We start from the raw sequence: 513710 nt of genomic DNA on the forward strand, positions 1-513710 counted from the left end.
AACATTAAAATGTATTACTGGCACGCGAAACCTTAAATTAGAGTGAATAAATGAAGACTTGGCACACCACTTCTGAAAGGTTGCCAACCCCTGGCCTAGATAATACTTAGTCCTGTCCCTGAGTGCAGGAGACTGGACTAGATGACCTCTCAAGGTCCCCTCCAGTTCTACAATTCTATGAAAAGCTTCAGATTTGATTATTTCCTGATGACATAATGTTTTATTGGAAAGTTCATGAATATAAACCCTTTTCTTACCATAACTGCGATGGCTGTGATGAGCATATGTAAGCTAAACCCAGGCAAACTGATTTTTGCAAACTATATTAAAAATACCCCCCAAAATCAATTCCATGCTGAAGGTTCAGTAATATGTACAACTGAAGAGCACACACAGCCTTAACTATAGTGATGCTATAATAAATGGCCCTTCTGAAATACAGCAACTGAATTCCACTGGTGTTATTAGAAAACTGTCTCTAGTAGTGAAGGAATGAACAAGAACAATATTGTTACTTATAATTCAGAGCTAGCTTGTATTAAAAAAAAAAAAAAAAAAAAAGACATGTGGCATCAGGAAAATGTAATTAATTTGGTGGTGTAAGCCTTCATAAATTATCAAGTATTCCCAGTAGCGGTCCTGCAAAACTTACAGAGAACATGAGCTGCCTTTAAATTACTTAGTTTGCGTGCTACCAGAATTCTCTTAAGGTGGTGAGATACTGACAGTATTAAAGAGGTTTAAGCTATTGCCATGGTTGACATACCAATCCACCTTTAATTAAGACCATAATGTTCCTTTGGGCTATACATAAGACAGTAATCTGTGTCCAGAGGCTGTCACTCGCTTCTCTAATGGACTGCAGCACACAAAAATTAATTATAGGGGAAAGGTTGCTGCTCCAACTGGGACTGGAGCCTCTAGATTCCAAAGCAAATGTTTTGCTGTTGATCAAAACGAGCAGCTGCATTTGCAACAGCCAGTACAGTTTGTCACACTGCACTTAACCCTCACTTCCAGCATTAAAATCAGTAAATGTGCTGCCTAAGGGGAGATTATAAAATTTTTATTTATTAATTCATGGTCAGTTTTATAGTGGCCCCCCCCTTAGCATATGAGAGATTGTTTTTTGGAGTGATTTTGCCTGCCAGACAAAGTGGGGGGAAAACTAATTGAAGAGTGAGAATAAAAACTTCAGACCAGAGCTACTGAGTTTGCTATTCTTGTCTGTCAATGGGTTATAATTACACAGTACATCTGGGTGACTATTTCAAAACATTTCCCATTAATATTGGTTTCAATTTTTAAACAAATTAGCTTGGAAAGTCTGAGTACCCCTCGTGTTTGCTTTCAGCAAATATTCTATTGTAAATGATTTTACTAGCAGAGATGTTTGCAGGTACAATAAACTTTAAGCAAATTTTGCAGAATATTCCGTAAAAGCAAATGTGAAGTCTTAATCCTGAGTATTCACACCAAAAACTTCATTACAGGAGTTTTACTTATCCAGTCAGGAAACAGAACCATGCCAAATGATTTCTGTGTCCAATCACAACAGTTTGAATATTAAATATTTACAATGAGGTTCTGATGTTAAAGTTGTGGATGCCTTTGATTTCTCACTTTAACAGTTGTTCATGGATACTGAACCCTGTCACATGAGAGGAATATTAATGTTTTGTAACCCTGAACCATCTTAAAAAACAAACAATCTCTTACCAGTACATCTGTGTGTCACACCCCAATTACATTCACCACTTACCTTTACTCAAAGGCAATTCTAGTGTTGTGAGTCTACCATGCAAATTTCTTGTGCCACCATTACATTCACTGCTCAGTAGCTCACTTCTTGCACTTCGTCAAGGTCCAGGGTATCAACAAGACATCATGGATAAGGACAAAAACACTTAATATGTGGCATAGTATCAGAGTGAAATTGATTAGGACTTATTTTCACTATGAAATGGCTTCCAGGCATGAAGCAGATCTGTGCTTGAACTTGGCACTACTATGTTTGTTACTGTCAAGAAAAGAAGAACAGAGAAAGACAAGCAACAGTATTTTGCAAATATGTAGGATGAAATAAGTGATGCAGAGATGGAGAAGAGAGGAGACAAACTAAACTGCAAGCAAAAAACAACTGAATACAGACTAAAGGGAGGAGACAACCAGGGCCGTAGCAACAAAGAACGTGGCCCCCTCCGAACGGTGGCCCCCTCCGAACATATGTCCGGGCAGGGCCCCTTACAATGCAGAAACTGGAATGCGGTATTTATTTTGCCACTTTTAGGGGCCCCCTTCCTTGCGGGGCCCCCTCCGGTCGGAGGGTACGGAGGGCGCTCGCTACACCTCTGGAGACAACCATGATAGTCCTGCCACGGACTTGCCACATGATTTCCTACAGAGAATCACAGACATCAGCAGAAGTCAGAGTTAAGCTACCAAAATGATCTGATTTGTGTAACCCTTCTAAGTAGCATAAAAGCAGCATACAGAGGGAAAACTACATTTGCAAACAGTTCCTGAAGTGAATTCTCCCATGTATATTGTTGCACTTGGATGATATTTTCTTTGACCCCTTCCTAAAATCCTGGTGCCCTCTTTTCCTCTTGCAGGGTGCCAGTAACTCTCGTTGACCCGTGGGGAAAACTGTACTAGCAGGGGTCCCTACTAGTCTGCAGTACCACCTGAGATGATTAAATGAACAATGAAACACAGCTGTGAATGTTCAGCAAGGTTACAGTTTGCAATCTGAATAGTATTAGGGAGGAATTAAATATAAATGGAGTCAGTGTTCTCAAGGATAATGCAAATCAGATGCAAATAGGCTCTTATTTTATTTTGTCTTTTTTGTTTCTTTCTGATAGTTAATTGATCAGCACTTATTTTAAAACTCAGTGCCTCTATTGTTCAAGAAAAGGTCCTGGGGGCGAGAGCAGAGAAAGTTACTGTGAACCAAATGAGCCTGTGTCTGTGCCTGCAAATGACTACAAAATGCAAAGCAGGAGTCAAGCACACCATGGAAGTGCCCACTTCATTAAACATCACAGAAAGCAAGGGTTTGTTTATGAAGGCTTTAGTCCTGGTGGCACAATTCTGTTGTAATTTATGAACACCACCTGACTGTGATTTGCATCTCAAGGAAACAAACCCAAATGATGAACCTGAACATCACAGTATTCGTGCCTAGAGCTGGTCAGGAATTTTGGGGTTCAATGAGTTTTGTAAGAATGTTTTGCAGAATGGTGGGTGGGGGGCAAGATGATGAACTAAATGGACCACTCCTCTTTTCCAGTCTGGTCATTCTTAAAAGTGAATCTACCTTACAATGCTCTGCTATTATTTCCAAATAGCAGTTTACTCTTATTCCTGTGCTTTATCCTCCTCCATTTAGTTTTGTGCTTTCTGCCTAGCTGATTGGCCTATGGGATGGCAGGAGTCTTTTTCAGCTGCCCGTCACTTTATGGGAAGGTTAGGGGGACAAGTCCTTTTCCTCACTGGGCACAGCTTCCCATTTTGCCAAAAGCAGCAGCAAGCAGCCGACTTCGCATTTCCCCCCATTCTAGGCTGAATGTTTTAAAACCACTTCCCCTCTCCTGAGCACCAGGAGCCCTCCCGCTCCTTCTCCAAAGCCCTTTCACCACTTCTTCAGTTCAGCTCTGGAACATGAAATGGTCCTCCCCAGGGGACTAATTCAGAAAAGTAAAATACAAACAAGAAAAGATCTGTTTGTAAATTCCTTTCAGCCAAGTTGTGCTGGCTTACACATTTGAAAAGGCGTGTCTGTGCTGTGCCGGTGATGCTCTCTATACATGAAAATAGGAGCTATTTTTTGTTTGTTTGTTTTCTGCCTGGAGATGGGACTTAAATCAGGCACAGGAGTCAAGCAGGCTGGTCAAGATATTGAATTCACCTTGGGTGCGGGATCTACCACCTATTCTAATTCATTGACATTATCTCTTAATTATCTTGTCTTGTTTATTTAAACAACAAGATAATTAAAAGGCATTGTCAATGGAACAGAACATTGGCACAGGCGAGTAGCCTCTGCTGCTAAATAAATGCTAAAGGCATTTATCAAACAAACATCAGTGCAACACTAGAATGTTTATTTCCCATGCATTGGACAGGGATGATGAGACAACACTGAATCCCATTGGCTTTATAACTATTGGCCCTACAGGCATAGAGAGTGAAATGTGCACTGTTACTACTGCAGGAGACTGTATGTGCTCATCTCCTGCTGATGGGCACCCATGGAGCAGAGAAGTAATTGTTCTTGGTTTATGGTTCAGGTGTAATTGCATCTGGAATATTGTGTTGGGTTTGGACACCACATTGCCAAAAGCTGTGACAGATATTATATATGACAAATTCAGTATTGCCAACCCCAAATGTTCAAAAATCACAAGTCAGGCTTACCAAAAATGATGAGATTATGTAATAATTATAGATTTGGTGTTCTTTTTATTTGCTTTTTGAGCCTTTAGGGTGCACTGGGATCACATTTTGAAGCTTTCTCCACAGCCATGGGGGCTAGAAACTTCAAGAAAAAGTAAGACTGAAAGCTGAAATCATCACATATCCACTTGACTCCAGGAGCTGGGACTTTAAAGAAAACATTAATTATCATGAGACTCATGACAAAATCCTGAGAGCTGACAACACTGAAAATTGGAGAGCGCTCAGAGGAGAGAAAACACGAATATCAGGCGCTTGGGTGAACTGACTTATGGGGGAAAGAGTTAATTATAGCTTTGAGGAGAGGCTAGGGGAGGGACATGATATGGAAAGAAAAATCATCATATCTAATCATCCCAGTGATCCATCTAACCCTGCATCCTGTCTGACTGCGACCAATAGCAAATGCTTCAGAGGGGGATATAGTACCATTATACTGGATAATTATGGAATAATATGTCTGTGGGAGAACATTCTTCCTAGGCCTTGGCAATCAGGGGTTGTCTTGTGTCCTGAAGTACGAAGGGGGGTGTGCCATATATTTTTTTAAATCCTAACTACTGTAATTGAGGAAGGACATGTTATCCAATACATAGCTAATTATTTTTGAGACTACTATTACGTTATTTACTCCAATGATGTATTACAGTGCTGCAATACAACTGGAAATACACACCTGCCTCATGTGGAAAGACAAGGGGGTTTAAATATCACAGCAGAGTGGAAGGTCCCAAGGAAGACAACCGAGAAATTTCTCCTCAGACAGGTTCAATCTAGGGTTACCATATTTTAATTTAAAAAAAGGAGGACACTCCACGGGGCCCCTTCCCCGCCCCCAGCCCCGCCCCAACTCCGCCCTCCCCCGCCCTTTCCCCAAAGTCCCCGCCCCAACTCTGCCCCCTCCCCTGAATGCTCCGCCCCCTGCTCCTCCCCCTCCCCTGCTTCCTGCGAATCAAAAGTTCGCGGGAAGCCTGAAACAGGAAGGCAGCAGGTAAGTTGGGGCTGGGGCGGCGCGGACCAGTCCGGCCCCCCCCGGCCAAGCGGTTCCCTCTGGCGGCCGGCCGGCCCAGGCCAAGAGGCTCTGGCCTCGGCGTCTCCGGCTCGGCTCGGGCCCCGGGGCCCCGCACCGCCGGCCCCGCACCGCTGGCCCCAGCAGCCCCGGCCCCTCCCTCCGTATTTTCCCGGACATGTCCGGCTTTGGGGGATTTCCTCCCAGACGGGGATTTGAGGCCCAAAAAGCCGGACATGTCCGGGAAAATCCGGACATATGGTAACCCTAGAATCCCTCTAGGCTTCTTGTGCCTCGTGGCTGGGGAAAAGGGGAAGTAATGTGCTGAGGCATCAGATTGCTCTGACACTGTGTGGTGGCCCTGCTCTGTGGGCAAGTGCATGGAATGAGAGACAAGGCCATTCCCCTGCCTCCTCCCTGCATTTTTCCTCTTCCATATTGCCAGCTTGCTTCCAGAGCAACAGGAGAAAGCAGCCTGTCTGTGCACTGGCGGGGGGAAAACACATGGGATGTTTATCATAATATGTACTTGCACATAGGTGCACCTTGGAGGGCTTCTTACTCTTTGCCTCCACACTGGTCTGGCCAAGCAAGGATATCCACCAAGCACCCCTATAATGTATGGCACTGCTGACCCACTAGGGGCCTACAACACAGATTGTGGCTGAATAGGGAATGCTAGAGAGGAAGGATGTGCTTGTTTTAGGACAATGGACTGAAAATCTGGGTTAGTTCCTAGCTCCATCTTGTGTGACCTTGGACAAGTGACTTAGTCTCTCTGTGCCTCAGTTTCCCTTCTGTAACATTCAAATACCACCCCTCAAGAGGGTGTTTTGATGATAAATCCATAAATATTTGATAGATGCTGAGATACTACAGGAATTGTGACTATATAACAACCTAAAGAGAGGCAAGTTTGGTGCTGAATACTCTGAATCATCTTTCATGCATATCTATATACTTTGTTTCTCCTCCACATTTTAGCAGTGATACTAACTTCTGACAAAGCACCAATGCTTACAATATATAATTTACTGTACTAATGAATGCCTGATCTTTTCTTTCTGCTCTGCCAGGTGAGTTGGATTGCCTGATTAACCATTTGGTGCTGTCCTTCCTCAATTACTATTGCTTATTAAATCAAGTTTGAAACTTGAGGAAAATAATTAAATCAAGGCATTCTGCTTTGTCGCACAAGTGGGTCTGTTGGCAAGTCTATGGAACAGTTGTTAATACTGAGAATGAGATGAAAGATGCTCTAAATTTGTCTCATCCATGTTTCCATTCAGTATAATAATGGACGTTTGACAGTAACATGTTATGATAGTCAGAATTATTTCTAAAATGAAATGCGTGTACACCTTTGAATATGGTCTCACAGAAACCTGGAACCATCCAGAATAGAGCAGATAAATGTTCATTTGCCTGGAAGCCATATTTGGGCTGTCTTATGGCTGGAGTAAAAACTGAACAATTTTCAAATGAATATAAAGATCACGCTTAAAAGATTTCAAATGGGAAGTATATATGTATTTTCCAGCATCGATATATAAATTAATGTGTACCATCTGGGTTACATCTGGTGTTATAAAAGTGTTGTCTCATGAGCAGTATAGTGTGAGAACCATCAAGCAAAACTGAGCAGCTCCGGCACTTAAGCTGCAAAGGAGACAACACTCAGATGTAGCTCTGACAGTACGTCACCCCATCCAGGGCCGGCTCCAGGCACCAGGCAACCAAGCTGGTGCTTGGGGCGGCACCTGGAGGGGGGCGGCGCGGCGCTCTGGCCGCCGGGGGGAGAGCCGAGCCCCAGCCGGGGCTCGCCGCCCTCTCGCCGCCCTGCCCCCGGCGCTCTGGCCGCCGGGGCGGGAGCCGAGCCCCCGCCGGGGCTCGCCGCCCTCCTCCCAGGGCTCCGGCCGCCCTCCCCTCCGGCGCCCTCCCCCCGGCCGGGGCTCGCCGCTCTGGCCGCCGGGGGGGGAGCCGAGCCCCCGCCGGGGCTCCGGCCGCCCTCGCCCCGGGGCTCTGGCTGCCCTCCCCCCGGCGGGAGAACGGAGCCCCCACTGGGGCCTGGGGCAGCAAAAAAGCCAGAGCCGGCCCTGACCCCATCCCACCAGCTCACATCCTTGGCCTTCATTTTAACTCTTTATTCTCCTTCTTTCCCCCTCTGACACTGTCTATAAATCCTGCCCTTTTTAAAAAAAGCTATCTATAGCATCTCCACAAACTATCCCTCCCTCCCTCTCCATTCCTTTTGAAACCCTTGTTGGCTAGTCCAATAGAGAGAGGGGAGGAGTTGATGGAGACAGCATCAATACTTAGCCCGGGGAGGATACAGGATGGCACTAGGGGGACTATAAGGGAAAATAGAAACAGACAGGAGTTACGACTACAGGGAACAGGGGATAGATTAGTAGATCGCACTGTCACCAGGCAAAGGCAGGTTTATGTGATTGGAGACTCCTTACTGAGGAGGTTAGACAGGCCTGTGACCAGGGCAGACCCAGAAAACAGAAGGGTGTGCTGTCTACCGGGCGCTAAGATACGGGATGTGGACCTGCGGTTGAAAAGGATCCTAAAAGGAGCAGGTAAGAACCCCTTGATCATCCTTCACGTAGGAACGAATCACACGGCTAGGTTCTCGCTAGAGAGAATCAAGGGAGATTATGCCAGGCTGGGGAAGACTCTTAAGGAAGTCGAGGCTCAGATTATCTTCAGTGGGATTCTGCCTGTTCCTAGAGAAGGACAGCAAAGGGCTGACAGAATTGTGAGGATAAATAGCTGGCTAAGGGAGTGGTGCTATAAGGAGGGCTTTGGGATGTATGGCCACTGGGAGGCTTTCGGGGACAGACAGTTGTTCTCACGGGATGGACTTCACCTGAGTAGGGAAGGAAATAGACTTCTGGGAGGGAGACTGGCTCATCTCATCAAAAGGGCTTTAAACTAGGAATTTGGGGGAGACAGTTGGGAGATGTCCAGTTAATCTCCACGCCAGATTCCAACACTGAAAAGGAGGGTGAAGAGATAAGCACAGATATAGGTAGGGGAAAGGGATTGGACATAAGAAGGAGGGGGCGGATGGACAGTACGGGGTCCGTACCAAATTGCATAACTAATGGGAGAAAGGATAAACAGCATACAGTAAGATGTTTATACACCAATGCGAGAAGCCTAGGTAACAAAATGGAGGAATTGGAGCTCCTGGTCCAAGAAATGAAACCAGATATCATAGGAATAACCGAAACATGGTGGAACGGTAGTCATGACTGGAGTACAGGTATGGAAGGGTATGTGCTGTTTAGGAATGACCGGAAAAAAGGTAAAGGTGGGGGAGTGGCATTATATGTCAATAATGCGGTAAACTGTAAAGAAATAGTAACTGATGGAATGGATAAGACGGAGTCTGTCTGGGCAATAATTACACTGGGTAAAAGTGTAGGGAGGTAGAGCCTCCCCTGGGATAGTGCTTGGGGTGTGCTATAGACCGCCAGGATCTAGCCTGGATGCGGACAGAGAACTATTTAATGTTTTTAGGGAAGTAAAAACTAATAAGAGCTGTGTAATCATGGGGGACTTTAACTTCCCAGATATAGATTGGGGAACAAATGCTAGTAACAATAATAGGGCTCAGATGTTCCTAGACATGCTAGCAGATGAATTCCTTCATCAAGTAGTAACTGAACCAACGAGGGGGGGATGCCATTTTAGATTTGGTGCTGGTGAGTAGTGAGGACCTCGTTGAGGAAATGGTTGTAGGGGACAACCTTGGCTCGAGTGACCATGAGCTAATTCAGTTTAAACTAAATGGAAGGATTAATATAATTAAAACTGTGACTAAGGTTTACGATTTCAAAAAGGCCAACTTTAATAAATTAAGGCAACTACTTAGGGAAGTGGATTGGGCTAACATACTTAGGGATCTAAAGGCAGATGGCGCCTGGGATTATTTCAAATTGAAGTTGCACGAGCTGTCCGAGGCCTGTTTCCCGAGAAAGGGAAAACGGTTAGTAGGCAGGAAATTTAGACCTAGCTGGATGAGCGAGCGTCTCAAAGGGGCGATTAAGAAAAAACAGAAAGCGTACAAAGAATGGAAGATGGGAGGGATCAGCTAAGAAACCTACCTTATTGAGGTCAGAGCATGTAGAGATGGAGTGAGAAAGGCCAAAAGCCGTGTAGAGTTGGACCTTGCAAGGGGAATTAAAACCAATAGTAAGAGGCTTTATAGCCATATAAATAGGAAAAAAACAAAGAAAGAGGAAGTGGGACCGCTGAAGAATGTAGATGGAGTGGAGATTAAGGATAATCTAGGCATGGCACAATATCTAAATGAATATTTTGCATCGGTCTTTAATAAGGCTAATGAAGGGCTTAGGAATAGAGGGAGCAGGACAGAGGGGAATAAAGGACGGGGGGTTGACATTACCGTATCAGAGGTGGAAGCCAAACTTGAATAGCTAAACGGGACTAAATCGGACGGACCGGATGATCTTCATCCGAGAATATTGAAGGAACTGGCGCCAGAAATTGCAAGCCCCTTAGCAATAATTTTTAATGAATCTGTAAACTCGGGGGTGGTACCGTTGGACTGGAGGATAGCTAATGTGGTTCCTATTTTCAAGAAAGGGAAAAAAAGTGACCCGGGTAACTACAGGCCTGTTAGTTTAACATCTGTAGTAGGCAAGGTCTTGGAAAAAATTTTGAAGGAGAAAGTAGTTAAGGACCTTGAGGTGAATGGCAATTGGGACAAATTACAACATGGGTTTACGAAAGGGAGATCGTGCCAAACCAACCTGATCTCCTTCTTTGAGAAAGTAACAGACTTTCTAGATAAAGGAAATGCGGTGGATCTAATATACCTCGATTTTAGTAAAGCGTTTGATACGGTACCGCATGAGGAATTATTGGTTAAATTGGAAAAGATGGGGATCGAGATGAAAATCCAGAGGTGGATGAAGAACTGGTTAAAGGGTAGACTGCAGCGGGTAGTACTGAAAGGTGAACTGTCAGGTTGGAGGGAGGTCACCAGTGGGGTTCCTCAAGGTTCGGTTTTGGGTCCGATTTTATTTAATCTATTTATTACTGACCTCGGAACCGAATGTAGGAGTGGGCTGATAAAGTTTGCGGATGACACAAAGTTGGGAGGTATTGCCAATTCGGAGAAGGATCGGGATATCCTGCAGGGAGACTTGAATGACCTTGTAAATTGGAGTAATAGTAATAGGATGAAATTTAATAGTGAGAAGTGTAAGGTGATGCATTTAGGGATGACTAACAAGAATTTTAGTTATAAGCTGGGGACGCATCGGTTGGAAGTAACGGAGGAGGAGAAGGACCTCGGAGTCCTGGTTGACCGCAGGATGACTATGAGTCGGCAATGTGACGTGGCTGTGAAAAAAGCTAATGCGATCTTGGGATGCATTAGGCGAGGTATTTCTAGTAGGGACAAGGAGGTGCTGCTTCCGTTATAGAAGGCGCTGGTGAGACCTCATTTGGAGTACTGTGTGCAGTTCTGGTCTCCTATGTTTAAAAAGGATGAACTCAAACTGGAACGGGTACAGAGAAGGGCCACTAGGATGATCCGAGGAATGGAAAACCTTTCCTATGAAAGGAGACTCGAGGAGCTCGGTTTGTTTAGCCTAACCAAAAGAAGGCTGAGGGGAGATATGATTGCTCTCTTTAAATATATCAGAGGGATAAATACCAGGGAGGGAGAGGAATTATTTCAGCTCAGTACCAATGTGGACACGAGAACAAATGGATATAAACTGGCCGTGGGGAAGTTTAGGCTTGAAATCAGACGAAGGTTTCTAACCGTCAGAGGGGTGAAATTTTGGAACAGGCTTCCGAAGGAAACGGTGGGGGCAAAAGACCTCTCTGGCTTCAAGATTAGGCTAGATAAGTTTAAGGAGGGAATGGTTTGATGGGATAACGTGATTTTAGTCAATTAGGCAATAACGTGTCATCGCTGGTAAAATGAGGGTCCGGCTGGAGAATCTTGCCTGTATGCTCGGGGTTCTACTGATCGCCATATTTGGGGTCGGGAAGGAATTTTCCTCCAGGGTAGATTGGCAGAGGCCCTGGAGGTTTTTCGCCTTCCTCCGCAGCATGGGGCAGGGGTCGCAAGCTGGAGGATTCTCTGCGACTTGAAGTCTTTAAATCACGATCTGGAGACTTCAACAGCTGAGTTAAGGGAAAGTGGGTGGGTCAGCTTTTGTGGCCTGCATCATGCGGGAGGTCAGACTAGATGACCATAATGGTCCCTTCTGACCTTAAAGTCTATGAGTCTATGAGTCTATGGTTCAGACCTTGGATCATTTCTGGTCTTTCCTGCCACCCACTCATCCCCAACCATTGCTGCTCTGATTATGTTCAGTCCCTCTGCAAATCCTCTCCCTGGCTTCCTGTCTCCATCTTTATAAAATTCAAGCTTCTCCTCCTTGCTGTTAAGACCCCGCACAACGAAGCCCTTGCCTCACTCTCTTTATCCTGGCTGTGCAGGGAGAAAGACAAGATGCAAGGAATGTGATTTAATGAGGCTGCAACTTTATTAACTTAACTCACCTGGGAACTATCTTGCAATAAATTATATCATGCAGGTCACTGTTCCTTCCTTAATGGTTTCCACCTATCCAAGGGCTGTGGTCAGCCTGCTCCCACTCCAAATCTGATCCCAGCCCATTGCTGGGACCCCACTGCCCTCATTTCATATGAGGGTAAAGGGGCTGAGGTCTACTTGCTGTTCCAGACATTAGAAACCCCAACCCCCATTCCTCTGATTCTTTAGGGGATGCCTTCCCTTAGTCCACTTCCAGCTCTGGTTTATCAGGGAACCCAACTTTCTACTGAATGCTGATCTACCCTAGTCACCTGCTGCCAGGAGAGCCAGCAATTAACTTGGATGCTTCCCCCCATCTGGTTTCCCAAATAGTTAACAATTCTCTCCCCCACTTCCATGAAAAATAGATATCCACCAGTACCCCACTTCAGTGATACCATCCCTGCCACGCCCCCCAACCCGAGGGAGGTGGAGGAACTCTTAAAAAGGCCATAATCCCTTTCTTCCAGCTAGCCAGACAAAGCCCCCCATATTCCAGGTTGTGGAGAACACATTTTACTCACTCTCTCCATTCCTTTAACTCAGCCCAATCTGTATGCCTGGTCACCTCCTTTATTGCTTTCTCAGACGCCTGTCTCTGTACCCTCAACCATGTAGCCTGCTGTGCCTGGAATCCCTGGCTCCTTCAGTCGGGCCTCCACCCGCTCATCCTTAAAGGCCATCCTCAGACGCACTTCTTCCCTGAGGCCTATTTCCTCAGCATTAAGTGTAGAAAACAGACTCTGAAACCCTCAAGATTCAGGAGCTACTCACCTAAGTTGCTATGGGATCTTATTTTCATCACCCTCACTCTCCCTCCCGCCACAACCCAGCGTTTGTTGCAATTTTTCTCATCGCTGTCTTAATTTAGATGATAAAACCTCCAGTCTAACAGGGAGGAGTTTTAGTGTGCGCAATAGTCTCTCCAAGGGAAACCACATCATTTGAGACACTTAAAAATATCATTAGACCAAACACTAGAGGACATGTTTGTCTGAGGATGGACATGAATATCTGACGGGTCATTTCTTCTAATTTCGGTTTCTTTATATGGTAAACTTTCATCCCATGTACAAATTCCTATAAACTCCTGAGAATATCTGTTTTCTCATGCAAATACTTGTGAATTGATAACTTCCACACAGCTGTGTTGCTAACAACAGCAAAACTGAAGTTGTCTGGCACCTCATTATGCCAAGATATCTCAAGGTACTTTACAAAAGATGTGCAATGATTTTAGCATGCATTCCACAATGCCAAGCTAAAGATTGAAAGCAGAGGAAAACAAATCTTCTGTGTGGATTTAAAGAGTGAATGAGAAGCAGTAGCCCTAACCTCAAACAATCCCAGGAAATCAACAGCACTCACACATCACAGAGAGGGATGGAGGCATGGGAGAAAATCTCATGAGAAAAATGGCTAATGGGCTACAGTATACACCGCAGGCACTGTGCATCCTGAAAGATGCTGAGCAATCCTCATTGCAGGCAATGGGAGCTGCAGATTTTCAACACTTCTCAGGGCTTAACCCAGCAGTTTTACAACATAACCTAACAAAAAACTACATAATTCAAGACGGTCAGAAAAACAAAGATTTGTCCCCCATGGAAAATTTCAATTTTTTGTCAGAAAAACCAAAACCAATTAACATTTTGATTGTCAGCTTTTGGGGTTTGCAATGAAAAGGTTGACATTTTTGGAGGAAAGCCAACACCATGAAAACCTTCATTTAGTCGAAAAGCCAATTTCCATTAAAAACAGTGTAGATGGACAAATTTCAACCCACCTTAAAACCAACTGTTTTGTAAATAAATAATCTAAGTAGATACTGTAAATAATAAATCTAAGTGCAAAGACAAAGACATGAATAAGCATAAGCAACCACTTTGCCATTGTTTTACAGCCCAAAGCACCAAGTGCAGGAAAGCTAACATTTCTGAGGAGGTGCTGGTAGCTCTGTAACCTGACGTAAAAAAATCAAACATCAGACAACATCATACAAAGGCATTGGACTTTGTTTGGAAGCAGATGCTTGGATTCTGATTTATAGCCAGTCAGAGTAAAAAACTGCAGGAGAAACCTTGAAATTAGAAGGGAAGTATAGTACCAGATTAAAGAGAAAGGGATTAAAATAAATTTGGGGTTAATTCCCCCCTCTGATCTGTATGCAAATTGATTAGACTACTTGATCTGTGCATCATAAACAAAGGGTGTGGTGCGCTCATTTTACTTATGTTAAGAAGTATTTCTTCAGTGGTGGTGTGCTGGTTCAGTTTGTACTCACTGTGCAAAAATCTGATCATGAAAAATAAAAATTATTGGCAGAAATTTTTAAAGGCCTTTTTTGAAAATGTGGCATCCCAAAATCAAAGTTGCGTGCTATTTTATTAGTTGTTTGGTTCTGACAATGCACTAAGCAATGGAGACATCACAATCCCTGTCCCAAAGAAATCACATTCTAACGTGTCGCTTCACAGCTCACCTTTGCTTTCAGCACCACTAGTGTTGAAATCATGTCCATTTCACCACTAATTCTTCAATGGTTTTAGCCACTTAGGGTTTGTCTCCACAGACCAGCAATGTGCACTAGAGAGGTGTGAATTCTCAAGCACACCGGCATGCTAAATGGCCCATGTAGTCCCTGCTGGCGTGCACTAAAAGTTTCCTAGTGCACATTAATGTAGTCCCGTTTCTAACAGTACTATGTTAACGTGCACTAGGGAACTTTTAGTGCACACCAGCAGAGGCTACATAGGTCAACCGCAGATTGATGTGCTTAAGAATTCACACCCCTCTAGTGCACAGTGCTACACCATGTAGACAAGCCTTTCACACTTCCAGCAACTAGACAGTCACGATGTAAGTTTTTAAACATGGTACTTGGAAAGGAAAAATAAACACACCAAAATGGTAAGGTATTGCATTCTGATCCAAGGAAGGGAGTATTAGCGACCACATTTTACACATGAGGCACTGTGGCACCAAGAAGTTAAATGGCTTGTCCAGAGTTACACATGGAAGTCTGTTGCAGAGCCAGGAATTGAACCTAGATCTCTGGAGTACAGCTGGGGGAATAACTGATTTTTCAGTTTGCTGGCAGTTTCAAAAAGGGGGGGGGAAGCCGTTTTTTGACATAAAAGCAAAGGAAATGAAGGGCTAGATCCACAAAACAGCCAGACGGAGAAGGAGGTAGTGGTGGCAGCTCCCTTATAACATTTAGTCTAGGCTACCTGGAACAAGGGAGCCCCACGTTTATGTCCCTACTCCAATGACCATCGCATTATTTATACAGAGTGGAATAGCTTCAGCAAGAGCGACTGAGAAAGCTCCACACCAGAATATCCCAGTGGCTAGGGCACGGTTCTGCACTATGGGAAACCCAGCTTCAAAATCCCTGCTCCAGATAACACAGAAAGAGGAATTGTACCTGGGTCTCCTACCTAGTGTCCTAGCCACTGGGCTAACAGTTATAAATGAGGTGACTCCTCCATCCCTCCATTTTGTGAATGGCACTGTTGGGTAAAATCTGTTTCTGACCTGTTTTATGTAATATCCATCTTGGATTTGTAAAAGGACAGCTAAGCCTCCACCTTGGATACCCTTCTCCTCAGATGATTTAGTGCCCTTTCAGCCTTTTCAAATCAAGGAGGGGAAAGGTCAGGGCAGTTAGAGTCATGTGACAGCCATAATCTGCCTAGCAACTGCAGGTTATTTAGTGAGTGGCACGCCTGTCACTCAGGGCTGTCCATCTGAGTGGCAGCCATTGTCCCACACAGTTCAGCTAGCTGCAAGGAGCCCCAGAGGGACCAGGACTTTGGATTCTTGGTCTCTGTTAACATACTTGCACTCAACTGCTACACACCATTAGTGAGCGCATACTTGCACTGGACTATGAGGTAAAGCAGAGACTGCGTGGGCAAGCACTGAAGACCTACCTGAGGTAGAAGATCTACCCAAGGGTTGAAGACCTGCCCAGAGGACCTGTCCAGAGGGAGAAGAATACCCTGTCCCTAAGTTCCTGTTTGGTGTCCAGCGCCCCTGATTTTCACCACTATACCTGTCGGTATCCTGAGTTTTTGTCATTGTGTCCCTGTCTTCAGGATATGGTATTGTAATACCTATGGCAGAGCTCTGACCTTGTCCCCGTGGGTCCTGTGCTTCTAGGCGGTATATGCTAGCCTCAGTGGCTCTCTGTGACCCTCCACGTAGCCCTTCTCTCTCTAGGGCCAGGGTTACAGTCTACTGAGCCCTTTTCATCATAAGCCAGCAAGGAGGTTGGTGAGAGAATTCCCACAGTCTCTGTTGTCCCTAGGGCTTGTTTTAGAACAGTTTAGCCTCCTGTCCTGACAGGGGCCTGACTTCCCCTCCCAGGAGGTGTTCCTGTAGTGGTGGGAACCCAGGCCCGCCCTCTACTCCAGGTTCCGGCCCAGGGACCCTAATGGTAGCAGCTGTTGGCAGCCAACCTTTCACTGCCAGAGTTGCTACATTTCCCTGGGCCACTTCCCCACAGCTCTCCTGCTTCTCCCTTATCAATAACTTGAGGGTGTCTTCATTAACCAGTTCTTCAGCCGCACTTCCTCTCCTCTGCCTCCCTGGCTCTCCTCTGCCTGACTGGAGTGAGCCCTTTTTATAGTATCAGCGGGGCCTTAATTAGAGTCAGGTGGTCACATTAGCTTAATGGCCTCACCTGACTCTTTGCAGGTTAATTGGAGTCAGGTGTTCTCATTAGCCTGGAGCAGCCCCTGCTCTGGTCAGTGAGGGAACAGAAAACTGTTAATCTAGTGGCCAGTATATCTGCCTTCTGCTATTCTGCTGTACCCAACTGGCCTGGGTCTATCACATACCCATTGTGATTTTCCTCTGTTTTACATCCATAGGTTAAGGGGGTTTAAGGGCTCTGAGCTTCACGTTCTGGTAACTGTTAACAACCGAGTGTGTCTTGCTTATGTTGTTTATTCTCTGAAGGGGTCCTTGTCTAGTTTACTGACTAGTGACATAATAAATATGTGTGTGTTACATCTTATTCTTATTAATAAATCACCCGATGATAGATGCAGGTGGGGATGGGATCTGCAGACATCCCATCTTCTGATCTGTGTAGCCCAAAACAGCTTAACTATGGTCTAACAGCACCTAAATTTAAAAAAATGGCCAAAACTATTCCACAATTTGGGTCAAATTTGTGATTAATTTCAGGTCAGCCAAAACTGTATTTTCCAGTGACTAAACCAGGGTTTCTCAAACAGGGGTCACTGCTTGTGTAGGGAAAGCCCCTGACGGGACGGGATGGGACGGTTTGTTTAAATGCCTCGTCCGCAGACCAGCCGATCACGGCTCCCACTGGCCGCGGATCGCTGCTCTGGGCCAATGGGGGCTGTTGGAAGCGGCGCAGGCCAAGGGACTTATTGGCCCCCTCTTCCAGCAGCTCCCATTGGCCCGGAGCAGCAACCCGTGGCCAGTGGGAACCGCGATCGGCCGGACCTGCGGACGGGGCAGGTAAACAAACCAGCCCGGCCCGTCAGGGGCTTTCCCTACACAAGCGGCGACCCCTGTTTGAGAAACCCTGGACTAAACTATTAATCCAATTTTTTTTTTGCCCAGCTCTATGCTTGAGTGCTAGCACAGTGCCTTACCCACAAGATCTTTCTTCCTCTCTAAATTGAGCAGAGTTGTTACATGTTCTGGACATGCTGTTGCAAACTAGAGTAAAATTAAAGTGTTTCTTCCACTTAGATGAACTATTGCCCAGGTTCCAAATTTTGTTTGCATTTTAAAATAAGCATTAAAGAAGCCAGCCCAGCCAGGCAGAATATTTTCTCAGCTTTTTTCCTAACCCAAGAGTGGCTGTAAAACCTCAGCAGTTAAAAATGTTTGTTCTGGCTCCAAGTCTAATGCAGCCATAAAAATTACATTTTAAATAAAGAAAACATGTTTTGCTCCAACTCCAACTCGGCGTTAAGACATCACATATTTTTTAAAAATGCATTTTAGACCTATACTTTTAAAAATCTGCCCTAATGGCTGACTGAATGATTTGCGTAAAACAACCCACATATTTTAGTCTCCCAATTGCCAGCCCAGTGCCAGCATTTAGGACCTGCAAAAATAGTTGGTTTGAAAGTTTGTCACTGACTTTCCCCATAAAAAATCACAGATGGCTCATGCCCTCATGCCAGACATTCAGGGCTGGCATTTGTGTTCTGTGAGAACTGTATGCACAGCTTCCTCTGTTTTCAGGATGATGCCAGCTGTTTTTTAAGATGACCCCAGTTAGGTTGGAGACTGTGGTACCAAACAAGAATGTCACTGAGCTACCTCCTATTCCCTCCAAGCCAACTCTCTGTAGCTGCATTAGTTCCTCTGCTGAGTAACCCATGTTAATCCTGACCAGAAGGCGGGGCAGCTCATGGATTCTCTTTAGCCTTCTTGGGCAAGTCACATAACCTGTTTGATTAGCTGTCTTCTCTGTAGAATGGAGAGGATCGTTATTTACCCCTCAGGGAGTGTTGTGAAGATTCACCCATCAACATTTATAGCACTGTATATGGGTTTAAATTCACACTAATGTACACAAAGTGTTCCAGCCTCCGGAAGCCCCGTGATCACCTATTTGGACAACTGTGTCTTGCAGAACTTTCTTACGTATTGAAAATCAGGTATGGAGACCAGCTCTGCGCTTGAGTGCTTGAAGGCAAGAGGTGCTGTGTCCCCCTCACCACATTTTTTATATAAAATGATTTTTTAAAAGTTTGGGGGGGGGGGGGCCTGGAATAACCATCTCGCTAACTCTCTCCAAAATCCTCAACCAGCCCTGTGGGAAGGAATGTAAGTACTGTGGGCAGCAGCTGGTTATGCTGGAGAAAAAGGGGAGTGAAAAATAGTGTCACATATCCACTCTCTGACTCAGGCAGGAGAGCACACTAAGTCAGCCACAGAGCCAGGATGACCATTGAGTAGCCTCTTCAGGGCTGTGGCATAAATTACTCACTCTACCATATTGTTGTGTAAAATGTGTATTTGGGATTACCTCAGAGCTGGTCAGACTCTCCCTGCTTGCAGCCCATGAGTTTGCTTTGGGGGGAATCCAGCCTCTGGATCCCCATGCGTTTTAAGCCTGTGGGGTAGGAGCAGAGCCCAGGCACTGCCCCTGTCATGGAGTCCCTAGGCATACTCAAAGGGCAGAGGCCCTGTGTAATATCCCCTCCCTAGAGCTGTAACCAGGCAGTCCACTGCCCAGCCTCTGTAACTAATGCTGATTCCTCAGACTCCTCCTGTAGCCAGGGCCAGTGAAAGAAAGAAAGAAAGAAAGAAAGAAAGAAAGAAAGAAAGAAAGAAAGAAAGAAAGAAAGAAAGAAAGACCATGGCTGGGCAGACTGACCATGTGAAAAGAAAAGTGCCAAGCAATGTGGTGCCCCACATCTATTGATTTGAAACCCCCCTTGAAGTTGGTGCCCAAGAGGACCATCCTGACCACCCACCTCTAAGGCCTTCCCTCCGTCTCCCAGAATCCCTCCAAAGGTGTGAGCCTTCTGGGTTAGTTTCTCTCTCTCTCTGGTGGCACATGGTAGGTGTAGCATATAACTTGCACAGACACTTTGAACAGGGTTTTACAGTGTTGTTGCTCTTAATCACACAAGAAATACACAGATCCATACAAACATAATAAACCCTTCATGCATTTCCCTACCCTCAGTTTCCCCACCACTCTAGAACATTCTTTGGTTTGGGGTCAGGGGCCTTCGGGTTGTCCAGAGTCCTTCTGCTCTAGTGCTTAGTTTGTTCTGCAGCTGGAGCCTTCTTCCCAAGCTCTGCTAGTCTGAGTTTGGCTGGATTGTGCCCTTGCTTTCTCCTGCCCAAAGTCCCCGTCTCTCTCTCTCTCTCTTTGAGGGTTTTCCTTCCATGAGTCCTTATTTAATCCCCTAACTGGTCACCTAGCTTCCTTTGTTCTACTCCTGGTAAATTTCCAATCTCCACTGCTCCACTCCCTTCAGACAAGAAGGCTGAAATTGCTGTATTTCCTAAGCCTGAGCTCATTACCTTAATGGACAATTAAGGTAATGAGCTTAAGGTAATGTAACTCCCCTCCATGGTCACTGCCTTAGGAGGATGTGGCACAAGTCATGTCAGGTGGTAACATGTACAGAGGGACATTCATAATGCAGCAATTTTCATAGCAACAGCTTCTTAATAACTTCATAAGATCAACTATAATTCGTAAGTCATACATACAGACTCCCCAAAACCATACAAAGACTATGTGTTTATTATTTAACCTGGCATAATGTGCATGAGATCTTTGCAAACAGCACTGATTCTAAGGGGTTGGGAAATCTGTGATGGAGCAGCACCCAAAGCAGATAAATGCATCTCTGAAAACTAATTCCCTTCTGCTGCACCAAATCAAGTGTTCTGTCTGTAGGGGACACCTTTCCCTCCCTGCCTGAAGCTGGGATAATGGGAGATGGTAACAACCTCACATAAGGAATAGAACATTGCTATCAAGGAGAACATTGATCATCTTATTCTAGCAGCTTTATTATAATGGTTACTTGCTATCATGCCTCGGTCCTGTATCTGTCTGCCCCAGCCCATCTCCTGCTTCCTTCCGTACTGATAGTCATATAATCATAGCAGTGTAGGACTGGAAGGGACCTCAATAGGTCATCTAATCCAGTCCCCTACACTCAAAGCAAGACTATGTAATAACTAGACCATCCCTGACAGGTATTTGTCTAACCTGTTCTTAAAAACTTCCAATGACAGAGATTCCACAACCTCCCTAGGCAATTTGTTCCAGTGCTTAACCACCATGACAGTTAGGAAGATTTTCCTAATGTCCAACCTAAACCTCCCTTGCTGCAATTTCAGCCCATTGCTTCTTGTCCTATCCTCAGAGGTTAAGAAGAACAATTTTTCACCCTCCTCCTTGTAACAACCTCTTACGCACTTGAAGACTGTTATGTTCCCCATCCTCAGTTTTTTCTTCTCCAGACTAAACAAACCCAATTTTTTCAATCTTTTCTCATAGGGCATGTTCTCTAGACCAGCAGTTCTCAACCAGGGATCCGCGGCCCCCTTGGAGGTTGCAAGTCAGTTTCAGGGGGTCCACAAAGCAGAGCCGGCATTATATTGGTTGGGGCCCAGGGCAGAAAGTTCAGAGCCCCAAGCCCCGGTGCCCTGCAGGGCAGAAGCCCTGGTGCCCCCGAACCCCACGCCCGCAGGGCAGAAATCCTGAGCCCCAACCCATTGTTTAAGACCAGAGCCCCAAGATCTTCCACCCACCCCCACTGGGCCCTGGAGTTTTTATAGCATGTTGGGGAGGGGCCTCAGAAAGAAAGGTTAAGAACCTCTGTTCTAGACCTTTAATCATTTTTTTGTTCTCCTCTGGACTTTCTCCAATTTGTCCACATCTTTCCTGAAGGCACCCAGAACTGGACACAGTCCTAGAGCTGAGGCCTTATCAATACACAGTAGAGTGGGAAAATTACTTCACGTACATAGGTGCTGGAACTAAGAGTGCTACCACACCCGCTGGTTTGAGGTGGATTCCATTATATACAGGGTTTACAGTTTGGTTAAATGGCTCTCAGCACTCCCACCAGAGGCAGATTGCAGTTTTGTGGGGCCCTAGCCAAAGTATGTGGGTGTCCCTTCTCACCCCTTGTGCCTGCAGTCCCCCCCGGCCCTCCCCATCAGGAGCGCCGGGTGGGTGGAGCAGGAAAAGCCCCCACACCCTGACCCCACTCCACGGCAGGCACACCGGGCAGACGGAGCGGGGCAAGCCCCCACGCCCTGACCCCGCTCCCCTGCACGAGCACCAGGTGGGCGGAGCAGTTTCGGGTGCAGGGGTGCCCATTTAACCAAGGCGCCTCAAATGGCCAGGGCCCCTGGGCACGGGCCCCATTGGCCCAGCGATTAATCCACCACTGACCCCCACTATACAAATTTTTCCAGCACCTGTTCACATGTCTTGCTTACAACACTCCTGGTAACACATTCCAGAATGATGTTTGCTTTTTTTGCAAGTGTTACACTGTTGATTCATATTTAGCTTGTGATTAACTATAACCCCCAGATCCCTTTCCACAGTACTCCTTCCTAGGCAGTCATTTCCCATTTTGTATGTGTGCAACTAACTGTTCCTTCCTACGTGGAGTACTTTGCATTTGTCCTTATTGAATTTTATCCTATTTCCTTCAGACCATTTCTCCAGTTTGTCAGATCATTTTGAATTATAATTCTGTCCTCCAAAGCACTTGTAATCCCTCCCAGTTTGGTATCGTCTGCAAACATTCTAAGTGTACGCTCTATGCCATTATAAATCATAGATGGAAGATATTGAGCAGAACCAGACCCAGGACTGATCCCTGCAGGACCACACCTGATAGGCCCTTCCAGCTTGACTGTGAACCACTGATAACTCCTCTCTGGGAACAGGTTTTCAACCAATTATGCACCCACTTTATAATAGCTCCATTTAGGTTATATTTCCCTAGTTTGTTTACGAGAAAGTCATGGGAGACAGCATCAAAAGCCTTACTAAAGTCAAGATATACCATGCTACCGCTTCCCTCCTATCCACAAGGCTTGTTACCTTGTCACTGAAAGTTATTTGGCTGGTTTGACATGATTTGTTCTTGCAAATCCATGCTGACTGTTATTTATCATCTTATTATCTTCTAGGTCAGGCCTGCACAACATGCAGCCCGGGGGCCGCATGCGGCCCTCATGGGCTCACTGTGCAGCCCGCGGGGGTTGAGTAGATGGGCTCACTGTGCGGCCCGCGGGGGGGGGGGTGAGTAGGCAAGTGGCGGGTGAGGGAGGGGGGCTGAGTAGGCGAGCGGGCGGGCAGTGGTGGGGAATGAGTAGGCGAGCCGGGCGGGTGGAGGGCTGAGGAGGCGAGTGGGCGGGAAGTGGCAGGGGGGGGCAGGTGAGCCATTGGCGGGGGAGGGGGGCTGAGGAGGTGAGTGGGCGGGCAGTGGCAGGGGGTAAGTAGGCGAGCCAGGGGGGTGGGGGGCCGAGGAAGCGAGCGAGCGAGCAGTGGCGGGGAGGCAGGTGAGCCGGCAAGCCGGAGGGGTGGGGGGCTGAGGAGGCGAGTGAGCAGGCAGTGGCGGGGGGGTGAGTAGGCGAGCCGGGGGAGGAGGGCTAAGGAGGCGAGTGGTGAGTCGGTGGCTGACCTGTTCTACTGATCTGGTCTGGCTCCCATCCCTCTCCCAGGCACCAGCAAAACAAGCAGGTGCTTGGGGTGGCACATTTCTAGGGTGGCATTCTGGTGCCGGCCATCATAGGTGCCGACTCCGAGGCATGGGGAAAAAGTGCCCTCACCGTCCCAGTTCGCCTCCGCATCCGCCTGCTCCCCTGAGCGCTCCGCCGCCGCTCCGCTTCTCCTCCCTCCCTCCCAGGCTTGCCGCGCTCGAAACAGTTGTTTCGCGCAGCAAGGCTGGGAGGAAGGAGAAGCCAAGCGGCGGGGCGCTCGGGGGAGGCAGCGGAGGTGAGCTGGAGCGGGGAGTGGTTCCTCTACCCCCCCGTTACTTCCTGTGCCCCCCCACCCTAGCTCACCTCTGCTCCGCCTGCTCCCCTGAACACGCCGCTGCTCCGCTTCTCCCCCCTCCCTCCCAGGCTTGCCACGTGCGAAACCGCTATTTTGCGCAGCAAGGCTGGGAGGGAAGAGAAGCCGAGCGGCGGGCACTCGGGGGAGGCGGTGGTGGTGGAGCGGAGGTGAGCTGGAGCGGGGAGTGGTTCCTCTACCCCCCCGTTACTTCCTGCGCCCACCCACCCTAGCTCACCTCTGCTCCGCCTGCTCCCCTGAACGTGCCGCTGCTCCGCTTCTCTGCGCTCCCTCGCCTGAGAGGGAGGGGGGAGAAGCGGAGCGGCGGCACGCCCGGGGGAGCAGGTGGAGCGGAGGTGAGCTAGGGCAGGAGGTCACAGGGGGCCCGCAGGAAGCAATGGGGGGGGGGAGAAATGCAGCACACCGGGGGAGGAGGCGGTGCTGGGGATTTGGGGAAGGGGTTCGGAAGGGGTGGAGTTGGGGTGGGGTCAGGGCCGGGGGCAGAGGGGGAAGAAAAAGAAAGGGAAGGCGGCCAAACATTTTTTTGCTTGGGGCGGCAAAAATCCTAGAGCCGGCCCTGCCCTCTCCAAGGGTTGCAGCTGTCTGGAGGTGCCGGCCTTCCACGCCTTCCTCATTCACACCTCATTCATTCAACAGGGCAATTGATTACAAAGTGGGGGGAAGATCTTATTCTACTTCTAGCAAAAAGACATTTTTCTTTTACCTTAATTATACTACCTTAGGGGCCCGCTATAACATATTACCAAGGTTCAATACTGCTGTTTCAGTGTGGCGGCGCTGGGGAAGGAGGGGTTTTTTCCGCGGGGCAGGTAGCGTGAGGGGGAGGGTGTTTCAGCGGCGCTAGGGGGGTTGTTTCCGTGGGGTGGCCAGCGCTGGGGGGGGGTGTTGTGTTTCGGGGGAGCTGGGTGGTGCTGGGGGGGGGGCGTTGTCGGCGCTCGGAGGGTTTCGGCCCGCAGCTGTTTTCTTTAGAGTAATATGGCCCTCGCCACTTTACGAGTTGTGCAGGCCTGTTCTAGGTGTTTGCAAATTGATTACTTGATTCTTTAGTCCATTATCTTTCCAGTTACTGAAGTTAAGCTGACTGGTCTGCAATTCCCTGGGTTGTCCTTATTCTCCTTTTTATAGATGGGCACTATATTTGTTCTCTTCCAATTCTCTGGAATCTCTCTGATTTTCCATGAGTTTTCAAAGATAATAGCTAATGGCTCACTCAGTTCCTTAAGTATTCTAGGATGTATTTCATCAGGCCCTGCAGTCTTCATGTAACTTGTCTAAGCAATTTTTAACTTATTATCTCTTTTCTTGCTCAGTAGTTCTCCCCCAAGTCTCCTTACTGAAATATGTTTAGACTAAATTCAGAGCTGCAGATTCCACTCTTGGATCTTTCCTACTTTTATGTGATCAAGACATTGATCTTCATAAATTCTCATCTTGTTTAAGTAAAGGACCCTATGGTGAAATATAGAGTGGGACAGACCAGTCGCGGGTGAATCCAAGCACTGTTTCATCCATAGGATTTGAATAGCACATAAAACCAATTCTTCAGTAATAGCCATCAGGGAATTAGCACTGCAATAGTCTTTTATTTTACTAAATGCACCATGAAAACATTTCCACAAGAGACTGTTTGATATATTATAATTAAGCAGATAGACAGAACAGAATGCACAGTTTATTTACACAGCAAAGTTCAGATCAGATGCAACATCTGGTTTTCATTGAGATCTTCCTTTTTTAACCAATTCTGCAGCTGGGTTGACAGAGACTCAAGGAGGGCAGGTGGCTGGCATGTGACTGTAAGTGAGTTTATGGTTGAACTGGAATCAAAATAGTAGTGTCCACTGAACTCTTGGTTAGGGTTATGCATGGAGACTGTACTGATAACAGGCGTTGGGGACTAATTCACTGGCTTGCATAAATATAAATTTTGCCTGTAAAATAAAATGAACAGAGAAGTCTATTTTCTTTTTTAGGAAGAAAAGAGGTTTCTTTTCATTAAGAAAAACATCCTTGGAATTTCTTATTATAGATGACAATTTCCTAACTCAAAAAATTGTTGCATCCAACATGGGGACATTCTAATTTAGATCTTCTCTTGACAAATAAAGAAGAACTGATCACAGTATTAAAAATTAAGGGTAGCTTAGGTATAAGTGACCATGACATCACCACATTTATAATTGGCAAATATAATAAAGTCCAGACCAGTCATATATATACTTGGTGCTTTAAAAGGGCCAATTTCACAAAGCTGAAAACAATTATGAGCCAAATCAGCTGGATGGAAGGATATAATCAGAAAAAATGTGACTGATAGTTGGGAAATCTTTAAGAACACTCTACTAAAACCCCAAAAAGCCACAATCAAAAAAGAAGGCCATATTGGTTAAAAAACTGACCTGGTTTAGAGGGGAAATGAAGGTAGCATAATAATACACACACACCTCTATCCCGATATAACGCGACCCAATATAACACGAATTCGGATATAACGCGGTAAAGCAGTGCTCAGGAAGGGCGGGGCTGCACACTCCAGTGGATCAAAGCAAGTTCGATATAACGCGGTTTCACCTATAATGCGGTAAGATTTTTTGGCTCCCAAGAACAGCGTTATATCCAGGTAGAGGTGTATATATATCTCCAGCAGAGGTAAGAATAATAAGAAGTTTCTTAGTATATTAGGAACTAATGAATCCTAACAATGGTATTGGTCCATTACTAGATGGAAATGGTAGAATTATCAATAATAATGTCAGAGAAAATGAGGTAAGATAAGAAGCTGAAGTAGGAAAAGAACAAATTAAAAATTACTTAGACAAGTTAGATGTCTTCAAGTCACCAGGGCCTGATGAAATGTATCCTAGAATACTCAAGGAGCTGACTGAGGCGATATCTAAGAGGACTGGAAAAGGACAAAGATAGTGCCCATCTATAAAACAGGGAAATAAGGAGAACCCGGGGAATTCCAGGCCAGTCAGCTTAACTTCTGTACCTGGAAAGATAATGGAGCAAATAATTAAGCAATCAATTTGCAAACATCTAAAAGATACTAAGGTGATAAGTAACAGTCAGCATGGATTTGTCAAAAACAAATCATGTCAAACTAACCTGGTAGCTTTCTTTAACAGGGTAACAAACCTTGTGGATGGGAGGGAAGCGGTAGACATGGTATATCTTGACTTTAGTAAAGCTTTTGATACTGTTTCGCATGACCTTCTCATAAACAAACTAGGGAAATGCAACCTAGATGGAGCTACTATAAGGTGGGTGCAAAGCTGGTTGGAAAACCATTTCCAGAGAGTAGCTATCAGTGGTTCACAATTATGCTGGAAGGACATAACAAGTGGGGTCCTGCAGGGATCAATTCTGGGTCCGGTTCTGTTCAATATCTTCATCAATCATTTAGATAATGGATAGAGAGTACACTTATAACGTTTGCAGACGATACCAAGCTGGGAAGGGTTGCAAGTGCTTTGGAGGATAGGATTAAAATTCAAAATGATCTGGACAAACTGGAGAAATGATCTCAAGTAAATAGGATGAAATTCAATAAGGCCAAATGCAAAGTACTCCATTTAGGAAGGAACAATCTGTTGCACACATAAAAAATGGGAAATTACTGCCTAGGAAGGAGTACTGTGGAAAAGGATCTGGGGGTCATAGTGGACCATAAGCTAAATATGAGTCAACAGTGTAACACTGTTGCAAAAAAAGCAAACATCATTCTGGGATGTATTAGCAAGAGTGTTGTAAGTAAGACACAAGAAGTAATTGTTCCGATCTACTCTGCAGTGATTAGGCATCAACTGGAGTATTGTGTCCAGTTCTGGGTGCCACATTTCAGGAATGTTATGGACAAATTGGAGAAAGTCCTGAGAAGATCAACAAAAATGAATAAAGGTCTTGAATACATGACCTATGAGGGAAGATTGAAAAAATTGGGTTTGGGTTTGTTTGAGAGGGGACATGATAACAGTTGTCAAGTACATTAAAGGTTGTTACAAGGAGGAGAGAGAAAAATTGTTCTTCTTAACCTGAGGATAAGACAAGAAGCAATGGGCTGAAATTGCAGCAAGAAAGGTTTAGGTTGGACATTAGGAGAAACTTGCTAACTGTCAGGGTGGTTAAGCACTGGAATAAATTGCCTAGGGAGATTGTCTAACCTGCTCTTAAAAATCTCCAATTATGGAGATTAAACAAACCCTGTCAGGGATGGTCTATAATACTTAGTCCTGCCATGAGTGCAGGGGACTGGACTAGATGACCTCTCGAGGTCCCTTCCAGTCTTATGATTCTATGATTAATGTTGATTTTGAAGCCTTGGAATACTGGAAGTTCCAGAAGATTGAAAGCAAGCTTATATTGTGCCAATATTTAAAAAGGGTAAATGGGGACGAGCCAGGTACTTATAGGCCTGTCAGTCTAACATAAATCTCATGCAAGATAATGGAATGGCTGATACAGGACTCTATTAATAAAGAATTTAAAAGAGAGTAATATAATTAATGCTAACTGTTGGTTCTTAAAATGTAATTATAAATAGGGAATCATCATTAAGTGGTTGTGTTTCCAGTAGAGTCCCACAGCAATCAATTCTTGGCCCTATCCTATTTAACATTTTTATCAATGACCTGCAATATAACATAAAATCATCACTGATAAAGTTTGCAGATTACTCAAAAATTGGAGGACTGGTAAATAATGAAGAAGAGAGGTTACTGATGGCAAAGTGATCTGGATCACTTGGTAAACTGGGTGCAACTGAACAATATTTATTTTAAAATGGCTAAATGTAAATGTATACATTTAGGAACAAAGAATGTAGGCCATACTTACAGGATGGGGGACTGTGTCCTGGGGAAGCAGTGACTCTGAAAAAGATTTAGATGTCATGGTGGATAATCAGCTGAACATAAGCACCTAGTACAACACTGTGGCCAAAAGGGCTAATGAGATTCTGGGATACATAAACAGTGTAGCCTGACCCAAAGTTGGGTAAATATAATTGTAACTTGACGATTAACAGGTTCTTGTCCCAAGATCAGGCCCAGTAAGATTATTGTAAAATTATCATATAATTTGGGAACCCCGATGTGCACAGGTGCAACACTCACACTATAGGAACTCTCTCTATATATAAATATATGATTTATTAATAATTTAGCAAAGATCATACACACACTTAAACTTAACAAAGCAGATAGAGATAATACAGAAAGTACATTTGGACGTCCATACGTACACCCTTATCTTTCATACTTAACCATTATCTTTCTCATCGCTGTCATCGTCCTCATCTTCCCCAGTGGCCATCATTTTGGCCCCTCCCAAGGTCTACATTTCTCCAACCTCTCTGCTGCCCCTGGGGTGTTACTTTTATAGTAGGTTACGCTGATGCTGCCATGACCAATGCATATTCAATAGAGGTCCTTATTTGTATTTCCTCCCCTTAAGGTGTCCATTTTCTATAGGTTAGTATATGTATGATGTTACCCTATTAGCATACACGTCAATTTGCTGTCATGGCAGCTTTGCGGTCGGAGGTTCTGTCCAGAACTTTCCAGATGCTGTTGTCAGCTATGTTCTGTGCTGGGTCAGCTGTGTTCTGTGGGTGGCTGATGTCAGTATTCTGGACAAAATTCCCCCTCTGGCATACCACTTTCTGTTCCCTATAACTTAAGTAAGTTTATTAAGTTTAAGTTACTTAAGTTTATCTATACCAAAGGTTATAGGCCTCAAGCCTCACAATATCTACTAAAGCCAAATCTTACAGGATAAAAGCCTGTAGGTTCCTTGCATTACTACTAAATATAATAAGGCAAAATAACAAAGCAATAAATATAAAACAGGTAAGTTGGCCCACTGGGCTACAACAGGGGGATTTTGTGTAGGAGTAGAAAGGTTATTTTAGCTCTATATTTGGCACAGGTGTGACCCCTGCTGAAATACTGTATCCATTCTGTGTCTAAAATTCAAGAACATAAGAGCAGCCATACTGGGTCAGACCAAAGGTCCATCTAGCCCAGTGTCCTGTCTTCTGACAGTGGCCAATACCAGGTGCTTCAGAGGGAATAAATAAAACAGGCAATCGTCGAGTGATAAATCCTGTCTCCCATTCCCAGGAAGGATGTTGATAAATTTGAGAGGGTTCAGAGAAGAGCCATGAGAATGATTAAAGGGTTAGAAATCATGCCTTCTAGTGATGGACTCAATGAGCTCAGTCTATTTACCTAAACACAAAGAAGGTTAAGAGATGACTGGGTTATAGTCTATAAGTACCTACATGGGGAACAATATTTGATTATGTGCTCTTCAATCTAGCAGGGAAAGGTATAACATGAGCTAATGGCTTGAAGTTGAAGCTATAATATTCAGACTGGAAATAATGTATAAATATTCAACAATGAGGGTAATTAACCATTGGAACAATTTTCCAAGGGTTGTAGTACTCTCCCCATCACTGGCAATTTTAAAATCAAGATTGGCTGTTTTTCTAAGTTATGCTCTAGAAATTCTTTGGGAGAAGTTCTATGACCTGTGTTATGCAAGAGATCAGACTAATGATCAGAATAGTCCCTTCTGGCCTTGGAAACTATGAATCTATGAAGAATATTGTTATGTAGTGCAGTGGTTCTCAGAGCCGGTCCGCCGCTTGTTCAGGGAAAGCCCCTGCCGGGCCGGGCCAGTTTGTTTACCTGCCACATCCGCAGGTTCGGCTGATCACGGCTCCCACTGGCCGCAGTTCGCCGTTCCAGGCCAATGGGAGCTGCGGGAAGTGGCGCGGGCCGAGGGATGGGCTGGCCACCCTTCCTGCAGCCCCCATTGGCCTGGAGCAGCGAACCACGGCCGAACCTGCGGACGCGGCAGGTAAACAAACCGGCCCGGCCTGGCCCGCCAGGGGCTTTCCCTGAACAAGCAGCGGACTGTCTTTGAGAACCACTGTTGTAGTGGGACCAATTGCTCCACTGCACAGGTTCCAAAAGTCAGGCTCATGGGCTGCCAGCTCATCCCCTTATTACACAGATGCAGTAATAATACTAAGCTCCATAGAGATTGCTCCCTACCGCAAGGACGGGTTTTCCCTTTCCTAGTAGCCATGCAATTACTTATGTGGCTGTCTGAGGCCTTGGCTACACTTGCGGATTCACAGCGCTGCCGCGGCAGTGCTGTGAAGCGCGAGTGTAGTCGCGCCGCCAGCGCTGCGAGAGCTGTCTTGCAGCGCTGCAAGTACTCCACCTCTCCGAGGGGAGTAGCTTGCAGCGCTGCAAGGGAGCATGTAGTGCTGCAGGCGCTGATTACACTGGCGCTTTACAGCGCTGCACTCGCTGCGCTCAGGGGGGGTGTTTTTTCACACCCCTGAGCGCAGCAAGTGCAGCGCTGTGAATTGCCAGTGTAGCCAAGGCCTTAGTGCTGCCTCTGCTGAGATAGAGCATGACTGCCACTGCAGCTAGGAACAGGATGCCCCGCAACAACTGATCAAAGCCAGGAAAGAATGTTGAAAGGGCCACGTATCCCTTAAACACATTGTGTCCCTGGCTGGAAGTTCTATTCCAGAGAGCAACCACAGGAAAGAGAATATAAAGATTCTCGACAGTGCAACCTCAAACCAACTGGTAATGGCAGGAGAGAGTGTCTCACTTTGCTTCTGTCATCCATGATGTGATGTACGTGCTCCACCGTCAGAGCCTAGGGGCATGGACACCTACCACCTCTGATGATGAAGGTAGTTAAACTCCCACCACCTTCTCCAGCAAGCTGGGTAGCGAGGTGCTTGCCCCGCTCCTGCCTTAAAGGGCTTAGAACAGCCCAGGAGAGGGCTGTGATTGGGGAAGCAGCCTCATCTGGGGCCACGCCCCGAACAGAACACAGCTGGCCCTTATAAAAGGGCTGTGAGCCAGGCACTCAGACTCTCTCTCTGCCTTTAGAGGGAGAAGGGCCTGACTGCTGGGGAGTGTACCTGGGTACCTAAGGTGGAGCAGTGCTGGGGGAAGGCAAGAGGAGCTGGGAAGCTCCAGCCTGGAACCCCCCCCAGGTTGCAGGCCTAGTATAAGGCCGACTAGGTACTGGGGTTGCAGGGGGCAGCCCACGGGTAGGCAGAGGCAGCAGGCCCAAACCCTCCTTGCCAGTGATGAGTGGCAATCATACTGCAGTCTGCCCCAGTGAACGGGGCTAGATGGGGACTAGCAGTAGCCAAGACTGAGGCAAGGCGGGGATAGGGGGGGTGGGGGTTCCCCGGGGAGGGGAGACCCACTGAGGCTGTGGGGGTACTGCAAGGGGCAGAACCCCAGTGGAAAGGGGCACCGGGGTCCGGGAGGGACACGGGGGCCTGGCAAGGTGAGACAGGGGCCTGCAGAGGGTGCTCCAAGGCTGTGAAAGAGCTAATTCCCAGGACGACAGCAGGAGGCGCTGCAGTGGTGAGTCCTCGCCCCGTTACACAGGGACTTCCACACCCATACAGCTGAATGTTATGGTGTATTTAATAATAAAAACATAATGGTCTGGGTCCCATCCACCACCCCTTTTAATTCCATTTGAGGACTTTAACACCCAAGGAACGTGAAGCCCAAGTGAGAGAAAACACATGGATGCAGCACTGTGCAGGCAGATGCTAAGCATGGGAAGCAGACTGCTCACTTATGATATCCAAGTGATATCACTTATGATATCCACTAGCAGCTCCACAAATCCCTGCTGTGCAAAATTTGTTGAGCTTGTGCAACAGACCACATTTTCCAATGCATAGCCCACCACAGACAGCCCTCCAGGGCTTGCACAGCATGGTAGGTGTTATAACTATAAAGGGAAGGGTAACAGCTCTCCTGTGTACAGTACTATAAAATCCCTCCTGGCCAGAGACTCCAAAATCCTTTTACCTGTAAAGGGTTAAGAAGCTCGGGTAACCTGGCTGACACCTGACCCAAAGGACCAATAAGGGGACAAGATACTTTCAAATCTTGGGGGGGGAAAGGCTTTTGTGTGTGCTCTTTGTTTTAAGGGGTTGTTCACTCTTGGGACTGAGAGGGACCAGACATCAATCCAGGTTCTCCCCATCTTTCTAAACAAGTCTCTCATATTTCAAACTTGTAAGTAAAAACCCAGGCGAGGCGTCTTAGTTTTACTTTGTTTTCTCAACTTGTAAATGTACCTTCTATTAGAGTGTTTATCTTTGTTTGCTGTACTTTGAACCTGGGCTAGAGGGGGGTCCTCTGAGCTCTTTAAGTTTGATTACCCTGTAAAGTTATTTTCCATATTGATTTTACAGAGATGATTTTTACCTTTTTCTTTAATTAAAAGCCTTCTTTTTAAGAACCTGATTGATTTTTCCTTGTTTTTAGATCCAAGGGGTTGGATCTGTATTCACCAGGAGTTGGTGAAAGGAAGGAGGGGGGAAGGGTCAATTTCTCCTTGTTTTAAGATCCAAGGAGTTTGGATCTGTATTCACCAGGGAATTGGCGAAAGGTTTCTCAAAGCTTCCCAGGGAAGGGAATGGTGGCAGCGGACCAGAACTAAGCTGGTAGTTAAGCTTAGAAGTCCTCATGCAGGCCCCCACACTTGTACCCTAAAGTTCAAAGTGGGGATACAGCCTTGACATGGTGGCAGAGCGGTGGAGATCGTTTTAAACCCAAAAGCCAGTAAGATTTTTTTTTCCTTCTAGCTGCTTGGAAAGCAGAGCTGAAGGTAGATGCATATCTTATCTCTCCTTGCCTGAAGGCAGAGGTGTTAAGTTTTTTTAACAAGAGCCTTTGTTAAGAGAAGGGTTCAAAGTGAGCAAACTTTGACTGGTAAAAGGAATTTACAAGCTGAATTGTTTTTTTTTTCTTTTTACATCCTCGGGAGTAGCTAGTTAGAAAGTCTCTGTTAACTCATAAGCTTTCGTGGGCTACAACCCACTTCTTCGGATGCATATAGAGTGAAACATATATTGAGGAGATATATATACACACATATATATCTCCTCAATATATGTTTCACTCTATATGCATCCGAAGAAGTGGGTTGTAGCCCACGAAAGCTTATGCTCTAATAAATTTGTTAGTCTCTAAGGTGCCACAAGTACTCCTGTTATTTTTGCGGATACAGACTAACACGGCTGCTACTCTGAAATCTGTTAACTCAGCAGCAGCCAGAGCTGAGTACATCCCAGTTTCAGTCAACTGCAGAGGGGTGTGACCCAGCACAAGAAAACAGGAAAATGACTACCAAAGAAGAAAAAGCCAAAGAGGAGGCCCACAAGAGAGCTATGGAGCTGAAAGAAAAAGAGATAGAGCTGAGAGACAGAGAAGAGAAAGCCAAAGAGGGGGCCCACAAGAGAGAGATGGAGCTGGAAAAAGCCAAAGAGGAGGCGAGAGAAAAAGAAAGGAAGCATGAACTGGAAGTAGCAAGGGCTAGGCAGGATGCACCAGCCCATCCTAGCAATTCCTCTCCAGGTACCACTTCCCATCCCAGAAAATTCCCCACCTACAAGGCAGGCGATGATACTGAGGCCTTCTTAGAAAATTTTGAAAGGGCCTGCCTTGGATACAGCATCACTCCAACCCAGTACATGGTAGAGCTGAGGCCGCAGCTCAGTGGACCCTTAGCAGAGGTGGCGGCTGAAATGCCTAAGGAACACATGAACAGTTATGAACTTTTTAAAAACAAGGCCAGAATCAGAACGGGGCTAACACCTGAGCATGCCCGTCGGCGGTTCAGAGCCCTAAGGTGGAAACCCGATGTGTCATTTACCCGACATGCCTACCACATTGGGAAAAATTGGGATGCCTGGATATCAGGAGCAAATATTAAATCTACGGAAGAGTTGCCCTTCCTAATGCATATGGAGCAGTTTTTAGAGGGTGTTCCTGAGGAAACAGAAAGGTACATCCTAGATGGGAAGCCCAAAACTGTAACCGAGGCGGGGGAGATTGGAGCCAAATGGGTGGAGGTGACAGAAAAGAAAAAAGCTAGTAGCAGTTGGAGCGAATATCAGAAGGGGCAAGCCGAAACAAAACCTTATCACCGGGGACAACCCAAGGCCCCACCCACATCCCAAGGGAAATCCCAGACGCCTTCTCACCCCACCCCACCAGTCTCCACCAACCAACATCGCCCCGGTGATACCTTAGCAGGGCGATGTTTTAAATGTAATGAACTGGGGCATATAAAGGCTCACTGCCCCAAGAACCCCAACCGATTACAGTTCATTACACCCCAATCACACCAAAGATCCCCAGACCCAGATGCCTCTCTCATACCCTCGGAGCGAAGGGAAACCTTGAGAGTGGGCGGAAAGAAGGTTATCGCTTGGAGGGACACTAGGGCACAAGTGTCAACTATCCACCAATCCCTAGTGGACCCCAAACTCATCAACCCGGAGGCTTCAGTGACCATTCAACCCTTCGTGTCACAGTCTGTAACCTTGCCTACAGCCAAGTTGCATGTCCAGTACAAGGGCTGGTCAGGAATGTGGACTTTTGCAGTCTATGACAATTATCCCATTCCCATGCTACTGGGGGAAGACTTGGCCAACCATGTAAAGCTAGCCAAGAGGGTGGGAATAGTCACCCGCAGCCAGGCTAAGCAAGCTTTCACCCCCATCCCTGTTCCTGAGCTGTCCACCAGGGCCCCGTCTGTGTTACCGGAGACCCAAACAAAGGTGGTGGAACCGGATCCCCTGCCAACGACTGCAACAGCCGTAGTGGATCCAATCCCAGAGACCCAACCAAAGCCAGTCCCAGAACTGGCAACGCAACCAGCACCAGAACCATTGCCAGCACTGAGTCCAGCGCTTGCAAACCCGTCTACAACTCCAACGCCAGAGGGCACCAGCGAGCCTGAACTGGCGGAAGCAGCAGATAACCCTACCCAAGAGGCTCAGCCAGAGCCTGAGATACCACATAGTGCACCAGCGGACAGCGGTTCACAGTCAATGGAAACAGCCCCAGCACCTGCATCACTTCCTGAGGGACCAAGCCCCAGTCCACAGTCCAAGGAGGAACTGATGTCTCCAGCATCAAGGGAACAGTTCCAGGCCAAGCTCAAGAGCTTTCCCCGATACTTAGTGGGAACTACCAACTGTCTTTGAGGATGACAGGAAGCAGATGACAGCCAACTGTCTTTGAGGATGACAGGAAGCAGATGACAGCCTTCAGAAAGCTTGGGCGGCGGCGCGGAGCACCCCACCGCCTCTCAGCTCTTCTAACCGATCCCGGTTTGTTGTAGAACAAGGACTTTTATACAAGGAGACTCTTTCTGGTGGGCACCAGGAAGACTGGCATCCTCAAAGACAGTTGGTAGTTCCCACTAAGTATCGGGGAAAGCTCTTGAGCTTAGCCCATGATCATCCCAGTGGCCATTCTGGGGTGAACAGAACCAAAGACCGGTTGGGGAAGTCCTTCCACTGGGAGGGAATGGGCAAGGACGTTGCTAATTATGTCCGGTCTTGTGAGGTGTGCCAACGAGTGGGAAAGCCCTAAGACCAGGTTAAAGCCCCTCTCCAGCCACTACCCATAATTGAGGTCCCATTTCAGCGAGTAGCTGTGGATATTCTGGGTCCTTTCCCAAAGAAGACACCCAGAGGAAAGCAGTACGTACTGACTTTCATGGATTTTGCTACCCGATGGCCGGAAGCTGTACCCTTAAGCAACACCAGGGCTAAAAGAGTGTGCCAGGCATTAACAGACATTTTTGCCAGGGTAGGGTGGCCCTCCGACATCCTTACAGATTCGGGAACTAATTTCCTGGCAGGGACCATGAAAAACCTGTGGGAAGCTCATGGGGTGAATCACTTGGTTGCCACCCCTCATCACCATCAAACCAATGGTCTGGTGGAGAGGTTTAATGGAACTTTGGGGGCCATGATACGTAAATTCGTAAATGAACACTCCAATGATTGGGACCTAGTGTTGCAGCAGTTGCTTTTTGCCTACAGGGCTGTACCACATCCCAGTTTAGGGTTTTCACCATTTGAACTTGTGTATGGCCGTGAGGTTAAGGGGCCATTACAGTTGGTAAAGCAGCAATGGGAGGGGTTTACGCCTTCTCCAGGAACTAACATTCTAGACTTTGTAAGCAACCTACAAAGCACCCTCCGACACTCTTTAGCCCTTGCTAAAGAAAACCTAAAGGATGCTCAGGAAGAGCAAAAGGCCTGGTATGATAAACATTCCAGAGAACGGTCCTTCAAAGTAGGAGACCAAGTCATGGTCTTAAAGGCACTCCAGGCCCATAAAATGGAAGCGTCCTGGGAAGGACCATTCACGGTCCAGGAGCGCCTAGGAGCTGTTAACTATCTCATAGCCTCCCCCACCTACAACATAAAGCCTAAGGTATACCATGTTAATTCTCTTAAGCCCTTTTATTCCAGAGAATTAAACATTTGCCAGTTTACAGCCCAGGAAACAGATGAGCGGAATGGCCTGAAGGTGTCTACTACGAAGGAAAAAGGAATGGTGGCGTGGAAGAGGTGAACCTCTCCACGACCCTTGGACGTCTGCAGCGACAGCAGATCAAGGAGCTGTGCACAAGCTTTGCACCGATTTTCTCAGCCACTCCAGGACGGACCGAATGGGCATACCACTCCATTGACACAGGTAATGCTCACCCAATTAGAACCCCACCCTACCGGGAGTCACCTCAAGCCCAAACTGCTATACAAAGGGAGATCCAGGACATGCTACAGATGGGTATAATCCGCCCCTCTAATAGTGCATGGGCATCTCCAGTGGTTCTAGTTCCCAAACCAGATGGGGAAATACACTTTTGCGTGGACTACCGTAAGCTAAATGCTGTAACTCGTCCTGACAACTATCCAATGCCACGCACAGATGAGCTATTGGAAAAATTGGGACATGCCCAATTCATCTCTACTTTAGATTTAACAAAAGGGTACTGGCAAGTACCACTAGATGAACCCGCTAAGGAAAGGTCAGCCTTCGTCACCCAGGCAGGGGTGTATGAATTCAATGTACTCCCTTTCGGGTTGCGAAATGCACCCGCCACCTTCCAAAGACTTGTAGATGGTCTCCTAGCGGGATTGGGAGAATCTGCAGTTGCCTACCTCGATGATGTGGCCATTTTTTCTGATTCATGGACAGAACACCTGGAGCACCTGGAAAAAGTCTTTGAGTGCATCCGGCAGGCAGGACTAACTGTTAAGGCTAAAAAGTGTCAAATAGGCCAAAACAGAGTGACGTACCTGGGGCACCAGGTGGGTCAAGGAACTATAAATCCCCTACAGGCCAAAGTGGATACTATCCAAAAGTGGCCGGTTCCAAAGTCAAAGAAACAGGTCCAATCCTTCTTAGGCTTGGCTGGATATTATAGGCGATTTGTACCACACTACAGCCAAATCGCCGCCCCGCTAACAGACCTAACCAGAAAGAAACAGCCAAATGCAGTTCAGTGGACTGATGAGTGTCAAAAGGCCTTTAACCAGCTTAAGGCAACACTCATGTCTGACCCTGTGCTAAGGGCCCCAGACTTTGACAAACCGTTCCTAGTAACCACAGATGCGTCCGAGCGAGGCGTGGGAGCAGTTTTAATGCAGGAAGGACCGGATCAAGAATTCCATCCTGTCGTGTTTCTCAGCAAGAAACTGTCTGAGAGGGAAAGCCACTGGTCAATCAGCGAAAAGGAATGCTACGCCATTGTGTACGCGCTGGAAAAGCTACGCCCATACGTTTGGGGACGGCGTTTCCAACTACAAACAGACCATGCTGCGCTACAGTGGCTTCATACCGCCAAGGGAAATAACAAAAAACTTCTTCGGTGGAGTTTAGCTCTCCAAGATTTTGATTTTGAAATACAACACATTTCAGGAGCTTCTAACAAAGTGGCTGATGCACTCTCCCAGGAAAGTTTCCCAGAGTTAACTGGTTAACAATTGTTCTTGGACTGGAACATATTGTTAGTTTTTATACAATCAGTAGTATGTCTAAAGGTACATGTGTCTTATTAACTCTGTTTTCTCCTAGAGCTCCAGGAAGAAATCACAGCCAGTGTGGAACCGAACGTCCAACACTATCTGTGATTTGGGGGGCGTGTCATAACTATAAAGGGAAGGGTAACAGCTCTCCTGTGTACAGTACTATAAAATCCCTCCTGGCCAGAGACTCCAAAATCCTTTTACCTGTAAAGGGTTAAGAAGCTCGGGTAACCTGGCTGACACCTGACCCAAAGGACCAATAAGGGGACAAGATACTTTCAAATCTTGGGGGGGGAAAGGCTTTTGTTTGTGCTCTTTGTTTAAGGGGTTGTTCGCTCTTGGGACTGAGAGGGACCAGACATCAATCCAGGTTCTCCCCATCTTTCTAAACAAGTCTTTCATATTTCAAACTTGTAAGTAAAAAGCCAGGCAAGGCGTCTTAGTTTTACTTTGTTTTCTCAACTTGTAAATGTACCTTTTACTAGAGTGTTTATCTTTGTTTGCTGTACTTTGAACCTGGGCTAGAGGGGAGTCCTCTGAGCTCTTTAAGTCTGATTACCCTGTAAAGTTATTTTCCATACTGATTTTACAGAGATGATTTTTACCTTTTTCTTTAATTAAAAGCCTTCTTTTTAAGAACCTGATTGATTTTTCCTTGTTTTTAGATCCAAGGGGTTGCATCTGTATTCACCAGGAGTTGGTGAAAGGAAGGAGGGGGGAAGGGTCAATTTCTCCTTGTTTTAAGATCCAAGGAGTTTGGATCTGTGTTCACCAGGGAATTGGTGAAAGGTTTCTCAAAGCTTCCCAGGGAAGGGAATGGTGGCAGCGGACCAGAACTAAGCTGGTAGTTAAGCTTAGAAGTCCTCATGCAGGCCCCCACACTTGTACCCTAAAGTTCAAAGTGGGGATACAGCCTTGACAGTAGGCCACAGTTATCTTCTTCTGAAATGAGCCCCCGGGGAAAGGATTTCATCAAGTTATTGGAGTGATTTCACTTGAAGGTCAATGAAAAATTCAGCTCTGAATTGGAGGGAACACTACTATAATCACTGGTTGATGATAAGCAGATACAGTAGTTACCATTTCTAAAGTCTGCATCTGCCAACTTTTAGTGCACAGTGGAATCTGAGATTACCATTATTTTCCTTCTGCTTAGAAAGGGGGATAATTGTGGTGACTATGTAGTAACAGGTTTCAGAGTAGTAGTAACAGCTGGCAAAGGTTGACTTTTTATTGGCTTCTATTGGTGGTAGAAGGAAAGGATGTGTCATTGTTAGTGACTGTTTCACAACCACTGGTGACCAGGGTAGGGTGAAGTCACTCCATATTTTGTCCCCCTTCCCCGCCCCCAAATAATTTTTCTTTTCATGTTATTAAAGGTAGCATTTAGGTTTTAATAAGCCAACAACATGGAGTGCAACTTTATTATCTACAGACAGATTTTATAGATCCCTGTGTCTGTCTCTCACTCAGACAGCTAGTGGTATCATCATGAAAGAACTTGGTAGATGTCTTTGTTACCACTGCTTCACTGAGTGTGATACCGAAAATGATTGACAGAAAACAACAAGAAAGAACTAGCATAAACTAAACAAAGACACAGCAATGGGAAATTAGTAGCTAGCTCCAAGCACCAGCAACACACCTTGTCTTGTTCAGGAAGGCCCTTAATGCAGGAAAGCTTCTGAAACAACTCAGGGTTTTGATTTCTCAGCAATATAGGAAGCTTTCCAGACCTTTCTCACTGGAGGATGGAGAGGAAGAGAGACAGAGCTAGAGCAAACCAGAAAGAACTGGGAAAAGAAATGAAATGAAAATACCAGGAGATACTGGCTGGCCATGATTTTTAGGATTCAAAGAGAAAGAGAAGCATCACTTAAGCCCCACACCTAGCAGATTTCTCTGGAAAGCCAAGTGAGTGCTTGTACAACCCTGACAAGTATTAGCATTCTCTTTGAAAAAAGAGTGGGGTTTTCCAATCCATCTCACCTCTCTAATTTCACAGTGGCTGGGTAGATGTTTCATTTTCATGTACTAGTGTAACCCTTCTGTCAGGTGGAGTCAGCAGCACCAAGAGTCTGATTCAATATCTAGGGGTTCCTCTTAACAATACAAAACAGAACTGGCTCAAGCCCCCACCCAGTAATGTGGGAAAATTAACCACCACCCTGGCACCTCTAAGAGGCAATACATCCCTTCTCGCAAGCACTGAGTCTGTGTATAGCAAAATAAAGTTTTAATATAAAGGGGAAAGGAACCTGGCATTAACTGGGAAAACAACATAACCATGATTTGAAAGCATAGGACACTGAGCAAATCACCTAACCCACAGTACTTGGGCAGTGTCCTTTACCTCAGTTTCTCACCTTGCAGTGCAAAAGTCCAACAAACAAACATTCCTTTAACACCCACTCCCCTCTCCCTGCACTGCACCCCACTCACAGTTGCTGTCCTCGGTCAGCGAAGACCCAGAGTTCAGAGCTGCGTTCATGTGAGTTCACCTCCCTCCCATATTTTTTATTCTGAAATATTTCATGCAATTACTATTTGCAGCTGAATACAAAGCACAGCCTCATTCAGAGATCTTTTCTCCAGGCCCCAACCAAGCGGGCAGAGGACCTTATATATAATGTCAGAATAACAAAGGCATGAAATAATCTACCTAGATTTCCTGTATATTACTGACAGTTATTAAAATATCTTTAGTGGAAACATATCAGTTTGCAAAATCTTGGCCTTAGTAGATCTGTGCCTAAGTTTCTCCATCTGTAAAATGGAGAAAGCAAGACTCGTCAGAGGGAAGCTGCAGTGCTGATAAGGATAAGCAGAAAGGCCTGTTGTGAGTAAGCAACCATGGAATAATGACAATAAGGAAGGACCTAACTTGTCTATTTCTAACTCTATGTCTGCTGAGGGGCCACCCAGGAAGAACCCCCATGCAGCTGTCCTAGCCAATCAGGATCAGGCTTCTGGGCAGGATGCCCACAATGGAAGCATTATTTTAGGATGCCTTGGCATAGATTTGTGATACGTCTGAGCTACAGATAGGACATGGACAAAGGTCACACTAGGGATTTTGTTGTTTTGGCTCTTGTTAAAATCTTTAGGATTCTCACTTGCACAGCTGAAATCTGTGATCCACCTGCTAGGCAGCAGAGAATTCAATGTCACCTTTCACTCTGGTAATGAACTGGATTTTTTCTGGGAGTGGTTTGGAATTGGGAAAGACTCATCAATCTCACAACATATTTGTTCAAGTTTAACTCATGTCTGTAAAGTACTTTGAGCTTCTCAAAAAAAGCATACAGTGTTATTGTGACACAGAGGCCCATTTGTGGTTTACTACTCTGTCTCAGCAGCTCTTGTCAGGTGTGACATACTCACTACACCTAACACAATGTTGTCATAATCTATATCCAAAAGGTGTCATAAAATAGGATTAGAGAACTAGTAACTCACTGATCATTAATATTCTTGCATGATGTATGTACAGGGTGTGCACAAAGAGCTATGAATGTGCACTAGAATTATGTCCTTAAAAATGTGTTTGGCAAGCAATGCATAAACCCAGTCTGTCCTAGACAAAGGACTGTGCCGTGAGGCACAAACAATGAAGGCACACTTTCATAAAATGTAAACAAAGCCATTCACCTGGCAAGTGGGGGAGATGGCCTCTTGCAGGGTCTGACCTTCAAGTGATAAGTAATTGAATCAAGTGATTGTATACAATATTAATGTTTTATAAAAGTATCAAGTGAGAGCTTTTCTGAAAGCTAATGACATGCTGGTGATTAGTATCATTGTGAAATGTATGCATCAACACCGTAAGAGGAAATATGGATACTTAATGATGTTATGCTTTAAAGTATATGATCAACCATAGACAGAAACAGGTTCTCTCTCAGACAGGAGGGAACATCACAGCTACCTACCTGTCGCCAATGAAATTAAGCAAGGTGTTTAAGCAATGGAAGCTCCACTTACATGCAAATCAGCAGGGGGATGGGAAGTCCACAGGAAGGGAAAAACAGCAGGAGGTCATCCTGAGTCTAGGGACAAAACAGTGAGTTTTGGAAGATAATATAAGGAGAGAGAAGACGCCATCTTGGCATCCATTACTAGACAGACACAAAGGGCCTGAGTTCTTGCAAGCTGAGAAAGATGGGTCCTTCAGCCAAGGGTGAGCTGAAGTCTCTGGGAACTGAATGCAAGTGAAAAAACTTTAGTAAAAGATCTTTCACCCAAGAAGACAAAGGAACTGAGCACTTTGGACTTCGTGGGAGATCCTGACCAGAGTGGTGGTCAGCCACCTGGCTGTAAGATAGTGTAAGGTAAGAATCTTACCTTGAACCAAAACTGTAACGTTGTTAAGTCTCAGCCTCTAGAAAGTGTTTTTCCACTTTTATTAGCTTGTAACCATTTCTAACTCTATCCTTTGAATTCACTTAAAATCCTATCTCCTTTTGTTAATAAACTTGTTTTACTTTTAATCTAAACCAACTCAGCGCTCTGCTTTAACTGGCAGAGCACCAGAGTGTGGCTGGGGTGTAACAAGCAGGTTGCTGAGTCAGAGCTGCTTAACACACAGACACTCAGTGCATGCGTCTCTGCTGGGTATCAGTGACCAGGCTGTGAGCCGCAGCTGCATAGCATTTAAGGCCCATGGGCTACAGGGCACAAGATGACGCAACCCCTCACTGCTCTGGATTGCACCCCAGAACATGACAGTTATTAAAGGAGAAGGACGCTGAATCTCAGAGGTATGTTGACTCAGAAGATTTTCACAGGTGGCAGAAATGCTATGGGGGAGAGGAGAGGTTAAATTCTCCATAGGTATTTAGTGACTTTCCCTAAGATCACACAGATATTCTGATGGAGTCAAGAACAGAACTAAAGCCTCCTGACCCCCAGTTCCCTGCTTTTACTAAAGGAGTGACTAATGTTCAGGGGTCTCACAAGATATGTTTTGGTCCTCAGAGTGTGATTACCAACTCTTGCTGGTGGCCGCTTTGACAATTTTTTCTAAAATACTTAATTAACTTTAGGAAAAAACAAATGAATACGCACATATGCATGTCCCAATCATTGTAATTTATTTATGTAGGTTTTTATTGCGGACTCAATAATAAAAATAATGTACAGTTGTCTCTATTCTTTACTGGGCCTAAACAGAATAGAAACAAATAAGGTGTTTTGCATGTTTTTGTCTTTTTTGTTGTTTCTTTTGCTTTTTTTGGTTGATTTTTTTTTTCCGACTTGCTAGCTGGTAAGTCTGTTTCTGTGAAAAGTGATATTTGTATGTTTGTTAACACTGTTTTGCCCCCCTGTGATGGGAATCACTCACCACTCCGGTGCCTACTACCAGTTGTCCTGGGAATTAGCTCTGCTCTCCAGGACACCCTCATCTAGTGGTGCCTCGCCGCTGTCACTTTTGTTCCAGGACCCACACCACCCCCAGGAGTGCGGCATCCTCTTCACTGCCCTCCAGCTGTGCCACACTTTGTGTTCCCCCCTTCCGGGCCACCTGCAATCTCTGTCCAGCCACTACCTCAGTGGCAACTGAAGTCCATTGTCCTGGGGCCGCTTCCCATGCAGCTCCAGCACTCTTTTCTGCCCTTTCCTCAGGACCTCGGCCTGCAGGCCCTAGCAGCCAGCCAGGAGCTCTCTCTAGCTCCCCCGGTCCCTGCTTGCAGCACTGCTCTGTCCCAGGTGCTGGTGCTCCTTCCTCCTGCTGGAAGCCTGATCTTCTCCCCAGGAGCTCCAGTCAGCACTGAACTCTGCTCTGCCCTGAAGCCCTTCTTATATGGGGCTGCCAAGACATGACTGGCTGCTCGTCTCAGCCCCTCTGTAATTGGCTGCCTCCTGTGCAGCCTCCTGAGGGCTCTATTAACCCCTTATGGGCCAGTGTGGGGCAGTCACCCCATCACCCCTCCAATCACTGTCCAGGAGGCTGTGGCCACATGCGCATTTGAGAACCACTGTGTTAGAGTTTATAATTACATTAGATCAAACTGAACCTAAATAAACTGCAATACTAGTTTTAATCCTATTTGTTGCCTGGCAGTTAAGAAGAAACTGAAGCCCCAGAGATAATCTGACTCACCTTCATTTAGAAAAGAAAATGCTCTTTCTTTCAGCACACACCTGTAAGTCTCTTAAAATGTACCTCCATTCTGAAAAGTAATTGCCAAAGAATGGCACATTCTCACTGAACAGCTCTCTTCCCTGTGTATAAAAATATCTGATGAATTCAATGATTAAAATATGTTTTACTGCTTTTTTTCTCCAGTTATAAAATTGGCACAGCTCTTAGGCCTGGTCTACACTAGGCTTTTATGTCGAATTTAGCGCCGTTACATCGAATTAACCCTGCACCCATCCACACCACGAAGCTATTTAGTTCGACATAGAGCTCTCTTAAATTCGACTTCTGTACTCCTCGAAAACGAGAGGAGTAGCGCTAAATTCAAAATGGCCATATCGAATTAGGCTAGGTGTGGATGGAAATCGATGGTAATAGCTCCGGGAGCTATCCCACAGTGCACCACTCTGTTGACGCTCTGGACAGCAGTCCGAGCTCGGATGCTCTGACCAGCCACACAGGAAAAGCCCCGGGAAAATTTGAATTCCTTTTCCTGTCTGGGCAGTTTGAATCTCAGTTCCTGTTTGGACATCGTGGCGAGCTCAGCAGCACTGGCAACGATGCAGAGCTCTCCAGCAGAGATGGCCGTGCAATCTAATAGAAGGAGGGCCCCAGCATGGACTGATAGGGAAGTCTTGGATCTTATCGCTGTGTGGGGCGATGAGTCCGTGCTTTCAGAGCTGCGCTCCAAAAGACGGAATGCAAAGATCTACGAGAAGATCTCTAAAGCCATGGCAGAGAGAGGATACAGCCGGGATGCAACGCAGTGCCGCGTGAAAATCAAGGAGCTGAGACAAGGCTACCAAAAAACCAAAGAGTCAAACGGACGCTCCGGATCCCATCCCCACACATCCCGTTTCTACGAGGCACTGCATTCCATCGTAGGTGCGTCCGCCACCACTACCCCACCACTGACCGTGGACTCTGAGGATGGGATATTGTCCGCGGCAGGTTCCTCATCGGACATGTTAGCGGACGGGGAAGATGAAGAAGGAGATGAGGAGGACGAGGCAGTCGACAGCGCTGGCACCACTGATTTCCCCGACAGCCAGGAGCTCTTCATCACCCTTACCGAGATCCCCTACCAACCGTCCCCATCCCTTACCCCGGAGACAGAATCAGGGGAAGGATCAAGCAGTAAGTGCTTTAAATATCTAAACATTTATTTTTACAAGAACTGAAATATTTATAATATTAACAATGGCTTTTTCCTAAAGTGCTTAAACATGTAAACAATAATCTGCAAAAAAACTGGAATATTTACAATAGTAAGAAAGGGTTTTTCATGATTTGTCTGCCTTAGGCTCTTCACAATTTAGTCCCAAGTATTTAAAAATTTTTTTACAATGTCCGGTAAGTCATGATTCTGCTGCCCAAGACGCTCCACTCTTTAGTCCCAGTGCACCTACGCGAAAATCCGGTCAATATGGCCGGGGATAGAGGCGAAATCCTCATAGGAGAACTCCTCGTAGGTCTCATGAAGGTACATTTCCACCCTGTTCATCAGGTTCCTGGGTAGGGCGATCTTATTGGGCCCTCCGTAGTAGGACACGTTTCCGCGCCACGACACCATCAGATACTCTGGTATCATTGCCCTGCAGAGCATGGCGGCAAACGGCCCTGGTTTCTGAAGGCTTTCTCGAAGCATCCTTTCCCTCTGGGACTCCGAGATCCTCAGCAGGGTGATGTCGCTCATGACGCCCTGCTTTGAATTAGGGAGGGGAATGTTAGTATTGGGACTGCTTTACAGCCACGCGGTGGAGGGAGAGGGGCAGCATACAGGGATCTTTCCCTGGGACAGCCGCGAGGGGTGGGACAGGGGCATAGTTCATGCTGTCCTGATTGCTGGCAGCAGAGACTGGCATTGCTTTCAATGTGAAAGGAGGCCAGTGCTACTAGTACAGTGTTAAGCAGCCAGAAGTCTACGGCTTACCATGATTGCACGCTACAGAAGTTCAGGTGTCCTGCCACGCTTCTGAGATAACTGCAAGACCACTGCAAGACCCCAGGCACTGAAGGCGAGGGCCGAAAATTCGACTTTGTCCTGAGTGCGCATGTGAGAGGTGCAGTGCATGGTCTTGTTCACAGAGAAAGACTAGGTTCTTTGTACACAACTTCATTTATCTGTCTCAGGAATTCACTCCATTTTTCCCATTCACACAGACACATCTGCGACTGTCTCCCAACCCAGCCTGTCAGCACACTCCCAGAGGCTAGCGCAGATTAGGAGGAGGAAGAAGAAGACGCGGGAGGACATGTTCTCAGAACTAATGAGCTGCTCCCGAGCCCAGGCAGCCCAGCAGACACAGTGGAGGGAGAACTTGTCACAAATGCACCGAGCAGTCATGGAACGGGAGGAGAGGTGGCGTCAGGAGGACCAGCAGGCTACTGAAAAGCTGCTTGGACTAATGAGGGAGCAAACGGACACGCTCCGGCGCCTTGTGGATGTTCTGCAAGACCGGAGGCAGGAGGACAGAGCCCCGCTGCAGTCTATCTCTAACCGCCCTCCCCCGCCACCAAGTCCCACACCCCCCTCACCCAAAGTACAAAGAAGGAGGGGCCGCAAGGGCCGTTAAAACTTTCAGTCAACCCCTGCAGACTGCTCTAGCACTAGAAGGCTCTCATTCCCCAAAATTTCAAAAGTCCTTTCCTACACACCTCACAGAAGCCCCCGTGCAAGTTTCAACCCAAACGTTTCCTGTGTGGTTCATAATAAAATATTCGTTTCTGTTAATTACTGTTTCCATGATTTTCTTTTGGAGGACAGTCTGTCTGAAGGAGGGGAAGGGGCTTGGTAATTGGACAGGACAGTCACCTTTACCAGGGTACAGAGGCGGGGTCAGGTCCAGCATCAGGACACATACCCAGTGCAGTGACTAGTGACCCTGGTCAATCTGAGAGGTGGTTTTCATGTTCGGGGGGGGGGGGGGGTTGCTCTGTGACTTTGTGGCGGGGGAGGGCAGTTACAGATCAAATGCATCATAGAGCCGCGCAGCAGGGGAGCTGTAACCCTCCTCCCCCTGCCAGACAGTCACATAGCCGACACATACACGCTGTGCCGCCCAGGAGGGCTGGCAGGCTCTGTTGAAACAACCAGTCCACCACTGCGGAACCTGTCATTCCTGGAGTTTAGAAGCATCATTTGCATCACAACACTAAACCCGCACCCCGCCACAGTCTGCGTCCCAGGTTTAAAACATTCCCGCGAAAACAGTAATAAAGACAACGGTGTTCATTAACAAAACAGAACAGATTTTATTTTTTGGGAAGGGGATGAAGGGGGTATGTAACTGGAGAGGATAGTCAACGGTAACTGGGTAAAGAAACGGTGGCAAGTTCAGCTTCTGTGTCCACAAACTTAAAATTCACTGGTGACCCTGCTCAGTCTGGAAACTGTCTTTCAAAGCCTCCCGGATGCACAGTGCATCCCGCTGGGCTCTTCTAATCTCCCGGCTGTCTGGCTGGGAGTAATCAGCAGCCAGGCGATTTGCCTCAACCTCCCACCCCGCCATAAAGGTCTCCCCCTTGCTCTCACAGAGATTGTGGAGCACACAGCAAGCTGCAATAACAATGGGGATATTGGTTTCGCTGAGATCACAGCGAGTCAGTAAGCTTCTCCATCTCCCCTTGAGACGGCCAAAAGCACACTCCACCACCATTCTGCACTTGCTCAGCCGGTAGTTGAACAGTTCTTTTTCTGTGTCCAGGGCGCCAGTATAGGGCTTCATGAGCCAGGGCATTAGCGGGTATGCTGGGTCCCCGAGGATCACTGTAGGCATCTCCACATCCCCAAGAGTTATTTTGTGGTCCGGGAAGTAAATACCTTCCTGCAGCCGTCTAAACAGACCAGAGTTCCTGAACACACGAGCGTCATGAACCTTGCCCGGCCATCCAACGTTGATGTTAGTAAAACGTCCCTTATGGTCCACCAGTGCTTGCAGCACCATCGAAAAGTAGCCCTTTCGGTTGATGTACTGGCTGGCCTGGTGGTCCGGTCCCAGGATAGGGATGTGAGTCCCATCTATAGCCCCACCGCAGTTTGGGAATCCCATCGCGGCGAAGCCATCTATGATGGCCTGCGCATTTCCCAGGGTCACTACCTTTGACAGCAGTACCTTCACGATTGCCTTGGCTACTTGCATGACAACAACCCCCACGGTAGATTTGCCCACGCCAAACTGGTTCGCGACTGACCGGTAGCTGTCCGGCGTTGCTAGCTTCCAGAGGGCTATGGCCACTCGCTTCTGGACAGTCAGGGCTGCTCGCATCCGGGTGTCATTGCGCTTCAGGGCAGGGGACAGCAACTCACAAAGTTCAAGGAAAGTCCCCTTCCGCATGCGAAAGTTGAATCCCAGCCACTGGGATTCATCCCAGACCTGCAGCACTATGCGGTCCCACCAGTCCGTGCTTGTTTCACGGGCCCAGAATCGCCGTTCCACAGTATCCACAAGACCCATTGCCACCGTGATGTCCTCGGCACTGGGTGTCGTGGTTTCAGACAGGCGTGTGCTACTCTCGGAGTTCAGGTCCTCACCCCGCTGCCGTAGCCTCCTCGCCTCATTTCTCTCTATCTGCCTCTGGGAAAGGTCGATGATGAGCTGCGATGCGTTGACAACGGCCACAACTGCAGCGATGGTCGCAGCGGGATCCATGCTCGCAGTGCTGTGGCGTCCGCGCTGTCACTGAACAGAAAAGTGCGCGAACTGATTTCCCGCCGGCGCTTTCAGGGAGGGAGGGAGGGCGGTAGTGACGGACGGATGAGGACAGTTACCCAGAAGCACCCTCGACACATTTTTTTACCCAGAAGGCAATGGCGGCTCGACCCAGAATTCCAATGGGCAGCGGGGACTGCGGGAACTGTGGGATAGCTGCCCACAGTGCACCGCTTCCAATGTCGACGCTTGCCCCGTTAGTGTGGACTGACAAAGTCGAATTACTGTCCTTAGTGTGGACACACACGTTCGACTTTGTAATATCGATTCCACATATTCGATTTAACTAAAATCGAACTACTCTCGTAGTGTAGACATACCCTTTAGAGAATGAGTTGGCTTCTTTTTGACTCATGTATCTCTAAAAGAACTATTAACAGCTTTCCAATTCCAGGGTCAAATTCTGCATCAGTTACACCTCGGGAAACTCAGAGGACAATTGATTTGCACTGGTTTAACTGAGGGCAGAATTTGGCGTAATTATTTATTCCTGGTGAAGTTTCATGAGGCAGAAGGCATACAGCTTGACTTCAAAATCCCAGGTTGAGCCCGCAGGTCTAGCAGTTGGGGGAAAAAAACATCTTTTCACTTCTAAACTGAGAAAAATGAATTCAAATCACTGAGATGCAATAGCACATGTCAAGGGATATTCTGCAAGGGGTCAATACTCTTTTATTCTGTATTTAAATAGATTAGAGAAAATTATTTCTCTATCAGATAATTTATCCCACTAAATTACATTTTATTATAGTCTCATTGTGTAGACTAATGGCAGAATTTTCAAAAGTTCTCAGCATTGGCTTAATTTTGTTGTCATTAAGTCAATGTAAAACTCCCTACAAGGTGAGACTGTAATACGATGGTTTTTAGTGGGAGAAATCTATTGTATAATTAAGTCTGTAATGTATTTATTTATTTGCACATAAGTATTACTATGCACTTAGCAGTATCTTTCCCTTGCCTGTTTTATCAGCCAGTTCCAAGGCTTTCCTGCAGTAAAAGCAACCCCTGTATTTTCAAAGCTTTGCATGAGGTTTTAGCCACCCAGCTCTCATTAAAGTCAATGATAGTTGAGCTAAAACCCTGAACAGTCCTTTGAAAATCTCTTAAATTCCCTCTTACCTACTGTTGTAAGACAGACAAGCCTATGATTATCTTTTTCTCCCAGGAGCAGAATGTTAACCTGAAGTCTACTAAACATAGTTTTTATTAGATAACCCAGGGTCCTTCCAAGCATTACTGAGTGCAGTACAATGCATTTTGTTTAGTCCCATGTTACAGCAAGAGGAAATACACTGCTCCGGTGTGTTCATACAAACTGCAGTGGGATCTGTTCTCGTATTCCATTGTGATAGCAAAATATCAACCCTATATATTTGCCAAAAAGCAACTTTATTTTATTCTGATGATAGCAGATGTGATAGTTTGAGAGTTCTTACCATTTTCAAAGTAGTAGCCATCCCCAGGGTTAAATAAACTCCAAAGCCCAAAACCTAAGATTATAGCAAATAAATTTGGCCTCAGAATTTATTAGCGCCATATACATCTATTTCGTTAAAAATGGGAGGGGCCAACAGGTTATTAAATTAATATTAATCTGAATGGTGTATTTAAATATTTATTCTCTCCTCTTCTATCTTCCCTGTGAGCCACATTCACCTCTCCTTCTCAATACTGTTAATCCATCTGGATGAGTAAAGCTCTTATGTCAAGAATATGAGTAATGTGTTGTGCTTCTAACTGCAAGTGTGGGGTTTTTTCTCCAAATTCAGGTGTGAAAGAAGCAGCAAAGATACCAAGTAGCAAAGGCACTGGGCAGTAGCCCTGCTCAGAATGGTCTGGAGGCCTATGCAAGCATAGTTGCTGGAACTAGAGTGCTGTGGGTGCTGCTGCACCCCCTTGCTTGAAGTGGTTTCCATCATATCCAGGGTTTACAGTTTTGTTCAATAGCTATCAGCACCTGCACTATAAAAATTGGTCTAACCCCCCTGTATGCAAGATAAAAAATAAGCAGCCACTTGTTGGCTGCTGGCAGAAGCAGCTCTGAACTTCACCCCTCCTTACCACCACCATTATCCTGCCTCCCATCTTGCTTACCCAGCAGTTCTTAAAGAATAAGAATTTGCCCCTTAATGCCACACATTTGCCTACATAGTCTTTCCAACTAACACACTAATTTAAGCACAGTCCTTCTAATCAAGCTGCTGCCATCTCTCTTCTCTCTCTTCCTTTTAACAAATGGTGAGAATATTCTACTCTCCGTTGCATTTCAAATCCCTTCTATTGTTTCAATTGCCTAGATGTGAAATGGTGGATAACACGATACATGTGAATTAGCCTGTCCTCTTCAAATATGCTGGTGTAAAAACTCAGCTGAAACAACTGGCTTCCTACGAAGAACATAGAAGGTTGGCCTTGAACTATAGATTCCTTTTCTTCATATATAAATTGGCTGCTAGAAAGCAGAAGTCTTTCAGGTAATTTAAACACAGAAAGCAATTTTACATCAATTTCTAAAATACGGTTAGATGCAGCTATTCCTGGTAATTAAATACATCATTGAAAACCATAATATGAATGTGCTAATTTGGGTTCACACTAGAAGCTCAAAGGAAATAAATTATAACACTATCTTCCCCCCTTTCCCTCATTTTTATGATTACAACTTTGCTATGAAACTAAATGTATTTTCTCTCAGCACTAAGTAAATGCCTTCAGTTCCTGCAACCTTATCAAAGTCTTTCTTAAACTAAAAAGGAATCAAATGTTGGTTAGGTAATGTCAGCTTCTAGATATGGTCAGGGTCTCCTATAAAATGCCAGTGCCTGACAAGTGAGCCAGATTGAGCAAGAGTTACAGAGATGCATATGGATATGTTTGATTTGCTCTATGTATCATTGTCACTGGCATGGTAGTGAGCCCCAACTTCAAACCAAAACAAGACAATGTCTATGATAAATAACATTATCTTTCTGATACCTCATTGTTTCTGAAAGATCTGGGAATGTTGAAGAACTAATGATACATTGTGTTTAGAGCAGGAAATGCCCAATTATCCTGAGTATCTACTATCCTGTCTCAAAATAAAATTCCATCAAAATTACTATGTACTAACATTGGTATTAATATTTGTACTACATAGATTATTCCAAGTACCCCAGAAAAGAGCATCTGTTGGAAGAATAACACAGTAAAACACTAAATTTATAGGAAATTCTTGGAATGTACTAGGAACAAATTTTTGTTTCAGAAAGTGAAAGTAGTAACCGGAGGAACAGCCATTTTAGACTTGATTCAGACAAACAGGGAGGAATTGGTTATAAATCTGAAGGTGGAAGGCAATGAGGGTGACAGTGATCATGAAATCTATCGTTTCATGATTCTAAGGAAAGGAAAGGAAAGAGTGAAAGCAGAAGAATAAAGATAATGGACTTCAAAAAGCACAAAGTTTAACAAGCTCAGAAAAGTGGTAGGTAAAGTCCCATGGGAAAAAAATCTAATGGATAAAGGAGTTCAGGATTGCTGGCAGTTTCTCAAGGAATATTAAATGCACAACTGCAAACTATCCTGACACAAAGGAAAAATAGTAAAAGGCTAATACGGGTCCTTCAGGAACTCTTTAATGCCCTGAAAATAAAAAAGGAATTCTATAAAAAGTGGAAACATGGACACATTGCTAAGGAGTACAAAAGAATAGAAAAAGCATGTAGGGACAAAATCAGAAAGGCTACCGCATAAAATGAGCTACACCTAGCAAGGAAAATAAAATGCAATAAAAAGAGATTCTTTAAATGTATTAGGAGCAAGAGAAAGATGAAGGAAAGTGTAGGACCTCTACTTAATGGGGAAGGAGTCTAAAAACGGATGACATCAAGAAGGCTGAGATGTTTACTGGTTGTTTTGCTTCAGTCTTCACTGAAAAAAATTAATGGTGACCACATACTCAGCACAATATTAACAAGAAGGGGGAAGGAATGCAAACCAAAACAGGAAAATAACAGGTTAAAGAATATTTAGATACGTTAGATGTATTCATGTTAGCACAGCCTGATGAAACTGCTGTACTTAAGGCACTAACTGAAGCAATCTTGGAACCATTAGCAATTATCTTCAAGAACTCATGGAGGACAGGTGAGGTCCCAGAGGACTGGAGAAGAGCAAATACAGTACCCATCTTTAAAAAAGGAGAACAAAGGTTATCCAGGCCAGAATTATAGATCAGGCCCTCTAACTCTGATATCTAGAAAGACACTGGAACCAATTATTAAACACTCAATTTATAAGCACCTAGATTACAGAGTTATAAAGAACAGCCAGCATGGACTTGTCAAGAACAAATCATGTCAAAACAACCTAATTTCCTTCTTTGACAGGGTTACTGGTCTAGTAGATGCGGGAAAGCAGTAAATATGATATATCTTGATTTCAATAAGGCTTTTGACAGTCCGATTCTTATAAGCAAACTAGGAAAATGTGGTCTAGATGCAATTACTGTACAATGGGTGCATGACTGGTTGAAAGATGGTACTCAAAGAGTAGTTATTAATGATTCTCTGTCAAACTGGGAGGGTGTAAATAGTGGGGTCACACAGAGGTTAGTCCTGGATCTGTTACTATTCAGTATTTTCATTAATGACTTGGATAATGGAGTGAGAGTATGTGTATAACATTTGTGAATGACACCAAACTTGGAGGGGTTTCAAACACTTTGGAGGATATTATTAGAATTCAAAATGACCTTGACAAATTGGAGAATTGGTCTGAAGTTAGCAAGATGAAGTTCAGTAAAGTACTTCACTTATGAAGGAAAAACAAATGCACATCTACAAAACGGAGAATAACTGGCTGGGTGGTAGAACTGCTGAAAAGGATCTGGGGTTTATAGTAGATCACAAATTGAATATGAGTCAACAATGTGACGCAGTTGCAAAAAAGACTAGTATCATTCGGAGTGTATTAACAGAAGTGTCACCTGTAAGACAAAGGAGGTAATTCTTCCAATATACTCGGCACTGGTGAGGCCTTATATGGAGTACTATATCCAATTCTGGGTGAAAATATGTGTATAAATTGGAGAGAGTCCAGAGGAGAGCAACAAAAATGATAAAAGGGGTAGAAAATCTGACCAATGAGGAAAGGTTAAAAAAAACTGGGCATGTTTAGTCTTCAGAAAAGAAGACTGAGAGGGGATCTGATAATAGTCTTCCAATATGTTAAAGGCTGTTGTAAAGAAAACAATGATCAATTGCTCTCCATGTCCACTGAAGGTAGACAAAAAAAATATATAGGTTGGATATTAGGAAAAACTTTATAACTGTAAGGGTAGTTAAGCACTGGTGTTTCCAAGGGAGGCTGTGGAATCCCCATCATTGGAGGTTTTTAAGAACAGGTTGGACAAACACGTGTTAGGAATGTTTTATATTTACTTGGTCCTGTCTCACTGCAGGGCACTAGACTTGATGACCTCTTGGTGACCCTTCCAGCCCTTCATTTCTGATTCTGTTATTATCTGTGTGGTTCACAGTTGCTGTATTCTGCTGGTCCATTGCATTTATGCCCTCACAGACATACTTCGAGGGCCTTTCACCTTCCCAATTGCCCCATCAGTCAGAAAAAGCTGCCAGAACAATAGTTTAGATTCTTTCTTCAAGGCATCATTTTGTGGTACAACCTACAGCAGCCTATGCAAAGTGATTAAACTCTGCAGAGTTTAAAGGTCACCTTAAACATGCTTAAAAATCATTTGACCAAGTCAGCCTGCAACTAATTCCTTTTACACAAGGTAAAAGTTAGATACATTCAATAACAGGTATAAATCACACTTTGTGACTAATGATAGTTAATAGTGGCTTTAAAAACAACTGGATTTCTAATGTGTTTACAAATTGCAAGAGGACAGATTGCAGAATAAAAGTATAGTACTGGAGCTTCAAATTCAGTACAGTATTTCAATTACTACCCTTTTTTATTAGCACATCAAGAAATTTGTATAAGCATCCAATACCTTTAGTAACATATACCCTAAGCAATTGTCAAATGTTATTCAGTGCTGCTAATGTGCCCCAGTTCTAATGAATAACTTTTTGTTAAGAATGTGGCAAACTGCTATTTATTTGCAAGAATTGCAAACGACAGTAATGTCTGGGTCTTAGTATCTAGGTATGGAGACAATAATTTCTAAACTGATTGAAGCCCACAAAGTTCTATAATGGAATTTGCTTATATAAAGGAGAGATGGTCACACACAGATCACCAGAGAATGACGCACAATTAGGCTGCCTCCCAAAATGAATGACATTTTAGAATATTCCTTTTACTCTTATAAACATATTGTTTTTTACCTTGAGTCATTGTTTATTAAAGCTAAAAATCCAGTTCAACAGATACGTTTGTTCACATTCACTTATGCTGCATCTATCAAGATGAATAAATGAACTTGAAATGACAGTGTGAGTGTTAAGAATATTTAGAGGGTAAAGGCAGATAGAATTTTGACCTGGCCTCCCAGATCAGTTTAGGTGCTTTTGAAAACTTTACCCTTAATATTTATGTCACAGAAAATGTGTTAAGTTACACTAATAATTAAAAAAGCATATAAGAAATATTTGAATTACTTGTATAATGTACATAGTTATAATAATTTAAGACTATTCTGAAATGAACACACAGAGAAATACATTTTCAGCTGAATCTTTACCTGGTGTCCACATATGTGCATTCAAAATTGCACATATGCTTCGCAGATGCAGATACCCATGTGTGCACTTTGGAAGTTTCTGACAGTTTGAGCAATTTATGAATTGTCTGACATGTGCATGGACAAATGCAGAAGTTTACACTGTTAAAATTGGGGCCAGTTGGTTTTGCAGGTGAATTTGTGCAAATACAGGTGCTACACTAGTCTCATCATACACATATTGTGACAGGGTGAAACAGCCAGGAAAGGGATAAGGGCTATCTGCCGACCATGTGACTCAGCAACAGATTTAAGGAATGGCTATGTCCTCTTTCCTGGGGCTGAGAGAAGAAGCCTAAATACAGAGAACCTGGAGGATACATCTACACTGTGATAAAAAACCGTGGCGCTGAGTCTTAGAGTCCAGGTCAGCTGACTTGAGCCCAGGCTGCAGAGCTAAAAATAGCAGACTCAGGCTGGAGCCTGGGCTCTGAGGCCCTCTCTGTCACAGGGTCTCAGGGCCCAGGCTCCAACCTGAATCCAAACGTCCACATTGCAATTTTATAGCCCCACACACTGAGTCCCGCAAGTCCGAGTCAGCTGACCTGGGACAGCTACGGCTGTGCAGACATACCCAGAGAGACTTGCTATGAGAAGTCCAGTCTGCAACAAGGAGTGAGGATAGAAAAGTAAGGGACACTGAAGCTAAGGCAAGGCCTACAACAACAATTTGCTTCCTGAAAGGGCCTGACCACCTTATTCCACAGAAAGGCAAAAGTCTGTAGTCTAATAAAACAGCAAAGATGGTGATATCTGACCCAGCCTTTTTCTAAGCAGCACACCTTCAGGCAGGAAAACTGAAACAAAGAACCACAGAGCAGATAAAAGCCTGAGCCCCTAAGATCAAGGGGAGAGAGAAGTAGTGACTACAGGGAAGCAGAATGAACCCCCAGAAGCAGGAGGCACCTGGAATAAGATGAATCTGCCTTAGCTTTGGGAGAAAGGCTAAGCTTTAGGTAAGAACTACATGTGTAGGCCTTTTATTGTTTTAACCCTTTTCTCCGAATGCTATGTTCATAGAAATAATTTGTTCTGAAGAAGCTGTTTGGTGTCACTGCCTTTAACTGCTGGTCAAAGCTCGCAAAGTGAAGTCTTTTGCAGGTGCCAAACCCAGTTGGACCTGCTAAGTAATCATGGTTGGTAAATGGAGTGTTACAGCTCAGGGACCAGGTCTGCGAGTGGGAGAACTGTGGGATTCAACCCTGAGAGAATTGAAAGCGCAGGGTTTGCCACTTGAGAGCGACTGAAGAGGGATCCAAAGGTGTTGCTAGCCCTTTACTCATGACGCTTGGAATGGTAATAATAGGGTGACCAGATAGCAAATGTGAAAAATTGGGATGGGGTGGAGGGTAATAAGTGCCTAGGTAAGACAAAGTCCCAAATATCGGGACTGTCCCTATAAAATCGGGACATCTGGTCACCCTATAAGATAACCCCCTAGGGTTGCCAACTTTCTAATCGCACAAAATCAAACACCCCTGCCCTGCCCCCTGCCCCGCCCCCGAGGCCCTGCCCCTGCCCCTGCCCTGCCCCTTCTCCGAGGCCCCACCCCTGCTTGTTCCATCCCCACTCCCTCTGGCATTCGCTCTTCCCCACTCTCACTCACTTTCACCAGGCAGGGGCAGGGGGTTGGGGTGCAGGAGGGGGGTGAGGGCTCTGGCTGGGGGTGCGGGCTCTGGGGTGGGGCTGGGATGAGGGGTTTGGGGTGCAGGAGAGGGCTCTGGGCTGGGGGAGGGGGCTGGGGTGTGGAGAGGTTATGGGCTCTGGCTACACTACCATGCTTCCCCCTCCTCACCCCTGACTCCAACCTTTGTTTCGGAAGGATTTTTGACATCCTCTCACTGTATTTTTGACAAATGTGAGACCTTGGAAATGTGGAAACTTCAAAAGACTATTATACTGACAGGGCTGTCCCTAGAGATTGTGGTGCCCTATGCAGCCCCCCCCCCCATGGGGAGGGGCTGGCCCCAGGCCTGGGGTGTCCCCAGGCCTCCATGGGGGGGGGCTGCGCCCAAGGTCTGTGTGGGGGGCAGGAGCAGGTTTGGGGAGCATGGAGAACCGCCCCCCAGCACTCACCGGCGGTGTGGCTGGGAGCCGGCGGAGCAGAGCCGGCTGGGGCCGGGTCGCTCCACTTCCCGCCGCCCGGTGAGTGCAGGGTGCACCGACCCCTGCTGCAGTCCCCCAGGACGTAGCTCAGCGGAAGGGGTGGAGTGGGGGTGGGGCAGGGGCAGAGCAGGGGTGGGAAGAGGCAGGGTGGGAATGGAGCAGGGGCGGGGGCTTTGGGGAAGAGACGGGGCAGGGGCAGCTTTCCTGGCCAGCTCAGTTGGTCGGGGGATCAGGCTGGCCACTGGAGCAGCACACAGCTGCATAGGGCACCAGGAAATTTGGGGCAATTTGGTGCCCCAAATTTCCTGGTGCCCTACGCAGCTGCATAGTTAACATATGGGTAAGGACGGCCCTGTATACGGAGGTACGCCAGACACTATAGGTACTGGAATTAGTCATAATCTCTAGTATCTATAAATGTTACATGTATCTTTGAGAGCGAGGCACTGTAATCTTTGCTCTATGGGGGAGGGTCTGCAAGCTTCTCCCAGGAACTAAAACTAGTTGAGGTGATTACTGCAGATCCCACGAGAGGTAGGGTGACCAGATGTCCCGATTTTATAGGGACAGTCCCGATTTGGGGGTCTTTTTCTTATATAGGCTCCTATTACCCCCACCCCTGTCCCAATTTTTCACATTTGCTGTCTGGTCACCCTAATGAGAGGTAAACAACTCCTGATAAGTACCAACCCCCTGGGAAGAATTTCATATACTGATCCAAACTGGGTTCAAGAGGTCCAGGAGACAAAGAAAGAGCTTGTGATATAAAGGTCAGGATGAACTGGTTGAGCATCCCTCTTTTGATCTAACACCTGACATGATGATGTAACCAAGAGGGCACAGCCCTGCTGCAAAGGTTTGAAAGACTGCTAGGCTTAACATACATGTAGATTGTTTATTGTTTTATATGTTTTCTCTTCAATTCTTTTAAATAAATGTCCTGTTCATTGTGAAAGCTGGCAGGTCACTGGTAACTACTGTCGTGGCCCTTGGGGAGAGCAGAATGGCAGGTGCTGGACTAAGGTCAGACCTGCTGGAATAGTCCTAATGCATTGCAAGAAGACTGTAAGCCTAAATCTTCCGTCTAAAGGGAGAGGCATACAGGCCTGAGCCCCAAAGGGGCGCCATTGACCAGACCATGTTGGGGACAGAAGGTCAATTATCCCTGGAACTGGGACGGTACTTTTTTGACATTATTTTGAAGTGAAAATGTGACTAAGTTTAATGAGCAGAGCTGATCATGGTTTTTTCAACAAAATTTTTCTCATCTCAAAATCGTGTTAGTTAAAAATGAATTTTGCACCAAAAAAAACCCCGGTGTTTGATAGTAGGAATTTTACCAAAAGTCTGAAAAACTATCTCAGGCCTGATCTACACAAGGAAATGAGGTCATTATAACTACATCGCTTAGAGATGTGAAAAATCCACACCTCTGAGCGACGCAGTTAAACCGACCTAACCCCCAGTGTAGGCAGCGCTAGGTCAACAGGAGTATTCTCCCATCGACCTAGCTGCCACCTCTTGGGACGGTGGAGTACCTGTGCCAATGGGAGAAGCTCTCCTGCCAGCACAGGTGGGGTCTTCAGTGGTGCAGCTGTGCCACTGTCACACTTTAAGTGGAGACAAGCCCTTAGTCTTTTAACATTTTCCCCCTTTACCACTGAAAAAAGGGGCAGGCGGAAAGTAAGAAGTAAAACAATTCAGAGAAGGGGGGGGGCATTTCCAAATGTGCTGCCACCAATGCTGGCCATCACCATTAAAATATTCCCTCTACCAAGAATTTTTATCATCTGTTCTTTAAACCACCCTCATCACCATGGTATCTTTTAGCTTTCCAGAAGCGCATTAAGTGACAGGAGTAGCCTCTGTGTCATGTGTTTTATTCTTTCTCCTCTGCTCTCTCCAAGGAGAAAAGTACCTGAACAATTTTTTCTTTCTTCCTTAAGTTATATGTACACTGTGTTATGGGTTTATATTCGCAAAGGCAAGGCCAAAGAAGTGGACTTGAAAAGGAAGATGGTGAGGTTTGTGATGTTCCTTAATTCCTGTCTGCTTAACCTTAATTCACCCCCTTTGTGCGAATGTCTTTAATTACATAATCAAATACTATTTATTCCACAGGATCCCAGACTCATTCAGTAAATGGGTAATTATTCTTTTTTGTAAATCCTCCTAATTAAATGTGTGGCTCAACAACTAGGACTCATTTAACACACACCATTCAAACCCGGCACTGAATGCAAAATTATTAATTTCCTCCTGTGGTGCTACCAGTAAACATTCTTGAATTTGTCTACACAATTGCCCTGTGAGATTAGGTGGTATCATGATCCCCATTTTACAGCTAAAAAATTGAGGCACAGATTAAGGCCAAAATTCTCAAAAGTATCCACTAATTTTGGATTTCCAATTTCAGAAACATGGAGCCTGATATTTCAGCATACTTAGCCATTTTTAGCACTTTATATGTTCAAAGTACAGCGCCACTCAACTTCAGTTGGAGCACTCAGCACTTGGGCAAATCTGGCCCCAAGTGTCTCATATTGGGCACCCAGAAAATGAAGAACACACAATTAGTGGCCATCTGTGGAAAATCTAGTTTACATGATTTTCCTAACATCATGTAGGAACTCTATGGCAGAGTGTGATAGGTTTCCCAGGGTGTAACCTGAACCGTTGGACCATTGAGCTCTCTGTCCCACCAACCAGCGCTCCTTCTCACACTGTGATGCTGTCAGCAAGCTACAAACTTCTGGCATGTACTGCACTCACACAGACATCCACAGGCAGGGACACACCCAACTGAGTTACTCAATGGGGGTGGGAAACAATAACAGAAAATGTGGAAATGGCAGAGTTGCTTAATGACTTCTTTGTTTCGGTTTTCACCGAAAAGGTTGGTGGTGATTGGACGTCTGACATAATGAATACTAGTGAAAATGAGGTAGGATCAGAAGAGGTTAAAATAGGGAAAGAACAAATTAAAAATTACTTAGACGTCTTCAAGTTACCAGGGCCTGATGAAATGCATCCTAGAATACTCAAGGAGCTGACTGAGGAGATATCTGAGCCATTAGCAATTATCTTTGAAAAGTCATGGAAGATGGGAGTGCCAATCTATAAAAAGAAATAAGGACAACCCAGGGAATTACAGACCAGTCAGCTTAACTTCTGTACCTGGAAAGATAATGGAGCAAATAATTAAGCAATCAATTTGCAAGCATCTAGAAGATAATAAAGTGATAAGTAACAGTCAGCATAGATTTGTCAAGAACAAATCATGTCAAACTAACCTGATAGCTTTCTTTGACAGGGTAACAAGCCTTGTGGATAGGGGGGAAGCAGTAGACGTGGTATATCTTGACTTTAGTAAAGCTTTTGATACTGTCTTGCATGACCTTCTCATAAACAAACTAGGGAAATACAACCTAGATGGAGCTACTATAAGGTGGGTGCAAAACTGGTTGGAAAACCATTCCCAGAGAGTAATTATCAGTGGTTCACAGTCATGCTGGAAGGACATGATGAGTGAGGTCCCACAGGGAACAGTTCTGGGTCCGATTCTGTTCAATATCTTCATCAATGATTTAGTTTGCGGACGATACCAAGCTGCAAGGGGTTGCAAGCGCTTTGGAGGATAGGCTTAAAATTCAAAATGATCTGGACAAACTGGATAAATGGTCTGAAGTAAATATGATGAAATTTAATAAGGACAAATGCAAAGTACTCCATTTAGGAAGGAACAATCAGTTGCACACATACAACATGGGAAATGACTGCCTAGGAAGGAGTACTGTGGAAAGGGATTTGGGGGTCATAGTGAATCACAAGCTAAATATGAGTCAACAGTGTCACACTATTGCAAAACAAGCAAACATCATTCTGGGATGTATTAGCATGAGTGTTGTAAGCAAGACATGAGAAGTAATTCTTCCGCTCTACTCCATGCTGATTAGGCCTCAACTGGAGTATTATGTCCAGTTCTGGGCGCCACATTTCAGTAAGGATGTGAACAATTTGGAGAGAGTCCAGAGAAGAGCAACAAAAATTATTAAAGGTCAGAAAACATGACCTATGAGGGAAGATTGAAAAAATTGGGTTTGATTAGTCTAGAAAAGAGAAGACTGAGCGGGGACATGATAACAGTTTTCAAGTACGTAAAAGGTTGTTATGAGGAGGAGGGAGAAAAATTGTTTTTCTTATCCTCTGAGGACAGGACAAGAAGCAATGGGCTTAAATTGCAGTAAGGGAGGTTTAGGTTGGACACTAGGAAAAACTTCCTAACTGTCAGGGTGGTTAAGCACTGGAATAAATTGCCTAGGGAGGTTGTGGAATCTTCATCATTGGAGATTTTTAAGAGCAGGTTAGACAAACATGTCAGGAATGGTCTAGATAATACTTAGTCCTGCCATGAGTGCAGGGGACTGAACTAGATGACTTCTCGGGGTCCCTTCCAGTCCTATGATTCTATGAATGACCTCCCAGGCACTCATGAACCAACAACAGAGAGGCTCCAGCTAATTCTCCCCAGCTCCCCAGCCTTGCACCCCAGAACTGTACCGTCTTACCCTGTCAGAAGCTTCACCTGTGTAAGTTCATTACCCAGTCCATCCCTCCCTCCCTTGATGTGGAGTGGATATACTTTGTAAACTGAGCTGAGATTTCCCAAGCACGGCAACCAAAACACAGTTTTAGGTAAAATATAAAACAGGTTTTTTTGAGTACAGAAAGAGAGATATTAAGTGAGTATAAGTAATAAGTGTAGAGATCTAAGTTGGTTGCCTAAGAAATAAAATAAATTTGCAGTCTAAGTTCTATAAACTAAATAGGATTTCAGTCAAGCAGTGTCTCACCCTGATAGATGGTACAAACAGGTCACAGATCTTCAATATACAGGCTGGGACTCTCCTCCAGCCCAGGGCCACCCTCCCAGTTCAAAGTTTTTGTCCTCCAGACGCATTTCCAGGTGCTCAGTTGTAGGGGAAGTGAGGCCAAGTCATGATGTCACTTCCCCTCTTTATAGTTTCTTCCAGCTTTCTGGAAAGACCGTTTGACATGGGGACCAGGCAGTCCCCATTAGTCAAGCAGTCTCCATTGTCTAACTATTCTCTCTGAGAAGTCTCCATTGCACACAGTTTCTGGGATAGTGGATTCATTAATGGGCAATCAGCGCATCTGGCTACTCCACTGTTGTACCTATAAAGCTTGTTGTGGTGTTCCCAACCTCACAACATATTTCAATAACACACAGAGCAAAACTTCATAACTTCACGTACAATGAGAGCACATATAATCCAACAGCATATTAATGTTCAACAGATCAAGACTTTCAAAATGATACCTCACAAGATATACTTTGTACAAAACATATCAGCATCAGGGCCGGCTCTGGCTTTTTTGCCGCCCCAAGCGAAAAAAAAAAAAAAACAGCCAGGGTGCAGGGAGGCCGGAGCGGCGAACCAAAAAAAACAAAAACAGGGTGCAAACTTTCGGTGCCACTTACTTGGCAGCTCGCAGCTGCCTCCCCCGGCTGCGCTGGCAAGCCTCTGGGCGGGCGGCGGCTGCACTCTGGCTAGCAGGACTCCCTGTGCTGCAGACATGCCCCGGGCAGCAGAGTGCGTGCCCCGGCTAGCGGGGGGGGGGAGAGAAAGAAGGGGGGCGGCCAGGGCTTCCTTCAGCCGGGGCGCTCGCCACTCGGCCCCTCCTGCTGCGCCGCCTGCCGGGAAGGCTCCGCGCCGCTCCTGCCTGCAGGTGAATTGAAAGTCATCGGTCGGTGGGGAGGGAAGGATGCGGCTGCCGGGCTTGCTGCAGACCTGGCACCAGCTGGGGCAGACGGCGCGCGCAACCCGCTCCCAGCAGGGCGCTCCCCTCCTCCGCGCCGCCGCCTCCTACAGTGGCGCACTGAAATTCATCTGCAAAACAAAAGAAAAAAAAATAATTAATTAATTTTTAAATTAATGGAGTTATCCTATCTCCTAGAACTGGAAGGGACCTTGAAAGGTCATTGAGTCCAGCCCCCTGCCTTCACTAGCAGGACCAAGTACTGATTTTGCCCCAGATCCCTAAGTGGCCCCCTCACGGATTGAACTCACAACCCTGGGTTTAGCAGGCCAATGCTCAAACCACTGAGCACGCACACACACACACACACACACACACACACACACACACGCTTGGCTGGTGCCGGCTCTGATCAGCAGTATATGAGAGTGGTGAACATGGGGGTTTCAGAGTATTGCTTTGAGGTACAGAGTGCCACACAGAGGCAGAGATAGAATCCAGCTCTCAAGGGTGGCACTCAACTATCTTAACCATGTGACCCTCCGTTCTCTTCCTTCTTCAGTAAATGAGGCAGGGGTCCTATAGACAACAGCCTCCTTCAGGACACAACCCTATTCATTCCCAGAGCACCATCCATCTTGTGCACTGAATGAGGTAGGAGTCCTGTGGAAAAAGATGTGATCATGTAGTGAAAGACTATCATAATGCATATGTATGAATGTGGAAGGAACTTTTAAAGTTTCATGGGCAACCTTAATCCTGACCTTTCGCAACTTTTGAATGCTGAAATTTGCAACCTTAATGTACTTTGAATGCTTTTTTAAATGTAATATAGCTTTAAAATGCCCCAACCCCTTGTTATTTAAATAAATCTAAAACTTGCCTCAGTTATCTCTAATGTACTGCAATCACCGAACTGTTTTTCTGCACCCAGGTTTCCCCTGCCTTGCATATTGTGTAGTAATTTGCACATGTGCAAAGCAGGTGTAAAATAATATTTCTGTGTGAGGTGGAAAATTTTAATTTGGTAGCAATTTACATCTGCTATGCACTTGTTTTTTGCTGTTGTTAATGATTGTATAAAGGTACTAAGAAGTGGACAGTCAGGCCCTAAAATTTTAAAAATGGATTCTGCAACCCTCACTCACTGGAGTCTTATGTTTTTCTATCAGTTGTGTGGAATAACTTATGTGACCTGAGGTTGCAAGATTCTGAAGTGGAACCACATGGTAAGTGAGAGGAAGCTCTCTAGGGAGAGTAAATTGAACATAGAGGGAATCAAAACTTTTTGGTAATACCGCTGCTGTTATCAGTTTCCGACCTGCTATGTAATACTGTTCCAGATACACAAATTGAAGTGGGACCCTCACAATTGTCATGAAACAGTAGCAACTTCTCCACCCTATAGTGACTGGTAAAGTTATGCACAACTGGGATCATGTGCTGCAGTGACATTGTAGAGTTTGGCAGCTGTTTGAATCCCAGTGATCCATTTCAGTGCTAATCTAAATACACTATTAAGCAAAGTGATTGTGTTTATTGCTAAATTCATTTACCGTATATGCTAAGAGATTTTTAGCCAAGAGAAACTATTTTGTTTGAACCCAAATCATTTGCACCGTAAGTGACTCTTGACCCTGCTGCATCTGTACTCCCTTCAGAAAGCAGAACGTGGGTTACAATAGCAGCAGGAGCGCTGCCAGCACAGCCCCGCACATACAGAGGCAGCCTTTAAAGAAGCCATCCCAATCTACTGTGCATGTGGAACTGCAGTGAAAAGGACAGAGAAGTAGATGCAATTTACCTAATTGAGTGTCTAATTAAGATTTGAGAAATAGGTGGGTGGTTTAATGTTCTTAAAAAAACAAGTTATTGAAAGGAAATGAATGTGAAAGGTCTCAGTGATGTTTAATAAACAGAATGACACTGATATGCTTTTGTAAAGGAGCAGTCCTCTTTCCTCTGCTGTAACTCAGTCAGGCTATGATCACTCCTCTCTCGTCTAGGTCACACCTGCGTTTGTTGTTGTTGCTTTTGAGCCATGCTGCCTAGATTGTGCCATGGCTCAGTGGAGAATCCAGACTGTGATGTGTCTCTCACTTCAGTGCCCTGAGCTGCACAAATGGGAGTTATAGATGCTTCACAGTGAGATTTAGGGGCCTAACTGATATTTGTGCCTTTGAAAATCTCCCCTTAAATGACCAAAGCAGGTAGCTTGAGCACCATCACCACTTATTTCCAAGAACTAGTTGAGGAGACAATAGTGGGCATAGTGTCATGATGAGTATTCCTGAAAAAGTAAGGAGGGAGTCACACTGACCAGTCCTTTTTTGACCCTATGATTTCTACAAGCTAATCCCCCACTTCCTGAACTTTCCTCTTAAATAATCCCTATTCTCAGCCAGGATCTAGACGTGCTGGTTAAAACTTTTGTTTTATTACATAATTGAAACGTCTCTGTTATGCTCCACCTATGTAGTAACTTGTATGAGGCACAGACTCCAAGGTCATACATTCATCCCTGAATAAAGAAACTCTTACATTGCATCCCTTTTTGACTCTCTTGTCCCATTAGATTGTAAGCTCTTTGGGGCAGAGTCCCTCTTTTACTTTATGTTTGCACAGTGCCTCGGACAATGAGGCTTTGATCTCAGTTGTGTCCCGCTGGTGTTACCATAATGCACATAAATTATATAAGTATAATTATAGCTCCATCCAGATCTGAATTTTGCATTAGGTCTATAACTGACTTCACCAAAAACCTAGGATCTGAAGATCCTAAAACAGTCACGTGTTCAGATTTCAGAAGAGGATCTAAATGTTGCCACTCAGGACCATCTGGGACTGTCTGAAGTAGTTACCCCACCTGAAAGGAAGAGGGTTGAGGGGTATTTAAGGGAACAAATGAGCCTATAGAGAAAAAGCCAACATTTAAAAGAACATATTTCTGATGGAAGTCAAGTACATTTCCTCAACTCTCATCTCTGATCAGAAATATTGTGCACATTTCCCCCCCAAAATACCAATTAGTCTGAAAAATAGTCTACTGGCAGAGAGAGCACATTTCACACTGAAGTGGGTAATATGCTTACATTTGCTTCAGGCTTTAGTATCCCTCAGAGTATTAACACCTACAGTATATTTGTATTAAATTAAAATGAGGTAGAAATAAGGGGGAAAATATTAAATACAACTCTCAGATTCCAGGGTGCAAACCAAACCAGTGAGGAGTTGTGTCACCACCTGCCCTAGAACTTTGGGTGCCTCACAATGATTTTCTTCTGCAGCTCCCAATTTGGGCTGCTCACAAACAGCCAAGCAGCATGCAGGTCATATCCTGAGTGTCTGTGTATAGCCACAGCCTTGGTCCAACAACACTGACCCAGCAGCCTCTCAGCAACATACTAGTTACACTCTGGCTTCCGGCAGCCTGGGTTATTACTTGCAGGGTGGCCCCAACACACTCCCAGTCCTGAATTTTCCACAAAACGTGTTCTGCACTGTTCAGCCCACTCCTGGGCAGTTCAGATATTAGAGGTCCATCGCCCTTGAAAGGGATCAATATTCAACAGTTTAAAAGAACAGGAGTACTTGTGGCACCTTAGAGACTAACAAATTTATTAGAGCATAAGCTTTCGTGGGCTACAACCCACTTCTTCGGATGCATATAGAGTGAACTATATATCCAGTTTTGAGAGCTCATTCTTAATCTTTCCCTAAGTGGGTTGTAGCCCACGAAAGCTTATGCTCTAATAAATTTGTTAGTCTCTAAGGTGCCACAAGTACTCCTGTTCTTTTTGCGGATACAGACTAACACGGCTGCTACTCTGAAACCATTCAACAGTTTGCTGCTTTAATTGAAGTTACCCAAACAGCTCAGTTTAACCACAACACTGGATTCATTTTGATTAAAAACATTAAACAAGTTTATTTAACTACAAAGAGAGACCATTTAAATATAAGGTATTAAAGTCAGAAGTGGTTAAAGAGAACTAAAGGTAAAATGCTATCTAGTAGCCAAAACTTAAACTAGACTTGGTCCAAGGTAAAACCCTTACCACAGGTTCCCAGCAATATTGCTGACCAAATATTCCAGTCAGCTTCCTTCCCAAAGTCAAAAGGCTGGTTCCTTTGTTTTCTTAGGTGGGTGAGAGAGAACACCTGGGGTGATTTGCATTCACTTTTATAGTCCAGTCACCCTTTGAAATGCACTGTCCTGAGGGTTACCCCTAGATGAAGTTCCTTCCAGCTGTAAAGATGGCGACATGGAGTCTCATGGTGAAAGAAGTTCCCTGTAATTGTTTGCTAAAATGCAGATTGGTCTCTCAGTTTGTTGCTAAAGAACGGCCACTTGACCAGTAATTGCCAATCAACTTTGATGACATCTGGCTAGAGGCATCTGCTTGTCTTTTGTCTTTGAGAAATCGGTTAACCCTTGCTTGCTGTCCCAAGGACCCTGTTCACCACTTAGATGTACATTGACATAAGCAGACACTTCTTTGTTTAGGATAGACCTGTTTAACAACTTCTGCCTAGTCAGGGCTACATGGGTTTGAGCATGTGGGAACAACATCATACAGGGGGGAATTCGTAACTTCATATATAATGTGGCTATACATATCTCACCATGATATTATTGACTAGTGAGTTATTAGTTTTCGAATGATACCTCACAAGGCATATTTTGTATAAAGATAATTACAATAATGATCTAGAGGATGGTGTGGACTGCACTCTCAGCAAGTTTGCAGATGACACTAAACTGGGAGGAGTGGTAGATACGCTGGAGGGTAGGGATAGGATACAGAGGGACCTAGACAAATTAGAGGACTGGGCCAAAAGAAATCTGATGAGGTTCAACAAGGACAAGTGCAGAGTTCTGCACTTAGGACAGAAGAATCCCATGCACTGCTACAGACTAGAGACCGAATGGCTAGGCCGCAGTTTTGCAGAAAAGGACATAGGGGTTACAATGGACGAGAAGTTGGATATGAATCAACAGTGTGCCCCTGTTGCCAAGAAGGCTAACGGCATTTGGGGCTGTATAAGTAGGGGCATTGCCAACAGATCGAGGGACATGATCATTCCCCTCTATTCGACATTGGTGAGGTCTCATCTGGAGTACTGTGTCCAGCTTTGGGCCCCACACTACAAGAAGGATGGAAATTGGAAAGAGTCCAGCGGAGGGCAACAAAAATGATTAGGGGGCTGGAGCACATGACTTATGAGGAGAGGCTGAGGGAACTGGGATTGTTTAGTACGCAGAAGAGAAGAATGAAGGGGGATTTGGTTGCTGCTTTCAAGTACCTGAAAGGGGATTCCAAAGAGGATGGATCTAGACTGTTCTCAGTGGTACCAGATGACAGAAAAAGGAGTAATGGTCTCAAGTTGCAGTGGGGGAGGTTTAGGTTGGATATTAGGAAAAACTTTTTCACTAGGAGGGTGGTGAAGCACTGGAATGGGTTACCTAGGGAGATGGTTAGGGTTACCATTCGTCCGGATTCCCCCGGACATGTCCGGCTTTTTGAGCTAAAAATAGCGTCCGGGGGGAATTTGTAAATGTCCGGACTTCCCCCCCCCCATGCAGAGCGCGCGCGGCTAACAGGGCAGCCGGCCGGATGGTGCCACTTACATGGGGCTCCGACAGCCAGAGAGAGCCCCCCCTCTTCTCCCCTGCAGCAGAGATCACTCCCTCCCTCCCTCCCTGCATTCGCAGATTGCCTCCGGCAGTCTGGAGCTCCTCCCCCGCTCCCCAGAGTGCCGGGACGAACGGCTCAGGCCGTTCCTGAGCAAGCTCACAGAGACATTAGGCGAAGGCCAACAACAAGGGGGCCAGGGGGTCGGAGAAGGGACAGGGAGGTTCTGGAGGGGGCAGTCAAGAGACGGGGGGGGGTCGGGAGTTCGGGGGGGGCTTTCTGGGGGAGGGTGTGGATAAGGTTTTGGGCAGTCAGGGTACAGGTAGGGGGTAGGATGCTGGGGGGCATTTGGGGGGGTCTTAGGAGGGGGCAGTTAGGGGACAAGGAACAGAGAGGCTTAGGTAGGGGGGTGGGGTTCTGGAGGGCAGTTAGGAACAGGGGTCCCAGGAGGGGGCAGTCAGGGGACAAGGAGTGTGGGGGGGTGTTTGGGAGTTCTGGGGGGGGGCTGTCAGGTGGCAGGGGTGGGGAGAGGGATCGGAGCAGTCAGGGGACAGGGAGCAGAGGGGTTTAGTTGGGTCGGAAGTTCTGGGGGGGGGCTGTCAGGGGGTGGAGAGTGCTTGGATGGGGCGTGAGAGTCCCAGGGGTCTGTCTGGGGGTGGGGGTGTGGATAAGGGTTGGGGCAGTCAGGGTACAGGTAGGGGGTAGAGTCCTAGGGGGCCAGTTAGGATGGGGGGAGGGTCTCAGGAGGGGGCAGTCAGGGGACAAGAGGCAGGGAGGCTTAGGTAGGGGATGGAGTCCTGGGGGGCAGTTAGGGGCAGGGGTCCCAGGAGGGGGCAGTCAGGGGACAAGGAGCGGGGGGAGGGTTGGGGATTCTGAGGGGGGGAAGTGGGAGGGGCAGGGGCGGGGCTAGGGCAGGATGGGGCGGGGCTAGGGCAGGACAGGGGCAGGGCTAGGGCGGGGCTCCTCCCGTCCTCTTTTTTGCTTGCTGAAATATGGTAACCCTAGAGGTGGTGGAATCTCCTTCCTTAGAAGTTTTTAAGGTCAGGCTTGACAAAGCCCCGGCTGGGATGATTTAGTTGGGGATTGGTCCTGCTTTGAGCAGGGGGTTGGACTAGATGACTTCCCAAGGTCCCTTCCAACCCTGATATTCTATGATTCTATGAATAGTGTGTAGGATGTGAATTCAGGGGTGCATTCTGTCACAACAACTATAAAAGGGACACTATTAAGCTCTTTGGACCTTCAAATAGGAAGTTGTAGCCACAGAGGCTGGGGCACCTTCTCGTCCCTGGAGCTGTTTCTCCCAGGCCAGGGTTGAGGCACATTGGAAGAAGTCTTGTGCAGTTCATCTTTTCAATGGATAAAGACCGGCCTTCAGACTCCAAGGTTCATATCCCACTGTCATTGCCGAGAACAAAATTCACATAACTTTAAATAAAAATAACTTGCACTCTCTCTCTATCTATAAGCACAAGTTTGAAAGCGGCTATTCAATGATTTGCTGGTGTAACTCATCCCACGTTATGGCTTCACAGTGCCTCTGAGGTGTACGTGCATATATAATAATGATATATTATTGCATAGGGATTAGATATAGATAGCTAGAAAATTCAAATAATGGGCCAGATTCTGCCAATCTTACTCACCCTGAGCAGTACCTTATTCTGAGAGAAGCCCGATTTAAATCAGTGATCAGTGAGTAAGGTACTACACTCAGTGTAAAGTGGCAGAATCTGACCCAAAGTAAAAGTGAGAGAGAGACTTAAAGTTGTTATTACTTCAAGTCTGAGATCTACATAGTGGTATGTCATGCAGCCACCTCAAATTCATGCTAATCAGAACTATAGCACCACACCCTCTTGTACCCTCTATACTATAGGGGGCACTGTCCAGTTTCTACAAGTCTCCCTAAAAAAGTGGCAGTGAACATTTTCTAGCAACAAACACCACCTCATAGCTTGTTCATGGTACTTGATTTGATCCATTTTAACCCCCCCCCCCCCACACACACACACACACCCCTCCACTTTTTCCCCCTTTGAAGTACATTAGTTACTATAGCAACAATGATGCCATTTTCACGGGCAGAGCTCAGTGGCATTCATAATTGCAGTATAGAGTCCCATTTAGCAAATGGATGGAAATTTATACTATGGTTTGTTAAATGAAAAATGTGTTTATGGGCCAAATTCTGATCCCACAGAAGTGGATCGGAATTTCGCCATTTACTTCAATAGGATCCAGTTTTGTCCTTATGGCAGACGCAGTAAATATAGTGTGTCTCTCTGACCACCTCTCCTGCTGGGTGGTTTGCTTTGTGTAAGGAATACCAGTATGACACTACAGATTCAGAAAAACTAGACTAATAATTTGTCAAAATGATTGCACTGTAGGAGCCCTACAGCAAGATTCATTTTTAGTGCCGTGTAGAGCTACTGGGTGTTCTGGTTCCTGACTTTGGAAAAACTGTCTAGCTGTTCCCTCAGGTACTGTGTTACATCCTGTATTGTGTAGCTGCTGTTTTGTACTACCTGCTGGCTATCACTTTTAAATGATGAAACAGAAAGCATTCCAGACATGAGAGAGATGGGACTCAATCCAGCGGGAGAGCTCAGTTGGTTGAAGGATGAACCTGGAAATGATGACAAATCTTCCCACATCTATTTCACATGCAGTCCCATTATGGGAGCGAAATAGAGAGACCCTTTCACTTATATAACTGAAAATGAGTGAATAGTGGGATGTGAGCCTTGGAGACTGATGGCCTGTCTTTATCCATTGAAAAGGTGAACTGCACAAGACTCCTGCCAATGTGCCTCAACCCTAGCCTGGGAGAAACAGCTCCAGGGACAAAAAGGTGCCCCAGCCTCTGTTCTACATCGGCAAGCCTCTCGGCTGAACCGGCTGAGAACAGTGCTACTTAGTAGCAGGGGGTGTACATCTCTCCGTTTGGAACTGGACTGAAGTCACTAAACTCATTTAGCTTTGGCCACTGAGAAGCAAAGAGTTTATTATTTTAAAATAGACAAGGTCAATCTACTTAGGCCACAAAATATACCTTCCTTAAAGGAAAGCAAATCCCCTCCTAAACACTGTAGGGTTTCCTCATGAACTTTTAAAGTATCATCGGATTCTTAATATTTTGGTCAGGTTATTAAAGACACACGCAATAAGCCAATTTCCCCACTGGTGAAGGAAGTGCAATTCCACCAAAGCCAGTGGAGTTATATTAGTAAAGAGTTTGGCCTTTTCCAGGCAGTGGGGCAAATTGTTCAACCAGTGTAAATTAGAGCAGCATTTGGTCCAGCTTATTGCTGCATTAAATTTCTGCTCTTTAGACTCCCTATTTGGAGGTGCAAAGAGCTTAATAGTGTCCCTTTTACAGTTGTTGTGACAGAATGCACCCCTGTATTCACACCTTACACACGATTGTAATTATCTTTGTATAAAACATGCCTTGTGAGGTATCATTTGAAAACAATAACTCACTGGTCAATAATATCACGGTGAAATATGTGTAGCCACTTTATATATGAAGTTATGAATTCCCCCTGTATGACGTTGTTACCACATGTTCAAACCCATGTTTCTAAAAGACAAAAGACAAGCTGCAGCATCTAGCCAGGTGTCAACAAAGCAATTGGCAATTACCTGTCAAGTGGCCATTCTTTGGCAATGAACAGACCAATCTGCATTTTAGCAGACAACAACAGGGAAACTCTTTCACTACAAGACTCCATATCTCCATCCTCACAGTAGAAAGGAACTTCATCTAGGGGTAAACCTCAGGACAATGCATTTCAAAGGGTGATTGGACTATAAAAGTGAGGGGAAAAACACCCCAGGTTCTCTTTCCCTCGCTCTCTTTCACCTAAGAAAACAAAGGAACCAGCCTTTTGACTTTGGGAGGGATCCTGACCTGAGAATTTGCTCAGCAATGTTGCTGGAACCTGTGGTAAGGTTTTACCTTGGATCAAGTCTAGTTTGTTAAGTTTTGGCTACTAGCTAGCATTGTATTTTTAGTTCTCTTTAACCACTTCTGACTTTAATACCTTTATGCTTGTACTCACTTAAATACTTTCTCGTAGTAGTTAAATAAACTTGTTTTATGATTTTAATCAAAATGAATCCAGTGTTGTGGTTAAACTGAGCTGTTTGGTAATTCCAGTTCAGGTAGCAAACTGTTGGATATTGACCCCTTACAGGGAAAACGGACTTCTAATATCTGAACTACCCCCATGAGGGGGCTGGACAGTGCAGAACACACGTTTTGGGGGAAAATCGGGACTGGGAGTGTGTTGGAGTCACCCTGCAGGTAGTAACCAAGGCTGCTGAAAGCCAGAGTGTGGCTTGTGTGTCGCTGACTGGCTGCTGGGTCAGTGTTGCTGGACCAAGCCCATAGCTATACACAGAGATTCAGGGTGAGGATTTACATAGCTGGCATTACTCGTGTCAAAATCAAAAGGACTTTCACAAAACTGTTTGCAAAGTGCTTGCTCGCAACATTGATTTCAATTGTCCTATTCACCCAGTTTCAATTAAAGTAGCCTACTGAAGGCCAAGAGACCCCGTTCATGTGTAAAGGTCCAAACATCTGGATGCTTTTGGGTATCACGAGGTGCTAGTTTATCAGTAGTTTTAATAGGAAGAAAATATTGTCTTACATTAATTTTGTCATGAATGTGCCCTCAACTCAACTCTGCCTGATTCCTGGTACAATGTGAGCCAGGGTATACTAAAAACTCTTGTAGACGACTTAATCTTATATTGTTGTGCGGCATAGACAAGGCACTACCCGGTTGACTCACACATACAAAAGGAAATGCTTTACTTAATTTCTGTGCTTTTAGGTCATCTTAGGGAATCTGGTCTATTTTCAATGTCAACCCTGTTTCTTGTGAAAGAGAAACAGTGACATCTTGTGGGAAAACTTTATTCTGTACTTTCCCCCCCCCAAACACACATTGACATTTCTTAAATGAGATCTCTATTTTACCTATCAATCTAGCAAAAACATTCCAGAATTTGTCCATGAAAAAGTTCAACCATTAATTAGTTAATATCTATGCAACATTTTAGAAATGCAAAATGCTATGTATACACTAAGGATAAGGTATATCTTTATCGTAAACAAGACAGCTTATTTTGAGAGTCATGATAATCAAACTATAGTACAAAAATTGTTAACTGTGTACTCTAATTATAATTGTTTTTAAAATTTGTGTGGTGTTTTTTCTGTATCTATAGGCAGTGGTTTGTTCTGATTTCATAAGCTAAGCCACATCAGACCTAATGGCCAGTCCTTGCTTACATAAGTAACTTTGTGTTGTCTGCGAAGTCAATTGAACCACTTGCATGAATTAAGCTACTCACATTCATTTGTGTTTACAGGATTTAGACATGTATTCAGTACTGCGTGGAAAAATCTCCAAGAGTGCTGCAAGAAGGAGTAATAGTCATTTTTAAGGAGTGCTTTCCCCTCTGAGTCAGTATTGATCCAATAATGACCTGGAAAGATCATTGTTGTAAAGAAAATAAATAAATAAAAGGACTATGGTATTTCAGTGTAAAAGGTCACTTTTTCACATACAACCATTGTCTAACCCTATTACTTTGTCATTGCAACAGAAATCTCCTGATGGTCCTATGTTGATATGAATGGTATCTCCTGAAAAGGCCGCGACAAAGAAAGATCATGTATAGAAGAGTCATCCTAATGAAAGCAATGAAGATTTTGTTATAGTACCAAAATGATGTTAACACAGAGGCAGAGAGCCTGCAGCTGTGGAATTTCCTCCCCCTGGCACATGCTAGCATTGTGTATTCGTGGCATTCTTCAGGACTAGATTAAAAAATTTGTTTCCTTTTCAGATTGTATGTTTCATCAGGGTTGATTCCCCCATACTTTGTTCCCACTGTGGAATTTATTCACCCAGCTAATGTATTCTCATCCTATTTGCTTGTAGCCCAATTGTAAATTTGTTTCTAATTTACATTTAGTTTACTTTTGTAAAAAGGCCTTTCAGCATAGGAACTTTTACATACCAATAGGTCTCTGATCCTCATTGGGACCTAGGGACACTGCTGCCATACAAGTAGTAAATGTTGTTGCACCTCACAACTCTGAAGCCCAAATGTGTGATACAATATGTGACAAAGATCCAAAAGGAAGGTGCTGGGGAACACAAACATTTTTAAACAGAAAGGCTGAAAATTACAGTCAGTCATTGTCTGAGTGTACCGCAAGAAGGACAGGAGACTTGTTATGGGTTTTAATCACGCCGCAACTTTATTTTATAGATGTCTGGGAATACCCGGCAGATAAAGTGTAGCAGGCAAATCCATGCTGATTCAAATCAGTTCTCAGGGGCTTTAACCAGCCCCTCTTTGTTTCCATCCAGGTCCCCCAGCCACCCATGGCTTGGACCTTACCATCCACCAGCCTCATAAGAGGGTTAAGGAGGGCTATGAGAACGGGAGGAGGAGGGTTGGCTCCCTGCTGTACCAATCATAGGAGTTCCCAAACCCCTTCCCCCGTTCTGTTTCTTTATCCAGTACCTCCTTTTAAGTCCTTCACCAGGCCATTTATCTGGTCACTGGCTGCCCTCCCTATGGAGTACCTGCACTGAACATCCACCCAGTATTACAAAATAAGTTGTGACATATGGCCTACCATCTTTTCTATTCACCAGAAAAGGTCCATCCTCACACCCGCTGTGAGGAAGGCGAAAAAACTACCGAAGCCAATTCTGGTGGTGTGGGAAAAATTCCTTCCCAGCCCCCCTTTTAAAAGGGGCGACTAGTGTAATGCCCACAGGAGGTCCTAACTCAGCCTGCCATTCGCCTCCACTGGGGAGGGAGGGAGTGAGGGAGGAGGGGTGCTGGCTTCCTCGCTGCTTTCACATAGAGACTTGCCCCACCCAGGTTTCATACCTTTATGCACATTCGGGGAGGGGTGCGGGGGGGGGAGGGAGTCATTGCTGAAAAACTGACCACCGAGCACCTTTTGCAGCAGTTTCTGACCTTCTTTCTCTTCCCCCCCCCCAACCACAAAGCAGAGCTGCCCTTCTTTGGGTAATCCCACACAAATTCTAACCCCCCCATAGTTGTGGTGCAGTCATTCCTTGACTGTGACTCAAGAACTTCAGTGTACTTACCTGTTCTTTCCTGATGCAAATAACGTTCAGCAGGAAAAGTGAGTGTGGCCTCAGTTTGGGTGGAATGTAGGTAGCTTTGGGAATAAAAGGAGAGACATCCCTTGATGAAAGATATGAAAGTTAAATAAAAAGAAAAAAATGGCACTGGATTATTTATAAACTACCATTAAAATGTAAACATTTGGCTGTGCACCTTTTTTATACATCCAAATAAATTCCAGAGCCTGAATCTGAGACAAATACCCTTAAGATTTCAAATTTCTAAGACAAAAGAATAAGTCATCTGACATTTGCATTTATTTCATTATGTTTGACTGGCATTTGGTGATCCATAAGCTTGCTGTTAATATATTGGTGGTAGATTTTAATTAAATCGGTGGTCTTAAAAAAAAAAAAAAGGCACCTCGTCTCTTGAGTAAGTTATAATCTATTAAGTTTTGAAAATGCCTTGGTCTCAGATACCATCACTTCAGTGGTGCTAAGATTGTTGCAGATTCTGAAAGTTACTACTGAATAATTTTTAATATAGTCTTGGAAAAGTGTAGCAATGGGCCAAGCAAAACTCTACCACCAGGGATTTGCCCACAGAAAGATGAAACTGAAGAACAGAACAAGCTATAGTTCAATCTGTCAATTAGATTTGACTCAAAGGAGTTTGAAAATTAAGTTTTTAATTTCCACATACCCCTTCCACTAATTAGGTTTGTGAACTTGTCAGACTGTCAGCTGAGAAGCCAAAAGAGGAAAAACTAGACTCTCTCTTGACTCAGCCAGGGCTTGAAAAACTCCCCCAGGTCACGGTGCTCATTATAAAGAGAATGAAGTCCTGGTTTCTTGGGCAGCAGAGCAAACATCTGCATTCTGCAACAAGCCAGGTGCTCTAAATCAGGGCAAAACTCAGTCAGCCCAAGCAGCAGAATCTGAGCATATTCTCTCTCTCTCTCCAGCCTGCATGTGTCCATGCTGTGATTGTGTCTGCCGCTGCAGTGACCTCCCAACTGAATAAGCACACCTGGAAATACGGATGAGCAGCAGCTGTCTGGCACCCACAGCTGAATTCCCAACGGGTGTCAGGTGTTTGTATAACTTTTCCTAGAGGAGCAGGGTGCGTGTTCATTGTGCAATCTTTTAAAATGTCAGTGCATTATGTCAGTGCATAATATTTGGGCCTTGAACTGATATGGCCATGGAAAGGAAGGTTCTAGAGGAGGGGTGCCCATTAATGTCATGGATGCATGCTACTTTTTCTCATGAACTTCCTTTGAATAAGCTTTTCAAAGAGCTAATTACACCCTTTTGTCTATAGACCACTTAAGAAAAAAGACGTGGTTTTTACAAATTAATTCAAATAATTTTGCACGGTGACCAGTTATATAAACATATTTGTATCTATTTCCTGCTTGCTATCTGACCATTGCTCCAAGTATCTTCTATTTATCCTGTGTGACTGATCACCAAAGCCACATGGTATCTGCTCCCTAACTTCATGACTCCCAAACGTACAAGAGCTTTCAAGAGGGCTACCCAAACACTCAAAAAGTGAAAATATATTTGCATGCAGATTTGAACACACACAGAGATATTTGCATACAACTGGTGTATTAGCGGGAGTAGTCACAATTCCTACAGCCATGCTTGCAAACAAAATGTTACATGCTTAAATGTTTGCAAAAAGCAGAGATAGCAAATAGCATCTAATACTGCCTGTATGCATGAGAGTCACAGAGTGCTATTTCACTGTGAATCTTTGTGCAGCTGGGAGCTATGTTCTCCTGTGCACATTTGCCTTCAGCTTAGCTCCATTCTCAGCTTGGCTCAGGACATTTGTGTTAAAAACCTTTATTTTTACACTAGCTTGAATGAAACATATTTGTTGTGCTCTAACTCACTATTTTCATAATCCATAAAAGGTAAAGCAGGGACATTTGTTAGGGTCCAGCTTAAGAGCCAGATTCATTTCTAGTGTCAAATGGATTTAACCAAGGAATGGATTTGGTAACAAGTGCCGATCACTGTGACATCTCCTTTACCTATCTGACCTGCACCATGTTGGTGGCATACACACACCGTATGCACCGTAGCCACTCAGTCACGTAGTAGAGAGCTAGCATGTTTAAACTTCCTTCTTCTGAAGCTACTGACGTTCTTTCCTTTTTGTCTTGTTTTTAATCCTAATAGTGACTATGAGATTTACTTGCTATTCTTGGTGCATATTTTTAATTCTGTACTAACTATAACTATAGGAGCAGTGTCAAAGGCAAGCGAGGTTAGACAGCCCGCCTAACACGTTTACCTAGACAGGCTCAGTGGAGGCCTGCATAATGCAGTGGCTGTTCGGATATGGGAAACAGGGCCAGCCTTAGGGGAAATGGTGCCCTGGGAAAACTTGTATTTTGGCGCCCCGGCCCCATAGGCACAGCAACCCCCCATTGCCCCTGGCCCCGGTGGGTACCCCCCATTGCTGCTAGACCCTGTGGGCTCCCCACCTCCCCTTTGCCACTAACCCTTGCACCCCCCTTCTGCACCCCTAATCCCTACATTGTGCCCCCTTTGCCCCTAATCCCTCCTCCCCAACACCTGCACTGTGCCCCCTTCGCACCAATCCCTGTACCCCTTCCTGCACCCAACCCCTGCCCCCTGCACCCCAACACCTGCACTGTGCCCCTTCAAACCAATCCCTGTACCCCCTCCTGTACCCCTAACCCCTACCCCCTCCTGCACCCCAACACCTGCACTGTGCCCCCTTCACACCAATCCCTGTACCCCAACCCCCTGCCTTCTCTTGCACCCCTAACACCTGCACTGTGCCCCCTTCACACCAATCCCTGTACCCCAACCCCCTGCCCTCTCTTGCACCCCTAACATATGCACTGTGCTCCCTTCGCACCAATCCCTGCACCCTTAACACCTGCACTGTGCCCCCTTCACACCAATCCCTGTACCCCCTCATGCACCTCTAACCCCTGCCCCCTCCTGCACCCCCAACACCTGCACTGTGCCCCCTTCACACCAATCCCTGTACCCCCTCCTCTACCCCTAACCCCTGCCCCCTCCTGTACCCCAACACCTGCACTGCACCCCCTTCGCACCAATCCCTGTACCCTCTCCTGTACTCAACCCCTGCCCCCTCCATCCCTAACACCTGCACTGTGCCTCCTGCGCCCCCCTCCTGCACCCACGTGGGGAAATTGAACTGGATGCACGGAGCAGCTGGCATTGCTGCTCGCTTCCCCCTCAAATGCTGCCCCTCCACGCACCCCTAGGGGACTGTAAGGACGGGAGCAAGGAGCAACATTGGGGCTCCTTGCATCCAGGTCATTGTCCCTACCTGGGCTGCATAAGGGGAGGGCAGGAGAGCAGGAGCACCTGATTCTCACCTCACTGCACAGCCCAGGTGGGGAAAGTGACTTGGATGCATGGAGCACTTGGAGTTGCTCCCCCCATCACAGTCCCTTAGGCGGGCCCAAAGGAACATTGGTGGGGGGGAGCAATATCTGAGAGTCACCGCTCCCTTCCCCCCCATGTTCATCCACTGGGAGGAAGCAGAGAGAAATCTGGGCACCCCCACATGTCACTCCCTTGCCAGCCAGGAGCAGTTTCTGACTCTACGCTGGCAGAGCGCACCTCTGTGCTGCCACACGGCACCCCCTTGACCATGGCGCCCCTGGGCAATCGCTTGGGTGGCCAACACCTAAGGCTGGCCCTGATGGGAAAATAGGGATCAGGTTATTGGGGATCAGTTGCACACAAAATGTCTGACAAAACTAGGCTGTTTGTACACTTCAGTCTGTTCGTTTTCAAACCTTTTGCCACCAGAATGCTGAATGCTGAATAATTAGCTTGTCTTTGACAATTTCAGTGGACTATTTGACATAAACACTGAGTATCTGTAGTTTACCATCACACAGTGCACTCCCATTATTCATCCCCAATTTAGTGGCAACAGTAACCTGATGCCTTGTCCCTCTTGTCTGCTTCTACAGTTTTATGCTCACTGATGAGAAGAACCTGCTTGTTATGGATGGAAAAGTTTGTCTCATGAGTTTCTGCTTGTTGGCAAAGTGTAATTTACAAAGCAGAGTTGCATTTATTGGGTGACCTTCACTGTGCATTTGTAACACCAACAGACCCCAGTCATCAGGATTGAACTGGGGATCTCTGGAGCTTAGTGCATGAGCCTCTACTACGTGAGCTAAAAGTCAACTGACTGTTAGCTAAGCCTGTAGAGCCGGACTTATTCTTCTCTCTCTCTTTAAGTGGTCTCAGTGCCACTAGATGGGACACAACACCACACCCAGAAGGTGTGTGGGTTACAGATTTCCCTACTTTCCAGTGCTTACGTTTAACCTTTGATTCTGAATTTGTCTTTTGGATAACTACTGTCTTTTCTGGTAAGGTTTTTAACATTTCAGATGGTGATATTTGCTTTCAACTCTAGCTTGGCCAAGTGAAGTTGTTTGTCTCAGTTGTAACTATCCATCAGCCTGTCTAGGAAATAATATCTTGTAAAGAATATGGTGTTGGACCTTGATTTGTGACAATTAGACAGTTTACAAGACTTTTTATTTTCAAAGAACAGATGTCTGTCTATTCCAAGGCAAACACATTCAGTTATGATTTTGTATCTTAACTGATGTTAAGGTAGCAGATATCAATTAAGCTAAAACATTATTAGAATGTTATTAAAAAAAACCTCACAAATATTTGAAACTAAATGTTTTCAAAAGTTAAGGTTCCCAAAAAACCTTAACTCTCAGTCCTATTTCCTGTCCATCATCTACCTGTATTACACTGCAGTACCTGATTAGCATCAGGAAGTTACAACTATGCAGTATATTCCATTTACTATATATTGTGAAGATGGCAACTGGTGTTCTTTGGCTCATAGTACAATGGTAGGGTGTTTACGGGATAAGAATGAGGTCTTAGTGTTTCTTCTTGGCTATGGGTATTTGATCTCGATAGTTCCAGGTCTTTATATCTTTACTGTCATTAAAGTATATTACTTGATGGTTTGTACTCTATTGAAAAGGTGGCTGAGATGTGAAATGATGTAAGATACCATGATGAGTATGTGAAAGAATATTGCTGATGGATAGGAAGTAAATGAGTGTTTAATATGAGGTCAGAGTAAAGTATTCTAAATTGTTTAATAAAGTAACTTCTATCTCTCAAATAAAGATGGTTGTCCAGGAATTTCCCTACTTTTGTAAGGAAGTATGATGTGTGGAATTTGCTATACACTGTTATAAAAGAGAAACTAAAATGTACAGCACTTCTTTGTGCTAGATTAGATTGCCATCTATGTATAAATATTACCCAAAAAAAAGACAATACATGTTAATAAAATAAACAGTAGTCAATGTAGCATTGCAATCAACAACTCTGCCAGCAAAGTCCTTGAATTCAGGTGTTTGGCACTAACAGAGTTTATACTAACCTCCATGAATTCTACCAGTTCAGCTGACATTGATTACAAATCTGCCAGCTGTACCACAGCAGTTACATTTGTAACTGGCACTTCTTTGGACACAAATGGTCCTTCTAAATGGAGCTCCTGTACTCCACAATATGTGCCATAAGAGCGTCTGAAACAAGCCCTTAGAGCAGTGGAGTTTACAGTTTGCTGTGCTTCCTAAAACAGAGCCGTTTCAATGTCAGAACTTCTTGTGAGTGATTTAAGGAGGGGACAAAATCAATGTCAAACCCAGGTCCTGCCTCGACTGGGCAGCCTGCTGACAACTGCTGACCCAGGACCCAGGAAGCCCAACCCTAGTTTGAGGCTCCACCCAGTGCTTAATCTGTGCCGGGGCTGAACCCTGGCACCTCTGGCTTGGCAGTTGATACCCCAGCACCTCTAGGCTCCTGGCCAACAGACACTGCTCTCTGGCTGTCCAGCTCTGAAGGCTGCGGTGCCTCCAGCCAGCAGCAGCACAGAAGTAAGGGAATACACCATACCATGCCATCCTTACTTCTGCGCTGCTGCTGTCTGCGGTGCTGCCTTCAGAGCTGGGCACCCAGCCAGCAGCCACTGCCCTCCAGACACCCAGCTCAAGCCCCAGCACCTCTTTCATTACAAATTACGCGTGGGCTCCACCCCTGAACCTCCACTGGCAGCATCCCAGAGCAGCCGATTGGCCTGCTGTCCCTACTTACACCAGGAACAGGAAGTTGTCTGAACAACTGGGATCCACCCTGCTCTGGACTGTGTACCTTGTGCCTCCTGTTCCCGCAGCTTGACTTCCCGGCTTCCTGACCTGGCTTGGCTCCGGACCTCTGACTTGTGGTTCTGATCTCTGGTTTGTCTCCTGCCTCTGACCTCCTGGTATCCTGACCCAGCCTGATTCCTGACTGTGCACTCTGTCTCTGACCACTAGGTCTGGCTGCCCACAACCCTGCCCTGACAATCAGGCTTATAATGAAAAAGCTAATTCTCACCTTAAATATAGATTTGCTAAGTTACTTCCCTGTCACATCAATGGTATCAAGAACTTTGCCATCTCTTAATATTTCATTCTTTCTTATTCACTCTTTAGCCATTACATCTGGCTGTTCATTGTAGTTTAACTTTCAGGAAGGGAGAAGTCACCTTAAGGATAATGGCTTTTTTTGTGTACTCACTGAAGTCTCACTCCTTTCATTCCTGCAGTAGGTGCTCTACAAGTGAACGCTAGCAAAGAAGTTAATGGGTAATTGTAATTGTGCCCGTGTATCAAAGTTTGGGTCTCTCCCTAGGATTGCTGGTGCTCAGGACCTAGCAGTTATTCAGGCACACACTAGAATCAATTCAATGTTTTCTTTATTGTTGCTTCTAGCCTACATTGTACCGACTCTTCTGCTCAGAGAGAGAAAACCGCAGGGCTTACACTGAATGGGCAGGATTAAAGTAACCTTAGGGAATGGAATCCAAATATCAAAAACATGCTGTTTTAGTTAGACACTTATTCATAAAAATGACAAACTTAAAATAACATGTATGCTGCACATGTATATTCCCCTGGATTCAACACACATTTCATCAGTTTTGCTGTCTCTGGGGCTTATTAATATTTGGCACTCTCCTCTTGTCAATTAAGAGCTGCTTCTCTAGCTCTGAAATAGAGCTGGTCAGGACATTTCTGTGTAAGCATTTTGTTGGAAAATGCAGGTTCTGCAAAATTGAAGTTTTCTGCAGGAAAATTACTATTTTCCCCAAGTTTTTTTTTTTTTTAATTGGGAAAATCAAACCAAAATATTTCGTTTGGGGTCAGGTCAACCCCAGTTGAAACATGTCAGTTTGTCAAACTGATTCAAAACATTTTGCTGGTGGACAGTTTCATGTTAATCTGTGTTCATCTGAGCTGCTGCGGTGGCTCAGGGGAACTATAGTTCTGATGCCCCATTTCTTCTCTATGGGCCGGTCTCCCTGGCTGGACTACATCATCAAGGATGCACTGTGGTCTCATCTCTGGTGGAACCATTCAATTATGGGATATATAGTCCAGATGGGGAGCCCAGCCCATAGAGCAAATGGGAGCATGAGGCATTGTTGTATTGATTTAGATGGAATATATGGGCCAAAGGTGTTACCATAATCCAATCATTGTCTGACATTAAACAGTTTTAAAGGTTTGGGGTTTGCTATACAGAGACCTCAGCACCACAGCAAACACACCATTCAAAATCCTTTTAACCTATTAATAAATATACAGAAAAGAAGGAAAAACTAAAGCTTTTGAAATGTAAAGTATTAAATAAGGCTTTCATTTTCACAGCATTCCTGTTCCCTTTCCTGTTAGCTGGAGAGAGTTTTTAGAAGGAAAACCCCCTGGTTTGACACTCTTTTAGATGGTAATAATGGTCCTTTTGGGGGAAAATGAAAAAGTAGTTGAGATGGGCTAGAGCCGGCATTGTTGCTGTTGTTGTTAAAGTCCAATCTCATTTTCTAGAAGACAAAACAAGACGTACACAAAAGGGAGGAGAAAAGAACAGCAAAGATAGAAAATGCAGCTTCTGTCTCTCATGTTAACTCTCACTTGCAACCTCACTGCTAGAGAAACACAGGCCATTACATGGTCTAGCCCAGGGGTGGGCAAACTACGGCCCGCGGGCCGGATCCGGCCCCTCAGGGCTTTGGATCCGGCCTGCGGGATTGCCCCTGTGGCGCTGCAGGCCCGGCGCCGCTCTCAGAAGCGGCCCCCGGGCAGGGGGGCAGAGGGCTCCATGCGTTGCCCTTGCCTCTAGGCACCGCCCCCCGCAGCTCCCATTGGCTGGGAATGGGGAACCGCAGCCAATGGGAGCTTCGGGGGAGGTACCTGGAGGCGTGGCAAGGGCAGCACACATGGAGCCCTCTGCCCCCACTCCCCCAGGTGCCACAGCGCTTCCTGGAGCGGTGCAGAGCCGGGGACAGGCAGGCAGGCAGGGAACCTGCCCTGGCCCCGGTGCGCGCCGGTGCCACGATGGAGCCGCTTTAGGTAAGCAGCGCCGGGCCGGAGCTCGAACCCCACCTGCACCCCACCCCCCAACTCCCTGCCCTAACCCCCTGGCTGCACCTCGCACCCCTCCTGCACCCCAACCCCCTGCCCTGAGCTCCCTGCTGCACCCCTGTGCATCCCAATCCCCTGCCCTGAGCCCACTGCCGCACCTCACACCCCTCCTTCACCCCAACCTCTGCCCTGAGCCCCCTCTCGCAGTCCGCACTCCTGCCCTGAGCCCCCTCCTGCACTCCACACCCCTCCTGTACCCCAACCCCCTTCCCTGAGCCCCCTCATACACCCTGCACCCCTGCTCTGCCCCAATCCCTTGTCCTAAGCCCCTTCCTGCACATCGCACCTCCTCCCACACCCCACACTCCCTCCCGCACCCCAACCCCCTGCCCCGGCCCTGCATACAATTTCCCCACCCAGATGTGGCCCTTGGCCCAAAAAGTTTGCCCACCCCTGGTCTAGCCATTCTGAGACCTGGCAAACTTGAATGAGCATCGACTGTTAAGGACATTGCTTTTAGCTGCCTTTTTGGTCAGAGGCTCAGAGCGGTGTTGCAAAATATGCAGTTTTGGCCAGCTAAACCAGACTCTTATTAGACAAAAGGAAAAAGGAGAGGGATAGGAAAGAGAAGAAATAAGCTAGGGAAGGAAAAGGATACATGGGGAGAGAGAGAAAGCAACAAACTCTCACATCCCAGGTGCTGTTTGGGATACAGCCAGAGCTAGGTAGAGGGAGCAGTGTCAGCTGGGTCCCTCTCTCTGGGCCGGTCTGGGCAGCTCATCTCTCAGGATGACAAAGGGTCAGGTAACCAGAAGACAGTGAGGGTAGAAGCTATGATGCTGAAGCTCACTCCCATAGCAATTCCCCCCCCAAAGTCTCTTTCTTTAAGGACCACAGAAGGGAGTGATGAGTAGAATATTTTGTCCATCTAGTTTCTGATACACCAATTTTGGTACATTGATTTTCAGTCTCACATTGCCTTGTCTACCAGGAATGATCTTAACACAATCCTAGATTTATATCAGTAGTCCTTCTTGTTTGGACTAATTCAGACTGTCTCCCCTTTTGTACCTTTTCCCATCAACATTTGTTATTATAGGTGACTGACATTTTATAAACTTTCACTCACTTTTTACAGTTGAGCTGGCAAAATTAGGGTAAATTTGTAGGCCCAATTATTACAACAGCACCACAGCAGCTAAGCAGGACCCAAAATAATATCAAACTGATGTGAAACAATATGTTTAGATTCAGTTCAACAAATTAAAAGGAAATATTTTGATTTGGGAATGTCAAAATATTTCAATCAGAAATATAAGAAGGGAATGTTTCAACTTATCCAAATTTTTGGCAATTTTCATTCCATTAAAAAAAAGCTCTCTCCTTTTCATCCCAATTCAGGATGAAGTCAAATTTTGAAACACCAGAATTTCTGCAGAATAGACGATTCAATTTTTTACTTAAAACAGGTGGTGCCTGGTGTCATACAGTACATCGAAAGCAGGACTTTAGCCATAAAAATGGTCAGTCTTTACACGGAGTCATAGCATTTGAGGCCCAAAGGGTATTTGGATCATCTAGTCTGACCTCCTCTATCATAGGCCATTAAATTTCACCCAGTTACCCCTGCATTTATATCAATAACTTGCATTCAGCTAAATCGTATCTTCAAGAAAGGCATCCAGTCTGGATCTGAAGAGATGGAGAAGCCACTACTTCCCTTGGTAGTTTGTTCAATAGTTAATCACTCTCACTATTAAAAAATTGTGCCTTATTTCACTTTGGATTTGTCTGACTTCAGCTTCCAGCCATTGGTTCTTGTTATGCCTTCCTCTGCTAGATTAAAGACCCTTTAGTATCCAGTATTTTCTCCCCAGGAAAGTATCTAGACACTAATCAAGCCACCTCTCAGTTTTATTTTTAATAAGCTAGACAGATGGAGCTCTTTAAATCTCACTGCAAGGCATTGTCTGCAGCCCTCAAATCATTTTTGTGGCTCTTTTCTGCAGCATCTCTGATTTTTTAACATTCTTTTTAAAACTTGGACACCAGAACTGTACACAGTATTCTAGTACTGAACTCACCAATACCATATACAGAAGTTAAATCACCCCACTATTCCTACTCAGTAGCCCACTGTTCATACATTCAAATATTGCATTAGCCCTTTTTGCCAGGGCATCACACCATGAGCTCATGTTGAGTTACACGTCCACTATGACCCCTAAGTCCTTTCTAGAATAACTGCTTTCCAGGATACAGTCCCCCATTCTGTAAATGTGGCCTGCATTCCTTGTTCCTAGATGTATGAAATTTTGCATTTGGATGTGTTAAAACACATTTTGTTTGAATGGTCCAATCTTACGAGCAACCCAGATCACTCTGCATGACTGCCATGTCTTCATCATTAATTACCACTGTGCCAATCTTTGGGCTATTTCAGATTTTACCAGCAGTGATTTTATATTTACTTCCAGATCATTGATGAAAACATTGAATAGCAACTGGCCTAGTAGCAATCCCTTTGGAAACTCACTAGAAACAGCCCCATTTGATGATAATTCCCCACTGATGACTACTTTTTGAGCTCTATCTGTTAGTCAATCCTTAATCCATTTAACATGTGCTTGATTGATATTGCATAGTGCTAATTTTTTAATCAGAATATCATGCTGTTCTAAATCAGATGCCTTACAAAAGTCAAAGTATATTACATGTAGACAGTTATCTTTACTGACCAAGCATGTAATCTCCCCAGAGAATGAAATCAGGTATGTTTGACAGGACCTATTCTCCATGAAACCATGTTGGCTAGCATTAATTATGCTCCTGTCTTATAATTCTTTATTAATTTTATCCAGTATCATCTTTTCCATTATTTTACTAGGGATTTATGTCTGGCTAACTGGCCTGTAGTTACCCAAGCAATCCCACTTGGGTTTTTTTGCATATTGGCACAACACTAGCACTCTTCCAGTCTTCTGGAATTTCCCCAGCATTCCAAGATTATAAATCTATCACATTGCTGTAAAGTTCTAACGATGAGAACTCATTAATATTCATGAAAGCTCACATGTAGTCTTCACACCTTCCTTAATGGCCACTCACATTATATTTGCCTTCTTTACACTTTGGAAACTTTCCTTGGCTAAAAGCAACAGGGAGTCCTGCGGCACCTTTAAGACTAACAGGTGTATTGAAGCATAAGCTTTCGTGGGTGAAAACTTATGCTCCAATACATCTGTTAGTCTTAAAGGTGCCGCAGGATTCTCTGTTGCTTTTTACAGATCCAGACTAACACAGCTACCCCTCTGATACTTTCCTTGGCTAGTTGAACTCTCATCATGTACTACAATTTCCCCTCAAATAAGTGTACTTTACTCTCCAGCAATAACCCTAATGTAGCGTATGTTCTAAGGGGATTCTGAATTCAGACATGTTTTCCTGTACCATACATAATTCTTTCCATAGCAGGATTTCCATGAAGAATCATTAGCGTGAGAATTTTTTGTGCCTACCCCCACTGGTACTGCTGCCAGCCACATTGTAGCTCTTATTTTGGCATACAGTACAAACACATGACACACTTTAATGTCAGATGATATATATAAAATATGTTCCACCCCAACACTACAAACTAAGGTGGCTTAGCCAGATGATCAGCTATGGGAAAAGTGTGTTTTAAGGAGGGATCTGAATTTTAAAAAGGGTGAGGGTTTTGCACATAAAAGCAGGGAGAGATTGCCAGACAGAGGTGACAGAATACAAGAAGGTGAAAAGATGACGGTGGTAATAGAGTACAAAATAAGAAGAAGTGGGAGAATCACAGGCAGCAGGACTACACGGAAATAGGGCAAAGATATTTCTAAAGGGAGTATAATCAGACCCTAGAATTCTGGACTGAAACTGATTTGATACATCCTCCCAACAACATGCTTATTACTAATGTTCCAGGCAAATGTAAAACAAAACAGTGGAACACATTTGATCTCTTGTTGTGATGATTTCAAGGGCTGCGGTGGGTACAGAACAGGCACTTTGAAATTCCTCCTAAAAGGAGACAAACATCTTGGTATTTCTAAGGTGTCCGAGGCTAGCAAGATTATGTGAATCAACTCTACATCAAATGCTCAAAAGTAAAAGCAAACAGATAAGCAGAAAGTGTGGTTCTGCTCTGAAAATGGAGCGTAAAGGGAAATTGTGGGATTCCATGTTTGTGTCTCAATGCCTTCAAGAGTAAATAGGCTCAGTTAAAAAGCAAAAAAAAAAAAAAAAAAAAAATCTTTCCTGCCTCTTCCCCTCCACCAATGCTATAAACACAGCCCTACTGTATACAATGGCAAAATTCCCATTCACTTCAATGGGCCAATACTTCACTCATTATGTGTTTTTCTGGCCCATGCAGCATCACCAGCAATAAAGACCCTCCGTAGCTCTCCTCTGGGTAACCCCAACAGTTCTGCATCTTCCCTAGGAATGTGAAAGTACAAATGAGGGTGGAATTTGGCCCTGTGAGCGGAACTGAATTAACAGTTCTACTGATGATGCATGCACACAAACAGAATTCAGCTCACTCCCATAGCTCTGCTGGCCCTGCAGTGCTTACAGGAATAAAAATCAGCAGAAGCTTCTGACTGTTGGGAAAGAAAGCAAATATGATTCAATACACACAGGGATGGTGAAATTTTTACACTTTCAGAGCAACTGCACCTCTATTCCACCTCCACAGTCCACCAAGCGCACCCACTCTGGGCTCCCAGCCATCACCTCTCTTGAGTGAGACATGTATCTCTCTTGCTCCACCTGACCAGGGTGTTTTTAGTCTGCACAGTTCCCTGTCTACACTGTGATATTCCCAGCAAACCAGTGTCTGCACTCTACTTTTTCTCTAAAGGCTATGAACAGTGTAACTAAGCAGTTACAAGTTACCACACAGCTCTTTCTAAGCAAGCACATTTATTCTTAAGGTGCGAGTATTACAAAGAAAACATATTAAAAACAATAAAAGAAGCTACACACATACTAAAAAGCTTACTGGAGGTCATCCCCAAGTCCCACCTCAGGCTCTGGTAGATGTCAGTCCTCCAAAACCTACAACTGGGTTTTCCCCATGTTTTCATGTTCAAAACTGTCTCAGATTCAGAACCAGAAACCAGGTTGGGCAGGTCAGCCATTTCTTATTACAGCTCAGGCCTTTGATCTCTAGTCTCTGGGGTCAGCAGACAACGACCCTCTCCTCAGATCTTTGCTTCAGAAGACTGGGTTTTTGCATAACGAGAGGTGGGGAATTTGCATTCCTAGGTATTCCCCAGGAAATTCACTTCACACTTATTGTCCCAAAAGCCTATTCTTGTCTGACACATTTTCAGTATAGTCCTTTGAACTCCCAGGCCTCACATCACATTTCCCCTCAGAGAGGTTACATACAATCTGGGCCCTCGATAATACAGAACTTTGCATTTCATACAATGGACTCCCAAGATACTTCAACTTTATTCAATATGGTTTTTTCCCCAAGGATACTGCATGAAGTTGCCATCTCTGTCACAGTTACATTTCAGAATGAAACCAGATTTTAAAAATGAACCAGAGAAATGTACCGGGTCAAGATAGGTAGGGGGAGAGTTATTGAGCTCTGGGTACTCAGATGATTCATAGGAGAGATGAGCAAGTTCTGTGTGATTTTAGGTCATGCATCACGTAATGCAATGCAAATATAATGAGCCAGACCCTCTGTTGGTGTAAATGGGAGCAGCTCCACTGAATTCAATAAAGCTGCTGCCATTTCCACCAGCTAAGGATATGACCCATCACATTTGTGTTTTCTTAAGCTCAACAAAGAGCCTGTACAAATAACATTTTCGATTTTGCCTTGATGCACAAACAAGCTAATTGGGATGCCCTAATATCCTTGAGATGAGGAGAGCCATGCTGCACAATAGGCAACAGGAGGCAAATCCATGCCTCTGACTTCAGTGGGGCTACAGCAGGCCCTAATGGCATAGCCCTGGAACACACTCAGCACGAGCCCCCCTTGCTGTGCCCTATCAACAGACATTGTAGTAGGTGAATAAAGAGCCTTAGCCAGGGTGTAAAAAAGCGAAAAGGTCAGAAAGGTAAACAGAATCAGAACCGTCATGAGCTTTATAGGTCAGTAAGAGGATTTTAAAGCCATATGCTGTTTAACAGGCAACCGGGGTAGAGGGAACACGAGACGGCAGAAATATGATCTGCAGATCAAGTCCTAGTAACAGTTCTGGCAGCAGCACCATTCAAAACCATCTGCAGCCAGTTTAGCAAACAATCTGGAACGCCACCAGGAGCAAATTAAAATAGTCAGTCCTGGAAGTAATGAGAGCCTAGACAAACGAAAGCATGGGTGAATTCAACTGTGTTTGCTGGGAATGGAGAGCCCCTGCTCCTGCAATAGTCTCAAAAATACTCAAACAATTTCTCACCACAGCTTTCTTATGAAGACGGGAAGCTAAATAAAGGGCCATAAAGGGCCATAAAGGGAAGGCTGAAAGAAAACACATTGCAGTGCTGCATCTCAGGCTCTCACAGAACCATCAGCAGTAATGTTAATGCAGTTCAGAAATATTCCTCATGTACACTGCAGTGACTTGGACCCCTACACACTGCACCACATGTTGAGCATGGAGTGCTGGGAAGTGTGTTGACAAATCCTGCTGAGAGTGTGTGTGCTTGAGAAGGCTGGCTAATGTATATGGTGCTAGCGCTTGAAATCCCAGTACACAGATTCATCGCTTGGTGCCAACATCAGGTTCTCAGCCATTTAACTCAGATACAAAGACCCACAGGCAGGAGCTTTGCATATTTTTATAAAGAGGTTTTGACCCACGTGTACAACAAACCATGGAGTGAAACACGTGACATAAGACTTAGATTAGGTGCTCATTCAGATACCACAATGTTGAGAACACTTCATTGCCTAGGTATACAAAGGCAACAGGAACAATTTTGATTTTGTCAGTATATGTAAAGGGAGAATGGTATCATGATACCTTTTTCTAAAAAAAAAAAAAAAAACCTCACTTTCTTTTTTAGCTTCAAGGAGAATGGTACAACAAAATGATTGAAACAGATTTGAGTCAAATTTCGCTGTTCTGCGCTGCCAAATTTTCATTGATTCATTTTAGATATTACTGGTTCCAAGAAATTACTTCAAAATACAAGCTTTAAGGATCAAACCTTTGTCCTAGCCCTGAGAAAGGCATGGTATGTAGCTTCACTGTCCCAGGAGTAGACCCAAGAAGAAATTGTGATTCAAGTATAGGCTATGAATGCACTTGCAAGCATCCATGGGTAGTTGTCAGTATATGTCAAGTATCAGAGAGGTAGCCATGTTAGTCTGGATCTGTAAAAGCAGCAAAGAGTCCTGTGGCACTTTATAGACTATAGATGCATCCGACAAAATGGGTATTCACCCACGAAAGCTCATGCTCCAATGCGTCTGTTAGTCTATAAGGTGCCACAGGACTCTTTGATGCTTTGTCAGTATATGGTTAGCAAGTGTACCCCATACTTGTACTGAGTGTCCACATATGCTGCACTGGGCCTGGTGATACGCTGCGTATATGCGTTCATGCTGTCCCTTGTTGGTACGCAATGTTAGTGCTATCATTTATGGGGTGGTATCCCAGAGTTCTGTGCGTCATAGGAGACACTCTAGGAACCAACTTCCTGCATGTTGCTGGAACACATTTGGTGATGGCAGCTCCCGCTCACCTCTCCCTTCTGCCAGAAGACATGGATCAAGTCCTGGATGATGTGGTTCTGTTCCTGCTACTTGTCACAAGAAAAATGCCCATGAGGTAAACAACCTGCTAGATACCTGAAGGAATTAGGCCAAACTTTTTTACAAGCCAAAGTTGGCAGACCGAGAGGGTGAGTGACTATCCACGGTGATCCCATGGAACAGATGTTATCACTGCCGGTATCACCACAGTACGCCGCTGGGTGGACCGCCACATTTGGTCCAGGAAAACCAGCACAGTGTGGTAGGATCACATCATTCTGGAAACCTGCGATGACAACCAGGGTTCAGAACTTCTGAATGAGGAAGCAGACCTTTGGGAAGCTTGGAGAGAAGTCTGCACCAACCCTTCAGTGCTAGATCACTTGTTCTCAGAGACCCAGATTGGTGTGGAAGCGAGTGTCTAATCCCCTTTGGAGACTGGCAGCACCTGACAGCTACCAGTCAGCTGCAAACCAACTGGTTGGGCGGGAGGGTGAGGTGGGAAGTCCACTGTCAGGGTGGTGGTTGCATAGGTTTGCCAGGATATCAATACTGCCATCTACCCCCGGGTGGTTGCCATAACTCAAGTACCAGAAATTACAGCTGGATTTCAGTAGATGGAGTTTCCGAAAAGTGCAGAGGCCATCAATGACACCCATGTCCCCAAACTTTGTACACCTAAAGCTGTGCGTGAATATGTGAACCAAAAAGGTTACTATTCACTCATTCTCCACGGCTCAGTGGACCACAGGGGTTGATTCATGAACACGGATGATGGACACAAAGGTAAAGTTCCTGATGCCAGAGTGCTCAGGAGATTGGGATTGTACTTTGGAGGGGAAGAAGGGCCTTTATTCCCCAGAAACAATGTGACCCTGTCGGGTGTGTCAGTGCCAACAGTTATTTTGAGGGACCCCGCATACCTGCTGCTAACTTGACTCGTGAAACCGTCCACCCAGTATTGCTGACCCAGCCAAAAGAGAATTCAGCTACAGACTGGGTAGCTACAGAATGGTTGTTGAGTGCACCTTTGAGCATCTGAAAGCTCATTGGTGATGCCTGCATAGCCGTCTAGATTCCAGTGTGGCCAACAGTTCACATTATAGTGGCATGCTGTGCCCTTCATAACGTATGTGAAGGAAAGGGGGAATACTTCCATATGGAGTGGGCACAGGAAGGTTTTACAGGTAGACAGATCCCAGCCACATGCACACTGTTCCTGGCAGTCAAGGGAAATCCAGGATGCACAATGCTCACACATCCTGGAACAGCCAGAAGCCAGAAGGTAACTTCTGTGCCTGTGCTGATGAACAGTCACTCCAGGCTGCTGTGGGAAAAGCACTGGCCAACATTGGCACTTAAGGCTTGTCAACACTTAAAATGATGCAGTGGCGCAGCTGCATCACTGTAGCATTTCAGTGAAGTTGCTACCTACACCAATCGGAGTGGTTCTCCCTTCGGCACAGGTACTCTACCTCTCCAAGATCAGGTATCTAGGTCCACAGGAGAATTCTTCCATCAAACTAGCACTGTCTACACCTGGGGTTAGGCCAGTTTAACCGCATTGCTCAGGGGTGTGCATTTTTTACACCCCTGAGTGACGTAGTTATACCAACCTAATTTCCTAGTGTAGACCAGGCCTAAGTTGCATGCCCTTACCTCTGGGTTTTGATCCCCTGCAACCAATGTCTACACCTATGGACCACAGACAATTGTATGAGGGCACCTCCTCAAGGTTAACACCTTTGATGGTGGGTTTGTTATATGGAAGGTTTTGAGGCAGCTTAGTTGCCATCATAGTGCAACATTTTTGTTTTATAGTAATACCTGTGGTAAAGAGTGACATTGGGATTGGGAGGGATTTCAGAACCTGCTGTCTTTATACTGTTCCCTGACAGCTGTGACTACAGCATTGATCGGCTATTTAGCATGACTACATGCAAGGTTCACAGTGGTCAGGGTTTGGTGGGGGTGGAGGCAGGCAGGGGGAGCAAAGGGGGCAATTGCCCAGAGGCCTGGGTGATTTAAAAGGGCCCGGGGGCCCCCAGCCGCTGGCAGTGCAGTGGGGCTAAGGCAGGCTTCCTGCCTGCCCTCGCCGCTCCCGGAAGCAGCCGGCACATCCCTGCGGTCCCTGGGGAGGGGGTCTCCGCGCGCTGCCCCCGCCCCAAGTGCCAACTCCGCAGCTCCCATTAGCCTGGAACTGTGGCCAATGGGAGCTGCAGGGACGGTGCCTGCAGGCAGGGGTGCACGGAGACCGCCTGGAACCTCCGCCTAGGAGCCACTGGCAGAGGGATGTGCTGATCACTTTCAGGAGTAGCCCGAGGTAAGCGCTGACTCCCTGACCCCCTCCTGCACCCCAACCCCCTGCCCCAGCCTAGAGCCTGCACCCAAACTCCCTCCCAGTGCCTGCACCCCCTCCTTCACCCAAACTCCCTCCCAGAGCCCTCACCCCACACCTCCTCCCACACCCAAACTCCCTCCCAAAGCCTGCACCCCGCACCCTCTTCCGTGCCCAAACTCCCTCTCAAAGCCTACACCCTGCACCCTCTTCTTCATCCAAACTCCCTACCAGAACCTGCACCTCGCACCCCAAATCCCTGCCTCAGCCTGGTGAAAGTGAGTGAGGGTGGGGGAGAGCGACCGACCGAGGGAGGGGGGATGGAGTGAGCAGGGGGCGGGGCCTTGGAGAAGGGGTGGGACAGGGGTGTGGTCTCAGGGAAAGGGCAGGGGGCAGGGAAAGGGTCTTTGGGTTTGCGTGACCCTACCGGGCGGACATATGAAAGCCCTGGTCGTGCGGGAAGAGCGTGCCCAGCAGTGCAGACAGCAGCTCACTGGGCACCAGCAGCACAGGTGCAGCACCACTCAAATGTCAGGTGGACTGTGTCCGCATGGGCGCGGCTTGTGTGTGCATGGGGGCCCATTGACAGTTCTGCCCTGGGGCCCGGAATTGCTGTCGGCGGGTCTGGGTGGAGGAGGAGGGGCCATTTAAACACTGTTCCTTGTTTGATGTCTTCACTATACATTTAATTGTGTGCCCTTTCACTGTACAGTCAGTTAATAGATTACCAAAGCCATAAAGACGTTTATCAAAACTTTTCTTGTGGTTTTCATTCTGCTGCTGGTGAGAGGAGCAGTTAGTTCTGAGCACCACTCACTGTCCGTATCCCTCTGCTGCTTTCTTTGACATGAGGATATTTTGGGCCTGGTGGCGTAGGGGTGGAAACGGGCATGGGAGAGTCAGAGAAGTATTTGCAGCATTATGGCACCACAGAGTTGCAGAAATAAAATTCATATGCTGTGACTCTTGGGGGCCTATCCCAAACCTGAAAAAAACCCATCCCATCCATCATAGTCAGGAAGGAGGGTCTACACGCAAGAAAATTGAACACTAATGTTTTTGAGAGTGATACATGGAATAGAAAAATACAGCAGGTCAGACTTCTTGAGCAAAGTGCATGTTATTGTCTGTGAACCCATCTCCTTGCCCTTGCTGTCCTTCTCCCCGTGATGAGGGGTGAACAGGTGTGGGAAAATTGGGCCAGCTCATCCTGGCACAGGCATGTGCGTGGGTCCCTCCCAGATCCTCACTGGGCACTGTCCTTCAGACTCATGCTTCAGGAGTTCAGATGTGGATATAGGGGGGTTACAACACCACCCATGTAGGTGTAATGCCAACAGTCCCCAGTCGTTGGGGGCGGGATCGAACCAGGGACCTCTGGAGCTTAATGCATGAGCATCTATCACAGGAGCTAAAAGCCAACTGGCTGTTAGCTAAGGCTGTAGAGCAGACTTATTAATTGTTATCTCTCTTACTCAGTGGTCTCGGTACCAATAGATAGGACAGAACACCACACCCAGGAGGCATGTACAGTCGCTAGTGTAGATGTAGATTCCCTGTCCCTAGGGAGAAGTAATTTACTGGAGTCCCTGATAGAGTGCATCTCACCTTTTTACTTCTCCCCATGTGTTAGCTGAGCTCTGCTCATGGAGGGGCGGGTATCAAAGCTCTAATGCCTCACCCCTCTTGACCTTCTCCTCACCCACTTTGATCACAGGATGGGGGGTTAGTATCCCCACAGAGCATGCTCCTCCCCTTCCACCCACAACCTTGATACAAAGAGCCTTAATGCCTTATTCTCCTTTACTCCCGTGTGGCTGGGGTAGGGCCACTCACAATCTAACCCTAAATCTGTAGCCCTTCCCAAAAAGGCTGTTTATGCCCAAGCAGGGTTTTCTGAAATTTCGGCGGGAAAGCACACACCCGTAAAACAGTCATTCAATTTTTGCCTGGAGCCTTTTGGCAGAGAGACTGCGAGACCGATAACAACTGATATTTTGAACCGATGAAGTTGACACTAGAAAAAAGGAGACTATTCTCTGGCTTTTTAATTGTCCTTTCTAACTCAGCCAGGGTACAGATTAGAACTGAGTGGTTTAATAGCTGACTCAGCTGTATGCCTTTGATGACTGTTTTATTCAAATGAAGAACAAGCTGCACCTGCTGGGCATTTGCTGAGAGGTTTGGAGGAATAGATGGTAGCATCCAGAGCGGGAACAAGAATCAAGATGGGAATGACAAGACACTGCAGAATGTTTGTGGAAACAGATCCAAACCCTGCAGCTTTGTGCCAGGGTGTGTGCCCCCCGCCCCACTCCCTCGGACCTGGCAGCACCGCTTACCTCCAGTGCTGTGGAATGAGGGACTGGAACAGGCCCTACCCCACAGTGTGTCATAGCTGCCAGGCACAGAGGCGAGAACCTCCAGGAGAAGCTGATTATCTCCCAGCAGAGCAGGAAGCAGTTGGGAGCAATGAAGGACCCTAACTGAAGAGGAGGGGGAGAGCTGCCTGAGGTCTCCTGGGGAGGGGTTTGCCTTTTCCCCGGGGGAAAAAGGGAACTGGCCCTAGTCAGGGCTTCTCACAACAAAATTTTTGGTGGTCTCAGAGTGCGGCCACCAACTCATGCAGGTGGCTGTTCTGACAAATTTTCCTAAAATACTTAATTAATTTTAGGGAAAACAAATAAATATGCAAATATACATGTCCAAATCATTGTAATTTATTTATGTAGGGTTTTTTTTCAGACAATAATAAAAATAATATACAGTTGTATTTTGATGCCTTTGGCCCCTGCTGCCTCCCCTGACCCCCCACCCTTTGCCTCTAGCCCCTGCTGCCTCTACCGGGCTCCCCATCTCCCCCGCTGTTTCGTCCCCGCATTGCCCTGAGCTCCCTTCTGTGGCCTCACACCCCAGGTTCATCCTGCTCCTTGTCTTTTGACCAAGGTGCCTGGTAAGGTCGTCCCCCTGGAATGAAGCCCAGAGCCGGAGCCCCATGGCTGGATCTGGGGTGGGGGGCTAAAACCCAGAGCCCCACCACTCTGGGGGACTGAAGCCCAGAGCCTGGAGCCCCACAGCTGAAGCTGGGAGTGGGGCCTGAAGCCCAGAGCCCCACCGCCGGAGCCTCCAGCTGAAGTAGGAGAGGTGGGCGCTGAAGCCCACTCCTGGAGTCCCCCGGCTGAAGTCAGATAGAGAGGGCTGAAGCCCACCCCCAAAACCCCTGGACGCTGCAGGGAGGGGGCGCTGCAGAAAAAAACCCTTGTGGTCGCATGCAGCCATGGTGGCTGCATTTGATTTTGGGGCCATGCCACAGGCCAAATACACAACCCAGGCCAACAGTACACTTACTAAGGCAGAAAGAGAAGCAGTGCTTATGAGATGGGCAAAGGGAGTACCTCAATACATAGTTCCCTTATATTTGGAGCTGTCAAGTCCATATTCACTTACGTAAGAGAAATGAATGTAGCTAAAAACATGACTTCTGCACTCATCCCAGCATTATCCTCCACTTCCCATTACACGCCCCCCCCCCCCTCCCATCCTCCAGCATACCTGTAATCATGTAACCACGACACTGAACACACTGATCACTAACACAGTAGGGTCAGATAGATATGGAGATCAAGAAGTGTGCAAAGAACCAGCTCCAGGAATCTAAAATGGCATGGCCGTGGGCTACATGCCATGGTGCAGATTAGACATAAGGAGAGCTAGAACAATGTTATCCAAAAATCAGCTGTCAGCTTTGGTCTAACAGTACCCTTGATGAATTAGAATTTTCATGAGTCCCTTCCCCTACCCTTAGTTGCCTCTAAAAAGCAAATGGAGACAAATATTCATCTATGCACCCTGTGCATTCCCTGTGCCTCAGGTTTTGATATCCCAAAGCCCAGCCTTAATGAGAAAGATCACATATAACTATATTGCACCTTGGCTTGGAATGTGGAAGATTTAGAGCCAACCAGGTAAAATGCTGTGAACTCTTGGGGGCAATGTATTCTCATCCTGTCCATAAGGCACCTGTCCAACCACTGGCTTCATACACACCGTAATAATCTAAAGGACTGCAGGAAACAAACATTCTTCCAACATTGATAAAACCAGCAACAAATATATTAGCAAAATGTAGATAATGCTAAAGTGATTTAAATTACCTCACTCCAAACTCCCCTATTATATTGTTCAGTTCAGAAAGATCAGAACTCTGTGAAACTTTTGTTACAAAACCAGAAATCTCGGGCAGGTCCACCAAAGATTTTGTGAGTATGTGCCATCTCCTCAGGAACAGAACAGGAAAATCAGGTGAGAACATAACAGGAGCTAACAGTACTTACCAGCCAAAAGGAAAGGAGATATAGCCTACAGCTTTCAGATCAAAATGGCCAATTTAGGCCTGCTGCTGCTTTTATCTCCCACATTTAAAAAGACAGCTACCAGAAAAGCATGCTGGGAAAAGATGATCTGACACTGAAATTTTGGGCTGTGTGTGTGTGTAGTGATCACAGAAATAGGGAAGGGTTTGGTTTGCCTCCTTTCTGAGTTGAGGTGTCTGAGGGTATCTGAGTGGAAGACATCCTTTCAAAACTGGACCCTTGTATGTTTAGAATAGTTACACCCATTTGTTTTCCTTTAGCATTAGGAGGATTCTATTAGAGCTAATTTTTCAGTTTGCTGACAGTTCCAAAAAATTGCAAAAAAATTTGGTTCATGTTGAACAGAATCCAAAAATTGCAAAAAATGTCGAGGAATCAAAAAATCCATTTTGGGTTGAATGAAACATGTTTGACCTGAAATATTATGTTTCATGCATTTTAAGGGTCTAGATTCCCAAAACAGCCAGAGAAGATACTTTCCTTATAACCTTATGGGAGAAAGCATCCTCCTTATAACCTTTAGCCCAAGGTGTTAAGGCACTCACCTGTGATGTGAGAGACTCAACTTCAATGCCTCCATCTGCCTGATGGGGAGTAGGGATTTGAACTTATGTCTTCTATATCGCAGGAAAGTGCCCCAGACATGGACATATTTCTGAGCCATGACTCTTTCACTCTCCCCTATCAAAGCTGTCCCACTCTATATAAATCATTAAAGAGTGATTGGAGCAGGGACTTGTGTCACAGTTCTGAACACCTGCACCTGTATTTCCCCAATGTGGTCCAACAATGGCACCCACCTTTAGGCTTCCAGCTCCCAGTCATCACCTGTCTTGGGTGGAGACCTGCATGTCTCTCTCTCCTAACCAGGAGTTTTCCAGGCTGCATAGTTCCCTTCCTACATTGTGCTATTGCCAGCAAACCAGACTGCCTGAACAGGCCAGAGTCTGCACTTTGCTTTCTCTTCAAAGGCTATGAATAGCTATACACATGCTAAAAGCTTACCTGTTAGCACTATGGGGCTTTACTAGGCCAAAGTCCTTTCATCTCAATGGGGTCCCCCTTGGACAGAAGGTCCTGGATCAGAAAGAAGGCCCTGATCCTCAGTGAGTCTACTGAGCCAAACAGGCTATTGATCCAAAAGTCCCTGCTATGTTGGTCTCTGAGAATCCGGTTTGAACCTGTATTTGTGAGCCTCTCCAGATGATGATACCTCTCTGGAGATGTCACACAATGAGTGAATTTTCCTAATCACTCCCCACTGTTCTTAGTTCCTAGAGGACTGTGGTCACTCTCCCCCATGGTATTACATAGAGTCCCTGGCCCACAATCACACATAAATATAATATAGCAAGATCTCCCAAAGATATTGTAGGAAATTACCCTCTCTGTCACAACATGAACTTGATTCAAAAAGTATCCTGATCCTACTGTATTTCTGAGGGGTAAACTGTTCTCTGAATGAAGCATACAATATTTTCTAAACTGTTCATAAATTCATAGATTTTAATGTCAGAATGGACCATTATGATTATCTAGTCTGACCTCAACCATTCAGAATACTGCTCTTCAATAACAGCATGTGAAGCAATGTATCTCTTGTGTATTGACATCCATCAGACAAAATGACTACATTGCCATCAGTCATCTGGTAAAAGAAAAATAGTGTTATTGTAATTGCTCAAGGTCAATATCTCCTGCTTTGAAAATAAATCTCATTTCAATAAATGCATTGCCTATAAGAAAACAGGAGACTATTATCCTGTGAAAATGTTCTATTCCAGTCCTATTCTCTCTTCATTAAAGTTTATGGATATTCTATTAAGAGAACAGTCAGGACAATAATCGCTTCCAAAAAGCTACAGCTAACTAGCCTTATGGTTGGAATTGGAGGACTATGGAAAATTTAGCTTCTTTTCTCTGGTTCCTGTGGATGGTGGAAAGGCTAGTTTCAGAGCCAACAGAATCTCTGAGTTTCAGCAAACTTCCATTTCGAATAATAATTCTTTATATTTAAATATCACACTATCTAAAAGCACTTCCTGAATTTTTAGATAAGTCTTTCCACTAGAGCTGTCCAGGAAATAGATTTTCCATCCCATCAAGATTTTGATTTTTTTTTCATCCCAAATTGGGACAAAAAGCCAAAACTTTTAAATGTTCCATGAAATGGATTTTTAAATTGTTTCAGACCAGTTGAAATGTTTCATTTAAATAACTCTGAAACTTTTCATTTCAACTCAGATCCTTTTTAAAAATTTATATAAAAATTCATATAAAATAAATTTCTCAATGAAAACTTCTTTCAAAGCAAAAAAAAATCAACATCTTTCATTCAAAAAATATTTGAAATATCCTGAATTATTTAGAATTAATAGAATTATGCTGGATAGATAGATGAGATAGATTTGTAAAATTTTATCCAGCATATCTATCTAAAGAAAATATTCTCCCACAATTCTTTTTTCCATGGCAGGAAAGCCGGCAAGAAGCATCATGAAATGTAAATAGCCTAAGGCTAGGTCTACACTACCCGCCTGAATCGGCGGGTAGAAATCGACCTCTCGGGGATCGATTTATCGCGTCCCATCGGGACGCGACAATCGATCCCCGAATCGACGATCTTACTCCACCAGCGAAGGTGGGAGTAAGCGCCGTCGACAGGAAGCCGCAGAGGTCGATTTTGCCACCGTCCCTACAGCGGGGTAAGTCGGCTGTGATACGTCGAATTCAGCTACGCTATTCGCGTAGCTGAATTTGCGTATCTTAAATCGACCCCCCCCCCCCGTAGTGAAGATGTAGCCTAAGTTAACAGGGATGTGATGAAATGTTGTATCCTTGGGAGTTTACAGTAACTGAGAAGCTTTGAATCAAGAATCCAAAATCTGCTCTCAGATAGTCATGTGATTCTTCCCTCCACTACACCAGTTTTACACAGTGCTTATCTCCATTGCTTTCAGTGATGTTAAGCTGGTATTGCTGAGTAGAGAAACAAGTTCATGGAGTTCCAAATGATTTCAAAACAGCTTTAATTGATTTCAGTGGGAATTGCATTCATGTATCTGAGGGAAGAATTTAGCTTTACAGCTTTAAAATGCAGCATCTTAACATGCCTACATATTTTAAAAAACTGGTGAAAAGAATAGTCAATTATATGGTGCTTTTGTCAGGAGATGCTACAGCTTGATTATTCATTTGGAATGGATAATAGTAAAGTATTTAAATAATTGGGATTCTTTATAAATTTGCAAAGTATTTGAATAAATTGGGAACTTTTATATTTTGTAGATGGTTCACTTCAGGAGACCGTCGTTAATTTCACATAAGAATGCCACATTAGAGATAACTGTGGTTCACAGTAGCTAGCCTCCCAGAAGATTCTATAAATAGTACTGGGAGAGTCAGTGGTTAAGGGTGACCATACACATACTATCACTGGCTAGAACAGTAGAGTAGACTTTCTTGTTCTGGCCTGCACATACGTGAATTTCACTTCAAAACCATTTTGGTTGAAATTGTGGAGCTGGTGGCCAGATGTTCTCTGTGGAAAGTCTGCTGGCTCTGGAATTCACTTCCTCTTATAGTCCATGAGAGCCCTGGTTTGGCAGCCTTCATAGTGGATGGGACATATTTATTCACCCAGGTATTTCCTTTACTGTTAGCAAGGCAGCTCTGGGGGAGGTGCTTGTCAGTGAGTGTGGATTGCTAATGGTGGGAATTGTTTTGTTACCTATGGTGAGTAACATTTATATATATATATATATGTGTGTGTGTGTGTGTGTGTTTTATTTGATTGTTAACAGATGCCAACTCAATGGGTAACAAAAGCAGCAAGTGGTAGTATTTACTTCCTGTTTACACCTTCTTTTCAGGATAACCTGTATTCAGTGGAGCAGCACTCACTTTATGTCAGCAATACGTTTGGCCCAAACAGAGCAACTGCTTATTACTTCTCTTTTGTGTTTCCATATGTTTTACATCCGTTGTGCATTAACTGAAGCAAAGGACTCCATCTCTGTTTCTTCTCAAAACTTGTCTCAAGGAATTTTTATATCAGATAGGTTCTTCCTGCAGAAAGTGCAAAAATTATCTCTTTGAGAATGAAATGTTGTCAGTGTCGTCGTGCTCTCACTCACTTGACTGTCATTAACTCACAAAACTCCTTTGGGCAGTGGTAGCATAATTAAGAATTCAAAGATTTATGACTTCACTTGTTTAGCTAGATGGCACTAATGCATCATGTCAGGACCAGCTGTTGGAAGAGTCAGCTCAGATACCGTTCCTTTATGAAAAACTGGAGTTTGAGATAAGGAAGGGAAAAAAGAAGTCTCTGGTGAGCATTATTTGTTGGAAATTCTCCAATTTTTTTTTGCAGTTTCTCTATAGAATATGGCCAGAGTTCATTGATCCACAGACTATCATCCTGAGTAACAGATTAAAAACAGATGGTCATGGATCAGCTCTTGGCTAAAACCTCAGAAGAAACTGGAGGGTGTATAGTGGTGGTGGAGCACAATTGAAAATAGGGGATGAATTGATTTTTTTCCCTCTTTTGGTTTCCCCATAGTTTTATACAGAGTCCATTATACTTAAAATTGAAATAATGTTATCACACATAAAGTACATAAAGTACACTGAAAATAGACACAAATTATACAAAGTACACTAAAAATACACAATAGACTTTTTATATGGGATCTGTTAGGTTATTCTGCTGGAATGTTTTATTTTTCAGTAAGATATTGTCAGGGAAAGATACTTTGCATAAACTGTTTGAAACTGATGGTGGGATCTTTGCTTCAGTGAGTCTGGCCATGTAAAGAGAGGGCATAATTCATATGTCCTCATAAAGAGGGTAAATACACACTAACTGATAAGGAGATACTCTACCACAGAGTAAGTCTGTATAGAGTATTAAGACATATTGTATATTAAATTATAATGCATAAATATAACAGTAAAGCTAGTATGTTAATATAATAAAGTGTAAACAAGATGAGTCAAAATAATAGTCAAATCAATATTATAGCTTATCAAAATGGAATATTTCAACATTATCAGAACAAGAAGATCAAACCAATTAACTCTTTTTCCCATCAAAAATTTTGTTGAAATCAACATGTTCCTGCAAAACACTTCCATTTTGATGAAACCACATTTTTCAACAAACAAGTATTCTGTTGAAAAATTTTCAGACAGCTCTACAATTTTGGATATAGATAGAGCTGAGTTAATAATTCACAATTAATAATGAATCCAGTTAATGTAATCTCTTTCTGCTCATCAAATATCTGTGAGCAGATCACAGCTTTCTCAATTTATGATAAAGAATATTCCAATTTCCTGTGCATTTTTTAAATTATAGATTAATTGCAAACAGTTCTCAGCAAGTGTTTGGTGTATTCATTATTTGCTATTGAAACGATTGGTTAGTGTGATTGGTCAGAGACATCACATGGCATCGTTCCTGTTCCTAGATTGGCTTAGTGCACATGAATATTCATCTATGAAAATTTTAAATTCAGATTCCAAGAACACTTGTGCATGCAATTTTGAAACCCATTGTCCACATACACTACTTACTCCTAGGGGATTTCTGCACCACTGCATAATGCAAAATTTTGCAGAAATTAACATTGTGCATGTAGAATTTCCTTTTCCCCACAGAAATGGGCTGCAATGCTGCTATCTGCCACTAGGCGCCACTGGACTGGGCAGAGCCCAGTTTGCACATAGAAGACACTGCTGGGGGAGGGAGAGGGAGCTAGAGGGTTCCTGGCAGCTGCAATTCCCAGCATGCCCTGAGGGAAGGAGAGGGCGGCATGCAGGAAACTCTGTGCAAATCTGGGACCGAACATCAGGCCGTTTCTCCCTCTGGATCCCTCTGCGGGGAAAGGGGACAGGTGTCTGGGCTGGGGGAGGCCACTGTGCTCTGGAAGAGAGAAGGAGGTGTGGGTATCTGGGCTGGGAGGGCCCTGTGGTTGGGCTTTGGGAAGGAAGGGGTTCGGGTATATTGGCTGGGCTGGGGGGCCCCCCGCAGGTGGGCTCTGGGGGGGAAGGGTTGTGGGTGTGTGACCCCCCAGCTGGGCTCGGGTGGGGAAGGGGGCAGAGAAACAGGAACTGGGTTGTCGTAGAGGTTTCTTTAACTCTCTATTCCTGGGGGGATTTTTGTGTGTGTCTGTATTGTTACAGACATACTTGCTGACAGGTATTTTGAAATAAATTACCAAAATAATTGAAACTGGTGTGATTATGTAGTGTTATTTTGACAAATAAAATTTGCAGAATTTTGCAGAATTTTAAAATATTGAGTGCAGAATTTCTAATATTTTTGGTGCAGAATGCCCCCAGGAGTAACTAGTGTCTGCAAAACTCAACCACAAAAATATTGGTGGAAAGTGATTACAAAAGAGCACAAGCACAATGAAACTCATTTAAAACTGTGGGTGAATACTGAAAGTTCTTGAAGCAGATATATAAAAAGTTTTATGACAACATTTTGCTGTTGATCATTAATGATCAATATTTGAGTCAGATTCCACCTATTTAACTGAGACAAGCATTTTATATTGGATGGTGACAGCACCTCAGAATCTGTGTTAACCATTGTCGTTTGGGATGATTAAATGAGCAGGAATGAAGATGCAATCAACTGCTAGCCAGACATGATAAAAAACTGTGCTCAAAACTTCTCTAAAAGCTCTGAGTTCAAGTCCTAATTCTGTAGTCATCCAAAAGATCAGCTGTTATCCAGATGAGTTGAACCTGAGACGGGTTCCTTGTGGAGTCTACCCTTCAACAATGCCTGTGACTTTTCCTCTCTATAAAATACCTCTACTCTTCCCCAACACTTTATCCTCCCATTTATATCAATTTTACCTCTGTGTAATTCCACTGATTTGGAGGATTTCATCCTCATCTATACTAAACCTGGTTGATATTGTACTGTCAAAACCTTTTTTCCCTGATGGAAAATGCCTTTCTGCCCAAGATAAAAATTTTCTCCATTTTTTAAAATTTGGTTGACTTTTTACGTGTGTGTGTGTGTGTGTGTGTGTGTGTGTGTGTGTGTGTGTGTGTGTGTGTGTGTGTGTGTGTGTAAAATTTCAAAATGAAAAACGTTGAAAATTTTCAGAAAGTATTTCATTTTGGTGCAGGAAAATGCACATCCTTTTCGTATTTTTATTTTCAACCCCCTTTTTAAAGTGGAAAAAAATACAGTGTTTTTCCCCCAATGAAGAAACTTTTTGTAAAAGTAGCCCCCCTACAAAAAAAGCAAATGTTATGAAAATGTATGTCTTTTGAATTTTTTAATGACATATACTTACCTTTTTCCAACCAACTCTAATTTATTACATTATCTGTAAGATCAGAATTATGACATTGCTTCTTGGCTGGGAACGGGGAGGTCAAAGGCACTCTATCTAACTCCTCCCTCTTCATGGCGCAACCTGGAGAATTCACTTATTCTTTTGATGGCCTATGTTGGTCCCACTCCTCTCTCTTAACAAACCATTCTGGGGTAGGCCAGCATGCCGGCCTCTTCCCTTACTAGTAGATTTGTTCCCAAGAAACCCCAGCCTGGCGATGGCTGGAAATAGTCCATCTCATGACACTGTGGCAGTTCCAGGTTTAGCTCTATGCAGACATTTCAAAACACTCAAATACTTCAAAACCACAGTTATTGTTAGCTAAGATAATGAATGCTCTTCTCCAATTTCTATCTTTTACAACCTCCATTTTCGGTTAAATTATGGGTCAACTTTCTAAAGACTTGCCATGATGGGGGGGTTAATCAATGGATTAATTTTCAATATATAATCCCTCATATAATCCAATTTTTCTGGTCTTGAAATGATCATTGAGACCTTGTCTGCTCAATAGAGTGTGTAGCCTGATTCTTTATTGGTTGCCAACTGCTACTAATTTAATGAACTGGGTGAAATAGGATTCTAGTCTCAGAATCAGACACAACAGAATTAAAACTAACAAGCTCAATATCTTGAGGGAACCCTGGGGTGTATGGCAACAGCACTCACACTGCAGGCAAAGCAAAGCCTTAGCCACTTTTATTAACACAATCAGTAAAAACAAGAAAGCGTCAAACCACATAAACAAAGAGCAATAATATAGTATTGGAGATATCTTTGGTATCATTCTTTGCACACGCTCATATACCCATATCCTTCCATGGGGATCTGGTGGTAAGAAACAAAGAACCAACCCTGTCTCTGGTATGCCAAATGAGTCCAATGATCGAGACCCCATGCCAAAAGGTCAGTGGTAGATTATGACAATGAGGAGCTGAAGGGTCAGTGATGGAAAGCTCGCCACCTAGCTACATGGTGGCTTGGCCGATTATAGGGCCTGGGCACTATCATGAATATTCATTCAGCTGCCCAGCCTCCCATGTCCATATCTAAGTTCCTCACCCTCATAATATTGGGATACCTGTATCCTATAGGTTACCGTATTAGTGCTTTTTAGCTCACTACCATATACATGAACTCTTGCTAAAGCTAGTTTGTGGTTAAACATCTGCCAATAATTTTATCCTAAAATATCCAACCCTAGTATCAGTTGAATATTCTTGAAGTCACCTGGTATCGTTATGTACCTTCCCAGTCTCCCAAAATCAGGGTAACTGTCAGGCCATTTTATCTATACTAAGGGTCACAGGCCTGCTTTACTTATGCTAACTTACTTAAGCCAGTGTCTTACAGAATACAGGCCTGTAGATCCCTTGTGTTACTGCTAAGTAAAATAAAAGACTAAGCTAGCTCTATTGGCTACATGTGGCAGCCTTCCTCATGGGCGATTAAAGGTGAGTATTAACGGGCATTAAGGAAAGCTTTCAAAAAGTGTAGGCTCTTCTGAAATGCGGAGGGAGTGAGTATCTATGTATTTAGGAAATGCTAGGCAATTAGTCGTAAATTAAATATATACAGAGAGCTTGATTATTCTGGTTCAGTGGGTTTGTGCGAAGGAAGTTTATTCTGCTTAATTCATCATAAAACAAAATTAATTCTCTTTTCATCTTGATTAATCAAGTTAGGTCTACAATTCTATGAATGTAAATACCAAGAAATTAGCTCTCTCAGCTGGACAGGGCCCAAAACAAGGGAATTCAATAGGTCATAATCCTTTGGTTTCTCTGGTGACAAAAGGGGTCCAAGCCTTCAATATTAAATATTAGATATTTTGGAATTTATATACACAGTATATACTTTTGAACTCTGTTAAGGAGCTGGACAACAATGAAGGTCTTTCATTAAAATGACTGTCAGCCAAGTTCACAATACTTCTTTGATTAGCAAAACTGGTTTTGCATGTTATGCCTTGGGATGTTTCCTCAAGTTCCCATTTCCCACATTTTCTATAGTTTGGCTTCATTAACTCTTCGTGTGCTGATATGTTTTAAGTGAGCACTACACCTCTATAGTTTTGTAAGCACAAAATATAAACATTACTTAGATCCTCGTAGCTAAAGCAAATGCTTTGACAATATTTCTCATTTTATATACTTTTTATTTTTTCCATTCTCCCTCTTTTAATACAGTATCTTTCTCCAAAGGAGAGATTGATCCTGTATTATACTTAGGTGGCGGTGAGCGTTTGTCTTTTTGTTCTGTAGGCCTAAATATGGGGCTAAGTGTAATATTCCGATACAGATCTGAGTCTGGATTCTGAACACCTTCCCAAAGTTTGGGATTCTTCTAATCAACATAGTTTGGTTCAGATCCATTTTTGATTGTAACAGCAGCATGGTTCCGACTCACTTTGAATAGAAAAAATGGTTACTCACCTTTTCGTAACTGTTGTTCTTCGAGATGTGTTGTTCATGTCCATTCCAAGCAGGTGTGTGTGCGCCGCATGCACGCCAGCCAGAAGATTTTCCCTTAGCAGCGTCTGTAGGGTCGGCCTGGGCGCCCCCTGGAATGGCGTCACCATGGTGCCTTATATAGGGGCCCGCTGACCCTCCACCACCTCAGTTCTTTCTTGCCGGCACTCCGACAGCAGGGCAGGAGGGTGAGTATTGGAATGGACATGAACACTGTGAGCACTGCATTTCCACCGGGTTCAGCCATGGAGCAGCCAGGCTGTGAGGTGGAGCGACTCCAGGTTTGGGTGCCGGAGGTGGCCTTGATCCTGTGTGATCAGGTCCGGGAGCAGGGGCAACGCAAAGGGCACCGTATGGACATCTGCAGTAGTGACATGAACCAATGCTGGCACTATCAGTATGACTCGAGCACGATCTCTGCGAATCTTGAGGAGTACCCTGTGGACCATCGGAATTGGAGAGAAGGGTGAGAGGAGGAAGGCATCCGTGAGCGATCCTGGGCTGCGCCCCATGAGGGAGCAGAACAGTTGGCACTTCCTGTTGTCCTGCAAGGCCAAGAGGTCTATTTGGGGATAGCCTCAGAGACGGAAGATTGAACATACCACATCCTGGCGAAGGGACCACTCGTGACCATTGAACGAGCGGCTGAGGGTGTCCGCCAGACTGTTTTGCACCCCCGGGAGGTAGGATGCCGTCAGGTGGATTGAATTCTGTAAGCAAAAGTCCCATAATGCGAGGGCTTCCCAGCACAGGGGAGAGGAGCATGTACCCCCGTTTGTTGATATAGAACATCGCCGAGGTATTGTCCATGAGGACCACTACACACCTGCTTGTCAAGTGTCATTTGAAAGTCTGGCAGGCAAGGCGCACCGCCTGTAGCTCCCTGACGTTGATGTGCAAGGAGAGGTCCTCCGGGGACCAGAGGCCCTGGGTCCTAAGATTCCCCAGATGCGCCCCCCATCCCAGATCCAATACGTCTGTTACCAGGGATAGGGATGGTTGAGGGCTGGCGAAGGGTACTCCTGCACAGACCTGTCGCGGGTCGAGCCACCACTGGAGGGAGTCCAGCACCGCTTGGGGAAGCGTCACCACAGAGTCCAGTGCGTCCCTGGCTGGTTGGTACACGGTCGCTAGCCAGGACTGAAGAGGGCGCAGCCTGAGCCTGGCGTGATTCACCACGTAGGTGCATGCGGCCATATGCCCAGTAACTTGAGGCAATTCCTTGCCATAGTGGTCGGGAAGCGCCGGAGACCAAGGATGATGTCGGACATAGACCGAAACCTGGACTCTGGGAGGTACGCTCTGGCTTGCATCGAGTCCAGGACTGCCCCTGTGAACTCCATCCTCTGGACGGGAGACAGGGTAGATTTGGCCTCGTTTATCAGGAGGCCGAGCTTGAGGAAGGTCTGTCTGGTAAAGGCCACCTGAGCCTCCACCTGATCTTTGGAACGGCCCTTGATGAGTCATTCGTCCAGGTATGGGAACACCTGGATTTGGTGCTTGCACAGGAAAGCCGCTACCACCGCCATGCACTTTGTGAAAACTCTTGGGGCCGTTGACAGTCTGAACACCAGGACTGTGAATTGGAGATGGGTGCCGCCCACCACGAACCTGAGGTAACGTCTGTGTTGAGGTATTATCTCCATATGGAAATACGCGTCCTTCATGTCGAGGGCGGCATACCAGTCTCCTGGATCCATGGAGGGAATGATAGAGGACAGAGAGAACATGCAGAACTTGAGTTTCTTCACAAACCTGTTCAGATGCCGCAAGTCCAGAATGGGTCTGAGGCCCCCTTTCGCCTTCGGTATTAGGAAATACCGGGAGTAGAACTCCCTGCCACTGAGTTACTCGGGAACTTCCTCCACGGCCCCTACTGCGAGGAGGGACTGCACTTCCTGGATTAGAAGTTGCTTGTGAGAGGGGTCCCTGAAGAGGGATGGGGAGGGGGGCTGGTGGGGTGGGAGGGAGGAAAACTGGATAGAATATCCCCTCTCTACCGTACGGAGCACCCAACTGTCCGATGTGATTCGGGACCAGGCACGGTAGAAGGGGGACAGACGGGACAAAAAGGTAAGGTTGGTAGGATCCAAGGTCCTGACTGGTAAGTTGTCCTCGACCGCACCATCAAATTTGGGGTCTAGGTCCCGACGGAGGCCGTGGTTGCAGGGCCGCCCAGAGGTTTCAAGGGGCCTGGGGCAAAGCGGAGGAGCAGACATACTCACCGGGTGGTGCTCCGAGTTGGTGGCAGCGGCAGCGGTGGCGGGTCCTTCACTCACTCCGCATCTTCGGCAGCACTAAAGGACCCGCCGCCGAAATACCACCGAAGACCCGGAGCGACTGAAGGGCCCCCCGCCGCCGAAATGCCGCCGAAGACCGGACCATCTCCAGGTAAGTAAAAATTAAAAAGGTGTCTCTAGCAGGGATTCTCGGCCAGGGCTCGCGGGGCCCCTGCGGGGCCCGGGGACTGGGGCAAATTGCCCCACTTGCCCCCCCCCGCCCGGCGACCTTGCGCAGTTGGCTGGAGGACTGTCTGGAGGATGGGTGTTGCCTCCTCCTGCTACTTCTACTCCGCCTGCGTGGGGCCTCTGAGCAGTTTTGGGGCTGGTACAGCCGCTGAGCTGGCTGCGGCCTGAATTGCCTGCGCTGGGTGACCAGAGTGTGCAGGCCAAGCGAGCGCAACGTGGCCCTTGAATCCTTTAGGCTATGGAGCCTTTTGTCCGTTTTCTCAGAAAACAGTGTGGGCCCTTCAAAGGGAAGGTCTTGTATGGTCTGCTGGACCTCATGCGGAAGGCCAGAGACCTGAAGCCAGGACCCCCGCCGCATCACCAGTCCGCTGGCCAGCATGCGGGAGGCTGCATCCGCCGCGTCCAGGGCCGCTTGGAGGGATGCACGCGAAATCAGCTTCCCCTCCTCCACCAGAGCGGAGAATTCTGATCGCGATTCCTGAGGAAGGAGTTCAGCGAACTTGGACAAAGCTGAGCACATGTTATGGCCATACCGGCTAACTATAGACTGCTGGTTGGCTATGCGCAGCTGCAGTCTCCCTGTTGAGTAGACCTTCCTACCAAAGAGGTCTAGCTTCTTGGCCTCCCTGTTCTTTGGCGTAGACCCTTGAAACCCCTGATGTTCCCTTTGGTTGGCCGCATCCATAGCCAGAGAGTCCGGGGGAGGGTGAGCATACAGGTGCTCATGGCCCTTGGAAGGCACGAAGTAGCGCCTCTCCGTCTTTTTGGCCGTAGGGGCCAGAGAGGCTGGGGTCTGCCATAAGGTGCGGGACATGTCGGCTACTGTTTTAATCAGCGGTAGGGCGACCCTAGATGGGCCCGAGGGAGCCAGGATGTCCACTACAGGGTCCACATCCACCTCTACCTCCTCAGCCTGAATAGCCAGGCTCTGGGCGGCTCGTTTGAGCAGTTATTGGAGCACCCGGTTGTCCTCCAGAGCCGGTGGCACAGAAGTCCCCACGACCGCTTCGTCCAGCGAGGAAGAGGAGGAAATCACTTGCAGGGGACGTTCCTCGCTACCCTCAGCTCCTGCCGGGTCCTGCGGCACACGGTGCTCGGGTTGCGTAGCCGGTGCGGATGTAGGAGGCAGCACTGTGACCAGTACCGGGGTCGATGCCGAATGACAAGGCGTGCTGAGCGGTGCCTGCGGCGTCAAGGACATGGCCCCCATCGGTGCTGGTGTCTGATGGGGTGGTGCCAGATCCTGTTGAGAAGAAGGCACGCTCCTCTCGGACGGCGGTGCCGCTGGTGGAGGCATTTGTGCCAGAGCCACCGACATCGAGGATACCGACGTGGACCTGGAGCGTGGGCCATGCACCTGACCCTGGGCCTGATGGTAAGCCCAGAGGGTCCAGAACGGCCACTGGGAGGGCGGTTGCCATTGCTGTTGCCAAGGCATGGGGTAAGTTCACTGACTTCTTTGTGAAGCCGACCTCCTGCTCCTTGATCTATTGGAGCAGTAGGATTCCACCTCGGACTCTGAGGTTTCCGAGTACGAAGACCAAGGAGGGGCAGTACCCACTGTCGCCGACGAGCGGTACCACGAGTCCCTGGGAACGGGGCGGTCGTTCTCTCTATGCCGGTGCCGCCGGAGCGGCGCAGGGCGGGGATGTAGGCGTCATTATAGCCGGCTTGCCCCTCGATTGGATCGGGGGTTGCGCAGTCCCTGGCGGCTCTTCCCTCCGGCGTGGGGAGGCCGGTACGGGGAGGCTTAACAGGTCTGAGGCCGCCTCGAACGCCTCCGGCGTCGATGGGAGGTGCACATCCTCATGGAGGTCCAGGGACCTGGACCGGTCCGGACTCGACTGTACCCCCACAGGGGCAGGAGTCGACAGAACTTTGGGAGTTGGCGCCTGAGGTGCGGCTTGTCCCACCACACTTGTGGATGCCGCCGGCCTTTTAGGGTCCTGGTGGGATGATCAGCCCCTCACCGGCCTCTTCTTTTTCACGGGCACCGGAGACGGTGATCGGTGCCACATGGAGGCCGATTTCCTATGTCCCGATTCTCTCCAGTGCCCGGACTTAGAGTTCTTAGATTGGGCCTCCTCTCTGGCTAACGGTGCCGGAGTGCTGCGCACCGAGGATGAGGACTGGGCGCCGGATCGGCAGGCTCGGGGTCCGAGTGTGGCCATAAGGCCACCTCCATCAGGAGCACTCTAAGTCTTTGTTCTCTGTCCTTGAGAGTCCTGGGACGGAACCCCTTGCAGATGCGGCACCAGTCTCTTTGGTGGTTCTCTACGAGGCGCCTCAAGCAGGAAGAGTGCGGGTCACTCTTTGGCATAAACTTCCCGCAGTCTGCACAGAGTTTAAACCCTGGGGATCTGGGCATGCCCCAGGAAGGGGCAAGGGTTACGTTGGGGGGGACCCCCCAACTACTACTCACTTACAACTAATGCTAACTCTAAAACTATGAGGAAAAAAGAGAACTATATACATGAACAGAGACACTAGCTCATAGCTAGGTTTGCTGCGAGAGTGAGCAAAGTTCCAGTTAGCCATCACCGGCGGTAAGAAGGAACTGAGGGGGTGGAGGGTCGGCTGGCCCCTATATAGGGCGCCATGGTGGCGCCACTCCAGGGGGTGCCCGGGCCAACCCTACAGATGCTGCTAAGGGAAAATCATCCGGCTGGCATGCACGCGGCGCGCACACACCTGCTTGGAATGGACATGAACAACCACTCGAAGAAGAACAACTGTTAAGTAGCCTGAGCCCAAATTTTGAAGTTGTTATATATGAGGAATGTCTAGAATCTAAATATCTGAGAGGCGATGGTTAAAATTAACCACTCTGACACCAAGAATAAATAACAATAGCCACTGTTTATCTATAATCTATAATGTTTTGTGTTCTGCAAAGCCAGCCAGCCTGAAGAAGGAATGAAAATTAACTAACAAACCCTATCCCAGGAGATCTATTGATATCATTAGGCTGTTGTGTAAAGATGGAAATTATCAAAACATGACAGAAAGGAGTCATGCTAGTTTCAACTTTGTTGAAAACATCCCAGGAGTGGGAGCAGGGGGAGGAGAAAATAAATGGAAATGGACAGCATAATCGGAAAGGAATAAACATTTTGCAAGATTATGAGGAGAAACTACAAATGAGTAAAATAAAATAAAGCTTTTTTAAAAATGTACGGTATGAGAACATTACAGACATGGGCAGTGAGTGGAGCCCACCTTTGGGGAGGCTAGCCCCCGGCTCCGCCCCTTCCACCTACAGCCCCTCTCCCCCCCGCCCAGAGGAGCCCCAGGTGGGCGGGAGGCCTCCCACCTGCCCAGAGGTGCCCTAAGGCCCCCCCACCTGCCCAGAGGAGTCCCGAGCCAGCCACATTGCGCCTCCCCAGACTCCAAGCTGTCACGGGGAAAAGCGTCTTGGACTGTCCCCCGGAAGAAGCTTTTGCTCTGCGCCATGCAGGTTCTGGGGCAGCTGAGGAGGTGGTATGTGCTATTCAGCTTCCTGGATTCATCAGTAATCTCTCTGGAGTCCAGGGAGAGCCTCCCCAGGCCTATTATACCCACTTCCCATGATTACAGAACTGTTTACCTTAAAGTTGCAGCTCATAGCCAGTTCAGGATAGTAGTGATCAAGCATATTGCCATCCATTTAAAGTCAACTCCCATAACTGGTGCTAACTGGTCCCTGTGACGGAATACACCTCTGTGTTCACACTATTGTAATAATTTTTGTACAGGGCATGTCTTGTGAGGTATCATTTAAAAACTCATAACTGGCTATTCAATAATGTCATTGTAAAATGCACTGAGCAGCATTATATGTGAAGATATAAACGTAAGCTGAGATCATGACTAAAAGTATGTTTTCCAGAGAAGTCTGGACAGTGGCCAAACCAGTTCCTTAGAGTCAAAGGGTGAGCCGGTGTAAACAAGGCTGATGGACCATTACCTGCTAAGTGGCCATTCTTTGGCAGGAAAGGGAGCAGGGCAAAAATATACATCTTAGCAAAGAAACAGCATGGTGTTTCCTTCCACACAGACTGCCTGTCACCTTGCTCCCACCTGGAAATGCTTCTCAAAGCGGGAACAGGACTATAAGAAAGAAGGGGCAGACACCCCAAGACACTCCTCTCTCTCCCACTGTCCATTGCATTCACTGCATCTGTAGAGACAAAGGAAGCAGCTGTTGGACTCTGGGGGAGGGGTCTGACTGTAGAAGAAAGAGAGCGCCTGAGACATGAGGCCTGGTATAAGAGGACTGGTGTAAGGCCTAAGGCCTGAACTAAAGTCAGGCCCTGCTGAGATAAAGCAAAGTTAGCAAGAGTCAAGCTATGAGCAAAAGTCAGGCCCTGTTACAAAACATGCCTACTTGCAAGTTCACAGAATCTGGCAAAAACAGGGCTGTTATTGCAAAAACACTAACACTTCTAAGAAGTGCTGTGCACTGTCCCTTCATAAACACATTCCAGAAAGCTGGTGCCAGAACACCCTGATGCCAAGATATGATGTAAACACAGTGCCCAATGATGGTACAAAGACACATTGACCTCTCTTAAAGATAAGGTCAGGATGACGGGGTGATGGATAGAGATATTTTGATTGAACCAACATATATAAGGTAAAAGGTGGTAACTAACCAAATCAGAGGGGCAGTATGTAACTTTTGGGTATCAGTGTATAAAAGAGGGGGCCACAGCGGCAGTGTCTTTGTCAGCCGAGGGTGGAACAGAAAGTCCTGCTGTTCACTGAGCTGAGTCAATTGTCACAGGCATACATGTGCTAGTATAACTGTAGACATTGATCTGGGGAGCTAGGACCGTGCTTTGTCAGCAATAAACCTCACCGAGTGCTTTCATCACTGAACAGTCTGTGGTCTTCTTGGGCAGTTTGATAAAGGTCTGCTGTGTGATCGAGGTCAGTTATCTGCGCAGAGCCGGCACAACACACATCGAGAACAGACATGCAGCCAACAACTGACAACTGTGGGTTTTTCCTGTTTTGTGTTTTTTTGTTTTTTCTCCTGTTCAGTTTGTAGAGGCTGGTAGAGGGCAATGTGCTGTGAGAGAAGCAGAGCCCTGATTAGGGGATGGGGCTTCCCTGATTAGGGGTCCTATAAAGGCAGCCAAACAGTCAGCCAGCAGCACAAGAGCCAGCAAACAGAGCTATAAACAGGGGAGTTTGAATGGGAATTCTATTGGAAGAGTTGGGGGATGGGGTATTCTGGTTTTGCTTTGATGTTTGTTTGGGGTTTTCGTTTTGTTTTGTTTCCTTGACAGGACTTTAGGTGGGAAGGCTATGACAGACACAGAGGCAGTGACCCAAGTAATGGAAGAGACAATGAAGATGCCCAGGTGTGGAAACTGTAGGATGGACATGATCCTGAAGCAGGTACCTGAAAAGAGCTTCATTTGTATGAAGTGCCGCCTGATAGAGCTGATGGAAGAGAAGATCTGAGGTTTGGAGATGCAGGTGGAAACTATGGTTGAGTTTCGAAGGGGATTCGAGCAGATGATAGAGGGAAGGCAAGAGGAGGCTGAAGGGAAAAGTCAAGACTTGCAGATGCAAGCTGGACTGAAGAACTCTGATGGGAGACTGCTGGGTGAGGAAAGTGGCCAGTGAAAACATGTGACTACAGGAACCAGGCAGAGGAAAAGACTGGGTAGTGAAGGAGAAATAAAGCTCAGGAACAGGTTTGCTGAGTTGGTGAATGAAGAAAGGTCACAGCAGGCAGTAAAATTGAAGGTGGGAGGAGGAAGAAGAGAGGCTATCCCTATAAGAAGAGGGGAAGAGTCAAGGGAGATACCAAGAATTCAGAGCCCCAGGAGGATATAGGATGTCTTGCAGAAGATTGCAAGGGAGAATAAAAGACAAGATGACTTGCAGCCAAAAAGAACAGGAGGAAGGCTGGAGAATCACACCATCACCAGGAAAAGGCAGGTCTACATGATTGATTGTCTTAGTAGGGAGTCCCCAGACCCAGGCCTGTCACCAGAGCTGATCCTGAGAACAGAAGGGTGTGCTGTCTGCTGGGAACTAAGATACGGGATGTGCACCTGAGGCTGAAGAGCATCCTAATGGAAGCAGAAAATAATTCACTGATTGTCCTTCATGTTGAAACAAATGATATAGCTAGATTCTTGCTGGAACGTATCCAGGGAGACTATGTGAGTCTGGAGAAGATGCTTAAGGAAATGGAGGCTCAGATGTTCTTCAGTGGGATTCTACCTGTCCCTAGTGGAGGAGAACGAAGGTGAGATAAGATTATGATGATCAACAGATGGCTCAGGCAGTGGTGCTCTAAGGAGAGCTTTGGGATGTTTGATCACTGGGAAGCATTCATGAACAGAGGACTGTTCTCATGGGATGGACTACACCTAAGTAGGGAGGGAAATTGAATTCTAGGATGGAGGTTGGCATAACTGATTAAAAGAGCTTTAAAGTAGAAACTCAGGGGAGATGGTTGGGAGATGCTCATGTAATCTCTATGCCTGATTCTAACACTGAAAGGGAGGAAAATCAAATAAGAAAGGATACAGCAATGGAGAAATGAACAGCAGTGGGTAGGAGAATGGACATTAAGAGGAAAGATAGTGCCGATACCAAGGAAGCTAACAGTCAGGAAGGCGATACTGGCAGTAGAATGACTGTACTGAATTGGGTGAGGAATGTGGAGGAAACCAAGCAGCACCAATTAAGATGTTTATACAGCAATGCAAGGAACCTGGGTAACAAAATGGAGGAACTAGAACTACTGGCGCAGAAAGTGAAACCAGATATTATAGAGATAACAGAAACATGGTGGAATAGTAGTTATGACTGGAGTACAGGGACTGAAGTGTATGTGTTCAGGAAATACAGAAATAACAGCAAAGGTGGTGGAGTAGCATTGTATATTAATTATGAGGAAGACTGTAAAGAAATTAGAAGTGATGGAATGGATATGACAGAGTCTGTTTGGGCCAAAATCACTTTGGGGAAGAATGCTAGTAGAGGTTCCCCTGGGCTAGTGCATGGGTATGCTACAGACCCCCCAGGATCCAATTTGGCTATGGAGAGAAACCTCTTTAATGTTTTTAATTAAATATATACTACTGGGAATTTTGCGATTATGGGAGATTTTAACTTCCCAGATATAGATTGGACAACTCAAGTGCTACTAATAATAGTAGGGCTAAAATTTTCCTGGATGTGATAGCTGACAGAGTTCTTCACCAGATAGTCACTGAACCAACAAGAGGTGATGCCATTTTAGATTTGGTATTGGTGAGTAGTGAGGACCTCATCGAAGAACTGGTTGTAGGGGACAACCTTGGTTTGAGTGATCATAAGCTAATTTGGTTTAAACTAAATGGAAGGATAAACAAAAATAGGTCTGCAACTAGGATCCTTGATTTCAAAAGGGCTAACATTAAAAATTAAGGGAATTGGGGAAATGGACTGAAGAACTCAAGGATCTGAATGTGGAGGAGGGTTGGAATTACTTTAAGTCAAAGTTGCAGAAGCTAGCTGAAGCCTGCATCCCAAGCAAGAGGGGGAAAATCGTAGGGAAGGGTTGCAGATTACGCTGGATGAGCAAGCATCTCAAACCGGTTATTAAGAGAAAGCAGGAAGCCTACAAGAAATGGAAGATGGGATGGATCAGCAAGGAAAGCTACTTCTTAGAGATCAGAAAGTGTAGGAATAAATTGAGAACTGCCAAAAGCCAAGCAGAGTTGGACCTTGCAAAGGGAATTAAAACCAACAGTAAAAGCTTCTATAGACATATAAATAAAAAGAAAACAAGGGGAAAAAAAGTGGTACTGCTAGCCACTGAAGACGAGATGGAGATTAAAGATTATCTAAGCATGGCCCAACACCTAAACAAATATTTTGCCTTAGTTTTTAACGAGGCTAATGAAGAGCTTAGCGGTAGTGGCAGGGCGGCTAATGGGAATGAGGATATGGAGGTAGAAATTACCACATCCGAGGTGGAAGTTAAACTCAAACAGCCACTGGGAACCAGCACATGAAATTACAAACCCAATAGCAAGGATTTTTAAATATGTAATCTGTAATGAATTTGTAAACAAGGGGGTTGTACCATATGACTGCAGAATTGCAAATACAGTTCCTATTTTGAAGAAGGGGGTGGGGGAAGTGATCCAGGAAACTACAGACCTGTTAGTTTGACCTCAATTGCATGCAAGATCTTGGAACAAATTTTGAAAGGAAAAGTAGTTAAGGACATAGAGGTGAATGGTAATTGGGATAAAAATACAACATGGTTTTACAAAAGGTAGATAGTGCTAGACCAACCTGATCTCCTTCTTCGAGAAGACAACTGATTTTTTAGACAAAGGAAATGCAGTAGATTTAATCTACCTGGATATCAGTAATGCATTTGATATAGTTCCACATGGGAAATTATTAGTTAAATTGGAGAAGATGGGGATTAATATTAGACTTGAAAGGTGGATAAGGAACTGGTTAAAGGGGTGACTACAACGGGTCATACTGAAAGGTGAAATGTCAAGCTAGAGGGAGGTTACTAGTAGAGCACCTCAGGGATTGGTCTTGGGACCAATCTTATTTAACATTTTTATAACTGACCTTGGCACAAAAAGTGAGAGTGTGCTAATAAAATTTGTGGATGACACAAAATTTGGAGGTATTGCCAATACGGAGGAGGACTGGAATAACATACAAGATGATCTGGAGAACCTTGTAAACTAGAGTAATAAAAATGGGATGAAATGTAATAGTGCAAAATGCAAGGTCACACATTTAGGACTAACAACAAGAATTTTTGCTATAAGCTCAATACCTATCAGTTGGAAGTGACAGAGGAGGAGAAAGACCTTGGTGTATTAGTTGATCACAGGATGACTATGTCGCCAATGTGATGCAGCTATGAAAAAGGTTAATGCAGTTCTAGGATACATCAGGAGAGGTATTTCCAGTAGAAATAGGGAAGTGTAATACCATCAGACAAGGCACTGGTGAGACCTCATCTGGAATACTGTGTGCAATTCTATTGTTCCATGTTTAAGAAAGATGAATTCAAACTGGAACAGAGGCAGAGAAGGGCTACTAGGATGATCCAAGGAATGGAAAACCTACCTTGTGAGAGGAGACTCAAAGAGCTTGGCTTGTTTAGCCTAACCAAAAAAAGGCTGAGGGGAGATATGATTGCTCTCTATAAATACATCAGAGGGATAAATACCATGGAGGGAGAGGAGTTAAGCGCCAATGTGGACAGAAGAACAAATGGCTATAAACCGGCCATCTACATGTTTAGGCTTGAAATAAGATGAAGGTTTCTAACCATCAGAGGAGTGAAGTTCTGGAGCAGCCTTTCAAGGGGAGCAATGGGGGCAAAAAACCTAACTGGCTTCAAGACTGAGCTTGATAAGTTTATGGAGGGGATGATATGATGGGACTGCCTATGAAGGCATGTAGCTGATCTGCGTCTGCTATTAGCAAATATCGCCAATGGCTGGTGATAGGTCACTAGATGGGGAGGGCTCTGGGTTACTGCAGATAATTCTTTCTCAGGTGTCTGGCTGGTGGGTCTTGCCCACATGCTCAGGGTCTAACTGAGCACCATATTTGGGGTCAAGAAGGAATTTTCCCCTGGGTCAGATTGGGAGAGACCCTGGGAGTTTTTTCCCTTCCTCTGCAGCATGAGGCATGGGTCACTTTCAGGTTTAAACTAGTGTAAATGGTGGATTCTCTGTTACTTGAAGTCTTTAAACCATGATTTGAGGACTTCAGTAATTCAGCCAGAGGTTAGGGGTCTCTTACAGGAGTGGGTGGGGAAGGTTCTGTGGACTGCAATGTGCAGGAGGTCAGACCAGATGATCATGCTGGTCCCTTCTGACCTTAAAGTCTATGAGGCACATAGACTCAACCACCCCCCCCCCCACACACACACACACACACTCACACCACCTCACTCCGATGAGGAGGACAAAGAAAAAGACTAAAAAGGATAAGTTCTGCAAGATCCTGCAAACCAGTGCTACACTGGACTCAGTGGGAAACAATGTAAGTTGGGAAGGCAGCAGCCTGCATGCAACATCTCACCAGCTTGAAACAGCCAAAATAACAGATCCTGAAAAAGGGGTCAGATACTGTATTAAAATGTTGTACTCTAACACTTTTCCTAGTAATAACACCAAACACAGGGGCTAATCCTGCCATCTCCACAGGCCCAAAAATGCCACTGACATCAATGGGAGTATTGTGTGAAGAGGGTTTGGAGAATCAGGCTCAGAGGCAGTAGCTGTTCTTCCAAACAGTAATGTCTGAGCCAAGCAATAACTATTTTAAAACATCAAAACTGGACCAGTCCCCACAAAGAAATCTTTTACCACCTTGACCTCTCCCACTAAATAGTCACTGTAATGTAAGTACTGAATGTAAAAACTTCTACAGTAATAGTGAAAACAGGGTCTTCAATTCAATATATATCAAATAGACAAAATTCCTCTAATTTCAACACAGGGCAGAAGGTATATTTGAATCTGCAGCAACGCCAAATGGTAATTTTGGCCTCAAATCTTTGAGACAAGGTGGATCTATTAGAGGTAATAGCAGCATATGCTACTTTCTGAGTCAGTTTGTGTTATGTCATGGGAAGCATCACCAATTAGTAATTGAGAGCATTTACACATCAGCTAAATTACTAAGCTGGGTCCATAAAATATAAAGTAGTTTGACTCATAAGGTAGATGCAGTACTTTAAATAGATGTGAAATTCAACACAAATAAACAAAACAATGAAAATAAAACCTTAAGAAACAAATTAATGTGGTAAATGTTTTTTTCCCCCTTTAAATATGTCAAAGCACCATGTATCCTGATAGCCTCCCTTTAACTGGCTTAGCCTGGGAGAATTAAAGGAGACATTTGGCCTTCATGGGTCTGTGGCAGAACTTGCATGTCCTGAGGAGAAAAGTAGCTGTTTGAAAAGCTGTAAAGCAGCGATGAACAGGCAAAGATTTGGAATGTCTGAGTTAAATTTTATGGAACAGATGTTGTATCCCAGAGTTCCATAGCTGCCGCAGGCTTTGTCTGGTGTCAGCCCTTTGGTAAATGGGTTTTCATAATGGATTTAGTTGTTAATTCACACATAAAAAAATCTATGTTAAAATAATGATAAGGGACTGTCTTAAATATACAAGAGCCAAGGAATTCAGGCTAAAGGACCGAACTTGACTTTGCCCTAAATTTACCTGATACTTCCTAAGTGTTGCAGAATATCTAGTATTGGGTGGTGTTACATATTGTGGGATAAATAATGACTGTTTTGTGTTGGAACATAGTCACACAAATCTTATTAGTGCTAATGGTACTGCAGTTGTGTATCTAAATCTCCAGGCAGCACACGGAAAGCGTACCCTACTGTCAGCCATAGTACCTTGGCAAAGAGCAGCATAACACAACACATCCATGAGCAACATCACTTTTTGAAAAGGGTAAATAGGCAATCATTTCCAAAAATGAGTGACAGGTGCCATTTCAGCCTTAGTTCTGAATTTCCTGAACACTGGTGGTTTAAGATAAATTGTCCAGAATCACAGCAGTTAGAGATGGAAAAGACCTATTAAATCTCTATCCTTTTACAATATTCCAACATTGTTCTCCTGGGTGTGTATATCTTCCTCCCTCCCTTTACTAGGGGACAGGGCAGGGACAGTATCTGAATGTTAATGGCCACCATAGGCTATATTGCTCACAGCTGCTGCCAGGCTGTTATTATTTATTTACTATATATGTCTCCCAAAAGCGTGGTAGGCATCGAAGAGCCCATATGCGATGACATTGTTTCTATCCTGAAATGTATACAAGCAAATGTGAGACACCATGCACTGAGCAATGGTAACAAATGACAGGGGAATAGAGTGAGAAGGAAGGATAAGGGTGAGAGTAAAAAGCTCAAGTGGTAACTCAGTAATGACGTGCACAGCTTGATGGGCCCACTCAAAAACAATTTTTATGATCAATGGTCTCATTTCGTGTAAGTGACCCAGCGAGGGGTCCCGTATACATGCTAAACAAATACTGTAATCGTACGCTTTGGCGCCCCCATTGCTTAAAACAAAATATGGCTAGAGAAACAGCCTGCACTGAATGCTTGTTTTTATTCTAAATGTGGCTAATTGGCATTAATAGCATTGCTGTCACTGGAAGTATGAAGCCTGCTGTGTCTCCTAGGGATTCCAGCTAACAGAGAGAGTTTGGCATTGATACAGATCTCAATGCTAAGCCAAAGCCTCTAATGGTAGATCTGGGCACTACTGCTCACAGAGCCGGATAGCAACAACGAATGGTATTACTACCACCAATGCTGTAGAGTCTTTTCTGGACTAGTTGGTGCTAAATAGTGTCTGTTCATTTTCACCTGCGGTGCTTTACCTAATTAATTAATTTTGATATCTACAAAACATATCCAGCGTACAGCTAATGGGGAGGTCACCAGCCTGGGTGTCAGGACTAACATTCACATAGATAAGGGATTGCCACATTGGGTTTCTATGTAACACTTCTTTCTGATGTCAGTGGGGATTGAGGGCCTTTAAGGGACTGGGCCCATAAATCACCCAGTTAAGGAACACCAACAGAGCTATGTAACTGATAAATAACAACACTCCCCAAATTAATGACTTTGACAGGTAAAACCCTAGTGATCTCTCACATGATTCTAGCTCTGATTAACTGATGACCATCTGTTTTTCTGGATTGGCTTTATATCTCCCACAAGCCCTACTCTCACCTACTTTTTCTCTGACATTTTTTGCACCTTGTACACTGCCCTCCACTGCCTGGGTGCATGCCATGAATGGTTCAGTCAATATTCCCTGCTGGTGTCCAAGATGGCATTTGAAAGGTAATATTGAAAGAGAAATGGCTCTGGTCTAGGGGCTGAATGATAGACATATCCTACTTCTTCTTTAGATGATGCTTGTAATGGGTGTCAATAAGAAGTGTGTGGCAGCTTGGAAGATGCACTATTTCTGCTGCCTCTGAAGGTACAGTAAAGAAGGTACTGTGTGACTGAAATGAGGAGGCTGTGAGTTCAGTTAAACACCTGTTTAATGCTTCTGTTGATGAAAGATCTTATGAACACGTCATTTGTCTAAAAAAAGTAACCAGGTCCAGAAAAAACTATCTCCTTTTTTATTGCAATGAAGCACTTTATAAGCTGTTTAAGAGCATATTATTAGGATCAATGGATGTGTCAGGGAATTTTGCTCATACCAGTCAGACTATATATATAAAAAAATAAAATAGCCCACATTCCTTGCAAGGGATTAGCAATGGCAACCTATTTTGGCAGGCACAGGTCATATATTATATATACGTCTTTATTTATTATATACCATGTCATGCAAAGTAGAAGCCTCTTTAGAAGCCAATGCTGGGTGCCATTTAAATGTACTCCTTTAATAGGAGTACATTCACTTGCATGGGGCTGGATGGTATGCTCATGAAAATGGTATGTGGAGAGATCTATTAGCTTTGATAGCTGTGCTGCATTTCTCTTTGGTACTCAGGTTTTCTCATTCTGCTCAGCTTTCTTTTTCTCAAAAATCTTTTTGTTTAAAAGATAGATTAGATCAGGGGTAGGCAACCTATGGCACGCGAGCTGATTTTCAGTGGCACTCACAATGCCCGGGTCCTGGCCACCGGTCCAGGGGGCTCTGCATTTTAATTTAATTTTAAATGAAGTTTCTTAAACATTTTAAAAACCTTATTTACTTTACATACAACAATAATTTAGTTATATAATATAGACTTATAGAAAGATCTTCTAAAAACGTTAAAATGTATTACCGGCACGCAAAACCTTAAATTAGAGTGAATAAATGAAGACTCGGCACACCACTTCTGAAAGGTTGCCGACCCCTGGATTAGATTGATAAAATTATGGGTAAGATGTGATGCATAGTGTTCCCCTCTACCCCCACTCCTTGCTCCCATTTTCACATAGCTACTGGATTCGTGCATGCAAGCACAGCAGCACAATATTTTACATTCAAAATCTGGCAATATAGTTTATTTTCTCATTTGGATTTCACTAATATGATTATCATACAATGAGCATGAACAGTTATCATCAGATCTAAGTGTGGATTCCACTACAGAAAATAACATGAAAATGATCTTGAATTTGGGATAACAAATGTAATATCCCAAGAACCTTTTCAGAGCAAGAAATTTTTTTTCTTGTCAGCATTGTTCTCAGTTGATTTATTTCCCAAATGACCCTCTTTTTAGAGGTAGACTAAGGGGGGAGGCAGTAGATGTGGTATATCTTGACTTTAGTAAGGCTTTTGATACTGTCTCGCATGACCTTCTCATAAACAAACTAGGGAAATAGAACCTAGATGGAGCTACTACAAGATGGGTGCATACCTAGTTGGAAAACCATTCCCAGAGAGTAGTTATCAGTGGTTCACAGTAATGCTGGAAGGGCATAATGAGTGGGGTCCCACAGGAATCAGTTCTGGGTCCGGTTCTGTTCAATATCTTCATTAATGATTTAGATAATGGCATAGAGAGTACACTTATAAAGTTTGCGGACGATACCAAGCTGGGAGGGGTTGCAAGTGCTTTGGAAGATAGGATTAAAATTCAAAATGATCTGGAAAAGCTGGAGAAATGGTCTAAAGTAAATAGGATGAAATTCAATAAGGACAAATACAAAGTACCCCACTTAGGAAGGAACAATCAGTTGCACACATACAAAATGGAAAATGACTGCCTAAGAAGGAGAACTGCAGAAAGGGATCTGGGAGTCATAGTGGATCACAAGCTAAATATGAGTCAACAGTGGAAGGATGTTGCCAAAAGAGCAAACATCATTCTGGGATGTATTAGCAGGAGTACTGTAAGCAAGACACAAGAAGTAATTCTTCCGCTCTACTGATTAGGCCTCAATTGGGGAACTGTGTCCAGTTCTGGGCGCCACTTTTCAGGAAAGATGTGGACAAATTGGGGAAAGTCCAGAGAAGACCAACAAAAATTATTAAAGGTCTAGAAAACATGATCTATGAGGGAAGATTGAAAAAAATGGGTTTGTTTAGTCTGAAGAAGAGAAGACTAAAAGGGGACTTGATAACAGTTTTCAAGTATATAAAAGGTTGTTACAAGGAGAAGGGAGAAAAATTGTTCTTCTTAACCTCTGAGGATAGGACAAGAAGCAATGGGCTTAAATTGCAGCAAGGCTGGTTTAGGTTGGACATTAGGAAAAACTTCCTAACTGCCAGAGTGGTTAAGCATTGGAATAAATTGCCCTGGGAGGTGGTGGAATCTCCATCATTGGGGATTTTTAAGAGCAGGTTGGACAAACACCTGTCAGGGATAGTCTAGATAATACTTAGTCCTGCCTTGAGTGCAGGGGACTGGACTAGATGACCTCTCGAGGTCCCTTCCAATTCTATGATTCTATGACCTATTTAATCAAGGATATTGCATATAGAGAACAAGCAAAAATAGGGAGATAAAAGGAAGTATCAGGAATTTAAGCAAAGTGACTGATCACGGGGGAAATTAACTTTAGAACAAAAAAACCTGAGACTGTCTGTTACAGTTAGTTTATACTAGAGAAGATGTCAATAAAGTGACCGTTAAGCTGTTGGATAGGGAATTTCACAATGTTATTTTTAGTTTCTTTTATTATAACAATGGTCTGCTAATAATGATGTAAACGTAGCTAACAAATACTAACAGATGAATTCTCTTGTCCATCGTGGTGTATGGTAAATGGACCAGTGGCAGAGGTTAGGGTAAAGACCCTGTTGCTCTAATTTCCACTGGTGCCAGGTAGGTGTCTAAATACCGTTAAGTAAATACCGTTAGACGCTCTGGGCCAAAGTCCCCTATTCTCCACTACATCTGAGTGCAGTGGCAGCCTTGCAAAGTTGGTTGCTGCTCCCTGATCCTTGGCTGCCACTTCACTGAGATGTAGTGGAGAATGGGGGACTTTGGCCCCGATCCTCAAAAAATATTTCGGCACCTGACTCCCCTTGATTGGCTCCTAGAACCTTCCAAGGCTAATGGTCTGAGAAACACTACACATTCCTCTTCATTGGTGAAATGTAATGGCCTGTGTTATACAGGAGGTCAGACTAGATGATCTAATGGTCCCTTCTGGCCTTAGACTCTTTGAGTCTATCATTGAAGGCAGGCAAGTCGCAAAAAGCAATGACTAGTGAACACAGGGTAAGTGCCTCCCAGCTCCTGGGGGAGAAAAAAAGGAAGGTTCTGATCCAATCCATAACCCAGAAGAAGAGTCTCCAGAGTGATTGGATGCTGGCTGGTGTGTGTATATATGTGAGGAGGAAAGATAGAGAGTGACAGAGAGGAAAGTGATGGCCGATGGGTAGGTGGAATTGTAAGGTCTTTTTGTTTTCTATGTGCTGCATCTTTACATTTCTAAAAACTCTTCCCATTTGTAGATTTCAACAGCCATTTTGTTCTCAAAGCTGATGGAGCCTATGCAGAGGGGCAATATTCCCAACCCCCTGCAATTCACAAGTCAAGCCTCAAACAATCATGAATTAAAAATCATAAGGGTTATTTTAAACTAAACATTAGATTTTTTTTATTTACCTATTGGTCTTTTAGGGTACGTCTACACTACCCGCCGGATCAGCGGGTAGCGATCGATCTATCAGGGATCGATTTATCGCGTGTAGTGTAGATGCGATAAATCGATCCCCGATCACTCTCCCGTCAACTGCTGAACTCCAGCTCGGCGAGAGGCGGAAGCAAAGTCGATGGGGGAGCCGCAGCAATCGACCCCGCACCGTCAGGACGCGAGGTAAGTCGAACTAAGATATGTTGACTTCAGCTACACTATACTCGTAGCTGAAGTTGCGTATCTTAGGTCGATTCCTCCCCCCCCAGTGTAGACCGACCAGGCCTTAGACTTTATGGTCCACTTAGGTCAACTTTTTTAGCTTTTCTCTGCAATTGTGAAGGACTGAAACATTTTTTTTTTCTAAAGGAAAGCTGAGATTCTCACCTAATCACAGGATGCCAGGAGCGGAGGCTTTCAGAAAAACATCAGATATTGTGAGACTCATAGTAAAATTGCAATATTTGCCAAAACTGTCGAGCACACACACTGTGCTCTCTCATGGTGGTTTTACTTTTACTTTTTCTTGCTTGTGTTTTTTTTCATTGATCTAAAATAAACCAAATAAAGGCATATGTTTTTCCTTGTGTGTTTGTGAGCATCACATATTAAAGAAAGTAAGTAGGGGCCTGCTGGCTGGCCGATGGCGTGTGTCTGAGTAAGAGTTGGCTAGCTGGAGTATTGGACTGTGAATATAGTGCAGGTGCACTCCTTTGGTTGCTGGTTCAAGTTCAGCAAAGATTGGAAGTGACACAGTTATTACTATCTGATAGATGTTCAGGAGCCATCTCAAAAGACCATCCACAACTGACACTAACTGGTAATCTCAACAAAGGCCTAGTACTAAACTGGCCTGGAGACTGCACTCCTTCCATCATCCAAGGTAGTAATCCTATTCTGATCTCACTAACTCAGATATCAGTCAAAACTCAAAATAGCACAAACCACTGAGAGAGCAAAATCAGGCCTCAAGCCTTCATAAATCTGTTTTCTGAACCTTTAATGAATAACATATTCACCCTCCCCCAAAATTTATCAATCATACAAGAACTTTTATCAGGTCATAACGGATAACTGTGGAAAGAAGATTGACTGGCAGCACTCTATTTGGCAGGTGATGGGATTTGAGTCTAGGATTCAGCTTGAGTCAGTATGGGGGAGTCTTTAAGAGTCCCAGCTTGCTAAAGACTTGGCTTTGTTTCAAATTGTGACACAGCACTGCACCCTGAGTGCAGCAGGAGCTTCAAGTATAAACAGGTCGCCAAGCAGATCAAGGAGCTGCAGAAGTGGTCCCTGATGGACAACACTTATGACAGCATTAATACAGCAGCCACTTCAGCAGCTTTTGAGTTGGAACTAGACACACAAGACTCAACTGCCTGAGTAGATCCAGCATGATACTTCAGTTTTTAAAAAGGAAATTAGAGAAAAACAGACATTTCATAGCATCTGCACATCATGCTGGCCAAATCTGCCATAGAGACCAAGATTCAGTATCAGGGAGGGAATTCCAGGGCTGTGATCTTGACAACTTTTTATTCACGGGGTGCTGCAATGCCTTCTGAACTGGGGCTAGGCTGTGGTATCATTCTAACACTTGTCTTTTACTTCGAGTGTAGTCTCTAAGTACAGTCTAAGTTAAGATGATGGATTCTGGGACCACAACAGAATGTATGATTTGGTTCTTGAATCAGGATTAGGCTCCATACCTCCCCTATATTTTGCTGAACAGAATCTATTAGTGTAGCAAAGCTCAGAAAAATAGCCTTTAGTAACAGGAAGAAAAACAGAGGCCAAAATATTTCCCATTTAATTCAATACTGATTTATACCTTTGAAGTCATTTACCCTTGATGTGTAAAAGTGAGTGTAAAATACTACCAGCTCAGCATGACAGCGTGTTGCACTCACTTTGCCTCAAAGTAAATGCCTTCACAAATTGAAAGGCATGGAAAATGAGTCTGTTAGTGTGAAGGGATTTTCCAAGGGATCTCAACCTTGCCTCCTTTTATACCATGCACAATGTTTGGTGTATTTTTCCTTACCTGTGCAAATGAGAGAATATATATATGCAAACTCCCTTAGCATATACAAACTGCATATAGGTTTCAGAGTGGTAGCCGTGTTAGTCTGTATCAGCAAAAACAAGAGGAGTCCTTGTGGCACCTTAGAGACTAACACATTTATTTGGGCATAAGCTTTCGTGGACTAGAACCCACTTCATCAGATGCATGGAGTGAAAAATACAGTAAGCAGTATATATATTACAGCACATGAAAAGATGGGAGTTGCCTTACCAAGTGGGGGGTCAGTGCTAAGGAGGCCAATTCAATCAAGGTGAAGTGGCATATTCCCTATTGCATATACAGTCTCTAGCATCAGCAGACAGAAGCAATAGTGTAAAGAAAATGGCACATACAAATGACTATGTGCAAACTGTGTGCATGAATAAACAGAGGCCACATTTTGAAAGCCTGGCCCAAGATTTCTGTGTTTGGTTACTTGGAGGTAGAAAGAAATATCTATCAAGAGAGTTTTCTTGCAACCCATGAGGAAGCAGATCCTCTGGATATAGTGCAACTTTTCTATATCCTTAATAAGATTTAATACATTATGAGGCTAGAGAAGGCACCATACATCATTACAGAGTGTTTAGTACAAAGTGTAAAACCTGTTAAGTATTGAAATAATGAGGACATTTTTCACCTTCCACTTGTAAATTCCCATGTTTCAATTTATTTCCATATAAATGTATTGTTGCATAGGCTAATACAAAAAATTACAAACAAAAAAAATCCCCGTTAAACGTATTGTACAACATATGGGAATGTGCAGATTATGTGATCTTTACTAAAAATCCATCTTCATGATGAAAGCACCATTTAACATCCAGACTGGAACTGCACTCATTCATTTATTTATGAGAGAGCACTTTCTGTAGAGTGGGAAGTATGTTCCCTGCATAGGAGTGCATTATTTTCAAGGCATACAGTATGTTCACCAATTCATTAATTTATTTTGGTAACCAGTAAATGTCAAACAATATCCGTACACACTATTGACACATTAAGGTTTTCATTAAACAATGAAGATACCTTTCCTCATTACATTATATATTTATAGCATATAGAGCTGTCAAATAAATTACGGCAAAGCAGCTAAAGCCAGACCTTGTGACACTTGAATCATAGAATCAGGGCAAATAACCTTTAAAATGAAAGATATATGATGAAAATTAAGGCCATTTAATTTGCATAAATATAATGTTAACAATCTTCCCCTTATTACATATTTTATGCCTAATTTATAATTGTCACCATGTTTGTTTCTTAACACTGGTTTTGAATTCTATTTTTTTTTAATCTTCACTTGCTTTGTTTTGGAATGAGTGAAATGCTAACGCTTTAAGAAGTAGAAGCTGATACCTGTGTTTTAAATAAGTGTTGAAGGACACATTCTAAGAGGGGAAAATCATAATTCAAATTATGGGGATTTGGAATTAATGCCTAAAAAAGGAGACAGCAAAATGTCAAATAAATATAAGAGCTCTGAAAATACTGACCTCCTCTTGAAAACAAATACAAGTCAATGCCCTTCTATAAAGTGCCACATACCCAAACTCTAAATACTGTACTACTGATTTTCATAAGCTACATGAAGTCTAAGTTTACTGCTTTGAGACTTGGGAGTGCAAAGTTGAGCATCTAAATTAATATTTAGACAACTAAATAAGTGACCTTATTTTTAAAGGTGCTTAGCACCCAGAGCCCCCACTTGCTTAATTTTTATATGCCTCCTTTACTTGTTTAATAGTAAACATGAAGCTTCCCCTAGCCTGTTGACCCCAGCCCCCTTTGAAATGCCTTTGAATGGGAGTTGAGGGAATTCAGCACCTCGCAGGATAATGTCTTCACTGAGACTGCAGGACAAACTCATTTATCCAAACCTCACTTATCTAAAAACCCTATTACTTAATATAGTGGCAGGTCCCCAGGTGTTTCAGGGGTGTTCAGATAAGGCTAGAATATGGAAAAGTGACTGTCTGGCTCAATAGGCACAATAACTAAGTCCCTTCATTCTACTGGATGAAATGCACCCATGTGCAGTGGGCCAGCACAAGGCCAATAGACCACTAAAAGTTAGTAAATAGTGTATAGACTTTGTACTGACCCTCTGAATAGGGGTGAATTTCACCCACTATACCCTGCTGAGTCAGCTGAATAACTTTGGGGAAGCTAGTTTGCAGTCTTGTACTGAAGCTTATGAGCACTTATGTCTCAGTTCTGCTGCATCCTGCCAGCTGGCCTTGGGGAAGACAGAGATAATCTATAATAAAGGGAAAGTGTTGTGCAGGTTTCCTTTGAGGATGAGGACTGATATGTCAGACACAGAGTTATCACTTTGTGAAAAGTGTTCACCTACATGTGATATGGTGTTTTTATCTTTTATCATTTTCCTGTGTGAGTTCATTCAAGAGAGTAGTGATTGTCTGGTTTCACCTACACAGTTGTTATTGGGGTTTTTAGGGCACTGGTTGAGGTACACCATGTTGTGATATGCACGTGTAGAACCCCTGAATCCTAAAAGGTGTGTTGGTCATTGTAGCGGTGGAGATATGCCTGCAGGTTTTGCATCTGTTGTTCTGGCAGGGTCTGGCACCACTTTGAGTTGATGTGTCCTGGTCTGTGGGCAGCTTACTTCTGATGATGAGCTTGGAGAGGTTAGGGGGGTTGTTTGCAGGCCAGAAGGGGGGGGGGGGGGGTTCAAGAAAGATTTCCTTCAGGATGAGGTCCCCATTGAATGTGGGTCATAGTTGTTAAAAGACAAATGACAAAAGACGAAAACACCCCATCACCTGTGGGTGAACATTTTTCACAAAGTGATCACTCAATACATAACCTATCAGTCCTCATTCTCAAAGGAAACCTGCACAACACTTTCAAAAGATGAGCTGGGAGCTTAAATTCATAACTTTGCTAGACATTAAAAATCATGGTCTTAATAAAGACAAAAATAACAGGAGTACTTGTGGCACCTTAGAGACTAACAAATTTATTAGAGCATAAGCTTTCGTGGGCTACAACCCACTTCTTCGAAGAAGTGGGTTGTAGCCCACGAAAGCTTATGCTCTAATAAATTTGTTAGTCTCTAAGGTGCCACAAGTACTCCTGTTATTTTTGCGGATACAGACTAACACGGCTGCTACTCTGAAACTTAATAAAGACACTGGATTTATGGCTTACTACAACAATGTGTAACCCACTAATCCCCTTTATATCCTATGACTACAGGGGTGCTAATGGGCCACTTCACCTTGAATGGTCCCTTAAAATATGTGCAAATTACTTATGTTAAGCTATCTGTTCAATCTTGTATTTAGCTCTGACACTCTGGGCATGTCTACACAGCAATTAAAACCCTGCGGCTGGCCCATGCCAGCTGACTCAGGGTTGTGAGGCTTGGGTTAAGGGTCCCAGAGCCTGGGTTGCAGCCCAAGCCCAAACGTCTACACTGCAATTAACAGCCCCTTAGCCCGAGCCCCACGAGCCCGAGTCATCTGGTATGGGCCAGCTGCAGGTGTCTAACTACAGTGACATACCCTCTGGGTATCTTTCCCAGACTTGAAGAAGAGCTCTGTGTAGCTCAAAAGCTTGTCTCTCACCAACAGAAGTTGGTCCAATCAAGGAATTACCTCACTCACATTGTCTCTCTAATATCCTGGGACCAACACAGCTACAACAAGACTGCATACACTAAGGCATTACCTTAGTCTCACTGAAAATAATGAAATGGAAACTATTTTGAAAGAGGGTAGTTCTGTGTTGAATTCTCTGTAGTAGAATGTTATTCGTTAGCACCTGTTGTAAGAGGATCTTTTAGTTATGAAGAATAACAAGGAGAAATGACCATTAATCCTACCAAATGTTTTCAAATGAAGCTTATGCAGAAAATTTCAGTGAGTTTTAACAATAAGGGAAGTTTGAGGCACATTTGTTGTTCCATTATTAAGGTACTTCAACACAAAAAATGTTCTGATGCCGAGTGCTGAATTTCTTAAATAACCCTCTTTTTTAATTATCTTCTAAGTTAAACTCATTAATCGATTTATTTTAAAGTTATCAGAAAATGCACTCTGTAGTCAAAGAGTAAATGCTGTAGTTTTGGGGAGGAGATGCTGCATCTTTCATAGATAAAGAAGGGGATCAACCTCTTGCTTATGTGCAAAACTTAACTATAGAACTTCAAGTGGTGCTTCCACAATTAAGGGTACATTTAATAATAGTTTACAAAGGGTTAATAAATTATTAATAGCTGTTTTAGCAAATGATTAATCAATTGTTACAGACTGTTATAGAGTTCAACAAGGCAACATGTTGCTTGCAACCATCTAGAACACTGATCTTCCACTTACTTACAACTACCTGTAGAACATACTATTCATGCCTGTAACATGCTTTTAACATTTATTAATCAACCCTTTACAAACCATTTATAAATGCAACCATAACAAAGTCTGACTAAGAACCTTCTGACCATTTGCAAGGCAGTGAGGGAAACAACTCCAGGATTCCCCTACATCCTGTGAAATACAGAATTATACACCTCCATTCCCCAAAATCTTTATTAATCAGGTGAAGGGACAGAACAAACATGAGGGAAAAGCCATCCATGGCATAGACATGCAGAGGGTCAGGAACCAATGATACTCCCTAGCCTCCTGCAATACACACATCTGCTGGAGATAACTGGTTGGGGTTGGTGTAGCAGGGAAAGTCTAGCCAGACTCTGCTGCCAGGAACTGGCTGCCTGGCCTTTGATCTTGCCTGTTCCCTTCCATCTGAACAGGGCAGCCTGACACTACCATTCTCTCTGCTTTGCCAAAATGACTCTTAGAAGTAATGTGTTCTGCTCACTTTCCTTTCACCCTCCCTATCCCTTTAAGTCGGTGGGGGAAGGAATCCACAGCTCAAAGTGAGGCTGGGAGAGTGGTGTGGGGAATATATGCTCTCCCATTTCCTCTTGCTTTCTCTTTTTTAAGTAGGCTCATGCTGGGCTATATAACTTACTGGACCCTCACATTTTACTGCAGTTGTTTCACAGATCAACAAATACCACACGATACCTATAACCATAAACAGCATTATCCAACATATTTCAAGATACATATTTGAACTGTGGTTTCTTGGACCCTTTTACGTAAGTGCATTTGTCTTTCATTCTGTGTGTATCACAGATACATAAATACATAGCAGCACTGTATGTTGTAAATGTTTTTGGAATAATCTTACTCTGTATTGCACATTGTTTTCAGTTGTAATGTGACTTGTGTGTTATGGTCTTGACTGTCACAGCTGCTTACAACAATCTATAACATATTGCAAATTTTAATGAAACTCAAGTCAGACCTCAAACTAGTAGAGCAACTTTGGGCTGATTGAAACAAGAAACCATTCTGGCAAAAATGTTGTCATTTTCCCCCTGTTTTTTATGTAAATTTTAAAAATTTGATGAAAAAGTATGTTAAAATCTCAAACCTTTTGTGATGAAACTCAGAGCCAGCACAAATCTCAAACCTAGTTCTCTGACAGGTTCATAAACCTTTTGGTGTGCCTCTTCTGAGGTTTGAGTGACTAGTCCCCCAATGGGGCTACCTTTCCCTCGACATGAGATGCCTACCCCTTGAGGTCCTGTGACCATCCATACCTGTTGCCCTCTTCTTCCCTGCTTCTCCTGGTTGTCACTATGCTGCATATCATGCCATTTGGAACACGGAGTGAGAACTCAGATGATTCTGGTCCAGAAGGACAGATTCCTAACAAGCAGTAGCACTTGAACTAAAAGAGAATTTCCTTTAACGGTTAACAGGTTAGCACCAATAACAAACAGTGGAGCAGCTGTGATTCCATCCAGTAAAGGAGCAATCGTATACATACACACTATCCAGTACATTACAATATAAATGAACTACCTGAAAATTAAATAGTGGGTGCTGTCTCTGTGATATGGAACCAATAATCTCTTGGGAGAGACTTCAGTACTTCTGACTAAATAGCAAATCAGTAAAGTGTAAATAAAGCATTGAAGGTACCTCAGACTAGCTACAAAGAGTCATTTTGCCTTATTTTGCAATGCTTTGGGGACTTAATTTAATGACACTAACATTTACCTTTAAAAAGAAGGAACTAGATAACACATAGCTATCAGTGCACTCTAGTAATCGCTTAATTTTTTAATCATAAGATTAATAATAAATTAGGCCAATTTCTCAATTTTACAGGAGGGACAGATTACACTGTACACTGCCCCACTCCAGCACACACTGATTTACTCTGGTAAATCTGACCCAGAATTTACAAGGCCAAACTTTCAAATTGCTGTCCCAAAAATGTTCATGCATCTGCTTCTATGTACAAGACCCACCTTTACATGTGCAACTGGGCAGCTGAACACACCATTATCCCACCTGCGTAGTGGGCAATTGCTCATTTGCCCACTAAAATATATGTCCTGCATGTGCAATTTTAGACCCATTTTTGAAAATCTGTTCCATGATATGATGTTTTGGCTAGATCCTCAAGTGGTGTAAATTTGTGCAGTTCCATTAAAGTCAATGGAGCTATGTGGATTTATACAAATTGAGAGTGTGGCCCATAATATTCTTGGGCCTGAGATTGTGTATTGAGCCAGAGTCACATACGTATGCAGACTCCACACGCATCAGTGAGGATCAAACCTGGGACCTTTAGAACCAAAAGTAAAAGCCTCTTCTTCCACTTGAACTAACGAACTCCTTTGGTTTAACAAAACAGCAAGCTGTAATAGTCACTGGCACCGGTCTCTGGAGGGAGACATGATAACATGTACTAAGCCAGTGTATTCTTTGCATACCCAAAACTCCCATTGGGCATTAAATAGTATACAAGGATTAAGTGTGCAAGAAATGCAGGACTGGGTTAAGTGCACAGGGTTATACAATATGATGTTGCTATTGCATGTGTTTGGTTTTAAGAAAAAAAGGATTAAAGCAGATATTTGAAACAAAATTGGTTTTGTATATGGTATGCTGCATATACCACACCAGTCACTACAGATCATTTGCAAAAGTTCATAATGTCTTACTCTTCCATGCACAAAACTATAGTTGTGTGTTACAAATTAAGTTACTATAGAATGAGCTAAAACAATATAAATCACTGTAATAAAAGGTTGATATCCCATGTCTGCTTTCTAATATTTTGTATCTAAATGGGTACAAAAATACTATATATATATCCACAATAGAACAATCCATTGTATGAACACTCTCTCAGCAGCGGTAGCTGAAGAGAAATCTTTGGCAGCACTGATGTCTATTAAACATATTTGGCATACAAAATACTACCTACATGATCTCATGAAAAAAGATGTAAGGAAAAGCAATGCCGTAGTTCATTCTGTATGTTAGCAGATCAAAATAGCCACCCTGCGTCATGTAGACTTCACACTTCACTGTGATCACTGAGTTTGCTGAAATTCTAAAATTGAAGAAACAGAAAGGTTCACCTTATTATCATGTATTACCAAATTATCATCCACATTGTGAGTGCATAGCACATGAAACAGTAGGAAAGCAAGTACCTAATTTAAAAATCTACATCAAGCACTGCAAAGAGAGATAAATCCAAAGGCTATTCAGCTCATCCTCATTATAAACAAAACAACGGATGAGCCACAAGCCTCTTGGCATCATTAATGAAATTCAGACAGTATGACGTTACCGCTGGAAACCAGATATATGTGGAAGAGCCTTGATATTTCAGAATGATAGAGTTTGATGTGGGAGGTAACCATTATGCCAGCCTGTCCACCTCCCTAGCAGTGCAAGACTATTCTCTCCTGCAGAGGCTCAAGCGTAAAATAGACCACCACAGATACTTTCCATCAGTAGGAGCTCCTTCTACTCCATTACCAGTGGTGTCTTCCTCATCTCCCCTCCCCCCATACTACTTCTCTGCCATCTTCTCCCATCCCCAGGAGTAATGAGAACAAGGAACATATCAAGACACCTAATTCCAGTAAATTGAATGCTCTCAGTTGAGGTTTGAAATTCCTTCACACAAGTTAAGTATAATGGGCCAACTGTAACATTTAGCCACTGGCCTGAGTTGGGGGGGTGTGTATGTGGAGCTGCAACACTCTGGAGGATCTTGGGGACAGATTGTGCCTGATCCTTTTCCAAGCCCTTTGAGAATTCCTTGGCTTGTCTGGGCCATTTTTAACTGGCCCTGTTCCTTGCTCAGGAAGATTGGAGGAAGGAAGGTGAAGACTCCTTGACTAATGCATAAGGCACAATCTAATCTAATACCTTTCAACATTTCTACCTGCCCAGTATGTGTCCTTCCTGTTGCTCTACACCCCATCTCCCTTTCCTCAAGTATTCCATCCTATTTCCTTCCCCCTGCCATGATGAATACCTGACTGTGATGAATACCACAATGCTGCACTGTGATCTTACACACCTCGGGGTAGCTCCTAGGCATGCAATATACTGTGAAGTACAATTAAGAGTGGGAAATATTACAAAATGCAATAGTTGCCATTAAAAAGTTCACATTTGCCAACAGTTACCAGTAGCTACCACAGTTTTCCCCTACACAAAACAAGAAATAACTCTGTAGTAACTACATAGGATCTATCTGGCAAACACTGAGTTTTTAACCGTAACTCTAATGGCCACAGTGCAACTGGCTCACGGTAGAGAAGGGAGTGGTTGGTTGGAGCAGATAGCACTAGGGTCTGTGGGATTCTAACAGATGAATGGTAAGTAGGCGATCAGGAGAAGGGAGGAGCTAGAAGGTGAACATCTGGGCAAATTTTATCAGCCGCTTTAGGAAGATAATCCCTATTATAGGGAGGACAAATGAGTGGTCAGGAGCAGCCCAGATATGGTGGTGGAGGTAGATAACAAAAATCAATTCCTGGTTCAGATTGGGAACTTGGTCCAGGATCCAAGTTTTTGGGGGCCCATACAAGCTTTTTAAGGCACCTCTGAAACTTTTGCATTTTGCAGCATCACTAGAGGAGGGTGGCACTGGACATCAGGATTCTATTCCCAGTTTGCCACCAACTGCCTCTGTGGCTTTGAACAAGTCAATTGACCTCCCTATCTGTCTCATAAGAGTGTTATGAGGGTTAATTAATGTTGAAGCATCTGGAGCGCCTCAGATGAAAGTTGCTTTGTAAGTACAAAGCATTATGTTTTATAACTTAACACACTCAGAGCATGGGGTTGCATCCCTGACCATCTTGGCTAAAAGCCATTGATGGACCTATCCTCCAGGAAATTCTCTAATTCTTTTCTGAACCCAGCAAAGAGTCCTGTGGCACCGTATAGACTAACAGACGTATTGGAGCATGAGCTTTCGTGGGTGAATACCCACTTCATCGGATGCATGTAGTGGAAATTTCCAGGGGCAGGTATAAATATGCAAGCAAGAGTGAGTCAGGCTAGAGATAACGAGGTTAGTTCAATCAGGGAGGATGAGGCCCTCTTCTAGCAGTTGAGGTGTGAACACCAAGGGAGGAGAAACTGCTTTTGTAGTTGGCTAGCCATTCACAGTCTTTGTTTAATCCTGAGCTGATGGTGTCAAATTTGCAGATGAACTGAAGCTCAGCAGTCTCTCTTTGAAGTCTGGTCCTGAAGTATTTTTGCTGCAGGATGGCTACCTTTAAATCTGCTATTGTGTGTCCAGGGAGATTGAAGTGTTCTCCTACAGGATTTTGTATATTGCCATTCCTAATATCTGATTTGTGTCCATTTATCCTTTTACGTAGGGACTGTCCAGTTTGGCCAATGTACATAGCAGAGGGGCATTGCTGGCATATGATGGCGTATATTACATTGGTGGACGTGCAGGTGAATGAACCGGTGATGGTGTGGCTGATCTGGTTAGGTCCTGTGATGGTGTCGCTGGTGTAGATATGTGAGCAGAGTTGGCATCAAGGTTTGTTGCATGGATTGGTTCCTGAGTTACAGTTACTAAGGTGCGGTGTGTAGTTACTGGTGAGAATATGCTTCAGGTTGGCGGGTTGTCTGTGGGCGAGGTCTGGCCTGCCACCCCAGGCCTGTGAAAGTGAGGGATCATTGTCCAGTATGGGTTGTAGATCACTGATGATGCGTTGGAGAGGTTTTAGCTGGCTACTGTATGTGATGGCCAGTGGAGTTCTGTTGGTTTCTTTCTTGGGCTTGTCTTGCGGTAGGAGGCTTCTGGGTACACGTCTGGCTCTGTTGATCTGTTTCCTTATTTCCTCGTGCGGGTATCGTAGTTTTGAGAATGCTTGGTGAATATTTTGTAGGTGTTGGTCTCTGTCTGAGGGGTTGGAGCAGATACGGTTGTATCTCAGTGCTTGGCTGTAGACAATGGATCGTGTGGTGTGTCCGGGATGGAAGCTGGAGGCATGAAGATAGGCATAGCGGTCGGTGGGTTTTCGGTATAGGGTGGTGTTAACGTGACCATCACTTATTTGCACCGTGGTGTCTAGGAAGTGGACCTCCCGTGTAGAGTGGTCCAGGCTGAGGTTGATGGTGCGGTGGAAGCTGTTGAAATCGTTGAAACCACGATGCAATAGTAACTCTAACTCAGGAACCAATCCATGCAACAAACCTCGATGCCAACTCTGCTCACATATCAGCCACACCATCACCGGTTCATTCACCTACACGTCCACCAATGTAATATACGCCATCATATGCCAGCAATGCCCCTCTGCTATGTACATCGGCCAAACTGGACAGTCCCTACGTAAAAGGATAAATGGACACAAATCAGATATTAGGAATGGCAATATACAAAAACCTGTAGGAGAACACTTCAATCTCCCTGGACACACAATAGCAGATTTAAATTAAATTAAATTATAAATTAATGGAGATATCCTATCTCCTAGAACTGGAAGGGACCCTGAAAGGTCATCGAGTCCAGCCCCCTGCCTTCACTAGCAGGACCAAGTACTGATTTTGCCCCAGATCCCTAAGTGGCCCCCTCAAGGATTGAACTCACAACCCTGGGTTTAGCAGGCCAATGCTCAAACCACTGAGCTATCCCACCCAATTTAATTGGGTGACCCCTGGTTCTTGTGTTATGTGAAGAGGTAAATAACACTTCCACATTCACTTTCTCCGATATCAGTCATGATTTTATAGACTTCTATCATATCCTCCCAAGTCATCTCTTTTCTAAGAGGAAGAGTCGCTTTTAATCTGTCCTCTGCTCCATACCCCTAATCATTTTTCCCCTTCTCTGTACTTTTTCCAATTCTAATATATATATCTTTTGTGAGATAGGGCAAATAGAACTGCATGCAGTATCAAGGTGTGTGAGTATATAGTAGCATTATGATATATTCTGTTTTATCTATCCATTTCCTAATAGTTCCTAACATTCTGTTAGTTTTTTTGACTGCCACTGCACTCTGAACAGATGTTTTCAGAGAACTGCCCACAATGATTCCCAAGATCTCTTTCCTGAGTGGTAACAGCTAATTTAGATCCCATCATTTTGTATGTATTGTTGGGATTATGTTTTACAATGTACATTACTTTGCATTTTTCAACAGTGAATTTCATCTGCCATTTTGTTGCCCAATCATGCAGTTTTGTAAGATCCCTTTGTAACTCTTCTTAGTTAGTTTTGGACTTAACCATCTTCAGTAATTTTATATCATCTGCAAACTCTGCCACCTCACTGTTTACCCCCTTTTCCAGATCATTTATTAATATGTTGAACAGAACTGGTCCCAGTGCAGATCCTTGGTGGACCCAAATGTGAAAACTGACCTTTTATTCATACCCTTTCCCCCCTATCTTTTAATCAGTCCTGATCCATGAGAGGACTTTCCCTCCTATCCCATGACGGCTTACTCTGCTTAAGAACCTTTGCTAAGGGACCCTATCAAAGGCTCTGACTGCCAGAAGCTGGGACTGGACAACAGGGAAGGGATCACTCGATAACTGCCCTGTTCTGCTCATTCCCTCTGAAGCATGTGGCACTGACCATTGCCAGAAGACAGGATACTGAGATAGATGGACCATTGTTCTGACCCAGTATAGCTATTCTTATGTTCTTATAACATTCTTATTAAATGCAAAACCAGACAAAATAACAAGTAATTGTCCCAGTCAGCAACATTGAGGTTCATCATTTTTTGCCCCCCAGTTACCAACTTCATTAAGACTTGTAGTCCTAAGTGTAAAATGGTGTGAAAACAATGAACTGGGCATATTTCTCTCATTCTGTAATCCACAACACTAATATCACCAATGCACCTTAACGGGGTGGATCAATGAAGAAGGATTTTGTTGGTGGAGGAGAGAGAGGAGGCATTTATAACCTAAGTAGCAGAATGTGCCTGTTTATAGCAACAGAGAAATACCCAGACCCTTGACTAGTTTAATCTTTCTTGGAGGCAGCTCTAAATAGGCTTCTTGCCATCTCTGTATTGCTGAGTCAAGCTACGGGAAAGCACATTGTTTACAGTGTACACTCAGTTAAAAAGGCATTACAACGAAATAGGTTTATACTGTTTACATTATGAGCATAGAGCAGGTTTTATACTTCTTTTAACAAGGAATACAAAAACTGTTTTTTACCAAATAAAAACTGGTTCAAGCTTCAACCTTTGTTTCCTGAACCAAGCCTCCCTCACGCACCCACATAGCTCTCTCTGCTGCCTTTCAAGAATCGTTTGTTCTCTCATCTGCAGACTCTCACCAAAACGCCTTCCTTCCCTAGGGTTCCCCCTTTCATCTTTCCCCCCCACCCTTTTAAATTCAAGCTGAGGAACTCAGTAGCACCTGTGTAACTCTGTTTTGGTGTAACCTAGACTGTATTACGCACCAGAGCATAGAGGCATCAGAACCTAGGCCAAAAAGCTACCAAGGTCCATAAGTCATCACTAAAGGAAGGGGAGGGACTGGTGTGAAGAGAGAATCAGATAACTGAAGTCCAGAGGTTGGAACACCAGCCAGTGGTCATTTGTAAAAATGAAACATTAATAATGGGAGTGAGTTGTTTGGTGGAGGAGAGTGGGTAGAAAGGTAGGTTTGTGTCCAAAGGACTCACTGGATGTATGGGACTTCCACACTGTGGCAAATTTTTATAAGCACCCAAACCAAGCCTTTGAACCTTTTGGATGTCACCTATCACTGCTTTAAAACTCACCCTGTTTAAATGAATGGCACCAATTGCAGAGGAAACAGATTCAAAGAAGATAGGATTTTCAGATCCTAGATTTCCACTGTACTGCATTGCTTTTACCAAGGATGCTGTGATAAGACACATACATGAACATTAAAAAGATAATGTGAACATTTAAAATACTATTAAAATTTGTCTGTGGCCTGATACTTGCCTTTACAATGTGCTAGTAACACATCGATACTTCTGTTTTTAAAATCCATGTAAATCTAAAGGAGTGACAACAATAAAGATTTTACAAAATTGTTTGAGGCATTGACTGTGAATAAAATGCTCAAAATAATTTAGATATTCAAAACAAAACAAGGAACATGCTGTAATGGATTCAAGTTTTACCAAAAACTGACACCAGAGGGAGCCATTCTATAATATAAACAATACAAAGTTATTGGTACAGTAATTGCCCCAGTATGCAGGGCCGGCTCCAGGCACCAGGCACCCAAGCTGGTGCTTGGGGCGGCACCTGGAGGGGGGCGGCGCGGCGCTCGGGCCGCCGGGGAGAGCGGGGCCACAGCCGGGCTCGCCGCCCTCCCCCCGGCGCTCTGGCCGCCCTCCCCCCGCGCCCTCCCCCGGCTGCCAGGGGGAGAGCGGCGAGCCCCTACCGGGGCTCGCCGCCCTGCGCTCTGGCCGCCGGGGGGGGAGGGGGGGGAGAGCTGAGCCCCAGCCGGGGCTCGCCGCCCTGCCCCCGGCGCTCTGGCCGCGGGGGGGGGGAGAGCCGAGCCCCCGCCGGGGCTCGCCGCCCTCCCCTCCGGCGCCCTCCCCCCGGCCGCCGAGCCCCCGCCGGGGCTCGCCGCCCTGCCCCCGGCGCTCTGGCCGCGGGGGGGGGAGCCGAGCCCCCGCCGGGGCTCGCTGCCCTCCTCCCAGGGCTCCGGCCGCCCTCCCCCCCCCCGCGCCCTGCCCCCGGCCGCCGGGGGGAGAGCGGAGCCCCCGCCGGGGCTCGCCGCCCTCCTCCCAGGGCTCCGGCCGTCCTCCCCTCCGGCGCCCTCCCCCCGGCCGCCGGGGGGAGAGCCGAGCCCCCGCCGGGGCTCGCCGCCCTCCGCCCGCGCCCTGCCCCCGGCCGCCGGGGGGAGAGCGGAGCCCCCGCCGGGGCTCGCTGCCCTCCTCCCAAGGCTCCGGCCGCCCTCCCCTCCGGCGCCCTCCCCCCGGCCGCCGGGGGGAGAACCGAGCCCCCGCCGGGGCTCGCCGCCCTCCGCCCGCGCCCTGCCCCCGGCCGCCGGGGGGAGAGCGGAGCCCCCGCCGGGGCTCGCTGCCCTCCTCCCAAGGCTCCGGCCGCCCTCCCCTCCGGCGCCCTCCCCCCGGCCGCCGGGGGGTGAGCGGAGCCCCCGCCGGGGCTCGCCGCCCCCCCCCCGGCTCCGCCCCCCCCCCGCGGGGGGGGGGCGGCCGGAGGCTTTTTTGCCTGGGGCGGCAAAAAAGCCAGAGCCGGCCCTGCCAGTATGGCATGAAACTGTTAAATACAACAGAAGAACAGTCCTTCATTTCCTTTTAGGATTAATCCAGCTATTCATTTATATGTTCAGTAGCTTTATTCTCGTTTGGAAATTTCCATGAAATTGGATCTGTTCTACAGCCACCCGTATCCATTCTACATTACAATTGGGCAGCTTGGAAGCTACAACCAGAACTTGATGGATCAAGGATTGGCAGATCAGACTGAAGAGCAAAAGTTATTTAGGGCCAGCTTGTGCCATCCTAATTTAGTCGTTACCCAGTAAATATCTTCCACTAAATTCAATCCCAACAGCACCAACAGGAATTAGCTTTTGGAAAGTAATTTCTGAACTACTGTATATAGCTGAATGATCACTATTATCATTAGATTTATTATTTTTACTGTAGTAGCACAAAGGGGCCGCATTCCTGGGCCAGAACTCCACCGTTTTAAGTGCTGTTCTCACACAGATGTGAACAAAATGTAGTGATCACTAAAACCTAACTCCAATGGATTAGCTAGAAAGTATATTTTCACATAAATAAAAGCCAAAAGCCTAAGGGCCAAGTTTAGGCTTCTTGTAAGTATATGCCACTCCACTGAAGTCAATGCAACTGCACCAGGTCTGATATTGGCCCTAAATCTGCTTTAGATGAAAAAAGAAGGGGTTTGGGGGAGCGACTGCAGAAGATCTGGCCCCAAACCATTAAACATTAATTTTCAATGTAAACACAATTCAGTTTAAAGATCAAATCTACGACCACCTTTCTCACACAAGGAATCCTATTGGATCTACTTGCGTGAGTGAGGAGAACATGGCTTTGGCTCCAGTTTTGTATATATAAAATGTATATAAATACCTGAAGAAGCACAGAGACTCCGGTATAGTCAAAGAAAGTCAGTCCACTGCAGTCTAATATTAAAGCACATCTCTCGTTGGGGCATGGCTGTAATGACAGCTCACCTATACATGTGACAGAAATACTGTTAAGTGTGAAATGCCTATTGGAATCTCCATAGGAATATTGACATTTCTCTGAAAATAAATGGAAAATACCATGTTGCAAAACTTTCTGTTGTATAGTGAGAAAATATCAAGCAAGGGAATAGCTCAGTTCAGGTGCACAGTAGAAAAATTGGTGTGAAGCAGTATCAGTGGGATAATGGGATGAAATTAAGAAAGGGGGAAATTAGGCTGGATATCAGGGAATGTCTTGCCAGTGAGAAATATTAGGCAGTAGAATGGTCTCCCTAGGGAAATGGGGGAAGCCTCTTTGGTCATAAATTGCAAAACTAGCCTGGTGAATATTCTAACAGATGTAGGGAATGAGCCTATGGTGGCAAGGAGATGGACTGGATCATTAATAGTTCTTGTCCACTGTAATAAGAATGATTAGCATTTATATAGCACTGTACATATTCAAAGCAACAAATAAACATTAATCAGTCTGTGATTAAGGCCCCAGGCCAGCAAAGCCTTTTAGCAAATGCCTGAGTTTAAGCCTATTAAGTACAGCTACACGGATAAAAAAGCCACGGCTGGCCCAGCTGACTTGGGCTCATGGGGCTCAGGCTGCAGGGCTAAAAATTGTTGTGCTTGGACATTTGAGCTTGGACTACAGCCTGAGCTCTGGGATCTTCCACCCTTGCAGGGCCTCAGAGCCCGAGCACCACGAGCCCGAGTCAGCTGACCTGGGCCAGCCATGGCTCTGCTGCAGGGCTTTTAGCCCTGTGTAGACATACCCTTAGGATCCCATTGGAATCAAACGGATGACACACATATTTAGAGCTAAGGACATATTTAACTGCTTCGTTGGATTGGGGATGAGACCAAGTATTTTAGGGCTTTCGTAATGGGGAAAAGTAGGAAACAAAATGTATTTATTGATGCCATACTGTGAAAAAATGTTAACTTTAAAGTTAATTACCACAAGATACAAAGCACTCCAGAAAAGATGGGAGCTTGAATATAAAGATGTGTAAAGTTAAAAAGTTGTGACAGAATAGATAAAGAGATTTAAAATTCTTGAGGGGACTTAAGAGTTCCAGCATGGTGTGGATTTATATTGGCACTAATTCCATCCTGTGAGTAGTCTAAAACCCAGAGGTAATCAAAGCCAAGAATGCCTTATTGCTATGGCAGCATCCTCTACAGCTGCTTACGCTAGAGCTGAACTTAGCTCAGGGTGTGAGATGTGGAACAAAGTTAAGGTTTATTTTTTATTTATTAAACCAATCCCATGCCAGACATGTTTATATATCGCTAGACTGGGTCTTAGGCTCCGTGCCTACACAAGGGAGTGAAGGCGGAAGAATAAGTAAGAATTCCTCAGCTTTCCACCCTTGTATGGGCCACCCAGATTTTGGGTCTGGGCATACAGCACATACTTACTCCCTTTCAGAGTAAGTGGGGAGGCGATGGGTGTGAAAGGCAAGGCTGGATCCTTGGTTTCATTTTCTTCCCCTGTTCACTAGCTAGCACAACTAAGTAGGCACAGTGATGTCACAATTTGCTGCTGGTATAGGCCAATGGTAATTTACTACTCCCCTAGAGCAAAAAGGGATCAGTGGAAGAACTGAGACAGTGATAATGTGTCTTCCTTCCAGTGCTACTCTTGGAGTGATGCTCAGAGTCTAAAATCAAAATGTAGTCCATAGGTTACTGGTATAACCACAAACATCCACAACTATATTCCAGACATATATCTCTTTTGAAGAACTTCGGGACTATTTGTTGGTGCTTATTCTCGTGCTGCTAGAAAATCTGCTACTATGTTGGTTTCTAGAAGTGGAAGTCCACCTTTTCTTCTCTTTCTCATTTAAATGAACCCAAATGAAATTCACTGCTGTGCAGAGATTGAGCACTAGGTCTATGCACCACTTAAATCCTCACAATAGGGCTTAAGTGTGATCTAAGAAGTACATAGGTCTTATGCTAGCTGTCAGCATGGATACAAATTTTACACACGGTGAAGAATCAGTTCAGCCAAATGAAATCTGCACTTCACACTGGTTGACATTTCTGAGCTTTTAGGGAAATGCTGGTACAATACTTTATAGTCTTTACTAGAAGTTCTTACGTTGCTGTTCTTTACAGCTATAGCCATGCACTCAGTTGCCCCAAATAAAACAATCTAATGCAATATAAACATCATAAACATAGTTAATAAAGGTTAATAGTTAGTAACAGTCAGATACTAGCCCAAATTCAAGTTTTCCTCTATAGCCTGAATGGTAACAAGCTTTTTACAAGAGATGTAATAGCTGAACTCCTTCCATGCTTGAGGTCACCCATATAAAGAAGAGCCTGCAATTTTGCTTAGCCTGTATGAATGTATGCACTATGTTCTGACATTTTATGAGGTGTGGCATGAGAGGGGTTTATGCATTTAAGTCTTAAATAAAAACAAACCTTTAGTTTGTTCCATATGCTGAAGTAAGGTACCACTGTTAATTTCAATCTCCATTTTCTTTACTTTTATTGTAAATGGCTTTAAAAGCCATAAAGTTTTAACATGGTTTTAATCCTTTTGTACTTTTCAGTCTTGTACTAACTAAGGCTCCAATCCTGCAGTGAACTCTGAGTAGGCACTGGGGGCCCACCTGATGCAGATCTTGTTGCATCATCAGGGTATGCAGCCGGGTTTATTTCCTCATTTTATCAGCAAACGCTGTACATTTGATTTTTGTGTTTCAGTTGAGAGAACAGGCGCCAACTTTCTGATTTCCTGAGGGGTGCTTCCCACCCTCTGTCCCACGGCTTGCCCCCACCCCACCCCTTTCCCCGAGCACGCCCAGAACTGGTGCCTCCCCATATTGGGGTGGCACGATCTAAAGGGGAGGTCACGTGTTTCCACCCACCAACCTCCCCCCCCCACTCCGTGCCCCCACGGCATGTTCCGCCGCTCTCCCTGGCAGGAGGGAGCCCAGGCGGGGAGCAGGAGGGAGCTGCTTCTAATGTCGGACCCTCCCAGTCGCTGCTCTGCAGCCCGGCAGCTGCCTGAGAGAGCCTGGTTGGGAAAGAGGTGGTTTCCACTCCCTGCCTGGGCTCGGCTGCTGGGGACCATGGCTGAGTGAGCAAGAAACGTGCTGGGGGGAGGAGGACTCCAGCTCGCTCGCCCCCAGTCCCCAGACATGGGCAGGGAGTGGAAGCTGCCTCCTCCCCAGCCAGGCTCTCTCAGAAGCCGTCAGCCTGCCATGCTGCAGAGCAGCGTCCCAGTGGCCGGAAGTGGCTGGTCCCGCCCCTTCCATTCCCTGGCATGTGGGGAAGTCCCCCTGCCGTTGTCCAGCCCTGCCTCTTCCCACCTCATTCTGACCCCTCTCCCCACCTCTTCCAGCCCCGCCCTGCCCCCCCGCTTCTCCCCCTTCCTCCCAGCGCCTCGGGCACACCGCTGAACAGCTGATCCTCGCAGGGCAGGAGGTGCTTGGAGGAGGGGGAAGAGCTGATCGGTGGGGCCTCCCGCCGGAAAGGGGGAGGAGCGGCCCACCAGTGAGGGCTGAGCACCTACCATTTTTTTCCGTGGGTGCTCCAGCCCAGGAGCACCCCTGGAGTCAGTGCCTATGGTTGAGAGGCTGAAGTAATTCAGGTCTCTAGATCAAATCTGGACCAGAGCAGTAATAATTTAAATCACGCTGTGACTGGATTCATGGAACCCTGTGATGGGTTCATGGTAATTCTTCTGAAATGAGCTGGCAGTTGCTGAGTATAGCTACACTGGATCAGAAGTGTGACTGCAGCACACAGACATACCCCAGCTAGCTTTTATCTAGCTTTCATCTAGCCAGCTTGAATCACAATAGCAGTGAACCCGCAGCAGTACAGGCGGCAGCACAGGCTAGCCTCTCGAGCACATAGTCAGGTCTCCAGGCCGGCTCTTACAGGCCATGCTGTCACAGCCTCACTGCTCTTGTTATTCCAGCTAGCTAGATCAAAGTTAGCTCAGGTATGACTACACGTGCTGCAGTCACACCTCAGAGTCCTATCTAGAGAAGAGATATCTCTGCTGGATCCCTTACTGGCAATCTCAGAAAGGAGCTCAAGAACTAAGTGGGTGTAGAACTAAATGGGTGTTCTCATCTCTACAAGGGGGCCCTCCAGATCAAAGTTAAGGAAGATTGACAGGGTATTGTGGGGAAAATGGCACTGTTAGTGCTCATGCAATGTTAGTTCATTAATGACTTGGATTATGGAGTAGAGAGGATGCTTATAAAATCTGCTGCTGGAAGGGGTTGGAAGCTCTTTGAAGCAAGTCAAAATGGCTTGACAAATTGGAGAATTGGTCTGAATTTGACAAGATGAAATTCAATAAAGACAAGTACAAAGTACTTCCCTTATGAAGGAAAATCAAATGCACAACTACAAAATGGGGAATAACTGGCTCGGTGGTAGTACTGCTGAAAAAGATCTGGGGATTATAGTGGATCACAAACGGAATATGAGTCATCAATGTGTGCAGCTGCAAAAAAAGGTTAATAGATTCCGGGGTGTATTAACAGGAGTGTTGTATCTAAGACACAGGAGGTATTTGTCCCGTTCTGCTTGGCTCTGGTGAGGCCCCAGCTTGAGCCCCAGCTTGAGCACTGTGTCCAGTTCTGAGCACCACAACAGCACAGTTCTGAGGCAAGATGTGGACAAACTGGAAAAAGTCCAGAGGACAGCAACAAAAATGATAAAAAGGTTTAGAAAACCTGTCCTATGAGGAAAGGTTAAAAAACCCAATCATGTTTATTCTTGAGAAAAGAAGACTGAGGGGGACCTGATAAGTCTTCCAATGTGTTAAGGGCTGTTATTAAGAGGATGGTGATCAATTGTCCTCCATACCCACTGAAGGGAGGACAAGAAGCAATGGGCTTAATCTGCAGCAAGGGAGATTTAAGTTGGATATTAAGAAAAAATCTTTCTAACTATAAGGGTAGTTAAGCTCTGAAATAGTCTTCCAAGGGTGGTTGTGGAGTCCCCATCATTGGAAGCTCTTAAAAACAAGTTGGACAAACACTTGCCAGGGCTCGTCTAGATTGACTTGATCCTGCCACCGTGCAGGGGGCTGGATTTGATGATCTCTTAAGGTCCCTTACTGCCATGATTCTGTGCTTTACTTGGTGTGTGTCCATGGCATGAAAATTCATTTACAAATAAATGGGAAAATTTGGAACCATCTGACACACTTGAAACCCTCTCTTACTTTCAACTTGTATCTTACATGGTAAACTCACCATGACAATTTCCATTGGATACTGGATTGAGCAACGTGTTCTGTTCACACTGAAACAAAAGCAATGAACAATATAAGTACTCGAGGGGAAGAGTAATCAGGTCTCATGCCTCCTTTGTCAATTTCCTTATTGAGAAACAGAATTAAGAGTCCAGAAAAAATATCAAAATTGTCTTTCTGTGACTCAATGTTGTGGATCCATTGTATTTGTGGAATAAAGGAAGCAAGCATTTCCCAGTTATCTCAACCTGTTTAGTATTACAGCTGACTTTCACCTTCTGAGCCAACCACCAACCTGAATCTGGGTTCAGCAGATGTATTTTTTTTAATGACTCTTCAAAGGATGCTAAACAGGGCTGGTGAAAAGACAGGAAAATAATTTTTTGAAAAATTTCAGTATTTCAAAGTTGTTTCCATTTCACAGGGTTCAAAATGGACTATTTTCTGTAAAATTATCTGCAATATTTTCAATTCAATTCTTACTGAAACCATTTTCTGAATTCTTCATTTACCAAAAATGCGCTTTATTTACTAAAAAGAGTTTTAGATCAACAAAAATGGTTGATAATACTTTTGATATATATATAACATTTATGATAAATATTTCAGGAAAAATATCAGAAACTTTCACAAACATGGAAAAAATCAATGTTGCTAATTTTTTGCAAAAAGTTTTCTCTTTTGAAAAAAAGGCCAATTTTCTACAAAAAACTGCAAAAAATGTCAGCTAGTTCCAGTGTTAAGCTCTTTCTAGTACAGATAAAAGACTAAATCCCTGCACCAAAGAACCTCTAAACTAATTTCAGACACAAATCAAATGCATTTCTTTCTATCTAGGTACTTATATGGCTCCTCTCACTATAGTTTTGTAGTACCTTCCCAGTAATGAAAGAAAAAGCATCAGCAACAGTAAAACTCTCTCGCTCCCCTAAAACTGAAATAGATATGAGTGGGTAAATTGGAATAGCAGGATGCCTTTCGTGACACTCCCTAGAACCATAGTTATACGCATTTATTTTTTTAAATACTCTATTTATTTCCCCCAAAAATATTAGCAGTGCAGAAAATTAAACAGAGTTATTACTTTAGGGCCTGATTCTCAACAGTTTTACCAACCTAACTCCCTACTGATTCCAAATGAGTTGCTCCTGATTTACAGTAGCACGGGAGGAGAATAGGAAACTGAGAGTTCAATTTCCAGAGATGTTGAGCACCTGCAGCAGCCACTGACTACAGCTGAAGATGTCTTTTGAAAATCAGGCCTTTAAATCCTGATCCAAAGTTCACTAAAATTAATGGAAGGCATCCTGTGGACTTTGGATCGGCGCATTAGCATCTTTCACTGAATCACATAAACAAATATATTAGAGATATTCTTTCAAAATAATAGGAAAAACTAAATATATTTAATCTCCTGAAGTTTAGACTCGAACTTTATTCCACGGTAAACAACTAATTTATAGTATAGTCTGATTTTTCTATTGCATTATCTAATTAAATGCTGTGAAATCTTCTGATGGAATGCACAAGAGAAATGCAAGTAAGTCTCATCATTACTAATGCATGCAGTATAACCTACCTTGTTTAGATCATCATGTGGCTGGGTGCTTGCACTATCCTTCTGGATTATCCTTATTAGGTCATGATGGAACTTCTTGGCATTCAGAAATACTAGTGGGTTGTTCACTGAAACTATCTTTACCTGTTGTAAAGATTCCTTTGGGATGAAATAAACAAAAGACTTAGTGCCTTAAGATTTAAAAAAGGGAAATTTCTTTAAAAACCCTACATAATACCAAACAACAATCCTGTGATAAAATTCTGAGTTACCATGGTGCTTTAACAGATTACTAATTTGATCAGTCTTCACACATGATTCTATCTTAAATTGAGGAGGAAATATAAGTAAAATTAAAGGAGTATTTAAAGGTATTCACTGAGTGTCACCTGAAGAATTTCTACCCAGTAGATAAATTTACTGAGCTTTTCGTGCATCTAAAGCTCTAACACATGAAGAAGCCTGAGCTACTCTGAAGCAAGGCTGAATCATCTGTGAACTGCAGAAGCCATTTCTGATCTTCCCAATATCATCCTCGACTACAGGCATAAAGCTAGAACCACTCTCAGCTAGCCAGAATAACACAAGTTAGAGCCAACTCCAAGTGTCCCAAAGTAATATGAGCTTAATTGTGCCTTCTAGACACATCCCTAATGGTATGATAAACAGCTTCCTATTGGGGGTGCTATTGTATGATTGTGTCTAGGACCTGAGAGAATTCTACTTTCAGGAAGCGATTGATGAGAGAACACTGTAGATGTGGAGAAAGGAGTATAGCCTGCATGTTGCACTGTCTCGGTTCTCTCTCTCTTTATGCTCGCACATAGAACATTGTGTCAGAAGTGAGTCATCTCCTACAGGTAGGTGAAATCAGAATCTAAGACTATTACAAACCAAACCAAGAGAAAACAGTAATCATAGCAACATATCAGATTCCTGTCCCTGAGCATATGGACATGAAATACAACATGTTTAGCAACTGTATATTTTTTAGATCACAGGGGGAAAGCTATGAAAAAAATGTCAATAGAGCTGGATAAAAGGGAAAACAAAGCAAGAGCAACCACACTATTAGCTGTAATTAGGAAAGACTGCCTCATGCTCCAACAGCCTCTGGACATGTCAACAGCACAGCAGGAGGACCCTGAAAACAACCTAGAAGTGCTTCAAAAACATTTTCAACCCACAAAAAATGTCACATACGAAAGGCATCTTCTCAACAAGGGTAATCAAGAAACTGGAGAAACAATAGATCAGTATATTACCAGACTGTACAAAATGGCTGACTCATGAAATTACTAAATCTTGAAAGATCTAATTTATGCTAGGTTAGTAATTGGGACAATAGATGCAGGAACTGGAATGAGAATGCTCAGAGAGCCCAATCCACAGGCGTGCAAAGCTAGTGAACAAACTTCCGATAAATTTCAGAGGATAAGTCGAGCAAACACAAAGATAATTCACCAAGTAGCACAGGGAAAGCATGAAAATACAATGAAAATACACAGCACATTCCCAATAGACCCTGGAACAAAATGGCAATGGACTTTTTCACTGCAAACCACACAAACTACCTAGTTACTGTAGACTACTTCTCAGACCTCTGGGAACTAGTCAAATTGTCAGACAGTACTGCAGCGACCATCATCATAGACAAAGCCATGAAGCGTTTCACATTTCAGCAGGCACAGTATCCCAAATTGTGTAGTTTCAGACAACTAGTCCAGTTTACTTGCAGAGCATTTGTGCAATTTACCCAGGAATGGGAATTCAGTTATATCATTTCACTTCATCACCATACCACAGCCAACTGAACAGCAAACCTGAAATGGCAGTTTAAAATACTAATCCGGCATTAAAGAAAGCTGCAAAAAGCAAAAAAATATAGGGCAAGGCATTCTTGAATGGAGAAACACTCCCACTTTAACAGCAGCCCAGTACAATGCTTGATGTTCAGACGAACATGTACCCTGGTGCCTATCATCCCAGCATTATTATAACTGGCAGCAGTGGAAGAAGTAACATACAAAGAGGAAAAGAGAGACCTGCAAAGGCCAAAACCTACTATGACTGAGAAGCTAATGTCATGTACTTCTTGTATACAGTAGGTTGCAGTGCTGCTACTAGCAGATCAGGCTTCTGTATCAGATATGCCAACTACAGAGCTTCTTTCTGAGAGAGAGAGAGAGACACCAGAGATCTCTCTTACATAAGATCCTTTAATGCTCTCCCAGGGATGGCTGAGGTTAGCTTAAATAAGGAGAGGTTACTTACCTTACAGTAACTTGAGTTCTTCAAGATGTTTTGTCCCTATGGGTGCTCCACCATAGAAGGTGCACATGCCCATGGACTCTTGACCAGAGACTGTAACCAGGGCACATAAGGAGGCCCGGGCATGCTGCCAGTCAGTTCCTTCTCAACTGCGAAGCCTAACCGTTCAGAAGGGAAGGAGGGCAGGAGGTGAAGCACCCATAGGGATAAAACATCTTGAAGAACTAAAGTTTTTGTAACATAAGTAACTTCTCCTTCTTCTCTGAGTATATGTCCCTATGGAGGCTCCACCATAGGAGACTCCCAAGCAGTAACTCAATGAGGAAGAGGGTGCTGAGGAAGTAAGTCCAGGTCAGTTTGAAGGACTGCATCACCAAAGGCAGTATCATCTCTGGAAGCAGGTAAGATGGCATGGTGTTTGGCCAAGGTATGGATAGAACGAAGACTAACATATCTCTGCTATGGGAATGTCTTTCAGTAGAGCTATAGATGGAGACTGATCTCTTGTAGAATTTACTGTCACTCCATGAGAGGGCTGTACCCCTCCATTCTCATAACAGGTCTTGATGCAACCTGAAACCCCCTTATATAGTCTTTGTGTGGAAATGGGTTGGCTGTTCATCCTATCCACAATCAACAAAAACAGTCTAAGAGAGGCATGGAATAGTTTAGTCCTGTCCAGAAACAAGGAAGGGGCCTTCCTGACATCCAAAGAATGAAGGCTTGATTCTTCTCTGGAGGCATGAGGTTTTGGGTAGAAAACTGGTAGGTGAATTTCCTGGTTAATGTTATGTTCTGAGGAGACCTTTGGGAGAAAATGAGGATGGAGAGGTAATATAACCTTGTTTTTGTATAAGGTGGTGTATGGTAGGTCCACCATAAGCACCCCAGCTCCCTCATTCACTTCGCTGAGGTGTTGGCAATTAGAAAAGAAATTCTGAAGGAGAGATGGAGGATGGTTCCCTATAGGTTTCAAGGTGGGAAGGACCACCAGCGCTTCCACTTTTGTAGGTAAGTCTTGGGAGTACTGGGCTTTCTACTGGATGGGGGAAAAGGTCAATTCCATGCTTGAGAGCTACTGACGAGCCATGCTCTCAGATTCAGGGAGGAGGAGTTGGGATGAACAAGGGACCCTGAACTCTGTATCAACAAATCCTTTGTGATAGGAATTCTGAGGGGTGTTACCTCTGAGTAGTGGATGAAGTTTGAGTACCACACTTGCCTCAGCCAAGCAGGTGCTATGATAATAACTCTCGCTCCTTCTCGATGCAGCTTGAGAAGGCTCTTGAGGATTAATGGTATAGGTGGGTAGGCATAAAGAAGGGTAGTGGGCCATGGTGTTACCAGGGCATCCCCCTAGAGAACCATGACTGTGACCTCCCTTAGAGCAGAACAGGTGACATTTTGCATTGTTCAGTGTGTCAAAGAGGTCTACCCCAGTATACTCTAGGTCTGGCAGATGCTGTAGAAGACAGAGTCCTTGAGATTCCATTTGTGATCCTGCCAAAAGTGTCTGCTCAGGGAGTCTGCAGTTGTACTCTGGAAGCCTGGTAGATAGATTGCTGACATTTCTATCTGATGAGCGATGCACCAGTTCCACAGCTTTAGCAGCTCTGCACATAAGGCCTGGGGACTTGCTCTGCCTTGTCAGTTGATATAATACATTGCTGTCTTGTTGTCTAGCATTATTTTGACTAAGAGACCTTGTATGGCACAAAAAAAGTGTTGGCAAGTATATCATACTGCACAGTGATGTTTGGATAGGCTGTTTGTTTGGAGTATATGCTGTTTTTACTCATGTCTGGAGGCATCTGAGGGGCATCTTCACATGGAGAGTCACACACATAGAGGCCGAAATGTGGCCCAAAATAATAGGCAAGTCCTCACTGTTGTTTGCAGTCTGCACTGTAATGTTGAGATTAGGGTGGGTAGGGTGAAGAATCTCTCCTAGGGTAGGCAGGTTCTTGCTGTTGTGGAGTCTAGAGCAGTTCCTATAAAGCCTATTCTCTGAACTGGAGATGGTATGGGGTTTCTTTGAGGTTGATAAGGAGGCCCAGAAACTGGAATAACATTAATGCTGATGATGTTGCCTCCTGGGCCTCTTGGGGTGACAGGCTGTGACAAAGTGGAAATTTTATGTAATATTTTTATGACACTTGTGAGTGCCTCAATTTCCCCTATATGTTGCATTGTTACCCAGTGGGTAGAAAATGACTGTTTGTTCTCAGGGCAGGCTAAGAGAGATAGGTATGAATGTCAGTTAGCTGTCTGAGCTGGGATGGGCCATTAAAAAGTACTAGCCGGGGTTGACCCCATATCAATGGAGAATCCGAGAAGAAAACAGAACACCCAAACACGAGGACACTGACACCTAGCAACCAACAAATCACAGGGAGAGAGGTTTCCCTACCCCACGGCAGGAAAACTGAGCTGTATTTCCCAGCTTGGAAACAAAGGACTGGGAAGGTCTTGGATGGGAGATTAGAGTTGGCTGCTGGAAGGAGTCGGGGACTCTCACCTGGGATCTGACCAAGAAGGTCAGACTGAGAGACAGACAGAGCTTGAACAATGGGGTTCACTACAGTTTGGCTGGGCTCTGGGCTAACCAAAATGGTCTATGCTTTAGTATTAATTTGCTAACCTAAAGACTTCCTATGATATGTTCCAGCTGACTATTAAACCATACCATTTTGACAATGCTGTTTGTGTCACTGCAAATGCTTGGTGAGCTGCATTAATCCCTGAAGAGTGTACACATCTCTACCAGGAATCTATCTCTGTTGGACTCACTGAACAGAGTTCACAATATTAAGCAGGAGTGCTGAAGCCCCAGAAGTTCAGACTCAGGAAGCAGTGAGGCCATGTGGCTTACCCTGGAGAAAGAATGAGATCACTTGAGGTCTGGCGCACTGAAGGGGTTCCTCCAACAGACTGCTCCAAAGCTGGGGGTGTAGCACTAATCTTGTGGATCCATGACATGGGCTCCTGAGAAGCCGGTCACCAGATATGGGAAAATCTATATTCCCTACTGACGTAGACGGGCTGCTGAGAGAATCTTTGTGAACACCCTTGGGGACATGGAGAGTCCAAAAGGAAGAACTTGATATAGATAGTGATCTGCCCCACCACAAATCTTAGGAAATGCTTGTGTGACAGGTGGATGACTACATGGAAGAGGCGTCCTGCAGATCGAGGGCAGTGAACCAGTCTCCTGAATCTAAGAATGGAATTATGATGGCTAGTGTCACCATTCTGAAGTGTTGTGCTAGGACACAGTTGTTCAGGTTCCTGAGATCAAGGATTGGTCTCCACCCTTCTCCTTTCTGGGGAACCAGGAAGTAATTGGAATAGAATCCTCTTCTGACAAACTCTGTGGGGACCAGTTCTATAGCTCCCACAAGAAGAGAGTGGATGTCTTGTTTTAAGAGTTCCCATTGAGAGGAGTCCCTGAAGAGGGACAGAGTAGGGTGAGGGTGGAAAGGGGGAATAGTGTGGAAGTATTCCCAGGCAGTTAGGTAGTAATATAGTTGGTTTCCAGAGGGAGGGGAGTAGTTGCAAACTGTGATCTAGTGGAGTGTAATACTTGATGCTCTTGACCAAGGGAGGGGATAATTGGGTAGAAGTAGAGGTGGGAAGGCTCCATTTCTGAGGTCTGGCCCGTCTCCTGAAGGGGTTCTGAGTCTTAGGAAAAGTGTACTGATGGTAGCAGAATGGTCTCGATATTTGAGCGGTTTTGGATCTACTAAACTGTCTTCTCATTGCAGGCACCTAAATTCCCAGTAATCGCAGCATTGCCCTAGAATCCTTGACTGTGTGGACAGAGGAGTCTATGCTTGCTAAAAACCTTAGGTCATTCAAATAGGAGGTGTTCCACCATGTTATGACCTTCTCTTGGAAGTCCTGAGGACTGGAACCAGAATGCTCTCTTGGAAGGTCTTGAAATCTTTTGCATAGGAGGGCAGTGGTGGTATTACCACCTCATCTGGAAATGAAGAGGACCTTCCAGAAGGTGAGATCTCCTCTGTCAGAGACTCCGGTTCCTCTTTTATATCTTCCAGTACTGGAGAAGTGTTGGGTACTAAGCTGCACAGTGCTGACGTGTGCTATACTATAGGATGATTTGTAGAAGCCGGTGGCTGGTACAGTACTCGTGGGTACTGGTGCTTTCTCTTAGATATCTGATGACGCTGGTTGTCATAGTGGCCCCACGGGTCCAGTAACTGAAGGGGATAACGGAAAGGACCCCAATGATAATCATAATCTCTGGGCCTATGATATCTGGTAGGTTCCCCAGGCTTATCTTCATGCAAAGGGCTCAAGGGGGTAGGGTACTATGGTCTTGGAATCCATGTACAGAAATCTGAGTCTGAGCAGTCTTTCCCTGAACTAAAGGGGGACGGGGGAGGCGGAGCTCCAATGTTCTTATTGGTACTGAAGGCTGGACGTTTAAACCAGTCCCAACATGCTGCTTTTGTAGCGGTACCATGGAGATGGTGCTGGCAGATCCCCCCATAATTGGTGATTCAGGTTCATCAGCAATGAGATCCTCTGAAAAAAGAAACCTGGAAAGATGTTGAGAGCTCTGATGTCTTCACCCAAAGTTAGAGTCAGTATCAGGTGGTGAGATAGAGGCTGCTGCAGTACAAGATTATTATAATGTCCTGTCCCTTTCAGAGGTACTGTAAAATATCAATACTGGCATGAATGGTAGCCCTGCGTGTCTCACTATGCTGCAAGGGAGTAGATGGTGCCGCTGCACTAGTTGCTCTTGTGGTAGGCACATCCAAGTGAAGCGTCTTCCTCGGTACCAACACCTCAGTACCGAACTCAGTCAAAGTCTCTACTGTACTCTTAGAGGGACAAGAGCTCTTCCAAGAGTGGGTCCTTTGCGATGATCTGCCCCTGTTCTTTATTTCCCAGTTGGGAGAGGTATATTTCCTTTTTTCTGATGTCTTATTGTCCAGAGCTGCAGATGAAGCAGCTACAGTGACCTGGGCTGTCTTTGACATAGATGTCAATGTACGAGGGGAAGAGGGCCTCCAGGAGCTAAGGCACGCTCCATTAGTATAAGCTTAGTCTATCCTCTGTCCTTCTTGGATCTGCCCTTCAAACCCAGATAGACCTTGCATTTGGCAGGGGTTGTGGGAGCCCCCCAAACACTTACAGGGAAAAGACCTGTGGCAAGTCTTATGGGTCTTAAACCCTGAGATCTTGGGCACAACAATTATGCTCCAACACAAAAAATCGGAGAAGAGGAGGGGAGGAAGGAGCCTCCCCTTGACCAACACAAAATAAAGTGAAATAAAGGTATAATGAAATTAATTAAAAGAACAAAACTACTAAAACAAATAAGTAAAACAACAATTCACAAGTTAAGGTGACAAGCTGAATACAGCAGACAGTAGAACTCTCCATCTCATGCTACAGGCAGTTGAGAACAGAGTGGTGGTGGGCTCGTGCCTTCCTATATTCCCTTGTTCAAGGCACTGCTTTGTGCAGGAGCAGGCCTGCGAATACTACTTTGCAGTCTCTGTTTGAGAGCACATGAGTGTATGGATATCATATGTTGGGGGCACCCATAGGGTTCTATACTTGAAGAAGAAGGTATGTTATACACAGCTCCACCTAGAGGCTGAACAGTATAGTACAGTTTAGTATTCCACTATGTCTGTCCCTTTAAGTTCTACATTCCTACCATTTATCAAATTTACATTATCATGCTGTCTTTGAAGTTCAGTATGGATCAGCCTGCTAGTCTCTAAATCATACTGGTTATTTAGTTACACGACCCAAACACATCACAGCTTGATCATCCGGCTGTCCATTAGTTGCATGGACTGGCTGCTGTTGGTATGGAATCTTTGAGTTGTCTTCTTCTTGTTCCACATCCACCATCTATAGAGTTTGCTCTGTTGATAGTTCTTTTTGAGGGACACACATAGATGCTGAAGGTTTCTATTGAACTCTCCAAGTCTGTTGGTCTCAATAGCATATGATATTGGTGATGAATTCTTTCTCTTTACTACAGTTGGCGTTGTCTATCCTTTTTCTCCATCCAATTTGACACAAACAGTCACCAGATTCTGGACCCAGCAGTTCTCAAACTGAGTGAGGCCTGTTGTAAAAGTATTCATAAGTTCTTTGACCTTTTTATCCTATCTGGCTACTCTCTTCATGTCTGGCCACTTTGGAGATAGGCTCTTTTCCAAAATCAGAACAGTAATTCTGAGTTATCTTCCTATCAGGAGTTGTGCTGGACCATACCCAGTAGCTGCTACTGGTGTTGATCTGTAGCTCAAAAGAGCAAGGAATGGATCTTTCTGCCATAGGATTTTCTTGGATGTCTGTACACTCTCTAAGCCTCTCCATTCACTTGTGGGTAATGTGGGTTGCTAGTAATATAATCAAAATCATATTTCATTTGGAACGACTTAAATCCTGCTGCAGTGAATTGTGGACTGTTTTCCATCACTAACTGTTCAGTAATAACAAAATGAGCAAAAGTGCACTTCAGTTTTTCAATAACACTTCAACATGCCATGTCTTTCAAGTACATTACTTCTATATACCTGGAAAGATAATCCACTATGACCAAGTAAGGATGTCTTCTGAATTCACATAAATCTGCAGCTAATCTCTACCAAGGTCTGTCTGGTAGAGGTGTTGTATTTAAAGGTTCTTTGTGTTGTGTTGGTCTGTTAGTTCTGCAGTGTTCACATGCAAATACCTTATTCTTTATGTCCTTGCTGATGCCCAGCCATCACACTAACTGATTGGTCCAGCATGGAATTTAGTTAATCCTTGATGTCCTTCATGGATGAGGGTTAGGATTTCTCTTCTCATTTCATTTGGAATTACAATTCAGTCACTTTTAATCACGAGACCATTTAATTGTCCACGTACTACAAAGTAGTCTCTTGACACTTCCTTAATGTCCCTGACCTGAAGAAGAGCTCTGTGTAAGCTCAAAAGCTTGTCTCTCTCACCAACAGAAATTGGTCCAATGAAAAGATATTATCTCACTCACTTCATCTCCTTAGTGTCCCTTAAACACTTGGACCAGCCAGCTCTGATGTAATTTAGAACTTCTTGAAGTTGTGTGTCAGTCAAGGTCACTTATTGTAGCAGGTGTACTTTTCTGACACTGGTCTGTATGAGTCCACAGCATCCACATCCTTTACATCATTTTTGAGCTCATGAGTAATTGAGTACAATACTGGGCTGCATGACAGAGTGTCTGCTACTACCAGATTTCTCCCAGAAACATATTGAGCTATTGTGTTAAACTGAATTGACCTTATCAATATATGGTGGTATCTCAACAGCACCTAATCCAGTTCTTTTCTGCTTCCAGCGCTTGCGCCACGAAACAGCTGTTTCATGCAGCAAGCGGTGGGAGGGAGGGGGAGGAGGAGGAATGTGACGAGCTCGTGGAAGAGGCAGGGCCAGGACGAGGATTTGGGGAGGGGTCCAATAAGGGCAGGGAGGGGGCGGAGTCGGGGGCGAGCACTCACTGGCGCCTGTGCTAAACGCCAGAGACGTAATAGGAACATGATGAAGAATGGCTGAGGTTAGCTTAAATAAGGTATGTTACACACAGCACCACCCAGTGGCTGAACAGTATAATACATTTTAGCATTTCATTACAGCCCCAAACCCTCCCAGTCCAAGAATACCAACCAGGAGACCCTATCAAAATCAAACTTTCCTCAGGATATGGTTGAGGGGAACTGTGACAAATTCAGATCTGGTTTAGTTCTAGCTACATTCTGGATGCATTTCAAAATCTGATCTCTATCATTCTGAGAAAAACTGAGCTCCTTTACAATGTATCCTTCCCAAGGAGGAAAGAAAACTGTTTGAAGCAGCCTATTCACTAGTTTCCTATCCATCCACAGCTGCTGCGGGCATTACTCAGCACCACAAACATTTTGGCAAGAGTTTGATCTTAATAGTGTCTGTGATGTGACATGTTTCACATATGTTTTTTAGGAAGCATTCTCTCAATATTTTCCATATTGAAGTTTCTGTTCGCTTATTGATGGAATAACCCTTATAAATTCACAGCACCTTGATAGTATGACAGATGATTAAATTTGCATATTTTCATGTTTAGGTATCCTGTTCATCTCTAAACTGTCATTTTCAAGGGGAGCCTCAACAACTCCAGCATTCACACATTTAAAAACTCACTGTAAACAACTGCAACCAGCAGTTCTAAATTAAGTTAAAAGGCATGTGCGCCAAGGTAGTTTTCTTAATCTTGAAAATGTTTTTCCTCTTTGTTATCTGTAATAAACTCTTGAGAAACCTGCTTCCTTACTAAAACTTTATTCCCTCCACAGTGCGTAGGCTAGTTTGTTATTGTATGTTCTCAGGCATTGATCTTTCTTGGTGATTTAGGAAAAAAGAGAGCTAAAACAGAAACTTGGAGAAAAGAGATGAAAAATATTTTTAAAAATTCCTTTTAAGAGAAAGAAATATAGATCAAATTTTGGGTCATGTAACTCTAACAAAGTTCCTTTAACTTTTTTTTCTTAATACTGAAATTTGATCTAATAATCAACAACTGGGACTGGTGTCACAACATTGTTTTTAATTAGCATTTTAGAATCCTCCCCTCTCTTGCTTACCACTGTTTTCAGCGTTGTCACTCAAAATGTTTCAGCGTGCCAAACAGTAAATCCTCTTGGGCAAACTCAACTTTTGAGTCCAAGATAACCCAGATTCAAGATGTAATTCAGATATCAAAAAATGAATAATTTGGATTGGAGAGTTTCACTAATGAGGTAATAACTGGCAGGCATGTTGCTAACAACTATTAAGAAGACTGGATGGATGGATATTTGAAAAGTCATGTGGACACAGCAGAAAATGCCACACTGAGAGGCAGAATGCTTTACTAGGATAGGGCATTGGACTAGAAATCAGGAGAGCTGGGTTCTGTTTCTAGCACAGCCACTGACGTGCTGTTTGATTTTGGGCAAGTCACTGCACCCATAGGTGCTCAAACTGGAGAAGCGGGGGCAGCTGCTAGCGCATCCTCTGGCTTGAAGTAGTTTCCATTATATACAGGGTTTACAGTTTGGTTCAATGGCTCTAAGCACTGACACTATAAAAATTGTTACAGCACCCCTGACTGCACCTTTGTTTCCCCTCTAACTTTTGGTCTGTCTATTTGAGCAGGGTGTTTTTGATTATCTATGTGTAAAGTGCCTGGCACAATGGAGCCCTGATCTCACCTGGAGCCCACAGGCACTATTGTAATACAAAGTAATCATAACTATAATGGAAAAAAGGCAAAAAAAATTTAATCTGTGATTGGGAGGATAAAAGACAAGTGAGAATGTAAGTTCAGAAAACAGTTTCTTGAGGTAGGATCATTCCATCTACTTCTCAAGTGGACCCTGACCAAGGTGATCTTGGCTGAGAGGTGTTTAAAGGGGTCTGTGCCAGCTCCATGCAACCCTCCTCCCTTTCCCCACCACATGTGGGTGCACTGTGAAAAAATCAGGTTCTGGATGAGCAGATGGGACTGAATCATGGCTGGGAAGGGGCTCATGCACATACAGAATGTCAAAGGGTTGCAGAGGTATAAGGAAATCAAACAGAAGGAAAGAGACAAGTAGTAACTGTTTGGAAACCACTGGTTACTAATAGATCCCCCAAAACCTGTGGGACTCAGGCAGCTTTTCCCATGAGAGGCAAACTCCAACAGAAGAGGAACTTCCATAAATTGAAATTCACAGATAACCATTGACTAGAACCCTTAATTTTTTACATAAACTTAATATTCTGCATACATAATTGAAACCATAAAGAGACCCAAAACACAAGATTTCCATGGCATATATTTCCACTAGTTCTAGAAATGACCATGTAATTGTAATTTTTTGAGCGCACTTACTCTTATAACCTTTGTAACAAACTATGGGAGATAAAAAGCTATAGATTAATAAGGGATAGAAGAATAGAGGAAGAGTACACTTACATGATCAGCTTCTGTTTTGAATTTACATTCCACTTCTTTCATATTTTTCAAACTCAGTGTCTTTGCTCTGTAATCAATACATGGAGAAAAGTTGTGAAGCAGATCATCAGTACAGTAATCTTGAATATGGATAGGTAGAGATACAGGTCTAAAATATAACAGAGGGCTGCAGTGTTCTAACAACAGAATTGCTATATATATATTTTTGCATGTTTAAAGTATATTTCATATTGTAATCATTCTATAAAAATCAGGACAGGCAGTTACTGGGGAAAATATCCTTCAAGTGTACAAATGCTAGACAGCTAGGTAGGTTTAGGTTGGTTCTGTAGCCTCTTTAAATTCTGAAAAGTTGTTATAACCCAATATAACTTCAAAATTTCTGTAGCTTTATTTTTCAATTTAAAGTATGAAAAATGGGACTTTTTTGTAAAGTAATATTAATCTTCACTTATGTAAATGTTACTCCTGTTATGCCTCTGAAACTATATTAATAGGCACTGACTCCATGGGTGCTCTGGGGTGGGAGCAACCACAGAAAAACACTGTGGGTGCTTAGCATCCACTGGTGGGGCCCTCCTCTCTCCCCCTCGCCCCCCAGCGCCTCCTGCCAGCAGCGGGCCCCGCCAATCAGCACGTCCCCTCCCCCACAGTGCCTCCCGCCTCTTGCGGATCAGCTGTTCAGACACTGCTATGCAGCGTGGCGGGCTGGCAGCTGCCTGAGAGGGCCTGGCTGAGGAGGCGGCTTCCACACACCGCCGCCCGGCTTCAAGTGCCTGGGGGTGAGCGAGCCACAGACTCCCTCCCCGCAGCACGTTTCTGGCTCACTCAGCTGTGGTCCCCGGCAGCTGAGGCCGGGCAGGGAGCAGCTGTCTCCCCAACCAGGCTCTCCCAGGCAGCTGCCGGGCTGCAGAGCAGCGACCGAGAGGGGCCAGCATTAGAAGCGGCTCCCTCCTGCTCCCCGCCTGGGAGGTCAGGTGCAATGGGAGGACAGAGTGTTCCCCCTGCAGGTAATGTGGGGTGGGAGAGCGTGGTGGCCTCGGGGGGACATGTGACCTGACCTCCCCTTTAGATTGTGCCCCCGCCAGTATGGGAGGCACCAGTTGTCCCTCAGGGCAGGGGGAAGAGGCGGGCTGGGAGTGTGGCTTTGATGGAAGGGATGGAGTCGGGGCGGGGCCTGGGACGGAGCAGGGGTGGAGCATGCCCTGCCAAATCACAAAGTTCGTGCCCGTGACTGTATTTATTATTTGTATCATTGTTCCACCCAAAGACCTCAATCAGAACTTGGACTATGTTGTGCTAGGTGCTATACAAACACAGAGTAAGAGACACCCCCTGACCTAAACGTGTAAGCGATGCCTACACTATGAGCTAAGGGTTTGCTTCCCAGGCTCCTGTACACATACTCACACTAGTTCTCACTGAGTTACAGACAAATTTGTACTTGGTACGGCTCAGCTGTGCCTCTGCTGCTGCTCCCCACGCAACTGTAGGTATACTGTTATTTATAGTCATGCTAGGGATGTAAATATTGTTTTAAAAGTAAACTGTTAAAACAATTAAAATTATATCGTTTAACCGGTTAACCAATTAAAGGGAGAGGGGCTGGGGCTGCTCCAGCCAGTGGGCACAGGGCTGGGGCTGCTGCTGGGGTGGCCGGCTGGCACGGCCCGGGGATGCTCCTGGGGTCGGCTGGCTGGCACGGCCTGGGGCTGCTCCTGGGGTCGGCTGGCTGGCACGGCCCGGGGATGCTCCTGGGGTCGGCCGGTGCAGCCCAGGGCTGATGCGGGCAGGGGATGCAGCAGAGGCAGCTGGAGCCACAGCCTTTAAATAGCCCCCGAACCCCCCGCTATCCCAGGGCTCTCGGGGGCTATTTAAAGGGCCCGGGGCTCCCCTGCTTCTACCGCCCTGGCCCTTAAATAGCCGCGGGAGCCCTGGGGAAGCGGTGGGACTCCGGCGGCTATTTAAAGGGCCGGGGCGGTAGAGGCAGCGGGAGCCCTGGACTTTTTAAATAGCCCCCAGAGCCCCGCAGCCCTACCCCAGGGCTCCAGCAGTGGGGCTCTGGTGGCAATTTAAAGGGCCTGGGAATTGCCCCCTGGGGAAGCCGGGCCACCCCGGTACGGCGCACCGGCTCTTGCCGGTACGCTGTACCAGGGCTTGGGCACGGGGACCTCTTGGGCACGGGGACCTCTTAGGCGCGGGGCCCGATTCAGGGGAATTGGTTGAATTGGCCTAAAGCCGGCCCTGGTTAACTGTTTACTATTTTACATCCCTAACTCATGCTAGCTCACTAAGAGCTAGTGCAAGGATGTGTACACATATAGAGGAGTCACATCCCTAACTCACATTGTAGGCATAGCCCTCGACGGGTTGTGTAATGTATGTCCACATTCTTGAAAAGAAAAAGTGATGGCTTACTACTCATCACTGGATTTAGTTAGCCTACATTTACCTGCAAAATATGAACGAGGAAGAGAAAAAAATATTGGCCTGGAAAATTAAAGTTACTACAGAGATGTGGGTTATAAATGGCATTCACTTGCTATCTGCAAAACTGAGACATCTTTGTGTGACAAAATACAAATATTTCAATAGTTGTCTCAACATATGGAAACCATGAGCAACCAGTCACATGGGGTAGGTAACTTACAAGATCATTGGTTTACCAGCACTGGGAGGATCACTAACCTCAAAGAATATTTTCCTTTATTCAAAACCTAAGCATAGTTATTTAGTTGTACTGTGAAAATAATGCATATTAATATATGCTATTTGTAGTTTTTTTCATTGTTTGTTTTTTGGAACTTGTACACAGAATTTATAGTGTGTGGGTGTTTTTCTTTAAACACTGGAATGGTTTTCCTATTGGTTTTTATTACAACATTTTAAAATGTGTAGAATGTCAGCTGGCGGCTCCTTCAGTACAGTATCTAGAGGTTTATAATGACACTCAGTAACTAAGGCTTGCCAGACATCCTGCACTTTTCAATGAGCAAAAAAAAGGCTCTAATGGAAGGAAATTTGTATTGACCTTATTATTGATCTTACCCTAGCTTTGATTTATGTGTCCTAGAGATCTGTAATTATTTTAAAAAATCATAAAATAATTTCACTTTATGAAACTGTTTTAGAATTCTTTAATGTCCAGTAAATGCACCGGTCTGACTGGTTTTCTTTTTATTTGTAAGTGTAAATTCCTTTTTATAAGAGCATTAAGACACGCCACGCAGTGCATTTCAAAGCCATTATTGCACTTAGTAGTTAGGGCAGGGGTCCGCAACCTACGGCACGCATGCCAAACACGGCACGGGAGCCGATTCTGAATGGCACGCTGCCTGCCGGTGAGAGGAGAAGGAGGAGGGGCCAGAAAGCGCCACGCTGGGGGAAGAAGCAGGGGAGGAGGGAAGCTTGGCTGCAGCAGGACCAAGCTTCTGCCTCCTGTCCCCGCAGGGGAGAGCGGTGGGGGGGGGGGTCCCGGCCCCCCGCCCCACTCAGCCCCCCCCCCCGCCCACCGCTCTCCCCTGCGGGGGCAGGAGGCAGAAGCTTGGTCCTGCGGCAGCCAAGTTTCCCTCCTCCCCCGCTTTTTCCCACAGCTTGGTGCATTCCGGCCCCTCTGCCCCTCCTCCTCCTCCCTCTCCCTGCCGGGATGGCCCTTGCGAGGGGGAGGGGGAAGAGCGGCAGGCTGCACACAGCTCCGTAGAGCAGGCAGAGAGAGGTAGGGACGGGCCTGGGGGAAGGGGGTGGAACAGGGCATATCCCTCCCAGCCCCCTGCCGTGAGCCGCTCAGGGCAGGGTGCTGGGAGCACCCCCACGAGCCGAGCACCCCAGGGCCCTGCACCCCACCCCCCCAGCCCTCTGCCCTGACCTCCCCCCAACACCCACCCAGCCTTCTGCCCTGCACCCCCCACACACCCAGCCTTCTGCCCTGCACCCCCATACCCCCAGCCTTCTACCCTGCACCCCCCCAGCCCTCTGCCCTGACCTCGAGCCCCCCAACACCCAGCCTTCTGCCCTGCACCCCCACACACCCCCAGACCTCTGCCCTGAACCCCCCCACACCCAGCCTTTTGCCCTGCACCTCCACACACCCCCAGTCCTCTGCCCTGAACCCCCTCACACCCAGCCTTCTGTCCTGCACCTCCACACACCCCCAGCCCTCTGCCCTGACCTTGAGTTGCCCCCCCCCACACCCAGCCTTCTGCCCTGCACCCCCCCACACCCCCAGCCTTCTGCCCTGCACCCCCACACCCCAGCCCTCTGCCCTGACCTCCCCCCAACACCCAGCCTTCTGCCCTGCACCTCCACACACCCCCAGCCGTCTGCCCTGAACCCCCCCCACACCCAGCCGTCTGCCCTGCACCTCCACACACACCCCAGCCCTCTGCCCTGACCTCGAGTCCCCCCCAATACCCAGCCTTCTGCCCTGCACCTCCACACACACCCCAGCCCTCTGCCCTGACCTCGAGTCGCCCTGCTCAGCCCACTGCACGCCTAGGTGAACAGAACCCCAGGCTGGAAGCGGGCTAAGCAGGCTGGCGGCGTAAGATCAGCATTTTAATTTATTTTTAAATGAAGCTTCTTAAACATTTTGAAAACCTTGTTTACTTTACATACAACAATAGTTTAGTTATATAATATAGACTTAGAGAGAGAGACCCTCTAAAAAACGTTAACATGTATTACCGGTATGCGAAACCTTAAAGAGAATAAATGAAGACTTGGCACACCGCTTCTGAAAGGTTGCCTACCCCTGAGTTAGGGCATTATAAAAATAATCATTGTAGATATAAGGACACTAAAAATCAGTTAGTTACAAAAAATGAGATTTCATTATTTAACCCAGTGTATTGTACATCTATACTGAGAGTGGAGCAATATATGTCACAATGATTTATTTCTAGAACATTTCAAGAACAAATGATGTCTCACCTTTGGAAGCGGAAAATCACTATAACTATAGTGCAGACAACTCCATACAATAGTCCCACGTTAGCAGCAAAGCATACTGTAAATACATAGGTACTAACCCATATGCTCTTCAAGGAAGGAAACAAAAGACACAGTTAGTTTAAGCTCTCTGTAAAGCTGTATAATTATTTTTAATTGGGAATAAATATGTTTAAAGTTCCCAGCAAGAAGCTTAAATTAGAATGATAACTAGAGATTGCAACCAGACATCTCTGAACTGGCAAATGAGGAAGACTGAATTATCCATGAAAATGTTACCTCTCCCTCAGAGAACACAAGTGATCTGACATTCTAACAAGTTTAAGGGTCATGGAAGTCCATTTCTGAAGCTCTTGTAATGACATATGTTGCTACAGTAGCAATGTTATTCAGGCTGAACTCAACTTGGTTTGCCAAGGCTCTATACATTTCATTTTCCAAGTTGGCAAGTTAGTGACAACTTGTTCACTGCACACAGGTAAAAAACCTGCCTCCTTTTACGCAATGCCACCTGCAGTATGAACTAGAAATTGTATTTCACAGTGAAGTAGGAAAGGAATTATAAATTAACACTTATCTTACTCTACAACTGGTTTAACGATCAGCAGAATGCGTAAACATGATTGCTACTAATAATTAAAGGTCATTTGTAAAACTTTTGACAAAACTTACTCCTCTATTGCAATATATGTTGGAAACTTCTAACAGCCATGCTAAGAAAGAGAGTCAGCACATTACATATTAAAGGCCAAATTTTTCAGCCAGGCCTCTTAGTAACCTCCAAGTGAGCAGGTGCAAACATAGATTCACAGGCAGTGGTGAGCTGGAGGAACCGGTTGTTAAATTTAGAAGCCCTTTTAGAACCGGTTGTCCCGCGTGGGACAACTGGTTCTAAAAGGGCTTTTAAATTTAACAACTGGTAAAGCTCCAGCTCCCAGCCCCAGCTCACCTCTGCTTCCTCGGCTCCTCCCCTGAACGTTCTGCCCCCCTTCTCCTCCCCCTCCCCTGCTTCCCGCGAATCAGATGTTTGCGCGGGAAGCCTGGGAGGGTTCAGAAACAAGCGGCGGCTTCGCAAGGTAAGCTGGGGTGGGGGGGTGCGAGGAGGGCTCCAGGGAGGCGCGGCCCAGCCCAGTCCTGCCCCGGCCGAGCGGCTCCGGCTCCGGCTGAGCGCCCTGGCTGCAGCTCCGGCCCCGGCTCCGGCCGAGCGCCCCGGCCCCGGCCAAACAGCTTCAGCCCGGCCCTGGCCGAGCACCCTGACTCCGGCCGAGTGGCTTCGGCCCGGACCCAGCCCGGCCCAGCGCCCCCGGTTCGGCCTCCAGCGCGGTAAGGGAGCGGGGGGGGGTGTGTGTTGGAAGAGGGCAGGAGAGTTCGGGGGGGGTGGATAGGGATCGGGGGGTCAGAGGGCAGGGAACAGGGGGATTGAATGGGGGCAAGGGTCCTGGGGGGGCAGTCAGGAAGGAGCAGGGATTGGATGGGGCGGTGGGGGGCAGTCAGGGGCAGGGGTTCCAGGGGCAGTCAGGGGACAGAGAGAAGGGGTAGTTGGATGGGGCAGGGGTCCCGGGGGGCCATCAGGAATCAGAGGAGGGATTGGATGGGGCGGCAGGGGGCAGTCAGGGGCAGGAGTTCTGGGGGTGGTCAGGGGACAGGGAGAAGGGGTGGTTGGATGGGGCAGGGGTCCTGGGGGGCCATCAGGAATGAGAGGAGGGGTTAGATGGGGCAGCAGGGGGCAGTCAGGGGACAGGGAAGGGAGGTGGATGGGGCAGGGGTCCCGGGGGGGGGCGTCAAGGAACGTGGGGGGTTGAATGGGGCAGGAGTCCTGGGGGGCAGAGGAGGGGCCACGACCCCCTCCTGGGGTGAGAAGGAGGGAACCGGTTGTTAATTTTTTGGCAGCTCATCACTGTTCACAGGTATAAACACACTTTAAAAACTCCTACATTGGTACTCTTAAAAGGAGCCAGACTATCCTGTCAGTTACATATGCACACTAGATAGGACCCAAGTGCTAGAATTTGCATCAGCATTTACTCATTCATTTGTGTGCATGCAAGTGTAAACACTGTTCAAGAGTGCACGTACATATTTACACAGGCACAGTAATGTCAACAAGGAATTTTACACCCTCAGAAGTAGAGGCCTAGGCTAAAGCTTTTCACCTCGGAACTGACTTTGTTTTCATTCTTAAAGTAGGTCCAACAGCTCTGCTCTGTTATGAAGCCCCGGAAAGTATTATGCTGCTCATGTCACAGTTACTATAGAAGTTTGCTGGAGCATGGATTGAGCCAGGAGTGGTCAGAGATTGTTAACATCTTTTTTAAAAGTATATTTCACTGGTATGCAAAACTTGGAATACATTGTTGCCACATTTAATTGGTTCCTTCAATAAAGGGAGCAGAGTCCAAGGGCACTTGGACTAGGTTACCTGGTGCACAACTGGGCTCAAGGAAAGGCAGCGGGAACTTATAAAGGGGAAGACAGCTGTAGGTGGGCTAGGCAGATACCTGCAGACACTGCAGGGAATAAGAAGGTTCCTTCAGGGCCAAGAGTTAATAAGCATCAGAAAGGAAGCCTGTGGAGAAGGCCAAATTCCAGGGAAGAAGTGCCAAGAGAGCAGGGAGGAAGAGCTGTGCCCAGTTTGGGATTGGGATGAAATAAACAATTTTTTAAAGAAAGGATAGACCCTCAGGGAGGAGGGTGGGGGAGAATGCTGGGCAATAACAGATGAGCCAGCTTTCTGGTCACTGAGCTTCAATTAAACACTGCAGAACAGACCTTGTTAAGAAGAGCTGTACCTCCCTAATTGGGGAGTGGAGGAGAGCTGGAAGGCTAATTAAGCCATTAGGCAAAAAAAAAAAAAGAAGTAGAGAGAGGGAGAGAGAGATTGATCTTCCCTGCTTGCCTCTGGGGCTGAAGGCTCCCAAAGTCTGTGGGACTAAGGTGGAATGTTGTACAAGGGTGGTGGGAATCAACATTGTAAATAAACTGCTCCAGGTGTTTTATCAGTATGAAGGTTTCTCAGAGGTTTGTGGACTTGAGCAGAGGCAGGAGCGAGTGAGCCTGCCACATGTGGGGGCTTGTTTGGGATCTTAGCCAGCACAAGGGTTTGGTGGCCTGGACGATGGAGGAGACCCTGCAATGGCTGGTAAAACAGTAAGAAGAAATGCAGAAGACCCTGCAAAGATTTGAACAATCCCACCAACACAGAGAGGCAGGCTTTGTTTAACTGGCAGGCAGAGCAACAGAAAAGCTTGCAAGATTTCATAAGGGAACAAACCAATGTGCAGCAGCAGCTCCTACAGAAGGTGGTGAGTCCCATGGTGGGGGATGGCACCTGGACACAGGGCATAGGACTACATAAGATTGGCCCTGCAGATGACCCTGATGCATTCCTGGGCACTTTGGAGAGGATAGCTATGGGTGCAGGTTGGGATAGGGCCACTGGGGCTCTACGGCTGGCTCCCTATCTGGCAGAGGAAGCCCAAGCGGCCTATATGGCTATAAGTGAGGAGCAGGCCAGGAATTATGAGGTGATGAGGGCAGCCATCCTGGATCAGGTGAGTCTGTCCACTGAGAAGTACCGCCAAAAGTTCTGATCCACAAGGTGGACTGGGGGTTTACAGGCCCAGGCATTCACCCAAGGCTTGATGGACTGGCCACCCGCTGGTTAAAACCAGACACCCGAACAGTGGGGGAAATAATGGATGCTGTAGTGCTAGAACAGTTCCTTCAAGGCCTCCCTAAGAACCTATAAGCATGGGTTAGACAGCATCCACCAGGTACAGCGGATGAAGCTGTGAAATTGACTGAGGAGTACACAGAGGCAGACTTTTCTGGGAAAGAAGGACAACCAGTTAAGGGTCTAGAGCTTGGGAGGAAGACTGGAGAACCCACAGCAGGAAGGGGTGTAGAGAGCAAGAAGGAAGAACCCCAAGGAGTTCTGGCTGGGGCTCATCCCATTACATGCTATCAGGGTGGGTGACAGTGACACACAAAAAGGGACTGCCTGTATATGGACTGTGGTTTTGTTGAGTTTTGTGGCTGGGCTAGGATAAGGAGGAAACTCCAGAGGGGCCTTGTGGATACAGCCTCAGCTTGCTCCCTTGTCAAGAGGGAGCTGGCGAAGGCTCACTGGATGATTTCGGGAGCAACTATCCACATGGACACATTCTATGTTCATAAGAGAAAAAACTGAACCCATAGGAGAAACTGTATAAGCCCCTAGTCAACAGCACCCAAGTCAAGAGGAAAGGAGACTTCCCCAGGCAATTGAAGGTGGGGGGGATGGGAATTAAGGAAGCCCAAGCTCCTCAGTAGAGGTTGATGGAACCCCTGCAACACAACCCCAAGGAGAAGAAACCCAGGCACAGTTTGGAGGGTTGGGAGAACCTGAGCTCCTAACTGGACAGGAGGATAAAGGGAGTAACCTCAATCCTTTGCCAGATACAAATGGGGAGAATAAGGGGAGTATCCCTAGGGTGCCCATGGTGTGAAGACTTGCAGGCTGAGATGGAGCTGGGGGGGGGGTCTCCTCCCCTCACAAAGTGTGATTTTTGTGGATGGAGAATGAGCAGACCCCACAAGGATGACCAGATGATCAGCCTAGGGACAGGGAGAGACTCCTGCAGGGTGGCACCTCCACTAAGTGAGATGGAGCATGGGGAAAGAAAAATCTTACTGTCAGGTAAGGGGGTGGGTGGTGTGTGACAGAGTGCTGGGCAATAACAGCTGAGCCAGCACTCTGGTTACTGCAGCTCCAATTAAACACTGCAGAACAAACATTGTTAAGAAGAGCTGTGCCTAATTGGTGGGGGGAGGTGGAGGAAAGCTGAAAGACTAATTAAGTCATTAGGCAGAGGATACAAAAAGGCACAAGAAAGAAGTAGGAGGGGAGGAGCAGACAGAGAGATTGATTAATTAATTAATTGATCTTCCCTGCTTGCCTCAGGAGGAGAAGGTTACTTACCCTGTGCAGTAACTGAGGTTCTTCAAGACGTGTGTCCCTATGGGTGCTCAACTTGTAAGTGTGGCAGCGCCCCCTGCACCTGGGATCGGACCGCACATGCGCATCTCCCCCTATCGCGCTGTGTGCCGGACATATATATAGTGTTGTGCAGTCCAACCATCCCCAGTTCCCTCTCTGCCGCAACACATATGTTTTTGGCTCCAAAACAGAGGGGAGGAGGATGGGTAGTGGAGCACCCATAGGGGGACACATCTCGAAGAACTGAAGGCTCCCTAAGTCTGTAGGAGTAAGTCTGTATGGTTACAAGAATGGTGGGAATCAATATTGTAAGTAAAACTGCACTGGGTGTTTTATCAGCATAAAGGTCTCTGAGTGGTCTGTGGACTTGAGCAGAGGTAGAAGCAGGGACAACCCATACCTGCTGATAGTGGGGGGGGGGGGCACAATTTAAAAGTTCGGCCACCCCTGGAACTGCTTGAGTCACACCCACCCCCTTACCCTCAGTCTCCCCTTCCAGAAAGCAGCAACCTCTCCCTGCAGCACCCAGCTGTTGCTCCTGCCTCTCCCCGTGGGACGCAGCTTGCCGGCACCAGCAGCTACCGTGCAGGGAGGGGGCCGGGCTGCACCATGTGACTCAACGGGGCCAGCAAACCCTGGCAGAAATCTGGGAGGGGCACATGACCCCACATGCCCCCCCCCCATGCATTGCCAGAGCAAGTGGGCCATGCCACAGAGGGGTTTGGCCCCGCTGAAAATTGAGATGAAGTTTCAATTTGATCTTTCAATTTTCTTTTGAAACACTTTGTGCAGAACTTAATAAAGTGGACCCCAGAAAGGAGAACGGTTTGAATATCTGGACTGTGGACTTTTTAAGGGTACCTTAAGGGTAAGGGAAATGGAGGCAGGACTCAGCAGAATCATACCGGGCACTGCAGGGAAGACATGCTCTTTGACAGTTGACTGTTATAACATTTAAAACGTTTTTTCAAAATTGTAGAGTGTACTAAGACAATGGCATTTAAATGTGACCGGCCCCATGCCATGTTCCAGTGGACTTCTGTGGTTGACAGAACATCTTAAATATAGCTCATGCTGGGAATTCACATGGGAGTGGAAGCAAGCATCAGAACAGAAATACAAACCACAGACTTAAAATGAAAACAGAGTAAGTATTAAATGAATAAATGTACTGAATGCCTGTCTTCTGGGGGCACTCAGTAAATATTGGTATAGTTGAGGGAACTTTGAGCAAAGAGTGGCATCTAGTCTTATATAAAGTCTCACAGAAGGATGGAAATGAGTTTACAATCTCAGGAATATTTTTCTCCACAGCTGCATGTATCTCTGATTAATTGCAATACTAACTGTTCAAGTTTGTGGAGAGAATAGACCATATCACAAACACACGACCAGTGTTACCAATGTCTTTTCTCTTCAAAAAATGGCTGATGCCACAGCAGTTAGTTCAGAAATGCCAGATGCAATTCAGTACTTTGGATCTAATAATGGAAGGTTTTGCCTGAGTAAAGACTTCAGGATTTGGCCCTTTATTGTCAAATATAAATCACATTTTATACAGTTATGCTTTACACAATGTGGGATGTTATAACACTTTGCTGAGCAAAATGTTTTCCTTCCAACTCTTTAAAGTGCCAAACTACAAAAAAAAGATCTGCTGTCTTTCTTAGGTGACACCTCTTTTGAGCAAATAGCAAAGAGCTACCTTATTCCTTGAAACCAAATACTCATAAATTCTAGACATGTCTTAAAATTAAAACTTACACAAATTACTGTGCAGAATATCACCAGGGAAAACAAAAAGTCAAAACCTATTTACCAGGCTGTTTTTATTACACATGAAAAGGCTAATCCAGCAACTTTGAACTTTAAATACAAACTGAATCAAACGGAGCCCATTCAGCCATGGCTTAATCTTTACTGCTCTTCAGACCAAACCACTTGCACTTCAATTTGTAAATTTTGCTAAGCCTCAATGCTACCATGTTGCTAACATCTCGCCTCACTTTACCACACTTATGACAGCTACAAAAGTCTCTACGTGTTGTAATAACTCATACACTTACCAATTTGTAAGCCCTGATCTTAGTTTGTTCATTCAAAGCTTTTAAACCTGGAGTTTTGTCCAGAAATTTGTATTTCAGCTCTGGACATCACTGAGACCCTCATTAATCTAAACATTTGCTGGACAAATGGAAGCAAAACAAGCTTTCGGCTACTTATAAAAAGTATTAGCAGGGATATAAGGGAAATGGAATTGAGAGTACAATCTCATTCTGAGATGAATGGTTCCTTTATAACATGACTAAGATCCACTGGTGGGACAGCGTAGGGAAACATACTGGTACTGCCTGTTTTGCACATGCTCAATGGAGAGAATGCTTTAGCTTCGAGGGTAGAGACAGAAGAAAGAAAAAGAGAAGGAGAAAAATCAGGCAATCCATACAAAGCCTATGCTTGGGGATACAAAACCAAACACTGTTGAGATCTGTGGGCACAATTGATTTTTATTACCCAGATGATGCAGGTCTCTTTTAAATGCTGGATCCTAATGCTACATTAGTATGTGTACCCCCCTCAACTACTGTCAGGCTCGTAGAATCATAGAATATTAGGGTTGGAAGAGACCTCAGGAGGTCATCTAGTCCAACCCCCTGCTCAAAGCAGGACCAACACCAACTAAATCATCCCAGCCAAGGCTTTGTCAAGCCGGGCCTTAAAAACCTCTGAGGATGGAGATTCCACCACCTCCCTAGGTAACCCATTCCAGTGCTTCACCACCCTCCTAGTGAAATAATGTTTCCTAATATCCAACCTAGACCTCCCCCACTGCAACTTGAGACCATTGCTCATTGTTCCGTCATCTGCCACCACTGAGAACAGCTGAGCTCCATCCTCTTTGGAACCCCCCTTCAGGTAGTTGAAGGCCCCCCTCACTCTTCTCTTCTGCAGACTAAACAAACCCAGTTCCCTCAGCCTCTCCTCGTAAGTCATGTGCCCCAGCCCCCTGATCATTTTCATTGCCCTCCGCTGGACTCTCTCCAATTTGTCCACATTCTTTCTGTAGTGGGGGGCCCAAAACTGGACGCAATACTCCAGATGTGGCCTCACCAGTGCCGAATAGAGGGAAATAATCACTTCCCTCGATCTGCTGTCAATGCTCCTACTAATGCAGCCCAATATGCCATTAGCCTTCTTGACAACAAGGGTACACTGCTGACTCATATCCGGCTTCTCATCCACTGTAATCCCCAGGCCTTCAGGAAAGGGACCAATATCTACTTCTCTGTTAGTACAGAATCAAGTGCAGTGGGGTCCAATCCTGACTGGGGCTTCCGGGCACTAAGGTAATACTAGGCAATAAATAATTAAGATACTTTAAATCTCTTTCTCCACTAGTGATGTCAGTGGATTCTCTGAATCTTTTTGCCAGACTCTCTATTTGATAGGAAGTCAATATATAAACTGACACCAAAGCCTCCTGCTACTGAGGATGTTAGATCTAGAGCAATCTAAAAGACAGTGGAAGGAACGAAAGCAGTATTTGATTTTAGGAAAGCTGGTGAGCGCACTTAGAACCCTCCTTTGACAGAATGACATTCTTCATCTTAGTTGTAACAAGAGACACACAAAGCTGGAGTGGATGAGCCAAAGCAATCATGCTCTCACATGTCAATCACCCTTTCCAAGGTTTATGTTGGCCATGAGTCAGTACTTTGTTAGTCTGGGTAGCACCCAGACTCTTAGAAAAACAATTTTGTTGATTCTCTGCTGGACATTCTAATTTATGGATTTTTGCAAGGTTCAACAAAGAAGACATAGAAACCTCAAAGATTTCTTTGGCAAGCCACTTTAAGAGAGATATCAGAGGCTTATAATTTAACCACAGTATTCTTCAAACCTTAACAATAACACATTCCATGTATGCAGTGTCATTGTAGTCGTGTTGCTCCCAGGATTAAGAGGCAAAGTGGGTGAGGTAATATCTTTTATTGGACCAACTTCTGCTGATAAGAGAGACAAGCTTTCGAGTCCGCATCAAATATGTATTGTAGTTGTTTGATGACACTCTGTATGGGTTCCAGTGTGGGATGGTAGGTGACATCTAGGAGTGGGCGGTCGGAGAGGCTTTTATTTCTGTATTGAAGCAAGTTCTCTCGGGGTATTTAGGTTGCCTGTTTCATGTTGTGATCTACTTCTCTGGTGGATTGTCCTTGTTTGGTGAACACAGGTTTGAGGTGTGTTACGGTGTATATCTCGTACTTTCTCCTCAGAGCATATTCTGTGGTATCTGAGTGCCTGGCTGGAGATGACAGATTTCTTGGTGTGTTTGGGGTGGTTACTGGATCTGTGAAGGTGGATGTGGTGATCCATGCGTTTTTTGTATATAGATGTCTGTAGTGTTCCATTGTTGAAGCTAATCATGGTGTTCGGGAAGTTGACACTGGTATGGGAGTGTTCCAGTGAGAGTTTAATGGATGGATAGTGGTTGTTGAGGTGGAAATCTATGAGGGAGTTTAAGTCATCTGTCCAGAGGATCAAAATATCATTGATGTATCTCAGGTATATTGTTGGTATAGTGGTACATTTGTCCAGAAATTCTTCTTCAAGATGGCCCATGAAGAGGTTGGCGTATTGGGGAGCCATCCTAGTATCCATGGCTGTTCCCCCATGGTTTGGACAAAGTGTTCATTGGTGAATGTTAAATTGTTAGGGGTGAGAATTAAATGAATGAGTTTGGTGATGTGTTTGGGGTGGATATCTGAAGGTTGTCTATTGTGTTGTAAATATTTGAGGCAGGCAGCTATGCCAACATTGTGAGGGATGTTGATGTAAAAGAAGGTATCATCCATGGGGGCAAGGATGGTGTTCTGAGGGAGGTTGTTAATGTTGCGGGGTTTGTGGAGGAAGTCAGTTGTGTCCTGGAGGAACCTGGCCCTTTGTGTGGTTAGTGGTTTAAGGATGGTTTCTATGAGTCCCAATATCGTTTCAGTAAATGTGCCACAGCCAGATATGATGGGTCTGCATGGGTTCCCTTGTTTGTGTATCTTGGGAAGCATGTAGAAGGTCCCTGGAGTGCATTCCTGGGAGATGAGTTTGTAGAGTTTCTCTTGGAGTTGTTTGGGAAAGGATTTGATGATATCCTTAACTTCCTGGGTAAATTGTGCTGAGGGGTCTTCTTTGAGTTCTTTATAGCAGGTGGTGGTGTCACAGTGTTGTCGGTTGGCCTCGTAAATGTAGTCATCACAGCTGAGGATTACGATGGCACCCCCTTTGGCTGCTGGTTGGATCACTATCTGGTAGCTGGATTTCAGGTACTGTATACTGTCCTCTCAGTGGTGGAGAGATTGTGGTGGATTTGGTGTTTGTTAAGAATTTCAGTCAATTTTCTTCCTGAAGCAATCAATATCATGATCAAGAGCGTGGTTTCATCCACTATTTGTTGTCCAATCAGATGATTCCATAGGCACCGACTCTGTGGGTGGTCTAGCCCTGGAGCACCCATGGGAAAAAAACTAGTGGGTGCTCAGCACCCACCGGCAGCCCCATGGATCAGCGCCTCCCCATCCCTCCCAGCACCTCCTGCCCGCCGCAATCAGCTGTTCAGCGGTGTGCATGAGGTGCTGGGGGAGAGGAATAGAAGTGGGGGCAGGAAGAGGCAGGGGGAGGGTTTGGGGGATGGGGTGGAATGGGGGCATGGCCTGGGGCAGAGCGGGGTCGAGCACCCCCCGGGAGCTAAGTAAGTTGGTGCCTACGTATGATTCTTTTTTCTTATGATTGTCGATGGGACGTGGTAATTGTGAGTGGTGTCGTCATTGTTGTGAAAGAATTCTTTCAGGTGGAGCCAGGGGAAGAATTCTTCTAGTTTTCCACATGCTAGTATGGAATCAGGTTCTGTGGTGGGGCAGATGTTCAATCCCTTAGAGAGTACAGATAATTCACCTCCAATTAGGGTAGTATTGATAAACTGATGAGGTTTAGGTTTCGTGTAACGTCCACGTGATGGGTACTGGTGCCATAGTTTCTCCTGGAGTTGCTGTTCTGTGGGTTGTGGAGTAGTTGTAGTTGGTTCAGTTTTTTGTTTTTGTTTTGGACGGCTCTCATCAGGGATTTTTTTATATATACAGTTTTTTTGATTTCTTGTATGATTTCCAGGTAACTTTCCTGATTTTTTTTCTTCCAGTGTGTGGGAGCATGTCATGATTTCTTGTTCAAGGTGGTCCCTTCCAGAGTATATGAGGTGCAGTAAGTGGTTCCTCAGTTTTTCTGAAGTCCATCTGGAGAGCTGTTCAGCATATTTGGAGTTGTATGTAGTGGTCAGAGGGTTATAGATGGTGAGACCTCTGGGGATGATGTTTTGTTTCTTGCATTTGCTCAGGAAGTAGATGTCACTGTTAAGTTTTGTTTCCTTTTTCTTCATGTTGTGGAGTTTTCATTTCAGATGGCAGAATGATATCTTCTATTGTTTTATGCAGTGTTGTTGTCGCCATGTTGGTCCCAGGATATTAGAGAGACAATCAGTCTTGTGCCTCCTGATACTGGGGGGGGGGCACAAAATAAAGGGGGGGACACGTGACCCCTCATGTGTTGTCTCTGGGAGGAACTTCAAGCCCCACCTCCCTGGGCCAGGGCAGCCAATCCACTGGCTCCTGGAGGGCTGGGGCCATAGGAGTGGGAAGCACATGCCTCTGGGCCCAGCTGGGGCCAGCCCCAGCCTGGGGAGACTCATAGCTCTCCACGGAGCTCGCTCAGTAGGAGAGGTACAGGGTAGGGTTACCATATTTCCACAATCAAAAAAGAGGACACTGGGGAGGGGGGAAGCCCCGCCCTAGCCCCACCCCATCCACTCCCTCCCACTTCCCACCCCCCTCAGAACCCCAACCCCCCTGCTTCTTGTCCCCTGACTGCCCCCTGCTGAGAACCCCCCTAGGACTCTACCTGTCCCCTGACTGCCCTGACCCTTATCCACTCGAATGGGTGGCAGGGTTGTAGAAATTTTGGTGGTGCCCAGAACCCCCCCCCCCACCTGCCTAAGGCTGTGGGAGGGGGGTTGGGTGGGGGGAGGAGGTCTGGGGTGCAGGTCCTGGGCTAGGGATTAGGGTGCAGGAGGGGTGCAAGGTGCAGGCTCTGGGATAGAGTTTGGGTGCTAGGTGCAGGCTCCGGGCTGGGGCATGGGGTGGGTGTGCAGGAGGTGGTGAGGGGTGCAGGCTCTGGGATGGAGTTTGGGGGTGGGAGGCGGTGCAAAGGGAAGGGGTGCAGGCTTTGGGAGGGAGTTTGAGGGCAGGAGGGGGTGTGTGGGAAGGGGGGAGGGGGTTTGGGAGGGAGTTTGGGGATAGGAGGGAATGCAGGGGTGAGGGCTGTGGGTCTGAGGATGAGGGGTTCATGATGCAGGAGGGGGCTCAGGGCTGGGGCAGAGGATTAGGGTGCAGGGGGATGAGGGCTGGGGCTGAGCGGTTTGGGGCGTTGGAGAGGCTCAGGGCTAGGGTGGAAGGGCAGGGTAAGGGCAGCCTGTTTTCCCATTAGTGGATGGGGGACGCTAGGACCCGGGGGCAGCAGACAGCAGTTGCTGCTGGCTCTGGCAGTACAAGCAGGCAAGGGAGAGGCAGGCAGGGAGCGGGGGCCCACGGGGGGTGGACGCGCGGTGGGGGGGGTGGCAGGTGGAGGCCGGGGACCCATCCAACACTCCCCTGCTCCCTGACTCCCCCCCCCCCCCCCCGGACTCCCCTTACCATTCTGGCTCCACGTGTAGGCAAAACACGCTGCCCGGTGGGTTGGTTTGTGTGTTACACAGGGCTGCAGACAGAGGGAGGGGGGAGCAGGGGAGGGCTCTGGCTGCTGGAGGCCAATGGGAACGGCTCAATCGGCCCAGCCGCCCAATCAGCAGCCGCACTCTGCATGGAAGGGAGGGAGGGAGGCGAGGGAGAAAAAAACCCTGGACATTTTAACCTTGTTACCAATTCCTCCTGGACGGCTATTTAGAGACGCAAAAGCCGGACATGTCCGGGGAAATACGGACGGATGGTAACCCTAGTACAGGGTGAAGAAAATGCCCTTACCTCTGGCTGAGCAGAAGCTAGGGAACCTGCTCCCGGTGCCTTCCCCAGCAACCCCCGGCTCTGCGCCCAGCCCAGGATCTCCGTGCTCTCCCCACCCCACCAGAGGTACCTGTGGGGGGCTCTGACCTTCTCCCACTGTGCCTTCCCTTCCCCCCAGCTTGCCTGACTGCTCTCCGTGGCAGCCGGGCCCTGGTGGGGAGCAGGACTGAGCCACTTTTCATGCCGGCTGAAGGTGGCCACTCCAGGTTGCTGACTCTGCACAGCGTAGCAGCTGCCTGAGAGACAGCCCAGCAGGGGAGACGGTGGCGGCCCGCCCCCTCCACTCACTGCCTAGGCCTGGCTGCCAGGGACAGGGGCCAAGCAAGCCAGAAACGTGTCAGGGTGTGGCTTTGGCTTGCTCGGCCCGTCCCCGGCAGCTGGGCCCAGGCAGGGAACAGAGGGGGTGGGCTGCTGCCGCCTCACCAGCCAGGTTCTCACAGGCAGTCACCGCATTGCACACAGCAGCGGCCACCCTCAGCTGGCGTGAGAAGCAGCTGGTCCCATCCCTTCTGCTCCCTGCCCAGGCTCAGCTGCCAGGGAAAGGGCCAAATGTGCTGGGGGGGCAGGCGTGGCGGAAGAAGGACAGAGCCCTCTCCCTCCCCAGCAGGTTGAGCAGAAATTGGGGGATGGGGGGGGAGGGCACTGGACCCCGCATGCCCCCCCATGCGTCGCCTATAGTGAGGTAATATCTTTTATTGGCCAACTTCTGCTCGTGAGAGAGACAAGCTTTTGAGCTTACACAGAACTCTTCTGCAGGTCTGGGAAACTAATTCAGTGTTACTGCTAAATACAAGGTGGAACAGATTTTTTACCTTAAGTAGTTAACACATATTTCAAGGGACCATTCAAGGTGAAGTGGCCCATTAACACCCCTCCAGTCATAAGGAGAAAAGGAAGGGCAGAGGGGAAGTAGCTGGTGGGGAGGGGGGCATTATTAGTGGGTTGCAGCAGATTGCTGTAATAAGCCATAAATACAGTGTTTCTGTTCAATCCTTGATTTTTAGTATCTAGCTAAGTTATGAATTTAAGCTCCCAGGCTCATCTTTTGAAAATATTGTGCAGGCTTCTTTTGAAGATTGGGACTGATAGGCCAGATGTACAATGAGACAAATGTACACCTTGAGGTGATGTGGTGTTTTTGTCTTTTATCATTTTCCTGTGTGAGTTCATTCGAGCGCATAGTGATTATCTGGTTTCGCCCACATAGTTGCTATTGGGGCATTTAGTGCACTGGTTTGAGGTACACCACGTGTTGTGATAGACATGTGCAGGACGCATGGATCTTGAAAGGTGTGTGTGAGCGGTGCTGATCATTGTAGCAGTGGAAATAGGTCATCAGGTTTTGCATCTGTTGTTCTGGAAGGGTCTGATACCAGTTTGAGTTGGTCGGTCCTGGTCTATGGGGAGGGAGCTTGCTTCTGATGATGAGCTTGGAGAGGTTGGGGGGGGATGTTTGAAAGCCAGAAGAGGGGATCCCCCTTTCCGTTCCTCCCTATGACTGGTGGGCTGCTACAGATTATAAACCCATTACTTCTTCTCCTACCTTCAGTGGGCAGGGAGAACAATTGATCCTCAACAGCCCTTAATATATTTGAAGAACCCCCCTCAGTCGCCTTTTCTCAAATCTAAGCATGCCCAGTTTTATTCACCTTTCCTCATAGGTCAGGTTTTCTAAACCTTTTATCATCTTTATTGCTCTCCTCTGGACTCTCTCCACTTTATCCCCATCTTTCCTGAAGTGTGGAGCCCACAACTGGACACAGTATTCCAACTGAGGCCTCACCAGTGCTGAGTAGAGGGGGACAATTACCTCTCGTGTTTTACACATGACACTCTTATTAATATACCCCAGAATGATATTAGCCTTTTTCACAACTGCATGACATTGTAGACTCATATTCAATTTGTGATCCACTTCCCCAAATCCTTTTCAGAGGTTCTACACCTAGCCAGTTATTCCCCATTTTGCAGTTGTGCATTTGTTTTTCCTTCATAAGTGAAGTACTTTGCACTTGTCTTTACTCAATTTCATCTTCTTGATTTCAGACTAATTGTCCAATTTGTCAAGGTTGTTTTGAATTATAATTGTGTCCTCTGAAGTGCCTGCAACCCCTCCCAGCTTGGTGTCATTTGCAAATGTTATAAGCATATGCTTCACCCCATTATCCAAGTCATTAATGAAAATATTGAATAGTACTGGACCCAGGACTGACCCCTGTGGGTTCCCACTTAGATACGTCCTCCTAGTTTGACAGTGAACCATTGATAGCTACTCTTTGAGAACAGTCTTTCAACCAGGTGTGCACCTATGTTATAGTAACTTCATCTAGACTACATTTCCCTAGTTTACTTATGAGAATGTCATGTGGGACTGTATCAAAAGCCTTACTAAAATCAAGATAGATCATGTCTACTGCTTTCCCCTTATCCACTATCCCAGTAACACTGTCAAAGAAGAAAATTAGGTTGGTTTGGCATTATTTGTTTTCAACAAATCCATGCTGGCTATGTCTTATAACCCTATTATCTTCTAGGTGCTTGCAAACTGATTGTTTAGTCATTTGTTCTAGTATCTTTCCGGGTAACAAAGTTAGTCTGACCTGTCTATAATTCCCTGGGGTCCTCTTAGTTCCCCTTTTTATGAAAGACAAAGATAATAATTTGACATAGTATCTAATATTCTATTTCCAGACACTGCATTTGCCAAACCAATGAGAATAACAATCTTGACTTCTACATTACATGAGACACACCCTTTTAAATGCTCTTGATTCACATCTGTTCCAAAAGGACAGTTGCTAATTATTTCTAAATGTTTTTAGTGTAGTTCCTATCTTCAAAACACTTAAAAACCTAGGCAATAGACTGTTTTCATTTCCAATATACTGTCAGTTGCTGCTGGGATCCAATACATTCCAAAATCAGCACTAATTGTAGTCACTCATATTACTTGGTCTTGATGTATCTCCTCAAACAATTCTGTTATATAAGAGCAACACTTCTATTTACAAAGGAAGACAATCTTTCAATTTGAATTATACTATCTAGAGCAGGGGTAGGCAACCTATGGCACGTGTGCCGAAGGCAGAACGCGAGCTGATATTCAGTGGCACTCACACTGCCCGGGTCCTGGCAACCAGTCTGGGGGACTCTGCATTTTAATTTAATTTTAAATGAAGCTTCTTAAACATTTTTAAAACCTTCTTTACTTTACATACAACAATAGTTTAGTTATATATTATAGACATATAGAAAGAGACCTTCTAAAAACATTAAAATGTATTACTGGCACGCGAAACTTTAAATTAGAGTGAATAAATGAAGACTCGGCACACTACTTCTGAAAGGTTGCCGACCCCTGTTCTAGAGCAATATTCTTTACCATTTCATTATAAAGACTGAACAGAGGGGATGATACAGCTAGCCAAAGATGAATTATTGTTCTAATATATTCAATAAACAAGAATACAGAGATGGAATCAGCATGGGAATTCTACTGTCCAATACACAAGCCTTCGGTGCCACAAGTACTCCTGTTATTTTTGCGGATACAGACTAACACGGCTGCTACTCTGAAACCTTGGTTCTTTTAGGAACTAACAGAACTACTGACAAGCCTGGCACTGGAATAACCTAAATTATTCTCCTAGGAGACTTCAACACCTATGTTGACAACATCCACATCCCAATGGCTCAGGACCTCATGTCCACAATGGTAAGCATGAGATTCTCCAAGGTACATTCCAGGCATATTCACACAGCTGAATACACTCCTGATTTTATCTTAACATTAGTTGATAACCTGGGTGTGATAACCATGCTCATAGCCTTGTCTGATCTTCACTTCCTCTAAACAGATATCAAAGCTTTCTAACCTTCCCACAAGGGAAAAAGAATCAACCAGGCTAATCTGTCTCTGAAAGATTGAGTCAGGTGAGCGTCCAGAATATCCTGGTAGAAAATACCATCTAGTCATTAGAATAACGTGCTGATGGATTAGTTATAGTCTCCTACCAACTGACATCAATTTACTTGTCCTGACATACAACCTCTCTCCACATCATCCACACAGATCACTTGGGAACTCTGGCAACCAGTGTCAAGTGTGTGAAGGACAGACTAGAATGTGGGTTGTACAACACAGGCCCAGAACTTTACCACTTGCAGCACACACAATTCATAACAGACTTCGCCACACCTGTGGATGAGACCCAGTGATCCTCCTCCTCTGTTACAGTCTGAAAATTATCATCCAGCTGAACTGTCCCTAAAAGTTATCAGTCCAGATTTTTAATGCAACTCCTGTGAAGAGCTTCTGCTATGGCACCTGAGATCCTATTTCCCTGAAGAGACCAGAAGAATCTAAGATGCCTCCCATAAACATAACAAAGGATGCAACCATTAACACTCCTTAACAGAATTACATACAGTGACCACAAACAGGCTTTAAAATGTTTCAAGATATGTCCAAACCAATAGCTATAACATAGAGCCTTGTAAGGAATATTCAACGACTCCCTAAGAGAGGGAAATCTACTGGCCCTCCTGAAACATGACCAATACTCAACAAATCACCACCACCAGTTGACTGAATGTCAGCCATATTTGCTTTGAATATTTGATAGGGGTTCTTTGCTGTGAATACTAGTGTCCTGTTCTGATTTCTATTAGAGTATGACTCTGCATTACTTTTTGTTTCACCAATCTGCTCCATTTAGGGTGACCCAATAGCAGTAAAAAATCAGCACAGGGGTGGGGAGTAATAGGTACCTATATAAGAAAATCCCAAATATCAGGACTGTCCCTATAAAATAGGGACATAGAGTCATCCTAGCTCTATTTCACATTCCTTGCTATGGAGTCTTTTGTTTTAACCAAACAAAATCTGTTTTACTCTGCAAACGGGAAGGTATCAACCATATCCAATACTATTTTCATCTGGATTAAGATCTACGCAACATCATTAGAAGCACACAATATCTGTTTCCACATCTTTTGTACTTTTATTTCTATAGGTCCTGTATAGTTTTCATTCCACGTACCAGGGTAGAATACCAGAATTTTTACACTTCCACAGCAAAACTGTGCTGACTAGCTAACCAAGGGATTTGTATACATACAAAATTGGACATTCTAAATCCATTCTGATTAACCAGGTCTGACTGCATACACTTTTTTGTCTTAAATTATGCTTTATCCTTAATAATTTGCCAAAATTCCATTCCTGTTTCTTATAAAGGCAATTAAAATTTCAAATGCTGCTATTTTGTGATTGAGAAAATAAGCTGGCAGTATATAAAAAACTGGCTTGCACTGGCATATGTGTTCTCAGCCTAAAGCAGTATTAAGGTTTTGTTTAGCAAGCATGTGTTTAAGCCTCTGTCTGGAAAACATCCTTAGGTTACATTTCACTTACCCAATCTATTTTATCCACATTCCAATATTTTTTTAAATCACGGAACTGCATTAGCATTCCCTTTAGACCCACAACAATGATACTTGCTAGAACACACTGAAAAAGAAGCAAAGGGAAAAGACTATTAGGGAACTGCTAGGTAGCAAAATTGGCATTTCCCCCAAATTAGTACTTGATATAACGTAATCCTAGAAATACCAAGGAAAATGCTTCAAAAATGTTCTGAGTACAGATATCAAGGGCACAGGCAAGGCACCAGACCCACTCTCCTCACCCTAACAGACTATGTAGGAGAGGCCCTGGACTGAAGAAGACAGGAACTTCTGGAGAGAAATAGCAGGCCTATCTGCTTTAGTAGCAGCAGGCCCACATTCTATTGCTACCTGGTGAGGTTCTCTGGAGCAAAGGAGCTAGTAACTTCCAGGCACTGATATGATTCCTGCCCTATTAAGCAGCAATTCCACTCCTCACCACCTTCTGCAGAAGGGTCCTGGAGTGGAGAATCCAGAGATTTGGCAGGCAGAGTAAAGGTACCAGGCCAACCCTGCATTAGTCTTTTTAATGTATGGTCTCAGAGCAGGAAGGAGGAGGACAGAATCAAAACAGGAGTAGGAAGGGATAGACTCAAAATATGGAGATAGGAAAGGGGGAATAAGAAAGATTCAAAATAAGGGTAATAGGATAGGGTTAAATAAAAAAGGAAAATAGCAAAAGGCCAAAAAAAACCCACAAACAGGCAAAGGTTAAAATACACACACACACACTCTCTCTCTCTCTCTCTCTCTCTCTAAACAAAGCCACATGGTGCATCCCTTATCCAGTGGCTCAGACTGCAGATTATGTAATTAGACTGCAATCTATTTCAGGCCTGGACCCCATACGTGGAAAACACCTTGCACACCTATGGCAATATATCAACAATAAAGCATAGTAAAAGTAAGACATGGCTGACCCCAAATCCCTAATATGAACATCCTCAAACTTTGGAGAAGTTTGGATCTGAATTTTAGTGGTTTTGGCCTTTCTCTAGTATGATTTGGTGTTAACTTACAATGTTTATGGCTAGATATTTTACATGGCAACACTCTATTTGGTCTATCCACATCTCAGTGCAGATTGATCCATAATTCCTTGTGCAGCAAAACAAGAATAGTTCATAACTTTCTATAATAAAGGTTAGATCACTGGCTACTAGCTTCAATGTGGGACAAATTTATTTGTAAAGTAAAATCACGGAAAACATTCTCTGTGCAGGAAACTTGTGCAACTACTTTGACTTCAGTGGAGCTATGCCAATTTACATGAGCTAGAATTTGGCCCCATATATTTAGACCGATTACAGATCAAAATTAAGTTAATAGAAAATATTTCCCAACACAAAGGAATTGGGGGGTAATCTAAGTATTTTAAGACTTGCAGAGGTGTATTCTCCTCTTTCTATTATGCCATTAACACTGGTGTTTATGGGAGCTATGTATTCATTTTAAAAGGAGAACCATCTTCTATGAAATACATGTATATCTTGTTTGGAAATGTGCAATGAAACTTTAAAAAATAAAAACAAGTACTGTACCATGGGCAGCCAGTATAGCATTGGTCCTATTGCATAGATCACCACAAGTATCAAAATACAAGATATAAGGCAAGCCACCTAAAAACAAACAAACAGGGAAAGCACAATAATGTTATTCAATATTTATAGCCAATTGAAAGTCAGTTGAATTTACTGGGTTTGTCAGAAATGGTCAGAATAACAGAACATTATAAACACAAAAGATAAAGGAGACAGACTACAGATTTTGGCTATCAAATCTGTGGATTGGAACCATGTGCGGATCATTTAAATTTTCACCTCTGGTGGATTTCCTCTAGCCACTAAATGCACGAATATCTGGATCAGATATCAACAATGGGCTTGACTTGATGTCAGATACATAGGCACAAACCACTTGTAAAATCGGCTACTCTAATGGCACATGTGTGTGCAGTAATTTCACGAGATCTGCAGCAATGTATGCCCATTCTGTACTTGTATTTATGGTAACATGCCCTTCATATTGTGTCATTTCACAACAGTTTATCCCTACACTGAACAATGCAATAGTGATATTTGAAGAACTCTAGATCTGTTGGTTGTTTTTGAATAGGAGGAGCTCTTTTCTTCCTTTATTATGAAAAAACATTTCCCTTGTACGATCAGGTATCAACAAAGATTCCTGTATTAGCATTGAAGCATTTTACCTTTGGTTGATGCATCAGTAAATCATAATCCCCAATATCAGAAAGTTAATGTTTTATGCAGGAAACATGAATCGAGGCAAATGCATGTATTATCACATAGTGTTAATCTGGTGGAAAATTACAAAACAAAATAATCCTGTTTAACAGAAGGAATAAAACCTCAAAATTTACTCTAGATCTCAATCAAATCTTCTCCAGGGTTTGGTGATAAATATATGCCCGCTTGCTTTATTATGATACTGATAGTGTGTGTCTTTAATAAAGTTATCAGGGCACACTTTAAGGGATGATTTAACCAAAAATAAAATGTCAGGGAAAAGAGAGGTAAAAGACAGATGCTGATATCTCCTGAGGGAATATTTATCAAGCCTGGGATCCAGGTCTCATTTCTTGCGGTTGCTAGATTAAGGTATCATGAAGAGGAAAATGCTCAGGATCCTACTAAGTCCAAGTAGAGGTTCTTAGAAAACATGAAGACCACTATAGATTCAAATAGGGCTGGTACTAGTCCTTGTGGGGCCCCTTATATCTCTCTCATGACATACGACTTAATCCACTGACTTCTATGCATTCAGAACACCCACTGCCTCTGCTCTGCTTGTTGTTGTCATCAACATTTGTTTGTGACATTCTTCAGCCTCTGCTTGCCACCCCACCTATATGGACCAAGAAACTGGGAAGTCAAACTGAAGTGCACCTTTCCAAGAGGCAGAAGAAGAAAAGAGGTAGAGGAATTTAGTCTGTCATAGCATTGGGGTTAGAGAAGGCCACATACAGAAAATTGGCACTCTAGCTGGCAGGTCAGGTACTACAGTGATGAGCATGATAGAAGAACCTGAATAGAATAGAAAAGGATAGAAGGGCACATATAGCGTAAGGTCCATGCAATAACAGAGCCTACACAGCCACATAGTTGGTGCACAGCTGGTGGTGGAATAGAGCAGTGGTCCCCAAACTGTGGGACATGCCCCCCTAGGGATGGTGTGTAGGAATGTTCAGGGGGGAGCGGCGGGGCCAGGGCCAGCGACCAGGGGTGGTGAGGAGAAAGCGCCACCCAGTCCCGCTCTGCCCCCAGCTCTGATACGTCCCCGCTCCCAGACAGGACCCCAGCTCCTGGCCCCCCACCATGGCCTGGCCACAACTAAGCTCCCAGCCCCGGCCCCTGGCCATGACCCCAGATCCACCCCCAGTCTCAGTCCCTTACCCCTGTCTGCGCCCCCTCCCCTTGGGAGCGCAGCCCCACTCCTAGCCCCAGCTCCTGGAAGTGTCTCCTGAGAGCTGGCCATATGCCTTTGCATGTGATCCAGAACTAAATCACAGACATACAGGGGCACATTCTCTCCTATGTTAGAGTTCTGATTGACAAAGGATAGGGAAGGTATCAGGGAGCCAGGTCGAGCTGACTAATTCTGAGGGCCAACCGTGAGCCTGATGCAATTTAGAGCTGCTCCTCGCATAGGTGCCGACTCCGTGGGTGCTCCAGGGGTCGAGCACCCACTGGGAAAAAATGGTGGGTGCGGACCACCCACCATCAGCCCCCCTATTATCTCACTGCCCACCCACCCCCAGTGCCTCCCACCCACTGGTGGGTCCCAGGGATCAGCATCTTCGCCTCTCTCCCCATGCCTCCCGCCTGCGGCGAACAGGTGTTTCGCGGCATGCAGGAGGCTAGGAGAGAAGTGGGAGGAGTGAGGATGCGGCATGCTCAGGGGAGGGGGAAGAACAGGGCGGGGCCTTGAGGGAAGGTGTGGAGTGGGTTCGGGGTCTGGGTCAGAGCCAGGGGTCCAGCACCCCAGCACTTTGAAAAGTCGGCGCCTGTGGCTCCTGGGTACTTTTAAATTATGCCACTGGCAGAGCGAAGCAAAGCTCCAGTTCACTGTTCCTGCCCTGTGGGAGAGGAGTAGGGCTTGCCAGGGCAGAGGTGTGCCAGCAGGTAGTTCCCCTATGCCAGGGAACTCTCTGCAGGTGACTTACAGAAGGATTTTGGCATCGTTATGCCACCAGACAAGCACAAAGGAGTCGTAACCAATCAAGCCCATGGGAAACATCATGATTTCATTCTATTTATACTTCCCTTCCACCATACAGGCCTTCATGGTCCTCTACAACTTCCTAGAAGATAGCTGGATAAGAGGGAAGGTCCTCATATGTATCAGTAACTGATTAAAAAATAGGAAACAGAGGATTGGAATAAATGGTCAGTTTTCAAAATGGAGAGAGGTAAAGAGTGGTGTCCCACAGGGGTCTGTACTGGGACCAGTACTAGTCAACATATTCATAAATGATCTGTGCAAAGGGGTAAACAATGAAGTGGCAAAATTTGCAGATGATACAAAACTACTCAACACAGTTAAGTCCAAAACAGACTGCAAAGAGTTACAAAGGAATCTCACAAAACTGGGTGACTCAGCAACAAAATGGCAGATGAAATTCAATGCTGATAAGTGCACATTGGAAAACATAATCCCAACTATACATATAAAATGGTGGGGTCTAAATGAGCTGTTACCACTCAAGAAAGAGATCTTGGAGTCATTGTGGATAGTTCTCTGAAAACATCCACCCAATGTGCAGCAGCAGTCTAAAAAGCTAACAGAATGTTGGGAATTATTAAGAAAGGGATAGATAATAAGACAGAAAATATCATATTGCCTTCTATATAAATCCATGGTATGCCCACATCTTGAATACTGCGTACAGATGTAGTTGCCTAATCCCAAAAAAGATACATTGGAATTGGAAAAGGTTCAGAAAAGGGCAACAAAAAGGATTAGGGGTATGGAACGGCTTCCGTATAAGGAGAGGTTAATAAGACTGGGACTTTTCAGCTTGGAAAAGAGACGACTAAGGGGGGATATGATCGAGGTCTATAAAATCATAACTGGTGTGGAGAAAGTAAATAAGGAAGTGTTATATACTCCTCATAATACAAGAACTAGGGGTCACCAAATGAAATTAATAGGCAGCAGGTTTAAAACACACAAAAGGAAGCATTTTTTCACACAACACACAGTCAGTCAGTCTGTGGAACTCCTTGCCTGAGGAGTTGCCATGCCTGTTTTGTGAAGGTCAAGACTATAACAGCATTAAAAAAAAAACTAGATAGGTCCATCAGTGACTATTAGCCAGGATGCGCAGGGATCGTGTCCCTAGCCCAGGGGTGGGCAAACTATGGCCCGCGGGCCACATCCAGCCCGTCCTGCCCAGCCCCCGAGCTCCTAGCCCGGAAGGCTAGCCCCCGGCCCTCCCCTGCTGTCCCACCTCCCACGCAGCCTCAGCTTGCTCGCTCCGCCGCCAGCGCAATGCTCTGGGCGGTGAGGCTGTGAGCTCCTGGAGCAGCACAGTTGCAGAGCCCGGCCTGACCTGGTCTCTGTGCTGTGTGGTGGCGGCGGCGGCAGCGTGGCCCAGCTCCAGCCGGGCGGCGCGGCTATAGCGCTGCCAGCCACCGGTGCTTCAGGCCGAGCGGTAAGGGGGTAGGGAACAGGGGGGCTTGGATAGAGGGCAGGGGAGTTCAGGGTGGTGGTCAGGGGGCAGGGGTGTGGATGGTGGTCGGGGGAGAAACAGGGGGTTGAATGGGGGCAGGGGTCCCGGGGAGCAGTCAGGAAGGGGGGGGGGTTGGATGGGGTGGCAGGGGGCAGTCAGGGGCAGGAGTTCTGGGGGCAGTCAGGGGACAGGGAGAAGGGGGGGTTGGATGGGGCAGGGGTCCCGGGGGGGCCGTCAGGAATGAGAGGAGGGGTTGGATGGGGCGGCGGTGGCCCGGGGACAGTCAGGGGACAGGGAGCGGTGGTGTGTGGATGGGGCAGGGGTTCCAGAGGGGCCGTCAGGGAATTGGGGATTGGATGGGGCGGGAGTCTGGGGGGGGAGGCAGATAGGAGGTGGGGGCCAGGCCACAATCCCCTCCCCTAACCGGCCCTCCATACAATTTACGAAACCCGATGCAGCCCTCAGGCCAAAAAGTTTGCCCGCCCCTGCCCTAGCCTCTGTTTGCCAGAAGCTGGGAATAGGCGACAGGGGATGGATCACGTGATGATTACCTGTTCTGTTCATTCCCTCTGAAGCACCTGGCATTGGCCACTGTGGGAAGACAGGATACTGGGCTAGACCCATACTGGGTCATTGGTCTGACCCAGTATGGCCGTTCTTATGTTCTTATATGCAGGAACTAAAATGAATTCTACAGTGAACTATGGGTCTGAAGCATGGATACAGTGGACCTGGGTGGATAATGGAAAATGATGCTGCATGAGGATGGTGAAGCACTATATGTTGTCAGACTCCGTTACTTGAAACATTCAATAAACAGCGTTAGAACTTTCTTTGAATATTAATGCTTTCTAAAGATGTTTATTGTTTAAATTATTCAGTATAATTTACCTAGCTCACAGGGTATTGTTTGGGTTATCAACAAATATCTGAACAGTGTTTTGGAAATATAAAGACCTAAATAACTTCTAGGTATTATGACAACTTGTACAAAACAAACATGATAGGATCTGAAGGGTTCAGCATAATCTACAAGTCTACACCACGAGTAATAATCTAGCCTCATTTAGGTTATGAACTGCCATTAAGGACAAGCATAGCTTTGCCCCAAAATGGTGTTCATATGGTTGAGTTAACATGATGAGCACAATTAGAAAAGTTATACTTTTGGAACTGTGGTTCTGATCAATCTCAGATTTAGTTCTTGTTATCTGAACTGCTTATTGAAGCTCAAAAACTCAAACAGCTAATATCTGCCCTGGAGAAGCTGAACATGTCATCTCCACAGGCTTGAAATGTACTGTACAATCTGACCACATTGTGACACAATACAAGCACACAGTGACACAGACCTTCAGTGGGCAGATTACAACTTTTTAGGAGTGGCTTTCAAGGCTGATTTTCAAAATAAAGTGAAAATAAACAACTGGAAAAGTTGGATTTAATTAATTTTAGTCACAATCGGATTTATTTATTTAAATCGAATCAAACTAAAGCTAAAGACCAGCTCAACATATAAAGTGAAATCCCTCACACACCACTAGAGGGCCCTTTAGTCATGATGATGATAAATACAAATAAAAATGCAAGATCTTAAGTGTAGTTTCTGCAGTGTATCCACGCAGGGGAGAAACACAAGGATGGAGTTCTGTTTCCCAGACTTGAAAGCTCATAATGAATTAAAATCTAAGTAGATTAATTAATAAATCAACCCCTTTGCTTTTTTAGCATGGCTGTAGCACATAATTGTGATGCCATGCAGATTATTAAAGCTAAAGAGTAGAGTCATGCCTCTCCCCACCTGAGTTATTAAACTAAAATTGTGTATTGGGGATACATGATTGGTTGCTGGGAGGAATGAGGGGTATCCTCCTCTCACTGGCTGATTTTATATGAAGCTTGAAGGAATGGTATTGATAATGGCTTCAGAAGTTGGTTCCTGAGACCACCACATTACAGGTAAACAGAGAACAAGAAAATATAGTGGATACAATCAGTATAATACATGATAAGCAGCACAATAATCTCAGCTTTCTTACCAATTTAAGTCTAAGGAGTTACCTGTGTTTTTGCTCCGGTGCTATATAAAAGTGCAGTACGTCCCATCGCTGCAGCGCTTGGTATGCAAAAGAAAAATGAAGGAATCACATTGCTGAGGCCATGAGCCAAAAGCTCCTGCAAAGTTTTTAAAAAGAATACATTGTTTTATTCTGTTGTTCTGTCATTTCAACATTTCTTGCCAACATGGGAATTCTCTATGTAAATATTAGCAATTATAAAGAACAAACTTTTAGGGAAAAACAGTAACATACAGTGTAAAACATCTTCCAGCACTGTATGCTTTCTCATGACTCTGTTCTAACCTGAATGATCCAGATGCTTAGCTAGATTCAAAAGTAGATCAGGGAGTTATATTGTGTTTGGAGAATAAATGGCATTGCTAGTTATTAGAGATAGGCTCCAACCAGAGATAGGCTCCAACCACAACATTTACATCCAGATCCATTTTGAATAGCCCAAAGTTTGGGGGTATTTAGCTCTGAAGTATGTTCAGGCCAATCTCCACTTTCAATAAGAAATTTTGAAAAAGAATGGCTAATTATCTTCTTTGACAGCAAGTTTTAATGGAGTGGTAGAAATGGTAACTTGCATGTATATGGTATATGGTATCTTTCATGACTAATGTGCTTTATACCTCACCCAGGACAGAAATGCAGCTACCTCTGAGCAAAGACTTAGACATGAAAAGCCTAGTCAGGGTGAGGAAGTCTTCCAAGATCTTGCAAGCTGCATACTGAGGTGAACAGTGTGTTCTAATACAGTGTCTGATTATGGTTCTTCAGCATCAGTGCACTGAGTCAGGGAGAGAGTCTAGGGAGACCCTTTTTCCTCTTCCCCACACACTGAGACCATTAATGGTGCTGGCAATACTCACTGCCCCATAGGTGGCACATCCAGCCACCTGCCTGACCACGTATCCTCCCACCTGAAAACCAGCAAGCTGCTGGAGGGCTCAGCTGTGCATGTGCATGGTACACATTTACTAAAGGCGCAGCAAGGGCTGCAGACTAAGTACCCCTGGAGGCATTATCTTATTAATGCCATTTGCAGCTATAATGCCTGCCTTCCACCATCACTCAGGCCATCTATCTTCTTTCCCCCTTCCCCACAAAATATGGCTTTGTGATATAAGTCAAAACTAATGGAAGATTGTGCGCAGAAATATTTTTTAAAACATGAGCGAATACGACGTTCACACATCCATGTCTCAATGATGTACTGATATAAGAGTTTGCAAAGACATGGGCTGGCCCAACCAAAACTGGGGTGTCCTGCAAAGACATTCAAATTAGTCTCCAGCTACCAGGCTAATCATTCACTGTTCAGCCGTGGCTCATCCACTTCATACTGCTCCGCAATGGGGCGGGAAGGCAAGGTGGCATTTCAGTCCCACAGGCAGACAGAACTAGGAGGGGAACAATTTTCCCATCCTGTGAATATTTTAGAGAGTTCATTTTTACAGTCCTGACTCATGATGAAAAGCCAAAATCTCAAAATAGTTAGCAAGCTGAACAATTTTTTTCCACTTTAGGTCAATCAAAACATTTTCTTTTGATAAGTTCAAAATGTTTTGTTTTGATTCTGACCTTTTTTCTTTTGTTTAACCTTTTTCAGTCTATTTAGCTTACATTTCAAAACAAAAAGTCAGTTTGAACTGGAAAACTGAACATATTTGTTTTGAAAAGGTCAAAATGGAATATTTAGACAATTTTGAAACGTTTTTTCAACATTTTTTGGAGTTGAGAGATTCTGCTAAACTGACCTTGTTTCACGAACAATTTTGGTTTTGACTAACGGACTTTTCTGATGAAAAATGATTAGCTGAAAAATTCCCCATCAGCTCTATCTATGGGACCATATCCAATAGAGAACTTGTCCCTAAGTACATGTATTTCCCACCAACTGCTTAAGTTATTATCTTCCCAGAGCACTCAGCCAACCTGACGTAGCTCCTACGCCACATTCAGCAGCAGAGTGGCATAAGCAGTAAACAGCCCACTGACACTTCAGCCTGTCCCTTGAGGAGTGGAACCCTCAGGACTGACAGCCTCTGCAGCTGAAGGTTTGGAAGGGTTGTCTGAATCAGCACTGCTCCTACTTCTTATAAAGAATTATCCTTTTCTTGAAATGGAACTCATGCTTTGCACAAGCCCCATTTTGTAAGATCAGGTGAGTCTATGGAGCTATAAGTTCCTAGCTCACTCCAGTTACTGCTCTATTTCTTCAGTCTGTGGCCCATGTAGGGTGACCAGACAGCAAATGTGAAAAATCTGGACAGGGGGTGGGGGGGTAATAGGAGCCTATATAAGAAAAAGACCCAAAAATCAGGACTGTCCCTATAAAATCGGGACATCGGGTCACCCTAGGCCCATGTAAAATTCTTCTCTCACTAAGTTGCCTTGGAAGAAGCTGCCTCATGTTACGACATTGAAGACCACACCGAAACCCAAGCTGGCCACTGTTGGTGCCTAATGCAGCATTTCATGGCTTCGGCTGAGGCTTGTGTCCCCTTAGAATCAGTAGCAGCCTCCACAGACTAGGAAGCTTTGCAGAGCTCATTTGGACTGCAATGGGTGTTTACTATTATCATCTGAAGTCCTCATGATAACATATGAAATGCCTCAGTCACCTGCAAAACATCACAGTCATTTTATGATTTGCTGGCAGTGAAAAGAAAATGCTTTACCTGGTTATCATCCACAGAGTATTTGAACTTTTTAGCAGAGCCTTGAGCCAGGGCTAGTGATGCTACATAACCAACTAACGCTACTCCAAAAGCTTCAGTAACTACTTCAGAGAGGATGTTCAGAGATGGGGCTTTCGGTGCTGGTATCCTGTAAAGATAAATACAATCCTTTTTATTGGACTTGATACATGTGTGATAAATCCTGAACCAAAGTTATATTTAATTGGAATGCATACAAGCTTTTTGCCCTAAATGTCACATCATTGCTACCACTTTTTCAGTTGCATCAAACAGTGGTAACAACAGCAGGAGCACTAGTGTAAAAAGGATGCTAGCAGCCACTAGCATTTTCAGAACGATGTAGACCTCCTTTAAAGCACACAGTGCTTAAAATGCCAATTGTAGCCTGTCACCTTGACAATATTAGTGCTCTTTCTGTTGCCAGTGGACAGAACTGGTGGTAGCCACAGTGCCCCCTATCTGAAAGATATATCAATGTTAAATCAGAAATGTATGCCCCAAAACATGTATTTTGCTGACTTAATATGTGGGGGATAGGAGAATGCGATGACTAATAATAATAATAAAGTAACACTTCACAACAATTTAGGAGAGGAAGAATACCATATCCATTTAAAACTGCAGGGGGAAATTTAGACAGCCTGAATGAAACTATCTCAAATGGAATCTGCCATATGTAAAACAATGAACTAGAGAACTGCTAATGGGTCCACATAAATCAGCTCAGCCACTGAAATCTTGTTTCCTCATTTTGTAACATACAACAATTTAATTTAAGCCTCTCAAAGCATTTACTGGTTTATGGAGGTTACGGGCTGCATTTGCATTCTTCAACACTTTCTGCAGCAATTCTTTGTGTGTTATGTAGCACACAATAAGCTTCTTTTAATTAAAGCTGCACAAATACATCTTAACTCTTCATAATACATATTAAAGAGACGCGTTTAGCCTTCTCCAAACCCTGAGTTTAGATACGCGATGCCTAATTTGCCCCCAACAGCTCATATAATTGGCTCTCTCAACAGATCCCAGTGTCTTCTTCCTATTGCTGCAAGTTCCCAATACACACACTGTCTCCTGGGCTTCCCAGAATGCACGGGGCCTATGTCAGATGGGGAAACCCTAGAAGTGGTTGGAAATCTAATGGATAAACTGCTGAGCCCCATTTTTAAATCTTATAAACTGATAATGATCATGAGAAGCAAGCAGTATTCTGGGATCATGGACCCCAATGAAGTAGATTCTCGCTATCTATAAGGTGTTCATCACCATCGTAACTATGGTGCTTCTATATTTGTTAAAACACTATTCAAAAATACATCATTTGGTAACATATTCCTGCAAAAAAAATTATTTCTTAGGAAATTTCCTATTAGACACCAATAGATTACTTGGGAGAGTGGGGGGAGAATGACTTAATATCCCAGTTTAGAAGTAAAAAGAAAAAAAAAACTGAAAAGGTGTGGAAACACTGCTGCAGAAGAAGGGTGCTATCTACCCACCCTCTGTCCATGGCAAGCTCCTCCATAATACCTGGTCTGTGGCAGCACAGAGAGAATTATTTTGGTAGATGTACTGGAGAAGGAGGCCTGGCAGGTTGTGTTGTAGTAGGGGAGAATGTTTTACCACCCAACCTTTCTTATATCCACTGGACATCATTTGTCCTATAAAATAATGAAACAGTCTCCATAGGCACCTGAACTTCTGCATTGCTCAGGATGGTATCAACAAACTTCTCCAGTGAGGGGCTATATTTGAGGGCCAAAATGAGTATTGCAGGTACTCTCCATTTTTATTTTATTTGATCTTTTCATGGACTGTTCTCTAAACATACATACATTTAAAAACCATAAGCAAATAAAGAACACATTACCCTTCTGGAATATGTCCCACAACTTCTAGGCCATACGTGTATTCCATATCAGCACAGTAGCAGCCAATGGATGTAGCAATGATCTATTTAATTCAGTACAGAAATGATGTTAATGTTCTATTTATTAGGTACTCATATTGCTGCAATATCTGAGTGCTTCACAATCTTTAATGTATTTATCTTCACGATACCCCTGTGAGGTAGGGACATGCTATTATCCCCATTATACAGAAAGAGAACTGAGACACAGAGCGGCCTAGTGACTTGCCCACGATCACACAGGAAGTCTGTGGCAGAGCAGAGAATTGAAACCAGATCTCTGCAGTCCCAGGCTAACGTCCAACCACTGGACCATTCTTCTTTCCTAAAGTTGCCTACTAGAGTCCTGAAAGATGCCTCTCTAAATATTCCTTCATAAAGATGCCACTCTAATGTCTTGAAATTTGCATACTTGTTAATAAAAATACCTTTATTTAAGCATTAAGTGCAATATTCTGTTTAGAAAGGGTGAAGGCCATATCCATGGAAAACTATGCAAAAAATATATATCTTGTAAGTTTCGCTACAGGATGCCATAGTATATAGATTATAGCAAAACATGTTGCTGCAACCCACTGAGAGCATAGCTAAGAAAAATCAATGCATACAACCAGAATCTGTAGGGATTATGTAGAGAAAATCTCATACTTCACTAAAATCCAACAAATGTTAAAAAGTTGTACAGAACTGATCCAAAAGAGTACATCTGCAATGTGTTGAGCAATTACTGTAGAATATTGCAGTATTTTTGTACGGGAACATGAACATTTATGGTATTGGAGATTAAAGGAGATTATGGATATTTAAGTATCAGAGGGGTAGCCGTGTTAGTCTGAATCTGTAAAAAGCAACAGAGGGTCCTGTGGCACCTTTAAGACTAACAGAAGTATTGGGAGCATAAGCTTTCGTGGGTAAGAACCTCACTTCTTCAGATGCAAGATCTGAAGAAGTGAGGTTCTTACCCACGAAAGCTTATGCTCCCAATACTTCTGTTAGTCTTAAAGGTGCCACAGGACCCTCTGTTGCTTTTTATGGATATTTAAGTACACATCTGCCAAACATGAACTGCTGCCCCCATGCCCACACCAGTTATAGATGTTCAATTTGTGTCCACGGACCCACTAACATAATGCAGCACAAAACTGTATCCTTCCAAGTGCATGTTAGTATGCAGCCTGTCAATGCCAAAGTCTTTTTTTAACAAATTCTAGTGTTTTGAAGTAGCAACATGCTCATAGACTTTCAGGTCACAAGGGACCATCATGCTCATCTAGTCTGACCTCCTGCACATTGCTGTTTAGGTTGCTTTCTTCTTGGGTACACCTCATGTTTTAAGTTTCAGAGAACTGGAAAACACATGTGCGAACTATTATTTGTATTAAGTATACCCTATGCTCTATAAGTTTTCTTATTCAAATGTGACTGTCCCTCTTCAAATCTGCACACCAAGGGGACAATCCATGCATGGATCTACTTGTGGCTACTAGTAGGGGAGCAGCACCATAATTCCCACCCTCTCAGGACCAGCACATGGTGTTCTGTGGGCATAGGATCTACACAAGTTGGTGGGTCTCTGCACAGTGATGCTAGGAGAAACTCAGTAAGGGGATCTTCACAGAGTTTTCACTCCCCCGCATACATTTTTCTGTGGGTTTTTCAGCCCATTCATGTCCTTTTCCTTTTCAGTTTTTTTTTTTAATCAGTTGCAAAGTGGCTGAAGAATTTCACTGTAACCTGACATGTTGCTGTGTATCTTAGCTTGAATAATAGCATCTCCCTTACGCTGTGGTGGTTTAGGTCTAGTGGTTTATTGCCTGTGCATTCCCACAACTTCCTCCTGACTTCCCCTCTGTCTAACTCCCTTCCTCAAAGTATTTTCACAAGTATCTGATTAGGTCTCTTATGGTTCCTGGGACATGCTATACAAACACTTTTCTGACTGGATAATAGCTCATCCTTTCCTGCTCAGACATGAAATTGCTTCTAGCTTAAGCCTTGTCTATTGTGTACTTCTTACCATTTGGGGGGCATATGCCAGAACATAGTAGTCCCTCAACAAATAAATAGTTAGGTCTTGCAGTGTACATGGGGCCAAGCTATGTTGTAACAATATTTGTAAACCATGCTAGAGTCTCAGGTGTTCTAACACAAAAAGTCTCTGGTCTTACAAGCTGCTGTGTTTCTAGTTCAAACTTCTAAACTAAGTTTGCACCTCTCAGAGGGTTTATATATGTGGCTAAGAGACATAAATATTAAATTCTATCCAATTTGCATTCTTAAGGACACAGCTAAGAGATACAGTCATGGGCGGTTGGTATAATAGGTCAGGGAAGACTAAGGGCATGTCTTCACTACCCGCCGGATCGGCGGGTAGCAATCGATCTATTGGGGATCGACTTATCGCGTCTAGTGAAGACGCGATAAAATCGATCCCTGATCGCTCTGCCGTCGACTCCGGAAATCCACCGCGGCAAGAGGCGGAAGCGGAGTCGACAGCGGCGTGGCAGCGGTCGACTCGCCGCCGTCCTCACAGCCAGGTAAGTCGACCTAAAATACGCAACTTCAGCTACGCTATTCGACCCCCCCTGTAGTGTAGACCTAGCCTAAGACTTCCCTGGCACAGCCGGCGCTGACCCACTGCCAGACACCTGGGCAGTGGTGGCCCCGCCTCTTCCCCTCCCTGCGCCCCTTCCCCAAGGTCCCCACCAGCTGCCTGACTGGTAAGTCTTCCTCCTCTCCTTCACTCCACCCCCCCTCTCCGGAGGTCCCAGCCGCTCGCGGCATCCCTCCTCACTTCCCTTCCCTGTGGGAGCAAGGGACTGAGGAGGGATGTGGCAAGCCAGCGACAGGCAGGAGAGTGAGGAGGCCAGCGGCGGGTGGACGGGCAGGGGAGTGATAAGGCGAGCAGCAGGGGATCTTGCTGTGGGCAAGGGGGTGAGGAGGGGGGCAGCAGGCATGCAGGGGTCTTACAGTGGGCAGGGGGGCTCTGGTGGGGGAGTGAGGAGGTGAGCAGCAGGCGGACGGGGTGTGTGTGTGTGTGTGTGAGAAGGCAAGCGGCAGATGGGGGAGTGAGGAGGGCCCTAGCAAGACAGTGGGTCGGCAGGCAAGCGGGTCTTGCAGTGCGGGGGCGGTAAGGAAGGCTGCAGCGGGTGTGTGGGGGGGTGTCTCCCATGGGCAGGGGGGTGAAGAGGGTCTTGGCAGCAGGGGGGCTGAGTGGAGAGGGAGCCAAGTGGAGGCAAGGCGGGGGTGGAGTCTGGGCAGGGCCAAGGGCGGAAGAGGCGGGACAGGGAGCTAGCCTCCCCCAGGGGAAGCTTCACCCACCACCCATGGAAACAGTATTCTAATTATCTCTCCAGTCCACTATAGCAGAAAATTCAGAGTCCATTTTCATATTAATTTTGAAAAGCACTTACAAACTTCAGTAGGATCTTACAAGAAACCACTTAGCCATATGGAGAAAAAAAGTGTCACTTCTTTCTAGAAACAATATTTTAAAATTATGAAAGCAAAGTGAACGTACAGTCTACATTTGTCTCAAGGACTATGGGTTAAATAGTTACTCTACACAAAAGGATATCTGGGCACAGCTGTGAGAATAACTGACTTTTCTGTCTGCTGGCCTTTCTGAAATATCAAAACAAAAATTCATTTCAGATCAACCCAAAATGAAAATGTTTCAAATGTTTTGGCAAACCAAAGAGTCAGAAAAAAATCAGTTGGGTCTGAACATAAATTTTATTTCAGCTTGAATGAAACAGTTTTGTTTTCAAACTTTCTAAAAACATTTTTAAGTTTCTAAATAAATAATAAATGGAATAATAATAATATTTTTTTAAATAAATGAAACATTGAAATGTTTTATTTTGAAATTGTTAAAATGAAATTATTTTATTTTTTTCAGAATATTTTTTTTGGGGGGGGGGGGGGTTTCCAACTGACATTTTGGCAAAATTGACACAAATTCACAAAATGTTTTGGTTCACCCAAACTTGCATTGTTTGGCAAAAAAAAGTTTCATCCAGCTCTAAGTATGGCAATTCCATCTGCCTGATGAACATAACACCTAGCAAAGGACATAAAGGCCAATAAGAAGAGGTTCTAGAAATACATTAAGAGGAAGAGAAAGCCAAAGGAAAATGTGGTGGGGAAGGAAAGCTAATAACAGACTTTAAGAATGCTGAGGTGTTTAATGACTATTTTGCGTCAGTCTTCACTAAAAAATTTATTGTGACCAGATGCTAAAACACAGTTAATATTAACAACAAGGGGGGAGCAACACAAGCCAGAATAGGGTGAGAACAAATTAAAGAACATTTAGATAAGTTAGACGTATTCAAGTCAGCAGGGCCTGATGAAATTCACCCTAGGGTACTTGAGGAACTTGCTGAAGCAATCTCAGAACCGGAGTATTTGTGGCACCTTACAGACTAACAAATTTATTTGAGCATAAGCTTCCGTGGGCTACAGCTCACTTCATCAGATGCATAAAATGGAACATATAGTAAGGAGATATATATACACATACAGAGAACTTGAAAAGGTGGGAGTAGCCCTACCAACTCTTAAGAGGCTAATTAATTAAGATGAGCAATTATCAGCAGGAGAAAAAAGTCTTTTGTAGTGATAATCAAGATGACCCATTTCAGACAGTTTGACAAGAAGGTGTGAGGATACTTAACATGGGGAAACAGAGTCAATGTGTGTAATGGCTCAGCCATTCCCAGTCTTTATTCAAGCCTAGATTGATGGTATCTAGTTTGCACGATATGCATGGTCAGTACTATTCAATATTTTCATTAATGACTTGAATAATGGACTGAAGAGCATGTTTATAAAATCTGAACATGGCACCAAGCTGGGAGGGGTTGCTAGCACTTTGAAGGACAGGATTAGAATTCAAAAATTGACCTTGATAAATTGGAGAATAGTTTTAAAATCATCGAGATGAAATTCAATACAGACAAGTGCAAAACAGAGTACAAATACACAAATAAAAATGGGGAATAAATGGCTAGGCAGTAGTACTGCTAAAAAGGATTTAGGAGTTATAATGGATCACAAACTGAATACACGTCACCAGTGTGATGCAGTTGTGTAAAAGGCTAACATGGTTCTGGAGTGTATTAATAGGAATGTTGTATCTAAGGGCTTGTCTACACTACTGCTTAAGTCGATGTAACTTACCTCGCTCGGAGGTGTGAAAAAGCCATCCCCTGAGCAACATAAGTTACATTGATTTAAAGCAGTGTCTACACGACACTATGTCAACGGGAGACGCTTTCCCACCAACATAGCTTCCACCTCTCGATGAGGTGGAATAATTATGTCGGGGGAGAGTGCTCTCCCATCGACATAATAGGTCCTCACCAGATGCGCTACATTGGCGCAGATGCATCGATGCCGCTGCGCCAATGTGGCACGATAGTGAAGATAAGCCCTAAGACACAGGAGGTAATTGTCCTGGTCTGCTCAACCCTGATGAGGACTCAGCTGTAGTACTGGGTCCAGTTTTGGACACCACACTTTAAGAAAGATGGAGACAAACTGGAAAGAGTCCAGAGGAGAGCAACAAATATATATACAAGGTTTAGTAAACCTTACTCAGGAGGAAAGGTTAAAGAAATTGGGCATGTGTAGTCTTGAGGAAAGAAGACTGAGGAGGGACCTGGTAAAAGTCTTCAAATATATTAAGGGATGTTATAAAGAGGACAGTGATTAATTGTTCTTCATGTCCACAGACGGCAGGACAAGAATTAATTGGCTTAATCTGCAGCAAGGGAGATTTAGGTTAGTTAGTAGGATAAGTTTTCTAATATAAGGATAGTTAAGTACTGGAATAGGTTACCAAACGAGGTGATGGAGTCCCCATTATTGGAGGTTTTTAAGAATAGGTTAAAGTCACAGTTGGTCTAGGAATACATGGTCCTGCCTCAGTGTAGGGAACAGATGACCCTTCAAAGTTCTTCCCAGCCCTACATTTCTAGGATTCTATATCCTTTGTATTTTTGAGGCTAAGCAAATTAAATTGGGTGGTTCCACAGCCATCAGACATACAGAGAAGTACATACTACCAAGTAACTGGAAACAAACAGTAAACACAACAGGTCACATGCCTGGCATAGTTTGAAATCACATAGTTTTGTGCATACATAGAAGCACAATTATTCTACAGGTTTCTAGATGCTGTGTCATACCAGAGATAGCCTGCAAAAAATCCAGTCAGTTCAGCAGCATACAGAATAGTTAGTAATTAATTCAATGTGATTCCAAATTGGCCCCAGTTCTTTATGAAAAAATACCCCAAATAGTTTGTTATAATGACCTATGCAACGTCAGTTGATTGTGCTTCAGCATTTTGCTTCCTTAGAAAATGTCTCCTTTTGTATGAGAGAGTCCAAAGAAAGCAAAAGTATAAGGTTGATACACTGTGAAGAGCACATGGACTTCAGAATTTTTCTCTCAAAATCTGTTTGCTTTCTGTAAGAGGTTCTGGGGAAAACAGAATCCCAGCTCTGGGTGCAGGGAAATGTCTGAATTACCACTTGACGTTTGAATGTAGAGCACTTACAGCACTGTAGCTAATTTCTATTTAACCTACACCACGTGAAAAGAAAACTGGAAATTATAGAAAATGATAGTTTAGGTACTGATTTTGTCATAAATAAATGTAAAAAACTATGTTTGACTACAGCTAACCAGCATTCGTCTCTTACAGCTTCAGATCAAAAACATACCAATTACATTTTTATTTTTATACTTAAAATTGTTCATATTAACATCTTAGGCCTCATGTTCTTGTATTTACGTAAGAAACAATAAACATATGAAAAATGTTTTATAAATTGAAAACATATGTCACTTCTTTTTTTAATTATTTATCCAAACTGTTTCCTGTTCATACATTAACATACAGCCATGCAAATTAGCTCTACATTTAACAAGTGGCAGGTGTGGCTCTGGGTAGCAATTGACGACATAGTAAGCTTTTGCAGTTTAGTTAAACAACTGCAAGCTTTGAAAGGCAAGAAGTCTGATACTTGATTTCATACTTACCAGAATTAAATCGATGGGAAGAACTACTTTAATTTTTCTTTTAAATTTTTCATTCAGTTCTTTAACAAGAACGAGCACCACCAGGCTTACCAAGGACAGAAGCAAAGCTTCTAATTGAACTGATTTGATGTTTTCAAATATATAGGCATAAATCTACAGTGATAAAAAACAAACAAAACAAAACAGAGATGACAACAGAATTGTATACATGACAAAATGCCACATACTAGAATGCAACCTAATATCTTCAGATGTACAGAACTATTCTCAAAAGCCGAATCAATGCTATAGGAGTTAAGCAATCTGACATACTGGTGTTCACTCAACACTTTGGATGGAAAAAATTCATGGATCTACCATTACAAAAGGACTTCTGCTTGAAACAGTTCTGAAAGTTGTGAATACCTTTACAATAACTTTTTAATACAAACAATACTATACATTTCCACTAACAGAAACACACTTAATAAAGCAAAATTATCCTGGAAGTACAATAGAGCAAATCTTGATGTCCTTACTGAGATTTTATTCAATCCTTATTCATTCAAAACTCCTATGAATTAAATATTTCAATCCTGTCAGTACAGATATGTATGTAATATACTTCACAAGAATGAAAATTTTCCTTAATTCAGACACAACCAGTAAATTTGATTAATCCATTTTAATGATATTTAAAGGAAACATACAATTACCATATCAAATAATTTCACGTTGCCTATCCTGTATCTTGAATGGCTCACTGGCACCATGAAAGCATCCATCCACTCACAGAAGTGAATGGGTGATTATCTGCCATAAATACTGTATTTAAGCTACTGTGAAATGGATAGAACCAGATCTCTGATTCACTAACTCTGAAATCATTGATTACCTCTGGTTTATAATATCTCTAATTGCACCCTGAGATTAACAGGATAAACTGAAGAGGTATGCAGCCCTAACCTGTTCCAAATTTGAGGATCCAGAAGACACACACCTCTGAGATTAAAGTTGATGAAGAAATTTCCAAATCCATTGAAGAGGTTAGAAGATCTGAGGAAAGATAGAGATAACTTCTACAGGATCCTGTCCAGAAAAATAGAGAAAGAAAGAAAATCTACAGTCAAGTTCTTCATGCCTCTGATGTGTAACAACCTATTTGCTAGAGGAACAAAAGTGATAGGAGCATATATAGTACACATCCTTTCTGAAGCCTTAAGGAGAACAAGTTGGGAAAAATCAGAATTCGAGTGGAGGCCTAACAGCCATGTAGGCTGAACTATAAACTGAATATAGAAAGGTAGTTGAGAGGAGGGATGTTTCACTGTTCTGAAGGGAGTCAAGAGTCCTGGATGGTTTGTATGGAAAAGACCATTTGTCTAAGGCTAATGAATCTGAATGTATATCTAACAAGAAGCCCCCATTATTCTTTGACACATACATCTTGTGGGAGGGAGAAAGAAATGAAAGGAGAGAATATGGAAGAAATGTAGGTTGGACACCCAACCAAGTTGTCTTAAAAATTTCCATTTCATGTCACACTTATCCCATATATATCTGTATTACAAGGTGAATAACAAACATGTCTGGAAGAAAGCCATTCAAAAATCCAGAAAATTCATTGGTCCATTATGAGAAAATAGGAAAAAGATAACAATAGGTAACAGAGATTTAGATGACTGACAAAGCTAAAGTATGTTCTGTTTCTTTGAAAAAAAAAGTCTCCAAAAGGAATCCAGAAAGCCTATACAGAAGAAGGAATTGAGGAAATTCTACAGATCTAGGCTGCAATATAAATAATCTCTTATTTATATGCTATAAAACGCAACACAATAAAATAAAGGGAATTGAAGCTCAAATATGAAAAGTCAGGGTGTCTGTTCTAAGGACAACTAAAAATATCCCTAAAATAAATGAAGAGAGAAACCTCCACTTTGTTAGAATGGTGATTAATGAATGCATTTTCAAATGTACTTATGGTGGTAAGAGGACTTCTTGACAGTTTGGGGATTAAACAAAGACATTTAAAACTGGACTGGACAAAGCACTACAAAACTTATCTCAAGGAACAATTCTATCATGGCAGGGGGGTTGACTACACCACCATAGAGGACTTTTCTATTCTAATTTCTATGATTCTGTCATTCTTGGATAGGACTATGGTTTTTTTTTTTAAATGAGCAAGTTTAAAAGCTCCAATTTTTGTTAGATTTTAGGAATATTTCAGTTTTCCATTATGGAAAACAATCACAAGAAAAACATGACAATGGGAAAGAAAAGAAACCTGTTGATAGTTCACAAGGAGAAAAAATACTGGAACCCAGGCCAGGATAACAACAAACATATTTCAGTGGGAATGTTTCTCAGAGCCTGGAAAAAACTCTCAAATTTTAAAGTCATCTTATTCAGTCACTGTCTAACCTTTGTAAATAACATTCTTTTATAAGAGTAATAAGTAATAGGTGAACGATGAGTAAAAAACCACCATCTCTAACCACACGGTGTCCTTGTGTAATGCATCAAGGAGGATGTTATACTGAATGGCTTGAGACTTGGCTATTAATATATCATCACTGCCCAAAAATGTACATTACAGACAGCATGGGACTTTGCCTCTGTTCCCCACAAGAAGCTGGGATCAATTAGGACAAAAGAAAAAATTGGAAAGCTGTGTCAAAGTGTCTACAAAGTCATCCTTGGCTCAGAAACTATGAAAATACATATCCATATCGAAAACAAAGTTGGTAAGAGGAAAGAGAAGAGTTAGACTGATTCCCATTCTCAGAAATCAAAGAGCTGCAAGCTTATTTCAAATGACCAGTTTCTGCTGAAGTGTCAGCATTTGATGATCCATGTGTAGCAACAATGAATTTAAGTCTTTACTAGATGAACTGAGACATCCTGGATATATTTAATTTAAACAATAAAGATGTCTATCTACACTGTCCAAAGATAATTTTTATGTCTTTCCTCTGTACTAGACATTTTTAAAAACAGGTAAAAATTTCATTTCCACGAACTTGAGGGAATCACTGTAGTGTTTAATCAAGGATTTCCATCAAATAGAAAGTTTATAAGTATGCAGGAGAGTCACAATCTAATGTACAAATCAGAACATGGAATATTCTTACACTTGGACATCCTCTTTAGTGTTCCTTCTATGAAGAATATAGATGCTACTTTGTCTGCCATTTAATCTTTAAAATACTTCAATTGAAGTTATAGCCAAGGCTCCCAGAAGTCCATGGCAGTTATAGATCAGTTTCTGTAACAAACATTTCTGCAGGAAATTTTTACTAAATTATATGTCAAGAATAATCTGTGTCCATAGTATTTCCAAGAACCATAAAACTGTAATCTCTTTGTATATTCATCTACATGCATAAATACATACATACACATACATTACACAGTGTTGTATACACATGTACGCACACACACATTCCCCACATGCATGGTGGAGACTCTGTCTAGACTAGGATTTAAAGACAATTTTAGATAGCGTTAGCTAGCTTGATTTAATTAACATCTTATAACGCTCTAATCAAGACAAAGCAACTGTACCTTAGAACACGGTACGTACCATTATTGTCTCTTGGCTGGAGGTTCTAGAGTCGACTAGAAGGTGTTATTAGATTGAGCTAGCTAACTGAATCTCATATCACACCTTTACACCTTAGTCTGGACAAGGTCTATGGGATCAACTGCAGAGCTATGTAATGAACTGCATTTATTATGTACCTTCAACCACATCACTTTATCGATCTCTAGCTAGATCTACCATTCCAGCCCCTTGAGCAGCTTCAAACAAATGCCATTTTAAAAAAATCCCTAACTTCCCAAACTAATGTTTCCCCTTTCCCCTGTAAATCTGGAATTCCAACGCCTCCCCCTTGCAATTACACCAAACAGGGGAAGGCTCACGGGCCAAAAAATGGAGCTTAATATCATTGCAAATGAAGAATTCCCAATATTCCATGGGATAAAAGCTTTGCTTCTGGCCCCGGTAGGTCCAGCATCTCAAGACATTCAAATAGTGACATTATGTATAGAAAAGTTATTGTAAGTAATTTTTAAATTTTAAATTTGTAGGTAATTTTGAGACATGTACAGTGGGAATCATTGAGAGAGAAATCCTGGCTTTTGAGATGGAAGGAATTACATTAATCATATTTTTAAAACTAATTTTTCTGTAAAAAATGTGACATATACAGAAAATTATTGTTATTAATTATTTTACATCACCCAAAAATGTACCAGGCAATTTACAGTACATATAAAAAATAATATGCCAGTTCTGCATTTGAGATAACCTGGATTACTTACTTTGACTTTACCATTAATTAGTAATGTGATCAAACCAAACAGACTGATGACACCTTTATGCCATACCACCCCACACCATCACGTACACAATGGGATCTACCCTTAATCTCAAATTCAACCAACTAAAAATGGTCCTGCTTCATGGTTGTGATGGCCACAGAATGCTGTGCTTCCTGACTGATTTAATTCCCATGAAATATGAGTTCAACCTGCCTTTTTTTAAAAATTACCCTACTAACTGCAACTTTTCAAACAACTCACCTGTGCTGCTCTTTACTTTTTAGCTTAAGATCTTAACTTGGATATTTGAAAACTTCCAGTTAAGCTTTATAAATAACTAAATGTTAAAAGATAAGTGTTAATGAAATCCACAACCATGCTTAGAGAGGAAACATTGCCCTTCTAAGAACTTAAAATGCAAGCTAGTGTAGGTTTATCCAGAGATTTATTTACTTACCAAGGTCAAGGTAGCATAGTACATTAGTTTTTTCACCTCTAGACCTATTGATTGCAACTGTTCTTTTCACACGCTAAAAGTTAAGCAGGTGAATAAGTGTTTGCAGGATCCGGGCCTTAGATCAGATAATAAGTGAAAATATACTTCATTACCCACATTACAAAGCTACTGCTCAGTTTAGTATTATTGACAGTCACTGTTCAAAAAGGTCCAAACCTTTTTGTAGGTTTAATCTGCAGTACACTGAAACAAAGGTGGCAGAGATGGGTCATATTAAAGTGCTTCCATCAATAAGTGCACACATATGAAGCCATGCCTTGGAAAGCCTGGGTCTATTCATTTCATTGGAATGACATCAGAATAGCAGAATCAACAGCTTATTTTTTATGAAACTATGTGCATGCCCTTTGCAAAATATATAATATACCTCTTAGTATTAAAGCATTTAACCACATATTACACTATACATTCAATCAGTAAGCTCAAAATGTTTTATAGAGTTAACACTGAGCATTTTTATATTACAGGTCTGTGATAACACTGATGTCTAACCCACAAAACATATGTATAAACATTTTCAACAGACACATCATTAATTACATATTTAAATATATACATACACTGGTGATGTATATACTGCGAGAGCTCATAAATATGTACTCAGTGTACCAGAGTTAAGGATGTTATTACAATATTATCATTAACAAAATGTATGAACTATAAGGGTAATCAGATATTTATGTAAATTATCATAACTAGTTGTTTCCTATCTTCTTTTTTGCATGTCAGATTTTTTTTTTTTTACTAGAAAGAGGCATAGTAATATTGTGGATTATATTAATTATTTCAGCAGTCTTATCTCCTTCCAAATTTAAAAAAAAGTATTTTGGAATTTATGAGTTCATCCCCCCTCCCAAAAATAAATCTCAGGATCCCTGAAAGTTAAAATTAGGTTGATGTAACTTTCTGCATAGTTTTACTATATACACAGTGTATATTTAGTCAAGATTGTACCCAAAATCTTAATGTCCTATAAAGAGCCATGCATATTTTTGCAGGAATTTAGTGAAATTCAAGGTAATTCCCCTTGAAGTCCAGTAATTTCCCAGCAGAGCAGTAAGTAAAACTTCAGGCAACCTTCACACACAAGTAAACATACAGAGTGAAAATCACCTAAAGTGTTACTACTCTCTTGGAAAATTACTGGCCTGCAGGGAGAATTACCTTGAGCGCCACTGAATTTCTTTAAAAATTATGCACTGGCCTTACAGAGTAATAACACATTTAGGTGACCTTAACTATCTGCACACTGTATATAAGGCAACTGTGAATAGGATTGCCAGGTGTCCAGTTTTCAACCGGATCGCCAGGTCGAAAAGGGACCCTGGTGGCTCCGGTCAGCACTGCTGACTGGGCCGTTAAAAGTCTGTTCAGCATCACAGAAGGGCTAAGGCAGACTCCCATGAGCCTGCCATGGCTCAGCGCGGCTCCCGGAAGCAGCAGCATGTCTCCCCTCTGGCTCCTAGGTGTAGGACCAGTCCCAGTGCTCTGCGCGCTGCCCCTGCCCCGAGCACCAGTTCCACAGCACCCATTGGCTGGGAACCACGGCCAATGGGAGCTGCAGTGGTGGCGCCTGCGGATGGGGCAGTGAGCAGAACCTCCTGGCCGTGCCTCTGCATAGGAGCCAGAAGGGGGACATGCCGCTGCTTCCTCTAGCTGACTGAGGTAAGCGCCGCCCGGAGCCTTCTCCCCTGACCACCTCCCGAGCCCCAACCCCCTCCCTGCAACCCTGATCTCCTCCCACCCTCCGCAACCCTCAATCCCAGCCTGGAGCACTCTCCTGCACCCCAAACCGCTCAGCCCCACGCCAGAGCCTGCACCCCCAGCTGGAGCCCTCACACCTCCCCATGTCCCAACCCTCTGTCCCAGCCCTGATCCCCCTCCTGCACTCCAAATCCCTCAGCCCCAGCCCAGAGCCCCCTCCTGCACTCCAAATCCCTCATCCCCAGCCCAGCCCCAGAGCCCGCACCCCAAGCCAGAGCCTCACCCCCCCCTCGCACCCCAACCCTCTGCCCTAGCCCAGAGCCCCCTCCCACATCCTGAACCCCTCATTTTTGGCCCCACCCCAGAACCCACATCCCCAGCCCAGAGCCCATACTGCCTCCCACACCCCAACCCCCTGCCTCAGCCCGGAGGCCCCTCCCATACTCCAAACCCCTCGGCTCTACCCCCCAGCCCGGAGCCCCCTCCTGTACCCCAAGTCCCTCATCCCCAGCCCCACCCCAGAGTCCACACCCCCAGCCAGTGTCCTCACCCCCTCCCACACCGCAACCAACTGAGCCAGCCCAGTGAAAATGAGCGAGTGAGTGAGGGTGGGGAGAGCAAGCGATAGAGGGAGGGGCAATGGAGTGAGCGGGGGAGGGGCCTCAGAGAAGAGCAGGGCATCAGAGAAGGGGTGGGGCAAGGGTGTTTGGTTTTGTGCGAGTAGAAAGTCAGCAACCCTAACTGTGCATAGTATAGAAAGACTGTGTACGCTGAAACATTAGTGAGTTCTTCTGCCTTTTTTAAAGAGGTTAAATTAAAACCATGAAGATTAGCTCCAAAAACGGGTGCAGATGTTAAAAAAAATAAAATAAGAGATTAAAAACAACAAATTAGTCAAAAGAGTCTGTTCTCCAATCAATACAACTTAACTGGCAAAAAGACCCCATTAAATTTTTTTAAGTGTTTCTTTCCATTGTTTGGTCAGCAAATGCAACCCATATTGAGAATAAATCTTCTGGCAGCTGCTGTAGATGTTTTAAGCCTAAAATCTGAATAATTTAGTTAGGGAACATGTTAAAAGTTAGAAGACCAAAGTGAGAGTGTATACAGTAACTCCTCACTTAACGTTGTAGTTATGTTCCTGAAAAATGCGACTTTAAGTAAAACAATGTTAAGCGAATCCAATTGCCCCATAAGAATTAATGTAAATGAGGGGGTTAGGTTCCAGGGAATTTTTTTTCACCAGACAAAAGACTATATTATATATATATACACTCACACAGTATAAGTTTTAAACAAACAATTTAATACTGGTACACAGTGATGATGATTGTGAAGCTTGGTTGGGGTGGAGGAGTCAGAGGGTGGGATATTTCCCAGGGAATGCCTTACTGCTAAATGATGAACTAGCAATTGGCTGAGCCCTCAAGGGTTAACTCTCACACTCTACAAGGCAGCAGGAATGGAGGGAGGGGAGACAGCATCGCAGACAGAGACAGAGACACACACCGTGTGTGTGTGTGTGTGAGAGAGAGAGAGAGATACGCATTTCCCCTTTAAGTACACTGCCTTGTTAATTAGATCAGCTTGCTGAGACCGCAGCTGCTGCCATCAAGCTCCCTCCATCCTGAGCCCTGTCCTGTGTCCTCCCTGCTCTATGGAAGATCAGCGCCCCCTTTCCTCCCCTCCCTCCTCTCCCCCCGCACAGCAAGCAGGAGTCTTGGGGAGCAGCTCCAAGGCAGAGGGCAGGAACAGCACATGGCAGTGGGGGGAGGGACAGCTGCAATTGCTAGCCTGCTGGGCAGCTGCTGCACAGGGAACTTAGGGGAGCAGGGAGCTGATAGGGGGAGCTGATAGGGGGGCTGCTGGTCCACCCTGGTTCCAAGCCCCCACTAGCTCGCTGCAATGGGCTGCTCTTCCTGCAAGCAGTGGACAAAGCAGGCAGCTGCCAAATGACGTTAGAAGGGAGCATTGAACAACTTTAAACGAGCATGTTCCCTAACTGATCAGCAACGTAACAACGAAACAACGTTAACTGGGACGACTTTAAGTGAGGACCTACTGTACAAGAAAATGAGATTTAATAAATCACAAAAGTGTGTTCTTTACTCAGAAATCCCACAGACCCCTGGTCTTCAAAGTAGATTTGTTCTCCACATATAAATCTCATTTGTACATATTTAATTGTGAGCTCATTCTCCTTAAAAGAAAATGTTTCATTGCCTTGGTTTCCTTTTGACTTTCCTATCCCACTTCATTAACATTCTTGGTTCCTGCTTTGCAGCCCTGAGGGGTATCTGAGTTAGAAAACATGCTAAAGTAGGTGGGAGGGAGGTTTGAGTGGAATGAAGAAAAAAAGAGGCTATGCAGCAGTATTCAGATTATGTGAGTTTTAGAGAAAATAAAAGAAAATGTTCAAAAAGACTAGCTGCCAAACTCACCTTTTACTCTCTGGTCACGTGCACAATTGTACATAATTATTTAGTACAGTTCTCATATAAAACTAATATCATGGCAACTAATGTTGGCTATTTTATTGCATGGTGCTTCTGAGTGAGATACTGGTGCCTTCTCAAACCAATCCATATGTGTTAATATGCCCAAGGAATTTTTCTAGTTTTTATAGTGCCTTTAAAGCAAAACCATGCCTTCTAATAAACAGACATTTCTTTGTTTCACAATGGTGCAACAGGGGAGGCCTCCTGATTCAAACTCAGAAAGTAGGGCAATCGGCTAGATATCTTAGATGCCTGTACACGAACGAAAGAAGCGTGGGAAACAAGCAGGAAGAATTGGAAGTCCTGGCACACTCAAGGAACTATGATGTGATTGGAATAACAGATACTTGGTGGGCTAACTCACATGACTGGAGCACTGTTATGGATGGGTATAAACTGTTCAGGAGGGACAGGCAGGGGAGAAAAGGTGGAGGAGTTGCACTATATGTAAGAGAGCAGTATGATTGCCCAGAGCTCCAGTATGAAACTGGAGAAAAGCCTGTTGAGAGTTTTTGGGTTAAGTTTAGAGGCGAGAGCAACAAAGGTGATGTCGTGGTGGGCGTCTGCTATAGACCACCAGACCAGGAGGATGAGGTAGACGAGGCTTTCTTCGGACAACTAACAGAAGTTTCCAGATCACAGGCCCTGGTTCTCATGGGGGATTTCAATCACCCTGACATCTGCTGGGAGAGCAATACAGCAGTGCACAGACAATCCAGGAAGTTTTTGGAGAGTGCTGGGGACAACTGCCTGGTGCAAGTGCTGGAGGAACCAACTAGGGGCCGTGCTCCTCTTGACCTGCTGCTCACAAACAGGGAAGAATTGATAGGGGAAGTAGAAATGGGTGGCAACCGGGGCAGCAGGGACCATGAGATGGTCGAGTTCAGGATCCTGACAAAAGGAAGAAAGGAGAGCAGCAGAATATGCACCCTGAACTTCAGAAAAGCAGACTTTGACTCCCTCTGGGAAGTGATGGGGAGGATCACCTGGGAGACTAATATGAGTGGGAAAGGAATCCAGGAGAGCTGGCTGTATTTTAAAGAAGCCTTATTGAGGGTGCAAGAGCAAACCATCCCAGTGTGCAGAAAGAATAGCAAATATGGCAGGCAACGAGCTTGTTTTAGCAGAGAAATCTTCAGTGAGTTTAAACACAAAAAGGAAACTTACAAGAAGTGGAAACTTGGACAGATGACTAGGGAGGAGTATAAAAATATTGCTCGAGCATGCAGGGGTGTAACCAGGAAGGCCAAATCACAATTGGAGTTGTAGCTAGCAAGGGATGTGAAGGGTAACAAGAAGGGTTTCTACAGGTATGTTAGCAACAAGAAGGTGGTCAGGGAAAGTGTGGGACCCTTACTGAATGGGGGAGGCAACCTAGTGACAAATGAGGTGGAAAAAGCTGAAGTACTCAATGCTTTTTTTGCCTCGATTTTCACAGACAAGATCAGCTCCCAGACTGCTGCACTGGGCAGCACAATATGGGGAGGAGGTGAGCGGCCCTCAATGGTGAAAGAACAGGTTAAGGACTATTTAGAAAAGCTGGACATGCACAAGTCCCCGGGGCCGGGTGCAATGCATTCGAGGGTCCTGAGGGAGTTGGCTGATGTGATTGCAGAGCCATTGGCCATTATCTTTGAAAACTCGTGGCGATCAGGAGAGGTCCCAGATGATTGGAAAAAGGCAAATATAGTGCCCATCTTTAAAAAAGGGAAGGAGGAGAATCCAGGGAACTACAGACCAGTCAGCCTCACCTCAGTCCCTGGAAAAATCATGGAGCAGGACCTTAAGGAATCCATTTTGAAGCACTTGGAGGAGAGAAAGGTGATCAGGAACAGTCAACATGGATTCACCAAGGGCAAGTCATGCCTGACCAACCTGATTGCCTTCTATGATGAGATAACTGGCTCTGTGGATATGGGGAAAGCGGTGTACGTGATATACCTTGACTTTAGCAAAGCTTTTGTTATGGTCTCCCACAGTATTCTTGCCAGCAAGTTAAAGAAGTATGGATTGGATGAATGGACTATATGATGGATAGAAAGCTGGCTAGATCGTCAGGCACAATGGGTAATGATCAACAGCTTGATGTCTAGTTGGCAGCCGGTATCAAACGGAGTGCCCCAGGGGTTGATCCTGGGGCTGGTTTTGTTCAACATCCTCATTAAAGATGAAGGGGGGAAGGGATAGCTCAGTGGTTTGAGCATTGGCCTGCTAAACCCAGGGTTCTGAGTTCAATCCTTGAGGGGGCCATTTAGGGAACTGGTGTAAAAATCTGTCTGGGGATTGGTCCTGCTTTGAGCAGGGGATTGGACTAGATGACCTCCTGAGGTCCCTTCCAACCCTGATATTCTATGATTAATGATCTGGATGATGGGATAGATTGCAACCTCAGCAACTTCGCGGCTGACACTAAGCTGGGGGAGAGGTATATACACTGGAGGGTAGGGATAGGGTCCAGAGTGACCTAGACGGATTGGGCCAAAAGAAATCTGCTGAGGTTCAGCAAGGATAGGATGGAAGAATCCCATGCAGTGCTACAGGCTGGGGACTGATTGGCTAAGCAGCAGTTCTGCAGAAACGGACCTGGGGATTACAGTGGATGAGAAGCTGGATATGAGTCAACAGTGTGCCCTTGTTGCCAAGAAGGCTAACGGCATATTGGGCTGCATTAGTAGGAGCATTGCCAGCAGATCAAGGGAAGTGATTATTCCCCTCTATTCGGCACTGGTAAGGCCACATCTGGAATACTGCATCCAGTTTTGGGGCCCCCACTACAGAAAGTGTGTACAAACTGGAAAGAGTCCAGCGGAGGGCAACAAAAATGATTAGGGGGTTGGGGCACATGACTTATGAGGAGAGGCTGAGGGAACTGGGCTTATTTAGTCTGCAGAAGAGAAGAGGGAGGGGGGATTTGACAACAGCCTTCAACTACCTAAAGGGGGGTTCCAAAGAGGATGGAGCTCAACTCTTCTCAGTGGTGGCAGATGACAGAACAAGGAGCAATGGTCTCAAGTTGAAGTGGAGGAGGTCTAGATTGGATATCAGGAAAAACTATTTCACTAGGAGGGTGGTGAGGCACTGAAATGGGTTACCTAGGGAGGTGGTGGAACTGAAATGGGTTACCTAGGGAGGTGGTGGAACTGAAATGGGTTACCTAGGGAGGTGGTGGAATCTCCATCATTAGAGGTTTTTAAGTGCGGCTTGACAACACCCTGACTGGGATGATTTAGCTGGTGTTGGTCCTGCTTTGAGCAGGGGGTTGGACTAAATGACCTCCTGAGGTCTCTTCGAACCCTAATCTTCTATGATTCTATGATGATTTAAAATAAACTTTTTACAAAAACTTCTATACAAGAAAACATCTTTTTTTTTTTTGCAAACTGAACAAAGGAGGGAAGGGTTTGATATCAGCAGAAGTAAAGAAGTGTGGCAAAGACAGCTAGGATATGTCAGAGACAAACAAACATACAAGGGATAAGGAAGAAAATTTCCTCAAAGGTTCTTAATGACCTCATTTATGATATCACCAGCATCCTAAAATAGAATTATTTCCTTGTATTACTGCTGTTCTCTAAGAACATAACATAAGAATGGCCATACTGGGTTAAACCAAAGGTCCATCTAGCCCAGTATCCTGTCTTCCGACAGTGGCCAATGTCAGGTGCTTCATAGGGAATGAACAGAACAGGTAATCATCAAGTGATCCATCTCCTTTCAGCCATTTCCACCTTCTGGCAAACAGAGACTAGGGACACCATCCCTGCCCATCCTCGCTAATAGCCATTGGTAGACCTATCCTCCATTAATTTATTTAATTCTTTTTTAAATCCTGTTAGTGTCTTGGCCTTCACGTCATCTATTATTTCTTATATTGTATGATCTGATTGTCTCTTGGCTGCAGTACTTGTTAGTCATCTCCACCCGATGACAATATTCCTTTATGTAGATACGCTCTCCATGTAACTGGCATAGCAGTGCTAGAAGAGTCATACTTTATATCAAAGGTACATTTACAAAGGGTTAATAAATGGTAAATCATTTGTTATCGTCCAATAGGTTGCTTATGACACCTTGCACTTATGTGCCTATAACCATCTGGAACTCGTATTATTCATGTTTGTTCCATGCGAAATAACAAACATTAATAATTTATTAGCCCTTTATCAACTACTTATAAATGTACCCTTAATATAAAAGTATGACCAAAAGAACCTTTCTAAAAAGCAAAATTCCCCAATCAGGGAGATCATTAGACCAATCTCCCCATTGCCTGGAGATTTTCAGAGAACACATTTTAAATCCTCCCCTTGCCTGACTCAAATATGGGAACCGAATTAAATAGTGACTGAGGAGCAAGAGTGACACAAAGAAATATGGTCCATGTTAATCAAATAACTAGTTCTACTTTAGGGGCTAGACAAACTGCACGTGTTCTAAGTAGAACCAAATTTTTTTTTCAGCAAGAAATGCAGATTCAGAGACACCGAAACATTTCTTGAATTAATGTCAATTACCTCAAATTGTTTCAATTACCTCCCTCAAAATTCAGACCATGTAGAAATGCTTGATTTCAACATTTTCTAAATGAAACATTTTGATTTTTCAATTCAAAACAACTTTTAGTATAGAAATTTTCTTTTATTTTTTAAAAAATTTAAATGTTAAAAACTACTCAAAATTGAATAAAATGTTTTATTTCAGGTTGAATAAAACATTTCATTTGATTCAAAATGAATTTTTTTCCTCAACTTTTCTATTCGCTAAAAATGTAAAAAATATTGTTTTTAAGTCCATCTGAAACAAACATTTTTTCAAATTTTGTTTCAATTTTGTGGCGTTGCCAAAAAATAAAAAATTCTGCTATTTGCCCAGTTCCAGTTCTAAGGACAAGGGCCCTTGCTTCAGATAGTAAACAGACACTCATTCTTTAGTTGCCCATCAGCTGAGTGTATGCAAACTATCACCCTAACAAGGAGCAACACTATTAGTTATACTGTGCTGGAAGAACAAGGTCAAATGCCTACAAGGAAAGCTTTTTTCTACCGTGGATTATCCTAGAGAATGTGTTCTCAGAATTGTGTTTCCCATGTAAGGTCATGTAACTTTGCCATGGAAGGCTCCATGCAATCATGTTTACCTTCAGAGTTTAAATTCCCAAAGGGCTGCAGCTTTATCCTGCTGCACGCACGATACGGCGATTAAAATAAAGTGATAAACTCGACGTGTGTTTGTGAGAAGAATGTGCCATATCATAAAATAGCAGTAGCATATACAAGGTAACTGTTGCACAGGACATCCACAAATCATGTATCATATTTCTTTCACCTCACTAATATTCAAGAAAATGTGACATGAAACATGTCTGGAATGAAAGCTGAAATGCTGTGGTATTCCCTCAGACCGGATATTCAACAAAGGTTAACACTCCCTGAATCACCCTATAAACTGGGTATTGTTTAGCCTCGTTTGAATGAAAAATTATGAAATATTGCTAATTTTTAAATCAAATAATTAGAACTATTGACAAAGCTGCAAAACGTGACCACTTATTTTTAAACCAGAAAACACAAAGGATCAATCTGGGGCCTAATCCCGCTAGTTCTTACTCACTCAAATAATCCCTATTAACAAATCCTACTGATTTGAATGGGACAGCTAACATGAGGGTTCACACAATCATGTCCTTACCTCCATGTCTCCCTTTCCAAAAACTATAGATGTTAAACAGAATGTTAGCAAACCAATGTGATATCTCCGCTCGTGAACTCACATAAAAGAATCCCAGGGGCCCAGATATATATGGCATTTTCATTCCCAGCAGATACTTGACTTGTGAAGTCACAACATGCGTAGCTGCTCCTGTTGTCATTGCGCTTATCACCGGTTCCGTCAACAAGAACGTGGCGCTGCCCAAGTGCAGCACAAACATTGCTACCTAAGAAACCAAAGATATATATCAGTGATTACATTAAAATGCAGGTTTCCCAGTGTTAATGCAATGAGAGATACCCTTTTAATAAACCAGGAGATAAATGGCTGTGTTAGCAAATCAAAAGGAGCAGTTTCAGATGCATGCTGTGAAACATGAATATAGCTTAAAGTGAAACACATGAAATCTTTTTGTAAGTTTATTTTATACTATCTCACTAACACAACTAGTTTACCAGGCTCTAAAATGAGATTAGTTACAACAGCTGGGTCAGTCAAAGTATGGTCACACAATGACTTCTCTAAATATTGGCTCTACTTGTTATTCTCCCCTGTTCAAATATATGAACACAGTGAACAATGTAAAAATCATCTACTCATCAGGGCAGCATAAAGTCAGAGAATTCACATTCAATACAGTATTTGATTAAAGTATCTGAAATCACAAATGACTAAGAGCCAGATCTCTGGGCCCTGAGAAAGTTGGCTCTAAATCACCGTTCCACTCTACTGATATTCGGCTTGAATAGGCTGAGGTCTACAATAAGTTATGCCAGCTAACCTATCCCCAGCTACACCATCTTAATACCACTTGGGGACTCCTCTTATGTCAGGAGAATCTCCAGCTGCTCATGGCTCCATCCCCTTTGCACTGAGTGGCACAAAGGAAATGTAGCTGGGAACTGGTTCTAAGACACTGGAGCATCCATAGATGTTTTCTCCTTACAGAGAGACTTGGATGTCTATACACCTATTTGCTCCCCTTTGATATCCACGGGGAGTACCAAAATACATGTGCTGTAACTATCTGGAGAAAATCAACAAGCTACTGGTTGAAAGTTGCAATAAAATTAGAATGTGATAAAGATATTTAAAATCTACTTTTCTATGTTTAAACAGTGTATTTGGAAAATAGTTGCATCAGCTTAAAGAGGAATGAGACAGGACATTTTAAATTGAGAAAGTAAATGACAGTGGGACAAATGCTACTTCCAGTTACACTAGTGTAATCCTCTGCTAACAAACGTATATTGGATTCCATCAGTATAATTAGGAGCAGAATTTGGCCCAGCTTTTTTTGATTATGAAGATGATTTCACGTTTTTTAGAAACTTGTATAGAAACACAGGAATTGACATACTGAGACAGAACAATGACCTAGCTAATCCAGTATCCTGTTCACATCAGCTGCTGTCACACCAGATGCTTCAGAGGAATAAACCATCACCTCCAACTGTACAGAATCCTATAATACTATAATGTGATCAGTTTGATAGCCCTAGTAATTTTCTTCTAGCAGTGAGTGTAACTATGGATGCTATTATTAATCATGTAATATCTAACCCTTTTCTGAATCATACTGAACTCTCTGCCTTAATTATATCCTGCTACAAACAGAAGGTTCCACACATTGTACGTTGGGTAAAAAAAGCATCCCCTTTTATCTGTTTTATTTTTTTCCCTTTACATTGTATATGTTCATGTGTTTTAGAATTAGTGCACAGGTTAAAAAAAGAGATGACCAGCTGACCACCTCTTTACAATTTGTTATGATGCCTTTATCACTTCTCCTTTTTCATCTAATTAACGCTCATCTTTTAAAATGATCATTGTATAGAAACCCCACCATGCCTCTAATAACTTTCACTGCCTTTCTTTGGACAGTTTCTACTACAGTATGGAATTTGTGTATGGGACTGCCCAAAGCTGAGTGCAGTATTCAAAGTAAGTTATACCAGTGTAATACACTGACACTTTAATATTTTCCTTAGTACACTCTGTCCTTCTGTAAATACACCCTAACTGCTTATTAGTATGTCTCCCCATTCCTGCAGATACAGCAGACGTCCTAACTGAAGGGTATACAATGACACCTTGATCCTCTCCATGAAAACTCTCAAGTCTGTTATGTATGCGTAGGTTAAATTGATAATTTCTGTGAGGATTAACTTGTGCTTATCCATGTTGAATTTCATCCTTCTAGAGTTCCTTACAGGCTCCTTAGTAGTGACTAATCTAAAGCAATTACTTGCATATATTATTGCTCTTTGCACACAAGTATCATTTAATTTTTCACTATACATTTCACCTGCATACACAATTAGTAGTCATTGTACCAGTGCATCTGTATTGAAACTCCCAGAGTGGCTGGCTTTTAGTTTACCTGACAAATCTCTAGTGTATGCAGTGTTGTTGTAGCCGTGCTGGTCCCAGGATATTAGAGAAATAAGGTGGATGAGGTAATATCTTTTATTAGACCAACTTTTGTTGGTGAGAGACAAGCTTTTGAGCTTAGACAGAGCTCTTCTTCAGGTCTGAGAAGAAGAGCTCTGTGTAAGCTCAAAAGCTTGTCTCTCTCACCAACAGAAGTTGGTCCAACGAAAGAGATTACCTCACCCACCTTATCTCTCTAAAGTTCTAGTGAGCACTCTTCCTACTTCATCTGAAATTATTTCTCTATACTGCCCTTAAATAGCTGGCAAATTGCTCAGTGCCATAGGAATTGAGAGCACTGCCACCCAATACTGAATCCTACTAAGGACAATTGCTGATAAACTTATGGTGAGTATTATTATTATTAATTTGTATTACTATAGTGCCTAGAAGCCCTAGTCAGAGACTAAGATCTGCTTGTGCTACGAGCTGCACAGACAGCATACAAAGATGGTTCCTGACCCAAAGAGCTTATTAAAGAGCCTTCAGGATGGGGTCATTGGGCATATCAAAGGTCATCACTCCACATCCACTAGGAAGAGGGCTGCATTCTCTAAACAGGAACCAGAAGTGTAGAGAATGAATAAAATAAATCCCTATGAAATAGCCCTTAAACTGATAAACTTTTGCTGTGAAAACTCCCCCAGTAAAGAATAAATACCTAAAAACCCAGCACCATCTCAGTGAAATTCAAAGGTCAAGCAGTCCCTTGGGAACCTACCCTTACTGAACACTATTGGGGAGGCTGAGGGATATGGCACTGGCAACCAATCACAGTGTAATTCTGCTGGAGAATATAGTCAGTTATTAATGATTATTTATTATTTATATTACAGTAGCAACCAAAGACCCCAAACAGAGATTAGGGCCCCATTTATATTAAGCACCGTACAACAGAACCCTGTGCCAAAGATACCATGAGTTGGAAACATGTCATCATATATAGTTTTACAGAAATGAAATAATTACTGGCAAATATATATCTTGCAAAGAACACAGGAAATAGAAGAGTGCTATTGTCTATGAATGCATAAGAAATAAAACAGCACTTGGATAACCAATACTTTAAAACAAAAAAAGCCACATTCCCTTCTTTCACAAAAATTAAGACAGCAATAGGAAAGGACAAGTTTGGCCTCTCAAGCCCAAAATTAGTAATTACCATGTCATAACATTTTGGTTGGCTGTTAACATTGATGCCTATCAGAATTCTCAAAACAACGTTCACAGTACCAAGGTTCAATAAGAAAGCTAATCTCTGTCCAATAGTGAAGTTTTCTTTTGTTTGTTTTTTAAATCATCTTATGTTCTAAGTGCAACAAATCTTTTTAAAAATGCAGTGTAGTTTAGCCTCCAGTGAATCAGGATGGACATTTATACAACAGTATATTCTTGGCAACAAGGTCACATGGACAACTATGGAGGGAGAAGTACATAAACATTACAAAAAAATTTGCTATTTGGTAGGTGAGAGGTAAATTATGGGAAATTTTGTCATGTTTGTAGAAGATTGACACATGCTCTACATACTTTGCGTTTGACAAGGTTAAACCACTATTCATCTTCTTAGATCCAACTAGTTTGCTGATGCTGGGAAAACTGTAGTACCACCGCCATCTGAAGTTCACTGAGATTTTCACCTAAAACCTTCAGAATTTTTCAGACTGTTATTATTAATTTATTATTATTATTTGTATTATAATGGTACTTAGAAGCCCTAGTCATGCTTCAGGACCCCATTGTGTTAGATGCTGGACAGACACAGAACAAAAGGACAGTCCCTGACCAAAAGAGCTTACTACCTATATAGACAAGACCAAAGACTTTCTATCACAAGCACTATGAAATAGGTCACTTGGAAAACATATTGTTTGGGGTACATTTAAATGAGGCTAGATGTGAAACACCGCAAAACTATTAATATGGCCAGTTTAACATTTATGCAGCCGTTCAAATAATTCAATAGTACCCAGAAGACCTATAAACAAATCTGGATTTGGTCTCCCATTGCAAAATTAACCTCTGACTTTCCTTAAGTAAGATGCAAGACCTTATCACTATACATATATTTGTACTGCAGTTAAACAAGAACCATGTGCCCACACATCCTCCATGAAACTACTACAAAATAGGAAAGATTGGGAAACAAAAAGGAACATTCCAAGAATAAATGGGTAGAGGAATTCTCTGATGTCCTTCCAGCATGTGAAACAGAAACTACTTACATGAACAATGAACAAAGATCCATCTAAGGAAAGAAGAAATAAGGAGAATGTTTTGAAAAAGTTCCTGGATTTTAGTTGGGTGTTCGTGTTTCTGAGAAATCTGCCTAATAATATCAGTATTTATATAGTTCCAGATAGACTCTCAAGTTAACACCTCATTGTGGTGAATGGACATACTGTCCACATCTTGGAGGCTCCTGCTGCTGGTTGGTTGGAGGCAGCTTGGGGAAAGGCTGAGCTAACAGAACAAAATTCCATCAGTTTATATTACCAAAACTATTTTTCCAAAGCAATAAACAAAAATAAAAAAAGTAAAAGAACACTGTTAACCTGAAATGTAGTCAATTCCCTAAAGTAAGTTTTAAAATAGTTTCAGATACTACACCCGGCCTGGCATTCCTTTGCTGATTTTTAAGTATTTGCAGTCACAGTTTCCTGCATTTCTTAATTCTGTTTCTTCCCTGTCAATATAAGAAAGACCAACACAAACAGAAGGATTAATTACCCGAATGAACAGTTAAAACAGTGCAACTAATAATACATAAAATGATGTCAAATGCACAAAATAACCTCAATCTAGAGAAAAGTATTTTTCTCTTTTTTTTAAACTTATAGTAATATTAGGTTTTACTTGCGACTGTAACAAGAACAACATTTTCACAGATTTTGATGTTAATGGTGTCTCTAGTTTTCCTGTAAACCAAAATGTAAATTCTGGAGAAAAAAGTGACACAAAAGCAGCAGTGTTCCAGTTTCCTTGCGAGAGAAATTTTTCCAGAATCCTTTGTGTCTTCTGAGCAATCCGGATGGAGATAAACAGACCCTGCCTCGGCTCTGCCAGTTTAACATTACTGTGACTGGCACAAGCTAGAACAAAATGAGACTCCAGAGAAAGGAGGAATCAGCAGAGGAGAAAGTGAAAGAAAGAAAGAAAACGAAACAAAAAAAGCACAAAGAAGATAAAGAAGATAATGCCCAGAAGGAGCAGAGTAGAGTAGGGAGGCAAAAGAAGAAGAACAAATAATTATGTAGGACTCTGACAGGTGATTTAAAGAGATGCTGAGCCTGCAGATAAAGAGTAGAAAATACAGTATAGTGGTTGGGAATGGGAGAAATGGTAAAGAGGAGGCAGAGGGGTAAATGCTGCTTTCTCCCAGCTACCCTTCACAAGTTTATTCTGACAAAGGGGAGAGGAGAGTGAGTGATTGCTTGGCTGAGTAAAAGGAGAGGTGACTCCGAGCTGCAAAAACCTTCTATGTACATCAACCCAACCCCTACCAAAACCGTACTCTTGGCCACTCCCAAAATATCACACACACCCTTATGGCAGGTGCCCTGGATAATCACTGACAGTCCAACCACCCTTGTATAGCCAGTCAGCCTTTACAGCCAGCCAGGTGGTTGCCACACCCCTCAAACTCTCCATCCACAGGCACAGAGCAGGTGGGAGTCACTAGTTCTTCTTCGAGTGCTTGCTCATATCGATTCCAATTAGGTGTGCGCACGCCGCGTGCACGATCGGCGGAAGACTTTTACCCTAGCAACACTCGGTGGGTCGGCTGAGGCGCTCCCTGGAGTGGCGCCCTTATGGTGCTGGATATATGCCCCTGCCGAACCAGCGCCCCCTCAGTTCCTTCCTACCGCCCGTGACGGTCGTTGGAACTGTGGAGCGTGGCATAGCTGACCTCCACCTCCCTAGCTCATCAACCCGATAAGTGCTGCATTTGTAAGGCTTTCAAGCCTCGGACAAAAAAGAAGCGGGACTTTCGTTTAAAACAGCTCCTAATGGAAGCGGCACTTAGCCCGGTGCCCTCGGCACCGCGCGCGGACCAGGCATCGTCGGTCCGAAGCACGCCTCCGGCACCGGAGCGACCCGGCACCAGCAAAGTCGCTCGGCACTGGATGTCTCCGGCACCAGTACAGACACGGCACCGGTCACTATCTCCACGGCCCAAGAAGCAGCACAAACCACCTGCTGCTCCTCTGCAGTTGCAAGCACCGCCTGGGGCTCCAGTGGAGCAGCGCGCCGTGACGGACCGCACCGCGAAGGCACCAACTCCGGCACCGTCGATTCTGGCGCCGCAAGCGCCGTTGAGTCCGGTGCATCTAAGCTCCCCGTTGCACACCATGGTTGAGCTGGGCCTGCCATCCACTCACAGGAGGAGGTGGTGGAAGTTGAAAATCCTGTGGTGGACAATTTATCGGCCGATGCCCCCACACGTGTAGCCTTACCGTTCATTCGGACCATTCAGGCTAATGCCAATATGATCTGGCAGTCCCCGGCGTCTATCCCTCCCACGGCCAGAGGGGTGGAGAGGAAATACATGGTGCCCTCTAAGGACTATGAATATTTGTATGTTCACCCCCAACCTTGCTCCCTCGTTGTACAGTCTGTGAACGAGAGGGAGAGACATGGCCAGCAAGCGCCCGCCCCTAAGTCCAAGGACGCTAGGCGCCTGGATTAATTCAGGGGCAAGATTTATTCAACAGGTGGACTACAGCTCAGGGTAGCTAGCCAGCAGGCCCTCCTGAGCCATTACAACTATAACACCTGGAACTCGATGGGGAAGTTCAAGGAGTTGGTTCCCCAGGAGTCCAGGGAGGAGTTTGGGGTCTTCCTAGAAGAGGGTAAGAAAGTGGCGAGGACATCCCTGCAGGCGTCCTTAGACGCGGTGGACTCAGCGGCTAGGACTCTAGCCTCGGGCATGGCTATGCACCGCATTTCATGGCTGCAAGTGTCCGGTCTTACACCGGAACTGCAGCAAACTATACAAGACCTGCCCTGTGATGGCCAAGGTCTATTTTCAGACAAAACTAATCCCAGACTGCAGAGTCTGAAGGATAACCGGGCCATCATGCGCTCATTGGGCATGCATACCCCGGTGACGCAACATAGGCCCTTCCGGCCCCAACCACAGCGCACCTACCCTAGCCCTAACCCTCGACCACGGCAAGACTTCTCTAGAAGGCGTGGTCGTGGTAATAGGAGACGTCAATCTGGTCCTCAATCAGGCCAAAATCAGGGCCCCCCAAAACCATCGGCAGGGCCCAGGCAAAACTTTTGAAGGTGCGCTCGAGGACGGAGCACCAGTCTCCTTGCAGGATCCTTTCCCGCCTTTCTCCAACCGCCTCTCCTATTTCCTCCCTGCGTGGTCCCGCATAACATCAGATCGCTGGGTCCTATGCACGGTGGAAACTGGATACCATCTTCAGTTTGTTTCGCCCCCCCTGGACCTGCGCGGACTCAACAAATTCATGGTAAAGTTGAAGTTCCGCATGGTTTCCCTGGGGACCATTATCCCTTCCCTGGATCCTGGAGACTGGTACGCCGCCCTCGACATGAAGGACGCGTACTTCCACATAGCAATTTACCCTCCGCACAGGCAGTTCCTTCGCTTTGTGGTCAACCAGCAGCATTTCCAATTTACCGTTCTTCCCTTCGGCCTGTCCACAGCGCCAAGGGTCTTCACAAAGTGTATGGCTGTCATAGCGGCCTTGCTCCGCAGACATCGGGTCCAAGTGTTTTCGTACCTCGACGACTGGCTCATTCGGGGTCGTTCCGAGCTACAGGTGCGGTCTCATGTTCGGTTCGTCATGAGCCTGTTCAGGCAACTGGGCCTGCTGCTCAACACCGAAAAGTCCACTTTGGAACCAACCCAAAGAATAGACTTCATTGGGGCGGTCCTGGACTCGAATCTCGCCAAGGCATGCCTGCCACAGTCCCGCTTCCAGTCCATGATTACCATTATTCACGGCCTACAAAGCTTCCCGACCTCGACAGCATGCACGTGCCTCGGTCTTCTGGGCCACATGGCCTCGTGCACCTTCGTGACCAGACATGCCTGACTACGCCTCCGCCTGCTTCAGACCTGGCTCTCGTCAGTGTACCGTCCAGGCCAGGACAGTTTGGACACAGTATTCACGCTGCCGACAGAGGTCTTATCCTCTCTGGGTTGGTGGCTAAACCCCAGCCTTATTTGCGGGGGGATGCCATTCCATGCCCCACAGCCATCTCTAGTCCTCACCACGGACGCGTCATCTCTGGGCTGGGGCGCCCACCTGGCGGACCTTCGCACACAAGGTCTTTGGTCCGCACAAGAAATAACCCTGCACATCAACGTCAGGGAACTGAGGGCAGTACGCCTAGTGTGTCAGGTATTCCGCGAACACCTGCAGGGTCGTTGTGTCATGATCTTCACAGACAACACAACGGCCATGTTTTACATCAACAAGCAAGGCGGAGCGCGGTCGTCCCTCCTCTTTCAGGAAGCCATACATCTCTGGGAATTTTGCATAGCCTACTCAATTGACTTGGTGGAATCATTTCTCCCAGGAGTCCAGAACACCTTGGCAAATCGCCTCAGCAGGTCCTTCTTGGCTCATGAGTGGTCGATACGTCCGGACGTTATCCATTCTGTTTTTCGGAAGTGGGGATTTCCCCACATAGACATTTTGGCCTCTCGCGAGAATCGGAAGTGCCAGGTGTTCTGCTCCCTCCAGGGACGCTCCCCGGGCTCCCTGTCGGACGCCTTCCTGATACCATGGAAAACCACCTGCTCTATGCCTTCCCTCCGTTTCCGTTGGTCCACAAGGTCCTTCTGAAGTTACGCAGAGACAAGGCCCACTTAATCTTGATCGCTCCAGCGTGGCCCAGACAACACTGGTACACCACACTCCTCAATCTGTCGGTGACCAAACCAATTCCTCTACCATTGTGGCCGGACCTGATCACTCAGGAACACGGCGGGTTATGTCATCCGGACCTGCAGTCCCTCCACCTGACAGCTCGGATGCTGCATGGCTGACTCAATGTGAGCTGCGTTGCTCCAGTTCGGTGCAGCAAATACTCTTGGGTAGCAGAAAGCCCTCCCCTAGGTCCACATACCTGGCCAAATGGAAGCGCTTCTCCTGCTGGTGTGCCCTGAGCAATACTGTCCCTCTGGAGGCGACAGTACCTACCACCCTAGAGTATCTCTGGTCCCTGAAACAGCAAGGCCTAGCTGTCTCATCTGTCAGAGTACACCTAGCAGCCATCTCAGCCTTCCACCCGGGTGAAAACGGGCGCTCGGTTTTCTCCAATCCCATGGTCAGCAGGTTCCTCAAGGGTTTGGAACGTCTGTACCCGCAAATTCGTCATCCGGCCCCTACGTGGGACCTCAATCTGGTCCTATCTAGACTCATGGGTGCCCCCTTCGAGCCGATGGCCACCTGCTCGCTTCTGTACCTTTCCTGGAAAACAGCTTTCCTCATCGCTATCACATCGGCGAGACGAGTGTCGGAACTTCAGGCCCTCACATTGGACCCACCGTATACGGTGTTCCATAAGGACAAGGTACAGCTGCGACCACACCCCGCCTTCCTCCCTAAAGTGGTGTCTGCCTTCCATGTCAACCAAGCCATTTTCCTCCCGGTCTTCTTTCCGAAGCCGCACGCTTCGCGGCGGGAGCAACAGGTACATTCCCTAGACGTTCGCAGGGCTCTCGCCTTTTACATCGAACAAACAAAGCCGTTTAGAAAGACGTCCCAGCTGTTCGAAAGGCCTCCCGGTCTCCTCGCAACGAATCTCGTCTTGGATTACATCATGCATCCGTGCGTGCTATGACTTGGCTGGTGTCCCAACTACCCGCCTCACTGCCCATTCTACTCGGGCTCAAGCTTCGTCCTCCGCCTTTCTAGCTCATGTGCCCATACAGGAGATCTGTAGGGCAGCGACTTGGTCATCCGTGCATACTTTCGCTTCCCACTATGCCATAGTGCAGCAGTCCAGGGGTGATGCCGCATTTGGTTCAGCGGTCCTTCATTCCGCGACATCTAACTCCGACCCCATCGCCTAGGTAAGGCTTGGGAGTCACCTACTTGGAATCGATATGAGCAAGCACTCGAAGAAGAAAAGACGGTTACTCACCTTTGTAACTGTTGTTCTTCGAGATGTGTTGCTCATATCCATTCCAAACCCGCCCTCCTTCCCCACTGTCGGAGTAGCCGGCAAGAAGGAACTGAGGGGGCACTGGGTCGGCAGGGGCATATATCCAGTGTCATAAGGGCGCCACTCCAGGGGGGCGCCTCAGCCAACCCACCGAGTGTTGCTAGGGTAAAAATCTTCCAACGATTGTGCACGCGGTGCACACACACCTAATTGGAATGGACATGAGCAACACATCTCGAAGAACAACAGTTACAAAGGTGAGTAACTGTCTTTTCTGGGGCTATTGTAACTCTGCTGCATAGTGATGGATAGGAGTATGGGAGAATGAACTTTAAAAGTCCTTGGACAGCACTCTTCCAGTCATTGGAGGGTGCTGCTATGTTAGAACCTCAAGGAACCAACAAAGTAAGTTCGGTGACTCTCCCTAGAGATCATCTGACACATATGACAATCAAGCTAGGTCAAAATCACAGAGAACACTTCTGGAAAGGAAGCAGCATATACTGTGAATGTCTAATTTCGCATTCTTCAACTGTTAACACAGAATAGGAGGCTGCAGAAATCATGAGAGTTCTGAGGGCCAACAGCCAGAGACACACATTTTTGTTTGACTGAGCCTGTAACCTAGAAGCCTCTTGTTGTTCTCATGGAACTGTTTAAAATACAGCATCTGAAGCTATTAGAAAAGGACAGGTGTATTAAACATACTTCACTGAATTTATGCTATGTCTTATAAACAACTCAGTTTATAATCTGTAGTGTAACATATGTATATATATATATATATATATATATATATATATATATATATATATATATATACACACACACACACCATATTTATATAATGTAGACTAATGCCCTATATTTTTCCCACAATTATGCAAACTAGTGCATAAAGATATTAACCTGATAAAGTACACAACACATTTCAAACACATGCCTTACTTATCCTTTAGATAAATAGTGATGATTACATAACAGACGGTGTAGTTTTGTTCCCACGATAAATAGAGCCATTATTTTCTCTCTGATAATGCCTGCTGATAACTAATTATATTCAAGTTTTTAAAATACATACCTGAAACATTTACTAGAGCCAGTGTAGAAGCATGGAATAGGGGAGGCGGGTCAAGTCTCATCTACACCAGAGTAACTCAATTGAAGTAGTTTACACTAGAATAATTAAGATCACAAGGACCGTAGGTTCTTCTAGTCTCAAAGGGATTTGTTCCCTACTCTGATTGGCAAGTAGCTTTCTCTAATTATCCACAAACCACTCAAAATTAAATTATGAATTTCAGTTTGTCTATTTTTGGTTTTGTTTATTAATATTCATAGTAATGTAATTTTATATGCATGACTGGTCATGAAAAAAACAGATTTCTGAACAATCCAAAATTAGTTTCATAATTAAGCTTAATTAGTTTCTCAAGTAAGCAAAGTCTGGGATTGAGGTCCACCATGTGACCAATCACAAGTTCACAATAATGAACAACAAGTAAGCTAAATGAAACCATTCCCAAATCAACCAATAGTCTTAAATCTTTTGTATCAGCTTTCCTGTGAGAAACGATCAAAACCAAAAAATATTGTACAAGTATGTCAACATTTACAATCAGAACGCAAAGAAAAAAAGGCTAAATTTCATCAGACAATCTTTGCTGCTACAAACACACTTCTTCTACTAATTACCAAAAAGGTTCTTGTAGTAATCTGTTTCAAACAGGATGTTAGGAATCATTATTATTTTATTTATTTATTATTTATTATTATTTATTTATTAAAAAGGGGAAGAGAATAAGACTGAGAATATATTATTGCCCTTATATAAATCGATGGTACGCCCTCATCTCGAATACTGCGTACAGATGTGGTCTCCTCATCTCAAAAAAGATATACTGGCACTAGAAAAGGTTCAGAAAAGGGCAACTAAAATGATTAAGGGTTTGGAACGGGTCCCATATGAGGAGAGATTAAAGAGGCTAGGACTCTTCAGCTTGGAAAAGAGGAGACTAAGGGGGGATATGATAGAGGTATATAAAATCATGAGTGATGTGGAGAAAGTGGATAAGGAAAAGTTATTTACTTATTCCCATAATACAAGAACTGGGGGTCATCAAATGAAATTAATGGGCAGCAGGTTTAAAACAAATAAAAGGAAGTTCTTCTTCACGCAGCGCACAGTCAACTTGTGGAACTCCTTACCTGAGGAGGTTGTGAAGGCTAGGACTATAACAGAGTTTAAAAGAGAACTGGATAAATTCATGGTGGTTAAGTCCATTAATGGCTATTAGCCAGGACGGGTAAGGAATGGTGTCCCTAGCCTCTGTCTGTCAGAGGGTGGAGATGGATGGCAGGAGAGAGATCACTTGATCATTGCCTGTTAGGTTCACTCCCTCTGGGGCACCTGGCATTGGCCACTGTCGGTAGACAGGATACTGGGCTAGATGGACCTTTGGTCTGACCCGGTACGGCCGTTCTTATGTTCTTATTCTGTTTTTGCTTCCATAACTTGTAAGGAGACAACTTCACCTCTTTTTCCTTGATCCTTTGCACTGAACCTGTCCTCAAATCTTTTAGCCTTGAACTACTGAGTTCACACTTCATTTCTAATCTTATTACCTCAGCAACACAGGGCTCCCCCACTGGCTTTTCTGTTCTGACCACACTAATAGCCATTATTGTGTCCCTATAACTATGATAATTTCATCCTTTGTTCATTTCACTTTCATAAACCTTGTTCATTGAGGTCTATGGATTTTGGATTAGAAGTAAATTCCATTTTCTTTCCATTGTATTCAATGGATTTTGATCAGGTCTTAATCTCATGAATTTTTTTCCTCAAACTATAAAGTTCCTATTTTCTCTCTCTCACATCATTAGAACAGACTTGCGTAAAAATTCTCTCCTGACCATTTTTTTTTTTTTTGGCTTGACTCATGGCCTGGAGGTTGCAGCCATTGTGATGAGTTTGTTTCCTTTGACACTACTATTAAATTCAACAAACACCTAAAGGTATCTCTTTTACTAATTGATGTTGCCTTAATGATGAGTGAATGAGCTTGAAAGAGCATTTAGAGATGTTTCTCCTACTGTTTTTAATTACTGTATATTATATACTATTTCTCTTCAAATTAAAAGCAATGGAAAAACCTCAGGAACACTTCAGAGCTCACCAGGAAGCTTGATCTACATTTTGTTTCTGCAGGAAAAGGAGGTGGAGAGGTAACAACAGCTGAACGTTAGAGCTCTCTTTTATCAATTTCAGCTTTTGCCTGGCTGCTGAGCACCTCACATTTCATTCTCAAAATTTTCTACAGGCTTTAGGAACCATCCCCAGATGGGTTTACAAAAGTAACAAGACAGGTCTTTGTAGAAGGCTCTTTAGCCCTTCTCTCCATGACATTAGGAGTTTCTACTACCAACCAGCCCACTGCTTTGAGTAGGGTGGTTACATGGATACTTCTGGAATATTCAGACTCATTTTTCAGTGGTAGCCATGTTAGTCTGTATCAGCAAAAACAACGAGGAGTCCTTGTGGCACCTCAGAGACTAACAAATTTATTAGGGCATAAGCTTTCGTGGGCTAGAACCCACTTCATCAGATGCATGAAGTGAAAAATACAGGAGCAGGTATAAATACATGAAAGGATGGGGGTTGCTTTACCAAGTATGAGGTCAGTCTAATGAGATAAATCAATTAACAGCAGGATACCAAGGGAGAAAAAATAACTTTTGAAGTGGAGTCTCTTACCACTTCAAAATTTATTTGAGGCTTCTTGTAGCTGAGTGGGCGGTAAGGGCTGGATTTTAGGGCTTGATCCAAAGCCCACTCAAGTCAATGAGAGTACAATAGAACCTCAGAGTTACAAACAGCAGAGTTACAGACTGACCAGTCAATTACACCCCTCATTTGGAACTGGAAGTATGCAATCAGGCAGCAGCAGCAGAGACCAAAAATAAAAAAAAAAAAGCAAATATAGTACAATACTGGGTTAAAAGTAAACTACTAAAAATATAAAGGGAAAGCAGCATTTTTCTTCTGCATAGTAAAGATTCAAAGCTGTATTAAGCCAATGTTCAGTTGTAAACTTTTGAAAGAACAACCATATAATGTATTGTTCAGAGTTACAAACATTTCAGAGTTATGAACAACCTCCGTTCCCGAGGTGTTCGTAACTCTGAGGTTCCACTGTACTTTTATTGACTTCAATAGGCTGTGGATCAGGCCCTTAATGGATTTTTTTTGTTTTCAACTCTTTCTAAGTTTTCTGTTGGAAACTGCATGCTCAGTTTTACCCTGATCATTTTACAGCATATTCTTCTAGGTACGCAGATGCTACAGAGATGGGGGCAATATAAATAGGTAGTTAAATAACCTACTTCATACTAAAACACATGAAAGCCCCCATTATTATTACTGTTTGTACTACCATAGCTCCTAGGGGCCCTAATCATGGACCAGGACCCCGTTGTGTTACAGGCTGAACAAAGAGACAGTCCCACCCCAAAGAGCTTACAATCTAAATAGACCAGGAAGATAGGGAGGGGGAAGGAATATAACACACAACCAGAGTGAACAGTATGATTGTGGCAAACATCATATTAGTGAAATGATTTTTTTTCAAGGGGCAGGAGAGGGTTTAGTTAGGAGGAAATCATCGAAATGGAAAGAAAATGGCAAGGGAAGAGTGGTAGGTGCCAAGTGAAGCTGAGGTGAAGAGATTGTGAGGGAGGGGGAAGGTTGGAGCAAACAGCCATCAGCACAGGAATAAAACGGTTACCTATCTTTCATAGCTGTTGTTCTTTGAGATGTGTTGCTCATGTCCATTCCATTCTAGGTGTGTGCGCACCCACATGCACATTTGTCAGAAATTTTTGCCTTAACAGTATCTGTATGGTCAGCTGTGGCGCCCTCTTGAGTGCCATGCTCATACTACCTTACATCAGGTGCTGCTGGCTCTACGCCCTCTCAGTTCCTTCTTGCCGGCAACTCCGACAGAGGGGCAGGAGGGCAGGTAATGGAATGGACATGAGCAACATATCTCGAAGAACAACAGTAATGAAATGTAGGGAACCGTTTCTTCTTCTTCGAGTGCTTGCTCATGTTGATTCCATTCTAGGTGACTCACAAGCAGTATTCATGGAGGTGGGCTCGGAGTTCACGGTCGTGCAGCTTGCAACACAGCTCTACCAAAGTCAGCATCATCTCGGGCCTGCCAGGTAAGCGCGTAATGAGACGTAAACACATGAACAGACAACCAGGTGGCGGCCCCGCAGATATCCTGGATCGGTACTTGAGCTAGAAAAGCTGCCAAAAAGGCCTGTGCCCTAGTTGAATGGGCGGTCACAATCACCGGAGGAGGCACCTTTGCCTGATCGTAGCAGCAACAGATACAGGCAGTGATCCAAGATGAAATTCTCTAAGCAGACACTGGACAACATTTCATCCTGTTGGCCACTGCAACGAACACCTGCATTCACTTACGAAACGGCTTGGTCTGCTCAATGTAGAAGGCTAGCGCCCTTCTGACATCCAGAGAGTGCAACCTGCACTCCTCCTCCATCTTATGAGACTTTGGAAAGAAGAGAGGTAAGAATATGTCCTGGCTCGTATGAATCTGTGAAACAACCTTGGGTAGGAAAGCTGGATGTGGCCGCAGCTGGACCTTATCCTTGTAAAACACCGTATAGGGCAGCTCTGAGGTAAGTGCCCTAATCTGAGACTCTGCAGCAGATGTTATTGCGACCAAGAAAGCGATCTTCCAGGAGACGAGGAGGAGGGAGCAGGAAGCCAAAGCCTCGATGGGGGAACCCGTGAGCCACGACAGCACAAGATTCAGGTCCCACAGAGGGACAAAGTTCTGGATATGCAGGTAGAAGCGCTCCAGGCCCTTGAGGAACCTGACAGTCATGTCCTGGGCAACAACTGGCCTGCCCTCGAGTGGCGGATAGAAGGCCGAAATAAAGGCCAAGTAGACCTTAACAGATGAAAGGGACAAGCCTTGGAGCTTGAGATGCAGAAGGTAGTTAAGGATTAACTGCAGTGAGGCCCGCTTGGGTCGAATACCTTTAACCAAGGTCCAACACATAAACCATTTCCATTTGGCCAGGTAGAGGTCGAGGGCTTCCCTGCCCACCAGGACCTGCTGGACAACAGCCGAGCACTGTTGCTCCTCCGCATTTAACCATGCAGCAGCCAGGCCATCAGGTGGTGTTGCCAGGTTCAGATGCAGAAGACTGCCGTGGTTCTGGGACAGCAGGTCTGGCCAGAGCAGTAGCTGTAACAGTGCGGCCACTGAGAAGTCCAGCAGTGTACCGAACCATTGCTGACACGGCCAAGCCAGCTCTATGAGGATCATCTTTGCCCTGTCCCACTTGATCTTCATGAGGACCCTGTGAATTAATGGCACTGGAGGGAAGGCATACATGAGGGTCCCCAACCACGGGAGCAGAAAAGCATCTGATGGGGAGCCTCTGTCGATCCCCTGAATTGAGCAGAAAATGTGGCACTTTCCATTCTGCCTGGATGCAAACAAGTCCACCTGGGAAGTCCCCCACCTCGGGAAGATGATGCTGACCACCTCTGGATGGAGTGACCACTCATGGTGAGATGAGACGGTCCTGATGATGCAATGGCATGCTGACCATGGAAATTCCAGAGCCTGAGAGCTTCTTGGCAAAGGGCTGATGAGATCGGGCTCTGCTTTGCCTATTGATATAGAACATTGTGGTGGTATTATCCATCAGGACCTGAACCCTCTGCTTTTATATGAGGCAGGAAGGCTTGGCAGGCCAAGCATACCACTCTGAGCTCTCTGACATTTATGCGTAGGGAACAATTGTGACCTTGTGACCTCGACCAACGACTTTGCGTGCTGAGATCGCCCAGGTGGGCTCCTCACCCCAGATCCGAGACATCGGAGACTAGGATAACCTATGGGGATGGGGCCGCAAAGGAAACTCCCTCCTCCACCGATACGGGATTTCTCCACCACGTGAGTGATGATAGTACCCTGACTACATGGTTAACATTGTGTCTGTTGGGGCCGTAGACCGATGCCAGCTATGCCTATAGGGGCCTGAGATGGAGCTGCATGCCGATTTTTTCTTGTTTATCAACAGCCCCAGATCGTGACAGGTGGAGCAAACCAGATCAAGGTGCCTCCGCACCTCATCCCAGGACCGGCCCTTGATTAGCAAGTTGTTGAGGTACGGGTAAATTTGAACAGCCCGATGCCTCGGGTAAGCAGCCACTGATGCCATGCACTTTGTAAACACTCTTGGGGCTGACGAGAGACCGAAGGGTAGCACCATGAATTGTGGAGTCCGACTGGGAGGGTTCTGATGCCAGATGAAGCGCGGCCTCCATGAGGAGGGCCCTCAAGCAGATATCCCGCTCCTTCTGGGTTCTGGAGGGAAAGCTCTTGCAAATCCTCCACTTATCCTTTATATGGGACTCCCCCAAGCAGTTTAAATAGCTGCGGAGGGGGTCACTAACAGGCATCGGCCAGTTGCATGATGAACACGTTTTTGAAGCCCAGGGAACGGGGCATGCCCCACTCCTGGGCGAAGTCCCAGCCAGGACTCTACTAAACTAACACTTAATCTAATGGCTAAATAAGTACCTAAGAACTATATACAAAGAAGATAAACAAAGGGCTATTAAGAACTGCAAGACTGCAAGACAAGGCACTCCAACCAACCGTCATGGGTGATAAGAAGGAACTGAGAAGGCGTAGGGCTGGCAGTGCCTAATATTCCGACGCATGAGAGCGGCACTCAAGAGAGCACCACAGCCAACCCTACATATACCGCTAAGGCAAAAAACTCCAACAACCCGTGCACATGGGCACCCACACACCTGGAACAGAATCGACATGAGCAAGCACTCGAAGAAGAAGAAAACTCCAGTCAAAACTACAGAAAGTTTTCTAAGAACCAACAGCCCTTGCTTTGCCTGCTTCTGCCCTTACCAGATGGAGGCTCTAGCGGGCTCCTCTCTGAAGCTTACTCCCCAGCCCAGATGGTTGGGAGAGAGAGGGAGGGAAGGGTGTGAGAAAGATGTAGGGAGGCATGGTCCGATTCCTAGAGCCCCCAGCATGGGGGAGGAGGGTGTCTCTCCTGCACAGTTCTGAGTCCAGCAAAATGCTGGGGAGAGGGTTGACCCTGGCTGGGTCCCTTTTTGCCCCTCCAACCTCCCCCCCCAAGTGAAGCAGTCTCTGCTTTGGCTGCTTCTGCCCCTACCAACTGGAAACTCCCAGCTAACTCCCATCTAAGATCCAACAAAAGGTTGCTTCTACCTACAACATTTGACTAGCAAATAACCTTTTGTACACTCAATGCAAAGCAGGGAAGGAACTTTGTTAAAACATTTACCAAGACGGATAAAAGATGTGACAGAAAACTTAAATTAGGGCTCTGTACAGTCCTGTACTACTAATTTGAGTATTCTGACACCATTGTCTACTACACACTCACATACGTTATTGTTAAAGTTCCTTCCCTGTTTTGCACTGAGCGAACAAACAGTTATTTACTAGTTAAATTTTGTAGGAAGAAGCAACATTTTGTTGGATCTGTGGTAGTCCAGTGATCACTCTTACTAGATTCAAATTTTGAAACACCATATTCCATTCTGTTAGCACTATTATGAGGATTCATTATCAATCAATAGCATTGAAATATGAACAGAAATTTGCGAGACCACATTAATAAATGAGTAGTACAGCTTATAGAGAGCCATTATTAAATACACAGCTTGTATACCAAGATTTATGAATAGGTTACATCTGTTACAATGCTAATCCAGAGAGTTATGAAATATTAGGAAATAAATTAGTGCCCATCAACAGGAACTGATTTTCAAACAATGCCACAACCATTTTAGATTTTAAAGATTAAAATACTTCCATTGTAAAAATGCAGATTTTTTCATTCAATAAAAACAAAAACACAATCCAAACCTTGAAGCAATTTATCTGTATCTGATCCACTAACAAATGCTTTTTCAGATAACAGATTACTTATTCTTACACAGAGAATGCCAAATTAAATTTGTATCTTAGAGTGCAAGCATATGATAGAGGCTACCAAATATATCCATATAAATCAACACAGGAAAAAATCACGTGAGAAGTATAGAGGGAGTAGAACTGGTAGAAAAGCTAGTAAAAAATTACATAGGAACATTTCAAAATGTTTAATTGGTTTTTCAAATTTTTGACAAAATGTTTCAACAGTCGAAAAATTTCAACCAGCTCTATTATTAGTCAAACCCGTCAGAATTTTTTACAAATAATCTGTGTTGAAAATTTTCAGGGCCCTTTCTCTGTCAAAAATCAAATTTTCAATAAAACATTTAATCAGCTAAATCATTTTTCAACTAAAAATTTAATTGAAAACTCAATTTGGAAACATTGTACTTCTACAAGGAGAGAGTTGTTGCTTAGGAGTCTCAACACTCAGGTGGGAACCAGAGTCCTGCATTCTAATCTAGGCTTTCACACCCTCTATGGTTTCAGGTAAAGTCTGCACTAGAGCTGGGTGGGAAACAGGATTCCTATTCAGTGAATATTTTCAAGAGTTTGAATCAGGATGAAAAATCTAAATTTTGAAAATATTGACAAACCAAATGAACAGATTTTTTGGGATCAAGTCAATTGAAACATTTTGTCAAAATAATTCTGTAACATTTCGTTTCGATTGTGAACTCTCTCTCTTAAAAAAACAAAACAATAAAAAAAACTTTTAGCCTCTTAGCTTAAGTTTCTAAACAACAGGTCATTTCAAACTAGAAAACTGAAAAATTGTGTTTCAACAACTTCAAATCTTTTTTCTTTACTCTTTTTTGAGTTAGCAAATTCATCAAAATCAACCCCTTTCATGAAGAGTTTCAGTTTTGACCAACTGGCATTTTTTGACAACAAAAAGATGGTTTGTCAAAAAATTCCCAGTCAGCTCTAGTCATAACTTTTCTAGCTCCATTTTTCCATCTTTGAAATGGGGGCAGAAATATCCCTACCTCACACAAAGGAGGGTGCTGCGAAGATTAATAAGTTAATATTTGAAGATGAAAGGTGCTATTACAAATGTGAATGTATTTGGAAAAAGTATTTTTATTCAGTATTTCATCATATATCCTGAAAAGAATGAAAGAGAAGGCATGTTTATCTTGATAATGGGGAACATAGGCAAAGATGTTTTTTATTTAATCTCTTGCAGAAACAAGTATGGAACTAAAGTGGATTTGGGATAAAGATCAACTGATCATATGAGAAGGTAAATAACATTTTGATCTCAAAATCATTAAAAATTATAATAATAATAATAAACTTAATCTGCTATTAGTTTTCTTTTGGGTTGAATGGTTTGTCTGAACAAAAGGTAAATGAGATTATCATACAGTTTGTTAAATGCTTTGATGATGAAAAGCACTATACACATGAAACCCATTGGAAACCTGTGTATAACAGGTCTCCCACTGTGCCAATACACAGAGGATATGAGTAAAAGCTGTAGCAACTCATGCTTTTAACTCTGGTGGTCCCCAGTACAAACCTTCGTGTATCTGCCAAAATGGCAGCTCTCACACAAGCACTTACACCTTCCACTGAAGCATCTGGTACTGGCCACTGTCAGAGGCAGGATAGATATGGCTATTCCTATGTCAGTAAGTGCTAAGTATTACTATAAGTAATAATAATAAAAGTTGTTGTGGGCTATCTGCATAAGGCAAATAAAAGTAAAAATAGAAGGGGATGTACCCATTAGGCCCTGTTCTTGGCTCTAGTGAAGTCATATGCAAAACTCCCATTTACTTTATTGGGAGAAGGATTTGTCTCTTCATGGCCACCATAGCACAAGCATAATTAAGAACTGACTGTTTTTCTTGACATAAAATGGGATAGGACATGGCTTTAGCACCCCAAAAATGCAGGAATCATTTAATTCTGGCAAAAATAAATGTAAAATGTCACAGGATCACCTTTATTTTAAGCAAGAAACCCCCTTTATTTTGCAAGTAAATTATTTGAAACTCTTTCAAAAGTCAAATTATATTTGCAGACTCCTAAGCACTGGACGAATATAGAGCCAAATTTGTAAACAAACAAAAACAAAAAACAAAAACCATGGTAGAACCCTGCTCAAGAGCCTACTGGCCAAGGTTCAAAGAGCTGGACTTGTTATGAAATGAAACTAAGTCATGTTTTTCATCACCAAAGTCATAGCTGTGACAGACAAAGGCTTAGCTATAGCGTACTTCTTACATATGTTAAAATAAATGTTCATTGACTATTTAGACTACCTACTTGAATAATTCCTCCTAAAAATGAAACCGCTGCAGCAACTCCAATCCTCTGCATTTCAAACTCCGATAAACCTAAGACTCCCGAATTATTGCTTGTAGTGAAATTGTTGATTGCTGGAGAAACAAGACGTTCAACTGCATTGGCAGATATCAAGGAAGTTAAAGCAAAAGTTCCTGTAAAAGAAAAGTCACATATCAGTTACCAATGAGTAGCTCAATATTTGTTAGAGTCACTAACATTAATTTTTCAAAGTACGGCCTCTATCCATGAATGTGAAACTTTGCACACCCACTCACTTCAGGTATGTTTTTTAAAGCACTTTCACTTGTTGGGTGCAAATTTCTAAGTGTAAGATGCCATATGAGCAGATAAACTGAGTGCAAATGGTTTTTTGTGTGTAAGTTCTCTTCTGTGTGCCCGAAAATAATGGTGCTCAAAAAATGCACAAGCAAATAATGTGCACACAGACAAACAGAGGCTGAGTTGAAACACTTTTGAAATTTTTAATCACATTCAGCTAAAGAAGGACAATTCAATATGTTAAAGGCATTAAAGCATCATGGAAAGCTTTGAACAACATCCTTTTTGGAAAAAGTTTTGCATACATTAGCTCCACCTGAAATCATAATTTCTATTTGTGATAACGTCACTAATTGCTGTACAGCTAATTATGGTATCCCAAATAAATTAGGTTCCTGAGTTCAAATGGAGAAAAAGCAGCCAGAATAAAGTTCAATTCTAGCAATTTATTGCTCAGATGAGTAATCTTTTCCACAAGACTAGACTGAGTGACTATTTATGGGTAAGAATTAGTCAAGCAGGCAAAAGTTTACAGGACCAGGCCACAGATGAACTCCACTTTTCATGCAAAAAGGTCCCAATCCTGCATCCTTTACTTAAAGAGAGTTTCACTGACTTCACAGAAGTTATTAGAGGGGACAGAGATTGTCACCTCTGAGTAAAGGATATATGAGGCATTGGCACCTGAGGAGCTGTAGTACACGGTTTAGCAGTGATTCAGGAAAGCATCCTTATTTGGGATGGGAATTAAGCATGTTTAACTTTAAACAATGAATCTTCAGCACATGCTTACGTGCTTTCCTGAATCAGGGCCTTTGGGATTATGGGATATGTGCAATAGCGGCATTCTTCTGCTGAAATGATTAACATGAAAATACATTGTGTTCACATTTATAATATTTTCTTCACAACCACGAGGGACAGAAACATTTCTGAATGAAAGCTTAGATTGTGAAGCACAATTCTGTGGCAAGGGCTGGAGTCCAAAAGGTGGATTCTACAGCAAATCCAAAACCACAGAATTGTAGGATACATGGCCTTGACTATACTCCACAAATCCTGGGCTGAATGACATTTGCTCCATTTCACCCCATGGATACCGTGTCAGTCCTGAAGTCCTGCCCTTTGTCCATTTCACCACCTTCATGCTACAAAACGAGAGTTTATTACCACAAGATATTTTTCTGCATATTAAGGGTGCAATGTAAGATGATGAGTGAGGTACCTTTTTCCTTTAGTGAGCTTTAGTTTAAAAATCAACTGTTCATGGAGAAATTTGTAAACATTGTCTATTTTGAAACATTTTTCCTCATATTTTCACCTTTTTTAATGAAAAAGGGAAATACTAATGAGAGAAGACAAATAAAGGAACTATAAGGCTATATAGCAACCTACCGTTACCCTAGCTCCTGCCACAGAATTATTCTCCAAAATCTAAGCTTTCATTTAAAAGAAAGTTTCTCACTCTCCTGTGAAGTGAGTATACTGATCATTTTAGCAGAACCATCCATCTAATGTACATGTCCCACAATCCCAAACTGCCTCCCCAGGTATCAAAGGCCCCAGAGACTTCCTCCCTGACAATTTCTGTGTGCATAACACAAGAGATACTGTAACAATGGTGTTATTCATGTGAATAGTTCATTGATTAAAACTACTTTTTTTTCAAAAATAAGCTTCTGCAGAATTTCTAGTTTGCTACATCAGAGCAACAAAATCCAAGGACCTTGACACAGAATTCATGTCCTGTTTGCTGTAAATTATCTGGAGGTTTGACAATATAACATACATATGTTGGGATACAAATTCTATGCACTTTGGAATGTACATTGGTTTCCCAGTAGACCACACAGCTCTTATGGAGCTGTTAACAGTATTACTAAACACAGATTTTGGCACACACATCAATTTCAAAACCATGTAGTTATTCAAAAGACAGTGTTTGCTTCTTAGAAAACATATTAGCCAGAGGAGAGATGTATGCAGTTGAGCTATGTGAGCCCTGCAGGGTGTGCTTTGTGGTTGCCAATGGTTCCAAATTTCCAAGAACCATCTCCCCTCCTCTCAAAAGGCTTCCACAGCCACTCCCCTTCCCCTAAGGTGCAGGATACCCCTTTCACATTTTAGCTTTGGTTGACTGGGGAGAAGGGCTACTGCCCTGCATTCAAGCTCACTGTACTCGCCTACTGGAACCAAGTGCCTGTCTCTATACTTCCCCTGGTCTTCAAGGGTCACTGGGAGGCCACTATTCCCACAGAGCAGTTTCTTGATGGTCCAACCTGATTAATACAATTCCCTTCCTCAGTTCATAACAGGCTTTCTTAGGGAACAAAGCAGTCAATAATCTAGCAGGAGCTCGGAAACACTTCTTGCCCCTGTGGGTAGCTCTGCTCAAAGCAGTGGTGAGGAAGCCACATAATCACTAGCATGGCAGCTAGGGAACTCCTAGTGGCTCCTTAGCTTCTACAGTGGAAGTGATGGGGCATCTGCACCCTTCAGCTCAATAGATGCAGCTAATCAGGAGTAATCCCAATTCTACTGAAGTATTTGGAGTAGGGAGGGGGTATTTTTTGGTGAGAAGTACTGGGGTTGTGTTTTAGCAATGTGAGAAAATAATGAGGTTTTTCTATAGTTTAGGAACAGTTAAACTTTTAGTTGTTCCCGTTTATATTTAAAAAGGCTCTCTTTAGCTGAGCTCTTGTCTGTTAAAGTTTTAGCTTCAAGCAAATTTATATAATAAAGTGCATAAGCCCCTGATAAGCTGTATTTATAAAGGAAATATGGATGTAGTATTCAATTATGGTGGTAGGAATGGCTCCAGTATAATCTTAACAAGGCTTTTTTTTCCCCCTTGAAAACACTTTTCTTAAGCAGAAAAAGATGTAGCTGTAAAGAAAAGGCACAAAGAAATGTAAACAGGTTAATCTGTTTTAAGACACTTCCCTCTTGCTCTCCCCCACAACTGATCCTGTGACGCTTAGTACCTTCAACTTGCACTGAGATCACCAGTTACTGAGGAAACTCCTCATTTCACAGAACACACGCAGCAACTTGGAGGATGGGAGCCTAAACATTTCCAGACACTTACCTGTTGCAACATGGCGTCCCATTCCAAACACAGCATAAATGATGACAGGAAAGAGAGAGCCATATAAACCAAACACTGGATGGACTGAAGACAGAACAGCAAAGGCCAGACCTATAGAGAAGGATAATGGGAATTAGTAAACAATACATTAAGAACATAAGAACGGCCATACTGGGTCAGACCAAAGGTCCATCAAGCCCAGTATCCTGTCCTCTGACAGTGGCCAATGGCAGGTGCCCCAAAGGGAATGAACAGACAGGTTATCATCAAGTGATCCATGCCCTGTCACCCAATCCCAGCTTTTGGCAAACAGAGGCTAGGGACACCATTCCTGCCCATCCTGGCTAATAGCCATTGATGGACCTATCTTCCATGAATCTATCTAGCTCTCTTTTGAACCCTGTTATAGTATTGGCCTTCACAACACCCTCTGGCAAGGAGTTCCAGAGGCTGACAGGGCATTGCGTGAAAAAATACTTTCTTGTGTTTGTTTTAAACCTGCTACCTATTAATTTCATTTGGTGGCCCCTTGTTCTTGTATTATGAGAAGGAGTAAATAACACTTCCTTATTTACTTTCTCTATACCACGCATGATTTTATAGACCTCTATCATATCCTCCTTTAGTCACCTCTTTTCCAAGCTGAAAAGTCCCAGTCTTATTAATCTCTCCTCATATGGAAGCTGTTCTATACCCCTAATCATTTTTGTTGCCCTTTTCTGAACCTTTTCCAATTCCAATATATTTTTTTGAGATGGGGCGACCACATCTGCACTCAGTATTCAAGGTGTGGGCATACCATGGATTTATATAGAGGCAATATGATATTTTCCATCTTATTATCTATCCCTTTCTTGATGATTTCCAACATTCTGTTCGCTTTTTTGACTGCCGCTGCACATTGAGTGGATGATTTCAGAGAACTATCCACAATGACTCCAAGATCTCTTTCTTGAGTGGTAACAGCTAATTTAGACCCCATCATTTTATATGTATAGTTAGGATTATGTTTTCCAATGTGCATTACTTTGCATTTATCAACATTAAATTTCATCTGCCATTTTGTTGCCCAGTCACCCAATTTTGTGAGATCCTTCTGTAGCTCTTCGCAGTCCGCCTGGGACTTAACAATCTTGAGTAATTTTGTATCATCTGCAAATTTTGCCACCTCACTGTTTACCCCTTTTTACAGATCGTTTATGAATATGTAAAATTGGACCGGACCCAGTACAGATCCCTGGGGGACACCACTATTTACCTCTCTCCATTCTGAAAACTGACCATTTATTCCTATCCTTTGTTTCCTATCTTTTAACCAATTACCAATCCATGAGAGAACCAATCCACCTTCCCTCTTATCCCATGGCTGCTTGTTTTGCTTAAGAGCCTTTGGCGAGGGGCCTTGTCAAAGGCTTTCTGAAAATCTAAATACACTATATCCACTGGATCTCCTTTGTCCACATGCTTGTTGACCCCCTCAAAGAATTCTAGTAGATTGGTGAGGCATGATTTCCCTCTACAAAAACCATGTTGACTATTTCCCAACAAATTATGTTCATCTATGTGTCTGACAATTTTGTTCTTTACGATAGTTTCAACCAATTTGCTGGTACTGAAGTGAGGCTTACTGGCCTGTAGTTGCCAGGGTCACCTCTGGAGCCCTTTTTAAAAATTGGCGTCACATTAGCTATCCTCCAGTCATTTGGTACAGAAGCTGATTTAAATGATAGGTTACAGATGACAGTTAGTAGTCCTGCAATTTCACATTTGAATTTCTTCAGAACTCTTGGGTGAATACCATCAGGTCCTGGAGACTTATTACTGTTTAGTTTATCAATTTGTTCCAAAACCTCCTCTAATGACACCTCAATTTGGGACAGTTCCTCAGATCTGTCACCCAAAAAGGATGGCTCAGGTTTGGGAATCTCCCTCACATCCCCAACAGTGAAGACCAATGCAAAGAATTAATTTAGTTTCTCCATAATGGCCTTATCGTCTTTGAGTGCTCCTTTAGCATCTTGATCATCCAGTGGTCCTACTGGTTGGTTAGCAGGCTTTCTGCTTCTGATGTATTTTTTTAAAAATTGCTATTTCTTTTGGAGTCTTTGGCTAGCAGTTCTTCAAATTCTTTTTTGGTCTTTCTAATTATATTTCTACACTTCATTTGCCAGAGTTTATGCTCTTTTCTATTTTCCTCATTAGGATTTATCTTCCACTTTTTAAAGGATGCTTTTTTGCCTCTCACTGCTTCTTTTACTTTGTTGTTTAACCACGGTGGCTCTTTTTTGGTTCTCTTACTATGTTTTTTTAATTGGGGTATACATTTAAGTTGAGCCTCTATTATGCTGTCTTTAAAAAGTTTCCAAGCAGCTTGCAAGGATTTTACTTTTGGTACTGTACCTTTTAATTTCTGTTTCACTAACCTCCTCATTTTTGTGTAGTTCCCCTGTCAAGGCTGTATCCCCACTTTGAACTTTAGGGTACAAATGTAGGGGCCTGCATGAAAACTTCTAAGCTTATCTACCAGCTTAGCTCTGGTCCGCTGCCACCATCTTAAGAATTCCCTCCCTGGGAAGCCTTGAGAAACCTTTCACCAATTCCCTGGTGAATACAGATCCAAACTCCTTGGAGCTTAAACAAGGAGAAATTGACCCTTCCCCCCTCCTTCCTTTCACCAACTCCTGGTGAATACAGATCCAAACCCCCTTTGGATCTTAAAACAAGGAGAAATCAATCAGGTTCTTAAAAAGAAGGCTTTTAATTAAAGCAAAAGGTAAAAATCATCTCTGCAAAATCAGTATGGAAAATAACTTTACAGGGTAATCAAACTTAAAGAGCTCAGAGGAATCCCCTCTGTCTTAGGTTCAAAGTATAGCAAACAAGATAAGCACTCTGGTAAAAGGTACATTTACAAGTTGAGAAAACAAAGTAAATCTAAGACGCCTTGCCTGGCTTTTACTTACAATTTTGAAATAAGAGAGACTTGTTTAGAAAGATGGGGAGAACCTGGATTGATGTCTGGTCCCTCTCAGTCCCAAGAGCGAACAACCCCTCAAACAAAGGACACACACAAAAGCCTTTCCCCCCCCCAAGATTTGAAAGTATCCTGTCCCCTTATTGGTCCCTGGGGTCAGGTGTCAGCCAGGTTACCCGAGCTTCTTAATCCTTTACAGGTAAAAGGATTTGGAGTCTCTGGCCAGGAGGGATCTCAGCACTGTACACAGGAGAGCTGTCACCCTTCCCTTTATAGTTATGACACGCCCCCCAAATCACAGATAGTGTTGGACGTTTGGTTCCACACTGGCTGTGATTTCTTTCCTGGAGCTCTAGGAGAAAACAGAGTTAATAAGACACATGTACCTTTAGACATACTACTGATTATATAAAAACTAACAATATGTTTCATTACAAGAACAATTGTTAACCAGTTAACTCTGGGAAACTTTCCCGGGAGAGTGCATCAGCCACTTTGTTAGAAGCTCCCGAAATGTGTTGTATTTCAAAATCAAAATCTTGGAGAGCTAAACTCCACCGAAGAAGTTTTTTGTTATTTCCCTTGGCGGTATGAAGCCACTGTAGCGCAGCATGGTCTGTTTGTAGTTGGAACCGCCGTCCCCAAACGTATGGGCGTAGCTTTTCCAGCGCGTACACAATGGCGTAGCATTCCTTTTCGCTGATTGACCAGTGGCTTTCCCTCTCAGACAGTTTCTTGCTGAGAAACACGACAGGATGGAATTCTTGATCCGGTCCTTCCTGCATTAAAACTGCTCCCACGCCTCGCTCGGACGCATCTGTGGTTACTAGGAACGGTTTGTCAAAGTCTGGGGCCCTTAGCACAGGGTCAGACATGAGTGTTGCCTTAAGCTGGTTAAAGGCCTTTTGACACTTATCAGTCCACTGAACTGCATTTGGCTGTTTCTTTCTGGTTAGGTCTGTCAGCGGGGCGGCGATTTGGCTGTAGTGTGGTACAAATCGCCTATAATATCCGGCCAAGCCTAAGAAGGATTGGACCTGTTTCTTTGACTTTGGAACCGGCCACTTTTGGATAGCATCCACTTTGGCCTGTAGGGGATTTATAGTTCCTTGACCCACCTGGTGCCCCAGGTACGTCACTCTGTTTTGGCCTATTTGACACTTTTTAGCCTTAACAGTTAGTCCTGCCTGTCGGATGCGCTCGAAGACTTTTTTCAGGTGCTCCAGGTGTTCTGTCCATGAATCAGAAAAAATGGCCACATCATCGAGATAGGCAACGGCAGATTCTCCCAATCCCGCTAAGAGACCATCTACAAGTCTTTGGAAGGTGGCGGGTGCATTTCGCAACCCGAAAGGGAGTACATTGAATTCATACACCCCTGCCTGGGTGATGAAGGCGGACCTTTCCTTAGCGGGTTCATCTAGTGGTACTTGCCAGTACCCCTTGGTTAAGTCTAAAGTAGAGATGAATTGGGCATGTCCCAATTTCTCCAATAGCTCATCTGTGCGTGGCATTGGATAGTTGTCAGGACGAGTTACAGCATTTAGCTTACGGTAGTCCACGCAAAAGCGTATTTCCCCATCTGGTTTGGGAACTAGAACCACTGGAGATGCCCATGCACTGCTAGAGGGGCGGATTATACCCATCTGTAGCATGTCCTGGATCTCCCTTTGTATAGCCGCTTGGGCATGAGGTGACTCCCGGTAGGGTGGGGTTCTAATTGGGTGAGCATTACCTGTGTCAATGGAGTGGTATGCCCGTTCGGTCCGTCCTGGAGTGGCTGAGAAAATCGGTGCAAAGCTTGTGCACAGCTCCTTTATCTGCTGTCGCTGCAGACGTCCCAGGGTCGTGGAGAGGTTCACCTCTTCCACGCCACCATTCCTTTTTCCTTCATAGTAGACACCTGCAGGCCACTCCGCGTCATCAGTTTCCTGGGCTGTAAACTGGCAAACGTTTAATTCTCTAGAATAAAAGGGCTTAAGAGAATTAACATGGTATACCTTAGGCTTTATGTTGGAGGTGGGGGAGGCTATGAGATAGTTAACAGCTCCTAGGCGCTCCTGGACCGTGAATGGTCCTTCCCACGACGCTTCCATTTTATGGGCCTGGAGCGCCTTTAAGACCATGACTTGGTCTCCTACTTTGAAGGACCGTTCTCTGGAATGTTTATCATACCAGGCCTTTTGCTCTTCCTGAGCATCCTTTAGGTTTTCTTTAGCAAGGGCTAAAGAGTGTCGGAGGGTGTTTTGTAGGTTGCTTACAAAGTCTAGAATGTTAGTTCCTGGAGAAGGCGTAAACCCCTCCCATTGCTGCTTCACCAACTGTAATGGCCCCTTAACCTCGCGGCCATACACAAGTTCAAATGGTGAAAACCCTAAACTGGGATGTGGTACAGCCCTGTAGGCAAAAAGCAACTGCTGCAACACTAGGTCCCAATCATTGGAGTGTTCATTTACGAATTTACGTATCATGGCCCCCAAAGTTCCATTAAACCTCTCCACCAGACCATTGGTTTGATGGTGATGAGGGGTGGCAACCAAGTGATTCACCCCATGAGCTTCCCACAGGTTTTTCATGTTCCCTGCCAGGAAATTAGTTCCCGAATCTGTAAGGATGTCGGAGGGCCAACCTACCCTGGCAAAAATGTCTGCTAATGCCTGGCACACACTTTTAGCCTTGGTGTTGCTTAAGGGTACAGCTTCCGGACATCGGGTAGCAAAATCCATGAAAGTCAGTACGTACTGCTTTCCTCTGGGTGTCTTCTTTGGGAAAGGACCCAGAATATCCACAGCTACTCGCTGAAATGGGACCTCAATTATGGGTAGTGGCTGGAGAGGGGCTTTAACCTGGTCTTGGGGCTTTCCCACTCGTTGGCACACCTCACAAGACCGGACATAATTAGCAACGTCCTTGCCCATTCCCTCCCAGTGGAAGGACTTCCCCAACCGGTCTTTGGTTCTGTTCACCCCAGAATGGCCACTGGGATGATCATGGGCTAAGCTCAAGAGTTTTACCCGATACTTAGTGGGAACTACCAGCTGTCTTTGAGGATGCCAGTCTTCCTGGTGCCCACCAGAAAGAGTCTCCTTGTATAAAAGTCCTTTTTCTACAACAAACCGGGATCGGTTAGAAGAGCTGAGAGGCGGTGGGGTGCTCCGTGCCGCCACCCAAGCTTTTTGAAGGCTGTCATCTGCTTCCTGCTCGGCCTGGAACTGTTCCCTTGATGCTGGAGACATCAGTTCCTCCTTGGACTGTGGACTGGGGCTTGGTCCCTCTGGAAGCGATGCAGGTGCTGGGGCTTTTTCCATTGACTGTGAACCGCTGTCCGCTGGTGCACTATGTGGTATTTCAGGCTCTGGCTGAGCCTCTTGGGTAGGGTTATCTGCTGCTTCCGCCAGTTTAGGCTCGCTGGTGCCCTCTGGCATTGGAGTTGTAGACAGGGTTGCAAGCGCTGGACTCAGTGCTGGCAATGGTTCTGGTGCTGGTTGCGTTGCCAGTTCCGGTTCTGGGACTGGCTTTGGCTGGGTCTCTGGGATTGGATCCACTACGGCTGTTGCAGTCGTTGGCAGGGGATCCGGTTCCACCACCTGTTTTTGGGTCTCCGGTAACACAGACGGGGCCCTGGTGGACGGCTCAGGAACAGGGATGGGGGTGAAAGCTTGCTTAGCCTGGCTGCGGGTGACTATTCCCACCCTCTTGGCTAGCTTCACATGGTTGGCCAAGTCTTCCCCCAGCAGCATGGGAATGGGATAATTGTCATAGACTGCAAAAGTCCACATTCCTGACCAGCCCTTGTACTGGACATGCAACTGGGCTGTAGGCAAGGTTACAGACTGTGACACGAAGGGTTGAATTGTCACTGTAGCCTCAGGGTTGATGAGTTTGGGGTCCACTAGGGATTGGTGGATAGTGTGCCCCAGTGTCCCTCCAAGCGGTAACCTTCTTACCGCCCACTCTCAAGGTTTCCCTTCGCTCCGAGGGTATGAGAGAGGCATCGGGGTCTGGGGTTCTTTGGTGTGATTGGAGTGTAATGAACTGTAATCGGTTGGGGTTCTTGGGGCAGTGAGCCTTTATATGCCCCAGTTCATTACATTTAAAACATCGCCCTGCTAAGGTATCACCGGGGCGATGTTGGTTGATGGAGACTGGTGTGGTGGGCTGAGAAGGCGTCTGGGGTTTCCCTTGGGATGTGGGTGGGGCCTTGGGTTGTCCCCGGTGATAAGGTTTTGTTTCGGCTTGCCCCTTCTGATATTCGCTCCAACTGCTACTAGCTTTTTTCTTTTCTGTCACCTCCACCCATTTGGCTCCAATCTCCCCCGCCTCGGTTACAGTTTTGGGCTTCCCATCTAGGATGTACCTTTCTATTTCCTCAGGAACACCCTCTAAAAACTGCTCCATTTTTACTAGGGAAAGCAGATCTTCCAGAGATTTAACATTTGCTCCTGATACCCAGGCATCACAATTTTTGTCAATGTGGTAGGCATGCCGGGTAAATGACACATCTGGTTTCCACCTTAGGGCTCTGAACCGCCGACGGGCATGCTCAGGTGTTAGCCCCATTCTGATTCTGGCCTTGTTTTTAAAAAGTTCATAACTGTTCATGTGTTCCTTAGGCATTTCAGCCGCCACCTCTGCTAAGGGTCCACTGAGCTGCGGCCTCAGCTCTACCATGTACTGGGTTGGAGGGATGTCGTATCCAAGGCAGGCCTTTTCAAAATTTTCTAAGAAGGCCTCAGTATCATCGCCTGCCTTGTAGGTGGGGAATTTCCTGGGATGGGAAGTGGTACCTGGAGAGGAGTTGTTAGGATGGTCTGATGCACCCTGCCTAGTCCTTGCTGCTTCCAGTTCCATCTCTTTTTCTTTCAGCTCCATCTCTCTTTTATGGGCCTCCTGTTTGGCTTTTTCTTCTCTTTCATGGGCCTCCTGTTTGGCTTTCTCTTCTCTTTCATGGGCCTCCTGTTCAAGTTTTTTAATTTGAAGCAGTCTTTGATGTTTTCTTTCATTTTCTTCTGCTTCTAGTTTGGCCAGTTCTATTTTGTTAGCTGCTTCTTTGGTAGTCATTTTCCTGTTTTCTTGTGCTGGGTCACACCCTCTGCAGTTGACTGAAACTGGGATGTATTTAGCTCAGGCTCCTGCTGAGTGCTGCTGAGTTAACAGAGACTTTCTAACTAGCTACTTCCGAGGATGTAAAAAGAAAAAAAAACAATTCAGATTGTAAATTACCTTTACCAGATCAAAGTTTGCTCACTTATTGAACCGTTCTCTTAACAAAGGACCTTGTTAAAAAAACTTAACACCTCTGCCTTCAGGCAAGGAGAGATAAGATATGCATCTACCTTCAGCTCTGCTCTCCAAGCAGCTAGAAGGAAAAAAAAATCTCTTACTGGCTTTTGGGTTTAAAACGATCCCACCGCTGTGCCACCATGTCAAGGCTGTATCCCCACTTTGAACTTTAGGGTACAAATGTAGGGGCCTGCATGAAAACTTCTAAGCTTATCTACCAGCTTAGCTCTGGTCCGCTGCCACCATCTTAAGAATTCCCTCCCTGGGAAGCCTTGAGAAACCTTTCACCAATTCCCTGGTGAATACAGATCCAAACTCCTTGGATCTTAAACAAGGAGAAATTGACCCTTCTCCCCTCCTTCCTTTCACCAACTCCTGGTGAATACAGATCCAAACCCCCTTTGGATCTTAAAACAAGGAGAAATCAATCAGGTTCTTAAAAAGAAGGCTTTTAATTAAAGCAAAAGGTAAAAATCATCTCTGCAAAATCAGTATGGAAAATAACTTTACAGGGTAATCAAACTTAAAGAGCTCAGAGGAATCCCCTCTGTCTTAGGTTCAAAGTATAGCAAACAAGATAAGCACTCTGGTAAAAGGTACATTTACAAGTTGAGAAAACAAAGTAAATCTAAGACGCCTTGCCTGGCTTTACTTACAATTTTGAAATAAGAGAGACTTGTTTAGAAAGATGGGGAGAACCTGGATTGATGTCTGGTCCCTCTCAGTCCCAAGAGCGAACAACCCCTCAAACAAAGGACACACACAAAAGCCTTTCCCCTCCCAAGATTTGAAAGTATCCTGTCCCCTTATTGGTCCCTGGGGTCAGGTGTCAGCCAGGTTACCCGAGCTTCTTAACCCTTTACAGGTAAAAGGATTTGGAGTCTCTGGCCAGGAGGGATCTCAGCACTGTACACAGGAGAGCTGTCACCCTTCCCTTTATAGTTATGACACCCTTTCTGAAATTAAATGCTACAGTGTTGGGCCGCTGTGGAGTTTTCCCCGCCACAGGGATGTTAAATTTAATTATATTATGGTCACTATTACCAAGCGGTCCAGCTATATTCACCTCTTGGACCTGATCTTGTGCTCCACTTAGGACTAAATCAAGAATTGCCTCTCTTCTTGTGGGTTCCAGGAATAGCTGCTCCAAGAAGCTGTCATTTAAGGTATCAAGAAACTTTATCTCAGCATCCCTTCCTGAGGTGACATGTATCCAGTCAATATGGGTTATAGTTGAAATCCCCCATTATTATTATTATTGAGTTTTTTTATTTTAATAGCCTCTCTAATCTCCCTGAGCATTTCAGAGTCACTAACACCATCCTGGTCAGGTGGTCTGTAATATAGCCTTACTGCTATATTCTTATTTTTCAAGCATGGAATTACTATCCACAGAGATTCTATAGTACAATTTAGTTCATTTAAGATTTTTACTTCATTTGATTCTATGCTTTCTTTCGCATATAGTGCCACTCCCCCACCAGCATGAACTGTTCTGTCCTTCCAATATATTTTGTACCCTGGTATTACTGTGTCCCATTGATTATCCTCATTCCACCAGGTTTCTGTGATGCCTATTATATCAATATCGTCTTTTAATACTAGGCACTCTAGTTCTCCCATCTTATTATTTAGGCTTCTAGCATTGGTATAAGCATTTTAATCCTTTGCACCAAGATATCAAATTACTTTACATTTGGTTTTGGTGGGGGTAAAGTCCACAGTTTTAACAGCAGGATTAAAACTACCTGCAATGATAATTACATCTATAAAAAGCTAAGGCATAAACCAACCACTGAGCAATGGGGTTTGGAGGAATCTTCTGTTTTGGGTGGATTTTTCCATAATTATCTATTAATAATACCTAGTTCTTATATAGCAGTTTTCATCCATAGATCTCAAAGCACTTTACAAAGGAGGTCAGTATTATTATCCCCATTTTACAGATAGGGAAATGGAGGCACAGAGAAGGGACATGACTTGTCCAAGGTCACTAAGTAGGCCAGCAGCAGAGCTGGGAATGGAATCCATGTCTCCTGAGTCCTCATCCAGCACCTTCCTCTAAGGCATCTGGGATTAGTCACTGGCAGAGATAGGATACTGGACTATATAGACCATTGATCTCATATGGCAATTCCTATGTCCATGTTGGGGACAGCGGGACAGGATACTCAGCCCAAAGTCTACAGAAAAGAGAAGGCACAAGGTGAAAAGAAACACACCAGAAACTCCAGAAGAGGCAGAAGGAGATGAACGCTTGCCCTGCCTAAAGGGGCAGGCAGGAAGAAGAGGGGAACATGGGGAAGGAGGAGAGGACTACGCAAGTCTGATCTATGCAGCACAATTATTTCAATTGGGGGGTGATTTTTTAAATCAAGATAGTTATACCAGTACAACTCCTACTGCGTATGCAGTTCTGCTGGTATAAAGGTGCTTTATGCAGGTATAGCTTATCCCCTTTCCTGTTCGGGAATTAGCTATACCAGTATAACTTCATCCACTATAGGGGAGTTGTACTGGTTAAACTAGACCACTACAGTCAAAGTGGTACAACTTTTATGTGTAGATAAACTCTGAGGAAATAGACAAATGACCCCTTACTGAATGGCTAGAACCAGGGGTCCATTTTCTAAGCAGTGTTTGTGAAATGGGTCCATAAATCCTGGCTAAGGTGAACTGCAAAACTTCGTACGTTTAAGATCCAATATCATTAAACAGTATGCACGTGCAAACTAGACAATTACAAATACAGAACATTTACATTTAAAAACAAAATAGTAACACTTCAGTGAATGGAGTGCACACTCTGAACTACTTTGATAACCTCAACACTGCTCTACAGAATTTAGTTCTCGTGTATTGTTTTCGGTGTCTGTGATCAGTTCCTTCCTGCAGGGGAAGTACAGAACGTGGCCTGTTATTTAAATCATAATAATTTTCAAATATACATTTTAATGTATAAAGTCAGGTGGGGGTAGTCTTTGTATTGTTTTTTAGTCTGCACTTACAGATTTGGGATGTTAACTAGTTTTAAGATTAAATAAAGTGTGTGCAGTTTACCTTTAATAGGTTTTCATGTGCTTAAATTAATAGATTTTAATTACTCAGTTCAAGAGGAATTAACTGAGGAATTGTAATGGCTAGTGGAGAGTATTGTAATGACTCTCAAGCTAAGTTAAGAAATTTCCTGCTGTAGGACGTTTACATATTTGCTACTCACAGCTACTAATCAATATGGGATTAAATACAGTATTACTTTGTTTCCTCTTAGCTCTAATGGGGGAAATGAGGCTTAAACTACTGGGAAGTAAGCTGTCACTATCTAGTTATAAATGTCAGACTTACCAGATTCTCACCCCTCTGCAAGCGTTTACTTTGTTCTTAAGTTTCCAAAAATGGTTTGAATCTGAGACTTGTGACTACTGTGGCCAGACTGTGTTTGGTCCAGCACACATGAACAAGGTGTGTGCAGGGCACAAGGAGTCCTAGGTGCTTAGCATTCAGGGAAAACAAGAGCCATAACCCATCCCCTCCTCACTGCCCAACAGAGCTGGCCCACACAAACAGAGTCCACACTGAACCCTGGAAATGGTGTAGCGGGGGCCACTTTGATCCACACATCCCCAGTGTCCCTGGAGGAATTCCACCAATTAGGGAGCTGCTGCTGGGCAGTGCGTTTTCACACCCTATATATAGGGGCACAATCTAGGTGTTTTGTTTTTAAACTCTGTCCTATTATGTCCGTTCAGTTTCCAGAAGTAGTTTCTCATTCCTTCTATGTTACCTAGAAAACAATGAGACAGTGCTGTCTAGTGGTTAGGACAGGTCACCAGGACTCAGAAATCCTAGATTCTATTCCTGTCTCTACCACTGATTTTGTATGGTTTCAGACAAACTGCACGTTTCAGTTTACCCATCTATGCAATGGGTATCATCAGAAGGGTGTCATAAAGCTTAATAAAATCCCTCTTAAGCATGAAATCCTCAGGTGTAAGGTATTATAAAAGTTCAAACCATTTTATTAACAAACAGAGCAGAGGGTCGTTTGATTTCGCTCACTGATTTTAGTTTTTCAGGTTCAACTTTGTTACAATACATTCGTTGGGTTCAAAAAGTAGTCAAAAGGCAGGAAACAGATGGTAATAATACTACTGTATTGCACTTCTTCACACTGAAAAGTCATTAAGAATGGAGACGCCAGCTCCTCCTCATTTTTAAGGAAGGAGAACCCCACTGGTGGCGAAAGTAAGGCTTTCAAGAAAGAATGGCTATTCCAATGTAAAGAACTGCAAACAAGAAATGAACAATAGGTTCAGATATTATATATAAATACTGTGGTGGCATGCTTTAGTTAACTCACTATCGGAAGATAACATTATGTGCCATGGTTTCTTTTAAAATGGAGCTCTCTGGCTATCGCTGGGCTTCGTGACACATCACATGCTACACTGTGTATGCTACACTGGCCAAGCTGGCGACATGTGGCACCACTGCAGGTAGATGACAAACGCAGATAGCTATAGAATAATGAACCTGGGTGCAAACAAGAAGAGCTGCTAAGTCCTGTATCTTAACCTGCTGACTTGGGAATTACTATTGAATGTGCCAGTTTGAAACTACAACTATGACAGTAATGAAGTGTCACCAAAGAAGCAAATTAGAGTCAGATTAGTCAGAATTACAGTTAAATTCCCACATCTGGATATACACATCTGAACACATGGCTATCCAGACGGAAAGGCTACGCCATATCTTTTTGGCATCATGGTATATAAGATAAAAGTATTATCCCAGAACAAGGAAAACAAGAAGACAGTATCTCAGGTCTACAATTAATCTTGTGACTTTTGCAAATATCTCACAGTCCACTATTCTCAATGCAAAATTAAATAAATCTTGCCTGAAGTCCTGTACATTCAAAGAACTTCCTTGTTGGGAACCTGATGAGCATGAAAATTGTGCTTGTTGATTTCAAACATCTTTCCATTGTTCAAATCTGGATGCCCTAATGAGATGTCCAAATCCCATATCTGGGGCACTCAAATAAGCACTAATAAATTCACCCTTCAATATGATAACATACAACTCCTCCTGAGTTGCACACACATATCTGAGGACAGAATTTGGCCCTTAGACACATGAAATGCCTAAGTACAGATTTGACCAACAAAATGACATACTTTAAGTGTCCACATTTGAAAATGGGCCCCCACAGTGAAATACTCACCTCCCTAATACAATGCAAAAACATAAACATAGTTTGGAAAAGAGAAGATTCAGGGGGGTCATGACAGTGGTTTTCAAATATTTGACAGGCTGCCATAGAAAAGATAAAGAAAAGTTATTCTCTCTTGCCACAGAAGGCAGGACTAGAGGCAATAGATTCAAACTACAGCATAGCAGATTTAGATTAAATCCCAGGAAAAACTTCCTAATTATAAGAAGAGCAGGACAAAGGTAGACTGCCTAGAGAGGTTGTGGAAACTCCTTCACTGGAGGTTTTCAAAAGGAGGCTGGGTAGCCATTGGTCTTGGAAGGTTTAGCCACAACAAATCCTGCACCTTGGCAGGGGGTTAGACTAGATGACCCTTTCTGTCCCTTCTAACCCTATGATTCTATAACATTTCATCATTAGGATGAAATTCACCCCAGTGCAGAGGACAAATACAAAGCCCTCTACGTCTCTTAAACTGTACTTAAGCCCTTAAATCAGAGCTCAAGAGAAGAATAGGGGTTAGTGTGGCTCTTCTGCACTGAGGTGAATTTCACCCTGAATACAAGCCTCTTGATTTTAACTTAAAAAAAAAAAAACCCTTCCTCTTACAGCAAGGCTGGAAAACAAAGGATTATCATTAAATTTTGCACATAGCATTCTAACGGAAATTAAGGCTATGAAGCCATAAAATCATTTATTTAGATTTAACATTAAAAATAATACATAGAAAAGCTCTGAACACACTGTTAATAATTAGAGTTACAATATCCACCCAGCAGCATTATGACTAATATACAAATGAATTAACTCTCCCAGTGAGCAACTTTACATAACAACTTACCACGGATGGCCCAAATAAAAATGGAAAAACTCCAGAAAATCCTCCCAAACCCAAATCATACCTTCATCCTTCCCAAAATGAACCCTACCAAGTCAATGGTTTTTGCAGTATCCTGGGAAGATCATTAGGTTTGGGCAGATCTCGGACAAGTTGGGGAGCAATTTAGAATCTGCACTAGTTCTCTACTTTGTCTTCATTTTTCCATCAACATTTGTCTTGTTCATCAGCAGAGCTGCTCCTCTATATTACTGATACAAGCTTGTGATTTTCAAGCAAAAATGTGGATTTTTGTCTTGATGATGACACAGTTAACTGTTGACTCTGGTTCTATAATATGTGACCATGGATTGTTATGACAACAATGGTAATATTTTCTATTGTGACTAAGTCACGAGGCCCACTTTGTGGCAATCTATTGTTTGTCATACATCTCTAAGGCAGTGAATGTAAGTTGATTAAAATTTATACAATGGAACAGAAACCAAACCAAAATTTAAAGGAACAATATCCATTTAAAAATCAGATTTTTTTTTTTTAAAAAAGTTTACTTATTAATGCACATCACCTTAGATGTTTAAAACAAAGAATTTAAAATGTAATTTATGATTGATCAGAATCAATTATGACTGATATTTGGCTTTTGCATTTTGCTGTGCTTGTTGTTGACAGTGAAAGTTGGTTGGATTTGTTTAAAGTTTATGTCTAGCCAGTTTCACTTCCTTGCTCTCCTATACCACCACAATCCTACATTAATTTTTGAGTTCCAAACAGTACAGGAAAATGTTTCAATCCCAACATACAATGATTTTTGTTGAAATAAAAAATAGAAAACATTTCTATTCATACTAGATTTTGTAAGTTTCTGTTCCATCCCACTCCTACATTTTACACCAAAACTATTTGAGTGTCCTTGTAACTGATATTAGAAAAAACAGTATCAAGTGAAACAAGAATTTCAGGGAGTGCCCTTTTCACTAGGAAAAGCAGTAAAAAGAGAAAAAAGAGGCTCCACTGTAGTAGTTGGTGTGTGTTCTCCCATTTGTGTCCTTCTTGCAATAACACAATGAGTCTTTATATCTCATGGTCCATTTCATCTAAAATTGCCTCCACCTTTGTATTTGGTATGGAACTGATCAAAAAATGGGGGGAAAGGGAGAAAATTGAAAAGTTTATTTCAATTTTTTGACAGTTTCATTTTTGATGGAATTTTCCAACCAGCTCTATTATTATCTTTTTCACTGTTGGTGAACATGGTGGTATTCCTTGGATGCACCTCCAGTGTTGCTCCATGAACCAGCCACATCACTTGAACCACCACTCCCTGATGTTCTGTTGGAAGATCAATGCTTCAGAATGATGTACCTGGTATGTGAGGCACTCTGGACGTGCACATTTTTAACGTTACCCACAGTCAAAATTAAAGAAGTCAGAGTCATGCATGCAGGAGGTCCTGGGGTGTATAGACCCCACCCAGTCACAGCCATGAAAGCATTAAAAGGGAAATGGACTGCCTTCTCAGCTGGGCTGTTTGGTGGCCTCACAACAGCTGTGGAGATAAAAAGGCTGCAGGGCAAAGGGCAGGGTATGACTGCCAGAAAGGCTGAAGAGCCTCTGAGAGCAGGAGCCTTCAGCCACAGACTGGTGAGAAGCCATCCAGGAAGCTGGACTTCCAGGAGAAGAGGGCCACAGGATGAGACTCTGAAGAACGGCCTGCAAGAGAGGCATGGTAGCAAGCAAGACAGGGAAACAGGAAGGGGTTGGGAGAGATTGGTACCAACCACTTCATACAGGGTCCCTAGACTGGAATCCGAAGGAGTTGGTGGACCTGGGTTCCCCTTCCAAACCCAGAAGGGTTTTTTGTTAAACCTTGAACAAGTGAGCCACACTCAAAGAGGCCAGGGACTGTAAGCCCTTTATCTAGGGCAATTGGTCTCCTGACATACTGGACTCTTTAGCACACTGAGAGGGGAGAAGACTACCAATGACTCAGCTGAAGGGCCGCAGTCGTAACAAAGAGCCAAAACAGACTAGACAGCAACAAGTCCATCAAAGAAGGAAGGAAACTGAGGCAAAGTTGCCATGTCACCCCAAGAGGGGGCCTGAATGCCAACTGCAACCTCTGACATGAAGCCTTTGAATACTTTGTTAGTTCACTAGAACTCGGAACTTTACATCCCTGGGCATCCACTGAGAATCTGTGTGAATGTGAATCTCTGTAGTAGATATATATATTAACATGTTACAGTTCATAACTCTGGGCTCAGATCATTACTCTTTGTAAGAAGTGAGAGATTTTCTTCCATAAGGAATATACTCACATGGGCTGTAAATTACATGGCTGCTACAAAGCTCTTCTCTAGGAGGCTTCTCTAGCTCTGCTTCCAACGAAGCGCATTCATCTTCATCTGCACATACTGTAGTTGTGCATCTATAGGACAAGCCTTCCCCTCACCCCATTCTCACATGCTGGAACACAATGATTTTACCTGACTAACTCAAGTGAATCATTCTGCGTACATTTATGTCAACACTTAAGGAAAGAGCTTGCAAAACCTAGGCAACAGATCACCCTTTGAAACAACACTGCTGGGGGTCCTGCATCAGTGGTCTGAAAAAAACTAATGCTGGCACCATGCCTCCAAAACCTTGAGCATGAGTGCAGGAATGCATGAAACCAGGTATAGCTCCTTTTTAATGGCAGAGTCTCCAGTCAGTGTGTGGGATTTCATTTGTTCAGCAGTAAATCCAGCTCTAGACTAAATTAACTTTAATTAAAAAAATAAACAAAATGAACCAGGGAGCTGGCAGGGATGGAGAGACTGATTTAAATCAGACTTCAGTTGCCTATTTTTCTCTTCTCAGCAGGCACACATATAAGAGGGAAGATAACTATGTGTCAGGAGCCTTTTTCAGTTTGGTATGAATGCTTTTAACTGGGCACAAGCAGCTAATCTGCAACCTTCCATACCCACAGAAGGTCACAGAAGAGTCAACAAGTGTATAATGAATGCTTTAACTGGGCACAAGAAGCTGATGTGCAACCTTCCGTGGCCACTGAAGGTCACAGAAGAATCAACAAGTGTATAATGCTGCATGTAAATTCCACATGAAAATCTATCCTTATGCTGTCACCACAACAGGGAATGTTCCCCAGTACCAAATTTTGATTTATTTGTAAATGAATGTCCTCCAAATATTGTACCTACATGCTGCCATACAAGTGATTTGCCCATCTTTTTAGTGCTTATGCATATAAACAGTGTACCATGTGGACAGACCCATATTCAAAACAAGTGACATTTCTTATGAATCCCGCAAAATGTCATGACCTTGGCAAGACAAAGTCTGAAGCCAGAGATAAAGCACCGCTGGTTTTCTATTCATCTTCTGAGGTAATTTTCTCTCTTTAACAGTTATAAATATCACTGAATTTGTCAGTTATTGGAGGGAAGGGTAGTCGTGTGGCTAACTCTTAGGAATGGCAGGCGATAGAGTCTATTCTTGGTTTTGCTGCAAAACCACCTGTGTACCCTCATTCAAGCCACTCAATCTTTCTATGGGGATAATACTTTACCACCTTGCCATTCCACTGTTAGACCAAATACTTGTAAAGAGCTTCAACATCCTCAGATGGAAAGTGCAAAGTATTATTAAGTAGGTAGCAGGAAGGAGAAATCTGACAGGTGCACGCTCAATCAGAAGTGCCTCAAGTTATAAGGGATGCCAGCAGGAGATTATGGTTATCAGAACCTCAAGAGAGATATTTAGGTACCTCTACACTGCAATAAAAGACCCAGGGCACAGCTGCAGCTGACCTGAGTCAGCTGACTTGGGCTCGTGGGGTTCAGGTTTCGGTGCTTAAAATTGCAGTGTAGACTTTCAGGCTCAGGCTGGAGCCCACAGTCTAAAACCCAACAAGAAGGGTGGGTCTCAGAGCCCAGACTCCAGCCCAAGCCCAAACATCTACATTGCAATTTTTTGCCCCACAACATGAGCTAACTAGCTTGTACTGTGAGATTCGGTGCCACAGGGTTTTTTTATGCCAGTGCATAGGCGTACCTTCAGGGTCTAATTTGTTTGTGGGGGGAAGGGGGGGAACTCAGCTGCATGACTACATGTCATCCAAGATTTGACTCTATTGTCTCATTTGCTCCCTCTACATATCATAATCCAAGATTAGAATGAAAATGGGAAGAGGTCAGACCTGTTTTAGATCAGACCTTTACCAAAAGCAGGAGCTCATTCAAAATGCTGTTGTAAGCCATTTGCTAAACCTTAAACTTTTGAATTTAGATATACTAGGAGTTATTGGTTATCCTGTGTGGTTTTAAGATTATGAATATTGGAGCTATGCTCACAATCACCATGTTTAATGGGGTAATCCAATATCCCCAAGAGAAGTAGAAAATAAAAAACTAGCCATTAACATTAATGAGAGTCCAGTCTCACCCTTCCCAAGTTTATTATTAATTTTTTTGTGGGTGGCAGAGGTAGCACCAGAAGGCCAAGAAAGAACCATGACTTTGATCCTCTCTTCTGAATTTAACAAGAGGATAAGGAATTAGGGTGCTGATGATAACTGATGCATCATGTGCAGGACAAAATTGCTCATACAGCATATTTCCCACTATCTCTGCAAAATTAACTTATTAAGTGGCATCCCATTTACATGATCTTCAACACTGTGACATCCCCCAGGGTACAATCTGGACTGCTGAACAGCTGTGTCCCCTCAATTCTCCAACCTGGAGTGCTTTTTACACTGCTTCGCAGTAAGAACCACCACTCCTGGCTTGTTCACAAACAACCTCTAGCATGGAAAATCACTCCCAACTGAATTATATGAATGCTTCTAGCCAGCCACTTGTGAATTATATTACAGAGCGATACCATCAGATTCCCAGTGCCAGACTGATCCCCCGAAATTTGCGTCTTGTACTGCCCAGCTCTTTCTTTCTGGACAAAACAAGCTCATAGAAAGTCCATCATTTCATTAATAGAAAATGATATGCACAAACCCTGTTATCTCAAATGGAGGTTTCCAAGCACTTCAATCCAAACACATACTGCTTTATTTAAAACAATAAAGCAAATATATTAACTACAGAAAGATAGATTTTAAGTGATTACAAGTAACGAAGCATAAAAGTCAGAATTGGTTACAAAAAATAAAAGGCAAAATGCAAACTAATACTTAACTTATCAAGCCAAGTGAAGTTAGAGCAAAAAGGTTTTTCTCACCACCTGCTCACAGAAGTCTGGCTAGATTCCTTCAGACAAGACCACTCACCCAGTTCAATGGTACGTCCTTTGTCTTTCAAATGAATAGAGATGAGCGAAGAGAGGTGATTTGGGGCCTCTGTTCCTCATTTTTATATCTTTTCCTCCTCTTTGAGAATCATCTCCAGCTGCAGTTCACGTGACAGCCAGTCTGTTTACACAGGAACTCCTAGCTGTTGCATTGCCAAAATGTAAATTTCTTGCTCACCCTCTTCTTCCTTCCAAAGAATGCCCGCTTAACCAGCTGATAGTCCATTTGATTTTATTGACACCTGGCTGAGGTGTCAGTTTGCCTTTTGTTTCTGAGGAACTGGTCTGTGCCTGCTTTTCTAAACTTGGAGCATGTCTCAGTAAAGTCATACAGTAGAATTTTATAACTTTACATACAATGTGGGCACACATGTTTTACTAGTACAGAAATGGTAAGCAGATGATGAGTTTTAAAATGATACCTCACAAGGTATACTTTGTATACAATTTGTCACAATCTTGTAAAAAGAATGAACATGAGGGTACAAACTGTCAGAAACAGCAAGCATTCCCTGAGTTAAAGAGGCGGGCTTTATAGGTGAGAGCTGTAACAGGTTCGCAGTAGGAGGGGGGTACAAAAGGGGATAGATAATACTGGCTGACTAATTGGTTACAATAAACATTCACAAAGAATAATCTGTCATCCCTCCTTAGTTTTGTTGACAGTTTTAGCCACCTGGATTGTCAGCAATCAGTGGATATGACATTGGCAGAGAAGTATGATCTATTTTCTAGATTTTGAGTACCAGATTTTTGAGAAACATTGCCAAATTAAGGACCTATTGCCAGATCATGAAGTCTCAAGTTCCTTGGCTTTCTGAGAGAATTACAAGTCAATTCAGACTTAGAGCTAAAGTGGTGGGCTTAATCCCACAGCCTGAGATTCAGACCCTTGCCTGACAGTTTATTTTAAAAGCAGTTATATCTCTTTTGTCAACGATAGTGGAGTTAGCAGAATAAGAGGGAGATGATTCCACGCTCTGAAAAAGCTGGAAGTGAAGCCTATGTTATTAAAAATTCTCACTCAACCTCTCTGCAACTGGTGAATTAAGATCTGGCATTCTGGGCCACAGTACTGGGGAAGGTGGTAGTGACTGCCGAGTGTGTCCTGTGGTTAGCACTGATCTACAGGATAAAAATCTCTCTGGCTTTAGGAAATTACATATGCTGAGTTGGCCCTTCTCAGCCACTAATGATCTATATGTATGCCACAGGATACCTGTCCTTGCTGGCAGTATTGGGTCTAATAGTGGCATTTAAAGTTGCTGATCATATGGATTTCGTTTCATCGGCTGGAAGACTGGTTGAGCATGACTGGGAATGTTCTGAACTGATTCCAACATTACTTGAAGCAACAATCTTAGATGATAAATTCTTTGCAGAGATTACATATTCCCTTAAGGATAGATGTTGAGTATGATGATTTTCAGTTCTATACGTTGCCTGTTGGAGATCTTTGAGAGAGAGTACGGATGGGATAACACCATTAGACATCCAATCATACGCCTTAATCTCCTTTGACAACAAGGGTGATATTTGTTGTTTTCGCACTTGTATCAGGAAAATCAAAGAAAGAATCTGAACTTAAGCAAGACCAAGAATACAGGATATGTGAGAAGAGAGGCCTTTCTCTAGGCCACCAAACCTTTAATAAGAAGTGTTCTCCAGCCACGTCTTTCACAAACTGATTTCATGCTCCATGTCTTGTGACACTGAAGACAGAATTTTGCAATGTTCTCTACCGTGACTTAACAAAAAGGCCACCCAAAATGTTGCAACTCTGTCACAGTGAGAGTTGAGCAGGGGGATTTCTAGTGACCTATTGCTGGGTTCACTTCAACAGCTGTTTGTGAGGGCACACAACAAGCTAGATTTTGGGGGGTTAATTTTAAGATACTTTGAGCTCCATCCTCACCTGTGCTGAGATGCAACAGGGAGGCAAAGCTGGCTCTAAGCCACCTCAGGGCTGTATGAACTTACACTAGCTGGAACAGTCTCTTAGGAACTATTCCACTGGGCCAGAACTGCCAGAACATATTATGCTCTGGCTCTGCCTTTGATGAACCCCATCCACTAGAGGAAGTCAGAGAGCAGGCGATGTAAAGTCAGTGATATGAGTCCCGATACCTGATTAGTACCTTTTTCGATGCCACCCCTATGCACAGAAGGACAACCACACCTGCCGTTGCTGGAGCGGCTCTGCAGCCAGCCGCTTGGGCGGCCCTGCAGCCAGCTGCACCAGCTGCTGCTGGAGCGGCCCCGGGCCCAGCTGCACTGCCTCTGCTTGGGTGGCCCTGGGCAGCTGGCCCCGGGACCACCAAGCAGCGGTCCTTGGAGTGGCCAGAGCAGCTGCTGCTGGCGGTCCCTGGGCAGCCGGAGCAGCCGCTACTGGTGGCCCCCGGCAGTGGTTCCCGGACAGCCAGAGCTGCCACTGCTCAGCGGTCCCCAGGAGGCTGGAGCAGCCGCTGCTCAGCAGCCTCCGGCAGCTAGTGCCACTGGCCCCGGGGCGCCCCCCCCCAGCAGCGGCCCCCCAGTTCCCACCCCCAAGCAGTGCCGCACACCGCCCCAGCAGTCCCCCCCGGGTATCTCCCCCCAGATTTAGTGAGGGGTATTTATAGTATAAGTCATGGACAGGTCACAGGGCCGTGAATTTTTGTTTACTGCCCACACCCTGTTCACGACTTATACTATAAACACCCATGACTAAATCGTAACCTTAACTATGAGCATTATCTTTGTGGTTTGAGCTGAAATATATGATGCAAGGACAATGACTTCCTTTCTTCTTATTCTCCTACCCCCAACAAAGAGATAATGGCCATGTTGTCTGACATTTGTTCAGACACAGGAACTCAGGAACAGTCACACCGGATAAGAACAGTCCTCCCTCTAGTCTAGTATCTTGTCTCTGAACATGGCCACATCTGATGATTTAGAGGAAGGTGCAAAAATTCCCCTCGTGGACAATTATGGAAAATACAAATGGTAAGGAAAGTTTTTTCTTAACCACTGTCAAGCTAGTGGTTGATTTATGCCCTGAAACTTGAGGGCATCTAACCCTTTAAAATATTTTATCCCATCTAATATAACTGCAGGATGATCTCAACATCCATATAAATAGCTCATCCTTTTTTGAATCACACTAGGCTTTTAGCCTCAATATCTTGTGGCAGTGAGTTCCATCTGTCAATTTTCAGTGGTTTATAAATTTAATTGCTTTTAACCATTTTAAATTTGTTGCTTTCATTTTCACCAAATAACTCTTTGTTCTTGTATTATAAGAAAAGAACTCGACACACATAAGGTTTACAAGATTTGTATTCTCTTCTTCTTCATGCTATACAGCAAACTGGATTGGTTCTTTTTTTCTGTCTATTCCTAATCTCTGATTAACATTAAAGTATAGTCCCAGTACCAGACGAGAGATGCAATGCTATGAGAAGACTGGGTGCAAACAGTCTGAAAATATATTTCTCTCTCACTCTCACACACACACACACACACACACACACACACACACTTCAAAATAGTTTCCAGCAAAATGGACAACTTTGATGTCAAAAAAGAAAGACAATTTATTCTCAGATTTTATTTGAGAGTTGCTTTGTTTTGTTTGGGGAGGATGGAGTTTGAGGTTTTTTGATTGTTGGTTTTAAGCAACAGAATTAATTTAAAGTTGTATCACATTCTTTCTAGATTACATAACAAACAAGATGGAATAATCTGGAAAAGCAGCATTTTTCCAGCACCACCTGAGCTTTTTAAAGTTTTACTTTGTAAGAAATAATTTTTGGGAACCAGATTCAATTAAGATTATGCTGGATGAAACTACTAGTAATGTATAATTGTCCCTAATTTGATATTTTGTTGGAGTTTAACATATTGTTATTAGCAGCATTTTAATTACAATTGTTGTATAAGACTATACCAGTAAAATTAGACACTTATAGTTCACTACAGTATTAAGGTTCTTAAAGTTAAATCATGCCAATGCAGATGTTCCTAATTACCCTAAAAGCACAAATACTTACACAAACCGGTTGGTTCCAGCTACAGAATAATTCAATTAAAGAAGTGCTTATAATTGAGCAGCATGAATGATAGTTAAGGCTAGCCATTCTGCAACACTGTAAAGAAATAACATCTACACTGCGCATCAGAGAAGTAGCTAGAGAGTCCATTTTGGGCAGGCAAGAAACTGACATGGCATTTGCCAGGGACGGGTATAAAGTGTTGCCTAAGTCGGGCACAATGATGTTAGATAGATAAAAGACTTTATTTCTCTGGAATCATTCATTAGGTTGTACTTTTCACCTGTAATAATCACCAGATAAATCCAGATTGGTGTTACTTACCTATGGCTGCCAAAATAGACTACTGCTCCACCCCTAGTTTATATTAGTGCTGGAAAGGGAGATGCAATAGGTAATGTGATACAGTACATCTCATTAGACCAACATACAAGCTGAAATCACAAGCTCTCCATGCACACAAGATCCTGTCTGCAGATAATAGCTTTGGCAGAGAGCCTTTTTTATGTATAGAATGTTTTGTTACTTGTTTACTGCAGTTCTCAAGGTTCCTACAGGTAACTGTGTAATACTGATGCTTACTTTTAAAACAAAACAACATTTCAAGACACAAAGTTATTTTGTAGCTCTTTGTTTGTTTCTAATTTGAAAGTAGGAAGTGATGGCCAGTTACACTAGTAATACATTGCATAACACCGGCATTCATCCTTGTGTCACACTCTGCAATATGTCTTGTGTTACTGTCAAAGTGACAGGTACATAGTAACATTAATCCCCTGTTCACAGACCTTGGTTAAAAACAAGAAAAGATGTTTGTTTACAATGTATAAAAAGTGAGGGGTGTAAAAAACTCTCTCCTATACATCCCATTAGATTGGGTCTAATTAAAATGTACAATTCTTTTTTTTTTCTAGGTTTTTTTTTAACCCAGGCTTCATCGTAACACTAAGAAGCAAGAAATAAAAACTCTACTGAAAAGTGACAATTGTCTGACTAAAGCTATTTAAAATGTGAAAATCAGATGTATTACTGTACCTTGAGGTACCTGTTGAATTGCCAGCATCATCCCAGAGACTGTATCAGGAATCAAGTTTTCCTTCAAATTGTAGCTGGGTGCCCACTTCAAAATAGGCAGCCTTCTCACACACCACAGTTTGATATCTTCACAGCGAAGAGCATGGATCTTCCTCCACACTGCACTTTTCTTTCTCCTTTTCGCCCCTGCCATGCTTTATCTCCCCCAAAGTTTCTCCTTCTTAACAAATTACCACTGCAGAATTACCCTGTTCAGTGCCAGTCTCCAGTTCTTCTTCTGAGTTTTCAGTTTCAAAGCTATAGAAAGAGATGAACAGAAGCACTTACATTCTGCAGCTGTTCTCTTGTATTCAATATACTTGATAAGTATGTTTGCTTTTAACCTTGTAAATAGACATCTGAAAGGGAAAGATTATTCATATTAAATATAACATTTTCTTCTCTTTTCAGAAATTTGGTCTACTCTTAGGTAAGTTTACGATTCTCGTCTCTGTAATTTCCCCCTTATATTCACTGTAGTGCTTTTGCTTTTGGCCTCAGGCCAGTGGTAAAATGAGGTAGTGCTGGGCGTATGTTCAGTGTGGGTTGGGTTATGCTAATACAACCAGGAAGCATCCAGCCAGACAAGTCTCTCCCTGACAATCACACAGAAAACAGCTTTAAGCTCTCTTGTGAGGAAAATGCACACAAAACCCTTCTCTCTGCATTCAGAGGCATGTATTCGCCATGCATTAAGCGCTAACTACCATTTAAGTTACCAAACATGTTACGTAAGTTTTGCAGTATTCATTTCTTATGTTTGCTGCTATATGATACCTTAATCAAAGCAATCGTTCAGAGAGAGAAGGTCAAGCATTAAGCTTCTGGTCATTGTAAACTGGTGCTGAAAAGAAACACACAGTTCTTAAAAATAAACTGAAGGGTCAGATTAAACCAGTGATAGGCAGTATAACAAAATTCATACTGCACTGTGGAAGATTTGCAAACTATCAGTTCCAGCTGCACAGTGACAATAATACTTGTGTCTACAGCTCCTTTTTACAACTATTCATTCTGTTATCTTCTATTGCTGCTCCTGGCAGCTTATTTGACACATGTACTCTCTACGGAGACAGTACATAAAATACCTTCTTATCTTACAATAAATTCATACCCCTTGTTTCAGGTGCACAGATACCACAGTGATGAGCAAGGTAGCAATATAAATGTCCAGACATTTAAATGTCTTTTGCGTTACACTGGCTCCACTGGAGCAGGGAAATAATGACATTCCTATTAAAAAAATACAGTCTGCATTTCTAGGTAGTGGAAACTAGAGATACAATATATTAAGCAATAGTTTGATAGCCAAGTATGAGTACCAGGTGTATAACCAATGAGGCCTGCTCTTTCAATCTTCATTTTGAAGTCTCTGTAGCATTCCAAATGATCTCTCACACATATTTTCCACTTCTTTTTAGACAGCGCTTTCAAACTAAGGTGAACAAAACTGCAGTGTTGCCAACTCTTGTGATTTCATTGTGAGTTTTGCACTATCTGGTGTTTTTCTTAAATCGCTAGCTCCTTGAGTCATGTTAGTATGGGAAGATTTCAGCCTTAATTTAAAAAAGCAAAAGTAGGTTTCTAGGCCTCATTGCTATGGAGAAAATCTTTAAAAAGTGATCTCTACAGACTTAAACAAACAGAAGGCAAACAAAAAGAACACTGGTTTTATTATCTTGTACAACCTCCTGATTTTTAAGGCAATCTCATGATATCGTGGGGCTTGACTCATGATTTTTGAACACTTGCTATTCTTGGCAATACTGAACTGTGCACAGGAATCCAAAGCCCCGATCTTACAAGCATGAGCTTCATGTCAAAGTCAATGATATTATTCACGTGCATAAGGTTAAGCATATACTTAAGTGTTTGCATGACTGGGTCCAAAAGTGGCCTCATACATCTTCTAAATAAGATTAATATAGTTGTTTCTTTAATCCACACTACCACACTCTGTTTGTCATCTGTGTTTAATTTTTTTAAGCACTGTACTAAATTTCCAGATTTTATAACAATTCAGATTTTGTAGTATATAATGTTTTTATTTGAACTGCAGTCTAATTGGATTTTTTTGTTATATGATCTTCTTTCAATCACACTGTCGATATGTACCATGACCAAAATATTATAGTAATGCTGTGTCAGCCTAGGAGAACCAAGGTCCAGCTGTAAAATTATACATATATAAAAGCTCAAACAACAGTTGATTTTTTACACAAAACTAAAAAAAAAAAAAAGATTGTCAAACTTTGGACTTCATCTGACAACACTCCACATGAGTACTTTGCATTTAAAAGCATATGGGAAAAAGTAATGAGCACAAAAGAAAGCAAGGAATCACAACCCTACACTAGCCTCACAGTTATTGCCAGGAGAAAGGGTGAGATCAGGGAGGAGAGTGTTTAATTCCTCATTCATATGCGAAAATCATTGTTAAAGATATTCCAGACATGCCCATTCTCTCCCCTGCCCCTTTTTTTATTTTGTATACTTTCCGAGGAAGGGAATAATCATGCAATGGGAAATGAGTGTTATTTTTGCTCAGTGCAGTGGACATTTACTGATTAACTGTTCTTGCACCCACACATGGCGTCTACTCACAGCTGCACTGGAGCACAACCACTTTGTGCTTCCAGCTCACACCATACAAAGACTTCCGGGACTGAGGTCTTTACTTTCACTAACTCATCTAAAAGGTCAGGTCAGAGTCACAACCTAGTCCTTTCCTTATTTTCACATGGTAAAAAACAGGTAGAAATCCTCCTATGCACAGCTAGAGGCACCCAATTGTTCTTTAATGTTGATGTAAGATTCAGCATGTCTAATTGTAACATTTACTAAGCAAAAAACCCTAGTATTTGTGTGTCTGTGTGTAAGAGAGATATACCTATTAATACACATAGAAATATGAATGCAAATCTAAACGTAGAAATAGTTGCAACTCACCAGTGCCCACGGATATTTTGAAACACTCATATAAGCACTGGTGAGTGGAAGAACCAATTCAAATCAAGATCACACTTCCCACTCCTTTGACACCAAAGTGCTGAAACATTTTGAGAAACCCTGTTCTTGAGATTTTCCAGTCTCGTGTTTGCAGAACCATTAGATTTGGCTAGTTTGGATATGTATCTGATCTTCTGGATGATTAACCAAATAACAGACTTTTGTCCATCATCAATAACATGGAATGGGGTTTGTCTCTCTGTGTATGTATAGGTATATAATAACATGGAATGGTGTGTGTGTGTGTGACAAACCCCATTCCATGTTATAAATAGACTTTTGTCCATTATCAATGTGTGTGTGTGTGTGTGTGTGTGTGTGTGTGTGTGTGTGTGTGTGTGTATACACACACACACACACACACACACATATGCATGTGTTGAATTTAATTCTGGAAAATAAACAGTTGGCTAGAGGATGATTGAACTCCTTGGGTCAAGGAGAGGGAAAATAGATTATTTTCATAATAATTTGGAGTTCCAGTGCAAATGTGGAATTTTAATAGAAACTGGATTTTACTGCAGGGATTTACATTTCAGGAGTAGAAAATGGATGATATCAGGATTTATCCTAACAATACTGTCCCTGTTAGTCACCTCGAGAACACTAAAGTACTTCTTTCAATAGAGGCAATAATAAGAATGACACTAAGAATGGCAACATATCAGAGCCCTCTCCACAGACTAGAGCTAAATTTCAACTAATTTTTTTTCCCATTGAAACCAAAATATTTCATGGAAACATATCAGTTTTCATGAAAATTCTGTCAGGAAGGTTTCTCAGGTCCAGGATGGAATTTCATTTCTGTGGGGAGATACAGAGCCTGACCCCCCACCTGCAGAATAGTCAGTAGTCTGGTGATTAGACCACTCACCTGAGATGTGGGAGACCCAGGTTCAAATCCCTGATTTATCTGCTTTGGAGTAGAGACTTAAACCTGGATCTCTCCCATCCCATAGGGTCAATGTTGATCTCCCTTGCATTTGGAAAGGTCTCAGTTTCATTGCAATCCAAAATGAAAATCAGCCTCAAAACAGAGGAGTTTTCTGGCCAGCTCTAGCATAGGCCAGCAGTCTGAATGTCTAGATGAAATAAATCTATGTTTAAAACTTAGGTATACCCAATGGCAAAAATCACGGCAAAAGTATTTGGATCACAGATAAATAAGAAGCATTTTAAAACATCACTCCAAAACCATAATATGATATATAATAATGTCCTAACTTAAATACATACCAGAAAACAAAAACATCAAAGAAATTCCATGTTAAAAGGCTGCCATTAGTTATTTAGCCTCAAGCCATGCAGTTCCTTCATACTTCAGACTGTACCTCCTAATGTATAAGAACCAGTGTTGTGAGGTTCCTGCCTTCCCAAGAGAGCCCATGGTATATAAGATGCAGTTCTTAGGGTCACTGAAGGACAAAATGGCAGGCTTATATTTGAGTGCCTTTGCTTTTGTACGTTTAAGTTAAGGTGCATGTGCTATTGTAACATTGGGTTACATTCAAAAAGCTTTTATGGTCATTTTATGCACTGTACAGCCCTCTTTCAAGTGATCAGATCATTCTTTTTCTGTATGATGTACAGTAGCATAGATTCTAATATTGCACAGCATGTATAATCTGGTAGACTGTCAGCATAGGTAACACAGAACACAGATTGCACACAAGGGAAAAAAATTAATGCATTATAACTAGATCTGAGGAACTCTTCATATTTAGTTCAAAACAAGTTCCTGCAGAGACAGAATACCTCTGTAAGTATGGCCCTTACCTCAAGCAGATCCCCAAGATCTGCATAAATCTCTTGGCTGGGGGATACATGGGTTTAGGGGAAGTGATAATCTGGCTCTGCTACGGAATGGGAGAACCCAACATATCACTCCCAACAAAAGAATCCCAGGAAAACAGTGATTTATAAGTCACAGTTTTCACTCCTCTACATGGGAAATACCTGTCTAGGAAGCTCTTGTGTGTCAAAACTGGTTTGCAGGCCCTTGAAACTATTTGGGTTTGAATTAACTTGATTCACCCATGGTGGAATGTGGGTGCAATCTCATAGGCAAGTTCAAGTTCAACAGGTTGGCACATGCTGATGTTCAGTCACATGGGTGTGAATGGAGTTTACAGATTTATTATTACCAGAGGTAGGAAGAGTCATGTGCTAGAAATTAACATGACTTGCCCATTGTAACTTTTCCCAAGAAGAAAATTTGCACTCTACATTCACCAAACAGCGGCCACCAATATTCATGGATGAAGGTAAAGAATTCTAAAAAAAGCTTTGATGGACAGTTCGCAGACACAAAATAAGTTTAACCAACCACAGGCAGTTTCGAGAATGGAAGCTGAATTCAGCCAAGGCTGATCAAATACTTTTCCAGTTCAAGTCGAATAGTTTGCAACCTCAGCTTTAAGGGTGAAGCATATGATAGAGTACTAGCCAACCTATTGGCATGCTTACAACAGAAAGCTGAAAAATGGAACAACAGAAAAGCCATGACAAAATTAGTACTTTAAAAAATATTAAACATTTACTGAATGAACTTGAAGTCCATGCAGGGAAAAATGTTATAGATCACTTGTACTATATAGAACATTGAACTAAACAACTGAAGTTCCAGCTATTTACACATGCTCATAGCTGCTATCAAAAACTGTATGCAGTCTTTTATTTCTGTATTTATGTCTGTGTACTGAAAGCATACATAATCCACTAGCTCCAAAATGTCCAAATGTATTTATTTGGACAACTCTAACAAAATAAATGAAACCTATTTTAATAACATGTATCTTGAAAAATGCCTCTGGACCAAACATTATCCATTGTTAAATTTGACCCTAACAATCTAAAATTAATTAAATCCCAAACCCCTGAAAGCAAAGATTACACTGAAAAATACAACAGCCCCTTCACCATACAATACTTCAAGATCTGCCATGTCTGACACTGATAGCTCATTTAATACACATCAGTCAGAATTATACCAAGAGAAAACCTTCTGAAACCTAGAAAAGGGCCCTCAACAAAAACCCAGATCCAACCAGCCTGACTGTGGAAAAGTTCATGTCCTAATGTGACTTTATGGCTTAGCCTTGTTTAGGGTGAACAGATGTCTCAATTTTATAGGGACCATCCCAATATTTGGGGCTTTTTCTTAAATAGGTGCCTATTACCCCTCACCTCCGTCCCGATTTTTCACACTTGCTATCTGGTCACCCTAGCCTTGTCTCTAAACAAGATTTTCCACATTGCTAAGTTAAATATGTTCCCTTTTTCAATAACTGTGTGAAGCAACAATGGGTGAGATAATATCTTTTACTGGCCAACTTCTGTTCGTGAGAGAGACAAGCTTTCAAGCTAACACAGAACTCTTCTTCAGGTTGTCTCCTCCATGCCCCAAAGAAGAGCTCTGTGTAAGCTTGAAAGCTGTCTTTCTCTCACCAACAGAAGTTGGTCCAATAACAGATATTACATCACCCCTTTGTCTCTAATATCCTGGGACCAATACAGCTACAACACTGCATGAAGCAACAGTGACATCCAGTGGTTTTGTTAGGTACATTAGTGTTGATTACTCTGTATGAATAGAATCATAGGAACAGTGTCCACAGTGGTTGGCTCTATAAACAAGGTTCTCTAAACGTCGCAATATTAGCTGTACAATTAAATGGCATCATATGTAGAAACTGAAGTTTGATACTTGCTAAAAGAGACTTACTTAATATATTGCAAATTCATTCATTGCTGAGCAAGTCAAGAGAAATTAAAGATAGTTACACAGAGCCAACCTGCTGTGAGACTAGCAAGATATCAGTCACATTCACTGCTAAAACAATGAGGAGTCCTTGTGGCACCTTAGAGACTAACACATGTATTTGGGCATAAGCTTTCGTGGGCTAAAACCCACTTCATCAGATGTATGGAGTGAAAAATACAGTAAGCAGAATATATATTATAGCACATGAAAAGATGGGAGTTGCCTTACCAAGTGGGGGGTCAGTGCTAACGAGCCAATTCAATTAAGGTGGAAGTGGCCTATTCTCAACAGTTGACAAGAAGGGATGAATACCCAGGGAGGGAAAATTACTTTTGTTGTGCTAACAAGGCCAATGCAATCAAGGTGGCCCATTTCAAACCGTTGACAAGAAGGTATGCCAAAATTAGTACTTTTAAAAATGGATTTTCCCTCTGCTGATACTCACACCTTCTTGTCAACGGTTTGAAATGGGCCACCTTGATTGTACCCCAAACCTCTCTTCCCAGCCCCACCCCAGAGCCGACACCCCCTCCCACCCCCGAGCCAGCCCAGTGAAAATGAGCGAGTGAGGGTGAGGAGAGTGAGCGACGGGGGGAGGGGGGATGGAGTGAGTGGGGGCGAGGCCTCAGAGAAGGGGCGGGGCCTCTGAGGAGGGGCGGGGCAGTGGCCGGGGCAAGGATGTTTGGTTTTGTGCGAGTAGAAAGTTGGCAACCCTAACAGTGGACCTGTCCTCTGACTAATCAGGCTTTGTTGGTGCAGTGTGCACTCTGGGGATGTACTTTAGAGCTCCCTGTGTCAGGTTTGCTCCATTTGGCCCATTATCTTAAAATAGCCGTTATTTAATAAACACAGCAGAAGTGTGCCCCTTGGGTCCATCAGATAAAGAATTGCCTTCCAATTCCAGGTGGGTGGTCCCTTCCACCCTGCCATGTGGGCTTGGGAGAAAGCTGCAAAGAGGAGTCAGCCAGAGACTCCGGCCGGCCAGTAAGGGCAGAAGCAGCCAAAGCAGGCACCTCTGGACACTGAGAGAACTTTCTACAGATTTGACTGGGCTTTCTCTGCCCTGTGCTGATTAGCTATTTGCTCCAACCTTCCCCCTTCTTCATAGTCTCTTTCTCTTCACTTCAGCTTCACTTCTCTCACCCTTTTCTCCCCTGCCCTGGCCCCCTCAGCCTCCTTCCATTCAATGTCCCTTCTCCCTTCCCTTTAGCTGATCCCCTCTTACCTGAACCACCAAAAATAATCCTGGAACTAGCATGACGGACATTAGCCGCTATCGTTTCATTCATTTTGCTTGTATGTTATATCTCTTCCCCCACCCTGTCTGGTTTATTCAGCTTGTAAACTCTTCAGTACAGGGACCATTTTTTTGTACCGTGCCTACCACAATGGGGTTCTGGTCCATGACTAGGGCTCCTAGGTGCTACAGGACTAATAAAGTGGAAAAACAGCCTAAAATAATTATCCAACCGTTAGTCTAGACTGTCTCAATCGAAAACCACTCTGCTTGGCAAGCAGGGCCGGCTGTAGGTTTTTTGCTGCCCCAAGCAAAAAAAAAATTTGGCTGCCCCCCACCCCAGCCCTGGGCTCTTTCCCTCCCCACCAGTGCCCTCCCCCACCCGCACCCCCTGCTGCCCCAGCCCTGAGCTCCCCCCCAAACATGACCTCCTTGTTCATCACAGCAATCCCCATTTACACTTGCAGTGGGGATCAAACCGTTTCTCCTATTTTTATTTCACTTTAGTATAAATCTCGCCCCCGCAACCCCATCTTTAGTGCTCCAAATGCACATGGAAGGCATAGGGACTAACCTTCAAACCTTGTACTCAGAAAGGGATGGGGAGCTAGTAAAGAGGGTTCAGGCAGAGGAGCGGGTGTGGGGGTGCTTGGGGGCTCTACACTGGCAGAGAGGCGGGGTGTGATGTACTTGCAGAGGAGGAGAGGGGGTATCAGGAGGGTTGCGGGAGAAGAGGTGCAGGGGAGGGGGAAGGTGCGGGAAGAGAGGGTTGAGGGAGGGTACAAGGCGAAGGAGTGCAGCGAAGGAACAATGGGGGAGGTACAAGTGGAGGGGCTGTGAGCGGGATGGGGGATACAAGGGCTGAGAGGGGCAAGCGCTGACAGCTGCTTCCCCAGCCCCATGCAGGCAGAGCCGAGAGGACAGACACTGACCCCCAGGTGCCTGAGCTGCGGGGGTCCCCCGGCAGGGCAGTATCCCCCGCTGCCCCGCTCGGAGCCGGGCTCTGCCTCTCCCCGCCCAGGGCAGGCAGCGCAGGGCTAACGCGGGGGAGGTGCGCAGCGGGCTGGGTCCGGGGGCAGGAGGAGGCGGCGGCAGCTCCCTGGCAGCTTGGGCTGCCCAGCCACTCGCCCTATCAGCACGCGAGCCGGGATCCACGCCCCCTGCCCAGCCCGCCGGCGCCCTGCGCAGCCCATTCGGGCGGGGAAACGCCGCGCCGCCCTGGGGAGACTCAGAGCAGCAGCGGCAGCAGGACCCCTCCTCCCTCCCTGCATCCCGGGCCCCGCTTCCCTCCCTCCCTCCCCGGCTCCTCACACCCAGGCTGGACTGCAGTTCAGGCTGCCCGGCCGCTGGAGTCTCAGAGCATCATCCCCCCGGAGCTGAGCCCCTCCGGCTCTCCAGTGGCAGGGCAGCCTGAACTGTAGTCCAGCCTGTGCGACTCAGGCTGCCATGAGCGCCATCTAGCGACTGCAGTCAGAACTGCAGCGTCAGTTCCAACTCGGCCTGAAAGCCTCAGCTGACAGGGAACATCTTGGTTCAGGGCCGGCTCCCGGCTTTTTGTGCCCCAAGAAAAAAAAGGGGGGGGGGCTGGAGTGCCGCCCCTTGGAAAGTGCTGCCCCAAGCACATGCTTGGAGCGCTGGTGCCTAGAGCCGGCCCTGTTTGCAAGCCACAGGTCCAGACCTTCAAGTGTTTCCTTGATTCTCCTGAAAAGCTGCTCCATTGACCTTAGTCCACTGGCTCCACAAATGCTATGAGCTGGCTCACATTTGGTAAGAGCCCAGGGTTTGTCGTGATAGAAGAGGAGGGATGTGATCATTGTTAACTTTCTTGGCAACTATACACCAAATCCTTTTAGTCAGCCCCAAAATGAGTGTGAGTAGAGAACGCCATTTGTATGTCTACCCTGGGCAAGCCACAACAAATATCTTAACAGCAACTCTATATTTTCCACCAGCTATATCTGTCCCTTAAACTGATTTTCATTACCTTGAAGTCAAGTTGTTAGGACCCAAAAATAATTCTGTTTATCAGAGAGGGCAATTCTCCCACAATGGGCTTGATAAGACTTACCACATTTCTCAAATAAGCCTTTTCTGCTCTGTGACCATGATACTTACTGGTGAGGTTATACCTGAAACAAACACTTCTGGGAAAGTCTTCACTTTGGCGGTGTCTGTTCTGCCCAACAAGAGATCTTGAATTCCTGTCCATTTCCTATATTAGCTCTGACTTACCATTTTGATCAATTTATTCTTAAGATTCAAATGCTCTCTATCCAAATTCTGTGCTGTGCATTGTGTGTTGCTACAGAGGAAAAGTTGTAGGAGTAAAGGAATCCTCCCAGAATCCCAGCTGCAGAGCCAGTCCATGACTGTTACTGCAGCTGTGAGGCTGCAATTGTACCCAGGAATCTAATATGTTAAGTAACTTGCCAACACACTAATTCACCCACAAAAGCTTATGCTCCAGTACATCTGTTAGTCTATAAGGTGCCACAGGACTCTATGTTGCTTTTTACAGATCCAGACTAACACGGCTACCCCTCTGATACTTGACACAATGACAGAGAGATTGCTATGGTTGTACCATGGGTCATACTGGATCCTTTACTGCTTTTGGACATCAATACTGTCATGGTAGCCAGAAATGCCTTCTATTTTCATTCAACTAGAAAACCGCACCTCTCACCCCTCTTCTCTCAGAAGAAATCTTAGCCAACAGTGATCATTCAATCTTGCAGAATATCCAAATTAGTGTTGCAGTACAATTTACCTAGCACTGAAAGTGACCAGCACAAAAAGGCTGCAATTGGTACATTGCTCAGCAGCACATAAAGACCAACTCTGACACATTACAGATAGGTTTTGCAAACTCAATTGAATTTCCATTCACTTAACCAAATTTCCAAATCCCAGTCCTAAAATACAAAACCCTTAACAAATTGGGACATGGCTACCTCAGAGACCACTTCCCTCTCCATGACCTAAAACATCTGTAGCACACAGGGCTGTGAAGGAAGGATAGTCCAGTGATTAGGGGCACTAGCCTGGGACTTAGGAGATCTGAATTCAATTCCTTGTTCTGTCACAGACTTCCTGTGTGACCTTGGTCAAATAATTTAGTTTCTCTCTGCCTGAGTTCCCCATCTGTCAAATGTGGATAATAGCATTTCCTTATCCCAACAGTGGTATTGTCGGGCACTCAGATTCTATGGCAATGGGGGCCACATACCCAGAAATAGATAGAGACCCAAATTTGAACTCCGTGACTCTAAGCATTCTTGCTGGCAGAATCCTGTTCTTGCTGGCACTTAGATACTATGGTGATTGCAACCATATAAATACCTAGATAAATATCAAACAAAGCCAAAGCCTAACAGTGTTCAATGTGTAAAACACACCTTTCTCAGGAATGAGTCTTACAAAAAAAAATTAAAAACAAAACAAAGAAACAAGCTAAAGAAATGCTCTCATGAGAAAAACATAATTGTTCTCATTTTCCAGCATAAATCCACTCTCTGCTTGGATACCCTGGTGCTCTAACAGTTGCAGTAGACAGAATGTTAACGATAAAGCAACTCTTACATTGGTTCCTGGGGCAGTGCTGATGAGCTCCAGAAGGAGAGCTACCCAGCATAATCAGTGGTCATAACATCGATGGGGGCAGGTTATCGTTTCTCCCCTAAGGTATGCACTAACTGAAAAGAGTATATGCTATTCAGAAAGTGGTTTTCAGATCCTCTGTCATTGGGTTTCAGAGTTTCAATTGTGTTGGCAGATTCATAGATTTCAAGGCCAAAAGGACCATTGTGGTCACCTAGTCTAACCTCCTGTATAACACAGGCCATAGAACTTCCCCAAAATAATTCCTAGAGTATACTTTTTAGAAAAAATATTCAATCTTGATTTTAAAATTGACACAATAAAAAAAATTTATCACACCCCCTTGATAAACTGTTCCAATGGTTTAATTATTCTCACTGTCAAAAATGTACGCCTTATTTCCAGTCTGAATTTGTCTAGCTTCAACTTCCAGCCATTAAATCGTACTATGCCTTTCTCTGCTAGACTGAAGAGCCCATTATTAAATATTTGATCCCCATGTAGGTACTTATAGAGTGTAATCAAGTCACCCCTTAACCTTCTCTTTGTTAAGCTAAACAGATTGAGCTCCTTGAGTCTATCACTAGAAGACATGTTTTCTAATCCTTTCATCAATCGTCTCTGAACCGTCTTCAATTTATCAACGTCCTTTTTGGATTGTGGGCACCAGAACTGGTCCACAGTATTCCAGCAGCAGTTGCACCAGTGCCAAATACAGAGGTAAAATAAACTCTACTCCTACCCTGCTTGTGTATCCCAGGATGGCATTAGCTCTTTTGGCCAAAGAGTCAAATGAAGAGCTCATGTTCAGCAGATTATCCAACACCACCCACAAATCTTTTGCAAAGTCATTGCTCCCCAGGATTCTGTAAGTATGGGGGGTGAAGATATGGAGTGACTGATGTACTGGGCAATTCCAGCTCAGCTTTCTATGATTATATCTGATGGGTATTGCTGCTGTGGTGTTTTACAGAATATTGTGTCAAATGTAAGTGTCAAATATAGTGGCAAGTAAAGCAAGTATAGTGTTGCCTATGCACATCTGCAGTTTTAGAGCATCGATGCCACTAGACTCCCATTGCCATTCACATACACATTTTGGCTCTCCAACACAACAGTGGGCAGTACTGTTATAAACCAATTCATTTTTATGTACTACTGCAGTTCCTCTAAAGAAAGAGTTGAAAGGACATCCTATAGTTTGGACACATTGAAAAGCAGTGTGGTCTAGTGGATAAGGCACTGAACTAGGATTCAGGAGAATGTGGTTCTATTTCCCAGCCCGACCACTGATCTGTTGTGTGATATGGGGCAAAGAACTTCACCTCTCTGTGCCTCTGTTTTCCCCTACTATCCACTATCTGTCTTGTCTATTTAGACTGTTGACTCTATACAACAGGAGCTGTCTTTCCTACGTCTTTGGACAGTGGCTACCATAATGGGGCCCTAATCTGAACTGGAGCCTCTGGATGCTATTGTAATATAAACAATAATGATAATTATTTTTATAATTATGACAGTAAACATAACCGCTCAAAAGAAAAATTTGTAAGGAGCCACAGGTCTAAGTTAGTAATAATATGCCAGTACCCTTGATTCCTGACTACCTTCCAGAACCAGTGGAGTTCCAGTCTGTCAGCCAAATGCATTCAAAGAAGAATGCCTAGATATAGTCTAGAGACCTGTAAACTATTAGAAGTATCACTGAAAATGTCTAAACTGAATGTGTTATTTAAACAATGCACATTACCATTTATTTTAGTTTTCTGTTTCCATTGTAAACTACAAGTATCTGAAACTTTATTTCTGAGACTGCTACTGTGTAGAGCAAAGTGAACGCTTCAAAAATGTACCAGTCTTTCAAAATGAAGAATTCACAGTATGCTCTAAATAAAGCATCCGAGGCTAACTTTATAACATGAGCTCAGCAAGTCTTACACGCTATTTTCCTTCCTGAAGATATTTTTGCTGAATTGGTAATTAGTAGCATATAAAAATGTGAATCAAAAATACTGTACACAAAGCTATGCTATTGCTGACATTAAGAAATCAGTAATACTAAAACATAAAAAGTCTTGTTTAAATAATATACTATTAATAGTATCCTGAACTATAACAGCATTTATCGGTTCTCAAAAATAAATCTAGGACAGAAATAGATTTGAGTGAGTGATTTTCTAAATAACTGTACTACTGAAAAGGAAAATCATCTTAGGAAATGCATATATCTAACACAATTGGACTGCGCCTCCTTTGTTTACCTCATAAACCTCAAATTATGACTTACGCAAAAGGGCTGAAGCCTCTATTTATCAAATAGACTCATATGAAATGATTATGTCAGGCTTAAAACATTTTAGACTAGGTCGTATCAGTCAGCTGCTTGTAAATTATTTCCTCCAAGTCTACCATCGCTCTAGAAAGAAACCAAACCAAATCGAAACTTACGGTATACTTGCCTAGTGCTTTGCAATCAGGAATCTTGCTTTTACTGCACCAGTTGTTTCTCTCTCAGCAACAGGAATTAAAACAATCCAATGTGTACTGCAACTCTGAACACACAGTCAGTGTGCTAGAGTCTTAGTCTGTCATAAAAATAAAAAAATAGATGGCTCATTAAAGGACCAAATCTGTACAAGACTGCATTTCTGATCAAAACACCCATTAAAAAAAAATCTTCTGCCTTTTGCACATGCCTAAGTTTTGCCACTAGCCCTTATTTCACATTCCTTTCGTTTACCACCAGACTGATGGATTATATAGGAGCATCCCTCTTGATCTTAAGTATTTTCAAAGGAAAAATAATTCAAGTATCTATCTATACATTTGACTGAAATTTTCCTTTGTAACTGATCAAGAAAGAGCTACACATTTCTAGGTTGTTGTAGGTATAATAATTCAAAACTAAAGTATTATCTTTTTATTAAACATTAAGGGGCTGATTACACACAAAATAGATGCACAGTTGCACAGCCAAAATACATACCTAATTTGTACAAAAAAATATTGCACAACAGGCTAACAGCATGCACAAATTATCTAAATTAGCGTTTTGTGCATTTAATCATTGTAACTGCATGTGCAAATATAGGCACAGAATTGTGCGTGCATTTTGCACAAGAAATTGTGCATCTAACAAAGTAAAACTTCTCCATGGAAGAATGCTTTTGGCTGAACACTTGTGCTGTGTTGTTACTGCTCCATATTGATTGCAAATAAATCTGATTTCTGTCATTTGTTTCCCAGTGCTTTCTGACCTGGTATATATATTTAAAGATGCACTTCAGTTCTTTCACCCCTTGCATGCTAACACTTTCTTTTGGGAAGAACAGTTTTTGCAAATATCCATTGTTCTTTGCAAAATTAAATCAATTTCTTGCTTGCTACAAACAATTTAGTATCTAAATTAGTCCATCAATTAGCTTTACATTTACACATTTTCATTTTATTAGGTAAGTAACAGCTTAGGACCTTCCTGCCTGAAAGACCCTCCCTCTCTCTTTGTGCCTTGCTGCCAGAAATGAGATCAGCAGAAACATTTGAGCTGAAGTTCCATTGCTCTAACTGCAAAGATGCTGTCAGCCAGATATTCTGTGAGGACCCCATAGCTTTGGAATTCACACATTCCCTTGTTCCAAAATACCTCGTCTGATGATCTTCATGACATACTGAAAAGCACATCTTTTTCCCCACACATTTGAAAATGGAGAATTGTAAGGGTGGGAAATTGTTGGTGTAGGAGGGTGGTTTTAACTTTTGATGCTCCTGATTTTCTGATTAGGGGTATATTAAATGGCATAGCTGTATGTAATCACGCCTCTCACCTCCAGAGTGCTTCCTAGCATCCAGGTACACAATTGCAGGGGTTCTCTCAGTCTAGCACCCTCTTTAGTTGTTCTTGTGCTGTAATGGTCTGTTGATATACTTGGCTTAGCCCTCCCGTCAGGTCACTGCTCAGTCCATTTCCCTTCCAGGGATAAACAAAAAGCTCCCAAATAAGAAATTCAAAATCTAATGGCCTTCAAGCCCATCTCCCAGCATCTATCTGCAACTTGTCATTCTTGGCCTTTTACTCTTAACACCCATGCACCCCTTCCTGGTCTGGGGGAGAGGCAGGGGAACCCAGGCCCACCTTCTCCTTTGTGTTCCAGCCCAAGGACCCTGTTTTAGGCAGATAAGGACTGTGTGTTTTTTTGATCCTTCTGCTTCTTCCCTGAACTGTCCCTACAGTCACCCTGCTTGACAATGTCTTCACCAGGTCTCTGCTATCCCCACCTGGAGCTGATTCCTCACAACTTCTCCTTAGCGAGCCATGAAAGTACCTTCTCTAAGACCATTCCCAGCCCTCCTCTGAAGCAGCTGGGCTGTGTGTGAGCAGTCCCCCGTCTCTCACCATTAGAGCAGTCGATATCTCCCTGCTCCAGGCAGGAGTTCCTGCTCAGCCCTCTTCTTTGAGCTGGGGTTTGTGTCTCAGGCCTCGTGCTTGGAATAGGCAGCTGCAAGGCTTTATCCAGCTCCCTTCAACTGAACACCCTCTCCAATTAGTCTGTCAGTCTGGAGGGGTCAGTTGGCCAGCCTTCTCCAGACAGTGTGGCCCTGCTGTGAGAGAGGAGGCAGCCTTTATACTGGTCCCCTTCTCCTGACTCCTCCCCAACTGATGGGGTGAGAGAATCCTTGCCCTGCCCTCTCTGCAAGGCTTTGGGCCCTTAAAGATACAATGTCAGGATTCCTTCCTCAAGCATCATCCATTCCTGGGACTCTAAGGTCTCCCTATATATCTATTGGACTCTTCCAAGCCCTTAAAAGGCCATGCCAGGTTGCTGGGTGGGCTGACCACTAGAAGCCACTGCCCTCCGTGGCACACTACCCCATCACATGCACTATGTTGGAATATACAGTTTGAAATTCTGTTAAGAGGACTTATGGGCTAGGGGCCAAGCTTTTCAGTCTTGGCCCACTGCAAATGAAATGGTTAATTCATCATTACCGCACATACATGTTATGTGGTTTAATTATTTGTAAAATACTTTAATATTCTGGTTTTAAAAGTGCTTATGTATGTCAGAGTTTCAGGTTTAACTGACCCCCTCCTGTTCTTCCTTGAGGGTACCCACTCAAGGTTTAGGCTTCTCAGCTATCACCTCTCATGGGGCAGAGACCCACATCTCTCTCCCTTCAGACCAGAGGTTTGGGTTTGCTGTCCCTCTGCACTTCACTGCTATTTCCCAGCAGGTCTGACCGGGGTCTATTCATGCCAAATAGACCCTGTGCTGTGGTCACCTATTAATCTTATGGGGCCCTAGAAAGCCAATATCTTTCCAACCCCACTGCAAGGGTCAGAACCCCCACCCCAAGACAGAATGTCCTGTCCATTTGCTGAACCAGACGGCCCCAAGTCAATTTAAACCCAGCTTTTTTTTTTTTTTTAAATAATAAAATCCCTTTTCTTTGTCTGTCAGTTTCTGGAAAACCTAGTTTGAACCAGTATATGCAAACCTCCTTGGAAGGGTTCCTTTCTGGAGGTGTTTACAACCTAACTGATTCACCTTAATCAACCCCCACTGTTTTTTGTTCCTGGATCTGTGGGAACCGTCCTCACTGCAATCCCTGGCTCACAGTAATACATGAACTTAATACTATATGCTTCCCAAAGATAGGCTGCAATATGTCACAATCTATACAAGTGCAGCATATTTCTATTACCTTAGAATTGGTACATACCTTCAAATGCATTAAAGGCATTCTCAAGTGACCAATTGTTACATCAGACATCAATTATTTTTAAAGTATGATCAGTGTTCTAGCATGGTCTAAGCATGGACAGTACAGCATTCTATGCCTGCTGTCTTGAAATCTCCCTTGCATAGGGTCCCTTTTCAACCTATCCCAGATGCAGTAAACAACTTGAATTAGGGAACCTACAAGCATAACAGATTCAATGGACTGATTTTAAATTGAAGCAGATTTATATTTTGGGGGCTCTTTTACTACCACTGGCTCCCATTATTCCTGGTGACCAATCTCCCTTCCACCCAGCTATTACCAGCTTGGCATTCTTCCTCATTGACTTGGATATTTACTACTTCTTCACTCAGATCAGACCGTGTACCTTCCCACCCAACTACAATTATCTGCTTCGGATGGATCCTTCCTTGTTCCCCATAGACCCAGAGTTTTCACGTCCCCCTGCACAACCTTCCTTGTCAGGCTGTCTTCATCTTTCCCAAGTGTTCAAACATCTGCCTATATCACAGCTGTAGCCTCACTTCACTGGAGCTTCCAGGGACTGTACTGAATGTGAAGAGTTTTGCAGAGGCAGAGTAGCCTTTTTAAGGGGTGTTCAAGCTGCAACTCAGGCTAGTATTGTGAAAATCCATTTATCAAATATTTTATTTATGCATAAACATTTTGTTCAATTATAGAATAATGTAAATTTAACTTTGAAAATCTTTTCAGTCGGTCTTTCCTTGGTTATTATGTGAAACTATATTTCTTACTAAGAGTCCTATGAAGGCCCTTTGACCTACGTCCAGGGGCCCTATGATGACATCACAGTGGTGACACTTCAATGTGCTTAGGCATTTACAACTCTTTCTTTTCTTTGCCTGTTGTAACACTGAGGTTACATAAGTAGAATCACACAGGCATTGATATACAAGCATCATTAGTTAGCCATATAAACTGCACAATGAAAGGAACAATGATAATCCATATTGGTTCATTCCTTTTTATTAATTCCTGCTAGCAGGAGCAGCAAGATTATTGAAAATCCTTCTGTGCTACATGAGGCCTGCATGGCAGAAAGACATCTGGGAAAAACATCAAAGAAAGTAAAATACCCTTTGGAACTTAAATAGCAGGTGAACCTTCATTTTTCACACTCTCCATCAGTTTACATCAGACCTGCTGGATTTCACTTACCTATAGTAGTTTGAGATTCTGAGTTAAGGTGGAGGCAAATACTACTTCCACAGGGCTCACGACTTGGGGTATGAAGAACCTGCTCCCACTGAATACAAAGGAGTTTTGACTGGATTTAAATGGGAGTTTAACAGATAGTTCACTACTGTGCAGGATGTTTGTGATTTGTGATGCCCACAGATATTCCAGGGGAAAAACATTGCTGGGAGACAGACGTAATACCAAATGCTATTTGAGAGTCAAGGACTAGCTGAGAGTTGTAGATGGCCCCAAATCCTATTAATCCCCATGGAATATTCTGTGTCATGGTCACTATTATTATCTTCAGATGAATCTTTACAAAAATACACAGAAGTATTCTTCTCCTGTTTCATCTGGTGGCATGGAGCGTGATGTCCGCACATCACAGACATCAGCATAAGCACAGCATGTATTAGTCACGCTGATTTAAGCAGAAGAGGGTGTTCTTCAGAAGCAGTCACTGATTCTGCCCTGCAGCATGATTACACAATGCACCAAATGGACAACACCAATGGAGTCCTTCTGTCTGTAAAGGGAAAGTGTGTTCCCAAAGACTATGCCATCCCATTCACGCCCAAACAAGATCATCATGAAGGTCACTGGTGTCTCATTCCCCTCCCTGGAGACAAAGGGAGGTCATAAATGCAACTTGCACACATGCATTTTTAGTTTCTTGAAGCTGCAGTTTCATTGGGTACTTGGAGGGCATTTCTAAGTTGAGGAAGTGTTCTGTTCATCTTATCATGTATTTCACAGAGTTGCACAAAGAAATTAACACACAAGGCACTAAGTGACAGTGAGGTTTTTCAAAGTTAAGGCTAATACTGCTTAACTCATCTTCTTATGCCTTCGCAATACAATTATTGTAATTAAAGACAGGACAAATCTATTAGCTCATTGAATCCATCCTGTTGGAAACTTTATGTAGTGCTCCCCAAAAGAGGATGTTTACAGATATTAAACCAATATTAGTCTGGACCTTAGCCAAAAAGGCCAAGGAAAAAATGCAGCACACATTGTATTAGAAGCCAAGTATAAATAACTCCACTGCAATAAAAGGAGGCGGCTCAGGCAGCTTTGAATTTAACTTTTCTTGCTTCAGACAATTTGTGTCAAACTGAATTATTTTAAAAACAAATTATTTTATAACCAAATGTCTCTCTGAAGTGCCTATTAACTGAGAAAATACAACAGAAAGATTGATCAGGCAGTTATTCATTCACGGCATTAGTTATTTAATAGGATAGTTGAGACCTATGATGTAAATGTGTATTTAGAACATATTTAGTATGTATACCAAGTGTGTGCAATGCAAAGCAGATGCTCCCGTCCATGTGAAGGAGCAGAATTTCAGCATTCAATGTTCTCTCACAGCTTGAATGATCACATTCCATAAGACTGTCCTACCTGGAAACTGTGGAGGATGGAGTCCTTGCGCAGTTTCTACTCCATGCCCCCTGTGACAGTGTACCCCATAAGGCTTTATGGGGTGTGTGTGCTTATAAATGTATGTATGACATAACTGGAATATGTTTTGTGCTGCCTGTGCCATGTAACATATCTCCATAAAGGTTATGGTCTACTATATCTATTCATCCTATTTGTACACATATATCATTTTCTACTTGAGGTTAAGAATATAGGCTGCATACTTGCTTGGTTTCTAAGTAAGCTTTGTGAGGCATTTGGTCAGTTTCTTTAGGAAGGAATTCGCAAGGTTAAGTACCTGATCAGGAAGAACTTGGGGAACAATGCATCTTGGAATGCTCCAATCCACATAAGAAGTCTTCCTGGAGACATGCAAGATACCATGTGGACAATGGTTTCGGCCTGTAAAGACTGAGTCATGCAGGGACATGTGACTAGCCCAGGTGACTCCAGAACTCCATCTTGGAGCTGGACTTTGCATAGGAGTGAGAAGTCTATTTAAACCCGTGGGAGACCCCTCCATTTTGTTTTCAGCTGGCTAAAGAAGGAGCCTCTCCACCCCCCAGAATACTGGAAGGAAACTGGAACAAAGGACAGTAACTACAGGGGGGGTGAGTGATTGCTGGACCCAGGCTAAAAGGAGATTAGCCTGTAAAAGGGAGCATTCTGGAACTGGTGAGGATCTTATCTGTATTCAGTTTGATTAGACATAGATTTGCGCATTTTATTTTATTTTGCTTGGTAACTTACTTTGTTCTGTCTGTTACTACTTGGAACCACTTAAATCCTACTTTCTGTATTTAATAAAATCACTTTCTACTTAGTAATTAACTCAGAGTATGTATTAATACCTGGGGGAGCAAACAACTGTGCAAATCTCTCTATCAGTGTTATAGAGGGCGAACTATTTATGAGTTTACCCTGTGTAAGCTTTATACAGGGTAAAACGGATTTATTTGGGTTTAGACCCCATTGGGAGTTGGGCATCTGAGTGCTAAAGACAAGCACACTTCTGTGAGCTGTTTTCAGGTAAACCTGCAGCCCTGGGGCAAGTAATTCAGACCCTGGGTCTGTGTTGGAGCAGATGGGAGTGTCTGGCTCAGCAAGACAGGGTGCTGGAGTCCTGAGCTGGCAGGGAAAACAGGAATAGAAGTAGTCTTGGTACATTAGGTGGCAGCTCCCAAGGGGGTTTCTGTGATCCAACCCGTCACACTATATGGGGTTCCTAGTCACTGAATCTGCATATGCACAGATCTGGTAGTTTGTTCCCTAGCCTATCCTCAATGCCCTCCTTCTTGTTTGTACTTTCGGAGAGGTATGGTGAATCCTCCCTTCACTCAGTCTGTGCCCACTACTATCTGCACAGCATTACCGTACTGCTTCCATGATAAATCCTCTGTCTGCAATGAATTTCACTTGAAGTGAGTACACCATATTATGAGATAAAGTTCTTGAGAAATGTTTTTTGGTGCTCCACCAATGCCTCATGGAAATGTAAAAATCACAACAATATTCTATTTAGAGAAAATTCTGCTTGTTTTTTGGTATTTGTTAACTTGTTCTTTACTCCTAGGCAACAAATAGTTTAAAAACAGTCTTTGCTCTTTAAATATGTGACTGTTCCTGCTTATTATTCTCACATGAAATAATTCTGGACCCAGTGCAGAAAGGTACCTAACCACATCCTTAACTTTCAACACATGAACAGTCCCACTGAAATCAATAGGACTGCTTGCGCTTACATTTAGGCACATACTTAAGCACTTTCCAGAACAAGGGACCCTGTTTGTAACATTATAATTAGTTGCAAAGGACAGGTTTATGACATTAACAGAGGATTATAAATTTAGGGGAGGAAGATTTAAAAATGCCTGTTTCAATCTAAAAACATCCAAAGGGATCAGAAAGCAGGGAAGAAAAGAAACCACAAAAATAAAACATCTAAGAACTGTTTCTATATAGAATGTTTTCTCAAAGTTTTCCATGAGGCATAAGTGCCTCTTTAAAAATTAAAATTGTTTTATGCAAAAAAAAAAAATCTTAAAACTGGTAATCTTTCTTTTTCATTTTTAAAGCACTCATACATATTTGCTCCTGTGCTAAGACACTTGTGTGCCAAGTTATAAACTTCTAAAAAACTGGATTTATAATGGCAATGAAAGAATATATAAAGAATCACTTTGACACGTCTCCATATATTTCTTTGAAGCTTTAAAATTTGATCCTAAATTCTCAGAAAAACAAATTTTCATAATAATCTCACATTAGAACATAAGACATCTGTCAAAGAAGCCACAATACAATGTCTGTTTACAATTTACACTATAAAACTCTGCGTCATATTTAAACAATGTCATTGGTTTAATTCATCCACTTTTAGAAGCTGTGTTAAGTCTGCCAAAAAACATCAGCATCACACAGTTGTGCGGAATAATTATGTATATGGAGATCATTTCTTTGTAACTCATTATCTCTCCATAATATACCGTATATTTTACATTGAGAACAGACACAATACTGAATTCTAAGAACTAGCTCTCGGGTAAGGGTAAACAATGCCAAAGAGGGCAATCTGATTGATGTACTGAGTGAATTCCTTGCTTGCTCTATGGTACAGCAATTCCAAAGAATCCATGGCCAGGATGGTTAAAGCATTTGTAAGAGCACAGCAATGTCCTTACAGGCAAGAGGTGCACGTTTCTGCTTATCTTCATTTTCTTTAAAAAAAAAAAAAAAAAAAAAAATTCAATGTAAAAATTGCAAAAATAGAAAATATTTCTACACTACAAACACAATTAAGGCAAAGCTGTAACACTGGTGTTTCATATTACTCTCAATAAAGTTGTCTCATAAGAAACTATCAACTCCCAATTTTCTGAACACCCTGTAAATGAAGTTATTCTTCTAAGGCCTGATACTGCAGGCCTTCTACAGGCAAAATCACATTAAAGTTTTAGCTTGAAGAATAATATTAAAATTGATATCCTAGGGGCCATCTTTTGTGCGTGCTGCAGCACTGAGCACATTAATAAAAACAAATGAATGGGAGTTTTGCCAGTGTAAAGACAGCAAGACTGGATGCTAATGCAGTCTAATATGTATAATCTAACGTGAAAATGCGTCCATAGGAGGAGTCTGTGGAAAATTTACTGATTTTTTGTTTTTGTTTTTTAAATATACTTGAAAATCAAGACATTACAGCAAGAAAATGAGGTGATAAAAGAGATTGAGAGCTTTGCCTCTTCCACCCTGTCTAAATTAAGCAAGCATTTAAGAAATGGAGCTATATTGGTTATCCACAGACCTCTGGAAGTTCAACGACTTGAGAAATACAGGGATCTACTACTACTACGTTTCTTGAAGTGTGATATTACAGTATTGCATAGAGGCCTTAACTGAGATTGGACCTCACTGTGCCAGGCACTGTCTGTACACATAGTGGAACAGCATACAAATCTAAACAGACAAGACAGACAAAGGATAGGAGGGGAAACTGAGACACAGTGATTTATCAAGTCACACAGCAGGTCAGTGGCAGAACCTCCTGAGTCCCAGTCCATAGCCTCATCCATTGGAAGACCATCCAGGGCACAAGAGTTTCTCTTTTAAAAATTCAAAATAATTTTAGGATATTTCATTTGCAATATTCAGTTTAATTTTAAACCTTTTTTCCCCTGTCCTTGACCATAGTTAACACATTCATAGACTTCAATAGCTTGTTGGGTCCTAAAATGTGTAGTTGTTTGTAAAATGGCCGTAACAGCTCTGAATTGGCAGCTTAATAAAATTCTAATAATTCTATTGTAGTTTTTCAAGTCATTTTCATTCCTACAGAAATTAGTTAAATAAATGATGACATGAAAGAGTGTACCTTAAATTGGTTAAACAACCCTGTCCTGGGCAGTTGTACAAGAAGCCAAACATCCTGATGTCTCCTTTAATAATGCCCATAATGACCACTCCAGCTAAATGAGTTTTATTTCTCTATTCCAGAATCTTACGGTTTTTGTGGGGAGTTGGGTTTTTTTAAGAGTTATATATTTGTGCTGTCTGAATTTATCTGTAGGGCCAAATTATCAAATCAGACACCAAATTGTGTGGAAGTAAATCAACATAAGAACATAAGAATGGCCATACTGGGTCAGACCCAAGGTCCATCTAGCCCAGTATCCGGTCTTCCGACAGTGGCCAATGCCAGGTCACCCAGAGGGAACAAACAGAATGAATGAACCAGCTTGCCAATACAAATGCAAGGGTCTGCAGGTTCAAGTACTGCATCAAGTATGAATTGAAAAATCTGGTCCTTGTAGTTTTACCTTCATACAGTTTGATTGGAAGCTTAATGGATTCAAAAACCCAAATGAATAGAGCTCAGCAGTTTAGTTACATTTACATAATAATAATCCATATGTATTCATGTAATCCCAGGTCTGAACTCCACCAAGGAGTTCAGAGACAGCATGCTCTAGTGGCTTTGAGCAAGGGACTGGGTATCTGGTGATCTGATTATATCCCTCACTCTCTGCCAGTGACGTGCTATGTAACCTTAGACAATGGTTCATTAGCAATATATGATGCAACAAGGAGGCAGAGCTGTCAGAAAAGCAGTACATTTAATAAAGCTGTTTCCAAGAAAACATGCTCAGGATTTTGCTGTTTCTATCTATACCACATGCAGGAGCAACCCATAGACTTACACTCACACCCCAGCTTCTAGTTCTTCCTGAAACCCAATTCTCTTTCTCCAGTACAACTCATCAGATTACAGTCTAGTCATTTAACCTTTCCAGCCTTATCTGCTCTAGCAAAATTAGTACCCATATTCCTAAACTGCTAGTGTGGACAAGCCTCAAGGATTTTTTACAGCATGCTGTGACAATCAGGCTTGAACATGAGCATACACATTATTCCTCACTCAGAAATAAAGAATAAAAAGATGATGACATATGATACTTAGCAGGCTTGCTTCTAAATAGAGGGTCAAATTATCAAAATAGGGGCTTTATACTGACATAAACAATGATGTCTCCACTATCAGTTCTAGGTTCAAATGCTAGTACACTCATAAATGATTGCATTCATGTAATTAAGAGACAGACTGAGTTCCATTTGAAAATTTGCATTAGGATACTATTCATGCCAACCAACATCCCTTTAAAAGGTCAATTGGATTTTTTTTTTCAAAGTTTAGATCTGAGTTGCTATTCCCATCTTATATGCAGCTGCACATTCACAAGGGTCTGCTTTAGGGAGTTTAATCTATCAACAAGCATGCATATATTTTCTGCACTGGGCAGTGCACAAATTACATTCTGCAGGGTAACTCATAACTCAATAGAACAACACATTGGGTCCTTCCTGTTTGCTGATATAATAAAATGACTTCATTTTGGTCTAAAAGACATGCCAACATCCCCTTAAGTAATAAATATCCTGTAAGCAGACAATTTAGAATAATACTTGTTGTGATAAAGATGTACAGTATGACAGAAGTTGATTTTCATACTACAGAGACAGAATCCCATCTCTTACATGCCCATGAATACTACCATCTGACCAGGAAAACCAGAAAAATAAAATGATAATGAGTTAAAAAGAGCAACAGATATAAAGCAGGAGAGCAGAGTATTTGAGAAGTTACCAAAGACTTTCAAGGCCTAGTTATCAATGTTTTTGAACAAAAGAGAGCAAGTCCTAATGCAACTATGAAGATGAAATAAAATACCGTATATTTACTATTAGTGAACTTTAGTCATACTTCTCAGTATGCACAGGTTCTTGACAAGAATAATCATGGTTAATTAGGAATTCTATATAATTTCTCCTCCTTTTGTGCTTAATTATATATAGCACTAAACAAATACAAAGCTGTAACATACACAAATACATTACAACACTTTTGTGACTTGGTCTATTGTAGTTGTCAACTTCAACTGCTGACTGTATTATGTCTAACTCAAACAGGTAATTTTAGCTCTTAAGCAAGTCTTTTATGCTGTAAATCATGAGTAGAATTAACAATATAAATTAAGGTGATGTATGCTTTCCTGCTGCTCAGCTAACTGTGTTACTGAAAGAAATTGTGGTTACAAAATTGCATTTATTTTTCCATAATACTGATCATCTAAGTCACACTCATTTGGAGGAAGGCGTATTTATTTTGATATGTTTTGAGAGCAGTTTTAAATTATATAACATCATTTAATGCAGGGTTGAAAGTTCATTATCCAACACAAAAGTAGTTTATTCCCTAAACTCCATGACTTTAAGAGGATATAGGGAAAAGTTAATATAAACAACAAAAAGAAATGAAATGTTTATATATATAAACACATACATATCCTAAGGGCTAGCTGGCTCAGGGAATTGCTAATGGAATTCAGAGCCTTTTACTTCTCAGTCACTGGCTTCATTACGGCCAAAGTCAGTAATAACTGAAAGCTGTTACTAAAACCAAGGTGTTGGCCTATGTGAAATTAGTTTGTTGGTCCAAGTCCTGTTCCTAATTGAAAAGGTCTATTTTTTTTTTTTTTTTGAAATCATATGGTTGGAACTCTTGCAGGCAGTCTAAGCAGAGAGGCTGAGGACTGAATGAACACAGAGAATGCATTACCTCCTCTTCTTTCAGAGTTCTTTTCAGAGAAGGTTTGAGGCGCACTAACACAGGGGTTTATGTGTAATAGAGTTGGTGGCTGTAGTTTAGCTACAAGTGGGTGGTAAAGCATTTCAGTAAAGTATTTGATACTGTATTACAAAATGTGTCATGAGAACATAATCCAAATTTGTTGGGATGGTAGTTCTGTCATGCATATTAAAAACTGGTTGAGATAAAGAGTTAAAAAAAGACAGTGTATTGGCTAAGTAAGGTGCCTAGCAGTATGTGGCAAAGGTCAGTGTTACTAGGTCCTGTCTTATTTAATCTCCTCCCCACTAGTCTAGAAGAAGAAGAAAATAACATGTTAATGAAATTAATTGCTACTAGAGGTGCAATGCCGTTGAAGAGAGAGAAATAATACAGAGAGACAGAAAATAAAATGAAATTCAAGTGAAAAAGCCAAGAGGGGAGAGGGGGAGGAAGAGCTTGTCATTTGCCCAGTTGTGGTAAAAATTAGCTCCTTAGGAAGGAAGTGATTACCACTTCTATGTAATATTGCTGTCAAAGGAGAACATCTGGGCAGGTATGACAGAACAAAGGGTCGGGGCCAACCAGATGGGTTCTTACGCAACAACTTCAGCAGCCCCTGGATCCAGTGCAGACACGAGACAACCAACTGTTGTGGACTAGTGGAGATGTTTTGCAGTAGAATGATTTATGTGCAAAGATTCAGAGCTAAATATTATATCTTGGCTAAGAAATTAATTAGAGAGGGTAAGCATGGAACACACAAGCCTTTTCATATATTCAAACTGAATCAACACACAGGTGATTAAGTATTACTGAATATAGCACAAAAGGGAATATCCCAGGGGCTGCTCTAATCTATGCTGGGTCGCTGTGGAACTCAAAGGCCATCCAGCAGCCAGAGACTGAAGGACAACAGAATAACCCTGGACATACTCCTGCACTTCACCAGGACTTGCAAGAGAAGGGAGGATAGCAGCCAGCTACCGTAATTCTACTTCAGTTGGGGGAATCCTCCAACAGATCTGGTGGCTTTGCGATCACTTTGAACTGCCAGATCAGAACAAATGAGAGAATCTGGAATTCTGGATTATCTTTAATTAAAAAGAAGACATTACCTCAAATCCCTTGGAATGCTATCGTTGTGTCATAAAGCATCTACAGGTTTTTTTCATTTAACCACGGTCTTCCCTTAAGTGTGTCTCTTCCTGGTGCCTATTTTCTATTCTATTCTATATAAGTTCCTATACCATGCTCATCACTGTAGGATCTGAGTGCCTTCCAGTAACGCATTACACATCTGTCACATGTTGTTTGTTCTGTTGTCCTCTCCCCACAGGAAGATGCATATGCAGTGGACTCTCTTAGTTCGGTAGGTTGGGTTTTATTTTTTGGTTAGGGTTTTTGTTTTTAAATATAAATATACCAGTTGCTCTGTGTTTATATTAGAGAAGGCGCACGGTCAAATAAATGCTGCTTGCATTTGGAGTGGAAAGTAGCAAGGTTTCTGATGATCCATAGTTGTTGGGGGAGTTCATTACAGCATCAGGAAATGCAGAAAAGTTTACAGTGAAAGGGATTTCACAGAGGGCTGACACTGCAAGGTTCTGAGTTCCTTCTTCTTTTTCTGGCAGCACTTAGCACACCGAAGAATGATACTCATAATGTACAAGTTGAAATGGTATCCACAAAGACTCTTATCTTCAAATGACCAAATCACTTTGGAGCAATGTAATCCTGCAACCATGCGATAGAGAGACTATGGATTCAGTGCTGCCTACCAATATGCAGCTCTACACTATCTTTGTAAAGGAATCATTTCCTGTGCTTGTGAACCCATTCTTACATGATTTTTCAGCTCAGAGATCTTCAAGTGAAGAGGAAACAACTGCACATGAGTTTATTTTATGCTACTATGTATCTTCAGGCAGGAGCAAGACCTATAATTTTAGGAGAAATTCATAAAAGGGTGATTTACCTGTCTGACATTCACAAAACGTACACATTCCAGCCATATATTCAGGAATCCTTGCCCACACTGAGCACACTCTTGTTTTTTGGAAAGTATATTGCATGCCTCCAAGTTCTGTTTTACTGCAGTATGTAGAATGGAGTCCTCTTTGGCTGACTGACTGAAAATAAGTCTTGCCGCTATTTCCTGGATAATTTAACAGATACAGAATACAACTCTTGAAATATTTTCACAATATGTGGTATTAGGTCAAAATAAATACTATTTTGCCACCTAAAACTGAATGATGACTAATCCCAACACTGGAAATCATGTTAAGCACCTAAATACCAATTAGCAGTTAGAACAATGGTGAACTACGTGTACTGCCACTGCCATTAATTTCACTGTCCATAATGTCATTGCCGTTATTTGCACTGCACCTTTGCCATTGCTATTCAGTTCATTAACTCTATGCTGCTAAGTCAATTTGCTGCCACCCGAACTTGTCTTCACATTTCTCACTTTCTCCCTCTCCCCTTTTCATCTTGTTCTTCTTTCCCACACCGCAAATCCGTCTCCCAACCTGCTGTGTTCTCATATGCACGACCCTTCCACCTCCATTAGCACAGTCAGCTCAGTTTTGCACAAAAAGGAATTAAGGATTTTTTTTAAAAATTACTATGATTATAAACAAATTGTTCATAAACTGCAAAGAAAATCTACACACCAAAAAAAACCACCAGAGCCCTCAAGCAATTGCTTTATCTTATTTACATTACTCCTGTCCTCTCTCTTCCTAGCTTCCCGCCTTCCCCCAAATCCCTTTGTCATCATAATTATTTTAAAATTTAGATTGCACATTTTTCTGGGCAAGGACTGTCTTACTGTTCCACACATGGTCATGCACATCTATGGCACTGTATAAATCACCACTTAACTTACTATATTTTTCATTGTCTACATTCATCACTGAATATTCAACTTAAATGTAATGGGCATGTTATACACTTAAAATACTTCCCAAATTTTGTTCAAGTATTGCATTTTTAGACCAATGCAGCAATCCTGACATAGGCAGAACTCTCACTGAATTTCAGTGGGGATTCTGGTGGAGCAAAGTGTACTAGAGCAAGCTGTGAATCATTACTTTGTTCATATAATCCTCTGTCTAAAAGTACTTTCCAGATACTCATATACAAGCATATCAAAGAAGAAATCTGACCAAAACTACAGCATATTTGTCCTGTGAAGATATTAATGTGGACTTGGAAGTCTAACTGGCCAGTCCTCAGTCATAAGATCATTCTCTTTATAGCTGTGCCTTTAAGACAAAGTACACTTGTTTCTTTTCCAAGAAACCGACTTATACAACTTGAATTTAATGTAAGAATTTTATAGAACTGTTAATTTCCCAACTATTCATGCATTATTAATGTTCTTAGTGCCGCTGAATGGACGTCATACATGACTTTTCAGCACCATCTCATAAAAGCTTGAGTTTTAGGGACACAAGCATTTCAATCCATCATTATGCAAAGGAAGTACAATTCAATGTATTAGAATCCTGATAATGGACAAGCAAAATGAGCAGTAGCAAGAGATAATGTATTCTGAGAGGTTTCTGAGACTACATGGCCTCCCTCCGTGTTTCAGATTTAGTGTTTGAGAAAGCTGGATTTTGGAAAATTAGTTATTTTATGAATGGAATTGATGGACTAAAACGATCTTGAGACTTCCCTAGACCACAGGTCCCCTAGTGGGGCACAGAGGAACTTTCGGGGTGTGTGGAACGGGGGCCGGGCTAGCCTCCACGGGTGATGGGAGGAAGTGCCACCCAGCCCCTCCCCGCTCTGCTCCAGTTCCGCCCTCAGCCACGTCCCCGGCTCTTGGCCCGTCCCCAGTCTCGGTGTGGGTCCGCTCCCGCCCCCACGCTTGGGTCTGTCCCCCCAGCCCCACTCCCGGCCCCAGCCTCATCCCCAGTTGCGGCCCCAGCCTCAGCCCCTTTGCCCCCGCGAGCCACGGCTCTGTTCCCGGTCCTGGCTGGCACCAACAGGAGTAAGGAGGGGCACGACTCTCAAAAGTTTGGGGACAACTGCAGTATAACAAAGGCTGGTGAGAGCCAGAGTGTAATTTAAATGTGGCTGGTGAGCTGCAGTTACAAACACACACTCAGGGTGTGACTTGAATGCTGGAAGGCTGTTTGTGAGCAGCCCACGTGGGAATTCCTTCATCAAAGCATCGTAAGGCAGACAAGGTTGCAGGGCAAGGGTGGCACAGCTGCTCAATAGTCTAGATTGTTCAAGGCCTTAAAACTTTTACTGAAGTTAATCATTGCATTAATTACTTTGATTTATAGGCCTTTGTTAATGTTCTGTTAGTCTCTGAAATCCTTGATGACAAGGATTATTTTGCTACTAAATTTGAAAGGGTAAGCTAATATATTTGTAGTGTAACTCTTCTGCCAGGTGGAGTTGGCAGTCCCAAAGTCTGGGTTCAATATCTAGCTGTTCCTCTTAACAATACAAAACAGAACTGGCTCTAGACCCCCAACCCTGTAATCTGGGAAAATTTACCAGATGCCTCTAAAAGGCAATACTTCCCCTTTCACAAACACCGAGTCTGGGTATAACAAAAGAAAACTTTTAATAAAAAGGGAAAAGGAACCTGGCATTAATTTAGGAAAACACCACAACTTGAAAGCATGTGACCATGAACAAACACCCACCCCAAAGTATATTGGGTAGTGTCCTTTGCCTCAGTTTCTCACTTTGTGGTGTAAAAGTCCAACAAATGTTCCTTTAATCTGCCATTGCGCTCTTCCTCCACTGCACCCCACTCACAGTTGCTGTCCTTGGTCAGCAAAGGCCCAGAGTTCAGAAGTGCGTTCATGTGAGTTCACCTCCCTCCCTGGGGGCCAGTGTCAAGCAATGCCTGAGCTGCTGCTGCTGCCTCTGCAACTGACTCACAGTTGCCGCCATTCACTCTGTCACCGCTGCTGCTACCGTTTACTCTGATGCCACATTCTGTGGTTCCACAAGTTAACCCAGCTCTCAGTGATTTTAGCAGGCAGTGGTGAACCTCACTGCAGGATGGGTTGTCTCTTTCACCGCAACACTGTCCCTCACCAGCTCTAAGGTTCAGCAGCTAGACCTGATTATCAGTGATTTCAGCTCTACTAATTGCTTAACAAAACAAAAACTCTCAATTGAGTCTAATCAATTCTACCTTTTGTTGGGATTCCCTCTGAGACCTTTTCCACTTGGCTTATCCAGAACACATTGTCCAGTTCTGGGAGAACACTTCATCCAGTTCTTTGGGATCCAAAATTCTCAGTTCAACTCCAGATTTCGTCACTCAGGTTCCTTTATTTGGCATACAGCAAAGCTACACTGAGTTGATCAGACTCAAGCGTAAGGGGTGGGTATAGGCCATACCACACATCCAAAGTTACACAGAAAACCTCTTCCTTTATATACATTTACACGATATTGCATTTGCTATACATTACATCACATTGTTTTGGATTGGATTGGTTACTTTGCAGGAACCAATCCCTGTATAGCATGTTCTGTCCATATGCTGTTCATGTGGAACTTGCTCTTTATATTCCACGTTTATCTTGTCCATTATGCCTATCAAGTTGTTACTGCTTATCTTAGCTAGCAGACATTTTGACTCCAGCATACTGCTTGTTTAGCCCCTATTTACAACTTAACCTTCCATTCACCTTCGCTATCAAGCCTACTAAGAAATGAGGCAAGTTACTTAAGAAAAGCCAGGCCTACACCTTTAAACAGTGAAGAGGGGAACAGTCAAATTATGTCTATGACTATTTAGGCAGAGCCCACACCACCAGGTACAAACACCTGTCTCTACTTCCTTGCCTTTCGCTGGGATTTGGCATCCCAATCCCCTTCTTAGCAAGTGAGGTTTAGTTGAGAGTGACCCCCCTCAATCAGGACAGGCTAAGTAAAGTTCTACTGCCCTTTACTCAATCAGGATAACAACAGTCCATTACCCCGACACTCAAGACTAAAAGTGATTTGTAACCCAACACCAGCCGCAAGTGATCATTTTGACAGAGCAGTTCCATCTGTTGCACACCTAGGCAGAGTAGTTGTGTTTATGCAAATACAGTCTGCTCCTGAAGTCTTTTCCCCCAGCTCATCACTACGTGTCAGGGGAGAGCTCACTCAGACCCTGCCTACAGTAGCAATTCTATAAAAGCTACAAAAAACAGCTGTCTGCTGCACCTCAGAAGCCCAGCTTATTCTTGATATATCCTCCATTAGACTTTTTTTTTTTTTTTAAAGTTAACATTTTCACATAAGTAAACTTAGTAAGTCTCCAAGAGATAAACAATTACTCTTTTTGGCTAGTGCATTGCAATGCTTTCTTTATATAACAATTAATATTTGTATTACTAAATATATTCCTAAATTTCTTATTAAAACCAAGGGAGACCTCTTGTACAAAAAAAAAAGCATATGCAAATATATCATATTGAGCAAAGGCCATCGTGACAATGGTATTATAGTCTTCCTGTTGGCATATGACTGCAGGGAGTGGGGAGGGGAGTATAAAAGGAAGGAGAAACTGGGTCAAAAGGGAACTTGAAAGGTTGTGTCCTCTCCCCTCCTGGCTGGTTAAAGCAGAAAAAGCCTATGGGAATTACTGCACATTGTTTCTCAGTTGATATTGTTTTGTGGACAATAAAACCTGCCCTGAGGAAAGGATCTTAAAAGACCAATGACTGAAGCTTTATTTCTCTTCCCTGCGTGGTGAAACCATTATTACCTCTGGAAGCCTGACTTGCTCTTCTGTTGTTCTATTCCTTGGGAGCTATGATCAGTGGCACCCAGGGACCAGACAGCCTTCTTATAACAAAGTATTGTTTATTTATAACCAAAGCATTTCAGAGAAAAAGATCTTAAAACAATAAACAGTCTAGACACATGGCATCTCCCTAGGCTTACCATCCCCTCGAAGCTTGGGAAGGCCCCAAGCCTTCAGACATGCCCACAAGGACCTGTCTGTGTCAGTCTGTTCCCAGCAGGAGTCGCTCAGTGACAACTCCCTCCCCTTTTCCAAGTTTTTCAAATGTGTAATGTTCCTTTGATCTCTAGGCTCCCAGAGTTGGCAAAACAGCCATGTTACTTTGACAGAAAGTAGCATCTTCAGTCCTAATAACTCAGCCATTGTCTTGTAATAGCCCACAAGTGTTTGTTGAGGCGGCTTCTCTGGAGCTTCCTGCTCATTTTTCCAACAGCCTCTATTAAACTAAACCAATACATTCATAGGGGAAAACTCAATAACCCAATATAGCTACACAGTGACTCACTGACTAAGTACATCACATACAGTTATTGTATGTACATCATACCATTATTACTAGGGATGTCAAACGATTTAAAAAATTAATCATGATTAATCGTGTGATTAATTGCACTGTTAACCATTAATAGAATACGATTTATTTAAATATTTGGCGGTGTTTTCTATATTTTCAAATATATTTATTTCAATTACAACACAGAACACAAAGTGTGCAGTGCTCACTTTATATTTATTTTTTATTACAATATTTGCACTGTAAAAAAAAAAAACAATTATTTTTCAGTTCACCTAATACAAGTATTGTAGTGCAATCCATTTATCATGAAATTTGAACTTACAAATATAGAATTATGTATTAAAAAAAACCTGCATTCAAAAATAAAACAATGTAAAATTTTAGAGGCTGCAAGTCCACTCAGTCCTACTTCTCGTTCAGCCCACCGCTCAGACGAACAAGTTTGTTTACATTTGCAGGAGATAATGCTGCCCATGTCTTGTTTACAATGTCACCTGAAAGCGAGAACAGGCATTCACATGGCACTGTTGTAGCCGGCATTGCAAGATATTTATATGCCAGATGCACTAAAGATTCATATGTCCCTTCATGCTTCAACCACCATTCCAGGGGACATGGATCCATGCTGATGACGGGTTCTGCTTGATAACAATCCAAAGCAGTACGGACCGATGCATGTTCATTTTCATTATCTGAGTCAGATGCCACCAACAGAAGGTTGTTTTTCTTTTTTGGTGGTTCAGGTTCTGTAGTTTCCGCATCAGAGTGTTGCTCTTTTAAGACTTCTGTTTAGCATATCTGGCATGTAAATAACTTGCAATGCCGGCTACAAAAGTGCCAAGCAAGTGCCTGTTCTCACTTTCTGGTGACATTGTAAATAAGAAGAGGGCAGCATTATCTCCTGTAAATGTAAACAAACTTGTTTGTCTCTTAGTGATTGGCTGAAAAAGAAGTAGGACTGAGTGGACTTGTAGGCTCTGAAGTTTTACATTGTTTTGTTTTTGAGTGCAGTTATGTAACAAACAAAAAAATCTACATTTGTAAGTTGCATTTTCACCACAGAGATTGCACTACAGTACTTGTATGAGGTGAACTGAAAAATACTATTTCTTTTATCAATTTTACAGTGTAAATATTTATAATCAAAAATATACACTTTCATTTCAGTTACAACATAGAATACAATATATATGAAAATGTAGAAAAACAATAAATTTCAATTGGTATTCTATTGTTTAACAGTGTGACTAGAACTGCGATTAATCACGATTAATTTTTTTAATCACGATTAATTTTTTTGAGTTAATCGCGTGAGTTAACTGTGATTAATCGACAGCCCTAATTATTACATAAAAACCTCAGGTCCACCACAGTTTGCATGAGAAAACAGTCAATTATTAACTTTTACATACTGTAATTAGATAGAAATAAAATCAAGAAATTGACAAATATGCAGGATTGACTGCTCAGTGACACAGACAAAGAACTCTACAGTTCTATTAACCGGTTCCACCAGAAAGAACCTGCTCTTGCTGAAGGTAAAAACTAATTAATCTTATCTTACCTACGAGAAGGGTATGGATGTAAATCATATATGTGCTTTAGTCTTGAATATATTGTGCTTTCATCCAAAGCAAACTCCTGGCTGTGTAACAGGTGCCACTGGGGCCAAATCCCAAGGTCTTGGCTCTGTTTTCATTCAGTTCTTACTAAAGCAAAATTCTCACTGATATCAATGGGAGTTTGCTGGAGTGCATGCCAAGTAAGAACCTCCCCCATCCTTGAGAACAAAAAAGACTGACAATTCATTAAAATTATTTTAATATGTTCTTGTATTTTAAACAGATTTTGCAAATAGCATTTAAAACAAGAAGATACTTGTCACAGCAAACATCTCTTTGACTTAGATTTAGTACCAACACACTGAAGCTGGTTCAGGGTTATTTACCAGCATTCATAAGCTGCTTAGCACTGCCTTATCTAAGCACCGTAAAAGTATTAAAAATACAGTTAAGAGCTGCCTGGAGCAATAAATACTCCAACTTAATCTAGATGTTATCAAGTCTCCTCCCATGAGCATGATGTCATCTCTCTGTTCTGCTTGATCTTGAGCTGCTAGTTTTGGGTCCATCACAAACTTTTATATTGTTCTGGTTTTAGAGGGGTTATATTACAAAGAGATGTGCCTTGCAGTGTAACCTGGAGCTGGCATTCTCTGATCTCCTTCAAGTGGGTGTCCTACAGTCTTGGACCTGAGGTTAAGAAGGCTTTGCCTTCTACTTTCTCAAATCTGTATTAACGTTCTGATAACTGGTGAGGGGTAACTACAGTGTAGGGTTCCTGACCAAGAAGCAGTCTGAGTTAACGTAAGTCTAGCCTACTGAGGATTTTATACATTAGAACAATGAATTAGACCCAGTAGTGCACAGGGTGCCGTGACAGGTTATGGAGCACTGGCATAGGACCTTTGGCTGCATCTACACCAGCATTTTTCATGAAATCTCATTCCTTTGCACTACTTCCAGTGCACCTCAGAGCAGGTAGAAATGAGTGACAAAAAATGCCTGCAGATTGTTTATACGTTACTAGTGGTGAAACTGCAACAGTGGTAGTAAAATGGAGAGTGATTTCCTGAAGAATGCTAGTAACAAAAAACTTCAGAGACGAGCCACCAAATTGTGTACTAGCTGCAACTTTTGTCACTCTCATGTCCAGGTTGAGAAAGAATTACTGTACTTTTGCCTGGATTGGTAAAATGTTCATAAATGCCTAAGTGACTGAGGAACTTAATTCCCATTTTCAATCAAAATGAATGATGCCTAAGTCACTTTTGCAAACAGGTTAGGTACTTATAAATTTTTTTATCTCAGATGATTAACACATGAACCACTACAGCCAAGTTTTCTTCCGAGAGAAGTGAACGGAATCTGGGTAATAGCTAGAATTAGCAGCTGCAATATTATCATTTAACATCCTTGAGCAGCCTTACAATTCCAAAGAAAAAAATAGATGAATGATGCTGTCACAGAGTGAGTTGGACCTGCTATGGATTAAAAGCTCAGTATCTGACCTGCATTTGAGTCAAGTAATCAAGGATCATATAACGGCAAACTTGAAGTAGATCCTTTACAGATTCATAGATTTTTAAGGCCAGAAGGGACTATTATGATCATCTACTGTCACTGCCTAAACTGCCATTCCCAGGCTGCCGTCATAAAATCCTTAGTAGGGGCAGAATTTTGTTTTATAGCAATACGAAAACGTAAATGGAAGGTTGCTAAGTAAATGCTGATGCCCTCTTCTGTTCTCCCTTCAAACTTTTCACCTCCACCTCTTCTACATTCTTCAGCACAATGGTTATAATCAGCTATGATCAAACAATATTATAGGCAAAAGAGAATATGACCAAACCATGTAGTTCATGAAGGAATAACCTGAACAGAGATTCAGAAACTGTTTAGAATTGTTGGATTGACAAGAATACTATTCAATCTTTATTTTTATTTTAAATCTTGAATTTTTAAAATTATGAAGGGTATTAGTTGAAGTCTCTCATTGCTCACCTTAAGAGACCAAACTTCTTCCTCTTGAATGGCAGAAACAGGCTGTTTCTGGAGCAATGGATTATCTTCACAGTAAAGTTCCATCAGCATAAGGTCCTCCATCTATTTGAATAAATAAATAGTGTAATTATGTAAGAAAAGATAACAAAAATCTCAAATGCTATTTTTATTTAAACAAGAAAAACAAATGTAACAAATATGAATGTATAGAAAGCAGGAGATATACTCATCTGCTGGAAAAAACATACAAGATTTAAGTGGAGTACATATTCCAATATTCTTGCTAATAAATAGTATAAAAATGTAAATCAAACAAGACTGGTTGTTTTACAAGAGAGGTCTTGTGCCTAGAGTATTATTTAAGTCACATGATAGTTACAGATTATCAAAATCTCTGCATTTAAGAGCTAACACAGTGGAAATTATTAAAATAATTATTAAAAAACCTGTCCTCTATTGTTAAACAGGAATGATTTTATCCACATGCATTTAATTCTGACGCTCCTGTATTCAACTCAACAGCCCCAATGGAATACCCTCTCAAGGTAAGGAGGGAAGTAAAAGACCCTTTGCTTGGAATGTGACTGAGGTCACGTATAGTGTAAAGATGCTCATTCTATAATAAAGTAACTCCCGGTTAAATAGAGAGATCTGTATAAAGTTTCTCTAAGGAAAAGTTTGCTATTGTAATGATTATTGTTTGGTCTCTGATATTTATTTATATGGCAAGAATTTATAAATCTGTTAAAAAATTCTAAATAAATATATAAGTTAAAAAATGAAATGAGACTGGAAAAATCACTCCCATATATACTATTCAGAAGTGGTTTAGGATTCTAAGAAAGCCTAAGTGAAATAGGCTTAAACAAACACGGAAACTTTAATTCACTGTTCACTTGTTTTACGGTATGCCTAACAAATTCTTGTTTCTGAAGTATACAGTGCTGTGGAAAAATGCATGGAGGTTAACAAAAGCACAACATAATTTAACTCACAGTGTATAAAGAAAATACGTAAAACTAAAGATTCTGTTTCTGGCTCCCTCACCAACAAAAATGGAACGAGCTGCTAATCTTATTTATTTTTTGTTTTTAAATCGTACTGCTCTTATCTCTCTAATTCATTTTGTCCAGTAAAATAGAACAGCAGGTACACAAATACTTTTCTTGAATCATAGTTGGAACGTATAATAGGCACATTGGAATAATGAACATAACAATCTGTTCCCTCAGTTAATAGCTTCAATGACAATTTAATAGAGTATCTGAAAGTCTATTAGAAGATCAGTGGTACTCACTTGTTTCCTTTTCTAAGAATAATGACTTTATTTTAAGAAAAATGTAAAGCTTTATTTCAGGGCAAGCCTTATTTTGAATAAGGCTTGTTACAAATGATCTAGCGAATGAATAGTCAAAACATATATGATTTGCTGATTTAAAGATATTTACTTTGTATATTTTGACATGTGGTGTTGATAATTTGTGTTTTAACAGTTTATAAAGCCTTTAACTTTTTAATCTCAATGTCTATTGTCAGATAAATTTCTGAACACCCTATTTTAATGCAACTGTGAAAACTGAAACTGATCAAAATCAGTATTATCCATTAATTTTTTTAAGAAAAAAAAAATCAAATTCTGCCAAGCTTACATATAAAGTACAGGCATTTAAGAACAAGTTGTCTGCAAGGGGTCTTCATTTGGGACAATTTGTAGATATCCCAGGACAAAGGAAGCTTACTAAAAACCCAGCCACTTAAAGTGGTGCTGAAATGGTTTAGGTCAGTGTTTCTCAAACTGGGGTCCGTGGGCTCCATTGATCAACTCCTCCCTCCCTCAACTCCTTCCCCTCCCTCCCAGTGCCTCCGGCACGCTGCGGAACACCTCAAAAAAAATTAAATCAAAATGGGGGTCCTCGGGTTGCTAAAGTTTGAGAACCACTGCTTTAGGTATTTCATGAAAATCAATAATCACTGTCAGAGAAACTTTAGAAGAAATGTCCTACAAACCTGAAAAATTGAGTTCTATTCCAGTGACTATTGAACAAAAATCCAGAGAAGGACAATTATGAAAACATGAACAAAATTATGAAAATACTTAGAAGATTTTGGAAAATAAACCCTTTTGGAACTATCTTGCTGTATAAAAGAGAATTAGAAAAGTTAAAGAAGTACGGAAATTTGCAAACGTCCTACATTATAAACACTGTGTACACTGGCATGAGAATTATGGCTCACCAAGTAAACCTAGAGGAAAGCTAAACAATCTCTCTCTTGGCCAAAACTATTTCTGGGCAAAAACTCTTTTAATGGGCTTTTGTAGACAAATAAACTTATAGAAGAGAAAAGATTCAACATTTCTCCCCATGGGGGGAAAAAGGCACTTTCTAGAGTTTTGTCTTTGTTTTCTTACATAGAAAACAAAAGGCTGTCAGATTTCTGTCCTGCTACACAGAAAACAGACCTATCTCTTGCGTTGCATTTTGCTATAGATATAGAGAGAGACTGAACATGGGTAATGAAAAAAGGGGAAGATTTCCCCCAAATCTGCTGAACAGACTAACACGGCTACCCCCTGATACTTGATCAACATTTCAATCATTAGATACTTACTATTTTACCTTTTTTCCCCCACTTGATCCATTAAGATTTATAACTAGAGCATTTAAATAAAGCTTTTCTACTATCTTATTTTGCTGCATTAGAATTAAACTACCAGAACACAGATGTCACCAAGCCTGATCTCACATCACGTGACGTAATGGGAATCCCTCTTGAATTACAGGGATAGCATTCTGATAAGCTCAGCTGAAACAGCTCTATCTTTCTTCGCGATTTTAGAGCCATTCAAATTTCAAGTTGGCATGAGAAAACAAGAACAGATCATCTGTATAGCTGTTAAAATAAACCTGTATACTCTGATCACACGTGGTCCCAAAGAGCCTAGCAAACCATCATGATTCAGGTTATATAGAGCAGTAGTTCTAAGGGGGCCTCAAGCAGGTTTCAGAGGGTCTCCAAGCAGAGCCAGCATTAGACTCGCTGGGGCCCAGGGCAGAAAGCCAAAGCCCCACCGCATGGGGCTGAAGCCCAGGTCCCTGAGCCCCACCATCCGGGGCTGAAGCTGAAGCCTGAGCAATGTAGCTTTGTAGGGGCCCCTGTGGCATGAGGCCCCAGGCAATTGCCCTGCTTGCTACCCCCTAACACCAGCCCTGGCTTTTATATGCAGAAATCCAGTTACTGTGGCACAGGTGGGCCGTGGAGTTTTTATAGCATGTTGGGGGGGCCTCAGAAAGAAAAAGGTTGAGAACCTCTGATATAGAGCATCTCCTCTTTAAGGGTTCCTAGTATGGGCTTATTGTTTCCTCTGACACAGCTCTCTCAATTTCTTTATGAAAGTATACCCACAGTGGCTGAAGAACTTTGCTAAAGAGTCCTATGACCTTGTCATAATGTTTTGAAATGAATATTGCCGCACAAAATGAATGTTTATACTCTAAAGATTTCTACCTATATATACTTGCTTTGTTTAAAAGAAAACAAAAAGGCCTTGAAATATTCCAGATTAATTTTGCTGCAAATGTTTACGCTACAGCTTTTTCAGAATTCCTTGTTCAGTTACATAAATTGTATCCATGTAATGGAGGAAGAGCACTATTTGTTATGGCTAGGAGAGCTATGATTGTTGCAGAAGTAATTTAGTCTGTGAATACTGTACTAAAAATGCTAACTGAGATGAGCCTCCTGCACCTAGTGCTGTCCTATAAAAAAATCGTTGCATCTAGTCACCAAAACTAAAACCGTTCAGACTCTTAAAATTAAGTTTAAATAGTCAGTAAATAATTTCCCTTAAAATATTTTTTTCACTGAAGAGGATCACATTTACATTTTGAATGAACAATACAGAACCCCACCCTTAACCTTTTACTCCATTCCCCCCCCCCCCTTTGCTCCATCCCTGTTTTCTCAAAGGTCCTTAGCCAAGCTTCAACTTTGATGGATCAACCAAGACTCCAGAAACAGCAAAATGTGCAGCAGCCCTGAAGATTACCTGATAGTTGTGGGGAAATATACTGAAGAAGCTAAATGATTCTTGCAGCAGCGGAATAGCTAGAGAGCAAAAACTAGAACTAAATCCATGATCATAGGCTAGATTGCTAAATGTTCACAAACTCAGATTACCAAAGGGTTGCTATTAAAATCAACCCAAAGAGATGCGATAAAGGGCCAGATTGTTCCCAGCTGCTTTGCAGGTTAGCAAAATATGGGGAAGAGTGCAAGCATCCTCCTTGCCCCATTGTGCAGCAGTTAGGCACAACTGCAATCCATGAACTGACTAAAACAAAAGGAATGTTCCGTCATAGTACAAGCTACACCAAAGGGTAAAGAGGAACTGGGATTACTGAACCACCCCAACACCACTGGCCAGCGAAACCTAGGCAGATATGTAGAGTGGAGTAGGCTGCATCCCTGAAAGGAGCATAGCAGTAGGCACACTCCCTCCTGATTTAGCTTTCTTGAGGTACAATCCGTCCTGGAACTTCCTCTGGAGTAGGCGCCACCCTAGCCTAAAAAGTGGGCCAGTGCCTATCAGGCACAACTGAACGCTAAATATGCATTAAATGTGTAAGAATAGACTATAGTGATGCAGATTTAAGCTACAGTTATATACAGCCTGAGTAAGCATCCAGAGTGAACATGTACATAGTTACATAAAGCACCACCTAGTTACAGAGTGCACACTACTATTTAAATCTGCTATACTCTTAGAAACAGTAGTATTCTACAACCACAGTAGGGCCCATATTTATTACAGTGCCCCATTCTTTTGCTCCCTCATCTTTGCATTGGTTTTTTGGAAAATTTTGAAACGATTTTTGGCCTTGGCTGCAAAACAAGTAGTGCTTATTCAATATATGAGTAGGCCTTCCTGCGTTAGTACAGAATAATTCATGTGAGGGTTTGCAGGATCAGGCCCCAAATTTATAAACTCAAACCATCTTGTTTTGTCCTGTATAAAGCACACTGTTTCTTGTTATAAACTTTCCTGCTGTTTAGTAACTGTGCCAAGCTGTAAATGGGTCCTCTGATAATCATCACCTGAGGGCACTACTAAATTACTTTGTTGCCTGAGCAGAATAAAGTAATTTACTAGCGCCGTTAAGTGATTATTGATGTTAATGCATGTGCACATTCAAACCTACACACGTTAATTAAAAAAAAACTCTACCAATTTTTTTTTTTTTTTTTTGCAAAATTTCCTTATTTCCAATAACTTCAATATAACATGGTAACTTTCAGTAGACAATGCAGAGAATTTGACTACTACTGGGAAGGAGATGTTCTCCAATGCCCTCTGGAAAACAGGTCACCACTCACAAATAATGTATGTTATAGACACAGCAATAACAACGTAAAGAAACTTAGAAAAGTTAGAGTAGTTGAAACCAAAAGATTTCATTCCCCCACCATCTCATAAGTGCCAGAAGAATCAGAAGGCAAACTATTAAAGAAGAGCATGACTCAAAACAGCCACAAAAGAACAAACACACAATACACACAAAAGATTTTTACGCCAAAACCAAAGATTGCAATGCAGCAGAAAGAGCTTATGTACTGGTTAGTGGTATATCAAATTATTTAATTCTCAGAGGACAAAGGACACAAAAAACCATACAAATTACGGTCTACAAAGCCCACCACACAAGTGGGATTTTTGTTTGGACTCTCCTACATCTTTGTAGTTACAGATTAATCTTTATTCCCCTTTCCAAGTGATCACTTGGTCCAGGTGTGACACTAAATACACGCAACATTAAAATCAAAACACTGTAGTCATGACCTTTTGTAAAACTTCTCCTAACATAATAATGTGCAGACTATTACAAATTGTGGTGAAATGTGTGATTGTATTTTGACATAAACAAAAATTCTTTAGCAACTGGAAAGTCCCAGGCACATTTTTAAATTTGAAACTTTGGGCTCCTTGATTTAACAATATTAAAAGTATATTAATTCTATTATTATATGGAATGTTTAGGACACAGCTACTGTGGTTTACATAACTTTGCTAAATCCAATTGGATTTTGTTTGGTTTATATGCAACTACTCTACACATTTTTTTCTTTTCACTCAATGAGTTGTGAAACTCATGGTATCAATCGCTACAAGTTACATAGGCTGCCCATTTAATTCATTTAATAGATCTGCAGTAGAAATTTCATATTAGAGGATAGAATATAGAAAATAATACTTACTGCTATTGGGAAAACCTGAATTTTGTTCCCTGCTACATCTAGAATTCTTAGTTTTCTTAATTTGCAAAGGCCCTAGATGGAGGGGGGAAAACAATGTAATAAAAATTGAAAAATATCAACAGTGAATGTGAAGTTAAAATCCCCATGAGACGAGAGAGCAGTCTCAGGCATCAGGAAGCAACAGTACTGATGAAGAGAGACTGAGCTACCAGATAAAAGAGAAAATAGGAGGAAAACTGAAAATTACAAAAGGGAAGAAGGTGTTCATTCTTTTGGTATTACAAAAATAACGCCTGCATTTATCATTCACAATCCCCATGGATCTCTTATCCCCCACATCCTCCCTCACACCTCATTCTGAATTATTTACAATGCCAATATCTTCTTCTCTACATCAAGGTTTTTCCTGTTTACCACATAAGGAGCTTGAACAGCCTGTGAATCCACATTTCTCAGACTCCTATCTCCAATTAAAAAAAAACTTTTAAATAGAGCTCCTTCACTTTCAAAATTACTATTGGTTCCCAGCCCACAACATCTAACTCAATTTTCATTTCTTAAGATAATTGCTTGCATCTGTTGGAATATTAGATGGAAACAAATGCACAGGAGTTTAGTTTATGCTGGTATTTTTAAGTGTTTTCAATGTCAACTTAAGCAATAGCTGAAAGCAGCTGCCAAGATACAATGGCATTAACAGCTGTTTTTAACATTTTCTTTTGTGGCAGCCATCTTCAATTCATTTTATTGATTGGCTTTTATAGATAAAGTGAATACAGAAATCAAAGACAAACATTGTGCAATGTACATCTAATACTCGTGTTCTTTGTAACAAGACAAAGCAAATTCCATCACATACAAGCTTTAAATGTTCCAAATTTTATTTCCTCCTCCTTGATGCACATACTGTTGATTGTCCACTGGTGCTGAGCATGGGGTAATAGAAAAGGTCATACAATTCCAATCAGAAACAATCTACTAGGAACAGGCAGGATTAGTATATGCAATATTCCTGAGAATTTAAGATGAAGACCACTCACTTACTAATATAAATAATACAGCAATTTGTAATTAAAATGCTAGGCAAAACATATTTATATTGATTATTTTAAACTGACAGATGTCCTTTATCTTTTCTTCTAACTTGACAGGATGACAAATGAAAGCTAAGCACAAGTACAATAAGTGCAAAATGAAATTTCTCAATGGATATGCATTTAGGGCCAAATTTTCAAAAGGCAGTGGGGCTTAGAGCATCTGCAAATCAAGAAAGGTCTTTAAGAGGGGCTTGAGTTAAGAGGAAAACCAGTATGTGAGGTTACTTTTCTTCTGTGGAAGCTGACTAAAATGAGCCAGAGTTTAGACTTTTAACATTTAATATCTAACCCATTTTAGACCTTTATTTAGATTTGACTAAAGCAAGTCTAGCCTTCCAACTCTGACTGAGAGAAATGCTATTATATGTATTTGACCCATAAAGAGGCAGAACAATATTTACATTTATGTTTCTATTTTATAATACACACACTATGAAGGTGTTTACACTCCCCCTGTGTATGTAGAATCCTTTCCAGCTGTGACAGAGCTACCACATATTCTCTTAAAGGCATCATTTTGAGGAATCATGCAGCTGACATTGTCTATTTAAGTCTTTGCCTAATATATCTCAAAACAATTAATACAACGAATTTGCATTATTAGTTGCTTCTGGCTCTTTATCGCTTCAGACTTTATGTAATGAGATTCCTTGCAGTCAGGGATGTTATTGCACTCTTTTATACAATTACTTTCAAACTTTCTTATCAATTCAGCCAGGACCACTATAGAGAAATGTGCCCTGAGATTTCAAGGGCACTAAACACCTGCATCTCTTCTTGATTCTCAAATGAGATTAGTGGAGCAACCACACACTGCTCCACTGAAAAGCAGGCCACTAGATAGTATGTTTCTAAGTATAGTCCTCTTTGCAGATTTTCTAGAATTAACAGGATAATTTTCAAAAATGGTCTAACTCTGTGTGCTTATGAAACCTAAATTGGTACATGCACATGGCATGTGTGAATAAATAAGGTAGCCAAGCATCTAATTGCCCTGCTCTGGGCATGAACATTTCAATTGTTGAGTTTCCTAGAAGTTGCAAGGTTAAAACTAGGTGCACAAAGATAGAGAGGCTGAGTCGGGGCCCTTTGAAAATTTCACCCCTACTTTTCTAATTTAACCAATGAGGTTTTAGTCCTATTTTGAGTAATAACAAAACCAATCTATTAATCCTTATAAAATTTGAGATCTCCATATTCCTCAAGAAAACAGCATTTGAACAACATATCTCTAAGGGTGGGATTATCAAACGTCCCATTGAAATGACTTAGGCACTTTGGAAAATTCCATCCTTAAAGATGTGTTATTCAAATGCTTTCTTAAGCTATCCATATTCACTGAAAGAGAAAATACTACCTTTGAAAGCACATTACTCACGTCAGGGAGCACTCCTATTTGGTTTCTTGACAGGCACAGCATTCTGAGATTCGTCATGTATCCAATCTCTTCAGGTATTGTGATGAGACAATTGTGGGATAGATGGAGTTCAGAGAGCTTTTGCAAGGAACATAGCTCTTTGGGAATACTTTCTAGCTCGTTATTGTTTAAATTCATGTTTTCAAGATTTTCTAACCTGTGAAATTAATAAAGTATTTCAGTGTACAGCCATGGTATGTTTAATTTATAATCTACAATATGTATCAATTTCTTTAAACTTTTACTGTAGAATTTGCTGTACATGGATTACTTCTATTTTTAATTATATACTTTTATATTGAGTAACATATTTATATAAACTGAACTCTATGCTGGCCAACTATTAAGGGCTAACCCTAGTGAGTAATTGTTAAGGGTTTTCATACAATCACAGAATCACAGGACTGGAAGGGACCATGAGAGGTCATCTAGACCAGTCCCCTGCACTCATGGCAGGACTAAGTATTATCTAGACCATCCCTGACAAGTGTTTGTCTAACCTGCTCTTTAAAATCTCCAAAGACAGAGATTCCACAACCTCCCTAGGGGACTTATTCCAATGCTTATTCCAAACCTTGACAGTTAGGACATTTTTCCTAATGTCCAACCTAAACCACCCTTGCTGTAATTTAAGCCCAATGTTTCTTGTCCTATCCTCTGAAGTTAAGAAGAACAATTTACCTCTCTCCTCCTTGTAACAACCTTTTATGTACTTGAAAACTGTTATGTCTCCACTCAGTCTTCTCTTCTCCAGACTAAACAAACCCAATTTTTTCAATCTTTCCTCACAGGTCATGTTTTAGACCTTAATCATTTTTGTTGCTCTTCTCCGGACTTTCTCCCATTTGTTCACATCTTTCCCAAAATGTTTTAAGTATGTTTTTAAAGTATCCATCTGTATATAGTGATTAATCACAAATTGTTTGTTAAAGGTTCCAAAAACAAAGGAATTGGCCAGAGATGTTAACAGCAAAGGAGAAAATGCAGTCTGAATTCCAAACATTTATTATTTTTTAAATCCACTCTACTACGAATACATATTAAATAAACTACGAGCTTGTCGACACTTACAGTGCTGCAGCTATTCTGCTGTAGCATTTAGTGAAGACACTACCTATGCTGAGGGGAGAGCTTCTCCTGTCTGCTTAGGTGCTCCAACTCCCAAAGAGACAGCAGCTATGTCGAAGGACAAAGCCCTCCTGTCAACATAGCGCTGTCTACACCAGGAGTTATGTCAATATCCACACCCTGAGCCACGTAGTTATACCAACATAAATTTGTCGTGTAGACCAGGGTTTAGTGTGTTCGTGAGACACACATGCTCACCCTGCAGCAGTCAATGAACAAGTTATGGGAGACCAGCTGGGACTGCAGTGAGGTATGGGTGCTGGGGTACTGACAAGAAATTGTCCTTACAACAACTGGTGACCTATGAAAAATGAATTAATGGTCTTGGTGGACACCATGTGAAATGGCACCTTTATCAGCAGCCACAACAGGAAGGTCAAGTACCTTTCTCAACTGTGATCCTCCTAAAACAGGCTTTTACACACTTTTGCAGCAGAATCAGTAACAGAAAGCATGTACTGCTGCTGCTTGTGGTGTGTATTGTGACAAAGTTCCTCCTCTATCTTGGTGGGTCCTGCGCTTATTGGGCGGATTTTCTTGCCTCAGAGATTCACCATGTGGGTTGGGGAACAGCCCAGAGACCTTCCCCTCTGGAAGAACCCACAGTCCAGGTCAATTGGGAGGTTTGGGAGGAACCCGGGCCCGCCCTCTACTCCAGGTTCCAGCCCAGGGTCCTGTGGACTGCAGCTGTCTATAGTGCCTCCTGTAACAGCTGCATGACAGCTACAACTCCCTGGGCTACTTCCCCATGGCTTCCTCCAAACACCTTCCTTATTCTCACCACAGGACCTTCCTCCTGTGTCTGATAACGCTTGTGCTCCTCAGTCCTCCAGCAGCACACCCTCTCACTCTCAGCTCCTTGCGCCTCTTGCTCCCAGCTCCTCACACTCGCACCACAAACTGAAGTGAGCTCCTTTTTAAAACCCAGGTGCCTTGATTAGCCTGCCTTAATTGATTCTAGCAGCTTCTTCTTAATTGGCTCCAGGTGTCCTAATTAGCCTGCCTGCCTTAACTGTTTCTAGCAGGTTCCTGATTACTCTAGTGCAGCCCCTGCTCTGGTCACTCAGGGAACAGAAAACTACTCATCCAGTGACCAGTATATTTGCCCTCTACCAGACTCCTGTACCCCACTGGTCTGGGTCTGTCACAGTATCTATTCTATAAGTAAAGGATTTCAGTTTTCTGGTACTGTCAATCTGGCATCATTCTCAACATTAACATTTTTTTTAAAAGGAAAAAACATTTTCTCAGATCTACATTAAATGGGATGCTGAAACACACAGTCAATTGTCATGTTGACTTCAGCACTTTTTGAAATGTAGCACAACATATGCTCAATGGAAAAATACACAAGTGCTACAGAAAATGTCATTTACAAGCAATTGCAAACAATGAAAGAATTAAAAAAAGAAAATTATATTAAGAAGTAATCAATCACCTATTCATGTACAAGTACTCACAGTAATATATCTAGTTTAGAGATGTAAATATTGTTTTAAAAAGTTAACTGTTTAAACAATTAAAATTATATTATTTAACCGGTTAACTGCTGGGGCTACTCCCGATGGCCAGCCGGCGGCTAGAGCTGGGGTTGCTATGGCTGGTCGGCGGCTAGGGCTAGAGCTACTCCTGCCGGCCGGCCAGCAGCTGGGACTGAGGCTGCTCCCGTCCACCTGTGGTCGCTCTAGGGGCCGGCACAGCTGGGGCTATGCTCGCCAGCTGGCGCAGCTAAGGCTGGGGCTGCTCCGGCTGGCTGGCGCACCTGGGACTGGAGCTGCTCCCGCTGGCCAGGTGGGGATGCTCCAGCCGGCCTGCCAGCATGGCTGGGGTCACTCCGGCTGACTGGCCGGGTTAACGGTTAGGGTGGTTAACCGGTGAGACCAATGCTTACCGTTTAATCATTTAACTGTTTACTATTTTACATCCCTAATCTAGTTATATCAGGAATAAATGGTCAGTTTTCAGAATGGAGAGAGGTAAATAGTGATGTCCTCCAGGGGTCTGTACTGGGCCCAGTCCTATTCAACATATTAATCAATTATCTGGAAAAAGAGGTAAACAGTGAGGTGGCAAAATTTGCAGATGATACACAACTACTCAAGATAGGTAAGTCCCAGGCAGACTGCGAAGAGCTACAGAAGGATCTCTCAATACTGGGTGACTGGGCAACAAAATGGCAGATGAAATTCAATGTTGATAAATGCAAAGTAATATAGATTGGAAAACATCTCAACAATCCCAACTATACATATAACATGACGGGGTCTAAATTAGCTGTTACCACTGAAGAAAGAGATCTTGGAGTCACTGTGGACAGTTCTTTGAAAACATCCACTCAATGTGCAGCGGCAGTCAAAAAAGCTAACAGAATGTTGGGAATCATTAAGAAAGGGATAGATAATAAGACAAAAAATATCATATTGCCTCTATATAAATCCATGCTACGCCCACATCTTGAATACTGCGTGCAGATGTGGTCACCCCATCTCAAAAAAAAAAATATTGGACTTGGAAAAGGTGCAGAAAAGGACAACAAAAATTATTGGGGGTATGGAACGGCTGCCGTATGAGGAGAGATTAATAAGACTGGGACTTTTCAGCTTGGAAAAAAGATGACTAAGGGGGGATATGATAGAGGCCTATGAAATCATGACTGGTGTGGAGAAAGTAAATAAGGAAAGGTTATTTACTCCTTCTCATAACAGAAGAACTAGGGGCCACCAACTGAAATTAATATGCAGCAGGTTTAAAACAAACAAAAGGAAGTATTTTTTCACACAACGCACAGTCGACCTGTGGAACTCCTTGCCGGAGGATGTTGTGAAGGCCAAGACTATAACAGGGTTCAAAAAAGAACTAGATAAATTCATGGAGGTTAGGTCCATCAATGGCTATTAGCCAGCAAGGTGTCCCTAGCCTCTGTTTGCCAGAGGCTGGGAATGGGCAACAGGGGATGGATCACTTGATGATTACCTGTTCTGTTCATTCCATCTGGGGCACCTGGCATTGGCCACTGTCAGAAGACAGGATACTGGGCTAGATGGACCTTTGGTCTGACCCAGTATGGCCATTCTTATTGGTGCATAAAGCTTTATATAACCTGAACTTTTATTTTCTTCCTCTTACTCCTCTTTCCAATTATTTAAAAAAAAAAGATTCTATCACTAGATTCTTCCCATTTTGAGTACATAACATGGAGCATTTTGTATTTGAAGGTACAAAAATCATTAATTACAAACTATATGTATGAGTCAGAAAAAGCAAATCAAGAAACTGGGGACAGGAAAATCAGACAAAAATGTCAGAATGTAATCATGGTTACACTTCTACCCCGATATAACGCTATCCTCGGGAGCCAAAAAATCTTACCGCGTTATAGGTGAAACCCCGTTATATCGAACTTGCTTTGATCTGCCGGAGCGCGCAGCCCCGCCCCCCCAGAGCGCTGCTTTACCACGTTATATCCGAATTCGTGTTATATCGGGTCGCGTCATATCAGGTAGAGGTGTATTTTAAAATCATTTGCTGCTTTTCTGCTAAAATGGTTCTTAACATTTTCCAATGTGAAAACATCTTGAGCCAAATACAACATTGAAATCAATAGCGTTACAACCAGGGATGAACATGGTCCTGTGCATCTGAAACAGGGTATGTTTTTACAGGATAAGATTACTTGGGTAACAGAAATGTTAGTAAAGATTTTGTACTTTTCATTCCAACTTAATGTTATTCTTCTTGAACATACTGAACATTTTCTTCTATACAGTTAAGACAATTTTGATGTGCTTATTTGGTAAAATAACTTCTGTTCAAAATGCACTGAAGAAAATATACACCATCACACTGGGGAAATCACAATATATTCACCCAAATACAGAATAGACAGGAGGAACTTCTTGGTCAGAAAAACTTGACTAACTAGAGGCCAGAGGGGGCATCATCCTCCACAATATTTACGAGATTAAGCTTTTGTCTACAAAAGACCTCTTTCATCCTCTCCAGCTTCTCTGACATCCATAATATCCTTCAAGCCCATAAAAAAATACAGTAGTTATATCATCATCTTTGCCCCATCTAAGTCATCCCCTGTCCTTGAATCCCTCGACTTCAAAGATTCGTAGATTCTAAGGCCAGACAGGACCACTGTGTTCGTCTAGTCTTGATCTCCTATATACCACAGGCCACTTAACTTCCCCAAAATAATTCCTAAAGCATATCTTTGCCTTCCTAAAGCACTGGTTTGTCCTTCCCCATCACATCAGATTCAAGCTTCTAGTCCTTACCACTAAGACCCTGCACAACTCTTCTCCTGTGGCCACTCTTCATCTGGAATTCAGCCCTCCCAAACTCCCACCCTTAGTCTGGGTTTTGGGGCTTTGGTTTTTGTTTTATCTGTCAGACTGCAAACTCTCCAGGGAAGAAACCATGACATCCTCCTACTCAGTACCTAGCCTAAGTCGCACAATTGTAATAATAGCATAACCCAGGTTATGCTTCTTAATCTCAAAAGCTAAATTTTTGCTATAATGTTCACAACTTCACATGCTGAGGCTTTCTTGAAAAGTTCTTGGTATAAAAGAAGACTGGGATAAAAATTAGAAAGAAATAGTATAGTTGTACCTAGTTTCATTCGCTAAAGCACAAGAAATGAGATATATATGGTAATAAGAAACAGTACACAGCTCCGATTTTGTAGTTCAGCATATTTTAAAAGATAACACACAAAAGCCAAATTGTTCAGAGAGAATATTAAAAAGATTGGCTTTAGTAGAATTACTAGCTGGAAGGCCTGTGTGTGGGAACCAAGTCAGAACCCTAACTCTCAAAAGATTTACAAAAAAGTATTTTGAGACAATTATATTCCATTCCTGAGAATGAGGAGGACTTCATATTGCATCCCTTCCCAGAAAAGTATCAAAAAGGTAACCTGACTATATAAGAGTGAGTATATATAAGGGAAATGAGCACTTTAAAAACAAAAAACACCTACAGATTTTATTTCTTGGCGCTCAACTGTAAATGAAAACGTAGCAGAAGTTTTCCCAGCAGTTGAAATTAGTGGTTTGTCAAAATGATAACCATAGGCAAATACTGCATCTAACGTCCACAAAGACTGTACATGAGTATAACATGTACAGTATATAGCCAACACAGGGTAAGCTACATAATAACCAAAATTACCTGTGTATTTCTGGAGGAAGATATTTAAGCTTGTTGTTGTTCAGATTGAGAAATATCAATTTTTCTAATCCATCTGTAAGAAATACATTCTTATCCAAATGAATATAAAAAGTACATTTTTTATTCATCTTTACACTCACTCTCTCTTGGTCTTCTCCTTAGACACACACATAATGACCTCCATCTGGCAGATTAACAATCTACTCTCTTTACTTTCCCCTCTGTGCCTTGTAGAGTGCTTAAAAGGCAGGCATTTATAACAGGTGAATATCCTGTCAAATTACTAGATCAGCTGACAGGTAAAGTTTAACTTCCCTAAATTAACATACAGATGCTGCAGACTTTAAGTATGCACAATTTATACTGAAGTCAATGGAAGCTTTGCATGTGGAAGGACTGTAAAATTATTAGGATTTTGTTAAGGTGTGTGAATGACAAAAATATTCCAAAGACAAGGGTGGGTGAGTTAATATCTTTTATTAGACCAACTTCCATTGGTGAGAGAGACAAGCTTTCAAGCTACACACAGTTCTTCTTCAGGTCTGCCTGGGAAAGCTATGCACAGTGTCACAGCTAAAGATCCTTTGAGCATATTCTGTGATATCTGAGCGCTTGGCTGTAGATAATAGTTTTCTTGATGTGTTTGTGGTTACTGTTGGATCTATAGGTCACACTGAAGGTGGTCAATCATGGGGCACCTTGAAGAAGAATTTCTGGACAAATGCACCATGCAACCAATGATATACCTGAGACACACTGATAATATTTTCATCCTCTCGACAAAAAATTTAAACTCCCTCATAGATTTCAACAACCACCACCTGTCCATTAAACTCTCTCTGGAACACTTTCACATTAGCATCAACTTCCTGGACACTACAATCAGCTTCAACAATAGAACCCTGCAGACAGCTATGTGCAAGAAAGCCACTGATCACCTCACACACCTTCATAGATCCAGTAACCACCCCAAACACCCCCAAGAAATCCGTTACCTACAGCCAGGCACTCAGATACCACAGCATATGCTCTAAGAAGAAAGCCCAGAATATACATCTTAACACACACAAAACCACCTTTACCAAATAAGGACACTCCACCAGAGAAGCAGATCACATCATGGAACAGGTCACCCAAATACCCCAAGAGAACTTGCTTCAATACAGAAATGAAACCCCCGCTGATCACACATCCCTAGCTGTCACCTACCACCCCACAATGGAAGCCATCCTGAGTATCATCAAACATCTACAACCCATACTCAATGGGGACCCCATCCTGAAATCTTTTCTGAACCCCCTCTTCTGGCCTTCAAACAACCCCCCAATCTCTCCAAGCTCATCATCAGAAACAAGCTCCCCACAGACCAGGACACATCAACTCAAAGCGGCATCAGACCCTGCCAGAACAACAGATTCAAAACCTGCAAACATATCTCCATTGCTATAATGATCAACACCCCCCATAATACGCCTATCAAGAGCCCTGCGTCCTACACATACCTATCACAACATGTGGTGTACCTTATCCAGTGCACAAAATTCTCCAATAGCAAGTATGTGGGCGAAACCGGACAGTCACTATGCTCTCAAATGAACTCATGGAGGAAAATGATTAAAGAAAAAAACACCATATAACCTCTGGGTGAACACTTTTCACAAAGCGATAACTTTCCCTGACCTATCAGTCCTCATCCTCAAAGGAAACTTGCACAATGCTTTCAAAAATAAGCCTGGGAGCTTAAATTCATAACTTTGCTAGACACTAAAAAACATGATCTTAATAAAGACACTGGATTTATGGCTTATTACAACAATTTGTAACTCAGCAATCCCCCTTTTATGACTACAGAGCTGTTAACGGGCCACTTCTCCCTAAATGGTCCCTTAGAATATGTACCAACTACTTATACTAAACTATTTGTTCCATCTTGTAGTTAGCTGTGATACTCGGCATACTTTTCCCAGACCTGAAAAAGAGCTCTGTGTAGCACGAACACTTGTTTCTTTCACCGACAGAAGCTGGTCCAATAAAAGTTACTACCTTGCCTCCCTTGTCTCTCTCATATCCTAGGACAAACATGGCTACAACAACACTGGATACAAAAAAAAAAATTGACAATTTTATATATATTCTTCTGAAGAAAGACACTGTAAGGATAACGAATCATTGTTCTTTCATAACTTATGCTGGTAATGATGTACTGACCTTGGGGTGCAATTATTCCATCACAGAAAGACAGCATACTTATGGCAAGCACCTCTTTTTATGACTTACCGTAGTTTCTTTCTTGCTTTTTTTTTGCAAATGGTTGTTAATAATAGCTGTCATTCATTCATTCAGCTATAAAGTAGACCTGTGTGAAAACTTTGGCTTTGCACAGATTTTTGAGAACATTTTCTTTACTTTTGAGTCGTGAGGTAATTTAATCTTGCCATGATGATAGGTGGTTTCATTCTGACTTGTTGTACAGCTCTGCCTTCATAGGTTATAAGCCAAGAAGGGACCACTGTGATCATCTACTCTAACCTCCTGCATAACACAGACCAGAGGACTTCACCAAATTAATTCATTTAAACTAGAGTATATCTTTTAGAAAGATAGCCAATCTTGATTTAATGATTTCCAGTGATAGAGAAATCCATCACAGTCCTTCGTAAATTGTTCCTATAGTTAATGTTTCTGTATCAGCCAACACAATTAGGTTGCAATCCTGAGAAGGGCCTCTGAGCACTACTGAAATAAACATGACAATTAATAAATAAATAAATGGTTTTTTTTTTGGCAGACCTCTGGTGAAGGAGTCAAATACTAGTTAGATCTTTAAAATAAAAGAAGCTGGAAAAATTTATTAGTAACCACATTTATATTTTTAGTTATAAATGCCAAAATAATAGTATCTCAAGCAGAAGCAGGAAATAATCCCCCACCTTTTGTACAATACTGTACAACCAGGTTGATGCATTTTAGGAAATTTCTGCTTCCTTGTGAAATATCTACCATAGGCAACTACTGAAGGCATAACATCACTAGTTCTATCCGAGATGGCAAAGCTTAGGTGTGTAGGTATTTTAATTCAGAGAATGTTGTTAACGAGAATTTAGTCAGATTGTTGCTAATGCTTACTGTTACCCCTTCAGTGGCGCCGGAATAGGGGGGCCCAGAGGGCCATAACCCTCCCACTCGACGGGACAAACCCTGCCCCCTTTCCCTCCTCTTCCCCCCAAGGCCTCACGTCCCCAGCCAGGCCAGCAGCCATGGAGCGCCAGCCGAGTTGTGGGAGCCGTGCAGACTCTCCACCTGCCCACGGTGTGAGGGGGCTGAAAGCAGCCCCCAGGCCATGTCCCCACTCACCAGGCTCCCCGCCTGGCCCAGGGCAGATGGAGGTGGAGGGTCCACGACTCTCCACCGGCTCCTCACAGCTGCCTGCGTGGCTCTCCCCAAACCGGCTCCAGCCGGGCGGGGGGGGGGGAAGGGGGAGTGCTTCAGAGCCGCAGCCCTCCACCTGCTCTCCTCAGGCCACCCGCACCGCGGGCAGGTAGAGGGTCTGTCGTGGCTCCCCACAGCTTCCCGCACAGCTCTTATCATGGCCGGGCTGCAGCTCCAAGGCACTCCCTGGCCAGAGTCGAGTCACGGAGAGCCACACGGGCAGCTGTGGGGAGCCTGGGCCCCTCCACCTGCCCTGGGCATGCGGCCCGGGACACAGACAGGGGGTTGCTTTTGGCCCTGGCCCCACCCCCACCGCAGCCGGGGAGAGGCGGGGGGACTTCCTAGCCCCGCTCCGACTTCCAGCTTGGCTAGGGGCAGGGCCTTGGAGGGGAGGACCCCCCACACACACACTTTTGGGAAGGCTCCGACACTCTTGCCACTGGTCACAGAACTAATTTAACCAGGCATATAAAGAAAACTGAAAACTGCATTAACAGGTAACTTTTTCTTCCAAACATTAAAATTTTCCATACAGAGTAATAAGTTTATAAAACAGGTATGAAAAAAACCACACACTTTACCAAACAATCCTGTTCACTCCAAATATATGAAATAGCTAATGTATTATTATACTTTAGGTCTAAAAACACTCTAATTACTTAATTGTCTGTTTTGATTTGACATTGACTTACCAAATATTGTGGGTGATATTGTAGTAATTTTATTTCCAAACAAGTGAAGCTTTTGCAGTGAACTGAGATATTTCAGCTGTTCTGGAACTTCCTCAAAGATATTGTTTCCCAAATTTAGTTCCGTCAACTATAAAGAGATATTTATAAATGTTCTTACACATTGTATCCTCCTTAGCAAAGATAGACTGAAAAACACAAGCTGATCACATTTTAAACACAAGTGCCCAGGAAATTAAGACCTTTATTAAATTTCCCTTCTATTCTCCCTATATTACAGAAAATTAATGCATATATTCAAAGTACATATAATAAAACAATTTCATATAGCATAAGATCAGTTTTAGGAAAATCCCATTTTACTCTTCTAATCAGTTAACATAAAACAACTAATTAAGCTGCCAGCAAAATATATAACAAACCAATAATACTAAGAAAAGCGGCTGGATTCTGTTCTCATTTACGCAAATATAAATGCAGAATAACTCTCTCGAAATCAATAGTTACTGGTGTAACTAAGAACAGTTTTACCTTGGAATTTCAATAATTTCTGAAGGGATGAAGGTGAAGGAATGCTCAATCACATCTAGGAATTAGTGTAGTTTATTTAGTACACATACATATTTGCACACTCAAAACTAATCTTCATACCCCAGAAAAACTGACATACCTTACACAGATTACATAAATAAATGAGGGCTTTCAAGCAATTAAAAAAATTAATCACGATTAATTGCACTGTTAAACAATAATAGAATACCATATATTTAAATATTTTGGATGTTTTCTACATTTTCAAATATATTGATTTCAATTAGAACACAGAATACAAAGTGTACAGTGCTCATTTTATATTTATTTTTTATTACAACCTAATACAGTAACTCCTCACTTAACATTATAGTTATGTTCCTGAAAAATGCGACTTTAAGCGAAACAATGTTAAGCGAATCCCATTTCCCCATAAGAATTAATGTAAATGAGGGGGTTAGGTTGCAGGGAAATTTTTACACCAGATAAAAGACTATATATATATGTGTGTGTGTGTGTGTGTGTGTGTGTCTATATATATATATAGACACACACACACACACACACACACACACACACACACACACACACACACAGTATAAGTTTTAAACCAACAATTTAATACTGGTACACAGTGATGATGATTGTGAAGCTTAGTTGAGGTGGAGAAGTCAGAGGGTGGGATATTTCCCTTACTGTTAAATGATGAACTAGCAATTGGCTGAGCCCTCAAGGGTTCACTCTCTCACTCTACAAGGCAGCAGGAATGGAGGGAGTACGTGTTAGAAAGCAATATGCGCATTTCCCCTTTAAGTACACTGCCTTGTTAATTAGATCAGCTTGCTGAGACCGCAGCTGCTGCAAGCTCCCTCCGTTCTGAGCCCTGGTGTGTCCCCCCTGCTCTATGGAAGATGAGGTAAGCGGGGTGCAGGAGCAGGGGGGAGGGGGACACCCTGACATTAGCCCCCCTCTTTCTTCCCTCCCCCCCGCACAGCAAGCAGGAGTCTCGGGGAGCAGCTCCAAGGCAGAGGGCAGGAGCAGTACATGGCAGTGGGGGGAGGGACAGCTGAACTGCAGGCAGCTGCTGCACAGGGAACTTAGGGGAGCAGGGAGTTGATAGGGGGGCTGCCGGTCCACCCTGGTTCCAAGCCCCCACCAGCTAGCTCCACCAGGCTGCTCTTCCTGCAAGCAGTAGACAAAGCAGGCAGCTGCCAAACGACGTTAGAAGGGAGCATTGCACAACTTTAAACAAGCATGTTCCCTAATTGATCAGCAACGTAACAACGAAACGACGTTAACCAGGATGACTTTAAGTGAGGAGTTACTGTACAAGTACTGTAGTGCAATCTCTTTATAATGAAAGTTGAACTTACAAATGCAGAATTATGTACAAAAAATAACTGCATTCAAAAATAAAACAATGTAAAACTTTAGAACCTACAAGTCCACTCAGTCCTACTTCAGCCAATCACTCAAACAAGTTTGGTTACAATTTGCAGGAGATAATACTGCCCACGGCTTGTTTACAAAGTCACCTGAATGTGAGAACAGGTTTTCGCATGGCACTGTTGTAGCCGGCATCACAAGATATTCACATGCCAGATGCGCTAAAGATTCATATGTCCCTTCATGCTTCAACCACCATTCCAGAAGACATGCGTCCATGCTGATAACGGGTTCTGCTCAATAACGATCCAAAGCAGAGTGGACCGATGCATGGTCATTTTCATCATCTGAGTCAGATGCCACCATCAGAAGGCTGATTTTCTTTTTTGGTGGTTCAGGTTCTGTAGTTTCCACATTGGAGTATTGCTCTTTTAAGACTTCTGAATGCTCCACACCTCGACCCTCTCAGATTTTGGAAGGCACGTCAGATTCTGAAACCTGGGGTTGAGTGCCGTAGCTATCTTTAGAAATCTCACACTGGGACCTTCTTTGCATTTTGTGAAATCTGCAGTGAAAGTGTTCTTAAAATGAACATGTGTCATCATCCGAGACTGCTATAACATGAAATATATGGCAGAATGTGGGTAAAACAAAGTAGGGGACATACAATTCTTCCCCAAGGAGTTCAGTCAGAAATTTAATTAACACTTTTTTTTTTTAAACGAGCATCATCAGCATGGAAGCATGTCCTCTGGAATGGTCGCCAAAGCATGAAGGGGCATATGAATGTTTAGCATATCTGGCACGTAAATATCTTGCAACGCTGGCTACAAAAGTGCCATGTGAACGCCTGTTCTCACTTTCAGGTGACATTGTAAATAAGAAACAGTCAAAAGTATCTTCCGTAAATCTAAACAAACTTGTTTGTCTTAGCAATTGGCTGAACAACAAATAGGACTGAGTGGACTTGTAGGCTCTAAAGTTTTACGTTGTTTTGTTTTAGAGTGCAGTTATGTAACAAAAAAAAATCTACATTTGTAAGTTTGCACTACAGTACTTGTATGAGGTGAATTTAAAAATAGTATTTCTTTTGTTTATTATTTTTACAGTGCAAATATTTGTAATAAAAATAATATAAAGTGAGCAATGTACACTTTGTATTCTGTGTTGTAATAAAAATCATTATATTTGAAATGTAGAAAAACATCCAAAAATATTTAATAAATTTCAGTTGGTATTCTATTAACAGTGCGATTAATTGTGATTAATTTTTTTAATCACAGTTAATTTTTTTGAGTTAATCACTTGAGTTAACTGCGATTAATTGACAGCCCTAAAATAAATCTAAAACCCAGAGGCTGACACAGATAAACCCTAGGATGCAACAGTGAAGAGACTTTTCCAGAATCACACACATTGAATAGCAAAGGCTCTGCCTCAGGACATCTCCAGATTACATTGTGGGATGATCAGCACTTCCCCGTGTCCCCTCAGCATAGAGTAAAAATCCTTTTTAAAATAATGGAAAAATATATGCATTTGTTTTCTTGCCCCAGTTACAGGTTTTGGGTATTTTTAAAGTAAAGTAGTTTGAATTTTACCAGAATATTAAAAAAAAAAAAAAGAATTGGTTTAAAGAAATGTATATTAATCCCACGCTGAACCATGATAAAGCCAAATTTAAGCCTGTAGTCAAACTTCCACTATCAAGTTTATGATCCATTAAAAATACAATCTTAGACTGGAAAACCTGGCATACCCTAACTACATATATGGTAATAAACAGTATGAAACTATTCCCCACCATACATACATACATTATACTCTGCACATTCCACTTGGTCCAATAGCTGGTTAAATTAATCCTTATTTAATCTGATCAAACCTCAAGAACCAAATCATTTGTATTACAAATACAGCTTCCACTTGTCATCTCAATTAATTTTGGATAGTTTAGACAGGTATTATTGGGCAATTCAGTCACTAATTATAGATATTTGCCATTAACCAGGGTGTTCAAAATTCTGAATGAGACCAAGGAGGACCTACAATAAAAGATGACCAACTAAAAACTAGGGTTTTGAGACAATGTGTTTTTCTAACTGTATGCACCTTACTGTTATGTTATATTGTCAGGACTGACCACTTATTTCAGCTAAAGTTAGGAAAAAAGTTTATTAAAATGTGATGCAAATGGAAGTAAGACTGACCCCAGACTCCTGCACTTTCTAGAAGTTTCATAGGGAGGGGGCCTTGATGTCAGCTAGCAGCTACAGTCAAAGGATCGCTGCACCACCTGAGGTCTAGGTCTACACTACAGCGGGGGTCCGACCTAAGATACGCAACTTCAGCTACGTGAATACCGTAGCTGAAGTTGCGTATTTTAGGTCGGCTTACCTAGCGGTGAGGACGCGGGAAAGTCGACCGCTGCCGCGCTGCCGCCGACTCCGCTGCCGCCTCCTGCCGAGGTGGATTTCCGGAGTCGACGGCAGAGCGATCAGGGATCGATTTTACCGCGTCTTCACTAGACGCGGTAAGCCGATCCCCGATAAACCGATTGCTACCCGCCGGATCGGCGGGTAGTGAAGACAAAGCCTCAGATAAGCTCTTCTTTCCACATCTGGAGCTGCCACAACTCCCATCCCGGCTTTTGACATTTTTAGTTCTTATCGAGATAAGGGGCCTGGGTTATAAAACCGGACGGGGCCCCACATCCTCAACTAGTATGACCCGCAAAACTAAGCGTTCTATGAGCAGGGAATCAAACCGAGGTCTCCCACATGGCAAAAGTTCTCCCAGTGAGCGACCAACGCGGGGAGCAGGCAAGGGACCCCGGCGCCAGCAGTGCGATGGGGAGAAAGGGCAGCGGCACAGGCACGGCGGGGGCAGGCCAGTAGCGATGGGAGATGCTAAGAGGCCGGGGGCTGGTGGGTGGCTGCAGCCCTCGCGAATCGCAGCGGCCAGGCTCTGTGTGGGCGAAGAGCGACTCCGCATCTGAGACACTGGGCTCGGGCGGCAGGAGGCTAAGCGCGCCCCGGCCTCGCATCCGCCCGGCTACACGCTGGGGCCCAGGGCGCGGCTCCAGGCGGGGAGGTGGCAGCCGCCTGCGGGGCCTCACCCGGCTCAGGCCGCCCAGCTCGACGGGCAAACAGCGCAGCTCGTTGTCGCGCAGGCTCAGGGTCCGCAGCCCCGGGAGGCTCGCCAGGCCCCGGGGTACGCGCTGCAGCCGCATCCCGCGGAGCGACACCGAGCGGGTCCCACGACCGCCCCGCCGCGCCCGCAACAGCAGCCGCTCCGCCATGGCCCTAGCGTTACGCGGCGGCGATCACTGCTTGACCGTTACCTAGCGCGCTGCCGCGCATGCTCCGGGACAGCGAGCCGCTGCCCTCAGGCGGGCTAACGCCGCTTGCCGCTTGCCGCTCTCCGGGCTGAAGGCGGAGGGACGCGCAGGGCCCAAACTGCGCGTGCGCGGGGCGATCACGAGCAGGAGGCAGCGGAAGGAGAGGGGCGAAGTCACAGGCCGGGGCTAAGAACAGGGTTGAGACAGAGCCTGGCAGTGGCAGAGGGGGCCGGTGACCCCAAATGGCGTGAGCCCGAGACAACAGTGGTTGCACAAATTGGATGTGGGGGGCAGAGTCGTGCACCCTCCCCCCTGGCAGGGCAGCAGCTCTCAGCACTCGCGTCCCAGGCCTGTGTGCTTGAGGGCAGCGTGCACGACCCTCCCCGCATCCCCAATACAAGGCAGCTCCTCCCTGGCTGATGAGATCTACTCAGTGAGCTGCCCCAGGAGACTTGATTCCCTGAAATATTTGGACTGCCATTCCCCCCTCCAAAAATTATAATTCTCAGACACGTTTTTAGTGTTTAAAAAAAAAACCTTATCCACTTATTTGTCTGCATGAAACATCATAGCAATTCATAAACTTGTTTTGGCTGCTGCTCTGATCGCCTGAATCTGACACTTTTTCTTGTAAACCAAATTTCATGCCTTTAAATTATTTACTTTTTAAAATGTTATTTTTACTAGTCTTAGTACACCTTCATTAACCTTCATTACCAGTATGCAGATGGCTGTCATTGTGCTATTTACATTTTAATAACAATCATTGCAAATAATAGTTGCTAGTAGCTTCAGCAATCACATTCTCAGTGTTTCTAGTATAACACTTCCTATTTGTATTGATATTAGTTTTTAATTCTAAATGTTGTTCCTTTCTCTTGTCTATAAATTTATTCTTTGGAATTACCTGACTTCAAGACTAATTGATTTCCTGGACTGGTCAAAACTTCTTCAGTTTCCTTTGATCTACCAATGGGGATTGCCTTTGTCAACTGTTATTTTGCCTCTCTATCCAGGACCTTGGTGTTTTTTCACATCACCACATGTGGGTTCAATGTGGTTCCCAAATATCAAGTAAAGGCCAGATTTTTAAAGGTTGAAAGCACTAGATGCTTTTGAAAATCCCACTAGTGACCTAAAAATGTAAGGTGATTTTGCTTGCTCACTCGCTCGCTCTGCCCTGCACTGCACTACTCAGGACCTATTTCAGGATCAGGAGAATGAAGACCTGACTGTCATGGTAGATGCTGCTGTGCACAGAGGATGGTGGCCTAGCTGTACAGCAATCCTCTTGATAAGCAATGTATATAAAATGGTGGCACTCTTCTCCCATTATAATTAACCAACTGATCCACATTTTTGGTTCTTTAACTGTAAAGATCCCTCTTTGAATTCAGCCTCTACCTGCTCACTAACCATATGTGATATAAACCTTGTCTTTTACTAACTGCTCCAGGAAGATTTAACTTACAAACACAGCATTGTCTCTTACATCTTTCTTGCATTATCACTGAGTCCATGACTCTGACATCCACAAAGCTGCAAGGACACAGTCTGATAAGCTGCAACACAAATATTTTCAGTTTACTTAAAACATTGTAATGTTGTGTCTCAGCACACATGCAAAGTGCAAGGTTGGTCGCCTGGCCCAAAACATCCAGGAATAGGATGTGGCATTTACTAGACATGCTACATATTTGTTTCTGAAGCTGTACAGGATGTTTTCATTATAACCAAGTGACCTGGCAGGTCGCTCCCTATTTCATCACAGTGGTAGCTGAACCAATCAGAGCTCAAGGGGGGAAATGTTATAAATACATTTGCTTAAGACAGCCATATTACATCAGTGGCTGATCAATGCAAGAACATGGCATGTCTCTCCTGTGAGGGATGGTTTTACTGACAACACATAGAAGTGTTTTGAAAAGGAGAACACTAACATTCTTATAAAGATCTAACAAAGCCAGGCACATACATTACACGTTATGGACACATTACAGAGACTCAGAGCTAAATTCACAAAGGTACTTAGGCAACTAAGTCTGGATTTAGCTGCCTAAGTCCCTGATTTAGTCTCCACTGTGATTTCCAAATCTCCCACCAAACATTTCAGACACCTAAACTCAGCACCTATGTTTTCAGGGTAAAAGCTCCCTAGGCATCTTAAGTTTCTGCCTCTGAGCATGTGCACTTCTGACTTACTTTAACCATCTGAATGCCTGTTTCCCACCTAAGCCCCAGAGTGATTCACAAACCGGGGAAAATATACAGGCAAATGCCTATCTTGAAAGTGGGGCCTGATCTGGTAGGCATGCTCAGAGGCCACCGACTGGATTGGGTTCCATTCATAATCTGGCCAGAGGAGGATATAGTGTTACTATCCATCTTATAAATACCACTTTACAACCCAGTATTAGAGCAGATGCCTGGCATGTGGGAGACCCACATTCAATTCTCCCCTCAAGAAGAGGGAAAGAAGGGATTTTGAACAGGGGTCTCCCACATCCCAGGTGAATGCTTCAATACTGGGCTAAAAGTTGGCATCTCATCCAGCTGTTTTGTTTGGAGTCAGGCATCTGCCTAGCTCATTCTCACAAGAAGCAGCTTACATACCTATGTCACTTGACTCCAGGAGGGGTTCCCATTCATGGATCACTAGGCAGAGCTAGCAGGGCCGGCTTTAGGAAATGCGGCAGTGATGAGCTGCCAAAATCTTAGGAACCGGTTCCTACCGGGTCTTCGGCGGCATGGCTCCGGCGGGTGAAGGACCTGCCGCCGAAGACCCGGTAGGGAACCGCCCGGTGAGTACACCCCCCCCAATCCGACCCCCACCCATGTCCTGCCCCCAACTGCCCCCCTCAGAAACCGCAACCCATAACCCCCCCCGCTCCTTGTCCCCTAACCACTCCTTCCCGAGACCCCCAACCCTAACTGCTCCCCAGGACCCCACCCCCTACCCAACTCGCCCCGCTCCCTGTCCCCTGACTGCCCCGACCCATCCACCACCACCCTGACAGACCCCTGGAACTCCCACGCGGCGCCTACCCACCCCCCTTCCCCATCCCCTGACCGCCCCCCCAAGAACCTCTGCCCCATCCAACCCCCCCCCCGCTCCCCGTCCCCACCTTATCCAACCCCCCCGGCCCGGCCTCTTACCATGCTACTTACCCCCGCTGGGGCCGGGCCGGAGCCACGCTGCCCCAAGCTGGGCCGGGGCTGAGGCCGGGTCCCGGGGTCGGGCCCGGCCTGGAGCCGTGCTGCGCGGCCGGTGTCGGGGCCCGGGCCGGAGCCGTGCCGCCCGGAGCTGGGCCGGGGCCAAGGTCAGGCCCCGGGGCCGGGGCAGGGCCAGAGCCGGGCAGCGCCGCCCGGCCGGAGCCGGGCCGGGCGGCGCCTGGAGCCCTCCTCGCGCCCCCCCTCACACCCCAGCTCACCTGCAGGAAGCCGCTGCTTCCCACAAACAGCTGATTCGCGGGAAGCAGGGGAGGGGGAGGAGAAGCTGTGGGGGAGCATGAGGGGAGGAGGCGGAGCGAGGTGAGCTGGGGCCGGGGACAGGGCAGGGAGCTTTTGTTAAATTTAAAAGCCGGGACAACCAGTTCTGAAAAGGCTTCTAAATTTAACAACCGGTTCCCACGAACCAGTGGGAACCGGCTCCAGCTCACCATTGAAGTGCGGGGCCCGATTCGACGGGGCCTCGGCAGGGATGACTCACCCGACGGCACTCCGGGTCTTCGCTCCGGGTCTTCCGCGGCACTGAGGGACCCGCCGCCGAAGACCCGGTAGGGAACCGCCTGGTGAGTACATCCCCCCCCATCCAACCCCCACCAATGTCCTGCCCCCGACTGTCTCCCTCAGAAACCGCAACCCATCAACCCCCCCGCCCGCTCCTTGTCCCCTGACCACTCCTTCCCGAGACCCCCCGCCCTAACTGCCCCCCCAGGACCCCACCCCCTACCCAACTCACCCTGCTCCCTGTCCCCTGACTGCCCTGACCCCATCCACCACCACCCCGACAGACCCCCGGAACTCCCACGCCTACCCAACCCCCCCCCCCCCGTTCCCCGTCCCCTGACCGCCCCCACAGAACCTCTGCCCGATCCAACCCCCCTCCCCCCACCTGCTCCCTGTCCCCGGGACTCCCTGCCCCTGCCTTATCCAACCCACCCCCGGCCTCTTACCATGCTGCTTACCCCCGCCGGAGCTGCGCCGGGGCCGGAGCCGCGTGGCCGGGGCCGGAGCCGGACTGAGCCGCGCCGCACCTCCCTGGAGCCCTCCTCGCACCTCCCCGCCCCAGCTTACCTGCTGCTGCTTGTTTCCAGGCTTCCCACGCGAACATCTGATTCACAGGAAGCAGGGGAAGGGAAGGAGAAGGGGGGCGGAGCGTTCAGGGGAGGAGGGGGAGGTGAGCTGGGGCCGGGGGTGGGGCGGACAGCTGCCAGAGCTTGGGAACTGGCTCCAGCTCACCACTGGGCGCGGGGCCCTCTTAGGCGTGAGGCCCGATTCAGGGGAATCGGCCTAAAGCCAGCCGTGAGAGCTAGGCACCTAACTGCAGTGGATATTTAGGCACTGAACTCTGAGAAGGGACATGACTTAGAAGACACCACTCTAGGTGGCATCTCCCATTGATTAGTTGAGGCAATTCCCCGCTGAGCATGCAGGCTTTTGTGGATCAGATTCTAAAGTACTTTTCTCTCTCTATTCATTGTACAGGGAGCCTAGGCACCTAATCCAGGCTTTGTGGATCACAGTGATGTTCCTATGACTTTCTAGGCAGCTAAAAGGCATTGTGATGCTCAGTATCACAATGCCCAAGTCCCTTTATGAATCTATCCTTTAGGGCTTTTCCTCACAGCTTAGAAAGGTGATTTTTTTTTTAAACCGCAGGGTAACTAAGGGTACGTCTATACTTACTTCCTGGTCCGGATGTAAGCGATCGATCTTCTGGGATCGATTTATCGCGTCTTGTCTAGACGCGATAAATCGATCCCGGATCGATCCCGGAAGTGCTTACCGTCGACGCCGGTACTCCAGCTCAGCGAGAGGAGTACGCAGCATCGACGGGGGAGCCTGCCTGCAGCGTCTGGACCCGCGGTAAGTTCGGACTAAGGTACTTCGAATTCAGCTACGTTATTAACGTAGCTGAATTTGCATACCTTAGTCCGAAGTGGGGGGTTAGTGTGGACCAGGCCTAAGGTGCAAGAGCTATTCTGAGGTAAAAAATAGAGAGAGGTTAAACTCTTGCATTTCAGCATTCAGGAAAAGATCTGAGACAATGTTTCTGAAATAAAATCAGAGGGCAATAAGCGTGTGTGTGCACGCGCCAAAGTACAGATTTAGTGTTGAAAATAGGGCTGTCGATTAATCGCAGTTAACTCACGCGATTAACACAAAAAATTAATCGCAGTTTTAATTGCACTGTCAAAAAATAGAATAGCAATTAAAATGTATTAAATATTTGGGATGTTTTTCTACTTTTTCAAATATTTGATTTCAATTTACAACAGAATACAAAGTGTATAGTGCTCACTTTATATTATTTTTTATTACAAATATTTGCACTGTAAAAATGATAAAATAGTATTTTTCAATTCACCTCATACAAGTACTGGAGTGCAATCGCTATCGTGAAAGTGCAATTTACAAATGTAGATTTTTTTGTTACATAACTGTACTCAAAATCAAAACAATGTAAAACTTTAGACCCAACAAATCCACACAGTCTTACTTCTTGTTCAGACAATCACTAAAACAAGTTTGTTTACATTTACGGGAAATAATACTGCCTGCTTATTTACAATGTCACCTGAAAATAACAACAGGTGTTTGCATGGCACTGTTGTAGCTGGCATTGCTAGGTATTTACATGCCAGGTCTGCTAAACATTTGTATGCCCCTTCATGCTTTGGCCACCGTTCCATAGGACATGCTTCCATGCCGATGACTCATTAAAAAAATGCATTAATTAAATTTGTGACTGAACTCCTTGAGGGAGAATTGTATGTCTCCTGCTCTGTTTTCAGTGCATTCTACCATATACTTTGTGTTATGGCAGTTTTGGATGACGACCCAGCACATGTTGTTCGATTTAAGAACACTTTCACTACAGATTTGACAAAATGCAAAGAAAGTACCAATGTGAGATTTCTAAAAATAGCTACGACAATCGACCCAAGGTTTAAGAATCTTAAGTGCCTTCCAAAATCTGAGAAAGATGAGGTGTAGAGCCTGTTTTCAGAAGTCTTAAAAGAGCACCAGTCCAATGTGGAAACTACAGAACCTGAACCACCAAAAAAGAAAATCAACCTTCTGTTGGTGTCATCTGACTCAGATGATGAAAATGAACATGTGTCAGTCTGCACTGCTTTGGATTGTTATCAAACATAACCCATCATCCACATGGAAACGTGTCCTCTAGAATGGTGGGCAAAGCATGAAGGGATATATGAATCTTTACTGCATCTGGCACGTAAATATCTTGTGACGCCAACTACAACAGTGCCATGCAAATGCCTGTTCTCACTTTCAGGTGACATTGTAAACAAGAAGCAGGCAGCATTATCTCCTAAAAAGGTAATCAAACTTGATTGTCTGAGCGATTAACTGAACAAGAAGTAGGACTGAGTGGACTTTTAGACTCAAGTTTTATATTATTTTCACTTGTGTGCATTAAATGTTTATTATAGAAACTGAATGGCCTAATATACAATGGAAAGAGACTAAAAGAAATAACACTTTCATTCAGGGCTTTACATACAATAGGTCTGAGGTTTAACTCTGTAGAAAGTTTTTCCAAATTACAAAAATACCGTTATGTGTGTCCAAATTTGAGAGAGATTTCACAACGGTAGCAAATTGTGGTGAGATGGCTCCCCATCCGTCACAGTTTGTTACCCCTGGACCAGAGGATTGGGAAAGATGATAGAATTGTGACAGATAAATCCCCATCTATCACCACTTACCATCCCTGGACCAGGAGATGGGGAAAGGTGAGAGGTACCATATTGTGAGGGGAAAACCCCAGTCATCACAACTTGCTATCCCTGGACTAGAGAATGGGGAAAGGGAGAGGCTGCAAGTTATGACAGGCCAGCAAAAGAGAACACCTGGGTGTCAGTAATTGCTACCACTAGCAAACTGTGCCAACAGCGGTTTGTAACTATGCAGGGCAGGGACCCCCTCACCATGCAGACAGTGACAGGACCCAGCCCCGCCCAAGACGTTGGAGACCCCTCACATGGCCATGGAAACAGCCACAGTGCAATGCTATGGCATGTGGCCGGGGGGCTCGGGAGGAGCCCCCACCTCCCAAAGGAAAAGGGTGCATCTGGGAGAGCAGCAGAGCCTGGTAGTCAGTGCCCTCTACCACACCTAAGCACACCAAACACTGGAACAGCATCTCAGCATGCAGTACTAGCTACGCTGGCCACTACTGAAGATAGTGTGAGGAGTTGCGGTGTTAAGGGGAAGGTGAGGGATACGCAGCTGTGACAGGGTGGTCTGGTGCTGTATGGAGTTACCTTAATGACAAGTTAAGCAGAAGAGACATGCTGAGACAGTAAGTGAAGTGCACATGCCAACCTGGACATTTAAAGCCATACTGACCAATGTTTTCAAATTACTGTAATTTTCCCCAATATTCCCAAATGCAAACCTCACCCCCTCCAGTCCCATGACATCCCCACTGCCCTCCAATACCTCTACTGCCATCCACAGTTGTCAACTTTCACGTGGTAAATAAGCACCCCGACTTTCACAATAAGTCAAAAATCAAGCTAATCCCATTTCAAAACAAGACCAGAACAAGCCAATCCCTAAGAACCCCAACACTCTATGTGACTAGATCCCCCCGGCATGCAGTCTGGGACTGTGGTGGGCCCGCTGTGCACCCCTCTCTCTCCCCTCCCTTGCCCCTGCTTGCCCCCCCCCCCCCCCCCCGCTTGCCGCAAGCCGATCAAAAAAAGAAGCAACAAGCTACAAGCCAAAAACTAGCCAACAAGCAACTCTCAAGCCAATTAAGCCAAAAACAAGGCCAATTTCTGCATTTTTTTTTTTCAGGTTTAGCATGTCTTCTGCCATCCCTTCCCCTCACTAATACCTAATTCAGTCTCCCTGCCCCCCCTCCCCCCACCATTCCTCCATGCCTTGTACTCCACAGAACACTTAGCAAGGAGAGCAGAGGTGAGGTCCCACCCAGCAGGGCTATGATAAGCTTGCATTTGTGGAAGTAGGGCTGCAACACCACCTGGGAAAGCAGAGACAAGATGTTTGCTCTCAGCAGGTGGTTTGTAGAACAGAACCATGCAGGCCCACCATCTCCCTTCTGCACCGAGTCCCAGGAGAGGAGCAGGCACATTACCCCCTCTGCAATACTCTCCCACTGCACCCATAGGTTGGGGGAGAATATGCATGAACCCACTGCCTGATCCCCAAACCCTCGCTGCTGCAGAGTCCTGGGGTGAAAGGGGCTGTTCCTTGCTCCCTGCTGCAGCCACAGCCTGTGGGAAATGGGGCATGACCTTGACATACCAACTACCACCCACCCCCTCTGCCTCCATCTCATGCTAGCAAGACTGTGCCATCTCAGCTCTGCACTTCAAATCTACCCCCATCCTGCCATTAGCTGCTGAGCCTTTGGCCAACCCCGCCTCTCCCACACTCCCATTGGGAGAAGCAAAGCAGAGAGCAACTGCATCAGCTAAAATCTTGGGCATCAACAGCCACACATGTGCATCAGTCTGTCTCAGGGTATGTCTACAATGGGGGGAGGGGGAAGACCACAGCAGCAAGTTTAAGAGTCCAGGTAAACTGAATCAAGCTCATGCTACAAGGCTAAAAATTATAGCACAGACATTCCCCCACTCAGACCCATGTTCCCCCTCTCACCCATTGTGACTCTGCTATACAGACTACAAACTCTTCAGGCAGATCCTGGTTGTGCAGCATCTAGGACAGTGGCTCTCAAACTTTTTTACTGGTGACTCCTTTCACACAGAAAGCCTCTGAATGCGACCCCCCTTATAAATTAAAAACTTTTAAATATATTTAACCCATTATAAATGCTGGAGGCAAAACCGGGCGTGGGGTGGAGGTTGACAGCTCGCGACCCCTAATGTAATAACCTCACAACCCCCTGAGGGGTCCCGACCCCCAGTTTGAGAACCCCTGGTCTAGGACAATTGGGCCCTAATCTCAGCAGAGCGCTCTCAAACATAACACAAGGCCTATGCCCCGGTTAAGAACTTTACAAACCCAAAGTTCATATTTGATCTGCCCTCTTAAAGTATATGATGTAAAGAGAGAACATGGCTGTAATGACCAGAGCATTTTGCATACCAGTAGTCAAGTCACCCTATTTGCATCAAGTAATAAAGATGAACAGCAATAGGAAACACAGGGCATTGGTAACATGCCAACAATGTAGCAAGAGGAGGTTTGGAGCCAGACATCATTGAAATGCCTTGTTTGATGAACTGACTGTGAATTTCATTAACACTGGTCTACAATTTTTGAGAAGTCGTCTGCTTCAGAGATAAAATGTGCTATTTATTATGTATTTTGATGTGCTGAATTCAAATATGACAATTAAAACAACTGATTGGCTACTGTTTCTAAGATATTTAAGTTTTTACATTTTATGTCTATGTATAGTGTGTAGATAGTAGAGTTTTAATCATAAATTGTAAACCTAGGTCTTTTCATGTGTTTATGGTTGCTTTACATGATAATATTTCACCTGTCCTGTTTATGTAACACTTTAAAAATCAGCAAAAGGGTTATATAAATAAAATGTATTATGAAACAAAAGACAAAAAACTATTATGTACATAGTTTAGTCCTATTCAGTGTCTGCTCAGCGCTTCTTGGCTTGTCTCTTATATTCATTAAATGGAGCATCTCTTGTCACTGTCCAGCAATAGTCTGCAAGCATTGATGGGCTCCATTTGCCCTGATAGCATTTCTCCATTGTTGCAATGTCCTGGTGAAATCGCTCGCCGTGCTCGTCGCTCACTGCTCCGCAGTTCGATGGAAAAAAATCTAGATGAGAGTGCAAAAAATGTATCTTTAGTGACATGTTGCAACCAAGGCTTTTGTATGCCTTGAGGAGGTTTTCCACCAACAACCTGTAGTTGTCTGCCTTGTTGTTTCCGAGAAAATTTATTACCACTAACTGGAAGGCTTTCCGTGCCGTCTTTTCCTTGCCACGCAGTGCATGGTCAAATGCATCATCTCGAAAAAGTTCATGAATCTGAGGACCAACAAAGACACCTTCCTTTATCTTAGCTTCACTTAACCTTGGAAATTTTCCACGGAGGTACTTGAAAGCTGCTTGTGTTTTGTCAATGGCCTTGACAAAGTTCTTCATCAGACCCAGCTTGATGTGTAAGGGTGGTAACAAAATCTTCCTTGATTCAACAAGTGGTGGATGCTGAACACTTTTCCTCCCAGGCTCCAATGACTGTCGGAGTGGCCAATCTTTCTTGATGTAGTGGGAATCTCTTGCACGACTATCCCATTCACAGAGAAAACAGCAGTACTTTGTGTATCCAGTCTGCAGACCAAGCAAGAGAGCAACAACCTTCAAATTGCCACAAAGCTGCCAATGACGTTGGTCATAGTTTATGCACCTCAAAAGTTGTTTCATGTTGTCATAGGTTTCCTTCATATGGACTGCATGACCAACTGGAATTGATGGCAAAACATTGCCATTCTGCAATAAAACAGCTTTAAGACTCGTCTTCGATGAATCAATGAACAGTCTCCACTCATCTGGATCGTGAACGATGTTGAGGGCTGCCATCACACCATCGATGTTGTTGCAGGCTACAAGATCACCTTCCATGAAGAAGAATGGGACAAGATCCTTTTGACGTTCATGGAACATGGAAACCCGAACATCACCTGCCAGGAGATTCCACTGCTGTAGTCTGGAGCCCAACAGCTCTGCCTTACTCTTGGGTAGTTCCAAATCCCTGACAAGGTCATTCAGTTCACCTTGTGTTATGAGGTGTGGTTCAGAGGAGGAGGATGGGAGAAAATGTGGGTCCTGTGACATTGATGGTTCAGGACCAGAAGTTTCATCCTCTTCCTCTTCTGACTCAAGTGAGAATGATTCTGGTGCATCAGGAACTGGAAGTCCTTCTCCGTGGGGTACTGGGCGTATAGCTGATGGAATGTTTGGATAATGCACAGTCCAGTTTTTCTTCTTTGACACACCTTTCCCAACTGGAGGCACCATGCAGAAGTAACAATTGCTGGTATGATCTGTTGGCTCTCTCCAAATCATTGGCACTGCAAAAGGCATAGATTTCCTTTTCCTGTTCAACCACTGGCGAAGATTTGTTGCACAAGTGTTGCAGCATATGTGTGGGGCCCACCTCTTGTCCTGATCTCCAATTTTGCAGCCAAAATAAAGGTGATAGGCTTTCTTAACCATAGTGGTTATACTGCACTTTTGTGATGCAAAAGTCACGTCACCACAAACATAGCAGAAGTTATCTGCACTGTTCATACAAGTACGAGGCATCTCTGCTCACTTTGGCTAAAGAGAAATGTGTCCCTTTGCAAAATCAAACACTGACAAATAAGAGAGCATGACACTGTATGATTTCTAGAGCTGATATAGGGCAGTTTGTTCAGCAGAGTGATGTAAGCTTCATTATGATTGCATCATCCATGACTTCTAGGAATAACATGATGCAATTCATATCATGTATGATGCAATACCAGCTTCAGATTGCATCATTCATTGTTTTGCCTAAAAAGCAAGTACTGTCCAAACCCAGTCATAGATTTATTCATAGATCCCGTCAAAGATGTATTTTAGTCATTTCTGGTTTAAATTGAGATCCCTTCCCTTTATAACTCACTTATCCTCCGCCATTCCCAAGTCAAGGGTCGTATATACTGACCCAATAGCATATCTTGAAAACTAGAGCCAATCAACAATTTTAAGCATCATTTTCGTTCTCAGTGACCCAGAATTAGTAAAGTTTGACTACATTTATTTCAGAAGCATTTTGGCTGTAGAGCAGTGTATTCTGTTCACTCTGTTTTTCAGTGATAATACCTGTAATAAAGAGATTAATGTTTAGTATCCCATTGACCATCTCTCCCCACTGCAGTTTTATAATCCTGTAGCCAGTTTTCAACACATGTGAATGCTCCTACCCAAGTCAGCCTGAACTAATTCTGGGAAAGTCTGATATAATGTTTCATTGAAATGCTTCACTAAAGTTCACATGTATGGCAACCCCTTTAGCCACTAATTCTGTAACTTTATCAAAAGCAAAAAAGTGTTTGCCTGGAAAAAACAGGAATAATCTAAAAGCCCCAATTTATGCGAAAAACAGCTGAATGTTTACAGCTTGTCTAAACATGGCAAAAAGGGGACATGATTAGAGCCCTGCAAATCCACGGATATCCGCAGACCATTTTTGGGAATCATGGATCAGATGTGGATGTAAATTGCGTACCCGCTCAGGGTTCTAAACATAACTTTCTACAGTATTTGAAGGATGAGACACCAATCAGAAAGTGGTGGAATATTTTGTGGCACAAGGGACATAACTATAATAATGGGATAAAATTGAGAAATTAAAAATGTGAATTGAAAAGCAAGAAAGACTTCAAAGCAGATCTATAATTTTAGAAGCGTCAATGGAAATCATGTAAGCCATGCTTCAATATGCAGCAAAAAGTTAAAATACAAAATGAAACGGAGCTTTTGTAGTATCTAGCTGGCCACATTTCACTTAAGATGGGAAAATTCTATAATACGCTGGAGTGGATGCTACCGAAAAAAGCCATGGCAAGTACAACTGGTGACACTAAGAGATAACATTGATTTAAAAACAGGAGAAAATGAGCTTTTGGATCTCTATTTCTTTAATAGAGAGTTGTCTTCTTGAATGGAACTTGTGGTTGACTAAGACATGATGCTGTTGTAGGATTATGACAAAAGTGAACATCATTAAGTTCACTAGTTTCAGAGGGAACAGGAAGTACCGCAGAGAAATTCTGTGATAGATAATCTATTTCAGGACAAACTGATAAGTGGAAATCTTATCCAATTCAATAAACACAAATAAGTTTCTAACTTCTTAATTCAAGCAGGTTAAAGCAATGGAAGTTTCCATACATTTTATTTTTTTTTAATTTTTTTTTTTGGCATGGCCCATACAGCATGAGCAAAGGTCCTTTGCTCACTATCATTAAATATTCTTTTGCTTTGTACAAGTTGAAAACATCTTAAATTGGACAAATTGTTGGATACAGACATATTCCAGAATTCCAATATCATCTTTTTCCCCTTTCAATTAGTGACCCAGGAATAAATTCTGATGAAACCTCAATTAACTGACAATTATTCACCATTCAGCTACATAAATCAGCATGTACACTGCCTAATACATCAATTTTAGGTAACACTAAAAACAATATATTATTGTATTATGGTGAAAATCTTTATGGCATTAAAGAAGATTTCTATATTAATTCTCTCTCACTAATGAATCCCTTTCTGGTAACAGGCATTGCAAAAAAAGTCTGACTCCAGCAATCAAGACATCAATTGGGTTCATCCAGTTGTTACAATGAATACCAAACGAATAAAGATTGCCAAACGATGTTATATTTGGTTAACACTTGTTTTGCCTGGCAGGCTCCATGCTGTGAAATTCATAATCAAACATTCTTTATGTGGGAAGACTACCTATAAAACAAGTAAATATGGCATTTGTAAAGTCCTCATTTGCATCTTTCAGCAAGACCACAAAGTGCTTTCATTAAATGACCTACAGAAGAAAAATAGTTGGTTTTGTGTCTTACTTTTATATGATATATAAAAAAGGCATGAAGAAGTACCAGGAATGTCAATTTGTTTTCTGGTTTTACTGTATGACTCGGATGTTTTGGATGTGGACTATAAACTCTCTCAGCCCTCAGCTGAGGGGCAGCACTATTGCATCTTTAACAACTGCTTTTCTCCCAAATTGTTTATTCAGGCAGTTAAAAAAAAACAGTGTAAAAAAGTTTTAAACAGTCTATATAAAAAATAATTTCCTGGTATTAGCAGGCTTTCCTTATATGTTTCGAGTCTTCTCTGTATGTCATAAAGAAGCAAAGCAGACAACACAAATCCAAATTTCTTTGCAGGTCATCTTTAAAGTTACTTACAAGAATTAAGTGACAACAATTTTTATAACTGTTTGCAACTGGCTGTATAAGGCAATGTCTACACTACAGGGACTATATTGGCGTAACTACAGTGCCGAAGTTTTGCCGGTACAACCCCATAACATAGACATAACCTACAACGACAGGGTTTTTTCCATTGCTGTAGGAAAAACCATCTCCCCGAATGATAGTAAGTAGGTTGATGGAAGCATTCTTCCAGCGATCTAGCTACATCTACACCAGGGATCAGGTCGGGATGGCTACGGTGCTCAGGAGTGTGGATTGTTCACACTGCTGAGCACCGTAGGTACATTGACCTAAATTTTAAGTACAGACCACACCCGAGTATTGTAAACTGCATTCCAAACTGCAGATCTGATGGAATGGAAGCACTATAAACAGTATGTTTGGACTAGTTCACTAAGTCTTCATCTGAAATGACAACTATTGTAAAGAAAAATAAATTACAAAAGAACGAAAAGTTGAATGTCCCCTGTTCTACAGGCGGGACTATGTGGACCAGCAGTGCCATTATCAATTCTCACCCATGTTCTGTCATCTATGGCCATAAGCAGAAGACAAGACAGTTTTCAAAACCCGATTAAAAAATTAAGAGGAGAATCCATAAAAGCAGAAGTTAGGTTTGCGACCTTTTGAGTCAGATAAGGGTATGATATTCAGCATCACTGGCTTTGCCTCTGGCTCTTATGTAACTAAAGTATTAGGAGGGTCCTTACTATTGTTTAAATATGTTTTAGCTATGCCCTGTTGGGACTATTAAAGCAGTATCTTGACGGTCACTCCAGTCCAGAATATTATTCAACAGTCATTTAAATGCCTTAATAAAATCTCCATGATCACCATAATCTACTTGAAATGACCTAATAAGAGCCTGCAAATCACATCAACTCTTCAGTAGAAATGCACAGAAGCAGGGGGAAAAAAAAAAACACAGGCTACCTGAAACATATACTATTGATCTTTTCACTGTGGCAGAGTATTATGTAAACCAAAATACTCAAACTATGCAAGTTACAATGGCTTACACAGCCAGCATTTTAGAGAATATTTTCTAAAACATGATCTAAATCAGCAGTCTAGGTATTGTTTTAAACTGCTACTTCTGATATGTAACCAAATCTTTTGTCTTTCTTAGAAGTTCCTTCCCATTACTTTTGTTTTCCAGTCTTCTTGGGAACCCTCCACAGATGAAGAGACCAAAGTGTCAAGCGGCACCCATTATCCATGTGGACTTATGACTTGTATACTAGCTACCATTTTCTGTAGCAGTGTCTGTGAGCAGTTTTACAGAATTATAATGCTCTCCTAATCCATATGCGTGTCTCATATACCTAAAAACAAAACAAAAAAGCAATTTAAAAAATATTTAACTAAAATTAAAACATATATAATATACATATGTATAAATATACCTACTTTCTACTCTCAGATAGTTTAAAGACATTCAATTAAAGTTCAAGACAGCATGAAAAATGTATTATCCTGGAAACCATGGAAGTTTGACTGCATGTTTTCATGAGAAAGGAGTGTTTCTTTAGTTTTGCTAATAATGATAAAACCTACACATCATTAATGGAGCTTTTAAATTGTCGTGGTCAAAGACCCCCACGCAGTCATTTTAGTTCAAAGACTCATAGCCTGAGGCCAGTTTATTGACATACAAACCAGTGCGCACTGGGGTGTGGTCCGGAGACCAACACACCCAGCGACAGCTTACAAGCTGTTTTTATTCCATTAAACCACAAGCAGGGTACAAACAATACGTCATGAGTTAAGAAATTGGGGACCAATTATAAGCTGGGCATGGGATGAACACGAGCTCGGGGGCAAATCACAGGCTGGGTTTGGGGTGATCACGAGCTAGGGTGTTGGGGTTGGGGTCAGTCCTCTCACCCCCCTCCCTACCCTCTGACCTAATTTCCGAGGAGTGGGTGTTTGTTTGGGTAGAAGGGCGCTTGGTGGTTTCCGCAGGGGTGGTACTCGGCCCTAGTTTTGGTACATTTCTTAAGACTTGAACTATGTCATTTTCCGGGGGATTTCAGCAAAGGCTTAAGGGGGGGGCTAGTTTGCAGATAGCTGGAATCACGGAATAGGTCATAGATCATGCAAAGGAGAAATTGCATGAGTCAGTTTGCATTTAGCTAAAGTTACCTATTGCTTCACACAAGCGGTTATTATATTTCATTAGCCATGAACATATTTCACCAGTGCTGCTGGGGGGGGGGGGGGGGGATTTATTCTTTCATTCCCTCCTCTGTTGCTACTTTTGACTGGGCATAGCCTCACAAACTGATTTTTGGTTCAGGCTTTTAGGCCTACCCCATTACCCACGAAAGTCCTCAGTATGGCAGATTTCTAGGGGAGATGTTTCAGGGTCTTCAGGCCCAGGATCTTGGTTATCGGAAAGAAGGCCACCCTGCTCTATTTCCCCACAATATAAAATTATACGTTAAATCCATTTATAATTGTGAATAAAATAGCTTTTGTTGAATAACTGAAGGCTGCTAACGAATCAGTCAACTGACAGAAAAGTGACGGATGTCTAAGTTCCCTCTAAGCTGCCCAGCCGCCTATTAAGCCCTGCACAGGGGCTCAGGGCTGCGGCGGGGAGAGGAGCCCCTCCCCGCCAGCCCCAGCATGGACCTGCCACGGGTGGGGGAGAGGCGCCCCTCTCCGCCGGCCCCAGCATGGACCTGCCCTGGACTTGCTGCGGCCAGGGGAGAGGAGCCCCTTCCTTGGCTGAGCCCAGCCCAGGCCCGCCAGAGCTGCCGCGGCCAGGGAGAGGCGCCTCTCCCCCGGCCCCGAGCTGCTGCGGCGAAAGAGGACTGGGGGGGGGGAGGGGGGAGGGAGACCTCTTTCCCCACTGCAGCCCCAGGGCAGCCTGCACCCCAAACCTGTCATCCCCGGCCCCACCCCAGAGCCTGCACCTCCCACATCCCAACCCTCTGCCCCAGCCCTGAGCCCCCCGCCACACTCCAAACCCCTCATCCCCAGCCCCACCCCAGAGCCCTCACCGCCCCCGCACCCCAACCCTCTGCCCCAGCCCTGAGCCCCCTCCCACACTCCGAATCCCTCAGCCCCACCCCCACCACATGAATTTTGTCATGTACACCAATATGAAGGTCATGTGTCACACATCACCTCCATATTGGTACACATAACAAAACTCATTCTGCACATGGATGTAAAAAATTAGAGCGAACACTGAGAATGAGCTTCTTTAGTTTCCTAACCTGATTTATTGATGGCTATTTTGCATTTTCAAGCCAACTCGTTCTGTAACATTCTCTAGTCAGACAAGCTAGATAAAGTATTGCAATCACTTACTATCAGTTCTTAAATACTCTCCTGTGGGAAAAACATGATTAAAAATAGGAATAAAAATATCTACTTACACTAGTATTAATGGTTTGCTTGAATATTCTTCACCAACAATAATGGGAGGAGAATCCATTTGTACTACTTCAATTGGTTTTTGCAAAATGTGTGATAGAGCCCTTAGCTTTAAGACAGGAAAACAATATGCTGAGAAGTATAATTAAATACCATGAAAAATACTTAGTTCTAACACACATACCATTAGGTCAGTTTAGGCCTGAAATTTAGGGGTTTTTTTAGAAGTGAGATTTTACAAAATCTTCCTGAGGTTAGTTTTTAAATTCCTATAAAAAGTTTCTATGAACCATCTCTTGCTCTGTTGATAAAAGCAATGCAGCACGGTGCTAGTTCACAAGAACTCGAGAGAGCAACTAGTCTATTTTCAATGCTGAAACGGAATGAAATGCAAAAACAGAGCATAAGTGCTAAAAAGTTTTTTATTTCAGCTTTAATTATAAATCTCACTCTCTAATTACACTTTGCTGTATGATAGCTTGCTGTGCTGTGAAATATGTTGACCCTGTTTAAACAAAGAAAATAAAACCAACTTTCTGTCTCTATTTTTTATTCTCTCCCTCCATGTTGTCAACCATCACATTAGAAACCCCTGTTCTATAAGTTTTAAAGACTTAAGCTGCTGTAAGCAATACAGACACAGACAAAACTGGTAATCCTCTGAGAAAATATTTGTCCACAATGTAAAGTTTGTCAAGAGGTTAAAAATGGGAATAATGATACCTACTTACTTTCTCTGTAAAGTGCTTTGAGATATACTGATGAAACACGCTATATAAGAGTAGGTATTGTTATTATATTTCTTTACAACTGTGCTTGATTAGGTCTCCAGAAATTTTTCTATTACAGAAAAGCCCCTTCTTTGAAGTGGAGAAGGGGCATTTCTAAGAATTTGTATCTAAAAATCCATTAATTTTCAACCTCTTCAGAGTTTCATCAACAAAAATAAACAAACAGTGCCATACTTACTTCCAGCTGACCACCCCAGGCAGCTGTGTTGACTATATCATCACAGTACTTTTCAAACTCCCCTGCAGGAGAAAAAAGAGTAATCCTCTCAGTAAATCTCTTTCCTGGATGTGGGTGGGAAAGATATTGATGAGATAAATTAAAAATAAATGTTGGCTTGTAAAAGTAGAACATAATGTAGGGGAATAAGAATATTTAAGTGCAGGGAAAGAGAAAACAAATTGGAAACAAACATCTACGACAAAGGAAGAAGTATAGTATGTTCTCTTGTTGAAAAGAAAAGAGGAAAAAGGAGAGCAAAGACAGGAAAGATAGTGTAGTAAGAATACAGGAAACAGCAAGTTATATTTTAAGCATTTCTTGAATAAATTTTATGGACAATATGATCTTATTAAATACCGTACCCAATAAGTGGTACACAATAGCTTTAAACTGCAGGAGTCATAGCTTTGGGAGACAGCATGCAGTGGAAATATCTTTCTATCTAATTACTAGGCTTGGCTCTTGTGCAAGATAGATGTCAGATAATTTTCAGGTCCTGTAACTAGCTGCAGTTCTACTATGTTTTTCTCCAAACTGACTGGGTTGTTTATTTCTCAGTAAACTGAAATATTTAGAATCCAGAGAACATTCCCTTCTATGCATGTCTCCAGAAGACAGTTTTAAGGCAAGTAAGATTGGGGATTGCAAGTAAGATCTGTGCTCTTATAAATGAAAGGAATTAAAAGTGTAAAATTAGCTGAACTCTTCATAAAAAACACTATTAAATATGTTCTGGGTGAAGAATAAACTGAACAAAATTATACACTGCAAGACAAAAAGCATTTTCTTGGAGAAACCACCCTTCTCAACAATTAAAGAAAATCAGTTTGGATTTCAAAAAGGCTATCATGGTTAAAGATTTATGAGGCAAACTGAAGGTTTATCTATTTTGATACACAAAAAAGAAACCTACCAATAAAATAGAAAGGTAATTTAAATTTAAGAAAGGAAGTTTAGCCTAAGACAAGATAGAGCCAGCCAGAAGTGCTACCGTGCTGCTAATAACACTGCAGCAGTACCTATAACGTTGTCTCTCTCCGGGAGCTAATATGAAGAGGCAGGGAATGAGAGGATGCTAGCATCACAAGAGGCGAACATGCAGACTAGCTAACTTTCACAATACTGTACTAATACTCAGCTCTACGGAACGTGGTAACTATGTGAACAACACTTGACTCCGGACTCTCTAACTGCCATGTTAACAGGAACAGCAAAACATACAACACTTTTCTATATCATGGTTCCATGGAAGTTTAAGCTTTTATTGAAAATTCTTTTGAAGAGTGATTTTTTGGGCTATTGAAACATGCTTAAAGGCTCCCTTCTGCTAAATGCCTATTCTAGATACAGGATATCAACAGGACCACTGAGCATCTTTAAAGAAAGAGCTATTTTGCTACTGAGGCATAGATGACTTGAAAGCAATTGTCCAACTAAATTTTCATTATTTCATGCCAAAGTCAAGTTTACAATGTGTGTCTCCTGGACAGCTTAATCAAAGGCATATTTTTTTCCAAAACAAGATTCAGCAAAGAGAATAGTAACATTGATCCCTGCAGGATTTCAACTGTAAACAAGATTATCCTTATGTTAGAGGGCCTATCTACATTACAATTTCAGCTCACTCATGGAACATGATTACCGCACCATTGTTACCTGGTCAAGATGTAACATGGTTCCATTTTGTATCATAGATGATATTAACTGTTACATAACCAGGCTCAAGTTACTTTTCCTGCGTGTAGACAAACATCTTCAAGACATTTGTTTAGTTACAGAGGAGATTACGATCCTGTCTACACTGCATGACATACAGTGTCATGGGGGGACAACCATGCTGTAACTGGTCACAAGTCAGCTACAACTGTAATACTGATAAGCTCCAGAACTACTGGTAACATTTGTAAAAAGACACTTTTTAAGAACCATTTATTAAACTATAATTCTTACCTCGGCTATACATGTCTCCTGTGTTGGGATTTGTTAGAAACGGCAGGAAATCATCAACATGACTTTGCATATACTCTGCAGTTTGACTTCTCAGGGTTGCAACAGTCCAGGAGTTTTGCTGATTCTTGAGCTGGTCTTCAATAGCTCTGTACATGCAGTGGCCATCTGATGGAATCTGTTTAATCTCCAGCTGCCTTGCTGCCAATATCTGAGCAAGCCTTTGACTTTCAAGATGTCTGGCTCCTGTTAAATTTTCTATCTCAGCTTCAGCTATCCTTTCTTCTCTTTCCTTCTCCAATGCAGCTTTCTTCTCCTTGAATGGGAAGCACAATAAAGAATGCTACAAGAGGATGTCGATTTCATATGAAAGTTATTGGAAAAATAATGTTCAAGCTTACAAGAGGTCCCAAGTGTCTGTGCAATTCTTGGTTTGCTGCTCAGATCCATGACATTCAGAATTTTGTTGCTCAGATTTAGGTCTGTGCATTACCAGTGTGCCACCGAAGGAAGGTCAGTATCTTTCCAGCTAATAAATATACTGAAATTCACCCTTTAGGAAAGAATAACCTTTGTATAGTAGAATTAGCAAGTTAGACTAACATTTTCCAAGCTAGTACCTAACGTTAAGTATCTAAATCCAAAGACAGCTAATCTCTTGTTTATTTAGGTGCCTAATTTTAGGCATACATTTGAAAATTATGGCCTATGTGTTTATCTTGAAGCTATGATATAGTGAAGCATCAGTTCATGAAGCTAAATTGCAGGAACATAAGAATTTTGTAGAGCAAATACTGAGAGACACGTTGCCTGTTTCACTTTGTTTCACTAGATGACTTTTTTTATTTTGTGGTATTTCCAAGATTTTTATTTTACCATCTGATCTCAAGATAAGTGGACTCAGAAGTTAGTACTTTGATGGAAGACCTTCAGAAAAAGTGCAGAAAGAAGCATTGGCAATTTAGTAGATAGCACTCTCCTAAGTCATTCATCTTTTGGAGGAGTTATAAAACGGAAGCTCTGAATATCTGTAGTCCTTAAAAATCTCAAAATATTTTTTGTGTGAAAAAGATGGATAAACTTCAGTGTCCTGGCCAATTCCAGCTGAGATAATATACTGGCTACCCAAGTGTTGCCTCTGCATATTCATGCTTGTGGGGTACTTCCTTTACCCAGAACTACTCAGCTTTAAGAACCTTCTGGAAAGCAATACGTACTGTTGCCAAGCAACTTCCCTCTTACAACACAGGATGTCATGAGATTATAAGAGGCTCATACAGGCCCGAGTGCCTCAAGTTTCTCCTGCTAAACCCCAGAGTCCAATGACAGAAGAATTCCAGGTAGGGTGAATGCACAGAGGTGACATCCTCAAAGAGCCACAGTTATAATGGTAAGTAGTATTTATTTCTTTAATAAGGCTGCTACATTTTCCCACTCATGCCGGTGGGTTCAGGAGTTCGAATTAAACAAGGAGTACAGAAATGCCAACCCAAAGAGGTCCAGATGTCAACTCAGAAGTAGTGCTGTTTAAAAAACACTTAAAGCACCAAGGTAGCACCCCTACAGATTTCTAACATCAAATCATGCAAGTAACCTACCAATTAGAGTGGGCTAAAACTCAGAAATTCTGGTTTGTGGGAAATTTTGATATTTAGTTTCATTCCAAATCAGAACAAAACAAAAATTTTCAAAGTTTCCCACAAACCAGAAATTCTGAAAAATTTTATTTCAGAAACATCAAAATGTGGTGTTTCTGAAATAGAGTATGTTCCCTGGGACTCTGGCAGGTTGAAACTGACAAGAATTATGTTAATTTCAGTCAACAGCTGGCAAGGCTCCCAGCCCCAGCATGCAGACTGCTCTAGGGCCAGAGACCCTGGGCTTCTAGACTCCCTTGCCAACTAGCTCCCAGGACCCCACTGAGGAGGAGTCAGCTGGATTTCCCAGGACTTCCAGACTCCCTACTGCAGAACCAGAAGCTGAGAAGCCCAGAGTGTCCGGGCTCAAGTAGAAGCTCTCAGGGCTTCCTTGTTCCCTGCACCAGACCAGAGTCCAGATTGGCTAGAGGCAGTGCTTCCAGGCTTCTAGCTCCATGGTAGTAAGACTGGGTGCCCTGATGGTTCTCAGGGTTTCCAGACCCCTGGCTCCAATGTAGGGACCCTGGAAGCTCTGGCATGGCATAGCTGCCCTGGAACCACTGACCCTGGATGCACTGGGGTCCCTGACAGAGATGCCCTTAAATCACAAACCCTAGAATACTGGGGTCCCCCAGCAGCCTGCCAAGAAACCAACTTGTGGTTCAATTAAAGTTTGTCAAATCCAAGCTGGGTTTGTTGAATTAGCATTTTCTGATGAAACTTTTGTTAGAAAATTACCAATCACCTCTACCACCAAGATGTGTTAGACTTGGTAGAGCCCATTGGGAAGATGTTTGCATTTCTTTAGGGATTTAAGTAAACTTAATGGAACTAGCAGGTGTTGAGCCTAGCCACGTGTTAGTAAACGCATACGCTGGTGTGAAAATGCCCGCACTTCTTTGCAGAAAAACATTTAAACTGGTAAAAAAAACAACAAGGAGTCTGGTGGCACCTTAAAGACTAACAGATGTATTTGGGCATAAGCTTTCGTGAGTAAAAACCTCACTTCTTCAGATGCATAGAGTGAAAGTTACAGATGCAGGCATTATATACTGACACATGGAGAGCAGGGAGTTACTTCGCAAGTGGAGAACCAGTGTTGACAGTGTTTACTCACGAAAGCTTATGCCCAAATACACCTGTTAGTCTTTAAGGTGCCACCAGACTCCTTGTTGTTTTTGTAGATACAGACTAACACGGCTACCCCCTGATATTTAAACTGGTATCATACCCGCCTTTTCTGTGCTTTTGATATTCGAGGTTGCTGCATCTGTTGCTCTCTTTCCTCAAGCTGAAAACTTGCAATACTATCAGCCACAGAATCTACCTAGAAAGAAACAAAATTTTTAACATTTTAGTTAATATGAGTGAGAATGGAGAATTACAACAGATCCTTGGAAATGTTTCTTAAATATGTTTCAATCAATACCAGTTACACATTTCAGTTTAAATACTGAACAGTATTATCAACGTTTAAAATATTTTAAGAGAAAATATTTTAGCTTACTTTTATTTGTAGGAAGGCAGCCAATACTTTATCCTATTATCTATTAACTTATATTTACTCCCTGACCTAGACCCCCACCTTTTTTCTCCTTACTATCAGGAATCTTAAGCCAATTCACTTAAGAACACTTTGATTGAGAACCATAACATAATGTGTACAGTGAAAATTACACTAAAGACAACCTCCAACAGTAGATTCTGTCTTAAGGCATAAATGGAGCCTTTACCTGATCTGCACACCTTAAAATCCAATATCATAAAACTTTAGAATTTGAGACAGTTAGTCAACATAATTAAATCTGTCAAATGTCACAAGGAAATAGGGTTACAAGTTATGCATCCAACTTTCCTGAATGTTAACCATGCGATCCAATAGTCTCTTAAGACTCTTAAATAAAATCTCATCATTAGGACATATTAGGCCAAATGGAACTGTAATGTTTTTGCCACACTTTGCAAGGTCCTCTGAACTGAGCTAATTCCCTGCATCTATTAAAAGGTGCAGGCTTTACCTTATCTCTACAGCCCTACCTCATTTACTGCACAATTGCTAAATTTCTCAGTATTGTATTCAGTGTTGTTGTAGCCACGTTGGTCCCAGGATATTAGAGAGACAAGGTGAGTGAGGTATTATGGGACCAGCTTCTGTCGATGAGAGAGAGAAACTTTCAAGCTAAACAGAGCTCTTCCTCAGGTCTGGTCAGAGCTAAATACAAGATGGACAGTTTGGCATAAGTAGTTAGCGTATATTCTAAGGGACCATTCATGGTGAAGTGGCCTGTAAACACCCTTGTAGTCATAGAACAAAAAAGGGGGGTTAGTGGGTTATAGATTGTTGCAATAAGCCATAAATTCAGTGTCTTTATTAAGATCATGATTTTTAGTGTCTAGCAATTTAAACTCCCAGGCTTGTCTTTTGGAAGTGTTGCGCAGGTTTTCTTTGAGGAGGAGAACGGATAGATCAAATATTGAGTGATCGCTTTGTGAAAAGTGTTCATCCACAGGTGACAGGGTGTTTTTGTCTTATTTTACTGTGTGAGTTCATTTGAGAGCATAGTGACTGTCTGGTTTCATCCACATAGTTGTTACTGAAGCATTTAGTGCACTGGTTGAGGTACACCATGTGTTGTGATAGGCATGTGTAGGATGCATAAATCTTGAAAGGTGTGCTGTGGGGTGGGGGGTGCTGATCATTGTAGCAATGGAGATACAGCTATACATCTGCAGGTTTTGCATCTGTTGTTCTGGCAGGGTCTGGTGCCACTTTGAGTTGATGTGTCCTGGTCTGTGGGGAGCTTGCTTCTGATGATGAGCTTGGGTTTGAAGGCCAGAAGAGATTTCTTTCAGGATGGAGTGCCCATTGAGTATGGGTTGTAGTTGTTTGATACCCCATATGGGGGCCAGTGTGGGGGTGGTAGGTGACACCTAGCAGAGTGTGGTCAGGCGGGATTTTACTTCTGTATTGAATCTGGTTCTTTCAGGGTCTTTGGTTGGCTCATTCCATGATGCGATTCACTTCTCTGGTGGAGTGTCCTTGTTTGGTAAAGGCGGTTTTGAGTATATTAAGTTATATATCCCAGACTGCTTCCTCAGAGTATATTCCGTCGTATCGGAGTGCCTGGACTGTAGATAACAAATTTCTTGGCGTGTTTAGGGTGGTTACTGGATCTATGAAGGTAGGTGTGGTGATCCGTGGGTTTCTTGTAAATAGAATCATACAAAAAACTATTGCTGAAGCTGATTGTGCTGTCCAGGAAGTTGATGCTAATGTGGAAGTGTTCCAGAGAGAGTTTAATGGATGGGTGGTGGAAATCTATGAGGGAGTTTAAGTTGTCTCTTCAGAAGATGAAAATATCAATGTATCTCAGGTATATCATTGGTTTCATTGTGCATTTGTCAAATGATATACCCGAGACACATCAATATTTTCATCAGGTCATAACTTTGGCAACTCAAAACCAATTTCACTGGAATTCTCAGAGACAGTCACTTGTCAATAAAGACTATTTCCTTAACAAATGATCACAAGAATTTTTCACTCTTCTCATACTCTCAAACAGCTGAAAATGTTTTTTCTCAAGTTTTTCAAATCTGCAATCAGAAAATACATAGCCTAGAAAATTTCAGCCAAATATATAAAGTTTCAGAAAGTTATAAGAGACTGAAAGAGGTAGGCTGGAATGGAAATGCTAAGGAAAATTTACTACAGCAATATGTATAGTTACCTACTAGTTGTATTCCCCTAATTTAGGGAGAGAAAGTCTACAAACAAGCTTACTCATACATATGACCTTTACATTCGAAAGTAGTTCTTTTTCAGTCAGTGGATTTGCAATACTGGATCTGTAACACTGTCTGGAGTGGCCCACAACCGTGAGTGCCAACCTCAGGGTAGACTGTCAGAAAACTGGGCAGGCACCCCAAACTGGTGATACGTTCTATAATTAGATTTCACCAACCCTGTAAAAAATGTGAATTCCTGGATCACTATAACAGTCTTAATCATGGAGTCACAGGCAGTCCCCTTAGACTCTCCAGCCTATCTTGCCACCAGGCGAGCTGGGATTAGTGATAAATGGCCACTTATACCAAAAAAAAAAAAAAAATCACAAAATATTCAGGTTGCATCCAGTCCCAAGAGACCAGTCACTTACACCAGATCAATTGATACCCTAGATGAGTGGTTTTCAACCTGCAGTCCCCAGACTACCTCTAGGATTTCCAAAGGGGTCCGCACCACCATTTGAAATTTTTTAAGGATCCACAAATGAAAAAAGGTTGAAAACCACTGCCCTTAGATCCTACACTAAAGACAACACCTGTAGCCAATCTTGTAATAAGCTCTAAAGATTTATTAGCTAGGGGAAACGATATGAGAGTTATTTACAGGTTAAAGCAAGCAAGCATATATACACAAATTAGTTGTAATCTAAGTCTTAAGAGTGGCAGATTGTAGTGATCGGTCAATTCAAAATGTCTTTCAGGGTAGACCCAGGGATAACCCCAAACTGCTTTAGTTTAATGTCTCTGGCCCTGTGAGAGTTCAAACAGCAAGAGATGAAAAATCTTCAGCCTTGTCTACACTACGAAGTTTTCTCAGCAAAAGTTATGCCACTTTAATTAAAATCACTGTTGCATGTCCACACTAGCTCTGTGTCGGTAGAGTGCATCCACACTAACAGCTCTTGCATCGACACAGAGAGCAGTGCACTGTGGTAGCTTTCCCACCATGCAACTGGCCGCAGGGTGCTTTGGGAAGGGTTTGCAATGCCTCACGGGGCAGGTACAGCATCACACGATGCAGGTTTCTCAATCCCATTTTTCCAGGGGCATCCTAGAGATTGTCAGCCGTTTTTTCAACTGAAGTGTGTGGGGGGAGGGAGAGGAGAGTGGTGTATCTGGGGCGGGGGAGACAGCAGGCTGACTGACCTATCCTTAGGCAGCAGGAGGGGGACACCTCCTCCCCCCGCCCCCCCATCAGCCTCCAGCTCAGACATGCCAAACCCACAGAAAAAAACCCACAGAAATTGGGCTTGTTTTTGGCTTAATTGGTTTGCGAGTTGCTTATTGGCTAGTTTTTGGCTTGTAGCTTGTTGCTTCTTTTTTTTTTGATCAGTTCCCGGCAAGCAGGGGGCTAGCAGGGGAGAAAGAGTCAGGGGTACGAAGGGGGCCCACCACAGTCCCAGACTGCATGCTGGGGGAATCTAACTACCTAGAGTGTTGCGGTTCTTAGGGATTGGCTTGTTTTGGCCTTGTTTTGAAATGGGATTAGCTTGATTTTTGGCTGTGTGTGAAAGTCGGGGTGCTTATTTACCACGTGAAGGTTGGCAAGTGTGCATCCAGCTCTGCTCGACAGACTCCCTCCGAGTTCTCCCACAGCCTCCTCAGTTGCCGAGAGCAGCATCCTGAGCAGCTCTGTGAGCTCTCAGTGCTGAGGAATGTCAAAGCAGCACAGCAGTCACCACCCCCACACACACACTCCCTGCAACAGCAGTCTGCCTGCCCATGTTCCTAGTGCAGGGCAGAACAGGAGCATTCCACATTAATGATTTGCTCTTTGTTCCCCAAAAGGAGCATACTCATCTATCAGATACTTCCCGGAGCTTTGAAAGTGGGGGGAAGGTGTGCATGCCCGTAGGGCAGCAGAGATCAAAACAGTGAGCCGAGCAGTCACGGCAGGCATTGTGGGATACTGGTGGAAGCCAGTTATGTTGACACAACCAACAGCAGTGTCTACACTGATGCTTTTTCGCTTTAATTTTGCCGCAAAAACTTTATGCCTCTCGTTAAGGTGGTTTTGTTTTGTCAGCAAAACAGCAGAGTTTTGCTACCAAAAGTAGTTTTGTAGTGCATACACCTCCCGTTTTGTCAGCAAAAGGCAGCTTTTGACGACAAAACTATGTAGTGTAGACAAGGCCTTTATGTCCACTACTTTTATTTCCCTCTTCTGGCATTCAAAATATGGGATAAGGCCTTCTACACATTCTTATCCATGAGTGGATGGAGCAATTAACAAGTCTTTTATCTTACACTTAATTTTTGATAGTCCTCCTGGTTGGGGGGGGGGGGGAATGATTCCCATGCATGGGTTCACAAATTCAGAGCAAACATTTTCAAAGTCAAAGCAAAACTTACATATTTCCTTACAGCATGGAATACAGTCATTACAAGTGAGATTAATGCATGCAGCAACTAACAAGCATTTCATTGAGTCTAAACACTAAATACATTCTTATAAGACTAATACTTGTTTTGAACAAAACTAACATACAGGTGAGCTGGTTCGGTTTAGCCAACGACTTACAGCCTTGGCCAGAGCTGGCACTTGAATTACCAGCATCACAGCACCCATAGAGACTGTAAGCTCCTCAGTGCAGGGACTTTGTTTTTCTACTTGATTATAAAGTGTCACACACTTATGTAATTATTTACAGAGCACAAAAGTGTGTTTAATTTTAGCAAGATTGTCATACAGGTCCACATTTTCCACAAAATATATAATTATTTTTGAAAGTAAGAAGTATACCAGCAGAAGTATATCACCAGGTTGTAAAGATTATGTGACTGCAAATGTAACTGTTTTAATAGCAGAAAGGAAATGTTTAAATAGACACAAGTAAAGGTCATAAAATGGAAAAATTGATAGGATTACTCCTGGGGGAATTCTGCACCACTGTGCATGTGCAGAATTCATGTCCCACACAGATTTTTTTTCTCCGCAGAAAATACATTCTGCCAGAGAGGTCGTGCAGTTACACCTTTTGCCCACCAGGGACTGCTGTGGTACCAAAACAGAGGGTAGCTGCTCCCAGGTGGGAGAAGCCTGGTACAGGTAGGGCGGAGAAGAAGCTGAGTTCCTCACAGCACCCTGCCTGTGGGGCCAGGTCAGGAGGCTTGGGATATTGGAGGGATGGACAGAGTGGGGCACATGGGAGGTCACAGACTGAGTTTCAGAAGGGCTAGTGGGTAGGGACAGACTGGGTCCGGGGCTAAATGAGTGGGGGTGCAGGGACACATGGGAATGGGGGAGGGGGTGATGGGACAGATGGGGATGCACAGGTACACATGGGGGTGCAAGGGCATATGTGTCTGTCTGAATGAATGGGGCTGAGGTCAGTGTGGGAGAGGCTCCCTAACAATCCCTCTCACACACACACACACACACACACACACACCCCAAACTTATCCCACCCATACCCAACAACCCTCCAGGTTCACTCCCAGGCTTCTTCCAAACAATTACTTCCCTCTCCCTCAGCTCCTCCACTACCCGATGACCCCAAGCCTTTGCACTGCTTCTGAGAGGTGTAAGAAATGTGTGTCTGTATTGTAGTTTAAATGAATTATTACTCAAAGTTCAATATTAATATGCCTACTAAGGAATCTATTGGTCAAAAAACATTTCCTGAATCTTTTTTGTTGTCTATATTGTTACAGACATACTTGCTGACAGGTATTTTGAAATAAATTACCAAAATAATTGAAACGGGCATGATTATTTTGTGTTATTTTGACAGATAAAATATGAAGAATTTTGCAGAATTTTAAAATATTGTGTGTAGAATTTCCATGTTTTTGCTACAGAACATATAGGACGGGGTGGGCAAACTTTTTGGCCCCAGGGCCACATCTGGGTATGGAAATTGTATGGCGGGCCATAAATGCTCATGAAATTGGGGGTTGGTGTGTGGGCTCCGGCTGGGGATGCGGGCTGTGGAATGGGGCCAGAAACCAGGAGTTCAGGGTGCGGGACCGGGCTCTGGGCTGGAGGTTGGTGTGGGGGGGCGTGAGGGCTCCAGTCGGGGGTGTGGGCTCTGGGATGGGGCTGGGGATGAGGGGTTGGGGGTGCAGGAGGGTACTCTCAACTGGGACTGAGGGGTTTGGAGGGCGGGAGGGGGATCAGGGCTGGGGCAGGGGGTTGGGGCACAGGAGGGAGTCAGGAGTGCAGGCTCCTGGCGGCACTTGCCTCAAGCAGCTCCCGGAAGCAGTGCCATGTCCCCCATCCAGCCCCTATGCTGCAAGGCGGCTCTACGCACTGCCCCGTCTGCAGGGGTCACCCCTACAGCTCCCATTGGCCGCGGTTCCCAGCCAATGGGAGCTGCGGGCATGACACTTGGGGCGGGGGCAGCGTGGAGCAGCGTAGGAGATGGACGGGGGGACATGTCGCTGCTTCCGGGAGCCGCATGGAGCCAAGGCATACATGGAGTGGGGTAAGCCCCCAATCCCACTCCCTGGCTGGAGCATCAGAGCGGGGCAAGCCCTGGACCCTGCTCCCTGGTGGGAGCTCAAAGGCCAGATTCAGATGTCTGAAGGGCTGGATGCAGCCCCCGGGCTGTAGTTTGCCCACCCCTGATATAGGAAGTACTCAGAGTTCAGGCACAAATTCTTGACAGGAATCACAATACAAGAATCACACCACTGAACCTCTCACAAAAGCAGCATCAATAACTGACACACAACTAGATTAGATACTTAGCATGAAAATATACTATGGGAGCTAAAAGTTAAATTTTTTTAAAATGCAAAGACAGACAAGAATGAGCTGCTAACACTCTTAATTGGACATATGATTTTGCTCTTAAAACTCTCTCAAAAAATAATTTGATATGCTTTTTTCTATAGCGCTCATTACCCTCAGTATCTGAACACCACACAAGATTTATTATCACCATGATCCTGAGAGAGAGAGAGAAGACTGGGTTCAGGCCGGAAATCTATTAATCTGTGAATAAACTTTTTAATAATTCTAGCCTCAGTTACAGTGTGTAACTGTGTGTATATATATATATATATATATATACACACACACACACACACACAGTTACACAATTTCAATGAAAGCTGATTGAGGTTAATATTTGCCCCCAAGACCTTACAAATAAGGCTAAAAATGACTGGTACCTTATTCTGCTCGGGTAAAGTTTCCTTTAGCTGCTTCAGTTCTTCCTTGTGCTTCTGTTCCATTTCTGCCTCCAGTTTGGCAACATCATCAATCAACTGTTTTCTTCTCTTTTTGTCATTCTTAGGAACAGCATTTTTCATACCTTGAATTTTGGCTGTAGGAACATCCAGTAGAATGATCAATGGTTTACCTCTAATAAATGAAATATGCTAAATTTATTGGTGCAAATGTGATTAAAATTGGGCTATATAAATAAGATAATAAAGATTTTGACATACCAGTATGTCATAAGTTATGCTAGGCAGTCTCATAACCTGATTACTACATTTTAAAACAGCTATACTTTCTGAAAGATACAATTATCAACCCCCGGGGAAGCAAGAAAATATTCCAGCCACATCATTATTAAAGTATTTGCTACCTGTTAATCTTATAAATACTATGGAACTCAACCATAGCCTTCTCAAAATTATATGGGACTAAAATTTTCCATACTTTGCCTCAGCCAACTGTTTATTTTGAAAAGCTAGCGAAAAGTCTGTTGAAATTTGTCTGCATAACTCAAATGTCTGGAACCAGAAACTCTGAACTTGGGTTGTTTTACAATTTCTATTGAAGAAGATAAATAAGACTTATGAAAGTTAGTTCAGTATTTTTAAGATACTGAACTATGGCTCCGATTCTGAAAATACAGACCATTCAACATCACACATCTGAGAAGCCCCATTGAATGCAATCAGAACTTAAAATATGTTCATGTTTGCAGGATTGGGGTCTACACCCTGCATTCCAATACCCCCATACTTCAAGGATGCGCAAAATAAAAATTATGCAAATAGATTCAGAGCACTATAAAGAGTGTGGCTGAGGTTTTGATTTGAACAAATCTTGGAGTTTTGAAATCTAGATGTGAATCCTACTATATGAGCCACTCTATAATTAATATTTAAATGGAAGTCAACTTAGAAAAATCACACATCTGTGATTTGTTTTAATCTACCTACTATAGCTATAAATGACTATAAATGAACAGTTTTGGTTTGTTTGTGTTTGTTTTTAAGTACTGACTCTGGTCCTTTGACAGTACTTTGTGTAAGGTCAGCTAACTAGTTAGTTTCCTCTTTGGTTTGGGTGGTATTTCACACAATATGATATGACTGTAAAAACCACTGGCAGATGTAGTACCCCATAATACTTAACTCTTTTTAAATTGACTAGCTTTGCGGGGATAAGATTTTAAGATTGGCATGTTTGCAAGTGGACATTAGAACTTTTTTTTGTAACTCCCTTTACCCTAGCCTAGAATAACGTAGAAGACCAGACATCTTCAGTTTCTCTTTTTTTTTTTAATTAAAAACAGAAATGAAGTGCAAAAAACTAATGTTAGTGCAACATGATAGCTGTGAAGTTATGGGTGCATGAGAAATCAGGACATAAAGACAGTTAAGAGTCTCAGTCCTACAGTTACATCAACAGGCGTGCAACGGTCTGATTGCAAGAGAGAGACTAAGGCTTGGAACACAATGTTAATTTGAACTTGTTAAATGTGCAGTATTTCTTATCTCTAAGAAGACCCTCAGTGCTTGCAGGACATCACAGATGAGCAGCATCGATGGGAAAAGCAGCGCCACCTTGAAGAAAACCCGTGGAGATGCTGCTGCAGGGAGACCTTGCACCTCGAGGTATGGCCTTCCAGGACATCACAGCCAGGAAAAACAAACATCTCGCCTGCTCCTCAGGAGAAGGATGCTAGAAGGAGAACTTCTCCCACCTCCTCCACTGCCCAGGATCCTGATGCTGGTCGTTGTTCTGCTGTGCTGGAAGGTATCCCAACCAGTGAGACCAACCTCTCCTCAGAAACCACCAGCGTGACCTAAACATCTCACTAGACTCCTGCCCAGCCGAACCTCTCCATGCTACTCTCACAGAGGAACGAGAACCATGTAGCGAATCTGCTGATACGACTGAAGCCTACCCAACAGAGGGAGAAGAAAAGGAAAATGACTGCATCTATCACCGGTATCCCCTCCCTATGGACACCCTCCTCTGCCCCTGCTGCTATCCTCGATTCCAGTACAGTGGCAGTCTCAGCAGACACCTCAAGAGAATCCATAGCAAGCGGATCGCCTTTCAATGTGCTCTCTGCGACCTGCCTTTTGAGACGCAGAAGAAACGCAAGTCTCATCAAGTCACCTGCAAAGGACATCTCGAACTGGAAGAGTCCAACTCTACAGTCTATGTTGCCGCCACCCCATCTCTGCTCCGAAAGCAGAAACACCACATGCTCCAGCTCCGGCTTCCGACTACTGCATCCTAACCAACTCCCCCAGAGCCACAGCACAAAAAGGTGGTCCAACCATCTACTGAGGGAAGGACTACCCCTGCTTCGGGGACCACTGAACTGGATACTACCATTGAAAGAGTAAGTGCTTTCTCAAAAATCCCTAAGCAGGACCCCGCCAAGAGGAGGATTGGTGCTCCCTCCAGCTTATGCAAGGCAAATACATCTCCAGATGGCTTAGTGCTTCCTCACAGCACGTCCAACACAACGTAGTCCTCAGAAGGGTCAGCGCCCCTCAACAAGTAACATCACAGGATCCTGTCATTGGAAGAGCTAGCACTACCTCACAGGCCACCCAGTGAGACCCAGCGAGTGGAGAAGCTATCTCCACTGCTCAGACCATGCAACAGGATCCCACCCCTAGGTGGACCAGCACGACCTCCAAGACCACCCAATGGGACCTTGCCCCCAGAAGGTCTCACACTGCATCAAAGACAACCCCCCAGACAGAACTCATCCACAGAAGGACCAGCATTGCTCCGGAAACTCCCAAGCAAGATTGCATCCCTGAAAGGGCCAGTACCGCTGCCTCTAAAACTGTCCTTCCTAAAAGGACCAATGCTGCCCTCAAATCCATAAGGGAAGACACTGCCCTCGTTCCAGAAGATCCGGCCAAACGGAGTTCTCAACACCGGGAGGGAAAAAGGCAACAGGCTAATCCCACAGTAGTTTTCCAGCCTGAGCCTGCGGAGATTGAGCAGCCGGAAGAACAGAAGCCTACGGTGATGGCCACCACACCATGGCAAGCTGCTTGGATGGAGAAGATGGCAAGGACAGCCTCCTTCGAGGACTTAGATCTTTAGTGAGTCTGTCTACAAGGAGGTCAGTCTGCAGAAATCGTATCTGGGAGGAAGGGAACTCAGGAGAACACACCAACTGCGCACAGAGCTCCTGCGTCCAGACAGAACCACATCATCATGAGGGAAGCCAGGAGAAGGAACATCAGTCGCCGCTACGACCCAACAGCAGGATCCAGACGCTCTACCAATCAAACTGCTCTAAAGCTATGAGAGAGATCCTCGACGGGCCCTCATCCTACTGCGCAATCCCATCCGAGAGACTATTCTCATACTTCAAGGGGGTGTTTGATCATGTAGCTCAGAACAACACACAGCATCCAGTGTGCCTTCATCCTCTACCCTGGGATGACTATGCAGAGGACCTGGAACAAGACTTTACATCACAGGAAGTAGAGGCCAGACTTACAAAGACTAAAAACACAGCCCCAGGAAAAGATGGCATTCGCTACAACTTCCTGAAAAAATTAGACCCCAGTTGCCTGGTACTAACTGCCATTTTCAACAAATGCAAACAGTTCTGCCACACTCCCAGCTCCTGGAAGAAATCTATGATGGTGCTCGTCTACAAGAAAGGTGAGCAAGGTGACCCCAACAACTGGAGACCCATCTCTCTCTGTTCCACCATGTACAAACTGTATGTCAGCTGCCTCACAGCTAGGATCACAGACTGGACGGTGAATGGAGGAGTCATCAGCTCCATCCAGAAAGGCTTCATGTCATGCGAAGGCTGCTACGAACACAACTTTGTCCTTCAGACTGCCATTCACATGGCCAGGAGGGCAAGAAGGCAATGTGCCATAGCATGACTTGACCTGGCTAATGCTTTTGGATCGATGCCCCACTAGCACATTTTCTAGACATGAGAGAGTTTGGGATGCCTGAAAACTTTCTCCAACTGGTCCGGGAACTGTATGAAGGCTGCACCACCACCATCCGCTCCATGGAAGGAGAGACGCCCAAAATTCCTATCTGTAGCGGCGTGAAGCAGGGCTGATCCCTAAGCCCCATCGTTTTCAACTTAGCCATGGAGGCGCTCATTTGGGCGATCTCCAGTGGTCTAGGCAGTTTTGATCTATACAACAACAGAGCGAATATCCTGGCCTATGCAGATGATCTGGTCCTGATTGCAGACAACCCTGAGAGTCTCCAACAAATGCTTGACATCACCAGCCAGGCTGCCAACTTAATGGGACTCCGCTTCAATGCCAGGAAGTGTGCATCCCTGCATATTGATGGCAGTAGAAGGGATTCAGTCCAGGTTACATCTTTTCAGATCCAGGGTGAACCCATGATCTTCCTCGAGGACGGGCAGGCGTACCAACATATTGGCACACCGACGGGTTTCCGCATCCAGGAGACACCTGAGGATACCATCGCAGAGATCCTATGAGATGAGGCCAGGATCGACTCCTCCCTACTGGCACCATGGTAGAAGATCAACGCCTTGAACACCTTCCTGATTCCCCATATCTCATTCATCCTGAGGGGATCTGCCGTGGCGAAGGTACCTCTGAACAAGGAAGACAACACCAACCAGCAGCTGGTGAAGAAGTGGATGTTTCTTCCCCAGAGGGCCAGCAATGAACTGGTGTACATCTTGCACAGACAGGGCGGCGCCAAATCCCTCTAATGGGTGATCTGTGCAACGTTGCCGTGATCACTCACGCCTTCCACCTTCCGGCGTGCCCGGATGCCACGGTGAGGAACATCACGGAGAGTGCTCTGCAGGGTGCCATCAAGAAGCGAATCACCAGGACCCCCTCCAACCAAGATGTCGCCACCTACCTGAGCGGCTCACTGGAAAGTGAATTTGGAAGAGACAGGGGAGACTTAGCTTCGCTCTGGACTTGTGCCCGCAATGCTACGCGACGACTGAAGAAGCGTATCGGCTATCACTGGACGTGGTGCGAGGAACGCCAGGAGCTGGGAGTTCTGGTGCCACAGGTGAAGAATACAGATCACACTATCATCACTCTGAGAGCTAGAACCATGCTGGAGAGGACCCTAAAGGATGCCATCCGCTGCCAATATGTGGAAAACCAGAAACGGAAGCCAGACCAGGGCAAGGCGTTCGAGGTGATGTGCAAGTGGGACGCCAGGGGAAGCTTCACCCGATTTGCCGACTGGAAGTTCATCCACAGGGCCCAGCTCAACTGCATCCCACTGAACGGAGCCGTCCGCCATGGGAATCAGGACAAGCGATGCAGGAAGTACAGCTACGCCAACGAAACGCTACCAAACGCCCTGTGTAGCTGCAAGCCCCATTCAAGAGCTCGGCAGCTGCGACACAATGCCATCCAAGATCGCCTGGTCAAAGTCATCCCGCCACCCCTGGGGAAGGTTGCCGTAAACTCCGCCATCCCCAGAACCGACAGCCAACTGCGACCGAACAGTGTCATCACCAACGAGGACCAGAAGAATATCATCATGGTGGACTTCACAGTGCCGTTTGAGAACAGGACCCCAGCCTTCCACGATGCTCAAGCTCGAAAGGTAGAGAAATATGCCCCTCTGGCCGAAACCTTGAGAGCTAAGGGTTACCAGGTCCAGACACGCACTGATCGGCGGAGCCCTAGGCGCGGGACCCCAGTAACGAGCGAGTGCTGAGAGAATGCGGAATCAGCCAACGCTACGCTCAGCTGATGCGGTAACTCATGGTGTCGGACACCATCAGGTGGTCGAGGGACATCTACATAGAACACATCACCGGAGATCGGTAATACCAGGAGCGATGAGCTAGAGTGCTGATAAGAAGCAGAGTCAGGAAAGTAACAAATACTTTCCTAGTGGATTGTATGTTCTGAATGGACAACCAACCTAATTCTCAATCACTGAGGGACAATCTCCACTTATTGATATATTCTGCTTTCCACAACCAAATCTCTGTACAACTTTTCATGCGTGATGTACCCGAGTATTCAGATTCCAATATCTAAACGGTATTGTTAAATCTATTCACCTAAATTTGGGTTATTGCTGATTATGTACTCCATGTATCACATAAAACTTAAAAACAAACTTTGTATTAGTGGATAATCTAAGCACTATACCCAGATGTACAGACACTCTTTTCTCAGCCTATGCATTATATAATTATTTAACAGTAGCTTTAACAAAATGTTCTTTCCTATCTCTGAAGTTTTCTTTCTGAAACTGAAATGTAAACTAATAACTGTTCATTTATGGTATTTTGTAGTGAACTACTGCATTATAAACCTCAACTTCTGGAATTCTCACCTTGTGGATTTCATTGTTCATAACTGCACCATGGCAGTTTTTGTACCTTATATTCAAGTTAAGTGTGGTCCATAATGCAATAAAAAAGCTACACAGAGATATGGACTGGGAGACAAATTCCTGGGCCCTAACCCTGCCTCTCAAAATGATTCACCAAGTGGGGAAATCAATTCACCACTCTGCTTCCCTTTCTTCATCTGTAAGAAGAGAATTATTTCCTACTTCCCAGAAGGGTCTTAAGGTTTACATAACACCTATGAATTGCTTTGAAGTGTGACTTACATGCCGCACTGCTACCTGCAGAGAAAGCTGGCTCTGGCCAGCAGCACTATATGAAGTGGCACAGACTAGGGCAGTGGTTCTCAAACTTTTTTACTGGTGACCTCTTTCACATAGCAAACCTCTGAGTGCGACCCCCCAATACATTAAAAACACTTTTAAATATATTTAACACCATTATAAATGCTGGAGGCAAAGCGGGGTTTGGGATGGAGGTTGACAGTTCGGCACCCCCCACTGAATAACCTCACGACCCCCTGAGCGGTCCCGACCCCTGGTTTGAGGACCCCTAGTCTAGGGTCCCAGCACAGACGTGGTGCCCACCACCCTTCCCAGGCCAGACCATACGCTCTCAACTGCCCACTCTGACTTCATGTCCGACACACACCCCTCTGCCCCTCCCCCCAGCTCCCACCATCCCCTTCTGCTGCCCCTGACCCAACACGCACCCCTCCACGACCCCCACACCCTGCATCCACACTTCCATCCCACCCGACCCCTGGGCCCTTCCTGTCCCACGCCCCACATAGGCACCCCTGCCCTACTGCGTTCCCACGCACCGCACAGGCACCCCTGCCCCACTGCGTTCCCACGCCCCGCACGGGCACCCCTGCCCCGCACCCACACCTCACTGCGCTCCCACGCCCCGCACGGGCACCCCTGCCCCGCACACGCACTCCTGCCCCACTGCACTCCCACGCCCCGCACGGGCACCCCTGCCCCGCACCCACACCTCACTGCGCTCCCACGCCCCGCACACACACCCCTGCCCCGCACACACACCCCTGCCCCACTGCACTCCCACGCCCCGCACACGCACCCCTGCCCCGCACCCACACCTCACTGCGCTCCCACGCCGCGCGCGCGCACACACCCCTGCTCTTGGGCCCTCCCTCGCCTCAAGCCCCGCGCCCGCCCGGACCCCACGGCCGCTCCTCACCCTGCAGCTCCCGTTTCTCCCTGCGCTGACTCCTCACGAGCAGCTCGACGTCGTCCGCCGCCGACTCCTCCCGCCCGGGCTCCTCCATGACCCCGAGCTCGAGCCGGGCGGCGGCCCCGCACAGCGCCTCACCGCACCCGACGTGAGAGGGCGACACGCCGCGCGCACGCAGTGGGGAGGGCGCGCGCAGCCCGCTCCTCCCTGCGCACGCCCCTCATGCGTTCGGCCGCTGCCCGTGGGAGGCGCACCCGGGAGAGCCAGAGGCAGGGATCGTTCCCAGGCGGTCCTAGCGCCGCCCAATGTCGGGGTTCCGTTTAGCGATGGTGCATTGGGCCCTGGGGGCTGCTCTATCGGCCTCCCGCCGCGCAGGGCGCCAGGATGTGCGGCTTGGTCTGCCCGGGCACGGAGCCTGGGGTCGGTCGCTCAGAGCGGGGGAGACCCGACCCGCCACTGTTTGACAGGCCAGTGAGACTAGTTCGGGGTTTGTTGTGTGTCCGCCCCTCCGCTGACATCGGGGGTGCGGGGGAGAAACACAGTATCATCAACGCCCCTAGCAAACCCTGGGACGTGTCAGAGCCACGATTTTTTATTTTTATGGGCCAAATTTCTGTTTGCCAGAAAGGGCCATTTTTCTCTGGAGGAAAAACCAAATAAAAGAAAATAAAAAGAACCCCAAACCCTTCGTTTTGTTTGTAACAGTTCAACCAGTTCTAGAATAGTGGGTCTCAGCCAGGGCTGTGGGGGGACCGTGAGCAGGTTTCAGGGGGTCCACCAGAATAAACCAGGGAGCAGAGCCAGCATTAGACTCGTTGGTGCCCCAGGCAGAAAGCCCAAGCCTCGTGGCCCAGGCCTGAAGCCACAGCCTGAGCAACAAGGCCCCAGGCAATTTCCCTGCTTGCTACCCCAGCCCTGGCTTTTAATCTACTGGCTATACAGAAGTTGTTGCAGCACAGGTTGGTGGTGACGTTTTTATAGCATGTTGGGTGGGGCTCAGAAAGAAAAAGGTTGAGAACCCCTGTTCTAGAATAAATCAACAGCATCATTTGTTAACTTTCTTGCTCAGTCCACTTATGTCCATGGGCGTGTCTTCAAGGGGGGGGGGAATTGTCTTTAACTTGAGTTAACTGACTGGAGGTAAAAGCCTAGTGAAGATAGGGTAGCTTGTAGTTTTCACACATCTCAGAAGCAAGCAGTGAACTCACCAGGCTAACACATGTGAAAACTACAAACTGCCTTGTCTTTGCTAGGATTTTATTTCAAGTTAGTTAACTCGAGTTTGCTAACTCAATTTAAGAATACACCTTTTTTCCTAGTGAAGGCAAGGCCCAAGTGTCTTGAGTCCTTAGGTGGTGGGATATGGCACTTTGTGTGATCTAAGTCTTTAGGATGAAAGCCCCATCATGCTAGTTTCTCAGTCTCTGTCCTGAAGAGAATGGAAACCCATTATTTATAGACATTCATTTGAATATAAGTGCACTGTACCAACAAATTACTTGTTGCTGTCACCAAAACTCTTCTTTGGAATATCACCATAAATGGGCAGAATACAATCAGTGAATTTTGATAGTTTCAGTTGTTTTTAAAATGTTTTCAAATTTGGCAAAGGTAGAAAAGGTTATTTCATACTTTACTATCATGGCAGTACTATAACCAACAAATCTCCTACGGGGTGAGCGAAAATGTATAATGCAAACAAAATGACAAAAACCCTTAGAAAACATTAGTCCAGATCTTCTGATCCTCACATGGTAAAATATGCCTATATACCAGAGGCAGATTTCCAATTAGACACAGTAGGCACATAGGGGCGCTGGTGTTCTAGGGGCACAAGCTGCCAAGCATGCAATTTTCTAGCCCAATTGGGCTATTTTTAGCTGCCGGGGGTATTAGCAGTTGTGTGTTGCAGTATTTTGGGCTATTTTGCTGCCCCTGGCGGCAGTGATTCGTTCTCCAAAGGAAGGGAGCCTCCTGATCTGTCCCGCCCCTGCCTAGACGTCTCACGTCGTGCCCCCTCCCCTTAAGTCTGACGAAGTGGGTGTTCACCCACGAAAGCTTATGCTCCAATACATCTGTTTGTCTTAAAGGTGCCACAGGACTCTCTGTTGCTCCCCTTAAGTGACGTTTCCAGCATGCGCAGAATTCTTGAGGGAGGAAAGCAGATTTTTTTTCCTGCAGAAAGTGTGCTGCAGTTCCGCCTTTTGCCCACCAGAGGCCGCTGTGGTGCCAGAATAGCCTGAGCTGACTGGTCTGCAGAAAGAGCTAGCTGTGTCTAGAGCAGTGGTTCCTAAACTTTAACAACCTGCAAACCCCTGTCACGAAAATATCAAATCTCACGAACCCCCTCCTAAAAATGAATATTTACAGGGATTTTCTCGCTTACCTGAGTATAAATGATAGAAGTAGTGATCTTGGACATAATTTGGTTTTTTTATGACATGCTTATTACACACTATTTATTATTACATTATTAATCATTACATTATTAATTTTATTACATTATGAAAACAGCAACACTCTTCCAAGATTTCACTTTTGTAGCTCGTATCACCTCAATTAAGCCTCCTACATGTTTCATCAAGGAGTACCTGACGTGAAACAGCATACACGTATTTACGAAGCCAACTCAATTAAAGAGGTCCTCCTACAAGTATTCAGATCTTGAGCAATCCAGGCAAACACCACATGACTACAACAAAGCTTGAACTTATCTGCCAGGAAGTCATGGTCACGAGGCTCAGGCTGCTGGCCCCCACACCCGGGTCCCTAGGGACAGCTCTGTCTGCTATTACAAAAAAATTTTCTGAGAACCCCGATACATTTCACAAACCCCCAAGGGTTCGTGAACCCAAGTTTGGGAACCACTGGTGTAGAGGTATGTAAGGTGTAAATCTGGCCCTGCTAGATACATTAATTTCAATGGAGCTATGCCAATATATAACAGCTGCAAAGGTAGTCCAGTGTCTACAAATATTAAAGTACAAAATTATGAGGTTATGGACTCTACCACTGGGTAACTGACTATGAGATAGGCTAAATGACCCATGACATAGGAGAGAACAATGCGAATATGTAGGTCCATGTAAGAAGCCTGTAGTTATGAGAACACAGCATTAAAAAGGTTTAGCATTTGGTCATTGCTTCTTCCTCCAACACAGCTCTTAGTCTAGGACTTATAATTGAGCAGTTAGGCCAATATTTTCAAAAGTGACCATTTATTTTGAGTGCCTCAATATTTCAGTGCCCAACTTGAGAAATATTGGGCCCTTTGATGTTGATATTTAACAAAGGTGGAAAGAAAGCTAATATTGTTTCAATATTTTAAAAGGATAAATGGGATAACTTGGGTAACAGGGAATCAGTTAGACTGACATTGTTCCTGGACAAAAATCAAGGATTTAGAAAAAAAAATACTAATTTTTTTTTCGGGGGGGGGGGGGGTCTTTGCCTTCTGGTTTCTGAGCCTTGAGGGGACATTTGAGTCACATTTTGTCATGTTTGGGTGACATTTCTCAACTGTAAAGGCTAGAAGCTTTAAAAAATTCTCACATAACCACTTGACTCCAGAAACTGAAGCTTTAAGAACCCCAATTATTGCGAGTCTCACAGTAAATTTGTGAAAGCTGGCAACACTAAGGTCATCTCAGTCTTCTGAAATCAATGCCTATGTTTTTTCTAGAGAACCCAAATCCGAGTTGTGGGTGGCTCTAAGGAAACTGTGAACATGTGGAAAAAGCAGGAACCCCTTTAGGAAAAGCAGTGACAAGCTTTCTACCTTAATGATCAGTGCACATCTGTTTACATTTTTAAAATTATGTTCAAGGCTCAGAAACCAGAAGTCAACCCAAAAAATTGTTTTCTAAATCCTATGATTTTTAAGCTAGTCTTTTGCTTTTTTGGAGCATGATTTTTGTATTTTGGGATTGGCAATATTGTAAAAAAAATTGTCACATTTCATTTTGTCACTGCAGCCCTTATCAAGATATTTGGCCCACAGTCCATCACTTATACAAAATAGAATATCAGGGTTGGAAGGGACCTCAGGAGGTCATCTAGTCCAACCCCCTGCTCAAAGCAGGACCAATTCCCAACTAATTTCTCAGACCCCTGAGGCTGCCATAACTTTCACTAGGATAAATTTTCCTCTGCTTTCCCCCTGAGTTAGGGGAGTGGCAAGCCATTCTGTTATAAAGAAGCAGGTTGGAGCAGACATCTTTCCAGATTGCATGTGAGAGAATGGGAGCGAACCCTAAATACTCAATAAACTGCCACTGAAATGTGCTGCAATTAACCCATTTGGGCATTACCTTGTTACTACAGTCCCCAGTCCAGAAATAATTATCACTCTGCAATTACTCCTGACAGATAAGCACTTGGGAGCTGCGAGAGTTGAATTTTACTCAGATATACAACAGTTAAGGATCCCATCATTAACATAAAACCTACATATAACTAAACATGTTAACACTGGGAACTTTAACATAGCTTATATCATACGCATGTAAAAGAATGGTTATATTTCATATTCTAGGTCACAATAGAAGGGATTATTCTCTTTCCATTTTGGGGAAGGCTGAAATTTTCGTTTTAAAATCTATTAGTATTTGGGGGGAAATGCTAGTAATTAAATCAATACATTTAAAAAGCTAAGACTACAAAAAGAGCATTTAAGCTAACCTTTACTACCAGGTTTATTGATTGGGAGAGCCAGCACCATATGCAGGGAAGTACAGATCTCCCCAGGCTGCTCAAGTACCCTCAGATACACCAGTGCAGACCTCTCCGTTTAAAGGGATAGAATGTCCTATGAGATTGGCGCTGTTTCCAGCACATAGCAGGGAAAAAAGCCCTATCGGCAGTAACTGTGCAGCTGTTAAGGCCCCAATTCTGCGAATGACCTCTGCACCCATGCTCAGGAAGAGAGCTGAAGAGTATGAACTCATTCAGAAGTAAGTTAATTCTTTACTATGTGTTACCATCAGTAACAGATAATAAAATGGAGACTGCTGGATAAGATCCACAGCTTCAAGGTGTGAGTCTCTGATATGGAGAGGATGATGATTACAATCCTATTATCCTGGATTTACTCAAGGACAATCAGAAGGTGTTTCTCCAAAAAGTCAGTAAAATAGAGAAAGGTTATTTTCACCTCAGTAGAATCCCTGAGATAAAGAGAGTCAGGTGAGGAAATATTGGGGAGTCAAAGATATACTGAGTTGCTGCGATTTTATTAGCCTAAAGATCTAGTCTGTTTGAAGACTCACAAATGAAAGGAATCCATGAAGTCAGTTACTAGTAGATGTGTCCAGTTGTTCTAGAAATAGAAATAGGAATAAAACCTGTAGATGTTAGTGGGCGGTTGAAAATATTAGGTTTGATGGTGGAAGGATTTGAATCTTTTCATATTTTTAGAAAATTATTTGTTTAATAAAAAAGATTCATGATGGAGCTTCCCCATACAAAAAGGAATTCAATCAATGTATAAAGTGTTTGTCATTTGTACTGTACCAGATTATTGACAAAAAAAGAAACCTTATCCATGTGTTGGATGTGGTAAGGGGAAGAAAGAGCAGCAGATTTAAGGCTGTAGGCAGTTGAAGCATAGGTAAGGAGCAGAGGCGGATTAGGGGTTTGTGGGGCCCTGGGCCAGAACAAGTGGGGGCCCCTCCTCATCCCTTCCACCTGCATTCCCCCCCGCCCCTCCCTCCCCCCGGCACTCCTGCCAGAGAAATGGGGTCAGGGTCCAGGGGCTGGAGCAAGAGTGGAGTGGAGAAAGCCCCTGTGCCTCAACCCCACTCCATGGCAGGAACACTGGACAGGCAGAGCGGGTCAGGGCATGGGGTGCCCCAATTGGCTGAGGCCCCTGGGCATGGTCCCTGTTGGCCCAGTGGCTAATCCAGTCAGACCCCCCCACTGCCCAGCATCCCAACACAGACCTCCCCCAACACTCTCCAAGAGACCCCCCCCACTGGCCAGCAGCCCCCCACGCACCTCCGGAGACCCACTCCCTCACACCCTGCCCCCTGGCCACACTCACCAGCCCCATAGGCGCCGACTCCGTGGGTGCTCCAGCCCTGGACTAGCTGCACTAAGAAACTGGGAGTGGGGAGAGAGACACACTGGGCTGTAGATGGGGAGTCTGGAGGGGGAGAGACTAGGACTCACTGGGTAAGGTGATTAGGACTAGAATGAGAAGCCTGGAGAGTAGAGACTAGGACTGGGTAGGGAGGAAGGATGGGGTACAAGGAGCTGGGATGAGGGAGAGAGAGGACTGGGACAGCTTGGAGGGATGGGGAGAAAGGGTCAATCTTTGGTGTATCAGGCAAAAGGATCTGTGACCACTAGAGCACATTTCCTTACAGAACCAAAGATTCCTAAGTCCCAAAATTCTTCTGCTGACAGCAAATATCTGTGGGGTAAAAGCCATTGGCAAAGTGTGTGTTTCATCCCCCTCTAATGCTAATCCACATAGAGGATCACAACCTACTATTGCTATCAGTTGCTCCTTTAGTTCTAGTGGCAGAGATCTGTGCAGGGTATCTAAAGGCTCATGATGAACCATACTGATGTCAATATGATGCCACACAATGGAATTTGTTTTTTCAGTTTGCTTTTTGAAAAACAGTAAATTACACACAAAAACTACATTACAGGAACATTAAGGTTGCAGAGTTAAGGATTCAAAAGTTAGGAAATGCCAGAATTAAGGTTGCCTATGCAACCTTAATTCAACCACCTTGTGTGTATGTATTATGATACAATTTTTAACTAATGATCACATACTGTTGTTTTGCTTTTGTTTTTGCACAGTCAACCTTAATTCTGGCATTTCCTAGCTTTCGAATACTTGATTTGGCAACCTTAATATTATTCTAATGTAGTATCTTGTGTGTAATACAATATAATCTTGCCAGCCAGGACTTCATGATCAACATTCCATCCAGAAGAAAGCAGCAGCACATATAAACACTGGCCATTACCTTAAAAATGGCTGCATTTGGATATTGTGCAGTTGCTGTGTAAACTTTCTGATATAGATCCACCAATTAACCCGTCCTAGAGAGTAATGTCTTGATTGGTCCAAACCTGGGCTTGTGTGCAAAAATTGCCAGATTGTATAGTAGCTTCCTGGAGTAGAATAACATAATCATATGTGCTGCTATATTGCCACATGGTAATGAAAGTGGACAAGAAGCTGTATAATAATGAAGTGACTGTGTCAGAAGTAAAGCTAAGGATGTGTGCAGAAGATTTTTGCATGTCACCTACCTACGTAGATAAATTTGGAATGGAACACATCATAAAATGGGAAAAGGGAGACAATAATAATACCAGTATTTAGGTTTTATACAACAGTGGCTCTCAGCCTTTCCAGACTACTGTACCCCTTTCAGGAGTCTGATTTGCCTTGCGTACTCTCAACTTTCACCTCGCTTAAAAACTATTTGCTTACAAAATCAGATATTAAAATAAAAAAAAGTGTCATAGCACATCATTACTGTAAACTTGCTTGCTTTCTTATTTTTACCATATAATTGTAAAATAAATCAATTGGAATATAAATATTGTACTTACTTTTCAGTGTATAGTATATACAGCAGTATAAACAAGTCATTGTCTGTATGACATTTTAGTTTGTACTGACTTTGCTTAGTTTTACAACAAGCTACATCAAAAGCATTAGCGAATATCTAGATGAGTTGATGTACCCCTTGGAAGACCTCTGCATACCCCTGGTTGAGAACTACTGCTATACAATATACATTAATCTAATAGGTGCATCTATAAATGCAAGTGTGAATTATTATATATTATAGTAATATCCAGGAGTTCCAGTCAAGGTCAGGATCACATTGTGTTGGGTGCTGCTGAAGGTGAACAACAGTCCCTACCTTGCCCTGAAGTACCTACAAACTAGGGCCCCACTGTGACCGAAAGCTGCCCTGTATTCACACCCTACACAATGTTGTAATAATCTTTGTATGACATATGATCAGCCTTATAACTTGCTGGTCAATATTATCATGGTGAAATGCATGTAGCAATATTATATGTAAAGTTAGGAATTCCCCTGTATAATGTTATTAGCACTTATTCAAATCCAGACAGCGCTGCCTAGGCAAAAGTTGTTAAATAGGCCTATCCTAAACAAAGGGGGGAGGGGGTACTTAGTCAATTTACATGTAAGTAGTAAACATAGTCTTCCAGACCGCAGGGGAAGGAGATGGCAGGAAACCGAACAACTTGGATTTCAGCAAACACAAGTTGGGGAAGAAAGTCTCCTTCACCATTAGACTCCATGTCACTTTCTTTACTGCTTGAATAAACTTTACTTTGAAGGGTAACCCTCAGAAGAATTCACTTCAAAGGTTCACTGGACTATAAAGAGAAGGGGCAGAGAACCCCAAGTTATTTCTTTCACCTAAGACGACAAAGGCACGAGCACTTTTGAGCCTCTGGGAGAGATCCTGACCAAGGAAAGAGCCAGTCACCATCTTGCTGTAAACGACTGAGGGTGAGAAAGGCCATCTTAAACAAAGTCTTGAACCAAAACTTGCTAGATAAGTATTAGACTTTTCCATGTGTGTTTTCACTTTTGTTTGCTGGTAATCATTTCTAACTATATCTCTTATACTTGAATTCACTTAAAATCAGGGCCGGCTCCAGCTTTTTTGCCACCCCAAGCGGCGAAGGGGGGGGGGGGGGAAATATATATATAAATAAATAAAAATACCGCGCTGCTTCATTCTTCGGCGGCAATTCAGCGGCTGGTCCTTCCCTTCGAAAGGGACCGAGGGACCCGCCGCCGAATTGCCGCCGAAGACCCGGACGTGCCACCCCTTTCCATTGGCCGCCCCAAGCACCTGCTTCCTGCGCTGGTTCCTGGAGCCAGCCCTGCTTAAAATCCTACCTCTTCTTTTGTTAATAAACTTCTTTTATTTTTAACCTGAACCAACCCAGTGCTGTGTTTAAACTGAATTGTTTAGTAACTGCAGTTAAAGTAACAAACTATTGAATATTGACTCTTTACAGGGGCATTGAACCTTAATATATAAACTGTGCAGGAAAGGGCTGGACATTGTAGAATACACATTTTTGGGAAAATCTGGGACTGGGAGTGTGTTGGGTCATCCTGCAAATAGTACAGTAAATAGTCCACCACAAAGCTGGTGAAAGCCTGAGTGTGATTGGTGTGTTGCTGGCAAGCTGCTGGTGTCAGAGCTTCTAGACCAGGGCTGCAGCTATACAGACACTCAGGGTGTGACCTGCATGATGTTAGGCTATTTGTGAGCAGCCCAGAGGTTGGGAGCAGCAAAGCATTGTGAGGTGCCCAGGATTATAGGGCAGGCAATGACACAATCCCTCACTGGATTGCACCCAAGAATGTGACACCTGCTCCTTCAAACATTTATGAATGAACATACTTGAATGTTTGCAGGATCAGGATTAAGACAAGATGTAACAGCTGGGTGAGAAGATGAGGATGCCAGTAAGGATTACACAAGGTGACACTGATAGCAGTGCCTAGTTTGCAGGTTGCATGGTTTTTGTTTTGTTTTAGAAGATATTATTGAAGAAGCATCAAACTGCTAAACCACTGTCAGCTTACTATGAGAATCATATTAGAGATGGCTTTTAAAGAAGGTATTTGAACATAACATAAGAACAGCCATACTGGATCAGACCAAAGGTCCATCTAGCCTAGTATCCTGTCTTCCATCAGTGGCCAAAACCAGGTGCCCCAGAGGGAATGAACAGAACAAGTAATCATCAAGTAATCCATCCACTGTCGCCAATTCCCAGCTTCTGGCAAACAGAGGCTAGGGACACCATCCCAGCCCATCCTAGCTAATAGGTCCATCAATGGCTATCCTCCATGAACTTATTTAGTTCTTTTTTGAACCCTGTTATAGTCTTGGCCTTCACATCACCTGGAAAAGAGTTCCACAGGCTAACTATGTTTTGTGTGAAGAAATACTTCCTTGTTTGTTTTTAACCTGCTGCCTATTAATTTCAATTGGTGACCCCTAGTTCTTGTGTTATGAGGAGTAAATAACCCTTCCTTATTTACTTTCTCTACACCAGTCATGATTTTATAGACCTCTATCATTTCCCCCATTAGTTGTCTCTTTTCCAAGCTGAAAAGTCCCAGTCTTATTAATCTCTCCTCACATGGAAGGTATTCCATGCCCCTAATAATTTTTGTTGCCCTTTCAAATTCCAATATATCTTTTTTGAGATGGGGCGACCACATCTGCACCCAATATTCAGGATGTGGGCATACCATGGGTTTATATAGAGGCAATGGGAAAGGAGGTGAGACAAGACATAGTAAGACACAAGAGCAGATAAATTTGGAGGGACTAGGTTGTAGAGATCCTTACAGGTAAGGACCAGAAGTTTGTGCTTGATGTGGTGGAGGAAGAGGAGACAGTAGAGAGACTCAAAAATGAGTGATATGGTCAAACTAAGGGCCAACAGTGTGATCTTAGCAGTAGTGTTTTGAATGGATATGAATGGGGCACATGTGTATTAGGAAGGCCAGAGAAGAGGAGGTGGCAGTAATTGAGATGGGAGATAAGGATCCAGATGAGATTTGTAGTAGAGTGTACAGTGTGGTAAAACATGCTCTACCCAAGCAAAAACCTTGCAAAGAGGGGAAAAATATTATCTGACTGTACTTAGCCAACCTGAAGCGACTCCATGCCCATACTCAGATCTGGACATATTAGCAGTAGATGCAATCCCTGACCCTGAAACCTGTGTAGATATACTTATGTTGGAAAAGATCTGCTCTGCCATAAAGAAACTGAAGTGGGTGTAGTGAAGTGAGACTCACCGGTGCGACGCCTCCCGCTGGTCATCCTAGGAATTAGCTCCTTACCAGCCTTGGAGCACCTCCTGGTGGCCAGTGGCTCACCTGCTGCAGGCCCCTCCATGTCCCTACCAGACCCTGGTGCCCTTTACCTCAGGGTTCTGCCCCAGCAGTACCCCCATGCTCTGGGTCTCCCCTCCCAGGGGAACCCCCAACCCTCTAAACCCACCTTGCCTCAGTGGCTACTACCAGTCATTATCTAGCCCCCGCTCACTGGGGCAAACTGCAGTCTGTAGTGGCCACTCATCATTGGCAAGGGGTTAGGAGCTGCTGCCTTTGCCTATTCTCAGGCTGTATCTCTGCAGCCCCAGTACCTCTGTAGGCTTTCAACAAGGCCAGCAGCCTGGGGTTTTACCAAGAGCTCCCCAGCTCCCTTGCCCTATTCCCCAGCACTGCTCCAGTTCAGGTACCTTGCTCCCAGGCAACTAGCCCTTCCTACTCAAGGGCTAGAGTGAGACTTCCTCCAGCTCCTGGTCCACAGCCCTCTTATCAGGGCCAGCTGGGCCCTGATTGAGCTGGCCACAGCTGTGGCTGCTTTTCCCAGCCACAGCCCTCTCCAGGGCTGCTTTTAACCCCTGCCTACTCCAGTGGGCATGCTGCTGGACCCAACTATATAAAACCTGAACTTCTCAGGTGCTCCATAGAGACCATAATGCAAACATTACACCAACTTTTTGTCTGGCTTGGACTACTGGGAAGGTATCAGCAGAGTGGAAGGAAGGGATCATTTTATAAAGGGAAAGCTCCACGCACTGAGAGCAGCAGCTAAAGGGCAATAATTCTGTTTTCTGTTCCTGGAAGAGTTTTTAAACATGTCCTACTTGCCCAGCTCCAGCATCTCCTTGTGAAAAACCATCTCCCAGAAAAATCGGGCTTCACTGCTGGGTGATCTGCCATGGATGCTCTACTTACTCTTCATTTTTTACCTGAGATCTATCAGCTAATTCAATTGTCCTTTGACAGCAGCATATGTAGACTTGAAGGCAGCCATTGATTCTGTCAATAGAGCTGCCCTGTGGAAGGCCCTATGAGGCATTGGTGTTCATAACATCTTTCTGAGGTTAATCCAAGATTTATGTAATGACTCAGTGGCATGGGTGCAATGGAGAACTAACGGGGCTCCCTCTCAAGTCCTGAGGGAGTAGGGATGCCAGGTGTCTGTTTTTCAGCTGGAACATCTGGTTGAAATGGGAAACTGGCAGCATCCGGTCAGCACAGCTTCCTGGACGCTAGAAGTCAGGTTATCTGCAGTAACTGGCTTTTGCCACCATGGGGTGGGAAGAGCAGCAGCTGCTGCTGGAGCCTGGAGGAGCAGCTCTGCTTAGCATCTGCTGTTCTTCCAGCCCCCCAGCCTGGTGGAGAGAACTGGCTGTCTCCTGGACCAGGCTCCAAAGTAGGTACCAGTGCCAATGGGGAGGGCAGGAGGAACCTGTCTGCACACCCCGCCTCACTCTGCCCTGATTACCCCACCACAGTCTCTCGCTCCGGGGACCGACCCCTTGTTTCAGACCCCCCCCCCCCCCCGCTGTGCCCCACTGTGCTCCAAGCCCGGCTCTGCAGGTGAGTCCCGGGGGATGGGGAAGCAAGTGACATGGGTGGGGGTAAAAAGTGAGCAACAGAGGAGGGGGCCCCAGAGGAAGAGGCAGGGCAGGGGTGTTCGGTTTTCAGGGGTTAGAAAGTTGGCAACCCTAGGAGGGAGGCCATGCCACCACACTACACGGCAGTCAGCAGAGTTGGGTCCTGGCTCTTGGGGCGGGGCAGAGGAGGTAAAGCTGTCTGTAGCTATCAGCCTCCTGGCTGGAGCAGTGGTAACAGTCTGGCGCAGGCCTTCTGGCTTAGTAATCAGCCAGCTCCAGCTGTGGGCCAGCAGCAGGGGGATGCTGGCCTGCCCTATTCCACCAGGTCTCAGCCCAGGGCCCTAATAGTGGTAGGCAGTCCCACCACTGGGTCAGCGGTGAAACACAAACTCGCTGCCTTGCATCCCAACAGCACAACTGGAGCAATGTCTGGTTTCCCTGGGCTACTTCCTACCCCGCTCTGCTGGCATTGGTCCTTTGGCACTGGTCTCCATCTTCCTGCTTCATAGTTGGACGGCGTCCCCTCCGGTCACTCCTTGGGGCCTTCTGCTGCCTTGGTCAGTAGGGCACTGGTCTGCTCAGTTGCTGGTCCAGGATCAAACAGAGGGCTCAGCTTCCTAGCAGCAACATCTGCCTCCTTCCCTGGTACAGCACCAACTGTATTTTCCACTCCATGCATCTGATGAAGTGGGTTTTCGCCTACAAAAGCTTATGCCCAAATAAATTTGTTAGTCTCTAAGGTGCCACAAGGACTCCTCGTTGTTTTGAAATTCCCTTTATAATTCCTGTCCCGCCCCTGCACTTCCTGCGAGGGGGTGGGGAGGGCTTAGCTCCACCCACCAAGGGGAGGGTAAAGAGCCCTCACTCACGAGTCCAGAGAGAGGCCACTCTGCCTCACTACAGGAACCCATAGGTCCAACAGGTTTTTCACTAGAACCAGAGTGAATCAGGGATGTATCCTGGCCCCAGCTCTGTTTTGCCATACATGGGATTGGCTCCTTGAACATGTCTCTGCAAATATTGGTATAATTGTTGGTTCAACTTCTTTTACTGACCTGGATTATATGGATGATGTCGTCCTCTTTGGCCAGGATGCAAACAACCTTAAAGACACACTAGAGAACTTCAAGCACATGGCAACTACCTTGGGCTAAGGATTTCCTGGGCAAAAACAAAAATCCAGAGTGTTGGTGCAAACGTTGTGATAGAAAACATCTGTGCTGCGAGAAAAATTGTGGCAGTACTGGATGATTTCATCTATCTAGGCAGTAAATTGTCATCAAATGCATGCAGCCAGTCAGATATCTTAAGGAGAATCAATTTAATAGCCTCAGCCATGAAGGACCTGTACAAGGCCTGGAGCCAAAAGAAGGTGAAACTATATACAAAAGTATGGATTTATCAGACCTCTTTACTTCCAATCCTCTTATATAGATCTGAAACATGGATGTTGCTTAAACAAGACGTCGAGAGGCTGGAGGTATTTCACATGTGTTGCCAGCAGCAAATACTGTGCATAAGATGGTTTGATTTTATCAGTGGGAGCAAGACGACAACCTTCACGTGGTGCGTCTGTTAAGTGCTGGTGTTTTTTGTGCTCTGTGCTTTGTGCAAATCCACCAACATACCAATGTCGTCAATTGGCCACTGGACATCGTCTTACCGACCTACCAGTGAACGTAGCAACGATTATATTTCCTCAAACCATCCTTTCCAGGACCAAAAAAGAACAGTTGGGCCAGTCCTCCAACTATACCAACTTAATGTAGAAGGGATGTCCAGGGAAAAAGCAGATTACCTCTTGAGGACCCCAAAAGACCATCACATTGACATTGTGGCCCTCCAAGAAACACATGTGAAAGAAGAAGATAAAGCTGCCAGACATAAAATCTATGGCTATACCAAAATCGCTGCTGTCATCCATCCAAAACATGGGTTAGCGGTGTATATGCAAAATGGATTAGAGGATGTGGACGTTTTGGAAGAATCATCGACCAGTGGAAAAGAGATCAATATGGTTAGAATTAGGACATCATTATAGTAAACATATACAAGCCACCTAACATCATGTGGCCTGATCCTATCATTCCTTACCTTCCTCATCTGGCCATCTACATAGGTGACTTTAACAGCCATCACGAAGACTGGGGATACTGCTCAGATGACACAGCCGGGGAGCAGATCACAGAAGGGGCCTTCCTTGAAGATCTCCACCTGCTCTATGATCTGAAGCAATCTGGATCTTTTTGATCTGCTAGGTGGACAACGGATCACAACCGTAACCTGTGTTTTGTGACCCGTAATAGTGCAGGTGTCCCACTGACCACAACAAGAACCATCCTGAGTCACTTCCTGCATAGCCAACATCAGCCAATCATCCTTCAGATTGGCCTGGAAGTGCCTCTTCTGCAGTCTGTGCCAAAGCCGCGTTGGAATTTCCACAAGGCTAACTGGCCCACCTACACTTCAGAAAGAGAATCTCAGATCTTATGGCTTGAACCGATACCTAGAAACTTTGGCTGTTTTACAGACATCCTAAAATTGACCGCTAAAAAGTACATCCCGCGTTGTCACCGAAAGGCTTTCACCCCCTGCTGGACAAAAGCATCTGAGTCTCTCCTGAGGGAATATGAAAAGAGCGGCAACCCAGATAAAGCCACTGTGCTGCTTGAGTCCTTGAATTCGTCACTCCTGGAAAGATAGAAAGCCTTGATTTCACCCATTCGAGCCGTAAGGCATGGGCTCTTTGCGGCAACTTGGAGGATCCCAGCCAGTAACTCAGCGCTCAGCAAAGATGAGAGCAAATGCTGTTGCCTCTCATCTTCTTTCTAACAGAAAGAGGCCGACAGACAAGATTACATGCCAGGAGGTTCCGCGGGAACTCTGCAGAAACCTTCAACAATGCCCGGAGAAATCCCTACTGTCTTCACCATATTCTGTCGAGAAGATCAGTGTTGTGCTGTTGGAAACCAAAAGCCAGAAAGCTGCAGGAGGTGATGGCATTGCTCCAGAGTTTCTCAAGAATCTGGGGAGACGGGGACAGGAATGGCTGGCGGCGCTTTTTACTGCCAGGCATAGAAGTGGAGAAGTGCCAACAAGCTGGCGACAGGCAACAGTGGTTGCCCTACTGAAGCCTGGGAAATCCCCAGAGGATGCAGTCAGCTACCGCCCCATCTACCTCCTCTCAACCACTAGCAAGCTCATGGAATGGGTACTGCTCCACTGTCTGTCTGATATTATTGAAGACATCCTCCCAGTGGAGCAGGCAGGATTTCGCCCAAAAAGGAACTGCTGTGACCATGTAGCTTAACTTACCAGCCACATTGAGGCAGGATTCCAAAGTAAGTTGAAGATAGGAATCGCCCTTGTTGATCTGTCCTCGGCATACAACACTGTTTGGAGACAGGGCCTTCTCCTCAAGGTATCCCGCGTCATTCACTTCTGGCGAACGATCCGCCTCTTGGTGGCAATGACTGGGGACCACCGCTTTAAGGTACACCTTAATGGCCAAATCAGTAGACTAAGAACTCTTAACTCAGGCATCCCTCAGGGCACTGTCCTGGCCCCAATACTTTTTAATTTATATACCGTGGATATACCAGCAACAGAGTCAAGGAAATTCATGTATGCGGATGATATTGCCCTAGCTGTTCAGCATACAAGCCTCCATACCATCAGCTGCACCCTAACCCGAGATCTTAGCACAATGGCTGATTATTTCCAATGCTGGAAACTTAGACCTAATCCAAAAAAACCCATGGTAACTGCTTTCCATCTGAACAATAAAATGGCTATTACCAAACTTGTTGTGCAGTTCTGCGGTGAGAGCATCAGCCCCAAAGCTAATGCAAAGTATCTTGGCGTTACACTGGACTAGAGTTTGACCTTTCGACAACACCTCGAGAACACCCGCGATAAGGTCAGGTCTCGTGTCACGCTTATCAGAAAATTGGCTGGAACATCATGGGGCTCTAGTCCACAGACCTTACAAACTGCAACAATTGCTGTGGTATATTCTGCAGCTGAATATTGTGCACCAGTGTGGTCTCATAGCAGTCACACTAAACTCCTTGACACTCAATTCAATAATGCTAGGCGCATAGTGTCGGGGACGCTCAAATCTACTCCAATTGACTGGCTCCCGGTCCTATCGCACATCCAGCCTCCACAGATTAGAAGAACTGCTCAGACATCTCACTTTCATAGTCATGTCACTGCAAATACGAGGATCCCACTGCACCATGATCTGCAGAACCCGTCAAAGACAAGATTAAAATCCTGCAACTCTATATGGAACCATATCAAGATCCTTTCACCCAACTTTGATGCTGAGGCTCAATGGAGAGTCACATGGAGCACTTCGACCACTCAAAACAAACAGCTCATCGTTGATCCTGTTGAGGAACCACCGGGTTTTGATTTACGTCAGAAAGACTGGTGCAGATTGAATTGCATCAGGACATCTCATGGGAGATGTGGACAAACCCTCTTTAAGTGAAAAATGAGGCAAACACATGAATACGACCGTGGTCACCAGGCACAAACAATAGAGCACATTGTATCTGAATGTCCCCTTTGTTCTTTTGCCAGAGGCCTAAAGGACATTCACCAGCTCACTGCTGGCTATCAAACAGATATAATTTTGTAGTTGTTGCTACCTACCCAAGCCATACAAAAGAAAAAGAAGATTTTATCAGTAATAGGGACATATTGAGAACTGGCCTTCAGAGGATTAAAGTCATCATTGGTCACCATCGGCTGGCACTTTTTGGTCATATAACCTAACTTGTAGATAAAATCACCGCTCAATGAGCCGTGAAGATTGGACTTGAGGTCAGGAGGGGACATTGTCCAGCCATGGAATGGCAGCAGCCACGTGGTTGTCCATAGATTAACTTGGCTGCACCAGATCAGTAATAATCCTCTGGAGCTTTTAGATGCCTGGAATAAAGCTGTACAATGTGGACATGGACCTTCAGTGCTACAGACCCTCTCCGTCTAAGTGTATTGTTTTTGTTGTTGTACAGAGAGAAAAGTCCAGATCTAAGAAATGTTGAGAAGAAGGAAGCACAGTGTTGCCACAGCCTGGATTTGCAGGTCTAGAGCGGGGTTGAAGGTGATATCAAAGCTAAGAGCCTAAGGGACTGGGAGAAGTCCAACATAAACGCAAAGCTAATTCTTCCACTCTAGACTCTTCTAGTAGTAGCCACAGCCCCTTCCTCTGAATGACTAACCTCTTCCACCCTTCTCCTGGGCTCTGTTGTCAGTCCAACTCTAATCAGTTACTCTTCCTCTAGTATGCAGGTGTTGCTGCACCCTTTCACAGGGTGGCAGTATAGGGGGACCTACTCCCACCATCCACTATATTTTGCCAACCCTGGAACCCTTAAACCACGAGGCTATTGCCCCATAGCCTAAACTTCCTCATTTTTCCTTCTAGCTCTTCTTCCAAAACACTCCCAGCCGATAGACCACTCACTCCTTGGTCTGCTCTCACTGGAATGCCTGTCTCAGATCCGTTCCCATTTAAAGCACAGGCTGCTTTTATATCTCAGAGGCCTGGTTTTTAGTCATATGGGTCCAGGTCCTCAAAGGTATTTAGGCTCCTAACTCCCATTGATTTCATTGGATGTTAGGAGTCTAAATACTTCTGAAGGCCTGGGCCTCTATATCTGAGTTTTATACATAGTAGCAGAAACAATGGTAGGAGAGCACCACCACTTCCCCCCTCCCCCAATCTGACCCTGTGACAAAGTGCTAGGTATGAAAGCCTGAGTCAGCACTCTGTTCATAGCCACTCTAATCAGACAATGCAGATTGGAACTGACTAAGCAGAGCTGTGCCTAATTTGTGCCCGGGTGGGGTAGGGCAAAAAGGCTAATTAAGCCATTAGCCAGAGCCCACAAATAGGCACAGGAAGGAAGTAAAAAGGGGGAAAGCAGACAGTGACAGGGAGAGAGAGAGATTGTTCCCCCCTGCTTGTTAAAGGTGCTATATAAACCTCTACCTCGATATAACGCTGTCCTCGGGAGCCAAAAAATCTTACTGCGTTATAGGTGAAACCGCGTGTCATAACTATAAAGGGAAGAGTAACAGCTCTCCTGTGTACAGTACTATAAAATCCCTCCTGGCCAGAGACTCCAAAATCCTTTTACCTGTAAAGGGTTAAGAAGCTCGGGTAACCTGGCTGACACCTGACCCAAAGGACCAATAAGGGGACAAGATACTTTCAAATCTTGGGGGGGGGAAAGGCTTTTGTTTGTGCTCTTTGTTTAGGGGGTTGTTCGCTCTTGGGACTGAGAGGGACCAGACATCAATCCAGGTTCTCCCCATCTTTCTAAACAAGTCTCTCATATTTCAAACTTGTAAGTAAAAAGCCAGGCGAGGCGTCTTAGTTTTACTTTGTTTTCTCAACTTGTAAATGTACCTTTTACTAGAGTGTTTATCTTTGTTTGCTGTACTTTGAACCTAAGACTAGAGGGGAGTCCTCTGAGCTCTTTAAGTTTGATTACCCTGTAAAGTTATTTTCCATACTGATTTTACAGAGATGATTTTTACCTTTTTCTTTAATTAAAAGCCTTCTTTTTAAAAACCTGATTGATCTTTCCTTGTTTTAGATCCAAGGGGGTTGGATCTGTATTCACCAGGAGTTGGTGGGAGAGAGGAGGGGTATGGTCAATTTCTCCTTGTTTTAAGACCCAAGGGGTTTGGATCTGTATTCACCAGGAGTTGGTGGGAGAAAGGAGCGGGATGGTTAATTTCTCCTTGTCTTAAAATCCAAGAGGTTTAGATCTGTATTCACCAGGGAATTGGTGAAAGGTTTCTCAAGGCTTCCCAGGGAAGGGAATTAGTCTTTGGGAACGGTGGCAGCGGACCAGATCTAGGCTGGTAATTAAGCTTAGAAGTCTTCATGCAGGCCCCCACAGTTGTACCCTAAAGTTCAAAGTGGGGATACAGCCTTGACATGGTGGCAGCGGTGGGAAGGACCATTCACGGTCCAGGAGCGCCTAGGAGCTGTTAACTATCTCATAGCCTCCCCCACCTCCAATATAAAGCCTAAGGTATACCATGTTAATTCTCTTAAACCCTTTTATTCCAGAGAATTAAACGTTTGCCAGTTTATAGCCCAGGAAACAGATGACGCTGAGTGGCCTGAAGGTGTCTACTACGAAGGAAAAAGGAATGGTGGCGTGGAAGAGGTGAACCTCTCCACGACCCTTGGACGTCTGCAGTGACAGCAGATCAAGGAGCTGTGCACAAGCTTTGCACCAATTTTCTTAGCCACTCCAGGACGGACCGAACGGGCATACCACTCCATTGACACAGGTAATGCTCACCCAATTAGAACCCCACCCTACCGGGAGTCACCTCATGCCCAAACTGCTATACAAAGGGAGATCCAGGACATGCTACAGATGGGTATAATCCGCCCCTCTAACAGTGCATGGGCATCTCCAGTGGTTCTAGTTCCCAAACCAGATGGGGAAATTTGCTTTTGCATGGACTACCGTAAGCTAAATGCTGTAACTCGTCCTGACAACTATCCAATGCCATGCACAGATGAGCTATTGGAGAAATTGGGACATGCCCAATTCATCTCTACTTTAGACTTAACCAAAGGGTACTGGCAAGTACCACTAGATGAACCCGCTAAGGAAAGGTCAGCCTTCGTCACCCAGGCAGGGGTGTATGAATTCAATGTACTCCCTTTCGGGTTGCAAAATGCACCCGCCACCTTCCAAAGACTTGTAGATGGTCTCCTAGCGGGACTGGGAGAATCTGCAGTTGCCTACCTCGATGATATGGCCATTTTTTCTGATTCATGGACAGAACACCTGGAGCACCTGGAAAAAGTCTTCGAGCACATCCGGCAGGCAGGACTAACTGTTAAGGCTAAAAAGTGTCAAATAGGCCAAAACAGAGTGACTTACCTGGGGCACCAGGTGGGTCAAGGAACTATAAATCCCCTACAGGCCAAAGTGGATGCTATCCAAAAGTGGCCGGTTCCAAAGTCAAAGAAACAGGTCCAATCCTTCTTAGGCTTGGCCGGATATTATAGGCGATTTGTACCCCACTACAGCCAAATCGCCACCCCGCTGACAGACCTAACCAGAAAGAAACAGCCAAATGCAGTTCAGTGGACTGATGAGTGTCAAAAGGCCTTTAACCAGCTTAAGGCAACACTCATGTCTGACCCTGTGCTAAGGGCCCCAGACTTTGACAAACCGTTCCTAGTAACCACAGATGCGTCCGAGCGAGGTGTGGGAGCAGTTTTAATGCAGGAAGGATCGGATCAAGAATTCCATCCTGTCGTGTTTCTCAGCAAGAAACTGTCTGAGAGGGAAAGCCACTGGTCAATCAGCGAAAAGGAATGCTACGCCATTGTGTACGCGCTGGAAAAGCTACGCCCATATGTTTGGGGACGGCGTTTCCAACTACAAACAGACCATGCTGCGCTACAGTGGCTTCATACCGCCAAGGGGAATAACAAAAAACTTCTTCGGTGGAGTTTAGCTCTCCAAGATTTTGATTTTGAAATACAACACATTTCAGGAGCTTCTAACAAAGTGGCTGATGCACTCTCCCGGGAAAGTTTCCCAGAGTCAACTGGTTAAAAATTGTTCTTGGAATGGAACATATTGTTAGTTTTTATATAATCAGTAGTATGTCTAAAGATACATGTGTCTTATTAACTCTGTTTTCTCCTAGAGCTCCAGGAAGAAATCACAGCCAGTGTGGAACCGGACGTCCAACACTATCTGTGATTTGGGGGGCGTGTCATAACTATAAAGGGAAGGGTAACAGCTCTCATGTGTACAGTACTATAAAATCCCTCCTGGCCAGAGACTCCAAAATCCTTTTACCTGTAAAGGGTTAAGAAGCTCAGGTAACCTGGCTGACACCTGACCCAAAGGACCAATAAGGGGACAAGATACTTTCAAATCTTGGGGGGGGAAAGGCTTTTGTTTGTGCTCTTTGTTTAGGGGGTTGTTCGCTCTTGGGACTGAGAGGGACCAGACATCAATCCAGGTTCTCCCCATTTTTCTAAACAAGTCTCTCATATTTCAAACTTGTAAGTAAAAAGCCAGGCAAGGCGTCTTAGTTTTACTTTGTTTTCTCAACTTGTAAATGTACCTTTTACTAGAGTGTTTATCTTTGTTTGCTGTACTTTGAATCTAAGACTAGAGGGGAGTCCTCTGAGCTCTTTAAGTTTGATTACCCTGTAAAGTTATTTTCCATACTGATTTTACAGAGATGATTTTTACCTTTTTCTTTAATTAAAAGCCTTCTTTTTAAGAACCTGATTGATCTTTCCTTGTTTTAGATCCAAGGGGGTTGGATCTGTATTCACCAGGAGTTGGTGGGAGAAAGGAGGGGGATGGTCAATTTCTCCTTGTTTTAAGACCCAAGGGGTTTGGATCTGTATTCACCAGGAGTTGGTGGGAGAAAGGAGGGGGATGGTTAATTTCTCCTTGTTTTAAAATCCAAGGGGTTTGGATCTGTATTCACCAGGGAATTGGTGAAAGGTTTCTCAAGGCTTCCCAGGGAAGGGAATTAGTCTTTGGGAATGGTGGCAGCGGACCAGATCTAAGCTGGTAATTAAGCTTAGAAGTCTTCATGCAGGCCCCCACAGTTGTTCCCTAAAGTTCAAAGTGAGGATACAGCCTTGACACCGCGTTATATCGAACTTGCTTTGATCCACCAGAGTGCGCAGCCCCGCCCCCCCGGAGCACTGCTTTACCGCATTATATCCGAATTCGTGTTATATCGGGTCGCGTTATATTGGGGTAGAGGTGTATGTTGTGAAGGTGGTGGGAATCCTTTATAAATAAACTGCACAAGATGTTGGACCAGCACAAAGGTCTCTGCAGAGTTTGTTGACTGAGGTGGAAGCAGGACCAAGGAGGCCCTGTTACAGACCCCAAATATAAAAATTAGGCATTTTCTAGATTGCCACGTAAATGAATGTTTGGCAAATTGTATTTGAGACTCTTGTTAGTAATTGAAGCCAAAGAGTACTGCACCTCTACTATCTATACTGAAATATCTACATAGGGCAGTACTGGATAGAGAATCTGGAGAATTGCACAAGATCTTCTGTGGGAGTTATGCACACAAAGAGATGCAATAACAGGCCATATTATTTTTTATGCTGTTGGCTAGATTTAATCACACCAATATCAAAGATAAAAAATTATTGTAATAGTCTCTCTATGGAGAAATGTATAGCTAAATTGTAGGGAATTTGTTTCTATCATTACATTTTTTAGTGTAGAATCAAAGCACACAGTAAGTTGTCTGATTTCCATTTAATTTCACAACACTAATCACTGTGGATATTAGTGTCCCATAGGGCCTGATCCTGCAGTGGGACCTGTGCAGTCACTTACTTCAATGGAGTTTTTTGTGGGAAGCTGGGACAGCCTGCAGAGACCCAGTTGCAGGTTGGATTCTTTGTTTGAACTCTGAAGATCTTATTTTCACTAAGTTTTCCTAGATCATTTAGCTCAATGATACCTCTAAATTCCCATGCAGCGGATAAAGTGTTTGCATTAAATTGCCAAGTCAGCATGTTGAAATAACACTATAATGTTATAGTTATGTAATGCCTTTCACACAGCAGGGATCCAGAGAACTTTACTTTAATCCCGGCTTCCGCGGCCGGGATTAAAAGGGCTCTGGGCTCCCCGCAGCGGCGGGGAGCTCCGAGCCCTTTAAATCCTGCCCGCAGCTTCGGCGGCAGGGCTGGGGCCGGGATTTAAAGGGCTCGGAGCTCCCCGCCACTGCAGAGAGCCCAGAGCCCTTTAAATCCCGCCCGCAGCTTCGGCGGCAGGGCTGGGGCTGGGATTTAAAGGGCTCGGGGTTCCTGGCAGCCGCGGGAGCTCCGGGCCCTTTAAATCCCGGCCCCAGCCCGGCAAGGCTCGGGGCTCCCCTTTAAATCCCAGCTGGAGCTGCGGTGGGGATTTAAAGGGCCCGGAGCTCTGCGGCGGCCGGAGCCCCGGGCCCTTTAATTTGCCCGTGAGCCCTGGGGGCTCCCAGCCACCTCTACAGCTGGGAGCCCCGGGTTGATTTAAAGGCCCTGGGGCTCCCAGCCACAGCCGGTGCCCCAGGGCCTTTAAATCCTGAGAGGCCCCCACCTCTTTCGCTTGAGGCCCCGCCTCTTCCGGTTGAGGCCACGCCCCCTCAGGACTCCGGCAGTACCAGTAAGTCCTGTAAGTTACTTTCACCCCTGGCCTTGTTGAGCTAGACATACTAGCCTGCTACAAACACAGGCCCAGGTCTGAACCACGTCCCCCCAAAACTGCAGGCTTAACTGAAAACAGCTTAAGAAGTGCTTCTGTCTCCAACACCCGGATACCCAGTTCCCAATGGGATTCAAACCCCAAATAAATCCATTTTACTCTGTATAAAGCTTATACAGTGTAAACTCATAAATTGTTCACCCTCTATAACACTGATAGAGAGTGCACAGAGCTTGCTCTGGGTTAATTAATAACTAAAAAGTGATTTTATTAAATATAAAAAGTAGGATTTAAGTGGTTCCAAGTAATAACATACAGAACGAAGTAAGTTACCAAGCAAAATAAAATAAAACACGCAAGTCTAAGCCTAATACAGTAGGAAACTAAATGCAGGTAAATCTCACCCTCAGAGATTTTCCAATAATGTTCTTTTCCAGACTAGACTTCCTCCTCGTCTGGGTCCAGCAATCACTCACACCCCCGTAGTTACTGTCCTTTGTTCCAGTTTCTTTCAGGCATTTCTTTGGGATGGAGAGGCTATCTTCTGAGCTAGCTGAAAACAAAATGGAGGGGCTTTCAGGGCCTTTTATACCCTCGCTCTTGTGCAACATCACAGCCACAAGATGGGGTCTCTAGCCGCCTGGGCAAGTCACATGTCTACAAATGATTCAGCTTTTTGCAGGCCAACGCCATTGTTTACATGTTAGTTTGAATGTTCCCAGGAAAGCTCAGATGTGGATTGGCATCTCTCAAACTCCATTGTTAGTTAAGTACTCCCAATTACTTGAATAACCCTTCACACTATGTGGACCAAATCTGTCTTATGTGCTTCCTACAGCAAACACTTTAAATACAAGCATAGAGCCAATGCTCATAACTTCAGATATAAAAATGATACATGCATACAAATAGGATGAAAATATTCAGTAGATCATAACTTTTGCAATATGTTACATGGCATATCTAGCATAAAACATATTCCAGTTATGTCTTATTTACACTCACTAGCATATTTCTATAAAGCATTATGGGGTGCAACGTCACACGAGGCATACATATTTATTGAGTTGTGAACTCAAATACAAAGAAAAAGAGGAATCTTGAGAACCTGTAATGTAATTAGGTGGAGATGAAGCAAATAAATTATGTTTTTGAAAAGAACTAGTACTTTCCAGGGGAACAGGGAAGGGTTCACTGTGCTCAAAATAACTATGTAATGTTGAACACCCCTTTCCCGCCACCCCGAAGATGTAACTAGAAATCAGGGATCAAATATAGTGCTTGTAATACACTGACTGATATGAAGCTAGGCTAGAAAAAATTGTACATCATCTAAGCAGTTTTCCTGCCAATCAAGATTACAGTTTCCAATGAGAATAATTTCAGATTTGTACTGAAAATTCTTCCATTATGCTAAAAATAAAGTTAACTAGAATAGCAGAGAGATTATAAAAGAAATGACAGATGTGCCATGGCAAAGATAATGACACAAATGAGGAAAAGGAAAAGGTAGGAAAAGGTTTCCTTTTGTGTTAACAAAGATGACTTCACCATGATCATTTCTGTCATCATAATCTACTGTAGTAAAATGAATACCATCCAATCCATTACAACTTTATAATAGCACACTTCATACAAACACTGGCACAAAATGTTCTATAGTATTAGAGTGCAGAAAATATATTACATAAATTGCCAAAAACAGATGTGTAGAGGCATTGGCCAAATGCTACCCATCACTTCTGTGAGCAGAGGGTAGCAAAAAGCAGAGGATCTGGGTGAGGAGGGCAGAGGGGGAGACTGGAGCTCTGCAGCACACTTCCTCTTCTTCACGGCTGTGCAGGTAGGTTGGGGAACAACCACTTCCCAGAGTATAAGCCACCCCCAACCCCACAGCAAATCAGTGAGTAAGGCAACACTTCCTTTCTGGATTCTGAACATGTACTCTCACCCTCAATGGGATTGGGGGCAGCCAGTAGGAGTATGGCTCCTGCCAGAGCTGTGCTGCCATGGACACAGGGGTGTTGGAAACAGGGAGAAGTGCAGAGGCACAGTGCCAGTTTATTGCACCCAATGCAGCATGTATGATTACCTGCCCTATGGGCAGGTGGCATATGTGTGCATTCGGTGCAAGGAGCTTCTGGCCCTCAGAGACTGTGTACAGGCTTTGGAGGCCAGAGTGGCTGAACTGGAGGAGCTAAGGAAGACAGAGAGGTACATAGATGAGACTTTCCGGGACACAGTAGAACGGTCCCACCCCCGACTGACAGCCTCTGTGCTGTTGAGGAGGATGAAAGTCTCAGGGAAGGAGAACATCAAACTGGAGTCGAGGGAAACGATCCCATAGTGGGGACTCTCCTTCCAAATGATGTAGTAGTATCCTCTCGCACTGAAGATACCTCTCCGGAGGAGGGAACTCCAGTTATTAGGAAGAGACAGGTAATCGTAATGGGGGATTTGATCATTAGAAAAATAGATAGCTGGGTTTGGTATGACCAGGAGAACCATATAGTGACTTGCCTGCCTGGTGCGAAGGTTGCGGGTCTCTTGAGACATCTAGATAGGCTTATGTGTAGTGCTGGGGAGGAGCCAGTGGTTGTGATTCATGTAGGTACCAATGACAAAGGGAAGGATAGGAGAAAGATCCTGGAGGCCAAATTTAGGCTGCTAGGTAAGAGATTGAAGTCCAAGACCTCCATGGTAGCATTCTCTTTCAGTTCCACGCAAGGGGCCAGTTAGACAGGCAGAACTGCAGGGTCTCAATGCATGGATGAAACGATGATGTAGGGAGGAGGGGTTTAGATTTATTATGAACTGGGGAAACTTTTGGGAAAGGGGGAGCCTATATAGGAAGGATGGGCTCCACCTAAACCAAAATGGAATCAGATTGCTGGAGTTTAAAATTAAAAAGGTCGTAAAGCAGTTTTTAAACTAAGGGCTGGTGGAAAGCCGACAGGTGCAGAGGAGCATGTGGTTCGGACATGCCTTAGGGGAGGATCTATACATGGAGATTCCCTATGTCCCAATAAGGAGGAGAGGATGGAAGATGATAAAATACAGGTAGGATCTGATGAGAAACAGTCAAATGAAAAAAAGTCCCATTCAATTACACCATGTAATGGCAGGCAGCTAAAAAGTGACAAGTTTTAAAAGTGCTTATATACCAATACTAGAAGTCTAAATAATAAGATGGGTGAACTAGAGTGCCTCTTATTAAATGAGGATATTGATATAATAGGCATCACAGAAACTTGGTGGAATGAGAATAATCAATGGGACACAGTAATACCAGGGTACAAAATATATTGAAAGGACAGAACAGGTCGTGCTGGTGGGGGAGTGGCACTATATGTGAAAGAAAGCATAGAATCAAATGAAGTAAAAATCTTAAATGAACTAAACTGTACGATAGAATCTCTATGGATAGTAATTCCATGCTTAAATAATAAGAATATAGCAGCAGGGATATATTACAGACCACCTGACCAGGATGGTGATAGTGACTGTGAAATGCTCAGGGAGATTAGAGAGGCTATTAAAATAAAAAACGCCATAATAATGGAGGATTTCAACTATCCCCCTATTAACTGGGTACACGTCAGCTCAGGAAGGGATGCAGAGATAAAGTTTCTTGACACCTTAAATGACTGCTTCTCGGAGCAGCTATTCCTGGAACCCACAAGAGGAGAGGCAATTCTTGATTTAGTCCTAAGGGGAGCACAGGATCAAGTCCAAGAGGAGAATATAGCTGGACCGCTTGGTAATAGTGACCATAATATAATTAAATTTAACATCCCTGTGGTGGGGAAAACACCACAGCGGCCCAACACTGTAGCATTTAATTTCAGAAAGGGGAACTACACAAAAATGAGGAGGTTAGTTAAACAGAAATTAAAAGGTACAGCACTAAAAGTAAAATCCCTGCAAGCTGCATGGAAACTTTTTAAAAACACCATAATAGAAGCTCAACTTAAATGTATACTCCAAATTAAAAAACAGAGAGAACCAAAAAAGAGCCTCCGTGGCTAATCAACAAAGTAAAAGAAGCACTGAGAGGCAAAAAGGTATCCTTTAAAAAGTGGAAGTTAAATCCTAATGTGCCTCTGTTTTTAATGTAGCGTGTCTTGAGGCAAACCAGATTAGGCCTTATCCTCTCTTATCCCCTGTGTTTACAAGCAGTATTCCAAGTAGGTAACAAAAGACAGATTAATTTACACCAGTAACTAAGGAACAGAAAACATGCATACAAGAAAAACATAATGCAATCTCAGAATAAAAAATAAATCTACATGTTACCCTAATCCACACTAATTACAGGAGAGTTGCATTCTCCTTCCCACCAACACTTTCATATAGACACCAGCTGCCATGGAAACCATGGATTTTCCAGCCATTGCTCAGTCATCAGACCTTCAAATCAACTCTTCTCTAAAATGTTTTTATCTGACTGGAATTATTCAAGAACTTTAGGATACACAGATTGCTAATTTCTTCCGTTTCTGTCTCATCCAGTGCCCACTGACAGCAATAGCAAAGCTCTCAATGACTTCAATGATGCAGGATCCAACCCTTACAGTTTTCTTTGTGAGTTACGGGCAAAAATGTGTGGTATCAGTTTAATGCATGTCCTCTTAGATTGTTATAGTGTTCCCATAGTATTTGAAAGCTTTGCACAACTTAAAATAAAGTCAGAGAAAAATGTTGATGTTGTGATTCTTTCAGGGTGTGTGCACTATGTTTTACAGGTCAAAATCAACACCTTAAATTCAACTAATAAAACAAAAATATAGGTCCCACAAAAGGCTGTTTTTCTCTCCTTTGATAGTTCAATAGCTATAATTAACAAAGGAATCATAACTCACAGAGCTGTGGTTAAGCTGTTCATGATGCCAGTGCACAAACAAATATGTTTTTGTTTGATATGGGTGTGACGGGTTGCCCCCCTTTAAGGTACCACCTGATGTACTGGGATACCACTGAGCCTGCCTGTTCTGCCAGCCTGGGCCCCCTTTACTCTGTCTTGCCTTGCCAGGCTCTTAAGCCTCCTAGCACACACACAGGCAGGGCCACACCCAGGTGCAGAAAGACACAGACACTGAGATCAGCTCTGGGAAAACTCAGCTTAAGGGACTTGCCCCAGCACTCAGGTGCCCACCTCTCTTGGAGAGCAGAACCAAAGGTATATTGTCTTGCGCTGTATAGAAAGATCTGCACAGCGCACGCTCATCCTCTCCCTCAATGTGAAGAGAGATATGCACAACTTCCCCCCTCCCCCAGTTAGAAATTGCACAAACTGGGTTTAATAATAAACAAAACAAATTTATTAACTATAAAAAGCAGATTTTAAGTGAATATAACGGATAGCAAGCAGAACAAAGCAGATTACTGAGCAAATAAAACAAAACACGCATACTAAGCTTAAGATCTTAAAGAGACTGGTTTCAAGAAGTAATTTTTCACCCTAAATGTTATTTTAGGCAAATTGCAGAGTTCCTGTAGCTTACAGTTCCAGTTATTTCTTCTTACAGACTGAATCCCTGTCTCACCCCTGCCTTTCCCCTCAGGTCAGTTCCTTTGTCCCTTCAGGTACTTTCAGCAGTCTTTCTTCTTGGATAGGCAATGAAGGAGAGTCCTGTTTGCCTTTCTCCCCAGCCTTAAATACAATTTACATAAGGTGGGAATTTTTGTTTTCCAAACTTGACCTCCCCCTCCGGTTAGTGGAAAATGACTAGAAGTCCAAGATAGTGTTTAGTGTCAGGTGACAGGACCACCTGACCTAGTAGTGTCACAGCTATGTCCCAGGAGGACTCTCCGGAAGGAGAGAGATTAGTATTTTCACAGTCTTGTTGTTTCTTCCTAACGGCCCATCAAGGCTGATGGTCTGTTGTCTGGTGGGTGTCTCCCAAATACACACCCAGTTGTAATTGTTATATAAGCCATATTCCTAACTTTAGATACAGAAATAATACATGCATAGAAATTGGATAATCACATTCAATAGCTTATAACCTTTCCAATGATACCTTACATGAGCCATCTTGCATAAAGTATATCTTAGTTATGCCATATTCATATCATAACCATATTTCTATGAAGAATATGGGGTGTAACATCACAAAGGGGCTACAGAAGTTTGAGCTACTATTATTATATTAAACAATTGTGCTAATTTCAAGGTTGTTTTTTCCCCCAAAACCCACTGGGGGGGGGGAATCAAAAAACCATTGGCTCCTAAATGGATAAGAAGAGGGATTGGCAGAGTAATGTGTATTTTAAAGCTTCTCAAAAGGTATCACAAAAAATGGGAAGTAAAATCAATAAAAAACTGTTGAAGAAATTAACTGTGTCCTTTTAACTTTATGCATCATCTTTCACTTGCCCCGTGTCAGTACTTCTGAAGGATTCCCTGCCTGCCCCAAGCTGTATGATACAGAAGTTCAGGTGGTAAAACCCAGCAAGCCTCTGGGTTTGTCTACACTACCCGCCGGATCGGCAGGCAGCGATCGATCCAGCGGGGGGGGTCGAGACATGATAAATCGACCACTGAATGCTCTCCTGTCGACTCCGGTACTCCACCAGAACGAGGAGCGCAAGCGGAGTCAACGGTAGAGCGTCAGCTGTCGACTTATAGCAGTGAAGACACCGCGATAAGTAGATCTAAGTACGTTGACTTCAGCTACGCTATTCATGTAGCTGAAGTTGTGTATCTTAGATCGACCCCACGCAGTAATATAGACAAGCCCTCTGGTGCAGAAAGGGGAGCTACGACTGTGACTTGGGATACGTCTACCTTGCAATGTAAATCTGGATATACATGGAACAACCTTTTGTAAACTTAATTTTTCAGAAGACATAGCTGCTTCATTTGCCTGTGTGATTTTCAAAGGTGCAGTAGGATGCTTTTCAGTTTACCTGCACTTAGCAATTATTTCCCCCCACAAGTCTTACATCTAAGATATTTTCCTTGGTTCTGATCAGTGCTGAACATATGCCTCACTTTTTAATACATTGTGCACTTCCCTTTGCAGCCAGCAATGGAAATGCATCCCAACAGCTCCTCCATATATTTAAAAAAGTAGCCTCAAGATATAAAAGCAAAAGCTGAGAATCCATTGGACCCACATTCTATTTGCTCAGCTTCCATAGCTGGTAGTTGTATAGGGAGGAGTTTCAGCCTTCGGTGATAGCCTCATCAGGTGGATGCCTATCATTTCTTGCTTTCTTTGGGCTCACAAGTGAGCCCAGCTGCTAGGGTAGTCCATCCTGTGCATTGAATGAGTCAGGGGATCTGTGGAAAAAACAGCATGTGATCATGTAATTAAAGGCTGTTCCATAATGTATATACATAAGGGGGCTGAATTCTGGATGCATAGGCATTCTGTCTCCTGAGTGCTTGACTTTTCAACATTAATAACATTCAAAAGAATTTAGCATTCTCTTAAATTTGGCATTCTCTATCTCCTGAGTGCTTGACTTTTCAACCTTAATAACATTCAAAAGAATGTAGTTTCTGTATAATCTATCGATAGCTACATAATGTATTGTATCAATTTGCTGGACACCCTTTGGAACTATGTATTACCTAAGTCAAAGAAAATGCCATATGGGCATAGGGCTCCATGCCAGTGGATCCCATTGCCTGACTGAGACCTAAATGTGTAAGTCAATATGAAATTGTAAACCTGAAGTTACTTTCATAAAATTAATTTAAAATAATGACAAATAGGCAAAATGCAATGAACAAATTATTCACTGGGAATTATTAGCTCACTTCTTGATTCTGTAATTTTGAAGTACAGCAGCTCTAGCAACTAACACCCTCATTCCAAATTAAAGTGGTCTTAATTTGCTTTAGTTTAATTCACTTCCTGAGTGTACTAATGGCACGTCTACACTACAAAATTAAGGCAACCAAAATTGCATTGAAATTATAGCCACCGCAGTAAGTAAGCTGCTTTTGAATGTCCTCACGATGCTCCTTGTGTCAGCGGTGTGCGTCCTCACCAGGAGTGCTTGCACTGATGTAACTGTCAGTGTGGGGCATTGTGGGAAGGCTTCTGAAAGGCAGCAACAGTCAATGTAAGCACTGCAGTGTCTACATTTACACTGTGTCAACCTAACTACATTGATTTAAGAGCTATGCCTCTTGTGGAGGTGGAGTTATTAAGTCAGTGTAGTGGGCGAGTTACATCGGTGGGGCCTGCATTTTAGTGTAGACACTGAGTTAGGTTGATGTAAGCCAGTGGTTCCCAAACTGGGGTTTGCGAAATGTTACAGGGGGTTCTCGGGGAAAAAATTCCCTAATGGCGGATAGAGCTGTCCCTAGGGACCCTGGGCAGCACGGGGCCAGCAGCCTGGAGCCCCTGGACTTCCAAGAGCTAAGCAGATCAAAGCAAGCATATCTATCACACTGAGGAGATTTAAACTTCAAGGACTCCTTATAAGAAATGGAAAGGGAGGTAAATAGGCAGCTAAGCTTTGTTGTAACGTGTGTTGTTTGCCTGGATTGCTCAAGACTTGAATGCTGGTGTAGGAGGAACTCTTTGAGTTGGCTTCTTAAATACCTTCATGCTGTTTTACATCTGATACTCCTTGATGAAACATAGGAGCCTTGTCTTATAACAGGCTTATTCAAAGTGTTACAAGCTACAAAAGTGAGATCTTGGAAGAGTGTTGCCATTTTCATAATGTAATAAAAATACTGTAATGATAAATAATAATTAATAATAAAGTGTGTAATAAACATATCATTTTTTTTTTTTTTATATTTCCAAGATCACTGCTTTTATAATTTATACTCAGGTAAAGGAGAAAATCCCTGGAAATATTCATTTTTAGGAGGGGGTTCGCGAGACAACATTTTAGCGAAAGGGGTTCACAGGTTGTTAAAGTTTGGGAACCATTGATGTAAGCTAATGTAGGTTGATGATCGACCTAACTCTGTAGTGTAGACCAAAGCTCAGCTAAACCAAATTAAGACTATTTTAATTCTGAATAACAGTGTCCACAAAGAGATTTAATGCGGTTTAACTATGCTATTTCAAATTCACATCTTTGGTTAATCTGCATTTGTTTTCCTGGATGTCCCTGTGTAGACAAGCCCTTTGGCATTGAAAGGGAGAATTAGGTACTAGGAGCTGTGGCTGTGTGTTACTTTTATACTTACTTAACAGGCAATTATTTAGACACCAATCATTCTCCGGGTATAGGTCAGTATAATGAGATGCTTAGCTACAATAATTCTTGCTCATATGCCCAGAGTTCAACTGATTAACAGATCTGAATTGTAATGTAGTTTTCCATTTAGGCAATTGGCAGTGATATTAGGGTTTTTAAGACTTCCTCTGAGGCATGGAACAATGCAGTGGATGGGTCTCACACAATCAATTTCCTGTAACTGCAGTACAGTGTGCATTGGTGAACCTGCCTATCTTCTACCTCTTTTTATTGATCTTTTCTAGCTATTGTATCTTTCACAGTACAACAGAAATGGTAAAGGTACGTGGCTGGAAATGTCAGTTCCTTTATTAGAAATCAGTATATTTACTGAAAACTGGGTGCTTGATAGCAAGACGCTAGCAGGAAGCTGGGCTGGAGGTATATTTCAACTATAAATACTAGAGACCTATTATTGAGCTTCTGATATTAGCCTAACACCAACTTAGAGCCCCCAAAAGAGTGGGGGGTAAGCAGTATGTTAGCCCAGATCCTCAAAGGTATTTAGGCATCTAACCAATGGGAGCTTTAAGGGTCCTTGCAGGAAAAGGCTCTAAGGTCTGGCCTGATCCTGAGCAGTGCTGGGAACCACCTGCTCTTATTTAAATCAATGGGAATTTGGGTTGCTCAGCACTTCTCAGGATCAGTCTAATTTAATGAAAGGACAAAAACAAAAACACATGGTTCAGAACTATGTAACCTGAAAGTATGCCACTTGCAAAGTCAGTTATAGCATTTTCAGAGGGGAATAGCACGCTCCAGAGAGGACAGTGGTTTGAGATGACAGGAGGGCACTTGCTGGATGAGGGAAGTACTTGGCCTTCAGCTTGGTTCCTTGTCAATATGCACCTAACCACCAGGTGCCCTGTCATGTATTATTCTTCACATGGCAACATTAGAGCTGATCAAAAGTCAGAATTTCCATTCTGCAGGAAATGTCAACATTTCAAAATTATTTTTCATCCTGAATCAAAACGATTAGTTGAAATTTCCCGTGACAGGACAATCCTGAAATACTTCATTTCAGAAATGTCAAAATGTTTCAATAAGATAGAAATGTTTTGTTATGTTTGAATTGTTTCATTTAACGTTATAATTGGCTATCATATCATATTAACAAGTCAAAATGATAAATTCAAAATGAAGCACATCATCCTTATTGAAATTAAAGATTTCAACCTTAGCTAAGTGGAAATGTTTTGATAACTTCCCATCTAAAATTTTGACAAAATCAATATGTTCCTGAGAAATGTTTCTATTTCTTTGAATCAGCATTTTCCAATGGAAAGCTGTTCTGTCAGAATTTATTTGGCCAGTTCTAACTAATATATCTTACAAAACAAAATTAAGAGGGAAGGAATCCGACTAGCTAATGAAATCGTTGTGTTTGCATCCAACTTCAGAGTTCAGGCTCAGGACTTATTATCCTGTTGTTACAAAAATGTAAGAGCATTTTCCCAATAACACACTTCAGGAAGTTCAGTTGTCCTAGATAACCACACTTCTCGGATGGCTGATGACACTTGGCAATCCTCCTAATGCCTCAGGCATATGCCGTTATCCAGAATAATTCCACACCTTGTTGTGTTATCACTTACATGCCATACATTAGAAGGGCCTGGAAATCTCAAATCCATGGGTAATGTATCTAGATGACACAGTGTGACAAGCATATGTCTCTTTGCAATCTAGGGCAAAAAATACAATAGGAAAGGTTATCCCCAGTTCTACAGCTGGGATTTCCAGCTGGTGCCTGAGTGGGATTTCAGCAGAGACAGTATTAAGTGGTGCCTTGTGTCCTCAGAGAGTTCACTGACACCAGAAGAGGAGACCCTTCCCAGATGAGCAGCAGACTCAAATGACAAAAAGAGTATGAATTTCCTTATGCATATTTAATACTGCAATAAAGGTCACTGATTTGCCATCATTTTCATAAGTACATCAGTGTTTACAATCACAGGGAGGAAACATCTGTCTCCTCATCAGGTTTTTGAAAGAGGCAATTGAAAAAGTAATAACAAGGCCAGCTACAATGACTCCATTTGCTTTTTGTTGTTTACTATATCATCTCTTTTCTTTGAGTTTATTTTTAAAAACATGATTTTTTTCATGAGATCTTTAATTTTGTGCAGACATCCCAGTGAAAACTGTCATATAAAAACCTTGAGAGTGAGCGAGCGAGAGAGAGACATAACAGATCAAACCACTAGTAAAAAAGCAGAAAGTGAGAAAATACTATTTTTTCCTCCTTTTTTTAGTAACTTCCAGTTGAAAAAGCAAAATGTACCCATCTCTCTATGCTAATGGTGTCTGCAAACAATTCTGGAATGAAAATCTTATTTATAATATTAGAGAGACAAAGTGGGTGAGGTGCTATATTTTATTGGACCAACTTCGGTTGGTGCAAGAGACAGCTCTTGACTAGTGACACTATAGTGAGAGAATAGGTGTAGCAAGCAAGGAGGAGAGGGGGTGTGTGTGTGCGCGCCTCATAACAAACCCCAAGGTGCCAGGGTTTCCCTCTCCTGCTGCAGTGGTGGCCTGGGCAACCACAGGTGTTCTCTCTCCTGCTCATGTCCCAGTTTCTCCTGGGAGGAGAGCCTGAACACCAGTTGCTCCCCCTTGCCACCCTCATCTTAAGGCTCAGGCATTAGCTGCCCTGGGAAACAAAAACAGCTGCCACATGAGTTATTCCCCCCATCATCATCATCCTCAACTTTGGCAGAGGCTGCAGGGAATGGAAGCTCTGCCCTTCCCCATCCTCTGCCTCATTAGCTTGTGACATTGAGAGTCCAGCTAGTCCCACCCTCCCCCCTTCAGGTCCCAGGCCCTCCCCCCGTTCTCGCGCTGCTGGTCCCGCTCCCCTCCCCCTCGCTCCAGTGCCTTGTGACACGCTCACACGCCGGGCGAGCGAGGAGAGCGCTTCCCCGGGCTGAGCCTGCCCTGCTGCCGCAGTAGTCATGGCTGCTGACGGGGTGGACGAGCGCTCCCCTCTGCTCTCCGCGCCCAGCTCCGGCAATGTCACCCCCACCGCGCCGCCCTATTTACCAGAGAGCAGCCCCAGAGGTGAGTCCCCACTGCCCCCTCCCCCCGGCCAGCCTTTCCAGCCTGCGCTGGGGGAGAGGGTGGGTGTCTTGCAAAGCTGGTGGGTCCCGCGGCTTGGCCTGGCCCTGGAGGGGTTTCTCGGCGTGCCCCGGAGGCTGGGGTATTTTCTTGGCGGGGGGCAGGGAGGAAAGGCTGCACGATGAGTTTGCAACGTGCCGCATTCCCGGCTTCTCCGCAGCAGCCATCGGTGCATTGTTACCGGCGGCGAGTCAAACGTGCAGACCCTAACGCGCATCGCTCAGCAACTGCTGCTTGGCCTAGGCAGAGGCAGGGTGTGTTTGGTGCACACATTGTTCCCGTGTCCTTGAGAGGCTGTTGCTCAAGAAACAAACAAGAAAAACCATGCAATCTGTCATTGAAAGCCTCATCACCCTCCCCTCACCCCCAATCTGTTGACTTGGGGGTTCCCTGTTCCTACAACCCACGAGCAAGTCATTTTTTTTAACCTCAGTTCAGACCTCAGTAATTATTTTTATACTGAAAATTGTAAAAAAAAAAAAAAAAAATCTGGGTGGGATATTACATATGTAATTAGTCTTCATTTAAAAATCCACGCACCTTTTGGTGCTGCTTGTGAAGCACCTTCGTGAAAAGTGACACTAAACTTCTTGTGGAGCTGAAAGTACCTTTTACCTTTCAATATCTTTTGCTTGAGTTGCCTTAAGAGGGAATAATGCTGGCATTATTATTAGGCTTAGAGAAAATCACCTCTGATTTGTACCTGATTGCTGATAGCTGCTCTTTGATGGGACTGCCTTGCCTTGAGGAGGGGGACCGGTAGATGTTGGGCCTTGAGACGAGCAGGCATGTGTATAAGTGAACAATAGGCTGAAGGAGGAATGGGATAAACAAATGGTAGTTTCTCAGGTAGCAAAAGTAGTCTCACTTTTTCTTTATTGCATGGAAATTTGAGCAGCAAAGAAAAAGCTGAGAAACAATGGATAATGCTTTTAAAAAGACAGGGTAGAGCATATTTCTAGCAACACTGACTACATTCACATTTGAACTCTTTTTTTTTTTTTTTTTAAGCTATTTTGAAAGGTAAATTATTGGATTTTAGTCCTCCCATTAATTAGAGGTGGTATTAAACCAAAGGATATTTTAACTGTGAGTAACTAAATTCAGTATGGTGAACTATAGTATAGGACACAGAGAGAATCTTACCTGCAAGCATATCTTAAAGAATCAAACCGGAACAAATGGAGAAAAGACATAGAAAGACCCCATTTAATTTCCAATGGTCATCAAAGACTTGTACCAGTAGACACGGGTGGTAGAATTCTAGTCTGGTGGGCAAACTGGTACTAGAGAGTAGCTCTCTGTACAGTAGCATCTATACCGAATATAGTGACTAACACATGTCATTGTGAGTTTGGTTTTGCAGGCCACACACGAAAAAAGCAAGTTTGATATAGTAGGTCATTGACTTGTGAATGTGGGATCCAGATTAATGATGTATTGTTAAACTCTCTTCTATAGGTGTAATAAAATTGGTCTGTTCGTAAAGGTTGTCTGTTCAGAAAGAGGGAGTTAATTTTTACTTAAGCAAGTAACTTAGATTTGGAGCTAGGAATAGTAATAAACATGATCTAAAAATTAAATATAATTATGAATCTATGGTTTACAAAACACATTGGTATAGATGTTTTTTAAACTAGTTAAACCTCTTGAATGAAACAGAATGTCAGAAAAAGCTCAGACTGTCTAAACTAAATGAGATTAGTTCAGCTTTAGTGGCAGCATTTAAAGTATGAGGTTCCAATCCTACTCTGGCTGGCTTTAATAGGAGCAGATTTGGGTCTCTATTTTTACCGGGCTTGTTACAAATTAGGATCTCCAGTTTTCACATACAGATTAAACAGGATCTAAATCTAAACTAAAAAGTGATTTATATGTGAATACACTGTAGATGGGAGTACTAAAGAAAGTGAACAAATGCTACAGGTGAGCAAATATGTTTTTTGTATACTGTAATCTTTAAAACTGTCAGAAAATCAGGGCTGGATATGAAAATGTAGCTCTGCTATGCCCTTGGTTAACATTAACCACCATCTAGCATTCTTAATTACACAAACCAGTAACACAGGCTTCAAAACAGAGGTCATGGAGATTGGATTTTCTTTCCCTGGGATCTAATTATGCAGAATTGCCTTCACTCCTTATGTTTATAACCTCCTTAGCTTTAAAGTATATTGTTTTCAGGCATTTTGAATTCTCATATTCAGTTACTTTTTTCCTAGGAGTCTTTGTTTTGTAACTATTACTCTATGTACAGTTAAGAGTATTTTGAAAATGTGATTATTAATTATGTAATGGGAATGAATCAGTGCAATGACTTGGGTTTGAACCCAGATATAAGCCTATGCTGTAGCACTTTTCTTAAACTTGGTTCTCATGCCAATTGATACTATTACTTAATAGTTTCGTTGATGTCATCAGTGAAAATTTGTGAGAGAGCCCAGCACTTAAATTTCACGTTCAGATGGCAGGAGAAAGCAACAAGCTTGAATGATTTTGGCATGTAATATTTTTATTAATACATTCTATACTCCTCCCATAGAAAAGGTGCAGAATCCATGTGGTTAATAAAGCATTTTGTTGTGCCAACTATGTATGCCAGATCGTCTGTAAAAATCACTTACATGAAAGTCGAAATTATTTTGTTTTGCTAGTATGGCTTAAAGGAATAGTGAAAATTTGCTGGCATACAGTATATAGGCTAAGTTGCTGTAGCTTCCTAGTTAATTGCCTCTCTACCTCAATTACCCTTGAGGAAGGCAAGTTGCTAGTTAAAAGAAAATGTATTAAACTAATAAAGACTGCACTGTAATGTGTACACACAAGGGGCAGAGTTAAGGTTGCACATTCTGTAATCTGAAACTGTTTAGCTACACACCACTAGATAGGCTGTCCCATACACCTCAGGAGACCTGCAGGAGAAACTCCTCTCTCTTGTATGTCTTAGGAGCTGCAGAGATGCTGAAGCAGGTGTTCTTCAGTGGTGAGGTGCCAAAAGTAGATCATGGGGGAACACCCAGTGGATCACGCCTGCTGGTTGAGCAAGCAAGAAAATCCATGGATCACTAGGACCCAGCAGGAGCACAGGCAGTGGAAAGAAGGAGCTGTTCTCACCTTTGGCTTTCACCCCCTTTCACCTAGCACCCAGTCAGAGATCAGTTCCTCTGTCCCTATCCACCCTTGGTTCTAGGCCTAGGGATGTGGTGTGTCAAGGAGCAGTGGAGCTTGCTTTCTAGCCCCTCAGAGCAGTGTCCCCTAGTCTCCAGAGCTGAGTGCAGGGCCGCACATAGGTTTTTGGGGGGCAGGGCCAAAATCTGAAACGGAGGGCCTCCCCCTCCAAAAATCCCCAAGGGTGCAAAAACACTGAGGGGAAGCCTGGGTGGGGAGCGAGCAAGCCCACCCTGCACTCCCTTTATAATGGCAGCCCCTGTCCCATGGGACTGGGTCCAGCTCCCTGCTCAGTGGATTGTGACCTGGAGCATGGGGTTGCAGTGCCACTCAATTTGGGGGCCTTCTCAAACAAAGGGCCTGGGGCACTGTCCTTTTTGCCTCCTGCCCTGTCAGCCCTGTCTGAGTACATTAAACATTTGGACATGTTCTAATTAAATACAGTACCCAATAGATGGTACACAGCTGATTTATTCCTTTAAATTGGAGGGGATGTCGCTTGGCGGTGTAGCAGCACCCTCCTTTTGGGGAAGAAACTGCTGCTTCTTTCTTTCACCTTTGCTCCTAGCAATTCGTGTATTTTTCACCTAGGCTAGCAGGCTTAGTTTTCAGGCTAGTAGATGCTGGATACACTTTTCAAGTGCTGGCAAGGCCTTAGTTATGTTCTTATTTATGAAGTCTTCTAAGAGGTAGAACCATCTTTTTAATAATGAGGAGTGTGTGGCTGGTAACACATCCCCAGGGCTCAATGTGATGCATTGGAAGCACCGATAGGTAGGGAGTATCTTCTCTTCACACAAGCAGCAGGGCAGGATCTCTCAAAAGCACACAGAGTGTGGTAGGGATTGTCATATCCCAGAAGGGCCTGGTTTGTTGAGTTAGGGAGTTGGAAATGCCTAACCCACAAGTGTGCGTGCTACGGCGAGCAGATAGTAGGTGTGCATATTCCTGCTGAGAGGAGCAGCAGAATTCACTATAGAGAAATAATCCAGCAGCATGCCTATGACAGAGGATGCATTGGGTATGGTTTTGCTGGCCAGGGCAGGATTTAGATTCTAACCTCTTACTGGCAGAAGTAAACTTGTTTGGATGTAGTGCGGTGGTCCTCTAGCTTTGTTATTCTGCAGTGCACATTGAGGGGAACTTTCTTCTGGACTATCTCCCAGTCACTAACTGCCTGTGTCCCTAACCACCTGTCTGCCTTATTTTGTGGACCACCATCAACGGCTCTGCAGACTACTGGATGGCTGTAGACTGTAGTTTGAGAGGCACTGAAATAGAGCAATAACTTCTTTTTCTCAACGTATTCTTCATTACCTCCATATACCCCTCCCCCTTTCCATGCCCCTTTTTAGGCCCAGAATCACAGCAGCTGCCTGTGAGGAAACCTGGATGCAGATCCCTTTGGAGATGGTCTCTGCCTTTCTAAATGTCAGGCAGAGGAAGATTTTCAAGAGTAATGTGAAATATGGCTTCCTAGGAGGCCAATACGTTACCACATCCACAGCATTCCTATCCTGGGGAGAAAGGGACCCACCTCTAGCTTGAACTAGGATACTCTGCATAACAGAGAGCATTCTGCTGTCATTGATGATATGATGTAGCTGTTGTTGTTGTTTTTTTTTGTTAGAAGTAACATTGATAATGTAGCTATAAACCATAATATCAATAGCAGTAATCAGATTTCATTACAGGTGCTCTGAAAAGATCTATGGCTTGTAAAAACAAGACTTGCTGGAAATGACTGGATATCAGGAATACTAGGCCTACGCATATGAACTGTTTTACTGCTGTCAGTATATTGTATCTTACAAATGCCACAAATATTTAGTCTGAAATTCAGACTGTTAAAAAAGCCATCTGTAAGTGCTATATTAATGTACTTTGAAAGCTGTCTGCATTTCTATTAAGAGTTCATGACTGGCAGCCTCCTAACCCTGCTAGGGAATCTGTTTGTCTTCTCCTCACAATATACTCTTTGCTGAAATTTAATTCCTGGTACTGATTTGTTTTTGGAACTCCTCTAAATGCATTTTTTTAGCATGAAGATTATAGCCCCAATATTTCCTTCATTTTTGATGGATATTTTTGTCCAGTTCACAGTCAGCCTTGTTCTAGCTCAGATGTGAACATCAGGTCCAGTAAAAAGAACAGGAGTACTTGTGGCACTTTAGAGACTAACAAATTTATTTGAGCATAAGCTTTCGTGGGCTACATCCCACTTCTTCGGATGCATAGAATGGAACATATATTGAGGAGATATATATACACACACATACAGAGAGCATGAACAGGTGGGAGTTGTCTTACCAACTCTGAGAGGCCAATTCTCCTCAATATATGTTCCATTCTATGCATCCGAATAAGTGGGATGTAGCCCACGAAAGCTTATGCTCAAATAAATTTGTTAGTCTCTAAGGTGCCACAAGTACTCCTGTTCTTTTTGCGGATACAGACTAACACGGCTGCTACTCTGAATCAGGTCCAGTGCCATTCTAAAAGATAATCATAATTTATCCTGAGATATTGGAAGTAGCTGATGTGGCAGGATACTAGAATCTGTGCTGCTCACGTTGGAGCCAAACAGCTCTAATATGGGGCAATTGTAGTGATTCTTTCCATTACAAGTCTTATTTGACCAATCTCAGGTCTCCATCAGACTTCTGCTGCAGTGGAAGAAGATTGCTGCTTGTGCTGGATTCCATCAAGCATAGTTGCCAATATTTAAAAGGGCATGCAAGTACAGTTCTCCAGGCAAACAGCAGTTCTGTGGGCTGGTAGTCTCCCAGACGCTGGGAACTTTTGTGTGCATTCTGGTGATCTCCAGGACTTAAAGCATTTTGCAAACAATTGTCACAACACAATAGCTGGCACTTGTTGCCACCCTTCTTTTATGGAAGGGGAAAATGAGGCAGAGATTACAGCCTCACAGTGAATTGCTCTTGGGGCTAGGATTAGAAGGCAGGAGTCCCTTTGTGACTCTTCCCAGTGATACCTAGAATTGTGAGGCGTCTTGCTGCCACCTGCTCTTAGCATGAGGAAACCTTGTCTGTACCTGCCAGGGGCCAGCTGCCAGCCACAGGCAACACCTGCACACCCTTCTCAGCCCCTGTGGGGTCTGCTCTCCCTCATGCAGGCTAGCAATAGGCACACTCCAACCCATGAGTCCTCCAAGCTGCCCCCTAACCACTGGACACTCCCAGAATTAGCAGGCCCGTTGTTCCCAAAGGAACAGTACACTGCAGCTTACTAGTTACACCTTAGAACCCAGCTTTGCTTAGCACACAGCATTCAGATATGTTTAGGGAGTAAGTATAACAAAGAACAGAGATTCAAGTGATAGCAAACAAATTCAACAAAGGGTTACATGTAAAATAAAATCAGAACATGCATTCTAGAAACTAAGCTTGACTAACATGATGCCCTCTTGTCTAATAAGGCACTGCTTAACCAAAGTCTTTCACACAGCATTTTTCCACTAGGAAAGCTGAGATCCTCCTTTCCTGGGACCAAGTGTGCTGGCAGCTTTCCTCCTGATGAAGGATGCCCTTGCTTCTTTCTGCACCCCTAGATATATTAGACAGTTCTTTGTTCCTCAGCTACATATATATATATATATATATAGGCTTTACCAAATTCACAGCCATGAAAAACGCATGTCAGACCGTGAAATCTGGTCTCCCCCCATGAAATCTGGTCTTTTGTGTGCTTTTACCCTATACTATGCAGATTTCACAGGGCAGACCAGCATTACTCAGATTGGGGGTCCTGACCCAAAAGGAAGTTGCAGGGGGGGTCACAAGGTTATTTCAGAGGGTATTGTGGTATTGCCACCCTTACTTCTGCACTGCTGCCCTCAGAGCTGGGCAGCCGGAGAGTGGCGGCTGCTGACTGAGGGCCCAGCTCTGCAGGCAGCAGCGCTGACATGAGGGTGGCAATACCACCATACCATTCCACCCTTACTTCTGCGCTGCTACTGATGGCAGCTCTGCCTTCAGAGCTGAGCTCCTGGCCAGCAGCCGCTGCTGTCCAGCTGCCCAGCTTTGAAGGCAGCGCCGCCGCAGTAATGGTAGCAGTACCGCAACCCCTCTACGATAACCTGGCGATTTCCCCCCCCCCACCTCTTTTTGGGGTCAGGACCCCTACAATTACAACACTTAAATTTCAGATTTAAATAGCTGAAATAATTAAATTTACAAAATTGACCAAAATGGACCGTGAATTTGGTAGGGCCCTTCCTATATACAGCTCCCACCACCGAGCTGTTCACCTCTTTCTGTTAATTTCTTCTCCTGAAATCCTCACCCTCTCCTCATTAGCATTTGACTCAGTATGCAAATAGCATTCCATTTGTAAGACATGCAATACACAATTGTCAGCTAGGGAGATGAGTGTCTCCCACCTCCTGTTTTGTGAAACCTGCCTTAAGGGACACTACCTGTGAGTGACCTGCCTTTAACTACAATGGCCTAAGAATGTGTTTTGCTCTGTGTGTGTGTGTGTGTGTGTGTGTGTGTGTATATATATATATATACACACACACACACAAATCTGCACATACATTTCACAAAGATAATGGCTTCAGTAGAAACCTTATATGACCCTCTTTGGTGAACTAGAATGTAAATAGTAACAGAGGGTCCTGTGGCACCTTTAAGACTAACAGAAGTATTGGGAGCATAAGCTTTCGTGGGTAAGAACCTCACTTCTTCAGATGCAAGTAATGGAAATCTCCAGAGGCAGGTATAAATCAGTATGGAGATAACGAGGTTAGTTCAATCAGGGAGGGTGAGGTGCTCTGCTAGCAGTTGATGTGTGAACACCAAGGGAGGAGAAACTGCTTCTGTAGTTGAATAGCCATTCACAGTCTTTGTTTAATCCTGATCTGATGGTGTCAAATTTGCAAATGAACTGGAGCTCAGCAGTTTCTCTTTGGAGTCTGGTCCTGAAGTTTTTTTGCTGTAAGATGGCTGCCTTTACATCTGCTATTGTGTGGCCAGGGAGGTTGAAGTGTTCTCCTACAGGTTTTTGTATATTGCCATTCCTGATATCTGACTTGTGTCCATTTATCCTCTTGCGTAGTGACTGTCCAGTTTGGCCAATGTACATAGCAGAGGGGCATTGCTGGCATATGATGGCATATATAACATTGGTGGACGTGCAGGTGAATGAGCCGGTGATGTTGTAGCTGATCTGGTTAGGTCCTGTGATGGTGTTGCTGGTGTAGATATGTGGGCAGAGTTGGCATCGAGGTTTGTTGCAAGGGTTGGTTCCTGAGTTAGAGTTGTTATGGTGCGGTGCGTGGTTGCTGGTGAGAATATGCTTAAGGTTGGCAGGTTGTCTGTGGGCGAGGACTGGCCTGCCTCCCAAGGTCTGTGAAAGTGAGGGATCATTGTCCAGGATGGGTTGTAGATCACTGATGATGCGTTGGAGAGGTTTAAGCTGAGGACTGTAGGTGATGGCCAGTGGAGTTCTGTTGGTTTCTTTTTTGGCCCTGTCTTGTAGCAGGAGGCTTCTGGGTACACGTCTGGCTCTGTTGATTTGTTTCTTTATTTCCTTGTGTGGGTATCGTAGTTTTGAGAATGCTTGGTGAAGATCTTGTAGGTGTTGGTCTCTGTCTGAGGGGTTGGAGCAGATGCGATTGTACCTCAGTGCTTGGCTGTAGACGATGGATTGTGTGGTGTGACCGGGGTGGAAGCTGGAGGCATGAAGGTAGGCGTAGCGGTCGGTGGGTTTTTGGTATAGGGTGGTGTTAATGTGGCCATCGCTTATTTGTACGGTGGTGTCTAGGAAGTGGACCTCCCGTGTAGATTGGTCTAGGCTGAGGTTGATGGTGGGGTGGAAGCTGTTGAAATCATGGTGGAATTCTTCCAGGGTCTCCTTCCCATGGGTCCAGATGATGAAGATGTCATCAATATAGCGTAGGTAGAGAAGGGGCATGAGTGGACGAGAGCTGAGGAAGCGTTGTTCCAGGTCAGCCATAAAAATGTTGGCATATTGTGGGGCCATGCGGGTGCCCATAGCGGTGCCACTGGTCTGGAGATATATGTTGTCACCAAATTTGAAATAATTGTGCGTGAGGATAAAGTCACAGAGCTCAGCAATAAGTTGTGCTGTGTCATCATCAGGGATACTGTTCCTGACAGCTTGTATTCCATCTGTGTGGGGGATGTTTGTGTAGAGAGCCTCTACATCCATGGTGGCTAGGATGGTGTTTTCTGGGAGGTCACCAATGCATTGTAGTTTTCTCAGGAAATCTGTGGTGTCACGGAGATAGCTGGGAGTGCTGGTGGCGTAGGGTCTGAGTAGGGAGTCCACATATCCAGACAGTCCTTCAGTGAGAGTGCCAATGCCCGAGATGATGGGGCGTCCAGGATTTCCAGGTTTGTGGATCTTAGGTAGTAGATAGAATAACCCCGGTCGGGGCTCTAAGGGTAAGTTGATTTGTTCCTGTGTTAGTGTAGGGAGTGTCCTGAGTAGATGGTGCAGTTTCTTAGTGTATTCCTCAGTGGGATCTGAGGAAAGTGGCCTGTAGAATTTGGTATTGGAGAGTTGTCTGGCAGCCTCCTTCTGGTAGTCAGACCTGTTCATGATGACAACAGCACCTCCTTTATCAGCCTCTTTGATGATAATTACCTCACCCTCCCTGATTGAACTAACCTCGTTATCTCCATACTGATTTATACCTGCCTCTGGAGATTTCCATTACTTGCATCTGAAGAAGTGAGGTTCTTACCCACGAAAGCTTATGCTCCCAATACTTCTGTTAGTCTTAAAGGTGCCACAGGACCCTCTGTTACTTTTTACAGATTCAGACTAACACGGCTACCCCTCTGATACTAGAATGTAAATACCAGACCCAGAGGATCAGAGGTCCTTGGGTCTCCCCCTTGTTCTTAGTTCTCTTCTTAGCCTGCTAGATGTGATGCCTTTTGTTATTGAGCTGGCCCTTCTATGGCTAGAGCTGGCTGCTCAACATGAGTCAGCTCTGTGGTAGGCAGCTTGTCCGATGCTGGAAAGGTGTTTATGGGAGCAGTAGCAGCAACAGCCCAGGCACCACCACCTGTCTGATTTTTCCAACTTTCAGTCATCTACAGTTTTTTAAAATTACACTGATCTATTTACAATGCACATGCAGTAGGAAATATTGCCAGACTCCAAAAGTATTTACTTTGGGTTCTTACGGATTACGGTATTGGCTTCTGTCTCTACTAGTGGATAGTCTTGAACTGAGAATGTGGAGAGCTTAACTTGTCTCCACATATAGGCATGCCCAGGCATTAATCCAGACGGCATTGCAGTTCTTCAGAAAACAACCAGTCATTAAAATGTTCTGAAGTTACTCCAAAAATCTTCAAGAGTGTATTGGTTTCTGCAAAGGATGATGGTAAGGCTGAGGTTCTGAAAATGAGCCTATCCTAAATAATGAAGGGCCAGATTCTGCTCTCAGCTGCACTGGTGTAATTCTGGAGTAACTCCATATATGTCAGTGGGGTTACTCCAGAATTTTGCCAGTGCAAATGATAGTAGACTTGAGTCTGAAATTTACCAAAATTATGTTTTGTTTTATTTTTTCAGAAACATTTAACATGCATGCACCCAAAAATGCAAACAAATCAAAGGTCTTGGGTAGCTTGTGTGTAGGCTACACAGCAAAGAAACAGGCTTTAACAGCATCTTAGAAGATTGTGATTTCTCATCATTAGGAAATATATTGTAGGTTTTTTGTGTATTTTAGTACCCTACCTACTCACAAAAACGGAGGGAAAGAATGAGTATAGTGTTAGGGTTGCCAACTTTGTAATATTTAAAATCTAGACACTCCAGCAGGAGTACTGGAACCTCCCCTGCCCCGCCTCTTCCCCCAAGGCCCTGCTCCTGCCCTGCCTCGTCCCTCCAAGGCCCCGCCCACCATTTGCTCCTCTCCCTCCCCCCCCCTCCAGATCAGGAGGGACTTGTCTGCAGAGCCAAGGCTGGGAGCTGCAGGTGCCCGACACAGGTTGGAGGTAGCCCCGGCTAAGTAGGGTGGTCAGGTGTCCGGTTTTCAACCGGAACACTGGTTGAAAAGGGATCCTGGCAGCTCTGGTCAGCACTGCTGACTGGGCCGTTGACTGTCCAATTGGCGGTGCCGCGCAGTGGTAGCTGCCACTCCCGGGAAGCAGCTGGCATGTCCGGCTCCTAGGCTTGGGGCGGACAAGGGGGTCTGTGTGCTGCCCCTCCCGCAGGCTCACTCTCATTGGCCGGGTCAGGGCAGGGGACGAACTAGCGCGATTTGTGAGCGCTCAGCAGGTGGCTGTTGAGGAGTCGTGGTGTGCGCCTCTTCTGCTGTTGCCAGCCCTCTTCTCCTCGCTCTCCTCCTGTGGCTGGGCTTGAGCTGCGGCATGTGCCCTCACTGCCCTGTGGCGAACCATGGTGTGTCGCCCCATCGCTGGCACCCAGGAGTTTGAGGTATGTATCCCCATCTCTGAGTGCTGGGAATAGGGCTGCACCCCTATCCCCTTCACTGCATCCCTCCCCGTCCCATCCCCCGCACCCTCATCCCTCCCTGTCCCAACCCCCCGCACTCTCATCCCCCCCATTGCATCCCTCCCCCTCCCATCCTTCCCTGCCCCCACACCTACCCATCCCATCCCTGTACCCCTTACAGCGCTCTCCCACCCATCCTCTCCACCTCCCAGATCTGCCACCCCATGTTCTTCACCCCCCACCCTGCACTCCATTCACCTCCATACACTGCTGCACTCCCATTATGTCCCTATACACCCCTGTGCCCCCCACATCCTCATGCACCTGTAGCCTTCTGCCTCCCCCTGCCTCCTCATCCACCCCACATACCCCCCACACTCCCTCCTCTCTCCTTCACTGCCCTCACCCCCATCCTGCTCTCGTCCTTAGCCTCTTTCTCTCCCCATCCTCTCTCCTCCACCCCCTCCCATCTTTTCCCTCCAGCCCACCCTCCTCCCTTCCCGGCTGGGTGATTTAGGCAGCCCCTGGAAGAGTGGAGTCCTCCCGGGCACCATCATAATCAGAGAGAGAAAATAAAAAGGCAATAAAACTCAGCCAGCAGCCTGGGGCCCAGGCAGAGCATAGCCCCCTCAGTGCCAGGAGGCCAGCCTCCGACCCCTTCGCTCTGTTATTTGAATCACACTTTCCATCTCCCACGTTCAAACTGTTGCAGCTCCTGGCCTTCTCCTGGTGCCTGTTTTGGCCTTGTAGTGAAACTGAGCACCTGAGCGAGGGTGAGGGAAAGCAAGCGATGGAGTGAGCGGGGGCGGGGCAAGGGTGTTTGGTTTTCTGGAATTAGAAAGTTGGCAACCCTACGGCTGAGTAAGGGTTGGTGCAGGTGATGACCCAGTGCCTCCCCATCTCCCCCGCCCGTGATGACTGGACTTCGGATGTCCGATCAGTAGACTTGACTGGACTTTCTGGTCAAAACCCGGATACCTGGCTACCCTATATAGTGTCTCCACAAGCTAAAACAAACTGGTAGGACTAAATTTGGGCCTGTCAGCTTTAATAGTAGCCCTTTAATTCTTTCCAGCAGCTGCTGCTTTGCTGAGCACTGCTTTTTTGTAGGAATATGATGTGACTCTTGGTTTCTTTGAAATATTTGTTGATAGTTCGGCTGTGAGCTACTGTATAGTTTATTCAGTGTCTCTTGGCTCCATGCTTAAAGGGGAGCTCTTTTGTACACACTTCCTACTTTATGCTGTTTTCAAGCGTTGGGCTTCAGTAATTTTTACCTCCTCCTCCTCACACATGCACATATTTAGTGCTCTTATTTCAAGATACTAATTTACATAAAAAGTGACTAAAATAGACTCAAGCTATTATCTCCAGTAAAACTTTACTTAGGACTGTCATGTGTTCAAATGAATTTTGTTGTGTTACTGTAATGTGTTAGACTGTGTTTTCTATTGCCTATTGCAATTCCCTATTTAAGAACACATGTATAAACTGTAGTGGGGACCTAGTACCTTATTGCTTTCCTGGCTTCTTACAGACACTGGGGTAGAGAAAGGGAAATCTGGTCATTCAAAAGGGTAGAAGGCCTTTTTGGTCCCTCCTCATGCTGAGCTGTTGTTTTTTAAATGACTAACATTTCCTTTTCATACATTACATAAGCTGCATTTGCATTTACACTCCCAGGCCTTGGCTACACTGGCGCTGTACAGCGCTGCAACTTGCTGCGCTCAGAGGTGTGAAAAAACACCCCCCTGAGCGCAGCGAGTGCAGCGCTGTAAAACGCCAGTGTAATCAGTGCCTGCAGCGCTGCACGCTCGCTCGCAGTGCTGCAAGCTACTCCCCTCGGAGAGGTGGAGTACATACAGCGCTGCGAGAGCTCGCAGCACTGTGAAGTCCCGAGTGTAGCCAAGGCCTCTGTCAACAGAATACCTTCCCCTAAAACCCAAAACTTGTCTGTGTGACTGCTGAAAGCTGGAGCCCCAAGGTTGGTCAGTCCAGCCTACTACTGCCAAAAGCAGAATTGTTTTCCACAAATTTCCATGAAGGGACTAATCCACATTCTTAAAAGGCCCGAATCTGTGAGGTGCCAAGTATTCTCCACTCGCTTTGACTTCAGTGGAAGTTGAGGGCTCTCAGAACCCTCAGGGTGTACTTTTAGCACCTTGTGGGATTGGGCCCATAGCACTCACTCTAGGGGAGCTATTCTTGGGAGTCAGCAAAAATTTCCTTTCTTTTAATTTTACCTGATTTCTTCTAGCGTTACCCTTTTGTACGCCACACTAAGTATATCTGTCCCAATGTTGCATCCTCTTCAGGTAATATAAATGCTTGCCAGGACTTTCCCACTTACTCAAGCTATGCATATTTTATTTATCTGTTTTCATTTTCCCTCCAGAAATCAATTGTTTTCTCCCCCACCCCTCAGTCATTGTTATTGTTTCTCTCTGAACTCTTTGGAATTTGGCCACATATCTCTGGTGTTGAAGTGCCTGGATACAAATGCAGTATTCCAGAGGCAGACGTGTCACCTCTTATCGCCTTCCCAATGTGTGATGTGATGCTTCTGTATTATCAGTATTCTGTAGTATGGTTATAGAACTAGGACTAATGTATAAATACAGAATATTGGGGAAAATCTGTAAATAATCAGTTTTGTGATTACTTTAGATAAACAATAACACCAACCACTAACTTTCTGATTCTGTGTCTTAAGTTATTGTAACCATTGGAAATATTTTCTGCTGTAGAGTGACCCTGATCACCCTATTGGTTTGGTTGTTGAACTGTTTCATCATTTCTTTGCAGCAGAACTCCCCCCTCCGTATACCGCCATAGCCAGTCCTGATGCCAGTGGTGTTCCTGTAATAAACTGCCGCGTGTGCCAATCACTAATCAGTTTGGATGGCAAGCTTCACCAACATGTCGTTAAGTGCACAGTTTGCAATGAAGCTACGGTAAATGAGTTTTTAGATTTTCCATTGTTGTTGATATGCTCTATTAACTCCTGGTTATGTAGAAAGGGTATGTCAGTATTACTGATCACCTAGCATGTTTATTCAAGGATTATTGACACAAGGTTGGCTCAGTTATCTGTTAGCAATGAAAATGTACAAAGGCAATGAAGTCTTCAGGTTCCTAAGCTTACTTGTTTCAGGTGGAATGCATCTTGCTTTCCATCTCTTATTCTTTGCAAGCGGGAATTCAAAGGGTTAAAAGAGTCAGTTAAAGCAGAAGCTACCTCCCTGATGTTTTAGGGAGATCAGACAGCATGAGATGATAGGCTTTCGGGGTGGGGAGGGGTTGAGGGAAAAGGGGGGACAGTATTTCCAGATCTGACAGAAAAAAAAATCGAGGTGCCTTAAGTATTTTAGGTGTAAATTAAGGAACACAATGCCTAATCTACCCAGTGGACTACATATGTGTACTTGGCTGAATATGTGCACTATTTTGTTAAATAATACTCTAAAGTCTTTAGTTTTAAATATTGTTTAGAAAGTTTTGTGCCGTATATATAAACTCCACCCCTTCCCCTCTTATTTGAAAAACAAGTTTTCTCAGGACCTGAAATCTATAGTGTCCCCTTGACATACTTATAAAATCAACCAATGGTAAGTATGGATTTCGTTATGCTCCCCATATCCGGGACTGCAGTGTTATACAGTGAGAGACAAATGTGCCTCTTCCCCTTGGGTTGGTGCAGAACATCATGTTTGCAGCAGAAATAAAACATTTCCATTACATTGAGGAAGCAAGATTTTTTGGATCATAAGTGGGATTCCCCAACTCAACAGAAATCCCATCCATACACTTTAGAGGAGTTTGGCTGGGCAGAGAATATTGAGAGGGCAGTGGAGGGCTACTCCAAATGGCATCAATTCCCTCACCTCCTCAAGTCAAGTTAATCAGCATTATATCATGGGGTTCATGTCCCTGTACTGAATTTAACCCACTCATCCACACATGGAGACTGTGGCTCGCTGACAGCACAGGACTGTTGAGACTCATGAATCGTAGGTTGATTCCACATTCTCTAGTGGTTACAGACCTGCCTACTGCTGCTCTGTCCCAGCCTTTTCTCTGCCTTGTCCCAGTCCCTGCCTCCTCTCCCAGCCAATCCCAGTCTTACCCTACCAGTTCTTACCCTACCCTGCTCCTCAGTTCTTGCGCCTGGTGCCACAGCAGCCCCTGGCATCTGGAGGAACAATGTCAAGGAAAGTCTCCAGCATCCCTGTGCTGGAGCATACCCAGTACAGATGGAATCTTTGGAGAATTTAGCGACCAAATTCTGTAAGCATGTGTGAGCTGTGACTTTCAAAGGCTTAGAGCTTGGCCAACTCTGGATGATTTCTCATGGTAGCAGCAAAAGGCATAGCCCTGACATTAAGCTTAACTTCCTATCAAATTACAAGCCCTTGCACTAAAGCTAGAGCAATGGAGGTGCTAGAGCTGCTGGACAAAATGTTTGTAAACATTTTTTTAACGTATGTTACTTCGCTGATTTCCCTAACCTCATTTTCAGAAATGGCTGAATCATTTTTGCTGAAACTTTCCAAAAATATTTAGCCTGAGGCAGTCACCTGACAGGGAAAAGGTCAGCTAAAAAGTTTGGCAGAATAATTGAAAACTGTATCTTGTAATGGAAAGTGTTGATCAACCGTAGCTATAAGTGTAAGTTACCAGCTCTGCCTATAATAAAACTTTTCCATTAGAAATATGTCAATTAACGTGTGAACACACTGATAGAAACTGATATTTCATAGCTTATTAGGTCAGGAAGGAACACTATGATCACCTAGTTTCATCTTTTGGATAACACAGAAAAAATTAAGAGAACTTTAAAAATATTTTAAGATATATTTTTAATTTGTTGAAAAGGAAAGAGGGAGTGGGGTTGTTGTAGCAGTAAAAATGTGATGATAGCAGGAACTCCCGAGAGATGATAAATGCAGGCCCTAGCTTTAGGTGTTTGCGATTATCTCTTGGAGAATGAACAAGCTACCTGATTCTCTTACTATTATTGATTAATTTGTATTACCACAGCACCTAGGAGACCTCTCATGCACCAGGATGTTATTGCGTTAGGCCAGTGTTTCTCAAATTGGGGTTGCCGCTTGTGTAGGGAAAGCCCCATGCGGGCCGGGCCGGTTTGTTTACCTGCCCCGTCCGCAGGTCCGGCCGATCGCGGCTCCCACTGGCCGCAGTTCGCTGCTGCAGGCCAATGGGGGCTGCTGGAAGTGGCGGCCAGTGAGTCCCTCGGCCTGCATCGCTTCCAGCAGCTCCCATTGGCCTGCAGCGGCGAACCGTGGCCAGTGGGAGCCGCGATCGGCCAGACCTGTGGATGGGGCAGGTAAACAAACCGGCCCGGCCCGCCAGGGGCTATCCCTACACAAGCGGCGACCCCAGTTTGAGAAACACTGCGTTAGGCTCTATAGAAACACAGGCAGATAATATTTTAGATATTTTGTCCTAAATTATATTGTATTGTAACTTCAGTCTATCCATTCTGTTAATTATTTTGCTCCAGATTCTTAAAGGTATTTAGGCACAAAACTCCCAAAGGGTATTAGCTTTTGTGCCAAATCTTGCTCCCTTACTTATGTGAATACACCTATTGCAGTCAGTAGGATTAAGTCTCAGAGTAAGACAGGTAGGCTTTGTCTCTTAAGCAGCTGTATTTGTTTAGAAAACATTTCAGTTAATATTGAATAAAACTAAACTTTGTAGGTTTTGAACTCTGTATTTCTAAAATATGAACTGGACACCTTGTCCACTAGGCTACAAAATCCTTGGTTGCTTGTTGTTTTTTTATATATTTACTCTCACTAAACATATCTGAATGCTGTTTGTTAAGCAAAGCTGGGTTCTAAGGAGTAACTAGTAAGCTGTAGAGACTGCATATTACTTGACTGAGGGGTGTGTGTATATAATAGTGAGTATATAGATAGAGCGAGAGAATAATGAGGTTAAACCCTTTGGAGATGTGGATATTTAAGCATTCAAGTGGCAGTGTGTGAAATACTAGTGTTCTTAGGATGCATTTTATAAAATCAAATATAAGGGCTACAAAGTTCAAACAACATGCATTCACTAATTCATACAAACACACACATGCGTGAAACTGGGACCTAATTTAATGTTATGCTTCTTCAGCTAATAGTGAGACAAAAGCATTTTCCTACTCTTTAAGCTAAAGTTAGGGTGCTGATCAATAACTTTAATTGTTTGTTGTTAAAACTTTAGTCCTGTCACGTTCTGTCCTGTAAGGAGAGAACCTGTATTTCCCTTTTCTTAACTTGGGTTCATGTCATATCAGTTACTCTGTTTAAAAGATACTTAAGAAACTAGCAAAAAAAATAAATAAATACTAGTTCACTATTTTATATAAAATTTCTGTTGGTTTTTTTTTTTTGTCTAGCCAATCAAAAACCCTCCTTCAGGAAAGAAGTATGTTAGATGTCCATGTAATTGTCTTCTTATCTGTAAGGATACGTCTCGGCGAATAGGATGTCCGAGACCCAACTGGTAAGGCCTAAAGAATCGTAATGACAGATACCATGGTGATGTGAATGTTATAAATATTTTAGTATCAGAGGGGTAGCCGTGTTAGTCTGGATCTGTAAACAGCAACAAAGAGTCCTGTGACACCTTATGGACTAACAGATGTATTGGAGCATAAGCTTTCGTGGGTGTATACCCACTTCGTCAGACTCATTAATATTTTAATGTCATTGTTAGTCATTCATTTATCAAAGTGTGTCCACTTTCATTAACACTACACAAATATTTATTTGTCCATGGATATGTGTAGACCTAAATTTATTGGATTCATTAGGTTAACGTATTCAAAGAAGAAAACTATATTACTTGTGCCATAATAACTATTTATCTAACATGATTGATATCCATTTCAAGAATGTTTTTAATATATTTAATATGGAATAGTATACTGTGTACGTTATATGAGTATTATATGAAGTGAATAGCATACAATATAGTGGGGAAACAACTTAAAAGTTCTGGGAAATATTGTGCATAATTTCCTGCAAGCTCAGTTCTATGGTAATTCCATGGGAAAGTGGTGAACGCACAACTTGCGTTATAGTAACTCTATTGCTTTGTAACGGTGAATAACTTGATACACTTGTTAAATCTTTCATTGCAGAAATCCCTCCTACTCCTTTCTCAAAAAAACAAAATAAGTCAGTGAATATATCTGCTCTTTGTTTAGAGAAACTAGTTAATATAAACGTATCTGATGTTTATGCAAATCTTTAGAATTCTAAAATAAATAAGAGGCATGTGTCTGGACACAACAGATGCCACTGCATACACAATAAGTGAAATCCCGTTCCCATTGAAGTCAAGGATTTCATCTAATAAATCTAAGGAAGCAGGAATCCATAACACATAATAATGTACTAGATAACTAGGAAGCACAAAAATAAACCAATTTCCCTAATTTTGTTAAAACATCAGTCCCAATAGTATATGCGTCTTCAGCAGCTCTCTTTGAAGGAGAGCAAGATTGGGAGTGTGCATTCTGTAGAAAAGGGCCCTTCACAGAGCATGCCCTGCCACTGTTTCCTGCCTTCCACACTGAAGGGGATCTGGCCCACCCTGAGCTGTGGCAGCTTGGCATGGGGAGGGATGACGTGGATTAGGTGATTCTTTGTGCCTGCATTTTTGCTTCATATACTGTCATTTTCGTTGTATGTTCAAACCACATGAGCAAACTGGAAACATGAAATGATACAGTGTGGTTAACTTAAAACTACAAAACCAAGCATGTGATAAAATTGACATTAAATTGTCTTTGGAGCTCGAAGTTGTTTTTTTTCTAGTTAATACAAAGTGGGCTATTTAGGACTAACTTAATGCTAAATGACTTAGGGTATGTCTACACTACGAAATTAGGTCGAATTTATAGAAGCCGGTTTTATAGAAATCGGTTTTATACAGTCGATTGCGTGTGTCCCCACATAAAATGCTCTAAGTGCATTAAGTCGGCGGACCGCGTCCATAGAACCGAGGCTAGCGTCGACTTCCGGAGCGTTGCACTGTGGGTAGCTATCCCACAGTTCCCACAGTCTCCGCCGCCCATTGGAATTCTGGGTTGAGATCCCAATGCCTGATGATGCAAAAACAGTGTCGCGGGGGGGTTCTGGGTACATGTCGTCAGGCCCCTCCCCCTCCGTCAGAGCAACAGCAGACAATCGATTCGCGCCTTTTTACCTGGGTTACCTGTGCAGACAACATACCACGGCAAGCATGGAGCCCGCTCAGCTCAGCTCAGCTCACTGTCACTATATGTCATCTGGGTGCCAGCAGACGTGGTGCTGCATTGCTACACAGCAGCAGCTAATTGCCTTTTGGCAGTGGATGGTGTATTACGACTGGTATCCGTTGTCATCGTACTCCTCAGTGAGTTCGGTCAGAGGCACCTGGGCAGACATGTTTTGTCTCCTGGAGACTCAGTCCTGCCGGCAGTCCTATTGAACCGTCTTGACGATGATGGCTAGCAGTCGTAATACAGCATTTTCTGCCAAGCACCCAGAAGATGCCGATGGCTATCAGTCATGCTGTACCGTCTGCTGCCAGCTTAAGATGTAAAAAATAGATGGACCAGATTTGTTCTGTATTCATTTGCTTCCCCCTCCCTCCATGAAATCAACGGCCTGCTAAACCCAGGGTTTTGAGTTCAACCTTTGGGGGGGCCATTCTGTGTGACAGTTTTGTGTTTCTCCCTGATGCACAGCCACCTTTGTTGATTTTAATTCCCTGTAAGCCATGTCGTCACTCGCCCCTCCCTCCCTCCGTCAGACAATAGTTTCGCGCCTTTTTTCAGCCCAAACGCCATAGCACTGGGATCATGGAGCCCGCTCAGATCACCACGGCAATTATGAGCACTATGAACACCACGCACATTGTCCTGGAGTATATGCAGAGCCAGAACATGCCAAAGCAAAACCAGGCGAGGAGGCGATTGCAACGATTGCAGCGCGGCGACGAGAGTGATGAGGAAATTGACATGGACATAGACCTCTCACAAAGTACAGGCCCCAGCAATGTGCAAATCATGGTGTTACTGGGGCAGGTTCATGGCGTGGAACGCCGATTCTGGGCCCGGGAAACAAGCACAGACTGGAGGGACCGCATCGTGTTGCAGGTGTGGGACGATTCCCAGTGGCTGCGAAACTTTCGCGTGCGTAAGGGCACTTTCATGGAACTTTGTGACTTGCTTTCCCCTGCCCTGAAGTGCCAGAATACCAGGATGAGAGCAGCCCTCACAATTGAGAAGCGAGTGGCGATAGCCCTGTGGAAGCTTGCAACACCAGACAGCTACCGGTCAGTCGGGAATCAATTTGGAGTGGGCAAATCTACTGTGGGGGCTGCTGTGATCCAAGTAGCCAATGCAATCAAAGACCTGCTGATATCAAGGGTAGTGACTCTGGGAAACGTGCAGGTCATAGTGGATGGCTTTGCTGCAATGGGATTCCCAAACTGTGGTGGGGCCATAGACGGAACCCATATCCCTATCTTGTCACCGGAGCACCAAGCCACCGAGTACATAAACCACAAAGGGTACTTTTCAATGCTGCTGCAAGCCCTGGTGGATCACAAGGGACGTTTCACTAACATCAACGTGGGATGGCCGGGAAAGGTACATGATGCTCGCGTCTTCAGGAACTCTGGTCTGTTTCAAAAACTGGAGGAAGGGACTTTCTTCCCGGACCAGAAAATAACCATTGGGGATGTTGAAATGCCTATCGTTATCCTTGGGGACCCAGCCTACCCCTTAATGCCATGGCTCATGAAGCCGTACACAGGCAGCCTGGACAGTAGTCAGGACCTGTTCAACTATAGGCTGAGCAAGTGCCGAATGGTGGTGGAATGTGCATTTGGACGTTTAAAAGCGCGCTGGCGCAGTTTACTGACTCGGATAGACCTCAGCGAAGCCAATATTCCAATTGTTATTGCTGCTTGCTGTGCGCTCCACAATATCTGTGAGAGTAAGGGGGAGACATTTATGGCGGGGTGGGAGGTTGAGGCAAATCGCCTGGCCGCTGATTACGCGCAGCCAGACACCAGGGCGGTTAGAAGAGTACAGCAGGGCGCGGTGCCCATCAGAGAAGCTTTGAAAACGAGTTTTGTGACTGGCCAGGCTATGGTGTGAAACTTCTGTTTGTTTATCCTTGATGAACCCTCCGCCCTGCCCCGCCCCCCGGTTCACTCTACTTCCCTGTAAACTAACCACCCTCCCCTCCCCCCTTTGAGCACCGCTTGCATAGGCAATAAAGTCATTGTTACTTCACATTCATGCATTCTTTATTAATTCATCACACAACTAGGGGGATAACTGCCAAGGTAGCCCAGGAGGGGTGGGGGAGGAGGGAAGGAAAAGGACACACTACAGTTTAAAACTTTAAAACTTTAACTCTTATTGAAGGCCAGCCTTCTGATGCTTGGGCAATCATCTGGGGTGGAGTGACTGGGTGGCCGGAGGCCCCCCCACCACGTTCTTGGGCGTCTGGGTGAGGAGGCTATGGAACTCGGGGAGGAGGGCTGTTGGTTACACAGGGGCTGTAGCGGCGGTCTCTGCTCCTGCTGCCTTTCCTGCAGCTCAACCATACGCAGGAGCATATCAGTTTGATGCTCCAGCAGCCGGAGCATCGACTCTTGCCTTCTGTCAGCAAGCTGACGCCACCTATCCTCTTCAGCCCGCCACTTGCGCTCTCCAGCCCGCGATTCAGCCCGCCACCTCTCCTCTCGTTCATATTGTGCTTTTTTGCACTCTGACATTGACTGCCTCCACGCATTCTGCTGTGCTCTGTCAGCGTGGGAGGACATCTGGAGCTCCGAGAACATATCATCCCGAGTCCGCCGTTTTCTCCTTCTAATCTTCACTAGCCTCTGTGAAGGAGAAACATTTGCAGCTGGTGGAGGAGAAGGGAGAGGTGGTTAAAAAAGACACATTTTAGAGAACAGTGGGTACACTCTTTCACGTTAAATTTTGCTGTTCACATTACACAGCACATGTGCTTTCGTTACAAGGTCGCATTTTTCCTCTTATATTGAGGGCCTGCCGGTTTGGTGTGAGAGATCACTCACGCAGTGCCAGGCAACAGATTTCGGCTTGCAGGCAGCCATGGTAAGCCACAGTCTTTTGGCTTTTTTAACCTTCTTAACATGTGGGAATGGTTTCAAACAGTAGCGCCCTCATTTCCCATACCAAGCACCCGTTGGGTTGGCCATTTAAAATGGGTTTGCAATGTAAAAGGAGGGGCTGCGGTTTCCGGGTTAACATGCAGCACAAACCCAACTACCGTCCCCCCCCCACACACCCAATTCTCTGGGATGATCACTTCACCCCTCCCCCCCACCGCGTGGCTAACAGCGGGGAACATTTCTGTTCAGCCGAGCAGGAACGGGCACCTCTGAATGTCCCCTTAATAAAATCACCCCATTTCAACCAGGTGACTGTGAATGATATCACGCTCCTGAGGATAACAAAGAGAGATAAGGAATGGATGTTGTCTGCATGCCAGCAAACACCGGGACCATACGCTGCCATGCTTTGTTATGCAATGATTCCAGACTACGTGCTACTGGCCTGGCGTGGTAAAGTGTCCTACCATGGCGGACGGGATAAGGCAGCCCTCCCCAGAAACCTTTTGCAAAGGCTTTGGGAGTACATGAAGGAGAGCTTTCTGGAGATGTCCCTGGAGGATTTCCGCTCCATCCCCAAACACGTTAACAGACTTTTCCAGTAGCTGTACTGGCCGCGATTGCCAGGGCAAATTAATCATTAATCATTAAACACGCTTGCTTTTAAACCATGTGTAATATTTACAAAGGTACACTCACCAGAGGTCCCTTGTGTGCCCTCAGGGTCTGGGAGCACGCCTTGGGCGAGTTCGGGGGTTACTGGTTCCAGGTCCAGGGTGATAAACATATCCTGGCTGTTGGGGAAACCGGTTTCTCCGCTTCCTTGCTGTGAGCTATCTTCATTGTCTTCATCATCATCTTCCTCGTACCCCGAACCCGCTCCCCTGTTGCATGATTCTCCCTTGATGGAGTCAAAGCACACGGTTGGGGTAGTGGTGGCTGCACCCCCTAGCATGGCATGCAGCTCCGCGTAGAAGCGGCGTGTTTGCGGCTCTGCCCCGGACCTTCCGTTTGCCTCTCTGGCTTTGTGGTAGGCTTGCCTTAGCTCCTTAATTTTCACGCGGCACTGCTGTGCGTCCCTGTTATGGCCTCTGTCCTTCATGGCCTTTGAGACTTTTTCTAATATTTTGCCATTTCGTTTACTGCTACGGAGTTCAGCTAGCACTGATTCGTCTCCCCATATGGCGAGCAGATCCCGTACCTCCCGTTCTGTCCATGCTGGAGCTTTTTTCGATCCTGGGACTCCATCATGGTTACCTGTGCTGATGAGCTCTGCGTGGTCACCTGTGCTCTCCACGCTGAGCAAACAGGAAATAAATTTCAAACGTTCGCGGGCCTTTTCCTGTCTACCTGGTCAGTGCATCTGAGTTGAGAGTGCTGTCCAGAGCGGTCACAATGAAGCACTGTGGGATAGCTCCCGGAGGCCAATAACGTCGAATTCCGTCCACGCTACCCCAAATCCGACCCGCAAAGGCCGATTTTAGCGCTAATCCCGTCGTCGGAGGTGAAGTAAAGAAACCGGTTTAAAGGGCCCTTTAAGTCGAAAAAAGGGCTTCGTCGTGTGGACGTGTCCAGGCTTAATTCGATTTAACGCTGCTAAATTCGACCTAAACTCGTAGTGTAGACCAGGCCTTAGTGTATAGAAAAAGTTTTCCTTTAAATAGAATTTTCTCTTAAGTGAGTTTAATTGTACTGGATTACTGGTATTTTCTGACCTTCTGACACTATGCCAGTTCTCAGTCCCATTGCCAGCTCGAGGGTAGATATAAAGAATGGCTAATGTCATCTGAGTCGCCCTCTGTGTGGGTCCCAGGTGAGCAAACCTCCTGGGAAATAAACAGGGATCTCCCACAGTCTGTCCAAGCCTCATGCTGTGGGATTTCTCCCATTGCGTGTACGTGTGTGTGTGAAATCTTGTAAATCGGGCATATTCTCACTGCTTGCCAAAGCTGCCAGCGGAGCAGCCTGAGATGAGTGTTGGACATCCCCTTTGTGGGCAGAGACTGTGACACACAAGAGGCAAGGTGGCTGCCTGGCCTGTCTTGGCTTGGAGTGTGTGGGAAAGAGGGACAGAGTCGTATGAGAAGAAGAAGAAGAAATCTGCTTGGAGAAGGGGTGAGGAGGGATGCCTGATTTTGAAGGGAAAGGAGAGTTTGAATGGGGAAGGATGTTGGCTGGAAGGCCAAGAGAGAGAGTCCCTTTCCTGCTATGTGTTTCCCCAGTCATTGCCACGTATCTCTGTTCACAAGCCTGAATATCTGGTCATCTCACCCAGATTTTCTGCACTTTCAATATTCCCCTCTTCATGAGGGGCAGTATCCCAAACTGGACTCTGACATTTGCTGGCTAGGTCTCTGTTCTTGAAATTGCCGCCATTTACACTTATATAATAACCTTTCAATAAAGAAAATGGTGTCTTCCTTACCTGTTTGGAAAACACTACTAAGAGAGAGCTCAATTGGATGCACATATAATAAGAAGTAGGTTCCACTTTACAGTCATAAAATATCTGGTAAGGTCTTGCAGAGCTAATAATCTAAATGCATCATCCCTTCCCCTCATTAGTGTAATGACATGGCATTTATGTTTAATGTTCCTACCACAGTAGACGCATCATTAACCTTGGTCCAGTGATGTTGATTCCAGAAGAGCAGCCAGCTCAGCCTGCCTTGCCAGTTCAGCCAGAAGGTACTCGGGTGGTGTGCGGACACTGTGGAAATACATTCCTGGTAAGTAACCAATGTGCATTGTAGTGTCATGGTTTTCGTGTACACTTGGAGCTGGGGTTATGATTCCAAGCTCAAATAGATGCGTCTGAGCTAGCTCAAGCAAGTGTGCTAAAAATAGCAGTGTAGCATGGATGGTAGCTCAAGACTAGTTGCCCAAGTACCCATCCTGTCCCCCTAGGCAAATACTCAAACGGTTAGCCTGAGCCACTGCCTATGCTATCCCGACTATGCAGCGTGTCATCTGGGAATCACCCCCCAGCTCTAAATGTAGATGTAGCCGAAGGGCTAAATTCTCCTCAGTTACATGAGTGCAATATCACTGAAATCAGTGGAACTCCTTCCAAGAGCCTATCCCACTCGTACAGCATTGATGTGGAGCCAAATCCCTTTGTGAGTTGATTGTTAAGACACAGATATCACATTGGATATGCAGTTGTATCTGAGTATTTACTTGTGCTTCTTTAAGAAAATCCCCCAGTATTCTCTCCATCTAGGAAAGGGTCAGGCCCATAATCAATATAATACTGATGGAAAACTATTGTTAAACTGTTGTTGTTACAATCCAGTGATGATTATATTCTGCAATAAGTAAACTTGTGTAATTGTTTCTATTATAGTTCATTTTTCAGATGCTCATAACTTTATGAAACTTTCACCTCTGGATAAAATTCTCCATGCTTGGACTCCAGTTTTGCAAAGACTTATGCACATCCATAACTTTTATCAAGTGGATAGTCCTTTTGAAGATACGCTCATGTGTAAATTTGTGTAGGATTGAAGCTTTACTTTGAGGCCAAAGGTACAAATTCATTTGAAAGTTTGAGCAAAAAGTTCAGCTGTTTTAGAATAGGAGGATTGGGAAAAGTATTTTTTCCCCCCTACAGTAAAAACATTTTTGCAACCATTTGTTGACCAGCCCTGTTGTCATAAAGCTTGAGGTTTCAATGTTGAAATTGACTATAGAAATAGTCCTTATAGAAATGTAATAAACAGCCTTATGCTGGAGGAAATTAGCTTTGATTTCACCAACATATTAGTGTTTGAAAATCATGTTGTGAACATGCATAGTAGACATTTGTTGCAAAGTGCATTAGTTATGCCCCTATGAAAAATGGCCAATGCAGGTCCTTGAAGCTAAACTGTTTTCATAATCAACTGACCAATGTCACCTTGCTAAAGCAAGGGCTCTTTCCAACCTTGTAAGGTGTGAAAGGGCTAAAGATACATTTATCTACTGATATAAAGAAGTCTAAAGGGGCTGAGGAAGGGCTTCAGCTTGCCTTGTAATGGGTGCGAGAGAGGGGCTTCCTTGCGGCAGTTTTGCTAGAGGATGTGTTTTTTTGTGGGGTACATATACAGATCAATTAAAGTGCACACTAACCACCTTAAATACTGTTGTAGTTTAAATGTGAGTTTGTGAGGTGTGCCGGTGTGCTGTAGGTTCTATGGGCACTAGTTAGGGAGCTGGGTCATGGATTTACACATGCTATTTGCAAGGTTTTTTTGCAATGCTAAAGTTGTGAAGTCTTGGAGACAGAAATTCCTTCTATTGACTCTTCTTTTTTTCCATTTTTTCTTAAAAATAAATAAAAATCATACCTAGTGCAACCTATGCCTCCCTTCCCCCCAAAAAAAATCCAGTGTTAAGGTTTCATGGTTAAACATTCAGAAATCAGTTCATTTCAGCTTGTACGCACAACCTTAACTCTGACTGCTTCCTTGTAATTACAGGAACACAATATTTTTTAAATGATAGGATATCACTTTAAAAAAAATCTTCAACCTTCAAGATCAAATTCTTCTAAGGGCCCATCTACAGTACACATTTTATCAAAGATCACCTTATAACGTGGGTTGATTTTGCCTACATAGATAGTCCCAAACTGAATTTAAACTATGTTATGGAATCCTTTTAGAGCTCTGGCATGATACAAAAGAGTGCAGTCTGGTAAATTATCATAACTTGATTCTGTGACATTGTTATAATGGTGTTTGGCTCCATCTACATAGGCAAAACTAAGCAGCTATTAAATAGACATGGTATTGTTAAGTTTTAATGCATTCTCTTGACACAATAATATTGTAGTGCAGACAGACCCTTACACTGCATTGTTTTACTAGAAACAATGTCCTATGCAATCAAATTCTACTGGATAACGTGCCAGACCCCTTGTTCAGGTGTTTTTGCAAACACTGAGATTTTAATTTTTTGTCCACTCTATCCGTAGGAGTAATGCATATTTGTAAGCTACATAATTTACTTAGATTCTTCTCTGCTATGAAGTGTTCTATGATTCTTTGTATGAACAAGACTACAAAAACTACTTTGCACATACCTACCTTCAAAAAACTCAGTTTTATAAATTAGTATCTTACTCATGAATGCAAATCTGATGGCTGCTTTAGGGAATCACACTCCAAGTAACATTTTAAGCCTGGTTCAGCTGAGTCTGTAGATCGGCTTTTGTGTTCCCTACAAGGGATATTAGAAAACTGTATATGCAAAAAATTGCTGATTCTCCATTTTTAATATTGCCATAATTTAATTGCTGTCAAGGTGGACGTCACCCATTTCCAACAGTTCACAAGAAGGTGTGAGTATCAGCTGAGGGAAAATTTACTTTTTGTAGTGACCCATCCACTCCCAGTCTTTATTCAGGCCTAATTTGATAGTGCTCAGTTTGCAAATTAATTCCAGTTCTGCAGTTTCTCGTTGAAGTCTGTTTTTGAAGTTTTTTGTTGAAGAATTGCCACTTTTAAGTCTGTTATTGAGTGTCCAGGGAGATTGAAGTGTTCTCCTACTGGTTTTTGAATGTGACAATTCTTGATGTCTGATTTGTGTCCATTTATTCTTTTGCATAGAGATTTTCCGGTTTGGTCAATATACATGGCAGAGGGGCATTGCTGGCACATGGCATATATAATAATTTTACATAATTTTCCCTCTGCTGATACTCACACCTTCTTGTCAACTGTTGGTAATGGGCGATGTCCACCTCGATTGCATTGGCCTCGTTAGCACTACAAAAGTAATTTTCCCTCTCTTGATATTCACCCCCTTCTTGTCAATTGTTGAGAATAGGCCATTTCCACCTTAATTGAATTGGCCTCATTAGCACTGACCCCCCACTTGGTAAGGCAACTCCGATCTTTTCATATGATGTGATATATATATACTGCTTACTGTATTTTTCACTCCATGCATCTGATGAAGTGGGTTTTAGCCCATGAAAGCTTATGCCCAAATAAATTTGTTAGTCTCTAAGGTGCCACAAGGACTCCTCGTTGTTTTTAATAAGAGAAGAATTGATTAATCATACTAGTTGAGACAATTTAACTAAAACCGTTTGGCTAAAATCATATAGCATTCAAAGTTTACTATTAAAATAAAATAAATTTGTTTCCCTCCCAATTTCCCTTTTCTATAATTAACATTGCCAGGGCTTCCCTGTTGGAGGGTTAACAATAGCACTAACCTGCTGCAAAGTGCTTCAAAGTTAGAGAAAACCAGCCTTCCTTCTGCTCGTGTGGCTCAGCTTCTCCCAGCCCACACAGGACACACGCCTTTTGTAAAGCAGCTGCCCTGACAGACTCCATGGGGGCAAGTAGAGTCCAGCTACAGGGAACCTACTGGAGCATAGCCAAAACTACAACACCCAATTCCAGAAACTTCTGAGTGTGGAGTGCTAATGGTGCATCTGCCTAGCAACAATGACCCTGACGCAATTCATTCCCACTCCCTCCCCCCCCCCCCCCGTTCTCTACAGAGCTCTTAAAGGCATATCTCCCTATTGGGCACGTGGGTTACACTGGCACCTGCTCTGCCAGTGTCACAGATGGAATCAGACAGCCATCTTGTAGGTGGGTCCTCTGTATGTGTAAATAGTCCCAAAGCCCTCTACTTACCAGCAAATGCCTCTTCAGGTCCAGTGTCTTGGATAGTACCTACAGTAGATCTTATTAGTCAGAAATTTCCACTACAACTGGTTTAGTTCCACCAATACATGTCTACAGTGGTGTAGTTAAGGTGTCAGCAGTTGCTGCCATTGTGTCCACTGGACTTTCTCTTAGACAACATGGTAGACATATACACCAGAAATTTGCAAGAGCCTTTTGTGTGCTAGTGCTTAGGTCTGGGAAGTAGGAGTGAAAGTTCGAAATCTCTGATCTCCTCCTACTGTGCTGCCTGAAAAAGGATCATTTGAAGTGTTTTAGGTAGCCAGCCAGTCTGGCAGCGGCACAGACAGCTACAGCGGCCAGCAAACAGAGCTGTAAACAGAGGAGTTTGAGTGAGAGTTCTGTTGGAGGAGTTTGGGGGGAAGACTAGGAGAAACAGGCAGAGGAACAGACAGGCTAGTGAAGGGCGTGTGTGGTGTTCTGGCAGTGTTGTGGTGCTCGCTGGAGGTTTGTTTTGCTGTGGGTGGTAGTGTTTTGGTTTGGTTTGATTTGTGTTTCCTGGAATAACAGGACTTAGGTGGGAAGGCTATGACAGATACAGAGGCAGCAGTGGTAGTGATCCAAGCAGTGGAAGATTCAATGAAGATGACTGGATGTGGAAGCTGCAGTATGTACATGATCCTGGAGAGGGTACCTGAAAAGAGTTTTGTCTGCATGAAGTGTCGCCTGATAGAGCTGATGGAAGAAAAGATCCGAGGATTGGAGATGCAGGTGGAAATTCTGGTTGAGCTTAGAAAGGAGTTCGAGCAGATGATGAAGCAAAGACGTGAGGAGGCTGAAGGGGAAAGCTCAGACTTGCAGATGGAAGCAGGACCAAAGAACTCTGAGGGGAGACTGCTGGGTGAGGAAAGTGGACAATGGAAGTATATGACTAAGAGAACCAGGCAGAGGAAAAGACAGGCTAGTGAAGGAGAAATAGAGCTCAGGAACAGGTTTGTGGAGTTGGAAAATGAAGAAGGGGCACAGCAGGTGGTCGCTGAAGGTGAGAGGGCAAGGAAGAAGAGAAGAGCAGCTAGCCCTATAGGAAGAGGGGAAGAGTCAATGGAGATAACACCACCAAATATGAGCCCCAGGAGGATACAGGATGGGTGGCAGAGGATTTAGAAGGGAGAATAGGAATCGAGAGGAGTTGTGGCCAGAGGGAACAGGGGATAGACCGGAGAATCGCACCATCACCAGGAAAAGGCAGGTCTACATGATTGGGGACTCCTTACTGAGAAGAATAGACAGGCCTGTAACCAGAGCTGATCCAGAGAACAGAAGGGTGTGCTGTCTGCCGGGTGCTAAGATACGGGACCTGAGGCTGAAGAGGATCCTAATGGGAGCGGCAAAGAATCCACTGATTGTCCTTCATGTGGGAACAAATGATACGGCTAGATTCTCGCTGGAATGTATGAAGGGAGACTATGCCAGGCTGGGGAAGACGCTCAAGGAAATCGATAGTCAGATGATCTTCAGTGGGATTCTGCCTGTTTCTAGAGAAGGGCAACAAAGATGTGACAAGATTATGATGATCAACAGATGGCTCAGGCAGTGGTGCTATAAGCAGGGCTTAGGGATGTATGACCACTGGCATCCATGGACAGAGGACTGTTCTCTCGGGATGGACTTCACCTGAGTAGGGAGGGAAATAGACTTCTAGGATGGAGGCTGGCACAACCGATGAAGTGGGCTGTAGCCCACGAAAGCTTATGCTCAAATAAATTTGTTAGTCTCTAAGGTGCCACAAGTACTTGTAGGTGACAAATCTGAGGAACTGTCACAGATTGAAGTATCACTAGAGGAGGTTTTGGAATTAATTGATAAACTCAACATTAACAAGTCACCGGGACCAGATGGCATTCACCCAAGAGTTCTGAAAGAACTCAAATGTGAAGTTGCGGAACTATTAACTAAGGTTTGTAACCTGTCCTTTAAATCGGCTTCGGTACCCAATGACTGGAAGTTAGCTAATGTAACGCCAATATTTAAAAAGGGCTCTAGGGGTGATCCCGGCAATTACAGACCGGTAAGTCTAACGTCGGTACCGGGCAAATTAGTTGAAACAATAGTAAAGAACAAAATTGTCAGACACATAGAAAAACATAAACTCTTGAGCAATAGTCAACATGGTTTCTGTAAAGGGAAATCGTGTCTTACTAATCTATTAGAGTTCTTTGAAGGGGTCAACAAACATGTGGACAAGGGGGATCCGGTGGACATAGTGTACTTAGATTTCAAGAAAGCCTTTGACAAGGTCCCTCACCAAAGGCTCTTACGTAAATTAAGCTGTCATGGGATAAAAGGGAAGGTCCTTTCATGGATTGAGAACTGGTTAAAGGACAGGGAACAAAGGGTAGGAATTAATGGTAAATTCTCAGAATGGAGAGGGGTAACTAGTGGTGTTCCCCACGGGTCAGTCCTAGGACCTATCCTATTCAATTTATTCATAAATGATCTGGAGAAAGGGGTAAACAGTGAGGTGGCAAAGTTTGCAGATGATACTAAACTACTCAAGATAGTTAAGACCAAAGCAGATTGTGAAGAACTTCAAAAAGATCTCACAAAACTAAGTGATTGGGCAACAAAATGGCAAATGAAATTTAATGTGGATAAATGTAAAGTAATGCACATTGGAAAAAATAACCCCAACTATACATACAACATGATGGGGGCTAATTTAGCTACAACGAGTCAGGAAAAAGATCTTGGCGTCATCGTGGATAGTTCTCTAAAGATGTCCACGCAGTGTGCAGAGGCGGTCAAAAAAGCAAACAGGATGTTAGGAATCATTAAAAAGGGGATAGAGAATAAGACTGAGAATATATTATTGTCCTTATATAAATCCATGGTTCGCCCACATCTCGAATACTGTGTACAGATGTGGTCTCCTCACCTCAAAAAAGATATTCTAGCACTAGAAAAGGTTCAGAAAAGAGCAACTAAAATGATTAAGGGTTTAGAGAGGGTCCCATATGAGGAAAGATTAAAGAGGCTAGGACTCTTCAGTTTGGAAAAGAGAAGACTAAGGGGGGACATGATAGAGGTATATAAAATCATGAGTGATGTTGAGAAAGTGGATAAGGAAAAGTTATTTACTTATTCCCATAATACAAGAACTAGGGGTCACCAAAAGAAATTAATAGGCAGCAGGTTTAAAACAAATAAAAGGAAGTTCTTCTTCACGCAGCGCACAGTCAACTTGTGGAACTCCTTACCTGAGGAGGTTGTGAAGGCTAGGACTATAACAATGTTTAAAAGGGGACTGGATAAATTCATGGTGGCTAAGTCCATAAATGGCTATTAGCCAGGATGGGTAAGAATGGTGTCCCTAGCCTCTGTTCGTCAGAGGATGGAGATGGATGGCAGGAGAGAGATCACTTGATCATTGCCTGTTAGGTTCACTCCCTCTGGGGCACCTGGCATTGGCCACTGTCGGTAGACAGATACTGGGCTAGATGGACCTTTGGTCTGACCCAGTACGGCCTTTCTTATGTTCTTATGTACTCCTGTTCTTTTTACAACTGATTAAGAGAGCTTTAAACTAGGAATTTGGGGGAGATGGTTGGGAGTTGTCCAGGTAATCTCCACACCAGATTTTAACATTGAGAGGGAAGAAAACTAAGTAAGAAAGGATACAGCCATGGGTAGGAGAAAGGACATAAGGAGGAAGGGTAGTGTAGATACCAGTCTAATAGGTAGAATGTCTGTGCTTAATCGGGTAAAGAATATGAGCGAAGCCAAACAGCAAAAATTGAGATGTTTGTACACCAATGCGAGGAGCCTAGGTAACAAAATGGAGGAACTAGAGTTACTGGTGCAGGAAGTGAAACCAGATATTATAGGGATAACAGAAACATGGTGGAATAGTAGTCATGACTGGAGTACAGGTATTGAAAGGTATGTGCAGTTTAGGAAAGACAGAAATAAAGGCAAAGGTGGTGGAGTAGCATTGCATATCAATGGTGAGGTAGACTATAAAGGAATAAGAAGTGATGGAATGGATAAGACAGAGTCTGTCTGGGCAAAAATCACATTGGGGAAGAGAGCTCCTAGAGCCTCCCCTGGGATAGTGCTTGGGGTGTGCTATAGTCCACCAGGATCTGATTTGGATATGGCTAGAGACCTCTTTAATGTTTTTAATGAAGTAAATACTAATGGGAATTGTGTGTTCATGGGAGACTTTAACTTCTCAGATATAGACTGGAGGACAAGTGCTAGTAATAGTAATAGGGCTCAGATTTTCTTGGATGCGATAGCTGTTGAATTCCTTCACCATGTAGTTGCTGAACCAACAAGAGGGGATGCCATTTTAGATTTGGTTTTGGTGAGTAGTGAAGACCTCATAGAAGAAGTAGTTGTAGGGGACAACCTTGGTTCGAGCAATCATGAGCTAATTCAGTTCAAACTAAATGGAAGGATAAACAAACAAACAAACAAAACTGACTAGGGTTTTTGATTTCAAAAGGGTTAACATAAAAAAATTAAGGAAATTAGTTAGGGAAGTGGATTGGACCGAAGAACTTGTGCATCTAAAGGCGGAGGAGGCCTGGAATTACTTCAAGTCAAAGTTGCACAAACTACCAGAAGCCTGCGTCCCAAGAAAGGGGAAAAAATTCATAGGCAGGAGTTGTAGACCAAGCTGGATGAGCAAGCATCTCAAAGAGGTGATGAAGAAAAAGCAGAAAGCCTACAAGGAGTGGAAGATGGGAGGGATCAGCAAGGAAAGCTACCTTATTGAGGTCAGAACATGTAGGGATAAAATGAGAAAGGCCAAAAGCCATGTAGAGTTGAACCTTGCAAAGGGAATTAAAACCAATAGTAAAAGGTTCTATAGCCATATAAATAAGAAGAGAACAAAGGAAGAAGTGGGACTGCTAAACACTGAGGATAGAGTGGAGGTTAAGGATAATCTAGGCATGGCCCAATATCTAAACAAATACTTTGCCTCAGTCTTTAATGAGGAGCTTAGGAATAATGGCAGGATGACAAATGGGAATGAGGATATGGAGGTAGATATTACCACATCCGAGGTAGAAGTCAAACTCGAACATCTTAATGGGACTACATCGGGGGGCCCAGATAATCTTCATCCAAGAATATTAAAGTATCTGGCACATGAAATTGCAAGCCCATTAGGAAGAATTTTTAATGAATCTGTAAACTCAGGGGTTGTACTGTATGACTGGAGAATTGCTAACATAGTTCTTATTTTTAAGAAAGGGAAAGAAAAGTGATCCTGGTAACTACAGGCATGTCAGTTTGACATCTGTAGTATGCAAGGTCTTGGAAACATTTTTGAAGGAGAAAGTAGTTAAGGACATTAAGGTCAATGGTAATTTGGACAAAATACAACATGGTTTTACAAAAGATAGATCGTGCCAAACCAACCTGATCTCCTTCTTTGAGAAGGTAACAGATTTTTTTAGATAAAGGAAACGCAGTGGATCTAATTTACCTCGATTTCAGTAAGGCAGTTGATACAGTTCCACATGGGGAATTATTAGTTAAATTAGAAAAGATGGTGATCTATATGAAAATTGAAAGGTGGATAAGGAACTGGTTAAAGGGGAGACTACAACAGGTCATACTGAAAGGTGAACTGTCAGGCTGGAGGGAGGTTACTTGTGGAGTTCCTCAGGGATCGGTTTTGGGACCAATCTTATTTAATCTTTTTATTACTGACCTTGGCACAAAAAGTGGGAGTGTGCTAATAAAGTTTGTGGATGACACAAAGCTGGGAGGTATTGCCAATACAGAGAAGGACCAGGATATCATACAGGAAGATCTGGATGACCTTGTAAACTGGAGTAGTAGTAATAGGATGAAATTTAATAGTGAAAAGTGTAAGGTCATGCATTTAGGGATTAATAACAAGTATTTTTGTTATAAGCTGGGGACTCATCAGTTAGAAGTAACAGAGGAGGAGAAGGACCTCGGAGTATTGGTTGATCACAGGATGACTATGAGCCGCCAATGTGATATGGCCATTAAAAAAGCTAATGTGGTCTTGGGATGCATTAGGCGAGGTATTTCCAGTAGAGATAAGGAGGTGTTAGTACCATTATACAAGGCACTGTTGAGACCGCATCTGGAATACTGTGTGCAGTTCTGGTCTCCCATGTTTAAGAAGGATGAATTCAAACTGGAACAGGTACAGAGAAGGGCTACTAGGATGATCCAAGGAATGGAAAACCTGTCTTATGAAAGGAGACTCAAAGAGCTTGACTTGTTTAGCCTAACCAAAAGAAGGCTGAGGGGAGATATGATTGCTCTCTATAAATATATCAGAGGGATAAATAAGAGGGAGGAAGAGGAATTATTTAAGCTCAGTACCAATGTGGACACAAGAACAAATGGATATAAACTGGCCATCAGGAAGTTTAGACTTGAAATTAGACGAAGGTTTCTTACCATCAGAGGAGTGAAGTTCTGGAACAGCCTTCCAAGGAGAGCAGTGGGGGCAAAAGACATATCTGGCTTCAAGACTAAGCTTGATAAGTTTATGGAGGGGATGGTAAGTTGGGATAGCTTAATTTTGGCAATTAATTGATCTTTGACTATTAGCGGTAAATATGCTCAATGGCCTGTGATGGGATGTTAGATGGGGTGGGATCTGAGTTATTAAAGAGAATTCTTTCCTGGGTGTCTGGCTGGTGAGTCTTGCCCACATGCTCAGGGTTTAGCTGATCGCCATATTTGGGGTCAGGAAGGAATTTTCCTCTAGGGCAGATTGGCAGAGGCCCTGGGGTTTTTTCGCCTTCCTCTGCAGTGTGGGGCATGGGTCACTTGCTGGAGGATTCTATGCATCTTGAAGTCTTTAAACCATGATTTGAAGACGTCAATGGCTCAGACATAGGTCAGGGGTTTGTTGCGGGAGTGGGTGGGTGAGATTCTGTGGCCTGCGTTGTGCAGGAGGTCAGACTAGACGATCATATTGGTCCCTTCTGACCTTAAAGTCTATGACTTTTTTAATGTAGCAGTGTTTATTGATCCATAGGTATGTACAGTATTTACAGCAGGTTAAAATATGACCCAGAGCTTGTTCTGTAAAGTTAAGAGAAACTGTCAACTTGATATTCTTGAAACTGACAAATTTAAAAACAAGAGTTTTTGAGAGATTAGGCTTAAATAAATAAATAAAATTAAAGAAAACCAGGACATAGTATTTAAAGCATGTGAAAGGATTTTCTTTTCCATAGGGATGCTTATGAGGGTTCTTTCAGAAAGAGGGAAATTGATTCTCCATAAAGTTTATCAAATGCTTAAAGTCACATGCTTGAAATATCTTTTTCTTCTTTCAATTGTAGTTATCTTAGGTGTTACTTTACACTAGGTAAAATGTTTTCTAGGCAGATGTGGTTTTCATGTTGACTATGCCCCTGTACTAATTTCCTCATTGAAGTTTTTCTTAAAATACAATATCTGTAATTGAAATATATTTTCATAAGAGTTCTTTGACATTCCCATCAGTATTTCAGTACATCCATTCAGTGAATGGGGCTATTGTCTCAGCAAAAGCTTCTATTTTAATGAGACAAATGGTATTTCCCAGCAGGAGACCAAATCTCATGAGGCAAATTATGGCTGAGAAAACAGGTTTTAGTAGAATCTTGAAACAAACACCATTTCAGTGTTGTTTTAAGGTAGAGTCTGTAATTTAAATTAATATCTTTGTTTTAAAACAGTAGGCTTAATTACCTGTTAAGATAACCACTACACACTAACTTTAGAATTTACTTTAAAACAGCCTCCCTGCACTCTCATACCTCCATTCGTTGGCTGCTAAGACGATCTGATTTTTGCAGTCTGAATCTGTCTCGTGTCAGGATGACTGTTTCATGTTTGATTTCCATTTTAAATGTACTGCAAACACTTTTTTTGCAGGGCGGGTGGAGTGGAGTTGAGGTAGGTGGGGCAGTTCAGTGATTTGCCCTTCCTGGTACCCAATATACTGTTTACAAGATTGCCTCACAAGTTTAAAAACAAAAAATGCATAATAGTTCATGAGAAGCTCAGATTTGCAGTAGGTGATGTCGTTTTCTGAGCACCGTTGACTGGAAAACATCACTATGATTTTTTTTGCAGTTTTCCACTTCCCACAGTCTCAACTGAGATTCAGAAATGGGTGTTATCTTCTTCTCTTATTTCTAACCGAAATGGAGTAGCTGAACTGTGAGATGGGTGGGTCTTTGTTGTTCTCATCATATGCTTAGGATACTGAGGTTTTGTTTTTAATCTGTTGTAAAACTGTAACCCAATTTACTGGTGGGTGGCTCTGTGACACTTAAGTGGCTAAATGCAAGATGAAAAAGATAATGTGGGGAAGAGAATGAAAAATTAAGTATCAAGAACTTTTTTTAGCAATTTAACACAAAGCCAATCTCGTCACCATTTTTACACCATCACTGTAGCTTATAGGCAATATATATGAAGTCAAGAAAAACATTATTTCATGCAAAAGAACCATACGTTACATTCCTTCATTAATTTCACCACTTTCTAAGTGGGGTTGTTCTCATTTGTGTGTTTCCAGAAGAAGATTGTGCTGGCCATTCATAGTTGTCATTCTTGAAGAAAGTCTTCTGTGAATGGACAAGTTTCACATTGTGCCCTAAAGGTGGCAAGACTCAGACCTTCCAGTCTGTAAAATTAAGCTAGAAACCTTATGAGACTATCTGCATTTCCACTTTGGATTCTAGCTGGAAAAACTCCCAAGAACAGCCTTTCCTGTGTCATATTTGGCACTTGTGTTTCTGGTCTCAGAAGGAAACGGGATGGGGAGGGAAGTATTTGAATAAATTAAAAGTGCAGGTGTTTGTTTTAACCCCTTCCCCACTCTCCCCCCCCCCCCCCCCACGGATAAAGATTCAGATGGGGCATCAAGTGTTTTATCCAAGTTGATGACCAGGTCTGCTGTATCCTTCCCCCTGCCTTGAGTCCTCTGCACCCCTGTAGGAACCCTGAGAATCTCTTCACCCCAGCCCCATTCTTTTCCTAATTTCTACCCCACTGCCAGATCCTGTTGAGGACTACTTGATGGAATTCCATCAATGGTCTCTCTGTACTATTACTTGATCTGTCGTAAGGACTGCGGTTGAATGATGTTAGGTTAATTCTGTTTCTCCTTCCTTGCCACTGTCAACTTCTGACAGTCCAAGGAGCAAGTTAATCAGGACCACCCTAGACAGCTATATTCTGTAAAATTAAAATAATTGACACCACATATATTACAAAGCTGCTGAGTTAAGGTGTTCTACAGAGCTTCTTATCGGGTTTGCCAGTATTCTCTTATCTGTGTGTAAGTCTGAGATAATACCACTCCAAGAATAAATATATTGTAACTGTAATCATTCCTCTGTCCATTGCTTTCCAGTGTTTTCTGTTTTCTACATTGTGTCTTTTAGGATCTGATAGAGCAAACAGTTAAACACGTGAGTGGTTCCATTGAGCTTGATGGAGCCACTCACTTGTATAAAAGTGTTCAGGATCAGACCCTTAGTAAGTTCATTAATACATCCTCCTTTTTGTCTTGTATAGTGCCACATGTATTCTTGGTTCTTAACAAATTATTCTAAGCACTTCCGTGACTGGGGGAAAAGGCATATAGTTAAAATCTCATGAATTTGTGTGCAGTTAAACTGTAGTAAAATTATTTGTTTTTCCCCTGTTTAAAATGGAGTAGATTAAATTAATCTTTTTGTCCTTTAAAAGGTTTTAATATACTCATGTTTAGTAGCTATAATCTCTTAATGAATGGGCATATTTATATGCTTTCTAGGCAATATTTAGTTATAAGATTATTCATTAATGTTCTTCATGTAATGAAATACACCTAACTTTGCAAATGGAGTTAATGATTCTGATTCTCCAATACTTTACACCAGTTTTATCCCATTATAACACCATTGAAGTCAGTGGAATTAAAGAGGTAAAACTGGAATAATGGAGTAGAGATTTGGTTCCAGTATCTGGGAGTTCCATATAGCAATTTTAAGCAGGAATATGGGAGTTGGGTCTCTTGAGTTCTATTCCCAACTCCAGCACTGATAGTTCTGAAAGTCACTTCGCTTGTCTGTGGCTAGGTCTACACTGCAGCGGGGGTCCGACCTAAGATACGCAACTTCAGCTACGTGAATACCGTAGCTGAAGTTGCGTATTTTAGGTCGGCTTACCTGGCGGTGAGGACGCGGGAAAGTCGACCGCTGCCGCCGACTCCGCTGCCGCCTCTTGCCGAGGTGGATTTCCGGAGTCGACGGCAGAGCGATCAGGGATCGATTTTACCGCGGCTTCACTAGACGCGGTAAGTCGATCCCCGAAAAACCGATTGCTACCCGCCGGATCGGCGGGTAGTGAAGACAAAGCCTGTGCTTTAGTTCATCCATCTAAACTTCTATGGCCCCCAGCAATGTAGTATCTGAGCACCTAGATTCACCCACATCACAGAAGTGTTGAGACATAATTAATGTTTCTAAAATGCATCAAGATCTGTAGATGAAAGGTGTAGATATATGAGGGATTTATATATTCTCAGTTTCCACTTGGATCCTGGAGGGGGGCAAATGGTGATAGAACTTTTCTAAAACTTACTGGCTGAGTGTGAAAGCTTTAAATAATGTTATAAATGAACCCTTCAGAACAAAACAAACTTAAAGGGTCAATTGGTGGAGTAGTATGTGAGTTAGGAGTTAAATATGGAGTCAAATCCCCAGTGACAGAAATGTATGCCATACTACTAGTGCTGTGGGTCTGATTCCCACGTACAGTGAAGCCCATTCACATTATTCTGACAGCATAAAGAAGCCGTGAGGTGTGTGGAAATTACTTTGCCAGAGTGGGGTAAAGGGGTCTTGGTATAAGTGAGAATTGGTCCCTCTATGTTTAGAATAGTTTAGTGAATGAATGCACGTTTCCCTGAAATGTAAGACTTTGTTTTGATTTTCTTCTCATAAATGAACTCTGTGCATAAAACTACTGTAAAGTATTGGTATTGGATGTCACATTGGCAACATTTATTTCAGTCAAAATAACCAATAAAACACTCCAGTTGATGCTCTCAGTGGAAGGAGAAAGCTATTATTCAAGTTTAGCGCCAAGGCATGTTTGTGAAAAGATGTAGGAGTCTGGCTTACACACAAGCTTCACTCTTTACTTTTCCCATGGCTAATGAAGCATTTCAGAGGTGTATCGAAGAAAAAAGAAATTAGCAAATCCTGCTAATGGTACCAATCAAAACATAAAGACTGAATGAAAACAAAAGTGGGATGTGTCAGCAGCATATCGATTATAGATAGATAGGATAAAAACATCTTAAATTCATGCTGAAGATATAAAATGAAGCTAGTGTCCTTGCAACAAAAACATCCGTGGAGAAACTTTCATAGTCTTAACTGCATTGTCACCAAGGCGCAATTATTTTTATCAGAATTCTCTCTGATCCCAGGTTACCTTAGAAAATTGTAACTCTGATGACCAATCTCACCTATTTCCCCAGAGGGATTTTAAAATACAACCAGTGACAAAGCAAGAACACTTCTTGCTTGAGAAACTGGAACTCCAAGTCCTCTTACTTCCGTTGTTTCAATGATTGATGTGTGTGCTAGTGGTCTCACATAGCTTATTAACAGAAATCCATCTGAGTGAGATTACCAGGAATCTATTTAGGCCTTTTCCACATTAGACCTTCTAAATATATGTGAAAGCATTCTTCACGCATTTAAATGCTGTTGTGATGTAGCTTGCATTTACATGCAGTACAATTATAGGACCTTGGTTAGATCTTTTTTATAGCAGGTTTGCACCAATATACTACCACTCACTTCAGTAGAGTTGCTCCTGATTTTACATGGAGATAAGCATCAAGGCCATAATCTTCACAAGCTATGCTATAGACTTGCTGGGAATTTGTAGCATGACAGTTGCCTGAGTTCTCAGGGTCAAGGGGGCAGAGTAGACAAATTGCTAGACATGTTGGGAAATAGTTGGCAAATGTTGTTCTGCTCCCATTGTGTTGTGTTTCTCTTGGTAAAATAAAACTGATTTTTTTTTAAATTGTCTCTATTAGAAAATGCACTACACGTTGCCTTTCTCCTCAAAATGAATCAGTTCTGTTTCTTTCCCTTTAATGAATCACTGCACGCAAAAAATATTAAAGCTGATTATCAAGAAAAGAGATTAAAAGATAAAAATGGGGGGGGGGGGAAGCTTCATTAGAACCTAGATGAATAATATTTTGAACAGAGGGATGTTCCAAAGAAAATACACTTGTTCTGGTTCAGAGGGTGCTCATAGTCTTAGAATTGGGAGAAATGGCCTGATTAATTATACTACATTACATTCGCTGCTGTTGTCAATGGAACCCTTGCTACGTCAAACAAGCTCATAACAGTTAGGCAAGTCATGGGAAATTATTTAACATGGAAATCCCAATCCAAGGAGTGCAACATTGTTGCTGGCAAAAGGGCATCCCATGTATGGAATAAAACAAGAAACAAGTTAGATTAAAGCATGAGAAGCAAAATGTTTTTGCAGTGATCCCCAGTGACATTTAACATGAAGTAAAATAAACATTTTCTCAGGCTAGAGGGTTTTTTCAACTTTTTTTTTCTTTCTCTTTTACAGTGGATGGAACTGAGGTTTAACACTTTGGCAAAATGCCCACACTGCAAAAAAATGTAAGTTTCCTAAAAATGCTAAGTTTGTTGGAGAGACATTAGAAACAAATTTAAAGTAGTAAACTTATGTCAAATATTATTGCTAGAGAACAGGCTGACATGCAGATATTTTGTTTTCTATACCTGAGAATACCGAGACTAAAGAGCATAATAATGTGCCAGTGAACCCTCCCCTCCTTATTCCCTACAAGTTAGTAACGGTTTAACATATGCAGGTTAGATTAGTAACTGCTTTAATTTGATTGCCATTGTCTCTCTGAGGAAGAAATAGATGGCTAACAATAGAAAGAGATGGATTACTACAACTAACAGCAGCTTACATTTTTATTTAATGTCTTTGAAGCTTACCATTTCATGCAGTTAATCGGGATGTTGCATAAACGTACAACCCACCTTGCCTTCAGCTTGAAAGTAATAGGAGAAGAAAGGAAAAATATTTATTATTTTGGAAAGTATTTTGTTTTTTCTCTGTTCCCAAATGCAAAGCTTAATTCATGTTAAGCAAGCTATTGCAATAAGATACTTAACATTTAATATTTATGGAATAATTTCTAACTTGTCTACTATTTGGTAAGGAGTGAGAAGTTACATTAAGACTAAACTTTAAGAAGGAAAGTTAAGGAAGCAAACCACATATTTAAAATATATATTTAGAAAGTAAGTTTAACTTTTGCAACAATTGATTGGGCATGGTAGTAATTATCTTCAAATGGCACTAAAAATGATGGCTCCCAATGTTGCCCAGAATGTATGTTTGAAGCGAGATGATTGCAAATAAAGGGCATGAAATTAGAGGTGAAAATATTAATTTAGCTGACTTATTTCCCATGCTAATGTTATTCAGAGGATCCTGTCTTCCCTTGTAATATTTATATTCCTTCCAGTAATGGGAGTAGTATATGTTTCACTGAGCAGGGGAAATACCACCAGCATTGGGGATATATTATATGAAAGAACAGGCAGATGCCTAGTGGACAGTTTAGGCCAAGACTTTAACATTTAGGTACCTATACAAGTGGCCTGGTTTTTAAAAGTGCTTGGCACCCTGCACTGGAGTCATTTTGACACAGCCAGCACTTTGGGGGCACACTTCTGGAAATCTTGGGCTCAGTACATGTGAATGACTGCATGGGTGGCAGGCATTTTCCCATTTGTCTAGGCTAATAGTTCTTAAACTGTGGGTTGGGACCCCAAAGTGGGTCGCGGTCCTATTTTGAGGGGGTTGCCAAGGCTGGCGTTAGATTTGCTGGGGCCCAAGCCCCACCGCCCGGGGCTGAAGCATGAGGACTTCAGCCCTGGGTGGAGTGGCTCAGGGTTACAGGTCCCCTGCCTGGGGCTGAAGCCCTTGAGCTTTGGCTTTGACCCCCACTCCCCACCTGGGGCTGTGGGGCTTAGGATTCGTCTTTGACCCCCCTACCCAGGACAGTGGGGCTCAGGTGGGCTCAGGCTTCAACCCCCCCCTCCTGGGGTCAGGTAGTAATTTTTGTTGTCAGAAGGGGATCATAGCGCAATGAAGTTTGAGAACCCCTGGTCTAGGCCAGTGAACCCTGGAGTCTGCGTTAATTGTCCTCCATTTGCTATCCCTGCTCTAGTGTATTGGCAGTAACTACACACAGACTTTCTCTCCTGAACTGAGTAGTATATTAATCGTGGTTAGCAGTTATATTTTAAAACTGACATATAGCATTTTATGGCTGATCTCCAAGTCATCTCTCTCCTGATACTATCCCAAAGCACAGTGGAATCAAATATTTCTTTTTAAAATGAACCAGCATGATGGTAACAAGTATACCACCTGATGTTATTGCTATAATCCTCATCCTCTCTCCCCACTTCTTTGTTGTTGTCTTTTTGCTAGGTTATGTTGTATAATCTCTTTGGAGCACGGACCTCTTATTTGATTTGTTCTTAAAGGGACAAGCACACTTATGGTGCAGTATAAATAATAAACCTGGACCTTTACTGAAACTGTTTTAATGTGCAAGCTGCAACTATCTTGACGGATAACAGAGAAGTGTTTGAGGGCATGGAGTATTGTGGCATAACTTTGCATCAAGTGCAAGCCCTTAGCCTTGGGACTTGAGGGGACGCAATCTTAAACTTCATAGCTGTAGCTTTGTATTGTTTGGTTGGTGGACCTTTTCATGCACTTGAAGGGGGGGGAGGGTTGGGGGGGGAAAGGGAGGAGGGGGTTTGTAGTTCTGACAAGAACAGATCAGTTCCTAAAGCAGGGATTTTAGGGTATAATTTAAGTGACTAAGGCTCCTAACTGCCTGACTTATTTTGTAACTGAGACTGACTGACTGAGTCACTTGAGCACTTTAGCAAATATGAAAATCTGACTTAGGTTTACAACATAACTTCCAGTGGCAAACACAGAAAGGATGGTGAAATTAACAGTCACAAACTTCCATTTGAATGTGTTTCTTTTATGCACTGTACAAATGACTTTCATACACCAGTGGAGACCAGGTTGGCGCCCAGAAAAATGATTTCTAATACATAAATTGTGCCTCATAGAATGTAAACACTTTTGATTACATTTTTTAAGAGCGTGCATGTAATAACAGAACTAAAATAAAGTTAGGTTTGATATATCGAAAGAAGCAAAACAAGCAGTTAAATTGGATTCATACCCAGCGTCTTCAGAACACAGATGGTACTGGCTTTTTATATCTGGATATTGGGAAAACATGGTGTTTTTGGCCCATAACTGTAAACGTTCCTTGCTTTTTTCCTCTGATGTCACAAGTTTAACCGTCAGTTTTGGTGGAAGGGGGGAGGGTGAGATTTCACTTCATATGACAATGAGTGCCTGCAAGATGATTCCTTGTAAAGTGACAGAAACCATTTACAATATAAAATATAAATACAGAGAACAAAATGGTTCATTTCCATTTAAACTACTTTGGTAAGTATACTCGCTCTGGCTAATATAGGCAGTAGCTCACAAACTATGGTTCCATCAGAACTTCAAATACAGCCGTGCAAGGGGACCCAGATACAATACTGTTTTGTAGTGTAAATGGGACCTTGAAAGTGACCTTGCAAAGAGGTGTAAATGGGTTTTGCCTTTTTCTTTTTGTTTCTACGTAGTGTATTTTTAAAAAGGTCTGAAAGTTGTTTTTTGTTTTGTTTTTAGCTCCACTCTGGGGAAGAAATGTTTGTGAGGAAATTAAGTTTCCTCTCCTTGTTTTTTACATTATAAATTCAGTACTTGTCTACCCTCTTCTTCCTGGAAAACTCTCTGGATAACTTGAGAAATGATAGGATTATGAGTTCACAGTTACCAAGGAAGAAACATGATTAGAGGGGAGAAGGCTTTTTATTCAGATTACTTAAAATTCTTTTGTGGTGGGTTTTCGCTCCTCTTAAAACCCGTTTGTCATACTCCTGAAGAATAAGTCTTCGATAAAATACTCAACACTCTTGCCCCTTCACTTAAGGATGGAGAATTTGCTTCTTCTGGACCTCTATAGAGCACTCCAGCAAAAATAGGAAAGATAGTTTTGACACTCCTGCTGTTCTGAAGGTGACGAACAGATTAAAAATGGAACCATAGCTAAGGTTTTGTCTATACTGAATCTCAAACCTTCCTGCACCATTTGACATCAGAACACGAACAAGACTCCACCATCTCTGCCTATCCTGGGCTGCTCTTTGCATGACCTCTTTTGTTAAATCCCATAAGTTTTCCCTCTCTAAATGACAGGTTTCAGAGTAGCAGCCGTGTTAGTCTGTATCCGCAAAAATAACAGGAGTACTTGTGGCACCTTAGAGACTAACAAATTTATTAGAGCATAAGCTTTCGTGGGCTACAACCCACTTCCGAAGAAGTGGGTTGTAGCCCACGAAAGCTTATGCCCTAATAAATTTGTTACCCTCTCTAAATAATATTCAATGGAGGGAATCTCTCAATCATCCCTTCTTTTGCATGTTCTCCAGCCACCCAATGGCATGCCTCCCATGGCAGATGGTCTGGATTCATTCTTAACACGTCCCTGATATTTCCATCTTCTCTTCTAGATAACTTTTGGATATAAGGTTGGTTATTTATAGGAAAACAACAGTATGGAACTGTGTTGTAACTGGTTCTGGAACAACTGTGATGGAACTGATTTCTTCCAAAATTGTTGTGCTTAAGTGCAAATAGAGCCTAAAATATGAGGGACAAAGTCAGCATTTTTAAATAACTTTTCAAATAGTGTTATGAAGTTGCTACTGTTCACATGGTTCTGTAATTTGGGATATGACAGTATTTTCATATAATTTTTCTATATTTAATGCTTTTTAAAAAGTGTAAGATCTGTAGGAAAAAAATTCTTCCATTTATTGAGGTATTGTAACTGAGTGGCTAGGGCCGTATACTGGGAGTCAAAATAACCTTTATTTTTATTCCCATTGCTGGTATAGATTTGGGTGTGACCTTTGACGAGTCACTTAACTTCTGTAAGCCTCAAATTCTACTCTAAAAATGAGAATGTTGGTTACCCTTCAGTTTCAGTTGGGTAAAAAGATGTTCTGTATTTTCTCCCCTAAAATGTTGCATAAGGTACTTATAGCATTATCTCTTCTCCCTGCTTCTTATTTTATTGGGTAGGGAGAAAAAAAACAAAAAAACCCAGCTATGGAAAGTAAAGACAGAAGACCTAGGGTTGTTTCAGTGTTAAGTTTGCAAAATCAAACATTGAAGTCAGGAAACGTTAAAAGTGAGGATTTCTGCCACAGTGTGAATGTAGAATGTGAGTATGTATTATACATATGAGTATGTAGTATCTTCTATTCCTGCCACTTTGTTAACAATAACTTACCCATTAATGACTACCTATAATTAGGTGAATCTTGAAATATATAGGATCCACAATGCAGTCAAGCTAATGCAAGAAAAAGTTTAACTCTTTTTAGGGGTTTCCTGACTCTTGAGTACTTGATCTTGTAAGCTTAACATTCCATTGTCTGGTTTTTCACATTTATATAGGGGGTTTTGTTTTGTTTGTTTTAAATAAAGTGCAGAAGTGTCTTTCATCTGGAAGAAACCTGCATATTATTACTACTTTCACACTCAGAAAAAGCATGATCTAGCACAGGGATCGCCAACCTTTTTATGCCCATGATCACTTTTTGAATTATTAAGGGCAACCCAGGATCTGCCCCGCCCTGCTCACTCTCCCCAACCCTCACTCACTTTAACCAGGCAGGGGGTTGGGGTTTGGGATGGGGGTGCGGGCTCTGGGCTGGGTCTGAGGGGTTCGCAGTGTGGGAGGGGGCTCCAAGCTGAGCCTGGGGCAGGGGGTTGGGGTACAGGAAGGGGTTAGGGGTGCAAGCTCTGGGAGGGAGTTTGGGTGCAGGAGGAGGCTCCGGGCTGGGGCAGAGTGTTGGGGCGCAGGAGCGGGTACGGGGTTCTGGCTCTGGGAGGGTGGATCAGGGCTGGGGCAGGGGGTTGGAGTGCAGGAGGGAGTTTGGGGTGCTGGTTCTGGGAGGGGGCTCAAGGTTGGGGGTTGTGGTATGGCCTCCTGCCGTGCGGCACTTACCTTGGGCATCTCCCGGTTGGCGGTGCAGCGAGGCTAAGGCAGGCTGCCTGCCGCAACCCCATGCCACTCCCGGAAGGGGCCAACACGCCTCTGGCATCGCCCCTGCAGCTCCCATTGGCCACAGTTCCCCGTTCCCAGCCAATGGGAGATGCGGGGGCAGTGCTTGCAGGCAGGAGCAGAGCGCCGAGACCCCTGTCCCCCCCGCCCATGGTGCCGCGCTGGCTGCTTTTGGGAGTGACGTGGGGAAGGGGCAGGCTGGGAGCCTTAGCAGCAGCCCCTCTACACCACCAGAGATCGCAATTGACTGGGAGAGTCTCTAGGATCGAGCAGTCAATCGCGATCGACCAGTTGGTGACCACTCGTCTAGCATTTAAGGTACTAACCTGAGACCTGAGAGACCCAACTTCAATTTCCTGCTGTCCCACAGATTTTCTTTTTGACCGTAGGCCGTCTTTTTTTTTTTTTTTTTTTAAACAACCAAACCAACTCTCTCTAGATTTTTCCTTGAGGTATAGTGTTAACCTTGCCTTTACTTTTGTTTTTAGCACAATTTCATTTTTTCAAAAATTCTTTAGGTGAGGCTTCCAGATTAAACATTCTTTCAAGAACAGCTAATGTGTCAAGAGCAGTTCTGTGGACTGTGAAAGAAGCATTAACAGATGGCTTGCTAGTGGTCAAATGTGTAACTTCAGCCCCTGGCACCTTGAGATAAGGTTAAAATTGCTTGTATCACAAGGCAGTGTATTAACTTGAGGAAGCTTTTTTTTGTACTCAGGAATTTCCAAAATTCCTTGTAGATAAATACAAGTGCAGTAAAGCAGCTTAAACCAATCCATTTGAAAGCTTCCCAAAAAGACTGTTTAAAGAATTCTAGTCACATGCTAAGCATGTGAGGCTTTGCTGGAGTTTTAATTAACTTCAGCCGGGAAGTTGCTGGTTTGTCCTGTGACAGTCTATTAACTGTTTAGCTTTTCTTTGGGAATTTATGTAGGTATAGCAATATCCAAAGGAAGCCTCATTTTTCAGCTTCAGTCTTGAGCCACTTGAAATATCAGAAAATCAGTTCTAAAGTTTTACTCTTGTTCCTTTAGCGGGAAGCACTACCAGGTTTAGGAGGTGCTTAATTGAGAGTGCTATCATATATGCAAATCATCCCTAGTTAGGAGGGACAGTCCATATATTTTAATAAAATATTTACAGTTCTCCCTCTCTGGCCCTCCAAATTGCTTTCTGTATTCACTGTCTTTTGAAGGAATTAAAAAGTGTGCCCCTATTTTTCTTACCGGATGTTCCTATTTATAGCTTTCAGTATTGACAAAGATACTCTATTGGATATCTACCTGGTGAACTTTTATCTCCCAACATTAACTTTTAGTTCAGCTTCAGTGTGCAGAGTAGTAAGACTTATGTGGAACCAAGTTGGAATGTGGCAGAAGAATACAGGCATTGCTCCCTCTTGGCTCTCCCGTGGCTGCTAGCTGCCTTAAAGGATGCCATGTCTTTTTCTCTCCCAAACCCCAACAGCACCATTATATATCTTTGTACATACATTGTATGCCTATAATATAGAGTATATGTTGTCAATCATGCCCCAGTTGCCATGCTCTGCATCTTTTTCAGGGAGTCGTAGCTGAAATTGTGAGATAGGTGCCACAATGTGCAGGCACAAAAATGGTTGGCAGGTGTATTGTGTGTGTGCTTTCCACTGATTTACCCAAACCAAACTGTTTAGTGTGGTCAGTGTTGCGTATCATGGAATAGTGCTGAGGTCCTTGTACTAAAGCATGTCCAAGTGGTCTTTTTGGAGTGCATGACGACCGTGGGAAGTGCCAGATGGTCTCTGTCTCAGTTCTTATCAGTGGGCATACTCATGTTTTTGACCTGCATGATGGGACTGGAACTATAGGATATTAAGAAATAACCTGTTGTCACAGATCATCTCCTCACTGAAATCAGGGCCTTTCCTTGCTCCTGTGAGGGTAGTAGATCTGGGCTGGAGTGTTGGGATCTGGAATTCTGTGCTGAGAGACTGAGAGACCCAATAAAATACCAGAATGTTTTGGGGATATTGCTTCACAATCACTGGGATATCTTCTTAGTGGTCTAGTACAAATTTATAAGTGTGTGTGTGTGTGTGTGTGTTTGTTTTACAACCGAAACAACATCTGAAATATTGCTCCCTCCTCCACCATCCTCAGAAGTCACCATGGTACACAATGTCCAGCAACAGTGGTGGAAGGCTTAACTGAAGTCTGATCAGTTGCATCACAGAGAACTCTTAGATGTTTCTGGGGTGATTAAGGTGAAGAGACTTTTTGTTTCCCCTTAGCCATAGCATCTGTGAAATCTCGACTCTCAGGAGTGTATCAAGTTATTGATGGTTTCTCCTGTCACAATTTAGTTACAATTAAGTGTTTCCCACACAAGGGAACTGTCAGTCTCTTTCAAAGATAAGATTGATTAGATTTGGCTGAGCTGACTGGTTCATGAGAAGTGTAGGAATGGATTTGCAGAGATGTGGTATTTGCTGGTTTATTCTCTCAGTTTGGCTTACTGAGTGTAGGTATTTTTGGAAAGATGTTACCTTTTGAGATTGACTCTTGTCCTTCATATCTGCCTAAGGACAAAGGGGAGATTTGAGTCCCATTATTAATATTGCTTCCTTTTGAAGAGGACAAATATCCAACTCATTTAGACAAGTACTGGCTAGATCTTTGTTCAAGAAACTTTTTTTATAACATAAAAATGGCTATACTGGGTCAGACCAATGGTCCATCTAGCTCAGTATCCTGCCTTCCGAGAGCGACCAATGCCAGATGCTACAAAGGGAATGAACAGAACAGGACAATCATCAAGTGATCCATCCCCTGTTGTCCAGTGCCAGCATCTGGCAATCAGAGGCTTAGGGACACCCAGAGCATAGGGTTGCACCACTGGCCATCCTGGCTAATAGTCATTAATGGACCTCTCCTCCAGGAATATATCTAATTCTTTTTTGAACCCTGTTATAGTCGTGGTCTTCACAACATCCTCTGGCAAAGAGTTCCACAGGTTGACTGCATTGTGTGAAGAAATACTTCCTTTTTGTTTGTTTTAAATCTGCTGCCTATTAATTTCATTTGGTGACTCCTAGTTCTTGTGTTATGAGAAGGAGTAAATAACACTTCCTTATTTACTTTCTCCACACCAGTCATGATTTATGGACCTGTATCAAATCCCCCCTTAGTTGTGTCTTTTCCAAGTTTTCATAGATTCATAGATTCTAGGACTGGAAGGGACCTCGAGAGGTCATCGAGTCCAGTCCCCTGCCCGCATGGCAGGACCAAATACTGTCTAGACCATCCCTGATAGACATTTATCTAACCTACTCTTAAATATCTCCAGAGATGGAGATTCCACAACATCCCTAGGCAATTTATTCCAGTGTTTAACCACCCTGACAGTTAGGAACTTTTTCCTAGTGTCCAACCTAGACCTCCCTTGCTGCAGTTTAAGCCCATTGCTTCTTGTTCTATCCTCAGAGGCTAAGGTGAACAAGTTTTCTCCCTCCTCCTTATGACACCCTTTTAGATACCTGAAAACTGCTATCATGTCCCCTCTCAGTCTTCTCTTTTCCAAACTAAACAAACCCAATTCTTTCAGCCTTCCTTCATAGGTCATGTTCTCAAGACCTTTAATCATTCTTGTTGCTCTTCTCTTTCTTGACAGGGTGCTGGAGTCCTGAGCTGGCAGGGAATACAGAAGCAGGGGTAGTCTTTGCACATCGGGTGGCAGCTCCCAAGGGGGTTTCTGTGATCCAATCCGTCACAGGCATCATGATATTTTTTGTCTTATTATCTATCCCTTTCCTAATGGTTCCTAACATTCAGTTAGCTTTTTTTGACTGCAGCTGTACATTTGAGTGGATGTTTTCAGAGAATGATCCATAATGACTCCAAGAGCTTTCTTGAGTGGTAAAAGCTAATTTAGATCCTATCATTTTGTATGCATAGTTGGGATTAAGTTTTCCAATATACATTTCTTTGCATTTATCAGCATTTAATTTCATTTGCCATTTTGTTGCCCAGTCACTCAGTTTTGTGAGATCCCTTTGTAACTCTCCACAGTCTGCTTTGGACTTAACTATTTTGAGTTATTTTGTATCATTTGCAAACTTTGCCATCTCACTGTTTACCCCCTTTTCCATATTATTTATGAATATGTTGAACAGCGCAGGTCTCAGTACAAATCCCTGGAAGACACTGCTATTTACCTCTCTGCATTCAGAAAACTGACCATTTATTCCTTCCCTTTGTTTCTTGTCTTCTAATCAGTTACTGATCCATGAGAAGACCTTCCCATGAGAAGACCTAGGGAGGTCTTCTCATGGATCAGTAACTCCATCCTTAGAAGTTTTTAAGGCCTGGCTTGACAAAGGCCTGGCTGGGATGATTTAGTTGGTGTTGGTCCTGCTTTGAGCAGTGGATTGGACTAGATGCCCTCCTGAGGTCTCTTCCAACCCTAATAGTCTATGATTCTATGATTCTCTTATTCCATGACTGCTTAGTTTGCTTAAGAGCCTTTGGTGAGGGAGCCTTTCCTAGTCAAAGGCTTTCTGAAAGTCGAAGGACACTATATTCATTGGATCACCCTTATCCACATGCTTGTTTGACCCCCCTCAGAGAATTCTGATAGATTGGTGAGGCATGATTTCCCTTTACAAAAGCTGTGTTGACTCTTCTCCAACAGTGTTCGTCTATGTGTCTGATAATGGACAAAATCTATAGTAAAGAACAGAATTATCAGCTGCCCACTTACCAGCCTCTCTCCAGCATCTCTTTTTAATAAGAAACCACCACCAGGAAAGTGGTAGTAGTGTCAGCTACAGTTTATTCTTGGATTCCACATATTACATTGATCCCTATTGGTCTGGTTTCAGGCTGGGGTACTGTCCAGAATCAGTATTATTACTGGTGTTTGATGTCCCTCTGGTAATGGACAAGGGTAATATCTGTATATTGACGTTGGTAGATCTCTCAACAGTTTGTGATACTTTTAACCAGAAAGTATTGTTGGCTATTTCCAGGATGGAGTGAAGATGGATGGAGGGGTTCTGTATTTGGGTTTAGTTTGGGGGTTTTGTTTGGTTGGTTCATGTTCACCCTTATTGTTAAAAACATGGCTGCTAAGATGGGAGCAATACAATGCTACTGGATAACCTTTTCATTTTTTGTCCAGATGCCTAGATGACATGGTGCTAACTATAAATCACTTAAACTTAAATATAAAGTGTGTAAAGTTTGAACAAATGACTCTTCTTGTTACTAATCAGAATTGGTCTGTGTCTTAGCTAGGGGAATCTCAGAAGTAAAATTTCAAATTTTAGCAGCCCCGAGCTGATACTTTTGGGTCTTGCGTATGGTCTCTAAGTTACTCATAGGTAATAATAGCAGACCTCCAAAGGTTGTTTTGGATAATACACCAGAAAGTTCAGGTGCTATCCAAATTTTTGAGGTCTCCATCCTACACTGATGGAAAGAGGTTTTCTACCTTAAATAAAACTGTAGCACTGTCTTGCTTCCGTCTATGGTGGCTGACAGTTTTGCATGATTGTTGTGTGCCTCTCACCTCAGGACTTGCCATACTGGAATTGAACAGCCAGCCCAGCAGAGGAACTGGGAGATCTGTTGAGTCTATAACCAGAATAACTTCAAAAGTGTGTGTGTGTTTATGGGGGGAGAGCGTGGTGGTGGAGAATAGCATTAACCATGTGGTGTTGAGGGAACAGAAGAATACTTTAAAATATTCAGACAAAAGATTCCATTTTAGGCAAGGTATACTTTTAGCATTAGTTCTCCCATCCCTACTACTAGTGCCATCTCCCAAAATAAAACTAACCAAGGCACCAAGGGGCAGAGAGCTGAGTGAGTTAGACAGCTCATTAGCAACAGGCTGCTTAATCTAATCTTGCCTAGCTTCTTCCCCAGCCTGTAATATGGTGTATTAAAAGTGGATTGCTGAAGTAGGGTTTTAGTCAAACTTGTTTAGGGCATGGCTACACTTGCAGATGTAGAGCGCTTTGAGTTAAACCAGCCTTTGGAGAGCACAGTAGGGAAAGCGCTGCAGTCTGTCCACACTGACAGCTTCAAGCGCACTGGCGTGGCCACATATGTGGCACTTGCAGTGGCATTGGAAGTGGTGCATTATGGGCAGCTATCCCAGCATGCAAGTGACTGCAATGTGCTTTTAAAATGGAAGGGGTGGGATGGAGTGTGACAGGGAATGTGTTGCATGTATGTGGGGGGGGAGAGTGGGTTTTTGAGGGCATGAGAGCATGTCAGCATGCTGTCTTGTAAATTCAGACAGCAGCAGACCTCCTCCTCCCCCCCGCCTCTCTCTCTCTGTCACACACAGCATTCCGCAGTAAGGGCTTGCATGCCGGCTGTCAGAAACAGAGCTTTGAAAGGGCCTTTCTGCATTCCTACAGAAGTTCAAAACAATGACAAGAGTGGCCACTTGACTTAAGGGGATTATGGGATGTTTCCGGAGGCCGATCAGAGCGCAGTAACACAACACCTCGTTCACACTGACGCCCGGGCGTTGTAACCAAAGACGCAGCAAATGTTATTCCACTCGCCGAGGTGGAGTGCCAGCAGCGCTGTAGTCGTGGAGTCAGAGCGCTCTACGTGCCTTGCCAGTTTGGACAGGTAGTGAGCTAGTGCGCCTGGGGCTCCTTTATTGCGCTGTAACTCGCAAGTGTTTTTTTTCCATGCACTCAAAAAGAGACACTTACCTTGGTGTACCTCAAAACTGAATAAAGACCTTATTTCCCCTTCCAAATTTAGGTGATATAATTTTAAACTCTGAATTTACCATGCCTCTGCTGAGCTAATTAATGTAACATTGAGGGTAGGAAGTGTTGTCATAAGAACGGCCATACTGGGTCAGACCAAAGGTCCATCTAGCCCAGTATCCTGTCTTCCGACAGTGGCCAATGCCAGGTGCCCCAGAGGGAATGAACAGAACAGGTAATCATCAAGTGAACCTTTCACTGTCACTCATTCCCAGCTTCTGGCACACAGAGGCTAGGGACACCATCCCTGCCCATCCTGGCCAATAGCCATTGACTTATCTAGTTCTTTTTCTTTTCTTTGTTTTTTTCTATTTCTGTCCAGTGGTTAGGGTTGGGGTCTTGAGGTTGAGACTGCTGAGCTTTACTCCTACTTCTGCCTTTGACTCACTGTGTGACTTTGCACAAGATACTTAACCACCATCCGAGGCAGAGAAATTATTTTGCTGTGTAGTCTTAAATAGTACCATAGGTATGCCTGGTATGTTACAGACAAGTCCAAAATGCCAGTTCCTGCCCTGAGGAGCTTCCAATCCTAATTTAAATTTGACAATTAAAAAAAAAAAAAAAGGCTGGGGGAAGGGAGTACAGGGAAGTGAAGTCTAGGACAGTGAAATATTCTGAGAGATTCTTATTGTTACTTACACATTTTCTGTCAGTTCTGCTTTTTGGTTAGTGTTTACAAATATTTAAATTTGGGGGATGGTGTCCGAAATAAGAACTGAAATGCTGTTTACCACAAATAGATATGTCTTATCTTAGAGAGATGGTACATGAGGATTTATATAATGGTTTTCAAAGTATTTCAAGATCTTCTGATTTTAAAAGTGCAGTGGAAGTGCTAAGTATTGTTGCAACATTAGTGCTACACTTGGTGGTAATAGTCAGTCCAAGTTCTACATATATACCCTACAAGCAACAATAAAATTAATCTTAGGACTGGAAAGGATCTCGAGAGGTCTTCTTGTCCAGTCCACTGCACTCAAGGCAGGACTAAGTATTATCTAGATCATCCCTGACAGGTGTTTGTCTAACCTGCTCTTAAAAACCACCAATGATGGAGATTCCACAACCTCCCTAGGCAATTTATTTCAGGGTTTAACTACCCTGACAGGAATTTTTTCCTAATGTCTAAGCTAAACCTACTTTGCTGCAATTTAAGCCCATTGTTTCTTGTCCTATCATCAGAGGTTAACAAGAACAATTTTTCTCCCTCTTCCTTGTAACAACCTTTTATGTACTTGAAAATTATCATGTCCCCCCTCAGTCTTCTCTTCTTAAACAAACCCAATTTTTTCAATCTCCCCTTATAGGTCATGTTTTTCAGACCTTTATTCATTTTTGTTGCTCTTCTCTGGATTTTCTCCCATTTGTCCACATCTTTCCTGAAATGTGGTGCCCAGAACTGGACACAACACACCAGTTGAGGCCTAATTAGCGCGGAGTAGAGCGAAAGAATGACTTCTCGTGTCTTGCTTACAGCACTCCTGCTAATACATCCCAGAATGATGTTTGGTTTTTTGGCAACATCCTTCCACTGTTGACTCATATTTAACTTGTGATCCACTATGACCCCCCCCCCCCCCCCGATCCCATTCCGCAGTACCCATTCCTAGGCAGTCATTTCCCATGTTGTATGTGTGCAACTAATTGTTCCTTCCTAAGTGCTTTGCATTTGTCCTTATTATATTTCATCTTATTTACTTCAGACCATTTCTCCAGTTTGTCCAGGTCATTTTGAATTTTACTCCTATCCTCCAAAGCACTTGCAACTCCTCCCAGCTTGGTGTCATCCACAAACTTAAGTGCACTCTCTATGCCATTATCTAAATCATTGATGAAGATATTGAACAGAACTGGACCCAGGGCCGATCCCTGCAGCACCCCACTTGATATGCCCATTCTTTTACCACAGTGGGCACTCATAGTTCCCAGTGGAAGTTGAGCCTGCAAAATAAAGTCTTGATTCTGTAATCTGATCCATACAGGGGGAAAGCTATACCTGTGTAGAGCCGCACTATTAATGTCTTAATGGAAAGTAAACAATAAAAGCGTCCACCCTGCTCCCCAAATCCACTGTCATCTTATCTGGAAAATCGTGGAGCCCATGTTAGTGCACCTGCAATTTTAATTTTGTTGTCCAGTAAATTGTTCAGTTAAAGCAAAACTGCCTTTTCCCCCAACATGGACGCTACAGTGGGCTCAGCTGTGTTGTTAAAATTTGGTGCTTCTCTCCAACAATTGGTTCTTAGTCAGAGAGCTCAGTGAAGACTTGTATTGCTTTGTTGAATCTGTAGACGAAGAATTGATCACATTTATAACATGCAAGCAGAATAAAGTCCAGACCAGTAATATATCTACATGGTGCTTTAATAAGGCTAGGTTCACAAAGTTGAACACAGTTATGAACCAAGTCAGCTGGGAGAGAATTTAGTCACAGAAATGTGAATGATAATCGGGAATCATTTCAGAACACCTTACCAGATGCCCAAAAAGCCACAATCCCACAACTGAGGAAGAAGGCTGGTTTAGAGGGGAAGTGAAGGTGCGCGCACACACAGGGAAGAAAGGGGACGTTGATAGTAAAGAATATAAACCAGAAGATAAGAATTGTAGAAAATTGACAAAGGAAGCCAAGGAACAAAAGGAAAAATCTATTACCATCAGAGTTAAGGACAATAAGAAGTTTTTCAAATATATTAGGAACAAAAAGAATTCTGACAATGGTATTGGTCCATCAGTAGATGGAAGTGGAGAATGATCAATAATGATGCAGAAAAGGCAGAAGTGTTCAATAAATATTTCTGTTCTGTATTTGGGGGAAAAACAGATGATGCAGTCTCATTATATGATAACATTCTTTCTGTTCTGCTACTATCCCAGGAGGATGTTAAATAGAAGCTAGGGGGGAGGGATAGCTCAGTGGTTTGAGCATTGGCCTGCTAAACCCAGGGTGAGTTCAATCCTCGAGGGGGCCACTTAGGGATCTGGGGCAAAAATCAGTACTTGGTCCTGCTAGTGAAGGCAGGGGGCTGGACTTGATGACCTCTCAAGGTCCCTTCCAGTTCTAGGAGATAGGATATCTCCATTAATTTATTTATTTTATTTTTTATTTATTTTATTTATTTATTTAAGCTACTAAAGTCAGACACTTTTAAATCAGCAGGTCCAGATAACTTGCATCCATAAGTTTTAAAAATACTGGCTGAGGAGCTCGCTGGACCAATAAAGTTGATATATATATTTTTTTTAAATAAACCTTCGAGCACTGCTGAAGTTCCAGAAGACTGGAAGAAAGCTAATGTTGTACCAGTTTTAAAAAAGGGTAAATGGGGTGACTGAGTAATTATAGTCATGTCAGCCTATCATTGATTCCAGGCAAGATAATGGAGCAGCTGATATGGGACTTGATTAATAATGAACTAAAGGAGGGTAATGTAATTAATTCAAATCACCATGGGTTTATGGAAAATAGATTCTGTCAAACTAACTTGGTATCTTTTTGGTGGGATTACAAGTTTGGTTGATAAAGGTAACAGTGGTTGATATAATATACTTAGATTTCTGTAAGATGTTTGACTTGGTACCACACAACATTTTGATTAAAAATCTAAAGCGATATAACATTAACATGGCATATATTAAATGGTTTAAAATTTTTGTGTGGATATAATCTAACAAACGTTTCATTTACAGTTCCTCTGTTGGAAGTGCACTCCCGCGAAGACGCTGCTGTGCATACATTACCATTGGAATGATATGCATCTTCATTGGAGTTGGATTAACTGTGAGTAATGCACTCAATATTAATTTCCAGTGGGTCTCCTCCCTTTTCCAGCATTTAAGTAGAATCTCTTCAATTTCTGCCTTCAGTATTGCCTGTCACCATCCCACTAATCGTGTATTTATGCTCTGGCATGCAACTTTAAAAGGCTGGTGGGCTCTTTTAAGGTTGTGTTTAGAGCTGGCTGGGACACTGTGTATTTCAGTTCCATGAGAAACTTTGAGGTTTTGGGAAAAAAATTATTCCTGATTTGGGATGAAAAGCCAAAACCTCGACATTTTTTGCAGAACTGAAATTTCACAATGCTTAGTTTCGGAAACCCTGAAGCATTCCCTCAACAGGAAGATTTTAGTATTTTTGAAACAAGAAATGCTCCTTGGCCTCCTGCCAGGTGAGGAGCTTGGAAGCCCAAGCTCCCCAGCAGCCTGCCACATAGGCAGGAAATTAGGCCTCTTAGGTCTGTTTTCCATCAGCCGTTTAATTGAAATTGAACCACTCCAATAGAATGTTTCAATTTCGCAAATCAGCGAAATCAGCAAATCAGCATTTTGCAATGAAAATTTGTGACCAGCTCTAGTCGTGATATTGATCTAGCTTCAAGAGACTGCCAGGAAGCCATGTAGACTAAACCTTCCTGTCCCTGAGGGACGACAGTAAAATATACATGGTCTCTAGAAAACTTTTGATAGAGAACTATGCACAACACCAGCTTTAAGGCCACTGAGTAAGTGTGACATACCAGCATACAATCCAGACTAATGAGCAGTTATGTCACTCCTGCCCTGCAACCTTGGGTGCCTTACAATGCCTTGCTGAAATAGCTCTCACCTGGGTCACTCAAACATGCAAGCCACACCCTGAGTGTCTGTATGTACCTGCAGCCTGCCAGCCACGTTTGGGTTACATGCTGGTTCTCATCAGCGGTGGCTGTACTGCAGGGTGACCCCAACACATCCCCAGTCTTAGATTTTCTCCAAGAAACATATGTCCTGTACTGCCCAGCTCTCTCCTGGACAGTACAAATTATATTAAGTCAGTTATTCCTTTAAGAGATCAATACGCACACAACTTGTCACCCCAAATATTTACCCAGACACTTCAATTTGAACACACTGGATTAGATAAAACAGTAAAGTTTAGTGACTACAAAGAGAAAGATTTGAAGTGAATACAAGTAATGAGGCATAAAAGTCAGAAAGAAAAAATAAAGGTAAAATAAAGGAAAATAAAGATAAAATGTTTATTAATACCTAACTTAACAAACTATATCAGATTCAAGAAAGTTTCTGACCACATGCTTTCAGCTGTCTTACTGACCAAACCCCTGAAGGTCAGGTCTTGTCCCCCAGAGTCCTTTGTCACTTCAGGTTCAGTGAATATAATGGTCAGGGAAAAGGGTACCTTAGGGCATTTGTCCCTTCTTTTTATTGTTTCAGTCCTTCTCTTGAAAAACATTTCCAGCTGGACACTAGGAGACAAAGAGTCTATGGAGAAGGATGTTCCCTGCTGGCTTTTTATCACCCTTTTGAGCTTTCTTTGTTTCCCTTCCTGCATGATGACTCCGTTTACTGCTTAAGTGCAAATTAAGCAGAGCACACCTTTCTTTGTTTAGGACAGACTTGTTTGCCACCCTCTGTTTGGGCAGGGCTGTGGGGTTTGGATCATGTTTTAATAACACTATACAGGCAAATCTTATAACTTTACATACAATGTTGCCACACATCAGGACCATACTGACCAGCAAATTATGAGTTTTCAAATAGCACCTTACAAGACGTGCCTTCTACAAAAATTATTTCAATAGTGTTTAGGGTGTGAACACAGGGTGTATACATTCTGTCACAGTAAGATAGAAGATATAATTTGCAAAAGTTGCCTATATAACTTGAGAGCTAAATAGTTAAGCAACACAATGACTGACAAATACAATGCAGACAAGCACAAAGTAATACTTTATTGTAAGAAATAATTTTAGCTACTTTAAAGAAATTGTTGGATTCTGTTTTAACTGTAACAATTCATAAAAAAGATCAGTGAACACATCTGGTCAGTCTGCTGTAGTGGTAAAAAAAAAATCAAACAATCTGTTAGGCTATATTAGGAAAGGGACATAGTTTAATGCTGCATATATTAATATACCATTATATACATTGATGGTACTCTCTTACCTTGTCTGCTGTTTCTTTCTAGTCACCCCTCTTAAAATGAATATAGGAGAGATGAGAGGAGCAGCAAAAATTCTTAGAGACATGGAAAGATTTGCACATACAGAGAGATTTAAAACATCAGAAGTGTTTACAGGTAGATGTGTAAGAGGGCCAGATAGAGAGATGTAAAATAACGAAAGGTGTGGAGACGGTAATCTTGATGTTCTTATTTAGCCTTTCCAATAAAAGTAGAACAGTGCATCATGCAGTGAAATTAAAAGGCAACAGCCCAAATTCTTGAGCTGTTACCACTCAAGAAAGAGATCTTGGAGTCTCTGAAAACATCCACTCAATGTGCAGCAGCAGTCAAAAAAGTGAACATAATGTTGGGAATCATTAAGAAAGGGATAGAGCCTTTGGTGAGGGACCTTGTCAAAGGCTTTCTGAAAATCAAAGTACAGTATGTCCACTGGATCACCCTTGTCCACATGCTTGTTGACCCCCTCAAAGAATTCTAGTAAATTGGTGAGGCATGATTTTCCTTTACAAAAAACATGTTGACTCTTCGCCAACAAATCATGTTCATCTATATGTCTGATAATTCTGTTCTTTACTATAGTTTCAACCAGTTTGCCCGGTAGTGAAGTTAGGTTTACCAGCCTATAATTGGCGGGATCACCTCTGAAGCCTTTTAAAAAAATTGGTGCCACCTTAGCCATCTTCCTATCTGGTACAGAAGCGATTTAAATGGTAGGGTACATACCACAGTTAGCAGTTCTGCAATTTCACATTTGATTTCCTTCAGAACTCTTGCGCGAATACCATCTGGTTTTGGTGACTTATTACTGTTTCATTTATCAATTTCTTCCAAAACCTCCTCTAATGACACCTCAGTCTGGGACACCTCCTCAGATTTGTCCCCTAAAAAGAATGGCTAAAGTTTGCTAATCTCCCTCAGCTGTGAAGACCGATGCAAAGAATTTATTTAGTTTCTCCACAATGGCCTTATCGTCCTTGAGTGCTACTTTAGCATCTCAATTGTCCAGCCTGATTTTGATTCCTTCTCTTACTTCAACAAATTTACATTTTGTCATTTATAATCCTGTGATTCTCAGATCAGAATTATTTTAGGAATCTAGATGCAAATCAGGGAAGGAAATATAGAAAAGTGTTTTTCCACTTCTTGTGATGTTCCCAACATTTTCCTATAGTGGTTTGACCCAGCAAATTTTGTTTTGATTCTGTGGCCTCACTGATGAATTGTGCTTTTAGCTATTTAAGAGTCAATAGTTAATTGGTGCTAACTAATAGTTATTCCAAGTCCCATGAGCTAGGTTAACTCTTGAGTTATTCCATGACTAGGTCTGTTATAGCACAGAGCCTGGCCATATCCCTCCGCCTTGGCTAGCACATTATTGACATTCGCTTTTATTGTCAGATGTTTATGCCTTCTTAGGGTCTCCTTATCCAAGTTCCTTAATTTAATGTTTATGATTTCTACTTCCTTCAAGTTCAGATGCAGCACAGGTGACTTGCCATCTTTTTGGATCCTCTCTTTTGGATTTTGAGTCTGCAAAGGCTTCTCCAAGCAATCATTCTTGTATTTCCTGTGCAGCAGTGTCCTGCTAGCCTCTGCAGTCAGCTCAGCAGTCTCACTCTGCTAGCCTTGTTGGCTCCTGCCACTGAGAAAGGCAGCAGAAGGGCTGGTGCAGTTTGACTAGCAGCACAACATAGTTCCATCCTGCTCTCCCTGTCAATGGTGGAAAGGGAGGGGAAGAATTCTGAGTCCAGGGATGGATTTTTTTTTAGTCTAGAGAGTTGCACAGGGGGTATTCTTACCCTGAAAGTGTCATGTCAGAGAGGGCTCAGAGGGGGGGATGTGGTGCTGAGCTGTGGAGAGGTTAAGTAGGAAGAGGAACAATTTTCAGCTTGAGGGCATCCGGCTGGGACGGGAAGGCTTCTGAGTAATAGGAGGATTGAAGAGAGTTAAGGGAGACTGAGTCAGGAGGGAGTTGGGAAGTTTGAGAGCAAGGGAAAATGGGGCTGGCTGGTATGTGGATGGGAAGGATGGAAGGGTAACAGCTAGATGTTGGGGGAGTCAGTAGTATGAGACAACAATATGGTCACAGAGAGATACTGTCTCCTCCCCTGCTGCTGTCTTCTATAAAGCTTCCAGGTTTTCATCCTGATATGGGGATGGTGCTTTTTCTTCCCATTTCCTTACCAAATTCCCTTTTCTCTCACTCTGATGCTTTCCTGTGACACCCCAATTGCAGTGTTCCAGTTTTCTTCTTGAAAACCTGCTGGGATGAAGGGATATAGATTTATACTGTAGCCCCACCCCTTACTGTGGGTGCCAACCTCCATTACTTTTCAGTTAGAAAATCTCCTGTTAAGTGTTGGCTCAAATCTTGGCTTCTCAGAGTGAAACATTCCATTTGTAAACCAGACCAGAAATCATAATCCAAACTCCCCTTTCCATCTGAGATCCAGGGCCGTAAAAGGTTTCTCTCTATCTGCCATTTCAGCCCCAACATGGGGAGGATTTCTTCTGTTATCTCCCATTTACAAGTCATCCTCTCTGGAACATGGGTTCTGTTTCAAGTGTCCTGTAGCTATGTATCAAATTCCTGAAGCTTCTCTCCCCTTCCTGGATACTTACTTATGACTACCCTAACAATCTGAAACCTGTACCTCAATCCACACACGACTGGGGAAAAAAACAACCTTATCCTCTCCCCAACCACCTATTTACCCTCCAATCTCAAGAGCTGAACACAAACATCTGGCACGCTACAGTTCATATTGTCACCAGTGAAATGGTAAAGCTTCTCCCAGGTTTTGCCAATAGAGGTTGGTGCTGCTATATAGTATCACTGTAAATATCTTCCAGTCTTCTAGGGGTGAAGGCTGAGGAGAGCACCTTAGCAACCAAACTGCTGCATTTCCATTACATGGTGGGGAAGAGAGGTTTGGGAATGGGGTTGGGAACATAGAGTCTACATCCTTGTACCCATGTCCCCAGCCTGCAGAACAGTAATGGAACCTCTGTAGTCAATACTGCAGCCTTAGAATGACAGCAACCCCACAGCTACATACTGTGGTGCAAGGAGCCCCCTGCACAGGAGTTGAATTTTGTCTTTATGAGCTTACTGACACCCTTAACTTGCACAGTATAACTGCCCTGGTTCTATGATGGGCCTTTTGTACCCTCAGATGAGTAGTGGAGGACTGGCCTGTAGTGGAGGGAGTGAAAGTAAGAAACTATATATGGAGTTTAAAGGCAATTTCTTTGAGTTTTGGTACGATTTTAAATATTGGCATCGTTGACTTGAAATAAAAAAATATACCTTCATGGAACTAAAAAAAAGGTACTGTGACCCTTGACAGTGCCTATTAAGTTTAATATGTTTATCTAAAAACACTTTTTTCCCCTCTTAAATTGCTTAGACTGTTGTGTTGCTGACATTTGTTTTTCTTTTTTTTAGGTTGGTACGCAAGATTTTGCCAGGCATTTCCATGCAACATATGTTTCTTGGGCTATTGCTTATCTCTTAGGCTTGATCTGCCTTATTCGAGCCTGTTACTGGGGAGCCATAAAAGTTAGTTATCCAGAGCACAGTTTTGCATAGACTTATAATGGTAGATTACAGCAGGTGAAAAAGTCTAGTGATTCTGGATGCTACATGTTGGACATTTTAAAAACTTTTCCTTTAAGGATTCCATTCTGTTACAAGTAGTTTTAAGACTGGGGATCTTTTAAGAACAAATGTTCATTGCACTACATTATATGCAAATAGTTTGTTTTGCTGCTAGATTCCCAAGCTCTGAATACTAAAGCTTTGTTTACATGTTCATGCACCTGTCTTAAAGGTATTATTGAATTTAATTCCAACAAACAGTATTAAATTTTACGTTTCCTTTTTATTATGTTAAGATCAGTCTGTGCTATTGTTTGGGTGGTCAGTAAGTACTCAAAAGCAGCAGGTGTTTATAAGTGTTTCTACAATAGCTTCATATTTGTACTTACGTTTTCATTAAAACTGTATTGAAGTGGCTTGCTTTAAAATCTAAGCAATAAGCAATTTGCTTTAACTGCTTACTGTAACTTTTACCTAAGATCATAGCAACCTTATTCAGGAAGTGAAATTTACGAGTGTACTTTTGAAGACTGACACTGTTGCTAGAGAGACAACATTTGTAAACACTGTATGCTTTCAGGTTTTCAGGTAGAGAGATGCAATATTTTGGTAATCCAGTTAGAAACAGAAATGTCAGTTTATCCAATGTTGGAATTCAACTTGGATAAATGTTTTTTGTTGTTGTTTTTTTTCCAAGGATCCTGGGACTTAATGTTTCTTTTTTTACAGGCAAATCCTAAAAGCCATGTTTGGATTTATGGAACTTTGCTCTGGTTGTTTGTGTGAGTTCCTTTACAGGGTCGAAGGGAAATGTTTCATATGACTTGTTTTATAATACTTAGGTGTAATTTAGCTGAAAATAGGGTGATGATGGGTTACCTCTTATTTTCATCTGATCATCATAAACTTTTCCTGTTGGGAGAATTTTGTATTGGTCACTGCAAAAGGAGGTACTTCTGTAATATGAAAATGAGTAAATTGTTACTCTGATCATTCCTTCAAAATACAGCTGGTCAATTTGACATTGGCAATTCATTCAAGAGAATACGGAAACTGAAACCAGTTTAATTTTCTAATGATGTATTCACAAAGGATTAAGGGACCAGTTCTTGCACTGCCCATCTTTACAGTTTTAAACTAGTTTTTTGCTAAATTTAGAAGGAATGTCCTGAGCTCTTTAGAAGACAGTAGTCTGTAGATAATGGGGTTGGGGTAAATTAATGTGGATGTTCCAGGGATATGTATATTATTTTAAATTATCTATGTTCCTGTTAGGACAAAGTGACATTCAGATGAGGATTTGGAGCACAATAAATGTATTCTTCAAATTGTAAATGACATGTCTTTGTATGATGACAAATGTACAAAAGCAGTAGCTCAGGATTACAATGTACCTTTTAAAATAAACTAATAAAGATTATTATTCAAAGTTAATACCCTTTCCTTCTATGTAAAGGATGCATATGCTCCTAATTAGAAGAGTTTGACCAAATGGCATGGGAGCAGTGCAGATGTCTTTTTACAGGAAGCATGTGGTCAATCCCTTACCTGTGAGTGCTATTCTCAAGAACAGAGGATCAGGCCTCTAAAATAATTGGTACAAGCAAGCTAGTAAACCATTCTTGTGAAAGGAAGCGTCTAGCGCTGTGGGGCCAGATAGAAGATAAGTCCACTTGCTTCTAATAGATCAGTTACAATGCCATTAGGCATTTGAGACAGCTGTCAAAACTTCCTGTGACTTCCTATGACAGGTTCCATCCCAGCTCACAAAACATTGTTAAATTAATAATAAAATAATAATCTATTGGCCCCTGTGTGGATACGCTGATATGATCAAAATAAATTTTGTTTGGTACTTTTCACTTGTGATATTTGGAATTCCTGATTAACTTTTAAAAATATCTTGCAATCAGGTTAATTTTTCTTTTCAAAAACTTCATAATAGGACATTAGTGCTAGCAGTCTAACTTGTTTTCCAATGTTTGTTTTGGTGTATGTAGGGATAACTTACATTCCCTTTGAGATCAGTGGGAGTTGAGCCAGTCGAAGCTGGATAAGGCCTCAGTGGAACATATTGCTATAAAAATAAATAACGAACGATTCGTTTATTTTATTCAATATTAATGCACTTGTCCTAACAAAACTCTGTCACTGTATCTATTCGCTTCAAAGTTCCTGGGAAATCCTGCCCTAAACATGCATACAGTCTAGTAGGAGAACTTTTTCAGGGTTTTTTTTTTTTTTTTTTTAATGGTTAACCTCTTTTGTTCTTTTTTCCTGTGCTCCCTGATGTGCATCTGATGTAGCCTATTATGCATAGCAATATAGGACCTTTACAATTCACAGGAAAATTCTCTTTCTAAACAGAACATATGTGTTTTGCCCATGCATGAAAAATGTGACACTTCCCCCTGCAGAAATGGACTGAAATGTTGGTCTGAATAGGGCATCTAATAATTTCCAACTTTCAGCTTTTTAAACATTTTTACAGTTATTGAAAACTCTTATAACGTGTTTAATTGTGATATTTGTACAAATTACTTTTTTTTTTTTTTTTTTGGTGCTTTTTCCCTTCCATATTGTCCTGGATTAGTCTTTATTTAAAATAAAAAGGGAGCATTTCTGGAAATCTGGGCGCTTGATTGTTGGAAAGTATCTTTGTTACCTCAAGATCATAGATCACATTGGCTTTCCATTTGCTTTCTTTTTATGTAAGGCAATCGTTTCGTAATCAAGTCCATGAAACTTACACTCTCTGGCTCATAAAGGGTGGATATTAACCTTAAGGAAACAGGCACAGGTTCTACCTGCTACAGAAGGTGGCTGCTGGTCTTCTCCATAGCTTGGGCTGCTATGAGCACCTCCGTCCTGTGTTAGTGTTTCCTCGGGCTACCTGTTAGCTTCTAATGACAGTTTAAGCACTTGGTCCTAATATTCAAAGCAATTAACAGATCATGTTCCAGATATATTAAAGACTGAATCTATTAATTACTATGACAGCTGTGCTCTGCTGGGCCTATGCAGACAACAAAGGCCAGGATGAATTGTGGGAGATAAAGCATTGTCAGTTGAGGGGATCCAGCAATGGAACAGATTTCCAGAGGAGATGAGGTAAATCTGGAGTCTGACTGCCTTTAGGAAATGTTGCAAAACCTTCCCCTTTGAAAAGGCCTTTCCACCCTAAGAATGACACAACACTGACACCCACTTCTACCCTATGACCCTACTGAAAAAAGTAAATGAATAAAATCTAAGAAACCCTACCCCGAATAGAGGTTTTACCCTCAGAAGGCAAAAGTGACAGAGTCTCCATGGAGTCTGCTAGGGACATCACTATTGCTATTGATGTTATATGGAAGGTGCTCAAATACTACAATGATGAGTGGCTTTATAAAACCTGTAAGCAGGTAGGTAAAAACCCTATGACTAGAGAGAGGTGGAGAAAAAGTTTCCACTTTCCATATTCTTCTCATTCTCTGTCGGCTCAGTGCTTTTAAACATCGGTACTTACTATAGTGTGAGGGCAAAGTAAACTGATTCCATGTATTCATTACCATAACTCCTCACTTAAAGTTGTCCCAGTTAACTTTGTTTCATTGTTACATTGCTGATCAATTAGAGAACATGCTCATTTAAAGTTGTGCAATGCTCCCTTATAACGTTTGGGAGCCGCCTGCTTTGTCCACTGCTTGCAGAAAGAGCAGCCTGTTGGAACTAGCTAGTGGGGGCTTGGAACCAGGGTGGACCGGCAGCCCCCCATCAGCTCCCCTAAGTTCCCTGTGCGTAGCTGCCCAGCAGGCTATCAATTGCTGGGCAGTTCAGCTGTTCCTCACCCCACCCACCCACCCCGCCATGTGCTGCTCCTGCCTTCTGCCTTGGAGCTGCTCCTGGGAGCCTCCTCCTTGCTGGGGGGGGGAAGGGGTGCTAATGTCAGGGTGTCCCCCTCCCCCGTTCCTGCCCCCCACTCCTGTACCCTATCTCCAAGAGCAGGGGGGGGACATGACAGGTCTCAGGACAGAGGGAGCTTGCTGGCAGCAGCTGCTGTCTCAACTTGCTGATCTACTTAAAAAGGCAATGTACTTAGAGTGGGGTCAGCATACTTAAAGGGGCAACACCCATCTCTCTCTCTCTCTCTGCCATGCTGTCTCCCCTCCCTCCGTGCTGCCTTGTGGAGTGTGAGGCTACATTAACAACAATGTGTTAACCCTTGAGGGCTCAGCTGAGTGCTAGTTCATTTAGCAGTAAGGCATTCCCTAGGAAATATCCCACCCTCTTCCACCCTCTGACTCCACCACCTCAACCAAGCTTCACAATCATAATTGCTGTATACAGTATTAAATTGTTCATTTGAAACTTATACTGTGTGTGTGTGTGTATGTATGTATGTGTGTATATATATATATATATATATATATATATATATATATATATATATATATATATATATAGTCTTTTGTCTGACGAAAAAAATTTCCCTGGAACCTAACCCCCCTATTTACATTAATTCTTATGGGGAAATTGGATTCACTTAACCTTGTTTTGCTTAAAGTAGCATTTTTCAGGAACATAACTACAATGTTAAGCAAGGAGTTTCAGCGGGGTAGCCAGGTTAGTCTGTATTAGCAAAAACAACAAGGAGTCCTTGTGGCACCTTGGAGACTAACAAATTTATTTGGGCATAAGCTTTCGTGGGCTAAAACCCACTTCATCAGATGCATGGAGTGGAAAATACAGTAGAGAGGTATAAATACACAGTGTATGAAAAGATGGGAGTTACCAAGTGGGGGGTCAGTGCTAACAAGCCAATTCAATTAAGGTGGAAGTGAGCTATTCTCAACAGTTGACAAGAAGGGAGGAAAAATCACTTTTGTAGTTCTAATGAGTTCAATGTAGTCAAGGTGGCCCATTTCAAACAGTTGACAAGAAGATATGAGTATCAGCAGGGGGAAATTAGTTTTTTGTAGTGACCCATCCACTCCCAGTCTTTATTCAGGCCTAATTTGATAGTGTCCAGTTCTTAAATTAATTCCAGTTCTGCAGTTTCTTGTTGGAGTCTGTTTTTGAAGTTTTTGTTGTTGAAGAATTGCCACGTTTAAGTCTGTTATTGAGTGTCCAGGGAGGTTGAAGTGTTCTCCTACTGGTTTTTGAATGTTCTAATTCTTGATGTCAGATTTGTGTCCATTTATTCTTTTGCATAGAGACTGTCTGGTTTGAATCATAGAATATCAGGGTTGGAAGGAACCTCAGGAGGTCATCTAGTCCAACCCCTTGCTCAAAGCAGGACCAATCCCCAACTAAATCATCCCAGCCAGGGCTTAGTCAAGCCTGACCTTAAAAACCTCTAAGGAAGGAGATTCCACCACCTCCCTAGGTAACCCATTCCAGTGCTTCACCACCCTCCTAGTGAAAAAGTTTTTCCTAATATCCAACCTAAACCTCCCCCACTGCAACTTGAGACTGTTACTCCTTGTTCTGTCATCTGGTACCACTGAGAACAGTCTAGAGCGATTCTCTTTGGAACCCCTTTTCAGGTAGTTGAAAGCAGCTATCAAATCTCCCCTCATTCTTCTCTTCTGCAGACTAAACAATCCCAGTTCCCTCAGCCTCTCCTCATAAGTGATGTGCTCCAGCCCCCTAATCATTTTTGTTGCCCTCTGCTGGACTCTTTCCAATTTTTCCACATCCTTCTTGTAGTGTGGGGCCCCAAACTGGACACAGTACTCCAGATGAGGCCTCACCAATGCCGACTAGAGGGGAATGATCACGTCCCTTGATCTGCTGGCAATGCCCCTACTTATACAGCCCCAAATGCCGTTAGCCTTCTTGGCAACAAGGGCACACTGTTGACTCATCCAGCTTCTCGTCCACTGTAATCCCTAGGTCCTTTTCTGCAGAACTGCTGCCTAGCCACTCAGTCCTAGTCTGTAGCAGTGCATGGGATTCTTCTGTCCTACGTGCAGGACTCTGCACTTGTCCTTGTTGAACCTCATCAGATTTCTTTTGGCCCAATCCTCTAATTTGTCTAGGTCCCTCTGTATCCTATCCCTACCCTCCAGCGTATCTACCACTCCTCCCAGTTTAGTGTCATCTGCAAACTTGCTGATGGTGCAGTCCATGCCATCCTCCAGATCATTAATGAAGACATTGAACAAAATCGGCCCCAGGACCGACTCTTGGGGCACTCTGCTTGATACTGGCTGCCCACTAGACATGGAGCCATTGATCACTACCTGTTAAGTCCAACGATCTAGCCAGCTTTCTATCCACCTTATAGTCCATTCATCCAGCCCATTCTTCTTTAACTTGCTGGCAAGAATACTGTGGGAGACCATATCAAAAGCTTTGCTAAAGTCAAGGAATAATACGTCCACTGCTTTCCCCTCATCCACAGAGTCAGTTATTTTATCATAGAAGACAATTAGGCTAGTCAGGCATGACTTACTCTTAGTGAATCTATACTGACTGTTCCTGATCACTTTCCTCTCCTCTAAGTGCATCAGAATTGATTCCTTGAGGACCTGCTGCATGATTTTTCCAGGGACTGAGGTGAGGCTGACTGGCCTGTAGTTCCCTGGAGCCGCCTCCTTCCATTTTTTAAAGATGGGCACTACATTAGCCTTTTTCCAGTCATCCAGGACCTCCCCCCATCGCCATGAGTTTTCAAAGATAATGGCCAATGGCTCTGCAATCACATCCGCTAACGCCTTTATCACCCTTGGATGCATTGCATCTGGCCCCATGGACTTGTGCTCATCCAGCTTTTCTAAATAGTCCTGAACCACTTCTTTCTCCACAGAGGGCTGGTCGCCTCCTCCCCATGCTGTGCTGCCCAATGCAGTAGTCTGGGAGCTGACCTTGTTCGTGAAGACAGAGGCAAAAAAAGCAATGAGTACATTAACTTTTTCCATATCCTCTGTCACTAGGTTGCCTCCTTCACTCAGTAAGGGGCCCACGCTTTCCTTGACTTTCTTCTTGTTGCTAACATACCTGAAGAAACTCTTCTTGTTACTCTTAACATCTCTTGCTAGCTGCAACTCCAAGTGTGATTTGGCCTTCCTGATTTCACTCCTGCATGCCTGAGCAATATTTTTATACTCCTCCCTGGTCATTTGTCCAATCTTCCACTTCTTGTAAGCTTCTTTTTTGTGTTTAAGATCAGCAAGGATTTTGCTGTTAAGCCAAGCTGGTTTGGCCAATATACATGGCAGAGGGGCATTGCTGGCACATATCACATTGGTAGATGTGCAAGTGAATGAGCCCCTGATGATGTGGCTGATGTGGTTAGGTCCTATGATGGTGTCCCTTGAATAGATATGCGGACAGAATTGGCACCGGGGTTTGTTGCAGGGTTTGGTTCCTGGGTTACTGTATTTGTAAGAATTATGTTTTGCTTGAACTCATTCTTAGCTATGAAAGTCCCAGGTATTGGGACACTTGTTTCACTGTTCTCCATTGCTGTGTATAATTTATTTGGCTCAGTTTCACCAGTTCTTTTTTATAGTTTTAAACACTACAGTTGTGTCCACTTATTTTCCTACATGAGGAAAAACTTTTCAGAGTCCTTAGGCATAATTTGGGCTCACAATATCAGAAAGTGAGGTTTTCCTTTTAAAAAAAAAATTGTTGGCAATAGCTATACCATTGCCAAAGGAATTAATATTTTAAATCTGGTGGTAATCTGATTACTATATGCAAAAATATAATGGGGAAAACTAATAGTAAAACCTAATGTGTGACTTAACAGCTTTTGAGAGTTGGACACTGTCACTGGATTAAAACTTCTCTCCATTTTAGTACTGCTGATATGGTTCTTGCTTTTTTATCTATTCTCTGAGCAGACACATTTGTATACATTTTTATTATAGTTATTTAGCCCTAAGAATGACAGGAGTTGCTATTCCTCTAAAGTTTCACACTCAAGGTAGGACACTTAGTAGGTACAAGAAACTGGTATCCACACTGTAATCGGGAGTGGACTCACCCCTGCGGTGGCTCCTACTGGTCATCTTGGGAATTAGCTCACCAGCATCCAGAGCGCCCTCTGCAGGCCAGGTGTCCCGCCTGTCATTGGCCCCGTGTCCCTCCCGGACCCCAGTGCCCTTGGCTTAGGTGCTGCCCCCCTGGCAGTACCCCAATCTCTCTCTGGGTCTCCCCGCCCAGCAGAACCCCCATCCCTTATCCCCATGTTGCCTCAGTCGTGGCTACTGCCCATCACCATCTAGCCCCCCGTGCCCTGGGGCAGACTGCAGTCTAACAGCCAATCATCACCAGCAACAAGGGGTTTGGACTGGCTGCCTTTACCCACCCTCAGGTTGCCCCTGTTCAATCCCAATACCTATTTGGGCCTAGGACCAGGCCCTGCAGCCTGGGGAGTTGCTGGCCTAGGGCTTCCCAGCCCCCAAGCAGGGCCGGCTCCAGGCACCAGGCAACCAAGCTGGTGCTTGGGGCGGCACCTGGAGGGGGGCGGCGCGGCGCTCGGGCCGCCGGGGAGAGCGGGGCCACAGCCGGGCTCGCTGCCCTCCCCCCGGCGCTCTGGCCGCCCTCCCCCCCGCGCCCTCCCCCCTGCGCTCTCCCCCCTGCGCTCTGGCTGCCGGGGGGAGAGCCGAGCCCCAGCCGGGGCTCGCCGCCCTCTCGCCGCCCTGCCCCCGGCGCTCTGGCCGCCGGGGTGAGAGCCGAGCCCCCGCCGGGGCTCGCCGCCGGGGTGGGAGAGCCGAGCCCCCGCCGGGGCTCGCCGCCCTCCTCCCAGGGCTCCGGCCGCCCTCCCCCCCACCCCCCCGGCGCCCTGCCCCCGGCCGCCGGGGGGAGAGCGGAGCCCCCGCCAGGGCTCGCCGCCCTCCCCCCCCCGGCGCCCTGCCCCCGGCTGCCGGGGGGAGAGCGGAGCCCCCGCCGGGGCTCGCCACCCTCGCCCCGGGGCTCCGGCCGCCCTTTGACAGACCTGCGGGTGGCTATCTTAAAACAGAAAAACTTCAAAAACAGACTCCAAAGAGAGACTGCTGAGCTGGAATTGATATGCAAACTAGACACAATCAACTCAGGGCTAAATAGGGATTGGGAATGGCTGAGCCATTACAAACATTGAATCTATCTCCCCTTGTAAGTATTCTCACACTTGCTTCTTATCAAACTGTCTGTACTGGGCTATCTTGATTACCACTTCAAAAGTTTTTTTTCTCTTACTTAATTGGCCTCTCAGACTTGGTAAGACAACTCCCACCTGTTCATGCTCTCTGTATGTGTGTATATATATCTCCTCAATATATGTTTCACTCTATATGCATCCGAAGAAGTGGGTTGAAGCCCACGAAAGCTTATGCTCTAATAAATTTGTTAGTCTCTAAGGTGCCACAAGTACTTCTGAGTAGTGTAAATCTGATATATTAAGCCAACAGTTTCTTTTGTTTTGATTCCATTTTCTCTGTTTGTTTTTTTGTTACAATTACTGTTGTATCGGTAATTTCATGCAGTCTGCCCCAATGAGAAAAGAAGCCAGTAAACAATAAGGAGACAGGTTGAAAGGGGGAAAAAAATCTGGAATGTAACCCCACTCATGACTTCTAGCCTGCTAAGTCGATGGCAAGATAGATGACACAATAGGGCTTTCTGGGGGATTATGGGAAGGCTCTGGAGGACTAGCAGCCATCAGTTGTTGTCACTGCATTCATAACAGGGATAGAAACAACTGAGACAAGCTCATTTGAAGCAAGCTAATTCAAAGTCTCCCTAGAAGACCAGCTCCCTATAAGATAGCTGCCCTGATTGCAGGCACAAGCAACACACTGAAGAGGTTTTGTGTATAGGGTGTGTATGTGAATTAATGGGAACAATTGATCCAAATCTTAAATTATATCTCTAGTAAAAGCTATGTCTACACTGCAATCAACCTAGGTGGTTGGTACTGGGTTAGCCTAGTCCTGCTCTGAACAGCCACAATGCAAAGCCCTACCCATGTTACTGTGTCCCCTCTGTTTCTGCCAGGGTGGATATGTATAAAGAGCTCCTCCGATCTATGCATGCCGCTATTGGTGGATATAAAACAAAGAAACCATATATAGTAACACTCCATCTACTCTTAAGAGGCTGTATGTCTCAGCTAAAGGGCTGATACTTAGGAAAAAGTTGTCTAACCAACAAACCTCTGATATTCTACTGATTTCTTTAGTGTCAGGAGTATCTGGATATTTTATTTAGAGATTAAAATGCCAACGAAGAATTTAAAACAAAAATACTTTATCATATGTGAAATGAAATAATAGTCTTGCATCATGCAGTGAAGTTCCCTAGACTGTGGTCATGTTGACTAACAGATCTTTTGGGCAAAAGTAATACAATGAGGGACACGTTGGAAATTGTTGCTCCTAAAATACCACAATTGTGTATCATTGGCATTACTGACCTGATAAAACTTCATCAAATGACTATTAAAAACTCTGTTATTAAGTCTTTAAAAAAGCAACAACCTAAACCTCAATCCTGATAGCTTGCATGAATCCAGAGGGACAGCAAACAATTGTGTGACTCACCCTGATTAGAGTAAACCTCATAATGGGGAAAGTCACAGCAGGATTTGGACTAATTTGAAACAATCAGTTATTTCAAAATAAGTGTAATAGACTTTCCCTTTCGAATGGCTGTGTACCTATTTGATTACATAGATATAGTTCTACCTTTGCTTAGATTTAGATGTGGTATTTGGGGTAGAAGGGGGACAAATTAAAAACAGCACTTTTTCAAATAAAGAGTTGAGGGGAATGGGTGAGAAGACTCATTCTCTAAAACTACTTGTGTGATTAACCCTAATTTTTTCCAGAAATATTTTACCTTTGGGAGGTGATGTGGTTTGTGACATTTCAGGTGGTTTGGTTTGGCTATTAGTTGAGCAGAAGTTAGCGATTTGTTGAAAATTGGCTTTACAGCTCCAAGCTTAACTATGAACAGCCTGACACCCTCTATAATAGTAAGATTAGAAATCATTTCTGGGATTTACTCTGCTGCATCTTAATTACACCAATTTTGAATGGTATTTAGTGACGTCTTTAATATGTTTATATTTTTTCATACTGCATTTTAAAGCATTTATTTTATTAGAAAAATAAGCTAGTTGCACAGAGAATTTGGTAGACTGTATGTAACATCCCTCCAAGACAGATTTTGTTCATATGTAATGCTATTGACATATTTCCTGGAGTTTGAACAACCGGCTTCTTCCTGTCTTTGGATATTTTAATTGATTTTTCTCTTACACTGACAAAAGCATGCCGAGACACTTTGGAAAAATCTTTATTTTTATTTATGTAGGGGCTGATTTTGTGATGTGCTGAGCATCCTCAACTTCTTGTGACTTCCGTGGGATTAGAAAGTGTGTAGCGCCTTGCAGGATTGGATCCTTATTTTATTTCCAAATATTTCCATAGGGTGTGATCCTGCAAACCATGGACCACTTCTTGCAATTCACCAAAAGCCAGATTTTCAAAGATATTTAGGTGCTTAGTGGGATGTGTCAAAAGCACTTAGGGTATGTCTACACTGCAGTGTAAGCCTGAGTTCAGACTCAGTCTTAAGCTGAAACCTGCTTCTGTTTACACACAGATCTGTTGGACTTGGGCCCCAGGATCCTGCTGAGGGGTGGGCTCAAGCCCAGTTTCTGCCGGGACCCAGAGCTCAAACCCTATCCATTTGCAGAGTAGACGCAGCCCCTTGCTGGACTCGGGCCCTGAGAGTCCACCATCACTATCCCACAATCCCATGGGCCAATGTTCTTTGTCCTCTCTATCCCATGAATCACCAACAGAGTCCCAGGAAACAGAGGCATCCCCTTTGCTTACGTACAGCTGCCTGGCGTTTAATCATTCCATTTTGTTCTGTCTGCTGAGCTGCAAATTACATTGAACCTTCTCCTGTATTTGTAATGGCCACCATGCACAAGAAGTCCTTTGCCAAGTGTGTTTGCAGGAGCACAGACAGATCATTGGTGCGAGGCTAGTGAAACATTCAATTTTAGCAAAAGCACCAGGTGTGCCTATGGGTACCAGCAAGTAGCAAAAAAGCTGGCAGAGTGGGGAATTTGCCAGACTGATGTACTGTAGGGAGCAAATTAACTAACTATAAGCAAGCCAGGGACCAGAGCTGCACCTCTGGGAGCTCACCACTATCATGCCCATTTAATGAGGAGTTTGACTCGGTCCTGGGTACTGTGCTGAGCACGGAGCCCACAGGGTGCATGATGACAGGCTGACCCAGAATCTAGCATAGGAACAGATGGGAGTCAGCAGCAAGCACCAGATAAGGCTACTGAAGTAACTCTGGTGCTGAAACCAGTCCCCGAGGAGGCTTTGCTGCAGGCGCAGCTGTAGCACATCTTGGGGCCGTACTCAGAGGAGCTTTTTGATGCCTCCCTGGAGCAGTAGCCAGCAGCAGAAATGGAACAGGCAGAAATTGCTCCAGGGCCTCGTAAGTTTCTGGTTTCATTTTTGTGTTTATTAATATAGCTCTGGGAGGGATTTCCATTTTATGAACCAATGCAAAAATTATTACAAGCCCCGGCTTGCAGTGTATCTGCTAATGGTGGATTGCATGCCAGGGCCTTGGTGTCCACCACCCCTACCCTCCCGCACCACTGCCACATGGAACTGAAAATGGAGACCAGGAAGAGGAAACAGTGAAACTGCATCTAAAAGTGAAATTTTACTAGGAAAGCTCACACTTTTGCTAGGACATGCCAGTTTAATAAGAAGAACCTTATATTTCCTTCCCTGTAAGCATGCTGCTCCAAACCAACCCAATGGTGTAATGACCCATCTGAAAACAGTGAACTGTGTGTGTGGGGTGGGGGTGGGGGTTGAAATATAGGCCACATCCTCCATGGGTGATAAGTCATTTGTCCAAAATACAGATGGGGCGGAGGGAGGGCGGTTGAATCAGTGGCGTAGCCAGGTAGAGGGAACAGGGGAAGCGATTTAAAAAAAAAAAAAAGGTGCCACCCGCTACAGTGCTTTTACTCACCCGGTGGCGCTCCGGGTCTTCGGCGGCGGGCCCTTCACTCGCTCCGGGTGTCTTCGGTGGCACTGAAGGACCCGCCGCCGAAATGCCGCCGAAGACCCGGAGCGCTGCCGGGTGAGTAAAATAAAAGCGCCGCAGCAGGTGGCGTCTTTTTTTTTTTTTTTTTTGATCGCTCCCCCGGGTGAGTAAACAGGTGCCAAGAAATTGACAAGGCGCCACTTGTGCTCAGTGGGGGGGCGGCCGCTGCTCCGCTCCCCCCCAGCTATGCTACTGGGTTGAATGCAGTCCAGAAATGTGCTGGAGGGGGAGGGGGATATTCTCTGTGTTTGCATGCAGTCCTAGCAGGCTGTATTGGAGGCACCAAGCCATAGCATCCTGTTGACTCCCTCTTGAATTTTCACCCAATCTCAGGTACTGAGAGCTGCAAACGTTTCCTATAGCAGGAACTCCAGATAGGTAATCACACTTTGGGGAAGGGAGTATTTTTCAGGGCCATCCTTGGTAGCTGACCAGCCCACTCCACTCATAAATGTGCTGTTCAGTAACCATACGTTTGAATACTTTGGTGACATACATGACCGGCTTGCTACCAGCAGCTTGGAACAAAAGCTCTTTTTGCCATTTGGGAACCACAAGAACTGCAATATCTTCCAAAATCTGGAATGCCTGAAGTGGTAGAGAAGGCTTATATAGCATGCCCCAGTTACCCTCCCTCCCCCAAAGCCCAAGCTGATCTGCAACTTAAAAAAAACAAAGCAGTTATGATTTTTAACTTCTCACTGCAATTAAACCGGCTGTATCCAGGGAGTGTCTGTGGTCTGAAGTTTCCCTCTCGCGATATATTGAAGTTAAGCTTTACAACGGAACATTTTAGGTCCTTGAAATTCTAAAGATTTTTTTCTCTGCTTATGCACTGTGCTATTTGAGACAATAACCCTCTGTCTTGTCTGCTTCCAGGCCACTGGAACTCTGCAGGCTGTAGTACTTTGACAGCACACCCATACACAAGTAGAAGCTTTGGTCAATGTACCATCATGGGACCGGTCCAAGAGGAAGCCTGTCTGTAATGAACTTATGGTTGACACTGTGGACAGGGCCGAAAAGCAAGTCCAATACCAAAAAGAGAAGGACTTGTGACAAATGGAAAGATGAGGCAAGCAGAAAGGCGCAGGCTGGCTGCAGAGCTTGAGGACAGGGTTGCTGTGAGGGAGCAGACGCTTGGTTCTCATTTCCTGGAATGGGAACAGCAGCTAAGGGAGGGAAAATAGAGCAGGCTCTTGCTGCGCCTGCCCCACAGCCTGACTCCCCTTCATGGTACCATGCACTGCACACCAGAAACAGTTTGCACAGTTCCACAGCTGGGTGGCCCATGCAATTGGGCCTTCACGGCTGGACAGTGGAAATGTACCCCATGCAGTCCTCTTCTGAACCCCTCCCCGGTGTACACCTCCATCCCCCCTGCCCCAGGAGCGCAATGATCATGGAAGGAAGGGAAAGGAGAACAAGGGGTCAGGGGACACTCAGCAAGAAGGGGGTTTCTGACTTGCAGATGGTTTCACTGTTTGCACTGTTCATACGCTTTGTTTTGTTTTGTTAAAGGTTTTCATCTTACTGGTGTGTTGGTTTGCTAGTGGCAGCTGCCCTGCCTGGCAATGGTTTAATAGTGTCTTTTTCTAATAATTGTTTAAAAATAAAGGTTTTTATTTTATTAAGAAATGTTATAGGCATCACATCATATAATATGTGTTTCAAACAAAAGGCAAACGCCTGATGAGAGACAACTGAGAGGTTTTATGCAAACACTGTTTCTCAATACAGGTATCTACATCAATCAATACTGTAATTCCACAGTTCTTGCCACTGTCCCCTCCTTACCACCGTTTCATAAGAGATCATGTCATTCATAAGGGCAGTACATAGCAAACCCTACCCCCCATTTCATAAGTGGTCACATCGTTCATAAGTACAGTGCATAGCAATCAGCACCCTGCATTTCATTGCATTGTGGGGTGTAAAAGTAATGTACAGTAAATATTTCTCCCTTTTTGTATACTCTGACTCTTGCGGGCTGCTTTGTTCCTGGCTCTGTCAGTGTTTCAATGCAGTGGAGTGAGGTGTAAGAAGGGAGCCAGAGGGCAGCTGGCTCTTGGCCAGGGTAACCAGGTAGTCAAAATGAAAAATGGAGATAGAGGTGTTGTCTTGGGGTACTGGTAGTGCTCTGGTTAGCTACACTGCTGTGGTATGGTGACACAAAGAGCTGACTGGGCACAAGAAAGTCATGGCTGCATTGAAGCAGAAGCTCTATGGCTTCTCTCTCACTTCCACCAGTAAGTTCGGCTCTAGAAGGAAATTACAAGTCCCACAATGCACTGGACTTCCCATGCTGCTGTTTTGTACCTCCATGATGCTTTGCACCTCTGGAATGATACTGCTGACAGGACGGCTGCTGCTATTTGACAGTAACTAAGAGCTAGATTCACAGAGGCATTTAGGTGCCCCACCCCCAGATGTAGGTGCTAAAATTCCTGTTTTTAAGTAACACTGTGATTTGCAAAACTCCTGCTCTGCTGCCGCCTAATCCTGTAGTTGCCTAAACTTGCTCACCACCTATGGGTTTGCAGTAGAAGTTCCCTAGGCCTCTGGACATGTGCATTGCAGCCTCATTCTAGCCTAAGCCCTAGCGCAATTCACAAACCGGGGGAAGATAGGCGCTCCTCTACCTACCTCGCTGATTCGCTAGGCATGTGCAGAGGCTGCCTAACTCCATACGAAGTAGCTGGGAGGCAGGTGGATCAGGGACTTGAACTGGGGGTCTCCCACATCCCAAGTGAGTACCCTAACCACTGGGTTGAAAATTAGGCAGGGAGGTTGTTATCCTCCTCTCTCCCTGCCCCACGCTCCAGCGTCTTGCAAGAAATGCTTTAGGCGCCTAACTCCAGGAGAGGGTTCACAGCTGAGAATCACAAACAGAGATGGGCACTTCCCTGCAGCCAGTACTTAGGCACCTATTTCTGTGAATGGGTTTGGGCTTAACACACACTCCTCCATTTGGCAACACCCATGGGGTAGTTTGGTAGCTCCCGGCCTACTGTGCTGGCTTTTGTGAGTCACAGTCTAAGGTGCCTACTTTCCCATTCGTTGTAAAGGGGGCCTAGCTGTCTTACTCAAGCTTTGTGGCTCACAGTGTTGTTCCTGTGGTTTTGCTAGGCACCTAAAAAATAGGCGTTGCGATGCGCAGTTCTAAGTTCCTTTGTGAATCTAGCCCTAACTTGCCATGCACAGGGTGTAGATGTAGTTATGCAGCTCTCTGCTGCCTGTGGTAGGGCTAAAATGCCATAGAGGAGCTCCTCCCTGCTCCACCCTTGGGCCTACTCCTTCTCTTGCATCCTAAGTACCATAAGGCCCAGCCTCCAAAGTGCACCGATTGGGAGGGACTCCCTACAGTAGTGTGAGATGGGGTAGGGACGCTGCAGTAGAGAAGTTGTCCCTGTTCCTTGCTCGGCTAGCCAGACACAACCAGCTCCGCATCTCTTTTGCTCATGGAAGCGATAGACGTTATCTTGCCCTTAGATTCCCTCTCCTCCCCCACCCCCATGTAATATCTTGATATAAATGAAACAATAGCTCTGGAGTAATAAGAGTATTTGAAATGTCTCTTATGTGCTTTCTCTTTACTGTCTGTTTTATGCCGCACATCACTGCCTTCTTCTTTGGTATGTTATCCTGGTTCTGGGAGGCTGACTTGTGCCGCAAGAGATTACAGTTCCAGTCAGCAACTGACAGCAGTATCATTTTGTGTGTCACTAAGAAAATTATGAATATGGTGGTAAGGGTAATAGTATTGTAGTGATAAAGGAATAAAAAGTATTTTAAAATCCTTTGAGGTGTTTTTATTGTATGCAATCGGCATGGATTGGAAAGTGTATATATTGTACAGTGCTTGTGTACAGCTTGGGAATATAAAAATTGAGGCAATAAATTACTTACTAGAGGAAGGTTACTAGAAGCAAAAGAAATATTTTTCTTGTAGCCTGATAGTTTAGCATGACATGGTGTGAAATCATAGAAATGTAGGACTGGAAGGGACCTTGATAAGGCATCTAGTCCAGTCCCCTACATTGAGGCAGGACTAAGTATTATCTAGACCATCCCTGACAGGTGTTTGGTAACCTGTTCTTAAAAACCTCCAGTGATGGAGATTCCACAGCCTCCCTAGGTAATTTGTTCCAATGCCTAACTGTCCTCACTGTTAGGAAGTTTTTCCTAGGCTACGTCCTCACTACGGGGGGGGGGAGGTCGATTTAAGATACGCAAATTCAGCTATGCGAATAGCGTAGCTGAATTCGACGTATCGGAGCCGACTTACCCCGCTGTGAGGACGGCAGCAAATCGACCTCCGCGGCTCCCCTGTCGACGGCGCTTACTCCTACCTCCGCTGGTGGAGTACAAGTGTCGATTCGGGATCGAATGTCGCGTCCCGACGAGACGTGATAATTCGATCCCCGAGAGATCAATTTCTACCCGCCGATTCAGGCGGGTAGTGTAGACGTAGCCCTAATGTCTAACACAAATCTCACTTGCTGCAATTTAAGGCCATTATTTCTTGTCCTGTCCCCAGTGGATAAACAGAACAATTTATCACACTTCTTTTTATAACAACATTTTACATACTTAGACTGTTATCATGTCCCCCCATCGTCTTCTCTTCTCCAGAATAAACAAATGCAGTTTTTTCAATCTTTCCTCATGGGTCATGTTTTCTAGACATTAATCATTTTTGTTGCTCTCCTCTGGTCTTTCTCCAATTTGTCCACATTGTTACCGCCTGAGGGTCTCGAGGCGGACTAAAATGGTCCGTGGCCCGGTGTGCTTAGCACCAATAAAGACACCGAGGGGAGAAAGCAAGCCAAGTTTATTTCAGAGCTCTGAAATGGCACTAGGAGACCAGCATGCCTCAAATCCAGTGCAACAAATACAAATAACTTTTACCTTTTATACCCCAAACTGTTTCTGTGTAAGCCTTTGTCTGTTAACTCCCTCTTATTCCTCCCACCCCTCCCTTCTCTAGCCGTTACAATTAGAATAGTTCCCATACGCCTGCTTATCTTTTGGCCTTGCAAGGCCTGTTTACAGCAGCTGCCTGCTAGAAAAGCTGACCAATACATTTTTACTTTAGCCTGTAAGCAGTGAACACAGAGGTAGGTGAGAGTTCACAAGATGGAGTCTGGGGGTTCAGATAGGCCCAGAGCAAAAGAGCTTCATCGACACTTTGGCCTTCCACTCTCCCGAGTTACCTGGTAGCTATGCCTAGTGGCCCCCAACAATCCCTCCTTTGAGAACACTCAACAAACCTTTGTCAGAGTTTTCTCATACTCTAAAGACAAACTGCGATTAAGCTCCATACAATCGGGATTATCAATAAGAGGGTATAAAGGAACCTCTGGGGAGGGGGAGGTACAAATCTTACATATGAGCACTTTACAGCAAATGAGCAAAAGAACAAGAACAAAACATATCACCACACCTGTGAGCAAGATGCGAACAATGCTTCCCCCTACATCCCCTAGTTCCCCTAAACCAGGTATCCAACCCCAAAGGGAATCCAAAATAGTGGGTTCCCCTTCCTGGGCCTTCCACTGGTTAAAGGCCCGTTCTGCTGACAAGATGTGCTGGTTAATGTCCTGTGAAAACTCTGGGACATAGGTACAACACTCTTCTCCAATAAGGGCACAGACCCCGCCTCGTGAAGCTAACACATAATCTAGGGCCTGACGGTTTTGCAAAGCCAGCAGTCGAAGCTGGTACAGCTCAGAACTTATGCTTTTCTCTATGGCTAGGGTATCATTGGCAAACTGGGTGAGAAATTTAGACAGTCTTCTGTAGAGTTGGGCTAGTCGTCCCACCCCATAGGAAGGGAGGGCTATCATCCCAAACCTGTCTCCTTCACTGATGGGTTCTAAGGTAGCTCTCAAGGACCGATAGTACCTGGGACGACCTGAGGGAGCCTTGGGCAGAATGCGGAGGGGAGGAGCAAGATAGCCTTTGTAACAGCTACCATGCCAACCATTAGGAAGCCATTTGTAGGCACTAGTACCACAAACCCAAATACCCAGAAGACAAAAAGAATTATTGACACTAAACAAGTCAAAAAATAACAAGACCAAATACATAGGCCAGGTCAGCCTTCTGTGAGAAAATAAAACCAATGCTCAGGGTTTTCGCGGGGAGTATGCTGTGACTGTTCAGAAAGATCACAACGCATTCCCAGCGACCCTTACTGTTGTCTTCATCATGCCTTGCAGTATTTTGCTGATCTCACAGCCGCTTGGGCACATTCAGGCCCCCCTTTCTCTTGGGGGTCAGCCAAGTCTTAGCTGTCCTTGGATGAGCTTGCTAGCTGTATTTTCCTCTCAGTTAACTCATTCTGTGCTTTTTCCTCTTCTCCCTTTCTCGGCTTCTTCTAACTTCCAAAGGAACCTTCCACTCTTCACTCATACACCTTTTCTCCAACCATTAACACATACTTATTGCCATTATACACCTTTCCCAGTAACATAACTTCTGTGCAAAGCTTTGAAGCAACAAACCAGGATAAGCACACTCACTTCTGAGGATTCCCCTCTGTACTACCTCTGGTGTCCAATAGCTTTCCCTTTTAAACCTTAAATGCCTTCTCTGTGCCTTCTCCTTAGCCTTGGCTGTAACCTGATTCCGCTCCACTTCAGACAACAGGGTTCTCATAAGTATATTACAATCTTCTCAGTCAGGCTTATGGAAGAATACACTGACCCTATCTGTGCTGGCCGTTCCTGTGTTCCTGGACGGGCTACCACACTCTCAGTAATCAACGGATACAATCCCACGGGGGGGGGGGGGGTACTCTCTAAAGCCTGTGGGGGTGAAGGAGCCGAAGGGGACACCGATTCTGGCATTACAACAGTGGGAGGGTTCTGGGGTTTAGCAGCCAATACTACCGAGCCTGTCGGAGTCAAATGGCACTTGAACAAAATACCAGTCCTATTTCTTAACACCATAAACGTATACACACAGAGATGTTCATTCCCTTTACCTGTTCTCTGACAAAACAAAAGCAATTGAAGGATCATGTTGTAATTAAGTGATCCTTCTGGTGGCCACCTTTCTTGGCACTCCAGCTGGTACTGAGGCCAATCAACTGTACAGAACCTTTTCAATTTACTTTTAATCAACTGATCAGATCCAAACACTTTCCAGTTCACCAGAATGCATTCTAAAGGTGTACACTGTACCCTGCCGGCTGTACTCTGTCCCTGCCCCATACTGAGGGAGACTCTGGGCGTCCCCAAGTCATAACAGGCAGACCACTGGGCGTCCCCAGGTCAAAACAGATAAAGTCCCCACTGGACTGTTCCTACCTTATCCAAGGGTCCGGTTCTGCACCGTCGCCCTCTCCACGGGACCGGTTCCCCACCATCGCCCGCAGCTGCTTCTCCACTGTCTGTGTGCGTTGCACCGTTGTGCCCTCCGGGGTCGAGCAAACCACGTCTCTGCCGAGGCCCCCGATGAAGTCACCGGTGCACGCTGGGCGTCGGTCGTCGTCGTAATCCGTCGGCCACCAGGAGGGATCCGGGCAAGGCTAAATTTCAGCCTCGAGCCCACCCAGGGACGCCAAAACTGTTACCGCCTGAGGGTCTCGAGGCGGACTAAAATGGTCCGTGGCCCGGTGTGCTTAGCACCAATAAAGACACCGAGGGGAGAAAGCAAGCCAAGTTTATTTCAGAGCTCTGAAATGGCACTAGGAGACCAGCATGCCTCAAATCCAGTGCAACAAATACAAATAACTTTTACCTTTTATACCCCAAACTGTTTCTGTGTAAGCCTTTGTCTGTTAACTCCCTCTTATTCCTCCCACCCCTCCCTTCTCTAGCCGTTACAATTAGAATAGTTCCCATACGCCTGCTTATCTTTTGGCCTTGCAAGGCCTGTTTACAGCAGCTGCCTGCTAGAAAAGCTGACCAATACATTTTTACTTCAGCCTGTAAGCAGTGAACACAGAGGTAGGTGAGAGTTCACAAGATGGAGTCTGGGGGTTCAGATAGGCCCAGAGCAAAAGAGCTTCATCGACACTTTGGCCTTCCACTCTCCCGAGTTACCTGGTAGCTATGCCTAGTGGCCCCCAACAACATCTTCCCAAAGTTTGTTGCCCAGATCTGGACACAATACTCCAGCTGAGGCCTTATCAGGGCTGAGCAGACTGGAAGAATTACTTCTCATGTCTTGCTTACAACATTCCTGCTAATACATCCCAGAATGATGTTTGCTTTTTTTGCAACAGTATTACATTTTGACTCCTTTAATTTGTTATCCACTATAACTCCCAGATCCTTTTCTGCAGTACTCCTTTCTATGCAGTAATTTCCCATTTTGTGTCTGTGCAACTAATTATTCCTTCTTAAGTGTAGTACTTTGCATTTATCCTTATTGAATTTCACCCTATTTATTTCAGACCATTTCACCAGTTTGTCCAGATCACTTTGAATTCTAAACCTGTCCTCCAACGCGCTTGCAACCCCTCCCAGTTTGGTATTGATCACAAAGTTTATTATACATTACTGCCTAGAGGATTAGAGAGAAATGAGTTATTTAGGATAAGTAGTAATTTAAATAATTGTAGAAATATTGTAGAAAATCTCATCTTGTAAATGTCATCAATAGGCAACTCAAATTAGAGATTTTTTTTAAATTCGCATTTCCCAGCCAAAAGAAAGTTAAGTGGAGCAAAAGTATTTTTCCATTCCAATATTCTTTACATTAACTCATGTTTACTTATTCTACAATACCAACAGGGTTTGTAATTTTATTTTAAACAACAAATCTGAATCTCATTGAACACAACAATGAATTTAATTTTCTAATATGTGTTTTCCATGCATATCTCAGCACACAACAGTTATATTATAGTTGGAAATTCTATTTTGTATGCAGTACAAAATAAAAAAATAATTCATTTGGGGAATTTTGGTGACAAAATAAACCACAAGTGTGAAATTAAGTGGATTGTTAATGTCACCACCTTCTGCCAGTGCCACTTTTATTTTGTATGCAGAGTTCTTGTATATATAATTTTTGTAATGTTACTCTTTCATCCCAGCTCCGGTGGTGTCCCCCCACAACTCCTTCTAGTCTTCTCTGACCTCTTCTCTTGGTCCTGCCTTTCTTATCTTCTCTTTTCTGCTCCTCTTCTGTTACTACCCAGCTACACGTTTTGGTGGCACTAAGTGACTCCTGCTGAACATTGTAGGACTAGATAAACATGACAGCTAAAACCAATGAAAATGGAACTCTGCATTCCTTTACAGCACAGATTACTCTGTCCCCCAGTTTCTCACCAGACTGACTACATAGCTCATGCAAAATAAATGATTTTTTTGACACACTGTCATTTAGATATTGTTGCCGGCACAGAGTGCCCGAGGACAGCAACAGCGGGGTCCGTTGCCCGGTGTGCTTCGCGCCAATAAACACACCAGGGTGGAGAAGCAATCAAAGTTTATTTGAGATCTCAAAGTGGTGCAAGGAGACAGGCACGTCTCAAATCAAGCACACCAACATAAGCGGCCTTTATCTTTTATACATTTTGCAGCTAACCCTTTCCCTTCTTCCCCCGCCCTTTCTCACCCCCCCTCCTCCATTCCCACCTCTCCCCCTTTCTCCCTCTGGTTACATTACACGACCTTGGCTGTGCAGCTTGTTCTCACTGTTTCTTTCTGCAAGTAATCTTGTCCTTCAGCTAGAAGCATGTAGGTTTCCCTTATCACTACTGCTTCCCAGCTGCTGGCCTGTGGGGTTAGTAAAGTTTAACATGCAGGGGCTTTGATTCACTTTGGCCTAGAGCGGGGGGGCTTCATCGACTCTCGGGTCTTCCAACCCCCCGAGTTACCTAGGGTGATGCCTAGTGACACCAACAATATGAAATATTGGTGGCTACAAAAGTCTTTGGAATTCAGAGGAGGAGCCATACAAACTAGGGGTGACATCCTGTCCTGAGCCTAAAGTCAATGGCAAAACCCCCACTGATTTCATGGGGGCCAGAACTTAAAAACTCCACTCTCCCAAGGCAAATAGGCCTCCTTCCTATGAGTGTACCACCAACTGTTAAATGCAGGAGCTAGAAAGTCATGGGTGTGGATATGTGTATCAGAAACAAAATGGCTACTTTGGATGATCTGCACCATGGCAGTTTGTACCAGTTGAATCACATTGGTGCAATGAACAATGGTACAGTTTTCCATTGTAGATGCAACCAGTGACATCACAGATTGCAATGGAATTTCTGGTGTCTGATGCTACTGTAAAGTGTCTTCTGGGATGTCTTCAGTGAAGCAGGAAGTGCTACTGAATTTCAGAGAGACTACAAAAAAGTTTTAAAATGAAGGTTAGTTAAAATTTTGCTGCTTAATGCCCACCAGTCTAGTTACTGTGGATATTCAGTTCACAAATCTGGGATTTGAATTTACTTTTCAGTTTAGGTTTTGCAATTCACCTATCCAATTCACTAATGCGAACCTTAAGTCTTGAAAAATCATGAGTCAGGCACCCAAATATCATGATTTATTTTAAAATCCCATGATTTTAAAGCCTAATAATTTTGGTTCTATTTACCTTCTGGTTTTTGAGCCCTTAGGATTCACATGGGTCACATTTTCAAGCTTTTCTCCACCACCACAAGGACTATAAACTTACTTGAACAAAAAAAAAGTTGAGTCTCATAAAATTACATGATTGCAGGAAATGGGGCTTCAAGAAAAATATCCAAAATCACAATACTCTTAATAAAATTGTGAGAGATGGCTGCACTGAAAATAGTTCAATCTTAAAAAGTGATGGAATTTTTTTTTTGCATGTACCATTGCATGCTAGTTAGTGCCCCATAACTTCTTGACATACAAATTAATACCTTCATCCATGTTTGTTTATGCTAACAGTTTATACTACAACAACAAAGTAATCAGACCTGTTTGATAAGTTTGCCAAATAGAAAAGGGTAATATTTGTACAGAAATATATTTTACCTCCATGTATCTAAGAGTATTAGAAATACTGAAGACTGAACAGTAATGTTATACTATAGAAAGTATTTCACACTCTCCATCAAATAGAACTGCCATCAATTCTGCAAATTGATGATTGTATACATCAGAAGTTATGGGGATTATTAGACTATTGTTGTGTATTGTAACGTCTAAAATACAGTATGTCAAATAAATGCAAATGTCCACCATAACACCAGAGCTGGTAATTGCTGCATCAGGAAAATATGGGGGATGGTTTCAGATTGTGGGATAAGTATGCTAGGTGATGTTTTTGCTTATATTATCAGCAGCAACTAAGGGTATGTCTACACTACGAGGGTAGTTCGATTTCACTTAAATCGAATATGTGGAATCGATATTGCAAAGTCGAACGTGTGTGTCCACACTAAGGACAGTAATTCGACTTTGTGAGTCCACACTAACGGGGAAAGCGTCGACATTGGAAGCGGTGCACTGTGGGCAGCTATCCCACAGTTCCCGCAGTCCCCACTGCCCATTGGAATTCTGGGTCGAGCCGCCAATGCCTTCTGGGTAAAAAAAATGTGTCGAGGGTGCTTTTGGGTAATTGTCGTCATCCGTCCGTCACTACCGCCCTCCCTCCCTCCCTGAAAGCGCCGGCGGGAAATCAGTTCGCGCACTTTTCTGGTCAGTGACAGCGCGGACGCCACAGCACTGCGAGCATGGATCCCGCTGCGACCATCGCTGCAGTTGTGGCCGTTGTCAACGCCTCGCAGCTTATCATCCACCTTTACCAGAGGCAGATGCAGATAAACCAGGCGAGGAGGCTACAGCACCGCGGTGAGGGCCTGAAGTCTGAGAGTAGCACAGGCCTGTCAGAAAGCACGGGACCCAGCGCCGAGGACATCACGGTGGCAATGGGTCATGTGGATGTTGTGGAACGGCGATTCTGGGCACGGGAAACAAGCACGGACTGGTGGGACCGCATAGTGCTGCAGGTCTGGGATGAATCCCAGTGGCTGCGAAACTTTCGCATGCGGAAGGGGACTTTCCTTGAACTTTGTTAGTTGCTGTCCCCTGCCCTGAAGCGCAATGACACCCGGATGCGAGCAGCCCTGACTGTCCAGAAGCGAGTGGCCATAGCCCTCTGGAAGCTTGCAACGCCAGACAGCTACCGGTCAGTCGCGAACCACTTTGGCGTGGGCAAATCTACCGTGGGGGTTGTTGTGATGCAAGTAGCCAACGCAATCGTTAAGGTACTGCTCTCAAAGGTAGTGACCCTGGGAAACGTGGAGGTCATCATAGATGGCTTCGCCGCGATGGGATTCCCAAACTGCGGTGGGGCTATAGATGGAACTCACATCCCTATCCTGGGACCGGACCACCAGGCCAGCCAGTACATCAACTGAAAGGGCTACTTTTCAATGGTGCTGCAAGCACTGGTGGACCACAGGGGACGTTTTACCAACATCAACGTCGGATGGCCGGGCAAGGTTCATGACGCTCGCGTCTTCAGGAACTCTGGTCTGTTTAGACGGCTGCAGGAAGGTATTTACTTCCCGGACCACAAAATAACTCTTGGGGATGTGGAGATGCCTACAGTGATCCTTGGGGACCCAGCCTACCCGCTAATGCCCTGGCTCATGAAGCCCTAAATTGGCGCCCTGGACACTGAAAAAGAACTGTTCAACTACCGGCTGAGCAAGTGCAGAATGGTGGTGGAGTGTGCTTTTGGCCGTCTCAAGGGGAGATGGAGAAGCTTACTGACTCGCTGTGATCTCAGCGAAACCAATATCCCCATTGTTATAGCAGCTTGCTGTGTGCTCCACAATCTCTGTGAGAGCAAGGGGGAGACCTTTATGGCGGGGTGGGAGGTTGAGGCAAATAGCCTGGCTTCTGATTACGCCCAGCCAGACAGCCGGGCGATTAGAAGAGCCCAGCGGGACGCGCTGTGCATCCGGGAGGCTTTGAAAGCTAGGTTCCAGAGTGAGCACGGTTACCAGTGACTTTTCAGTTTGTGTACAGAGAAGCTGAACCTGCCCCCGTTTCTTTACCCAGTTAATGTTGACTATCCTCTCCAGTTACATACCCCCTTCACCCCCTTCCAAAAAAATAAAATCAGTTTTATTTTCTTAATGAACACCGTTGTCTTTATTACTGTTTTCGCGGGAATGTTTTAAACCTGGGACGCAGACTGTGGTGGGGAGCGGGTGTAGTGTACTGATGCAAATGATGCTTCTAAACTCCAGGAATGACAGGATTCGCAGTGGTGGACTGGTTGTTTCAACGGAGCCTGCCAGCCCTCCTGAGCGGGACTGCGTGTATGTGGGGGCTATGTGACTTTATGGCAGGGGGAGGAGGGTTACAGATCCCCTGCTGCGTGGCTCTGTGATCCAGGAAAAGGACCGCTGCATAAGATCTGTAACTGCCCTCCCCCGCCACAAAGTCACAGAGCAACCCCCCCCCCCCACATAACATGAAAACCACCTCCCAGAATGACCAGGGTAACTAGTCACTGCACTGTGTATGTGCCCTCCTGCTGGACCTGCCCCCGCCTCTGTACCCTGCTAAAGGTGACTGTCCTGTCCAATTACCAAGCCCCTTCCCCCCCTTCAGACAGACTCTCCTCCAAAAGAACATGATGGAAACAGTAATGAACAGAAATGTATTTTTTATTAACAACCACACATGAAACTGGGGGCTGAAACTTGGACGGGGGCTTGGGTGAGGCGGGAAGGAAAGGACTTTTCAAATTTTGGGGAATGACAGCCTTCTGGTGCTTGAGCAGTCTGCAGGGGTGGAGTGAGAGTTTTCACGGACTCTGCCGCCCCTCCTTCTCTGGACTTTGGGCGAGGGGGGTATGGGACTTGGTTGCGGGGGAGGGCGGTTACTGATAGACTGCAGCGGGGCTCTGTCCTCCTGCCTCCGTTCCTGCAGAACATCAACAAGGCGCCGGAGCGTGTCCGTTTGCTCCCTCATAAGTCCAAGCAGCGTTTGAGTCGCCTGCTGGTCTTCCTGCCGCCACCTCTCCTCACGTTCCATGTGTGTCCGGTGCATTTGGGACAAATTCTCCCTCCACTGGTTCTGCTGTGCTGCCTGGGCTCGGGAGCAGCCCATTAGTTCTGAGAACATGTCCTCTCGCGTCTTCTTCTTCCTCTGCCTAATGTGCGCTAGCCTCTGGGAGTGTGATGCCAGGCTGGGTTGGGAGACAGTCGCAGATGTGGCTGTGGGAATGAGAAAAAGATAGTGAATTCCTCCGAAAGATAAATGTAGTTGTGAACAAAGAACATAGTCTTTCTCTGTGAACAAGACCATGCACTGCACCTATCACATGCGCACTCAGGACAAGGTCGAATTTTCGGACCTCGCCTTCAGTGCCTGGGGTCTTGCACTGCCGATCTGGGAAGCGGGGCAGGACACCGGAATTTCTGTAGCAGGCAGACATGGTAAGCCGTAGACTTGTGGCTGCTTAAAACTTTAATAGTAGCACTGGCCTCCTTTCACATTGAAAGCAATGCCAGTCTCTGCTGCCAGCAATCGGCCAAGCATGAACTCTGCCCCTGTCCCACCCCCTCGCGGCTGTCCCAGGGAAAGATCCCTGTATGCTGCCCCTCTCCCGCCTCCACCGCCTGGCTGTAAACCGGCGGTTACAGTTCTGTAAAGGAACGGGCAAGCAGTCCCAATACTAACAGTCCCCTACCTAATTCAAAGCAGGTCATCATGAGCGACATCACAATCATGAGGATCTCAGACAGTGTTAAAGAAAGGATGCTTCGGGAAAGCCTGCAAAGACCAGGGCCGTATGCCGCCATGCTGTGCAAGGCTATGATCCCGGAGTACTTGAGGATCTCCTGGCGCGGAAACGTCTCCTACTTCAGAGGACCCAATAAGGCCGCTCTCCCCAGGAACCTGATGAACAGGCTTTCCAATTACCTCCAGGAGAGCTTCCTCGAGATGTCCCTGGAGGATTTCAGCTCTATCCCCGGACATATAGACCGCATTTTAATATAGCTGCACTGGCAGGGACTAAAGAGTGGAGCGGCTTGGGCAGCAGAATCATGCACAACCGGACACTGTTAGATTTTTTTTAAATAGTTGGGACTGAATAGTTAAGCGCCTAGGGCAAACAAATCATGAAAAGCACATTGTTCTTATTGTTAATATTCCAGTTCTGTTAAAAATAAATGTTTAGATGTTTAAAACACTTACTGCTTCATCCTTCCCCTGAATCTGTGTCCGGGTTAAATGCTGGGGACGGTTGGTAGGGGATCTCTGTAAGGGTGATGAAGAGATCCTGGCTGTCGGGGAAATCAGCTTGGTAAGCGCTGTCGACTGCCTCGTCCTCCTCATCTCCTTCCTCATCTTCCCCGTCCGCTAACATGTCTGAGGAACCGGCCGTGGACAATATCCCATCCTCAGAGTCCACGGTCAGTGGTGGGGTAGTGGTGGCGGCCGCACCTAGGATGGAATGCAGTGCCTCGTAGAAACGGGATGTGTGGGACTGGGATCCGGATCGTCCGTTTGCCTCTTTGGTCTTCTGGTAGCCTTGTCTCAGCTCCTTGATTTTCACGCGGCACTGCGTTGCATCCCGGCTGTATCCTCTCTCTGCCATGGCTTTAGAGATCTTCTCATAGATCTTTGCATTCCGTCTTTTGGAGCGCAGCTCGGAAAGCACGGACTCATCGCCCCACACAGCGATCAGATCCAAGACTTCCCGATCAGTCCATGCTGGGGCCCTCTTTCTATTCTGGGATTGCATGGCCATCTCTGCTGGAGAGCTCTGCATCGTTGCCAGTGCTGCTGAGCTCGCCACGATGTCCAAACAGGAAATGAGATTCAAACTGCCCAGACAGGAAAAGGAATTCAAATTTTCCTGAGGCTTTTCCTGTGTGGCTGGTCAGAGCATCCGAGCTCGGACTGCTGTCCAGAGCGTCAACAGAGTGGTGCACTGTGGGATAGCTCCCGGAGCTATTACCGTCGATTTCCATCCACACCAAGCCTAATTCGATATGGCCATGTCGAATTTAGCGCTACTCCCCTCGTTGGGGAGGAGTACAGAAGTCGAATTTAAGAGACCTCTATGTCGAACTAAATAGCCTCGTGGTGTGGACGGGTGCAGGGTTAATTCGATGTAACGGCGCTAAATTCGACATAAACGCCTAGTGTAGACCAGGCCTAAGTTATCCCTCTTCCCATAAAGGAATAGCTATCCTACTGTAAAGGACTTGTATACCAATATAATTGTATACACAGTATCACTTTAACTATACTGATATAGTTAAAGTGTACAACTTTATAGTATACAAAAGCCCTAAGGAAGACCTTGGTCTGCATTTGGTTCAGATTTGGGAGGTTTTCTCCATATTTATATGGGATAGGGTCTATTTTTTTTCTCCAGCGAAAGCTTAAATTCTCAATACAATTCTGTGGCAAGGAGTGGATTCTGGGTCAAGTACCACAGAATAAACAGGGTTCTATGAGGGCCGATTAATGGTCATGGGTCTATTCTACAGCAGCCAGGGCAATTGTCAGGCTAGTTGCCCTAGTGGAAGCCTATGCTACTGTAGTCCAATAATTTTTAAATGCTTGTTTCAGAAAATAAAAATAAGGGCTTAAAGGAACTCTGTTTCTCAGTATATTCTGCTCAATTTGGTGGGAATTTGTAGATCTTTATGAAATACATAAGTGGGTTTTCCTAGTATTTAACTAGTCCTTGGCACATCTGATGCCACGATAGGGGGATGTAAATGTTAGTATACATCATTACAGCTTGATGTCATTTCATTAGCTCAGCCATAAAGAAATTTAGAATGCTTCAATATTTTGCAAGTCTGGTTTGCAGCATGTGAGACGTCCCCATCAAAATCAGAACTGTCCTCTGAAAAATTGGAGGGATGACACCCATTTATGTAGGTTGCTGCATTGGCTCTGCATCAGATGACATTTAATATTTCTGTATGCTAGTATATTTGTTATTTATTGTTAATTAGTTTAGTGATGATTAAGATAAGGAAGTGGGTAACATGTAGAGGGATGTAGTTTTACAAAATAATCTTGATGGATTAGGTGACTGGGCTCAAGATAAATATAATGTGGTTAAGTGTAAATTGATTCACATGGGGAGAAATAATTCCCATGTATAATTTAAATGGCATTAAATGATTTAGTTAGTATGATAGAGGAAAAGCATTTGTATGTAATGGATGTGCCAACATTTAAATTTTTGGTCTACTGTGCAACAGCACTAAATGAAACTAATAGTAAATTGGTTTGTGTCAACAGAGGTCTGAGAATATTATATCACTTTTTTATGTTAGCCCATATTTGAAGCATAGTGTCACGGTTTGGTCACCTTATCCAGGGTCGGCAAGTTATATGGGCTTGTGGTGCCCAGGCTCCAGGAATATTCAGGGCCGGGGGCTCTGCTCCACCAATGTTTGGAGCTGGGTCTCTCCCCTGGCCCTGCCTGGAGCGGCCTCGGCCCCTGCCTACCCCCCCCACGTGCCTCCCCCAGGCTCCGGAGCGTCCCTGCCTGAATGAAAGCGGCGCCTCTCCCTCATCTGCCTGCGCTGCTGGCTATAGCACAGCACAAGAACAGCGCCTGCGGCAGGCTGAGGCAGCTGGCTGCTGCTCCACCTCAGGAGGGGGAGGAGGGGAGGAGGCACACATGCTTAGCAGCCCCCCCCTCCCCTGGCACCCACCGGGAGGAGACGCCAAGGGGGCTTCCGGCGGGAGACATCTGGAGTGGACCTCACTCACCTCAGCTGCTGGGGCTGTGATCCACCCCCCAGAGCAGCCAACACTCCTGCCCCACGCTGGGCAAGGGGCAGCCCCATCCCCCACCCCCAGTGAGGCTAGGGTGAGGGGCAGCAGGTTGCAGCAGGGGAGGAAGGAAGCCACATGTGATGGCAGTACCCTTCCCCTCAGCACCCACCCACCCCCTCCCAGAGCCTCCACCCCTTTCCCACCCCTCTTCCATCCCCCAAACTCTCTCCCAGAGCTTGCACCTAAACTCCATCCCAGAGTCTGTACCCCCACCCCCTTCCCACACACCTCCTCCTGCACCCAAGCTCCCTCCCAGAGCCTGCACCCAAACTCCCTCCTTCACCCCCAACCTTTGCCCCAGCCAAGAGCCTACACCCAAACTCCGTTCCAGAACCTGCACCCCCTCCCATTCCCAAACTCCCTCCCAGAGCCTGCACCTCCACCCCCTTCTCCCACACACCCTCTCCTGCCCCCAAATTCCCTCCCAGAGCCTGCACCCCAGCCCTCTACACTCCCTCCTAGCCAGTAGCGTAGCTAGCGGGGTTCAGGGGAAGCGGCCGCTTCCCCTGACCACATTCCCCAAAAGTGGCGCCTGCGGAATGGGGCCGTGGGCTGGTTCCCGGCGCTCCGGGCGGCCGGTGGAACGGGGCCGCGGGCTGGCTCCCGGCGCTCCAGGCGGCCGGCGGAACAGGGCCGCGGGCTGGCCTGCTTGCTCCCGCCTCCTGGCGCTCCGGGCGGCTGGCGGAATGGGGCCACGGGCTGGCTCCCGGTGCTCCGGGAGGCCGGCGGAACGGGGCCGCGGGCTGGCTCCCGCCTCCCGGCGCTCCGGGCGGCCGGCGGAACGGGGCCGCGGGCTGGCTCCCGCCTCCCGGCACTCCGGGCGGCCGGCGCAGCGGGCTCCCGGCGCTCCGGCCAGGACTCCGGCCCTGAGAGCGTGGCCGGGGGTCTCGGTGCCCCGGACAGCGCTCCGGATGGGGAAGCAGGGTGGCCCTGCGCATGCGCCGCTCCGTCTTTCGGCGGCATTTCGGCGCATGCGCAGGGCCACCGAAATGCCACCGAAGGACCGGCGCCTTTTTTCTCCGCCGCTCCTCCTCGGCTGCAACCCTGGCTATGCCACTGCTCCTAGCGCCTGCACCCCTCACCCCCTCCTGCATCCCCATTCCTTGCCCCAGCCCAGAGCCTACACCCAAACTTCATCCCAGAGTCTGGACCCCTCACCCCCTCCTGCATCCCCACTCCTTGCCCCAGCCCAGAGCCTACACCCAAACTCCATCCCAGAGCCTGCACCCTTCATCCCCTCCTGCATCCCCACCCCCTGCCCCAGCCCGGAGCCTGCACCCAAACTCCATGCCAGAGCCTGCACCCCAGACTCCATCCCAGAGCCCAACTTCTCCACCGTTCTACACCCCAATCCCCTGCCCCAGTCCTCCTCTCCCCCTCCTGTCAAACACCCTCGCAGAGCCTTAGGCAGGTGGGGGGCAGAGTTGGGGGGGGGCGGCTCTGGGCATTCTGGGCACCACCAAAATTTCTACAAACCTGCTGCCCCTGACCTTATCTGAAGAAAGATATAATTCAATTGAGCGAGTACAGCATAGAACTAGGATGCTTAATGGAATGGCAAAATTTCTATATAAAACAAACTGGGATTATTCAGTCATGAGGAAAGATTATTAAGCAGTGACATGATTGAAGTACACCGCTACCTCGATATAACGCGACCCGATATAACACGAATTCGGATATAACGCGTTAAAGCAATGCTCTGGGGGGAGCAGAGCTGCGCACTCCGGTGGATCAAAGCAAGTTCAATATAACGCAGTTTCACCTATAACGCGGTAAGATTTTTTGGCTCCCGAGGACAGCGTTATATCGAGGTAGAGGTGTATTTAAAGTAGCAAACTCTTATAAAAATAAGTTTGGTTAGTTATTTGAGGTTGCTGAATAGGCTAGAACTTTAGGAGGCAAGATTTTAAACTTGGAATATTAAAATAAATGTAAGGAGGCATTGTTTAACAAAGACAGTGATGAACACTTGAGATGGACTGAAGTGGTTTGGTCAAATAGCATAAAAGTACTTAAGCAAAAACTAGAATTTAAGTTAACAACACAAAGTCTTGTACTGCCATTATTGGGTGTCAATAGGGTTCTTCTATTGTTGATCCCTGATGCAAAAGTTTAAAATTGTTTAATTTAAAAATATGCAAGATGGTATCATTTGCAGACATGAGAAGCCCAAGGACCACTTTTAGTCCTCCACAACTATTTAACGAGTATCTAAATAGTCACATCACTTGCTTTTCTACAACTATTTGACAAGAGATGTTGTTTGATTGGCAGATCACACTTTAAATCTTTGAGTCACACAGATTTTCACTTCTTGATGAGTGATGCTCCAGCTGCTAATGGGCATTCCAATGTCTTCTCTATGGTGTAGGAGAATGGATGGTATCAGAACACAAATCTCTACTGAGCAACAAGGAGAATAGATTTTGCATTTGTATTGGAAAATTACCTGTTTCTGCACTATTCCCATCCTGAGGAATTAAAGAGTACAGCCTATGTGAAGAGTGACCTATATGAGAAAATAAAAAAAGACATATCAAGGCTTAATGCCATACTGTTTATAGGTTCAGTCATTTAATGAGTGGACAGATGCCCTCTGGTGAATGTTGTTGTCAACTCACATTATCACTGAATTTGCTTTCCCTTTTTTTTTGTTTTATATTACTGTACTATGAATTTGCTGTGGTGTTTTCCATTCAAAACCTGTCCCTAAACCCTCTAGGCACTGACAGGAATATCTCAATTGGCTTTAAAAATCACACTTTTATGGCTTGTGTAGTGATAACTGGGAAGGAAAGGCTAGGCCATCTCCAAGTTTCCTCACTCCTGGATGTAAGAAGGATGGAGGCACTCCCTCATGGGAGACCCAGAGAGCAGGTAGTGAAATGGAAAATAGCCTCTCTCTCATGCAGACATGTCCCAGGTCTCCTTCCTCTGATATGGGGAGAGGATGGAAGAAGCTCCCTCTGTAGAAATAATTTTAAGGCTTTCTCTGTGGGGTTATAGTCTCTGTGTTGGCACATATTTCTTGTGGTATTTGTGGCTTGTTTTGCAGAACCAAGATTGCATGAGAATCCCTGCTTGCATTTAAAACCCAGTAACTTCCTAGCCCTCATGGGTGCAGAGAGCAGCATGAAGTGAGTGCTGTCCTAATGGAGCAGCAACGTCCGGGCAAAGAAAATGCACCCTGCATTCGTTTATTTTTACAAATCTCATGATTTTAGGTCTATGTCATGATTTTTGCAGGCAGGGGGTTGGCAGAACTGCAAGCTCCCTACCTCTCAGGAGGGAAGATGTTACTTTGTGAATCTCCTACTCAGATCTTGGGAAGTCTCTATTTTTCCAATCCACCCCCTGACCTACCCCCACCGTCACCCCAGGCAAAAGGCTCAGCAGCTGCTTGGGACACAGTATCCCCTGGATGGGGGGGGGGGGGAGGGGGGAGAGGACACAACACACACAGCCTAATCCCTGCACTCCATAGGACAGTTGTTTCTTGCACTCCCCCTGTTGGTTTCCCAATTCGGGAGCAGGAGAGAAAATATCCCACACAAGGGATAGGGGAGAGGACAGAGTGAGGAGGGCAGTAGGCTGATGCAGGACAGAGCAGGACCGGCTCTAAGTTGACTGTAGGGGTAGGGGTAGAGCGGAGGGGGGGCAGCACTAGGCTCATGGTGGGGGGATAGGGTGGCCAGGTGCCTGGTTTTCAACTGGAAAATCTGGTCAAAAAGGGGACCTGACAGTGTCCGGTCACATCTACTGCCTGGACACTCAAAGTCCGGCTACTGTGGGATGGGAAGGCGCCGAGTCATCACCTGCAGGAGCCCCTACTTGGCCAGGGCTGCCTCCTAAAAGGTTGCCAGGTGTCTGGTTTTCAACCGGCACAGCCAGTCGAAAAGGGACCCTGGCAGCTCCAGTCAGCACTGCTGACCGGGCCTTTAAAAGTCCGGTCGGCGCTCGAGTAGGGCGCCCCAACCTTGGTTCCATGCGGCTCCCAGAAGCAGTGGCCTGTTCCCCCCTCCAGCTCCTAAGCGTAGGGGTAGCCAGGGCACCCTCCTACGCCCCAAACACCTCAGCGCCACCCCAGAGCCTGCACACCCAGCCAGAGCCCTCAGCCCCCCCACACCCCTGCCCCAGACTGGAGCCCGCTCCAGCACCATGAACCCCTCAGCCTCAGCCCCTCCTCCTGCACCTCAAGCCCCTCATCCCTGGCCCCACCCCAGAGCCCACACACCAACCCCCGAGCCAGCCCTGTGAAAAGAAGCGGGTGAGTGAGGGTGGGGAGAGCGAGCGACAGAGGGACGGGGGATGGAGTGAGCAGGGGTGAGGCCTCGGAGAAGGGGCAGGGGGCGGAGCAACGGTGTTCAGTTTTGTGCGAATATAAAGTTGGCAACCCTACCTCCTACCTGCAGTGAGTGGGTGGCTGCAGCTCCCAGCCCCGGTGCCGCAGGCAAGTCCCTCCTGACCCAGGCAGAGGTGGGGGCAGAGGGAAGAGCAATGTGCAGGGGCGGAGCCTAAGGGGGAAAGGGCAGGGGTGAGGCTTAGGGAAAAGGGGGGGTCCTCAGGGGGAAGGGGCAGGGGACACTCCTGCTGGAGTGTCCATTTTTAAAATATTACAACTTTGGCAACCCTAGAGGGGAAGGTAAGAGGGCACTAGACTGAGGGTGGGGGGAGGGTCAGAGGGGGGCATTAGGCTGATGGCAGGGCCTGGGGGGGCAGTAGGCTGGCGGTGGGGGGGAGGGTCAGGGGGGGCATTAGGCTGATGGCAGGGCCTGGGGAGGGGGCAGTAGACTGGCGGTGGGGGGGAGGGGGCACTAGGCTGATGGCAGGGCCTGGGGAGGGGGCAGTAGACTGAGGGTGGGGGGAGGGTCAGAGGGGGGCATTAGGCTGATGGCAGGGCCTGGGGGGGCAGTAGACTGGCGGTGGGGGGAGGGTCAGAGGGGGGCATTAGGCTGATGGCAGGGCCTGGGGGGGCAGTAGGCTGGCGGTGAGGGGAGGGGGCATTAGGCTGATAGCAGGGCCTGGGGGGGCAGTAGGCTGGCGGTGGGGGAAGGGTCAGAGGGGGGCATTAGGCTGATGGCAGGGCCTGGGGGGGCAGTAGGCTGGCGGTGGGGGGAGGGTCAGAGGAGGGCACTAGGCTGATAGCAGGGCCTGGGGGGGCAGTAGGCTGGCGGTGGGGGGAGGGTCAGAGGGGGGCATTAGGCTGATGGCAGGGCCTGGGGGGGGCAGTAGACTGGCGGTGGGGGGAGGGTCAGAGGGGGGCATTAGGCTGATAGCAGGGCCTGGGGGGGCAGTAGGCTGGCGGTGGGGGGGAGAAGCAGAGCTGGGGGCGACACTAGGTTGATGGCCAAGGGTGCATGAGGGGGCTGATGGCGGGGGTGGTGCCTGGCGCACACGTCCCTCCTCTTCCGGGATTCCTCGAGCATTGTCTGGCTCTCGCAGTGCAGCCGTTAAACGGTTACCGGGGAGGCTCCGCCCCCTTCTGGAGCCTGACTCCGCCCCGCACGCGGGGGTCGTAGTCAAACAAAGTGCGAAGTCAGCAGGCCGCTGCCGCTGTAGGTTGCTTCCCTGGAGAGCTGCGATTGTGGTGGTGGCGGCGGCGGCGGCTCGCTGTGGGCAGGTGGGCGCAGGGCGGCAGTAGTGCAAGGCGGACCGAGCTGTGGTGTGAGGGCAGTGGGGGTCGAAGGGCGGGGCGGGTAACGGGGAGCAGGTGGGAGCGGGGCCATGGGAGGGGGTAACGAGAGCGGAGGGGGGGGCGATAGGAGGGCGGGGGAGGGGAGGAACTGAGACTTTACAAGAGCCAGGAAAAAGAAGGGAGAGCAGTTGGGAAGCTTCAGTTCTTTGTTAATTTCAACTCGACTTATATTTTTATATTTGGGGTAAGGGTTTTTTTCTTCACCTTTTCAGTTAAGGTATTAGAGCTCAAGAAATATGCTTGAGTCTTCTCACAGGTTCCCACACTAAGTCCAAGCTTGACATCCCATATAGACAAACCTTTAAAAACATCTGGAAAGTCAGACCAGTATAAAGTAGGGTGTGAATTTAAAGCTCTGCAGTTATAATGATGTAACTCTCCGTGTGGACTTTTATTCTGGAATCAGACTGCCTTTTTCTGGTTTAGATCTCTGTTTTAGTTTGTCATTTTATAAACTGTTTAAGCTAAACCAGAAAAAAATCACTTTTGGATTTGCTTGCTCCTGGTCCCCCAGAATTCTGTAAACAATATATTTAAAAAATATACAGTGTATCAGGGTCACATTATTGAGGTGTTGCACTGGTAAAACAAACTTTAAAAAATTAGCTGATTTCAGAAAAATCAAGTTGAGTGACCCTTTCAGATGAACTGCAGTGTGCGTGCATTTGAAAAACAACTATGAAGGGTATCTGCAAAGAGGGGGAAGATGATTGGGCTTTTTTTGACCTTTGATGTAAAAAAATTATTACTGATCTGCCTAAGCTACAGATTGTGCATGGTCTAGTAAAATAAATAGTACTGTATTACCAGTCTGCCTTGTCCTCTTCTGCCCATCCCCCTCCAGTCCTATTTGTTTTATCCACCATTTGTATCTGGTCTTGAGCTAAGATTGTTCCAGCCCCTCCCCCCAAATATTATCTTATGACATAACTGCAAGCCCCTAGCAAATGGGGTCCAACCTGGCTTGTTCCTGTAGGCACTGTTGTAATATTACTAATTGCCTGAAAGGCTACAATTTTTTGGGGGGGGGGATGGTGGCCTAATTTTTTATTTTAGAAATACTGGAGTGGTTGCAGGCTTTGCTTAAAAGCTTGTTGAACACTGAATTGTGGACTGAAATTGCTCAGACTTTAACTTAAGGATTTGGGTTGTGGAATCTTAAGCAGAGATGCTCTTTCTCTTAAATGTTTCTCAGTATTTAACTTAAATACCAAGTAAATATACATCCCTAAAGTTCTAAGCAGACTGAATAAAAATAAAATGCATCCTCTCAGGTTTCACTTCCTCATTACCTGGTATCCTAATCCTACCATCTCTCCAGTTGTCCTCCAGTGTAGACAAAACCTCAATTCTAATCTCAAAAGAAAAAAGGTAGGAAAATAAAGATTCATCTTCTTTTATAATCCTTCCAGATATTAACTATACAAGGCAAATAAACAACAGTCAAAGCCCATTTTTTCTTTTTGCAGGTAACCTTTAGGATCTTTGTTGGATTGATGGTTTTTGGTAGACGAATAGTCAAGGTAGTAAAATCGGTACCAAAATCTATAAGCAGTCTTTACATTTATTAAAAAAAATATGTGAAACGCTTTGACAATCTGTTCTTCCTGGACTTGCTTGCTAACCCCTAAACTTTGGACACTCTAATTGTCTTGGCATATGCAAGGTCAATGCAGATGCCTTCAGATTTCTCTTGAGAGTTAGTATTGTGTAATGTGCTGTGCATAAGTGATAAGAGGAGGAGGAGGAGGAGGAAGAGAAGGAGGAGGATTTAAAATGACTTTTATACTTGACTGTAAGTTTCACTAATGTAGTTACAGATTTGGGGACTTAAAACTCTCAAAGCTTAGAAATGTAGCACAACTAATGAAGTCATACCATTATAATGCAGAGTATATAACTAAACGTGTACAAAAATGACGATTAACAAATCCTTGGCATTTAGAACTTCCAACAATCATTTGAAGTGGTATAACACTAGTATTGTAAGCGACACTGGATAACGCTTTTGGACAGCCTCCCTGCTTCCAATCCCTCCTCCATTCCCTATCCAGCTTTAGTTTTTTTCCCATTGTTTCTTCAAAGGAAAAGTTCTCATCAAGCCATGAGATTCCCTGGGCTAAAGACAAAGTAGGGAATTTTAGAAATTACCACTGGTGTATCCACCAATTCAGCTGCACTAGTGGGAGCTTGGGAACCCTTGCCCCTAGCCGAGGCTCTGGCAGTTTCCAGTCCCCTTGCCACCGAGTTTGTGTGTCTTTGCTGTCCGGTTCAACTGTCATGGTGACAAAGACACAATCTAAATACACCATTGCCCTGGTTTAACTAAAGATGTGATATTAAAGTGATGCAACTTTGTGTGTAGATAAGCCCTGAGCTACAACATGACTGTAAAGGTATTTAGATTGTTTAGATAACTTTTAAGGGGGCTCCCCAATTGTGTTAAGCTATCTTGATTGAAAACTACCTTCACCACCTTTCTTGTAGTCATACCAACTGCAGTGAAAAAGGAGACATGTTAAGGAGACTAAGATAGGTAGATAGAACACCACATCTCTTTGGGTAGCTTTGTAAAGCAAAGTCCTAGTTTTCTTGGTCAGTTTTTGTCCAACAGCATCTACCATTGATTCTAACACCAAGTTTCCATGTTGGTTTTTGGTTTTGTGTCCAAATTCTGTAACAAACATAGTTCCCCGTTATCCAGCATCATAGACTGATCTTATTTAACACTTTCATATCAAATGAAATATTCTTTCTTTCGATCTCCCTACCAATGGAGTATTATTTCTTAAATGTCTCAGTAGCTTGTCAAGGCTAGCTTTATAATTTTCCTTGTTGGAGTTCTATTAGGCTGTGAAATACTGTAGCACTTTTTCTAATGTTCAGCCTAAATTTTTCTTTATTTCATCCACACTATTCTTAACTGTACTCCATGAACCAGCCTCTTCATCTTTACTGTTTACGTTCTTCATGTTATATGCTTCCAAATTCATCTTTCCCAACCCCAGTTATTTCTTAACCAAACTATATGTTTAGGACTCTTAATCTGTGATAATTCAGTCTAGTCACCCCCTCTCTAGCATTTTGTTGCTCTTTCAGGTCTGTCTAACTTGTTTGTCTTTCTAGTTGTGTTGAGAATTGAACACAGAAAAAGGAGCTGTTTTGCCTGATCTGTAATGTGATGTTTCATGTACCGTCCAAAACTGCAGTGATTGCCAGCTTAATCTAACAAATACTATGTTATGTGTGTGCTTCAGCTTTTTGAATAAACAAGCAACATATTTTGAAATTAAGTCTGCTGACTGGGCACATGCACAAAAGTAGACTATAGGCAGTGAGTGGTAGAGTGGCATGGGATCTACCTTCAGCAAATATTCAGTAACTCTTTCTTTGAACTCATCTTTTATTAGCCCCGTCACTTCATTGAATCCAT

General features: G+C 44.0%; 4 protein-coding genes across 4 annotated transcripts; 1 reads left to right on the forward strand and 3 right to left on the reverse strand.

Moving 5' to 3' along the window:
* Positions 1 to 138152: 138152 nt before the first annotated feature.
* On the reverse strand, positions 138153 to 273169 carry SLC26A7 (solute carrier family 26 member 7). Its single transcript, XM_065399357.1, has 18 exons — positions 272977 to 273169; positions 248288 to 248398; positions 244900 to 245072; positions 223062 to 223226; positions 208265 to 208417; positions 201173 to 201255; positions 199279 to 199426; positions 196593 to 196706; positions 190381 to 190458; positions 188808 to 188903; positions 170300 to 170406; positions 165371 to 165437; positions 153130 to 153267; positions 151552 to 151600; positions 146199 to 146302; positions 144064 to 144118; positions 143874 to 143977; positions 138153 to 138188 (listed from the first exon to the last, which is right to left on the reverse strand). Exons 1-18 carry the CDS (start codon positions 273167 to 273169, stop codon positions 138153 to 138155), a joined length of 1974 nt encoding a protein of 657 aa, XP_065255429.1.
* Positions 273170 to 295214: 22045 nt separating this feature from the next.
* On the reverse strand, positions 295215 to 334900 carry LRRC69 (leucine rich repeat containing 69). Its single transcript, XM_065399667.1, has 8 exons — positions 334718 to 334900; positions 329686 to 329812; positions 325565 to 325637; positions 319217 to 319412; positions 316742 to 316813; positions 310487 to 310588; positions 301595 to 301774; positions 295215 to 295711 (listed from the first exon to the last, which is right to left on the reverse strand). The coding sequence occupies exons 1-8, from the start codon at positions 334898 to 334900 to the stop codon at positions 295601 to 295603; spliced, it is 1044 nt and encodes a 347-aa protein (XP_065255739.1). The 3' UTR covers positions 295215 to 295600.
* Positions 334901 to 350326: 15426 nt separating this feature from the next.
* On the reverse strand, positions 350327 to 373713 carry OTUD6B (OTU deubiquitinase 6B). Its single transcript, XM_065398824.1, has 7 exons — positions 373626 to 373713; positions 366028 to 366182; positions 358352 to 358447; positions 355487 to 355799; positions 353495 to 353556; positions 352528 to 352634; positions 350327 to 350463 (listed from the first exon to the last, which is right to left on the reverse strand). Exons 1-7 carry the CDS (start codon positions 373711 to 373713, stop codon positions 350379 to 350381), a joined length of 906 nt encoding a protein of 301 aa, XP_065254896.1. The 3' UTR covers positions 350327 to 350378.
* A 35781-nt stretch (positions 373714 to 409494) lies between these two features.
* PIP4P2 (phosphatidylinositol-4,5-bisphosphate 4-phosphatase 2) lies at positions 409495 to 473719 on the forward strand. The gene is made up of 7 exons (XM_065399753.1): positions 409495 to 409600; positions 424097 to 424245; positions 427707 to 427813; positions 435063 to 435186; positions 451744 to 451796; positions 467853 to 467943; positions 473576 to 473719. Exons 1-7 carry the CDS (start codon positions 409495 to 409497, stop codon positions 473717 to 473719), a joined length of 774 nt encoding a protein of 257 aa, XP_065255825.1.
* Positions 473720 to 513710: the final 39991 nt, after the last annotated feature.

The sequence above is a fragment of the Emys orbicularis genome, chromosome 2 (assembly GCF_028017835.1).
Source record: "Emys orbicularis isolate rEmyOrb1 chromosome 2, rEmyOrb1.hap1, whole genome shotgun sequence".
In the NCBI taxonomy this organism is placed as follows: domain Eukaryota; kingdom Metazoa; phylum Chordata; order Testudines; family Emydidae; genus Emys; species Emys orbicularis.

Bases quoted from the DNA above. Each gene is read 5' to 3' on its own strand.
- SLC26A7 (XM_065399357.1), bottom strand. From the start codon at position 273,169: ATGGCAGGGGCGAAAAGGAGAAAGAAAAGTGCAGTGTGGAGGAAGATC. The intron at 196,707-199,278 runs GTAAAGCATTTT...AAAACTTTGCAG, and splicing joins ACTCTGTGGATGATAACCAG to GAGCTTTTGGCTCATGGCCT. The intron at 151,601-153,129 runs GTAGGTTATACT...CTTTTGTTTCAG, and splicing joins CACATGATGATCTAAACAAG to TGTGAACAGAACACGTTGCT.
- LRRC69 (XM_065399667.1), bottom strand. From the start codon at position 334,900: ATGGCGGAGCGGCTGCTGTTGCGGGCGCGGCGGGGCGGTCGTGGGACC. The intron at 325,638-329,685 runs GTAAGTCAATGT...TATTTCTTACAG, and splicing joins AATATCACCCACAATATTTG to ATGGATTAGAAAAATTGATA. The intron at 301,775-310,486 runs GTGAGCAATGAG...TAAATTATCCAG, and splicing joins AAGAAGTTTGGTCTCTTAAG to GAAATAGCGGCAAGACTTAT.
- OTUD6B (XM_065398824.1), bottom strand. From the start codon at position 373,713: ATGGAGGAGCCCGGGCGGGAGGAGTCGGCGGCGGACGACGTCGAGCTG. The intron at 366,183-373,625 runs GTGAGGAGCGGC...ATGTTCCTACAG, and splicing joins GGAGAAACGGGAGCTGCAGG to CCAAAATTCAAGGTATGAAA. The intron at 353,557-355,486 runs GTAAGAATTATA...TTTCTCCTGCAG, and splicing joins AGGAGACATGTATAGCCGAG to GGGAGTTTGAAAAGTACTGT.
- PIP4P2 (XM_065399753.1), top strand. From the start codon at position 409,495: ATGGCTGCTGACGGGGTGGACGAGCGCTCCCCTCTGCTCTCCGCGCCC. The intron at 435,187-451,743 runs GTAAGTAACCAA...TCTCTTTTACAG, and splicing joins ACTGTGGAAATACATTCCTG to TGGATGGAACTGAGGTTTAA. The intron at 451,797-467,852 runs GTAAGTTTCCTA...TTTCATTTACAG, and splicing joins TGCCCACACTGCAAAAAAAT to TTCCTCTGTTGGAAGTGCAC.